Below are 487,587 nucleotides of genomic sequence, written 5' to 3' on the forward strand. Positions count from 1 at the left end.
ATTTTCCAGTTCTCGAATCAAGTAATCCTGGTGAGGGTCGCATACACAGGAACCATACTCTAGTTGGGGTCTTACCGGGCAAGTTGGCCGTGCGGTTAGAGCAGCGCGGCTATGAGCTTGAATCCAGGAGATAGTGGGTTTGAATCCCACTGCCGGCAGCTTTGAAGATGTTTTTCCGTCGTTTCCCATTTTCACACCAGGAAAATGCTGGGGTTGTACCTTAATTAAGGCCACGGCCGCTTCCTTTCAACTCCTAGGCCTTTCCTGTCCCATCGTCGCCATAAGACATATCTGCGTCGGTGCAACGTAAAGCCATTAGCAAAAAAGTTTGGGATCTTCCCAGAGTCTTATATGCCCTCTCCTTTAAATCCTTACTACAGCCCTTAAACACCCCTTTAACCATGTGCAGAGATCTGTACCCTTTATTTACAATCCCATTTATGTGATTACCCCAATGAAGGTCTTTCCTTATATTAACACCCAGATACTTAAAATCATCCCCAAAAGGAAGTTCCACTCCATCAACGCAGTAATTAAAACTGAGAGGACTTTTCCTATTTGTGAAACTCACGACCTGATTTTTAACCCCGTTTATCACCATACCATTCCCTACTGTCCATGTCACAACATTATCGAGGTCATTTTGCAGTTGCTCACAACTTATTTACTACTCTATACAAAATAACATCATCCGCAAAAAGCCTTACCTCTGATTGCACTTCTTTACTCATGCTCAGTATACAGAAGTGGAAGTGACGTTCTTTTCGGAAGGGTGGTATAAATGACCTGGCTTAGGGAATATGCATCAGATTTCTTAGAATCTTCCACACAAGAAGAAAAAAAGTGACTCAGAGTAACATTTATCGGTGAATATGCCAATATTCTCTGTGTTTGAATCTACGTAGTTGCTGATGTAGTTTCTACTACATCTGCAGCTCTATTGTGAATGTATCAAACCGATAAGAACGGCTGTAATTACCGAGCTCGATAGCTGCAGTCGTTTAAGTGCGGCCAGTATCCAGTATTCGGGAGATAGTAGGTTCGAACCCCACTGTCGGCAGCCCTGAAAATGGTTTTCCGTGGTTTCCCATTTTCACACCAGGCAAATGCTGGGGCTGCACCTTAATTAAGGCCACGGCCGCTTCCTTCCCACTCCTGGCCCTTTCCTATCCCATCGTCGCCATAAGACCTATCTGTGTCGGTGCGACGTAAAGCAAGTAGCAAAAAAAAAAACGGCTGTAATTAATGATATTAACGGGAAATTTTAAAAAGTTATTCAAAATGTATACAGTGAAAATTATATTTTTAGAAATTAAACAATAAGTGCAGTAGAAGTCTGCTATAGCTAGTACGGATTATAGCCTGAACACCGTTGTAATGGCAGTTCTTAAGCCCCTCGGAAATTTATAAATTAATATCTGTAGGTAATAGACACTTTAATACCAATAGCCCCCGTACGCAGGGGATAATTTCCTAATATAAATACGTAATACGATAGTCTTGCAATTTTCTTTTAAATTTCGAGGGGATATCTGGTATTTCACTCACAAGTTAGTTAACGGTCTTTATACTTTTTGTGATAATCACTGCACTTCGCATTCAAATATACCACTATTCGCATACGATCAAATAAAAACTAATAATCCAATTCCTGTATCCCGATATTTGCATTTCGAGTCTCCTGCGTAGTCTTGAGAATTTATTGAGAAATTATTTCAGACGTCCTCCATTTTCACCATTTTAGGGCAGGTTTACTTCCCATCTCACACAGTATAATAATAATAATAATAATAATAATAATAATAATAATAATAATAATAATAATCTACCAGCTGTAATAATCTGTCTTACGTATTTAGATTTAACGAAATGTCTATTATTTCCGTTAACTTGTTGAAATCAAGATACTCACAAGTGCAGTTTTGAATAATATTGTAGTGTAGTTGTTTTATTAAATACGGTAGTACCGATAGTATTTTGCTTGCATTATTTACTTCTGTGTAAATCTTGTTTACTCCTTTTTATATTAAGTAATTAACAACAGTTTTCATTTCTGTTACGGCGTAGTGGGATAAAATAATAATATTAAAAACGCCTAAGTAGTATTGTAGTGCAATCATTCTATTATATAGTGTAACAGTAAATTTGGTACTTCGGAAGAGATGAGACGCAGGGCGTGTACCAGTCGCTGAAGTGCATACAGAGGGAGAGGGTTTGTTTAAAAGAAATCTTAAAAACTTTGTTTCAGAGTTTATTAAAAAATTGAAATCAATATCACCTCTGTACAGCGTATACAGTCGAAAAAGTTCCTCGTCCTATGGCTGGCGATGTCCTTGGATTCCGGCAGCTCCATTCTCCATAGCAGCGAACCACCATTCGTCCCCCGATGGAAGTTCTAGAAGATCTATTCGGTGCTTTGAAGATCCATGGCGTCGAGGTAGTCCTTGTAAATGGTGAACATGAATGAACATCGTTCAGCTCTGGGGCGAGTTAGTGCAAAGGCTGCTTCTGCACAGATGATAGAGTGTTTATAAATGCTTTTGACAAAGTCCAAACACAAATGTCTCGGTGAAATGTCACTTAACTTTATCACGTGTCAAGTGAAAGAAACATTCACAAAATAAAGTCCACTCGGAACTGATTTAAAGTTACTGAAAGTTTGTTGCACCTATTACAACGTGAAGTAAGTTCATTGAAGCACTGTTCAATTTAAATGAAATAAAGATGTTCCGCTCGTGAATCAAACTCGTTCACGTGTTGAAACCAAAAGACGAAATTGACTGAGTACTGACAGTCCTTGGTTTTGACTGTTCGTAAACTAAATGTACACTGTTCATTAGAATGGAAATGCACTGTTCATTAAAATAGAGATGCGCTGTTCACACCTGCACAGTTCACAGTTCATGACCACAGTTTACGGATTGGTAAATTAAATAACTTAAAGTATCGAGTCCTCGGCAAGGAGCAATCAGTTTTAAGTCCATAAAATTTCAATTTCGAACACTCGAGAATGTTTGCGGGTCTTGGACACTCGTATAGAGTAACAGTCAATAAATGATGTCCAGACGATACACAATTCACCTCACGTCCTATCGGAGTAAAAGGTTGTCACAATATAAGGAAATCTGAATAAGTCCACATTCAACGTGACTATATTAAAGTCCACGAACTTGAAACTTAGCAGCGGCTTCACGCTCAATTACCGCACCCGCGAAGTGACGGTGCGAATACTACAGTCTAGTGTGCTTATAGAAATCCCGGCCACAAACTGGTATCACATTCTGCAGCGCACTGCTGCTCACTATAACATGCTGCAACACACTCACACTCACTGATCTGCCGAGCGAAGCGGCACGTATTTATATTTGATCCGAAACTCGTAGAACATTCTACATCAATCCAGGCTTTGTAGTGCAGCGAGGCATGCTGTGACGTCACCCGCTCGCTACGTCACACGCGCGCAGCTGTTGCTCGCTGCCTAGTCAGTTCTTCGTAAGCGGTCCGGAGCATAACACGTAAGTTTAAGATTTTCATAACGGGGACTTAGTCTGTACCGCCGTTACCGGTACATCTCCCCCTCCTCCTGGGGAAAAGAAAATTCGATAGGATTTTCTTTTAATGATATTCTCTCCTGAAATATTTCTTTAGGTTGGCTGCATTGTAAATGCCCTCGATGCTTCCATCCAATTTCTTAATTTTGTATGCCCCGTTCTCGAGAACCTCTGCAATCCTATATGGTCCTACATAAAGCGGGCAAAACTTTGCATAAATGCGAAGTTCGGGATGTGAAACAGCTGGTTTTCTTATCAAAACATAATCATTGACCCTAAGTGGTTGTCGAAACGCGCGGTTTCGGTATCGGTTCTCTCTGATTCTAGCAGCGTGTCTGAGCTTCTCCCTTGTTGCGTCCACGCGAGTCTGATGAGTAATTGCTGGATCTTGAGGTGATGGTAATACTTGGTCCCATGGCCTGTCAGGCATGACATCTCTATGTACAGTCATGGGGATGTCCTGCGTAGACTCATGAACAGTTGAATTTACACATTGCTGCATCACGGGTAAGACTTCGATCCATTTCCAGTGTTGAGTTCTGCAATACAAACGGCAAAACCTTGCAATCTCGCGCATGATTCTCTCAGCGGGATTAGCTTCTGGGTGTCGAATAGAATTCATAATGTGTCTTATACCGAGTTCTTCAAGTACTGTTTGGAACTCCATAGATGTAAATTGGGGTCCATGATCGGTTAGTAGGAACTCCGGTTTTCCCATCTCTGGAATAATGTTTTTCTTGATCCTTCGAAGGATGTTTCCAGCATTAGCCTTCTGTATGGGCAGTAGCATCGTATACTTAGAGAAGACATCTACTGCCACCACAATGTGTCTGTTGCCGCGGTTCGCCTTGGGGAGTGGCCCGTATAGGTCTAAAGCCAATATTTCACCAGGTTTTTCGGGAAGAAGTGGCTTTGGAAACTCCCTCAACAATCTATTATTAGGCTTAGTTCGTTGGCAGACATCACAAGTTCGGAGAACGTTTCTAATATCACGTCTCATGTACTCCCAAGTGAACCTTTCCTTTATGATCATCATTACTTTATCCGTGCCGGCATGTCCAGATATTGAATGACAGTGCCAGATAATGTTGGACCTTAAGCGTGGAGGAGCATAAATTCGGCGTTTGGTTTTGGCATGATCAAGATACTTATACAGTAATCCATCATGAAAGCAAAAAGATTGAGCCAACATTGAGATGCGAAAATAGTCATCGTCATTTGCAGGAATCAAACCCTTAAAAAATCTAATCAATTCTCGGGATTTCCTATCTCTCCCCTGTGCTTGAGGTAAGTACTGTAATTTCCTAAGAAATTCCTCATCTTCGTTGCTCATGACTTCTATGTGATGACTAGTGACGACATCGACTGGATTGCGGCTTAAAGCATCAGCTAGGATGTTCTTTCTTCCTGGTCTGTGAATAACAGTTATGTTGAACTGCTGAATAAAAAGTGCCCACCGGGTTACTCTCTCGCTAGTTAGATCAGAAGACATGATAAATGTGAGGGCTTTGTGATCCGTGTAGATGGTCACGGGATACCCATATATAATCTTCCTCCAGTACAACAAGGAATATACAATAGCAAGAGCCTCAAGTTCCGTAATAGTATAGGACCTCTCATGTGGTCTCAATTTCCTGCTCATGAATGAAATAAAGATGCGGACATCAGGCTTCTCAGGATCGATTTGGTACAGCGCTGCACCGATGCCTACGGAGCTGGCGTCGCACTCAAGGCAAAAGGGCCATTCAAAGTTAAGATATGCTAACCGTACGCTTCCCTGAAGCATCTTCTTTGTTTCGGAAAAAGCCTCCTCGCATTCTTTTGACCATTTCCACTTATTATTTTTCTTGAGCAGCAGCTGCAAGGGTGCTACTGTTTTGGTGTAATCTGGGCAATGCTGTGCAAAGAACTGACATAGTCCCAGAAATTGTCTCACATGTTTAATTTTTGTGGGTTTCGGGAAATCCAAAATACTTTGAATCTTGGCCGGATTAGGCCTGATCCCGTCTCCACTAATGAGGTGACCCAAGAACAGTACCTCTGTCTTAAAAAACTGGCTTTTACAGGCATTTATCTTAAAATTTTTGGTTTTGAGTTCGTCGAGTACATTATTAACGTCTTCAATGTGTTGCTCTAAGGACTCCGAAGCTATCAGGATATCATCAACATAAATCGTTGCGATTTTTTTAATCTCATCGGATAATTGATTCTCAAGAGCCCTGATGAGAACTGCCCCTGAATTCTTGATTCCGAAAGGGAGACGATTGAATGCATATGTAATGTTTTCGAAAATGAAGCCTGTAAATTTCCTGCTATCCTCTGCCAATAAGATGTGAAAGTAAGATGACGTCATATCCATAGTAGAGAAGAGCTTCATGCCTCTAAATTTCCGGATGACATCCCTGAGTGAAGGTGGGTGGTCATGTTCCAATACAAGTCTGTCATTGAGCATGCGCGCGTCTAGGCACAAACGCAGACTGCCATTCGGTTTTTTACAATAGCCAAGGGATTTAGATACGGAGTAACACATTTAGAAATGATACCATTGTTTTCCATTTCCTTTATCACAATCCTGGCTTCCTCTCGGTACTTCTCAGGAACTGGATAGGGCCGTTTTTTATAAGGAGAGGTGTCCTTGACGTTCAATTGGTATTCAAAATCTCTAATAACGCCTGGTTTGTCTTCAAAAACTTCAGGGAATTTCTCAAATATTTGTCGAGTTGCTTCTGCCACGCGGGAATCGAACTCTGGGCTTTCAGCCGCACTGGTGAGAAATATGAAGTGATCACGACCTTCGTCGAACACATCCTCGACAATGGGCACTTCCTGGCCCTCGACGGGTCCCTCTTGACCGGGTCTACCCTCTTCGCAATCTATTTCATCGGCAGGCAAAGCATCGCTCATCTTGCCTCCGGCTTCTATGAATGGGGTACCCAGACCTTGGCACTTCAAATTATTACAGTCTACCAGCTGCAACTCTACAGAGTCGATATTAAAAAATCGTATGACGTTGGCAGGATAATCAATGATTCCCCCATACTTGGCTAGGAAATCTGACCCTAGGATGACGTTGAATTTCATCGGCGAAATGACTAGAAATATATGCTCGAACTGGACTCCTTCAATGTCAAATGTAACAAAAGCTTGAAATTTATATTTGATATGCCTGTCCGGTACTATCCCTTTAATTTTAATCTGTGCGACTGGTATCAATAACATGTCTTCTCCTCCCTTCAACATTTCAATTAACCTCTCAGACATTAACGAAGCTTGAGCTCCAGAATCGATTAAGGCAGTTACATAAAGGGTATTCAAAGTAATATTAATAACTGGAAGACTTCGCTGGACCTTCGGTGTTGTAGGAGTGGGATCTTCATACAAGAGATCTGAGTCATCCAAGTACCAGTAATTAATATTAGTGACACAAATTATTTCCCCTCTACTACAGTTTTCAGGCAATCTTATTGTTGTGTTGTCGAAGTTTTTTTTTAAATTGCGCCTGTCGATTCGAGGTTGGTCGCAGGCGTCGTGTTCTGTCTTCTGGCATGCTCTTGATATTCTAAAGAGGTAGCGCCAGGTAATCCTTCATCCCGGTTTCGATTCTGGATATATTCGCGAGTTTCTCTCCATCTTCTTTCGATCTCGGCTCTCGGCGAATCTCTATCTCGAGTAAGTGATTCGGTAGGTTTCTTCCACGTTTGATTACGTCTATAAGGCGCACTTTGCCTGTATGGACGTCTCCTGAATCGTCGGAAATGAGATAACGGATCTCTCCGTGGTTCTACTTCCTCACGGGGTTCGGGATTCGATCTCGGCGGGTTATTAACTTCGACATGGTTAGTTGCAACCTCTTTCGTCTTAGTAACCCTAGGTAGATTTTGTGTATGTGCAGTGTCAAGTTTCCTTAATAAATCATCAAGTTCTAGGTCTTGAATATTGGCTGCCACAAGAATTTCTTGTACATGCGCCGGAAATTGTAAAGTTACTACCTGTATTAACTCCTGTTCTGGCAAAGGAGGATCAAAGAATTGCATCTTCTTTAATTGGGAAATGAGAAAATCAGAATATCGTGAAGAATTAATAGCTGTGTTGTATCTCCTAGAGTATAATTGTAACTTAATCAAATGCTGAATTTCCGAATTCCAAAACCTCTTCAACAAGGCTTCCTTGAACTCATCATAGGTTTTAATGTTAAATTTAAATGCTGTGTACCAATTTAGTGCTTTCCCCTCCAATAATCTAGAAGCTATCCTCAATTGATGATCGGATCGTACTTTATTCTCTTGAAAGTACTCTTCAATATTGAGAAGGAATTCTTTCGCTGTGTACTCTTCCTTTCCGGAAAATTTTGCAGGTTTATCGTCTGATAATTTTAAAACTGTGGAAATGCTAGAAGTATCTCCACTAGACCCTTGACACTGGTGTGTAGACACCTCCTTCTCCACCTGAGAGATTCTATTATCAATCGTCTCTATTTTTCCTTGCAATTCGACCTTGATAGTCTTAACTTGCCCACGGATGGAGTTTTCCACACTCTGGACTTCCTTTTCGAGGTCCTGCTTCACTTCATTTACATCGCGGCCTATGCGAATGATTTGAGTATGTGCGCTATCTAATTGGTTTTTTACATGCTTATCTGTTTCCTCCTGCCTTGTTTTAAGTAAATTGACCTCATTACTTATTTTCTGAAAGTTAGTCTTAAAAGATTCATGGATGTTATCCTGAATAGAGGCTATTTTTGCTTGTGCCTGTGATAACTGACCATGAGATTCTTTAAATTCCGTCTTTAAGCTTTCAACTTCCTTAATCAATTGATGTGAGGTGGGAAATGAAGCTTTTAAGTCTTCAACTATTTGTAGTTTAAGGTCCTGTTTTACTGTTTCTAAGTCATGGGTGAGGCGTTCGTTTATTTCCGTAAACTTAGAATTAATCTTCGCATTAGTTTCTGAGAATCTTTTTTCAATCTCGGAACCAGCTTTAGTAAGCCTATTTTCCAAATTAGCATTAACTTCGGTAAACTTGGTATTAATTACTTTAGTTACTTGTGTGATACGACTTTCTAAGTTGGCTGTAGTTGCGGTACTGGTCTCATTAATACGAGTGTTAATCTCATTAATACGAGTGTTAATCTCAGTAATACGAGATTCTAAAGTAGTACCTAATTGAGCAGTTACGGCATTGGCCTCGTTAATACGGGCTTGTAAATCAGCACCTAATTGAGCAGTTGCAGCATTGGCCTCAGTAATACGAGCTTGTAAATCAGCACCTACTTGAGCAGTTGCAGCATTGGCCTCAGTAATACGAGCTTGTAAATCAGCACCTACTTGAGCAGTTGCAGCATTGGCCTCAGTAATACGAGCTTGTAAATCAGCACCTACTTGAGCATGCGATTTGGCGATACGTTCATTTAAGCTAATCTTAAGAGCTTCAATAGCCGCTAAAATATTTTCCATTTTGATGGTAATGTATTTAAACCAAGCAACAAGAAAATCATAAATCACTTGAAAAGAATTCAGATATCACCATTATTGTCCAATGGTTAAAAGTTCATGTTCAAAGTCATTCAAAGAGAAAAATTTCCAAGACATTTAACACACAAAATTATCCCATATCATTGATAACACTTCTTATTATAGAGAAGTTAAATCTTGTTAGAAATTCACTGTAATATTAATAGTTATTCCACATAAAGCACTGGAAATGTATCTGAATTAAATTACTAAGTCACACGATTTTAGTGCGATTTTGTCTATCACTGCACTTCTTAATTATTACTAGTACTTCAAAATTGAGCTTAGAATGGTTAAGTGTCAATTTAATGTCTGCTGCACTCATAATTAAGTTCTGATATTGCTGAAGCGCTAATTTCTAATTTTACTGCACTCCAAATCGGCCCCGATACGACTGGGGCGCCAATTTCTACCCCTCTCCTCTGTAACAGTAAATTTGGTACTTCGGAAGAGATGAGACGCAGGGCGTGTACCAGTCGCTGAAGTGCATACAGAGGGAGAGGGTTTGTTTAAAAGAAATCTTAAAAACTTTGTTTCAGAGTTTATTAAAAAATTGAAATCAATATCACCTCTGTACAGCGTATACAGTCGAAAAAGTTCCTCGTCCTATGGCTGGCGATGTCCTTGGATTCCGGCAGCTCCATTCTCCATAGCAGCGAACCACCATTCGTCCCCCGATGGAAGTTCTAGAAGATCTATTCGGTGCTTTGAAGATCCATGGCGTCGAGGTAGTCCTTGTAAATGGTGAACATGAATGAACATCGTTCAGCTCTGGGGCGAGTTAGTGCAAAGGCTGCTTCTGCACAGATGATAGAGTGTTTATAAATGCTTTTGACAAAGTCCAAACACAAATGTCTCGGTGAAATGTCACTTAACTTTATCACGTGTCAAGTGAAAGAAACATTCACAAAATAAAGTCCACTCGGAACTGATTTAAAGTTACTGAAAGTTTGTTGCACCTATTACAACGTGAAGTAAGTTCATTGAAGCACTGTTCAATTTAAATGAAATAAAGATGTTCCGCTCGTGAATCAAACTCGTTCACGTGTTGAAACCAAAAGACGAAATTGACTGAGTACTGACAGTCCTTGGTTTTGACTGTTCGTAAACTAAATGTACACTGTTCATTAGAATGGAAATGCACTGTTCATTAAAATAGAGATGCGCTGTTCACACCTGCACAGTTCACAGTTCATGACCACAGTTTACGGATTGGTAAATTAAATAACTTAAAGTATCGAGTCCTCGGCAAGGAGCAATCAGTTTTAAGTCCATAAAATTTCAATTTCGAACACTCGAAAATGTTTGCGGGTCTTGGACACTCGTATAGAGTAACAGTCAATAAATGATGTCCAGACGATACACAATTCACCTCACGTCCTATCGGAGTAAAAGGTTGTCACAATATAAGGAAATCTGAATAAGTCCACATTCAACGTGACTATATTAAAGTCCACGAACTTGAAACTTAGCAGCGGCTTCACGCTCGATTACCGCACCCGCGAACTGACGGTGCGAATACTAAAGTCTAGTGTGCTTATAGAAATCCCGGCCACAAACTGGTATCACATTCTGCAGCGCACTGCTGCTCACTATAACATGCTGCAACACATTCACACTCACTGATCTGCCGAGCGAAGCGGCACGTATTTATATTTGATCCGAAACTCGTAGAACATTCTACATCAATCCAGGCTTTGTAGTGCAGCGAGGCATGCTGTGACGTCACCCGCTCGCTACGTCACACGCGCGCAGCTGTTGCTCGCTGCCTAGTCAGTTCTTCGTAAGCGGTCCGGAGCATAACACGTAAGTTTAAGATTTTCATAACGGGGACTTAGTCTGTACCGCCGTTACCGGTACAATAGTAGTCTATATTAGTCGTACGCCCTGCGTATGTTCTAAAACAATGGGTTCTACGTCAGCATTTACCCACGCTTTTGGCGGGAAATTTGAATTTTTGCTGACTCAGCAAAACTTTTTGGTGCAGGGCAAGGTCATTGACCCTAGTCAATGACGTCAGGTCAATTATGCCATTGTGATGTCAAACGTTACCTACGTGAGCAGACCTGCAAACACGGACACTAACCGAACCTAATTGGGTTAGGTTAGGGACCGAGCGTTTTTTGTTTTTGTTTTTTGGAGAGGGTCCTCTCTTCCCTCAGTGGGGGCTAACTCTCAGCCCCCCTACCAAAAATAGGGCAAGGGTGAGAGAGAGATTACTCTCTCTCTCTCTCTCTCCAGAGGACCACTTCCCGGTCCTCGACCAAAAATATTGCCGGCTTCTTAGCCTGGTAGTGGTCTCTCTGTGCTCTGGCTTTTAATGTATGGTCGTGCTGGTGGGGATGTGGGTGGAACATGGAAGAATGTTACTGCGCCCGCGCGCTAACACAACTATCTTGCGGTGACTTGGTGAGTTACTACGTGTTCGGGGGAGGGGAGGCATATCCGCGTCTTTGTGAGTTACTGAAAACCAAATATCCCATTAGAGAGATAACAGTGCGCTCTTGTGCCGACTTTCGTGCGTTACTCTAAGCTAATGGCTATCAGATCCCGCTAGAGACATATCAGAGTGCTCCGACGCGGCTAAGAAGAAAAGCAGGGGTTGGGCTGCTTAGCGGCTAGGTTGTAAAATGGCCAACAGATCGCGCACTAGCAGTTAGCCTCGACGCTGACCATTCAGCCAGAGGTGATAAATAGTAGTAATAATAAACTTCCTTCAGCTTGTTTCATGCACTTCTGGAGGTCACTACATCAACTTGTGCTTATGTTACTTTTAGCTTGTGGTTGCATTTAATCACATGCATTCCCTGTTCATAGCAGAAGAGAGGTGTGTGTGAAGTGGGAACGGACAGCATGCATTATCTACCAAGTAGCCTGCCAATTTTGAATGTATACAACATATATTTTGTGTTTTATAACATGCATTGTCGGTTGTCACCTTACCTTGCTCATAAAATACAAATCTACACGTACTTTGTAATGAACAGTAAAGATTTGAAAAGTCAGCATGCATTCCCTTGTGTTCTGAAAAGAAAAGAACATCTACATGTTTATTTTTGGCGAATGAATGAACTTTACCAGTTTGACACTTCTAAGAGGAGACGGTAATTGAGGACACTTTGTAAAAGGAGAGTGTGTGGGTTAGGTTAGCGTTTATAGCCAAGGATACCACACGTGTTATTCTCACCTATAAGTTACCTTACGTGTTCATCTCCTTAAAGGGGAGTCAATAAAGATCGCGTAGGAGGTTAGTTTAGCGTTTCTAGTAACAATGTTAGGTTTTAATGTCATAATATTCCATCCTCAACTACATGTCATTAAACTGATTACGCTCTTCTAAGAGCAGACTGTAAAGAGCCTGTGTGTAAGATTAGGTAAAAATACGTGTTAACCTTATCTCCAGGTCGCCTATCACCCCGTCTAGCAGTAGAATTAGGTAAAGCCTACAAGAATTTATGCTGGTACACAAAAAGTACTACATACAATTTTAGTTATTTTTCTCGTAACATTGACAAGTCTGTTATACTTGCGTCATTGATAAGTCTTCGAACTGGAACACAAGCTTCAAAAGTAGTACGAAATAATAATTTCCATACAATTTACGGTAAAAAGATAAATGGTTGAAAATTGTATTTTTCAATGGAGTCGGAACCTCCTCCTCTCTTATTTATCCGCCAGTGGGGTGAATGGCAACAGGCATACATATTATCATAATATTGCTATTGCACTTTCATTTGGGGGATTGGAAACACTTTATATCTAATATTAATGCTATAAGTGGGGTAGAATAATAACATAAACGCACTTTCTCAACTTTTATGTGTGTTTGTCAATAAAATCAGTACAAAATGAGTAGGTTAAATTGAATAAACGTTTACACCATTTAGATATATTTCTAAAATTTACACATTTAAAATGTCAAATGGTATTTCAGTACATAAAGTGCCTACTAAATCATATATGCCTGCCCTGTATAAAATGCAAAATTTGAAAACAAATGAAGTCCCGGCCAGGCATATTGTCTGTGAATTTCTTTACGATCTTCCCACGAGAATCAGGATATTGTTTTACAAGAATCCTCACATCATATGGGTCTATTGGGTAACCACACTTAGAACGTATATTTTACCTACCTACAAGCAATTCTTCTTCTTCTGGATGGTACTTTATCGAGCCAAATGATGGTACAGTACAGATCAGTTTATGTTATATTTCTTGCCTTCGTCCCTATAGCTGAGCCATTGTTTGTGATATCCACTGCTGCCTGGATATCTTCTTGCCTATGTTTGTGATAGCACTTGCTCCTAGAATCATGTTTATAAGTTCGGGGCATGATTAAGCTCTTGTTTCTATTCACCCCGCAAATCGACCATTTGTACTGAAACAAAATTGAGGTTAGATATACAACACATGAAAAAATATAATAATGGCAGGTTTATGGTATCGTTCATTAAACATCAGGGTAAGTATTTCATAAAATAAGATTAGCCTACGCCAACATTTTACCTGCTGTCTGAATGAAGTTTTCCCGCGCCGATTTCCTCCTGGTGATCTGGCTCCATATTACTTGACAATAGCTTCCACAAAACAGTGCGGAAAACCTCTGAAACGTCAATTTCTATTCAGTATATGTTATTTCACAAATATATCTAACAAATTATAAATTGCAACAATTACAGAATTATTTACAGCAAATTATTAAACTTTCCCGGTTTTTGTTTCTATTCATCCCATTTTACGGTACTTCAGATATGGTACTATATCCAACCCAATGTCTTTAGTACATCCCCCAAACCTTATCAATTCCGCCTGCTTTTCTAGTTTTCAACTTTTGTATCTTACAGTAAATATCATTGTTGTCATATGTAAATTTTAATACTTCTTTAGTTTTAGTCGCCTCCTCTATCTGGAGATTATCCTTGTAACCAGCAATCTTTACATACTGCTCACTGAATACTTCTTCCTTGTGTACATCCTCGCATACACACTCCCCTTACTCATTAATGATTCCTGGAATGTCCTTCTTGGAACCTATTTCTGCCTTAAAGTACTGTACCAGGAAATGTTCGTGGGTTTTGGGCATGAGAAGGACCTCAGGTAGTGTACGGTGATTTTGGAGCCGATACAGAGAAGGATAGAATCGCAGGGCGGATAATAGATGGTTATACTTTTTCCAAACAATTTATTAATAATATTCAAAGACTAGCGAATGTACCCGTGCTTCGCTACGGTATTCTACATTGTATTCGAATATCGAAGTAAATAGTGTACATGCAGTAAATAAGATTGTTTTAAAATTGCATGTCTCTTAGCGTTATCCGAGAAAGAGCATGGGGAGGTCCCCGTACGTTTCTTCCAATGTAAAGTGTTTGTTACGGATTTGTGATATAACGGCAGGCTCACTTGAATACTGCCATTCACAATCGAGTTACATTATAATTGCAGGCCCCATTGCCTACTACGCGGACAGAATCGATTTGGGGAGTTTTCGTTAAAATGGCATCCCCCTTTCCTACTTCCAGACAGATTACAGTTTTTATTATAATGGCAGGCAATTACCCTACTATCACTCGAAATTGAGTTGTGCAGTTATCATTATAATGCCAGGCCCATTTTCCTACTGCCAGCCAACTTACTGCCAGTCACACCAAGTTGGTGAGTTTCCATCAAAATAGCAGGCCACTATGCCTAATGCCAGTCACATTTTAGATGAGGACATTTCTTTGTAATGGCGGGCACCCTTGCCTACTGCCAAACACAATCGAGTAGGGGAGTTTTAAACAAAACTGCATGCTCACTTGCCTTCTGCAAGTCAAATCGAGAAGGGAACTATTCATTACAATTGTGGGCCTTCCTTACTAATGACAGTTACACAGGAGTTGGAGAAGGAACCCTTTCCTACTGCCAGTCAAAGTCGGTGTGAGGAGTACTGATTACAATAGCAGACCCACCCTTTCTCGATCGCTAAAAATCGACAACAGTGAATATATATAGAAAGTATATGCGTGTTTACAATATTGAAGACCTTCATTTACAGATAAACTGCTACTAAACGTACGTCATATCGACAAAGGATTATACCATAAGACACGCCGGATTTAGTGGCCTAAATGGCTGGTCCTATGATATGTCATCTATTCTTGGGTCAGATTGAGTTAGAAACGTGGAACAGGGTAAAGGTTTTGTAAGATTATCTCATATTACATTACTTTTCGGATAATTATGTGACAGCTACATACATAGCATGTGGCTCACATATGGCTACTGGTGGGCCAATTTTCGTGAAGAGTGTGATGATTCTGTATTTCATATAAGTAATTGAAAGTATGAATTATGCATTGAAAATTCCAAATTGACTTAACATCGATTAATAGAGAAAAATCAAACGTAAAAGGGATACAGGTACGGCAAAAAGTCATAAGACCAAGGTTGTAGATCAGTCCAAATTGAACGGAGATTGTGCAATCCGTTATGTGATAGGAATTTCCGAAGGTCTGCACCATCATTAAAATTGCCTGCATATTTCGATATTCTTCGGGGATAAAAAGTGAAAAATTTAATGATCTAGGATGTTTTCCGTTCGTTAAAGGCTAAAACGTATAATTTTGTCAAATTTCAATTATCTTTTTTTTCTTCTGGCAAATTATGCCGCAATATGGATTTTGGGCGAGGCGGGTAAAAATTAGGACTTTCAGGAAACTAAACCAAAAATTATGGAGATGGTCATTATTACCCCTTAAACGGAAAGCTGTACGAAAATTTCGCCAAAATAGTCAGTGTAGAGGCACACAGTCGTTACGATTTGATTTATATAGATAAGGAATCTGCTCCATGTAAAACACCTTTTTGGCTATGTCCGCTGGACTTAACCTGCAAAAGTGACCATTCATGATATTTCCCTTATTAATCCTCCTGACGAAAAAATGCACATGAAAAAAAAGTTTAGAGGTGGAATTCCATCACGTTTGGTCGATTTCCAGTCAGGTTGGTCTTGTTCTGTATATATTGTGGAAGAGTAAAATCAACATTTGTGTTCCCTATAAACCGCCAGTCCATTCCGGAACATGAAATGTTATTTACGTTTAAAACCTACCTTTGGACAGGTGGATGCTAAATATAAATTTTGGTTCGAATGTCTTCAGTAGTTTTCAAGTTGTAAGGAATACGTTTTACACGCACCCGCTCGTGAGTCAAGTCCGATGGGACTTGTACAGAAAAACGGTCCGTTAATGATATCTCCCTTATTAATCCTCGTATCGAAATGATGCACATGAGAAAAAAGGTTTAGAAATTAATTTCTACCAAGGTAGGTAGGCCTAGATTTCCATTAAGTATGGTTGTGTATATTTTGTGGAAGTGCAAAATCACTGTTTCTGTTTCGTATAAACACCCAGTCAGTTCAGGGATTTAGAAAAAAATATTTGCCCTAAAACCTATCAGGACAGGTGTATTCTAAATATGAGTCTTGGTGGAAATACATCCAGTAGTTTGTAGCACTCGCGTACATACGGCGTAATTAAGGAAGAAAATAATACAGTTAAGAAAGTTGAAAGTAATAGAAAATGGATTATAACTGAGGACAGCCGGATAACGACGAATATGTAAATGCCAAGTGAATGTATTGGAAAATCAAATGCCCCTCAATAAATTATGCTAGTGTGCGTTATGGATATAATAAAGCGGTAACAGAGGAGAAATTTAGGTCCAGTGATTCTTAGGTAAACAAATAATAAGAAGATGACTAATGGTGTTATTTCTTCATCTATTCGAGGGCGTTTATATAATCCAACGATATTCCGCCAATATCCCGCAGATAGGCCGATTGACGCCTCTCTTGCCTTCTACCCAAGGAACAACCACGAATTTAAAAGCATGATGAGGAAAATGGCAATACGTTACTTCCCGGCTGGCATGCAGTCACAGACGTTGCCATGGTAACCTGTAGGTTCGTTGTCGGTCTGTCGGTCACTCAATGCAGAGCATGATACCAGCGGAAAATTGTAAATTTCTCCGTCATGTGAAGAGTAAGGTAAATTATGAACATAGCGAAAGTTGTTTATAATGAAGAGACGTTTCACGTACGGTAAACGAAGTTTACAGAAAATCAATAGTATAAGAGAAAATGGAGGAAAACCATTCTGGTTTTCCTATAAACCCCCCGTCTATTCAAAGATTTTAAAATGATATGCATATAGAAACCTTCCCCGGGATGAATATACTCTAAATTTGAAGTTTGGTTGAGATCTATCCAGCCGTTTCGAAGTGATGGTGGAAAAACCATTCAGGTTTTCCTATAAACCCCCGTCTATTCAAAGATTTTAAAATGATATGCATATCAAACCATCCCCGGGATGAGTATACTATAAATATGAAATTTGTTTGAGATCTATCCAGCCGTTTCGACGTGATGGTGGAACAGACAAACAGACAGACAGACAGACAACCAAACAAACAGACACGAAACGTAAAAACCACCGATTCGGTCTTGAGTTGACCTAAAACGGATAAATATCTGAAAATTGGCAAAACAAAAGAAATTACAGACAGCGGACCCCCTACAATTTTATTTATCTAGATTCATCACTCTGCAATCTTAATATAGGACTCAAATCTTTCATCAAAATCTGTCAAAAGCAAAAGGTTTAAACGGAGATCTTCTTGAAATCAGTTCGAAAAAAATAAATATCACTCCTCCATGGTACATTGATATCCTATAGTATTTTTAACTTTTATGAAAACACTAAGTATCAAATTTGCACCTAGAGTCTTTCTAAGTCTTAAATCATAAAATGAACACATACTTATTATTGAAAAGTTGAAATAAAGATTTAAATTCTTGTTGAATGTCTCTTAGTTTGTTAGAATTGAAATTAATGATCATAAAACACTTGAAAACCCTAAAGTTCTTCTACGTAATGTGAATGTGAATTAGTTATTAAATTGGAAAAATAAATTTATCACCAAATGTGAACTTCTTAGAAATGATGAAAAATTATTAAATATTATTCACACGTAGCACTGGAATATCACTGTTCTGGATTAATAGTTTTGCAAAAAGTCAGTCAGTTTGTGACTACTCACTCAGAAAGGAAATCAGCTTACGAATGTTGAAGTGGAGAATGGAAGTCTGGAACATTCCGCGGAGTGCGGACGGAGACTCGAACTCGGCAATGTTCCATGAAGAGACCACGTTGACGTCCCTCGATGGGTACCATAGATGAAATGATGTTTGATGTAGCTGGATGTTGTAGTATTTCACCAAGATTTCCGCTGCTCTTGGAAGTGATATTAGCACACGGAAAGTTCAATTGGCACGATTAATTTTAGTAATCACGGATGTTATTATCACTCACTGTCGTAAAACACAGTTCAGTTCATATTCTAATTTTATGACGTTAAATGAATAATTACAGTCCTTGCTGTATGAGACACAGTTTAAAATCGTCACTGATAACGTCTGTAAATACGGTTGTGAAGTAGTAAGCACAGTTCAAACACTTGAAAATGCAATGTGTAATAATTTTTATCACAGTCTCTGAACCACTATCATGAGCAGATTGAGATGATTTTTCTGGTCGTGATTATATTATACTAGCATGAATTATCTAATAAAAAGTGCTTAATGTTCACCGAGTTTATTACTGGAAAAACAGTAAAGTCTTGTCCTATTATGGCACGAACACTGAGAAAATAAAGTTACACACAGTTCAAGGATGTACTGTCTTAAAAGTCCTAGAATAATCAAAGTTGTCGTAAATGATGGTTTCTGTTTATCACACACGATAATTTGAGGTATCGTCGTAGTTCACTATTACGCAAAATTAACAAAGTCCACAATGCCATGAACTAGTCTGTAAATATCAAATACTTGAATTTTCACTCCAATAATTTCACAAGTGTTATATTCCGAAAATGTCTAGTATTTTAACGTCGTCGTGGCACGTTAGAATAAGTACGGTGCGGCGTTCTTTACAAGTTCAACGGCGTCCGATTATGGCCATAACTACGTACTCGCGAAACGCGACGAGACTGCACTGACAGACTGTACTCGCCACGAGGGTCAGACTGCTCTCTGCTATGAATCATGTGACGAAGAGTGCTCATTCTTTCCAAATTTTAAATTGCTATATTTCAAAAATTACTGGACAGATTGACTTAAAATTTGCAGCGATTTACTTTTATAATGTCTGTTACAATTTAGCGTTGGTCCTGTTTTAATCGGCCCAGGCGTTAAAAAGTTCATGAAGAAAAAATTTCGAGAAACGTCTATAGGGGAGGCAAGTTGCAAGCGGCAGTGACGTCACCTGACCTTGCCTGGCTTGCTCGTTAAGTCTGGTAGGTACTAGAATGTTCTTTCACTCAGCTGTTCACATATCGGAATGGAATTGTGTGCTGGAAATAAAGATTTTAATTTATATGTGCCAGGTCCTATGCATTCCTGGTACAGTACCTATACATACTCTTCCATTTTCACTAGCATTTGTATGACCGCCAATTGTGCTTGCAATCATGTTATCCTTAGCTGACTTCTTTGCTAGATTCAATTTCCTGGTAAGTTCCTTCAATTTCTCCTTACTTCCACAGCCATTTCTACCTATATTTCTTTCCAACTTGAACCTCCTTCTTAGTCTCTTTAATTCTCTGTTAGAATACAGTGGATCTTTACCATTCCGTACCACATTTAAAGGTACAAACCTATTTTCACATTCCTCAACAATTGCTTTAATCCCATCCCAGAGTCTTTTATTTACCGTTTTCCACCAATCATAATTACTTTTTACAAACTCCCTCATGCCTGTTTTATCAGCTATATGGTACTACTTAATAATCCTAATTTTAATACCTTCCTTTCTTTCACATTCTGTACTACCACAAAAACAGTTTCGTGATCACTAATACCAACTGTTACTTCGGTTTCTCTATAGAGCTCATCTGGTTTTACCAGCACCACATCCAGAATATTATTTCCTCTAGTTGGTTCCATCACTTTCTGAATCAGATGCCCTTCCCATATGAACTTATTTGCCATTTGTTGGTCATGCTTCCTGCCGTTCGCATTACTTTCCCACTTGGCATTTGGTAAGTTGAGATCACCCACTACAATCACGTTCCTTTCCTTATCGTTTCCCGCATAGCTGAAAATCTTATCAAATAATTTTGAATCAGCGTCAGCGCTACCCTTTTCAGGTCTGTACACTCCAAAGATATCAATTTGCCTATTATCTTTAGAGATGAGCCTTACACTAGAATTTCATGTTTGTCATCTTTAACTTTTTCGTAGCTTACAAATTCTTCTATCACTAGATTGAGTACTCCCCCTCCTACCATTCCTATCCTATCTCTACGATACACACTCCAGTTCCGTGAGAAAATTTCTGCATTCATTATGTCATTTCTCAGCCATGATTCAACTTCTATTATAATATCTGGTAAGTATACATCTTTTAAATTACTAATTCTATTCCTGTCTTTACAATACTTTTACAGTTTAGCACTAACATTTTTATGTCATCCCTACTTGACTTCCAATTCCATGTTCCCTAATCACCGCTCCCGTCCGCTACAATCACATACCTTTCCATACCGTTTCCCACAGAGCTGATTATTTCATCAAAGAATTCTGAATCAGCGTCAGCGCTACCTTTTCCCGATCTGTACACTCCAAAGACATCAAGTTGTCAATTATCTTTAGAAATGAGCCTTACACCTAGAATTTCATATTTGTCATTTTAAACTTTTTCGTAGCTTACAAATTCTTCTTTCACCAGAATGGATACTCCCCCTCCTACGACTCCTACCCTACATCTAAGATACACACTCCAGTTCTGTGAGAAAATTTCTACATCTATTATAGCATTTCTTAGAGATGATTCAAGTCCCGTTACCATATCTGGTAAATATATATCTACTAAGTTACCGGTACTTAATTCTATTTCTTTCCTTACGATACTTCTACAGTTCAATACTAACATTTTTATGTCTTCCCTACTTGACTTGCACATCCCTGTACCCTTAACACCGCTCCCTAGATCACCCCGTTTCCCTGAATATACCTCCATATAACCCTTCTAAACAAATTTCCTAACATATACGTACCCTCACTTGGAACAATTGCTCCCTCCTTGAGAATAATGTGTCTCAATTCTCGTAGCATGCGAAATGTTAAGTTAGAGATGATCGCCGATGGCATAAAGTTAATACAGGAAATCGATTGCATAGTTGTTGTCGAAACATGGTTTTCTGTATACGGTGACGTGTCTAACTTCTTCAATATCACAGGTTATGATGCATTTCGTTCATTTAAAATTCCTTCTGAAAAATCACTCACGGGTGGGGGAGTATCAATTTACGCTCAAAACAAATCGTGGCAGTGTAATATCATCTATTATGTCCAAAAGCATCATAATATTCTGGTTTTGGAGATTTCTAAGTCAGGGTGCAGATATATTATTATGGCTATTTACAATCCATTCACTTCAAACTGGACACAGCTATGTGATGACATGAAAATAATACTAAACAAAATAAATCATAGGAATATCATAGTTGTTGGTGACTTTAGTATAAATTTACTCTCAACTGCTGTGTGTATATATATATGAATATAAAATGTCCATACAGAGCTATGGCCTTAAAAACTGTACGGTTACATAATATACCATACCAGACTGAGTTCAAACAATTCACTAATTGACCACTTCCTGTGCAGCATATAACTTTATAACCGGTCTGTAGAAAACATAAATGATGATACGAGTGACCATAATCTCTTTCTCTTTTATTTAGATATTTCAAAGACATTTATTTATACTCCCAGTGAGTCAAATCTACACTCATATAAACATATAGATTATGAAAGGCCTAGATCCTAGATCTAAATTTGAGGAACACCAATTCCAGTGGGTAGATGGCGGGGACATAAATGCTTCATATGCTGCTTTAACCTCATACATTCAAAGTGGTCTTGACTATGCATCAACAGTTAGAAAATTTCATCATCGAAATACAAACACCATTCTGAATGCATGGTGCACCCCAGAACTTGCATCACTCTGCATGCATAAAGCACTTCTCTACAGTAAAATGAAGAAACACCCTCGCAATAGTTTAATTAAAGAGAATATAAAAGTTACTGCAATATAGTTACAACCCTGAAAAGGACTCTCAAGAAGTCGTATTATTATAATCAATTTTAAAACAATCTACACAACGCTAAACACACCTGGCTACTCTTAAATGAAGTTGTTGGTAAACCTTCAAAATCAACAATCAAATTTGCTCGTTTCAAGCTAGGGAATGAATGTTTTGAAGATAAAAGTGACATTTGCAATGTGACACAGTTGTATCGTTTTCGATTGCCTTCTCCTTTAACATTTTAGTTGCGGACTAGCTGCCATTGCAATCTGTGTCTCATTATAATTTATTCCCAACTCGTCTTTTCCCCAATCATTTCTCTAAGTTATTCTATGTCTTATTTAATTCATACATTCCCCGGGTCTAGCGCTCGCCACTAAGCTCTTATTCTTAAGGCATGCTCCGTTTCTGCCGTGTGCTGTTATCTTCTTCCGGTGGTCTGCTTACGAGGATCCGCCTTCGATCAATCAGAGCCCCTAGCCATTTTGTTCGCCTTTTTCCTTCTGGAGTGAAGAGTTATCCGCTATTTGTGATCTGCCGCTTGACTATGATTGAACGAAGACGGGCTTGGTACCCGTTTCGAGACTTGATGTAAGTCCAAGAAATGGACCACGGCTAATTCATCTTACTACGGGGGTTCCCTCCCACCCGCAGATCTTCTTGCACTTATCCTTTGGAAGGCGTCTTATATTTTTAGTGAATTCTGTATCTACCAAATAATCAGCTACGTGAGTATGGAGTAAATTGGACTGAGACGTTCTGCAAACTTAGAGCGAAAATATAAGTCTCCTTTTTATTCAGTTGAGATTGGTATTCTGTGACTGCAATTATTATTTTGGAATGAGTTGCTTCTCCGGACTTTTCGTGTGTTTTATGGCATCTAAATCCTTCGGTCATCCTATCTCGGCATTTTATTTCGATTGGTTGTATACTGTACCACTTTCGGGTTTCAGATGTAAACTTTAATTATATGTTTATATATATATATACTGAACCTGTACGTATGTGTACGAATGGTGTTAAAGTTACCTTCATTTTAGGTGGAATGACAAATTATTATTATTATTATTATTATTATTATTATTATTATTATTATTATTATTATTATTATTATTATTATTATTATTATTATTATTATTATTATTATTATTATTAATTTTTCAAAAGATAAAATAAAATCTTCCTTAATGCAATTTGATGTTATCTCTCCTATGGAAGGTTCTTATGCCCACGTGAGTTTCACCAAGAGGTCAGGTATTCGTTTCGGTTCCCTTTCGGAATGCTAACATTTCTTGCCTTTGCTCTTTATTTTGATTATTCAGACTTATTTTTAATGGCTAGTGTTCTCTGGTAACGACCATTGTTGTTGCTGGTTTTGAAATTGTCTTTGCTGGCGCCTAGTCTTGTGTTCGTTGCCATGACGATTCTCGTTGTTGTCAGTGATAATTATTGGTTTTCTTCTGTTGTTGACCGTCTTGTATTGGAGTTGTATAGTACCATTTGTGGCTGTACTCCTGGTTCTCGTGGAATTTTGGTCAGGTTATCTGAGCGTTTACGTTGCCTCAGCTTATTTATCCTTTCTTTTTGGTATTTGATTTCGCTGTCTTTATGGCAGTCTACTGTATGTATTTCGGCTTACGCTGACGTGTGTTTGCGGTATCTGATTTTCTTGGGGAGATCCCGTGGATCATACTTTTCGTATAAGTGTACTAATGGGATATTTTAAAGAATAAGGGGAGATCTCCTTCACCTTCCAAATTGAGTTTGGTAATAAGTTAATTTTAGTAACAATATCTGGCTGTCCAAACAGTCCTTGCAGCTCTACATTTGTCCTCATTCTCCACCCATCCTGATGTCTTACTGCACCGAATATCTTTCTCAATATCTTCCTTTCCCACCGTAACAGCCAATGTTCTCTGGAGGTCATCACGCAGCATTCTGATCCATACGTAACTATTGGTCTTAGTACTGTTGTGTATAATTTAATTTTTGTATTCCTGCTGACATTCCTAGATTTAAACATATTTTGCAAGGCGTAAAACCATCGGTTTCCACTTGTTACCCTCTCCTGTATTTCCACGGAGGTATTATTGTCCTCTGTTATTATAGAGCCTAGATATTTGAAAGATGTGACTCTTTGATATTCCTTCCCATTTAATCTTACTGTGGTCCTTCCTCTTACTCCCTCTGTATCTCCCATCTTCATATATTTTGTTTTGTTTATATTCTCTTCTAGTCATAGGTCCCGTGATTTCTCTTCTAATACTGAGTGATGATGATGATGATGCTTGTTTTTAAAAGGGGCCTAACATCGAAGGTCATCGGCCCCTAAAACTGAATTGCTCTCTTCAAGAGCTCTTTCATTTCTTGCAATTATTGCTACATCATCAGCATATGCTATCACTTGTACTAATCGGTTCAAAATGGTTCCCCCTTGGTTGATAGGCAATTGACGGATTACTTTTTCCAATGCGAGGTTAAAAGCAGTGTGGAAATTACATCTCCCCGTCTTAGTCCTCTCTCCACTAAAAACTCCTCTGACAGATCTTGCTCCACTCTCACCTTGCATACTGTTGTTTTCAAGGTCATTTCTGTTAATCTCATCAATTTTCTCGGGATTCCAAATTCTTTCATAATCTTGTAAATTTTACCCCTATTTAGACTCTTATATGCCTGTTTAAAATCAACATACAGCTGATGTAGCTGTTTTTCATATTCATAAAACTTCTCTAGCACTTGTCGTAATATAAATATCTGATCCAGAGTAGAGCGATGTTTTCTAAAGCCTGCTTGGTAATCCCCTAATATTCATTCCATCCATAATTCCAATCTTAAGGCTAGTACCTTACCAAAAACCGTGTACGTTCCAACCAGCAAGGTGATCCCTCGATAATTTCCACATACTCCCTTATCTTGCTGTTTTTATGTATTGGGTAAATAATACCCAATGTCCAATCTTGAGTAATTCCTCCTTTGTGCAAACCTACTTAATCAATTCATAAACAGCCTTTTCTATTCCCTCTCTATTAGCTGCTCATAGCTCCAGGAATGAACGTTGGTTGGCAGATCCTGGCGTTGATACCACGTCCAGCCATAATGTCTTCTTTATTCCTGGGATTCTGCAGAAAGGAAGTAGATTAGCACCAGCTTCTTCACCGCTTAATGTGTACGATTACACAATGCCGATCCTGATGTTAGGCTGTGATTGGATCAACCTACACACACATATTAGTCCGAAATGTGTGTCATCAAATCAAGGGTTCGAAACCCAATCGACATCAGTTTATATAGCGGCTAATATACGGACGAGACGCACAAGATTCACAAATAACTCGCGTACGTGAACCGTTGTGTGATACCGGTCACAGTTCGAATGTACATCAATCTCACGTGCCGCTCTCGAGCTCTAATTAATTGAAATTTTCAGTCAAATTATTCGCGTGACCAGATCGTGGTCTATCAAATTACAGCGAATGAAAATCAAGACATGACATTTATCCTGCAATTGGGTCTTGCTCGAGGTAAATATAGAAATAAGTATAAACGCGCACAGGCGTATAACGGTTTTTTTAACACAAAGAGAATTTCACATCCGCGCACTGCGTGTTACTCGCACCAACAACTTCAGAAGAATGAGAGAGCTTCCTCCCTCCGGGGTCCTTAAATGAACTGCCTGTCCCTTTGTAGTACGAGGTAATTCCCCGTCTAACACTGGCTGCGTGACGGTTGGCTGGCTCTCACCGTCTCAACGACATTTCATTCAAATAAATTATTAAATGAGGACTCAAGTAAACATTATTGAGATCTGGAGGTGATATTTAGTTTGGAACTGTGGAATTCTAGCTTAGTGGCGAAATGATCGTTTTAAATCTCAAGATGCGTTACTGTAAATTCGACGTTGGTCATCCTGAAATCTTGCTGTAGAGTTCCCATCGTTCAAATCTAACCATTCCCACACAAAGTCAATTGAATTTGAAAGTTGGAGTGCGGGTGGCGTGCCTAGTAACCAAGGTAACGACTCGCTTTGAATTCAAACTGGCAAGCTACCCTCTGGAAAATTCCATGCCGCACTGCTCCTAGCTCGGCTATAACGGACCGTCAAAATAGTTCGTACCCTGCTTCTTGTATCCGACTAGTGGATGCGTTGATATTATTACCATGTTATATATATCGAGGCATCTAGGGGGTGACTCATTATTGTACTGTTTTAGTTCTCCCAAACACCTCTAGATTGCAGTAGTTACTAACACCCGGCTCAGTGGACATTCAGCATTGTGGATTTCTGCCACTACGACAACCAGAATCTCCTTGGACAAGCCTAACCTCACACATTTAAGAGATGCACCCCACTTTAACCATCCCATGAAATGAAATGGCGTATGGCTTTTAGTACCGGAAGTGGTCTAGAATATGTTCGACTCGCCAGGTGCAGGTCTTTTTATTTGACTCCCGTAGGCGACCTGCGCGTCGTGATGGGGATGAAGTGATCATGAAGACGACACATACAGCCAAAGTGCCAACGAAATTAAGCAATGATGGTTAAAATTCCCGACTCTGCTGGAAATCGAACCCGAGACCCCACTGACCAAAAGCCAACAAGCTAACCATTTAGGCATGGAGCTGGACGACCCCTCCCATCCAGTAGTTACTATTGCTTGTTCGCGAAGCGGGCTGAGTTGAGCTGAATAGCTATTGTTTGTCAAAAGAAACATGCGCTAGTCAACGCGAGTTCAAGTAATATTTGAAATATCAATTGAGATGCACTAATAAATGCGGAAGGAAACTAATTTAAGGATTTAAGGGTAGGTTTAGCCTTAGAGCACATCGCTCCTGAACGATCAATAGCCTAACATTTTGTAGTACCGGTACTTCAAAGCATACGGATCGACACGTAAGATATATGGTATTGTGTGAAGGCAACATGACGTATGACTCGCATCCCGTACCACACTATCCAACGGACGAGGCTTCAGACTTAACTATGCTACAGTTAGTATATTGTATAGAAACGCAATTCTCAACCATATACAATGAAATCCACACACAAACACACGCATCAAGCAAAGGGGAAGTACATTCAGAAATGATAGTCTAAGGAGGGGTGTTATTATTTCTGCCATTTGTCGTACGGCATGAGAGACATTACTCCAAGATGGACAGGAAAGTGACTACTTCATGACGGGAATTTTAATCTATTTCAGTATTATATCGTAATACATAAACGGTAAATGTAAAATAAATACAAAATCCGAGACTTCAACAGACATTTTTGCATAATCGGTCGGGACAAGTTTATTGCCCTTGAATCCGGACAAATCTGGTTTTCCGGGATGTATGCCATCCCTATACTAGAGTTAATAATTAGGCCTATTATCTAGTAGAATAGAGAAGTAAAGAATTAAACGAAACGCGGATGTTATGGAAAGTGAGCGGAAAAGAGGGAGAATTATGATTCATAATCAGTCGTGAGACAGATGTGAGTCGTGTAATTAATTTGATTTGAGAGGTCAATAATCTGAAGCGTCCAATACTTGGCCCAAAGATCAGCGTGGTGGCTTTCGGTCCAGAGGGCCTCGATTTCTATTCAATGTTGCGTTGGGGATTTTAACCGCGGTATAGTTCATTCCTTTTTATTCGTGTTAACACACATCTTCATTTACATACAACACATAACACTACAAACCACCATCGAAAAGCGCGATAGTGAATATATCCCTCCACATAGTGTTGGTGTCAGGAGGGGCATCAGGCCCTAAAACTGGGCTAAATCCGTACAAATTTCCGACTCCATGTAACAAGGAAAGTGCCATTAAGGAGAAGTCTGAAGCGGTTGTATTTTCTTAAGAGCTGGCAACAATGAGGTAGAAAGAAGACTATAGAGTGGCTGTTGCTCCGCCATATTTGAATCCACTTGAACGCCGCGAATTCCATATTTTAAAGGACCAAATTAAGTAGGCGTGGTGATAAAGCAAGTATACAGTCTGCGAGAATAAAGAAGGTTACGCAGTACTCTTAATTAGAGAAGCACTCATAGGTGCATAATGTCTTTTTTAAATGGCATTCAAATACAAAATAAACAAAATTGGATATTGCATAAAGAAAGACAATCAACATATTTCCAGTAATTACCAAATAAATCAAAATATTCTGTCATAAAATACGTTTAGCAATACGGTACGTTAAGAGAATAAAAATAATATAACAGAAACTTTGAACAAATTAATATGACAACATGCAAAATTATTATTATTATTATTATTATTATTATTATTATTATTATTAGTAGTAGTAGTAGTAGTAGTAGTAGTAGTAGTAGTAGTAGTAGTAGTAGTAGTAATGTAAAATGTATTGCCACCGGAGAGGCTTGGTGCAGGTCTTACGAGTTGACGTTCTTGGGCGACCTACGCGTCTGTCAAGATAGGGCCCAACCTATAGGATAACATCTTTCGTCGAAGACAGCACAAGTACTTAATCCCCGAGCCAAACGTATTTTAAATGAGGTTAAAATCTCTGACCCTGCTGGAAATTGAACCGGAGCAAAAGGCGAGCGTGCTAACCAGATAGATATGAGCCTGAAATAATAAAATAATAATTGTACCGTGTATACAGCAATTCCACCTATTTGTTTTGTCCGCCGTTTTCTACGGTGTCCATCTCTGATAAGAAATAAGAACTTTTGTGACATTCTAAAGGGTGTTTCACACTCTTGGTGCCAAAGCCCTTTTCTTGTCATGAAGTATATTTATACTTTGATATTGGTAAACCTATCTATATTCTGTTGTCAATTTTTATTTCTCTGAAGTTGTCAAATCTACCTCTATTCTATCCGCCTATCACAAGCCATATTGTAAAATTATTCACCAATCATAGACGTTAAAAGTGACCTGATGTTGCTCAATCAAAACGCTGGATACAAAACATCTAGGTTATTCTGCCATTCGCCAATATAACCAGTGAATATTTTGGCCTCCTGGTCTGCAACATGTCACATTCTGAACAATCTGATATTTTAACAACAGACCACCAAACCTAACAAAAATCCAGTCGCTACTTCATATAATGAAGGATTAGCACGCAAGGCCACAATATGAAGACGGGCTAAAATTCTCACGGTTCAGGCCCTGCCTAAGCCAACGAGACGGTGCTGTGTGAGTGTGTATGTATGTGTGGCGAGTTGGTCTGATATTGCTGCGGCGATTGCGTGGGCACCTTGACGGAGGATAGAGAGAGTCTCTCTCGGGAGAATAACATTACTAAGGTGTAAGAGCTGCGTGTGAAGTGTAGAAAATATTTCTCTGGCTTTCGTTAGCATGTAATATTTAGGGCTTCCGTTCTAATTTAACCGTCTAGGTTCTTCTGGGTAGCCTTCTTATTTAAATATATTTAATCATGGGACATAGTTTAAATATCAAAGAGCAAGAGATGTTACCCTCGTAAACGTCCCCTCAAATTTGTATTGGGTAACTGAGTTTTTCTTATCCTTCTAAATTTTACTTGCGTTTTTCGGCTCCAAGTGTTCACCGACTTAGTCAACCGGTAGCATGGGCCAAGCCTCTGTTTCATTGGGCCTTAAGCTCATTTAGATACTTTGTTTCTTATATTTCGGGAGTGCTAGATTTTCCGCCTCCTTACGATTTTGGTTTTTTGCCAATATTGTAAACACACCCCTTTCCACTTTTTATGTGGCCGAGTAGTATGGGCCTCATGCCCCTGTATGTGCTTTTCTTAGACGGTAACCTTGCCAGTAAGCAAACTATTAGGTACTGCATTGTAATAACTGTTTTGTGATCTCGAAAATAATTTCTCTAGGCCATTATGCAGCAATTTTGTAACACATATTAGCGGGTTGTGCCCCGTGATTTGTAAATCTCTTAGGAGACTTGGTCTCTTTCTCTGGTAGCAAACTTCTCGAAAATATTGAGTTTAGCCTCCGCTTATTAAACGACTTCAAGCTCTGCAAAACTCACCATGTTCTGAAACGAGAGATACCTCCCCGGCTGATTGTAACTTTCTGGAGCTCCTACGCTAACTCTTTGTAATTCTTACAGGGTTTCTAAGCTCTTTTGTAATTTATTCAGGGCTGGTGAGCTCCCTTACACTTCATATTGTAATGTGACAAATTTCTGCATTAAATATTACCGAGCACCAATTCTCTTCTTGTTATTGTTCGTGCTCCCAGATCCTTTTCTAGCATCTTATTAACTTGCCCTTGTGTGTTAAATCATTTTTCCGTGACAAAATAAATAAATAAATAAATAAATAAATAAATAAATAAATAAATAAATAAATAAATAAATAAATAAATAAATAAATAAATAAATAAATAAATAAATAAGTGTTTAGTTAGAATAACTAACACTCTGATTTGGGTCTTATCGTGCTGAGTGGCTCAGACGGATGAGACGCTGTCCTTCTGAGCTCAAATTGGCAGGTTAGATCCTGGCTCAGTCCGGTGGTATTTGAAGGTGCTCAAATACGTCAGTCTCGTGTCGGTAGATTTACTGGCACGTAAAAGAACTTCTGCGAGACAACATTCCGGCACCTCGGTGTCTTCGAAAACCGTCAAAAGTAGTTAGTGGGACGTAAATCAAACAACATTATTATTATTATTATTATTATTATTATTATTATTATTATTATTATTATTATTATTATTATTATTATTATTATTATTATTATTATTATTATTATTATTATTATTATTATTACCTCAATTTAGGAAGGCTTGGCTTGTGCGGGTACCATAATTGGCTGACTAGGCCTAAGCAAGGAGTCACATTCTTGATTATGAAACTATAGGTACATATATCTACAAACATTTACAACAGAAATAATTACAACATATATATTTATACAATAAATATGCACAGATAATGTCGCTAAACAACTTCTCATCTCCCCGTTATGGGAATCTGTTCTTCAGTATTACTGGAACTTCATGCTGTTTGGCGTAAGTCAGAGGAAAAGTCGTTCCTAGAAACTTTCTCACAATGTTACAGGTGCTCAGGAGGGTGGCTTTCTGTAGTTCAACGTATGTGTGATGATGCAGGATTGATGCGGCGAGAGAGCTGTGCAAGCTTTTTGGAATAACACCGGTACATGATATTATTGTTGGAACTGTGGTGACTGTTTCTAGTTTCCACAGGCGTTGTATTTCTATTGCCAGTTCTGTGTATTTTGATACCTTTGTGGCTATTGTTGTTTGCAGATTGGAGGTGGAGGTGTTTGGACAAGCGAATTCTACAAGAGATGCGGATCTTTTTGATTTATCGATTAGAATAATATTTGGCCTATTATTGCTGAGCATAACATCGGTTATGACTTCTCGGTCCCATAGTAGTTTGTATGAAGAGTTTTAGAGAACGGGTGGAGGTGTATATTTCCAATATGCAGCTGATGACTGAAGAAATCCACATTTTACAGAAAGTTTCAGGTGAATGATTTTAGCTACCTGATCATGTCGGTGCTTATAATCGGTGTTGGCCAAGTGTGGGCAGCCAGAGATGACGCGCTGTATGCTCTCTGTAGTTCTGGAACAGCTGCGGCAGTTGTCTGAGGCAACCGTTGGATCATTCATGATGAATCTACGGTCCTTCCGTGAAGCAATTACTTGATCTTGGATGGCCAGAACAAATCCTTCTTTTTCTTGGAAAAGACCAGAATAGGTCAGCCAAGCATGCGAAGCAGGTTTGTCGATATGAGGCTGATCAAGTTCGTGTGGGTTTTTCCCGTGAAGAGTTTTTGATTCCACGTGGCCATATTCATCTCCTTTGTAGGTGGGGTATAAATAGGCATTTCCGGCGACGACAGATTGAAACGTGTATAGTTGATATCAGCTCTGCAAACAGCTTGATGAAGACACGATGTATCAGCCCTCAAGTAGAAATATTCTCTTAGACTTGATCAGATTGCTGTGTAAATTTACAATGGATAAGAAGCCCCTACCATCTTCTGATCTCGGGAGTGTAAGACGTTCGCTTGAAGATTTAGGATGGTGCATATGGTACCGGGTGAGTGAAACTGCTGTTTTATGACGCCAAAGGAGTATGTGAGCAGTGGTACGGCGTACATATTCACTGCCTTGGTAAGATGTTTAGCTGTCGTCTTTGATGATAGTACTTTGTTGATGCGTGTTATATATTGCTGAGTGACATTTCTCTTGATGTCGGCATGTTTCATACGAGTGCTCTGATGAAAACCGGGATATTTTTACATTTCTTCTTCCTCCAGCTGTTGTATGGATTCGTCGCTTAAACTAGAAGGTGTCCCTCGTGCTGAGTAGGGTTCTCTGATGACAGTTTGGATTATGCATTTGTCCAATCCAAACCGCATACCTATATCTGAAGAAAACGTCTTGGTAATTGAGAAGGGGTGTTGGAGATGGGGACTGGTAGAGACATACGAGCTTAATGTCATCCATATAGAGTAGTTGGCTGGTTTTGAATAGCTCTTCTCGCTTGTTCTAATGCTAAATCCATACCCACTTGTGTTCAATAGGTAGGATAGTGGATTTGATGCCATACAGAACCATAGTGGACTCAGTGAGTCCCATTGGAAGATCCCTCGTCGTACTGGTATGGGTCTTGTTGCAACACTGCAGTTTCTTAGAGAGACGTGAAGTGAGGTGTACCAGTCTACCATTACCATCTTCAAGAAGTGAATAATTGAGGGGTCAACTTTATATAGTTCCAGAACATGTATGAGCTAAGTGTGTGGTACTGAATGAAAGGCCTTTTGATAGTCAATGAAGCACGTGTATAGGTTCATGGATTTATGATGTGCTTGTTCCAGAACCACAGTGTCGATAATCAGTTGCTCCTTGCACCCCTTGGTGTTCTTCTTGCAACCCTTTTTCTTCTCGGCAATGATGTGGTTTTCCTCGCAGTGTTTTAGAATTCCGTTGTCTATTATAGGTGTAAATATCTTATATACGTTATAGGCCGATACTTCGCTGGATTTTGCACATCTTCATCTTTTGGTTTCAGGTATGTGACGCCAGTGCACAGGAAAGCTGGGAATGTTGCCGGGTTGTCTAAACATTTCAGGAAATGTTGAGTCAGGAGGAAATGTGTACATGTACATTTCTTGAATTAATAATTGTGCATGCGATCAATGCCTGAGCCTTCCAGTTCTGCAGTTTCTTGATGCTCTGTTGTATTTCTCCGATCTAAACAGCCTTGGTTGCCATATCCTTCACTTCATTAGTTCTATCTTTCAGTTCCCTGATCCAATGGGCTTCAGCATTGTGCTCTATTGGGTTCGACCATACTCCCTACCAATAACTGTGAATTTTTTCCTCGATGGGTGTATTTCCATCTTGTGCTGCATCTTGTGTTCTCTCGTTCAGATTGTTGTAGAACTGTTTCTCATTTCTTTCGTATATTGCGTTCTGTGATTTTCTCTCTGTGGTGTTTTGGTATGTTTTGAGGCACTTTTGCTTCATTGTTTCGAGGGTTTCCTGTAGTACTGTACTTCCAGGTTCCTCCAAACTCTGCCTTGAGCTCATTTTCAGAATTCGAATAATTTTGTTATTTAGGCGTTTCCCTCTTACTCCATTCTTGTATTGCTGCAGGCGAATCACGCCCTGGCGGATTTGGATGATGCGTTATTTCAGGCATTTTGCCCAAGATGGTTCTCTCAATTTGTTCTTGACAGACTTATTGTTAGGCAAAAATGGCTTTCCATTGTTCAATCGTACTGTGGCAAGCGCTGCACAGTGTATATCAGTATGTACTTCAAGGAACGTCTGATGCTCTGTCAGATATTCTGGCAAGACTTTCGACTTAAGGTCTTCGATGATTTTTCCAAAATTTTGGATGATTGCTGCCTTGGAAGCATGGGCCTTTGTGTAGGATAGGTACCAGAATATTCTATAAGGGCATTGTAGAATTCAACATGAGTCTTGCCGTGGAGATCAGAGTTATCTGCCAGTATTACTTCGGGAGTACTTGTATTGTTACATCAGTGTAGCAAAGGCTTTTCAGTCTGTCAAACACATAGCAAATACAATGTAAATTAAAACACTAAAAGCATATCTGTAAAACACACACTAACATGCAAAGAATGACATGTTTCGTTCTACAAGAACATCCTCAGATTCTATCAAATCACTTAAAATAAGCTTATATATGTACAGTATTGTTTACGTAGCGTAAACTTGTCAATGATAGAGAGATAAGTGATAACATGAAACAGTAATGACAAAAAATAAATTATATACAATTATAATATAGTGAAAAACTTACGTATTTATCTAGACTGCCGATGTTAAGTCTGTTGTCACCAAACACTATTTCAGGACTGTGGTCATGGAAAGTTTGTGGTGAGCCACGCTGTGCGTGGAGAGGGGAGGGCAGGACAGGGAGGGGCCTGGTAGATCGATGTGGATCTCTCCTATTGGATGATAAAATCGGGTAGACTATAGAGTGGAGAGGGGGGGGGGGAGAGATGTAGGGCGGAGCGGCTGGAGCGCTGTGGAACTTTCCATCAACATTGGAGGGGGGGAGAGATGTTATTGACCTATTTCATTTTAATTGTACCTGTATGTAATATGGATGAATGTAATTATTATAAATTTTTATTATTTATAATAGGTGAATGAAGTACGGAACGGTATTATTATTATTATTATTATTATTATGAAAAAAGCAATTCACCTTCCGTCAACATTGGAGAGGGGAGAGAAGTTATTGACCTTTTCCATGCGAATGTACCTTTATGTAATATGGATGAATGCAAATTAATAATTTTTAGTTGAATAAAGTAAGGGACGTTATTATTATTATTATTATTATTATTATTATTATTATTATTATTATTATTATTATTATTATTATTATTTACGATAGAAGCAATTTAAGGAGTAGGTGTTGTCAGATATTATGCGAGTAGAGCAAATAGGGGGAATTATTTAAATGTGTATTATTATTATTATTATTATTATTATTATTATTATTATTATGATTATTATTATTATTATTATTAGAAGCCATTTAAGGAGTAGGTGTTGTTAGATATTATGTGAGTAGAGCGAATAGGGGGGAATTATTTAAATGTGTATGCTCATTCAGGTTATTGGCATTAGTATTTTTTGCGACGTAAATTTCTATTGCTTCTTTTATATTCAAAGATTTACTTTTATTTTCGAAGTGTAAAATTTTTAGATCAGTGTTGATGTCTGTGAAATGGTGTGAACAGTCGTAGATGTGCTCCCCGAAGGCTGAATGCCGATTATATCTGATCGCGTTTTTGTGTTCTTTGTATCTTGTATGGAAATTACGTTTTGTTTGACCTATGTATGTGGCGTTGCAGTTAGGTTCTTGGCACTTGAGTTCATACACTCCTGACTTTGAGAAAGGGTCCTTTTTGTTTAAGTTGCACCTGCTGAAGTGTCTCTGTAGTGTGTTATTCGTTCGAAAAGCTACTTTTAAACCTTGTTTCTTGAAAATGTTAGCTACTTTAACAAATTGTTACATCAGTGTCAGGTGGACTGTTAACAGTTGAGTCAGACTCGGTATTTTCAAGATGTGGATGGAGTTCTTGTGTTACTTCATGCCTGATTCTACTAAGAACAGGACCTGGGATCAAATTGTTCTTGATGATTGATCTTCGTTGATCTGCAATGCGCTGTTCAGTAACTTTCATTGTTGGGTACTGATTTAAAAAGACTGTGTGTAGTTGTTTCCTATATCCTGCAATTTCAGTTTCAAGACGAGTTATTCGAAGATATGCCCGCATGATGAATTCGTTCATATCATTGTTCCATTTAATGTGTTTTAAGGCTTAGTGATACGAGAGGTAGTATTTGGCACAAAAGCACTCGCACCAGGTGCGGTATGATAATCAGGTTCTTGTGTTCCGCCATGATCGTCTTGAGCTACAGTAGCTTGTTCGGGTGACCCGATGGGAGGCCAGCAGCTTACGCTCCCACCACCACCGGCTCGCATGCTGTCATCCCTAGCGGTGGCTCCAGAGATGCTCTGGCGTATCCCAGGTAGCGGCATTTTCCGAGGTACAGTTTTAGAAATCTTCATAGTTGATTTTTGCTTTTTATAACCTACAGCCAGGTGATGCGATGTTCAGCCGCTCCATTGGAGACAGACACTTTGCCGCTTGCTGCAAGTCAGACGCAAAGTGGATTTGGGTGGGTTCTTCCGCCCTCTCTGCCATTGGGATATGTCATCTTCTGCCGTTCAAGGCGTTTACCATTTTTCTTGTCACCTCAGTTGATCCGCGGGTGCTTATATGGCTAAGCCTTATTCACACCTATCCTGCATATCTACAGGAGCTTCCCCTATCAGCCATGGGACGCGCCGTGTCGGGGTTGAGGGCCCCCACCCCAGTGTCTTACGCAGGGTTATGTCTAACTCTTTCTAAATTCAGAGCTAAACCCCCACGCAAGCTGACAGCGCACGGTTATTATTATTATTATTATTATTATTATTATTATTATTATTATTATTATTATTATTATTATTATTATTATTATTATTATTATTATTATTATTATTATTGTACCAGGTGGTACACCTCCACGCCGCTAATTCAAATATTGCGCCAGTTGAAACTCCTCTACAGGAGAGCGCCTGAACTTTAACAAACTGTCCTAATTCAAAAGTTTCTTGGAAGATGTCACTACCGTAAATTTTGAAGTGTTCTGAACTGTGTCAATTTCGATTTGTGTTTGTTTGCTCCATATCAAGAAGTTTGGACGCTCCCTAACAGATGTCTCTACAAAAACTATAATAACGCACTCTGGTGTAAAGGAATGAACTCTCCTGAAGAAATTTAACATTCATAAGTTTTGTTTTTGCTAAATTTTGTTCTGTGGTTTGAGAGTTGGCAATGTTAATCCTTTCTTTCCGCCAGTTTTGAAATTAGCCAATCCCGAATTTCTTAAATTAATTTTCGGCCAATCGGGGCTTTCTTCCCCAACCTGCTCTGTAACTGTGTTCTGTAATCAATAAACTGCTGTGGGTGTGTCTTATCATTCATGAAAGGTCTCGAATGTTCCACGAGGGTATATAAACTGCTGATTTTCTTGTCTCGGTGCCACTTCAGTAACATCTCTCCTAGTGTGATTATGTAGCAGGGGGCGTAAGCGCCTCTTTCTTCGGGCAGCCGTTCATCTTAAGGTAATGGCTTTTTAGTAACTTCATTTCTCGCTAGCTCAGCAGTTTAACCCTCGGGGCAGGTGCGAAACTTTTCTCATGTAACCTATCTTAAAATGTAATAGACACTTGGTAAAACATCGTCTCTTAAACTATAAATTGGGATAGAGAGTGCTAAACCCTCTCGAGCTCCCACTCCTATTGTTTTGAGGTGACTTTGTTTTCACAACCGTTTCTTCCTTTCTTAATGTAATAATGTCCTCTTATACAAGTCACCTCTTTAGTATGGGATTAGCCCTTGTGTATGCGGCCTAGTGCCAAGTAGGTTCTAAAAGTGTATTAGGAGTGCAAGTTACACCTCCAGTCAAGTTGGTATTTTGGGCCATGTAATTAACCTGCTTCTTTACTGAATAGGCCCAGTAGGTTGGGTATTTTTTTACCCATGTTCTTGGTATGCCTTGAGGGCACTTTGAAGTATAGTTTGTTGTGGCCTTTGATGGGCTTGAATCTTGAGAGCGGGTTTGCTCTTTCTTAAATTTGGTTTCTGTGTGCCTCGAGGAGGCTTAATATGGTAATCAGGAGCCAGTGCTCCTTGGTATGATTGGGGTTTTCTGCCCCTTTGTTTGAACTTGGTATATAGGTAAAGTTGGGCTTATAGCTCAAGGTTCGTGAGTGTCGGGCTCGAAGCCCAAATTTTGTAATGAACTAAAATTGTACTTTCTTAATTTGTTGAGCTGCTACTTGGTACATGTTATATTCTGTTATGCATTTATCTTGAAAAGAAAATATAACCTTTGTTAAAGTTTTAAATTAACTTTAATTTCGTAAGTTGAGACCTATTCCACCCAGCACCTTCTTTCACCTCTGCTGTTCCACAGATACCTCGGAACAATTATTATTATTATTATTGAGCCATGTTTTTGATTTCCCCTCCCCTTATACAACTTGCTATGTGTATTTTAATGGCTTTCTACTCATTTTTATGCACTACTGTGTCATTTTGCCCCCTTGAGTTATGCCCTCGGGTAAATTGTAATACAGCATTCCCAAATTATGGCCCCAGGGTAAAGGAGTTTTCCGCCCTGGGAGCGGCCTGACCTGTACTTGTCTCCCTTGGCTTTCCCCTCCCTTGCCCCTGCGGATGCGCCGTGCCCCTATAACGCAGCCTATGTGTGTCGCTTTCCGTCACGTGGCTTTGCGTCATCGCTACTCTTCGCGAGGCCGTGCGGGCTCGCTGGGAGTAGGCCTTCTTTCCTTGCTCTGTCACCTGAGCACTTCACGGCTCCGTCTTCGAACCTAGGACGGCTAGGGGTATGGGAGGTAAGCATCTAAGAATTGATTAAACTCACGGATGATGGGAGGACATTCCTTCGCTTGTAAGCCGCTAAATGTTGTTTTAAGGGATTATAAGTGCCAAGCTGCTTGAAACCTAACATGTTTGAATTTGAATTTGTAAAGTCATGCGTGAACGCTTGGGTCTGTTTACTGCTGCTTAAAATAAGTTATTGGGAGTTTGTGCCCTTGGTAGATGTAAATATAGATGTTGAGCAATGTATTCAACTTCCCTAGAAGCCTTAAGCGCCTAGAGGCGTCTTTTAATGAAAGTTATACGGTACTTGAAACCATTGTATGTTATGGTAGGGGTATTTTGCGCTCCCCCTTGAGTCATTTGAAATGGCGCATTATCGCTAAGCTGTATCTAGAATTATCTTTTGCATTTTAGTTCTCTGGTGTTAAATTGTGAACAGGGCTGGTCCCCTGTGAATTAGTATAGGGCACGTGTCAACGTAACCTTAGTGATGTTGATATTTAATCTCCCTTACTTTTTTCGGGGAGGGGGAGTATTCATTCTGGTGAAAGAAGAATTTGTAAGCTACGAAAAAGTTAAAGATGAGACACATGAAATTCTAGGTGTAAGGCTCATTTCTAAAGATAATAGGCAACTTGATATATTTGGAGTGTACAGACCGGGAAGTGTAGCACTGACACGGATTCAGAAATATTCGATAAGATAATCAGCTATGTAGGAAACGACAAGGAAATGAATGTGATTATAGCGGGAGATCTGAATTTACCAGATGTCAATTGGGAAGGAAATGCGAACGACAGGAAGCATGACCAACAAATGGCAAATAAGTTAATATGGGAAGGACAGCTGATTCAGAAAGTGATGGAACCAACCAGAGGGAAAAATATCCTGGATGTCGTGCTGATAAAATCAGATGAGCTCTATAGAGAAACTGAAGTAATCGTTGGTATTAGTGATCATGAAGCTGTTTTTGTCGTAGTTAAAAATAAATGTGATAGAAAGGAAGGTCTTAAAAGTAGGACTATTAGGCAGTGCCATATGGCTGAAAAAACAGGCATGAGGCAGTTTCTAAAAGTAAGTACGATAGGTGGAAAATGGTAAATACAAATGTAAACAGACTCTGGGATGGGTTTAAAGAAATTGTTGAGGAATGCGAAAACAGGTTTGTACCTTTAAGGGAGGTAAGGAATGGTAAAGACCCACCTTATTATAATAGAGAAATAAAGAGACTAAGAAGGAGGTGCAGACTGGAAAGGAATAGTTAGAAATGGCTGTGGAAGTAAGGATAAATTGAAGGAAATTAGTAGAAAATTGAATCTAACAAAGAAGGCAGCTAAGGATAACATGATGGAAAGTATAATTGGCAGTCATGCAAATTTTAGTGAAAAATGGAAGGGTATGTATAGGTATTTTAATGCAGAAACAGGTTCCAAGAAAGGCATTCCAGGAATAATTAATGAACAAGGGGAGTGTGTATGTGAGGATCTTAAAAAGGCAGAAATATTCAGTCGGCAGTATGTAAAGATTGTTGGTTACAAGGATAATGTCCAGATAGAGGAGGAGACTAAGGCTAAAGAAGTATTAAAATTTACATATGACAACAATGACATTTACAATAAGATACAAAAGGTGAAAACTAGAAAAGAGGCTGGAATTGATCAGATTTCTGGGGATATATTAAAGACAATGGGTTGGGATATAGTACCATATCTGAAGTAATTATTTGATTATTGTTTGGTCGGAGGAGGTATACCAGATGAATGGAGAGTTGCTATAGTAGCCCCTGTGTATAAAGGAAAGGGTGATAGACATAAAGCTGAAAATTACAGGCCAGTATGCATTGTATGTAAGCTTTGGGAAGGCATTATTTCTAATTACATTAGACATGTTTGTGAAATTAATCACTGGTTCGATAGAAGGCATTTCGGTTTTAGGAAAGGTTATTCCACTGAACTCAACTTGTAGGATTCCAGCATGATATAGCAGATATCTTGGATTCAGGAGGTCAAATGGACTGTATCGCGATTGACCTGTCTAAAGCATTTGATAGGGTGGATCACGGGAGACTACTGGCAAAAATGAGTGCAATTGGACTAAACAAAAGAGTGACTAAATGGGTTGCTATATTTCTATAAAATAGATCTCAGATAATTAGAGTAGATGAAGCTTTATCTGACCCTGTAATAATTAAGAGGGGAATTCCTCAAGGCAGTATTATCGGACATTTATGTTTCCTTATATATATAAATGATATGAGTAAAGGAGTGGAATCAGAGGTAAGGCTTTTTGCGGATGATGAAATTCTCTATAGAGTAATAAATAAGGTACAAGATTGTGAGCAACTGCAACGTATCCTCGAAAATGTGAGATGGACAGCAGGCAATGGTATGTTGATAAACGGGGTTAAAAGTCAGGTTGTGAGTTTCACAAATAGGAGAAGCCGTCTCAGTTTTAATTACTGCGTTGATGGGATGAAAGTTCCTTTTGGGGATCATTGTAAGTATCTAGCTGTTAATATAAGGAAAGATCTTCATTGGGGTAATCACATAAATGGGATTGAAAATAAAGGGTACAGATCTCTGCACATGGTTATGAGGGTGTTTAGGGGTTGTAGTAAGGATGTAAAGGAGAGGGCGTATAAGTCTCTGGTGAGACCCCAACTAGAGTATGGTTCTTGTGTATGGGACCCTCACCAGGATTACCTGATTCAAGAACTGGAAAAATCCAAACAAAAGCAGCTCGATTTGTTCTGGGGGATTTCCGACAAAAGAGTAGCGTTACAAAAATGTTGCAAAGTTTGGGCTGAGTAGAATTGATAGAAAGAAGGGGAGCTGCTCGACTATGTGGTATGTTCCGAGTTGTCAGCGGAGAGATGGCGTGGAATGACATTAGTAGACGAATAAGTTTGAGTGGCGTTTATAAAAGTATGAAAGATCACAATATGAAGATAAAGTTGGAATTCAAGAGGACCACCTGGGGCAAATATTCATTTATAGGAAGGGGAGTTAGGGATTGGAATAAGTTACCAAGGGAGATGTTCAATAATTTCCAGTTTCTTTGAAATCATTTAAGAAAAGGCTAGGAAAACAACAGATAGGGAATCTGCCACCTGGGCGACTGCCCTAAATGCAGATCAGTATTGATTGATTGATTGATTGATTGATTGATTGATTGATTGATTGATTGATTGATTGATTGATTGATTGATTGATTGATTGATTGATTGATTGATTGATTGATTCAAGACCGATTACAGTGCCTCATTATACCGAAGGTGAGGTCGCTTGTGCGCTGTCCCATATCCAGGCTAACCTTTCCAATATTGCATCTGTGATGGACTTTCTGGAGAATGACGTGGCTTCTCCTCATCAACTTAAGAGACTACAGGGTAGATTAAATCATTATTTTCAACAAGCGGAACATCTCCTTTCACTGGAATTGAAGGAAGAGATATCGAGTCAGGTTCTGGAATTAATGGACACATCATCCGACCTTTTAGAGAATGTGGAGGCTTGATTAGCTGGGCTTTCCATTAAAACAAAGCCTGTTCTTCCCCCACCTGCCCAGGTGGAAGGCGAGTTGAACCAACAGACTCGTAGTCGTGAGCCTTACGAAGAGAGAGCTTCGCTTTCACCGCAGTAGTCTTTTCATTTAAATGCTCCTTCTAATTATCACCCTTTGAACCAACAGTCAACTTTGCCATCTCTGAGCTCACCCTTTTCTAATATGCCTCACCCTTTAAATATGATGTTGAAAGGTGCCCCTCGTTACTCCGTAAATTCGGCAAGCGATGTGGTTTCCTTTCTTCGGTTTCTGGTTGAATTTTTGGATCACGCCTTAGTCTCTGGGTTAACGGATGTTCAAATTCTACAGATTATTTATCCATATACGGTTGGGGTTTTCTCAAACAAAATCGTTAACGCTATTTCGAGCCAATCCTCATTACATCAGTTCCATGCTCATTTACTTGCTCAGTTCATTCCTCCTAGGGCTCTTAATTCGCTAGTCCAGAAATTTTACTTTAGAGTGCAGCGCCTGGACAAGACTTTATCAGAGTTTATTTCAGATATTAAGTTTTATGCCATAGTTTTTTCGCTGAATTTTACCGAAGAGCAGATTGTGGCTACGAATGTGGAGGGCATTTCTCCAGCATAAAGTTTATGTTTATGCTTCGCGGCCCAGCCTCGCAATTTTGACGATTTGGAAGCGATGGTTGCGTCCGCGGAGGGTTTTCGCCATGCGGATTATCTTCGAGTTGAGAGTACTTCTTCCCTGTCCTGTGATATTTCTGGCTCTCCGGTTGTTAGTAAAGTTGCCCCATTAAAAAGTTGTTTTGGTTGCGGGGCTCCTGATCATCTTTGAAATAAGTGCCCTGCTCGTTCTCCTAGCGCACAGGTGTCGGGTGCCAGTTCGGGCACCAGGGTTCAGTCTAGGGCCTCTAATGTCGTATGTTTCAGGTGTGGGGTTCCCGGTCATGTGGCGAGGCAGTGTTCGCGAAAGCCAAATGTTAGCTGACTAGACAGGGAAGCGGGAAGCGCTTGCCTCCCTGATTTATCACCTGTTGATCAAAGTTATTCTAGCATATCTTCCGGGGAACATTCTTCTGGTTGCACCGTTCAGTGTTTAGGTATATCTACTGAGGTCAAGGGTTTAGCCCCCTTTGTTAAGGTAGAGATAAATAATGAACCGGTGTCGGCTCTTTTGGATTCGGGAAGCGTAGTCTCGTTTATTAGCGAGAAGTGGTTTGCTCTTTATAGTTCCATTGTAAATTTTCCGATTTCCCGCCTGTTTCTCTGTCGTTTGTTGCTGCGAATTCTTCGAGAGTTGAGGTTTCCGGCGTAGTAAAAAAATTATTCGTCTGTCTAATTTTTCCTGGAAATTTCCCCTTTATGTGGCTAAAAATTTGCCGTATCCTATAATTCTTTTCTCTAATTTTTTGCGTATACGGGGTTGCTTTTGGATATGCAGGAGGGCTCCTGCTGTTTTAAATTGTGTAATACTACCAAGATTCCTTTACTTATGTCTGATTCTGTTTCTTCATCTGTGGTGTCGCCTCCTCGGGATCAAATGGTACCTGACCTTAGCCATTTTGCCTGAGGATCAGGCTGAATGCATTAGGGAAATGTGCAATGCCTTCCCAGAGGTTTTTACCGAAAAACTGTGGATGACGAGTCTCTTGGAGTACAAGATCTAGGTCACGGACTCGGTTCCAGTTAGGTCACCGCCCTATCGTTTGTCTCCTCCAAAAATGCAAGCGTTAAAAGAAATAATTAATAAAATGTTGGATGAGGGCATTATTCAACCCTCTACTTCTGCCTTCTCCTCAACCATTTTCCTGGTTCCGAAGCCTCAAGGTGGTTATTACCCTATGCTGGACTACAGGGCGTTGAACAGAAAAGTGGTATTGCAATCACTTCCTCTCCCTGATCTGCATTCTTGCTTCTCATGGTTCAAGTAGGCTAGATATTCTACTGTCTTAGATTTAAATTAGGCGTACTATCAGATTCTGTTAGCTGAAGAGTCCCGTCATCTGACAGCCTTCGCTATGGACTGGAATCTTTACGAATTTTTCCGCCTGGCCTTTGGTATTTCCACTGTCGCTGCTCTGCTTACTAGACTGCTTGATCAACTGTTTTCTGACATCAAGTTTAAGTACCTTTATCATTACCTTGATGACGTAGTGATTTACTCCGAAACCTTCGAGGATCATCTCCGCCATTTGAGGGAAGTGTTATCCCGTCTTCGCAAGGCCGGCCTCACGGTCAAACTTTCTAAAGTATCTTTTGCCAAGCCCCATATGTCCTTCTTGGGACATACAGTGTCATCCAATGGCGTCTCTGTTGATCACTCTCGCACCCAGGCCATTCATCAATTCAAACCTCCGCATGGCGTTAAAGGTGTTGCCCGTTTTGTCTGGATGGTGAACTTTCTCCAGAAATTTATTCCAAATGTCGCCAATCGAGCCGGGCCTCTTAACGCCCTCCGACTTAAAGGGGTTAAATTTGAATGTGGGCCCTCCCAACAAACTACCTTTGATGATTTAAAGTTGGGCATATCTAACGCTCCGGTGCTGGCTATGCCTGACTTTTCCAAGCCTTTCATCGTTCAGACCGATGCATCGGCGTCTGCGGTTGCGGCCGTCCTTTTACAGGACTCGGAATTGGGGAGACGCCCCATTGCGTATGCCTCTAGGAATTTGTCTTCTCTCGAAACCAAGTATTCTGTATACGAGCTTGAAGGATTGGCGGTTTTGTTCGCCTTAGAAAGGTTTCGTATTTACCTAGAGCATGTGAGGTTCGAACTCGAGACTGACAACCAAGCATTGAGCTGGGTCTTGGGGAAGCCTAGGAAAACTGTCCGTCTAGTCCATTGGGCCATTAGGATCTCGGATTTTCAGTTCAACGTACGTCATATTCGTGGTTCGGACAACGTAGTCACCGACTCCCTCAGTCGGATGTTGTCGGATCAGCCTATTCAGGAGGACGAATCTTCAACTTCTGCGCTCTCTCACCAAGCCAACCACCCACGGTTTCATTTGTTGGCTTGCACGTGCGCTCTCGGGGAAGTGCCCTCTCACCAAGCCAATTACCCACGGTTTAATCACGTACGCTCCCCTGCTGGTTAAAATGCGTGTAGTGCTTAGGAGTAAGGGTAAGAGATTGGGTATATATACTGGAGAGTCTTGTGGAATACATTATAGAATCATCTCTGACCTTCAACGGAATATTATTCAACAGCAATATGGTGCGCGTAAAGCAGACCTTTCCTCGATGTGAAGAACCGTTGGACTTGAGTTGTCACCACAGCCTACAGCAGCAGGAGGAGATACAGTCTGCACCACCACCTGCTTGTAACACCCATTGGACTTATGTTTTGTTAAAGTCCACACTCAACAGCAGCAGAAGGAGATATAGATTACACCACCACCTCATAGGGTCCAATCTCAGCAGCAGTATTAGGAGAAGGAGATGTACTGCAGTCTACAGCAGCAGCAGGAGGAGGAGATGGAACATTTCCATAGCCTCCAGCAGCAAGGTGGTGAGGAAGATATGGAGATTGAATATGTCTATAGTCTTTAGCTGCAGGTTGAGAAGGAGGAGGAGATAGGACAGAACAGCCTTCGCCATGAGGAGGAGATAGACCGCAGCCGTGACCATAGCCTTCAGGAGGAGATGGAATATATCCACAGCCTTCAGCTGCAGGATGAGGAGGAGGAGATAGAGCAGAGCAGCCTTCACCATGAGGAAGAGACAGACCACAGCCGTGACCACAGCCTTCATGAGAAGGAAGAGGAGGAGATAGGATAGAGCAGCCTTCACCATGTGGAGGAGATATACCGCAGCCTTGACCACAGCCTTAAGGAGGAGCAGGAGGAGCATGGTCACTGGACCCAAGAATGGATTGAAGAATCCTGGAGATCATAAGGAAAGAAGAGGAGGAAGAGGAACAAGAGAAAAAATCTTTTCCTCTTCAAGGAGCAGGAAGAAGAGGAACAGAAAAATATCTTCCTCTTTATGGAGGAGGAAAAAGGAGAAGAAGAAGAAGATGATGATGATGATGGTGATGATGATGATGAAGAGAAGAAGAAGGAGGTGATGATGATGATGAAAAAACATTTGTAAAATAGATGAAAAACTACTTTAGTTTGAAGAAAATACGGTGCCACTAATTCGATGGAGGGAGGAGGAAGAAAGGGATGAGCAAGGGGGCTGAGAAGGAGGAGGAGATAGGACAGAACAGCCTTCGCCATGAGGAGGAGATAGACCGCAGCCTTCAGGAGGAGATGGAATATATCCACAGCCTTCAGCTGCAGGATAGAGCAGCCTTTACCATGTGGAGGAGATATACCGCAGCCTTGACCACAGCCTTAAGGAGGAGCAGGAGGAGCATGGTCACTGGACTCAAGAATGGATTGAAGAATCCTGGAGATCATAAGGAAAGAAGAGGAGGAAGAGGAACAAGAGGAAGAAATCTTTTCCTCTTCAAGGAGCAGGAAGAAGAGGAACAGAAAAATATCTTCCTCTTTATGGAGGAGGAAAAAGGAGAAGAAGAAGAAGAAGAAGATGATGATGATGATGGTGATGATGATGATGAAGAGAAGAAGAAGGAGAAAAGACATTTGTAAAATAGATGAAAAACTACTTTAGTTTGAAGAAAATATGGTGCCACTAATTCGATGGAGGGAGGAGGAAGAAAGGGATGAGCAAGGGGGCTGAGAAGGAGGAGAAGATAGGACAGAGCAGCCTTCACCATGAGGAAGAGACAGACCACAGCCGTGACCAAATTCACCAAATTTAGTAAAAAATGATAAATGTGAATTTTATATTTGGAAAAATTGTGAATGTATAAGCATTATGTAAATATTGTGTTGTAAATATTTTGTAAATATATAATTATTTTGTATATATATAATTAATTTGTAAATATATAATTATTTTTTATAATTTTTATTGCTTAAAACTCTATCTATATCCATTTCATATTACCAAGAGTAGGAAGAAGGAAGAGGGAAACACAAAAATCAATATATCTTTTATAATTATTTATTCAATCTATTATTTACAAACCATTGGTTTTGTTAATCCAAGAATTATGAGAATTATCATAACCTAACCATTTCACAAACAAGTTATTTCCTTTCCTTCGAAGTATGCGCTCTACTAGATAGCTGTCTGGATGTTTAGTCTTTTGCAATTCTTCTGTGTAGAAAGCACCAGCTAATAGTTGTTGTTGATAATCTTTTAAGAGATAAGTTACAGGATTAGTAGGTTGTACCTTGGAAATAGTGAAGAGTTCACTAGTCCAGTTAGGTGTATACCATTTTTGAAATTGATGTTTTGCTTGCTGATGCGAGCAATATCGCCTACTTTAAATTTTCTCCGTCTTGTATCTACTGTTCTAATTGTGTTGTACACTGTTGCAAGCAGTCGATTTTCTTATACATCACTAGGTTTCATTTTAATAAATACGGTGATAGGTGTGATTATAATCATGGATAAGCTTTTGTAACGTATGTATCCATGAATGAGTTCCTTGTTTAGTAAACATTCTCAACATACGTTCACGAAGTGTTCGGTTGAAACGTTGTACAACACAAGCTTCCACATTGCTGTACATTGAGTAATGATTGATGTTGTGTGATGTAGTCCATTGTTTAAACACAGCATTGTAGAATTCTCTTCCTCTCTCTGTCCGAATATGATTAAGAAATCGTTTGCTCTTATTGTATATCTTACGCACAACGGCAAAAACGTATTCTCCACTCTTAGTATTTAAAGGTTGAGCCCATGCATATATAGAATAAGCATCTATAATAGTTAGCATATACTTAAAACCATTATTCTCTCGAGAATAGGGAATCATTTCTACCAAATCCATTTGATGTAGATCATCTAACCCCTTAGTTATAACCCACCGCCACATGTAACATCTGCGAGCGGAGCGATGTAACTCTCCAGCAATATTATCTCTGAGGTCACCACTCATTCTGATGTGGTGTAGACCGAAGACTGGTTATATACGCAATGATATGAGCTTCTCCCAGTTCTTCATTAATAGATAGAATTTCATTCTCTTGAGCAGTATGACCTGCTGATTTGGAAGCCCATTAACAGCTGCAGACAGTGTAAAAGTTCATTAGGATCATCCCAGTATTGTTCTTGATTAAATGTTGCACTTTAGACCCATAACTGTTAATTTTCTTTTTCTACACGGTGAACATTCTGAAGACAAGAGTTGTTTAATAACGTTTGTATATTTATACGCTCGGTTAGACATTAACTGTTTATCCGATCGATGCTGAACTCTGTAGATTCTAATATTTCTACATAATTTAAAAGATCCTTCTTTGTGTAATACTTTTGTCAGGATCGGCTTTGAAAATAAATTCAAAAAGACCTCGTGCGACTTTATAACCTTTGTTATGTATAACTAAGTCGCTGCCGTGGAAACGTATTTCTGAATCAGCAAGAAACCACCTCTCTTCTTCTTTTCGTACACCATAAACTCGGTCTAATACTTTGCGTACACTGTGTGGTTGTGTAAATGAATCCAAGTAAGAAAAAGCAATATTTCCTATTATTGGGTTCTGTGCTTTAAAAACGAATGGAACTTCCGCAGGGGGTTGTTGCAGAGGAGTTCTTTCTTCTCTTTCTTCCGCTCCTTCTGTTTTTTCTTGTTTGATAGGGGGTGGTGTAGGAGAGTTGAACGAATTAGTTTTCTCTGAGGCGGTAGCCAGTATAGATTTTAAGGGTTTGGAATTAGGACTAAACGTTTTTTCAAGTTGATTTTCTTGTAAAGGGTATACTGATTTAAGCGTATGATATTTATATTTTATATTTTTAATGGCTTGTGCAAGATGTTAATTGTCATATATATCTTTCTTAATGCTAGATTGTACTTGGTATTTCGAACAAGTGCTTTTTCCGAATGAGAGTTCTTCGAACGGGTGCTGTTTTTCAAACCGATGTTCTTCGAACGGGTGGTGTTTTTCAAACGGGTGTACTTCGAACGGGTGCTGTTTTTCAAACGGTTGTTCTTCGAACGGGTGTTGTTTTTAAACGAGTTTTCTTCGAACAAGTATTCGTTGAACAAGTCATGTTTTACAAACAAGTTCTGTAGATCTTTAGCTTCTGTTGTGTATCTCTGAGCAGACAAACCTTTAATGGCACTGTAATGCACTTTCAACGCTTTTTATTCTATCATAGAGAAATCTAGCTTTGTTGTGTAGTCAAATACAACGTGTAAAGGTAAAGTAGACGTTGAATGCTTACCATCGTCTCCAATTAATTTAGATTGCAATTTGTCTTTTGCATGAACAGTAATTAAAGTTACTTCTCCGACAGTTATAACGTTTACATTATGTTTAAACTGAATCTTGTCAGCTGTAGGAAAGATAGACAATACTTCAAGTGTTCCCGAATGTGGTAACGTGTCTGTAAGAGGTCCATTGTTGAGACGATAAAATGGATTATCGTACACTGATGGCATGCTTGTTATTTGTAGAATGAAATGAACAAGCACCTTATCTTTTAAAGCATGTATTATAGAACGAACACGTTCATTTACAATGCTTAATATATCATCTTTTGTTTCAAAGATGGTTTTATGCATCCATTCCATGTTCTTCTCGTTCAAAAAATTGGGCGTTTTATTCATGCTAATTTTGAGTGTGGCGATGTCTTGCTTATGGGTAACATCTATGTTATCGGTGTGATGTTTGTTGTACGCATACTCTTCCAGGTGGTGCAGAGTGACAACATCTTGAGCTTCCGTGGAATTTCAAACACCAGATAGACGTTTATCATTTATGTCGATAGTCTCTTCGTTAATATGAAAATGAACAATGTGATTGCTAACGTTATTTTTAAGTTCGTTGATATCATAGATCACTTCATCAGTTATGAGAGTTTTAAGATTAGCGAGGTCTTGCTTATAGTAAACCTTTATGATATCAGTATCTTGTTTGCTGCACGCATTACTTTCTATATGGCGCAAAGTTACAACATCCTGAGCTTCTTTGGGGTTTGAAACATCAGATAGACGTTTGCCGTTTATGTTGATAGTAACTTCGATTATATCAAAGTAAGCAACATGATTGGTAACGTTATTTTTTTAAGTTCATTAATATCACTGGCTACCTTATCATTTGTGTGAGTTTGAAGATTAGCGATGTCTTGCTTAAGAGTAACCTCTACGTTATCGGTGTGTTGTTTGTCGTACACATAATCCTCTAGGTGCTGCAAAGTGACGTCTTGAGCTTCTTTGGGGTTTGAAACACCAGACAGACGTTTGTCTTTTATGTTGATGGTTTCTTCGTTTATATCAATGTGAGCAACATGATTGATAAAGTTATTTTAAGTTCATTGATATCTTTGACCACCACATCAGTTATACGGGTTTCGAGATCAGCAATGTCTCGCTTATAGGTAACCTCTATGTTATCAGTATGTTGTTTGCTGCACGCAAAATTCATATATCTAGATGCTGCAAAGTCACAACATCTTGAATATTGAGCCTGTTTGGGGTTTGAAACACCAGATAAACGTTTACCTTTTATGTTGATAGTATCTTCGTTTATGTCAAAGTGAGAAAAACGATTGGTAACGCTATTTTTAAGTTAATTGATATCATTGGCTACTACATCAGGTAAATGTGTTTTGAGATAAGCAATGTCTTGCTTATGGATAACATCTATGTTATCGGTATGCTGGATGTTGTATGCATAATCTTTTAGGAGGTGCAGAGTGATAGCATCTTGATCTTCTTTAGGGTGTGACACAACAGATAGACGTTTACTTTTTAGGTCAATGGTCTCTTCTTTGATATGAAAGTGAACAACGTTCTGTTTTAAGTTCATTAATATCATTTTGATAGCTGGCTATCACACAGTCTGAATATTGGTTGTTGTATGCATAATTTTCAAGATAATGCAACGTAAGAAGAGCTTGAGAATAATTGGATTGGAAGCTTTCGATATGCTTTTATTATGTACACTGAGGTTATCAGTGTTTACATCTATAATGCCAGTTCGCGTATTCAAGTTTGATTTGAGTTCATTTACAGCTTGGTTTATGCCTTCTACAATAGCATTAACGTCCTCCTGACTAGATGCGTACAGTTTCAAATATTGTTTATTTACTGCATCAAGAGGTTTTATCGAATCTCCTAAACCGGCTAGTCTTCTTGTCTTAACACCTATAAAACTTTCCCTTTGAATATAAAAAATATCAGCGTAACCTTTCATTATAATTCACTGGAATGTGTATAATTGTGAAGATGTTCCAAGGTTACATCATCACAAGCAGCGTTTGGATTTACTACTCCGGTATTATGATTATTTTTCACATCAAGCACTCCATCAACAACAGAGAGTGTGTTCATTTGCAACTCTGTTGTCGGATAGTTTTCCACAAATTCATGTAAAAGTTTCAAGGAAACTGCATCATATTGTTCTACAGGTTGACCAACACCACTTATTCTTTTATCTTTCACATCAATAATACCATTTCCAATATCAATGATTAGTTTAAATTCATGTTTGAGCACGAACTACTGAAGAATCCTGTGTAGTGGTTTCTAATTTCAAACCTCCCACTCCAGCATCGTTAACAATTGTTCTCTTTAATTTACTCTTTACTACATGCATCATTTTCGAGTATAGGTTCGGCTACGCAACATAGTCGTTTGTTATTTAACGAATAATCTCCGTCTTCAGTGCGATATGCATTATTGGCTACAGCTTCAAACAAAATACCATCCACAAAATCCTTAGTTGGTATATCATCTGCAAGTACTGGATAAGATAGAGCACCCTTAGCATTTCCACATACATCCATGATATTTACACTTATCACCCAATAGATCGAACGAACATCCATATTGTGTTCACAATATTCATACCTTCCTTGTATCGAAATTCTTATCGAATCCATTGCTATACCGTCCGTTATGTAATTCGCTATCTTTATCGATAACAAAGAAACCATACCGATTTTAATTCCAACACTGAGCGCAGAGTTCTTTAAACTCATCGAAGCTCATATCCGTACTAAAATGACCATGGTAGACATGTTTCAGGTTTCCAACATCCTGTCGAAATAATATAATAAAATTTGAAATATCTCGAACTAAATGTTTGGGTATATGGGTGTAAGTTTGACATAAATAAAACACATCAACACCAAAATATGTAGCCATATTAAATATGCTTTCATAATACTTTGCTTATCGCACGCTACATAATCGAAAATAATCACAGAGTGAGGGTTTGTTTCTTCAGGACGTTTAACATCTTCGTTTTCAGAATAGCTGTGATAGAAGATATTTGGAATTGAAACTAGTACCTTTTCTAACCGACCATATTTAGTTTGCTATGACGATATTGAATAGACGTAGACGTTGGCGAAACGCAAACCACTTTGATGTTCCAGCAGATTAATCATACGATTAGTCTTTCAACAATTCGAAAGGCCACATACAATACAACGCAAAACGTTTGGAAGGAGAACGCTGTGACGTCGCATTGCATTTTGATCTCCACCTCCATCACCGTCTTCTATAACACGAACAGGTAGCGAGATGTTTTGCTTTATCGTTTTCACCATAGTGGACTAATTGATATGAATCACCTACACGCTTATATATGTGCATAATTAAGGTGTAAGCTTTCACACGATACTTATCCATCGACCGAGTAACACCGACGTTACAAGTACCAAAAAGAAGACTTGTACTGGACGTGGGTTTTTGAATAAAATTATAAACAAGGGAATCGACCAAATCCAATTTGAAGCACACAATCCAAGTTGCCAGTATGTGGACCAGGCACTCGTCTCGAAAAGCGATAAAAATGTGGCGATCCTGACATCAATCCTCTAGATAAAGCGTGCAAGGAACACAATATTGCATACCAAGAACAGTAAGCAAATCATCGACAAGAAGCCGATCGAGTGTTAGCTTCTAAGTCTTGGGTTCGAGTCAAGTTACGGGACGCGAGCGTGCGAGAAAGGCTTGCGGCGCTAGCCGTAGCTGGAATTATGAAAGGCAAGGTAAAGCTAGGCACTGGAAAACAAAGAGGACAAAATCCATTTGTCGTTAGCCATTCCGAAAGGTCGGTCTGCGCTCGCACGTCTAGGACCAGGTGTCAGCATCAAGCAGGCAGCTACCGTAACACTCAGAGCAGCGCGCAAAGATGTAGGAAACAACAATAACACCAGTGTAGGAAAAATAAGAAGAGTTATCGAATACCGCAAAAAGGTGGGAGGAATTATTCCACGCATTCCGGTATTCAATCAATCAATCAATACTGATCTGCATTTAGGGCAGTCGCCCAGGTGGCAGATTCCCTATCTGTTGTTTTCCTAGCCTTTACCTAAATGATTTCAAAGAAATTGGAAATTTATTGAACGTCCCCCTTGGTAAGTTATTCCAATCCCTAACTCCCCTTCCTATAAATGAATATTTGCCCCAGTTTCTCCTCTTGAATTCCAACTTTATCTTCATATTGTGATCTTTCCTACTTCTATAAACGCCATTCAAACTCATTCGTCTACTAATGTCATTCCACGCCATCTCTCCGCTGACAGCTCAGAACATACCACTTAGCCGAGCAGCTCTTCTTCTTTCTCTCAATTTTTCCCAACCCAAACTTTGCAACATTTTTGTAACGCTACTCTTTTGTCGGAAATCACCCAGAACAAATCGAGCTGCTTTTCTTTGGATTTTTTCCAGTTCTTGAATCAGGTAATCCTGGTGAGGGTCCCATACACTGGAACCATACTCTAGTTGGGGTCTTACCAGAGACTTACATGCCCTCTCCTTTACATCCTTACTACAACCCCTAAACACCCTCACAACCATGTGCAGAGATCTGTACCCTTTATTTACAATCCCATTTATGTGATTACCCAAATGCAGGTCTTTCCTTATATTAACACCTGGATACATACAACGATCCCCAACAGGAACTTTCACCCCATCAACGCAGTAATTAAAACTGAGAGGACTTTTTCTATGTGTGAAACTCACAACCTGACTTATAACCCCGTTTATCAACATACCATTGCCTGCTGTCCATCTCACAACATTATCGAGGTCACGTTGCAGTTGCTCAGAATCTTGTAAATCATTTATTACTCTATACAGAATAACATCATCCGCAAAAAGCCTTACCGGTACCTCCGATTCCACTCCTTTACTCATATCTTTTATATATAAGAAAACATAAAGGTGCGATAATACTGCCTTGAGGAATTCCCCTCTTAATTATTACAGGGTCAGATAAAGCTTCACCTACTCTAATTATCTGAGATCTATTTTATAGAAATATAGCAACCCATTTAGTCACTCTTTTGTTTAGTCCAATTGCACTCATTTTTGCCAGTAGTCTCCCGTGATCCACCCTATCAAATACTTTAGACAGGTCAATCGCGATACAGTCCATTTGACCTCCTGAATCCAAGATATCTGCTATATCTTGCTGGAATCCTACAAGTTGAGTTCAGTGGAATAACCTTTCCTAAAACCGAAATGCCTTCTATCGAACCAGTGATTAATTTCACAAACATGTCTAATGTAATTAGAAAGAATGCCTTCCCAAAGCTTACATACAATGCATACTGGCCTGTAATTTTCAGCTTTATGTCTATCACCCTTTCTTCTATACACAGGGGCTACAATAGCAACTCTCCATTCATCTGGTATAGCTCCTCCGACCAAACAATAATCAAATAAGTACTTCAGATATGGTACTATATCCCAACCCATTGTATTTAGTATATCCCCAGAAATCTGATCAATTGCAGCCGCTTTCCTAGTTTGTATCTTATTGTAAATGTCATTGTTATCATATGTAAATTTTAATATTTCATTGGCCTCAGTCTCCTCCTCTATCTCGACATTTTCCTTGTAACCAACAATCTTTACATGCAGGCCTATCAGACATAGGAAGCCTAGCGGGTGGGTAGCAGGTGTGGTCAACGCTTTAAACAAAGCCATTAAGCATGAGTGCAACCATCGGAGATGAAACCCCACAACCACGTCATGGAAGCAGTAGCTTTACGCGGAGGAATATGTCTATATTTAGCTCCTTACAAAAAGGTTTGGGTCTGTACCTCTGAAACTACCATACAAACCGATATCCAAAATTGAATTACATCACTATGCCTAGCTGTTAGGTATTCCTCATTTTCATGGTGTTTACATGAGAGAAACGTTGCCTAAGAACGCACACAAAACGAGAGTTGTATTGTAAACCTAGAACCTTGTTCCCTTTCAGGTTCACATTTGGTAGCAATGTGTAAACGAGGGAAACATGCACACTATTTTTGATAGTTTTGGTGATTTGAGACCACCTTGTGAAGTATCGCGCTATATTCGTGGTTGTTGCAGTATTCTATATAACTATGAACGTTACCAATATTTTGATAGCGTTATTTTTGGACATTTGTGTCTACAGGCCACACGCCATTTTTATTTATACTAACTATACATACTGCTGATGGGTGTTGACCACACATCATGAAGAGTAGAAAGGAGTCGGTATACACGTTGACAGGAAATGGGTCTGAATTGAGCATCGATGTACTGTATTTCTTATTACTACAAACTAGCTCTTTTACATGTTAATTACATATATAATAACTTTATGTTTACTTTAGTAACAATCCTATAGGTACACAAATAATATATTAGTTTCTGTACATGCATTTTGATAAGTGTAATGAAAAGATCAAATAGGTATACATCGTATACTTCTATACTATCAACATCAATGCGGTAATGACCCCACAATAAGGTTGAAATACCATCGGATAGAATGTATCATTTATCATCATCTAATATTAAAACTACTGTGTTTTGACACACGGTAAACACATTATGAAGATTTGATTGTATATGTAGAATACTGATTTTTCATAATATGCTTATTTTCTCTGAAACACTCCTCATAATCCTCTATAGTCAAATTCGCAGTAGATTTTACACCTTTGGCTTTAGTTACAATTTTATTTTCTGTTTTATAGCATAAATTTATATTCTAAGTCCTATAAATTTACAAAAACACACTTGAAAATTCATCTTTTATGTAGCATATTTCACGCCTATTCATTCTAGGAATTCTAAAAGGGTTGTCATCTGAATAGTCTCCAGTATCGAACCATTCAACAATATCTTATTTACATCTGCGTAAACATCTTCAGTTTTTTATATGGTAAAGGAGACTATCTGTATCAGTATACACTAATGTAACGTGTCCCTATTTTGGACACTTTTGCTTCATTTACGGATAGTGAAAATCAACCATCTTTGTTTTAGATAACCCCACTGTCGGCAGCCCTGAAGATGGTTTTCCGTGGTTTCCCATTTTCACACCAGGCAAATACTCGTGCTGTACCTTAATTAACGCCACGGCCACTTCCTTCCCATTCCAAGGCCTTTCCTAACCCATCGTCGTCATAAGACATATCTGTGTCGGTGCGACGTAAAGCAAATATATAAAAAAATGTTTTAGATAAGTCTAATATCACCATTCCTACAAACATTGATTTATCGCTCTTTACTCTCACCGTTTCCATTTCAATAGCTACACACGATTCATCGAAAATGACACGTTTCTTAAAGTTATGTTGTGCTATCAAACGTCCAGCACCAAAAGGTCCATCCCAACGTGTAACCATTTTAAAGTCTCTAAACGTTATCACATTCATTGTTCATCAACTTGAAAAAGTTGTATGGAGATCGTTTGTGCTTTGCTTACGTTTCTTTGTATTCAATTCAATGTAAGGTTTCATCCAAGTAGCCTGATTAAATTGTAGTATTATGTATATTTTTAAACAATACTTTAAACTTTGTTTCAGGTTTCGATGTAATATCATAATTTTAGGAAGGGCTTTTTGTGCATCAGATTTTCTCATTTCAGGACAGAGTGGAAAATCGTTATGCAAATCATGTATTTTTCTAGGAAACAAGAAATCCACTTCCAAAACATAACCTATATCGGATTCATCATCTTTATTTTGCACATCAAATTCATCTACATTTTCTACACAAGACAAATTGCCTGCTGGGAGATATTGCATCATATTCCACCCATATAGTTTATTGACATCCAAATACAGTAAATAAGTGTGAGAGATTTCTCGGTTGTAATCGCTCATTTATTTATTATTAGCTTCTAAATACCTATGAGCACAATGTACTACTCCTCCTCGAATACCTCTTTCTACAAATTGCGTCATATCCACATCGGTGATGAGTTCTATGTGAATATTTGTTGTCCTTAGAAGCGAACTCAAAGCTAACCCAGGAGCAATAAAATAATGAGCAGGATCCAACCCATAAGTCTCTCTGCACACCTTTCGAAAGTTTTAAAAAATATTCTCCAAAAGTAGCACATCAGTTTTCAAATAAAAATCTGAATAATCACCCAAAGTAATACAATTAAAAGTGTTCCATAAACGCAGTGCTTTTTAGTATTCTATCTCAGAAATAGAAGTACCTTTAAGCAAGCTATCAAACATATCTTTTCGTGGTAAACTTCTTTCATCTAATACGTTTATTTTCTTTCCATATTCGTAAGGAAAACACCTTTATGACACATCAATTCAAAATAAACAGCATCTGAAAAATATTTCCGGGTGATGTGTTTAGCATCATTGTTCATGTACAAAGCACATTTCTCTAACGAACTGCCTAAAAAGTTGAATGAATCAAAACATCGTAATAGCAACGAAATGAAATGTTTAATATCGACAATAGGAACAATCTTAGTAAACGACTTATAGCGTTCTGTATTAGTAGGTACCAATGTTACTTTACCTGGATCAAATACCTCACCTCCATTAACATCATTCTACATCACTGTAGATTACAACTCCGGTGACAAGCACCACGAAATTTCCCACTTTACTGGTCATAATCTTTAACTTTAACACCTCTTGCAACAAGTTCTTTCTCGCAAATATGACAAATAGTTGCCCTTAAATATTCTTCTTCCTGATCTCTACTAAGTTCCTGTATCGGAAATACTTGAGCATTATAACGTGCTATATCTGGAACAATACTAGATAATTCTCTAACAAACCATTCTAAAGAATCACCTCCGCGGTATAAATTAAATCTACTATATGTTTAATTGCAACAATAAAGCTAATAGCAAGCGATACTGTGCGCTCTGTAATAATTCAAGTGAGCTGTATATGAAGTTTCATTGTTTGGCATAGGCGTATCAATTGGGCTCAAAACGCATTCGATGTCGGCATAAATAATAAAAGGAACTATTTTTTATGTTTATAATGAATAAACTTAATTATTTTCATGCTATTTCTGCATTTCTAACTCAACAGGATCAAATTGCCTGCAATTGGCTTTGTGGTTATCTAGTTTGGATTGTGTATCAAAGTATGATAAACAGCGTTCACACACATAGATCTTATGATTATGTTTCTTTACCGTTGAAGACACTAACCAAGACAGAGGTTTAATCCACGAAAAATGGTATACAACATTATCTTGCTCCGTTTGGAGTAGCAATAGGTTTGCATGTTTCCTTGTAGAACAATCTTCTTTGTAACGTAAATAGGTACAGTTGTAAACGGTTGATTGCTATCTTTGCTTGAATACATCCACTCTCCATTTTCATACATTACTCCGTACAAATTCAACGATATATAGGTTTGGTTTTAAAATTTAGACAAATGTTGTATTTCCATAGGAAAGGAAATACCTTCCAAATTTAAAACATTTCTATAGTGTGGGTATGATGATTGACGCTCGGCATGCGTTCTAGCTGGTTTAAGAGCAGCTACAATTGACCATGCAAAACAATCATCATCGTTGCATTGTACATTAATAACAGCTTTCTTATCACGTATTGCTTTAGGTAATTTCAAATGGTGACCTGCATGAACTCCTACATATGAATTTATGTTTATTCGCAGTTCAAACAATGACTTAAGAGCCCACCCAGAATCACTCTCTGGATTGCGACTCAATTTGAAGTTTACATCTTGATCTGAACTAGGCAATATGTGTTCAGATATCAATTATGTGTTAACTTTAAGCTCACTTCATTCTAATGCTTTTAGAACATACTTTTTAAACCATGTGTTACACATTTCTAAAAACAATTTAGGATCCTTGAACTCATAAATATTTCTAATTGATCCTGTGAACATACGCGTCTTGTAACTAGTTTCTAGTAATGCCCAAGCCATACAACATTTTCCTACTCTTACAGTTACTTTGGTCACACAATTGTTTTGTATACAATTCTGTAGATTCTCAACTACTGTATTTTAACCAATATGTATTCAATTTATTTGCATTTTCAGTTGACGTGGGTTCATAGATTGTTTGATGGAATAACTTCTACAGACACATTCAACCCTCTTCCCAAACAACATTGTTTTACATACTTTCGAGCCAGCTCTGTGTGTCATTTAAAAATTCTTCAAATTCATGGTTGTTTGTTACATCATTCAAAGAAGAGGACAGTTCTTCTGATAACATCAAACGCTTGGTTCTATCATTGTTTTCATTATATCTTTATTTTTTAATAAAACTTTTTAATAAAAACAGTAATAACACTTACTGTACACAGTATGTACATACGCATTGTGGTTCAATAACCGGGTTTGAATCCACCAATGCGCGGAATGTAAAACACTACTAGAACAATGAATTAGTTCCAAATCATACTCGTTCTGAAGAATGCATAACAAATGCTTTTGATATATCTTACTATACATACCAGTACACTAACACATTTGGCATAATTTCTTTACTTTTAATAAGCAGTAATGAAAGTTACTGTACACAGTATGCATATCCGTATTGTGGTTCAAAAAATGTTTTTTATTTCACCAATACGGGGAATGTGTAACGTCACTAGAACAATTAATTATTTCAGAATCACACTCATTCTGAAGACTGCATAAAAATGCCGACGATATATCTTACTGTACATATCAGTAAACACCACCACATTCGATTCAATCCTCATGGTTTTGTAGTTATAACCAGAAATAATTAAAAAATGAGCATCCTTATCCAACTCTGGAGTCTTTTTTTTGTTTTTGCTATTTGCTTTAAGTCGCACCGTCTGGAGTCTGCAATATCAAAGGTAACAAACACTCATCAACATTTTTCCTATGCTCTTGATAGTATTCTTTCGAAGAATCTGACGTATATACAGTTAATGTTAAGGGTGCAATATTGTTTAACGAACAGTATTCTTCTTCTTCTTCTTCACAACCCTCAAGGCATGAAGAAAATAAAACTAAACGTTCGATTCCTTCTCTTACGCTTACATGTATATATTTCATATTTTATGCACACACGCATAAACAAAGCTAAACGTTTCATATTTTAGGAACACACATAATCAAAGCTAAAACTATGGTAGATTAAAATAGGAAGAGTTATGGCGCCGCCTCCTCCTCAGCAGGCTACCCTTCCCTGCACATGCATAAACAATGCTAGAATATTAAAACATACTTTTCAACCCTTCTATTTTACAAATTCTACTTGGTCACGTGAATTTATTTTGCCTTTAAATATTAACTTAAATCCGTTTTGATTCAATTCCTCCACGTCGTCTATGGTTAGTTCTTCGTACTGAGCTGGTAATAATGATGATGTCGCCACCTCTTCATCACCAGATTTTTCTATAATATCTGCAACAATTCGCTCCCGTACAGAGTTCTTACGGTACAAGAGTACTTTGTAAATTTCATTGACAGCTAATGTATCTAGCGGTTTATAATCGCTTCCTCTTGATTTGGACAAAGCAGAAAGTTTCTTCAACAACTCCATTACTTAGCGAGAAAACGAAGCGAGAAGGCCAACAGTTAAACTGAGAAACCAAAAGAATTCCTAATGTAATCCTTTTTTTCAATCAAGGTCTCACGCCGAGCGCGCACACGTGTTACCCACCACGAGTGCACTTGCAAGTGTGCTCTCCCGCTGCGAATCCACCTACTGGAGTGCACGTACGCTTTCCCGCTGCGATGAGTTTGGAATATATATACATACGGACAAGTCATACATATAAACGTACATTTCTAAGTATGGTTTGAAAATACAGCGTTATACATTCTGATATGTAAAACCATGTAACCTGGAATATTTACATTTAAAAGTAGGCTAATATTTATAGTCATAACATACATTAATCAAACCAATGACTATTATTTTACGATACATGTATTATAATATAAATGATGTTATAGGCCTAGCTACCAACACAGAATTTCTAACCTCTTAAATAATTGTGGCTTGTATACCACGTATAAATCTAAATGTTGAAGTCTTACGTCCGGTGGTCAGACTCTGAATATAACAAATCTGATAGGCCTATATACACACAGTATAAGGAAGATAAATGGCATCTTAATACATTGTAACTAGTCTATTTTGTATTGAAACAACAATAATATCACACTCTTTCATCTATCAGATGGATGGGTACTTGGCTAAAACATGGCAGCTGGATTGGACTTGGCCACACTGTACATATATTGTGACAGTTTCCAAAGGCTTGATCGCATACTTTAATGAGACTGAGTGGTATATCTTTGTGTTAGTGATCTTTGCATATATATGGCTTTCATCTGAGGAGTTGTTACCCTTATAATTATTTAGTTCTAGTCATCTAATTTACGCCATGAGACTACATACTGGTGTCGGTAGCTGAGGCATAAACCTGTTTTGCGAGAGAAGAAAAAAGAAAGAAATAGATGTGTGCCAACGAATGTACGAAAAGGTTGAAGGCTATATCACCGACTATGTTAAGCTTAGCAGACGACTAGTGTTATAATTAAATAGTGTGATTGAAAGAGAATATTCGTTCCTATACTAATAATAATAATAATAATAATAATAATAATAATAATAATAATAATAATAAACTACATTTTGTTATAATCAATTATAATATTACATGTAGAGAGAATGTTGAATGGTAATAAAATAGTCGTGAATTTGGTGATACTTCCGGCATGTGCGAGAGCGATGCGCAGGTGTTCTACAAGGACACACACTCGCCAGCTGTTAACACAGTGGGTTACTGGGTCATTCAGTCACCAGATTTCATTCATTCGCCATACGTCATTCAGTCGTTAGACGTCGTTCGCCGGCTGACAGTCATTCTCCCAGCTGAATTTGGGGAAGCGGGACCTTGTTCCTGATTAACTTCGTTTTCCCGGAGACATATTACCTGGCCTATTCTTATTGATAACATGTACAAAAATTAACCGACGTCAAGTTAAATCGAGACTGCTTAAGTACGTATTTCATGACAATATTTTCTGGAATATGTGGAGTGACAACATTATTCATAACCGTTGTACAAGTTTCAACTTTAAATCAGGAGGAGTACAACTGATAATTCGACACGGAGATATCGCCTAGTACCGTGTCTGGTAGTTTCAACATGGAAGCCTAAACCCTGAGACCGCAGCTGACAGCGATGGGATGAGAGGAAGCCAGATGTAATTGTAACATTGAGGACAAATAGCCGTTCAGCGTAAAGAAGACATCAAAACTTAAGTCGACACAATATTGCAGCAAATATCTGTTCGGTAGTGGGTTAGTTAATGTATTTAGAATTGGTAAATGGTCTTGTATTATGGTAAAGTAAGGTAAGGGTTATTCTGCCCGAAGGCAAGTCCGAACCTCCGCAGAGGTGTTCCTGAGCCGGAGTTTACGTGCGGTAGGGTGGCCAGTTCCTTTCCGCTCCTGTATTATGGTATAGTAGTGTAGTTCTGGTATTTTGCTCTGTAGTAGTTTCAGCATACGATCTTCATATACTTTTTTATCAGATAGATTCTGATATCATAGTGAATGGTATATGTGATTTTCTTAATCATGTACGGCGAACCATTTGATAATAATTCTTATGATTCAATTTTATTAGCTGAATATGGGCATAAATTGTGGAGAAGTGTGTCAGGATCTTCATCTGAGTAACATGGATTTTCTCGGGTGTAAAGTTATCATACTGAATCGAGTTGTAATTTAAAATCATGTATGTTTGAATATAAATTGAGAGGATTATCTTAAAACTCAAGTCTTGGAAATGATTGCATTCCTTTGGATTAAAACCAGTTAACGTGGAAACAAGAGGAGAGATTAATATTAAGTCGAGACATGGAGACCGGAAGATGGGTTGGATTTTCGAGAATCCAAATGTGTTAGTTAAGAATGTGTACGCGTAGGACTTGTTGCGTGATTTTATATTATTGAATTTGCGACATCCCGGGGCGGATCACAAATGTATGGCTATGTTAAATGGGACACTATTATATTTTACGAGTGGTAATGTGTTAGTCCTATATCTTCAAGAGAAAATTAGTTGTATTGTATAATGGACGTATTAGAATATTCTTCGAGAGTAAAATCACGCTTTGATTATTGGAGATAGTTATTTATGCAAATTCCAGATGAGCATTGAGATATTTGGAATCTTTGCGTGATATTGGATAATTATAGACTGCGCGTATTTGATTTTGAACTATGTCTTCGGTATATTTGTGCCCAGTAATATTATATTCAGAATTGTCCGAGAGTTATTGTCACTTTAATTTTCAGGTTTATTCAAGATGGTTATGAATCATTCTTCGAGATTATTCTCGAACATTCGATGACTTTCATCCGGGTCAACTACTTAGGTTTCATGACGCAGATATTCATCTAATGCATTTGAACGTAATGGTCATCTCGCGTGTTGCCGAATGTTGTAGATATTGTAGAATATTCTGTAGATATTGTGTTGGAGTAGAATTGTAATCATGGTGTATGACAGTTATAGTGAGTTCATCATATAATTTTATTATGTCTCATGTGTTATATTGCGGATAAGGCAGTGTCATTTTCTTTCATATTTCAGCGTCTAAGAGTTGTAATGTGGCGTTATAAGGAGTTCGATTTTATTTGAGTTAGGTAGACCTTTTGAAGTGGTATTTCAATACTTTAATTTATTTATTTAATTTAATTCAATAAGGAATTGTTAAATGAACAGATACTTATTTCATTGCGTCGATTAAGTTTAATGGAAAAACATCGTATCAAATTATGTACATAATCAGTCACAGTAAATTGAGATTTTGAACAAATGACTGTAATTTAGTATGATTGTCATGCAAAGTTTAATTTTTCTTTTTTTTCCCTAGTATTTTAGATTGGATCATCAGAACCCAGATCATTCACATTTAATTAAATAAAATTGTTTACTTAATGATCAGAAATAATCTGTAATTCTGAATTTGTTAGGGCGAGATAGGGCAAATATTAATGTATCACCCCATTTGATTTATGTTTATGTACTTCGAGAACAATAGTTAATCTTTTTATTAGCGATCATTTTCATAATCACAGTCAAAACGGATGACAACACAATGATATTGTTTTTATGTTAAATAAACCATGCCAAATTCTGAATGTTATTCAATATTTTCTTTATCACATGCTGCAGCGTGCCACGTCCTTCGTTTTGTCACTCAGGCTTACTAAATCCTTCCTGAGCACCCCTGGGGTGTATCATTGCTCTGCCACTGATGTCTATGTTACGGGTGCAATATAGTCACTGTAGATCCCTCCGCTCCGTACTGCATTCTTGTGGCGGCAACAGGAAGTTCGCTTAGAATACTCCCATTGAAAACATTCCAATAGTTTAGTTGACTGTCGACAGATGTCACGTACAAATCACACCTTTAGCCAAGGTCAGTCTAAGGTGGTCAAGACCCGAATGTTACTTACGGATCCGCCATGTTGAATCTTTAAGAGAGCGTAACCAAAGGCAAGTGTATTCGAATTTGTTTGATTTAAGTACCAAACATTGAAATAAAAAGAAACAACTACATTTTCACGTAGAATTTAATGGGGATCTATTGCTCATGCATATATAACTATCTAACACATAAATGACATGAATATTATCGGCGCACTTTTTCTGGATAGATTTGTGTACGGGATTGAGGAGTAAGGAGGGAGCTCTCCCGGTCAGATAGTGCTGCCAACTGAATGGAAATGAAACCTGAATTGAATTGATAATATGATCGATCGATAAGACGTTTCTAAACCGTTATTATCTTAAGGCAACAACTGTGTCACACACACATTATATAACATTTCTCGATGCGAATCTTGTTCTTAGCATGAATTCTATAGTTTGGCTTTGCTGTGTATATTGGAATTAATAAATTTTCTTCTGTACTTAGTGTTGTTAAAACTTTGACATGATGAGAAAAATACTACGTAGGGTCTGTAGCATTTTTCATATCTATGGTAGTGTTTTTTCATTATTCAATTGTTTTATCCAGAGATTATGTCTCCAACCTTCTCACACCGGAACAGCGCTAAATTTATTATTACTCTATGACTGAAACTATGATTCTTTTGTCTGTTTGTGCCGAGTGATTGCGCAATGTGTTGTTGAGTGTTGAGTTGAGTTGATACAGAAAGCTTTTAATAAATTTTTTAATCAGTTATTGAGAGTTGTCGTCCAATTTATTTCTGATAGGTTATGGGCTCAGTGCACCAGTAAGTCGTGATTAAAAATGGCATCAGTTGCGGATACGCCGAAGATTGAGAGACTTGGGCCGAAAAACTATGTGGTGCTGTGCGAGCGAGGGAAGGCTTTCCTAACAAGAAGGAAATGCTGGGCTGCCATCGATCCCGGTTACGATGATGATGAAGATTTAACTACAGATGAATAGGACCTAAATGCCACTGCACTCAGTTACTTGACGGAGTTGGTAGAGGACTGTTACTTGAATGATGTAACCAGACATGAACGAGCAAAAGCATGCATGAAACAGACTTAAGGCAATCCATTTCAAGATCTCTTCTTTTCAGTTTGTGAGTACCATGGACGAATTGGCAAGCTGCATCAAGAAACATGATGAACCGGTTTTGGAATATCTGAATCGTGTTGAGCAATTAGCGGAAAAACTGAGAAGTCATGGATCCAACATCAATGATCAAGACCAGGCGGCCTACATGAGGAGAGGTTTGAAGCAAGAAAATTACAAACACATTGCCCATGTGATGGAGTTAAATGAAGAAAAGCTATCGTCAGAAAATGTGAAGAGTAAATTGCTGCTGGAAGAAGATAGACTAGAGAGAGAGAAGGATAAACGCGAGAAAACTCAAGAATTTAGAAGCTATGTTATGAATAACAAAGGAAAATTTCATGGTTTTGAGAAGAAACACAATTTTTCTGATGAAAAATTTAGCTCTTCTGATATATCCTGTCACTGTTGTGGTCAACTTGGGCATTTTGCAAGAGTGTGTCCAAAAGTAAGAGAAGCCAAGTCAAGAGGAAATGTAATTTGTTACACTTGTGGCAAGGAGGGCCATCCTTCGTTTAAGTGTAGAAACTCTGAGGCTAGTACAAGTGACGATAGGCGCTCAAACGGGAATGCCCGTGACAACAAGAAGCCACAGAAAGAATTCCTGAATAAAGTTGCCACTTTTGAAGAGACTAAAGAACCGGAGACAGAAGAAAAGGAGATTGGAAATAGCACTGTGAAAGTGAAATATGCTGTGCATTTGATAAGAAGACCTGAGGACAAAGAATGTAAACAGGACGAAAAGTCAAGTGATGCAAATACTTGGATTGTGGACAATGGTTGTAACCATCACATTACAATTCGCCGCGAGTTGTTGAACAACATTGCAAGAAATGTGTCAGGTTCAGTGAATGTGGGAAAGAAAAGTGTCGTATGTGATGCGAAAGGCAGTGGGTCCATAGTGCTGAAAATAAGTGATCAGTGTGGTGGATGGACTTTGAAACTAACCAAAGTGCTGTGGGTTCCAGATGCATTTGATAATATTTTGTCGGTGAGGCAACTTGAGAAAACTAATGTGCGTTTTGAGATAGACAATGGAAAGCTGACTGCTTATTACAAACTGAATGGAGATGAAGAATTGTTCAGTGCCTATGCAAGAGAAGAAGATGACATGTATATAATCAAATATGATTGTATGAACTAGAGAAATCTGACTGTCAATATAGTGATGGGGAACAGGAATCTGTGTGTGCAGTTGCTTGCAAGATGGTAACAAGAGAAATATGGCATGACCGTTTTGGGCATGCTGAAAATTTGCCTGACAGTGATTTAATTGGCAAGCAAACCGGCAGTGAGAAGTGTGAAGTGTGCATGAAAGGAAAAGCTAAAAGGGATCCTTTCCCAGATAGACTAGTGAAATCACCAGCTCCCTTAGATATTGTTTATTCTGATGTTTGTTATGTAAAGACTGAAACCTTGGGAGAGAGGAAATATTTCCTAACCTTGACAGATGACTATTCCAAAAACAGTGAAGTGAGTGTGTTAAAGCACAAAAGTGAGACTTGTGAAAAATAATTACATTTAAGAAAAAGGGCTGAGAATATTCAAGATAAAACTGAAAAATGAACAAACGGATGGGGGAGGAGAATATTGTAATAATGACTTGAAAAAGTCATTTGCTGACAATGGCGTTGTTCACAGGCTGTCTTTACCAGGTGAACACCAGCAAATAGGATTGACAGAGAGGCTGACTCAGCAGCTTCTGACTTTAGTTCGATGCATGTTACTGAATGCAGGTATGCATTTGAATTTTTGGGGCGAGGCGCTCTATACTGCCTGTTGCATTAAGAATAGGTGTACGGCATCTAGTATTGAAAACAATGTACCCTGTGAGTTGTGGTTTAACAAAAATTTGTCTGATGAGGAAATTTGTAGAATGAGAGTTTTTGGATGTCATGCCTGGGCATATGAGGAACATAACAAAGCTGAGAAATTAGAGTCTAGAGCAAAGGAATGTGTCTTTTTGGGATATCCTGACAATAGAAGAGGTAATAGGCTGTGGGACTTGTAAAACAAGTGTGTTGTTTTGTCCAGTAATATAGTATTTGAGGAGAGAGGGTTTCCCATGAAAACTAAGGAAGGACCTGCTACTGTGTTACCTGTTCAGTCTTGTGAGAAACCATTGGTCGTAAATTTAAGTTTGTTTGACTCTGATAATGAATCTGACTTGGTGCGCAGAATCGATGAGCAAGTAATAGATGAGCCAGATAGAGGTCCTGAAATCAGTGTGAATAACATCAATGCTGAAGTGCAGGAAGAACCCATAATTCCTGAAGTACGTAGGTCACAGAGAATCAGAAACAGACGAGAGTGTGTGGATTGCATTGGATATAATTTGCAAGTTGTGTCTGCTGTAACTAACAGTTTACCGAAGACTGCCAAGCAAGCTTTGACTGGTCCTGAATGTGAAAAATGGAAATCATCAATGGAGAACGAGCTAAGTAATTTTTAGAAAAATGAGTGTTGGGAATTGGTAGAGAGACCAAAAGAAAATCATATAATTGGGACAAAATGGGTGTTCAGAATCAGAGAAGGACTTGATTGCAATGCGAACATTTACAGGGCTATGCTTGTAGCTTTGGGTTATAATCAGGTAGAAGGTGTTGATTATAATGATACGTATAGTCCTGTTTTGAGGCGTCAGACTGTCATAATCTTCATTGCTCTTGCGGTTGTCAGAGGTTGGAATATTCAACATTATGATGTAAATGCAACTATTCTAAAGAGTAACATTAAAGAGGAAGTGTTTGTGGAGAAAACAAGTGGTTTTGAAAGAAAACTCAACTGTGCCTACAAGTTAAAGAAAAGCATGTATGGGTTACACCAAAGTTCAAAGGACTGCAACATTTGTTTTGATGGTGTCTTGAAGTCAATCGGTCTTAAAAGATCTGTTTGTGAACCATGTGTGTACTTCGATAAAAATATGCTATTTGGAGTGTATGTTAATGATATGATAGCTATCGGTATTGCTGAAGTTTTGGAGTGGTTCAAGTCAGAGTTGTGTCGCTATCTAGACTTCAAGGATCTTGGGAAAATTAAGACCTTTTTTATCGATGTCTATGACTGTAACCAAAGATGCGGTGTATGTTGATCAATGCAAATACATTGATAATCTGATACATGAGTATAACTTAGAAAATGCCAAAGGATATGTTGCTCCGTTGGATGTAGGGGACAAGAGGATTTCAGGGGAGACCGGTAGTTGTAATCAGACATTGTATCAAAAGGCTGTAGGCAATCTACTTTATATAGCCAACAATACAAGACCGGACATATCCTTTGCGGTCTTCAAGCTGAGCCAGTACTCTCAGAACCCTAGCGTAAAAGATTGGCAAAGAATAAAGAAGGTGTTTAGATAACTGAAGAAAACAAGAGGTGTGAAGTTATGCTACAAAGCTAGTAATGATTCAATGAGTGTTTATTGCGATGCTGATTATGCTAACTCTAAGGACAGGAAATCAATTTCTGGGTATGTGTGCAAATTTGCTGGTTGTCCGGTTATATGTTCTAGCAAGAAACAACAGATTGTTTCTACTTCAACTGTGGAGGCTGAGTTTGTATCAATGGTGGTGTACACAAAGGAAATGTTATGGTTGCGTAATTTTTTCAATGAGTTTGATGATTGTAATTACGTTAAAATGTCAATTCAAATTTGTTGTGATAATCAAGGTGCTATACATGTGAGTTGAACTCATGTTGTGTCTAGGAAAACTAAACATATGGATGTTCGCTATTTGTTTGTAAAGGACGCTGTGGCCAAGGGATTGGTAAAGTTTGTGTATGTACCATCGGATGAAAATGTGGCAGACGTTTTCACAAAGGGATTGTCAGGGGAGGGAACTTCTAAATTTAGGAACTTGTTAGGACTTGTTGGTTAGCGTCCGCATGTTTATCTACGTGTGTTGCTTATTTTTCTTATTTGAGTTTGTGGTCAAATTTTTATGACAAGGGGAGGTATTGGAATTAATAATTTTTCTTCTGTACTTAGTGCCGTTAAAAATTTGACATGATGAGAAAAATAGTACGTAGTGTCTGTAGTATTTTTCATATCTATGGTAGTGTGTTTTGATTATTCAATTGTTTTATTCAGAGATTGTGTCTCTAACCTTCTCTCACCTGAACCGCGCTAAATTTATTATTACTCTATGACTGAAACTATGATTCTTTCGTCTTTTTGTGCCGAGTGATTGCGCAATGTGTTGTTGAGTGTTGGGTTGAGTTGAGACAGAAAGTTTTTAATAAACTTTTTAAATCAATTATTGAGAGTTGTGGCCCAATTTATTTCTGATAGTGTACGCCAGATGTCGCACAGCGATGCATAAGCGATTCATAATTTGTGCTTCAAAGGCTGCCAGTACGATTCTCGAAGATTGCCGATGACTACCGGTTCAGCACTAGGGTGTAAATCTATCCAGAAAAAGTGTGCTGATAATACTTCCACAGCTATTTGAAAAGGAAAACAATCGACATAACCTGGATTTCATTCTTTTCTTTTTTGAGAAACAAGAATCATGTATACACTTTTACTTCCATACAACTTGGTCTTACTGTGATTCTTAGTAATATCACCTATCAGAATACGTAATCCCATTGACAGACACATAGAAATCTGCACGATCCCTCTACTATATTATGATTACATGAAATATTCAATTTAAAGTACTTAAAGAGAGTTGTAGTAAATTACCTTCAGCATTTTCTTTTTAAGAAAGTAGTTATCGGTAATGGGTTTCTGAAAGGTTAGCCCAGCACGTTAACTAAAATTGAATGCCTCTTGAGTTGAGCGCATGAAATTATGTTTGCCAGTTATTGTTGTCCATTCGTGTGGTTATTTCTTTGTGCTCAGAAGGCAAACATACGCTTCACATATACAACATGAGTGATGTTCTTAGCTACTGTAACTACTGTATGGATAACCCAGGCAGCTAAATAATACAAAGTGGTGGTTGTGGTGGTGATTACTGTTTTAAGAGGGAGTATAACTGGACAACCATCCGCTATTAATAATCAGAGGGGAAAATCGAAGGGATCCGACACTTCGAAAAATGAAGGTATCGGCCAAGGAAAGACAAAGGCCACGACGTTTGTAAAAATGAAAGACTCCCTAGGCTTCAAATGCTCTAATATTGTCGGGGTCGGAACAGAACAAGAATTGACCATGGGACGTCGAATGGTATAGAGTAAGTGAAAGTAAGTGAAAGCAATATCAGGGTTCAGCTAAAAGCCTCATGGTCGTTAACCCACGCTTCCAGGTTAAGAGTCCTTGAGGCTCCTTTTATTCGCCTCTTAAGGTAGGCAACAGATGCCGTGGAAGTATTCTACCGCCCCCACGAAGTATTACAAAGCCAGCATCTGTCTTATGTTTATGTCAACATCATTTGAAAACTGGTGATCATAATTTGTAGGGCTACAATCTTACGTTAGCTTTTGGAACGAAAAAAATCAAGGTGATACTCATCAACATCTTCCTCTTCATCATCATCATCGTCATTATCATCATCATCGTCATTAGAAAAAGAAGAAAAAGAAGAAAAAGAAGAGGACCGAGTAAATGGATATGCGGTTAGGGTCACGTAGCTATCAACTTGCATTCGGGAGATAGTGGGTTCGATTCCCACTGTCGGCAGCCCCGAGGATGGTTTTTTGTGTTTTCAAATTTTCACACTTGGTAAATACTGGAGCTGTTCCTTAATTAAGGCCACGGTCGCTTACTTCCCACTCCTAGCTCTTTGCTGTCCCATCATCTACAAAAGACCAATATGTGTCGGTGCAATTTAAAGCAGATTGCTTAATAATAATAAATATTATTTATTTATTTATTTATTTATTTATTTATTTATTTATTTATTTATTTATTTATTTATTTATTTATTTATTTATTTATTTATTTATTTATTGGTGACAAAAGGTCCCATGAGCCACTGGCTCGTGATAGGGACAGTATAGTAGGCTACATACATTTCTTAAGACGACACAAAAATTACATTTCATATACTACATCTTTTTCAGTAAAGTGACAAATACATTTTTGGATAAGATATAGTTGTAGATTTTTAACATGTTAACATCATAGTTTTTCAGAAGTATATTCAGATATTGCATGGCTGTAAGATATTAACTACGGACAATATATTAATGTATTAATTGAAGTAAGTTATTCTTTTCTTTTACTACCGCTTTTCCTACACCTGGGTGGTCGCGGTTGCGAACTGCGTCGCACATGTGGATTTGGCCCTGTTTTACGGCCGGATGCCCTTCCTGACGCCAACCCTGTATGGAGGAATGTAATCACTATTACGTGTTTCTGTGGTGGTTGGTAGTGTACTGTATTGTGTGAAAATGAAGAGGAGAGTGTTGGGATGGACACAAATACCCAGTCCCCGAGCCAAAAGAATTAATCAGAAGCGATTAAAATCCCCGATCCGGCAGGGAACCGAAGGTCAGTACGCTGACAATTCAGCCAACGAGTAGGACTAATTAAAGTAAGTTGTGTAGAGGTTATATTAAGATATCCGTATAAGAGCAATATTCCTTCAGTTTTTCTTAATACATTTAACCGTTTTAGAGTTCTTCATAACAGGAGGCAATACATTATATTCCATAAACATTGATGATTACCGGTAAATGCCTTTCACTCCATACTTTACTGAATTGGAGTGCGAGGATATATCCTTAATGACCCTCCAGTTTCATATCAGTTAATTTCACTAAAATGGGAGAAGTTCATAGCAGAGTGGGTTAATTTCCTGTCTAGCTTATACCGGTACATAGAGACTGATGATGAAAATGCAATTTCTTAATGGAATGGCAGAATATTTGACTCTGAAAAACTTTATGTATCGGTTTGGGGAAGGGGAATCCATAGATGATTTTGATGGTTCTTTTGTGTAGGATTTCCAGATTATTAACAATCTTTTCTACATCTTCCCCAAATGAAGTTCATGTATGTTAGATGTGGGTGGATCATTGCGTAATATATACACTTCAGTTGTTGGTGATGGAAATTACTGTATCTTAATCTGTGCATTATTCTTATCTTTCGAATCACATGCCTCACGTTTATAAGATTGGTTTACCACTTGTGGTAGATAACTGCGAACCAGTTTGTAATAGGCTTTCATAATATTTACCCCCTGTGGATGGGGATGTTAGAATAACATCCACCGAGCTCGATAGCTGTAGTCGCTTAAGTGCGGCCAGTATCCAGTGTTCGGGAGATAGTCGTTAGTACCCCACTGTCGGCAGCCCTGAAGATGGATTTCCGTGGTTTACCACTTTCACACCAGGCAAATGCTGGGGCTCTACCTTAATTAAGGCCACGGCCGTTTCCTTCCCAGTCCTAGCCCCTTCCTGTCCGATCGTCGCCATAAGACTTATCTGCGTCGGTGCGATGTAAAGTCAATAGCAAAAAGAGAATAACATCCACGGTATCCCCTGCCTGTCGAAGGAGGTGACTAAAGGGGCCCGAGGGTCTCATTACTTTCAAACGTGTGTTGATGAACACGGGCATCTTAGCCGAGTCCTGGCATTTTTAGTTAATTGTGACGGGCTCCTTATTTTAATTTTTCTTAAAAACGACCTCCCTTCGGTAATTAACTCGAAAATGAAAACACGAATAATATTATTAGGCCGATGCAGTTCCTATTACCTTCGTTGCCTCTTTTTAAAAACATCCTTGAGAGGTTTTCTAGAATATGTTAAAGACCTGGGTGGATTAGGAAAATTTTTGGGATTGATTTCCACTTGAGTGTTTCCGTTCATGTACCCTCTTCTGTTCAAACTGCGATTCATCAAAATTATGTCAGAAGAAAATACATAACGGAACCCATAAATAAAAACTTCATTTATACAAACATATGATTCCTCAGGAATAATTTCACTGTAATAACTTAATAACCTCGAACAAGTCTGAATTATCAAATGTAAGTTGCCATTTATCACGCCTGAAATTTTGTAGCGTACCCACTGAGCTCGCCATTCCTTATCACTGGAAAGCGAAACACTTTAACCCCGCCAGTTGACTTAGTCTGACGATTTAGTGTAGCACAGTATCCCATTTTCCTTAAAAATGCAAATATATTTCACGCTATCGCATCGGGCTCACCAACATCAAACATTGCTTAAGACTCAATATGGTTGCCATCGCATAGGATTGCGGTACCATGTCCAGACCTTCCCAACTGGCTTTGACTTTAGCGCTCACACGGCTAATTCTCAAATCGAGAGAAGTTGGACCAATAGGCGCTACTTTTATTCCTTGCAATAGAGATCGGAGATTGTCGTTATTCAATATTCCGTGGTTTTCGACTCAGTTGACATAGTTGTCACCTTAAAGATTTTTTTTTATTTCAATGGAATATTGCTGGTATAGTGACAAGTGATGTATTCTGGACCGGACTGGCAGTTCGATAAATTAGAAGATGGGACACACAGTGAGTAGCCGATCGTATTGTGTCGCAATATAAGGGTCGGCAAATTATTTTAAAGAAAACTTAAAAAGTACTGGGTTAGGTTTCGAATTGATTCCAGTTTAGGCATTTAAGTATCCAGCATTACTATTCTTGCGTAGTTTATTTAACAGTGGACCTTATTTGCATTTTAAACGACCTGTGGAGGTCATGTCACCCAGAATACTGGGAAGCATCGAATGAATCCATTTCTTAGTGATGGTATTCGTTATTAGTGTTCACACAGTGCAGTAGGCCCTACAGTATACTTTATTTTGTTACAGGACAGCACAAGTTTGTAGAGAGAAATTACCCTAACAGTGCCCGCATATAACAGTTGTGATAAGCGAGCTCAGTAGCTACAGTCGATGAAGTGCGACCGGTACCCAGTATACCGGATATAGAGTTCGAACTCCACTGTCGGCAGCCTTGAAGATGGTTTTCCGTGGTGTCCAGTTTTCTTACCAGACAAATTCTGGGGCTGTACCTTAATTAAGGACGCTGCCGCCTCCTGGCCTTTCCTGTCCAATCGTCGCCATTAAGACCTATCTGTGTCAGTGCGACGTACAGCAACTTGTAAAAAAAAAAAAAAGTTGTGATTGTATAACTTTATACTTTTAGCGTAATATTTCGGTAGAAATTCAGTATGACTTACCATACTGTTATAGCATGATAAGGATGTAATATGTTAGAAATCTTAAGTGGAATACCTTGTAGAGGAGAGATGTGCTCAATGCGACAGCCAAGAACCCACCCACCATCCCCCAGAAATAATGTTGCTTTTATAACGTAATACAATTTTTCACACACCACAGTCCATTGCCTAATTACGTACCAGCATTTCCATTGGGTGAGAGACAATGGGATATGACGTCACTCCACAGGAAGACCGCAGTTGTTTTACGAACGGATATCACGTCACCTCCGCAGAACCATACTGGGCGCTCAATAGGCTATTGTGAGTCAGATCACCTTTCAATTGAATGTTGGGAGTCAGGAACCTATTTCTGCCAGGGCTGTAAGGAGGCAACTGCTCCGCATAGGCTTCATCAGCTGACGGCCAACTTGTGCACGTTTGCTGACATTCCACAGAGCTCAACGAGGTGCATGGGCCCGCAAACATCGGCAGTGGACAATGGAACAGTGGCAACGTGTGGTATGGTCCGATGAACCCCAGTTCCAGTTGTATCGTACTGATGGGCATGTGAGCCATGCATATGCCTCATGAAACTCTGGCTCCTGTGTGTCAACAAGGTTGTGTCCAGGCGGTAGGTGGCTCGGTTCTGGTCTGGGTGGCGTTCTAATAGTCGCAATTAGGCCCCATTGTCTGGCTGCAGGGAGCACTGACAGGTGCATGTTATGTGGACATTCTTTCAGACCATCGGCATCCCTTTCTGGCCCTAGAGTACCGTGATGGAGATGCCATATTTCAACAGGACAATGCGCCATGTCACTGCTCTGTGGTAGCAAGCAGGTGGTTGCAGGAGCACTCCAGTGATGTTACGACCATGGATTGTCCCTCCAGATCCCCCAATCTTAATCCAGTCGAGCATTTATGAGATGCTATCAATGCTGGTGTACGCTCCACGAACCCTGCACCAACTACACAAGACCAAGGAGTGCATGATGCTTGGGTCCAGATCCCTCCAGAACGATTTCAACACCTTGCAGAGTTGATGTTTCGCCATATTGCTGTCAATTTGAGGGCTCTCTGAGGAGCAACTCATTATTAACATCAAATTCAGTGTCTTCCCAAGACTTTTGGCCACTCATTGTATATATACTATCTGCGCACTTTTTAGTGATAGATTTACACCCTAGTGCTGAAGTGGTCGACTTCGGTTATCTTTGAGATTCGTATTGGCAACCTTTGAAACACAAACTAAGAATCGCTTATCATCGCTGTGCGACATCTGGCGTACACTTTAAGTACTCGTACTGTTGTCGTTTACACAGCAAAGCCAAACTATAGAATTCATGCTAGGAACACGTTTCGCAACGGGGAATGTTATATAGTATTATATATTGTGTGTGTGACACAGTTGTTTGCTTAAAATAATAAAGGTTTATAAAATTCATATCGATCGATCATATTATCGATTCAATTCAGATTTCATTTCCATTCAGTTGGCAGTATTAACGGAACCCTTCTTACTTCTCCAACGAGTACAAAAATTTATCACTAAAAAGTGCGCATACTATATATATATATACGGATACATATATATATAGATTGTTCCTCCAGATTCCCCGATCTTAATCCAATCTAGCATTTATGGGATGCTATAGATGCTGATGTACGCTCCACGAATCTCGCACCAACTGTGGGTAGGAGTGCAAGATGCGTGGGTCCAGATCCCACCAGAACGATATTGTGAATTGTGAATCTATATATACAGTATGTGGCTCTGTTATTCGTACAGGTTTCAATTTCTTATCAAGTTTCGTATATCCACATTAACAATTGAAAAACTGAAATAAAATATACATTACGGGTAAAAACATGATTTGTCAATGATAATTCGTTAGTCAAAACCATACTTATCTGCATACAGGCAGGAAGATTTTGTATGAATGTGCCGGCATCGACAAACGCGTGTGGCAGTTGTATTCGTACACATGTACAGGATAATGCGCACCGTTTACTTGCGATGCACGGAAAATTCTCAGTGACGGCATACGACTAGTCAAATGTATTAGTCTCCTTCCTAGTGTGTCTGTGGGTGGGCATGGGTAGGAGTGCAGAGTTAAGTACGGACCTTAAGAACACTATACATCAACTGCCACTTCAAGGAATTTCATTGCGAAAAATTGGATAGCTGGTCAATAGAACACATTCTACGGTGCAATATGTGGTTCATAAATTTAAATGGAAAGGCACTATTAACAATACTGCAAGGAAACCCAGGAGAAAGTGTTTAACTGAAAGGAAAGAACATTTTTTGTTCGGCTGCTGAAGTCAGATTCCAAATTAAGTGCACCAGTATTGATGCAACTCACAGAGGAACGACCTGGAATGAAGATCAGCAACTCCACCATCCATCGGATCTTGTATCGGCATGGGTACTATAGAAGAATCGCTCGGAAAAGACCATACGTAAGTAGAAAAAGACAAATGGCTTAGATTGACATTCGCTAAGGAGCATATAAATAGGGAGAATGAATTCTGGAATGACGTTATCTGGTCTGATGAGACAAAAATAAACCCTTTCGGATCAGATGGCATCCACAGAATATGGAGAAAATTTGGTACGGACAATGATTTAGCAAGTACATTCCCAACTGTAAAATACGGTGGTGGGTCTTTAATGCTTTGGGGCTGTATGTTAGCCAGAGGTGTGGGTAACATATATTTCATTGACGGAATAATGAACAAGGAGGGCTATAATGCAATCCTGAGGGCAAACGTGAAGCAGAGTGCTGAAAAAATAGGGATGCCACCTGTTTATATGTTCCAGCATGATAATGACCCAAAACACACTGCTGACATTAATAAGACATGGTTGCCCCGTGGAGCAGCTAAGAGCACTTCCCCAGTCTCCGGATTTGAATCCCATCGAAGATCCTTGGGCTTTGTGAAAGAGGAATATCCGTAGACAACGTGTGCGTACGAAGGAGGAACTTAAAAGTGTGATTCTTCAGGAATGGCAGAAAATCAACTCTGAGATGTGCAAGAAATTAGTGTATTCTATGCGCCGACGATGTCAGACAGTTGTAAAGGCTAGGGGACATTCCACTAGATACTAACGTGTTCCAGAAACCTTTTATTTTTTGTTTATTTCAAGTGTTCGATTTGCTTGTACGAATATGAAAGATACAAGATTATGGGCGCGCTTTTCTTTATTAGAAGCTGTATGTTTTGTTAACATGGTTGCAAACAGACATAGTAGGTATGTTTTCTGAAGGCTTTGTTGAAAATATGTTCAATGAATAAAATCCTTTTCATTTTATTATTTTCTGGCAGTGCGTTGAGATACTAAAGCAAACAGCCCGTACGAATAGAATAGGTACATACTGTATATATCAGTTGGTACTTAGCACACCTACCAAGACGCATGGCTAGTGCATACCATGGAGGCTACTACTACTACTACTACTACTACTACTAAAAGTTTTCATTCCACCCCTGAAGGGGGAGGCGGGCCTCTTAGACGGTTACGCCTTCTCTCAGGCCGGGAGATTTGTTACGGTAAAGGAGATGTGCGGAGAAGGTGAGGGGGTGGGTGGCCGTGGCCTACACTACGAACTGTCCCGGCATTCGCCTTAGTGCAGGAGCATGGAAAACCACAGAAAAACATTCTCAGGACAGCCGACGGGTGAGGCCAGGCAAGAAGTGCAGCATTGTGCCCCAGACCCGTCTCCCGAATGCAGAGGCGTAGAGCTGTGGCCACCTTTCCTCTGCTCGGTTGGCCGGTCAGAGTACAGAGCTTATGGGACAACAACCCACTCTGCATCTACCGACCCCGTGGAGGCCACTGCGTAGGCTATTTGGAGCCACCGGCAGTGCCAATGCACTATGAAAGAATATGTCTCATTACCAAAAATTGATGCCTGCTTGGCGATCAGATGATATAGATGTTGATTCCCATAGGGAACCTGAAATAATTGTCCCGAATGAGTAAATTTATAATACCAACATAAATGGTCCGTTATTAGACAATATAAATTTTCCAGCTAACTCATTTCTGGTTGACAGGTTCCTTATGGGAATCAACATCTACATCTGAAGGCCAAGCAGGCATCAATTTTTGGTAATGAGACAAAGTCTCTCATAGTGCATTGGCACTGCCAGTGGCTCCAAATAGCCTACGCAGTGGCCTCCATGGTATGCACTAGCCATGCGTCTTGGTAGGTGTGCTAAGTACCAACTGATGAGCCCAACTTAGCACACGGTAGCGAAACGCTGGCAACCAGGAATGAGTTAGCTGGAAAATTTATAATGTCCAATAACGGACCATTTATATTGGTATTATAAATTTACTCATTCAGGACAATTATTTCAGGTTCCCTATGGGAATCAACATCTATATCATAAGTGGTATGTTCCGATCTGCCAGTCGGGACATGGCGTGGAATGACAGTAGACAAATAAGTATGAGTGATGTTTTTAAAAGTAGGAAAGATCACAATATGAAGATAAAGTTGGAATTCAAGAGGGCAAATTGGGCCAAATATTTGTTTATAGGAAGAGGAGTTTGGGATTCCAATAATTTACAAAGGGGATGTTCAATAAATTTCCAAATTATTTGCAATTATTTAAGAAAAGACTATGTAAAAATCAGATAGGGAATCTGCCACCTGGGTGATTGCCCTACATGCAGATCAGTGGTGACCAATTCCTAACCCACAAGATGAACAGCAGGAGCATTAATCAAACAGTGTAGCAGCATAATATGCTTTGACAGAAAAGAGATAAATAGAAATATTGGCAAAAGTTCAGTAAGGGTTTTGAATTGTAGAATATTAGCTTATATCACATTTGTTGAAGGCTACCAATTTAATGAATGAGGGAATCATAAAAAGTAGGCCTATACAAATTTTATGGTATTACAAGACTCAAATTTTGGGTGCCATTGTTATTCACAAGAAGCTACCCATCTTGACCAGTGGTGAAATGGATCATCTGGATACCCAGTGGTCGGGATGGGAGTGGCACCCACCAAGAGAGTTTTATCAAAATGAAAATGCTCCATCCAATTGAAACAATTGGCGATTTTGTTTTGAGGAAATGTAAAGTACACATGTTCGGTAATGAGTGCAGTAATCGTGCATACTCTTATCAACACGTTTGTACTGGATAGAGAGTAGTGAACTACAAAGTTTGCACTTGTCTAGGTCTAAATGTGTTGGGTTTTGAAGTTTGAAAATGGTCTATTCAGTGATAGCAGACCAGAAGATCTATTTATTTCTTAGTTATTTGTTTGTGAAAGTCTCGGACATATTCTGAGTCATGGCCTTCCTTATGATCAGGCGGCTAGGGCTATACAATCCACCGGTGGTCCCTGACCTGTAAGAGGAGAGATCCTCACTTGGACTATGTGTAAGAAGGGTAGCATCCTGCGTCATGAATTCTGAAGCTCAGAACATTTTAAGCAAGCCTCGAACCTATGGGAATAATGGAGTCTCACTCCCATTTGACAGGCGAGGGACTCCTTTGAAACAGCTTGACGAACAAAATGTAATTCGATGGGGAGCTATCAATATTAATGGGGCTTATGGAAGAAAGAATGTAGAACTGACTTAGTCAGCAAAGAGGATGCATCTGGATGTGCTAGGAATAAGTGATATTCGGGTAAGGGGATATAACGAGGAAGAGAGAGATTATAAAGTGTACTTGATGGGTGTTAAAAAGGGAAGGGCAGAGTCTGGAGTAGGGCTGTTCATCGAGAATACTATTGCACGCAACATAGTTTCTGTTAGGCACGTAAACAAGCGAATGATGTGGGTAGATTTGGCAGTTGGAGGAATTAGGACGAGAATTGTCCCAGTGTATTCACCATGTGAGGTGCAGATGAAGTTGAAATTGACAAGTTTTATGAAGTGTTGAGTGACATCGTAGTCAGGGTCAACAGTAAGGGTAGGATAGTGCTAATGGCTGCCTGCTGTCATTTCTTGATGGATACAGTACTTTTGCATCCATCTCTTGGCATAGGCCAGAGTAAAGTGTAGCTTCCACCAAAGTCCCAGTCAACATCCATGGCTGTGACAATATGGAAGTTGCTGGGGTATGGGTAGTGCTGAGTAATGACATTCAGAGCATGACTAATGCATCTGAGTGTTATGAAAGGTGCTGCTCATAGGGTCAGTTATGCTGCAATAGTACTTTCTGACCCAGTGAGGAAAGCAATGGCAAACTACCTCACTCCTCATCTTGCCTAGTACGCCTCATTTTAGTGCTGCCATTGGTTTTTGGGCTTTCCTCATAACTGCATAACCTTTGGTGGGGCTATTTGAGGATCCAACCAGCCTCTGGGCTGATGACCTAGCAGGCAGTGCTAATGGGCGATTTCAATGCAAGAGTTGGAAATAGAACTGAAGGATACGAAAGGGTGATTGGTAAATGTGGGGAAGGTATGGAAGCTAATAGGAATGGGAAGCATCTGCTGGACTTCTGTGCTAGTATGGGTTTAGCAGTTAAGAATACATTTTTCAAGCGTAAGGCTGTTCACCACTACACATGGGAGAGTAAGGGTACCAGATCCATAATAAACTGTAACTTAACCAACTTCGAATTCTGGAAATCTCTAAGGAATGTAAGGGTTTTTGGGGGATTTTTCGATGAAACAGACCACTATCTGATCTGTAGTGAACTAGGTATCTCTAGCCTAGGCTAGAGAAAGTGAAATCTGTCTGCAAACGAATAAGGGTAGAAAATCTCCAGGACAAGGAAATTAGTAGTACATGGATATAATTAGTGAGGAGTTCCGAACAGTGGACAGTGAGCAGGTTTAGGATATGAAAGAGAATGGGTGGCATTCAGGGATGCTGTAGTAGCAACAGCAAGGGAATGCCTAGGAACAACTGTGTGCAAAGATGGGAAAAAGCAAACATATTGGTGGAATGATGAAGTGAGAGCAGCTTGTAAACTTAAAAAGAAAGGTTATAAGAAATGGCTCCAAACAAGGGCTGATGCAGGTGGAATTGTACGTAGATGAAAGAAACGGAGCGAAACAGTTGTTGAATCTAAAAAGATTTTGGTAATAATCTGGAAAGGCTAGGTTAAGCAGCAGGGAAACCTTTCTGGACAGTAATAAAAAATCTCGGGAATGGGGGGGAAAAGTAAATGAATATTGTTTTGGGTAATTCAGGTGAACTCATAATAGATCCCAGGGAAACACGAGAGGTGGAAGGAATATATTGAAAATCTTCGCAACGTAAAAGGAAGTCTTCCTGGTGGTGTTGTGACAACCGACCTCATGAGGAGGAGGAAAATGATGTTGGTGGAATTATGCTTGAGTGAGTGGAAAAAGTGGTAAATAAACTCCTTTGTCATAAAGCAGCAGGAATAGATGTAATTAGACCTGAAATGGTGAAGTATAGTGAGAAGGCAGGGATGAAATGGCTTCATAAAGTAATAAAATTAGCATTGTATTGGTAGGGTACCTTCAGATTAGACAAAAGCAGTAATTGCACCTATCTATAAGCAAGGGAACAGGAAGGATTGCAACAACTATCAAGGTATCTAATTGATTAGTGTACCAGGCAAAGTTTTCACTGGCATCATGGAAGGGAGGGTGCGATCAGTGGTTGAGAGGAAGTTGGGTGAAAACCAGTATGGTTTCGGACCACAGAGGGGCTGTCAGGATCAGATTTTCAGTACGCACCAGGTAATCGAAAAATGCTACGAGATTAATAGACATTTGTGTTTGTTTCATAGATCTAGATAAAGCATATGACAGGATACTGAGGGAAAAGATGTTTGCCACACTAGGAGACTATGTGATTAAGGGTAGATTATTAAAGTCAATCAAAGGAATTTATGTTGACAATTGGGCTACAGTGATAATTGATGGTAGAATGAGTTTTTGGTTCAGGGTACATATGGGGGGTTGTTCGTAGTTTACATGGATTATCTGCTGAGAGGTATAAAGTGGCAGGGAGGGATTCAATTAGGTGGAAACCTAGGAAGCAATCTGGCCTGTGCTGACGACTTGGTCTTAATGGCATATTGTGCCGAAAGCTTGCAGTCTAATATCTTGGAACTTGAAAATGGGTGCAATGAGTATGGTATGAAAATTAGCCTTTCGAAGACTAAATTGATGTCAGTAGGTAAGAAATCCAAGGGAATTGGAAGTCAAATTGGTGATATAGAACTGGAACAGGTAGATAATCTTCAAGTACTTAGTATGTGTGTTCTCACAGGATGGTAATATAGTAAGTGAGATTGAATCAAGTTGCAGTAAAGCTAATGCAATGAGCTCACAGTTGCGATCAACAATACTGTAACATGTTGGCGGGGTAAATAAGTAAACAAATGAGCACAGAATCTGGTAGCGTCCTATTTCTAAGATTTATTAACTAAGCACTACAATTACAGATTTACACACACATACACACGATAGCCGAGCTTACAACTTACACAAGTACACGGTTACACACTTACACGGTTCACGCTCTTAGTTTCTCGTGTCCCATCTACAATGACACACACACAGTCATCAATTATTTACACTACACTCTCTCAGCCCCTCAGTCACACTCGTTAGCGCTGTCACGGTCCACAGCCTACATGTCAGTCTACACGGGTCTGGATAGTATCCGCTGTTCACTCAATCCGTCGAACTCCGTTCGCAGTCTGTACACTTCGGCACCCAGTGTTCCCTTCGCGCTGCTCCCGAACACCCAAGGTTCTTCTCCAGCAGCCGGCCTCGAGGGACTCACACACACGACATCAGGGAAACAGGAACAAGTCCTCGGCTCCAACAGGCAGATACTCCATCAGGCTGACATCTCGGCCCAGGCTATCACTGACTGCGCTCTTCGCTAACTCACACCAGCGAACTCAATCTCGCTCTCACTCACTCACTTCCTAACTAACTCTCACTCACTCACTCAAGGCAGGTCGTTCCTCTCTTATATATCTGTGCTGGCCCTTCTAGAATAGTCCAGATGCTCGATGGATCTGGGAATCTCACGAGATGGAACACTCCAGATTAATCGTGGAGTCATTTCCATACTCCTCTGTTACGGGACCGTGGGCAGAAGGGAGTGGGGCTGGCCTAGCACTTAAGTGCTGCTCGTGGTTGAAGCGTAAGGGGTGGGCCTATACGGTGCCGGGCCGGGCCCACTGCCAGTTGGCATGGCGGATGTTATAACCATTACAATATTCTTAAGAAGGAAGTCCGCTCCCGGACCAAACTATCTTTACATCAGTCTGTTTTCAGACCAGCTTAGCTTTACGGGAGCGAAGTCTGGGTGGATTCAGGATATCGTATTCAGAAGTTAAGAAATAAGAGACTTCAAAGTGGTGAGAATGATTGCTGGTACAAACAGGTGGGAACAATGGCAGGAGGGTACTCGGAATGAGGAGATAAAGGCTAAGTTAGGAATGAACTTGGTGGATGAACCTGTACGCATTAACCGGCTTCGATGATGGTTAGACTCAGTTTATAACGATTTAAAGATAAGAGGTATAGCACTAAATGATGCCGCAGCATTAGTTGCTAATAGGGCGTTGTGGTGACATTTAGTAAATTCACCGACACTTGCAGACTGAACACTGAAAGGCATAACGGTCTGTAATGATGATGTATGTATGTATGTAATGTTTTCACATAATATAATAGGAAAGAATTTCATTTGAAAATCCACAGCATGTTTAGAGTCATTCGACCATGTCAGGAATGGTATGAATGAAGCCCCCATTTAGTGGTGTGGGTAGGAATTGTGCCGGCTGCCAAAGCCTGTCGCACTCCTCTGGGGCAATGATTAATGAACGACAGATGAACTGAAATGATATTGGGGAGTGTTGCTGGAATGAATGATGACAGGGAAAACTGAAGTACCCAGAGAAAAACCTGTCGTGCCTCTGCTTTGTCCAGCACAAATCTCACATAGGAAAGAATAACATGTATTACAACCATATTAGAAAATAAAAACAAAACTTTCTCCTTAAAATCAATATTATCAAAACTTATTTGTTGTCTTTAAGTATAAAAACAATAAATCTTGACGTTGCCACTGATGCTTTCACGGCTTGGCAGGTAGCAGAAGGAAATCTAATCACTACTTGAAATAAAATTTAAGAAGTGGGCTATAATGGATTTATTATAAAAAAAGAAATTATTTACGTCCCATAGATATTAAGCATTGAATAATAAAAGAAAGTTTGGTGTATTAACAAAACAGCTGATATAACCTTGACACAAATAAAATATATGAAGACCTTAGGAATTATTTTGAATGATATTTAGTTAAGTTAAACATTCATTGCCATTCCAGAATAGAATTCAATAACAAAAACATTTCTTCTGTCATGATCCTGTCAATGACATAGCCTATGGTACGTACACATGTTATGTGACCCCTCTTAGACTGATTCTGATGGTTTGGTCAGCTTCTGCTTCGAACGCTAGCGCTGTGCTACATCTGGGGAACCATCTGGTGATGAATGAACGTACCATTTCTACTTCTATTGTAACGTCTAAACTTTAAAAGTTCATTGTTCAAGAAGCCTTTCTCGTGGACAGTCAAGATTTTCTTCTTATGACGCAGAGCACAGTTCTCTGCAAAACGTAAAGAATTTCACCTTATTTTCTTGACACAGCATAAGTTCAAAAGCCTATACTGTATCATGTCAATAAATCTTGACATTAGGGTCAGGGATACAAAATCAGTTGCTAAAAAGTAAAAACAATGGCTGTCAATAAATTTAGTTTGCACACTTCCTCAAAAGGACCGGAGAGGTGTAGATTAAATTTTCATAGTTGTTAAAGTCATTACTGAACATGTACTGACCACAATTGTTCAACAGTGGCTGGTCAAGTATACCAACTACATCTGATACCTCTACAGTAGATATGTCATCATTAGAGCTCGGATTTCCATGCAAATGCATGTTTTTAAATTAAGCTGGTTACTCTTCTAAAACTTTGCAAATGTTTGTTTTTGGCTTAACAATTCCAAGTAACCATTCTTTTTCTTGCATGTTTGCATGTTTTGGCGTTTTGAAGAGAAAATGAATGCTTAATGCATATTTTGAAGAATTTGGATTTAATAGCAAATATTTGGTTATTTAATATTGCATAATATGACATTTCTTCTGACTTTGGTGCATGTATAAACTTGCATGTAGTGCCTGTTATGAATGTTAGTGTGCAGAATTTGGGACTGTTTTTCGATGATATACAGTATGTCTATTACTGAGAGATGGAGAGAATGAATTCCTGGCATCCTATTGCACCCTTGCTTACCGACAGTCAACATCTGCCTCTGGCTCTTGCAAATGTAGATTCTTCTGATCTCAGGGGGTTCCTGGTTCTTCAGTCACTTGTTGACATAAATTGGCGGGTAGCATACGGAAATCTAATTACTACTTGAAATAAAACTTAAGAAGTGGGCTAAAATGGATTTATTATAAAAAAGAAATTATTTACGTCCCATAGAGGTTAAGCACCGAGTAATAAAAGAAAGTTTGGTGTATTAACAAAAGAGCTGATATAACTTTGACATAAATAAAATATATGAAGACCTCAGGAATTATTTTCATTGATATTTAGTTAAGGTAAACGTTAATTGCCATTCCAGAGTAGAATTCAATAACAAAAACGATGAAAAAAGACCCGTGAAAATTACATCGGATTTCAAGTAACACCGTTGGTCGATTCACTTGATCCGTGAAGATTCAGTTTCTGTAAGCGGACTCTGAATTTTTCTTTAACTAAGGTTATCCACCGATCACAAAATAACCACGTAGGATATCATCAGCCACCGAATGGGTCCTTAATCGAACCGTAACAACCTCAGGTTATATCTGAACCAATTAATTATACACAAAAAAAAATTTAATTCACATGGGCACGGTGCTCCAAAATTAACTGTTATCAAATCCCTAATGTCTCTATGAAAATACATGTTTAATGTGCTGCATGTGGGCACACAGTGACTGTGCAGGTACAGAAAAGGAACAGTACATTTGTGACTTTTGTAAATAGTGTACGCAGTATTACTCATAGGTTTTATGTGTAGGCTATTTCTTATTTGTCTTCAGTATCTTTACTGCGATTTTTCATTTTCTTGTGCTTAATACCTTGATTTCATATTGTTTTCAAATAATTTTAAATGAATGAAAAACTAACAAAATGACACATTTGATTAAATCCTGATTTGTGCTTAGATCATTCCAGCCATTCAAATGTTCATGTTTGTATGCTATGGCTAATAGATCCAGTTAAAATTTACAGTTATTTCTTCATTTGTACCTACAATTGTTTATCAGTAATATCACAGAAAGAAAGTGGTAGCGCTTATATTGACGTTCTCCTCTACCAATGACCAATCCTGAGTGTTCACTTTACCCACACATGAATAATTGGCCCAGAGCTACACAGACCTGGAGTCACATATCATCAAAGAAGGAATTAATCTTGCTCTCTGGTCACTCTTAGTAGATCCGGGCTATTTGCTCGTGAAAAGTGGTAAGAAGATTGCATCACACTACACAATTTCATTATCCCACGGGTCTCATCTCTGATGTTGGTGTCCATAATGTTCAGAAAAATTTGAGGAATATGAATCACATGATTTTATAGTTTTAATTTGCCTCTAAGTGGTCTAAAACACCGAAGTGTGGGTTGAATAAATACTTTTCCCCCTCCATGACAATATCCACGTGTAGCTTCCAATCTTCCCACGGTTTAGCATTATCTTTCCATTTTTGGCCAGAAGAGATTTGATTACATGACAGTTCCTTTCAATTTACTAGGCGTTCCACTGTATCAAACTAAATTTTAATTTACATCTGGATAATTATCATATTTTAGAAATTAGCCACGAGTATGCTCGAATCCATCCAAAATTCTCCCCTAGGATCTTATAAATCTGGATTCCTTTCCTGCCCAAATAGATTACAATTTAACTTCAGCGTCCTTGTCTCGTGGGTACGAAACATGAAGAAGACACAGGGTGCTCATCAAGTAATGATGCAAAAATGGATGCTCCTTTCACAACAACTTATCTCGCAGCTAAGTTAGCTTTTATCGTCGCCGTAAGACCTATCTGTGTCGGTGCGACGTAAAGCAACTAGGTAAAAAAGTAAATTTAGGTATCCCTTTTGATTGTGTATGATGGGTTCACTATGTTACAACCAAAGTTAATAGATACAGTAGAGGTTCTATAATGCAATTAATCTAGCACTTTATCTGTTGCTGGAGTAAAAATTGACATAAGCCGGAAGTCGCCACGTCGATCTCTTTAATTCTTAGGAATACGGTGTCCCAGTTATAAATTGCTATAAATTGAACCTTAAATTGTGCATTACTCATTGACGGCTGATTTGTTCGTCTATGTTAGAAGAACAAATCAAAACTTGTATCAAACTTCTATGACACCGTGTTACTGAGATAGCAGCTTACAAACCTTGGTTTTGCACTGAACCCTCTTCCGTTGTCATCTTGGAATTTCCTATCCGGAACTCTCACTCGTCACACGTCTTTGTTATCGTAGCAGGCAATCGTTACCCGTTACTGCGGACATTCAAAAGTGCCTGCAAACATCGCACGGAGAAGTAGCTGCGGCAGCTAGAGATAGGTCGAACGAAGCGATCTGTTCATCGAACTTATATAAGACGTATTGTGTTGAAAATGCATACATAATACATACCATTCGACCTCACTTTGTACCAAATGTCTTCATTTAAGTATGCACCTATCACTTATTGAGACGTAGACAGATCTTTGTGTGTTTAAGAATGTGCTGAAGGATAAATGGATGAGGTTAAATCAAGACAATTTGGAGAACTGAATTGATAGTGCATATTTTCTAGTTTATTGTGCACATTTTTCCATATGATAGGGCATGAATGAATGCATATTTTGAGATTTGATAGTGCATGGAAATCCAGGCTCTAGTTATCAATAATTGGGAAGATTAAATTATTAGTTTTATTAAATGATGATCTCATGTAATATCTTAATTTTACTTTCTAGTTCAATCCTGTTTCTGCACAGTTACTTTATTCCAAGGGCTAGCCTGTTGTTACAGACTTCACTGTTTCCACTTGGACCAGGTTGGGGACTAGGTGGTGATTTAGTTTTCCTCTAGCATTCCATTAATTTTTTCACTTTTTAAAAATTAATAATATCTCCTACTTCTTCCTCGCCAGTCTTTTCAGATCTCTCTCTGCTCGCATGTTGACTCATGTCCCATATAAGTTTTATTTTTCTTGCTTCTTTCCTTGCATGGTATCGCTCCATTTCCTTTTATTTAGCTTCCTTACATCCGATTGGATCATTCTTCGTTGATTTCCTTAGATATCGCATAGTTTTTCTTACAATTGGCTGTACGTTGCACCGACACAGTTAGGTCTTATGACAATGATGGGATATGAAAGGGTGAGGAGTTGGAAGGAAGTGGCCGTGGCCTTAGTTGAGGTACAGCCCCAGCATTTGCCTGGTGTGACAATGGGAAACCACGGACAAACATCTTCAGGGCTGCTGACAGTGGGGTTCGAACCCACTATCTCCCGAATGCAAGCTCATAGCTGTGCAGCTCTAACCTCACAGCCAATTTGCTCAGTTGCATAGATTCCTCCTCTTTTTAATTTGAAGATCTTGAAGGTTTAGTCTTTTTGGATATTTTCTTTTTTATTCTTAGCCATTACCATAAAAATAAAGCCTAATTTTAGGAATAGATACTTTCATTTTCATTATTTAGATGACCTATTAGACTGTGTGTACAAATGAGAAATCCATATAACACATCCATTTCGAGATTATACATAAGACTAAGAATATTTTGCTAGTGCAAACGGCACGATGCACTTTTGCATGTACATATTCGCAAGCAAATTATTCAGCCGAAGGATTTATTGATGAGATAGGATCTTGTTTACACTTAAATGTTCCAAGCAAGGGTTTAACATTAATAAATGATAAGCGCATGAAAGCCTATATGTCATAATGGCTCGAGCTCCATAGATCTTGTGTTCACAAACATAAGGAACGTCAGGCCAATTTCTCAACAAGCAATAAGGGATGTTGCCAGGAAGCACTTGCTGATTGAGACATCCTTTGCCTTCAATAAAATGCTGTATGATAAAGCTACAATAATGACAAGGATATCAACAAATATAGACAGGAATCAACTAAAGGCTGAAAGTAAGAGGGAAATGTCAGTGCTTCATGCAAGGCAATGTCGTTACTAAAACAAATAGTACCGGGCGAGTTGGCCGTGCGCGTAGAGGCTCGCTGCTGTGAGCTTGCATCCGGGAGATAGTAGGTTCTAATCCCACTATTGGCAGCGCTGAAGATGGTTTTCCGTGGTTTCCCATTTTCACACCAGGCAAATGCTGGAGCTGTACCTTAATTAAGGTCACGGCCGCATCCTTCCAACTCCTAGGCCTTTCCTATCCCATCGTCGCCATAAGACCTATCTGTGTCGGTGCGACGTAAAGCCCCTAGCAAAAAAAACATAGTCGAGGACACCACAAACATAACACATTCCGACAGTTATAGAAATGATACATGTTTGTACGATAATAATAAGGGTTATAGCAAGAGGTGATTGGCTTGTACAAAAATTAGACTGTTGAGAAAATTGAATACCAGAAAAAAGCTAAACTATGGTTCAACAGGGTATGTTACACAGCCAGAAAAGCACTACAAAGTCTACACTTAACAATAAGAGCACCAACAGATAAGAACAGACAGTAGTACATTGGGAAAAGAATCTACAAAGAGGAGTGAAGAACGCCAAGAAAGCTTTCCAGGAGGAGGAAGAAAGGAAACTACTTGCAGAAGCTAAGCGGAATCCTCATAAAGCACTTACTTATGTAAACCCAAGATTCCCCTGATACATCTCAATGGGTGTTTGGGAACATCACCTTACATCTGTATTGCAGATAGAAGACACATGCCCATCAGTAGCAACTGATAAAATTATCACTCCTCTAGATGTGCTAAAACTATTCTCCAAGGAGGAGGTGATACTGGCAATATTAAGCTGTAAAGACAAGAAAGCATGTGGGCCTGATGAGATCCATAATGAACACACAGAGGGACCAATTCAGGATTTGGGAGATGAAATCACAATGCTCTTCAACGAATGTCTATGCCAAGGGGACATTCCTGAGAACTGGGAGAAATAGACAGTAAAGATGCTTTGTAAATGAAAAGATGATGTAGAAAACCACAATAACTACAGGGAAGCAGCCTCTGAATGCGTTTTCTCAAGATCTTCGCGCAGTTATTAATGAACAAACTTGCAGAGTTGGTGGTTGCTCACCTTCTTGAAGAACAATTTGGATTCTGGAAGAGAAAAGGAACACTTCAAGCATTAGAATGCCTGCAACAGATTACAGAGGAGGCGCTCTCAAGACCAAAAGGAAAACTGCATGCTATTTTTGTGGATTTCTCCAAAGCCTTTGATACCATCAACAGGAATAACATCATAGAAAAATTAGAGCATCATATAGGACATCATCAATATCTATGCAGTCTCATAAGGAGCATTCTAAATGAAAATTACATCAAGATAGATAAAAGTAAACTCTTGTCTTCATCCTAAGGTGGTGCAGCTCTTCTTAGGCACACCTCCGATGGAGGTGAGCTGCATGTACCATTTCAACCACATACCAGTCCTCCTGCCATTCTTAAATTTCTTGGAGTTCTGGGAATCGAACCCGGGCCTCTGAGGACGGCAGATAATAGTGCTAACCTTTACGCTATAGGTGGACATCAAGATAGATGATGGAATATCAAGATCAGGACCCATAAGGCAGACAACAGGAGTACTACAGTGAGACCCCCTTAGTCACCTTTTATACATAATAGCCACAGCAGACATCATGCACTGACCAGGATTCAAACTGCAGCCACAATGGTGAGAGATGAATGACAGTGTCAATCTGTTATCACACTGCCACACCATCACCACCACCACAATATATTTTCTCCTTCCTTGTGCATCAAGCCAGGGTCATAGACTATCTTCCCAAGTACCTGTCACATAAATGGAGTGGACTGAACAGCCAGCCACTCACCCGCTGTGCATGCACATGTAATATAGAGGGCATAAGGAACTGGTGTCCAATAATCATAGTGTATGACAAAGGGAATCAGGACAAGTCAAATGAGGATAGGAACCAACCCTCTAATTCACAATTTTCATCCCAAGGTGAATGGGGCAAGGAATGACCTGTAGTTTGAATTCCATGTAAAACTGGAGGTCCCGTGGTTATGATCACATCATCAAGAGTCGTATAAAACTACAAGCTTGCTTTTGAGAGAAATATTGTAAAAAAAAAAAAAAAAAAAAAGTAAATACAAGAAATAGAATTAAAACACCAAAGTGAGAAGATGGTTCTTCTATGTATTGAATAAAATGTGAAGAGCGTCTCTGAATTAAGAGTGAAATGCTACAAGGATAGGGATGGAAAAATTGTGGTAGACTAGAAACAGATGGGTACCAAGGACATGTGGCTTGATGCACAAGGAAGGAGAAAATATATTGTGGTGGATATTCTAAATAGAAAGGAAGACCTAGTAAAATAGTGGACTATATTTGTAGAAAATAAGATGGAGGAGAGGTACGGGACATGACTAATATACTACCTATTGCATCTATGGCATGTAGGGTAGCAGTGAAGATCATCAATCAGGTTCTGTTGGCAACTAGCCACTTCTGTTTGTTCCACATTTCTCCAACTCTCATAGTTTACACAACAGTTCTTCTGATCTCTCTCGAGTCTCCATAGTCTTGATTCTTGTCTAGCACTGATCTTCCACTGCTCCATTTGATGTCTTTAATGTTTTTTCAATCCACCACTTTCTTTCCTTAATTTGGTCTTTAATTGGATGTTGGTTTGTCTTTCTCAGTTCCTCATTGGATATGACATCTCTGTAGGCCAATTTCATGTTGACTATTAGCCAGAGATACTTGTTATGAAGACTTATGGTTTGATATCTGCTTTGTGACCTTTCAAGCGTCACAGTTGCACAACAAGAGAACTATCTTCACATTGGTGTTGTACAGACTTTTTGTTCTTTGTGAAATTTTGTTTTTCCAAACAAGGTAGAAGAGTACAAGCCATTCAGTTATATGGAGTGTGCTGATGAGGTGAGCATAGCATTGATGTTTACGGAATCTGCGAGCATGTTTCCACGAGTTCTTTATTTGTTAATGTCTGCTACATTTCCCTTCTGGACTCCTTTTGTTTGGGGGGGAGACTGTTATGGCATGGGGAAGCACCAGTAAGGAGCTCCACGAATACTGGTACATAAAGATTCCGGTAGACAGTGCGGTGCCATTTGCACTATTAGTGGGTGGAAATGTCACATTTATGTAAGGTTTCGTGCTTCTTGCTGTGTAAGTGGCTTCTTTGATGTATTTAAGGTACAAACCTTGGACTGGCCAGCTCACAGCCTGGACTTAAATCCCATGGATCATGCGTCAGATATTCTAGCGTGAAGTACTCAAATTCGTAATATCAGTTCCCTGTTGTGAAAGATTGAGAATACTCTTGAGTGAAGAGTGGGAGAATCATTCTTCGGGAGTCAGTTTTCAGCATGCCTTGTAGACATCAAGCAGAATTTGAATTCAGAGGAAGCAGCACCCATTTATGTTATTTCTTTTAAGCGTTGCTTCAATTTTGCAAAAAAAAAAGTATGTGTAAAACATCTTATGAAGGAAATAGAGAACAGATACTGTATTTTGAAAATTGTTAAAAACTACTCAAGGTACAAGATGCTAGTAAATAAAATACTTGGCTTCATCTTTCTGAAATACCATTTTGTAACTGACAGTCTGTCATCTAACTTGTTTACACTCTCTCTCGGCAAGTTTTTTTTTTTTTTTTTTAAACGTACCTTCTCTTTGCAGAAATTGCTGGTGAGGTTCAGCTGCGAGCATATGGTCAGTTTTTGGAGGAATATGCTTCCCAGTTACAAGGAATTGAGGAAGCTTTGGATGACAGTATGTGTGATTCATGGGACATGAATGTCGATCCTATTTCATTGCAGGTAATATTTCAGGTTTTCTTACTTATGGGATTGCTACTACATATTAAACTGAAATGCTGATTTACTTATTTATTTCACTTATTTCATCTTAAGTTCTCTTAGTCATTAAAAGTCTACTGTTTTAAGTTTCAGGTTTAGTTTCATGGCCTCAGCTTGCAATTTGTTGATACAGTTAGAGTAAGTTGTTTACCTTTTGACTCGTTTCATACTTCTCACTATTAAGGCTTTCATGTCCGTGTTGGAATTAACAAGAGATACTTTTTCCAGTGGGTGCTATGGTATCATGTAGCCTTAGACTGTCCCCATTGACTGTGATTCTGCGCAATTCCACCAAGTGGCAGGACGGCATGTAGTAATGCAGATGTCTGTGCTGCAGACTGGGGTGGTGATAGTGAGCATTGATGTGAAAATTGAGCAGCATGTAAGAATAAAATTCTGTGTGAAGTTAGGAAAGACCGCCATGGAAACATGGAACCTTATCTAGCATCCTTCCTGCCATTCACAAAACTCTCCATTGAAATGTTTGTGTTCGTGATATCGACTGCTCACCATATATCTGCTAGATAAGTTTCCAGGTTTCTGTGGCTGTCCTTAACTTCACAAAGACTTTTATGCTCACATGCTGCTTGAGTTTCACATCCATGCTCTGTCACCACACAGACAACTATACTGCTGCAGCAGAGACACCTGCATTTCTAAGCGGAGTCCTGCCACTTGGCAGAATTGCATGGAATCACAGGTAAGGGTCAGTTAAAGGTTACAGGGTACCATACGACCTGCTGACAAAGTACCTCTGGTTAATTCTAATTCTCATTACAATTGCAGCCTCAGTCTCAAAACATTTTGGATGAAGGTTGTATCTCACATACAGTACTTTTGTATTATCAGACTGTTACCAGAATTTTTTTCGTGACAGGTACTATTTTGGTTAAGTCAGCAAAGCAGTATAGAAGATTGCTTGAAGTACTGTATAATCTTAATCTTCATTTAGATGAATAATTATTGATGATGATCTGTCATGTCATCGTGATGTGTAAAGTTTGAGGAAAATGGAATTCCACTGAACAACAAAACTATTTTTCAGTTTGCACCCTATGAGCAAACGACATTGCTGCAGCTTATCGACACTGACAACAAAGTATTGAATAAAGTGTTGACTGTGTTTGCAACATTATGTGCTGAAGCAAAATACTTGGAACATGAAGCCAAAACCAGATTCTATGATACCATTCTGTTCTATGGAGAAGGAGGTAAGTGTCGTTGGAAAAATACTAACACTCGGTTTTCTTCTTTTCTTGATTGAAATTTGCTTAAATCTATCAATAAAAGTTCATTATGACAGAATTAAAATGTTATTAATTTTATGATAAAATAAATCTACTTGGATATTATTCAAGCACTACCGAACAAAATCGTTGAGGCTATTCTACTTGCTTTTTCATATTAGTCATATACAGCATATAAAATCCAAAAAGAAACTAATAGGACAAATACAATAGTAGGCCATTGTGCTTGTCCTATTTGTTCCTCTTCTTGTTCCTGTCTTTCCATATATGACTTGATTTGATATTACAGTAAAACCTCGTTAAGATGTTTCTGCAGGGGACAAGGAAAAAGAACGTGTTAAGCGAGAAAACGTACTACTGAATACACAAATAAAAACTATCCAACAGGGATATGGAAACACCAGATACGATTTTTTCCGACATAAGGGGATTTTACATCGTATATCCACGGGTACAGTGAAATTCTGAAGAGTTTATTAAAAGAGGTGGAAAAAACAGGAGAGAACAAATATGAAAACTTATTTCGCTGGGGCTTATAACATTAGAATAGTGCACTGAAAAGTGTTAAAAACATCAAACAACAAATATAAAAACATTTGAACGGAGCCCATAAAAATTTTGTAAACAAATGTCAGAAAAAGCCTTCTATTTCAGACCAGTGGGTTATTACACATTATTTTTCTGGTCACACACACGTAGACAATGAATTGGAGGTTATACATGGCCACGTGCGACTGCAACAGAATTACTTTGGCCTCCATTTTGATTCAAACTAAACTTTGACCGACCAAGATCGAGTCGAAACTGGAAGGTGTGAGTTTCAATATTCACGCCAACTTGGCACGCTTAAAGATATAGATGCCAGTCGACTTGCTGGCAGACTTTAGTTTTGTCTTCATTAGTAAGGAATTTCACGACCTTTTCTGTATCCATAATTAGGCTATCACAAGACAAATATGCACCACACTGGTCAACTTCACACGATTATGTTCCAGATGTAGGCTGTCGCGTGTTGTTACAGAAGAAATGTTGTTAGCGATTTTATAATTAAAGATACTCATAAAATTATTTTCATTTATATTGAAAAGAGAGAGTAGTTGTGGAATTTTTTCGATTATAGGAGTTTTAATTTCAGAAGTATCATTTAAATTTTTATTTCTATTAAAATGCTGGTCTAAGAATATGTAAATGTTCTCAAACTCTGTCATCAGTTCACTTTTATTAACGTATTTTAAGATTTGAAGGTCTTTTTCAGTTGTCGTAAAACTGTGACCAGTCTCTTCCAAATGGGTACTCATGGCGGAATACTTCTTATGTTTTGAAGCATTGTAATGTTCAAGGTATCTGGTCAAAAAGCTATGTCCTGTCTGCCCGATATAAGAAAACCCGCAATGGGTACATTTGAGCCTATAAATACCAGAGTTTGAGAATTTATTGTAATTAATGTTAACTGTATTAGAGTTGAAGAATATGTTACGGTTCGTGTATCGGGCTCTGTAAGCGATGTTGATATCGTATTTCTTTAGAGAGTTAGTAACTTGAAATAAGCCTAGGTTCATATATCTAAAGGCAGCATATTTTGTCTTCTTAGGCTTGTCCGGAATCAACTTGGTTGCAGTTTTTAATTTTATCTTGTTAATGATTTTATTAATTATCAAGGAATTATAGCCATTAATTCTGGCCAAATCCTTGATGTAATTTAGTTCTTTCTTACGATTTTCAGTTGTGAGCGGGATCTTTAATACTCTAAACAAGACAAGTAGAGAAACGGGTAGTCGATACAACCACAGGAACATCGTGGAACGGGACCAGTATGGTGGTGGTGGTGGTGGTGGTGGTGGTGTCATGGTGTGGGGCGGCATCATGTTGAATGGCCGTACGGACCTGCACATCTTCATGGGTGGTCCAAGGAACACTTCTTAATGCTCGGAGATACAGGGATGAGGTACTGAGACCACATGTTCGACTCTTCAGAGGTGTGGTTGTTCCAGACTTCCTCTTAATGGACGATAATGCCCGACTGCACCACGCTGCTCTGGTAGAGGAATTTCTGGCCGGGGAAGACATTCATCGCATGGATTGGCCAGCGAGGTCTGCGGATCTAAATCCTATAGAACATGCCTGGGATGCATTTGGGAAATGAATTGCATCCCATCAGCCTCCACCAAGGACCCTCCAAGACCTTCGCATTGCCCTTTCGGAGGAATGGGGTAGACTGTCACAAGAGCTCTTGGACCATCTGATAGAGAGCATGCCATGTCGCTGCGAAGCATGTGTGGCCATCAGGGGTAACCATACACCCTATTAACAGCATATTTTGTTGTGGAAGACATTGCCAAGTTTTGTTATTTGTTGTCAAAGTTGTACCTTAACTATCAGAACCTTTGACATTTTTTTTGGACAAGTTGTGTGACGTAGTGTGTGAGTCAGCTTCCGTTTGTTCAGCAGTTCGCCTGACATTCCTATCAGGTGGTATGGCCTCGTTTAGTGATTATGCTTGACTTATGGACACTAGTGTACATGAGATGAAATCAGCAACTTCAAAATCCAATGAATGATATGGTCAGTGGGAAGAATGTATGCAAACTTACCCGACAATATTATTGTTGGGCTCATGGGTTCTCCTTATAGCCAACATGTAAGATCGATGTATATTAGCAACAGGCAGTGGTCGAGTTGAAATAGTAAGTACTGTCCTCCTCCAGTACTGGCGAAGCTGAGATAATTGAATTAATTTACACATTAAAATTTAAAATGAAACAGAACTCGCCCGTTTAGTTTCTTGTGAACATCTCTTCTAATTGTATTCTTAAGAGTGTGGTTGACCAAACATTTTGACTGCAAAATACCATCACAATATGCTGTGTATGGAATACATTCGGTTTGTGAATTTATCAGTGAAGCATGAGTCGTGCAGTACAATACATTGGACATCACAGCGAGTGGCGCATCCCCTTCTAATACCCACACATTTTAAACCCTCCAAGATCTCCAAAAGTACTAATCTGATTTGCAAAGTAAGCACATCACTGATTTTGTTGCTCTATTCTTAATTGTTCTGTAGTGTGAAATTATTATAGTCCCATTAAGAATAAACAAAGTTGCTACCTGTTTCTCAGTAATTATGTATGAGATTGAGAGGAATAGTACAGTATTTCTTGAGCCCCTTAATACAATTTAAGAATTTTAAAACAGAATGTCTACATCTGTAACGGATCGGAAGATATTTGAGGTGGACAACTTAGGTGAATCACCCTGTATATAGATTACAAATTTTGAAAACTGTAAACATTGTGATATGGAATAATTGTGGATGGGATTATAATTCTTGCTTCTTACACACCTATAAAATCCTGAATTGACTTGTTTATGTTCAGGGTGTGCTAAAAGTGATTGTGGAGCTTCATAGTCAGAACAATTCATACTAGCAGGCAATTGTGCCTTACTCTGCCAATAATGCTTAGTCTCAGGAAAAGTGTAGTCCGAATGAAACTTCCTCTTTAATCTATTTGTCCAGATCCTATTGGCATGTGTAAAACATAATAAAATTGATCATCCTGACAATTTCAAGTGATAACCAATGCTGCTAACAAATTGGGTCAGGCTCGTGTATTGCATTTCCATGTGCAGGAATTGTATACCATTACTGAGGAATTACTGAAACACTGCTGAGCTAAACGAAATGATGTGCAGGTGTTTCATTGTTGCAACTACAACCAGAATTTTTTTGTTCTATGCTACAGTAATAAGTGAAACAATATAAATTTAATTTATATTAGTAATTACTTGTTTTAGCATAACTAGTGATTAGCATAATATCTTATGGTTACAAAGAGAAAATTGATCAAAATGTGCATTATTTCACTCATTATTTGTATGTCCCTTTCATGTGTAATGTTGCTTTACAAAGTCAGGTCACCTAAGTCTCTTGGCAGTTAACGGGGTATACTATTTTCATTTGATAGTTATTCCTGTAAAATGTGTTTTGATCAAAACTCTATTTATTATATAAAGGAATGAACAAGTTTTCATGTTTTCCAGCTGAAGGAAGTTTGCAAGATGGTGCATCTCAGGAGATGATGAGCTCTCTCTTGCTACATCTGCAAGAGCTGTCCTGTTTTGTAAAAAGATGTGAACAAGTTGCTGTTCAAATTGTTCAGCAGTTGGCTGCTCTGTATGCCACAACACGGGATGGTCCACAAGTTATGAATGCTACTGACATCCATTTCCAGGTACTATTTGGGCTATTAAAAACAATGTTTTCCCTTACTTTTGAAAATTAAAAATCAGTCTTCCTTACAATTTAGCAATTCAATGAATGTTGTAAAAGTTATTATTCTTTTTGTTGTGCTGAAGGATCATAGAACAAACATCGTTGATCCCTAAGGTTATATCAGTTCACGGTGGTACATCTGTCTCCTTTGGTACTTGCAGATTATGAAAAGACTTATATGAAAGTCTTGACTTTAAGTCCTGTAGACGAGTGAAATAGTGGCATCAGTCCATAATTCCAAGCTAGTGATCTCTATATGCATTGCCTTTCCAATACTGACTCATGAGTGCTTTCAATTTTGAACCCTTTACTTGTCTTTACAACATGGTTAACATGAGTTGATGATTTTGTCTTTCACTACAAATTTATCTTTCTATATGAATATATTCTTCCTTCAGTACAGGAAGGCTGACTCTGGGTTTAAGAAGCAAAATTTTTCAAAATACTATTGGCTCAGTAACCCAAATCTTCGTTCCCTTACAACAGTATTTTATGATAAACTCAAAATATTTTTGTGAAGATGCGAGTAAACTGTATTAAAAAATAGTTTTATTACAGCCAAATGGCCATGTAAAGTAAACTGTATTAAAACTCTTGTATCCTCATTTTACAGTATTTTACAACTGGATGGAAAAGCCCATCTGAGCCTGGTATTGGCTTTACTTACTTGGCCTGGCTTCTCTTTTTTACCTTTCCAGTGCAACCTTCCTTCCTTCCTTCCTTCCTTCCTTCCTTCCTTCCTTCCTTCCTTCCTTCCCTTTCCCTTCCTTCCCTCTCCCTTCCTTTCCTTCCTTTCCTTTCCCTTCCTTTCCTTTCCTTTCCTTTCTTTTCCTTTCCTTTCTTCCTTCCTTCCTATTCTGGTACCCTCATTCACTGAGAGGTTGGATTTGACCTTAATCCTTTGATTGATAGAGAGATTAGTAGTCTTTGTTTCATTTCTTTGAAGGAACAACTGCCATGACCATTGCAATACTACTTTATGCATGACCAAAAATATGTTCTTTATAGTTCTAAACACGGGGCGAGTTGGCCGTGCGCGTAGAGGCGCGCGGCTGTGAGCTTGCACCCGGGAGATAGTAGGTTCGAATCCCACTATCGGCAGCCCTGAAGATGGTTTTCCGTGGTTTCCCATTTTCACACCAGGCAAATGCTGGGGCTGTACCTTAAGGCCACGGCCGCTTCCATCCAACTCCTAGGCCTTTCCTATCCCTTCGTCGCCATAAGACCTATCTGTGTCGGTGCGACGTAAAGCCCCTAGCAAAAAAAAAAAAAATATATATATAGTTCTAAACATTTGATATACATTTAATTTCAGACCTACAAATTCAAAACTTCATGTTTACACAAAATTAAACCGACAAGCGATTACCAATGGAATATTACATCCGTATATCAGAACAAATTGCAGAACTAAATATGTCACATAGATTACTATTTACTTGCATCAGGACATTAGGCAAGTTTTTTTCTAGTCAGACTTCTATTTATACTACACAACTTTCTGTCATATTTACAGTGGGGTCTCAAAAGTGCCATGTAGAGGATCAGATGTATTGGTGGTCATTGAAGGATGCAATGAAATGAAACGGCTTTTAGTGCCGGGAGATCCCAGGACGGGTTCTGCTCGCCTGGTGCAGGTCTTTTGATTTGACGCTCGTAGGCGACCTGCGCGTCGTGATGAGGATAAAATGATGGTGAAGGCAACACATACACCCAGCCCCTGTGCCAGGGAAATTAACCAATGATGATTAAAATTCCCGACCCTGCCGGGAATCGAACCTGGGGCTCCTGTGACCAAAGGCCAGCATGCTAACCATTTAGCCATGGAGCCGGATGAAGGATGAAATGTAGACCTGGGACATGTCAGTCTTCCACTTAGTGCATACTGACAGCTCACTAGTCCGATCACTGGTGGAGTGATAATTGGTAATATAAATCAATACTTAGCTTTCACAGTCGTTTTGTACTTAACACTTTCGCTGTGGAAGTCGACTTTTGTTGACTTACTTCCCTATAGCATTCGCTGCGGTAATCGACTTTTGTCGACTAGGTATTTTCCTGTTATAGTTTCCACGCACTTCTTTAATAAAGGCGCATTTCATAATACAAACATCTATAGTCATGTATTGACTGTATTAAGCATTGTTTGAAAACGTTACCGCCAATACTAGACCTATGTTTATTTGTTATCTTTCACCCGCCCGCCCGCCAACATTCCTGTCAGCTGTCCGGCTGATAGCAGGCTATGAGCGTGTGGAACAACATTAGTAATGATGTAATTACAGTGAAGAACTCTTCAATCTTTTAGTGGCCGATTCTGATTCAGACTGTTCAGTGAATTTGGACAATGAAACAAGTGATGACGTGCATAGTGATTGGTCGGCAGAAAGTGTGCCAACTAGCAAGATCTTCATTTTGTATCGGACCAGTGGGATATTAGTGATGACATTGAAACTGCACTAATGAATGGAAGAATATTGTACAGTAAGCTTCAAAAAAAGGCTATTAGTGCTGCTCACTTCAGAAATTCTGTCATAATGGGACTTCTAAGAGAGTATCAGCGCAGTCCGCCGGTGAAACGAGGAAGACCTTCTGATTTCATACCTCAAGCGCGCCTGTTGGAGAGGCATTTTCTTGGGGAGCAGCAGGACAAGAGTCACAAACCTAATTGTGTTGTTTGTTCAAAGAAAGGAAAGGGACTGTGCAAGAGAAAACAGACAGTATTTTTTTTGGTAAGAATTGCCCAGGATGGTCTGCAATATGTCCAGTTCCATGTTCGGAGATGTATCACAGTAATGCGTGTTTCAAGGTCAAATTTCACTGCTAGTTTGCCAAAGTTGAGTTAAAAATGGTGCAATGGTGTTGAATGTCACTAACCTTAAAAAAAATAAAGTTTCAGTTCATTTGGAAAATGCAAAAAAAATTACATTTTTCTGTAAGTGCTCTGTTTAAAAATAGCGTAGCGAAAGAGTTAAGTAGACTTCCAACTTACTATTTTGTTTCAAGTAGATATGGTATATGCTGAAGAGATGTTATGTATAAATCAAAGATTGTAATTTTTTTATTGTTAGCAAGGATCTGATCTGCAGGTCTGGCACTATGACCAGCACAACAGTATAGAGTATATGCTAGTCGCCAGCTGTGGGTCATTCAAATAAAATATTTATCTTTCACGACTGCAGTAGACTGGAAATAGTTTTTGATTCATTCCATGTTCACATATGTGACGAATGTACTTACACATACAAAGAAAAGTATCATAATTTGAGTCAATGGTGTAGTGACTGAGGTACAATCAAGTTTTATTAAATAAATTTTAAGTTTGAGACAGACCGGGCGAGTTGGCCGTGTGGCTGTGAGCTTGCATCCGGGAGATAGTGGGTTCAAATCCCACTGTTGGCAGCCCTGAAGATGGTTTTCCGTGGTTTCCCGTTTTCACACCAGGCAAATGCTGGGGCTGTACCTTAATTAAGGCCACGGCCGCTTCCTTCCAACTCCTAGGCCTTTCCTATCCTATCGTCGCCATAAGACCTATCTGTGTCAGTGCGACGTAAAGCCACTAGCAAAAAAGAAAGTTTGACACAGCAAAAATTAACAAAGAACGTATCCTACTTAACTTCTTGGACATGTTAACTTTTTTTTTAATGATCGTGTATGTGACAAAAAAAAAAGTAACATTTAACATACATAGTTTCTCTTTCAAAATTCCGTGAAAATCTGACACTCCTTTGCTAAAGAATAAGAACATTATTCAAATTTGTGAACAAAAATATTTATGGTTCTGTCATCAGGCTTAAATAAGGCATACTGTGTCATCCTGTATGTTGTCATTCCTTTATTTGAGAACCTCAATTCTACACTTCAGAGTGCTTGCCCTCAAATTCATAAACTACTAGAACTAATGACAAACCTGTTAAAGCAGCTGCTTTCCAGATTTGTTAAACAAAAAGTGATCAGAAGTTCCCTTTTATTGAAAGTTCCATACCATTCTATTGAGAATCAAAGAGAGAATGATGAGCTAATGATTGGCGTTGAGACAATGAACTTGGTGAAGAAAATGATAGAGATAAATGAGCATTCTTTTCATCTGCCAGGGGTTACTTCTGCACAGCATGTGATTATATTATTAACAAGTTCCCTCTCAATGATGAAGTACTGAAACATCCAAAGGTTGAGATGTTTCGAAAATTGAAGGTGCCCAGTTTTCTTCTGTACTATTCTTTCTATAAAGATTTTTATCATTGCTGCCGATGAAGGACAGCGGGTCGGATGAGGATGCAATGAATGTGCTTCAGAACCAATTTGTAGCTCTTCAGATTGATGACTGTGCTACTGTTGGCAGTGAGAATCTGACAGATGACACCAAATGGGCTTGCTTGATGAACATTCGTGGAGCTGATGGTGTTCCTAAGTATGATAGGATATCCAGGCTAATGCTTTCTGTTCTGACCTTACCGCACAGCAATGCTGAGTGTGAACGTGTGTTCGGCTCGTTGAAAAAGAACCAGAATCAGTTTAGGTCCTCAATGTCAAATGAAATTCTGGATTCCGTTTGTTTTGAAAACCAGAAGTACTGGTCCATGTTACTCGAGTAGTTTTTCTCCACAATTTCTGAAGAAAGCAACTCATCTACATCTGTCCTCTCCAACCTGTGATGGATAATAGCCTGCATACTGTGAACTTGACAGAATTTTATAAATACATGTACATATTTAATTTTGACGGTGACATTCATATTGTGACCCGCAAGTTTAAAGTGCAGAAAACACTGTTTTGTGTACTGTGTGAACTGTTCCCAGTGTTAAGTGAAAACAGATGAGCACTCATCAAGATGTAACTTTGTGTATTTAATTTCAGAGGTGATCATAACCTGTATTTGACTTGTATTAGTATTGTTTGAAATCTTCCCCCTTGCCGCCCTTTTTCACTGTGTCTCGAGACTTTGCGACGCATGTGCGAGTTGTTAAAATTTTTCCGCTTTAGGATCTTCTGGATTTCTCTTTTTGAAAGTTGGCAGGAATGGGATATGTTGGAGATTTCTGCCAAGTGTATCTTGACGGCATCTTAATTCACAGCACGAATTTTCAAGAACACCTTGTACATCTGAGGAAAGTGCTGGAACGACTGAAGATTCATGGACTGACTTGCCAGCTGGAGAAGTGCCACTTTGCCCAGTCCCGTGTAGAATATCTTGGCCACGTCCTAACATCTGAAGGCTTACAAGGCAACCGAGAAGAATCGAGCTATCAAAGAAGCTGAACACCCGCGGACGAAGCGACAAGTACGTCAGTTCCTTGGCTTGTGTGGCTGGTACAGCAGCTTCGTGCCACACTTTGAAGAGAAGGCAATACAGCTCACTGATCTACTCCATAACAACCGGCCGTTCCGATGGACCAGCAAGGAAGAAGCTGTATTCCAAGGCATTAAGGCTGCGATATGCAACGCTCCCAGTCTAGCCCATCTCAACCCTCAACGGAAAATTTGCTTGCAGACGGACGCCAGCGACTCTGGGTTAGGAGCAGTATTATTCCAGGAGAGGAGTGATGGCGGAAGGGACATCATCGAGTATGACAGCAGGAAGCTATTTTCCACCGAACAATGCTACTGCACTGCCGAGAAGGAAGCCTTAGCAGTGGTGTGGGCCATGGGTAAATTCAGAGGCTACTTGGAGGGAAGGAAGTTCCAGCTCTACACCGATAACGCCACTCTCAAATGGTTAAAGTGGGTCTCTGGCTCAAAATTGAAATTGATACGATGGGCCCTGTTAGTCGCAGAGTTTAATTTCAATGTCTGTCACGTCCCAGGACCAATGAACCTAGGAGCAGAGAGCTTATCTAAGCACCCTGCGATGGAACCTGAAGCTAGGAGCACCATTGTTGAGAGGGAGTTCTTGCAAAAACATCATAGTGAGCCTAAGGAACCTGTCCTTATGACCATCAAGAAGGAACTTGATCTGGGAGTGATCAAACAGTGGCAGGAACAAGACAAGCCCTGTAGGACCATGACGCAGTGGATTTGGAGACAGAACATCGATAGTCGACTTGTCCCGAGGGAATTCAAGATGTGCTACAAGAACTTCCGGGTTGAAGGAGGACTCTTTGATGTACAGGTCGCACCTCTCTGATACGCCTGCAGTGGTGGTGATCCCCAGACAGCACACGACGGACGTCCTCGGAAGTTCCACGACAGCACGGGAACCGGACATCCAGGAGGCGAAGAGGCATATCAGTCCATCCGACGAAGATTCTTCTGGTTCAACATGCGGAAAGACATCCTGGACTACGTGAAGGGGTGCTGCATCTGTGCCTGCACCAAAGCGAGCAACAGGAAGGCAGTTTCCAGCCAACGAGGAAGGCGGCCACAACGCCATGGGAGCTCATAGCCCTGGACTTGATGGGTCCTTAACCCAGAACACCACGGGGTAAAACAGGACTCCTAGTAATCACTGACCTCTTCACAAGATGGATTGGGGCCTTTGTGATACCTGAAGCCACTGCAAGAGACTATCCTAATTTTTTCCGTATTGAAAGTCTATTGTGTTGAATAGGTGGAAATCAAAGTTTTATTGTTCTCCTTTTACCTGAACCCACGACGGGACGCATCACCAGCCTGCTACAAGACGAGGTATTCAGCCGCTTTTCTCTTCTGATAGTCCTTACAAAGCTAATTTTAGGAGATAAGTCACCTTTTCGTCCCCGTAGCCTGAAAAGATATGATAACCGCGCTCAATAGCTGCAGTCGCTTGCTCTCAGTGCTTTGTATAGCGCTGGAATTGATTGCTGACTGTGTAGATCAATTCAAGAAGCATGTGGCAACTGTGTGCAAGCATATTATTACGTGATACATATCGACTGGCGCTTGTATTAGCTATTCACCCTGTGCGTGTATTTGATGGTGGACGTTATGCTACCTGTTACGATTACTGTTATACATCAATTTTCTTTGAACAACTTTATTCGATTTATGGTCATCTATTCTACATTTAAATAAATTGCGACGTGTTAACATACATGCAGCTACAAAACCTTGTTTCCCTTTTTACAGGGACATTACGCTCCAAGAAGTATTAGATATTCTTGAATCGGACGAACCAATTGGAGATGTTAACAGCATTTTTATTGAACCTCCGGAAGCTAATATTCACTCCGACGAAGTTTCAGGAGATGAAGATGTTGGTGGTTTGGTTGATAACCTCACAGGTCGCCAGCTTTCAAGTAAGGCAGAAATTGTACTCGCTGGCAACGATCGTATAGGAGGCGCAGACGATGATCCTGTTTCAGCAGGTGTTTTAGATCATTCACGCTAAATTCACGTTCACTAACCGTAACATTTATCCGATAACCAATTCATTAATGAAGCACGAAATAAAAATAGCCTACACAACAAAAAACACTAATCGTAATTTATTCTTCAATCACAACTCTATTAACATCACAGACAATAGTTACTCTGGATCAGGAATATACAGATTGAAATGCTCTACATGTAATTTTTCTTATGTTGGCCAAACTGGCCGCAGCTTCTCCACCAGATACGCTGAGCATTACAATGCCCAAAGACACAACAAATTCTCTGCAATGGCCAACCACATGAGGGACACAGGGCATAAATTCACCACAATAGAACAAGACCTCCTTATCCTAAAAAGAGTCGATAAAAGCAAACTCATGACAGAATATGAAAACTTATTTATTTTCCTCGACCAACATTTTAATAAAGATAAGAACCTAAATGACACTATTGATAAAAAAAGCCCCTTGTATGAACAGATTCTTATTTTATTACGAGAATCAACTTCTCTAACCAACATATTCTTAAAAATCTTCAACCTCACATCAGTTAGCGTTCCCACCTCCCCTACAGCTAATATACCGCCCTCCCTTCCCCCCGCCGCTAGTACCTCTAATTCAAATACAACCAATAAACCCATAGCCACACCCACCGTAACATCGCTCCCTCCAATAGCCTTACACCGTTACAACACGCGCAGTAATACACTCTCTTCCTTCCCTCCCACCAATAGCAGCCCTCCTCCAATAGTTACATCAACGCAAACAGATCCCCCTCCAGCACAAACCTTCAGTTATAACACACGTAGCAAGAAGTCTACTGTTGCAAATACTTCTAACTCATAACGTTACAAGCTATCTTTGTCACCGTCAAATGGTAAGTGCACACGATTCTACTTCAATATTTTCAAATATCTTTTCACACAATTAACTCTACGTTTCTTGCTTCCTTTTACAGATTCCACTTTTATATGCTTTTTCAACTAGAATATCTACAAACTCACAATTTACAACATTTGAACATCACTTCAAATTTTGAGATGGTCCATAGTGATCCTATTTGAAACTGTTCTTCAACTTCTATTCACCAACTTCATATCCTCAACGTGTTCTACAACTTCACCATATGCATCTGACTTTCGTCTTTTATCTTCAAGATCATGATTAACTTCGGATCTCTCGACTAACTTTTACTTTTATTCTCTCTTCTTTACTTTGATTATATACGATTTTTCGCCATCGTCTAATTATAACCGCCAGACTATCAACTTTACTTTTATGCAATCTTACTACTTGTTGTATAACAATCTGTTGTTTTATCCATTGCACTTATTTTAGCAGCCTTCTAATGTTAATTTTGTTAATACTTCCACTATTATATCTCATCACATTGTATTTTCAAACCATCATTGTTATTTTTAATGTTATTTTACTTCAAATCTCTTCAAGATTTTAAAATTCATTCCATTACTACATGTTATTTAGACGCTTATTTTTAATTTAAGGTTAAGACTATGGCTGATGATGCCTTCAGGGAAGGCGAAACATGTACCACTATTAGTTAACAAATTTATGTAAATCTTCCAAGACGATTTTGTATTGATTAGGTGGTCAAATAAATAACTTAATGTTATTATTTCAATTCTGGAAATTTGTCGCTTCATTCATTGCGCGGATAATACTCAGCCTGATATGAATGATAAAATGTGGAAATTACGACCTCTTATAAACATGCTGAAGAAAAGATTCCTTGCGAATTTCCGGCCTGAAAAGGATTTAGATTTTGACGAATGCATGGTGGAATATTATGGTAGGCACAGCTGCAAGCAATTCATCCGCGGAAAGCCCATCCGCTTTGGTTATAAGGTCTGGTGTTTGAACACTCCCTCGGGCTATCTCATAAATTTTGACATATATCAAGGAAAGAATCCTCATGGTAATACTGAATATGAGCAACGATTTAGTAAGTGTGCTGCTCCAAAGGTACTGATGCTGGAAGAACTACCTGATATGTCACACTTACCCTTTCAACTATATTTCGATAATCTTTTTACTGGAATGGCACTTTTGGCTCATCTAAAACATTGCGGATATGGCGCTACAGGAACCATTCGAGAGAATAGAATTCCCAAAGACTGCTCGATCACACCTTCAAATGAAATGAAGAGACAGGCTCGTGGGACATACGACTTGGCAACAAACTCAGAGGGTATAAGTATTGTTCGGTGGGTTGATAACTCCGTGGTTACCATAGCATCAACATGCCATGGTGTTGAACCAGTTTCTAAGGTAACACGATACTCCCAGGCAGAGAAAAGGAAAAGGAAAGTGCGTATAAACCGGCCGGCTATGTTTGGAGCTTACAACAGTGGAATGTGTGGAACAGATAGGATGGACCAGAATGTGTCGTACTACAGAGTAGGCATATGTGGAAAGAAATGGTGGTGGTCGCTATTCACGTGGCTCCTGGACGTATCCATTCACAATTCATGGTTACTGCTAAGGAGGTCTGGATGTGATTTGTCACATCTAGAATTTCGTTGCCACATTGTGCAAACATATCTACATAAGTTCAAAATAACGCCAGTAGGAATAGGCCGCCCCATCACCTCAAGATACAGTATCCAGCAGAGTAGTGTCACTGACGATGTACGACTTGACGGGATTGGGCACCTTGTAGCGCCCTGCAATCGACGACGCTGTGCTGGAAAGGAATGCTCCTGTACTGTTCTCACAGAGTGCATAAAATGTAATGTTGGACTCTGTGTTCCATGCTTTGTCCTATTTCATACAGTGTGAAGCATACAGTTCTTATATTTGTTCCTATTCGGTAATTTCCGTGAATTAGATAACTTGAATGTAATATATTACGAATATCTTGAGACTTTCATTTCTTTATGCATGTACATATTGTAATTAATGTATATTCTTCATAAATAATCATCTTTAGTTTATTTTAGTGTATTTTGTTCATAATTTATCAATATCAATACATAAAATCTATAAATACTAAAGAAATGCTATACAGACTGAAATGCTAACACATCCGCCTAGCGTGATCATATGAACACGCCACCTAACGACGAAACCGTGAAAAGTATGAGCTTAATATTTTGTAGTTATGTTATACTATGGACGTGAAGTGATTTAGACGAATTTCAAAGAAAACGGACAAAAAAATAATTTCGGCGTTAAATGGGTAAGTGCGACCAGTATCCAGTATTCAGGAGATAGTTGGTTCGAACCCCACTGTCGGCAGCCCTGAAGATGGTTTCCCATGGTTTCCCATTTTCACACCAGGCAAATGCTGGGGCTGTACCTTAATTAAGGCCACGGCCACTTCCTTCCCAGTCCTAGCCCTTTCCTGTCCCATCATCGCCATAAGACCTGTCTGTGTCAGTGCAACGTAGAACCAATAGGAAAAATAAATAAAAATAAGATACGATACCAGATGTTCCACAGATTAACACCCTCTTTCTTCTTCATCCATTCCCATTTCCAGATTCTCTCTGGGTAGGGTAGTGTACCAGAGCCCCTCCCTCCACCTTACTCGATCTTTCCACCACTCCTCTTCTAGTACTTTATTGCTATCGACTCCTGTATTTCCAATACAGTTCACAACAGAACTCCTCCATCTCATTCTAAGCCCACTACATAAAATTCTTGAACTCAAAATGCAAAAATAACCCCGCACAAATGATAAGAGTTGACCCACTTCATGATAATTACAGCCACGAACCTACTACGCTGGCGTAGCAGGGGGAGAGGTGATACTCCCACGTGGCGCGTCCCAGGTGGCGGATAGGGGGGTCCTAACCGGCTTGCCGGCGGACTTGAGGGAAATAAAATACCTCTCGCGGACCAAACACACACCCCCTGTGGGTGGGGGAGGCAGACGAATAATACACCCACGGTATCCCCTGCCTGTCGTGAGAGGCGACTAAAAGGGGCGACCAAGGGATGTTTAAATTGGAACCATGAAACTGCTTTTGATTCGTGCCATCACGCGGGGAACACCAAGGGTTGCTTTTACTTGTGCGTAGTACCACTACATTAGGTACGAAATTGGTTTGTGATTAGTAGCACACAGGAGCACCACGCGGTCGGCTTTTGCAGTACCTGTGAATAGTACCACCATATGAGCAGGACCATGGGATGATAGCTACCATGGTTCTGCCTTGCCTATGATTAGTACCCACTATATGAGGAACATCACGGGATAGGGAGAGGTCCCTGTGGTTAGTACTCTTCTGTGATGTACACCATAGGTTTGCGTTGCCTGTACATGGCGCCGCAAAGTGGGAAAACATAGGTCTGTATTAAATGTCGAATTTCATAAGCTCTGAGTAGTACAATAATGTGTGGAATGCCGCAAGTCTCTGCTACTTTTGATTAGTACCGTAACAGGACAGCTACCATGGTTCTATTTTGATAGCGATCAGTACCGTTATGAGGGGCCGATAACTTCGATTTAGGACCCCCTTTTGACTGTACGCATAATCAATTCAGTGTTATGCTATAGCAGTAGTCCCTTGGTCAGTAATACGATATTGTCACGTCCGTTTATGTGCCTGTGCGACATTGCGGGTCGCAACCACTGATTGTTTTAAATTCATGTCCATCCATTCATTCGTCGTTGTCACATTTTTGAATTCTGGTCAGTGGAGAATTTTAGACTTTTAATATGTCATTTCATTTCGTCTCATTTCGTACCATTAGGGGCCGATGACCTAGATGTTAGGCCCCTTTAAACAACAATCATCAATCATCATCAATCGATAATTACAGCAAAATTAAAGATTAATTGGAAAAGAATGTCTGTATGAACGATTACATCAGTGTCTGAATCACTCTCATGAAAACTGAAAAGCAACAATTTTGTCATTGTGGAGGCTTTTGTTGCAGTCATGAGAAATAATTCCTGGAATCTATTGTTGAAAGATGCAAGACATCATTGAACAAAGGAAACACCCAATACATTCTTTGAAATAGGCACTAAGTACAGGAAAACACAAATAAATAAGAATCAAACATCTATAATCATCATAAAACATCAAAGCCATTATGTTAGAAACAGTGCTGATGGTTGTATTATTATTATTATTATTATTATTATTATTATTATTATTATTATTATTGACAGGATTGCAGCAAAGAATAAAGTCATGCTGGACTGTTTTACTAACTCAGGAAATTATCCATTTGGAATTCATTCCTGAGAACAAAACAGTAAACAAGAAGTTATATCTGAATATTTTACATCTTTTACTGGAGTTCATCCATCGTAGACAGCCTGAGATGTGGTGAAGTGTACAATGGCACCAGGTCCTTAAAAACTTCTTTGTAAATTGGTCCCTATTGGTCTCGGAATTTCTTGTCAGATATGGGACTTCTTTGCCTCATCATCCCACTTATTCACCCAGCATAGCCTGCTGTGCCTTTTTCCCCTTTCTAAAGATGAAGGAAACACCTAATGAGACATTGTTTTGCATCAGCAAATGAGGTAAAATCAGCATTGCAGGAGGCTGTACAGAAGATATGGGAAGATGGCTTCCAGTAGTGCTTCCAGAAGCTTAACATATGCTGACAAAATTGTTTATTCATCTAAGGGAATTATTTTGAAGGTGGCTGTACATTATTGCTGTAATGTGTTCAGGGTAACTAACTGTATGACTGAGCTTGATAGCTGCAGTCACAGTATCCAGTATTCTGGAGATAGTGGGTACAAACCCCACTGTTGGCAGCCCTGAAAATGGTTTTCCGTGGTTTCCCATTTTCACACCAAGCAAATGCTGGGGTTGTACCTTAATTAAGGCCACAGATGCTTCCTTCCCACTCCCAGCCCTTTCCTGTCCCATCGTCGCCGTAAGACCTATCTGTGTCGGTGCGACGTAAAGTAACTTGCAAAAAAAAAAAAAGAAGAAGAAAAAAAAACTGAACTATATGCCAAGTCTCCAACTCTTGGATCTTCTCATATAAGAAGCTGGTGGACCTTGATGTTTGGCCCTTAAAACAATCATCATTATCCATCTCATGTTCATTGTGTCTGGTCCTGGGCTAGTTAAGATCACAGGATAGACTTCTTTAACAGTTGGAAAGGGGAGTATGCTATCATTAATTAGTTCATCATTTTAATGGAAAATCTTTTATTTCTTACAGGATGTATTTGAACACCTTGGTGTTGTTCTGGTAATATTGGTGACACTGGATGAAATTTTGAGCAATCACAGCACATTGCATGATCATTGGATTATCTACAAACGTACTGTGAAATCTGTCCATCATGACCCTTCAAAATTTGATATTCAGGGTGACAAATTGCGTTCTTTTGAAAAAGTGCTCACTGATTTGGAAAGCCAGTTGCTTACAGGAAGGATATTTCAGGTAATTACTGTTCCAGTCCATTGAGTTTATGTATGGAGAAGGAAACTATCTATTTAATGTTTCTGTTTATAGAAAGCAATTGACCAGTCATTTGACTCCTCAAGAAGTAGCATTAGTAAGAATGCAGCCTTAGCAGAAGAATTCAGTTTATATTTCAAAAGTTCAGTGAATGATTTAGAAGTGAAAGCTTCTGAGAGACTGAATTCGGACTACGTGATGCAGTGGGTTAAGCTCAGTGCTCTCTATGTCCTAAATTTCAGTTTGTTTGGCACTGTTGATAAGAAGCTTTTCAAGCAGTTGTGGGATTTGCATAAAAAGGTAAGTGGTGATGTTTTATTCTCAGCCTTTTGAAGTACCGTATATACATGAATATTCTGCGCATATTTTTCCTGGAATTTCGCGAAGAAAATTTTGTGTGTGTGAATTAATTGAAATAATGTTGGTGCCGCTTTGCCTCACACAGTGGTTCCTGTTACTTCATAGCATTGTCCAGCCTTGGTCTGTATGGTTTCAGTAGCATATTAGAAGCGAAATGTGAACCACATGTTAAGTATGGCTATAAGTTCTTGTAATCGCTTGTTCACGGCTAAAGAAAAGCTTAGTTTTATCGAAGATGTGGAGAACTTTGGAAACCACACAGCAGGGAGAAAGTACAATATCAAAGTGAAAGAAAACTAGACTTCATAAAACAAATATTAATCGCAGGGCATTTTACAAAAACACATTCTTATACAGCTAATACCAGACCGCACACTCATTACAGCATGTAGGCGAAGCTAATAAATTACAAATTTTGGGAAAAGTAAGCAAACCGCATGACAGTTCTGATCGAACAGGTTGCCTATTCAACAGCATGTGATAGATTATGATGTGTTTCTTAAAACCAATTTGTTTTACTGTATTCAGTTTTGAGTACATCCTTATGTAGAATTAATTTCTTGTAAATGAAACAAATTAAAGCCAGTTTCCTTTCGTTTTTAAAATTCTCTCCAAAAATGACTGTGTCCCGATTATTCAATGGCGCGGCTTATTCACTTATGTATGGTAATTAATTGGTCACCTTATGAATACCTTACTTGGTATTTGTAATTCTTTCTCCTTGTTTTTCAAAACAGTTACGTTTAAGATATCTTCGTAGGGATCTATATATAAATTTTGATTTGTACACTTATCCCCAGTTCTCTTACAGATACCTGTAGTTACTTTGCTTGGTAATGTTTTGTGGTTTCCTGAGCCATTTCTGCTGGCAAATTTGCCAGTACTGGCAAAAAGTATTGATAAGAAAGCCCAGCAAGCTGTTACGACTTACCGTCAACAGTATTTGCAACAGAAATCTCAGAGCTTGCCCAAAGAAGCACAGTCCTTCTGCCTCCAGGTAAATTGCCTACTGATTGTTGTTAATTCATATATGCTGGATTTGTGACTGGTGGAGAATAGTGTTCAATTTGCAAGCTTGTGTGCATGAATTAGTTCCTTCATAAACCTCTATTCGCAATTAGATTTTTGTTCTCCTCTGCTTCTATGCCTCCTTATCAAGTTAGTAAACCATTGTTTCCTTGGTGTGTGTCAGCTTATGTTGCTTTGTCCTGCTTAGATTTGCTGGTTTCCTAGGTAACATTGCCGTACCCCTATGCATCACCCTCTGAATACACTAATGTGCAAAACTTCATCTGACATATACCTAATTTATGCCTTTCTGCCATTGTTCCCACTGATATCAGAAATTGCTTCTAACCTTATTGTGTATATCATCTCTTGCTTCTGAAGTAACACAACTTTTGCTCTTGTGCAGGGAACTTGCTTTGAATTCTCTCACTTTTAGGCCAAATATTCCAAAGATACAGCATAGTTTTCTCTGCAAAATTAATGAACCTTGGTTCAGCTATCTTGTTGGGAGCATTGGACACTGCATGTGAATGAGAAATGCATGTCTTTCATTTGCAGTGTACTCCCAGAGAAATTTTGGATTTTCCCAGATGGTGAGTAGTATGCCATGGGGAAATTCTGGGCTAGTCTGCAGAATTGAAAATCATGTCATTTGCTATCCTTGAGAAATATAATCATATAGCTGTTGTCTGTCATAAGGGTGTTGGTCCTCAGTATAGTAGAAAGACACCTTGCATAGCATAGTTGCTATAAGTGTTGGGTTATTGAGATGGACATGATGGTGGTTTAGAGATTAACTGTTCTTAAATTATTAATCCTGGATTGGTTGTAGATTACTGAGGAGTGGAGAATTTCCAGACCATAAGCCATTCAGTGCAGAAAATAAGAATAACACATAGGTGTTGGATTGACAAGCCACTTAGTTTTCTCAGATTTCAGATCAATGAAATTTGTCATGAACTGATGTGTGCATATCTCTCTTAAGAATGTGTATTTCAGATAAAGTAGAATTGTACTGTAATCTATTCATCTATCTCTGAATTGATGTCTGCTATATTTATAATGCGAACGTTACATTTCATTCACAAAGTTTTCAACTACATAGTGGTATTACATGTTATAAACCTCATTGTTGTTCCGTATTGAAAATTTACAATCAAAAAATAATAAAGGTGATCACTAATCCACCTATTCAATACTTTATTTCCACTTAAAGTGGTTACATAAACACAATAACACTTATATGGGACATGTTTCGCCCCTAATTTAGGGCATCTTCAGCCTAAACAATCTTCAAAAGTACATATAATATTGCAAATAGAAGCTAAAAGATTAGCTAGTTATTAAAATTTGGTACATATAATGTGAATCTCGATACATTAATAAAAACACGTTAATGGAACGCTGTCAATGAACACGCTAAAACTATCTTGTCAGAGACTAAAACTTCCTCCATTAAAAATACATAGTTCTAATTAAAATGGTTCAAATAAAAAAGTTTGTGGATTCACCAATGTGATAATGCATATATTGCCAACAAAATGCAGGCATAAACATAAGCACAAAGACACATGTCATGTATACAATATGTTCAAGGCCGCTATTAAAGGTATTAAAAGATTCAGAGGTAGATATATGTAAAGGCGAAACCGAAACATCTGTTGAATCATCGAAGAAGAAGTAGAAGAAGAAGAAGTGGCCCTTTTTACAGGTAGGAAATATTGTCAGAGACCTTTGTCGAGAAATGTCGGTATATTCTGGAATAATGTTCACTGTAAGTGAAAGAAAGGAAGTCTTAGAACTCTTTTAACGTTGCTTATAATAAATGAGGACTGACGTGATTGTTGTAAGTTGTTACTCGTTATCTACCGTTGTGTTAGTAACCGCCCTTCTGTTGGCTGTGAGTCTCGTATTGTAACTGTGCTGCAGAGGCGGTAGTGAACTTGGAGGAGAAGGAATGGGGGAGTGTGGAAAGGAGGAGAGGATGGGTGGAGTTAACTGTGACGAGGCTGACGAAGGAGCGGAGTTATCAAATTTGCTGGAATTAGGCCTATTGTCTGTAGGTATGGGAGGAGTATTAGAGTATAAAGAATTAAATATATTAGGTATCCTAACTTTATTTGAACTAACCGTCTTTAATAATTTAGGTGTTAATTCATGTAACAATTTTTTTTTTGCTATTTGCTTTACGTCGCACCGACACAGATAGGTCTTATGGCGACGATGTAACAAGTTTTTTCTGTCCGTGATGTCATTAAGATTCTGAGCCTTATTATACGTCTGGTCTAAATAGATATATAAACTTTCTAGTTTAACATTCTTCCTTTTTCTATATTTCTAATTATCGCTAGATCTTTCTTTATGGATTCAAATCAGTGACCAGTCTCCTTCATATGCAAATTCATCACTGAACATTTTCTATGTTTTTCCACATTAACATGTTCCATGTATCTTGTCATAAAGCTTCTCCCAGTTTGACCAACATATGAAAAATTACACTGTGTACATTTGAGCCTGTGTACTCCCAATCCCAAATAACAATTTTTGTCATTAACTTTTTTTATGATGAAAGAATATGGATTGGTTAGTATTAGTAGTTCTGAAAGCTATATTAAAATTATGTTTTTTGAATACGTTAGTAATCTGGTGTATAGCTGGATCGTTATAAGTGAATGTAGCATATTCAGTCTTTTTGGTTTTGTTTGGTATCAGATTCGTGGATAGCCTATTGTTAATTTTATTGATCAGTCTATTGATCATTCCGTTTAGCAAGATTCCTAATATAATTCAACTCTGTCTTCAAATTCTTGGGAGATAGAGGAATTCTAAGTGCTCTGAACATTAGACTGAAAAGATGCTTGCTTATGTGAATTCGGGTGTAATGAGGAATTGTTTATAGTTGTAGATGATTGTTTCGGCTTTCTAAAGATTTGGAAATTAAGAGTGTTATCCTTACGGGTAACTGTTACATCTAGAAAATTCAATGAGTTATCGACTTCATCCTCTTTTGTGAATTTCAAATTGGGCTCGATATCATTTAACTTGTATAGAACTTCTTGACTGTTAGTGACGTCTTTGTTTATAATTACAAATGTATCATCTAGGTAGAGTTCTCTCCTTGTGTTCGCCTTTTTAAGACTTCCTTTCCTTCTCTTACACTGAACATTATTTCAGAATATACCGGCATTTCTTGACAAAGGTCTCTGACAATATTTCCTACCTGTACAAAGGGCCACCACTTCTTCGATAATTCAACAGATGTTTCAGTTTCGCCTTTACGAATATTTACCTTTGAATGTTTTAATACCTTCATGCCTACAACTTAAATAGCAGCCTTGAACATATTGTGTACATGACGTGTTTTTGTGCTTATGTTTACGCCCTCATTTTGTTGGCAATGTATGCATTATCACATTGGTGAATCCACAAACCTTTTTATTTGAACCATTTTAATTACAACTACGTATTTTTAATGGAGGAAGTTTTAGTCTCTGACAAAATAGTTTTAAGTGTGTTCATTGACAGTGTTCCATTAACATGTTTTTATTAATGTCTCAAGATTCACATTATATGTACCAAATTTTAATAACTAGCTAATCTTTTAGCTTCTATTTGCAATATTATATGTACTTTTGAAGATTATTTAGTCTGAAGTTGCCCTAAATTAAGGGCGAAACATGTCCCATGTAAGTGTTATTGTGTTTATGTAACGACTTTAGGTGGAAATAAAGTATTGAATAGCTGGATTAGTGAACACCTTAATTATTTTTGAATTACATAGTGGTAGGTAAACATTCTTACATCCAGTGTCTTTACTGGTTAGCCGGGCTGAGAAGCTCAGATGGACTGAACATTCTAAAAATCAGGGAGGGAAAATTACATGAGTAAGTACAGTAAATACGGTAAAGCAGTGACAATAGTTGTAGGCCTAATTATTTACATGTTATCATCTAACTCGTGTGGAAAAGTTTTTAATGATATGATTGAGCGCATTGTGAATGAGTTTGCGTAGTTAAACCCCCCAAGTGGCGACGGTAGTAAATATCAGTTTTGCACTGGTTGATAACTGCGAGACATAAACTTGAAATTTAAAATAAAAGCATATGGAAGTTTTCACTTACAATATTTAACTAAATCTTGAACACCAAAACAGACTGACTACCAACTCAATTAACACCTTCGCTCCCGTAGAGAAGTAGAGTCGTTTAGTGCTCCTTCAGTGTAGCCCACTCCGATATGAATGTGTTTTCGGAGACTGGAAGAGCTCCACCTAGATTTTTTCTGTTTTTCTTCTGGTATATGACTCAAGCGTCCTCCTTTCTTGACACTGTACAACCCGCCCTTTGTGTTCTTTTACTCATTTTTTACATGCTTATTTTGGTGCTTCTCAAACTGATTGAAATTGCAAGTGATTGTGGTTGTATAGTAGACAAAACTTCAAATGAGTAAATTTTGTAGTAATAACATTATTCTGTAAGAAGAAATGTGTGATATTTTTGCACAATAACAATTGGTAATGATCTGATAGCTTCAGATACTGAAGTTGAGTAGTGTAAGTGTGATTACTTGCACAGTTGAAGCGCTGAAAGGGTGAATAGTAATCTGGACAGGAACAGTGACAGAGTTCCCTTCCTGTCGTCCTTTAGCTCCAATATTTGACGTCCATAAAATAAATACAGTGAGGAAAACAATGTAATAAAATATGTAATACAATGTAATAAAAAAATAAAAGCAGTGAGGATAACAATATAATTTCTTTAGTAAATATTTTTTCAATAATGATTTCTTTAATATGCACTAATGTAGAACTCAGCACTTAAGTAGGCAGCTTTTTTAAAATGGCTTGGCCACAGCAGTGGCAAGCTGCTCAGGCAGCTGGTAGCAAAGGTGTTAATAATGTTAAATTGCTAAATATTAACAGAAAAGAACCTTGTAATAATAAGCACAATCACTAGCATGACAAGTGCACAGAGAGCTCTTCCCGCGAGTGGGTCAGATGTTATCTATGGCTTGTTTCACGTTGACATGGACATTGTTCATTGGATGAGCAGCTGTGTCGCACACTCTCAGATGTATGCAAGCTCTAAGAATAAGAGTACGTCACATTCACTTTTATTTTATTACTTTTAGAGAATTTTGATTTGTGGACATACATACAGAGATGGCAAAAAATTAAAAATAGTATTTTCTTCCTGTTGTGGACATGACTATGCAGAAATACCAATCTTTTTAAACTCTTACTTTATATATATAGTTTTAGACTTTTGTTGATTAGTCCATATCAGTCCTGAGTCACAAGAAAACGGCCATACAAAATTTAATGAAAATCGATATATTAAGTAGTGGAATAAAGCACTGAAGTCTAGACTGTAAATAATTTTATTCCCACTGGGTGAAGTGGAAGTTTGGGGCATTGGTTCTGAAAATGTGGTACGCGTACCCCTAGGGGTACGCCTGAGACTTTTGGTGGGGTACGCAAGCAACCTTCAGGGGATAAAAGGAAGAAAAATTGATATATGGACATAAATAAGAATAAAGATAAATATGTATATATATGGAGCCATGCTTTGCTTCAAAGTTTCATCTGGACTAGGGCACATCAGAAAACTGCGTCATGCCATGCAGGCAGACCCATCCCATTGAAATGTTGATGGTTCGCAATGTCTGAATTCCAGAATTGAAATAAGAAATTTTCATCCATATTTATTAATTTGATAAAAAAAATCAAACCCCATGGCGCAACAGCCCCGAAGGGTCATGGCCTGCCAAGCGACCACTGCTCAGCCCGAAGGCCTGCAGAGGTGTCGTGTGCTTAGCACGATGAATCCTCTCGGCCGTTATTCTTGGCTACCTAGACCGGGTTATTAATTTGATATTGAGGCTATAATGTAGTGTTTTGTGAAACCTTCATACAAACAGGATATCCTGTGTTACTTTATTATCATTGTATCATTGTACCATACTCTTAAATTTATTATGATGTATTATAAAAATGTATTTGATTTCATAATTTAGTCTTATTTACGATGTTTTTTAAAAGAATTGTTTAGAATCAATTAAAAATCCCTCAGTAATTAGCCAGGTACTCATATTTTTTAATCCTAACATTTAGGGATTTATTCATAGGGGTACATTGAAATTTTTTCTATGAGTGAGGGATACAATCTTATAGTAGTTTGAGAACCTCTGGTTTAGGGCAAGGCCTAAAATTTAATTCTCAAGTATCTATGTTATTAGTGGTCACATCAATAAATACTAAATAACAAAAGTTATAGATAATACAATTTCCAATTATGTATGTCTTATACAGTTTTACCGTATCGGTTATGGTAACAGAGATATTCATAATTTAGACTTTTCTTGCTTAATCCATGTCGACAGCAAGCGTCGCTAACATGGAAATATTGTTCATTCATGTTAACTGGCAATGGTAGTGGTTTTTTCGTGATTGTCTTAAGGTGAAAACCGCTTGGTCATCAGCCCATACCGGCAAGGAAAATTGTAAAGAACGACTATCAAAATGGCCATGGCCACTTCCTTCCCATTCCCAGACTTTTCCTATCCCATCATTGCCATACGTCCTATATATGTTGGTGCGACGTAAAGCAAATTCTAAAATAAAGTTAAAACTGTTAGACATGAATGATCGAAAGTTGTATTTTCTGTAACTTTCGTTATGCAGTGTTTATTGATAGAACCACTAATAACATTGATATTTCAGAATTAAATTTTAGGCCTTCCTCTAAACTACCATTCCAACCAGCATTAATGAAATTATTTAAACATTGAATTTCCTTCTTACTGTGGGTATGACCAATGCAGAAATACCATTCATTTTTAATTCTGAGCAATGTACGGACAAAACTCTTATTTTATATACGACTAAACAAATTTATTTTACAAAGGCAAGGAGATTCTAAAAGAATGGATGCCAGTGCTGTTACATATTAATAGGCAGCCAGGGGGCCAATGTCCATAAAATTGGTTGTATAGGTAATATGGGATTGATTCACTATGAAATAAGAAAGATGCTTTCAAAAAGGAAGAAGCTAATAAATTTGTATATCATGTGCACTGTGCTTAGAACATCTACAAGTCTCATGTAGTGCTAGTGATCTTTGTCATTGCGTTATTGAAGTATTCGCTGAGGAAGAATTTTCAAGCCATTGCTTCTTAAGGTCAAGTGCTTATAGACCATTGTTCAATCCCATTGATTCTGCCTGGTCCAGTTTTAAAGCTACTATTAAACAAGATCTTTATTTAGTTGCCACAATTTTTTGCTGATGAAAGCAGGGCAAGTATATCCCACACTAAGTTCAGTAATCAATTAGGAAGAAAAAAAAGTTCCAGGAGAGTTGGCCGTATGGTTAGGAGCGCGCGGCTGTGAGCTTGCATCCGGGAGATAGTGGGTTCGAATCCCACTGTTGGCAGCCTTGAAGATGGTTTCCCATTTTCACACCAGGCGAATGCTGGGGCTGTGCCTTAAGGTGACGGCCAGTTACTTCCCACTCCTACGCCTTTCCTATCCCATCGTCGCTATAAGACCTATCTGTGTCAGTGCGACGTGAAAACTAGCAAAAAAGAAAGAAAGAAAAAATAGTAACTGAAAACATACACATGGCAAATGTTAACAGTTGTGCAAGGTGTGTAGCTAATCTCCAAAGATATATTCCTGATGCTGAGATTTAATCATTATGTATATCAGTTGGCCTAACTTCCATTTTGCTAAATTTTGTCTGTTCCCATGAGGCTAAGTGCTTAGGATTTCCTCATTCTTATTTTCAATTCAGTTGTGTTTGATCTGTTTCAAGGTATCTGTATGATTTTGTACTTCTGTAATATATGAGCTTACTTATTTACTATGCATTAATCATTGGTATTTTTCAGACATGTGCATGGATGGTTGAGATGGAAAACACACTAAAGCAAGAGTCTACACATCTAAAATTGGATGATTTGAATTTTAGGTGCAACTTATTTCTTCAGGTTCGTGCTAATTAATATACACAGTGGTGAAATTAAGTATAAAACTTGGTAAGCTCAGTTTGAACAGTACCTTTTTTTTTGGATAGTAAAGATATTTTGCTTTGTTAGCTGTACAATTTGTATAGGTTGATGGTGATACCCTGTAGAAAGAAGGCTTGCTAAGATTGAAATTAATGAATGTACGTAGGTGGTTTGAAAAGTTCTCGGAATGTACTAGAATTAAGTATCTTACCTCGGTGGAACTGCTTTTATTTTTCAACATAGTTTCCCTGTAGACTAATGCATTTGGTCCAGCGATGTTCCAATGCCTTGATCCCATCTCGAAAATGAGATTCTTCCAGGCCTGCAAAATACCTCCAATACCGTCCGCCAAGGAAAATTTTCAGCTTGGGGAAAGTCTGATGGTGCCAAATCAGGTGAATAAGGTGGATGTGGCAACAGTTCATACCCCAGTTCATGAAGTTTTGCCATGGCAATAACACTTGTGTGCGGCGGAGCGTTGTCCTGATGAAAGATGACTTTTTCCTTGCCAAACCAGGCCTTGTTTCGCGTATCTTTTCCTGTAGTTGGTGTAGGAGGTTTGCATAGTATTGCCCCGTAATTGTTTGGCCAGTAGGAAGATAATCTATCAGCAGAATGCCTTTTGCATCCCAGAAAACTGAGGCCATGACCTTTCCGGTCGAACGCACTGCCTTTGCTTTCTTTGGTGGTGGTGAATCAGCATGTTTCCACTGCTTTGACTGCTGTTTTGTCTCTGGGGTATAGTAGTGGACCCATGTTTCATCTGTAGTCATAAACCGGCGCAAAAAATCTTGTTGGTTGCACTGAAAACGGGCCAGACTTTGTTCGGACATTTCCAATCTGGTGAGTTTATTGTCCAATGTCAAGAACCGCGGCACCCATCTTGCGGATAATTTTTCATACCCAATTCTTCGGTTAAAATATAATATACCCGTTCAGAAGACATCCCTACAGCTTTAGCAATCTCCTGCACTTTCAGTCGACGATCCTTCATGACCATTTTATGCACTTTTGCGAAAAATTCTGGGGTCGTAACACTTTTTGGCCGTCCACTACGCGGATTATCATCCAAGCTCTCCCGACCAAATTTAAACTCGCTGGTCCACTTGGCAACAGTTGAAAATGAAGGAGCAGAGTCCCCCAGTGTGCTCTGAAAGTCTGCGTGAATTTCCTTTGCTTTCATACTTTTCTTTACAAAGTATTTAATCACCGCTTGAATCTCAGTTTTTTCCATTGTCACAAATCACTACGCGGGAACAACAAAGAGTTGTCACTACCACACTCCTGCAGCTAGAGCACTGACGCGCCACGTGTTCACTCACAAAGTATGTGTGATTATTGCGCGGGAACCTCGTTGCTCTAGCACTGACATCTAGCGGTGATTCAGAGAACATTTCAAACTGTCCTCGTATATCTGCTGTCATCTGGGATATAGCATTGCAGCTTCATGATCAGTTGAACTGGGACTGATTCCTAGCTCTCCCATGAATTTAAGACTAATATGAGGTGTACTCATCATTGGTTAACACAATTCAGAACAGAAGTACAGTACACAGTACATAACTGGCCTGCTCAGGACTGGATCCTTGATCAGATAATGAAATAGCCAGTTAATCCAGCAATATTAGGATAAAGTAATAAAGATATAGTACTGTATTTAAATTCTTTTTTAAATGAATGATTACAGATTTTACCTTCAATATTGGTCCAGCAATTGGATTTTCTTCACAGTGCTCTTTTACAGATCTTTCACAAAGCATCATTGATGATTTCATTTCTCCTATTCTTTGAAGTGCTTATAGTAGAAAGTATTTTTTTAAATTCTTACTGAGTACAATAATAAAGTGGAGTGGTCATGCGTGTTGACACACTATGACTATGGAACCAAGCTCTGCATTCGGGAGGTAAGTGGGTTCGAATCCCACCGTCGGCTGACATGAGAATTATTTTCTGTGCTTTCCCGTTTTCACTTCAAGTCAAATGCCAGGACAGTTCCTATTCATAGGCCACATCTCCTTACTGAATTTCATTCACCATTATTCACTTCATCTTCATTAGCTACTCAGCTGAGGTTGGCCTCAGGAAGTGTACCTGGCCATAGAAACATGCCATAAAAATATCTTGCATCATCCCCGATATCGTTTTACTAACATTATTGTACTAGTTTCGACCAACATGGGCCATCATCAGCTACACACACATATCTGAAAATTGGCACAGTAAAATGTTGAAATACACAAAAACATCTAAAAGGGAAGAGAACATATTAAAATATATCTGTAGTGAAAAACTTGAAGACATCAATGTATTGTGTGTATAGTATTGTGTGGCCGAAATATGTTGTATAACAAGATACAGTAAAAGTCTGTTATAGCGAGAATTCATATCGACGAAAAATTACTCGCTATAGCGGATTGTCGTTGTATCATGTTTTTCTTAAAAGTCGGGAAAACCCCCACACACATTAAAATTGGTATGTAATGGCAATCCGTTTGTTAAAAACTTGCGTTTTTGCAGATTTCCATACTACGGCGTACTTGTTCGTTATTTTTCTAATTCTGAGACGTGTTCAGTTTCATTCTGAAAAATTGGAGTAGTATCACTTCAGTGGCTTCTGTGGTAAACGTTTGTTTTCTTATTCAGTCACCTAACCTAACTTAACCTTATATGTATCATGAAAACATATTTCAAGCGCCAGTAGAGAAATGATAACTTTTTTTTTCTTTCTTTCTTTCTATAAATTACTTGGGAATAGCCTTTCAGAAATTTAACCAGATGCGAAAAAATACAGTGAAACCTAATAGTGCATTCCTCATTAAGGCGATTTCTTGCGTATCGCATTATAAATTCAAAGTCCCGTTTCACATTGTATTAAATATATTTAAAAATACCTCGCCGCACAAATTTTCATTACTGCTCAGTACGATCACATTTTTTGCAACCCTGAAATTGCCCTTTGTCATCCCTTATGAAGGGAAGGTGATCTCCAACACAGATTAGAGCCCTCGCCACAGGAGGCAGGTCGGGGAAAGTTACGCAAAAATGGGAAGTGGCCTTGAATTCCGTAACTTTAGAGAGTAATTATAGCTTCGGGAAGCAAGCCATTGGCCTCAGGAAAGTTCACTTTTGCTCTCTGGTTTTCATCGATATTGCTGAATAACCCAGTAAGCCTGTTTGTGCTTGTATTTCACATTTCATTCAGTAGTTAGAAATGTATTCTTTTGTTGAGTGATACAGTGGAGGGTACGCAGCGTATATTTATCGGATGATAGACTGCGTAAGGATTAGGAACATATAGCGTGGTGCATATTTGTCTTGTGATAGCCCCATTATAGATACTGAAAAAGTACTGAAATCACTTACTAATGAAGACAAAATATAGGGAGTGGATAGCCTATATCTTTCAACGGTGATGCATATGTTGAAACTCGCACCTTCAAGTTTCGACTTGAGTCGATCGATGTGTTGTCGCATTCAAGGTGACGGTCAGAGTCATTTCTCTCGCACATGTCAGAGTTTAACCTCCAGATAATTTATGGTCAAAGAGTGTGACCAGAAAGCAATGTTTAATAACCCACTGGTCTGAATTATAAGGCTTCAGCTTACATTTGTTTTAAAAAGTGTGTGATCTGGAATACTGCGCTGATACCTTTACGGGACCGCAGTCCAAATGTTTTTATATTTGTTAGGTGTTTTACATGCCTTTCAATACATTCTTTGTATGTAATAATCTCCAGTGGGAAAGGTTTTCAAATTTGTTCTCTCGTCTTTTTCTGGCCTTTTAATACTCTCGTCGCTTCCTTAGAAACAGCAGATAGCCTATATCTTTCTCTGTACCCATACATGCAGGACATAAATTGCACGCATGTCAGAAAAAAGCATATGAAGTGTTTATATATTCCTGCTGGATAATTTTTATTCGTGTATTCAATAGTACGTATTCTGGCTTATCACATTATCCTTCTTTGTTCCCTGCAGAAATGCCTAACGAGATTTTACTGAATAAACTAACTTCCAAAATCAGTCATCCACTCTGCACCGTATTTTGAGGTGTATCACATTCTTGCTTACTTTCAGTACATAGTTTTAAAATTAAGCAATTGTTTACTTCAACCTTATTTCTAACTATTGGCCATGTTGTTTACACATTTATTATGAAAACACATTCTCTTTCAATGTGAACTGTGCTTATAGAACACCAGTCAACAAGTATTACTAATAAACTCGGATATCGCCTTTGAGTTTGAATGTCAACAAGAGAGCTCGCTAGTACACATGGCGAAACATCTATACTGAAGATGATCGATCACATTAAATATAATCGCTGGAGTGCATAAATATTGATAATGGAAAAAATTACGCAATCTTAATCACTCGTAATAACGGATGCATCAGTGGTAGGGTTCTCGCTGTAACTGAAGGAAATACAGTTTAATATAGGAATTTTTAAGGGACAGGAAGAAAAGCTGTTCTTATAACGGAGTTCTCACTATATGCCGTACTCTCTATATCAGACTGCTATTGTACTATGTTGTAAAGTACAGCCTTAATTTTGCTTAGCCTTGTGGTGAAAAATGCACTTTACAAACTCTTGAAACTTAGTTGAGGGGAACATCTATAGATAATTACTGTAAGAAGTAGTGGCCCAGAAGATGTTTCAGGTCTGTCAATACGGGGATTGGATTTTTCCAGACTGAATGTCTGGAAAGAAAAAGGAAAAAGTGAACCGCTGTGACTGGACAAAAGGCCTAAAAAGATGTGTATAATGAGAACTTACCCACTCTCTTTTCTCACCCAGCTTCAAGTGAGTCTTGTCAGCAGCAGAGTATGCCGCACTAATCGTCGAGTTCAGGCAGAAGCTGGGGTGAGAGTTCACGTTGCTGGTGGGGGGGAGGTGTTTGTGTTGTTGGTGGGGAGCTGATAGGGGCATTGAAGTTTCCACTCAATACCAGATTTATGTTTCCTATAAATAGGAATAATTATATGAAGGAAAATGTTTGGCTTTTTGGATTTTTCATGTAAGTTACATCAATCAATTTTCATTTCCCCTTGTCCAGCTCCTGCCAGGTCAGGTTGTTCATGGTACTTCTTCACTGTTACCCCTCTGATATTTACCATCACTCATATTTATAGGCTATTGTTACAATGGGATCGCCACTCCCAAAGGCATTTTATAGCTACTGACAGCAATTATTCAGGCCGCCTCTTACAAGGGGAACAGACGCCCTTGCAACCACCCCTAACATGGGAAACAAACACTGCTGATAAATAGTGTAATTAGAATTGTAATATTGTTCTAAGTGGATATAGCAACTTCCAAATAAATTGAGAAGAATGCCTTTGTCCGCGACCTTAAAAATGTCCAAGTCTTGACTAATAGATGTGAAATTTAGATGACATTTGTCTTATGGCACAGCAGTGCCGGGACATAGAAGACAAACTGAGTGGAAGAAGAGAGAAGATACAATCTATGACCAACGCAAAGTCGAAGAGTGTGATAGACTGTTGAAATTGTTTCAAGTTATAGGCGAGATAATGATGCAAATGTAAATAGACTAATGTAACTTGGAAACAATGTTCTTTAACCCATGGGTAAATAAGGCAAAAAAAAGAAGACCGAGCTCGATAGTTGCAGAAGGAAGCCATGTCGGGGTTCGGTGTTGCCTCGCTGCCAGACTCTTCCTCGATGATAGTCAATGAGTTCTCCTCATAACCACATTGTGCTGTCATTAGTAGCCTCTCCTCCAGGTGAACCCATGGTAGTATACTCTGTTTACGCAGCGTTTGGGTGACTCGCCGCAACTCCGACGCGTGGACCTTGACAGGAGAGTTGGTCTTTAGTAAGTAGACCGCCTGGCGCAGTTGCTTATCCACCTCGACGGGACCAACTCACTTACGTGCGAGACCTGCGTGAAACCGTCCAATCTTATTACTGACTGGGTGGTTACGTCGCAATACTTGTAGGCCTTGTAGGAAGATCTGGGTCTCTTAGACATCTTGCGCCTTGGCCTGGGTAAGGGATTTCCTCTCAGCCAAAGCTTACTTTTTTTGATGTCCTGCTGCTGCTTATGCTGCCACTCTGCTAGGGAAACAGCTGCATAATCTTGACTAGAAGTGGGTGGTGGACGAATCTCCCAATCTCCGGTGCCGTATAGCTGTCGACCAAGGAACAGCTCTGCTGGGGAATATCCAGTGACACGGTTGGTTCGTCGTCGCAGGGCAAAGATTGACTGCGGTATCTGACGGTCCCACAGTCTATGTTCTTTGTCTATTAGGTGGATTCGTAGCATCCTTTTTAACTCCTGGTTCTGTCGTTCTGTTAGATTGGTCCTTGAGTTGTAGATAGGGGTGGTCCAGTGCTGCACACACCATTCCGTCATCATTTGCTGCCACTTTCTGGACGTGAACTGACTCCCGTTGTCTGACAGAATGCACCGTGGAAAACTGTTGCGGCTGAATACCTCATCTTGGAGAAGGCTGGTGATACATCCCATCATGGCTTCTGGTATTGTACAGGCCTCAATCCATCTTGCGAAAAGGTCAGTGATTACTAAGAGTCTTGTTTTACTCTGTGGTATTCTAGGGTAAGGAGACTTCAATGCGAAGGTTGGCTCATAAAATGAAGAATTGGAGCACATCATGGGTATACACGGTCTTGGCGAGATGAACGAAAATGGGGAAAAGTTCACGGAATATCGCGCCAGCCAAGACTTGGTGATAGGTGGCACGGTGTAAGTGGTGTCACAAGGTCATGTGGGTGTCTCCTGATCAAGTCATGGAAAACCAAATTGATCACATTGCAGTGAGCAGGAGGTTCAGAAGAAGTTTGGAAGGTGTTAGAAACAAGAGAGGACAGACATTGGCAGTGACCGTCTTGTTGTTGTCACCAACTTCTGTATAAAGATCATGGCAGTTCACGAAAATTTCAGCGCTCGGCACAAGAGGTTTGATGTTGGTAAGCTAAAGAATCAGCAGACATTGGATCAATTTCAACTGGAAATTAACAACAGATTCCAGATGTTGGATTCTGAGATAGAGAAGGATGTGGAGAATGTATGGAGTGAGGTAAAGAACATCTTTGTGGAAACAAGCGAGAAGCAGCTCAGGTTCAAAAACTACCGGCAGAAAGAATGGATATCTGATCAGACCTGGGACAAGATAAATTACAGGAAAAAGATACAGGCCAAGCTAAATATCTGCAAGACTAGACAGCAAAATGCTCAAATACAAGCTGAGTATTCGGTAGCAGATAGGGAAGTAAAGAGGAGTGTGCGAAAGGATCGCAGGAAATGGACTGATGAGTAGGCAGAGAGAGCAGAACAAGCAGCAAAGAGGGGGGGGGGGGGGGGTATAAAGGAGCTTTATGGCATCACAAAGATGCTTTCGAGGAAAGGTTTTAATAAAGCTATGCCTGTGAAGAGAAAGTTAGGTGAGATCTTCCCTACGTGCGAACAACACCTGAGTAGATGGAGGGAACACTTTGCGAAGGTTTTTAATAGAGATGTGGGACTGGAAAATGAGCAGCAAGGAGAAGATGAAGAAGCAGAAAGTGATCCAGGCATCAGCCTTGACTCTCCAACCCAGGGTGAGATACGAACAGCATTGAAGCGGATGAAAAATGGGAAGGCACCAGGTCTGGACAACATTCCAGCCGAAGTAATGAAAGCAGGCCTTGATACTACAATCAGATTGCTGCACCCACTGCTGGAGAAGATATGGAAAGACGAGAAAATACCAACTGACTGGAAGAAGGGGCTGATAATGAAGTTACTGAAGAAAGGGGATGCAACAAACTGCAACAACTGGAGGGGTATCACTTTGTTCTGCATTCCAAGCAAAGTGCTGTCGTGAGTCATCCTGAATCTCATAAAGGATTCGGTAGAAAGAAGGCTTCAAAAGGAACAGGCGAGATTTTGGCAGCATCGCAGCTCTGTGGATCTCATCAGTACACCCCGAATCATCATAGAGCAGAGTATGGAATGGCGGAATACCTTCTACCTCGCATTTGTGGATTTCGAGAAAGCCTTCGATTCTGTAAATCAAAGAATCATATGGAAGACCCTTGAAGAATGCAGAATTCCATCAGAGATTATCAAGATCATGAAAGAGATGTACAAGGGGTATGAGTGTCAGGTTCTCCATAAAGGAAAACTAACAGAAAAGATAAACGTCAAGTCTGGAGTGAGACAGGGGTGTGCTCTTTCTCTCACTCTGTTCCTGCTGATCCTAGATAGTGTGATGAAGAAGGTAATGGGAGGACAGAAGAGGGGTGTTCAATGGGGGATGAGAGACAAGCTTGAAGATCTTGACTTTTAGATGACATTTGTCTTATGGCACAGCAGTACCGGGACATAGAAGACAACAAAGGTTGCAGAAGGAAGCAGAACGTGCAGATCTCATTATCAACACAAACAAGACTAAAGGGAAGAGGATTAATTTGGATGTCATGACCAGCTTGACAGTAAATGGAAAGGAAATTGAGGGAGTTGAGTCCTTCCTCTACCTTGGAAGTATTGTTACAATGGATGCGGGAGCAGAGGAAGATGTTCGAAACCATATCCGGAAGGCGAATGGTGCGTTTGTCCAGCTCTACCCCATGTGGGTGAATAGAAACATCTCCAGGAAGACTAAGCTTCGCCTCTTCAACAGCAATGTAAAGTCGATTCTTCTATACGGCTGTGAAACATGAAAAGTTACAAAACAGATCAATAACCAGCTGCAGGTGTTCATTAATAGATTTATGCGTCACATAACAAATGTGAGGTGGCCAGAAATTCTCAATGATCTTTGGACCATGACCAATCAGCAGCCGATTGACATCCAGATCAAGGACTGGAAATGGTGCTGGATTGGGCACACATTAAGGAAGCTGGATGGAGCTGTTGAGAGAGCGGCGCTGGACTGGAACCCTCAAGGCACCAGAAAGAGAGGTCGGCCCAAGAATACCTGGAAGAGGGCGATTGAAAAGGAAATCGCAGAGCTTGACAAGAGCTGGAGTGAAGTTAAGAAAATGGCCAGGAACCGTACTGTGTGGAAAAATTTCGCCAAGGCCCTATGCTCCACAGGGAGTAACAGGAAATAAGTCAAGTCAAAAGTTCAAATCCAGGGCTAAGACCTCCCAAGGGCGTTGGGGCCATCTTCCTCGCTGACCGGAATCTGCCTTCCTGTTGCTCTCCTTGGTGCAGCCTCAAGTGTAGCACCCCTTCACATAGTCCAGAATGCTTTTCCATATGTTGACAAAGAATCTTCATCGGATAGACTGATATGTCTCTTCACCTCCTGGATGTCCGGCTTCAGTGCTGTCGTGGAACTTCTCAAGGGTGTCCGTCGTGTGCTGTCTAGGGATCACCACTACCACAGGTGTATCGGATAGGTGCGATCTGTACATCAAGAGTCCTCCGTCGACACGGAAGTTCTTGTAGCACATCTTGTATTCCCTCGGGATGAGTCGATGTGTACTGTCTCCTAATCCACTGCGTCATGGTCCTACAGGGCTTGCCTTGTTCTTGCCATTGCTTAATTACTTCTAGATCAAGTTCCTTCTTGATGATCATAAGGACAGGTTCATTAGGTTCACTCTGGTGACTTTGTGGAAACTCTCTCTCGACAGTGGTGCTCCTAACTTCCGGTTCTATCGCCGGGTGCCTAGGTAAACTGTCTGCTCCTATGTTCGACGATCCTTGGACGTGACACACATCGAAATCAAATTCTGTGATTAACAGTGCCCATCGCATCAATTTAGATTTCAGGCCAGAGACTTAGTTCAACCATTTGAGAGCGGCATTATCAGTGTAGAGCTGGAACTTCCTTCCCTCCAAGTAGCCTCTGAATTTGCCCATGGCCCACACCAGGGCTAAGGCTTCCTTCTCGGCAGTGCAGTAGTGTTGTTCGGTGGGAGATAGCTTTCTGCTGTCACACTCTATGTCCCTTCCGCCGTCATTCCCTTCCTGGAATAACACTGCTCCTAGGCCAGAGTCGCTGGCGTCCATCTGCAGGCACATCTTCCGTTAAGGGTCGAGATGGACTAGACCGGGAGCGTTGCATATCGCAGCCTTAATGCCTTGGAATGCTTCCTCTTCCTTGCTGGTCAATCGGAACGGCCGGTTGTTATGGAGTAGATCAGTGAGTGGTATTGCCTTCTCTTCAAAGTGCTGCACGAAGCTGCTGTACCAGCCACACAAGCCAAGGAACTGACGTACTTGTCGCTTGGTCCGCGGATGTTCAGCTTCTTTGATAGCTCGATTCTTTTCCAGTTGCCGTCCAAGCCTTCAGATGTTAGAATGTGGCCAAGATATTCTACGCGGGACTGGGCAAAGTGGCACTTCTCCAGTTGGCAAGTCAGTCCATGGATCTTAAGTTGTTCTAGCACTTTCCGCAGATGTACAAGGTGTTCTTGAAAATTCTTGCTGTGAATTAAGATGATGTCGAGATACACTTGGCAGAAATCTCCAACTTGTCCTGACAATACCTTATCCATCAGTCGCATCATTGTTGGAGGAGCATTCTTCAATCCAAAAGGCATTACTGTAAACTGGTACAATCCTCTCGGTGTCATGAAGGCGGTCAGTGGTCTAGAACTTTCCTTGACCTCCACTTACCAGTATCCACAGTTGAGATCCAGGGTGCTGAAAATAATGGATCCACTTACTTGTTTCAGCAAGTCTTTCAGGTCAGGCATGGGGTAGGCATCAATAACGGTCTTCTCGTTCAACCTGCGGAAGTCCACACACAGTCGATACTCCCCATTCTTCTTATTCGGTAGGACTGTAGCCAAAGCCCAACAGGATGTGGAGGGTTTGATGAGACCTTGCCCTTCCATCTCTTGAATCTTCTGGATGACGAAGTTGTGCTTATCCGGGTTGATTGGATGTGGATTTTGCTTGATGAGTGAGGAAGCGCTGCATTCATTGGTGTGCGTTAGTGGTAGTCCGCCCTATTTTATTGGTGATGACTTCCGGAAAGTCCTTTAAGGCGCGTCTCAGCTCCTCTTCTTCACTTGGTCGAAGATGCGTTAACTGGATAGCTCCCAGGTCTACGTCGACTTCCGCATCCTTGCAAGTCCGGAGATTTCCATCGTGCCAGATGACCCTCAGATGTCTGTCTTTTCCCAAAAAACTTCATGAGCAGTATAGTCTAGGAGCACCTTGTATTCTACCAGAAGGTCATGACCTAATATGTTGTTAGGTATTAGGTTCTGAATCACTGCAATGTCTATTACAGTAGGCAGGTCCATGTAATTAGCGGTTAGGTCAGTCTGTCCTCATTGCCGGTTAAGCTCTTCATTTCGCTCCACAAGGTCAACTGGTTCCGTATTGAACTGTGAACTCTTACCACCTATGACTTAGAACCAATCTGACCTTCATATGCAACATTCATCACCGCAAGAAGCACTTGAACACCAACTTCACCAGGCTAGTTGGCCGTGCGGCGAGAGGCGCGCGGCTCTGAGCTTACATCTGGGAGATAGTGGTTTTGAATCCCACTGTCGGCAGACCTGAAGATGATTTTGCGAGGTTTCCCCTTTTCACACCAGGCAAGTGCTGCGGCTGTGCCTTAATTAAGGCCACGGCCGCTTCCTACAAACTCCTAGGCCTTCCCTATCTCATCGTCGCCATAAGACCTATCTGTGTTGGTGCGGCGTAAAACCACTAACAAAAAAAAACCCCACCAGCTTCAACGGCATCATATTCTGTGCGCAATTGCATTCCAAATATGCTATTTATCATAACGTTGATTGAATTCATTTCTCTTCATCATCAAGTATAATTACTGTACCTAAAAACATTTTAATGTCTTTCAGGTGCCCCATTCTAATGTATTATACGCACGGCCAAGTTTTAACATTACTGTGACCATTCCTCACAGACAATTTTAATCTTTTTCAATTGATCAGTTTAATCCATGCATGTTTTATGTTATGTGCTTGTACATTGTTTTTAGACTTTTTAATGCCTTGTATATTTTGTGCCATTGGCTGATGACCCAGATCTGGAGTCAAAACTAGTACCATGTATAAACAACTTGTAATGTAACTTGCATTACAGAACATTTTGTATAGAAAAGGTGGAACCAACAGAATATAATTAATTTTCTGTGATGTCTGGTAAGATCTCGTTCTTGCTTCCTTCCGGATGCGGTTGCTTGGAGAGCTGGTACTTCTGGAGGACGAATGCGCTAACTGGCGCATGCTGGTGGGTTGTGCCTCAGTAGCTTCCTTTTCACAGAGCTCTTCACCCCTTCGGAATTAAACCTAGCAAGGAATTCCCTCTTGAAGTCCGTCCAGTTTAAGTTTAAGCCCTTCAAGTTATTCCACCAAGTAGCAGCTTGCCCCTTTAACCACGGTGGGAAGAGTGAACGAAGATGTCCTCCGGTAGATTAGTCCTTCCTAGGAGACTGACCGATCCCTCGATGAAGGTAGTCGGGTTCTCTTCCTGTTGCCCGTGGAATTCTGGAAGGCTCTCTATAATCACCTCTGGGTCTAGGTGTCCTGCATTGCTGGTTCAGTTTGAGGGTGTTAGAGGCATGACGATAGGTCCTGTTCGATTTAATCTTTCTTCTACCGTGTGAAAGATGGTTCCTTTTATATTCTGCACATCTTCCTTGATGGTCGAAAACCGGTTTTTGTAACCTGCCTGCAATAGCAGAAATACGGTTCCCGAAATTTTCCTCAACGGTCGAGATACAGCTTTCAAAATTTCCTTCAATGGTAGAAATTCTTCCCTCAGCCTGTTGTTTTATGCTGGAAACCTGGGTTTCCACCTCCTCCTTGAGGTTTGAGATGTCCCCTTCCAGCTTGCTTACCCTACTGTCGATCTGCTCAACCTGTCCCAGTATTGACCTGATGTCCGCTATCTGTTGTGTTAATTGACTGCTGACATCGCTGATTTGAGCTGAAATTTTATTATCTACAGTTGAAATTTTCGATTCTAGGCATTGTTCTACTTTGTAAACCTGCGTGTACACTTCTGTTATTTGTCCGGTTAAAACTGTATTAGCTTGGGAAATTTCGTCTGAAATTTTGTCATTTACTTTTGAAATTCGATTTGTTAAGTTGGAATTGAGTGGCTGTATCATGCTCATTAATTTGGAACACATTTTGGTAATATTTACCTCCTCTTCCGGTGACGAGCCTGGATGTTCGTCCACCTCGATAAAAAAACTTTTTGGGATCTTCGCCTTTTTCAAGGGGATCTTCTCGTAACCGCGTCTTCAGTACTTTCGTCTTGCCGTTCGTCAGAAGATTTCTCTTTGAGAGTTTGTATTTGAGTTGTTGTGGGAACATATCTTCCAGTATCACTTGCATTTTGTTTTGATACATTTACATTCGTATTCATTTACAAATTATTCTTACGTCCTGTCACGGTTGCCAATGATGTATTCACAAAGACGCACACAAAATGCTGTCAGTTGTTTACACTATTTTATTTACAAATTATATTTACATCTTCACACACACGCACTCAATAATAAACTTCCATCTTGAAACAAAACACTTCGATGAAGAAGTAGGAGGAGACTGGAGACTGCAGCACTAGCATGTCAACTAACTTGCAACGTAACAAATTCACATTCTTGTCTTCAAATACTCGGCTAATAAGACTTTCACACAGGTTTCATTAAAACAAACTCCACTCTACTTCCAAGACTGCCTCTTTATATATGACTGGGCGGGTTGGCTGTGCAGTTAGGAGCACGCAGCTGTGAGCTCGCATCCGGGGGATAATGGGTTCGAACCCCACTGTCGGCAGCCCTGAAGATGGTTTTCCGTGGTTTCCCATTTTCACACCAGGCAAATGCTGGGGCTGTACCTTAAGGACACGGTCGCTTCCTTCCCATTCCTAGGCCTTTGCCCTCCCATCGTCGCCATAAGACCTATCTGTGTCGGTGCGCCGTTAAGCAGCTAACAAAAAATACATTCTTTAAGAATATGACATAACATGTTTTCTTGTAAATTCGAGAGTCTCCAATACCTATTTATAATGTAAGGGAGTTTCTGCACAATTCTAGTCACACATTGCATTGTTCTAGACTATTGCAGTGTGTTGCCCAATATTATAGTGGATTATACATCATATATACAGGTAATAATAAATTTTATATACTATTAATTACATGTTCTACATTAAATAAAATCATAAGAATAGATATACAGTAGATGTTTCATGACATAACCTCACAAATAATGTGATCGTCTGTACATAACTACATAAATAATAATAATAATACTTCATAGTCACACATCATAAGTCGTAATAATAATAATAATAATAATAATAATAATAATAATAATAATAGCTATTTCCATTATTTACCCACGGCTTGGATAATATTGTTTCCAAGTTATATTAGTCTATTACACTTGCATCATTATTACCTCTCTACACCTCCAGTATTCTGTGAAGTATTGCCTCATCAAATGTTAATGGAATTTTGGGTCAGCCTGCACATTAAAGAAATACTTCACCAGGTAAAATACCAGCAATCTCCTCAGTGGGGAAGTGTGTGTTCTATTATAGAATAAATTGTATATGTTTATATACATTAAGAACATCCGTCACCATGTAAAACACCAGCACCATTGTGTCTTAGAACCAAAATATTTGATGTATGATAAAAGCTCTGTATTCTCCTCCTCCCACTTTTCATGAGGCTACAGTCTACATTTTAAAACTAATTAATTATAAGATCCACAGGGCTGACAGTTTAAGGTATCAGTTCCCCAAAACCTATATTATTATTACTATTGCTGTTACTTAAGAACATCAGTTTCAAATGAGGTTGAATGGAAATATTGCAGTAATGCTTTCTTAATTTATAATTTACAGTAAGTGAGCATGGCTACAAAAAATCTTCCATCTTTAGTTACATGGAAAATGAATTCTAAGTATTGAACATATAGCAATTGTCAGCTTTGAAGAATGTTTAATTTTGTACTCTCCCTTCCTTTGAATACTTTTTTCCAGTCACATCAAGTATATGTTTTTTAAAAATTATTTTTATCATGTTATTTTCCAGGGAGTGCAGTTTGCTTGCACAATTAGTCAACTTTTGAATACCGTGGCCAATCTTCATGTTTACCTTGCAAAGCCGATGACCAAAGCTGCTGCATTGGCCCTATGCAAGATGGTGGAACTACTCAAAGGCATCCAATATATGTACCATCGGCACTACATGGCTATTGCAGAGTCCGTTAACCATGTCATTCAACATTTAGCTTTTCAAGCTCTAAACATCATAGCAGGTGCAAAGGTTTGTGAAATGCATATGATTAACTGATACACACGCACACACATTATTGACTGACAAAATTAGGAATTTTACTGGAAGTGTATAAATTATCACTTAATTGACTCATTCTTCAATACCATCAATATTACATACTCCCTGTGTCCCATAATACTGTATTTACGTGAATAATCCCCGCTCCCTAATTTTAGGAAGGCTCATTTTGAAAAAAAATTAAATGCCAAAATTGACGCGAATAATACCCACACCCAAGTTTCGTGCGTCAATTTTTTAAAAAAGTATGCGGGGATTATTCGAGTAAATATGGTAATTGTCCAGTATACCAAAATTGGTATTACAGTAATTAAAGACAAAGTGGCAGCTGGGACGCTCATGCATGAGGGGAAGTGCAGTAGGTTAGAGCGGAAGTTTGTGCAGAGCAATAACTTGACCTTATTGCAATGAACAACGCACACCACCCACATGATTACCAACAGAAGGTATCTGTTTTCCATACTAGTGTGACACTGTATGCAAACCAGTGTAGCAAGACACCATGGAAATCAGTAGTAGAGCATATTCCTTCAGCACGTATATTTGAAAAGAACAGCCGTGAATACCCTGGGAGCATAACTCTCAGGAGTGAATGACAGGTAGCAAAATACTTCTGGGCAGTGGATGGCAAACGGTATAAGAATTTGCCAGAAATTTGTATTGGTACGAGGACAGCTCATAGCATTTGGCAATAGAGACAACAGTATTTGGAAAGTAGATCCACTTGTGCTGTCGTTGCATCTCGGATGAAAGGCAGTGTCCATCCAAAGAAGAAGGATCTTGCTGTATAAAAACTACAGCACCAGAATATTCATTCAGTTACAGGTGCACTAAACATCCTTAAGAGTACTCTACACAGGGGTGTAAAGTCAGGAGAAATGAGAGTGCATACAAATGCACCGAAGACATTATGGACTGATCTCAATAAAGCAGAATGTCCGAAATTTGCCTTGTCAGTGTTGGATCCTCTCACATTTGACCACCATGATTATGGAGACACTTCATGTGGATAAACAATATTTCTACCTGATGAAAGTCGGTCAGAAATTTTACTTACTGCCCTATAAACCAGACCTGTAGCATTTAGATGCAAATCATTTATTCCAAAGATCATGTTTCTGGCTGCCATAGTCCAGCCTCGTGATACTGGTCACAGTCAGTGGTTTGAAGGTAAATTTGGCATTTGGTCGTTTGTCAGCAAGGAGCCTGCCAAGGGGAACAGCAGGAATAATCTTGCTGGTACAACGGTCATCAAACCACTAACTGTCACCAAAGATGTTTACTGGGACATGCTCTTCGGCAAATTAATCGTAAATGCAATGCAGAAAAATGCAAAATGGCCTTACGGACCATGCATGGAGAGAATTCAGATGTCTAGTCTATTCAGGACACTGTGCATTTGCATATCGTTCCTAATGACCACACGTAGATGAATGCTGCAGCACCCAGTGGAATAACTGTGGATCTCATGTGCCAGCTGCCAAACTCCAGATGTGAATCTTTTAGATCTGGGGTACTTCTTGGCAATTCAATCTCTTCAACATCAGGCAGCACCACAAACTATTGATAAGTTGAGCACCGCCACTGAAACATCTTTCTCTGACCTGACCTGAAAACAAGCTCATCATCATCTTCCTTGCTTTACAATCCTGTCTCGTTGAAATAATGCAGGTCAATGGTAGGAACAACTACAAGATCCTCATATGCAAAAGGCACACTTGGACTGCTTCAATGTCCTGCCATCTGGGTTATAGTGTCCTTGGAATTTTTACGACTAGGCTAGTACAGCACTGTAGCAGTCGATCTTACAACTTACAAATCTCATTTTTGTCCCCTGTGGGCATCAACTCAACTAAGGTTTGGTTGAAGGAAGAATCCCACCTTCCAGTACTTATTTCCTTTTTATTGCTAGTCTGTGTAATCACAAAACGTACGCCAGCTTCTTCCAGTACTTATTTCCTTTTTATTGCTAGTCTGTGTAATCACAAAGCATTTGCCAGCGTCTTCCAATACTTATTTCTTTTTTATTGCTAGTCTGTGCAATCACAAAACATATGCCAGCTTAAAATCTAGTTAAATGATTAAAAATATACATGTTTTGTTCCTGATTTGGAACATCTTCAGCTAAAAAATGTGTGTAAAGGGACAAAAATTGGCATAAATGAAATAAACAAAATGATGAGCATCATCATAATAGTGAGATAAAATGTTCCTTCACGTTGAGCTAAAATGCTCAGCACTGAACAGTTTATCTCAGCATCATCATCATCATAAGTGTTTTTTTTTATATATATGCCAATTTTTGTACCTTTACACACATTTTTTAGCTGAAGATGTTCCAAATCAGGAATGAAACGTGTACCTTTTAAATCATATAACTAGATTTTAAGCTGGAATATATTTTATGATTACGTAGACTAGCAATAAGAAGGAAATAAGTTTTGGAAGGTGGGATTCTTCCTTCAACCTAACCTTAGTTGCAGTCGATCTTGTCGGGTCAAGGCAGACAGTTGGAATGACAACCTTCCTGGACTAACAATCTCTTTAGTATTTTTTATATACACCTTAACTTCTTAGTCAATTTGTACTGCTCCTGGAGTAATGAAGTTATATTTATGTTTGTTTGGGTAATTGATTTGCCAGTCTGTACTGGTCCTACAGTAATGAAGTTATGACTCGTTCCCTTGTTCAATTTCCTCCTTTGTGAAGGCCATTGTCAAATTATGTTCATTGAACTATCATTGTGGGAGAACAAATCGTACAGGACAGGGAGTATGCCATGATGTCAGAATTTAACTTCTATGCTGTGACAACATGCAGTGCGTTTTCATTCATTTGGAGCAGAACGAGAGAATGTATGGGACTCTTAATTCAATCCGATTAAGAGACTGTCGGTAGGCAGCTTACGACTGTATACTCTTCACAGCACATGCCTGGGGTCGTCGAATGTGTACAGCAGGCCGTGTCACATCATTCCAGGGTGTGTATTGAAGCAGGTGTGGACACACTTCTGAACAGTTCTTGTAAAAAGATTACAATTAAATTAACATGTAATAGTTTTATTCTCCACCGTCTCAAAATGTTCTTTAATTGTTATTTCTGACCTATGATTATTTAATAAAAATATATTTTTTTTTCTTTTCTTTTCTTTTCTTTTCTTTTCTTTTCTTTTCTTTTCTTTTCTTTTCTTTTCTTTTCTTTTTATCTCTCCTGTCATCTCTAGAAGTTTATGTTGAATTTTGATACACCCTGTTGAAAAATGTATAGTTACACTTTTACTATGTTACATGTTCTTCTTTCAGAAAGGCCTTGTTCAAGACAAAAGATACAGTGAAAAACACTTAGACATATTGTCATCCTTAGTTCTGGCTGAGAAGATCTTGCATGGTCCTGGAACGAGAGAGAGACGATTAGTATTGAGACTAGCACTGTGTACTGCGAATCAGATGAGAATTTTTCGAATGGATGAACTTGTATCATTAAGCAAACTAAATGTAGTGTGTGATCTCCAAGAGAAGCTTGCAACAGCGTGTGATTGTTCCTTTCTGTACTGGCATCGTGTAATATTGCCAATTTACTTCAGCAATGTGTACGAGAGTAAAGCAGACATGCATCACATATCGGTAAGATTTACTGCAGTGTATGTGAATCTGGCTCTTCTTCCCAGGCTAACCATTTATGTTCTGAGAAGTTCTTGTCTTGTTAGTCTTCCTTTTTTTAAATATTTTTTGTAGGAGAATTGAATGGTCAGTCTGAGTTTGAAATTTAGCTATAGCTCTCATGTTGTAATACATTTAGAATTCAGAAGAAAAATCTCCTGATACCAAAAATGTGCAGATATACTGCAGTTACCAAAAATATTCCATATTGAACTTTTTATGAACACTTGGTGTTGGTTCAGGGAACACTGCTATATCTTTGTGGTCCAATGCTGAGATTTGATGTTCTTTGGTTCAAAGAACATGGATTAGATTTATATTGAATGTTTCGCAAAACAACCAGACTTACTTTCCATAAATACCGTATTTACTAGTGTATTAGACCACCTCACATATTAGACCCCCCTTGGCTTTTTGAGATGAAGGAAATGAAAAAAATAAATCTTGAATACAAGACCCCCAATGTAATTCGTCAGAGCACAAATCTGTGAATAGTTTCGTCCGTACCACCCCACGCAGTGAAAACACATGTCGAAGTCATGTGGTACATCTGTGTTTCGTAGCTAAGAAATGTCCGCCTTCATAGCATAGGCCTGCTGCAGCTGATGATGTCGCACAAATAGGTGAATAGTTTTGTGTCTGACCCATGCATTGCAAGCACACATCAGTCATGTATATATGTCTGCGTTTTGTAGTTAAAAATGTCTGCCAACATAATGGTTAGCACAATTAGCTGCTGTTCTCGGGAGCCTGAGTTTGATTCCCGGTACCGTATTGCCAGAGATTTATGAACGTCCAGGAAGGTTGATTTCCAGTAAAAATGGTACATGCAATTCCCTTCCACTGGGGGCCTGTCTAAAAAAGAGCTGCACCGCTTTGGGATGAGGAAACGAGTTTACTTTCGTTAAGAAATATTCACGGTTGTTGCTAGGACTATTAATATAGTGATCGTTGAATATCTTGTAACTCGGGCCAATATAGTTTGTTGTGGGAGGGAAGAAGGTTTAAAATGTGATAAAAACAATCCAGTCACAATTGTTTTACTCGCCAATGTACCTAACAAATAACATTATTTATGTCCTCACTTTTTTCAATGATTTTTGGAGACTCCTAACAAAACATACTAGGGTATGCGTTAATAAAAAATGGGAGACAACGAACGTACGAAATTAAACATCATAATAAAACGCATTATCACCACACCTGTAGATATCTATAAAAGCGGCAAACTTTCCAATTATTTATTTTTATTCTTTCAGTCTTGGAACTTTTGGCACTATCCAGGTGGTACCATACCTAACCCAAACAGCGCAGTCTCGCTCATCTCATTTACAGCTATTTAGTTAATTCCTGATGTGATACAGTAAATGTAGAGAACAAGCATGAAATAATATACAGTAGAAGTCCGCTATAGCGAGTACGGCATATAACGAGAACTCCGCTATAGCGACGACTTTTTTCTGTCCCTTCAAAATTCCTGTATTAAACTGTGTATCGTCCTTCGGTTACAGCGAGAGCCCTATCACTGATGCATCCGTTATTACGAATGATTAAGTGCGCACGATTTTTTTCCGTTACCGATATTTATGCACCCCAGCGATGATATTGCATGCGATCGATTACCTTCGGCATCGCTATGTGCACTAGCGAGTTCTCTCGTCGACATTCAAAGGCGATGTCGGAGTCGATTAGTAATACCCGTCGACTGCTATTCTGTAAAGGAAATTCGAAATAAAAGAAATGCGTAAATAACGTGTGCGATAACGGTTGTTAACTCGTTAAAAATTAAGGCTGACTAAACGACCGCTTAATTTTGAGGCAATTAAATAAGAATGGGATATATCTTGAGATATGGCAGAGTGCTTAATTGATTTCAGAGGTTAGTTTTATATATTCTCACGCCTGGTTAAATTAAGGAAAGGCTATTACGAAAATTTATAGCGAGAAGATTTCTCTACTGGCGCTTGAAGTGTGTTTTCATCATACGTATAGTACGGTTAAGTTTGGATAGGTGACGCTGTTTGAATAAGAAAACTGAAACATTTGCAACAAAATGCGATCGATCATCTTCGGTACGGTATAGTTTTCTCACTTTGTGCATTTGCGTGCTCTCTTGTCGACATTTAAAGGCGATGTTGGAGTATATTAGAAATACCCGTCGACTGCTGTTCTCTAAAGAAAATTCGAAATGAAAGAGGATAACACGTTTTCGTATTAAATACCGATAGCAGTTGTTAACCCTTGACTGGCGTTGTGGAAACTTTGGTATGTAAATGGTGTTGGGTCGAAAAGGATACCATAGAATGGATGACCTCAAACACCCTTTATTTAAGTTTCAAAAATAAATACATATCAATTACATTTCCTTATATCTTTTGCATTACCCAGAATGAGAAATTAATATCTTGACTGATTATAGATTATGAGATAATGCACAATTGTTTTTACCATCACTGATTTTAAAAGAAAATCACACTCCCATGAATTAAACTTAAATGAAAACAAATTTTAAATGTTCAATGCTCCAGAGCAAATTCAAAGGTAAATTTAGATGTTATAGTATACAAAACTCATAAAACTTCTGAATTTTACGGTCATTTATGTAATTTTCACAACCACTTGTAACGGATCAAACACCCCATATATATATATAAGTAATAACAATTGCACGCTGGATGCCAGGCTTCAAAATTAAATGTAATTTGAAACCGAATTTGGATATAAAAAGTACTAAACATAATTTAATGAGACTATCTCGTTCGTGAGGTATAGGGATATTAACCATCAAATACCATGTGGAAAAACATAGGGAACCTTTTTAAAAAATCAATTATTTAACGACGTAAAAAAAGTTTTATTTAAAAAAGATGAAATTACGTAAAAACGAGTTTTTACCAAAATTAAAAATTACTGACTGAGATTACAATTCATTACTACACGCGCGGACTTGGGTTAACAGGGATTACTAATGCTCACCGTAGGTTGATCTTTTCGTCGTCTGCTTCCGTGGTTGATCGTTGTCGTCCCTCTTCCACCAGCATCATCCTTGGCATCTGCTTCATGGAATGGATTCCACCCTGAATCTATCACTCCCTATTGTGCTGAGTACAAAAAACATAGTACCAGCCTTACAATGTGAAATTCCACATCGGAATTAATTGAATAGAGAGAACAGAAAACATCCAGTCCTTCTATATTATTTGAACTTGTCTTTCTAAATAATCTGAGTAAGTCTCACAGAGCCGACAAGAAATGTTGAGTATAAGCACATCGTACGCGATTTACTCAAATAGCAGAGTTGGATGCAGAATGCAGAATGAAGAAGAATCAGAATCAGAATGATGAATAAGAATGATCTGCACCACGCCGTGTAGATCTATATAAATCCTCTTCAGATTCCCACTTCCTCCCTTGGTGTCATGACATCTCGTTCCAATGAGAGCCGATATACATCACCCCCCCCCCCCCCGTCTACATATAGATGAAGTATCTGTCCTTGACAGAAAAAGCCCTCCTGATAGGAGCACGTGATATGGGGTAATTTAGCCTCCCAACAACGAAATTAGGTATCTTCCTCTTGCTGTTGCGTACGTTTCCAAGAACCATCCAAAATTAACCTTCCTGGACTATTGCGAGATACCAAGTAGCCTGTTAGCGCAAGACCTGTCTTGACATTACCACGGAATATTCTAATATATTACAATTAAAAATTATATCTCGTTCTTACGTACAATTACAAAAATGATGGATGTTAATAATGAATAAAATCACATATGATACATGATACATATATATACAATTAATTCGGGTGGGCAATCAAATGATGTAAATGTCGTGGCGACCACGATTATTACATTCGCCCCCCTGATTCTGACATGCGTAACACATAGTGTCGGAATCACTCACAACCTATTTATATATAACATAGAAAATATACTAGTTTGTCATACATCGAATCATCATTCACAGCTTGTCAAATTTACACTCCTCTCGACGTGTCATACAGTTCATCTTGCATCAGTCTATCATGTGGTATCACCTCAAATTAGACCGATGCACATTATTTACCCAACTTTAACATGCCAACCATGTATACATATATTTCAGCCTCCACGCTCTCGAGTGTTCAACCGTCCTTCAACTTCCATCAAAATTCACACATTACACAATTACAAAAACAATACCTAAAAATACTACTATACAACATCTCCTCTGATTTTTTCACACTGAAGCGTTCATCAGTTTTAAGATTGTCTTCTCCAGATTAAAATGGAACAAAAAACATATAGCGCAACCACACGCTATTGCATATGTGAGATCATCATTTCACCTGGTGTCATCCAATACCAAGTGTATCCCCATACATGACCCTACAAGCACTGTTACACACGTTCACCCACTCGCCGTTGGAACATGTAAGCGTGCTACCGCAAGTCCTCTCATGGCACATATTCGCCTGCGATAACTCTGTTTTACAAAAACAAACTTTTTTACGTAGGTCTTCCTATTGGGCAAGTCTGAATTCTTTTACATTAAAAAAAAAACCTGGCATCACATACGCGCCGATTGACATGACTCACGTGTGCAGCAGTACAGTGAGCTCACTCCAGACAGCACACCACGCCCCCCACCTGTCTACCGACATACTCCGGAAAAACCACTCCTTACATACACACAGCTGATACACAAACACACCAACACTTCGACACAGTAACCAGGCTGACTTCCCGTTATCTACGTTCTGACTACTTAATGGCTCAATCGCGCTGTCTGATAGCATACTTTGTATTTGCTCGTCTACTGCTTTGGAAAACTTGTGTGGAATGCCATACCTCGGTCCACTAAAAGAACTACGATCCAGTACAGAAAAAGAATGCTCATACACATGAGTTAGGCCAGGTTTCACAGAAAATACATTGACGTGTTCAAGCAACACCGCCAACAACTCGTCTTGCCGTCCTTCCTCCAAGCAACTCTTGCTCACAGCTTCCCATAATGCGTCCTTTTGACCCTTATCAACCAACACGTGACACAGAACGAAGTTCTCACTAACTTCTACTTCCCTGAAGCTCTCTCTAGCTTCCTCAATAGCTTGTGAAACCCTGACAACACACCCCATGGCACAATCACCCTGTTTCCCCTGAATATCACCCTCAAAATTGACTTTTTTTTTTTTTTGCTAGGGGCTTTACGTCGCACCGACACAGATGGGTCTTATGGCGACGATGGGATAGGAAAGGCCTAGGAGTTGGAAGGAAGCGGCCGTGGCCTTAATTAAGGTACAGCCCCAGCATTTGCCTGGTGTGAAAATGGGAAACCACGGAAAACCATCTTCAGGGCTGCCGATAGTGGGATTCGAACCTACTATCTCCCGGGTGCAAGCTCACAGCCACGCGCCTCTACGCGCACGGCCAACTCGCCCGGTAAAATTGACTTTAATATAAGCCTCGTTCCACGTTAAGTTAACCGCAGCTTCTTCGTAATCTAACTGTGCTGAGTGTAACGTCAGCCAGTCACATCCCAAGATGATATTAAATACAAGATGCGGAATAACTAAACATATCTGAACCATAATAGTACCAGCAATACTTACAGGTAATGCCACCTGCTTACATACTTGTTTGGACTTCTTGCCAACAGCAGTGATGATGTACGTACTCTTAACTGGCATTTTCTCCACATAAATCCCTCGTTGTACAAAACTCATATACCACTCATAATTAATGCATGATCTCTGACTACCTGAGTCAATAAGTGCCTGAACACCCGCCCCCCATACTTCTGACTTAACAGTGGCATTAACCACTTGCTCCTGTTTATTAATATATTCCTGCTGTGGCTCAAACATTAAATCATCTCTTACATGTAGGTCATACGATAACTCCATAACACAACTTTGGGTTATCGGTGGATACGGCTGAAATACAGACCCTGAATTACAGCCCGTACTTAGTTTAAATGTCTTACTTGGCCCTGACCGTTCGTCTCGCTAGTGCTCACATTCCTATCCGCCTGTCGGTTACCTGCTTGCTGATCCGCTCGTTGTTGGTTCCCGTTACTCCTAGGGTTTCCTTGATTTCTATTTTCGTAGTTCGGCTGCCTATGGTTTTCCCTGGACTCATACTGCGGGGAATAATCTTGCGCGTTCCCGTTTCTACTCTCCATATTTCCCAACCCATCAAATTTAGTGAGCAGCTGTTCCATCTCCTGAATAGTGCTAGTTTTCTGCATTACCGCTGCAATTCTTACTCATTCAGGAAAATGCCTGAGTAGTAGCCTTACTACGTCAGTATCCGTCTCTATCCCAGCTAAATTCTGGCATATCATGACGTGAGCCAAGAAGTACTCAGTCATGGATACCCCCTCATTCGCCCTAAACTTGCCAAAAACGACTCTTTCCCTCTCACGACTGAATTGTCTCGCTCCAGTATTTTTCTTTAAATTTATTCTGGAACTCGTTGAGGTCTTTCATACTGTTACGGTACACCACGAACCAGGATCTCGTTTCTCCTAGGGTTGGGCATATCGGAACATTCAGTTGTTCCGCAACATTAGGAGCTTGGAGGCGGAGCGTTTCGGTACAGAGTGCCGCCACACGGGACGCGGGACTGTAACTGCATAGTAGAGAGAGAGAGAGGCAACATGACATCCTCCGCATCAGCTGGAATGTGCCTGTACCGAACGTGCTGTGTTGAAGGCCGCACTAGATAAGCTAGTTGGCCTTGGCTGTGTGCAGTGGGCACTTGGGACACGGGGCGTAACTGCGCAGTATAGAGCGTTCCAACCTTAAATTGCAGTACAGCAGTAATGGGATAATTCCGTCTCTTTCCTTCTCTCATGTTTTGCGGATAGCGCTGTCCTAATCTAATGCAGCGGGTTTGCCAAATATCCGTAAATCAGAATGTTATCGGTTAAAATGGGTAAATATCGTGTTATGTATAGAATTTCAAGGCGCATTCGATGCCGTTAACAAACAAAATGTAAAAAAATACTTTAGTGTGAAAATGGAAGTATAATGGAAAGTTTCGCCAAATGCAAAATCTTCATTGCATAGAACTTATCATGTCATAACTCCTATTTTATATTCATTACTTTCCTAATTTTTTCACTACTGGTAAAGAAACATTTCAGCTCGATGTAGATAAGTTTATTTTTAAATTTAAATAATAACAAAATGCAGTATATGCGTTTATTTTCAGTCATGTTCAAGGAATTTTATGTGCAGGCACGAAAATGTCAGTCGCTGGCCAGCGTCTTTCCTATTGAATTTGCATGGGGGGTCAAAGCGAGGCAAATGGTCTTCAGATATGGAAGTTATTTTCAAAACAATCCCGAAGTTCTTATCTTGCTTAGTTCCTAATTTGTGACAGGAAAAATATCTCCTTGAATTTTAGTTTCGCGCGTGGCTCGGCTGGCTGGCTGGCTGTCTGTCTGTCTGGCTGAAGTACCGGTAGTGATCTTCCAAACATGCGCTTTAAACATTTCCAGACAGCAGCATGCAGTGCAGTGCTCATTTCGTCAGTAGTATGTATAATAGTGATTAAATACATATCAGTGACATATGTACAATTCTTGAGGGAAAGTGTATTTCGTTTGTGTAGTTCGTGAGTTCGTGCTCGTGCTTGAGGATCTAATTTCGAAGAAAAAGTGCAGAAGGATCATGGCGTGGTTAAAGCAAAGCAAACGGTCGTCGGATATGGAAGTTATTAAATCATACCATTCATACCTCAAGTCCTTATCTCGTTATCTCTTAATTTATGACAGGGAGAACGTCTCGTTTGTTTACGTTTCACGAGTGACTCGGCTGGCTGAGCTTTTAAATATACTGACAGTCGTGTGCAGTGGTGTTCATTTAATCAGTATTATAAGATTGATTAAATAAAGGTCAGTGATATATATATATATATATATATATATAATATTTAATGGCGTGTGGCCTCCGAAGAGGACGAGTGCAGGTCTTTCGAGTTGACGCCGCATAGGCGACCTGCGCGTCTATAAGAATCGCGCCCTACCTGTGATGAATTCTAATGCTGAAGACGGCACACACACCCAGCCCCCGAGCCATTGGAATTAACCAATGAAGGTTAAAATCCCCGACCCGGCCGGGAATCGAACCCGGGGCCCTCTGGACCAAATGCCAGCACGCTAACCATTTAGCCATGGAACCGGACAAGATCAGTGATAAATGTTTAGTTCTTGAGGACAAGTGGATTGTGTTTGTTGTGTTTGTATAGTCTGTGTAGTTGTCAGTTCGTGCTCGTGCTCGTGCGGGGGGGTTCTTAGTTCGAAGAAAAAGTGCAGAAGGATGTACAATGGATCGCCAAATTAAAAAGAAACGTTCCGTAGGTAAACTCAGGGGAAAAGAACGCAATATTTTAATGAGTGTCCTGGATTATTTTTTATAGTCTATCCCGCAACAACAACAAAAAAAGAAAAAACAGAAGGACGGCAGAAAAATGCATAGAAAATTAAATACGATGAAATTTTGCGAAGTGGAGTGCGTCGGGTGGTTCACTCTCTTTTATTTGCTAACATACCACCGACATTGAACGTGATTTTGAGTCGGGTAAATGGAGAAGATTCTTTGCCATGATTTTCCAAAAGTACGTTGTATCGCTTCTTACATGATATAGGCTTCCGTTATTTAAGACGGGGTAATAAAGCAGCTTTCATTGAAACCGATGAAATTATTAATTGGAGGCACAGATATCTCAGGGAGATAAAACGTTTGAGGGCACAAAATAAAGTTATAATTTACACAGATGAATCGTGGGTAAATATTGGGCAGACAGTGACAAAAGAATGAAAGGATACGACAGTGAAAAGTGCACGGCAGGACGCCATTGAAGGGTTGAGTTCGGGACTTAGGCCACCGAAAAGCCGAGGACCGTGATTTGCCTTAGTCCACGCGGGTAATGAACATGGTTTTGTTCCAAATGCTGAACTAACATTTTTATGCCATAAAAACATAAGACAACTGGGCAAATTACGTGAAGGAAGTAAAGAAAAATGAAAGAGATTAGTGGAAAGCAGACGAATTACAGGACGATGTCGACGATAAAAAGTTTTTAATACGACGTTCTTCATCGTCCGGATCATTCTCAAGTTCATCTCCCGAACCCGGTTCATCCAAAGCGGGAACATTGCATTTCACTCTGTCGGGTTTTATTCTAGTAAAAAAGTCCCAAACAGGACTTCTGTGCGACATCATGGAAACTTTACCGTCTTTTGTACGGTATATATTCCTAGACTTCAATAAAAACACACTTATAGAACAGTTAAACACAAAACAGAACACATTAAGTTATTCGCTTGTACCGATTTACTACCGAAGGCCAGTGGCAGGCTGCTACGGAACTCACAGAACAAAGAGGATATGACAGAACACAGAACACTCCAACACGAGCAGCACGTGGCGGGACTGGCGGCGGCACGGGCACACTGCACTTCCGTCTAGCGCCTGACACTCAGGAGCCGTCATGAGCCGTCATCGGCTATATCCGCTGTCACTTGACTCATGGTACCGAACGCATCGTGTCGTCACAGGTCCCGCTTACCTTTGATTACTTGCGAATCTTGAAGTGAAACCAATTAAACTAGTGTATTATTTAATTGTAAAATAGCCAAGAATAACTTCGTGTGCCCAGTATGTTCTACCCGTACTTCCTTTTATTATACACAAGGCTTTCTTTTCTTTCTTATAGTGTACGCATTCTCGAAGATCCCGCGTGAAAAGATGCTTTCAATAAGTAATCTGTAGCTTGCGGTAATGAGGTGAAGTTTGTTAAAACGTGTACTTGAGTTTCTTTCTTTCAGAATTTTCAGTGAAATTATTACTTAAGCTAGTGTATTATTTAATTATCAAGTAGTTGCGAATAACTTGGTGGGCTCAGTATGTCAGAATGTTCTACATCCTTTAATTATAGGGAAACTTGAATCGTCATTTTAAGACGAAAAATTCAGGTGAAGAAGTGATATTTACAAGTCATGTAGATGTGTTTCATAATAATATTAGCGACTTAGTTTCTCTTTAAGGTGTTAGAAATAATGAATGTGTATCATGTAGCATTAGAACCGATTACAAATTGAGCACGCGATACCATTGTGAGCGTTCAATTATATCACTGAGCCTGTAATTCTGTTCACAATACACTCTGAACTCGAGGAAAGTGAAAATCATAAGTTCTGAAAAGCTCAAGCACAGGGAGAGTGTGGTGGCTAAATATCCTGTTACGACGATCATGCACGAACTTAACCGATAAAAATGAAATGGCGTATGGCTTTTAGTGCCGGGAGATTTCAGGACGGGTTCGGCTCGCCAGGTGCGGGTCTTTTGATTTGACTCCCGTAGGCGACCTGCGCGCCGTGATGAGGATGAAATGATGATGAAGACAATACGTACACCCAGCCCCCGTGCCAGAGAAATTAACCAATGATGGTTAAAATTCCCGACCCTGCCGGGAATCGAACCCGGGACCCCTGTGACCAAAGGCCAGCACGCTAACTTAGCCGATGACGGCTCCTGAGTGTCAGGCGCTAGAACAAAGTGCACACTGCCGGTATCGACAGTCAGCTAGTAGCCGAAGGGGAAGGGCAGTGCGTAGTGGCGCTTCTGACGGGATAGCAAGTCAATATCTCGGTCTCGCTTGAGAATGTCTCGGAGCAATTGACACTCCGTGTTCCGGAACAGCGGAACATAACTGTGCACCGGCACAGAGTCCCGAAACAGGGACATAGTGCCCAACCCTAGTTTCTCCCACAAAAGCACTGCTAATAATTTCCAAAACCTGCTCCCATTCAATATACCCCTCATTTATATTTCGCTCAAACTGCTTCTGAATAAGGTTAAGGAAGTCCAGTGGGTTGGTTTGTCTCTCGTTAAACTTCGGTAATTCCTCTTCTCTTACGTAATTTCCTCCGTGCTTCACCCCATCACAGCTACCTTGTTTCTCTCGTATCTCCCATCTCAGCTTCGCTTCTACATTATTGACTCTCTCCTCAACTTTCATATCTCTACCTTCTATCTCACTTAACATGCTTGTCTCTTTCTTAACACTTTAATTTCACTTTCCTGTGTTTCTACTCTCTCCCTAGTTTTATTATTTTCCTTCCCAATAACTTCTAAAAGTTCGCTTTTTTGCTCTACCAACTTCTTATCCACCTCTCTCTTATGTTGTTCAGTCTTCTCATTCTGTTCCTCTAACCGTTCATCGCAATTCTCACTCTTTTTTAACAGCTCGCTTATTTCCTTACTATGTTCCTTCATTTTCTTATCAGTTTCTGCTTTGTACTCTCTAAGTTCGTCACATAGCTCTTTCTTAGTTTTCTCTAGGTCTGCCTTAATTTCCTTCCCCTGCTGCTCTAATTTTTCATTGATTTTCTTCCCCTGCTGCTCTAATTTTTCATTAATTTCCTTCCCCTGATGATCTAATTTTTCATTAATTTCCTTCCCCTGATCCTTCAACTCCTTTAACTCTTTGCACATAGACTGTATAAAACCTCTTAACTCAGTGCTATTTTCTTTGGTGGTAGGAATAACCTCCACTCTGCCCCCCAATTTATTACCCTCTGAGTCATGTTGAGCCTGGTTGTCTGTCTTATCTACTCTCATCTCCTCCAGAGACTCATCTACCATGTCTTTATCGTTAGTTGACGAACCCCCTCTAAGCACACTACCATCGCGTAACATCATACCTTGCGTTTGATCTGCCATGATTCCCTAACATCAAACATATACTGAAATATGGATTTATTGATAGCACTTTCGCCCCTTAACAAAACACAGACCCTATCTTCAGATTTGCCATTCCCTATATCGTATTTAATGGTTTTCGCACCCCACATTATGGTGTCATAATGTTATGGATCAAACACCCCATATATATATATAATTAATAACAATTGCACGCTGGACGCCAGGCTTCGAAATTAAATGTAATTTGAAACCGAATTTGGATATAAAAAGTACTAAACATAATTTAATGAGACTATCTCGGTCGTGAGGTATAGGGATACTAACCATTAAATATCATGTGGAAAAACATAGGGAACCTTTTTTAAAAATCAATTATTTAACGACGTAAAAAAAGTTTTATTTAAAAAAGATGAAATTACGTAAAAACGAGTTTTTACCAAAATTAAAAATTACTGACTGAGATTACAATTCATTACTACACGCGCGGACTTGCGTTAACAGGGATTACTAATGCTCACCGTAGGTTGATCTTTTCGTCGCCTGCTTCCGTGGTTTATCGTTGTCGTCCCTCTTCCACCAGCATCATCCTTGGCATCTGCTTCATGGAATGGATTCCACCCTGAATCTATCACTCCCTATTGTGCTGAGTACCAAAAACATAGTACCAGCCTTACAGTGTGAAATTCCACATCGGAATTAATTGAATAGAGAGAACGGAAAACATCCAGTCCTTCTATATTATTTGAACTTGTCTTTCTAAATAATCTGAGTAAGTCTCACAGAGCCGACAAGAAATGTTGAGTATAAGCACATCATACGCGATTTACTCAAATAGCAGAGTTGGATGCAGAATGCAGAATGAAGAAGAATCAGAATCAGAATGATGAATAAGAATGATCTGCACCACGCCGTGTAGATCTATATAAATCCTCTTCAGATTCCCACTTCCTCCCTTGGTGTCACATGACATCTCGTTCCAATGAGAGCCGATATACGTCACCCCCCCCCCCCCCCATCTACATATAGATGAAGTATCTGTCCTTGACAGAAAAAGCCCTCCTGATAGGAGCACGTATATGGGGTAATTTAGCCTCCCAACAACAAAATTAGGTATCTTCCTCTTGCTGTTGCGTACGTTTCCAAGAACCATCCAAAATTAACCTTCCTGGACTATTGCGAGATACCAAGTAGCCTGTTAGCGCAAGACCTGTCTTGACATTACCACGGAATATTTTAATATATTACAATTAAAAATTATATCTCGTTCTTACGTACAATTACAAAAATGATGATGATGGACGTTAATAATGAATAAAATCACATATGATACATATATATACAATTAATTCGGGTGGGCAATCAAATTATGTAAATGTCGTGGCAACCGCGATTATTACACACTTAAGTGCTGGAAGTTTGACAATTATGTTCTGACTTTGACGTCTCACTTGCCTGTTGGGTTCGGTAGCTGATTACTTCTATATGTTCCTAGCAGAGAAAGATGACGGTTGGTTATGGACGTCTAGATTGTCCGTGAAACTTCCCTCTTCGTCTTCCTCACCTTCTTCTTGTTCCCAATCTGTGTCTTGCTCGGAATTGTAATCTGGATCATTTTCATCTGAGAGATCGCTGTCGTCACTTCCTCTAAACACTGCGATTCTAGGATCACACATTGACATGCCAGGGCGAGATATAGAAGCCACAGTAAGGCTTACACAAAGATAAAGTAACAAACACGCACTTCGAATGAAGTATGAACACTTACAAAATTTTAAGTCACGACAAACTTCGTAACTCAAACGCCGTTGTGGGGTCCTAAATGGCACCACACAATACCGTATTTTACGGCATAATCGTCGCACTTTTTTACCAAAATTTTCGAAAAAAATTGTAGGGTGCGACCATTATACGATGAATATTTAATACGAGTATTTGTATTACTCAAAAAATGTATTTATAACTAAATTGTATTTGATACAAATTTAAGATGCACGCAATACTCGCGTTTATACATCAAAATAATTAAAATAGTCTAAAACAAAATTCATAATTTTTCGCAACAATTCGGCGAACGTTTTTCCAACCTGAAAATAAAAATGAACGTACACTGACTGACAGAGCAAATGCAACACCAAGGAGGAGTGGTTCGAAAGGGATGAAAGTTGGGGAAAAAACAGAGTCGGCACGGAAGAATAATTGATGTTTATTTCAAACCGATATGCAGGTTACACAATGCGCACGGCATCGACTCAGTAGGATGTAGGACCGCCGCGAGCGGCGATGCACGCAGAAACACGTCGAGGTAGAGAGTCAATAAGAGTGCGGATGGTGTCCTGAGGGATGGTTCTCCATTCTCTCTCAACCATTTGCCACAGTTGGTCGTCCGTACGAGGCTGGGGCAGAGTTTGCAAACGGCGTCCAATGAGATCCCACACGTGTTCGATTGGTGAGAGATCCGGAGAGTACGCTGGCCACGGAAGCATCTGTACACCTCGTAGAGCCTGTTGGGAGATGCGAGCAGTGTGTGGGCGGGCATTATCCTGCTGAAACAGAGCATTGGGTAGCCCCTGAAGGTACGGGAGTGCCACCGGCCGCAGCACATGCTGCACGTAGCGGTGGGCATTTAACTTGCCTTGAATACGCACTAGAGGTGACGTGGAATCATACGCAATAGCGCCCCAAACCATGATGCCGCGTTGTCTAGCGGTTGGGCGCTCCACAGTTACTGCCGGATTTGACCTTTCTCCACGCCGACGCCACACTCGTCTGCGGTGACTATCACTGACAGAACAGAAGCGTGACTCATCGGAGAACACGACGTTCCGCCATTCCCTCATCCAAGTCGCTCTAGCCCGGCACCATGCCAGGCGTGCACGTCTATGCTGTGGAGTCAATGGTAGTCTTCTGAGCGGACGCCGGGAGTGCAGGCCTCCTTCAACCAATCGACGGGAAATTGTTCTGGTCGATATTGGAACAGCCAGGGTGTCTTGCACATGCTGAGGAATGGCGGTTGACGTGGCGTGCGGGGCTGCCACCGCTTGGCGGCGGATGCGCCGATCCTCGCGTGCTGACGTCACTCGGGCTGCGCCTGGACCCCTCGCACGTGCCACATGTCCCTGCGCCAACCATCTTCGCCACAGGCGCTGCACCGTGGACACATCCCTATGGGTATCGGCTGCGATTTGACGAAGCGACCAACCTGCCCTTCTCAGCCCGATCACCATACCCCTCGTAAAGTCGTCTGTCTGCTGGAAATGCCTCCGTTGACGGCGGCCTGGCATTCTTAGCTATACACGTGTCCTGTGGCACACGACAACACGTTCTACAATGACTGTCGGCTGAGAAATCACGGTACGAAGTGGGCCATTCGCCAACGCCGTGTCCCATTTATCGTTCGCTACGTGCGCAGCACAGCGGCGCATTTCACATCATGAGCATACCTCAGTGACGTCAGTCTACCCTGCAATTGGCATAAAGTTCTGACCACTCCTTCTTGGTGTTGCATTTGCTCTGTCAGTCAGTGTATTAAGTTAATTTGTCATTAATTTGAGTATTAAAGTTAAAATATTACACTTGCAAAAAATTATCGCTTTGTTGTGAAATGCGGACTTACCGGTACGCAATTTATTCCAAATCTTCGGTGTCGCTATCGCAGGTTTCGCTATCTGATGCGCCGTCCTCGCTTCTGTTAATACCAGTATCAGATTCTTCGTCTTCCTGCCACACTGCGTCATCTTCGGAACCGTCTAGTGCATTCGAAATCCCAGTCCTTTTGAAGCTCTTGGAGACTAGTTCAGGTGGTATAAGATCCCAACTCTTCTTCACCCACGAGCATAACAAGTCCAAGGGTGGACGCCTGATATTTCCGGCGGGCGTCAATTGCTGATCGCCGCTCATCATCCACTCGTTGTAAAATCGACGTAAGTGGTCTTTAAAGGGTTTATTAACACATACGTCTAGTGGCTGCAAAGCAGATGTTAGGCCACCAGGAATGACTATCTGTCGTGTATGATGTAAGGCGGCAACTTTCTCCCGTCAGCTGTAATGGCTAGCATTGCCGTGCATCGCAACTTCTCACTACCGCTGGTTTTCATTAATACACTCCGTGATCCTTTTAGCGCAATAGTGCTGTTGCGAGGCATATCAAAAAAGATTGGAGTCTGATCGGCATTACCGATTTGAGAAAGCAAGTACGAAGTTCCCTTGCGCAAACGTATGACAAATCGGTGAAAATTTACAATCTTGTCCGTGTAATCAGCAGGCAACTTTTGGCTTAGTGTTGTTCTCCTTCGCACTGACAGATTGTGTCGTCGCATGAACCCCTTAATCCACCCACGAGTCGCCTTAAACTGAGTTACCGGTATGTTGTGTTTGCGCGCTACCTCCTGTCCCTTAATTTGTAACATTTCATATGATACACTGCAGCCATTGTTACGTATTTCACTGACGTACCTAAACACTTCTTCGTCAATTATAGGAAACTTCCCTGTTTTAGGACCTCTAAACGCGCGTCTAGAAGGGTTTGTGCTTTTTAACTTGTTTTTTACTTTCCGCCAGTCACGCACCAACTTTTCACTCACAGAAAATTTTCTTTCTGCAGCTCTGTTCCCGTGCTGTTCAGCGAAGGCAATTACGCTTAGCTTGAAGCCCGCAGAATAGTTTCCATATTTACCCATAATCGCTTATAAATGCTTCACACGTTAATGTTTTGCGATATAAATGACTTTCCGTAATTGTTCACTATTAAAACAAATTATTTCTGCAAACACCCAAAACACAAATAAAAAACTTAAATTCTCACGCACACATGTCTACAGTAATCACGTAAATCTGAAACAAATAAATGCATCTGTGATCTGTCCATTCCAGAGCAGCCAATACTGTTAGGCAGCAAGGAAGCATGCAACAATTTATCAGTTTAGCTCGTTGGTTGCGACACACTACTGCGCTTGCGCAAAGCTCGCAAACCGGAGCTCTAGCTAGCGCGGTGTAGATCTACTGTGTAGTTGACTGTATTCTGAGACGTCAGTAACAAACATTCATTTTTTTCAATTTCTTTTAAACATACGGTAATTAGGTTAATATTTCTTCCCAGTTATTGATGATTTTACATTACATTACTGACGAGTTTATAAAATAAAACTTTAATAGCATTGGATAATAATTATCTTGACTGCTTGGATAAAAGTTTTCATCCCATGCCCGGACACTTATGACGTAGTAGTAAGATAAGAGTCTAGCGATGACAACTGAGACATCGTAAATAATTCGGCTGAATAATTCCGTGGAAATCTGCGTTATCGTCTTGGATTTCACTTCGTGCGCAATAACACAGGAGCCGGCCCCATGGTGTAGGGGTAGCGTGCTTGCCTCTTACACGGAGGCCTCGGGTTCAATTCACGCCCGGGTCAGGGAATTTTACCTATATCTGAGGGCTGGTTCGAGGTCCATTCAACCTACCTAGCCGGTATTTCCTGGCGACGTTGCCGATAAGCGATAACTTACAGCCTTACGTATTTCAAATGGGAACTCATAATATGTAGGTGGTGAATAAATAGTACACTGTCTCGCGACCACGTTGTCAAACTGCCGATAGCCTACCGGTAAGCATAATATGTAGGTGGTGAATAAATAGTACACTGTCTCGCGACCACGTTGTCAAACTGCCGATAGCCTACCGGTAAGCATAATATGTAGGTGGTGAATAAATAGTACACTGTCTCGCGACCACGTTGTCAAACTGCCGATAGTCTACCGGTAAGCCATGCATCGTACATATACCGGTATTATTTATTTATACGTTGTGCAACATGTCGCAAACGTGACTGTGTTGCCAAATTGCCCATAAACCATACACGTATTTAAATTGCGCATTCATGTGCAACTTACGTTGCAGTTCCATTTACCTTTTAACCAGATTAGTGAACAAAATTTGGACGTGCGACGATTATGTAATTAAAGGTTTAAAGTCCGATTTTTGTATTGAAAATAAAGGATGCGACGATTACGCGGTGGCGACGATTATGCCGTGAAATACGGTATTTAAATCAAGTTTCTGAGAAAACCAATATTTACTGAACGCTACAAACTCCAGATAGCAGTTGACCTTACACTAAGTAATAGGTACAGTGAACGGCGATAGCCAGAACGGAATACGGTGGGAGCGCCAGGGTTGTACAAAGTAACTTGTATCTTTAAAGACCCCACAACACCAGTCGAGGGTTAACTCGTTAAAAATAAAGACTGATGTAAACGATATCTTGATTTTAATGTTATATACGGAAATTAAGAAAGAATGTGATACACCTCAAGATATGGCAGAGTACATCACTGATTTCAGAGGATATTTCATATCTTCTTGCGTCTAGTTAAATTTCGGAAAGGCTATTTACAGTAACTTACATGTAAATTTTTCGCGAGTAGGTTATCATTTCTCTACATGTGTTTCAAATATGTTTTCATGATACATATACGGTTAGGTTAGGTGACGCCGTTTGAAGAAGCAAACTGAAGTGTTTGCCACAGAAACCTCTGGAGTGATACCGTATTTCTCCGAATCCAAGACATTTTTTTTCTCAGAATCTCATGCGAAAACTCGAGGGTTGTCTTGCATTCGCGGCCTAACAGTAAGTAAATGGATACCACTGGCAACTACCGCGCTAACCACGCTGCTGCTTTTCACAAGCGCGCAAAACTCGTTGACAATAAACGACCGCCTCTTTACTATAGCCTACATCGCTAGCCGTGATAACCGGTTGTACAGTGCCTGTGTGTAATGTCACTGGATCTCAGGAAATGGTTAAGAGAGTATGACGTTCTATTAGCTTCTACAAAAATGTTTCTCAAATCTGCAGAGTGGCATCAAAACATGTGAGCCTTCGAATTCTTAGAAAGGCCATGGCTACCCAGTGACAAAGTTATAACGCGTCTATTGTACTTGACGCTTAGTAAACTTAAGTTTTATAGACAGCAGGAATATTTTCGTGATGGATAGTCGTATTGTAAAGATACGTGGAAAAGGTATTGCTGGCAAATTTTCAACTTGTTCTAGTCGATATTATGACGCCAATTTTAAGTTACTGGTAATGGTTATTAAACACTCGGAAATTTAGAATAATTGTGCAGCCGCAAGAAAATATGGCATAGGCCTAACAGAAGCTAATATTTGGCGTTAGCGTGAAGACAAAGAGCTAAAAAATGCGTAGCTTAATGTACAAAAAAAATACCTTCAGTGGTCCGCAACAAGGACGCTTTAAAGAAGTCGAATATGAAATTGTGAGGTATGTGCACGAAAAACGCAAGGACAGAATGGCTATACTGTGGCGCAATAAACTCTCAACGTCCGCGATTAGGCCTATACATCACTAGCCGCTGAATTTGGCTAAACCCGGGAAGCAAGATGTGAGTGTAGCGGTAGCCGGTTATATCTGACGCTGAGTAAAAGTAACAGGTTTATAGACAGCAATAATAACTTTCTGATGGATCTTCATATTGTAGACGCATGGAATAGGTATTGCCGGCAAATTTTCAACAGGTCCGCTTCGGTATTATGATGCCAATTTTAAGTTAATGGTCCTTAAACCTGTGGAAATAAATAATAATTTTGCAGCCACCAAAAAAAAAAAAAAAAAAAAAAAAAGGCATGACGAAAGTTAATGTTCGGCGTCTAAAAATAGTCTTAAAATGCGTAGGCCTACTGTACAACAAAGGCATTCACATAATTTTACAAAGTACTTTTTGAGCCTGATTTAAATTTTTTGAAGAAAAAGGTGGGGTTCATCTTGGATTTGGAGAAGTATGGTAGCCTACTATATTTTTTCCAGAATGAAATTAAACATACACTTTCACGTAGTATCGGATATCGAAAAATAACAAACAAGTAAGCTGTAGTGTGGATATCATTTGCGGAAACGCAAGTTTTGAACAAACTGATTGCCGTTTTATATCGATTTTAATGTGCATGGTGGGTTTTCCCACTTTTATACAAAAATCGGATATAACGACAATCCGTTATAGCGAGTAAATTCTTCGCTGTTGTGGATTCTCGCTATAACGGACTTCTACTGTACTTAAAAATAAGGGTAGCCGCAGTTATCAAAAGAAAGCTTCCAGTCACTATGTATTAAATTCGGTAATACATCTCGTAACATGTGCTAGTTATCAACTGGTGGCTTGGCACACTTTCAATGACACGGCTTTATTCAGAAGGAGTGGCTTCTGCTACACAAACGCCAGCTGGCAATATCAGAGACCATCTCCAGAAACCATTTGGGAATAGCTTCACACAGTTTGGACTCAGTCGGGTAGGAAACTATTTTTAAAAGTTTCAAAAAGACGGGACCTCGAATGCTCTCTGTCTCTATTGCACTGCATGGCTGACGAGATAGCAGTGAAAATGATGTCACTTGGAATGACGACACTCCAGTAGCAGGGAAGTTAGCAGCGCAAGACAATTAAAATGAAAGCAGCGATCAAGTTTACTGTGTGGTAGGCCTACTCAACTGACAGAAACGAATGACTGGCCATTGAGTTATTTTGTATCAATATTGCATAATACGATACCATTATCCCTTTTCTCTACAGGGTCGAGTATGAAGAAAGATGAATCTTCGTAGTGAGTTTTTACAACCACATGCCCTTCCTGACGTCGACCTCATCAGAGGAATTAATGAGATGAAACGAATGACGTGATATGAGTAACTAAAACAGATTATATTTATGTGTTCACCATTTATTGACTTTACGTTTGGAAATACTGCCTTCCAATGAAAATAGCCAATATAACTCAAATATATTCATAGGTTTGTTAAAGAATAGTGTAGAATATTTACATGTACAATTTATAGCTCTTTGTAGCTTAGAAGTCATGTGTTCACTGCATAAAATTTGAGGTTATCGCATATTGGACCCTCTTTACTTTTTTTGGCTGTAAAAGTGGGGGAAAAACGGGGTCTAATACGCGAGTAAATACGGTAAATGGTTCAAGTCCATCAATAACTCTCTTAAAATCAATGTATTGCTATCAGGCATGCTCATCCCTATCCCCGACAAGGCTCTTTACTATGTACTCGTGATGTTTTGGACCAGTTAAGTATTATGAGCCAGGACATTTTGGTATCCCCTGGACCTAACTTCTCATGATCAGTAACTTAGTATACACCCTGTTGTAACGTGTCATTATGCATCAGACAATTGGCTAGCTATGTTCCCCTACCGTATGTAAATATTACAGGAAAGGAACACTCGTTGAGGGGGCCATCATGACAGATCTACATTGTTGATATGGGGCAAATGTAGGATAAGAAGAATGCCAGATGAGTACAGGAAAAGGGAAGAAACATAAGACAAAGATAAATACAGGAGGTAAAAGAATGGGAACACGGGACAAACAGAAAAGGATCCCAATGCCCTCAATGTCCTATTCTCTCTCTTTCTCTCATATTATTTTCTCATTCGGATTTTTGTGCCGGGTTGTCCTCAATGATGATGTGTCTTTGATCTGCGATCTGAAGTTTCCAAATCATATAGAGACTTGCACGCTACTGTCTTCTCTTGCACCGCTGCTTTTGCTTCTGCCTTCTTTAGGCGATACTTGTTTTTCATCCTGTTCTCCTCTGTCAAACTTCGGTCACACACAGTGTCTATTACTGGAATGCCTGTTTCTTCTCTTGAACAGTTTCCTGCAGTGTTGTTCCAGAATCCGGCTTCTTTTCTAATGTGTAGGTGGCCCTTGGAAACTCCTAAATACACAGTAGGCCTTGAATGTATCCCATAGATGATGTACAGTAAATTCCTCGGCAACCTCAATACAGTACTCCATCACATTCACTTTATGGATTTCTCATCTTAAACCATTCGATCTTCTCCACAGTCTGATAGACCCTCCCTATTGCTTTCCATGGTGTTTCATGTGGATTTCAGTCCACCTGAATGGATGTTGTGTTGCAGCTGGTTTCCCCAGTACGACTTTGCAATCCTTCAAGGTGCCTTTGACCTCTACCGAGCTCGATAGCTGCAGTCGCTTAAGTGCGGTCGGTGTCCAGTATTCGGGAGATAGTAGGTTAGAACCCCACTGTCGGCAGCCCTGAAAATGGTTTTCCGTGGTTTCCCATTTTCACACCAGGCAAATGCTGGGGCTGTACCTTAATTAAGGCCACGGCCGCTTCCTTCCCACTCCTAACCCTTCCCTGTCCTACCGTCGCCATACGACGTATCTGTGTCGGTGCGACGTAAAGCAACTAGCCTTTGACCTCTCACAAGAACAGGTGGTAATCAGTCTGATTGTAGTTTCCACCACTGATGTAGGTCATCAGGTGTCGAGGTTGTTTCTTGAAACCTGTATTCAAATGACCAAATCACGAGTTTTGGCAAATTGGACGATCTCTCTTCCTTTCTGATTTATTATCCCGAAACTTTAACCACCATGTCACCTGCACGATTCGATCGTCCATTTAGGTCACCAAACAATAAAAAATTGAATATTTAAAATTTGACGAGTCTTTGTCATTGACTTCCTTCATTTCAGGCTGAATTCTAACAGGGAGATTTTAGAATAGAAATACACTAAATTGTGCCGTATGGCACAACATACAAAATTATTATATTTCACTTTCCTACTAGTTTTGTATTTAGCCTAGTTTGTCGTCTTTACTGTGGTGTGGTTACTGACCCTTTCTTATTTTTCTTAACCTAAGGAATGAATGCCTACTGACACCAGTTGCTTTACAAAGCACGCTAACAATGTACCATTGACTACATCCTTGGTTCTTTTCTTTTAAGTAGTTGAACACACTTAAAGTTGTTTTCCACTCACCACTGTTATTCCCTTTTTCTTGCTATCCATTGATCCATTGATATTGCTGAAAACTATTGATTGGTAGCGACTGGAATCTTGAAGAATCGAAAACCGAATCTGAGAAACAAGTAGTGTTATCTATGATGCAGATGTATAAACACATGGATTACTGATTGATTGATTGATTGATTGATTGATTGACCATTGCAGAATTAGGGCTCCTGGCCCTCTATTACTTATAACCACAATCCTATTTTTACATATTAATGCTATAAAGGTGATTCAAATTTAAAATACTGAGAATCCCACTATCGGCAGCCCTGAAGATGGTTTTCCGTGGTTTCCCATTTTCACACCAGGCAAATGCTGGGGTTGTACCTTAATTAAGGCCACGGCCGCTTCCTTCCAACTCCTAGCCCTTTCCCATCCCATCGTCGCCATAAGACCTATCCGTGTCGGTGCGACGTAAAGCCCCTAGCAAAAAAAAAAAAAAAAAAATACTGAGAACTACAAAATAACAATACTGTTTAAGACTAAAATGAGAAAAGATGCATAAAGAACTACCTACATTGTACTGATTTGAAAATATTGACTGTTACAATAACTCAAAGAAATGCAAAAAAAATGTAAAAATCCTAATAATAAAAATTTAACTAATCTTTGCAGTGCCTGATAAAAATTAAGACTGCAATTTGTACTACCTGTTTTTATTTCAAATTGGTAAAAACCATGTTTTACATTTATTCTTTCTTCAGCTTATCCAAGTTAGTTTTGCAATTGCTGGAGCCACCAAGGTTCACTTTGGTTTTTGCTGGGTTTTTAAGGCTGGATGCCCTTTCTGATGTCATGTGATTTTTGATATGAGAATCTCAATCCAGGATCAGCCAGGATTCGCACCTGAGCTTTCTGGGTGGGAAGCCAGCATCTTAGCCACTGAGCTAATCGTGCCCCCCTTTTAACACATTCGCTGCTATGTAAATTATACATTCCCATCCCCAAAAACTGAAAATGAAAAAATGATATAAAATTTACCACATGTTGTCAAAAATCGAAACGTGCCTATAAAGATGAAACATGCCTAAATTAAAATTTCCGAAGATGTCTAAGTCTGTGGATCGGATTCGGCACCGTGCGCTACACCACTGATCGCTATTTTGTTGAAAATCTTATGTTGTAAAGAAAGATTACGATAATTACTGTATGACATGTTATAAATTGGAAAACTGTAAAAACCACATTTAGCTTTATTAATGTTTTTTCGCCGTGTACAATAATTTACAGCTCCGCCCACTTTCCACTGTTTGGTCCACTTACATGTCTTTGTGGTACTTGTCTAAGCAACTAACTGGGCAAATCCGGACAGCCAGAACAGATAAATGTTGATGGTATTTTACTTACTGCTTTAGAGCAGACCCTGCATTTTTCTGTTTGGTTCCTGCTTTGGAGTCTCACTCATCATTTTTCACCAACCGATGCAAGTTGTTGTTTCGTAGAGGACTGCGGACTAGCTCTGCTTGACAGGGTGGCAGAAGTGATTCCACTATTTGTAGGCGAAAGTCGTATAAAACCGTTTTTGGATTTCCAGGCCTGGTATTGTGTATGTTGTATAAGTGGCAAGCATTGATGATCATCAGTTGAATGATGTGGACAAAATCTTTTTATATCAGCGAAGGGTTTTCACACCAATCAGTCTGTTTCATGTATGCATTATATTGCACTATTGGCAAAGGTTTTCCTTTCTCTTGGCCCCTTTTATTTGTGACAGTGACCATTGTGTCCTCAATTTGCGAGGGAATGTATTGTACCACTCGCTTGTCCCTCCATTTGCCCACCATAATTCCCTCAGTGTACTAAGTGATGGTTCCACCTTTTAGGCAGTATTGCAGTCTTCACAGTTGGAGGGTTGTGCTGCCGGTCAGCTTGGAGTGTTCCTGTACTGTATGTGTTTTTTGACAATAGCTTAGACGCTAGGGCAAAACTATTATAATAATTGTCCATGAACACGGAATGGCCATTATTCATAAGTTGCTCCAAAAGATGCATATCCACTTTTGTAGTGTGTCCTTTCGCAGACAACTGGTCGTTGGCTCTGGCATACACAATAAATTTGAAAGTGAGGCCATGAGGTCCATTTAGAGCATAATGTTTTATGCCATACTTATGCTGTTTCCCTTTTATATACTGCTTGAAAATCAAGCGACCCCGCCAAAGTACCATAGCTTCATCAATGGACAATTCCTGTGAAGGGTAAATGCTAGACACTTTATTGTTGTAAATGTCAATAATCTGTCTCACCTTTTCCAGCCTGTCTAATGACTGGGGTTTGGCATCATTGATAGGTATAGCCGGGGAAAAGTGTAGGCATCGTAATATAAGTAGAAAACGATCCCAGCTCATGTACTGTCAAAATGCAGGAACATTGAAAAGCCTGCGAGTTTTCCAATAATGTTGGAGTCTGATCATTCGCAATGTTCCTGTATGAATCAGCAAACCCAAAAATGTCTTTAGTTCATTGACATCGACATCCTTCCATGTAGTAATGTGCGATTTCTCCTTTGTGCCTGGACCACAAAACAACTCTAATGCATAATTATTTGTCTCATAACAAACAAATCCAAAAAAATGTGATCAAGCAACGGTAGAAACCAGTCAGTTGGCTTGTTTTCTCCTGGTATCGGCACTAGCAGTTTGTTTTCTTTCCTAAATGGTATATTCTTCAAGCCGAATGTTCGTTTTGACCAGGTAGGGTTGAGTTCAGGTTCGTTCTCTTTCCAATCTTTCCATTTCAGAATCATCACTTCCTTCACTTGTAAACTCATCATCTCTATTGGACACATCAACACGACAATGAGCCATCATACACTCATGATAAAAACAATTTAAATATAATTCAAAGTTATAACATATAGGCCTACTACTGCCACAGTCGTAAAAAATCGCCAAAAGATGTGAGCAACAAACGAGCAAAAATATATCACACTACTACTGTTACATCATACAATCTATCTTTGTCAATAGCTGAGCTCACACTGACTAATCAGAAATGGCATGGCAATGCAGGCCAGATCCGGGTCACCCACACTGGCGGGAAGTGCACTAGGGGCCAGATCCGGTCCCTCAGCATTGAACGTGTTACATTTAATTATGATACATAAATTTTCTAACTACATTAGTCTCATATTTTCACACACTATCACTTGTTCCACACATACTAGAGCTCTTCGGATACAAACATGCCAAGTGGATTACTCCTCACTTAGTGCTCTTCACTCACACTCATCATTCAGAGGCACACATACCGAGTGGGAGGCCCTTGCTATTTCTTCATTAAAGAGGAAACTTTTTCCATCCAGTTATCAGTATGCAGCATTCACGAGAAGATCACATTGTGTTCCTTAAATTTAATTTTGTTTTTATACAAATGTTCATAGTTATCTATGTACATATTGGTTAAATACAGTAGTATTAGTGATGATAAACTTACAGTACCAAGCAAATTGTACTTGATTTCAAGTTCTGACAGAAGATACAGCCTACATCCATTTAATAAGAGAAGGCAGAAATTTGGTGAATTCCATCATTTACACCAGGAAGTGAAGAAGCACCCACAGAAATTCCACAACTATTCAAGACTGTCATTGCAGATATTTCAATGTTAGACTCCTCGGCTTAATGGCCAACGTTGAGGCCTTTAGTTCAGAGGGTCCCGGGTTTTATTCCCGACCGGATTGGGGATTTTAATCGCGTCTAATTCTTCTGGCTCGGGGACTGGTTGTTTGTGTTGTTACAACACTCCTCTTCACATTTAGACAACATACCACACTACCAACCAGCACAGAAACACACAAAAGTCATTACATCCCTCCATATAGGGTTGGCGTCGGGAAGGACATCCGGCCATAAAACTCGGTCAAATCCACATGTGCAGCACAGTTGGCACCCATCACCCTACAAGGCGTGATAAAAAGTGGTAGAAAAAGAATACAGACGTTTCAGTATTTGCTAAAATGTGGTGGTGGTGGTGGTGGTGGTGGTGGTGGTGGTGGTGATTATTATTATTATTATTATTATTATATTTTAAGTGAAAATACAACTAGGCAACCATGCTCTATATAACACTAAACAGAGCGAAAAATGGAAGGGATCCGACACTCGAAAAATGAAGGCATCTGCCAAAGAAGGGGCCACGAAGGGCGTAAAAATGAAAGACTTCTTTGGCCTCGAATGCTCTAATACCATCAGGGTCGAAAAAGAACAAGAGTTGACAGATGGACTTCAGATAGGATAGATGAAAGTAAGAAACCTGGCACAAGTAAGTGGAAGCAATGCCAGGACTCAACTGAGGGCCCCATGGTCGCCAAGGCATGCTCCCAAGTTAAGAGCCCCTGGGGCACCTTTTAGTCACCTCTTACAACAGACAGGGGATACCATGGGCGTTGTTCTTATTTGCTAAAAGGAATTTAAGGCAAATATGAAACCATGGAAGTACAGCAACTATCGTGTCAACCCTATATTTCCATTGAAGAAAAACTGGTCATTGCAATAACGTAAGCAGTTGAAACATAATATTCTCCATTTCGATGTAGTTATCGAAAGATTAAACTATCCTTCTAATTTAATGTTGATATTTTACCTTCAATGAACAAAGGCTGATAACAGTATGAGTAGGCAGCTATGTCCTTGAGCCAACCAGTAACAGAACAGCACTCACGAAGCACATCGCTCCAAATTCAAACCGATTTGATTCTTGAGAGAGGAGCGAAGAGAGATGAGTGAAAGCCAGCATGAACGCCACTATTGAAATGTATGGATTTGTTTTGCATCTCTCGGCTGCGTGCGCACGTGCGACACACACACACACACATTAGTGATGGGCAGTCTGAGACAGGGTCTTAAGACTTCTCGAGACTAGCACAAGCACCTCTTTCTCATGAGAAATGTAGAGAGATCTTGAGAGCTTTGTCTCTGCGTTGTTTGGTGAGCAGAGTGTTGTAGGCCTGCAGGTAGCAGATCCTGCGTCATGACATTCGACCTCAATTAAAAAAAATAAAGTGTATTGACCCTTATACACGAGTTATTGTGGAGTTCCCCCAACAGGTACATTGAATCTCATTGGAATCGGTTGGATGCAGGGTCTGGCCTCTCCTTGTCAGTATAACATAATTGTGAAGGATACATATTCTGGCTTTGTATGTTGTGATAAGTACACGAATGAGTAGGCTAAACACAGAAACTGATGGCTACTGTAGGTGTACATAGTTATCACTCATAATTTATCAGACCCCATATTCATATCTCTTTGACCCATGCTTGTGTTTACAGACATTATGATGATGAAGGAAATAATTCCTTACAATGTTATAGCATATTCTAATCATAATTAGGTACTTCGGTATATGACGGTGCAATGTGCAATTCTCTAATTGTATGCAGCAACTTTAAGACGATGTCTGAAACGCAGCGTAAGTCATCGACATGGGATTATTTTGAAGAGATGCCACATTGCACATTTCGCTGTGTTGTTTGTTCAAAAGAAGTAAAGTACGTCATAACAGGGAACACCTCCAGTTCAGTCTACATCACAAGAAGCTACCCTGTCGACAACAGTTGTGAGGTATCCAGGTTGGTGAATATCCTGTCTACAGTTAGTAACAAATTATACAGGGTTATTCAACTAAGATGTCCACCTCAAATAGGATGCGAACCATTTAAGATGCTAACGTTCTGTTTAACTTTCGTTGATGTTATTAAGGTGCTCATAGTTGAACGTGCAATACTTTTCCAGGCTGTTAACAAAATTTGTCAGCACACGTTTCTGTATGAGAATATTATTTCATGCAGTAACTGCTGCTGATATACTATGTGATGGTTTGTGGTTAGCCCAATTTAGGGGAAGAAAAGTATTCTCATTACAGACAAGAGACTGCAGCACATATCGCAGAGAATTAAATTTTGATTGTGCGAGCTTGCATTCGGGAGATAGTGTGTTCGAACCCCACTATAAGCAGGCCCAAGTATGGTTCTCTGTGGTTTCCCATTTCCACACTAAGCAAATGCTGGGGCTGTAGCTTAATTAAGGCTACAGCCACTTCCTTCCCAGCCTTTTCCTATCCCATTGTCACCATATGACCTATCTGTAGCAAATTGAAGAAAAAAAGTTAAACTGATTTTTTTCTGGGTATGTCTGGGTATGAATGTTTGATGCATGTTTAGGCTCTGCAATCAGAATAAATATGCCTTGGTTACATAGGAGCCTAGTGACCTCTTGATGTAGAAGATATTGAGGGAAAACTCAGGCCTCCAAAATAATTATTACACTGGGTATCTATCGATTTCAAGGTTGGAGGATAGGAAAGAGGAGACCTTAATGCTACCAGCAAATAGCTTCTTGTTGGCATTAGAGGCTAGATTGAATGCTCTGCATTTCTAACATTCTGTATTTTATACAGTCCATCTTAATTATAAATTTACCTACTTGATTAGAACGTTCTTTTTTCTTGTTTCAGTATATGTTATGTGCCCTCCGGGATTGCGTGTTAGCAATTGAGAGATCAAGACATGGCTCTTCTACTCAAGCTTTGAAGGACGGGTTTGAGAAAGAGGTCTGCAAGTATCTTCACGAACAGGTATGTCACATGAGAAACTTATGTACAACGAAGTCTGTTTACCGAAAATCAGGCCTCTTCTTTTTTCTTCTTTTCTAGCCTATTTCAAACCACTGCCGGATTTAGGCCTCTTCCATATGCTTCCATCATCTTCGGTCTTGAGCCACTTGGAACCAGCATGTTCCAGCCAACAACTTTGTCATCAAGCCATCTTTTGAGAGGTCTTCCAATGCCTCTCTTGTGTTCCCATGGTCACCAGTGAAGAATCCTAGAGGTCCACCTGTTGTCTTGTCGAGCTATGTATCCTACCCATTGCCATTTTAGTCTTGCTACTCTCTCCAGGTGTCTGTTAAATTCGTTCTTCTCCTGATGTCATCTGAACGGATCTTACCCCCAAGGCTGTTCCCTAGCATCTGTCGCTTCATGGCTCGAGTTTACTGAAGCTTGCGAGCACTTGCCTTAGTCAGGGTCATTGTTTCTAATCCGTAAGTAGTACCTGGCAGCATGCATGTACTATCAACCTTGGTCTTCAGGTTAATTGGAACATCCATGTTGGTCAGGATGAATCTTAGTTTACGGAATGCTATCCAACTCATACCTATTTTGCAAGGAATTTCTTCATTTTGGTTGTCTTTTCCAAGTTTTATCTTGTGTCCAAGATAGATGTACTCATCGACAGCTTCTATATATTGGCTTCCCATTTTAAGTGGTTGACTGTCTGGGCTTAGTATTTTCGTTTTACCTATGTTCATTTCCAAACCAGTCTTAGCAGATGCAGATTTTTAATTCTTGAATCATGTTTTCTAGCTCTTCTAGATTTTCACTTATGAGCGCAATGTTGTCGGCAAAACGCAGGTGGTTCAAATATAACCCATTGATTTTTATTCCTTTATTATCCCAATGAAGAGTTTTGAATACATCTTCCAAGGCAAGGGTAAACAGCTTTGCAGAGATTGTCACCTTGGCAAGCTCCTTTACCAACTTGGATTTTATTGGTGATGAGGTCTTCATCTGCTATAACATTGTTGATTGATCATAAATGTTTTCCAGGAGCTTTATATTCCTTGAGTTTATCATGGAATTTTTTGAAGTGCCTTCATGATTGCCCAAATCTCCACTGAGTCAAAAGCTTTTTTATAATCAATGAAGGCCAGATGAATCTTGATGTTGTAGTCATATTTTTTTTTTTTTTTTCAAGGAGAAGGTGAATAGTCTGGATGTTACAATTAATCAATCTCATTGTTTATCTGTATTGAATTTCATATCGGTCTTAAAAATCACAAATATTTATTCAAATAATCCACCTGTTCAATACATGCAATGTTCTTATAGTTAGGACTTAATCCTTATTATAACCATGTAATTGGGAGATGTTTTGCCCTCTTGCTGGGCATCATCAGCCAACATCGCACCTCATAGTCAATAATCAGGATCCTGATTATGTTCTAATATATACTTAGTTTCTGCATTGTACAGGCTTAAAAAGTCTATTTTACAAGTTCTTGTTTTGATTGTTTGAAAAATAGTACTAGATTATAAAACATCTAAGAATAACAGCTTAGCTATAATAATTGCACAACTTTATTCATGACAATAAACTAGGTCACGAGGTTTTTAACCAGATTTTCTATTTAGAAGTTAATCGAAATGAGACTGTTTCCAGTAATTTTCATATAATAAATTTCAAGCTAGAACAAAGTTTTAATCAATGGACAATCAGACCAAGAAAAACCTAAAAAGATTGTTAACATATTTTATTTCACTTAGTTAGTTTTTGTTTAGTTTTCAAGTCTTGTAGCTGCTTCCTGTCTGATTTGCTTTGCTTACCATCATTCTCTTAATTCTTTTCAGTGTTAATTTTGAGCTTTAATTTGCCCGAAGCTTTTTCCAAAATTTGTAGTAATCTGTTCATGTCCTTTTGTTTGTGCGAAAATAATAGGGATATATCCTGCAAATCTTACACTTGTGTAATCATTTCCCATTTACTTTAACCTTTTGATCAGTGAGTTTTTGGTGACACTCCCAGGCCACCAGGAGTGAGTGTTTTCTTGAAAATTGTGATCTCTTAATTTTAAGTTATTTTAATCCTCACTTTTCTCTGTTAGTAAATTTATGTAATTTACATGCACGGTACATAAATGATACCTTCAATTTAATTGAAATCAGTGGCATAGAAGATATTTTTCTCAAAATATTGAAAGGAATAGTAAAAATTGACAAAAATATTATTACTCCCTACATGTGATCAAGTTTGTACCATTTACAACACACTGACTTGATTTTACAATAGTTTCACCCATCAAATTATCTTTAGGGTATGGTACTGACCCACACAGTCAAGTTTTTCATCGTGGTCAATTTCCGTATCCTTTCCAGTACAAACAATAAACAAAACAAAACAAAGCAGTTGCCAGGAAAACATAGTCTCTATCTCTAGGTTATGCCTTGCCACTTATGTAACTTCGACTTTTCCTTCACTTCTGTATTTTCCGTAACAAATAAGTAGTACTTGTTCATTTCTGACACTATGAAGTTCATTATATTACGATCAACAAATTCTTTGGAAATAGACACTTCAGGTCTTGAATTATTGTAATTATCATTCAAATGAGGATTATCACTAACTCCTGAATTTGATGGATCAAAATGAGCAGGAAGAGTAGGAAAAAATCTGCCTACAGAACACCACTTTTTTCCTTTGGTTTGAACAGCTGACATCTTAGCCTTCTTTGCGACAGCGGAGCGCTGCACTTCGTCCTCGATTTCCGTGTTGTCGTCTTCCGAGGAATAACCAATTTCACTCTCATCGGACACAATACAATCACTATCACCATCATAAATATCAGTTTCATCATTAGACGCCTCATTAGTCAAAATATTACTTATATCTTGCGGAGCAAGCTCGCATCCTCGATTCGATCCCGCCATTACGACGTGTATTTGTTTACGATCAGAGAGTGGTTTTTCTACGGAAACCAGAGATGGGGGAAAAGATAAATAATGTGTGTTGTCAAGGAATAGTCGTGCAATGCACTCAACGGAAACGGCAATAGGAAACAGTTCCCGGGTATTGTCATAATGTTTAGCACAATCGCGTAAGAATTTAGGTAACGTAACTACGGATGCTTCGACAGAACTTCATCACAGAATATATGAGATGTGATAAAACATGGAATAATGTTCACTGAACATGTCAAACATCCCCTGAATTTGTTCTAAAAACCTGCCAGTACGATGTCGCGAAACAATTTCAAACATTCAACGTGAAACATGAATAGACGGTGGTACTGTTCAGGCGCAAACTTTGAGAATGTAAATAGACGGCAGTACTCCCGTGGGCCATGCGCAGCACTGCCGTAAATAGACAGCAGTACTGCTCATTGGGTTAATTCCTTTTACTTTCTCCTTCAAAGCAATAATGGATTCTTCACAGTACAGGGTAATAAAGGGCATTTCAGTCTTCTGCCTCTCCTTACTTTAATTGTTTGAAATAGGGGCTTCCAATTTACCATGTCGAAGACTATTTCTGGTTCAATGGATGCAACATAAGGTTTCCTGTTAAGTTCGATTCTCCTTTCAAGAATCAAGCCTAGTGATAAAATTACCTCCCTGATGCGCTTGCCAGTTCGGAAGCCAAATTGACTATCCAGATACTGCTCAACCCTTCTTTTCATTCTACATGACAATCAGCAGTATTTTTGCTCTGACCAGGGTTGTTAGTTATTACTTCTCATTCATAACTTACTGTAACAATTTCAAAAAGTAGCTGCTTCATTCCCTTATATACTGTGTATGTTTCACAAGTTCTGCAAGAATATTGTCTGTACTGGTTGCTTTATTGCCACTGAGGTTTAAGAGTGCAACATCAAACTCATCCTTGGATATTGGTAGGCCTTTTCTGTCTTTGACAACATGACTTTGTCCTTCCCAGTGGTTTTCGATGTTGTCTATATCTTCTCCACTGTATAGCTTATCAAGGTATTCTTTCCAACATTTACAGACGTTTTCACCACAAAAAGTAATTTCCCTCCTTCATCTTTAACTATGTTGCTCTTAGTTTTATGCTTTAATTGCAGTGATCTTATTTTAGCATATACTTCATCTGTTTTCCCATTCTTAATACCTTTCTCAATGTCATTACCAGGGAGGTGAGAAGATTAATGGACGGGCCCTTCACCACAGGTAGCCTGTTGAGAAAGTGGGCCCACTATGCAGGATGGGGAAGTCCTTGAGGCCACGCATATTTGGCACAACTGTGTGCTATTGAATGAGGGAGAATGCGGTTAAAACTGTTTTCTTCCTAATCAAGCACAAGGCACCTAATTATAATATACTACACTCTACACAAAATCTACACAAAACTGTACTTTTGATCAAAGTAAAGTCACTCACAGACCACAAATTGACAAGAACAAGCAATGCAATTACAGTCCAACTGTGAGCATTACTGTCCTTTGACTGCACAACTTTGGTGAAATGTTGTCCAAATTTTATTCCCTGGATCTTTTCATTTTGCACTCTGAATAAGTGTCTTAATCGAACACCTGAAATATCAGTAAGCTGAATAGTGCACTCATTTGTAATTAAACTTTTTTATTTCAAGTCATTTCCTTTTTCATCCTAGCATTCCTTCTTCGTAAATTTTTAATGATCGTTCTTGCACATCTCAATGAAGCCCTCATTTTCCTAATTATCAATTTCAATTTCTCTTCTTTCTTTTGACACTATGCATGGTCAACGTTTTCTCCATTTTCCTCGTCCGAGGATTGAACACCCTGAATAAACAAACGAGAATACTATTAGTTAAATTGGGGACTACCAAACTACAGTATGATAGGATTATTTGTGTTCAAAGATCTTCCTGTAATAGAATAGGAAATGTTCTCACCTTTTGTACCTGAGCAGTATTAATGGTGCTGATAGCCCCCTTCGATTCCATATTACTTGGTTCGAGCGTGGGAACATCCCTTGATTGTGGTTCCTTCCCTTTCTGCAAACCATTATTATTTGGAATGTCATCCAAATGGAACAATAAAGCATATCAGCCACTATCTTAATTTAAGTCCTTAAGCACTGGTGGCTGTAAGTAGGTGGGATAGGCAGGGAATACATTCGGGAAGGCATTCTCTTTTAGTCTTGGCCCAGATAAGTATGTAGACTACCATTAATTTGGTCATACCTAAAGTGCTCCATACAAATAACACTATGAACACCAGGTATCCAATTTCTCTTAGCTGCCTTCATCCACAGGGCCCGACGGTCTGGGTTCTTAGGGAATCTACACCCCTCCATATTTTAAAACAATGACGTTCTGGCCATGAAAAAATAAACATGTGTGTAGGATTTATATATAGGCCCTACTAGCCTATTAGAAGGAATACTTATCAATGAAAAGCAATGCTGGGCTTTCTGTTCCTACCACTTCTATTGTTGCACTCATACACAGAACAAAGACCCTTGATAAACAGGTACATTACGCAACTTGGCACAGGTAACTCATTGGGTGAATACAAACTTACGACAAGCAACTAGCTCACACTGCTCCCCAGCTGGCCGTGGTGCAGAACAATATGACTGCCGCTTGAAAGTAGTAGTCCCGTTTGACCTGGCTAAGGGCCACTCCATTACTGTTCTCACCTCCTCGGTCAGTACCTATGTCTTTCATCCATTTACCTTTATCTTGATGACATTTAAGTGTGATAAGATTCTTAGTTTTTCTGTACTTCTCCAAATTACCTTCTTTTCTCATCTTGTTCCTCATGTGAATGAGCTCAAGGATTTGTTGAGTCATCCACAGTTTCCAGTTCACTTGTGACATTTCGGTTTTCTTGTAACCAGAACTTCACTTGCTGTTTTTTCTGTACCTTCCTTCATTTCTTTCCATTTTCTAGTTTAATTTGTTTTATCCTTACTGTATCTCTTACAGTTTTCTCTTTCAGTTACTCTAGACACCATTTGGATAGAAGCGATTTTGCCAATTTCTTGAAACTAATTTTGCACTTTGCTTCGACCAACACATGATTATTGTCACCATTAGAACCTGGGTAGCTTTGACTGGATTTAACGTGGTTTTGCTAACTCCATTTTACTAATATACAGGATGTTCCATTTATCTTGAGTACACCCAAAAACTCTGTACTGGAGCTCCAAATGAAAAGGTGTTTCATATAAAAGTTGTATAACTGGAAGGGGGAAATAATACTCTTGGGGAGTTAGCCTTGTAGCATTACTTACTGGTGAGATGTGAATACTCACATAAGTTTTTTAAATAGCACTATGTGGTTATTGGTCAGGAGATTACTGAAGCTTGTCAAGACCTATTCAGAGATGTATCATATTGTATATATTTCATAACATGACCATTAAATACAACACAGAAAGTGAGATCTGTTTAGCCACTTTGGTAGTGCCATGCATCTCCTGGCACTTTCTACATTAATCTTCTTTTTATCATCTGTCTGTCATTTACATGATATGTGATCATCATAGTTTGTTTACATTTTCCATGGAGGATGATAGCAAATCCATTACTCCCTTACTGTTCTCATTCACTATGTATAAAACTGGTGTTGTCTGATACAAATTCTGTTACCCTTCCATTTTGTTTCACATGTACATAAAATATCTATGTCTGCATCACCATAGCACCTTAAATTTTTCTCTAATTTCCCTGGCTTCATCATGTTTTCACATTCCAGATGCCAATACTGAATGCTCCATTGAGTTTGTTATTGCAAGGGTTTCTCTGAGAGACCTAGCTGTTCTTTCCTCTTCTGCCAGATCTTGGCTTTCACGTACTATGTTTTATTAGTTACGTTGCGTACCACTTCCATGGTTGCATATCTTGGGAAATAGCTTCATATAGTGGTTTCCCTATTGCGATCTACATGTTTTGATAACAGTCAACCATAACATGGGCACAAATGCACAAGCTGCCCACTCTGGATCAGACTCTCACAGCTATGGATTCCAGCAACACTGCTGAGGACCCATTGTCCTCTGAGGAAATTCCCCTGCCCAAAGCTGTTCACCTACAGTGCGTTGTTAGGGTACTTAACCGACACTTGTATTTCGGTGTTGGATTGCTGGCTGCATGGTCTACTCCATCCCATGGCAGGATTACTCCTGGCTAGCCAAGGACCTGTTAAGTATGTACAAAGATAGCAAGCATCTTAGTGTCATAGAAAGAATGTTACTGTAAGAAAGAGGTTTTCTGAAATTTCTCATACTTGTAATATTATTGGCCACAAGGAATATCATCTTACTGAGTGAGTTGGCCATGTGCTTATGGTCACGTAGCTGTGAACTTGCATTTGGAAGATGGTCAGTTGGAATCTCATCGTCGGCAGCCCTGAAGATGGTTTTCCATGGTTTCCCATTTTCATACCAGTATCTTAATTAAGGCCACAGCTGCTATAGGTCCCGCAAGAAGAGCTTGCCAAAGAAAGCTGCGCAGAACATCGGCAGTGTTCGGCTGGGCTCGGTAGTAGCACTGCACGCCCCCCTCACTTCGCTAAATCGCCTTACTGCCAGCAGTTGTTAATGAACCGTCTGTGCTGGCGGTCTGACCAGCTGAACTGTGACCAGCGTTCGAGTGAAATCTCAGCACGTATATGTAATGCCCTATTGTAGTTATAACTAGAGCCAGGACACATTACCCTATAGCAGGGTTGGTAAACCTATGACACGCGAACACGACTTCTGTGGCACGTCAGACCACATATTTTAATGTTTTTAACATGTAATAAATAGGTCGAAAATCTAGCAACGTAGCACATTTTAACATTACGCTTTAATAAATTATATCCAGTTAATTCTATGGTCATATTTAAACAAAAAGCAAACTATATCTTATTCTTCAAATTTACCTGTTTTTAAAATGCAATTTTTAATACAAAATAAAGTAATAAAACATTCAGTCGAATGGATTTGCATGTTATGCAATCTAATACCTAATTGAAGTCAAATGAGGGGTTTCATGATGAGTTGAAAATAACCGATGGCACACTAGACAGTAAAAAGTAATACACAAGACCTTAAATAGCACGCTAGTTGGTAAAGGTTTGCCATCGCTGCCCTATAGCATAATGATATTGTTGGACATGTAGAATCAGAAACATTGAATGAAATAACAATAATAACAATAATAAACAAAGAGATTAAGAATTATGTGATCGTAAAATAGCAGTTAACTTACCCAATGGCTTGTTCTACTCCGCATCTTCTGAAAGAGGTTGAAAGCTGCTTATATCGCCTTCACTGTCATCCGCGCTATCACTAACGCTCTCTCCGTCACTGTCACTATCGTCCTCCAGATTAATGATTATGCTGTCTGATACTTCATCCATTATGTGATCGCTCGCAATGTACTTATTCTCAGTGTCGATTACGTGCCTACATCGACTCGACCATTCTTCTGCCCCAATTGACGCAATTCCTTCCATCAGCAATGTTCTTGCATTATCGAGTCTGAAAGTAACATTCCTTTGTGCTACATAATCTTCAACTTGAGCCCAAATCATTTCGATTGGGTTCAAGTCTGGATGGTATGGCGGTAGACGCAAAATCGTATGCCCATATGTAGCAAGTAGTCTGTCGATTTGATATGACATATAGCGTGATTTATGGGATTTAATCAAAGCGTACAGTTGGGGTTTTATCATCTCTAAAGAAAACGGAATACCCTTATCAGTCAACCAATCCTGCATAACTCTTTTTCTGGATGATGATGTGGGTGCACGCTCACATTGGACATTATGGTACGAGGCATTATCAATCACGACTACAGAGTTGGGTGGCAAATTAGGAATTAATTTCTCTGTCAGATATTTCTCGTAGTTTCTATAGTTCATCTCATCGTGATAATCCCCTGTTGTTTGGTTGGATTTGAAAACCAACAAAGCATTTGGAACGAAACCTGCATCTGAACCGGCATGTACCACTATTAATCGTTGCCCTTTCGAGATAGGTGACTTCAGTCCATGAAGAGTACTGTCGCTCCAAGCACTTGACTTAGTGTGCGAACTATGCAAATATGTCTCATCAGTGTAAAGAATAGGCCTACCCTCTTGTCGGTACCGCTTTATGCTTTGTATGTACTGCACACGTAGGAGCCTTATGTCAGGCTTCTCCATAAGTATTCTACGCATGTCTTCTGTCTTCCTCCATCGAAAACCTAGGCCTCGAACTATCTTGCTTAGTGTTCTTACGCAACCTTTAAACTGTATATCCTCAACCAGTTTCTTACGGATCTTTTCAAGCGTTGGTCTCTCGCCTTTGGTATTGTGAAAATTGTGAATCGTGCGCCTAACCACACATTTCTCAAAATCGTCTAATTCACACTTCTTGACAGACTTCGGTCTTCTCTTTCCAGGCATAGAAAATTAATCCACTTCACCCCTTTCGATCTTCTTTGCATTTCGTATTACATTCCGCACGGACCTTTCCGACACACCCGTTGCTTCGGCCACTTTCTTTTGAATAGCACATAAGTTTCCAGTGGGGTGGGTTTCGTTTTTCATGAATTTATATACATTATAAATAACTTCTCTAGTTTGACTGTGTAAAGTTTTAGCACTCCCTAATTTAGAATGAAACGGGGGCATCGCTACGTACACTGAATATTAGACTACAAAAAATTCACTTTCAGCTACAAAATATAAATAAAATATTAATAATACAAGCACACGCTTCTTGCTTCTTTTCAATACACGCTTGATAAAGAGCTGTACGCTGTGCCTCTCAGTGAGCGGTTGAGTAACAATGAGCCCGGTAATCAGCATTCGGGTGACACACAGGAGCCCCGCAGCTTAAACTTCGCCAACAGATATTGGTCTCTGCGCACGTTTAGAGTTTCGGCAAGCTCTTGTTGCGGGACCTATACCTCCCAATCCAAAGTATTATTAATGGGTTTAGCATGCATTGTAGGAGACGGTTTGGTGTAAGATTCAACATTATTACATGTTGACATGATATAGACTTTTGGGCATATGCCATGTCAAGAAAATAAGGTGAAATTCTGTATGTTTCGCAGAGAACATTGTTCTGCGTCTTCAGAAGAAAATCTTGATTGTTCACGAGAAAGGCTTCTCAAACAATGAGGTTTGAATTTAGATGTTATAGTAGAAGTCGAAGTCGTACCTGGTACAAGGGCTTGTGAATTTAATTGAAGGTTGTTGCTGATTTAGGTGGTTTAGAATACTGTAGATGAACTTTCTCAGGACCTTCTGTCCAGACCTTGTTCGCTAAAGTGCCGGTTGATTCTGTCATATCTCTCATTGAACATCTGTTCTCTGAGGAGCTATTTTACCACTGCATGACTTCCAGCTATTTCTTGAGAGGTGGGAATTTTTACAAACAGACGGACGGAGTGGCTATGGAAGTCCACTTTTGCCCGTAGGGGCTTTGTTTATGGAGCATTTTGAGGAGGAGGCCATTACTTTGGTGCCCATCAAACTTATGATTTGGAGGCAGTATGTTGATGATATATTTGTGGTCTGGACAGAAGGTCCTGAGAAACTTCATCTATTTCTAAACTACCTAAATCAGCAACATCCTTCAATTAAATTCACTATGGAGATGGAGTCGGACGGATGCTTACCTTTCTTATATGCTCTACTAAGAAAGAAACTGGACAGCTCCTTAGGACGTACCGTCTGTCGTAAGCCTACCCGCACAAATCGCTATCTTCATGCAGATTCTCACCACCATCCAACACAAAAACAAGGCATTCTGACGACGCACACCAAGAGGACGAGACAAATTTGTGAGCCATCAACTATCCAGGTGGAGGTAATGGTTACAGCGATTTGCAGATTCATAGACCCCTGCATCCCTGAGAAACAACTAAGCAAAAGTGACAGAAGGAAGAAGTGAAGGGAACTGCCTACCTGCCTTACATTCACAACACCTTGGATCGAATTGCCAAGGACCTCCGCAAACGCAATATAAAAACTGTGTTTGGCACAATCACTAAAATTGCTCACAGTCTGGGAAAGACCAATGACAAATTGTCCTCACTTTTACATCCTGGGTGTAACCGTAGAGGGACAAGACAATAACGGTTACACATAATAATAATAAACATAATAATAATAATGATAATAATATGAAATAAAATATGAATATAGGAATAGTTGTAAATAATGCAGTGGCAGTGTATTCATATCAGAACATAGAAACGTGATGAGTAACTTTCGATACACAATATTAAATCAAATACAAGGGAACACTTATAGGCCTAAAAATGACAACTAAGAAAGGATGGTGGAACGTGCGGGAAGCCCTACAAGGTCCATGGAACATATGACGTTATGGGGGAGAAAAGACTTACAATAATACACCCAACAGACAAATAATTATTAAGGAAATGAACATACAATTATAAATGAATAAATAAATGAACTGCAGATTAACTGATACTTGAGATACAAAACAAAAGATGTGTAAGTGAAACAATTAAGGTCTTCGATCACGAACAAACTTTGACATAGAGATTCAGAATTTACAGAATGAAGGGAGGCAACCTCGAACGAAACAAAATTAATTACACTATTCGAGAAAGTGTTACCGTTACTTACAATTAAAACTAGATTTAGAAAAGGTTTGCCTCTGAAAACAACACGTTGCGGACTAGCATAATCGCTAAGTCATATAAATGCTCTATTTTGGAAAATGTGGAAAACTAGGGGAAATTCCGGCACACGAGATGAACTTCTACATAATTACGGAATTTACATTAAGTGGGAATAGTCCCAAACATATGAATGCATTTAAATAGCATAAGGCTAAAATGCGCTTACCTTTGGCGGCTGACGACCCATTGATCTTCTTCATAGTCTATTTCTTCATATGCCTAAATATGTAATAATTTTTAAATAAGAAAGCTTCATACAATAATTTGCTTTGCATAAACACTTCAGTTCTTTAAATGTTTTTGTTTATCCAAAATGATGACAAGATAAAATTTACATAATATTACATAATAAGGACTTCTGTTGCTTCACTGATTTCTGCTCACCAACGGCCACACTGGGGTATACAAAATTCCCTGTACTTCAAGTAAAGTATACCTTGGCCAAACATGCTAGTCCATTGATACTCATATCAAGGAACATGAACGAAATATTAGTCTCAACTGGCCAGACAAATCAGCAATAGCTGAGCATGCTCTATCGTCGGGTCATGATGTCGTGTTCCAAGATGCTCGAGCACTTACCCACACTAGACACTGTCTCCTTTTCTACCATCAAGTTAATTTGCCCCAGACTTCTCAGCCGCTCTCAGGCGCGCTCAGTTCGAACTATGAAAAATAATGCCTTAAAAATATATACACCCTGGATTTTGATGGTTAGCATATAACTAATATGGACGCGGTGAGGTCAACTAAAAGCTGTAAATAAAGCAAGGCAAAGCATGACATCAGTTTCGAGGAAAATATGTGTTTATTAAAAATTAACCAAAAAAAAAAAAGACAAAAAGCAAAAAAATTTCAAAATGATCAGACTCAGAATTATTCTCTCAGCTTGATAAAGTCCATCTTGAGAATCAAATATCATACAAATATACATTTGTATGCCAACACACATACTTAACATTACAAAGCAAAATTCTTGAATTTCATTAATTTTAACACATTGGTTAGCATGTTCGCACCACGCTCCTGACTTTGTGTTTTGTTAATTCTTTCAACTGTAGATGAATACTTTTCCCCTTTCCTGCACACTTGACATTGCAGGGGGTGTCCCTAACCTTATATGAACACGCTGAGTGGTAAAACATCCTACGCACAAAAAATATACACCTCAGACATGAGCACAACACATGCACACGCCTCATGCCTTTCAAATGAGGAACGCGTCCTCTTACTCATAATCACAAAAAATATCACATGTCCTAAAGTTGCCTAAAACTGATACAAATATAAATGACATCATCTAACATTCACTTGCACGAAAGAAAACAAGACTGCGCTGGTCACAAATCAAAGCACTCGCCGCTCGTTGAGTTAAACTTTAATAATAAAGTGGCCAACTCCGTAATAATACCATTACTTGAAAGTAAGAAATTGCCACATATACAATCGATCATGTCTGAACATCTGAAAGTTGCTGAAATATCTCACCCTTCAACTCAAGAAACTCACATTAATAATAATAATAATAATAATAATAATAATAAATCTACAGAAAATTGATTCTAAATATTCGGAACTTGCAGTACGAAACTGCGTTCGAGGAACCCGTGAATCAATCGCTAATTTACACTCATCTTGATATTCAAATAATCGTGAAGATGACGCTACGAAAATTTGTGGATCCAGACTCCACCATCTCACGCATTCTCATTCACACATCATGCAATAAATCCTAGGAAACGCGATGGCGTTTTGTTGACTTATTGCTGCCTGCCTTTGGGATAGCCGGCTCCCCGTTGTGTTAACCAGCAATATCGAATGTGATGCCTTCAGAATAGAACTGGGTCAGTCCTTGGGTCTCCATCCTGGCGTAGAAATGTGATTTCGTTGTCTCCGTTGCTGCTTCTGCTTCTGGAAGTTGTCTAAAACATCCCCTCATTCACGGTGTAGAAAACTGGGTCAAGATTAACCTGCCAGTTACAGGAATACTACTGCCGGGGTAATTTCTACTGACTGAAAAACCAGTTCCCATGCAGCTGTGGAACAACTCTTGTTATCTAACCCGTGTCTAGGTCAAATATTTCCCATTTAAATGCTGGACTGGAAATGGTGAAGTTTATGTCCTCGAAAAATCTATTTAAACGGGCATGCTACTATGCATTGAAATGATTATCTGAAACTGTTCTTTCCCCTCTGGAAATTAAAAGATAAATGCCATTTTCCCAAAGTTAATCTTGAATAGAATTAAATGCAGTCTGATTGTCTTCATCAAAAGTTACACAATTCCCCAGACGATCAAGGTACATAAGTCCTGACCCGCACTCACGTAAATAATACTTCTTCTCACGACGTTACCTGCACAGAATCTTGCCGAATAAAGGGTAGCTAGCCCACACGCTAGTTGCTTTTATCAATTCGTCATCTCAGATGCCGTTGTATGCTCGGTTGGGGCCATCACTTACATAGACCCATGCCTAGCCAAAATGACTGTGATGCTATCATAACATTGGTTCAACACATCGCGTACCTGACGCTTACTTCAAGCGTATCTTGCAAGCTTCTTTAGCCTCTCACCGGGCTTCCCAAATGTTTTCCGTTGGTCCTGGCCATTGGAGTTCCATTGTTTCCTTGTTCTGCTTCCGTGTACGTCATGTCGAAATGCCTCCTTTTAAACATAGCTGGCGAGCAAATAGACCTGGGCTCCAATCTTCCCCTAGAAATTGCGCCATGTACTGAAGAATGTAGATGTTCCCTGCTAGTTACCAAGACTCAATAAAAATGAAATATTCTCTGTACATTCAAATAAATGACTGATTAATTAAATGAGCACTTCAATTAGGGCTCAACACTACAGGTGCAGGATTATATGAGAAACTGTGGAAATACGTAGAAATCCTAACAATTTCAACAGGGACACTGGCTATCAATTAATACGTGGTTGCCAACCATTAAGGATTTACATAGGTATTTCTTCCATGTCCCTTCCTTATTGTTATTTCGTTTCAATGTTTCCCAAATTCGTACGTTCCTCATCATCAGATGTTTCATTCCAGGCTTGTGTCAGTGTCATATCTTCATATGTGTGTACACCTGTTATGTTATGTGACCCTGTCAGACTTGATTCTGATAGTTCTATCAGCTTCCGCTTCGAACGCTAGTGCTGTACAGCGTCCATTGAGCCATCTGTTGACGAATGAACGTACCACTTCCACTTCTATTATAATGTCTAAATTCAAACCTCGTTGTTTGAGAAGCCTTTCTCGTGAACAGTTGAGATTTTCTTCTGAAGACGCAGAGCAGAGTTCTCTGCAAAACTTAAAGAATTTCACCGTATTTTCTTGACACGGTATAAGCCCAAAAGTCTATATCATGTCAACATCTAATAATGTCAAATCTTAAAATCAACAGACATAAAATGAAATTTATTTCAAGGAGTGTCTCAGACCCAACAATATTACTGAATTCTCACCTCAGCAGCTGAGGGTTAATGTCGTACTAACACATCAAAGGTTTTCGGCGATGGAAGAATGGGAAAAGTATAGGATTGGGAAGGTAGCAGCTGTGGCCTTAACCCTTCATGACTCAGGTGGGGTGTGTAACGCCCCAAAGGTTTTATTTTTAGTCGCTGCCGATATAATGTTTAGGCTTTACTTTCGTGTAGCCCTGTATGTTCAAGTTGAGTTAGAAGGAAGCTTACCGGGCAAGTTGGCCGTGCGGTTAGGGTCGCACAGCTGTGAGCTTGCATCCAGGAGATAGTGGGTTCGAACCCCCACTGTCGGCAGCCCTGAAGATGGTTTTCCGTGGTTTCCCATTTTCACACCAGGCAAATGCTGGGGCTGTACATTAATTAAGGCCATAGCCGCTTCCTTCCCACTCCTAGGCCTTTCCTGTCCCATCGTCGCCGTAAGAATTATCTGTGTCGGTGCGACGTAAAGCAAATAGAAAAACAAAAGTTCGGAGTTAATATCTATTATTGCATCTGATGTGTCATTTATATTAACGTGGCAGTAAATTTGGAGGTCGTCGGCAAAGAGGATGTGTATTAATATTTTATTTTACAGGAGATGTCATTAATATAGAGGACAAACAAAAGGTGACCAAGAACAGAATCTTGTTGGGTTCCTGCATTCTGGAGCCGTCACTGAGAAGAAATATCTTGTACTATAACACGTTGCATACAGTCTGTAAGATATGCGGTGAAAAATTTTAAAGCAACATTACCGAAAAACGATTTGAGCTTCATCAGTAATGTCTGGATGTTTATCATGTCAAAAGCACTGCTGAAGTCAAGGCGTGTGAGCATTGTCACTTGTCATTCGTCCATTGCTTGTCTGATGTCCTCAGTCACTTTGAGTAAGGCAGTTGCTGTGCTGGGACCCTTCTTGAAGCCAGATTGAAACGGGTCAAGAAGAGAGTGAGCATGAAGGTATTCCAGTATTTGCGCATGTACCAACCATTCTAACGCTTTGGAGAGGGCAGGGAGAATCAAAATGGGATGGTAATCTGATAGGAATTTTGAACCTGGGTTTTTAGGAAGTGGAATTACATTGGCGTACTTCCAAATTGTCAGTAATGTGCCATTTCTGAGACAGTAATTAAAAATGTGTGTGAGAATGGGTAGAATAGTGCCAGTGATATTATGTATGAAAGTAATAGGAATTTCGACACCATTTGCTTTGGATTTAATAGAATACAAGACTTTCTTAACTTCATTAGTGCTGACGATACGAATGGCAAAGCAGGGGCGATTTTGTGGGACAGGTGCCGGGACGTTATTTACGTGTGGTCTGTTTAGTGGATTAGACTGAGCTCTGTCTTCCGTGAAATACTTATTTAAATTGTGTAGAGGAATGTCAGGTACCTGAAGCTGTTCATGTGTTTTTCCTATCCCCATGGCTCGGAGATGCCTCCAGGCACTAGCCGTATTTAGGTTGCTTGCTGATTCCCGAACATATTTAAATTTAAGATTACGGATGATTTGTTTAGTTTTATTCCTAATTATTCTATATTGTCAATAGTCATTTGGGTCCTGAGTACGTTTCTTAAGTTGGTAAAGAGCATCACGTTGAGACATATTTTTAACTGCAGAGGTTAGCCATGGATTAGGTTTGTGGGATATTCTTACCTGTCTTTTTGGTGCATGTTTGTTGTATAGATTATGTATTAATGAATTAAATGTATTTATTTTCGCATCAATGTCTGTCAGATTTAAAATGCTATTCCATGGAAGATTGTAGGCATCGTGTCTTAATTCATACATGTCAATATCTTTCATTTTCCTGCACGTTATATACCTAGGTTTATATTTTGGAACGCGAAGTGAGTAGGCAAGAAATATAAGATCGTGGGTCGACACGGCGGGAACTGAAATTTGTCCGTGGGTTACCACTTCCTCGGGGTTGTTCGTCACTTTGAGATCTATTAAGGCGTGGGAAATGATGTTGGCAGTACGTACATAGTTAGTATTGCCAGAGGGAAGGATAGTCAAGTCACATGAGGAAAACAAGTCTTCTAATTTCTTAGTATCGTATTTCTTCATAAGTAGATTTGTATTCAAGTCCCCTAATATAATGATATGTTGACAGGCTGGTAGCAAGTTAAGTAGGTGTGTTTCAAACTCAGTCAAGTAAGATACTTTAGGTGGTCGGTAATCCACTCCAAAAAGTTTTTTCTGTCCACTAGCAACTACTTCAACAAACATAAACTGCGTGCTCGGTAATTCACCAGTTGATGAGGTACAAATGACACGGCTCTTCAGGTCATCTCTACAGTAGAGAACAATACCTCCTCGCCTCTTATTTATACGATCATGGCGATAGAGGTTATAGCCGTCAAGGTGAACCATGTTGTTTGGAATTGATGGTGATAACCAGTTTTCACTAATACTTATCAAATGGATAAAAAAAATTTAAATATAGCCTGAATTTTGTCAATGTGTGCGGGCAAACTTAGGCTGTTCAAGTGACAACACTGGAGAGTATGAGGATATAGTGAAAGTTCTTATTTCAAAAGGTTGCCAGCGTCTATAGTATGTGCATGTTCTGGGAAGGAGTGAGGGGTGTGCTATTCTTAGAGAGCTCATTGTCATGAGGTAATACTGTAGCTACCTGACTAACGGGCATACTTTGAGACAAAAAAATATCTTACCTGGCTTTTCTGAAGAAAGGGACTGCTGACTGGTTAAGGCACCCCCTCCCCCCCCCCACACACACACACACAAAATATCATCATTTAGTGGGCACATCACAATGGTCATACGAAGGTTATGCCGAAAGTTTTTAGCGGCGCGTAAACCGTAATTCTGAGGACAGTGGGATTATTTTCATTTGAAAGAGCGATGTTTTTCGACCTTGGAACGTGCACACGCAACCCCTCCTAGCGGTAGTTCCTCCTCAGCGATTGAAGAAAGCACAGGCAGTGCTGAGTCCGACACGGTGCAAGATGGATCTGTCGCGTCGTGATTTTCGAGCAATGATTTTTTTATGATTATAAAAAGAAATTAAGTGCTGAAGAATGCCATTCTTCTTTGCTGTGCGTTTTTGGTGAGGCTGCCCCCTCTAGAGCCACAGTTGAAATTTTTTTTCGCGAGTTTTGAAGGGGTCGTCAGTCAATTGAAGATCAACCTCGTCCCGGTCACCCAGCAACAGCTGTGACTCAAGAAAACATTGATGCTGTGAGGGAAATAATCAAAGCAGATCCACATCTTACATTTTGTGACATTGAAGGGACCTTAAATATTGGGTCAAGAGCAGCCCAGACCATCGTTCACGATTATTTAGGCCTTACCAAGAGATGTGCCTGTCGGGTGCCACATTCCCTGACAGAAAGCCAAAAAGGAGGAGAGAGTGGACTGGTGTCATTTCATGGTAGAAAAATTCAATAGAGAGCAGTCCGAAAACACCTACAATATCGTCACAGGTGATGAAACATGGGTTTACCATTATGACCCTGAAACGAAGAGACAGTCTTCTGTGTGGTGCTTTCCAGGGGAGGAACCACCCACAAAATTTTGACGAAGTCGGAGCTCCGGAAAGAAGATGGTGGCAACTTTTTTACGAAAATGGGGCATCTCCCCTCTGTGACCTTGGACACACATCGTACAGTCAATGCTGAATGGTATGTGAATGCCTGTCTTCCCAAAGTCCTCGCCATTTTGAGGTCACAGCACCCAAAGTCCAAGAGTGGGCACCTTCTGCTGCATCACGACAATGCATCTGCACACAGGGCTGCCAGAACAATGGACTTTTTGGAAAGGAAAAAAGTGTGAGTGTTACCTCATCCCCCTTATTCACCTGACCTGGCCCCATGTGACTTATTTCTGTTCCCTAAGACCAAGGGAAAAAATAACGTGGGCAGCGGTTTTCATCAGATGAAGAGGCCATTGCAGCGTATGAGAGTGCACTAAGTGACATCCCAAAAGAAGCTTGGACTGAAACGTTTTCTAAGTGGTTTCAGAGAATGGAAAAATGTATACGTGCTAATGGAGAGTATTTTGAAAAGTTGCAATTGTTGTTTCGCAAATAAAAATTTTTTCTCACACTCTGCTAAAAACTTTCGGCATAGCCCTCGTGTCACTCCGATAGTTCACCTAACCGCCTCATATGTAAATTCAGTTAATTAGGTGAGCTAATGTGGAGGTTTTTCCCGTCTTCTAAACAAACGATAATGCGGCCGTCCTGCGTCGAAACCCGCCACATACCCCAGAAGTCCCAAGCTTTATACGCAATACTTCCTTTCCTTGTGGACGTCAGAGATTCGGTAATTAATAATTTGGTACTTTTAAGAGCTCGCTTGGTGCGCCAGATGCGGTCTCTTTCATGGTAACTGAGGAATTTAATGATGATCAGCCTATTTCCTGCGGACACCACCTCAGCTGCTTTCCTCTTCATACGGAACCTTCTTTAAAAATAAACGCGCAATTTACAGTTGTGGGGGGGGGGGGGGTTGAAAAAGGAGTTGAATTCTTTTTATGAGGATACTTATATCTCAAAAACTGAAGATGTTACAGACTTGAAAGCTGGTATTAGGAATCTCCTTTAAAAATAAACACTTCTTCTGTTTTCGAAAAATCCACTTAAGGTGTGTTGAAAGAATTGAAAAATTAGTTGACTTATTTGCATGAGGATACTTATATCTAAAAAAAATTAAAGATATTACAGACGTGGAAATAAGTATTTGGAATCTCCTTTAAAAATAAAGAAAAGTTTTTTTGTTTTTTTAAGACTTGAGAGATGACTGTTTCTCGCATGTACAGTTCTATGTTGTACGGTCTAAAAATCTTTGTCATTTTACTTGTACTTTATTCGAAGGTAGATAACTTCATACCTATTCTCCTTCACTTGATTGACCAATAACTCTATTAATTTCCTTTGTCCCTCCCTTTCTAAGAATCTTTATTACTGTCCAGGAAGTATTCCCTGCCATTTGACCTGGACTTTCCAGATTACTGAAATCTTCCCTTGACTACTTCTTGGATTCAACAATTTTTTTTTTTGTTCTCTGTTTCTTTCACCTACTTACAATTTCCTTGTCTGCATCAGTCCTTGGTTTGAGTCATTTCTGATGTACCCTCTTTTTACATTTAAAAGCTGCTCTTACTTCTTCATTCCACCAAGATGTTCGCTTTTCCCCATCTTTAAACACAGTTTTTCCTAGGTGTTCCCTTGCTGTTTCTACGACACCATCCCTATATGCCACTCATTCTCTTTCTATATCCTGAACCTGCTTACTGTCCATTGTTTGGAACTTTTCACATATATCCATGTACTTCTAATTTCCTCATCCTGGAGATTTTGTACCCTTATTCGTCTGCTGATAGCTCTCACTTTCTCTATAATAGGCCTAGAGATACATTGTTCACTGCATATCAGATAGTGGTCCACACATTCCTAACAGATTTCCCACCGAGCTCGATAGCTGCAGTCGCTTAAGTGCGGCCAGTATCCAGTATTCGGGAGATAGTAGGTTCGAACCCCACTGTCGGCAGCCCTGAAAATGGTTTTCCGTGGTTTCCCATTTTCACAACAGGCAAATGCTGGGGCTGTACCTTAATTAGGGCCACGGCCGCTTCCTCCCCACTCCTAGCCCTTTCCTGTCCCATCGTCGCCGTAAGACCTATCTGTGTCGGTGCGACGTAAAACAACTAGCAAAAAAAAAGAGAAAAAGGCGACGTAAAACAACTAGCAAAAAAAAAACAACAAAAAAACCAGATTTCCTGAATTCAATGTTTGTTAAGGTTTAGTCTGTTATGGATCTGGTGTCTCCCTATTAGAATCCATATATTCCCCACATTTACCAATCACCTTTCCATATCCTTCAGTTCTGTTTCCAACTCTTGCATTGAAATCGCCCATTAGCACTATCCAATCTGTGCTCTTGACCCTGACTACCTTCTCACTCAGTGCTTCCTAAAATGTCAACTTTCTCCTCATCTGCACACTCACATGGTCAATAGACTGAGACATTTCTCATCCTAATCCATCCAACTGACAAATCTACTTATATAATTCACTCATTTACATGCCTAACAGAAACTGTGTTGCGTGTAATAGTATTCCTGATGAACAGTCCTACCCCACAACTTGCCCTTCCCTTTTTACATCCATCAAGATCACAGATTAAACTTCATAGGGTCCACCTTTTCAGTACAGTAATAATGTTGTCTAGATGTAATTACAACATTCTAAATTAATTCAGGACTAGTTTCGACACATTTTTGCGTCATCCTCAGCTGTACAAAGAACTTGGAAAACAGGCAATTATATAAATCTCGTGATAAATATTAACCTATTTACATCAGATAAAAACCTTATGATGTCTACATTAAAACAACGGCACATGATAAAACCTTTGAATTGTAATGTTTAACTATTATTTCTTTTCCAGCAAGTTGAAGACTTACGACTCAAACTGTTCATTGCTCATTGTACTTCATTTGCACTACATTCAGTCTACGGCCGTTTGGGGTGAGCCTCATAAACACTTATATTATTGAGTAGGGCCTTATAACTTTCCGCCTAGAATTATTATTAGCATTTTTTATTATTCACAGGTTCCACATTTGAACTGGGAAATGCAGTTCCTGTTTAAATCTTAAGGATCTTTTTATATGTTTCCACCTCAAAGGCCTTTAGACATAGAAGAATATAATCAAACTCGAATCTTATTCAGAGGATTTTAAGGAGACTCCATGTGAGAAACGCAGTTTAAGAACTATAATTGCATTAATGTACAAAGTGTTTTAAAATACAAGCTATTTTATTATGGCAGATTGCAAACCAAATATTTTGAACTCAGTACTGTATGTCCACAAGAACATAAATCATCTTGATAATTGTTACTCAACATTCAGTAAATTTGACTCGCAGGTCTTCAACTTGCTGGATAAGAAAGAACAGTTAAACGTTACAATTCAAAGGTTTTATCATGTGTCGTTGGTTTAATGTAAATGTCATAGGATTTTATCTTATGTAAATAGGTTAATATTTATCATGAGATTTATATAGTTGCCTGTTTTCCAAGTTCTTTGTACAGCTGAGGATGATGCAAAAATGCGCCGAAACTAGTCCTGAATAAATTTAGAATGTTTTAATTACATCTAGACAACATTATTATTGGTATTGAATAGGTGGACCCTATAAAGTTTAATCATTGTAATCTCAGTTCAATATGGACAAAAAATTAAATTTCTTATGGTAACATCAAGAACACTTTATAATCTCCTGTCTCTTGCTCGTTATTTCCCCTTACTCGAATATTATTAATTCTGAATTCATCCAGAGCCATCCTCTTTGCTGACTCAGCCAGTTCTACTTTCTTTCTTCCATAAGCACCATTAATATTGATAGCTCCCCATCAAATTACATTTCGTTCGCGGGTTTCATTTCAGAGTCCCTCGCCTGTCATATGAAAGTGGGACTCTTGTTACTTCTATAGATCCAAGGCTTGCTTAAAATTCTCTGAGCATACTAGGTGAAAATTCTGCAAAGGAGGAAGCTGCTCTACTTACACATAGTCCCAATGGTGATTTCTCCTCTAACAGGGAGAACCAGTGGATTGTATAGTCCTAACCACCTGAGCATAAGGCAGGCGATGATGCATATGTCCAAGATGCCCACTCCTGTTACATAGCAGCTGGTATTCCGACACTCAAGACCTCTCACTAGGCCAGTCACGGACTGCCCATGGTTCATGAACTGGGACGTGATTACTGTAACCCACACCACGAACGATATTAACTTGTGTTTTAAATCTATTGCTGAAATGCATTTTTGGAAGATTTCATCAGTATTGTTTTAGACTTTCATATTTATATGGTATGTTTGAAGACGTTGACAGCTGAGGATGACGCAAAAATGCGCCGAAACTAGTCATGAATAAATTTAGAATGTTGTAATTACATCTAGACAACATTATTATTGTGTTGAATAGGTGGACCCTATATGACCAGTGGCGGCGCATGACCCTTATCAAAGTGTTAGCACACTAGTTTGTAGAAACATGTATAGAAAACAATGTATGGGAATTAAAACTCAAATAAAATCATGCATTTTTAAACTTACACAAATCAATCCTCTCCATACATCTACATATATTATCTTGTAACACTGCTCTATCCAGCAATTTTTGCAGCAAAAATATCTATAACAGTATCACGGAAAACCAGATTTTTCCTACAGCTTTTCAGGAGGCTCTTCTCAATTGATATTAATGACAATTTTAATCATCTTTCTTGTGCTTGCGTACTACTTAAAATAAGTTTTTATCCACTTCATTGCCGAGAAAGATCATTCGACAGAGGAGCTAGTAGCAGGCATAGTCAAAATTGAATAACAATTCGGTTACTTCAGGTAATGGTACATTTAAACCTGAACATGTTAAATATTTATAAAGCTCTAGTATGCAGGACTTCTTAAATTCTGTTGATGGGTAGATGGCCGACGACTCTGTTTTGAGTACCAGGACGTTGAAGTAGCTACCACATGATTTAACCAGGGATTTGAATGGCCGAGCAGGAAAAGAGTCCATGTAGGTTTCAAACAATTTTAAATCCAAAAGAGAAAGAAGTTCCAGCTTATTCAGTTTGGAAAAAAAATGGTACGTTATATATGTCAGACCATTGTATCAAGTAGTTCACAATGCAGTCTGCAGTTTGTCAATTTCTACACCACCAATTCGGTGCCTTTTAACTCTTAACTTCATTTTTATTTGACAAAACTGAGGAATGTTCGTTTGTGCACTGCTTCCAAAACAAATAAAATTTATCATGCGATTCAGAAATCTCTTGAATTCATCAACCTTGGCAGCACAATATCTTATGTCCTTAATTTTGGTTTGTAAAATGTTTCAAGTTTTTGCTTGAGATAATACAGATGAGAATAAATGCAAAAGAAAAAAATATATTCCAAATCTTGTAGAGTGGCAAAGAAACCTCTTGAACAGGTTCTTGTTTCACTGTCCCTTTCTTCGATGTTGCTTATGACCGACTTGAAGAATGTCTTCAGATTTTTTTTTTTTTTACTTCAACCAAATGATCTGTATGTATCTAGTGGGTCTGGGCAACTGATGGCAAATGCTTAGTAGGAAACGTCTGAAATGCAGCTTCTCTCATTGAAGATCTTGATAAAAACATTGAGAACCCAAATAGAGTTTCAAAGAATGCTTTGCATTCCTCAGTCCCTTTAACAAATTGTTTTAGTACTATGTTTAGCTTGTGTCCATAGCAGTGCACAAATAAGGCTGACTGATATTTGGCAAGAATAATCTGTTGTAGACCGTTTCCAGCCATAACGGAACACCCATCGTCCTTTTGAGCGACTAATTTGTCACTAAATTGGAATTCATTGATTAAACTGAAATCATGCCCAGCCAGAGAAACAGCAGAGTGATCAGTACTTACATCTATGAACTTAACGTTAATTTCTCCTGAATATCATTTGTAACATAATGAAGCACAGAAGAAAGCTGAGATGTTTGTGTTAGCTCCATGGCCTCATTTTCTATCACAGCTACAGATTGTGCTTCTTTAATCTCTTCTTTTATTTTATTTAATAAAATGGCTGAGACTGAATCGATTAACTCGTGGGAAGTGCCAAGAAAAACAGGAGAGTTTTCCAAGTGGTTTCATAAGTTTTCATCGTAAGTGGCTCTCTAATGGAGCAATTCAACAAGATTTCCTCTATTGAGTTGTGGTTTTTTAATATGGCTCCTAAAAGGCAGCTGTTGCCCCTCCAGGAAGCCAGAAAACAAACAGCATCTATTAGCCAACTTAACCATATACCCATTTGCTTTAATTTTTTCATTAGGTTTGTCCCACTTAATTTTGAAGGCAAGACTTAGGGGTTCCTCTGTTCTGGTACTACTGAACTTCAGTAAAGCAGTTTAGGAATTAACATAAGTCTACAGACTGTTCATGTCATTTCTTTATTAGATGATAACTACTAATATCACAAATTCCATTTGTTGTCCAAACATTAGTGTCTGTTGAAAATAAAAGGCAAGGCCAGCAATAAAAGGAGCATGACTTCTTACAGTTGCACAGTCAGGAATCATTAAAATGGCGCATTTTGCTTCTTCTTTCTGTTACCATAGGTGATATACTAGGAGTGGATCTCCCATTGTCTATTATTTGTATCGAAGCAGCAAGAGTTCGGCTAAAGAATGAATGTATTAATAAGTCCTCAATAACACAGCCGTATTTGTTCTCTATCATAACTGCATCGCCCTTTAACAACAAGGCCGAGCTCATTAGCTGCAGTCGCTTAAGTGCGACCAGTATCCAGTATTCGAGCGATAGTGGGTTCGAAACCCACTGTCAGCAGCCCTGAAGATGTTTTTCCATGGTTTCCCATTTTCACACCAGGCAAATGCTGGGTCTGTACCTCAATTAAGGCCATGGTCATTTCTTTCCCACTCCTAGCCCTTTCCTGTCCCATCGTTGCCATAAGACCTATCTCTGTCAGTGCGACATAAAGCGACTTAAAATAACAGCAACAAGCCACGGCAAGCACAAGACACGCTCCTAACAATCGCCACTGAACACTGCATATGATTACTGTTAAGTTAGCCTCTTGACTGAGGCAAACACGCGAGTCTAGTTGCCAGCATGTTCAGCTCTGTGCAGTGTTTCAGAGTGTTTTGAATGCACAAGCGCACCCCGACTGAATTCAGGCTCCTCATGTTTGCCTCGGCAAAATGGCAAACAGAGCTCACAGTGGGCATATTTTTATCATGTTACAGATGCAAAGCTTTTTTCGCTCAAAAGTAGTATTTATGCGGAAGAGAATTAGGTTTTACTAGCTGATGTACCCGTGCTTCGCTACGGGATTCTCAGAAAGACTGACTTGGTGGTTTTCCTAACTTAATCCAACATAGGTCATTACAAAAACGTCAGTAGGAATGTAGCGATTGAAAGCAATGTTATCATATAAAATACTCGATCAAATGAAACACCGCAAACTTTCTCACTTTCAACGAACAGTACTACGGTGCCGATCTAAGAGTCCGAAGTTCCAGAGCTGGAATAACCAGGTCGCAGACTGCCGTGAACACTCCTCTGTCATTATTCCGTTAAACATGCACACTACTCATTCCAATCAGTGCCTCCGAGTAGGGATTGAATAGCTCGAATACTATGATGAACCAATGTGTTACGAACCAGATATATCAGAAAATGTATGAACCAGAGGAATGGCATGCTACTTCCCGCCAATATACAGGCAGGCTGTTTCAGTCGGTACGACCAGGCGAGTTGGCCGTGTGGTTAGGGGCGCACAGCTGTGAGATTGATATATATAGATTTATCTATACGACCACTAATGACATAAATAACTTATTTGAGAATTACATTTCAGGCCTTCCCCTAAACTACCATTTCACTCAATGTGAATAACATTATTGATAGCCTAGATTATAGCGACCTATTCCCCGACTTTGCATACCAATTTTCGAGAAGATACGACCACTAATACAATAAATGTTTGACAATTAAATTTTAGGCCTTCCCCTAAACTACCATTTTTCTCAGCGTGTATAGCCTATATTGTAGCGACTTATTTCCAATGTTTGTCTACTGATTTTCATTAAGGCACGACCACTAATAACATAAATATTTGAGAATTACATTTCAGGCCTTCCCCTGAACTATCATTTCACTCAGCGTGATCAAAATCATTTATAGCCTAGATTGTAGCGGTTCATCACCCGACTTTACATTCCGATTTTCATTAAATTCTCTTCAACCGTTTTCTCGTGATGCGTGTACATACATACAGACAGACAGACAGACAGACAGATTACGGAAATGTAAAAAATGCATTTTCTTGTTATTGTGAACATGACCGATACAAAAATAGCATTCTTTTCAAATTCTGAGCAATGTACAGACAAAACTCTTATTTTATATATATAGATTACATTTCAGGCCTTCCCCTAAACTACCATTTCACTCAATGTGAATAACATTACTGATAGCCTAGATTATAGCGACCTATTTCCCGACTTCGCACACCAATTTTCGTGAAGATACGACCACTAATACAATAAATATTTGACAATTAAATTTTAGGCCTACCCCTAAACTACCATGTTTCTCAGCGTGTATAGCCTATATTGTAGCGACTTATTTCACATGTTTGTCTACCGATTTTCATTAAGACACGACCACTAATAACATAAATATTTGAGAATCAAATTTCAGGCTTCCCCTAAACTACCATTTCACTCAGCGTGATTAAAATAATTTATAGCCTAGATTGTAGCGGTTCATCACCCGACTTTACATTCCGATTTTCATTAAATTCTCTTCAACCGTTTTCTCGTGATGCGTGTACATACAGACAGACAGACAGAAATTACGGAAATGTAAAAAATGCATTTTCTTGTTATTGTGAACATGACCGATACAAAAATAGCATTCTTTTCAAATTCTGAGCAATGTACAGACAAAACTCTTATTTTATATATATAGATTTGTCATGTGCAGTAAAACCCATTTAAGGTGTCTGAGGTGACCAGATGACAAAAATCCACAAATTGGTCTTTAAGAGGGGTGGTCCTCTTAAAGGGGAAAGTCTTCTACTACTACTACTACAGTACACACAAGGCTTGTGCATAATTACAACTACACTACTGTACAGTACTATAATGAACAATACAGTACAGTATTTAGAACTTTATTTACTAATTATATCAGATTAAATCTACAGTACATCAAGAATTCTCCTTCATGTATTCCATTATTGAAATCCCTTGACACAAGTGTGGATAAACCACTTGAACAGAGCATCTATTACAGCCTCATATGGTTGCGAAAGTCTTTTCCTTGAGTCTTTATTTGCATTCTCCACCCATTTCTTGATTTGCAACTGCATTTTGAATGTGAATTTGGCTTTTTCCGCGTTAAAATGATTCACTAAACCACGTTGCAAACGTCCTTTTTCACTTTCTTTAATCATGGAAATTCTTTCTTCTAGAGAAAGAACATGCATTTTTCTCTTTGACATGATGATGTGCTCTCAGTTTGAAAATAGAACAGTCACTAGTGCATTCCTTTAGCATTTTAATACATAGTACAGTAGCTTATTACCTACTCCCACATACATACAAGAGAAGAGCAGGTTACTCATAGTCAGTGGTCAATGACCTTAAGCTAAGGGTTTAATATAAAGCAGCTGCAGGTCATGCTCTTACAAGGGAGATTTTTTCAAGCAGCCTTGAGTCAGTATATAGCATATGAGGGGTGGGGGTGAAAGTACAGTACTGATAGGATGAATGCATAGAATTACAGAGTGATGCAGGAAAAACGATTGTCACCACCGCATACTTGTTCATGCAGTTTCCTGTATTTCTGAGAAAATAGAATTGATCCTATACAAGTGGTTTGCAACTTGGGGTTGTGAGACAAATGTAGTCATCTTCAAGGGATACATAAGACATTTTAAGTTTAAAATTAGTGGTTGTTGGTCTGGAAAAGGGGTGGTCATCTTAAAAAAGTGAAAATACATTGGTCTTATGAGAATTTAACTCCATGCTGGATAAAAGTGGTCAGTAGTAGGGGTGGTTTTCTTGAAGGAGTGATCTTCTGGAGAAATATATATTATACTAGCTGATGTACCCGTGCTTCGCTACGGGATTCTCAGAAAGACTGACTTGGTGGTTTTCCTAACTTAATCCAACATAGGTCATTACAAAAACGTCAGTAGGAATGTAGCGATTGAAAGCAATGTTATCATATAAAATACTCGATCAAATGAAACACCGCAAACTTTCTCACTTTCAACGAACAGTACTACGGTGCCGATCTAAGAGTCCGAAGTTCCAGAGCTGGAATAACCAGGTCGCAGACTGCCGTGAACACTCCTCTGTCATTATTCCGTTAAACATGCACACTACTCATTCCAATCAGTGCCTCCGAGTAGGGATTGAATAGCTCGAATACTATGATGAACCAATGTGTTACGAACCAGATATATCAGAAAATGTATGAACCAGAGGAATGGCATGCTACTTTCCGCCAATATACAGGCAGGCTGTTTCAGTCGGTACGACCAGGCGAGTTGGCCGTGTGGTTAGGGGCGCGCAGCTGTGAGATTGATATATATAGATTTATCTATACGACCACTAATGACATAAATAACTTATTTGAGAATTACATTTCAGGCCTTCCCCTAAACTACCATTTCACTCAGCGTGAATAAAATAATTTATAGCCTAGATTGTAGTGGATCATCACCCGACATTACATGACGATTTTCATTAAATTCTCTTCAGCCGTTTCCTCTTGATGCGTGTACATACATACATATAGACGGACAGACAGAAATTACGGGAAAGTAAGAAAATGCATTTCCTTGTTACTGTAGACATGACAGATACAGAAATACCATTCATTTCAAATTCTGAGCAATGTACAGGCAAAACACTTATTTTATATATAGATTACATTTCAGGCCTTCCCCTAAACTACCATTTCACTCAATGTGAATAACATTATTGATAGCCTAGATTATAGCGACCTATTCCCCGACTTTGCATACCAATTTTCGAGAAGATACGACCACTAATACAATAAATGTTTGACAATTAAATTTTAGGCCTTCCCCTAAACTACCATTTTTCTCAGCGTGTATAGCCTATATTGTAGCGACTTATTTCCAATGTTTGTCTACTGATTTTCATAAAGGCACGACCACTAATAACATAAATATTTGAGAATTAAATTTCAGGTCTTCCCCTGAACTATCATTTCACTCAGCGTGATCAAAATAATTTATAGCCTAGATTGTAGCGGTTCATCACCCGACTTTACATTCCGATTTTCATTAAATTCTCTTCAACCGTTTTCTCGTGATGCGTGTACATACATACATACAGACAGACAGACAGACAGAAATTACGGAAATGTAAAAAATGCATTTTCTTGTTATTGTGAACATGACCGATACAAAAATAGCATTCTTTTCAAATTCTGAGCAATGTACAGACAAAACTCTTATTTTATATATGTATAGATAGATGGTTGTTGCAATGTAGTATATGGTATTAAATAAACAGTTTATATGCTGTAATATTATATAATCATTTTCAGTGATCTTTAGTTTTAGATGGTGTTAGCCCAATTGACATGGCAAACATACATGCACTGCACCTGGTTGACGTAGAATCACTCTCATCAGAGGAAAATTCTCCATTGTTAATATTCCTGTTTGGGTAAGGGAGGCATGTGGTTTGGATATAGTGCAGGTGTGTATAAACAGCAGGAACAAGCCTATATTTATCAAAGATTCTTAGATTTACCCAGTACAGGTTGGCTGATAGTAGTTAACCAGTGTCTGTAAACATGTGGATCATGACATTTAATTCTATGTAGGTCATGTATAACTTTCATTTGACCATCACTACTGCTGTATTCTTTGCAATCATAGTTTACCATTCTTGTTAATTCTACTTTACTACGAACCTACAATGCTGGCGTAGCCGGGAGAAAGGTGATACTCCAACGTGGCGCGTCCCAGGTGGCGGATAGGGGGGGTCCTAACCGGCTTGCCGGCAGACTTGAAGGAAATAAAATACCTCTTGTGGATCAAACATACAACCCCCTGTGGGTGGGGGACGCAGACGAAGAATTCACCCACGGTATCGCCTGCCTGTCGTAAGAGGCAACTAAAAGTGGCGACTTAAGGATGATTATATTAGAACCATGAAACTCCTTGTGATTAGTACCACCATGCGGGGAAGACCATGGGTTGCTTTTCCTTGCGCGTAGTACCACTATGTTAGGTACCAAATAGGTTTGTGATTAGTAGCAATCGAGAGAGCAACGGCTTTTACAGTACCTGTGATTAGTAGCACTATATGAGCGACACCATGAGATGACGGAACCCATGGTTCTGGCTTGCCTGTGATTAGTACCCACTATATGAGGAACACCATAGGTTTGCGTTGCCTGTCAATGGTGCCGCAATGTGCGAAACACAGTAGGTCTGTAATACATGAGCGAATTTCATTACCTGTGAGTAGTACCATAATGTGTGGAATACCGCGAGTCTGTGCTACTCTTGATTAGTACTGCAACATGACAAATACCATGGTTCTACTTTTCTAGTGCTGAGTACCATTATGAGGGGCCGTTGACTTGGATTTTGGACTCCTTTCGACTGCAAGCATCATCGATTCAGTATCGTGCTATAGAAGCAGTCCCTTGGTCAGTAATACTATTGTTTTTGCCTGCTTCTGTGCATGTGAGGCACTGTGGGTTGGTTCCACTGATCGTTTTAAATTCATATCGATCCATCCATCCATTCATTCTTCGTCCTCATGTTTTGAATTGTGGTCAGTGGAGGATTTTGGGTTTTTAATTTGTAATTTCATTTCATCTCATTTCGTACCATTAGGGGCCGATGACCTAGATGTTAGGCCCCTTTAAACAACAAGCATCAATCAATCAATCAATTCTACTTTATTCTTTTCTTAGCCCTTTCTTCTACTAAAATAATTCCTGTCGAGATTGTTGTTACTCATGAGTCTTTGTAGCAAGCTGTGAGATTTCAAAAAGACTGTTGTATTTGATCATTCTGTCTGATTATTAGGACATACATTATGTTTACTTTTACCCTAGCTTAGACATCATTAAGAAATATAGAGAAAATCAGCAAAGTTGCTGGGTTTATTGAGCATTCAGAGTATTCTTTATTTGTTCCCTCTACAGTTATTTCATCTTGTACTTTCAAATTTGTGTGTATGAACAAAATTAAACTTTATTTACAGGTGATTCAGCCACTCTGTCATGAGACAGAAACAAACTTGAGGCTGCATGTCCATTCACATCTCCAATTAGATGATAGAAATCCATTTCGTGTTGGAGCTGTTGCATCTTCCCCTTTACTTCGGTTAAGGCCACTTCGGTTTTTTGACAGATACATCGACATCAGAGGTACTGCTGCTCTGTATACTTACTCCAGAAATATCGCTTATGAACTGCTTAAAGGGTGATTTGTATTTGAGGAAGATGCTTTTGTAGTTGCACATTGATTTGGACAAATATACCTATATCCAAAGCTGAAAGGCAGGCATTATCTACAGAAATGTTTAATGAAGAGAGCCATGTGTGTATCCTCTCATATTATAGAGAATATTATTTAAATATAATAAGTTTTTGAAATGTTATTGAGTTTGTTCTTCATGTGACTTTTATCACATTCTGAATTATTTAGTTTTGTAGTATGAGGCACAGTCATTTAAAAACCAGACACATATGATTTTAGGAATGTGATGATAATTGTAATGAGTTTCTTCATGTGAGAAAAAGCTAGTACAGTATAGAGGTGACTCTTCTTTTTTGAGATGAACACATCTTGTGCCCATGTGCTTGCTGCCCAGGTGTGAGAATGGAAATGAGCATGGAGGTATATTGCACTGTTGTACATTTATTTGTATCAAAGGAAAGTATTGAGTACAGTTAGATCCATACAGAGATGACAGTAGTGGATGGTGATTATTGCACATGTGGCAAAAATACACTGACTGACAGTGACAATGCAACACCAAGGAGGAGTGGTTCGAAAGGGATGAAAGTTGGGGAAAAAACAGAGACGGCACGGATGAATAATTGATGTTTATTTCAAACCGATATGCAGGTTACACAATGCGCATGGCATCGACTCAGTAGGATGTAGGACCACCGCGAGGGGCGATGCACGCAGAAACACGTCGAGGTACAGAGTCAATAAGAGTGCGGATGGTGTCCTGAGGGATGGTTCTCCATTCTCTGTCAACCATTTGCCACAGTTGGTCGTCCGTACGAGGCTGGGGCAGAGAGTGCAAATGGCGTCCAATGAGATCCCACACGTGTTCGATTGGTGAGAGATCCGGAGAGTACGCTGGCCACGGAAGCATCTGTACACCTCGTAGAGCCTGTTGGGAGATGCGAGCAGTGTGTGGGCGGGCATTATCCTGCTGAAACAGAGCATTGGGCAGCCCCTGAAGGTACGGGAGTGCCACCGGCCGCAGCACATGCTGCACGTAGTGGTGGGCATTTAACGTGCCTTGAATACGCACTAGAGGTGACGTGGAATCATACGCAATAGCGCCCCAAACCATGATGCCGCGTTGTCTAGCAGTAGGGCGCTCCACAGTTACTGCCGATTTGACCTTTCTCCACGCCGACGCCACACTCGTCTGCGGTGACTATCACTGACAGAACAGAAGCGTGACTCATTGGAGAACACGACGTTCCGCCATTCCCTCATCCAAGTCGCTCTAGTCCGGCACCATGCCAGGTGTGCACGTCTATGCTGTGGAGTCAATGGTAGTCTTCTGAGCGGACGCCGGGAGTGCAGGCCTCCTTCAACCAATCGACGGGAAATTGTTCTGGTCGATATTGGAACAGCCAGGGTGTCTTGCACATGCTGAAGAATGGCGGTTGACGTGGCGTGCGGGGCTGCCACCGCTTGGCGGCGGATGCGCCGATCCTCGCGTGCTGACGTCACTCGGGCTGCGCCTGGACCCCTCGCACGTGCCACATGTCCCTGCGCCAACCATCTTCGCCACAGGCGCTGCACCGTGGACACATCTCTATGGGTATCGGCTGCGATTTGACGAAGCGACCAATCTGCCCTTCTCAGCCCGATCACCACACCCCTCGTAAAGTCGTCTGTCTGCTGGAAATGCCTCCGTTGACGGCGGCCTGGCATTCTTAGCTATACACGTGTCCTGTGGCACACGATAACACGTTCTACAATGACTGTCGGCTGAGAAATCACAGTACGAAGTGGGCCATTCGCCAACGCCGTGTCCCATTTATCGTTCGCTACGTGCGCAGCACAGCGACGCATTTCACATCATGAGCATACCTCAGTGACGTCAGTCTACCCTGCAATTGGCATAAAGTTCTGACCACTCCTTCTTGGTGTTGCATTTGCTCTGTCAGTCAGTGTATTTCCTTCGAGCAGGCACTTCCTTCTGTGACAGTCACTTGTCAAGACCACCACAGAAAACAGTGGATGTTATTGTGGCTTAAGTTGAGGAATTGTTTCGATGTTACCAGCATCTCACTCTAGGTTACATCACAGTACTCTTGGACCTGAGTCATGGTACCATCCATCACCTCACATCATCACCAGCAGGCTGCTCGGTTGGTTCCCCATAACCTCTTTGAAGATGGTCACTGCTGTGCTGCATGTACAGTGGTATCAGCTGCTGTGTGAGCTGTTTGTCACATATTTTGGCATGATGATAAAGATGTTGATTCCCATAGGGAACCTGAAATATTTGTTCCGAATGAGTAAATGAGTAGTCTCCACGGTATGCACTAGCCACGTGTCTTGGTGGGTGTGCTATTTACCAACTGATGAGCCCAACTTAGCACACTGGGGCGAAACGCTGGCAACCAGGAATGAGTTAGCTGGAAAATTTATAATGTCCTATAAAGGACCAACTATATTGGTATTACATATTTTGGCAGGCGATAAGGAATGGTGCCATAATTACTAGTATCAGCCTGGAAAAAAATAGGCAGATCCTTCAGTGAAAATATACTTTTCACCACCAATGACTTGCAGGATCATACAAAACACTTCAGGCAGTTTAACAAAGATATTTTTTCATCCTTCATGGACCACTCTAAGACTCCTGGATAAAGGAGCAGCTGTAAATCTCCAGTGCTCTCGAAATCCTGATGAAGTTGAAGTGGACAATGAAGACATTACATAATGGTGGTGTCTGGGAGAATGTCACTTTGCTACACAATGATGCCCAGTTACACAATGCTGATGTTGGTCATGCGACATTGCAGCAACTCTTAGTGGGTTATACTCGTGCAACCCAACCCTATTTTCCCATTTGGCTCTGACATATCCTTGTGTGATTTTTACTTGTTCAGACAGTTTATGTATGTCGTCCTAGGCCAACAGTTCACATTGACTTAAGGCATGAAGGCCTTAGATCAGTTGTATTTAAAGTGTGTTACTCACACCACTAGGAGTAAGCTTTTCACCTCATATTATACGCAAATTTATTTGAGCTCCTGTTTAAGGTGAGCAGTTCAGAAAAGAGTTCAGCCAGCTCATTTTCAATAAAATCTTGTTCTAATTTAGTGTTTTTGTCTACCACTACAGTGTCTCCCCTTTCTGAACTAATAATTCTAAAATGTATGTCAGTTTGTACCTCTCTTAAGTTCTTCACAAACTTGTAAATGTTAGGATGTGGAGACTCACATGACCAATCTCTCTACAGGAATTTCTGCATTCTTAAAGTCAACCCTCTTGATGCTCAGTTTGTGCTTGGGAATTAACTCTTATCCAGCACGTGCTCGCTCAGTTAGGGTTCAGCCGAAGCGTAATGGCCTGACAACTATAATAGTACATTATGCAACAAGCCTATAATAGCAGTAATTAAGACATGAGTATGTTTATAAAACGAGCGAAGCAAGTTTTATAATTTCCATAAGAGTGTCTTAATTACCATTATAGGCGATTGCATACGACTGTTTATGCTCGACGATAATTATAACTCTATTTTTTAAATATTCATCAATTTCTGTCTGGATGTCCCTTGACAGTTGAGTTTGCTGAACAGGCGCAGAGCGCATGCGCTGGATTATTGATTTTCTGTGACTGGATCAGAGACCTTCACAATGTTATATGTTTTCAAAGCTTTGATAGACGGTTATCACAACCTAACTTTATTTCAAATACAAATTGATAATTGTACAGTTGGTGAAGTGAATTTACAGGAATGTGTCGTGTGGTTGTGGAATATTGGAAGTGGAAGGTGCATTGATGTTAATATGTGTGTCCGACATGCTTGATTTTACTATCCTTGCCTAATTGGCCAAATAGTTGTATCATAATGAAAATCATAACTCTGTTTGGTGGAGAACCTGTATCATAATGAAACTTGAACTATAATGAGCCTCATTAAGATTAAGTTTTCTGGCATATAATACTTTGTTTTTGGCATTGTTGACCATAAAATAAATAAAAAACACAGTAATCTTTTGAATCCTGAACCAGGCCTCATCCTTGCAGTCACCAACATTTCTCCATTCATAGAACTTCTAGCGCTAACCCTTAGCCCTCCTTTTCTTTTGAATACTCCTGCCTCTCCAGCTCCATTTATGAATCTGCTTGCACAGGGATAACAGACAGCACAAACATATTGACAGCATATTTATAAAAATCAACTAAAGCAAACACAAAATAAGTATAATACAAGTACAATACAGTATTCAGGTGCAATGTTCAGGATTATAAAAACCTGCCACTTTTTGTCTGTAATAGTGTATTGTGTGGAACTTCCCAAAACACTCACCGGGATGTAATCCAGGATTTTTTCTTCAAGTATTGCTGAAAAACACAGTCTCACGTCGTAATTTAGGCTTACTGCTCATTGCCATATTTAGTATTATGCCTAAAATTGCTTTGAATTCAGGAAGAGTAACATCTATCCGCGACCTCCTAATAGAATAACGTGTGAGGGGTGTAACCTTTTGAATGTGTACACTAGCAGACAGGTTAGTCTCGCGCACAATTTCCGAAAATAACTCATAAGTTAAGAATAATAATTGGAAAAAGTAAAGTTCATTCAACCTTGAGGTGGTTCATAACCTTACGTACCTGTGAACGGGCTTTTGAATTCCAAGTCAGTGTCACGGTATTTTCTCCATCCATCAGCAGAGTTACCAGCCTTGCCGTTTAGCATAATTTTCTCATTATCGGGATTTTCGTCACTCAACTCACCAACACAATCTCGTTCCGCAATATCTTCCTCACCATTTAATTGAAAATCAGACTCACTATCGCTGAAATCAACATCAATTTCCCCTAAAAGTCGGGCTATATCTTTCTCACGCTGCTTGAACAACGCCATGTTGCTAAGCAGCGTTTCTTTACAAAATTACATGTGTGATAGTACATAAATCACACCCCCGAATTATATGTAGAAGTTAGAGATATTGTCAGTATTCGATTTTTTTTTATTATTATTATTATTATTATTATTATTATTATCATTATTATCATTATTATCAGTATTTCATTTGTATATTTTGCCATTTATATTTGTAAGCTGGAAGATATCCACATATGTAGGTATGAGTAATTTGTTTTGCACGAGTGAGAAAACATTGCTTTAATAACTCTGGTAATTTGGATGAGTCATGTGGCTACCCCAGTGTTTGTTGTGATGTACTTGTGTCGGAAAATTCTATGAGTCGTGTAAATATCCCAGCCTGATGAGAGGAGCTTGTTGTTGTATTAGGAAAGTTTGTTGACTCGCGTAATAAACCCGAGCGTTTGTTATTGTGTTGGGAGCAAGGAGAAGTTCAGGGCATGGTCTTGACAAGAGGTTCACTCATGATTGGCTGGCAAGCACCAATCCAGACGTATCATCTGAGAGGAGGGGGATGTTGATGTCTATAAAGGTTGATCATACGGCGGCAACCAGGGACATTGTAAAGGAACGAGAAGGAAGACAACTACAACCAATCACTACGGTATAAGAGAACCACTCGGTACGGACAAGAAAGACAACAGACACACTGTACGAGAAGGAAGTAGTGCTGGATATACAGTATTCGAGTGACACGGCTGCAATGGACTGGACTTCAAACGTTCGTGGAGCGTAGTCTTGTTATGTTCGTGGAAAGTGGCTGATCAACAAGTTGTGGAGGGCGTACGCATTAAGTGTTGTTGTACTTGTGGAGGTCTAGCATTATATTGAATTTAGACATTGTAATACTGTAGAAGTAGAAATGGTACGTTCATTTGTCACCAGATGGCTCTCCAGATGCAGTACAGTGCTAGCGTTCGAAGCGGAAGCTGACGGAACCATCAGAATCAGTCTGAGAGGGTCACATAACATAACAGGTGTATGCACATACGAAGATATGACATTGACACAGGGGCCGATGACCTTCGATGTTAGGCCCCTTAAAACAACAAGCAGCAGCATCATCATCGTCATCATAATCATCATCATCATCATCATCATCATCATCATCATGACATTGACACAAGCCTGGAATGAAACATCTGGTGATGAGGAACGTACGAATTTGGAAAACACCATCACGAAATAACAATAGTGAAGGGACAGGGAAGGGAACTGCTTACGTAAGTCCTTATTGGCTGGCAACCAGGTATTACTTAATTGATAGCCAGTGTCCCTGTGGAAATACAAAGGGCACTAGGAATGTTTTGCAATGTGAGTGAACTCTTTAGACTTTTTCAAGGTAATTTCCACCACACTCAATACACTTCTCCATACGTCGAAACCAGTCACTGAACCAACTCTGCCACTTTTCTTCGGTTACATTTTCACACTCTTGATCCCATGCTGCCAGAAGCTCCTCGTCGGGTGCAAAACGCCGCCCTTTCAGCTTCATCTTCACTTCTGGGAAGAGTGCGAAGTCACATGGGGCAAGGTCAGGACTGTATGGAGGGTGATCAAGCACAGTCAACCCTGATCTGTCAAGAAAATCCATTGTTACATTAGCACGATGTGCTGGAGCATTGTCATGATGCAACAGCCAAGTGTTGAGCCGTGACCTTGGACGGAGCTGCTTGAGAGCCTGGATGACCTGAGGCAGACAAGTCTCTCTGTACCACTTCGCAGTAACTGTCCTTTGTGTGTCTAGCACAACCCGAGTCAGGATGCCCCGTTTAGTGAAGAATACTGCAATCATCCTTTTCTTCACTGACCTTGACTTTCGCACAGTCACAGGAGTATCCTCATCTTCAAACAGCCAAACCTTGTTCTGGGATTTTGTTGGGACATCGTAATAGTAAAGCCAAATTTCGTCACCTGTAACGACGCTATTGATGTTACGCAAAGTCCCAGTTTCAAACTGTTTTAGCATTTTTTGGCTCAATTTTACTCAATGTGCCCTTTGTTCCTCTGAAAGTGAATGGGGCACCCAAAGGGAACAAACATTTCTAACATGGAGATGGATGTGTAGAATTGAGTGAATACCTGGTGCAAGGATGTGGGGGGGGTTCTCTTCTACCTGCCGATATGTCAACCGCCTCTCTTGCTGCAACATTTTCCTCACAGCTTCAATGTTTTCCTCAGTCACTGATTCAGACGGTCACCCAGAACGAGGATCGTCTTCAACCCCGAAATTTCCCCTCTGGAACTCTTTGTACCATCGGAAAATTGTTGTCCGATGTGGACAGTCTTTCCCCAGCACAGGAATCATTTCCTCCAGGCACTTGTCAACAGTTAATCCACGACCAAAATTATAGCGGATAATTGCGCGATATTCACCTTTAGACCACACTGACATCTTAACTTTCTTTCAATCCCACTGCTTGGTAACAACTGGTTTGAAGGTCGTGCCTTGCTGTCTTCTAGACCGGTTTTTACCCCACTTTTCATCCCTCACCATAACAGGGGTATCCAGCCAAACATTTTTGCTTATTGCAAAACTTTCCTAGTGCCCTTTGTAGTTAGGATCTACGTATTTGCACAGCTTCCCGCATAATCCTGGACTTGTAGTGTCTAGTGTGGGTAAGAGCTCGAGCATCTTGGAACATGATATCATGACCCGACGATAGAGCATGCTCAGCTATTGCTGATTTGTCTGGCTGGTTGAGATGAATAATACGTTCATGTTCCTTGATACGAGTACCAATGGACTGGCATGTTTGGCCAATGAATACCTTACCACAAGTACAGGGAATTTCATATAACCCAGGATGTAAAAGTGGGGACAATTTGTCATTGGTTTTACCCAGACTGTGAGCAATTTTAATTATGGTGCCAAACACGGTTTCTATATTGTGTTTGCGGAGGATCTTTACAATTCGATCTGTGGTGTTGTGAATGTAAGGCAAGTAGGCAGTTCACTTCACTTCTTCTTCCTTTTGTGAGCTTCGCTTGGTCGTTTTTCTGGGATGCAGGGCTCTATGAATCTGCAAATCGCTTTAACCATTACCCTTGAACGTGACTTTCAGTGTGTCCATCTCTGCCTGGATATTTGATGGCTCACAAATTCTTCTCGACCTTTTGGTGAGTGTCGTCAGAATGCCTTATTTTTATGCTGGATGGTGGTGAGAATCTGCATGAAGATAGAGATTTGTGTGGGTAGGCTTACGATAGACGGTATGTCCTAAGGAGCTGTCCGGTTCCTTTCTTACTAGATCATCCAAGAAAGGAAGGCATCCGTCCGACTCCATCTCCATAGTGAATTTAATTGAAGGATGTTGGCTGATTTAGGTGGTTTAGAAATAGACAAAGTTTCTCAGGACCTTCTATCCAGACTACAAATGTATCAACATATCTCCGCATCATAGGTTTGATGGACACAGAAGCAATAGCCTCCTCCTCAAAATGCTCCATAAAGAAATTAGCCCCTACAGGCAAAAGTGGAATTCCCATAGCCACTCCGTCTGTCTGTTCGTAAAAAACTTCTCACCGCGCAAGAAATAGCTGGAAGTCGTGCATTGGTAAAATAGCTTAGTAATATTCTCAGGGAACAGGTGTTCAATGAGAGACATGACTGAGTAAATCAGCACTTAAGTGAACAAGGACTCCACATCGAAACTCACCAAAAGTGCATTAGGATGAAGGGTTATGGTTGACAGCTTGTTGATGAAATACCGAGAGTCCCTGACGTATGCCTCAATACATCCTGTGTGTGGCTGAAGTAATTTGCTTAGGTATTTAGCCAGAGCATGCGTAGGAGAGAGTAGTTTGGATACCACGTAAAACTGTGGAGGTCCCATGGCTGTCATCATAATATCAACAGTCGAGTATAACTACAAGTTTTTTTTCTTTTCTAAAGAAAATCACCCTCGTCTCTCTCGCTCTCTCAGATAATTGTTTTACTTACTGCTTTGCTTTAGATTCTTGTGTAGTCTAAAATAATTAATAGGCTTAGTTTTATTTTCTTACTTATTATATAATGTATTGTTATGAATAAAACTCGATCTGTTTCATTACTCTAATTTATTTCAGGATGATCTAACAAATGCACACACACGTATTCAAACACAAACAATTCTAACCAGTTATCAATGGCCGCACTTACTAATTACCAGTCTGTATACAAATCTCTCTACCTTATGGCGCAGCAAGGGTCCAGCCCGTTCCTTTACCTAGGAAATTAATCCTTTCACTTTACCCCAAGTCCAGTCACCTTCTATAGCCACTGTGAATAGACAGCTGGATTTGAACACAGTGCCCCTGGCTATACAACACACGACGACTATTCGTTGGTTCGACTCCAGTGATAGTCCAGTACTTTGCACAGTCTCATGCGGTGAACAACTGAACAGCTCAGCAGTATTCAACAGCAAGACGATACTCACTACGGCGAACATTAACACAGGTCCATATATCCTCGCACTCATGATAGTGTGTTTCCTCGCTGGCTCACAGCGATTCTCAGTCCACAGAATTACACGAACACATACTACAGCATACCGTTCTGTCGCCTCCAGTTGCACACTCGCTGGTCTCTCCGACACTACAACAACAGCTGCTCGTTCAGACCTCGGTGGGACACTGACAACAGCCAACACCTCTGTCACCCTCAGCCCAGCCACCGAACCCCAACTCACTGAGTGTCACACTGAATCCCCGACGGAGTCCGACCCTCATTCACTCTGACTCCCACACGAAGTCCAACTCTGACTGACTGTCTGTGGCTTGCCTCCCTTTTTTTTATAGCTCGTGTGATTTTGATCCAGAAATTTCACGATGTCACTACAGGCAGAACATTCCTGTTGAATCTCAAAGAAACTCACAGGTAAGCCGGCCGCCAAGAACATTACACGGAAAGGCCGGCCCCACCCCTCAGGCCAGCTGGGAGATTCCAAATCATCTGAGTCACCAGTCCCTTCCTGAAAGTACGGAAAAGAGCTACCACGGGGCTGGCACGTAACAGTACGGTTTAATTTTCATGGATTTGGTATCTGTATTTTAATTAATTTTTAACTCTTAGATGGTGGAATTTAATATATTAAATCCCATAACAGGTTGCCCATGGGCAGAATTTAATATATTAAATGGTCAGCAATCCAGCGTCACCAGCGGACGTAATAATAAAAAAAACTCAACAGATGGCAATAAGCGACACTTATTTTTGCTGAAAGGGGAATCCTCTAATTGAGTTGTGTTATCTCCTTGCTAGCTTTTTACAGCTGTGAGAGGCTATAGTGTTCGGTTGTGTGTGTGTTGCGAGTTTTGAAACCGGCTTTTTACAATTTATATAACTATTTTGCGACGCTTAGTACGAAGAGTGTTGGTGAGCAATAGATTGCTTCAATTTTGTACTCTACGGATGTCTACGAAAGTGATTTTTCATTTGAAGAGTCCAAAGATGGAAATTCAAGTAGTGCGTCCTCTCACTGCAAGAGCGATTCAAGTGTCTTGGAGAACGAAACAGCTGACAAAAGGACTGACACAAGTAACTTGGCCCGAGGACCTTCAAGTATTATTCTTATATATAATATTAATCAAGGACCAATTTCACATTAATATTTGGACATGGCAACCGAGCCTAGAGTACTTTTCACAGTTTTTCATACCGAAATTTTGACGTAATTCATCAGGAAACTGTAATTCATGGAAACAGCAGGCAACACCTCCAACTGGAAGATGTAGAATCAAAGACATCTCCAACACTATCTGATATAAGGGCTTTGATCGGCATAATAACTTATTTGTGGAATGACTCTTACGTCTTTTTTGCACTAACATGTTGCTGTGAAAAAATCTATAATATCCTCTGGACCTCTGTGATGGAGTACGTCCAATCTTCAAGGTTAATAATTAATATGCATTTTTATAGCTTGTCTTTGACAATTCTGGAAGAGTTTTAATATGTCATATTTTCGGACCGCATACAGACAAAACTCTTCCACCCACGTAGGGTTAAGTTTAATGTTTAAAATATTAAACTAAAGTTATAAAAATTTAGTTAGTGTGTTAATAACCTGTATATTATTTTGCTTGCTTGATGATGCTTGTTTTAAGGGGCCTAACATCGAAGGTCATCGGCCCGTATATTATTTTTTGGAGACTCTACATAATGGAGCTTTTCAGATTTAGTGGCATGTGAATTTTTCAAGAAATTCAGTCTGTCTCTTTTGTAAGGGTATAGTGACATCATGTTGCTGCCTCAGCCATGATTCTCCAGACTTCTCTGTCTTGCACTACCAATACAGCTTCATGTAGGCTCAGACCAGTCGGGAAGAACAGTTGGTCCAGCCAACATATAGGTCTCTGGTCTCTCTGCCACTTCCCATTTACCATTCCAAGAATTTTTTTTTCTGTTTGTTTTACTTGTGATATAGATGTTGATTCCCATAGGGAACCTGAAATATTTGTCCCGAATGAGTAAATTTATAATACCAATATAAATGGTCCGTTATTGGACATTATAAATTTTCCAGCTAACTCATTCCTGGTTGCCAGCGTTTCGCCCCCGTGTGCTAGGTTGGGCTCGTCAGTTGGTACCTAGCACACCTACCAAGACGCATGGCTAGTGCATACCGTGGAGGCCACTGCGTAGGCTACTTGAAGCCACCGGCAGTGCCAATGCACTATGAGAACTTTGTCTCACTACCAAAAATTGATGCCTGCTTGGCCATCAGATGATATAGATGATGATTCCCATAAGGAACCTGAAATATTTGTCCCGGATGAGTAAATTTATAAAACCAGTATAAATGGTCCGTTATTGGACATTATAAATTTTCCAGCTAACTCATTCCTGGTTGCCAGCGTTTCGCCCCCATGTGCTAGGTTGGGCGAACGCGGAACGCTGGCAACCAGGAATGAGTTAGCTGGAAAATTTGTAATGTCCAATAACGGACCATTTATATTGGTATTATATGCTTTACGTCGCACCGACACTGATGTCTTATGGCGACGATGGAATAGGAAAGGCCTAGGAAGTGGAAGGAAGCGGCCATGGCCTTAATTAAGGTACAGCCCCGGCATTTGCCTGGTGTGAAAATGGGAAACCACGGAAAACCATCTTCAGGGCTGCCGACAGTGGGGCTCGAACCCACTATCTCCCGATTACTGGATACTGGCCGCACTTAAGCGACTGCAGCTATCGAGCTCGGTTTCCAAGAACTATAAGCCTTTCAGGGTCATTCATTCAGTGCACATGATGATCAAAGTATTTCAGGTATCTTCTACAAATTTTGGAAGAAAGTCTGTTCCCTGGTTTGTAGCTGTTCTAAGATCGATGTGTTGGTGAAATGTTCTTAACATCCTTCTGTATCCCCACATTTTGAAGGAGTCAACTTCCTTCCAGTCACTTAATTTGTGCATCCATGTAGTAGCGGCATAGGTTGCTATCTGAAAAATTAGGGTCTGCATTACCTTGAGTTTGGAGTTGTGTTAGAATGCAGAGTCTTCATATTTTAACTTGATCACTCAGTTTCTGACTATTATCAGATGACATCTTCACAGCCACCATTTCCAAGATAAACAAAATTTACAACAACCACAAAGTCTAAATCCTGGTACACATCTTAATTTCCTTGTTCTCTGCAGGATTCTCAGTTTCTTTAGTTCTGATTTTTTATACTCTTTCTCCATTTTATTTCCATCCATGCCTCTCTCCTTTTATTTTTGGATTTGAGACATTTGTCCTTGTTTTCTTCTGTAACATTTTCAACATGGCTACCTTCTACTACACAAATTATTTACATGTACCCTCATACCAGTTATTCTTTTTGAAACCTTTTAATTTTCAGCAGTCTCTTTCTCTGTCTTAATGACCACACTTTTATCGTCCCTCCTTCTTTGGTTTTAGCCATTGAAAACCTCTGGAGTGTTACATTGTTGATGTAAAAAATGGTGGATATCCATTTCATGATTACTTCTTACATCTGTATTGCCTGGCCCTTGCCTTTGACCTGTAGCTGTGTTATCCATCTGATTTTGCTTGTTTTCATCCGATAAGCACCAAGCACCTTATGTGCTTTCATGTGTGGGAAGTATGTGCTGATAATGGTCATTTTCTTGCTACTTCCAAAAATTCACAAACCTGATGCCTCTATCATTGGTTTCAGCATGCAGACTGTGAAGACCAAAAGTTGGGTACATATCTTCTTTTCTGATTTTAGTAGAGCCTGTCATTGGTGGCATCAGATCTTATAACTACAGGACTGATAGTTTTATCAACTGTGCAAATATATATTACTACTTACGACCTACTACCACTGCCATAAATTATCCTGCAATTGGCAGGATTGATCATTCAGCCTGGTGAGAGGTCCTGCTTTTTAAAATGTTTAGACATTCCAGGTTTCAAGCTATGAATTGCCAACCCTTAACCCCTTGCATATTCTGTTGTCATAATATAACCATATGGCTATTATTTAAAAAAATATATATTTTTAATTTTTTTGATAGGGGTGTTACTAGTAGCTGAGCTACTGGCAGCATACTTCTCAGGATCATTTGTCCACGTAAGTCTTACCACATCAAGGCAAGGATGACTTTGCTAGGGAATTCTGTATTAATCAAGAGTGATAATCATATTTCAAAATAATGGCTATCATGTAACCCTACCTAGAGGACATGATAGACCAGTGACATTGTCACGGGCTTCTCACATAAGTGACCACAGTTCTTCCTAGCCAATGCATGGGGATTTTTGAAATGAGAAGTCATGTCCCTGTTGTTTGGATTCCACGTTAAATTAGAGGTCCTGTGACTTTGATAGCAATATCAACAGTTGCATAAAGCTGCAAGCTTCCTTTTCTTTTAAATGACCCAAATCATACTTCTTGCATACTTTATAAAATTTTGTGCATATTTTTCTAAAGATCTAGAGTATCTTTAAATTGAATATAAGCATTCAAATAAAGAAAGCCACCCATTTTATTATTATTATTATTATTATTATTATTATTATTATTATTATTATTATTATTATTTAATGGATAGCTCTCTTCCTGAATTAGCTGGTGTGTTTCTGTCTTATGACAGGTTAGTTTTTGTCATTTGAGCAGTCGTGCTATCTAGTAGAGACGAAGCAACAGACCACACCTCAACTAATAAGTCAGTCTAATGTTATTGTTGTTGGTATCAGATATAAAGTATTGAGAATTTGATTTTCTATCATTTTTGTTATGTTCGCTTTTTAGATAGAACTAAAATTTCCAGAGGTAATTTGGAAAATTGTGAAAAAATATTAATAATCACAAGTATCTGCCATTATTCCTCTTATTGCAAACATTATGAAACATAAAAGATTGAACTTTATATTTTGCACAGTTATTTTTCAATACAGCTAATATTAAGAGAAAAATTTTAGAATTTTGGTTTGGTCCCCTTAATATGGCTACACCACTGTGTACTCACTGAATAGTATAAAGCCTAGCACACAACCCTGAACTGAAATACAGAGTTTCATTAAATTCTTTTCAGCTGTTTTTCCATGATGTTATGACAGAGAAAAAAAATTGAACTGACCATACTTTTGATGTTTGTATACCTAAACAGAGCGAAAAGTGAAATATGAGACAAAAATTTGAAGTGCACGGACAGAATTTTTTTAAGACACCCAGGATTTGTGCAGTTGGTTTTTGAGGGAAGTGTAGGCAGTAAGAACGCTAGGTGTAGACCAAGTTATGAATATGACAGATTAGAGGAGATGTAGGATGCAGTAGTTACACAGAAATGAAAAGTTTAGTGCATGATAGGGTGGTGTGGACGGCTGCATCAAACCGGTCTATGGGCTGATGACTCAAACAACAACAGCAACTGATGTGTTTTAGTGAACATCTTTCTACTTTTTGATTTTGAGTTATAAACATTTAGGAAGGATTCCAATTTCTAATGGGTTGGACTGAGTAGCTCGAACGGTAGAGCAAGTTACAGGTTCGATCCTGACATAGTCCAGTGATGTTTGAAGGGGCTGCAGTTCACGGCTTGCGTCAATAGATTTTTCAACATATTAAAGAATTCCTGCAGAATAAAATTTCAATACATGATGTCCCTTGAAAACGAAAGCTATAGTATGAATGTTTAATGACTTGATGATGATGATGATGATGATGATGATGATGATGATGATGATATGATAGCAGGAGCAATGTCACCGTGCATGTATTTTATTCATTATTATATATATTAATGTTTTTTGTGTACACTCAACTCTCGATTTACCGTAATCGGATCAACGGCGTTGCGGCTTAACCGCGATATCAAAAACACTAAAAATGCACGAGTGTTAGGAGTTACAGTAATGCAGAATTACAAAGGGTCGGGATAATATTGCCGAGTCATAATAGTAGCAGGGGGCACAACCTTGGAAGTTATTTGTAGCTGGTGTGTCACCAGCTGCGAGCACTTGCTCTACTCCGCACCGCCCCACTCTGTCATTGTCTTGTTTTTGTTCATTGCAGTTCAGTTCGGAAACGATGGTAACCAAACAGAAGCGTGTCGTTTTGACTATTCACCAGAAGTTGGATATTGTACAAAATATAGAACGAGGTTGGTGATTCTACTATGCAGGATATTTTACACAACAAAGACAAATTTCTATCATTTGCTTGTTCGTCCGATGCAAACAGTGGTAGGGCAAATCGAAAGACTGAAGAAATCTATGTTGAGGAGTTTGACCAATGCATGTTAGAGTGGTTTTCACAGCAGCGAGTTCAAGGGACTCCAGTAGTATTATTTATTATCATTTTGACTGTACTTTCAGTACGCCTGTTCTATTTTTAACTTTTTGCAGGTTAACCGTGATTTTACTTATCCGAGAAGCCTTAACTCTACATTATCTTGGTTAATTGAGAGTTGAGTGTATACTGTAAATTTCTTTTTGATTACCAAATCAATACATTTTTTATATGGTTGCCTTAATCGTGTTCACCTTCTTGATTGTTGGCTGCTCTTAAGATTGTTCGCTAGATTAATATATCAAGCACTTGTCTAACATTATAAATATATACATTATTTTTTGTTCAAATTCACTTGGTTTTTGGTTATATTTCTGATGTTTTTACCAGTCCAATTATCTCAAGGCATGATTTGTTTAAGGCATAATTTTGGGCACCCAAGTCGCAGTGAGCTGATAAGAACTATTATTGTACTAGTAGTAATGCCTTGGAACTCTTCCATACTACCATCTATAACAATAATAATAGTAGTAGTAATGCCTGTGAACTCTGCCATACTACCATGGACAGCGATGCAGTATCCACACTACCATCTATAATGATGACGATAGTAGTAGTAATGCCTGCGAACTCTGCCATACTACCATGGATAGTAATGTTGTACATCGATATCTGGAACCTCCATTACTGGAACTTTCTGTATCTCAAAGTAACTTCAATTTCTTGAACATCTGTCTTATTCTTCACATGTATTTTCTTCTCTATTACCCATAATTGGATTATACTATTTTCTTGATTTCCTGAAGCAAAAGTTTCCTCCGTACAAACTGAAAATACTTACAATATTAACTGTGCAACGCAGCATTTAAAAGGTATCTATATTGATCCTTAACATACTACAGTATATCTTCCCAGTCAACCTCGGTATGTTTACGTAGCGGTTTAATCTGTCCACTGCTGGTGTGTTGACTAGTCAGTTGGAGCTGCATGAGCCCTCTCCTGTACAGTTGGCAGGTGAGGCATTAAATTCAGTGGCTCCTCTTCTTACATACAGAACGTTGAATGTAAATGATAATGTTTCCACAGGAATAACTGTGTTTGAGAACAATGTGGAATGAAAGAAGCGTAAAAGACAGAAGAGACAGATTTTCCCTGGGTCTTAATGGAGGTATATTTTATGTTCGTCTACTGTGTGTATTGTCTCCAACAAGTTGCTATAATAAGTGTCGTAATTATACTAATAAAATACTTCCAGATTGTTTTTGTACAGTTAAATAACACTGTATACTTGACCAGCCCATAGATATAAATGATTCAGTTATGTGGTATACGTGCTCTAAAACGGAAATTTTCTATATCTCAAAATTTTGATAATTCCAAATAAAATTTTCCTCATGAGGTGATTAGAGATATCGAAGTTCGACTGTATTTGACAGTGATGCGGTATGCGATGGTGATTTAGGAACATTGGTTTGAAATTGATTGTGGAATATGGGAAATATGAAAAAAACCTGTATTGTCTGTTCAGTATTGCAGGCTTGATACAAGGTAATGTGGTAGAAGTGTGAACATATCAGAGGGTTTACAGGGGAGTGCTCTATCTAGCAGTATAACATAGGAAACTTGGGATATGTATGGAAATGAGGTTTCTAAAACTTGGTTTGCTTAACCTCAGTAGACCCAATCATGGAATTAATTGATAGGATTGTTCTCGCCCTTAATGTGATCCAAAACACCCACTTCCTGTTCAGTTCTTGCTTGCTTTTACTGAATCACCCTCCATAGTGCTGGAGTGTAAGCACTCTTCAATTACTACCACCAGATTGTAAATGAAGTGAAAATTCAGAACTATAGGGTTTTACCAAGCAAAGTCCTTGTTCTATCTGTCACATGACTGCTAGCAGATTAGGTACTTAGACTACCACTTTTCTGCTGTTATTAGATGCAGTAACAGCAATATCACAGCATATATGTTATTAGTGCTTAGATTGATTTTGAAAAGTTGCTGTTAAAAATGATTATTTTTCACTTTGTGACAGTCTGGTTCTTTTCACTTTACAAGGGAAATTTAATTTGTCCTCCTATTCAATTTAAATTTCCTTTGTAAACTGAAAACCGTCAATACAGAATAATTTTAATAGCTTGTAATTGTCTGGTTGTCTGTTAATTCTTGTGCACTGAAATTTACCGTACCTTTTTTTTTAAAACTTACATATTTATATGAAATACCTTATACTTTTCCTTCTCATTGTGCATTAGCTGAAAGAGAAATACCATTGAACTAGTCCTTCTTATCTTTTAGGGTATGTTGAGCGTTACTTAGAAGAAACTTTCTACAATTTGACAACTGTAGCCTTACATGACTGGAAAACATATGGTGAAATGCGCTCCCTGGCGTGCCACAAATTTGGTTTGGTGACTGTTGAAGACCATTTACCAAGTCAGACTCTTGAACAGGTGTGTATTTATGCATCATTGCTATCTGTTTTATTTCCTCTCTGTACATCTGCCAGCTTTGACAACCATATCAAGTAGTAGAATTTGTGTTCTTTTTCTTTCCTGGTTTTGAAATTAGTTTTCTTAGCATATAGCTTTGTTTTGGGAGTGTCCAGGGACATACTCGGCTCACCAGTTCTCTCTGCTTTTTTTTGGTACACCCTATGGATTTGAGCTACACACACCACATGTCTCTGGGTGTAGATGTAATAAATTGTACAGGCTAGGAATGGGAAGGAAGCGGCCATGGACTTGCGAAAGGTACCATTGTAGTATTTCCTTGGAGTTGAAATGGGAAACAATGGAAAACCATTTTGAGGATTGTGGACAAGGGATTCAAAGCCACCTGTGTCTTGAGTACAGAGCTAGTAGCTGTAACTGCCCATACCACAATGCACTGACCTAACATATTCAGTCCTGTATGCTGTAATGCTTTAAATTGAGTTCTGTGGTCATGACCACCAACTTCAATCTCATAGTCCCCAAAAACCTGTGATGTTAAACTATCAGAAAGAAAGGAAGAAAATAAGTGAATAGTTGCCATGAACTCCATATATCACAAACAACATGAAACTTACCAGCATGCAAGGACGCTTCATCTAAGTGGTTCCACTCTGACTCATTGGCATCATACTGATGACGAGGTGACCCATTCATTCTTTAGTTCTGTTCTCAGATTATTAAGTAAACTGGCATTGTGTTTAAATTATATTTTGTGAATTATGTTGCTGTTTAAGTTTCTGTTTATGTTGCTTGAACTTGAGGGGTACCAACTTTGTAAATACTCTTGTATTCATTGCTTTAATGCCATGCCTTAGCCATGCTAGATTTAGTTACATAAATAAAATACCAACCTTCACCATCATGCAGTTCCCCCCCAGTAAGCTATATATAACAACCTGTTCATAATTCTCCAAGCATTCAACGACGTGAAACTGTGCTCTATGTAATAATTAGAATTTGGAAATAATATGCCATAAGTATAAAGATATCATTGCTGCTGCCATTGAGCATTGCCTCAGAGAGTAAGTTACAGATACATGGGTTTAACTCGCAAAACAGTCAGCAGATTGTCACCATGTTTTAGCTGTCAGATATGTACAGTGTTAACCTGGCATAAATATATTCATATGAATGTTGCTTTCAAATTGTTTTTCTATCATTCCCCAACTTTAATAGGATTTTATGATATAAAAGAATGTATGTCATGACTTTGGTAGGTTTTTTAATTAGATTTAAGACTTTAGAGCCACTAACCTCGAGCTATAACCCTCTGGAATGCTCTTTGATAACAAATTGTAATCGTAGGCTCAGTATATACGAAGGTAATCCCAAAAGTAAGGTCTCCTTTTTTTTAAAAATAAATACATAGACCTGTTTATTTCTACAATGGTTTACATCATTTTACAGCTTGAACATTTAGCTATTTTTCTACATAGTCACCATTTCGTTCTATGCATTTTTGTAGACACTGTGACAGTTTTTGTATGCCCACGTCATATCAGCTCGCCGCCATGCTGTTCAGGAAGTGTGGTCTTTTTTACTTTTGACATGATGGAACTTCTGTTTCACTGACGAAAACGAAAGCGGATCCCGCTTACCACTTCTCCAGTATTGAACACACATTCTTCTTAAGCATATGTCAGCATGGCCTTAAATCAGCTCATGGACAGTACGAGTTGTGGGTTGAGTATGGAGTAGCTGCCTCTCGATGAGTGAACCCTGCACATGGTGCAGTACTGCATGGCCGAGTGTGCTAATTCAAACATTTTACCTTTATGCTTTCTGTACTTCTGAAAGAAGTAGTTTGACCATTGTGTTATTCGTGGCTCATTTAATGTGTGTGCAAAATTTACGCGAGATCGGCAGTTCTCTGGTTCGCGCCCTAACCTTGTAAGATTAGAATTAGATGTTCTTTTTTATAGGGTGTGACATATGATTCTTAAATCATTCAACCAAGAAGAGTTCAACAGTTATTGCTGTTGCTGTTGTTTGAGTCAAAAGTCCATAGACTGGTTTGATGCAGCTCTCCATGCCACCCTATCTTGTGTTAAACTTTTCCTTTCTATGTAACTTTTGCATCCTACATCTGCTCTAATCTGCTTGTCGTATTCATACCTTGGTCTACCCCTACCGTTCTTACCACCTACACTTCCTTCAAAAACCAAGTGTACAAGTCCTGGGTGTTTTTTAAGATGTCACCTCTTCATTTGTGATCATAAATGTTAATATTTATTTTAATGAGGCAAGCATACATTAAGAATTGTGATTTTATGATTTAACAAGTCCAAGAGAATATTTGTTAGGTGATTATTATGCCGCTGAAAAAGAGAACATTCTAAGTTCTCGAAACGTACAGTCATTAGTAATGTAATAAAGACTGTTAATAGTATTTGCAAGGTGGAACAGCATATTTAAAGGTGTTTAAATAAATTAATGTGTGATTACTCTGATTAGTATGGATCGGTCAAGTTTGCAAGAAATCAGGTAACCAAATAATGCATTTGCTTAAAACAAATATATAGTATCAAATAGGTAGAAGTTCACTTTTATTGATTTAACTAGCTGATGTACCCGTGCTTTGCAACAGAATTCTATATTAGGTAGTGTACACGTTGTGAGCAAGATTGTATTAAATTGCATTGCTCTTAACGTTACCCTAGAAACGTGACGGGGAAGTCACCAAATGTCTTTTCTCATATGAAGACTGGGTTAGGGAATGTTCATTGTAATGGTAGGCCCGCTTGCCTACCATCAGTCACAATCAGGTTGGGGAGTTTTCATTATAATGGCAGACACTCGCTTTCCACCTGCCTCTTTACATCCTCAGAAAGACTGTCTTAGTAGTTTTCCCAACTGAAGTGAACATAGATCATTACAATGACACCAGTAGGACTGGCGCGATTCATAGCAATGCTTTCATATGAAATACTCGATTAAATGAAAAATCACATATTTTTCTCACTTTCAACGAACAGTACTACGCTGCCGATCTAACAGTCCAAAGTTCCATGAGCTGGAATGACCAAGCCGCAGACAGCCGTGATCCGTGAACTCTCTTAATCTTTTATCAACGGGGGCTCAAATAGTCCCAGAGCAAAAACTATGCCTTTTTACTAATCTGTTTCCTATGAGTACCCGATGAGTCGGAAAAAACTATCTGACTTGGAGGTAGATTTTTCCTCCAATCCAGAGGAGAAACCCCTCTTCACTGCTAATTTGGAATAATATGAATGTAGAATTTTATAAAAGTGAAGATGAAAAAAGCTTTTCTTAAGAAATGGCTCTTTTAAGGGTTGAATTTTGAGTTATTTAGTGAATTGTGGTGCTATAATTTGGAATCGGCCTAAATTGTAATGCTTTTTTGCTAGTGACTTTATGTTGCACTGACACAGATAGCTCTTATGGCGACAATGGGAAAGGAAAGGCCTAGGAGTTGGAGGGAAGCAGCCGTGGCCTTAATTAAGGTACAGCATTTGCGTGGTCTGAAAATAGGAAACCGCGGAAAACGATCTTCAGGGCTGCCGATAATGGGATTCGAATCCACTATCTCCCGGATGCAAGCTCACAGCCGCGCGCCCCTAACCGCATGGCCAACTTGCCCAGTAAATTGTAATTCTAGACAAGGGCATATTGCTGCTGCTGCTACTACTACTACTACTACTACTACTACTACTACTACTACCACTTCTAAGTGAATCCCTGCCGTAAATGTACACACTGCTCATTCAAAACAGCGCATCAGAGTAGGGATCGAATGGCTGAAATACTATGATGAACCAGTGTGTTACATACCAGCAGTATCAGGAAATGTATGAACCAGAGGAATGGCATGTTAAAGAAAAAAGTTTTCCAACTCCCCAGTTATTTCCCACCAATATTCAGTCAGGCTATTATACTTGGTTCGCAGCAGTAATCCCATCTCGGAGTTGAGTGGAACTATAAGAGAGAAAGAATACCACAACAAACAATGGTCAATGTAATCTTATTGTTGATCAATGTTATGTGCTTTCGATATTGTAGGCCTTCACATTTAGTTTTCTTCCGACTCTGAAATACCACTCTTATCATAGTCGGTATGGTAAAACTGAATAAAACATAAATGATTAGAAATTATATTATCTATAACTTTTGTTTTCGATAGGACCAATAACATAGGTATTTAAAAATTAAATGTTAGGTGCCTTCCTCTAAACTACAATTTCATCCAGGGTGAATAAAATTGTTTATAGCTTAGACTCTAGTTTCTTATTCCCCAACTCTATATACCAATTTTCATTAAATTCTGTTAACCCATTTTCTCGTGGCTCGGTTTTTATATGGACTTAGCAACAAAAATACTAATTTTTGAATATCTGTGTTATAATGGCCAGTACAGTAAAAATGTATGACATAAATGATCGGAAATTTAATTCTATATAACTTTAATTATGTAGCATTTATCGATAGGACCACTAACATACATACATATATACGTTATCATTATAGACTGTTATGCCTTTCAGCGTTCAGTCTGCAAGCCTTTGTGAATTTACTAAACGTCGCCACAATCCTCGATTTGCAACTAGTGTTGTGGCCTCATTTAGTTCTATACCCCTTATCTTTAAATCGTTAGAAACAGAGTCTAACCATCGCCATCTTGATCTCCCTCTACTTCTCTTACCCTCCATAACAGAGTACATTATTCTCCTAGGTAACCTATCCTCCTCCATTCGCCTCATATGACCCCACCACCAAAGCCGGTTTATGTGTACAGCTTCATCCATTGAGTTCATTCCTAAATTAGCCTTTATCTCCTCATTCCGAGTACCCTCCTGCCATTGTTCCCACCTGTTTGTACCAGCAATCATTCTTGCTACTTTCATGTCTGTTACTTCTAACTTATGAATAAGATATCCTGAGTCCACCCAGCTTTCGCTCCCGTAAAGCAAAGTTGGTCTGAAAACAGACCGATGTAAAGATAGTTTCGTCTGGGAGCTGACTTCCTTCTTACAGAATACTGTCGATCGCAGCTGCGAGCTCACTGCATTAGCTTTACTACACCTTGATTCAATCTCACCTACTATATTACCATACTGGGAGAACACACAACCTAAATACTTGAAATTATCGACCTGTTCTAGCTTTGTATCACCAATCTGACATTCGATTCTGTTGAATTTCTTACCTACTGACATCAATTTAGTCTTCGAATGGCTAATTTTCATACCATACTCATTGCACCTCCTTTCAACTTCCAAGATATTAGACTGCAGGCTTTCGGCACAATCTGCCATTAAGACCAAGTCATCAGCATAGGCCAGACTGCTTACTACATTTCCACCTAACTGAATCCTTCCCTGCCATTTTATACCTTTCAGCAGATGATCCGGGTAAACTACGAACAGCAAATTTGAAAGATTGCAGCCTTGTCTAACCCCTGTAAGTACCCTGGACCAAGAACTCATTCTACCATCAATTCTCACTGAAGCCCAATTTTCAACATAAATACCTTTGATTGCTTTTAATAATCTACCTTTAATTCCATAGTCCCCCAGTAGAGCGAACATCTTTTCCCTGGGTACCCTGTCATATGCTTTCTCTAGATCTACGAAACATAAACACAACTGCCTATTCCTCTCGCAGCATTTTTCAGTTACCTGGCGCATACTGAAAATCTGATCCTGACAGCCTCTCTGTGGTCTGAAACCACACTGGTTTTCATCCAACTTCCTCTCAACGAATGATCGCACCCTCCCTTCCAAGATGCCAGTGAATACTTTGCCTGGTATACTACTCAATGAGATACCTTGATAGTTGTTGCAATCTTTCCTGTTCCCTTGCTTATAGATAGGTGCAATTACTGCTTTTGTCCAATCTGAAGGTACCTTACCAACACTCCATGCTAATTTTACTACTCTATGAAGCCATTTCCTCCCATTTCATACTTCACCATTTCAGATCTAATTTCATCTATTCCTGCTGCTTTATGACAATGGAGTTTATTTACCATCCTTTCCACTTCCTCAAGCGTAATTTCACCAACATCATTTTCCTCCTCCTCATGAGTTTGGCTGTTCACAACACCACCAGGATGATTTCCTTTTACATTGAGAAGATGTTCAAAATATTCCCTCCACCTCTCCAGTGATTCCTTGGAATCAATTATGAGTTCACCTGAATTACTCAAAACGCTGTTCATTTCCTTTTTCCCTCCCTTCCTAAGATTCTTTATTACTGTCCAGAAAGGTTTCCCTGCTGCTTGACTTAGCCTTTCCAGGTTATTACCAAAATCTTCCCACAACTTCTTTTTGGATTCAACAAGTATTTGTTTCGCTCTGTTTCTTTCATCTATGTACACATCCCTGTCTGCCTCGGCCCTTGTTTGGAGCCATTTCTGATAAGCCTTCTTTTTACGTTTACAAGCTGCTCTCACTTCATCATTCCACCAAGATGTTCGCCTTTTCCCATCTTTACACACAGTTGTTCCTAGGCATTCCCTTGCTGTTTCTACTACAGCATCCCTGTATGCCACCCATTCACTTTCTATATCCTGAACTTGCTTACTGTCTACTGTTCGAAACTTCTCACTAATCATATCCATGTACTTCTGTCTAATTTCCTCGTCCTGGAGATTTTCTACCCTTATTCGTTTGCAGACAGATTTCACTTTCTCTACCCTAGGCCTAGAGATACTTAGTTCACTACAGATCAGGTAGTGAGTGGTCTGTATCATTGAAAAATCCCCGGAAAACACTTATATTCCTAACAGATTTCCTGAAATCGAAGTCGGTTAAGATATAGTCTATTATGGATCTGGTACCTCTAGACTCCCATGTGTAGCGGTGAATAGCCTTATGCTTGAAGAATGTATTCGTAAGTGCTAAATGCATACTAGCACGGAAGTCCAGCAAACGCTTCCCATTCCCATTCGCTTCCATATCTTCCCCACATTTACCAATCACCCTTTCGTATCCTTCAGTTCTATTCCCAACTCTCGCATTGAAATCACCATTTAGCACTATTCTATCCTTGCTGTTGACCCTGACCACGATGTCACTCAATGCTTCATAAAACTTGTCAACTTCATCCTCATCTGCAACCTCACATGGGGAATACACGGATACAATTCTAGTCCTAATTCCTCCCACTGACAAATCTACCCACATCATTCGCTCATTTACGTGCCTAACAGAAACTATGTTGCATGCAGTGGTATTCCTGATAAAGAACCCTACCCCAGACTCTGCCCTTCCCTTTGTAACACCCGTCAAGTACATTTTATAATCTCCTATCTCTTCCTCGTTATCTCCCCTTACCCGAATATCACTTACTCCTAGCACATCCAAATGCATCCTCTTTGCTGACTCAGCCAGTTCTACTTTCTTTCTTCCATAAGCCCCATTAATATTGATAGCTCCCCATCAAATTCCATTTTGTTCGCCAAGTTGTTTCCAAGGAGTCTCTCGCCTGTCACATGGGAGTGGGACTCTGTTACTGCCATAGGTCCGAGGCTTGCTTAAAATGTTCTGAGCTCGGTAAATTCATGAAGCAGGATGCTACCCTACTTGCACATAGTCCAAGTGAGGATCTCTCCTCTAACGGGTTATGGACCACCGGTGAATTGTATAGTCCTAGCCGCCTGAGCTCAAGGAAGGCTGTGACTCAGAATATGTCCGAGATGCCCACTCCCATTCCATAGCAACTGGTATCCTGACTCTCGGGACCACTTACTAATCCACTCAGCCGTTGCCCATGGTTCACGAACTAGGACATGACTACAGTAACCCACACCATGAACCATTAGGACCACTAATAATATAAATATTTGAGAATTAAATTTCAGGCCTTCCCCTAAACTACCATTTTACTCACCGTGAATAAAATGATTCATAGGCAGAATTGTAGTGACTCATCCCTCGACTTTACATACCGATTTTCATGAAATTCTTTCAGCCGTTTTCTCGTGATGCGTGTACATATATATATATATATATATATATAGGCAGACAGACAGAAATTACAGAAAAGTAAAAAGTGCATTTCCTTGTTACTGTGGACATGACCGATACAGAAATGCCATTATTTTCAAATTCTGAGCAATGTACCGACATATAGCTGTATCTGCCAAGCCTTTGTATAATCTACAAACACTGTGTGAAACTTTATGGATGCAGTCCTAGTATGCTTTCTATATCATCGCTGAGGTTGTTGATAGCTTGTAGGGTGTTCCTTTCTTTTTGGAAGTCCTTTGGATAAGTCTTGTGAGTAACTTCAAAATACAGTTTTCCAGGGCTATCCCTATGTACGAATAAGGAACCGATTGGTTTCCTTTATTCTTGAATGATGATGTTCGAGTCATCGGTCCATAGACTGATGTAGCTCTCCATGCCACTCCATCCTGTGCGAATACAAAAATCAGTTTTCAATCCTGCAAAGCATCCTGTGTTAGTCAAACTGGGAGAAACTTTGCAATAAGATTTCAAGAACACTTAAATGCTAATAGATATAACCATTTCTCAGCCATAAATATGCATACGAAGGAATCCAACCATGATAACATGTCAATCTAACAAGATTAAAAGATTATTAGTTCGGCATAAGAAGGCCCCTTACTAAATAACTTAGAGAACATAAATATTCATATTGATCAATATATTGACTCTGAATACAATTTAAATTAAATAATTGAAAAATTGAATTCTTTATTTGAAACTTTTATTCCGCTTCTTTGTAGATTTAAATCATAATGAAAGGTCCCGCCCTCAACCAATGATAACTTCATCTCTTCCGCCTACAGTTCCTTTGACAATCACGTCAAGTTCAGTCCCTCCCCTCCTGCCATTCTTCCTCCAGACCTTGAGCCTACAGCATATGAAAAACCAGGTTAGTGTGCACAAAACCACGCATGTAAACACATCGTTCAACTGGGCAAAGAAGGTTAGTCGAAACTTTATTACTCGCAAACACGAGAGAACACTTTTTGTGTTTCCTTTGCGGCATTAAATTTACTTTCCAATTACAGGTAGTCATACCACCAAGACATATGCAATTATGGTAATCCCTATTGGCAGCAAACCAAATTATGACATTTCAATTATTAATCAAATACCGTCAAGACCAGTTAGCAGACTTTTAAGTAATGAAACATCAAGAGGATATCATGACAAGTAGATAACAGTGCACGCTGAAGATTTTAACATGACCTTACAAGAGCATGAACTTTTCCTTAGTAAGAACATTTTAACGTTCATAACATCATTCTTGTTTCAATTTTAAAAGTTTAACTAAAATACGTATACGTTAATTTTACACTGAAGGAAATGGAAATTGCGACACCCAGAAGGATTGGTGTTACATTGCTGCAATTGAACAAGCAGGACGAGTGTTCAGTCGTGATTTGATGATTACACTTTCATTTCCCTCTGACCGCAAGTTTGGACAACAATCAATACAGGATGTGCCCACCACGAACTGCAATACATTGATGAATTAGTCTAGGCATGGAGTCAATAAGGCCCTGGATCGCCTCCTGAGGTATTGTGGCCCATGCTTCCTGCACTGCACGGGTCAGTTGTTTCAGAGTTGTGGGTGGCTGAGGACAGTCGGCCAGTTGTCGACCCATCATGTCCCACACATGCTCAATAGGACTGAGGTCCGGGGATCTGGCAGGCCATTCTAAGGTTGTGATGTCGTGGAGAGCTTCTCTGGAGATGCGTGCAGTGTGAACCCGGGCATTGTCCTGCTGAAACATCCCATTAGCAATGTTCACCATTATAGGGACAACCACTGGATTGATTACCCTATCAACGTACTGTCGAGCAGTCATAATGCCCTCAACAAGCACTAATTGTGATTTCACATTAAAGCCAATAGCTCCCCAGACCATAATGCTTGGTGTTGGCACTGTGTGCCTCTCGACAATAAGATCTGGGCGGCCCCTCTCCCCGATACATTGGCACACACGATTCCGGCGATCACTGCGGGCAAGACAGAAGCTTGATTCATCACTAAAGACGACCCTATGCCATTCGTCGACTCACGTCGATCTTTCTCGACACCAGGCCAGCCTTACAAGTCGCTGTTGTGGGGTCAATGGAACACCTTTTGCAGGGACACGGGCTTGTAAGCCAGCTGCACGCAGGCGATTACCAACTGTTTGTTGTGTAACGTGGGGTGCCACAGCTGCTCGAATTTGCGCTGCTTGTCATGGGGCTCCATCTGGGCCATCCAAATGATGCGGCGATTCTCCCTCACAGTTGTCTGTCGCGCTGGGCCTGTGCCAGGTCTAAGAGTGTGGGTACCTTCATTTGACGACTGCTGCCATACAAGTTGTACCGTAGATGCCTGTTGGCTAACACGTGCAGCGACAGTCCTTAGCGATAATCCAGCCTCACACAGCCCAATTATCCGAGCCCTCTCAAACGGCGACAGTTGTTGATAACGTGCTCTTCTCTGTCATCGAGGCATGTTTGACAGGGAACACTTCACTGCACAGACTGCAAGTCAGTTACTCTACGCCAGAGTCCGTATACTGGAGTTGATTCCTCCATGACCAATCACGTGGGAAGACCTGTAGTAACAATCTAATGGGTCTGAAACCTTGATCGTTTATATACCTACATGGCATCGTTCCATATCTTGAAAATCAACACAGACGACCAATGCCTTCATGGTGTTGCAATTTCCATTTTCTTAAGTGTATCATCTACTGAAGATGATCCAATTAGGATCGAAACATGTATAGATTTGACAAATGTGGAACTTAAGTTTTTTAAATTCACATTAATCTTAATGTACGGTAATCTTATTTTTGCTCTACACGTCCCTCACCAAGACTGAAAATCTGTCGTGAAGACCCCTCAGTGGTGTCATCGTCCTCTCTTCTGATGACGAAACTAGGAAGTGGAGATAATATCTTCTCAGGGGCTGAGAAGAAATGGATGTAGAAGAACTTGAATTGATGAGGAGACAGCCCACCTGTATGAAGACAGCAGTATGTGAAGATGTTTATTTTTTGCTTTACGTTGCACCAACACAGATAGGTCTTACGGCGACGTTGGGACAGGAAAGGTCTAGGAGTGGGAAGGAAGCAGCCGTGGCCTTAATTAAGGTACAGCCCCAGCATTTGCCTGGCGTGAAAATGGGAAACCACGCAAAACCATCTTCAGGGCTGCCGACAGTGGGGTTCGAACCTACTATCTCCCGAATACTGGATACTGGCCGCACTTAAGCGACTGCAGCTATCGAGCTCGGTGTGTGAAGATGTAGAGTTGTTCTTGTCCTTTTGTGTTTCTGTGTTTGTGTTAGTCTCTTTTTTTCTATTGCTCCCTCACTTAACCTTTTGTTGTGTTTATCTTGTCATATGTTTCTATTCATGTTCCTATCCTTCTGTTCGGTGTATGACTTTTTGTGACCGAGCTCGATAGCTGCAGTCGCTTAATTGCGGCCAGTATCCAGTAATCGGGAGATAGTGGGTTCGAGCCCCACTGTTGGCAGCCCTGAAGATGGTTTTCTGTGGTTTCCCATTTTCACACCAGGCAAATGCCGGGGCTGTACCTTAACTAAGGCCACGGTCGCTTCCTTCCACTTCCTAGGCCTTTCGTATCCCATCGTCGCCATAAGACATATCTGTGTCGGTGCGACGTAAAGCAAATAGCAAAAAAAGACTTTTTGTGATAACATGTTAGGCCAAATCATGCCTGTTTTTATTTTATCATTTGCTGTCATGCTGTTGGTGCTTCTTAAAGGTATCTATGCCTTATTAGATTTCTCCATTTTACTATGAACTAGATTTTTAATTAGTAAGTAAGGTATACTGTATGTTTCTATGTGATATTGTGTGGTAATTATAAATTTTCTATTTGGGACAAGGATGTGATAAGTGTTCAGTTCTTGATTTCTATGGTCAAACTGAAGTTTGATATTATTTATGTGTATCACTAGTTCAGAAGCATTTTTCCTAACATAGTTATTTTATGCAAGTATGTGTCTGTAAAGGGCCAACATTAGCTAGTACCGAGCAAGTTGGCGGTGTGGTTAGAGGTGCGCAGCTTTCATTTTGCATTCAGATGATAGTGAGCTTGAACCCCACTGCCGGCGGCCCTGAAGATGGTTTTCCATGGTTTCCTATTTTCACACCAAGCAAATGCTGGGGCAGTACCTTAATTAAGGCCGCAGGTACTTCTAGCCCTTTCTTATCCCATCGTTGTCATAAGACCATCCTGTGTCGATGCAACGTAATGCAACTTGCTTGAAAGAACATAATCAGATTCTATCACATTAGCCAGCTCATTGTTTTTTGAAATTACTTAGTCCTGCAGTTTCGTTTTTGAACCCAAGTAATAATAATAATTATTATTATTTTGTTTCAGGGTTTGGATGTATTGGAAATAATGAGGAATATTCACATATTTGTGTCTAAATATCTGTACAATTTGAACAATCAGATCTTCATTGAGCAGTCCAGTAATAACAAGCACCTCAACACTATAAATATACGTCACATAGCAAATTCTATTCGGACACACGGTACTGGAATCATGAACACAACGGTAAGTGGAATTTATTTAATTACAAAGGAGTTAATATGATCTAGAATTGGCTTGTATTTCAAGTGTTGATTTTAAGAATTAATTGAAACAATTGATGCTTTCATTTAGGTGCAGATTTCTGCATTTATTGTAGGAATTCAGATTGTCACTTAAGGTATCCTCCATGCATTTTGTAATACATGCCTGGTAAAAGGGATCAGAAAGAGAAAGATTAATTTTCAACCATTTTTGGTATTTGAGTACTTCTAAAAGTGGAAATTAAGGTAGCCATTTTTATCTGCTTCTCTGTCTAGGTCTTGTCAGTGGACAAGAGTCAAATGGCATGACCACTTTCCTATTAAAGTGGATAACTGTGATATGAAAAAAATACTTGAACATATGAATGGATATGTTAAATGAGAACTTATTGATGGAAGAAGGAATTAAATTTTGTTGGGATTAAAGTGGAAATGAGAGGATAATGAAAGTTGGGATAAGAAGTTAAAATATTATACTGATGTTTTTCAGTTGCATTTATCTTCTTTATCCTTTTATTAGCAGGCAGACTTTCCAAGAATCATTCACTAATTCCCTGAAGTCTCATGCCAAGACAATGAAGGTAATTCCTTGAACTATTGAATATTAGAAAGTTTGTGTTGCTGTGAGTGAGTCGAACTAAATCATGGCACTGTCAGTTGGCATGTAAAAGTGTACATATATTGACACCAATGTATCTCTTGTGACCAATTTTAGTTAAAGCCTGAAGTGCTTGGTTCGATTTAGGTCAGATGAATTTGATGACAAAGTGTCTTACATTCCTGAAACCACTGTTGAACAATTTGTGCTGTATTGATGTGTGCATTGCTCCAGTGAAAGATGCTACTCCCATCATTGAAGATTGTTGCCGTTAAAAAAATTAGATATGATCCTCTTTAATGATGTTAAGGATGCAAAAACGTGCAAAAGTGCTCTCCACTGAAATAATTGTACCCAGTATCAAGACCAACTACAATCTATCAGACCTTAATGCAGAATCCAGCATGGCTGAAATATTGGGCTACTGTCTGCTGTAAGACACGGCTGGACGTTAATTCGTAACTAATATAATTAATGCTGATAACGTTCATAATCTTTGTATAAAAGAATTGTACATATAAATCATATTCCCATTGTTAGAAAACATGAAACTGTTTAAAATAATATACCAAAATCAAAACTAATATTCGACCAACTTACATAACCTTACAGCCAGTACATTTGACACTAACGAAATATCAGTAATTAATATTTGTTGGTAAGACAACAACACAGGACATAATCCAAGAAATACACAAAACACCCATAACATTGAAATGACACACCACACTCAGTAAATAACATATTCATCAACCAAGCCTACTTTAAATAGGTACATGACCCACAAACCTAACACTAAAACAATTGAAAATGACAAAATATAACGAACATTCATTGATAAAACACAACAGTGTACACACAACACATTATAAGAAAAAGCCCCATATCAGTGAAATGGCATACCATACTTAGTAAATAAGAAAATCAGCAACCATGGCTACTTTAAATATACACATAATTCACTAACATAACCCTACAGCCAGTACATTTGAAAATGTCAAAATTAAACAAATATTTGCCGGGCTGAGTGGCTCAGACGGTTGAGGCGCTGGCCTTCTGACCCCAACTTGGCAGGTTCAATCCTGGCTCAGTTCGGTGGTATTTGAAGGTGCTCAAATACGTCAGCCTCATGTCGGTAGATTTACTGGCACGTAAAAGAACTCATGCGGGACTAAATTCCGGCACCTCGGCATCTCCGAAAACCGTAAAAGAGTAGTTAGTGGGACGTAAAACAAATAACATTATAAACAAATATTCATTGGTAAACCACATCAGTGCACAACATATTACATACTACCTAGGACATTGAAATAACATTTTCAACAAATACACATTCACCAGCCTAGTCCTACATGAAGGGTGTATTTAATAGAAAATCAGGTTATTTTCAATTACTCTACTCAAGATTAGGGACAGAAGTGAAACTAAACTGACACGTTGGACCCTTGAACTTACTGTTCCATCGTCAGTCGTCTGCCTCGGCTACTAAGGTAGAGAAATGTCGACTCGGATCTTGGGGTCGTTGAGAGCTTTTTTTCTGTCGCTTCATTAACCGATCGGTAGGGTTCAGAGGAGAGCATAACTACTTCAAATGAGGAGCAAGAAAAAAAATGTGCTTAATAAAAATATTATTCAATGTAATCACGATAATTAGTTTTACTAAATAGGCAAGAAAGATCAGTTAAATTTGTCACAGCATGATATAACGCAGTCACAGTAGTAAAAAAATATCTTGAATTTGTTTATATTATTGTCTTCCAAAGAATGATAATGCGATGTACGATTTGTGGACAGCAAAATCCAGAAAAAGAATAAAAACCCTGAAAATCAGGCAACATTGATCCAAACAGCAACTGCGATTTAACCCACATGTTCCGTGCAAAATCTGACCTTCAACAATAGAATTCTAGATTTACATTTAATTCAGGTTATCCACCAGTCGACTATCCTATCGGATATTGGAACATCCCCTGAATGGATCCTTAATCGAACCAAATTGACTGTCAGTTGTTTTGGATCTTCGCCATAAGACCTATCTGTGTTGGCACGACATAAAGCAAATAGAAAACAGACAAGTTGTTTTGGGTAGGTTGCCAAATGTTTCTCGAAAGCATGGTGTTCGTTACAAGTTAACAGCAATTGTCACAGTTAAAAATAAAATTTCACCATGTATTATCATCTCGTGACATCCTTAAGTTACAAAGGAATCCCGATGCTGAAACGTGCATCACCCCAAACAGATGTTCAGAAGGAACCAACACCACTTGATCCAAGGGGATCTTAGGTTACATTGTTCTGAAGAAACAAAACTGTGAAATGCAAGAAATGCAAGAAAAACTGAAGTTAAAGAAAAGTGATAAATCACTTGAAAATGTTCTTACTAAACCAACTTTCACGTTATGAAACAGTTACGTCATTAAATTCGTTAAAATACAAGTCCACAATATAAAACAATCAACAGGAAATCTTTCCAATTCTCTATAACTACAAAAAGTACAATTACAAATCTGTCTACCTACACTTGTCCCCAGCTCGATAGCTGCAGTCGCTTAAGTGCGGCCAGTGTCCATATTCGGGAGATAGTGGGTTCGAACTCCACTGTTGGCAGCTCCGAAGATGGTTTTCCGTGGTTTCCCATTTTTCACACCAGGCAAATGCTGGGGCTGTACCTTAATTAAGGCCACGGCCGCTTCCTTCCCACTCTTATCCCCTTCCTGTCCCATCGTCGCCATTAGACCTATCTCTGTCAGTGCGATGTAAAGCAACTTGCAAAACACTTGTCCCCTTAAACTAAGCTACAAGTGATCGGTAAGTCAAAGTCGCATCTAAATAATGTGGATAATGAAAAATGAAAATAAACAGCTGACGAATCAAAACCGCATTCGTAGTGTAAATCCTACAAAAATGAACTAAGTGTCAACACACGACACTAGCCTAAACACCCAAACAGTAAAGAAAAAGAAACAAATAATAACGAACGTTCATCAAACTTGAACGCACGCGGCTAAGTAGTAGGGATCGGTCTCCATTAGCCAGGTTTCCACGTGGGACAACACTTGCATTCATGCCGCCACTGATGTAATGCTATTATGGGAGCACCTTCCGGCTAGTAAGGATTATGCCGAAATATGGCCTAAATAGTACTTACTAATATCTTCCAGACTCGTATCCACTACTGCAAACACAACATCGTTGAGTCGATGCACAAAAATGCCTAACCTATGACTTGTCTATGTACAGATGGCATCCTAATCCTCTCGTTGAGTCAGCGTTACAGAGTCTACTCATCCTTAATGATAATTATAATACACGCATCCTAAATCTATCGTTGAGCCAATGTTATGGTATCTACACATCACTCATACCGCCAGGCGAAATCGAAACTTTAACACAATGTCTGGATATTTAAATCTGATCCTTGTTGAAACTCTTAACACATGAAGTGAAATTCGCTACAGAAGTGAACTTGAATCTGGAAATATTAATATCTATTTCCTAAAATAAAGCATGAAATCAAAATTAAACAACAGGTTCGAATAATTTAATCTATTCCTCATTACAATTTAAAAACATGCAATGAAGTTCACTAAATAAAAATAAACTCAAATCTCGTTTGATCTTGCATAATATCACTTAAAACTATAATCACAACCATCATGATATTGACAGCATAACCAGAGTGTGAGGCTCCAACTGACCTGCAATGTCAGCACTCCAAACATGTATCATCGTGAACTGTCCAGTGAAGTAACTTCTCATCAATATACGCAGACTAAACCCTCATTGTAATAAAATTCATTCTCTGTCCCTCAACGTTTCCAGTCCGTGATGTTTTTGTCTCATAAAGATATTTTACAAAAGAAAAATTTAATGTATCCTCTTATTCAATACATAATTCCATCATTAGATGGAGTAATAAAATTCAAACCTGTTTCATCGCATTTGAGCCATCTTCACTGAAGATGTATTGAATAGGAGGATATATTAAATTTTTCCTTTATAAAGTGAAAACCGTCAATACAGAATGATTCTAATATCTTGTAATCATAAAGATACAGAATAGAATTCAATTTACAATAATTATTATCTTGACCGTGTGTCAGAATGTATTTTGTTCGTGAGGTCGGCTATCACAAAATGCACTTCGCTGGACTTAAGTGCCGTTACCTGCGGTCTTGCATAAAATAATCATCATGCGAGAACATTAACTTGCACTTAAAATAGGTAATTCTACTAGAAAATAAGGCATTGCGAATTAGATCCACTGATTGTTTTAATCTCGTAATCATTTTTCATCAGCATAACTCTCTTCAGTGGATACATTTTAAAATTTTAAATATATCATGTCGTCCATTTTGTACCATTTGGGGCCAATGACCTTAGATGTTAGGCCCATTTAAACAAGCATCATCATTATCATCATCGGCACTCACTTGAATTTGACAACCCTTACATTTTTCAATCGTTCTGGATTGCTACAGGACATTACTCCTCTTATACAGCCTGTCTCCGAAATATTACACATCGATTTATACACCATGTCACAAAAATTCCTCTCCATTGAACTACAGGGCTTCTTATCCTCGGTGTCCTGCTAATTCTACATCACTCATAAATACAGGCTTACTCTGCCTTTAACTTCTTCTTAATTATTGTCATAATATTTCCATTACAATCCATTTTCTTCTTGCTTGAAACTTTCAAATAGAAGCGATCCCATAACCAAACAACTTTATAATGATCTCAAAATTAACTTCTTGAAGTTTTTCCACACCTCACAAACAAAATAGCATGCAGTTATTTTCTATATCACAAATACATGGTGTCACAAAATTTAAATTTCCCAAAATGCCAAACTTTATCATATTTCACTGGATTTTAATATAAACTGCAAATCTTGCTTACCTAACTGGTGAACGCATTATCATCTTCATCTCAATTTATTCCTGGCATGAATATTATTATTATTATTGTTACGGAGTTTTCCGTGGTAGGTAGAGGTGAAAGAAGGTGCGGGTGTGAATAGGTCTCCAGCTACGAAAGCAAAATTAATTTAAAATTTAACAAGGTTATATTTTCTTTTCAAAAACAAAGAAATAACAAGCATGGCAGGTATAAAGTAGCAAATCAAAAAGGGTAGTTACAATATTTACAGGAATTGGGCTTCGCGCCCTGATTTTACACTGCTTGGGCAATCAGCTCAGTTTTACCCTAAACACGAGTTTTAACAGAGGGGCAGAAAACCCCATTCATACCTAGGAGCCCTTGCTCCAAATTACACAGAAAAGCCTCCACGAGGCATACAACACTTAATTTTCAAAAGAGCCACTCGCTCTCAAAATTTAAGCCTCTCCCAGGCCACACCAAACTCCACCTTCAAGTTGTCCTCACTGGACATAGACACAGGGGTAAAATACCCAACCTACTGAGGTCTATTAAATAAAAATGGGCAATTACATGACCTCTAAAATAACAATTTGAGAGGAGGCGATCTTGCACTCCTAATACACTTGTTTTTTAAAAACCTAATCTGGCTCTAGGCCACAAATGCAAGGGCTAATCCCATACTACCGAGGTGACTTTAGAAAAGAGCAATTTGTTTTACATTAACGAAGAATAGGTTGAGAAAATAAGTTCACCTCAAGACAATGTGAGTGGGAGCTCGAGAGGGTTAGCACTCTCTATCCCAATATGCAGCTTAAAAGAGAATAGAAGAAAAGATCGTTACATTTTAGGAAAAGGTTACATGGAGGAAAGCTTCGCACCCGCCCCGAGAGTTAAACTGCTGAGCTCGCAAAGAAAGAATTTATTAATCGGCCATTACCTTATTGATGACCGCTGCCGAGGAAAGAGGCGCTTCCCGCCTCCTGCTATGTCCTTTATACACTGAAAGATGGAACAGAAGTGGCCCGGAGACCCTAAAATCAGCAGTTTATATCCTCTCGCGGAAGGTTCTAGGCGTTAGGGGAATGAAAACACCCTCCCACAAACTTTTTATTGGCTCGGGTACAGAAACATATCCAAGTTGGGGGAAGATACATCGGATTGGTCGGAAATAACTCAAAGAAATTCAGGATTGGTTAAATGCAAAACAAGGGGAAAGGGAGGGGTATACAGCCAACTTAAACAATAACTGAAAAATTTTTTTAGCAAAGACAAACATTTGAAATAAAAATTTCTCCAACAAAATAGTTCTTTGACTTCGCACTAGGTTGCACTATTGTTGATCTTCAGTAGTGTCCTCTAGAAGAGAAAGTTCACACTTCTTACTTCAAGCGAAACAAAACCACATCAAAAATGACACAGTTCAAAAACTCAAAATTTTCCACGTGGTGACATCTTCTGAGAAAGTAGAGAATTAATAGCGTAGATAAAGTTCAGACTTCCTCCAGCAGAGGAGTTTCAACTGGCGCACATTTTAAATTAGCGGAGTGGAGGTGTACCGCCCGGTACAATTATGATTATTATTATTATTATTATTATTATTATTATTATTATTATTATTATTATTATTGGATACATTATTTGACTTTATCACACTTATAATAGTTATTTTTATCATTATCATTATTATAACTTTTACCAACCCGAACATTATTTCATTGCTTTTCATTGTAATATTTAACTTAACCTTTTCTTTTAAGAAATTTAAACGCTTTTTAACATCTCGCGCGCTGACAAAAGTAACAGACAATTCCCCTCTACAATGGAATAACACAATCTTGATTCTACACGTCACACATACAATGCTGCGTTATGATTTATTAATTAATTTAAAGGGACAAGCATTTACATCTCTAATTACAAAAACATATTTGAATTAGACAGACCTGCAATTGTGCTGCTTGACGTGGCGTTATCTTGGCTTCATCTTGCAAGCAAGCAACCTCTGAATTTAGCCCCTCGTAATGGTAGGAGACATCCTTCGCTTACATACTACCTTATCAATACACTGACCGTCTTACTAATAAAAAGTCCTTATACAGTTATTTAACTCTTGTTTAGTTATACAGTGAATAAACCCTGTATAAGCGTTCTACATTTTTCTTACTAATAAACGAGGTATACGCATTGTATTACTGTACAGCATGTATACACTCGTTCCAAGGCGTAGGAATCTCTTCCTGCATTTCACTGACGTATTTTGCACGTTCACCGCCTTTATGATTGCTTCTGCTGGTTATCTACGAGCAAAACTTTCCGGAAAGTCGCATAGTAGCACGGCATATCGAAAAGGAAGTGGCAACACTAAGTGAAACAGCTGGAAATTAGTTTGTGTAATGAACGCCAAAAAAAGAAATGGAAAGGCTTATGAAAAGATCAATAGCTCCTAACTGGGATAGTACGGAAAACGTAAGCAATTGTAATTGAATCGGCGAGTTGAAAAGGATACACATTCCAAAATCCTTACTTTTCAGGAGAAAGGAAAACCTGTTTCGTAGCTAAACGAAAGGTTTGATCAAAAAAAGTTTCAATTAGGCATTTATACATCATATTTCTGCTTATTCAACTACAAAGTATGGAAAACATGTGCCCCCATTATTGCCTAGCTAAGCCCAGCCAGTGAGCGAGAGATCCCAAGGGGGACCGTTCGTTCATTGGCTGTTGTTTTGTAGAGGCATTTAAGGGAAAGAAGGGTTTATGACCAAGCCAGAAAATAAATTTTAAAACAACACTCTGACATTTATTAACACAAGCAGATCACAAATAAAAAATATTCTTGCTGATATTACTTTCTTTTACATTGAACTTTCATAACATCCATTTCTTCCTCAGTCCTTGAAAAGCATGTATTTCTTAATGGACAGCCTTACTGGTCTGTAACGAAAATCAAAGAAAAATTAGGCCTACCGCCTTTTAAAAATCAAAATATTCGACTGAAAGAAATTCAAAAAGACTTAACAGAGAGGTTTACAAAATAACTCGATAACTGTCTTGCTGATATTTTACAATAAAGTAGTTAAAGGCTTCATGACTTTAAAGTAGCCTCAACACGTGGTTTAAGTTGAATTCTACTAAGTTTTATCCTTTAATGTATTTACCATTGGTCAATAACACCAGTATAAGCTTTAATAGAAAATCAAAATTAATTTCAAAAACTTCAAAATTAATTAATTATTATTCTTATTATTATTATCATCAATCTCTCTCCTAATTTAATTAACACGTCCTTCACCATCACACAATCGTGTTTCTAATCAATTTCTCACTGCATCATTCACTTAGCAATTGTCATTAACATTCCAAATAATTATTTTTCAATTAATTATTGTGACTCATTATCACCAAAATTCAAAGTAATTATGCAGCTAATGAACATCGACTTCTGATCTTTGCATGGCATTTATGTTTTAAATTAATTTCAAAAGACTTCAAAATTCAAATATAAATGTGTTAGAAAAACGTTGATATCCACGTGTGAGCTAGTTAATTAATAGTTTACTTTACAAATTGATTGCCTTCGTGAAAATAACGAGATCTTTCCTTTTAAATCACGTTCATCAGCAAAAATAAATCCTTTCCTAGTCTTCCTCGACTTAAAATTATCAAAATTTTCCCTTAAGGGCACGAAAATTACTTCTTAAGGTAACACACAATGATGAATGTAATCTGCGTTGTCATAAGTACACGACCAGATCAAGTTAAATCGAACAAACATGAAACAAGAAAATACACATATTTACACACACACTTTTTCATACTGGGAAACACGTATTTTATATACAATATTTACATCGATTCCTGTTCCTGCAAGTTTACTTTTGACTTTTAAGAATGGTCGGGTCACGTCATATCCAGTAGGAGATAATTTGTGTACAGAAATTATTTTTATCATTAATAGTGACTAGTGATCGAAGTTAGAGATATCACTTGGGTAAGAATATGCTTCTCATACAGATGGAAATCATCTATCTTTGAAATTATAATCGAAGATTTCAATAAAATCCGTAATCACTACCACCACATGGGTGATAAGTTGAAACTATCGCATCCGTGAGCCTCAATCGTATTATTATTATTATTATTATTATTATTATTATTATTATTATTATTATTATTATTCCCTGTCCGTGAAATACACACGCAACACGTGCTCCAATAAGTATAATTTATCTTGCGCTCCCAATAACACAAGAACATGTCAATCATTATAAATAACTCATCCAATAACTCAATTGCATAACAAATATCCCGCAGGATGGTCATATTCCAGACACTTCATAAACAGAGCACATTCAATCTCACATATAAGGAATCTACTGTAAAGTTATGGCTCATGAGCGTTTAATTCTCTTTTACCCGATCTTTAGTCATTTTTATTATTAGTCAAGTGATTATTACATCTACTGATCCTCGTGAAATATCATAAAATCAGATGACTCGATCCTAAGGAATGCAAGTGATCTTGAAAAGACTCTAGGTTCGACCCTATCTCACAAAATGTACACGTAAATTCAAGTCCGATAAAATTCAACATTACACAAAAGTAGATTTATCGCGTGGTCAGTGATTTTTAGATATTTAGCTCATAAGCACGGGAAATCATCCAAAGACAAACTACATGTCTACTCTAACAGGTTCAAAATTTCATTCACACATGTGACTCGTCTACCACGACACCTTAAGAATTGGAAAAATGATATGCTTCTAACTACAACAAAACTAATAGCTCTACGATTTAAAGAAGAAAGACCTCTAGTTTTACAAAAGATGAGACAGTAATTGAATTAAGTGGCACTCAAGTTTAGATGAGGTTCGATCCCAGGCAGCAGTCAATCATTCCAGCCTTTCCCCGGTCAGTTTCCTTCCCATGACCAGAGACGCCTCACATTTTATAGATCCATGGAGACTTGGTCGTCGATATCCCTCGATGAAGTTGAGTTGCAGATGATTGTAGAATTATCCATGTTGGTGTACTGCAGCTTTCAAGATGACTTCTATTAAGTTCCGGATGTAAGCTGTAACTGAGATGGCAAGAATAAATACGGGCACAAACACACGCAGAATTTTGATTATTCTTCTAGATAGTCACACTTAACTTGGATTTTGAGATGATTTTTACTCCGTAGGAGTTGGCTAATTAGTTCACTAAATTGTTGGCAGAACGGGCGTCTGCTTGCGCTGAAAATTACTCCTCCACGTGGTCGTAGCAAGTACCGAATCTTCAGAATGCAGTGTAGAATAAAACATTCAAAGCAGAGTAGAACAGTGTAGAACAGTCAGAGAGTGATTTGCTCGAAACAAGGCTTTTTATATTCTCGGCTTGGGAGGCGTGTATTCCAACGAGAACTGTAATTGGTCGTCAGGTCTCCTTTAATTGGCTCAGACTATTCTGGAACCAAGATGTCTGTCGTTCGCGCGTGTCAGGCAATGCATGGACACGTCACGTGATTTGCTTTGGCCTTGGTCGAAGCTCGATCAATACGTCGCCCCTCTGAATGACGAAAAAACTTATTTTCAGCTCGCCACACTACTTCCCAAATGACAAGTTACAGCTCCAGGCAGCAAATAAAATTTTTAATATCCGCTTGTTGGAAATACTAAATATCGCCGAATTTGACGGGGACACATGTTACATACGGTTTTCAAGTTATACCATTTTTTATGTCAAGGAATATGTCCCTTTTTATACTAAAATTTGAGAAAGATCTAAAACCTTTGTAGAGGCAGATAATGTATAATAAACTCGCAATATCAAAAGTCTATTAAGCAGTAACACATTATTACACAAAAATACGCCCAACTATCATTTCTTTTATAGTTATTCATTATCATTCCGTCTCTTTAAAGTGTTTTACTTTACGAAGATGTCTAGCCTCCATAACCTCTGAATGGTGTATGTCTTCTATGTTTAAAATATCGTGAAGATCATCAACGTTATCGTCCATTCTTTCATTGTGTGTTCAATGTTAAATGGATAAGTCGAATATTTCACCACGATTATATTACTGTAGACAATAAATACCATGAAAATAAACTGCTCACTCGTTTCTTTTTCCGCCACTCGCTGCTATACAACGCTTATACAAGGGTCCTGGTCTGTATAAGCAATTCAATGAATAACTATAACAGATGTATACACAGGAGGCTTATACATGGTTTATTAGTAACGAATTTCACATAAACGGTGTATAAACCTTGTATAACCGGGCTAGTTGGCCGTGCGCGTAGAGGCGCGCGGCTGTGAGCTTGCATCCGGGAGATAGTAGGTTCGAATCCCACTATCGGCAGCCCTGAAGATGGTTTTCCGTGGTTTCCCATTTTCACACCAGGCAAATGCTGGGGTTGTACCTTCATTAAGGCCACGGCCGCTTCCTTCCAACTCCTAGGCCTTTCCTATCCCATCGTCGCCATAAGACCTATCTGTGTCGGTGCGACGTAAAGCCCCTAGCAAAAAAAAAAAAAAAAAAAAACCTTGTATAAAAGTTATACACCGTTTATTAGTAAGACGGTGATTCTGCACTAGTCTTGAAGCTACATACATTAATTTTCTTGAAATAATTAACTTAACAAGGAATTTTATTCTATACATATACACACAAATTAAACCACACAGCCTCGTGTCAAGTATTCAACTGATGAATTTTGTGGAATATTCCCACCTCCTCCTCACAAGGTGTACCACACATGTGAATGACCATGAGACAAAGTATGTTATCTCTGCCAGACTTCAACAGTCCTCCCTTACAGATTATCAAAATAACCTTGTCAGCAATAATTCAAAAGAGCTATCTATGACTCTGCTGTCTTCCTATCCAGAAGTTCAGGAATCCTACAAATATTAACACGATATTCGCACCTACCAGGATGGATGAAAAAGATGTTGAGTCCCATAGGGAACCTGAAATATTTGTTCCGAAGGAGTATATTTATAATACCAATATAGTTGGTTCGTTATTGGACATTATAAATTTACCAGCTAACTCATTCGTGGTTGCCAGTGTTTTGCCCCAGTGTGCTAAGTTGGGCTCATCAGTTGGTAAATAGCACACCTACCAAGATGCATGGCTAATGCATACCGTGCAGGCCACTGCGTAGGTTCCTTGGAGCCACCGGCAGTGCCAATGCACTATGAGAGACTTCGTCTCATTTTCAAAAATTAATGCCTGCCCGTGGTCATAATGGTTAACAAATTTTGTTTTTTTAAAAAAGGTTCACATACTCCAGTTGATTGTGGCAAGACCGCTAGTCGGGTCTGTGCTGAGTGATACGGACATAAGACAGCATTTTTACTCATATCCAAGAACGTTAAAGTGCCATGTGTTACATATCGGTGCATAAACTTTCGACTAACGGTTCTATTCTATATTCCACGAACACATGACAATTTTTTGAAACCAAAACCAAGAACGTTTAGATCCCAAGTGGTTTGTCTTTGTACATTTAATGTATATAAGTTTCTTCTAGTTTAGTCAGTTGGAGGCAAGACTGTCAAGCCCAGGAACAATCTTGAAACACCAATCGTTTCATATCATTGTATGGTAAGTGTCTCATATCGTTAGTGTGTGTTTTCAAACCAGTGCAAGGGATTCCAGTATTCCGTGTATATGAACGTGCGACAGTCCAGACCAGAACCATGTCTTTGTACATTAGTTTCAAGGCATGTGTATTTTATCCAGTTTTTTCAGTAGGAAGCAGAACTGTCAAGTCCAGGAACGCTCTTAGATAGCCAAGGTTTCATATCACTATAAGTGTCCGTGTCAAGTGTTCAACAGTGCATGTGTTTCGAGTGTTACTTGTTCCATGAACACAGGACACTTTAGGCCACAACTAGGAACTTTTTAAGTTCCAAGTGCTGCTTGCCATGTATGCGTTGCATTTCAAAGTAATGTCTGCAACCCATTGATGTTTTTCCAGGCAATCACCTTTAAATTTTTTTAGTATTTTTTTATTATGATGATTGTTATCAGATTCCCCGCGATTTAATTTTCAACAAGGGCTGATGATGACTCCAAGGGAGTCGAAACCGGTCTTCTTATAATTGAATATATTTTGCAATGTGTTGAATGGTGGAACATCCCTTAGTTAAACGTCAACACGGAAATTAAGCTCATAACCTACGAAAGAGCTATCACTCGAGACTTCCTCCACACCTTAGGTATCTGTTTACTCTGCAGGCAATTGTTTAGGAAATTAACAAGCCACTTCCTTGCTCTGGAACCAAAATGTTTTATTTGTTCCACACTTACATCATCCAGACCTGTAGCCTTGCCATTTTTGGATTTCTGTATGGCTTTCTCTAGTTCCTCTAGGGTGATATTAGTAAGGTCGCTAGACTCCATGTCTATTTGGCGTTCTATTTTAACTCTCTCCATATAACCCCCTATTTTTCCATTGAGCAAAAGTTGATGGAACAATGGCATCTGCGGACAAATTAACGTGTACAGGGGCTTTTGTGAAGTCATTATTAAGCCTCTTTAAAAATCGTTAACCTTTTTTACTACTTTGGGATATGTCCAGCTCTTCAAGGGTAGATATCCAACGATTTTTCATTTTCTGCTAACGTTGCTGTCAGCTCTAGACCTTTCTGCACAGTCTGTTCACCAAAGGGATTCATCTCAAATAGATCAATGTGTTCAACCAGCAGAACTGAGGAATGTTGGTTGAGACCAGGAACATAATTAATCCGACAACCTCTGGGAATTGACTGTATGGAGCTCTTGTTCACCGGCAGGTCGTAGTCGGTCATAGAAATACCAGTATCAGATACAGCATCTTCCAGATATGCAGTGATATACAAGAAATGATTGTGCTTGAAGGCAAAGGCCCTCTATTTATAACAAGTTAAAATCTTGATAGTCAGTGTAAAATAATGAAAATGAAAACACTTAAATGTTGATTTTTGATTATTTTGTATTGTAAAGGTAGACCTTTTGCAATTTATATTGCTTTTTGTTATTCTTGCTTCAATACGGATCCATGATGAAGTTTTTAACTTTAAATTAGATAGGTCAGTCGCAGTTGACCACCTGATTCCAGGATATCTGCTATATCTTGCTGGAATCCTACAAGTTGAGCTTCAGTGGAATAACCCTTCCTAAACCCGAACTGCCTTCTATTGAACCAGTTATTAATTTTGAAAATAACCGGGCGAGTTGGCCGTGCGCGTAGAGGCGCGCGGCTGTGAGCTTGCATCCGGGAGATAGTAGGTTCGAATCTCACTATCGGCAGCCCTGAAGATGGTTTTCCGTGGTTTCCCATTTTCACACCTGGCAAATGCTGGGGCTGTACCTTAATTAAGGCCACGGCCGCTTCCTTCCAACTCCTAGGCCTTTCCTATCCCAAGGTCGCCATAAGACCTATCTGTGTCGGTGCGACGTAAAGCCCCTAGCATAATTTTGAAAATATGTCTAATATATTCAAAAATAATGTTTTCCCAAAGCTTACATGCAATGCATGTCAAACTGCCTGGCCTGTAATCTTCAGCTTTATCTCTATCACCCTTTCCTTTATACACAGGGCTACTATAGCAACTCTCCATTCATTTGGTATAGCTCCTTCATGCAAACAATAATCAAATAAGTACTTCAGATATGGTATTATATCCCAACCCATTGTCTTTAGTATTGTTACGAATAAAACTTCATCTGTTTCATTACTCTGATTTATTTCAGGATGGCCTAATAAATGCACACACACATATTTAAACACAAGCAATTCTAACCAGTTGTGAATGGTCACAGTCTATTTAAAACAGCAATGGTCCAGCTGGTTCCTTTACCTGGGACACTAATCCTTACTTTCACATTCCCCCAAGTCCAGTCACCTCCTACAGCCACTGTGCGTGGACAGCTTGATTTGAACACGATGCCCCTGGCTATACAACACTTGACTACTGTTCGTCGGTTCGACTCCAATGATAGTCCAGTACTTCACACAGTCCCATGCAGTGAACAATTGAACAGCTCAGCTGTATTAAACAGCAGGACGATACAACGGCGAACATTAACACAGGTCCATTTATCCTTACAACTCACAATAGCGGGTTTCCTGCTGGTTCACGGTGATCCTCAGTCCACAGAATCACTCAGTACAGTCTTTTGTTCTGTCGCCTCCAGATACACACTCACTGGTGTCTCCGACACCACAACTCCTCCTGGTTCAAACCTCTGTGGGACACTAGCGACAGCTAACACCTCCGTCGCCCTCAGCCCAGCCACCGAAGCCCAACTCACTGAATGTCACACTGGCTCCACCTTGGAGCCCAGCTGTCACTCTAACATTGACTCCTACACGGAATCCAACTCTCACTCTTGAGTCCAACGCTGACTGTCCACAGCTTGCCCCGCTTTTTTATAGCTTGCATGATTGATCCAGAAATTTCATGTCACTACAGGCAGGACATTTCTGTTGAATCTCAAAAAAAAAAAAAAACCACAGGTAAGCCGGCCGCCGAGAACAATACACGGAAAGGCCAGCCCCACCCCACAGGCCGGCTGGGAGTTTCCAGGGCGCCTGAGTCACCAAGCCCCTTCCTGAAAGTACCACAGGGCTGGCACATAACATTGTCCCCCTTCGAGAGCTGATCGTCCCGATCAGTAACCTTCTCGGCTGTTCTCCGGTATAACGCCCGTCGGTCTAAATGTACCACCCTCATCTTGCACCTTGCCCTCCTTCGTACTCTGTAGCTGACTTAGTTTATTCCTCTCATATCGTGGCAAGGGTGTTTCCATGTCCTCTGGAGCTTGAAAGACAAGCATTTCTTCCTTACAGAATTATGTAGCCATCCTAGGTGGCCCTCGTGATTTCCCGTTGTGTCCACTCGTTGGTCGTGCTGCACCTTCACCCGGTCGCTCTCTATGCTCGAACTCTTCTTGATAGCGGCGCTCACTTCCTCTGGTCTCCTTGATAGGTCCAAGTAGTACCTATCCGTCAGGGTATAATTGTCCTCAGGCTGGCTGAAACCCAAATCCAGCGGAAGTCGCAGCTCTGTTTCAGACGGCGTCCTCGCTGGAGAAGATCCTGTCGCCCCATGCACTACGGGCTGGTAAGCCAGGGGGACCAGGGGAAGTTGAAGGTCCCCATCCGTCTGCATTTCTATCCAGGCGTCACAGCTCCAGTTTCCTTCAAACCTCACGGTGATCACTCGGCAGGAAGCTTTGTTCTCGGCCTCCCTCCTGGAACAGAACTCTCAGTCTTCTGGACAAGGTCTACGGGACAAAACGTCCGCCTGCGGAACACGCTTTATTTCACGTGGACACTCGTTGACATTTTTCTGTCCGTTACCTATCTTCTTCTGGCCGTCCCCTGTCTTCTGATTGTCCTCCATCTTCTGGTCCTCTATCTTATCCTGATCGTCTTCCATCTTCTTCCAACCATCTTCCTTCTTCTCCTGGTTGTCTTTCAACTTCTTCTGGCCATCCTCCTCCTTAGTCTGGTCGTCTTCTGTCTTCTTTCGGCAGTCTTCCTTCTTTTTCTGGTCATTCTCCATCTTCTTCAGACCATCTTCTTCTGGCCGTCTTTCATCTCCTTTATGCACCTCTCCCAGCTTTCCACTATCTTCTTCTGGTTTTCTTCCATCTCCAACATCATTTTCTGATTTTCTTCCCTCTTCTTTTGATTTTCTTCCATCTTTTCCTCGATCTTCTTCTTCATATCGAAGAGCGCATTAACCGAGCCTCCATTTTCGTGTGGCCTCTGGTCTCAACTGGCATGCAGTAATTAACAAAAGATGACAAAAATTTTTATAAGTGTGCATTCACTATACACTGACATTCTGGAATGTTCCAGATGGCAGTCGAAACCTGCAGTACCTGGTGTCCACTGATTCAGGCTGATTACAATGATGTATCACACATGGGGTCTATTCTGACTTCTGACACCATTTGTTAGTTAACGTAAGAAATTTCATTTTTCTGTATTGAACCAAGAATTATAATAAATAAACTTGATATTTCCACCTATTCAATACAATTTTAATGCATTAAGGTCTACGGGTCTATGCATTAAAATTGTATTGAATAGGTGGAAATATCAAGTTTATTTATTGTAACCATTTGTTACACATAAAACTCCATCTGTTTCATTACTCTTAATTTATATCAGTATGGCCTAATAAATGCACACACACACATTTAAATACAAGCAAATCCAACCAGTTATGAATGGCCTTACTGCTAATTACTAGTCTATTTACAAATCTCTCTACCTTATGGTGCAACAAGGGTCCAGCCCATTCCTTTACCTGGGACACTAATCCTAACTTTCTGGCCCCACGGTGTAGGGGGCAACGCCTCCGCCTGTCACCCGGCGGCCCTGAGTTTGATTCCCGGCCAGGTCAGGGGTTTTTAATTGTAAAAGATTAATTTCCCTGGCCTGGGGACTGGGTGTTTGTGTCGTCCTTAATGTTCCTTTCCTCGCATTCACCACTCCACACTAACGCAATTTCAATTACACGCAGGTTCATATCGTACGGTGCAAGTAGCGGCAAAATATTTACAGGAGACAACGCCATGAACAAATATCATTTTATAATTAATTCATCCTAACTTTCACTTTTCCACAGGTCCAGTCACCTCCTACAGCCACTGTGCGTAAACAGCTGAATTTGAACACAATGTCCTTGGCTATACAACACACGATGTTCGTCGGTTTGACTCCAATGATAGTCCAGTACTTTGCACAATCCCATGCGGTGAACAATTGAAAAGCTCAACAGTATTCAACAGCAGGACGTTACAATGGCGAACATCAACACAGGTCCATTTATCCTCGCACTCACGATAACTCATTTCCTCGCTGGTTCACGGTGATCCTCATTCCACAGAATCACTCAGTACAGTCTTTTGTTCTGTCGCCTCCAGTTACCCATTCACTGGTCTCTCAGACACCACAACAACAACTCCTAGTTCAAACCTCGGTGGGACAATAGCGACAGCCAACACCTCTGTCTCCCTCAGCCCAGCCACCGAACCCCAACTCACTGAGTGTCACACTGGCTCCACCTCGGTGCCCAACTGTCACTCACTCCAACACTGACTCCCACACGGAGTCCAACTCTGAATCAGAGTCCAACATTGACTGTCCACGGCTTGCCTCCCTTTTTTATAGCTCGCGTGATTTGATCTAGATATTTCACGATGTTACTACAGGCAGAACATTCCCGTTGAATCTCAAAGAAACTCTCAGCTAAGCCAGCCGCCGAGAACAATACACAGAAGGGTTGGCCCCACCCGACAGGCCGGCTGGGAGTTTCCAGGTCGTCTGAGTCACCAGCCCCTTCCTGAAAGTACGGAAAGGTGCTACCATGGGGCTGGCAAGTAACAGTATATCCCCCGAAACCTTATCAATTCCAGCTGCTTGCCTAGTTTTCAACTTTTGTATCTTACTGTAAATGTCATTGTTATCATATGTAAATTTTAATACTTCTTTAGTATTAGTCACCTCCTCTATCAGGGCATTATCCTTGTAACCAAACATCTTTACATGCTGTTGACTTAATACTTCTGCCTTTTGAAGCTCCTCGCATACACACTCCCCTTGTTCATTAATGATTCCTGGAATTTCTTTCTTGGAACCTGTTTCTGCCTTAAAGTACCTATGGACGTGAGTGAGTGAGGCTCTACAGTAATCAAGTGATTTGAAGGTGTTATACAGCAGTGAAAGTGACAAAAATTTGCGGAAGTGTAACATTTGTATTTACCAATCAATATACACACACGTTTCGTTGGTATTGATCTTCTTTTTCTTCCAAATTCGCATTGTAAAGAAAATGGGTCGCCGAAACAACGGAGTTGGAAGCCCAGCCATTACCAGTGCTGCCAACGTAGACCGCCTCGTGAAGTGCGCGCTGGACGACTTCATTAACTCGGACAGCTTCTTTGAAAAAATTGTGCAGGCCATTTCGACCCGCATAACAGAAGTGGTCATAAAAGAACTTGAAAAAAGTTTAAAATTTAATATCGAAGCGTTGTCAGAGTTAACTGAAAAACTTGATGAGAAGGAGGCGGAAATCCGCAAACTGAAGGAGGATATGGACGCTAAGTGTGATTCATTGGAGCAATATAGCAGGAAAAATAATGTAAGAATTTTCGGCATTCCTGAAAGTTCGAACGAAAACTGCGATGAACTAGTGCTCAACGTGTGCAAAGCAGTAGGTGCAGATGTGAGACTTAATGACATCGATAGGTGTCACAGAGTAGGACCTCAATCTCCAGGAAAAACACGACCTATCCTAGTGAAATTTGTGTCTTATCGCTCACGGCAGGACGTTTTCACGAAGAAAAGGAAACTGAAAGGATCATCTACAACAATCCGTGAAGATCTTACAGCTGTCAGAATGTCCATCTTGAAGACAGCAATCCAGCGTTTTGGACTTACAAACACTTGGACTGATTCAGGAGACATCATAATCAAGAAGGCGGACGGGATGAAATTAAGAGTTTGCCAGTTAAAGGAACTTCCTATGGCATAAGGTTCTGTTGCAGTGCTGCTTTATCACTTGACAATGTGAGTCTACTTCCCATCCTTTACCGTAAGTCACAGCCGAGAAGCTATCTTTTTATTTAGTTTAAGAAAATCTATCTATCTATTTATCTATTTACCTATCTATCATCTGTCTATCTATCCATCCATTTACCGTATAAATTGATCTAAATATCGATTAGCTTATCTGTCTTCTTATCCTACCATCTGTCGATTGACTTACTCTTTAATCACTTTCCTAACTGGTTAAAATTTAAATCAGGCCCCCCGTATTTACGTCTACATAGATATAACATCTACACTACGTAGAATAAGCTCCTACTCGAGTTATTCTGTACGCGTAATCTGCTGTTGCATGTTATTATTATTATTATTATTATTATTATTATTATTATTATTATTATTATTATTATTATAGACAATTTAGCTATCTAAAATACGTAAATTGCTGATTATTCATTGGATGTATTCGCATGCTGTGTTCTACTTCTAGTTAGTTTTCATTTTAGCAATTGGCAATGCATACCACTAACAGCAGTAATCCCTCTGACCATTGCAATACTTTTCCTTGTCACACTTCCCCTTCCCCGCCCAGCCCTTCAACCTGTCTACCTGCTAGTCCATTGACCCGAACCCCACCCCTTGAAGCTACAACACACATTCTCCAGTCAGCTCTAAATAGACATAAAAGCGCACTTCACATATGTCACCTTAATGCCCAGAGTTTAGTTTCTCAAACTCGTATAGATGAACTAAAAGCGATTTTCATTCCACTGTCCTTTGATATCATCCTATGCAGTGAAAGTTGGTTGAAAGTCAAACATCAAGCTAAGAATCTTGAATTACCTGGCTACTGCCTTCTGAGGAATGACAGACTTGGCAAAGGGGGAGGTGGGATCTGTGCTTTTGTCTCTTCGCGCTTGAAACCTCAAATTATCTGTCAGTCGCCTCAACAGTACGAGCGTAAACCTGAGTACATGTTCATAGAGATACAGGTCGCTACTGTTAAATGCTTGGTAGGTGTAGTATACAAACCGCCTAAAGCTCGCCGTCTGAATGACTTAGAGACTGATATTAACAGAACCTATGTACGAATATTTTATAATGATGGGAGATTTTAATACAAATCTTCTAGATCCAGATTCTTCCGAAGCCACCCATCTATTGAATACGTTTCAGGCATGCAGCATGGCGGTCCTCCCACTTTCTCCCACTCACCACACTAAAACTTCACACACACTACTGGACCTAATAGTAACGAACAACCCTGACAGAGTACTACATCACGGCCAGACATCTGCTCCCGGACTGTCAGCCCATGACATCATCTTTATGTCTTACACACTGCAATGCCCTAAACATAAACCTAAGTACGTGACTTACCGAGACTATAGCCGTATTAACAACGAAAAATTATTGGAAGACGCTTTTTCGATGCCGTGGCAGGAGATAACTCATAAAACTAATATTGACGACATGGTCACCACTTTCAATAACATGATACTACAAATTTTTGACAAACATGCCCCTATACGAACAGCACGCATCTGTAAAAGACTCTCCCCGTGGCTAAATGATGATATTAGAGCAATGATGGCTAAGCGGGATGCAGCTCATAGGAAATATAAACATTACCCGACAGAGGAAAACTTTATCTATTACAAACGAATACGTAATAAAACGACTCAGGCAGTAAGAAACGCTCGACTACGGTACGCCCATGACCTTATAAAACCTGACGTAAGACCCGCTACTTTATGGAAGTCAATCCGCCATTTTGGACTAAATAAACCGGACAAGGTAGACGATTTGGAAGTTTCTCTTGACGAATTGAATAATCACTTCGTATCCTCCCATGTACAATTAAACGAAGAAGCAAAAGAAAATCTTTTGTGTGCAAATTACAACACACCACCCGTAGGCAGAGACAAATTTTATTTTAATTATGTCTCACCCCTTCAAGTGAAAGCGGCTATCATGCGAATCAATACTAAATCCACAGGGGTCGACAATATATGTATTATAATGCTAAAGAAAATTATCGACGCTATTATTCCAGTATTGACATTCATATACAATTTCTCCCTTCAAAATAGTGTATTTCCAACTGTCTGGAAAATGGCCCTGGTGCATCCTTTACCAAAGATAAAATCTCCTAGACTAAGCAGTGACTACAGACCTATAAATATACTGTCAATAGTAGCCAAGGGACTCGAACACATAGTGCATAATCAAATCACCAACTATCTCAACGACCACGACATATTAGACCCACACCAGTCAGGTTTCCGACGCAATCACAGTACATGTACTGCCTTACTAAGCGTGACTGACGATATAAGACAGGCTATTGACGAGCAAAAACTGACTATCCTTGTATTATTGGACTTCAGCAAAGCATTTGACTCTGTAGACCATGAGTTGCTCCTATCCAAACTTTATCACCTAGGGTTCTCGTACAGTACTCTGAGATGGTTGGGAGCTTATTTACACGAACGTCAACAACGTGTCACCAATCAAGGTGCATTTTCTTCGTGGCAGTATGTAAAAAGAGGTGTCCCACAAGGGTCAACCCTTGCTCCTTTGCTATTTTCTGTCTATATCAACGACCTAGCTAAACAGCTGACACATTGTAAATGTCACATCTATGCTGACGACGTACAATTGTACATCCATGCAAAACCAACAGACGTTTTGACAGCAATCGAGAAAATTAACATGGATCTAGAGGCCATAAGTAAATGGTCTTACCAGCATGGACTTATTTTGAACCAAAAAAAGTCCCAAAATATAGTAATTGCCCACCCAAGACTTATTTCCGACAATTTCCGCATGTCCATCCCCGACGTACAACTTCAAAATCAAGTTTTGCCCTTTTGCAAGAGCGTTAAAAATCTCGGAGTAACCATTGACCAGCACCTCTTGTGGACGGATCAGATAATATCTGTGAGTAGACGAGTTTTTGCTACGTTGCACACATTAAACAATTTCAAATTTACTTTTCCGTTCAGTTTAAAGAAGAAACTAGTTGAAACCCTCGTTCTTCCAATATTCGATTGTGACGTAGTTTACAAAGATGTAAAAACCGAGCTTCGAGATAAACTACAACGTGCACAGAATGCCTGTGCAAGATTTATATGTAATCTGAAATTTTCAGATCATGTTACCCAGTCTTAACGTCGACCTCGGATGGCTACGCCTTGAAGACAGACGCAAGCTGCATACCCTGACTTCATTGCACCGAATCCTTACCTTACAATCCCCCATCTTACCTGTATGAACGATTGCATAGCCTTTCTGAACACCATGATAAAAACACCAGAGCGCTGAGCTCGACATTGCTCGCTATTCCTAAGCATAAATCCTCAACCTACAACAATTCCTTCACTGTTGTGGCCAGCCGTGAATGGAACTTCCTTCCGCAGGAGGTCAGAGGGATATCAAACCACGGAAGATTTAAAAGTATGTGTTCAAAATATCTCTATGAAATGAGCTCGTAGTGCGACAGTCTTATTCTTCTTCTTCTAATGGTCATTCTTGTTCTTCTTCTCCCCATGGTCCTTCTTCCTCTTCTTATTATTATCATTATTGATTATTATTATTATTATTATTATTATTATTATTATTATTATTATTATTATTATTATTATTATTATTATTATTATTATTCAGTAGTGTTAGAAAGTACTCAGCTGTGGTTTTCCTGCATAGTTATCCCTATCCCCATTTTGCAATGTTTTTCACCCACAGTAAACACATGAAAACTGAACATTCGTCAATGTGATATACTTCTGGAATTGGACAAATTAATTGTAAATATTAGTAGGTTTATCTATATTATTATTATTATTATTATTATTATTATTATTATTATTATTATTGAAATTGTAATTCGTTCTTTGTTGTATGTTAATTTCTTCGCAGGAAGCAAAATGTTAATTTATATTGTGTATTATAATAGTTATTTTTATGTACAGCAGGATAGCATAGTACCGTAGTAATTTGTTTCAGTCTCTTTTTTCTTTTATTCAGTATGTTATATATTTTATGTTAATTATGTATTTCACTGGTTAAGTGTAAGACAGGGACACGTGTCCCTAACTTTGCCAGTTAAAATAAATCATGTCTATCTATCTATCTATATGAGAGAGAGAGAGAGAGAGAGAGAGAGATAATACACCCTTCCATTTTTCACTAAAATTTGTATGACTGCCAATTATGCTTGCCATCATGTTATCTGTAGTTGACTTCTTTGCTAGATTCAATTTCCTAGTAAGTTCCTTCAATTTCTCCTTACTTCCACAGCCAATTCCAACTCTATTTCTTTCCAACTTGCACCTCCTGCTTAGTCTCTTTACTTCTCTGTTATAATATAGTGGATCTTTACCATTCCTTATCACCTTTAGAGGTACAAACCTGTTTTCACATTCTTCAACAATTGCTCAAACCCATCCCAGAGTCTGTTTACTTTGTTTTTTTTACCTCCCTCATGCCTGTTTTATCAGCCATATGGTACACCAGAATGAATAATCCCCCTCCCACCATTACTATCCTGTCTCTATGATACACACTCCAGTTCCGTGAGAATATTTCTGCATCCATTATATCATTTCTCAGCCATGATTCAACTCCTATCTATTAAATTACTTAATTCTATTTCTTTCTTTACAATACTTCTACAGTTCAGCACTAACATTTTTGTCATCCGTACTTGACTTCCAGATCCCTGTACCCTCATCACCACTCCCTAGACCACCCCTCTCCCTGAATGTACCTCCCTACAACCCTTCTAAACAAATTTTCTAACTTATATGTACCGCTGCAGTTTAAGTGAAGGCCATCTGAGCACAGATCGCTATCTCCTACCCACCCATTAGGAACGAGAAATCTCACTCCCAGTTTCCCACATACCCACTCCATAGTCTCATTTGAATCCCCAATCACCTTCCAATCAGCATCCCTCCTACACAGTATTCCACTGATAACAATCTCCACTTCCTTAAACTCCACCCATGCTGCATTTACCAGATCTCGCACATACCCAGCTATGTTGGTACTTGTACCTGCTTGCCATACGTTGTTGGTACCAATGTGAAGCACTATCACCTTCTCCTCTCCCTTCTTCTCTGGTTCCTTTTCCTCCACACACTTTCCCCACATATTTTAACAATGGAATCTCCCATGACCAGAGCCTCAATCCTAGCCACCTCATATGATCATCTCCCCTCCTGGTCAGCCCTATCTTTCCACACTGCTGCAGAAGCTACTTCTTTCTCCCTTCCATGATCCTGTTCCACCTGTCTTTTCCTATCCTCAGTTCTACATTTCCCTTCCCTACCTTTTCCTTTCCTCCTACTTCCACTCTTCTTAGCAACAGTTCCCTGTTCCTCATTTTCCCTCTGTTGTTGTACCTGCAGTGACTTGTACCGATTTCTTACAGACACCTGTCCTGAATTCTGATCTTGAATAGAGCCCTTGGCCTGCAATCTCCTTACCCTTAAAACACTAGACCATCTGTCTTCTACAATTCTCCCCTTTCCTTTCCATGCCTCTTTTACACCTACTGTATTCTGTACATTGTTTGAGGGAGGCCTACTTTCCTTCCTCTCCTCTGAGAGAATCCTATTTATCTCCCTTAAACTCTCCAACTCCTCCCTCATACTTCTTAATGTCTGCCCACACTCACAGTTCCTACACTTGCACTCCTTAGCTATTCCTTACAGAATAATGAAAAGAAAAGGAAAAATAAAATAACTTATTCTGTTCAAAATTAAAATGAAAGGAAAGAAATATTGTCTAGGATAGTACACAAAGATCACACGACAATAAGGCAATTAATATAGGCTACCGTACTACTACACTACAATACTACTTAGTTGTACTAAATTTTTATCCTACAACACCCTAACAGGGTGAAAACTGCTGTTAATTAATGAAAACCAAAAGGAATAAACAAGAATTACACAATTCTAAACTGCAGTTAAGTCTACCCTAATTATTACAACAGAATTCTAGTAAGAAAGTTACTACAGATACTATACTACACAAATATTTCACGGTAATAGAATAAGCATGCTGCTTTCTAATAAGATATTATCATACAGTACACTACAATAATTTTAAACAACCGTATGTTCAGACGTATTCTAATTACAATATGTTACTACTAAGGATAAACGGAAATGAGAATTGCCATTTTGAAATTTACAAGAACTACTCAAAGATTACCAACAAAGCTAAATGCTTAGACAGATTATTATTAGTACTATTTTATCCTACTATGCTCTAATAGATACACACGAAAAATATACATGATTACAGCAGGCAAGATACTAGCTAATATACCATATCTACACTACAGTTTTTAACTGAAATGTGGTTATGTTGTTTTTACAGCTGGTGGATTACTATTTATTATTTTCCCCACAATGCTGGACGTAGAATAAAAGTGTCCTTAAATGTTGAAAAATAAGAGGTTTACTACAGTAATTTCTCTATAAAACGTTTGCCGAATCTATGCCGGGGACTTGAAATGCAATTATTGGGATATAGGTATTTGATTGTTAACTTTTACTCGATGAATAATTGATGGTGCAAAGTATCAAGTATGCTGGGGACTTGGAACTACAAATTATGTGAATGTGGTAATCAGCTATTCTTGTATTATTGTTTACTCAGCTACCCTCTAATCTTTGATCTCATCGGAATGCAGCAACCAATCGTGAACAATCCAAAGACTGTTGAATAATTCGGTAGTGAAATACTTCTTTCTTAAATCGAAGATTACAGGCGTATAGTGTTATTTAATTGAATAAATTATTACCTCCGTGATAGTTTGAATGGATATGTATACGAAATACCGTGTCTATTGTCTGCTTGAATGTAAAAGCTGCAGAAGTTAGAACTCCTTATTATAATCTGTCTTTATAAGTATTGTACTAAAGAACCTACAGATATTTAAATATTTAAAAAAGTGAATGTCATTACCTAAATTATTTCCTAAACCAAAATTTGAAACAAAGTATACCTAGCTAGCCTACTTAACCTAGAAAATGTAATGTGCTGAATACAGTCTACCTGAAATTTGGCAGTAGGCACATAAGGCCAGTGGTAATTAATGAAAATACATTTGCACAGTTCTATCACTGTGGTAAGTGTGTGTGTCAAAACAGTGTATGTTTTACTTGTCAATCTTCCTTCTGTTTGTGACATGTCATATATATATATATATATATATATATATATGTTTTTTAAACATGTAAGGAATGAAAGTTTCATGACATCAGGCCCAGTAATTAGACTAGCATCTTCATTTCTGGCATATTTACCTTTCATGGGATGCTGTACATTACAGACTACCACCACTTTTGAATTAATTTTAGAAACTGGATTGTGCCATTAGAAACATCCACACCTTGACTTTTAAGCAATTCCAAACCAGCAACATTCTTAGGATCAAAGATTTTTACTGCTAATGATACATTCTATCTCTCTATTGGTGTTGAATACAGAGCCTTCCCAGGTAAATTTGGAGCAATTATTAGCAACAATCTCTTCTCTGAATGAACTCCTTCAGGTCTGAAAATTTGGCCTCAGTAGTTGTAAATTTACAGACTAACTCTATACCAACATAAACATTGACCACTTCACTTAAAACAACATATGTTGCATCAACATTTGGTAAAAGAGGTTTAATTTTATCTTACTAGTTCTCTCTCTCTCTCACAGTCTCAAGTGCATTTTCCAAAAGTTTAATCAAAAGGGAAAGGCCAATATTATCATCAGAATAACACGTGAGATAACATACCAAAATAAACTTTGTTCATCTGTCGCATTTCAGTTACTCATAACCACCAGATTCCAATATAAACCTAAATTGCTCTGTAGGCAAAGACACATTCACAGGGGATGGTTGCCTAGTTGTACTTTGTCTTAAAACAACAATCATCATCATCACCATCACTTCAAAATGGTCACGATGAATATTCCTAATCCATTTTCTCGTAACACTTTGTCCTTAGGAAACCTAAAAGTTGTAGTGTTGAAAGATCCGTAATTTGTTCGACAACCAGGCACAGAGCATTTGCGACCTGTTGTACTTATCTAACACATTTATGCACTCAGCCAGACCAAACTCGCTGAAGCACCAGCAAATAATATACAGCACTAATAACCTCTAAATACTAAAACTAAATACATCACAAACACATTAAAGATAACCAAGTAACCGATAAACATACAAAAATATTCGGTGGATAATTAAATCGTGAAATCCAGTAACAAGATAACCTCAACCAACCAGACATGTACGCAGTATATACCAAACCAAATGTAAACAAACATGGCCCCACATGCCGGCCATTTTCTCATGTAACGATACATGCATTCAGGTGTGATAATATTGTAGTCAGTCTTGCCAGTATATCTTGTTGAGAAGTAAGCCATACTTTCCACTGTTGACTCAGTTAAATGTAACTTAAATGCTTTTCAGTGTGTCGACAACACAAGTTGAACATAAATATTACACTATAACAGACCAATTTCAAAAAATATTTAACAAGGAATAAAAATAGTATTTACCAGTATATCCTGGAAGAATGTATCACATTTTGAAATGTTATTAAAATGCTCATGTGTGGTATACCAAAATAAGATAGAGTTTGTACAATTTTAAAAGATGAATTTGTTTAGGTATGATCTAGAAGATCAGACATACGTGTGATATCAAAATATAAATTATCACTGGTAAGTATTTGCTGTTATTGTGGCATTCACTGCTCTTCAGAGTTCCAATTTCACTTCATGCATGAGAAGTTTGTACCATTTAAAGGTGTTCAATGACTTTATATTCATCCATTTTTACTAGGCAGACCTTTTCAGTCATGACCACTTTTGCTTAGTTGATTACTCATCTACTGTGCTGTTGTTTATGGGAGTGTATAAATGCAAGATATCATCATCTGTAAAACTTCTGCCACATTAAAGAACCTTCTTCCTGCAAAATTCTTATAAAATTCTCTGCAGGCATTGAACTCTCAGAGATGTTCTAGACTCAAAATTAGTCATGTGAAACAGTACTGATACCATACCAGCCAATTATCTGCAAACAAACCACAGAATTCCAAACCCATTGCATGAACTAGACCAGCAAGAATCAAATTGCGGCACTTCGAGGAGGAGGATGATAACATAGCCTGAATAACTGGTGCCTATCACCACAGTTACACGAAGCTGGGTGAAAGTGAAGGGGGCTGCTTATGAAGCTGCACATCCGTCTTCAGTGAAGCCGTGATGAACAAATTGGCAAATAAGCGTGCTTTTGGAACAGTGACTTCAGAGATATTGTAGACTGGAAATGGTCTTATGATGAGTTTTTTTATGACAAAACAGTCTCATTTGAACATTTTCAGAACAGCCTGTAGGTATGTGGAAAAGTTTGTAACTGAGCTGATTGGCTACATGGTTAATGTCTTGTATCTGTGAGCTTGCATTCAGAAGGTGGTGGGTTCGAACTTCACCATAGGCAGCCTTGAAGACTGTTTTCCATAGTTTCCCATTTTCACACTAGGCTGTACGTTAATTAGGGCCAGGACTGCTTCCATCCCAATTTGAACTTTGTCCCATGCTTACATTATGAACACCTTCCATGTATTAGTGTGACATAAAACCACCAGAAAAATAAATAAAAAATAATGATTATGACCCTGACAAGTCAATTGTACATTCATTTATTGAAACACCTTGTTCCACCTTGTTAGTACTATTAACAGTTTATTTTTAAAAGCCATACATGTTTCGAGAAACTTAAACTGTTCTTTCTTCAGCAGCATAAAATTACCAAACATACTCTTAAACTTGTAACGTATTTATAATCCCAAATTCTTAACTTCATGCATTAAAATAATATTAAACATCTATAATAACTGTTGAAATGTTTTGGTTAAATGATTTAGAAACATTAAATATACCACCTTATAAAATACATACATCAATTCAAATCCTAAATTATCATTAAAAATACAAAACATATAATGAAAACTTTGCTAAAAGAGTCTGTATAAAATTCTAGATTGATGTATCAAAAATACAATCCAGAAATGAAGAATAATAAAAAATTATGCTACTAAGATGAGTCTTCATCTGTATAAAATTCTGGATTGATGCATCAAAAAACATTAATTTTTAGCAGCCCTTACTATCTCAACCAATTCATTTACTTCACGGTCCTTCTCGATCTTCCTTTAGTTCTAAAACATATAAAGAAAGGAACAACTTAATTCCAATATCTTACTACTGAAAATATTTAAATATTAAAAAATTCAAATGCTGTCAGGAAACTTACTGACATAACTGCTTGTCAATTGCTCGAAAAACTAAACAGGGCCTTGACCTTTATTGACAACACGCAAGCCAAATATAACTAGACTTCTCCTTTAAAAACAAGAAAACAAATTTAAATTAGAATCCTCTTACGATAACATGAAAAAACTTTATTCTGTTAGGGACTATTGCTCACTTAACCCTCAAGCACACGCGCCAGATATTAGGACGGAGACACACGTTGCGGTGCTTTCCACCCCACATATCATTGTATTGTAAAATATAAATTACTGTATTAATTAGAGATTTTAAGATAGATTGTGTAAGAATGACTCTTTCTGCGGGGATCCAGCCAGAAAGGTACAAGAGCGGGGAGAGCACAGAAAAGTTATTTGTAAATTTCCCTAGGAAATAAAATGACCTGGGGTGGATCCCACCCCATACGCGTGTGTTTGAGGGTTAATGGATTGGTTATTAGGCGGAAAGACCAAACTTGCCATGTACAGTATCACTTTAATCTGCGGTCCAAATCAAAACAAGTATGACCTTGCTGCCAAGTGACCGTTGGGAGAATTAAACAAGCGGGTGGTAGGGATGTTATCGCTACTAGTTACGTAACTTGTACTGAGAGGGGAGAGATGTTTCAAAGACCAGAGCTACGTTAATTGTAGTTCCTTTGTTCTCTTCTTCCTTGTGTATTTATCTGCTAATTTAAACACCACGTTCTCATTCAGGCACATTTAAATTTAATTCACCATATATATATTTACTTTTTTTGGACCAAATAGATCGATATTTTTTCCAAAACTTCCATAAATTTTCCTTTCTGAATTGTGTGTAATATTTTCATATCTCGCTATTTCTATAAATTTATGACCGAATTTTCATATGCTCACCCATTGCCGAGAATCTTCTATGTGTAACTGCATGAGCTCTCTAGTCGACATTCGAGAAAATAGTAATATAATTGGTCCATTATTGGACATTATGAATTTTCTGGCTAATTCATTCCTGTTGCCAGCATTTTGCCCCAGTGTGCCAACTTGGGCTCATCAGTTGGTAACTACTGCAGCACACCAACCAAGACGCATGGCTAGTGCATACTGTGCAGGCATCATCATTATTACTAGTTTTCATTCCCCACCCTGAACGGGTGGGGTGGGCCACCTAGAAGGCAACACCCTCTCTCTGGCCAAGATATTAGGTGGTGGTAGTGAGGAGATATGGGTAGGTGAGATGGGTAAAGGTATATTTTATTTATAAGGGTTTGAATTGGATGGGCTCTTGGCTATGGGGTCAGACACCTATTTCTTATTACAGTCATAGTTAAGCGAGGTTAGTTCCCTATACATGTTGTATATTATGTAGTGGTCTACTTGTATGTTAATTGTACAGTGATGAGAATACATTGAAAATTGTTAACAATCATTAATATATGGGCTGATATTAACATCTATTTCATTACAACGTAATGTCAGTAAGGAAGATACAAAGAAGTATACTATAGCATTATATTGCATTTTGTAAAATAACTAAACTTGTTATCTTTTGATGTTTTTTTGCACTGTGGATACATGGATACTAGAATATAAATAAATTATGACATAATATAATACCTATGAAATTAATATTGTACAGTGAAAGATGACATATAACCAGATTCTTGTTTTTTCTTTATTAGTCTTTTCCTTTGTTTCCTTTTTCTTTTACATTTTTTTTTTTTTTTTTTATCAAAATAAATATAGTATGTATATATCTTTTCACAACACATAACAGCATATAACAGTATGAGGTAATATGTAAGAGATATTTGAGGGGTTCAGAGCAACCAGGAATGAGTTAGCTGGAAAATTTATAATGTCCAATAATGGACCATTTATATTGGTATTGTAACTCCAATTTTCGTTGAAAACTAGTTACATATATATTCGTTAAGAGAGAAGTGTACAGTTCAGAGCTATTAGTACATATCTCCGAAGTTACATCATCTGTGCATAGTGCTGCACTGTGTTAGTGCATCAACTGTTTTCTGCTTTTGTTCAGAGCACGAAGTACGTATGTCCATGCGTATTAGGAGAAGATGAAATGTGAGGGTGGTTGTAGTAATAATATTATTGAGTGTTGTTCGGAGTATCCACCAGGCAGCGAAGAAAATGTTCCTGTTAATAATATCCCGATCGACGATACCTCAGCCAAGACCTCGGTGAGAAAAATGTACGAACTGTATATTGAATGATGTAGGAAGACTGTCGAAGAACCGGTGAAAGAAAAATGTTACTATCATGTTTTCATTCAAAATTTAATCTACACTTCAAGCCCTCCATCCAAAGATACTTGTAAAACATGCGATGAACTACAGTTGAAGACTGCAACAGAGGATGATGTACAAAAGAGAAGTGGGCTCCCAAAAGATAAGGACGAACACCTAGCACAGGCTGAAGAAGCAAGAGAGTCTATGCAACAAGGCAGAAACTCAGTATCTAGTGACCAGTACATGTTTACCTTTAATTTACAAAAGGCACTGCCCTTTCCAAAAGTGGAGATTTCTGTTGCCTACTATAAGAGAAATTTGTATGTGTATGATCTGGGATGCCATTCTTTTAATGATGGAAACTGGTATATGTACATGTGGGATGAAACAGGAGGAGATCAAGGTTTCCAAGATGTTGTGTTGTGTGTTGTGAAACACCTTAAGGAAAATGCAAAACTTACAAAGTACCCCCTGCGGGTGGGGGACGCACATGTAGAATACACCCGCAGTATCCCCTGCCTGTCGTAAGAGGCAACTAAAAGGGGCGACCAAGGGATGATTGAATTAGGACCATGAAACTACTTTTGATTCGTACCATCATGCGGGGAACACCGTGGGTTGCCTGTTCTTGTGAGTAGTACCACTACATTAGGTACAAAATAGGTTTGTAATTTGTAGGAGCAAGAGGGGGGGTTCTCCTGTGGGTTTCCAATACCTGTGCGTCGTACCCATGTGAGCAACACTGCGGGTCTGGGCGTTGCCTGTGAGTTGTACCACTATATGAGCGACACCGTGGGTCTGCGTTGCCTGTGATTAGTACCCACTATGTGAGGAACACCACGGGATAGTGAGAGTCCCTGTGGTTAGTACACCTAGGTGAGGAACCTCATTGGTTTGTGTTGGCTATGAGTGGCGCCATTGTGTGAGAAACACCATAGGTTTGCGTTACCTATACGAAGTACAATACTTGTGAGTAGTACCATCTTGTGTGGAACACCGTGAGTCTTCGCTACTTTTGATTAGTACCCCAACATGACAAATACCATGGTTCTACTTTACTCGCAACATGTACCATTCTGAGGGGCCTAGACCTGGTTTTTGGACCCCTTTAGACATCAAGCACCCTCGATTCAGGACTGTGCTTTATAAATGGTACCTTGGTCAGTAATAGTGTTATTTATGACCTTTTTTTGAGTCAGATCCACTGTTTTTTGTTTGTTTCTTGTTTGTTTTTGTTGTTTTTTTGGGTTCATGTCCATCCATTCATTTTTCATGAATTTTTTTATTTTGGTCAGTGAATTTTTTGACCTTTTTGTTATTTCATTTCGTACCATTAGGGGCCGATGACCTCGATGTTAGGCTTACAAAGTAATAACTGCATATTGTGATTCGTGCACAGGTCAGAACCGGAATTGTAACGTGTGTGTTTCCTTGATGAAATTAGTGCAGGACCCAGACATGAAAGTGGAAGTAAGAAACCACAAATTTATGATACCTGGTCATAGCTACCTACCTAATGATGCAGACTTTGGTCTGATTGAATTAGCCAGTCACCAAAAACAATATATTTACTCAGCAGGTGATTGGATATTGTCCAAGGTGTAGAAAGAAAAAGCCTTTCATTGTTTGCATAATGAAGAAAGACGACTTTGTGTCAACGAAGGAGCTACTAGACAGCACAGTGATCAGCAAAAAGGCTACTGATGGGCATCCGTTACATTGGCTGCAAGTCAGACGGATGTAATTTGAACAGGCAGTACCATTTTCCATGAGGTTTAAATAAAGTTTCAGTTGAAGCGACGAATTTCATGAAGTAGACTTTCGTAAGCACACGTTAGGCTGATCTCTTCAAAGCCTTGCATCAGTGATACAAGAGAGACTCTAAAAGACCAGGCAGACTGTGACAACCGACAAGAAGAAGGATATGCCTGATCTAAAATTTATTCCTCCTGTGTATCATGCATTCTTCAAGAACTTGACTGCGAAGGCATTTACTTGTCGTTCAGATTCCCAGTATCAGATTTCGGACGAGGACGATGACGAACCATTATTCACGCAATGCACTTGGAAGTTACAGTGGATGAATGATTCAATTGCTCGGTGCACAAACTAAGTAACTCCTTTCTCTTTTTCTTTTAACGAGTCATTTCGTGCACATTTTCTGTATGATATTCTGATTTTTTATATAGTTAGACTTTAGTTCCTATTATTCTGTATTCATAAATACACATTTGTTAATGTCAATATTTTTTTATACACTTTATAATGAATCCTCCTTTTACTCAAAACGATCCTAAGTGGAGTTACACCACTTGTGCTGTGAACCCCTAATTTATACACACATATACATAATATTATAGTTACATTCAAACGGATCTTCTTTTTTAAACTATAATACAGTGAAGGGAATATTGGCATCAGATATCTACAAATGATAATCTACACTAAGGCATGTATAAGGAAAGTATGAGTGATACCTTTATTCTGACTTTGAGATGATGTCTTGCTTGTTTAACTGAAGCTAGTGAATTGAAAATTGTGATACACAAATTAGTATTTACACGTATGGAAATTACAAAGAATATGTAGTTATACCTTGGCATTGGCTTGCCTAAACTGGCTATCTTCTGATGTGATTTACACTTATAATATACATAATACTAGGACCTAAACGGTGACCGAACATAATAGATAATATGCAATATAAGTTGACATTGAAATGGCATAATCAGGTCTTATATTTATATACAGTAATAGGTTTTTCCCCTTATTTATGATTAACATTAGATTAATGTACACTTAGGTATTGTTGAGCAGGGGGGAAAGAGTGATCTTTTTTCTCCTGGATTAGACATTTGTAATGTTTTGCACATTAAGAAAATGCAAGTATTCAGTGGTATTGATATAATTATGTAAAGAATAATTAGGCTACCAATATATCATAATATGATGAATTAAGGGGATTGGTACAGTAAACAACCTTCAAAATTTTGACATTTTAAATAATTTTTATATCAGCTCCTGCTGTATGTACAACAACAAAACTTTCTAAATGAAGCATACTACATGTTTACTATGGGAGCACATATCTCGGAATTGATTTTGGCATTATCAAACTCGCTAATTAATTATTCAAAATCGCGGATCATTTTGTGTCTGTGCTCACTGTTTTCTTCATAGCTGGTCGATTTATTAATATATTAGTGTTCTGCTTTTTTAAATGTACTGATTGAAGTTACAGCTACGAAACTGACCACTTCCAGAACTATAGATGCAAAATTAGTATTTTTTAATTTTGTGTTACTTAAATATTGCATATTTTGGTCTTTTTTTTTGCATGTTGATATTTTTTCCCCAAAACAAGTATCACTCCTAGGCACATGAGTTACTAAGATCATGAGAGAAAAGTGGCATTGTAAAACACCATATAATATAGGAGTTACAAGGGAAAGGGAATGGTTTTGAAAAATACAGTTTTGAGAAAATGAGCTGCAAAGTTATCTGGCCCCTGTAGACACAGCAGGCTTCCAGTGGCTGCTGAAATGTTCCTGGGGCATAAGATGTTCCCTCTAAAGCAGTTTCTTCAGCTTCATTTTCCAGTCTTAACCTTCTTCTGCTTTGTCTGGCCTCTTTTGTGGCTTCTTGAACCCTTTTTTCAACAGACTTTGTACGCATCACATCCTCATGTAGCATTGCACATTCACAAAAGACACCAGGATTCATGCCCATTTATTGCAGCACAGCTAACCTACTCTTCACTCCATCATTAAATGTCATAACTGGATCATTTGTGGCAATCTTCACAATTGTCTTTCCACAGAATCCAGTTTTTGGGCACACTTTCCAAATCCTAGGATTGAGAGACTCATTAGCATTCTCTCTATAACCTCCTAAAACGTTTTCAACATTTCAGTAGCAACTACATCCTTGAAAACAGGCTTAATCACATCCATAACAGCTGAAGGTGATGTGTTTTTGTGTTTGTATTCTTGAACTCTGCCTGCAGTGACACCTTGCTGGTAGGGGCACCAGGAATTATCTCCTTTTGGGCAGAAGTAACGAAATGGATTTTCGTCAGATAAGCTTATATGGTACCACTTAGCTCAGATAGCAGTTCTCATATCGTGTTGAATTACTTCTTATCGCATTTGCATAGTAGGTCATCAGAGTTGCCTTTGCAGCGTCACAATGAATGCATCAGTCGCTCGTTCTGACGCTGCAAAGGCAACTAGTTCATACCACAAAAATCGAGAGGATTCTTCACCACACATCCATCAGTAGTCGTTCTCATCATTCAAGCTATAGCCAACATCAAGCCTGAGCGTTCTCATTTGACTATTAGCATAATGAAGAAACAATCGCATCAGCTAGGACAGACATACACGGCAACACTCATCCATAAAATTTTATCATTTTTCAACAAAAATAAGACTGTGAACTCACCTCACAAATACGGGTCTAATAACAGCAACAATAACTCCATCAGTCACACAGCTGTATAATCTATGGTAATACTATAAACTTTCTACAAAAATATTTAATGCCTTTCTTAAATGATTAAGCCACTTACGGATCATTGTAACCATTCTACGACTTCACATTGGGTTGCCTTCAACCAGATTCCATTAATTTTGATCTTGTACCTCAAGACCATAATTTTAGCCATAGACTTTCCTATCATTTACGTAAATAAGGACAGTTTGACTATTTTAAATATGTTTAAAGATTTCTATGTAAGATTGCACTGACATTACTCATTTCTCTCATACATATTTGTAAACGTGTTTTAATTATGTAACTTGTCATTTAGGAACGTACAAGTTTCCTCATTTTTAAAACACATACTGTATATTTCTTTATGTAACACTTTGACTAGAGTAATCAGGATCCTGATCTTGATCTTTTAGGCATGAGATTACGGCTGATGGTGCCCATACAATGGGCAAACATGTCCCGTTAAATTAGAATGACAAGATGTAAATCTTAATTTTTAAGAACCCAATGTGTATTCAATAGGTGGATCTCAATAAACTGTTGAATCATTGTTGAATTAATGTACATTTCAATACGGACCAGTCATGAGATTTGTAACATGTAACATACCGCTTAGTCAAGCAGCTAGTCTCCTTTCTCCCAAGTCTTCCCAGCCCAAACTTTGCAACATTTTCGTAACTCTACCCTTTTGTTGGAAATCACCCAGAACAAATAGAGCTGCTTTTGTTTGGATTTTTTTCCAGTTCTCAATTTGAGTAATGCAGGTGATTACCCCAGTGAAGATCTTTCTTTATATTAACACCTAGGTACTTACAATGATTATAGGTTATAAACTTCATTGTTCTGATCCGTATTGGATTTTTTAAAATTCTAATCCTTAAAAGAGGGACTGAATGGGTGACTATATTTCTAGAAAATAGATCTCGGAGAATTAGAGTAGGCGAAGCTTTATCTGACTCCGTAATAATTAAGAGGGGAATTCCTCAAGGAAGTAGTATTGGACCTTTATATTTTTTATATATATAAATGCTATGAGTAAAGAAGTGTAATACGACTTACTACACAGCTGTATATATGCAAGTTCCTGCCATCTAGCGTTGACGTAACAAAATAATATTTGGAGGATAGATGAAGAACATATTGAGGATTATTAAAATGCATTCGCCAGAAAAACAACTTAAGTCGTTACAATACAATTACAATATAATAATTATATTGTACTTACAATGATTCCCATAAGGAGCTTTCATCCCATCAATGCAGTAATTAAAACTGAGAGGGCTTTTCCTATTTATGAAACCCACAACCTGACTTTTAAACCCGTTTATCATCATACCATTGCGTACAGTCTATTTCACAACAATATCGAGGTCATTTTGCAGTTGCTCACAATCTTGTAACTTATTTATTACTCTATACAGAATAACACCATCTGCAAAAAGCCTTATCTCAGATAAAAAAAAAAAACAGACTAGTGAAGAAACTGTTTCTAAGGAAATATGTAATACAGTAATAGGAAGGTCCGGGGGGGATGCAATGGAATGGACTGCTTCGAAGCTAAATAAGGAGGGGTTAAATTATGATATAGTAATTCACTAAATATTTTTACAATTCATTTCTAGGGGAAAAAAGGTAGGGGGGTGTGTGTCATGAGCATGAGAAATATAATTCTGCATGGGAGAGCAGACATCAACTATGAAGGCTGTCATGAATGAGCTAAAAGAGACACTAATGAAAAGATTACTCGTGCAAAGAAAAAATAACATTTTAAATTTGTGACACGTAGGTCTTTTTAACCTCCAAAGAATCGTATATTTATTGGAGCAAAACACTAACTGGAGTTGAGAATGCAAGAATTTTGAAGGGACCTATCCAATAACAACAATCTGATTTTCAGCAGAACTTTGTGGATGGTTTTTTAACAATACTATATCATAAACTTCAAATTTAGAAGGATGGTGCTTACGATTGTAATCCTGTTGAACCTCCCTGGCATCCAATTATAGGCCTGATTGGGCAGGAAGTGTAACAACGAAGGTAAATCCCAATTCAAGCAAGGGAAGTATGACAATGACTTCCTAAGGAAGACCCCTCCAAGGACACAGTAGGTTGCCGACATAACAAGCCTTTGGGGAAGCTCTTTTCATAACAACAAAAATAAACTGAATTCAAGAGACTCATTTTCATAAAACTAAATCAAACGACAATACTCACCTTGGGAAAGGGTAGCTGAAGGGAACAGTTTTTTTATTTAAAAAAACAATGAAACATAAACAAGAAAAAATTACGAGGGTTGGAACTTAAACAGTAGCAACACTGCTGTAGAGACGCTATGCAACAGCATCTAATATTGTCGCTGATAGCACACGTTGGTTGCATACCTACCTTACCTCAGGGCAAATGGACTCGCCCTTCCCACATGACCTGCATGCGCACAAGCGAGAGAAACACAGTCACGTGTGAGCTAGCGGTCTAACGTGACGTTTTCCAAATGGGAACAACGGAGTTGGATTAGGTTTGAATGTGTCGGAGGTCATACAGCATGACGGTGTCATCAAGGTCTTCAAGAGGCTTGCGGGGAATCTGCATTGCCTTACAGAGCAGTGGCACGTGGGGTAAAAGCCTCAGCGATGGTCGGCAAATTGTGGCAGACATTCATCAGGCAGATCGTCCTACGAGTGAAGAAGAAGTAGTGCATGCTCTTGCCGCGTTACTGGACAGTGATCGAGACCAGACGATTCGTGAACATTCGCTTCAGAACTGTTGTAGAGATTCGACAGGCAGTAGACCGCTCCATTCGCACCATCAACAGAACAGGCTCTGCTAAAGGTATACTACGACTTCCACATCCCTGGCAACAGGTTATACACAACGCTGGTGACTACATTGAAGGACAGTAAAGGTTGCTAACATGTAACTCTTTTGTATCTGTTGTAAATAAATAGTTGCCACTATTTAAGTCCCAACCTTCGTATTTTTCAAAAACATTTTTAATGATAAACAACTAGGAACCCCACTGTCGGCAGCCCTGAAAATGGTTTTCCATGGTTTTCCATGGTTTCCCATTTTCACACCAGGCAAATGCTGGGGCTGTACCATAATTAAGGGCATGGTCGCTTCCTTCCCATTCCTAGCCCTTCCTTGTCCCATCGTCGCCATAAGACCTATCTGTGTCGGTGCGACGTAAAGCAACTAGCAAAAAAAACAACTGGGAAACATAGTGGACATACACATCACAGTGAGCAAAAGTGCTGGATACCAAAAAAGTTTTTTACCTGTTCAAGTGAATAGAAATTGTTTTAAATTAGGTTAGAACATGAGTAGATCCATTTCATTGCCCCACTCAACCCTCCTCACAGGTTTTAATTATTTTTATCTTTTTAAGCGTAACAAGGTACTTTTTAAGATGTTTTTGAGAAGAAAAATTCTTTGTAATTTCACATACGCAATGTAAAGTAGCTAAGATGTTCCCAAGGAACGAAACATGTACTATAAATAATTAATTTGCTTAAAGCAAATGTATAGTATCAAACAGGTGGAAATTTACTTTTATTGATTTACTGTAGACCCGCCAGTGGTCGATATATGAGCAAAATGCTCACGGTCATTGAAAATCATCTGCTCTTTTATACAGCATGTAGTTTTGAACTTGAGCCCTGTTGTACCTTCGCACTGCAGTTTTGAGAGAAGGATGAATGCATTGAAACGCACATCTGTAACCTTGAGAAGGGACAGGGAGGGAGGAATATTATCAGCATCCGTCAACGGTGAGCATTTTGCTTCACGCGCGACCAGTCACATTGGCGTTAATTTCTGTGTGTGTTATTGTTTTGCTATTGTTGTACACTACTGCTCATTAATTTCAATACACCCTTGTATTTCAGATTTACAACACAAATCAGACGTTATTTCTCACAAAAGATAATTATATTAACTTTTACATACTGTATATAATATAATCAGAATCATTATATTTTACTTTCATCAAAGTATCCTCCTTTGGATTTAATGACAGCCTCACAAACTCGAGGCATGCGGTCAATCAGTTTTTGTAGGTATCGTGAATATGATTCCACACATCCTTAAAAATATTCCAGAGATGTTCCTTGCTGGATATATTAACTTCTTTATACGTCTCTCCACTTCATCCCAGACCATTTCAATGGGATTACAATCGGGGCTTTGGGGCGGCCATACCATATCTTTCAGTACTTTCAGTTTTTCCTTTGATGCAGTGTAGTTTGTACAGTATGCCGACCGATGTTTTGGGTCATTATCCTGTTGTAAGTTGAACCCTTTCCCTATTAAGCGCAATCCACTTGGTATTGCATGATACTGAAGTATGCGGTGGTTCTGCTTCTGATCCATACATTCTTCTATTTTCACAATGTCGCCAACTCTATCTCCGACAAAACATCCCCAAACCATAATAGAACCTCCACCGTGTTTAACTGTAGGTAGAACACACTGCTGGGATACCCTTTCCCCTACAAATCGGCGAACAAATATTCTCCTTCTGGTTCCAAAAATCTCGTACTTCGATTCATCGGTGAATAACACCTTCGTCCACTCTTCCAATGTCCAATTACGATGTTTTCTAGCCCATTCAAGTCTCTTCTCTTAGAAGGGGTTTTCTTGCTGTGACACATCCTTTCAAGCAGGTTTCAATCAGTCTCCTTTGTACTGTTGCAACAGATATTGTTGTCGTGTTCATTTCTACCAATTCTGCACAAATTTGGGGGTGCTTTTTTGAATCTGTTTCTCTTACTGGTAATTCTGGTATATATATATATATATATATATATATATCATCGCTTTTAGTTGTTTTGCGAGGTCGTCCTGGTCGTGGTTATGTCCTTATTGCTACCTGTTGTCTTCTGGCGGTGTAGGGTGTATTGCACTCCCCCTATAGACACACTACACTGTTTCACAATTTAGCGAATAGATAAACCTGCTTGGCTAAGTGCTACAATTGCAGCACATTTTTCTATGGATATCTCCACTCGTGGAGCCATACTAGCGATGTGCACACTTCAACTGTCACGAAGGAACTGACATGCAGGAACCACATGTTATGTATTGTTGCAATGCTTGCCGTTCACTGCAGATATCACATCACTACAGGGAACAACACAGGTGCACCAAATGCGGCGTCCGTCAGCAAATAGGTAAACAAACATATTCGATAGGTACATAACGTTTATGTACACAACATTATTTGTTAGATACTATTGAATCTTGATGGCCACAAACAAAAAGCATGACGTGTACAACTGTTGTACTATTCCTTTGCTTCCTCAACCATACCCACGGTATTAGACCTTATCTACAGAGAACTAGATCTCAGTTATTGGGTGTATTGAAATTAATGAGCGGTAGTGTATGTTGTTCCATAGTTGAAACAGTTCTTTGCAACTTATTGTATTAATGTGTTGTGTAATTAGTGCATGACGATGGCATCAAGTCATGACATTTTAGCTTGGTTTGATGAAATTCCTAGTGATCAAGTTGAGGGCAAAAACAGCGACTCGGACTATGAAAGTCAACACAGTGAACATAATACAGATACTGAAGATTCCGAGCCAGAAGAACGTGCTGATGGAACCGTACTTGGAGATCAATCTCTAGCTGGCAACAATGTATGTTGGAGGTAAATAAGAATTTCATATTTAGTGACAATGTTTATATAGGGAAAGATAAGATGACAAAGTGGCGCAGACAAACACCAAGAAGGAATCCACGCTCACACACTTGTGCTGAAAATGTAGGGTGTCATCCTCCCTGTGTAAAGGGCATTACCAAAGATGCACACACTATTTTAGAATGTTAGGAATTGTTTTTTCCAGATACAGTTATAATAATTTGAGATTTATTATTATTTGTAAATTTTTGTGTAATTTTTAGTGTTCTTTCTAACCATTTGAGATTCATTCTTATGTTCACTTAATGTGTTAATACATTTACGCTTGAAATCGGTTGGTATTTATTATGTAAACACGTCATATCATACCATGAGCATTTTGTTCAGTGTACGACCACTTGCGCGTTACTTTCGTCCTAGCGACCACTGGCGAGTTTACCTCAGATTGAGAAATTTTAAGGTTGGGAGAAATGTTTTGAAGTGATTGAAAGAAGGATAAATTAATGATGTGATAGCTCCTGAATATAACAAGGCAAAAAGTAAAAAAGGAATATTATTAAGTACCGGTAATAATATGTGTGACATTTTTGGTAGTGAAAAAAAAAGTGAAGTTCCTGTCTAAGGTCATTAGGCCTAATATCTCGAGAAAAGGGAAATTTTGAGATTTTAGACACAAGAAAATATTGGTTGAAAAATATTATTATTTTTATTATTATTATTATTATTATTATTATTATTATTATCAACATCAGATAGTGGAGGCAGATTTACATCCTGAATTTGCCTACTGTCTAACAACATGGGTTATATGCGTTTCCCTGACTGGGAGTTGCACAATGTTTAGCGATGTGACCGTTCCCATCGAAAACATATAACTGACTATTAGCAATTGGTAGAATAGGCCTACAAATTAAAGAAGCATTTGAAGACAAATTTACTGAAAGCTCAGTAGGTTGAGGTACATGAGCATAATAAGAAGTATCATCTTGAGAGTTTGTCATGAGTCCAGGGTATATTGTAGAGGTGAATTATCGAAGTAGGTGGAACATTTGCATTGATCAATTGACAAAAGGATAGAGCAGCATAAAACTGTACAATAGATAAGCATTCTTGTTGATTATGAACAATGTTCAACACCACTGAATGTAGTAATAGCAACTAAATAATCGTTTGTAGGTTTATCAGGATGTTCATGTCATCGAACAAACTGTAGGCTTAATTTATGACCTACCTGATATGGTAGGGGAAATAATTATGGATCACAGTACAAAACTGCATCCAGTCCTGGAAATACATTGTTTTCAAGCCAAAAATTAGGTAAATGGCCCATAGTCATAGAAGACAATAAACCAATCAACTGAGGAAAAGGGGCCAGATTTTCTTTTAAAAATTTGCATACAGAAAATAATTGGAAGGTTAAATTTCGTGGATTAGTATTTACTCATTTTGGAACTCGCATTGTTTGATTATCTGAACATTAAGTGCATTATGTAACTGGTTGGGTTGGGGTGAAAATTACATGGATTAAGTTTGAAGGGGTGAGAGCTTATAGAAATTTAGGCAGCTGAGTGTATAGATGTTGAAGTTATCAGGATAAAGGGATGGTGGAGTATAGGTAGGGGGATTTTGAGACAGAGTTGTTCTCTCTGTAAATGAAATCAAATTGGCACAAGGCAGGTTTGGGAATGGTATATGGCAAGGGGCTATCGAAGGAAAATTTTTCCCGAGAAATTTTTCACCAGAATCATGCAAAGAAACATTATCGGGAAAATAGGCCATTTCAATAAATCAAAGGGATAAGCAAAACTTTAAGAAAATAATAAGTGACAACAACAATAATAGTTAAGTTGGTAAGAATAAAAAGAAATTTGAAATGTAATAGCAATAAAGTCCCTTGTAGCGATGCAAGGCGTGTACAAGATGGATTGTTAGACAACAGTAGACCAATTAGAAAGCTCCACTGTTCTTTCTTCAAATCCAGTCACTAAATTTTTGACATGTATTCCATTAAGAAAGTGTGTTCAGCAGTCACAAACGAAAAGGAAGCATGAGGATATAAATTGGAAGTGAAGCAAGTCTCACACCAATGGAAAACTAAGTTCCTTGGACGTGTTGCAAACAAATGTGTCTTTTGCTCACCATTTGGGAAGTCCAAAGTTGAATTCCCAGATGCTCAGGGAAAAGGGACGCATATGAGTAACACTGGACTGGACCCTCCAACAACACCAAAGACGAAAGTGGACTATATGGACTGGATGGTTATTCGGATTATACAGTAATATTCACGGAACATACTGGAACATAGCTGAGTCTTCTGGACGAAGCAGGTGACATAGGTGAAAGGTAAGTAGCCAGACAGCAGATCGGTGTGTGTTTGAGGACGGTGAGCACTGGTTGATCCAGGGAGTGATGAGGTTGCAGCCGGCCAAATGCAGCGTCGAAAGTTCATGAAGTACAATTTGCAATCGTTATGCAGTGAAGATGTTACAGTTCTAAACTAATATTTGGAGGAGTGGTCATAGTAAAAACTTTTATCGAGCTGGTTGAGTCATCATACAGAGAATGAGAGGAAAACTAACAGGAACACACAGTAAACACAATGAAAGGTCAATGTGGGAAGAGGGAATATCAGAACAAGGAGGAGTTTACAAACATAAAAGCACAAAAGGACAATCTCCTTATCTTTATACACTGCCATCATCACATAAATAGGTTCTCTTGTCATCAACCTCAGTTCTTATATATCCATTTCTTCTTGGCCCCTAACAAGCTCATTTCTGCTCCCAGCTTCATCAGAAAAATGGGCTTCAATGTTCATTGAGGGACTATCTTGACCAGGTCTTCATTCTTGATGTGAGAAGTGCAGGATAAAATGATGGCAGGATAAATTTAAGAAACGGAAGAGATGTAAGTCAAAGATAATATAGGTGGTAAAAGACTAGAAACACAGGACAAACACAGAAAGAGAAATAGGATCCTGATGGGTCAATATAAGCAATGGAATGTAACAAACATGTGACAAAGAAATTTTTATTTTTTGCTGCTTGTTTGTCACACTAGGATAGGAAAGGTAGGGTCTGTGACCTTACTTAAGGTACTGCCCCACAATTTGCCTGGTGTGAAGATGGGAAACCATGGAAAACCATCTTCAGGTCTACCGACGGTGGGATTCGGACCCACTATCTCCCAAATGCAAGTTCACAACTGCACGACCCTAACCATACGGCCTACTCACTTGGTCATATATATAGAATGAGAGGAACGTGTTTAGGAACACATTATCAACAAACCAACCCCCATGGCACCACAGCCTTTGAAGGGCCTTGGCCTGCCAAGCGACCACTGCTCAGCCTGAAGGCCTGCAGATTACGAGGTGTCGTGTGGTCAACACGATGAATCCTCTCGGCTGTTATTCTTGGCTTTGTAGACTGGGGCCGCTATCTCACCGTCAGATAGCTCCTCGATTCTAATCACGTAGGCCGAGTGGACCTCGAACCAGCCCTCAGGTCCAGGTAAAAGTCCCTGACCTGTCCAGGAATCGAACCTGCGGCCTCCAGGTAAGAGGCAAGTACGCTACCCCTACACGACAGGGCCGGCAGGAACGCATTATAGGATAAACATAATGACAGGTCAGTGTGAGTAGGGGGAACATCATAAAGAGGAGATGAGAACAAATATGAAACCACAAAAGGATAATCTCCACAACTTTATTCACTGTTCTCATATAGACGAGCTCTCTCCTTATCAGTCCTAGTTATTTTACAGCAATTAGTTATGTCTTACGGGTTCTGTACTATACCAAAGCTGTGCACGACACAATGGTTAACAATGATCAAAAATATCTCTGTGTTGGATAACATGTGACACTGAATACACATCATCTGACCGTTTGAAGAGGGATGGATAAATGAATGAATGAATGAAAGAATGCTATTTCCCTGCATAAATTGTCATTGTAAGTTTTTATTTGACACTGGATTTCTTGTCAAATCATTAAAATTGTAATTAATTACAATTTCTTGTGTTCTTTGCAGGTAAACTTCACATACCAGTTCTTAAGAAAGAAGTTTTTCATCTTTTCTCAGTTTATGTATGATGAGCACATCAAATCACGATTGATCAAAGATTTGAGGTATTTCCGTGAGAATAAAGCTCAACTTGAACAGAAGTACTCATATGACCGAGCAGATAAATTCAACAAAGGGATTCGTAAGCTTGGTCTTACTCCAGACGGACAGAGCTTTTTGGACCAATTCCGTATGCTCATCAGTCATATTGGTAAATTTTGCTTTTCTTTGGTTTTATTTCAGTTATTAAAGGAAGGAGAGGTAACTTTATGCATAGCTATTTGTGATCATTGAAAATAGTATGTTAGTGTTTGTGAGGCTTATCCAGAATGTAAATTATGATTGGCTATTAAAAAGAATGAAGAGACCTGTATTTGAACTCCTGTCATAAGCGGATATCAGTCAGCCTTTGTATTTGCTTATATGGACAATGCTGAAATATTCCTTACTTGTGTATGAAGTAAGTTTTTATTGTATAAAGAAAATTGTTTTATTTATCAAAATATTCTTTCTTCTCAACTGTGACTGCAATCATAGTTGATCTTACTTTTATTGTTGCCTTCATAGAATTGTGCTTGCTTGGAGATGAAGTTGTGACAATGAGTTTTTGTCAAGATTGATACTGACAAATGATTTTTTAAATCAAAGAATTCTCATATCAAAACAATTTGAAGTCTGAAGGTGCTATGACCTTTCACCATAGTAATTCTTATAAGTGTTACAAGACATTGAAGTAAATAATGTGGAACTTTTTCTGAGTGATTAAAGGCAAAGAGACCTTACATTGCCTTGATTAAACGCAACTCTCTTTTTCTTCATTAGTTCTTTAATACTCTACTTACTGCCTTGGCATAATTTCACTAACTGGCCGTAATATACTCATTGGACCCCCTGTGGGTCGGGGATGCAGACAAAGAATACACCCACGGTATCCCCTGCCTGCCGTAACCAAGTGATGATTGAATTAGAACCATGAGACTACTTGTAATTCGTACCATCACGCAGGGAACAACATGGGTGGCCTTTACTTGTGAGTAGTACCATTATGTTAGGTACACAATAGGTTTGTGATTAGTAGCAACAGAGTGTGAATCAGGGTGGGATTTACAGTACCTGTGATTAGTACATCTACATGCGTAACACCACAGGCTTATGTTGCCTGTGATTAGTACCACTATATGAGCGACACCATGGGTCTGCGTTGCCTATGATTAGTACCCACTATGTGAGGAACACCATGGGATAGTAAGAGTCCCTGTGATTAGTACACCTATGTGAGGAACACCATAGGTTTGCGTTGCCTCTTAGTGGCGCCACGATGTGAGAAACACCATAGGTCTCCATTACGTGCATGTATTACATTACCTGTGAGTAGTACCATAATATGTGGAATAACGCAAGTCTATGCTACTTTTGATTAATACCGCAAAATGACAAATACCATAGTTCTGCTTTACTAGGGATAAGTACCATTATGAGGGGCTGATGACCTGGATTTTAGACCCCTTCAGACAACAAGCATCATCGATTCAGGATTGTGCTTTAGAACAAGTCCCTTGGTCAGTAATACTACTGTTTTACGATAGTTTCTGGGAATGTGGGGTATTGCGGGTCGGATCCACTGACTATTTTAAATTCATATTCACCCATTCCTTCTTCGTCATCACGTTTTGAATTCTGGTCCGTGCATGATTTTGGACTTTTAAACTGTCATTACATTTAATCTCCTTTCGTACCATTAGGGGCCGATGACGTAGATGTTAGGCCCCTTTAAATCAGTCAATCAATCAATACTGATCTGCATTTAGTACAGTCTTCCAGGTGGCAGATTCCCTGTCTCTTGTTTTCCTGGCCTTTTCTTAAATGGTTTCAAAGAAATTGGATATTTATTGAACATCTCCCTTGGTAAGTTATTCCAATCCCTAACTCCCCTTCCTATTAAAGATTATTTGCCCCAATTTGTCCTCTTGAATTCCAACTTTATCTTCATATTGTAATCTATCCTACTTTTAAAAACACCACTCATATTTATTTGTCTACTAATGTCATTCCACGCCATCTCTCCTCTGAGAGCTCGAAACATACCACTTAGACGAGCAGCTAGTCTTCTTTCTCCCAAGTCTACCCAGCCCAAACTTTGCAATATTTTTGTAACGCTACTCTTTTGTCGGAAAACACCCAGAACAAATTGAGCTGCTTTTCTTTAGACTTTTTCCAGTTCTTGAATCAAGTAATCCTGGTGAGGCTCCCATACACTGGAACCATACTCTAGTTGGGGTCTTACCAGAGACTTATATGCCTTCTCCTTTACATCCTTACTACAACCTCTAAACACCGTCATTACCATGTGCAGAGATCTATACCCTTTATTTACAGTCCCATTTATGTGATTACCCCAATGAAGATCTTTCCTTATATTAACACCTAGATACTTACAGCGATCTCTCACCCCATCAACGCAGTAATTAAAACTGAGAGGACTTTTCCTATTTGTGAAACTCACAACCTGACTTTTAACCCCGTTCATCATCATACCTGTTGTCCATCTCACAACTATCGAGGTCATTTTGCAGTTGCTAGTAATCTTGCAACTTATTTATTACTCTATACAGAATAACATCATCTGCAAAAAGCCTTCTCTGATTCCACTTCTGTATACATTTCATTTATATACAATGAAGAAAATGGAAATTGCAACACCTAGAAGGAGTGGTGCTACATTGCTGCAATTGAACATGCAGGACGAGTGTTTGGTTGTGATTCGATGATTACACTTTCAGGTCCCTCTGACCGCAAGATAGGGGCAACAATCAATACAGGATGTGCCCAACATGAGCTGCAATACATTGATGAATTTGTCTAGGCATGGGGTCAATAAGGCCCTGGATCGCTTCCTGAGGAATTGTGGCCCATGCTTGCTGCACTGTACGGATCAGTTTTTCCAGAGTAGTGGGTGGCTGAGGACGGTTTGCCAGTTGTCGACCCATCATGTCCCACACATGCTCAATAGGACTGAGGTCCGAGGATCTGGCGGGCCATTCTAAGGTTGTGATGTCGTGGAGAGCTTCTCTGGAGATGTGTGCAGTGTGAACCCGGGCATTGTCCTGCTGAAACATCCCATTAGCAATGTTCGCCATCAGAGGGACAACCACTGGATTGATTACCCTATCAACGTACTGTCGAGCAGTCATAGTGCCCTCAACAAGCACCAGTTGTGATTTCACATTAAAGCCAATAGCTCCCCAGACCACAACGCTTGGTGTTGGCACTGTGTGCCTTTCGACAATAAGATCTGGGCGGCCCCTCTCCCCGGTACATTGGCACACACGATTCCGGTGATCATTGCGGGCAAGACAGAAGCTTGATTCATCACTAAAGACGACCCTATGCCATTCGTCGACTCACGTTGATCTTTCTCGACACCAGGCCAGCCTTACAAGTTGCCGTTGTGGGGTCAACGGAACACCTTTTGCAGGGACACGGGCTCGTAAGCCAGCTGCATGCAGGCGATTACCAACTGTTTGTTGTGTAACGTGGGGTGCCACATCTGCTCGAATTTGCGCTGCTGTTGCATAGGGTTCCATCTGGGCTATCCGAATGATGCAGCGATCCTCTCTCACAGTTGTCTGTCGCGCTGGGTCGGTGCCAGGTCTACGAGTGTGGGTGCCTTCATTTGACCACTGCTGCCATACACGTTGTACTGTAGATGCCTGTTGGCCAACACATGCAGCGACTGTCCTGAGCAATAATCCAACCTCACACAACCCAATTATCCGAGCCCTCTCATACGGCGACAGTTGTTGATAGCGTGCTCTTCTCTGTCGTCGAGGCAAACTTTGATCGTTTACATACCTACATTGCATCGTTCCATATCTTGAAAATCAACACAAACGACCAATGCCTTCATGGTGTTGCAATTTCCATTTTCTTAAGTGTATATAAGAAAAAATAAACGTCCAATAATACTGCCTTGAGAAATTCTCTTAATTATTACAGGGTCAGATAAAGCTTTACCTACTCTAATTCTCTGAGATCTGTTTTCTAGAAATATAGCAACCCATTCAGTCACTCTTTTGTCTAGTCCTTTTGCACTCATTTTTGCCAGTTGTCTCCCATGATCCACCCTATCAAATGCTGTAGACAGGTCAATCGCGAAACAGTCCATTTGACCTCCTGAAACCAAGATATCTGCTATATCTTGCTGGAATCCTACAAGTTGAGCTTCAGTGAAATAACCTTTCCTAAAGCCGAACTTCTATCAAACTGGTTATTAATTTTGCAAACATGTCTAATATAATCAGAAAGAATGATTTCCCAAAGCTTACATGTAATGCATGTCAAACTTACTAACCTGTAATTTAACCAGTCAGTGCATATGATTCGAAAAATCGGATCTTGGTATTTCAGGCTTTAAATTTAATAATTATGTTTTTTTTCTTTTCTTTCCACTTTCATATCTGTTCAGTAATTCCTTCTGAACAAGTCAACACCATTAGTTAGTGTGAGCAGTTGGCCATACTGGTACAGTATTCATTAGAAGACAACATGGCATCTCAGAGGAGCACTTTTCACGGTATGTGGTAAGTGTTTTGCAAAAATATCACTTATTTATAAGATATCTGATCTCTTATTTGTTGTAGAAGTATTATTGAGAATCCATGCTTTTGTTTGATATGCATTTTGGACAAGTACGTTCATACGTTTTGGAAATACCGTGATTTATTTTCATGGATCCAAAAAATCAGATCACATGCAAAGCAGTCTTACATTGTTCTGCTTATACAATACCAACTAAATGTTGTAATCGCTGTAGGATAATTTTGATCTCAACATAATGAGTAAAAGATTTCTTTTTCATTTTGTTTCAGTCTCCCTGTGGCCAAGATCAATGAAATGTTGAGGAAGAGGATGAAGACAGTGATGACGCTGAGAATGTAATATATGCTGCAGTTACAGCAGAGAGTAGCGAGACAGACATTGACAGTGATAAAACTGATGACGAACATGAGGGTAACCTTAACCACCTTGGTTGGAGGATGATGATTAGCTCGTGTGAGATACAGACTAATGACGCAGATCTTGAAGAAACCGAAAATTCTCTCGGGCTTGCACCAGAACCTATCGCATCTGTTTCAAAAGTTGTTCAGGTACCTGAAACAGATGGAGATGGCGGACTCCTGCGAAAGAAGAAATGTGTTCCTGTGAGGGAAAAACAAAATTTTACATGGAGAAAATCAGATCCTCATCCTGGCTTGAAAACTCGGTGCGAACCAATACCTGTGTCTGAGACTGCAGAAACATCTCAAAGACCATTGCAAATTTTCAGTTGGTTTATTCAAAGAACTTGGTACAGAAAATAATAGAAGAAAGCAATAAATATGCAGCTCAAAAAATGTTTTTCTCAACCTAACAGAGTTGGAATTTTGGGTGCGCTGATAGGAGGCCTGTTTTTATCAGAGTATGCTAAATATCCCAACAGAAGGATGCACTGGTCAGCAGATAATGTTCCAAAGCTTTTAGCCAACAACGTGTGCTGTAATAGTTTTGAAAGTATTTTGCACTACCTGCATTTCAATGACAAAGACAACATTGACCTGCAATGCTTGGTAAAGCTAAAGGTTCCACCTATTCAATACATTATCATAATGGTCTGTTTAGAATATCACATATTTATTTAACTTATTGTAAAATACATCTTTGGGACCGGTTTTGGCAATCCACTATGCCATCATCAGCCATTGAAAGTTTAATAGCAAGGAACATTCAAAAAAATTAAAAATATGCTATAGAATTGGTATACAATGTATGCTTGGCATACTTTTAACAGCATACTTTTTCTACATGAAAAACATTAAAAATAGCTAGATAACATTGACCCATTGTACTATACAAATAACATGTTTTTTTTGAAAAAATACAGTATTATTTGGTGTGTCTAAAATGATTTTGTATATGATTGAAAAAGTCTATGATTTGGTGTAGCTTATGTACAAGAAATTCATATGAAATTGATAAGTGATTCTACAAAGCATTTTTCCATTTTAAACCACAGTTTTTTAACAGCAAGTCCTTTTTTACATGAAAAACATTAAAAATGGCTAGATAACATTGACCCATTGTATTATACAAGTAACATGTCTTTTTAAAAATACAGTATTATCTGGTGCATCTAAAATTGTTTTTTAGGTGATTGAAAAAGTCTATAATTTGGTGTAGTTGATGTACAGGAAATTCATATAAAATTGATAAATGATTCTACAAAACATCTGCCATTATTAAAGCACAGTTTTTTGGTTCCTCATGATATGCGACTTATACTGTTTGATAATATATACAGGTTCTTCCTTCTAAAAAATTATTGACAAGACAGTCTATGTTTGACTAATATAAGGAGTAGCAGATTTCTGATATGTTTAATCTTATTTTAGTATTTGAAACTTGCTTCGTAGTTTTTTTTTTTTTTCAAGATAAATAATTGTATGGCTGAGGCCGAAACTATGGTTGAGATCTTGAATATTATTTTATATGCCAGGTGGAAGTGGGCAGTAATTAATATTAATCTCAAACCAGCACGGACCTAAAAAGGAAATTGTAAATTGAGTATGAGTTATTGAGAATGAAATGCGGTACTATAGGAAAGAATTGAAGATCTGAAACTCACCTCAGGTTGAATGCAACAGCATGTAGAGAGAGTGAGGAACAAATGCTGAATGTCAAACGACAGCCGGCTGGCTCAGCTGTGAGGCATATTATGTAGGGGAAGGGGAAGTAGAAGAGGTTGCGGTCGCATGTATCTGTGTGTCAGGGGGGCGTGGGCTTTGTACGGGATAGTAAGCTAGCGCGCTACGTAATATGTTATATACTGGTTGATTTTTAGGAATTTTTAAACTATTAATCAATGAAATAAGCATGTCAAATAAAATTGTAGTTTTTTCCGAAATATCATTTAGATTGTAATTGGGATTGTAATATTGATGTAGAGTAATGTAACATTGCTCCGTTAGGTCTAAGAGTGGCCCTTTATTTATTGTTTCGATGATGTCTAAGTCCTTGTTGATACCGTAAAAATTGTTTGTATTCCTGTATGTGCTGGCCTATTGCCGAAAATTTTCTATATTTTATGGCATAATGTATTGAATAGGTGGAACCTTTATCTTTACCAAGCATTGTAAATCTTGAGTCAATATGGACAAAAAATGAAGTTTTTAATACTAAATAACATTGACCTGAACGATCATCTGTACAAGCTGAGACCTATCATCGATATACTGAACGAAAATTTCAGGATCCATGGTGGACTTGAAGAGCACTTGTCTATAGACAAAAGTATGATTCCATACTATGGGAAACATTATGCTAAGCAATATATAAGAGGTAAACCAATCAGATTTGGATTCAAGAACTGGGCACTTTGTTCTTCATCTGGTTATAAGGTGTCCTTCAAAATTTATACAGGGAAGGAAGAAAATGATGAAAAGCAGTTACAATTATCTCACTAATAAAATCTGTTGATGTACCCCCACACAAAGGGTTCAAGCTATACTTTGATAACTATTTCACGTCAGTAAAATTGCTCAAACACCTGTCTGATGAAGGTTACTGTGCAACAGGAACTATTCGAGAAGTCCGTAGTAAGAAATACCCTCTCGTTAGCACAGCAGAAATGAAGAAACTGCCTCGTGGATCCAGCGATTTCCGCTCTTCGGGTGAAATACTTGCTGTCAGGTGGAAGGATAACAATGTTGTTACCATAGCAACAAACCACGGTGAAAATAGAGGGAACCTGTTATAGATGGTCCAAGGAAAAGAAAGGAAAGGTGACAATCAAACAGCCTACACTTTTTGGCTCCTATAATAAAGGAATGAAGGATGTAGATCTAATAGATCAGTGAGTGGCAACATACAGAACCTAAAAATAAAAATAAAAGGGGGGGGGGGGGGTACTGGCCAATCTTTGTTTACTTACTGGACGTTTGTATTGTCAATGCATGGCTAATGTGTAAATTCTTGCCGAATGATGATAAATCGCAGTGTCTCCTGAAGTATCGAAGGGATGTATTCGTTAGTTTGCTGAAGACGCATGGAACTGTTTCTAGAAGGGGAAAACAACCATTTGATCCCAGTATAGATAGTCGCTTTGACGGAAGGAACCAGTGGATTATTTCCGTGAGCACGGAAAAGAAATGTCGCCAGTGTTCAAGGTAAAGCAAAATTCATGTGCGACAAATGTGACGTAGGCCTGCACCCGAAATGTTTCAAGGCCTACCATTCATACTTGAAAAACAGTGGTGGTATTATGCCCTAGGCAGTTTCCTTGAAGAACTCTACAGAAATGTGATAGAAGTACAGAATTTTGAGCAAAAAAATTGTATCAACATTTGAGCATGTTTCTTGTATGTGAGTATTTCTGACTGATATTCTGACAAAATCAACAATAAAGAAACTATTGTTGTGTTGTACTGGTCTTCTATTATTGAGTCTCCTCTTCCTCTCCCTCTTCCTCAATGTATTTTATCCTTGCATGTGATCAGATTTTTTGGATCGCACCTTGTACTTACATATGGTTAGGAAGACACAAAATAATAAACTAAAATGCGACCAGGAAACTTCATGCACTAATGGGTTAAACAACAAGCATCATCATCATCATCATCTATACTCATTGGAACATGTTATTCAATTGTGTGGAAATTGAAGGGTCCGGTGAAGGCTTGAAAGTACACTGGACCAGTGGTTCCCAAAGTGTGCTCCCCACAAACAGTTATCAAGGGAACCAGTCACGTGTTCCTTAAATAAATAATATATTCTTCATATGCTTCTTCTTTTAGTTTAAGCCAACTGCGTCATAGGTACGACATCGTAGCTGGTGTGAGGCCTTCAATCATTGTGTTCGATATATTTTGATTCTGTTTTATTAAATGCTAAATTATCTTTTATTAAATGTTAAATATGACTAATGCATGGTTTCCCTGTGGGTATGTATTATAAATTTGTATAACCTCAAATACGTGTTGTATAAGTTAAGCCTCGGGGTCTATAGAGTCGAAAGCGGTAGAAAACTCTGTAATGTTCGTATATTAGATTCATTATAAGTTTTTACCACATAGTTTTATCACCATATTCAGACTCTCATGCTCATAGCATCAGTTCAATTTTATGCATAATTTTTACCCATCAAACCACTATGTTTTATGTGTCACATCACATTATCATATTTTACTCAAGTTTCTCCTAGCTTTTATGACAAAGCAGTTTACCATTTGTATTCAGCCATACAAGAGTTATTAATGTAAATCATTCATGACATGTACTTTGCCTATTTGTTGATCTTTGTTAGCTGATGATGACGCAGTGAGCGTCGAAACCGGTCCTTATTATTCAATAAATATTATGTTGTGAACTTCTTATACAACACGTTTTGTATTGAAAAGGTTGAACCTCTTTGATATTTCAATTGTGTATTAGATTCATTGTACTAAATTTGGTATATATGAAGGGTTCTGGAAACTTACTGTAAGGTTTATTATCCAGATACATGTAGAGACATTAGGAATGTTGGAGAAATTTCTGTGTGTATTGGTAAACAGTAAACAAAAGTTCAAGCTGGATCCATTACTAGAGTACTCCATTCGACAAGCTGGTTGATCGATGTTTCAAGTGTGTTCCATTACAGTGTTGTAAGAACCCTTCCAGAGATCGATAATGCTAGATGGTTGATCGAATAGTATATATATCGAGCTGTCAGTCGGTGAGACAGTCAGTGTTGGCTCGGAGTCAGGTTGGACTCGAAGGCAAGTGATGGACTGCAAGTGACTGTTGGGCTCCGAGGTGGAGTCGGTGGGTTCAAGAGAGTGTATGTTATAGTGCGCAAGTCAGTGGTGTTGATATCTGTACTTGTCAGAATCAACTTCAGGGTAGTCTATTAAGTGTCACTTGCTAGTGTGTATAATTGTGTGTTGTGACTTACAGTGACAATAAAGTAATTTATATAAGGAAGTGAACGTGTTCTCATGTAATATTTATTTCCGTCAAATAAAATCGCATTTGGGAACGATAACTGTGACCATGTTAATTCGATTTCGGCTACTTCCAGACTTTGATCAGCGCTCAGTACTCCCTCATTCTTTCACTCTGCATTCGCCTTCATTGAGTCTGTGATCTAAAACAGTTGTGGTGTTAACGATTCCTGACATTTAGACTTCTACGCTTCTTTGTTGCTGATTTCTGTACCTTGTATTCCCATTTATTCTACATCCTTTTTCACCTCTTGATGCCGGTATACTGTAGTTCTCTTGAGGTCGAAGAACTCCGTTATCTGGTTGGTTAATCCTCTGTGTCCGTTCTCTAGATGTGTCCAAAGAACATGGCTCTTCTTTTCCATCTTGAGATACAATTCTTAGTTGCTTTTCTTTGTGTACGATCCATCTTCTTTTTCTGTGAGGTCCCAGTATCTTTCTCAGAATCATTCTCTCCACTAGTTCTAACTTCTTGATCAATCCTGATTTTGTCTGGTTCAAGCATTCAGCTGCATATAAGGCTTCTGGGCAGATCACTGCCTGTTCGCATCTTAGTTTTGCCTCATAACATACGAATTTCATGTTTTGATCCATATTGACAGATAACAATGTGTACTGGAGTATTTAGGGTCCACATATTCAATACAATCTAATGACAACAAATACATATTATATTTTCATCATTGTTCTTGGAACCAGTTTGAACCTTCTACAGAGAGGTCATCTTCAGCCATTTACATATACAAAATTGGCAAAATCATTAAAATAGTGAACACTAAAAAAAAAAAAAAGTACAGAAACATCTAAAATGTGAACACAGAGATGTCAAAAAAGTTCGTAAAATCTTGATGAAATATGTGAGTCACTTGGTTCAAACAGTTTAAGAAGTAACCAATGTCTCTTCAAGTTCTTGAAAGGATATCAGTATAATGCGATTAAAGTTTTTCGTTGGAGCTAGTTTAATGACATAATATCAGATTTTAGGTACAATTCAATAACCAGTCAATTTTTGACTTGAAATCATGGCTAGCTTGTGGGTAGAGGTAAAAAAAAGAGACAGTTGTGTAATGTAACATTATTCTTGTAAAAACCTGGCTGAGGGGGATAACTTGTGATATGGAACCCTTGAAAATGTGTGGCCCAGGTAGATGTGAGGTGTGCAACTGTCAATATGGATCAGGGGTGGGTGTTTTTTTTTTTTTTGGGCAGATAAAGTATCTGGAAGACAGATGTGTAGATGAAATTTTTGTCATCATAGATCATCGATCTATTGATGCGACCACAATTCTTGCCAGGTTAAACCATGTAGACTCCCATAATTAAATTACTGTAGAATCATAAATTAATCAATCCCTGAATTATTTAGACCTAACCAGATCATCTTTCATATAATTATAGAAAACTTACTCAAACTGCAAACACAGTCCAACAGGCTTCATTACATCCTCAGTCACAAAAATGCTGCCTACTACAGGGTGATCTGTAGAGCTTTTGCTGGCCTGCTATCACAAAAGATCTGAAAAAAAATAATTAAAGACTATTCATGCAATAGCCAAAAATAATGGTTACAGCAAAAAGTTAATCATAAAAACAATTAATAAAATGAACAATAAATAATCTTCTACCATAATCAAAGAAACAAAGTTCAAAAAATTATACTCCTCCTTCACATTAAATGACAAAAATATATATTAAGATCAATAAAGTTTTCAAGAAACATAACTTGAATATAGCTTTCAATAATAATAATAATAATAATAATAATAATAATAATAATAATAATAATAATAATAATAATAAGAGCCTCCGTGGCTCAGGCGGCAGCATGCCGGCCTCTCACCGCTGGATACCGTGGTTCATATCCCGGTCACTCCATGTGAGATTTGTGCTGGACAAAGCGGAGACAGGGCAGGTTTTTCTCTGGGTACTCCGGTTTTCCCTGTCATCTTTCATTCCAGCAACACTCTCCATTAACATGTCATTTCATCTGTCAGTCATTTATCATTGCCCCAGAGGAGTGCGTCAGGCTTCGGCAGCCGGCACATTTCCTATCCTCGCCGCTAGATGGGGGCTTCATTCATTTCATTCCTGACCCGGTCGAATGACTGGAAACAGGCTGTGGAATTTCATTTCAAAAATAATAATAATAATAATAATAATAATATTCATTTTTTTATAACACACATACATTTAATCAACACAACAATTTTATTAGTCCTGGGGTTTACATATTGAAATGTAATAGTTGTGACATCACCTACATTGGTCAGACAGGCAGAAACTTCATGACTTGTTACTCAGAACATGTTAACGCTATAAAACATAATAGTTTCTCTGCCATGTGTCAACACATGTCTGATTTCAAATATGCTTTTTCTTCTATTTGACAAGATATGGGTGTCTTAAAAAAATGACATTTAAAGGTACCTTGCTGAATATTCTGGAAAACTGCTACATTCGTTTAGAACAATATTCCAACCCAAACTATAAACTTAATGTAATCTCAGAAAATCGAATATATTGTTTGACGTAATTACTCCGTTCTATAAAAAACATGAACTTAGTGCGAATGGAAATTTCAACATCCACACAGCTACAATATCACCTCTCCACTTCCCCTTCGCCCTCCCCCCGACACACCCAATGCCAAACATGTTCCAGTCTAGCACTCAGTGTGACTCTCACAACCATAAGGAAAGGATGCCAATGAAACTGGGTGGGTGGGTGGGTGGGTGGGTGGGTGGGTGGGCAGGTGGGGGTCACAAGTCTCACTGTAATACACAATTGTCCCTTCTTTTGTACAAGTCAGCCTTCTAACATTTTTCTCTGTTCTTCCTTCCAGACATCTTATCTGGACAAAAAAAAAAAAAAAAGTCTGATCCATATTAACAGGAGTATGCATGTATGTATTTGGGCCACACATTTTAATTTGTTCCATATCACAATATGTCCCACTCAGGCAGTTTTTTTATGAGAATATTACATAACACAAGGTCTATATTTAGTTCTGCCCACATTCTAGTCATAATTTCAAGTCAAAAATTGATTGGCTATTTAACTATATCTATAATCTGATATGTCATTCAACGAGCTCCAAGGAACAATTTTAATCATGTTATACTGACATCCTTCTAGAACAATGAGACACATTGGTTACTTATTAAAACATCCAACAAGTGACTCACATACTCCTTCAAGATTCTATGAACATTTCTAACATCTTTGTGTTCATATTTTAGATGCTTCTGTCCTTTCTTGTGTGTGTGTGCTCATTATTTTAAATGTTTTTGCCAATTTTGTATATGTAAATGGCTGAAGATGACCTCTATTCAGAAGGTCTAAACTGGTTTCAAGAACCATTATGAAAATATAATATTTGTCATTAGATTGTACTGAATAAGTGGATCGTATATATTCCATTACACATCTTATTTTGCATTGATAAAGACTGTCTTCTTGTTGTAGGTGTAAATGGTTAATTTGTACAATGTTTATGTTGTTCATCTTTGATACCAGTGTATGTCATTCTGACAGGTTGTTTTCTAGCCTGGGTGAAGTTTAAGGAAGCAGAGGTTATCAGTGGAATACTGTGTAGGAGGGATACTGACTGGAAGGTGATTGGGGATTTAAATGAGACTATGGAGTGGGTATAAATGAGACTATGGAGTGGGTATGTGGGAAACTGGGAGCGAGATATTTCTAGATCCTAATGGGTGGGTAGGAAATACGGATCTGCACTCAGATGGCCTTCACTTAAACCACAGTGGTACGTATAAGTAAAAAAATTTGTTTAGAAGAGTTATAGAGAGGTACGTTCAGGCATACAGAATGGTCTAGGGAGCGGTGATAAGGGTACAGGGATCTGGAAGTCAAGTAGATATGACATAAAAATCTTAGTGTTGAACTGTAGAAGTATTGTAAAGAAAGGCATAGAATTAAGTAATTTAATAGATGTATACTTACCAGATAATGCACAGTCTTATGTCAACCAGCAATGAGTGCAGACGTGTGGGGAGAGGAGTGCGGTGAGTCATGGTGGGAGTAGAGCAATATTGAGCGGTGATAGGGAGCTGGCTGGAAAGATGGAAGACAGCTACGGGGAAGACAGCAAGTAAGGTTGGAAAAGGAAAGTTTGGAGAGACACTAATTTTAGCGGCGGTGATAGCAGTGCTGCTGGTGATAGGGGAGGGTGGTATTGAACCCCGGACCGAACGGCAGTCTGAATTGGGAAGATATAGAGAAGATTTGGGAGGTGATGAAAGGTGACATAGAAAAGGTAATGGAGAAGTTGGAGGTTATGAGTAAGGGACAAGAGAAACTTAGAGAGTGGATGAAAAGCACCAAGGCAAAAGAGGGGGTGAGGGCAGGAAGAAATGAGAAAGAAATCCAGGGGCTAAAAGAGAAAATCACAAGTCTTGAAGAAGAGGTGGTACTATTAAAGAGAGAGGTAGCAGGCATAAATCAGGAGAGGAGTAAGAAATGTGTTTTCATATACGGAGTGCAAGAAGAGGAGCCAGAGGCGAAGGTAAAGACAGTATACAAAGTTGTGGACATTATATAAAATGTTATGAAAATTTTCAGCGAGGTGGATATCGACGACGTGGGAAGGGTAGGGAAAGTGAAGGGAAGGAGACCAATAAAAGTGCAATGATATCTACCACAATGGCGGACATAATAGTAAGAAATGTGTGCAATCTGCAAGGGAAGGAAATTTGGCTTAAGAGAAACATGGGGAAAGAGGGCAGTGAAATCCTAAGAATTTTGAGGAGACACCAAGGAAGGGCAAGAGCACAGGGATTGAAAGCATATATTAGTGGACAACGGCTGTGGGTGTCCAACAGAAATTGGAGGCATTCCTGGACTGCTCCAGAGCTGAAAGTTATGGAAGAGAACCTGAAAGAAGAGGACCTGGATTCAAGACAGGACAGAAGACAGGCGGCTGATCAAGAGGAGCAAGAGAGCAAGACAAGAAGTGAATCCAATGAAGGGGTAAGTGTGCAGTGCAGCAGGGAACAAATGACATGTTCACACGTGGTAGGGGTGGCAGAGGACACTAATAAAAAAACTCCTAATGCAGAACAAAGGGGGCTGAAGCATATGAATGAAGGAAGTGGATCGAAGGAAGATAGAAATGGGAGAGACATTCTGGCGAAGGGAAGAAGCAGGAGCTTAAGAGATTTGTGGGGTAAGAAAAATAAGGGCACAGAGGATATAGATAAAGAGCAACCTAAACTGTCAAGTTATGAAGGGAGAGGGGCTAATGATGACGAGAAGTAAGAATAAGGAAAGTAATGGAGGAGGAAGTGGGAGTAAGCTATAACTAGAATGGAAAGTAGGATGCATAAATATAGAAGGCCTGCTAGGATAAAGAGACAATAAATAGGTGATAAAGGTAGTTGAAAGTTATGACATTGTAGCACTACTGGAGACTTGGATACAACCGGGTACGGATATAACTTGGGAGGGGGGGGGTTTCACAGTTAAAAGTAAAGCAAAGAGAAAAAACAAAAAAAGGGACGAGTGCCTGGGGGAGTAGTAGTATTAAGGAAGCAATTAATGAGTTGGTGGAGGAAATTAAGAATGATTTAGATGAAGTGTTATGGTTAAGATGTAATATGGGAAGAGAGGAAGGAAAAGAAAGAAAGATATGTCTAGCATGTGTATATTGCCACCCCAATGGATCTCCGTACGCGAATGATAAACTGCTGGAGGAGCTACTCTTGGAAGTCAGTATGCTCAGGGAGAAGTTCGAAGAAGATGGGATATTACTGATGGGTGACTGGAATGCTAGGATAGGAGAGCTATTACCAATGTTCTACAAAGAGAGGTGTTTTCAGTGTATAATTCTCTATTTCATGTCTGAGTAAAGATGAAAAGAGTAAATAGCCAAGCAATATGCCTAGTAACATTTTTACCAATCTGTCCACCGAGCGAGTTTCTGTGCGGTTTTGGTCACATAGCTTTCAGCTTGCATTTGGGAGATAGTGGGTTCGAACCCTACTGTTTGCAGCCCTGAAGATGGTTTTCCTTTTTTTTTTTTCCCATTTTCACACCAGACAAATGTTTGGGCTGTACCTGAATTAAGGACATGGTTGCTTCCTTCCCAATCTTAGCCTTTCTTATTCCATCGTTGGTGCGACATAAAGCACATTGTAGAAAAATATAGTCTGTCCTTGCTATTGTTTGAGTAATATGGCAGCTTGAAAACAAAACTAGCTGCAGAATTCCCCAAAATTTCAAGATATTTTGACATATTGAGCCTCTATTTTTTGCCAGTAAGGGTAGAAAGAAGTAAAGATAAGGAAAGAAACAGCTATGGAGGGTTGCTACTTGAGTTCTGTGAGGCAGGGAAATTGTATATTTTAAATGGCTTTTGGGAGGGGGACAAGGAAGGGAAATTGACATATATAACTGCCAAAGGGGGAAGTGTGATTGACCTAGTGTTGTGTTTGGGAGATATACCAAGGAAAATTAGAAGGATTGAAATTGCAGACTGGATAGTCACACCACGCACCGATAGGGGTATGGCTAGAAAGGAATATAGGGGGAGAAAGGACAGGGCTTAAAAGTAGAGTGGAAGAGAGGGGCAGAAGCTATTCCAAGAAACTTAGAGGACTTTATGAAGCAGGAGGTGCAGCTAATAAAATGTGGGTGGGAAGCGGCGTTAGAGGAAAATAATATAGATAGGGCATTAGACCTAATTGAGTATCCTATAAGGAGGGTGGCACGAATGGAGAAAGGAAGGGGTGGGAGGAAGAATGGAATGGATGGGTAGTACGATAAAGATTGCAAGGTACTAATGGGCCAAGTTCTAAAGGCTTTAGAAAAATATAGACTAAGTGAGGATAGGGAGGATAGAGAAGCTTTCTGTAGGTTAAGGAAAGAATACAAAAAGAAAATTGATGAGAGAAAGAAGTCGTGGATTACAGAACAAACAGAGGCAATCAACAGGGAATGCAAATTAATCCAAGCAGAGAGAGTATGGTAAAGAATAAACAGAATTAACAGAGGAGGGAAAAGGGTTGAGAAAGCTGTAATCGGCTATGACCCAATGGGTAACCTACTTCAAGGGCTTGCTAGGCGCCAGAGATAGGTGGAAATGTGAGGACGGGATGACAAACACTTGGAGTAATCTAGAAATTAGTATAAACAAACTAGACAAAGAGATCTCTATAGAAGAAATACAAGAGGTATTAGGTAAACTTAAGAACAAATCGGCAGAAGGTAGGAACGGAATAAATAATTTATGCTGGAAAAAAAGTGTGGAAGATTTATGCAGGGGTTTTGGCTAACAGGTTATCAAGCTGGGCAGAAACCCAATCAATAGTATCAATATTTCAAGGAGGATTCCTAAAGGGAGACAAACCATAGACAATATTATGACAGTCAGGATGATACTGGATAAATATTTAAGTAGAGAATGAGGTTGCGTGTACCTAGCGGCCATTGAATTTGAAAAAGCCTTCGATACGGTTAGCAGAAAAGCAATGGTAGAAAAAATAGGCAGGTTAGGGGTCTCAAGAAAAATTATATGAGCGTTAGAAGCATTAAAGGAGAAGGTCCACTGCTGCGTCAAGGTAAAAGAGAATTTAATCAGTCAGCCCATAGACTGTAAGATGGGGCTAAAACAAGGCTGTAAACTTTCACCGCTGCTATTTTTACTGTTTATTAATGACATTTTGGAAGGGCATGGTAGAGAAAAATGGGCAGTGCCCGTTATGAATAATCTAGAGATACCGGGCTTGATTTTTGCAGATGTCATATTAATGGCTTTGACAAGGGGCGGTCTCCAAAGGAGTCTGGATAAGCTATCGGAATATGCCAAGAATTGGGTATTAAAAGTTAACTGCAACAAATCTAAGGTATTAACTATAAGCAAAGTCAGGAGGTGAAAAGTGAAAAAGAAATGGAAGTTACAGGGAGAATACATAGAAGAGGTAGACAAGATAGAATGCTTAGGAGTGGTACTAAACAGAAGAGGGGGGTGGGATGATCATATCAAAAAGGCAAAGTGGAGAGGGGTGGCAGCACTTTCTATGGTCAAAATCTTAACTGCAAAATTCCCGGGGATAAGCTATAGGATATTGAGACTGGTGTACAGGACGATAGACGATAGTGATGAGTAAAGTACTGTATACTGTATGTGGCAAAAATTTGGGGGCTGGGAAAAAAAAAAAGATGTTTTCCTAAATCAAGTCACATATAAGTTAAGTAAAATATGTATGAGGCTACCTCAGTGCACCATGAACGTGGGGGTGGCATTACTATGTGGAGAATACATGGAAGTGGACTGTGCTCGGAGGGTTCTAAACTATCTGATGAGACTGAGGAGAGGACAGGGTGGTACAGTGGTACAGGCTGCCTGTAAGCAACAGGAAAAGAGTATGTACACAGAGAGTTGGTTGATGTTAATTAAAACTTATGTGGAGAGGATAGGGTTAAGTTATATCTGGACGGAGGCATGGAAGGGTAAAGGGAGCAGGGGACAGAGAGCGATGATGGCCAGAATTAAGGACATCAAAACGCAAGGGTTGTTAGAGGAATGCGACGAGAGCTTCTCTGAGTTTATTCTACAAGGTACGCCAAGTCTATAAGATTAGTATAAAATTTGGAAAAAAATTAGACTGAAAAAGGGGTTGATTTGGTGGATAATGGGGATGCACAAGAATAAGGGTTGGATCAAGACAAAAGACAACTCAGTATGTGTTCTATATGAAAAGAGGATGGACGATCTAAATCTGATTGGGGAATGTGAGAAAACGGAGGTTTTGAGGAAGAAATTTCTAAATGAGAAACAAATAGCGTGGTGCAAGCATAAGGATATTCCAAGAGTTATTGCTTGGTTAATTAAGGAGTGGAACAGTGAAAATAATTTAAACAAATATCTTAGTGCCGTGAGATATCTGTGTGAAAAGAAAGTGTATTTAGAAGATTGCGTAGTTGTAAATAGTGATGATGCAAGTGAACAAACAAATCGGTGTCTAAACAGTTACGAGGTAGACCAGAGTCGGCAGGAAAAAAAGGGTGGTCTAGAACACTCAGCACAAAGTGACGTGCTATCGGGGTCAAGCGACAGTAGTACACTAAAATACTAGGTCGATTGGTCTGCGCACTAAACAGATGAGCAAGCAACAGTCATTAGTCTGCATAATGCTGTGCCACTTATTATGCCAATTACGTAGTTTCCTTTAGGGTATACCCTACTCCTTTAAGCATGCCTGTTTATTTTATTTGTTTACGGGTTTGGTCCATACATTGTAATAAGCCACTGTAATTGGGACAATAAGTCCTGTAGTGAGCTGAATGAATAAATAAATAAATAAATAAATAAATAAATAAATTACCAGATAATGTAATTGGCGATGGAATCATGGCCGAGAAATAATACGATGGATGTAGAAATTTTCTCACGGAACTGGAGTGTGTATCATAGAGATAGGAGAGGAAAGGTAGGAGGCGGAGTATTCATTCTGGTGAAAGAAGAATTTGTAAGATACGAAAAAGTTACAGATGATCAACATGAAATTCTAGGTGTAAGGCTCATTTCTAAAGATAATAGGCAGTTTGATGTCTTTGGAGTGTACAGACCGGGAAAGGGTAGCGCTGATGCTGATTCAGAATTATTTGATAAGATAATCAGCTGTGTGGCAAACAATATTGAAAGGAATGTGATTGTAGTGGAAGATCTCAATTTATTAAAATTATAAATAAAATTCTATTTACCAAACGACAGTTGGGAAGGCAATGCGAAACGACAGGAAGCATGACCAACAAATGCAAAAGTTAATATGGGAAGGACAGCTGATGCAGAAAGTGATAGAACCAACTAGAGGGAAGAATATTCTGGACGTGGTGCTGGTAAAACCAGATGAGCTTTATAGAGAAACCAAAGTAATAGATGGTATTAGTGATCACAAAGCTATTTTTATCGTAGTTAAAAATAAATGTGATAGAAAGGAAGGTCTGTGAGGTAGTGCCATATGGCTGATAAAACAGGCATGAGGGAGTTTTAAAAAATTAAATATGTTCGGTGGAAAATGGTAAATAAAAATGTAAACAGACTCTGGGATGGGTAAAAGCAATAGTTGAGGGGTGTGAAAACAGGTTTGTAACTTTAAATGTGGTAAGGAATAGTAAAGACTAACTATATTATAACAGAGAAGTAAAGAGACTAAGAAGGAGGTGCAGATTGGAAGGAAATAGCGTTAAAAATGGCTGTGGAAGTAAGGAGAAATTGAAGGAACTTACTAGGAAATTAAATCAGCTAAGGATAACTTGATGGCAAGCATAATTGGCAGTCATACAAATATTAGTGAAAAATGGAAGGGTATGTATATGTATTTTAAGTCAGAAACAGGTTCCAAGGAGGACTTTCCAGGAATGAACAAGGGGAGTGTATACAGTATGTAAGGATCTTCAAAAGGCAGAAGTATTCAGTCAGCAGTATGTAAAGATTGTTAGTAACAGGGATAATGACCAGTTAGAGGAGGTGACCAGTACTAAAGAAGTATTATAATTTACCTATGATAACGACATTTACAATAACATAAAAGAAGTTGAAAACTAGAAAAACGGCTGGAATTGATAAGATTTCGGGGGATATACTAAAGACAATGGGTTGGGATATAGTACCACATCTGAAGTACTTATTTGATTAATCATATTATGGCCAGGCAGGCATCAATGTTTGGTAATGAGACAAAGTCTCTCATAGTGGATTGGCATTGCCGGTGACTCCATGTAGCCTGCGCAGTGGCCTCCATAGTGTGCACTAGCCATGTGTCTTGGTGTGTGTGCTATTTACCAACTGATGGTCCCAACTTAGCACACGGGGGCGAAATGCCGGCAACCAGGAAGAAGTTATCTGGAACATTTATAATGTCCAATAATGGACCGTTTATATTGGTATTACAACTTTACTCATTTGGGACAAATATTTCAGGTTCCCTATGGGAATCAACATCTATATCAACATTTCTAATGGTAGCACAAAAATAGTGACATTCAAGAATTCGTATTTCAATCAACTTTGAAATAATATGCCTCTTGGAACATTAAAGACAGCAGAATTAAACCAGTCAATGTCTGTTCATAAGATATAAACATAACAATTGGTTTTATTTAATGTTTATCAAGTGTAAACTTAGGATTTGAATGGAATATTTTGTAGGCATTATTCATTGTGACACCCTAGTTCGACAGTATTTCCAATGGGAGCACAAAAATTGTGACTTCAAGATTACGTATTCAATCAACCAACGAATAACACACCAGTGGACAGTAAAGACTATGCAATTAAACCAGCCAATGTCTTTTAATATGTTATAAACATAGCAGTTTGGTTTTAATCAATGCTTACTTTTTAAAAGAATAAGTGTACTACTTTTCATTGTTTTGCATACTCCACCAGCCATAATGATAAAAAAATAGCCAGATGTCTACATAAATCACATAGTTATACAAAAACATTTTTTAAACAACATCCAAGGTAGCATTTAATTTTAAAAATTTTACAAGGATACAAATACCCAGGATCCTGGATATTTTGATTCTTTGAGTTAAGATGTGGCTGATGATGCCCAAAATAAGGGCAAAACATGTCCAGTAACAAAATGGTAACAATGTAAAGTTAATTAAACTAATAAAAACTATTTTGTTTGAAAAGGTGGTTATTAAGAAAAGTTTTTAGTAAAAAATAAGTGGTATGTTCTGAGCTGTCAGTGGAGAGATGGCACGGAACGACATTAAAAGATGAATAAGTTTGAGTGGTGTCTTTAAAAGTAGGAAAGATCACAATATAAAGATGAAGTTGGAATTCAAGAGGAAAAATTTGGGCAAATATTCCTGTTATAGGGAGATGTTCAGTAAATTCCCAATTTCTTTGAAATCATTTAGGAAAAGGCTAGGAAAACACACAGAAAATCTGCCATTTGGGCAACTGCCTTGAATGCAGATCAAGATTGATTGATTGATTGATTGATTGATTGATTGATTGATTGATTGATTGATTGATTGATTGATTGATATTCTTGCAGGTATTTAAATCTTTCCACCTTCTTGGTCTTTTCCCCTTCCATGGTCAACCATTTGGGTGCTGCTTCAATGTTGGTCATGTCCTATGTCTTTTCAAAGATCTGTAAGCCTGCCTTACTTGCTTATTCCTCAAACTGGGAAATCTTGTTTTATGCCTCCTCTAATGATCCTGATGCTGGGCTGAGTAGCTCAGATGGTAGAGTGCTGGCCTTCTAAGCTCACATTTGACAGGTTTGTCCAGTGGTATTTGAAGGTGCTCAAATACACCAGCCTTGTATCAGAAGATTTACTGGCATGTAAAAGAAATGCTGCAGGAAAATTCTGGCACCTTGGCATCTCTGAAAACTGTATAAGATAGTTAATGGGATGTAAAACTATTATTGTTGTTGTTGATGATGTTTTTGTTGTTGTTATAGGTCTACATGGTTAATTTGTGCGCCAAGTTCATGTTGTTCGTCTTCGATACCAGTGTATGTCGTTCTGACCTGTTGTTTTCTAGCCATTCTCCCAGGTAATGAAATCTTTCCACCTTCTGGGTCCTTTGCCCTTCCATTTGTATACCACCTATTCCCTGTTCCTTGTGTTTTTTTTGCCACTCTGGAATCACTTTGTTAAGCATGCAGTTGAGTCACATGCCACATGGGTAGTGATTTTTGGATATTTGTAGCATAACTTAGCATGTACCATCATCTGTTATTGTTAAGAATTACAGTACAACCATTTACAGTAGCTTTTACCCATTTTCTGTAAATAAGCTGAACAAAATATCTTTATGATTTTCGGTGATCTGTTGTAGAAGAGAGGCCCATGGCACATATGTACCTACCTTCTGAATCAGCATTTTTCACTGGCCAATAATGATTGAAGTACGCCAATCAATATGAGTTGCTCAAACTGTTTCTCATATAAGGAGAGTAATGTTAATGTGATCACATTGAGGAGAACATTGTGTTACATACAATAGATATTTGCATAACTTAGTGAAACACTGGTAAATTTGCAGATTTCTTGTGGTCATTCAAGCAGTGAGGTCTGTGTACTACCTGTAAACTATCTAATAGACAAGAAATAAGGCTGCTAAGTTTTTTTTTTTTTTGCTATGGGCTTTACGTCGCACCGACACAGAAAGGTCTTATGGCGACGATGGGATAGGAAAGGCCTAGGAGTTGGAAGGAAGCGGCCGTGGCCTTAATTAAGGTACAGCCCCAGCATTTGCCTGGTGTGAAAATGGGAAACCACGGAAAACCATTTTCAGGGCTGCCGATAGTGGGATTCGAACCTACTATCTCCCGGATGCAAGCTCACAGCCGCGCGCCTCTACGCGCACGGCCAACTCGCCCAGTACTGCTAAGTTCAAGGATATGTAGAACACTACAGTTTGTTCCACGTATACGTGTTTCCTTTTTCCAGTTACTGAGATGTTATAACAGTACAAGAAGTCTTGAACTGGAAAAACTGAGATTAGGAACTCCATATATTCCAGTATTGTGACAGATCAATCAATGATCCTTGATTCTTGGTTCTTGTAATGATGATATAGGCATTAATTCATAAATGAAACTTGAAATACAGTAGTTCCATTTCAATATCCACTATCTTATTTAAAATGGTATTGTATTTCCAAAACCTTCCCTTTCACAGTAAGTAAGAGTTGTGCTGTACCTAATAGGTACATACCACAGATTAATTGTTCTTCACCAGGCAAGTTGGCTATGCAGGTAGGGGCACACAACTGTGAACTTGCAACTGGGGGATAGTGTTGCATTGTTGGATGCGCTTGAGAACGGTTGGCTGTTGAGAGAGCTCTTGCATTATTGTAGTGATAAAGTAGTGAAAACCTATTGAAATAGCTAAATTTTGTGTATATCTGATTCATTTAGTGCTGTTTATATAGTGGTGTTTAGTGCTTGTGGTAGAAATTGGGAGTAGTGATATTTATTTAAATTTTGTAACAAGTAATTCAGTTGGTCTTCAGTAAATTACGTTTTCTAGGTTAAGTAGGCTAGCTAGGTGTACCTTGTTTCGAATTTAGGTTTAGGAAATACCTTAGGTAATAATATTAACTTTAAAAATATTTGTAAATATCTGTAGGTTCGTTGGTTATACTTACAAAGGCAGATTATCATAAGGAATAGTACCGTAACTTCTGCAGCAACTTCTCCGGTATTTCGTATAGATATCCGTTCAAACTATCGCGAAGGTAATAATTTACTACATTAAAAAACACGATACGCCTGTAAACTTCCATTTAAAAAGAAGTTAAAGAGATTACACGGTAATAGTTAACAGTCGTTATATTGTTACTGATTATTGTCGCTCCTCATATTCAAATATTGCATTGTTGGCTACAGTTGTGAACAAAGGGTGTAGTGTAGTCAAGTAAATATAAATAAAAATCAGCTGACCTTGTATTCCATTCATTTGTACTTCTGAGTAGGTAGTTAAAGTATCCGTAATTTATATTTCGCTCCCTCGATCTTTCAGTATTTATGAGCGGTTAGCTAATAATAATAAAGTTCATATATCCCAGTAATTGCAGTTCAAGTCCCTGGAGGAGGAGGAGGAGGAGGAGGAGGAGGAGGAGTAGTAGTTTTGATAGAAATATTTGAGAAATTACTGTAGACAACCTCGTATTTTTCAGTAGGCCTAATTAAGGACACTTTTATTCTCCGTCCCGTGGAGTAAGGAAAATAATAGTAATCCACCAGCTGTAATAATCACATAACCACATTTGAGTAGAATTGCAGTGAAGATAAGGTATAATATATTAGATAGTATCTTGCCAGTTATATTCGTGTTTTTCTTCGTGTACGGCAATCCTTTCGATACTTAAGCATTTAACCAAACGCAGTGTAGAGTAGTGTAGTGTAGATACATTGTAGTATAGATACAGTACATTTAGATAGTGCCGTATCTTGCCTGCTATATTTATTTGTGTTATTTTTCGTGTGTATCTGTTAGACCGTAATACTAATAATAATTTGTCTAAGCATTTAGCTTCGTTGGTAATCTTTGAGTACAGTAGTTCTTGCAAATTTCATTTCTGTTGTGCTTAGTTTAGTGACATACGGTACGGTACCGGTATCGCAATTAGGATACGTCTGAAAGTAGTTCAAAATTACTGTAGTGTACTGTACAGTAGTATATGAGTAATATCCTATTAGAATTTAGTGTGATTATTTTATTATTGTAAAATATGTGTGTAGTACTGGTGTAGTAGAGGTATCCGTAGAAACTCTTACTAAAATAATATTGAAATTAGGATAGGCTTAATTGCAGTTTGGAATTGTGTAGTTCTTGTGTATTACTTTCGATATTCAGTAATTAACAGCAGTTTTTATCCTGTTAGGGGTTGTAGGATTAAAAAAAATAGAGCACGACTAGTAGTATTGTAGTGTAGTCCTATATTAATTACCTTATTGTTGTGTACTATCCCAGACAATATATCCCTCCGTTCATTTATTTTTTTGCAAATAAGTTACTTTATTTTTTTAATTTATAATTTTTCCCCCGTAAAGAATGGCTATGGAGCGCGAGTGTACTTATTGTGGGTGTGGCGAGGCATTGAGGGGTATGAGGGAGGAGTTGGAAAGTTTGAGGGAGATAATTAGGATTCTCACAGAAGACAGGAAGGAAAATAGGACTCCCTCAAACAATGTACAGGTTACAGTAGGTGTACAAGAGGGAGGGGAAGGAAAGGGAGGAGTTGTAGAAGACAGGTGGTCTAATGTTCTAAGGGGAAGGTGATTGCAGGCTAAGGGCTCTATTCAGGATCAGAATTCAGGACAGGTGTCTGTGCGAAATCGGTACGAGTCACTCCAGGTAGCACAACAGAGGGAAGATGAGGGACAGGGAGCTGTTGCTGAGATGTGTGGAAGTAGGAGGAAGGGAAAAGGTAGGAAAGGAAAATGTAGAGTAGAGGATAGGAAAAGACAGGTGGAACAGGGTCATGGGAAGAAGAAAAGGGAGGAGGAAGTAGCTTCTGCAGCTATCAGGAAAGATAGGGCTGACCAGGAGGGGAGGGGATCAAATGAGGTGGGTAGGGTTGAGGCTCTGGTCATGGGGGATTCCATCGTTAGACACGTGGGGAAAGTGTGTGGGGGAAAGGGTACCAGGGTAGAGTGTTATCCAGGAATTAGGTTGAGGCAGATGTTGAGGAAAGTAGGAGAGGGGGGAGGGGAAGGAGAAGGTGGTAGTGTTTCACGTTGGTACCGACAACGTAAGGCAAGCTGATATAAGTACCAACATAGTTGGAGATGTGTGGGATCTGGTAAATGCAGCACGGGTGAAGTTTAAGAAAGCGGAGATTGTTATTAGTGGAATACTATGTAGAACGGATACTGACTGGAGGGTGATTGGGGATTTAAATGAGACTATGGAGTGGGTATGTGGGAAACTGGGAGTGAAATTTCTACATCCTAATGGGTGGGTAGGAGATAGGGATCTGCGCTCAGATGGCCTTCATTTAAACTGCAGTGGTACGTATAAGTTAGGAAATTTGTTTGGAAGGGTAATAGGGAGGTACATTCAGGGAAACGGGATGGCCTAGGGAGCGGTGATAAGGGAACAGGGAACTGGAAATCAAGTAGGGATGACATAAAATTGTTAGTGTTGAACTGCAGAAGTATTGTAAGGAAAGGAATAGAATTACGTAATTTAATAGATATATATTTACCAGATATTGTAATAGGAGTTGAATCATGGCTGAGAAATGATATAATGGATGCAGAAATTTTCTCATGGCACTGGAGTGTGTGATATAAAGAAAGTCTAAAATCTCCACCTTATCAATACATTAGTTTATTTACTCTAAATTAGTAAATTGGTCAATACCGGTTTCAATCCCTCGGGGATCATCTTCAGTTGACACACAAAAAAAGAATTTATAAAAACATCACATATGAAAGGTTACATTTGGTGACTATTTCAATTAAATCAAGTATTGAAAGTTATGTCATTAAAGTACTAGTGGGTACATCTTAGTTTTTTAACGTGCTATTGTATGAGGTATATTGGCTCACTGTGTCTAAGCTTTTGTTCATATAATGGGTTCTACACTTATTCACATCTGGTATTGATAATATTACATTCAATATGATTGATTCATATGATTTAAACATTAACAAATATCTTACGAAAATGGTAAAAAATATACATCATTTGTTTAAAAAGTACTTGTTGTTAGTCTTTTTGGTCATGCTACACTTGTATTACAAAATGTGGATTAAGATTTTTCACTCATACACATTAGTGATAATGAGTCCATTATAGAGTCTTAAAAGTATTTTGTTGTAGAGGTATATCACAGCTTATTGGTTATTGTGATGTCAATAAGACGTAATTTCACTTTGTATTAATGTTTGGGGTATTCCTCTTTTTTAAAAAGTCCATTGGAGTAAACATAGGAAAAGGTTAATTAAAGGGTTAATTAAAAATACATCCTTCATTACTAAAAAATACTAGTATGTGATACCTTATTAAAATGGGTCCTTCATTTCTAAAGTATTGATATGTGATACCTCATATGTTTGTTTTATCATATATAAAATGGGGTTTACATTTCTAAACAGTAGTACTGTAGGTTGTTACCATCTATAATACATATGTAATATTACGATCTGACATAGCAGCCAACTGAAAATGTTTAAAGTATAATCTAATGGAATGGGACCAATTTCTTCTTTTTACTGTTTGTTTTTCACTTTCAACTGGTGGAGTGCATAACATATGCGTGTTGTGTTAGATCTATATACTAGAAGAATTCTACATAAACCTAGACCAATACACAAACCCAAACTTCAACTTAAATGAAAATACTGACAAAAATAATGTTCTTTTCAACACAGTCATTCCCCTCCTAAAAGATCATTATTTAAAAAGAATCAACAAACAACAACCTACACATACAAATGAACCGCTCAAAGATCTCCCCTCCTCCAACCCCGCTTCCGTCACAAACGCTCCACCCATCCCTCCAAACCTCCCCTCCGCCGCCACTAACTACAGTCCCAGGATAACACGCAACAGATCTCGACAGGCAGCCACGCAAAGCATACAGTCTCAACATTCAACGTAAGTAACACAACATATAACTTACCTTCTACACCTTTATTATACACCAACTTACACACCTATCATTTCTGCTTGCAGATAATTAATCTACAACACACAGAAGCCTTCATGCCATTACCATAAAGTGCAAATTTAAATTCCATCAAGACGCACGGCACCTCGAACGAGCTTCATTTTGCAACAGTCACCATTCAACCAGCAACGACACACTAACAATTTCCTAATGACATCCATAGACTAAGATACTTCACCAAAAAGCAGCAGTTTGCAACAAATTCAACAATAATATAGATCTAACACAACATGCATATGTTATGCACTCCACCAGTTGAAAGTGAAAAACAAACAGTAAAAAGAAGAAATTGGTCCCATTCCATTAGATTATACTTTAAACATTTTCAGTTGGCTGCTATGTCAGATCATAATATTACATATGTATTATAGATGGTAACAACCTACAGTACTACTGTTTAGAAATGTAAACCCCATTTTATATATGATAAAACAAACATATGAGGTATCACATATCAATACTTTAGAAATGAAGGATCCATTTTAATAAGGTATCACATACTAGTATTTTTAGTAACGAAGGATATATTTTTAATTAACCCTTTAATTAAGCTTTTCCTATGTTTACTCCAATGGACTTTTTAAAAAAGAGGAATACCCCAAACATTAATACAAAGTGAAATTACGTCTTATTGACATCACAATAACCAATAAGCTGTGATATACCTCTACAACAAAATACTTTTAAGACTCTGTAATGGACTCATTATCACTAATGTGTATGAGTGAAAAATCTTAATCCACATTTTGTAATACAAGTGTAGTATGACCAAAAAGACTCTAACAACAAGTACTTTTTAAACAAATGATGTATATTTTTTACCATTTTAGTAAGATATTTGTTAATGTTTTAATCATATGAATCAATCATATTGAATGTAATATCAATACCAGATGTGAATAAGTGTAGAACCCATTATATGAACAAAAGCTTAGACACAGTGAGCCAATATACCTCATGCAATAGCACGTTAAAAAAAACTAAGATGTACCCACTAGTACTTTAATGACATAACTTTCAACACTTGATTTAATTGAAATAGTCACCAAATGTAACCTTTCATATGTGATGTTTTTATAAATTCTTTTTTTTTGTGTGTCAACTGAAGATGATCCCCGAGGGATTGAAACCGGTATTGACCAATTTACTAATTTAGAGTAAATAAACTAATGTATTGATAAGGTGGAGATTTTAGACTTTCTTTATATCAGAGTACCAATCAATACGGAAATGAAGCTGATAGACTATGACTGGAGTGTGTATCGTAGAGATAGGATAGGAAGGGTGGGAGGGGGAGTGTTCATTCTGGTGAAAGAAGAATTTGTAAGCTACGAAAAAGTTAAAGATGAGATACGTGAAATTCTAGGTGCAAGACTCATTTCTAAAGATAATATGCAACTTGATATATTTGGAGTGTACAGATCGGGAAAGGGTAGCACTGACGCGGATTCGGAATTATTTGATAGGATAGTCGGCTATGTGGGAAACGACATGGAAAGAAATGCAAATGACAGAAAGCATGACCAACAAATGGCAAATAAGTTAATATGGGAAGGACAGCTGATTCAGAAAGTGATGGAACCAACCAGAGGGAAAAATATCCTGGATGTCGTGCTGATAAAACCAGATTAGCTCTATAGGGAAACTGAAGTAACAGATGGTATTAGTGATCCTGAAGCTGTTTTTGTGGTAGTTAAAAATAAATGTGATAGAAAGGAAGGTCTTAAAAGTAGGACTGTTAGGCAGTACCATATGGCTGATAAAGCAGGCATGAGGCAGTTTCTAAAAAGTAACTATGATTGGTGGAAAACGGTAAATAAAAATGTAAACAGACTCTGGGATGGGTTTAAAGAAATTGTTGAGGAATGCGAAAACAGGTTCGTACCATTAAGGGTGGTAAGGAATGGTAAAGACCTACCTTATTATAATAGAGAAATAAAGAGACTAAGAAGGAGGTGCAGACTGGAAAGAAATAGAGTTAGAAATGGCTGTGGAAGTAAGGAGAAATTGAAGGAACTTACTAGAAAATTGAATCTAGCAAAGAAGGCAGCTAAGGATAACATGATGGCAAGCATAATTGGCAGTCATACGAATTTTAGTGAAAAATGGAAGGGTATGTATAGGTATTTTAAGGCAGAAACAGGTTCCAAGAAGGACATTCCAGGAATAATTAATGAACAAGGGGAGTGGGTATGTGAGGATCTTCAAAAGGCAGAAGTATTCATTCAGCAGTATGTAAAGATTGTTGGTTACAAGGATAATGTCGAGATAGAGGAGGAGACTAAGGCCAAAGAAGTAATAAAATTTACATATGATAACAATGACATTTACAATAAGATACAAAAGTTGAAAACTAGAAAAGCAGCTGGAATTGATCACATTTCTGGGGATATACTAAAGACAATGGGTTGGGATATAGTACCGTATCTGAAGTACTTATTCAATTATTGTTTGGTCGGAGGAGCTATACCAGATGAATGGAGAGTTGCCATAGTAGCCCCTGTGTATAAAGGAAAGGGTGATAGACATAAAGCTGAAAATTACAGGCCAGTAAGTTTGACATGCATTGTATGTAAGCTTTGGGAAGGCATTCTTTCTGATTATATTAGACATGTTTGTGAAATTAATAACTGGTTCGATAGAAGGCAATTCGGTTTTAGGAAAGGTTATTCCACTGAAGCTCAACTTGTAGGATTCCAGCAAGATATAGCAGATATCTTGGATTCTGGAGGTCAAATGGACTGTATCGCGATTGACATGTCTAAAGCATTTGATAGGGTAGATCATGGGAGACTACTGGCAAAAATGAGTGCAATTGGACTAGACAAAAGAGTGACTGAATGGGTTGCTATATTTCCAGAAAATAGGTCGCAGAGAGTTAGAGTAGGTGAAGCTTTGTCTGACCCTGTAATAGTTGAGAGGGGAGTTCCTCAGGGCAGTGTTATCGGACCTTTATGTTTTCATATATATATATATAAATGATATGAGTAAAGGAGTGGAATCGGAGGTAAGGCTTTTTGCGGATGATGTTATTCTCTATAGAGTGATAAATAAGTTACAAGATTGTGAGCAACTGCAACGTGACCTCGAAAATGTTATGAAATGGACAGCAGGCAATGGTATGTTGATAAACAGGGTTAAAAGTCAGGTTGTGAGTTTCACAAATAGGAAAAGTCCTCTCAGTTTTAATTACTGCGTTGATGGAGTGAAAGTTCCTTTTGGGGATCATTGTAAGTATCTAGGTGTTCATACAAGGAAAGATCTTCATTGGGGTAATCACATAAATGGGATTGAAAATAAAGGGTACAGATCTCTGCACATGGTTATGAGGGTGTTTAGGGGTTGTAGTAAGGATGTAAAGGAGAGTGCATATAAGTCTCTGGTAAGAGCCCAACTAGAGTATGGTTCCAGTGTATGGGACCCTCACCAGGATTACCTGATTCAAGAACTGGAAAAAATCCAAAGAAAAGCAGCTCGATTTGTTCTGGATGATTTCCGACAAAAGAGTAGCGTTACAAAAATGTTGCAATGTTTGGGTTGGGAAGAATTGAGAGAAAGAAGAAGAGCTGCTCGACTAAGTGGTATGTAATACCAATATAAATGGTCCGTTATTGGACATTATAAATTTTCCAGCTAACTCATTCTTGGTTGCCAGCGTTTCGCCCTCGTGTGCTAGGGTGGGCTCATCAGTTGGTACCTAGCACACCTACCAATACGCTGGCTAGTGCATACCGTGGAGGCCACTGCGTAGGCTAACTGGGGCCACCGGCAGTGCCAATGCACTAAGAGACTTTGTCTCATTATCAAAAATTGATGCCTGCTTGGCCATCAGATGATACAGATGTTGATTCCCATAGGGAATCTGAAATATTTGTCCTGAATTAGTAAATTTATAATACCAATATAAATGGTCCGTTATTGGACATTATAAATTTTCCAGCTAACTCATTCTTGGTTGCCAGCGTTTCGCCCTCGTGTGCTAGGGTGGGCTCATCAGTTGGTACCTAGCACACCTACCAATACGCTGGCTAGTGCATACCGTGGAGGCCACTGCGTAGGCTAACTGGGGCCACCGGCAGTGCCAATGCACTAAGAGACTTTGTCTCATTATCAAAAATTGATGCCTGCTTGGCCTCCACGGTATGCACTAGCCAGCGTATTGGTAGGTGTGCTAGGTACCAACTGATGAGCCCACCCTAGCACACGAGGGCGAAACGCTGGCAACCAAGAATGAGTTAGCTGGAAAATTTATAATGTCCAATAACGGACCATTTATATTGGTATTATAAATTTACTAATTCAGGACAAATATTTCAGATTCCCTATGGGAATCAACATCTGTATCATAAGTGGTATGTTCCGAGCTGTCAGCGGAGAGATGGCGTGGAATGACATTAGTAGACGAATAAGTTTGAATGGCGTTTATAAAAGTAGGAAAGATCACAATATGAAGATAAAGTTGGAATTCAAGAGGACAAACTGGGGCAAATAATCATTTATAGGAAGGGGAGTTAGGGATTGGAATAACTTACCAAGGGAGATGTTCAATAAATTTCCAATTTCTTTGAAATCATTTAGGAAAAGGCTAGGAAAGCAACAGATAGGGAATCTGCCACCTGGGTGACTGCCCTAAATGCAGATCAGTATTGATTGATTGATTGATTGATTGATTGATTGATTGATTGATTGATAGTGGGTTCAACCCCACTGTCAGCAGCCGTGAAGATGGTTTTCCGTAGTTTCCCATTTTCACACCAGGCAATGCTTGGGCTGTACCTTAAAAGCCACAGCTGCTTCCTTCCCATTCCTAGCCCTTTCCTATCCCTTTGTCACCATAAGACCTATCTTGTGTCGGTGCAACGTAAAGCAAATTTTAAAAAAAAGTTATTATTCTCACTAAAATGAATAATAAATGTGCATTATGTGATATATTTGAACGATATTCTAACATATTGTGTGAAAAATTGTCCCTTTTAAGAACAAATTTCAATAATTTCAGTTCCATGTACCATTTTTACAGAAATGGTTTTGTGGCATGTGCCTCTTTTCTACTAGGCGCCTCAGTTGAAAAAGAGGGGTGGGGAAGTCCATCTCTCTATCTGACCCCTGTTTTAATCACTAAGGACTCCGATAGCATTCTTCGGAACTTTAGCTTGGAAGTTGTCTGTTCAGTCAGCACTCTGGTCTTCCTATCTACACCCATCTCCTCTAGGATCTGGATCAGTGTTTTTCGATCTACCGAATCATAGGTCTTCTTGAAGTAGACTAATATGAGCATGCATTCCTTATTCCTCTGTCTTTGATAATACGATGATCATCTTCAAGTTCTCACCAAGCTTGATAGCTGCAGTCGCTTAACCCTTTGTTGCCTGAATAGTGAAAAATAATTACTTGATTTTTTCACCTTATTCTAATGGAATATGTTCAAATATTAAATGCTAATACTTTCAAATCATACTTTTAATTTTTGGTATGTTTTTGGGGCCTGGTACTTTTAAGTACTGTCAGGCATATAGAAGGCTTCATATTTGGGTAGATAAGAATGTTCACATTTTGTAATTATATCACATTTATTGTCTCAAAATATTAGTAGAGCATGTTTTTCATACCTAAAACTATTACAAAAATGTAAAAGCAAAATTTAAAGCAAATATGTGTAATAAGAGTGAAGTTTCCTAATATTATTGTTCATATATAGAACATCCTTCATACATCCTATACAGCTGACACATTATGATACTCTGCAAAGCAGTTCTTTTTTTTCATTGCAGCAAAGAAAAACACTACATGTAGTAAACTTTGAATGCGGTCTTGACTGCACCTTCTTTCTCGAACACACCTCACATCGACCACGGTTTTTTACAAAAACAACAAAACGATTTCCAATATTCCTTAGTCTGACATTACTTGGCACAGAATATTCTGTTTTCCTCCTTTTTGGTAGTCAAGTTTGCTCTGGTGACTTTGGTGACCTCATATCACGTGAATGTTTTCCTGGAAGAGGAATTTCTTTCTGGTTCATCAGTCCTAGGGCCACATTACGCCGGAGTGCCATTAGAGGGACTTTTTCATGCAGATTAGAGTATATGATGTAGGCACTGACAAATGCTATCTCAATCATTCCCCAAAATAATCTATGCCACCAATTTTGGATCGACGGTCTAAACCATATACCCCTCGAAGTCTGTCAGCATGGTCCACTCCACCCATGTGTGCATTGTAGTCTTGCACAACAACCGGGCAATCAACAGTAACATTACTTCCATCCTTCTGTTTCCTAGAAACAGTAAGGGCTTCTGTTCCATGGAAATTAGATGCTAAGCACACACCTTTACTGTCTTTCCATAGAAAAACACTGATGTCCATCGAAGGAAAGCATTACTTTTGGTTTTGGATATGACTAACATGAGACCCTCCATATGGCCTGACGGTGCTTCTAAGTACCTCGCCATTTACTAGCTATATATCCACACTAATTGCAAATTTCATCAATTTGAGTATTTTATTGCATTACAGAAGCAAGCTTACATGTACTAAGATCACTTGCAGGTCGAATGTAACAATAGGAGCTAAGAAATAATCAATCAAAATGTCATTTGTTTACAGTGGTAACACTATGACTACACTCCTAAGAATAAAACGATATCCCGCGTTTTTCATCAATACCAACTTCAAAAATGAAGTATCTCTGTTTGAAAAATTAGTTACTTGAAAGTACTATGAGGAAAATACAAGGCTAGGATTCACTGAATAATTCCAAAGCCATGAAATATGAGATGGTACTTTAAAGTACCGTCAGGCAACAAAGGGTTATGTGCTACCAGTATCCAGTATGCGGGAGATAGTGGGTTCGAACCCCACTGTCGGTAGCCCTGAAGATGGATTTCCATGGTTTCCCATTTTCACGCCAGGCAAATGCTGGAGCTATACCTTAATTGAGCCCATGAATGCTTCCTTCCCACTCCTAGCCCTTTCCTGTCCCATCATCGCCATAAGACCTATCTGTGTCGGTGAGACATGTAGCAAATTGTATTATTAATAATAATAATAATAATAATAATAATAATAATAATAATAATAATAATAATAATCTTCAGGTTCAGAATGTGTTCCCTTTCTAAAAACTCCTTCATATTCACTAAGTTGTGGCCCCAGTTGTTTTTCTGCTCTACTTAGCGGTGCCTTTGAAAGTATATTGCATGTCCCTGGTAGGAGCGATATTGATTTGTATTGTTGATTTCTGATTTTTCTCCTTTCGTATGAAGTTGGTATATCAACACTGATGTCCATCCATCTGGTAGATTTTCTTCTTCCCATGTTTTGCTCTGGATTGATGTCAGCTCATCAATCGCTCTGTCGTTGACATACTTCCAAAGTTTCACATTGATCCCATCCTCCCCTGATGCTTTGTTTTTTAAAGTCTTGATGATGCTGACTACTTCTTCAGCCGGAGGTTCCTTATAAGTGTAGTCAAACTGCTACTGAGATGGTGGTTCATAATTGAGGAGTTCTATAAGGTAGTCTACCAGGATTTGACTGTTCTCCTCCACTTTGTTGTGTGCTACCTTTCCTTCTTCATTTGTGAAGCTAAGGCTTGGGGTATTGTATCTACTCAAGTTAGTCTTGAATGTCTTATAAGACTACTTCTTGGAAAGTTATGCTCTATCTGTATTGAGCATTCTTTTTCTTACCTTCTCTTTAGATTCTCGGTGGTCTTGTTGGTTCTTTTCCTTGCATTTGTCCCACGTTTGAGGTGTTTTGTGAGAACACCAGTCCACCCGTACTTCCTGATGTTCTTCAGTTGCCTCATCTCTGTCCATTGACAATTCTGTTTCTGCTACTTTGATTCAGAATTTAGGTTTTGGTATTCATTTAGTATGAGCATGCTTATGTCAGATGTTCATGTTACACTGTTTGTTGACAATAGTGTGCATTAGTTCCTAACATACTGTTAATTTAATATCACAAATAATTTTAATTTTCATATACAGTGCTGCATACCTGCCAAGTATTCCGGTTTTTCCGTAAAATGCACAGATTTTGAGTGTGTTTTACGGTTGTATGGATGAACAACGTTATTGTACGCATTTTGAATATCCGTGCTTGGTTTTGCTTTCTGCGGTCAAATCAGATTTGTTTGACTTTCGATAGTAGCTGGTAATATGAGCTGCAGTGTTTGAAATTCGACTGGTAAATGTATCGATAATCACGGTGCTTTTGTCACCTGTTCTACCTCAATTGCTACTTCATTCAATGAGATGTTCCCTAACAAGTAGCAGGCTGCGATTTTGAAGAAAAGAAATCTGTGAAAAGTAGCAGGCTGTGAATTTATATAAAACTACTTTAGTAACTGTGTCGTGCTTCATAGCAGCTGAAAGGCTTTGTTTGTGTGTGTGTGTGTGTGTGTGTGTGTGTGTGTGTGTGTGTGTGTGTGTGTGTGTGTGTGTAACATCGGCAGTAGTTCTGAAACTCGTAGAATTGTGTGATGAATTTCTAAGCGATTTAGTATTTTTAGTGGTATTCGTAATGAGTTCAACTAAGAAACAATATTATCAGTCTTTTCAGGAGGAATATTCTGCTTAATTTCCTTGTTCCCAGTGTTAAGTGAAAACAGATGAGCACTCGTCAAGATTTAATTTTGTGTAAGTATTTAATTTCAGGGGTGATCATAACATATACAGTAGAACTTCGATGCATTGTTTTTCAGGGGGCGGGGGAAAAGGACAACGGATGTGGGAAAACTATAAATACGAGCAACATAAAAAATAGGGGAAAAGAATAAAATACGGGTACTGTATTGGGACATTTTTCGTTATGTAAATATATTATTATTATTATTATTATTATTATTATTATTATTTATTATTATAAAAACAGCAGCAATAATGGCACATGGCGTCCAGAGCCGGGTGCAGGACTTTTGAGTTGTCGCGTGATAGGCGATTACGCGCATGTGAAAATACGGCCCTACCTAAGATGAATTCTGATGTTTAATTCGGTAGACAGACAGACAGACCCCAAACCGTTGGACTTAACCAAGGGAAGTTAAAATCCTCAACCCAATCGAGACCCCTTGAACCAAAGGCCAACACGTGTTAACCATTTAGCTCGTACTGAACATATCGGTTTCAAAATATTGCAACCATGATATAGGCCTACAAGATGAAAATAAAAAGCATGACTTTTACGCCGTTTCATTTCACATTTCTGTACACATTTCACAATAATTGAAAACCTTCTAAGTCCAGTTCTGTTATTGCAAATTAAAGATATATGTGGATATTACGGCGTTAACCTGTATTTAGGAAAAGATTCCGTAGACACTTTGCGAACAATAAGTTAGGTACCCAACATGGCACGACTCCCGCAGCTGAGTTCACATGTTAGAAATTCAACGCGACGCATCTCGAACGATGTCACAGCGGCTTGTGCGAAGCCGCCAACTTAGGAACTAGTTACAAGGCTAGGCTATGAAAACAGATTATTGTTCTGGCTTGGTTAGCTCTGGCGTGTAACAAGACTATTGGGTAGAGGGCAACAAAACGGTCAAGAGGCTTCTAGCATCCCACACACTCCACAAGGTACGACACAATTAATCACCATGTGACTAATTAAAAGGTATCTGGCACACTGCGCGATTTTCTCCTTTTTTTTCAACAAAGTTGGTAGCCCTAGCCAGCCTATACTCACACAGAAAAATGGTGGCAAATTTGAGTTTTACGCTGTCTACGTTTTAATTCTTGTAAATAAGAATATTCTAGGGGTCAGTTAGTGGGCCGAGGAGAACTGTTGGCACCAGGAGGCTCATAGTGAGGTTGCGCGTGAATAACCTGTGCGCAGCACTCCAGCCTACAAGATCCTTGTTCAAGACTAGCATCTCCAAATCGCTTATACACTCTCGCATGACAGGTTGCCGCTATTATATGCTAAGAGTATTGAGCAGTCCCTCTAAATTCAAAAACTTTTGTGTATATTTTTCTTACGTACGATCGATCAATGCGGGAAAATTGTGACTGAGGACAAGTAATTTTTCGACGATCGATGCGATAAAACGATAGTTCGAGAAACGATAGATGCAGGGAAATTTAACATTTATATGGAACAGTTTTGGGACCGAATAAATTCAACGATGATTACGGGAAAATGACAGTTCCGGGAATGATGCATCAAGGTTCTACTGTATTTGACTTGTATTAGTATTGTTTATAATCTCCCTCCTCCCCCCCCCCCCCCCCCGCTGTCCTTTTTCATTATATCTCAAGACTGTTACACATGCGCGTGTTGTTAAAAATTTTCCGCTTGAAGATCTTCCGGATTTCTCTTTTTGAAAGTTGGCAGGTATGGTGCTGTCTCAGTGGATAGGTGGGTAATTAGACAATAAGTTGTACAAATTCAGGAACCAGTCAGATCACTGTCATATATCACATACCAGTGCTGCTAATTTGAAGTTGGCCGAATTGTCCAAAAGGAATAAAAATGTGATTAATCATATTTTGCTCTTGGCTTTACTTACAGCACGGCCTCTCAGGGTGCATGCACTGTGCACAGTGCAAAAGACGACTTTGATTGGTTGACCAGAGTGCAGACCCCCACTCCTCGATTTGGAGCAATAGCGCTGTCTCTCTCTTTCCCCATCCCTGTCTCGCTTGCTCCCCTGTCTCCCTCTTCCTCACTTGCTCTGTAGTGCTCCAAATCCGAGCCGAGTTTAACTGAGCTTAGCCGAGTAGCTCAGATATGAAGCGTTGGTCCGAGCCGAGTGGGACCGATGCACTGTGCACAGAAACTCTGCGCCGCAGTTTGCACGCATGAGATTTTGGGCGTTTGAGAGGCCCTGACTTACAGTACACAAAGTGAGGAAAGATGCCCCCCATGTGTAATGGGTAACAAAGTGTCATTTAAAACTTTTTTATAGCCATCAAAACTGCAACGACTTTTGGAAACAACAAACAACCCCAAATTCAAGGACATGAATTATTTTTACATCATGGGGTTATTGAAGTTATCATTTAACTCTTCCGAGGGAAACAGGATAGACTTGGGATATTTTCACTGGCTTCTCACCAAAGTAACTACGATTCATATCCTTGCCAATTCATAAGGGATATTTGAAATCAAAAGTCATGTAACTGCGGTTTGGATTCCGTGTAAAACTGGAGGTCCTGTGGCTATGATCATGATATCATGATATCGGTGGTAAAGCTACATGCTTTTTTTTTTTTTTACCCAAATTGTATTTCCTGCATACTTTATACAGTTTTGTGCATATTTTTCTGAATGTCTTTAGTAACTTTAAATTGAATCCAAAAATGTTCAAATTAAAGAAAGCGGCCCTTTTTGTATGGATAATTCTATTCCTGAATTCGCTGGAATGTTCCTGTCTTTTGAAGGTTAGTTTCTGTAATTTAAGCTGTGATGCTATCTAGCAGAGGACCGGGTGAGTTGGCCGTGTGGTTAGGGGCGCGCAGCTGTGAGCTTGCATCCTAACAGTGGGTTCGAGCCCCACTGTCGGCAGGCCTGAAGATGGTTTCCCGTGGTTTCCCATTTTCACATCAGGCTGTACCTTAATTAAGGTCATGGCCGCTTCCTTCCCACTCCTAGACCTTTTCTATCCCATCGGTGCCATAAGACCTATCCATGCCAGTGCGATGTAAAACAAATTGTAAAAAAAAATATCTAGCAGAGGTGACCGGCAGCAGAAGCAACAGACCACACCAGTCTAATGATAAGTTTTAGAGGCATGGGTCATTGTAAGTTATCATATTTTATTTGATTTTCTTCCAGCTGGTGATATTAGGGTTTATCAGATACAGGCTTTCAACCCTGTCCCACCCTTTATGAATCCTTGTTTCCCTCTCATTCTTAGCGATTGTTCATTCTTGTCTTTCTTCACATTTTGATAGTTATCTTTATTTACCTTTCTGATCAACGGTGGCTAATGACCACATATTGTAGCTTATAAATACAATCATGACAACAACCCGCACCGACGCCAGTTAGTTCATTACCATGTTGACTGAACAATATTTCCAATTCAGTGATGCTCATTGTTGATAGACTTGGTAATGAAAACCTAAATTCACGAGTATCTCTTATTATAACTTGTACTGTAAAAATGTATCAGACATGAAGGATTGGGAATTGGATTTATCAATTTTATAATATTCACTTTCTAAATAGAACTAAAATTTCCGGAGATACTTGGAATTTTGTGAAAATGTAATAACTGCAAGTACCGGTATCTCTGTTATTCCTCTTGTTGAAAAAATTTATGAAACACTAAAAGATTGGACTTCATTTTTTACACAACTCATAATGTAAAGTTTTTCAATTTTACAGTCCCAGTTTTAGCCCCTGAATATTGCTACACCACTGTACAGTAAAACCTGTAACAACCAGACTTTGAATAAACCAGAAACCTGCATGTGGTTCCATGAAGCTATATGGCACTCTATGCAACCTGAGATGGAAGCTGTCCAACGCAGAAATGGACCGATATTTGCAGTCCCGTGAAGGAAATATTTCTGAATAAAACGGAACTCCTGTGAATGTAATGTTGCATTTAATACATACAACAGAAACGGCAAGCAAGGAATTCTAACATGCTACAGATTTCTGCTTTTGTAGCTCTTATACTGAAATTAATTTAGGAGCTTAGAACATTTCTTGGTGCCATAATGTGATTACGTTCATTTTCCTGAACTTCCCGCGACTTCCCCATGTCTTGGGTGCTTATCTGTGCCCCACAGACACTGGAATGCTGGACCTCCTAACAGGAGAATGCCTCTCAACACTGTAGTGCACTTTCAATACAGTCACCCTGTTATTCTACCAGAGTAAGCACATTTGTTGTGTAGCGCAATTGTTGTTGAGCTGTATGTGTTACTCTTCAGTTTGTTAGTGAATACAGCAAGGAAGAAACATAAAACTCTATCTCTTGATGAAAAAGTTAATCTCATACAAGCAAGTGAAAATCAGAAGCAGTTGGTGAAATCTCTTTGTTATTTTAATGCGGAAGAACACGGGTCTATGATACACTTCAGGGAAGGGAAAAAAGGAATGGCTGGAAGGTATGTATGTGGTCTATTTCATTTCGTATTGCATTATCTAATTAAACTTTGTAAATACTGTAGTATGGGTTGTTGCTGCCTTATGGCAGCCAGATACTATACATACAATGGGTACTGTATTTCATTCCCTCCCTGCGGACTGGGTGTTCGTCTTCGTAAGTACGAAAGTACAAAACGCTTGAAATAACATTTCTTATTCCACTGTAGGGCGTAGGTCATTGAAACGGAAAATAGAAAATTCTAGCAACATGGAAATGATTTGTGAACACCATATTGAAGAACATTCCCTTGTCCGGACCAGTGGTGCAGGCCAAACTAAAGAACTTGCTGAACACAACAATTCTGAATTTAAGTTTTCTAATGGGTGGATGGAAAGTTTTAAAGTCGCAAGACAGTATGGAATGAAATGTGCAGGATATCTAATGGTGCGAGTGTTGAAACTGTCCAAGAATGGAAAACTAAAATCGCCATGTTAATTGAATGTTACCAACCAAAGGCCACATTCAGTGGCGATGAAACCGGACTATTTATCAGACATTATCAACCGAAAATCGAAGTCTTAATGGGAGAAAAGTGTAAGGGGGAGAAGCATTCTAAGGAACGGTTAGGATTTCTTGCGTGGGAACATGAGAGGAAATATGGAATGACCACTGGTGACAGGAAAGGCACAAAAACCTAGAAGATATAAGAATCTTGACGTATCGTTTTTGCTGGCTACTTGGTGTGCCAATAAAAAGGCCTGAATGACAGCCTCGTTGATGGAGGAATAGCTTATTTCCCTCAATAATGAAATGAAGCTGGAGAAGAGAAACGTGTTATTTTTGGACAATGCTGCCTGCCATTCACACTTTAATCTTTCTAATGTAATATTGATCTGGTTTCCTGCCAGTGTGGCAGCTTGTGGATCAAGACATAATTTATTGTATGAAAAGACACTATTGCAAGTTCATGATGCAGTCTTTATAACAGAAGTGTCCAAATCATTAACAGCTCTTGATGCAATTCAGTGTATAGGCAAAGCAGTAAAATCTGTGAGGCCTTAAACTACCCAGAAATGTTTCAGAAATGTCAAATTTTAATCTACCAACGTCGTGGATGAGTCGTCGTCACCAGAGAATGACATTGAAGACATAGTCAATGATTTAGACTACCGGGCGAGTTGGCCGTGCGCGTAGAGGCGCGCGGCTGTGAGCTTGCATCCGGGAGATAGTAGGTTCGAATCCCACTATCGGCAGCCCTGAAAATGGTTTTCCGTGGTTTCCCATTTTCACACCAGGCAAATGCTGGGGCTGTACCTTAATTAAGGCCACGGCCGCTTCCTTCCAACTCCTAGGCCTTTCCTATCCCATCGTCGCCATAAGACCTATCTGTGTCGGTGCGACGTAAAGCCCCTAGAAAAAAAAAAAAAAAAATGATTTAGACTATGTTTTATGATTGGTGAGAGCATGTCAGATGTAATCAATATCGACAGAGTTGTTTTTGCAGATAGTGATATTAAATCTGAAACTGATTGCATTCCTACTGGATCAGATACTGAAGAAGATACCATCGGTGAAACTACCAGTCGCCTATGCTTGCATATATTGAATAATCAAATCTGTTCTGCAGTTGGAAGGATTTGCATTAGCTTCAAATAATTTAGAGTTTCTACCAAAAATTGTAATTGAAACTGGTCTAGTAATGGGAAAAGTTACAAAGCACAAAACATTGGAGGGTTGAACAAGAAAATAGTGTACCACTGTGAAGTTCTATTGTTCTGCAGTAGATATCATTGTACTGTAATTGATTTTTTAGAATTTTTAAGTTGTATAGACTTATATTTCACATTCTTCTTAGAATTTTACATTTTTTAAAGGTGTAATTTCACAGTATTTTGTAGAGTTTTAAGTTCTATTCAGTATGCTACTTTTTAAAGCCATTAACATTTTGCACTTCATTTTTCTTTCAATATTGCCAATATTCAACTCTGATTTATTTCTTCACTTTCATGAGAAAATTACATAATTTGTAACACAATGGATTTGTCCCAAACAATTCACAAAATGCTATTAATATGCTGAAATGAATGTGTAATTTAGTCAGTAAGAGTGTTTGAACTATCTTCCAGTCCTTTATGACCTGTACTTCACAAGGGTATGGTCTGGCTCCTTGGCTGAATAGTCAGTGGCGTGCCTTTGGTTCAGAGGTCACCAGGTGTGATTCTAGGCGGTTAGGGGTTTTAATTGCGTGTGGTTAGAATGAACATTTCTCTATTACTGTCTCCTTTGTCAGTGTTGGTGCCTTTACCTTCACTGGTCACCGAAATTCTGTTCAGAGTACGTTTATAAGGATATGTAACATGACTACTGCCACTGTCATAATTACTGTCATGTAATGTTCATGGGCCTGGTATGCAGTGTCTTTCCTTTTTTTTCTGGGTTCACATGTAAAATGTTGCTCGTTCTCAGACATTATCTTCACTGTCACTACAAAAATGGCGCAGTTCATCATCGGGAATGATGGACAGTCATCAGATGAATTCATTCATTCAAAAACTTGCTTATTTCTTGTTCTTTAGTTTTTAACAATTTGCTTTACATTGCTCAGACACAGGTAGGTCTTACGGCAATTATAAGATAGGAAAGGGCTAGGAAAGGGCTAGGAAATAACGTGACTGTTGGTGCAAATGGCAAATTCCATTGACGAAACAGGCAGTGTGATTGGAAGTAAAAAGTACTTCAAAATGAAAGCAAGCCATTGCTATCCAAGGAGAGTAATGTAGTAAACATCCAACAAACATATTATTCATAAATAATCCAGTAGAAGGCAGAACATCAGTAGAATAATATGTCGACATCGGAACTGTTACTACAATCTGTATTGTCGATATAAGGGTTTTTAAGTTTAATCGTTGTGTATTGTGTATTCTTTAATCTTGGAGCAGCCTCTAGTTGGAGGAAGATATTAAAATGAAACATACACAGTAGTACAGTACCATAACGTGGAGGCAAAAAAAAAAAAAAATCCATGGCACTACAGCCCTTGGAGGGCCTTGGCCTACCAAGCGACCACTGCTCAGCCCAAAGGCCTGCAGATTACGAGGTGTCATGTGGTCAGCACGACGAATCCTCTCGGCCGTTATTCTTGGCTTTCTAGACCGGGGTAACGTGGAGGCAGGTAACTTGTAAATAAATACACAACTGGTAGCGTTTATTCCAATACCTATTGCTACACATTTACACAAACGTACACAATCACTCTAGTTAGTACTCTCTCTCTCTCTCTCTCCGTCCTCACTGTTCAGTTACACAAGTTATTCGCTCTGACACAAGCTAAAACAATTGCATGACACACTTCTGGTACTGTTGCTTAGACCCTAGGACAATTCATTACCAAATTCACTGTATAACTGTAGCAGCCATTAAGGCCATGGCCGCTTCCTTCCAACTCCTTTCCTATCCCATCGTCGCCATAAGTTATTTATAAGGTTCAACCTTTTCAATACAAATTATGTGTTGTGTACCTGTTATTTACAACATTCATTTAATATGGGACCAGTTTCAACATTTTAAATGCCATCATCAGCCATAAACACATTAATCACAAAGAAAAGAGCTAGGACATAATAATTAAAACTGGCGTAGTGATACATTGAAATATGTACATAGTTTTCTACCATTCAAAGATTAAAAGAAGGTTTTGATATGTTACCAAAGTACAAAAGTTTTTATACAACCATTCACACCGTATGTTAATAAAATAACAAGGAATTATAGCAATAATTAGAACTGGTGTAGTGACACATTGAGATATGGACATGGTTTTCTTACCAATCAAAGATTAATAGAAGGTTCTGACATATTATCAAAGTACAAAAGTCTTTAAAACACCTATTTACACCATCTGTCAAATAAAACTAAAAGGGTGTGTCATGGCACACTAGTGTGCCGTGAAGCTGTTGGAGTTTGCCGCGAAAAAATTGCTTGTGTATTCAATATTTTAGTAATGAAAAATCCACAGCCTGTTTCCAGTCATTCGACTGGGTCAGGAATGGAATGAATGAAGCCCCCACCTAGCGGCAAGGATAGGAATTGTGCCGGAAGCCTGTCGCACTCCTGTGGGGCAATGATTAATGCATGATATGTGAAATGATATTGGAGAGTGTTGCTGGAATGAAATATGACAGGGAAAACTGGTGTACCTGGAGAAAAACCTGTCCCGCCTCTGCTTTGTCCAGCACAAATCTCACATGGAGTGACCGGGATTTGAACCACGGAACCCAGCTTCCATAATCCTTTTTACATTATTAGCCCAGCATTCACTTTACCTACTTGCAATCTGATACTGGAAAGCGGCTTGCAAGAGCAAGCCACCTTCCCCTCTCCTTAATCGCCGCCAATATCTCAGTGCCCTCTTCATAATTTCTAGTTCCATATGCTACCCAGAAATTGCTATTGCCCCAGAACTGGCTGTGCAAAGCAGAACACTCATCACCTTCTTACTGAATCTACTGGCTATCTGATTTAGCATATCTCTTATCCTTTTCAACCCCCCCACCTCAGAACCATAAAGAACTCTGCTTAGGACCACCGTTTTATAAACCATCCTCTATGTTTGTACCTTATCCCTGGGAATTTGCTTTCCAAGATTTTTATGACTGACATATCTGCTAATGCTTTCCACTTAGCTCTTTTGATCTGATCTTCCCATCCTGATTTTTTATTAATAAAGACCCCCCAAATATTCCAGCTTGTCCACCTCCTCAGTTATTTTACCCTGCACTGTCCACTTCCTCTTGCTCTTTCTAGTTCTATTTTTCCAGTCTACCAACACCTTAGTCTTGTTACAATTTATTTTCAATGCCCAGTTGTTAGCATATTCTGAGACTGCATTTAGGCTATCTTGCAAACCCCGCCCCAATAACCTTAGTAATAAATCATCTGCAAAAATCAGACCTGGGATTTCTATCTCGTCTAAGACAGGGCAGGCCCATTCATCCCCTCCATGACCGTGCAAAATATCATTTATAAATATTTAAAAAATAGGGATAATTTGCAACCCTGTTTCAGACCCATGCCACATTCAATCAGCTCACTTACCACACCTTCCTCAACCCAAATACTGCAGTAAACAGTCCCATATATAACCAGTATCGCACGTGTAATTTTTCCTGAGACCCCAACCATTTGTAATTTTTCAACCATTGCACTTTGACTCACTGTATCAAATGCTTTTTCGAAATCACTAGCTGCTATAAACACTTTCTCCCTATTTATTTCCCCAGATATTTCTCAAGAATCATCCTAACTAGCATTATATTGTCAGGCGTCCTTCTACCCATCCTAAACCCACCCTGAAAAATCGACAATATCTCGAGTTCCTCAACCCATTCTCTCAACCTGTTAGCCAAAATGCCCTTGTAAATCTTACTCCTCTGTAATTATTCAGAAGATTGCTACCTCCTTTCTTCTCGTAGGTTGGGCATATAATCCCCTTTTTGCCATTCTTTTGGAAACCTGTCATTCTCAAATAACTTATTTAATAACTTTACTGTAACCTCCTTCATGTGCCTATTTTTCACTATTTCTTTCCAAAATACATTATTTATCCTGTTTCTACCTCCTGCTGACTTTCCTCTTATCGCTTTGTCCAGCTGATTGATCTCCACCACTAATCCCCTCTGCATGACCAATTTCCCTTTTTCTCTCCATCTGTCACCCCAGCTGATAATTTACTAAAGTATTCCACGCAATCTTCGCAGTCTCTCTTTGTTTTTACATACCCCTCCCCCTCCTCCCCCTGCTAATTTTATTCACTTTTTCCCAAACTTCATCTGGTTGATTCATTTTACATTCTCTATTTATCGCCTCCATGTGTTCTCTCTGCCGTGATTTCCTTCTCTCAGCAGTTCTCGCTTTCCTTAATTCACAAAACTGCTTTCTTTTTTTGCTCCCTCCATATTTTCTGAACTCCTTTGGTGCTTTCATAACTACTACCCTCAATTCCTTGCATTCTTTATTATACCAACCTCCTCCCACTTCCTTATTCCTATTACTAATCTTTGCTATCCTAGCTATCCTTTTTATCGGGTACTCGATTAACTCAACCACCCTATCCACGTTACCTTCCCTCAACGCCACCTCCCATCCTATCTTAACCATTTGCACATCATTTTCTAGCAACTTGTTTAGTCCCATTTTAATCCCATCCGACCATTGTATTTAGGATGCCTTGAACTCTTACCTAAGTCTCTCTTACTCCCGAAGATTGTGATAAACAATCGGGCATACCCGGGGCAACGTTGGAAAAATCCCAGTGGCTGATCCTTCTACAACCGGAGCACTGTTATATATATAAAGGACATGACAAATAAACAGCTTTTTTCAAAGCCACCTCTGGTGATAACTTCAATAAATATTGAAGGACTCTTTGCAAATAAAGAACTGCTTCTTGGTGAAATGTGTGACCAACGTGACTGTGACGTTCTGGTTATGCAAGAGACCCATCGAGGACCGAAAAACCACAGGCCAAAGATAAGTGGGATGAAACCAGTCTTAGAGAGACCTCACAACCAATATGGAAGTGCTGTCTTCACCAAACCTATGTTCAACTGCCTTGAATTCCACCAATGATGTAGAAATCTTAACCATTGGGTACCAGTCCTGTACAGTAACATCTGTCTACAAACCACCTAACATCATCTTTAATTTTGAGGAGCCAGCTAATTTCCAATCTCAGAGGATTAAAATTGTCTTTGAGACTTCAACTGCCACACTACTGCATCGGAATATCTACGTATCAATGCAAACGGTGAGAAATTAGAGAACTGGGCTGAAAGGACTGGAATCAAACTCATCCACGGCCCTAAACTACCACCTTCATTTAACAGTGGAAGATGGAATCGTGGGTACAATTCAGACAGTATGATCTCCAAACAAACTATAAAATACCTTGAAGACCCAATTCCAGGCACACAACACACAGCTGTCACTTGTTGTATCAGAGGAGTGGTCCAGCTGGATGTAGTACCGCTAAAAACGATGCTGCAACTTCAAAAGAGTGCAGTGAGACCAATTTGCTGAAGACTCGGACAGTCAAATCATTAAATTACCACCAGAAGTGAAGTCATACGCGTCATTCATAAAACTGACCCAGAAAGTATCTCGCAAACACATTCCAAGGGGGTGCCACACTAACTACATAGCTGGACTCGCTCATGAATTCAAAACCTGCCTTTGAAAGATACCAGCAATTGTTCGAGAATGATCCCTTCTCAGAAGAAACAATGGAAGCAAGTGAGGAGTTGCTTAGTGCTTTAAGCACCTCAAGACGAGAGAGAGTGTGCTCTCTAATATAAAATCTGGATATGAAACAAAATAGCTGACGTGCATGGAAAATGGTTAAGAACCTTAGCAATGATCCAACTTCACCTCAGATACTTAAAAGTGATACTTAAATCAGATTGCTCATCAACTACTACTAAATGGTAAAAGTGCCAGGCGGACGAAAAGACTGGAGTTTCAACTTGAACGTGAAGATGGAAACCACTCGCTTAATCCTCCCTTTTTACTGGCTGAACTGCAAGAAGTGATTCACCACATTAAGAGTAATACGGCAGCTGGAGTGGATGAGTTGAGAACAGAACAAATAAAACAGTTTGGGCCTGAAACATTGAAATGGATCTTCAACTTCATGAATAACTGTATCACCACTTGCCAGATTCCAAAGATGTTGTGGAAGAAAGCTCATGTTGTAGCTATTTTAAAGCCTGGCAAGGAGCCAAATAAACCTAAGAACTTCCAACGTGTTTCTCTATTGTGTCATCTTTTCAAAATTCTTGAGTGAATGGTACTGAACTGTATTTCACTTCTTGTAGAGGAAGCTCTCATACCTGAACAAGCAGGATTTAAGCCTGGAAGATCATGCTGTAGACAAGTACTCAATCTGACAAAACATATAGAGGATGGTTACGAGTGGGGACAAGTGACTGTTGTTGCTTCATAGACTTTAGCGCAGCTTGTGATACAATTAATCATAAGAGATTGGTGTATAAAGTGTATCAAACAACAAGGGACTATGGTTTTACAAAATTTGTTGAATGCATTCTTCAAAATAGACGTTTGTACGTCTCTCTTCAAAATAAGAACCACCGTTGGAGAACTAAAAAGAATGGATCACCCCAAGGAAGTGTTCTTGTGCCATTGCTCTATAAAATTACACTAATGACCAACCAATTCCTGCCAAAGTTAAGCAGTTTATCTATGCTGATGTCACAGCAGTGGAACACGTTTGAAGAGGTTTAAAAAAATCTGGCAAAATCTCTCGAAGAACTTTCTACGAGAACAATCATTTGAGACCCAAACCCAGCAAAACTCAAGTTTGTGCCTTTCATCTACATAACAGAGAAGCCAGTAGAAAACTGCGTGTGGAATGGAGAGGAGTAGTCCTTGAACACTGTTATATACCAAAGTACCTTGGTGTGAAACTGGACTGATCATTATCATTCAAACAACACTGTCAGAACACCAAACAAACGGTGTGCACTAGGAATAATATTATTAGATAACTAACAGGCACATCTTGGGGTGCATACCCTCGTGTCCTGTGCACATCTGTCCTGGCACTCTGCCTATCAGCTGCAGAATATGCATCACCCGTATGCAGAAATTCTGCCCAAGCTAAGCAAGTAGATATTGCTGTGAGCAAGACTGGTTGCATAATTACAGGGTGTCTGAGACCAACTCCAACAGAACATATCTATCCAATCGTAGAAATTGCCCCTCCTCACATAAAAAGGGAAGTAGCAGCAGAAGTTGAATGTCGGAAGCAATCTGCTGATCCACTTCACCCCCTTTATGGCCATCAAATGCAGCCCATTAGACTCAGGTCAAGGAATAGTTTTTTAAGAACAACCACACCACTTGTTGATATGCCAAAAAAACGAAGGCGTGAACTGTGGCAACAGCAAATACGTAATCCATCCCTGAATTTAAAGGAAGAACCTTCTGCAGGTTTTCGCTTTTCATATCCCACCTGAAAGACCCTTAATTGACTGCGGACAGGTGTTTCAAAGTGCAAGTCTAACCTAGTTAAGTGGGGCTATGTACAAGGAGACATGACCTGTGATTGTGGACTACTACAGGATGAACACCACCTTCTGGTTTGTCAGCATTTACCATCACCGTGCACAAAGAAAGATGTTTTGCAGGCCAATAATAAAACTGTCCTTGTAGCCGAATATTGGAAAAACATTATTTAGCAGTGTATCTGGACACAGAAAATAAGTAAATTCTCTTTACCTCCCTCTCATCCCTTCCTAACCTAATATATACTGGACTATGATGAAACTCGGTCCAGTCCCCTACTTCAAAAGTCTTAATTCTATCAAGTATATCCTCTGTGCTGACTACCAAGTCTACCTCCCTGTGGCGTAATATGTCATTTTTCCTTCCATATCTCCATCCCACCAACCGTTTAAGATATACAGATTACTAGCCCCACATAATTGAAGCAATTTTAATCCGTAACTGTTGCACTCTTTATCTTCACAACACCTCGATCCCTTCTTCTTCCCACCTCCCTCTTTACTATAGGTAGGGCTTAAGCCCCCTATTCTTGCATTCCATTCCCCAAACAGAAGCAACCCATCTTCTACATATTTCTCACCTATCACGCTTATTTCCAGTAAAAGATCCTCGAAAAATTCGTCATTCACGTAGGGCGAATTTTTTGGATGGTTTTATAGGAAGGCCAAGCATACATTCTTCTCTTTATCTCACTCACTCCCCTCGTGTTAAATCTGATCCAAATCACCTCTTCTATCTCATTTTTAATGTTTCCAATTCGTTCACTAATCTGTTCCTTTATTAAGACCGCTATACCTCCTGAATTCGTCCCCTCACCCCCTCCTTCCTTTTTGTTTTATTCTTCACTACATATCCCCTCCACGTAAACCCCTCCCCTCCATCTAGCCATGTCTCTAGTAGGCCTAAAATATCTAAATTCTCTACTAATTTAATTCATACCTACCAACTTTATCGATTTAGGTAGGAGCCTCCCAATTTTCGACAGTTCGATTATTCTATTATTTCTCCCAATTTTACTCATTTTTTGGTGAACTTCAAACATTTGTTTTGAAATCCTGCCATTTGAGCTTTGTACGCCAGTGGCCAGAAGTCCTGCGTTCATTGGCCGCTTTAAAATGAAATATCAACGTTTCTTAATGCGAGAAATGCGCGCGAGTTTGCGATGTTTATTGAAACCTATATAATGCGACATGTATATCGATTGTCAATGTCTCGTTCTTGCGTGATATGTTCGTTCGCATCAGTCTAGTTGATTCTATAGACTAGTTGCTTGATATGGAGTCTTTTTGTAGTAATTTATTAACAGAATTTCGAAGATAGCACCTAGTGACTTTTCTAGAGATTTTAGGAGGCATTTGGAGACAATTCTGGCGAATTTTAATTTATTGCTTGATAAAAAAAGAAGATAAATTAGCATTGCACTTTGCATAATCGCGTGGGCAGGTGATGCAATATATTAATCAATGCATTTGCTAAGTAATGGCTAGATGCATGACTGATTCACACATGTGAAGCATTAGTTCATACTATTTTAAAAAGGCTTATCAGAGACCGATCATCCTGTGAGGGAATAGAGATGTGTAATTTTTAGCCTTGTGGCCTCGTATAGCAACAGCTGGGTGTTGAGACAATAAGTGTTTTAATATACCATAGTAGTCCTGTATTGTTTGAAGTTGTAGTGGCAGTATTCTTAATTTTTATTAAAAGTGTTATTGAATGTAATGTGTGACTGTGGGGAAGCAGTCATGTACAAAGCTAAGGAATCGGACCGAGGGAGTTGATGCCGTGCGGTTAGGGGCGCACTGCTGTTAGCTTGCATTTGGGAGAACGTCGGTTGAACCCCACTGGCGGCAGCTCTGAAGATGTTTTTCCGTGGTTTTCCATTTCCACACCAGACAAATGATGGGGTTCTACCTTAATTAGGGCTACAGCTACTTCCTTCCCACTCTCAGCCCTTTCCTATCCCATTGTCGCTTCGACCACTGCAGGTCATTGGGCCGTACCATACGAGTCACTGTTTCACCCAAATTTGTCATTGTTTCAATCATCCATGTCTGATGGACACTGTGTGGTCATATGTTTATTTTTAGGTTATTTTATATATGAATTTTGAACCATGCCACCTCAAGGCAGCCACAAACTTTTTCATGAACTCAAGTGATTAAATTGCTCCTTGTGCATTTGTGAAGGAAACAGTTCCAATATCTCATTCTTGTAGCTAGTTACTCCTGCCCATGGTGACAGATTATCCACCCAGTGCTATCGTAGAGCCTTCCTTCTCGGGTGCCCTCTGATTTTGTGTGTACGAGCCCTGTCCTTATAACAAATTTGTAGGCCTCTTTCACACCTGAGCGCCTTATTAAAACAGATATTTGAAGTTTTTATGGCTGTTTTTTTTTATACGCCAGAGATGAACCTTAACACACCCTGAGATACATGCTGGTTGGGACTCAGGCGTGAGCGGGTGAAATACTTAGGTAGCAGTTAACCATTGATATTTTATTTTGCTGTGTATATATTTTATAATTTTGAGTTTTCTTTTGAAAACTGTGTGTATTTTTCTTTCTTTTCATTCCTTCTGTATTAGTCGTACATAGACTTTCTTCCCTGTTAGGTAATGCAATGGGGTATGTTCGGATGATTCGTTCTGGTGGCCTTCATTGCTGTTCCAATGCTATTAGCTTTCTCCCTGACCTGGAAGACATTGTAAATTTTGAGGAGCTCTGCCAACAAGAAGGACTTTCAAATGTCTGTTGTGAGGCTGCACAACGATTGGATCAAGTTATCTTGAACTTATCACGGAATTTTGCTGAGGGCACAGAGTATTTTAAGGTAAATAAATTTTAAATTAATTTTTTACAAGCAAAATATATTGCTAAGGGTTCTTCAATTTGTAATATTTTTGCCACTATTATTTCTTGGTGGATGGTATGCTGGTATAATGTGAAGTTTGCCTAAATTATGACTTTTGTCTAATCTGAGAACTACTCCAAGACTTTTATACAAGCCCATATGATACATGTCGCTCAGTGAAGCACAGAAATGTATTATCCTTAATCAATATCAGCTTCTTTTCTCATTTCAATGAAGTAAAGATTCCTTGTCCTATCAGTCTTCAAAATGTAACCATACATACCATACTTTGTTCTAACAGTTATATCTTGCATCTAAACCAGATGATGTACAGATATTCAGTTCTTATAAAAGAGCTTATTAATATGTCCATATATTCAATACTTATCGTGCTGATTATGTTATAATTAAAAGTTCATTAAAATATTAGTACCTTCAGTAAAACTGTTTTAGATCAACTAACTCCACTAGTTTAAATATTCAATTTACACAAAACCCAGAAATTAACAAAGGAATCAACTTCCTAGACCTCACTATCACCAGAAATAATAAATCCCTCAAGTTCAGTATATGGAAAGCCCACCCAGACTACTAACATTATCAGAAAGGATTAATTACATGCAGGTACACACAGAAAAAATACACTATATAGGATGATTCATAGAGCCATGAATATTCCCCTTTCAGATGAAGATTATAAGAAATTATCAAATACACTTGATTGCTATCCATAATGGATACAATAAGGAATATGTGAACAAGGTCATCAACAAACTGAAGATGAAATCAATTACCACTTCAATTAAAGACTCAAAAGAGAATGAAGAATGAGAGCTGAATTCATAGACAGCACTTATCAAGTGCCACTTATAAGCTGGGTTTTATTATGTATTACCTACTTAAGTGTCCCACTTATTGCTATAAGTAGACCTACACACACTTGAGTGACTCACTTATGTTGCAGCAAGATAGAGGATAATGATTTTGCTAAATATGTTGCATTTCATTCACAGAATGCTTTCCGTGCACACACAAGAGATGGAAAATCCTAAATTGTGACCAACAGTTTAAAGAAGGTTTTGTTTCAGTAAAATGACAGTTATGAATATTCTTGTAACTTTGGTTGAGAGAGTGAACATAAACTCTAGAGGAATCGCTATCTCACCATTAATGAAGATATTGTTTCGAGATTTTACACCACCTCCTAATTTCAGGTTGTTTTTTTTTTTTGCTTTACATCGCATCGACACAGATATGTCTTATGGCGACGATGGTATAGGAAAAGCCTAGGAATTGGAAGGAATCGGCCGTGGCCTTAATTAAGGTGCAGCCTCGGCATTTGCCTGATGTGAAAATGGGAAATCACGGAAAACCATCTTCAGGGCTGCCGACAGTGGGACTCGAACCCACTATCTCCCGATTACCGGATACTGGCCACACTTAAGCGACTGCAGCTATCGAGCTCATTATTATTATTATTATTATTATTATTATTATTATTATTATTATTATTATTATTATTATTATTATTATCATCATCATCATCATCATCATCATCATCATTATTTTACTTAATTAATTGGAATCTTGTTACATGTTGGTAAGTTATCAAAACTGTAGAATAGTAAAGATCAGTACTGACTTCCCAGAAAAATGAACGTGTTGCAGTACCAAGTACCATAATTTATTTTGGTTTGTGCTAATTATATCCGGTTAGTCAACCAATCATTTATTAAGTTAAAACAAATCAAGTTTATTATATGGTCAACCTTTTCAATACATTACATTCATAATAATGCTTAAGATTTATACATTACAATCAGTTGGGACATGTTTCGCCCTTATTGTGGACAGATTTGTCGGATTGTATCAGAAGTTTCTGAAATCATGGCATCGCACATCAAAAAATACTATTTCCATTTTATTGGGGAAGTAATTAGGCCTACTACAATATAAGGGCTGTGGATATATTTGTAAAATCATTAAGAGCTTTGTAAGGCCAGATATTTTGCATTTGAAGGAATATTTGTATAGGTTCAAGTACCTGGATAACTATAAACATATTATATTAAGAAGAAAATTAGACTTGGGCATTTTCGTAGTTTGCATTATTCACAAAAAGTTTTTCCCAAGTCATTCATATTCTGCTGAGAAACTGCGTCGGTCTGTTAGTTCTATATTATGTGTATGTACTTTGACACAAGTTCTTGCAGGTGCCGTCTCAGCTCGCTGTATTGTTATCCTTCAGGCATTCTGATAACCAAATACAATATAAATTATCTTCTAACCTCATATATGGCAACATATGTTGCACGATGTCCTTAGGTAAACAAAACACAATAGATCATCCCACTATTCGGTAGCCAGAAGTACAGTATACGATCCAGGAAACATGGGTATAATATACAGCATTGCCATATCTCCAGTGAATACTTACTGTATCAGTGTGTGAGCTCTTTAAGTGTTGTGTATGAAATGTAAACTCTTATAAGTGAATACTTATTAGAAATGATCCCTTATTATTTAAGGGTTCCACTTATGTATAAGTGTTGTCTATAAATTCAGCCCTAAGTCACATTCACTTATCATAAACTTAACTTAAATATTGGATTTAGAACCAACAACTGCAATGCCCAAACATTCTAAAACACCTGCATGTCTATAGTAGTAATAATAATAATAATAATAATAATAATAATAATAATAATAATAATAATAATAATAATAATAATAATAATAATAAATACACGCAAACAGGCATTTGCTACTTACTTGGAACAGACTAGCAGGACTTTCACCATACGATACGAAGAACATGTAAATGCTGACAAACATAATAGGTTTTCAGCAATTAATGTTCACATGAAGGAAAGCAGTCATAAATTATCCACCATCAAGCAGGATATAAAAATCATTCAGACAGCTAATAAAGGAAAATAATTAAACATTCTTGCAAATTTAAACATACTGACCAAAAGCACAACCTTAATAAAATTATAGAAAGGAACAATATTTATTTGAAGAACTGACAAACATGAGCACTCAACAACAGATGGTAAAACATTTGCAAAAAGCAGTAAACAAGCCACTTCCTCCACTCCGGTTGCTCCTACTTCCCCTTCATACATGCCTCCCCTCACTAGTAACAGCTCAGGGCATGCAGCAGCAGCGCGCACTCGTTAAGACGAACTTCTCACTTGACAACAATGATGGCTGGAACTGTTTACATTTTTTTAAAGGCATTTCCGAAACCACTTCAGCTATCATAGAAATTTTAAAATACTCATTTTCTGTTTCTCTTTACATTTTAGATTTGGTAAATATTAAGATAATTACAAGTTTGCCCAGTTAAACAGCATGCCATCAAGTTCTGAATTGACAAAATAATCTAACACCGTTCCACAGAAAAGTTGTCAATTTCAAAACAAAAACAAAAAAAAAAAAAAAAAAAGTCCAATACTTCCAGTCACATATGACTGGCATTCACCACAACACATGCCAGAAACTTAGTAGAGTGACTTCTTTACATCGTGTCATTCGATTTGCAATGAAGAATTTACTAGAAAATTTCAAACCCACAAACCAGCAAAGCAACGTGAGCACTCATTTCATTGCTACATTAACGCGTGTATTTTAATATTGTAATGAGTTGGCGGGGTAGATAAATGAATAAATGAGTACAGAACCTGGTAGCATCCTATTTCTAAGATTTATTAACTTAACACTACAATTACAGATTTACACACACACAGACGATAGCCGAGATTTCAACTTACACAAGTACACGGTTACACTTACACATATACAATAATAAAGTTTTATTATGAATCTACCTGTTCAATACATTATAATGTTGTCACTTTTAAAATAACTTCATTAGTTAAATGTGACAACATTATAATGTATTGAACAGGTGGATTCATAATAAAACTTTATTATTGTATATCAACAGATTTCAATACGGATTAAAACATGAGATTAGTCACTTGCAATACACTTACACAGTTTGCGCTCTCTCTCTCTCTCTCTCTTAGTTTCTTGTGTTCCGTCTACAATGACGCGTGCACACACACACACACACACAGTCATTGATTATTTACACTACACTCACTCAGCCACTCAGTCACACTCGTTGCGCTGTCACGGTCCACAGCCTACACGTCAGTCTCGCAGCTTGGGATAGTATCCACTGTTCACTCAAACCGTCAAACTCCGCAGTCTTCACACGTCAGCACCCAGTGTCCCTTCGCGGTACTCCAGAACATGCACGACGTCAAGGAAACAGGAACAAGTCCTCGGCTCCTACAGACAGATATTCCATCAGGCTGACAGCTCAGCCCAGGCTATCACTGGCTGCGCTCCAGCGAACTCAATCTCGCTCTCACTCACTCACTAACTCTCACTCAAAGTTACTCCTCTCCTTATATACCTGCTCTGGGCCTTCCAGAACAGTCCGGATGCTAGATGTATCCAGGAACCTTGCGAGATAGAAGACTCCAGATTAATAGTCGAGTAATTTCCGTCGTCCCATGCGGCGCGACAACGGATAGAAGAGAGAAGGGCCGGCCCAGTACTTAAATGTTGCTCGCGATTGGCGCGGTCGAGCGTAAGGGGGTGGGGCCATGGGTGATGAGCTCGGCCCGTAGCAAGTTGGCATGGTGGACGCTATAACCATTACAATATGTAACTTTGTAAATGACATTTCACTTTCAAAGTGTTTAGGTCATTTTTTTTATTATAGCTGAAAATGGTCAAAATTAAAGGATGAAATATATCCTAATGTTTTAATGAACTTTTAATTTTAATATAATTGGCATGATAAGTATTGAACAGGTGGACCTGTTAATAAATTATTTTATAAGAATTAAATCTCTATACATTTTATTGTCAATATGGAATCAATATGAAATTTATAAGTTGTAAACCAAATTATACGAATAGCCAAATATATGGAAATTACATGTAATGGCTATACACCCACTTTTCAGGTCCAAAAGGCATTTAAATCATTGTAATCTTAATTTTGTTGTATTAGAGTTGGTGTATAGTTTTGGAACTGTCCTTAGGCCATGAGTGTTATTCAACCAAAATTGCCACTGATCCACATTTAGGGCTGTCGCCCAGATGGCAGATTCCCTATCTGTTGTTTACTTAGTCATTTTCTAAAATGATTTCAAAGAAGTGGGAGATTTATTGCAGATCTCCTTTGGTAAATCAATTCCAATTCCTAATTCCTCTTCCTTTAATTTTTTTTATATTTCCTACTTTTAAAATCTCCACACAGGCTTATTTTTCTACACCATCTCTCCACTGACAGCTCTGAACATACTGCCTACTCAAGGAATTTATCTCCTTACTTCCAAGTTTTCCCTCCCCAGTGATTGCAACATTTTCGTAACATTAATCTTCTGTTGCCACGAGCCTACTACGCTGGCGTAACCGGGGGAGAGGTGATACTCCCACGTGGCACATCCCAGGTTGTGGATGGGGAGGTCCTATGATATAGATGTTGATTCCCATAGGGAACCTGAAATATTTGTCCCGAATGAGTAAATTTATAATACCAATATAAATGGTCCGTTATTGGACATTATAGATTTTCCAGCCAACTCATTCCTGGTTATAATACCAATATAAATGGTCCGTTATTGGACATTATAAATTTTCCAGCTAACTCATTCTTGGTTGCCAGCGTTTCGCCCTCGTGTGCTAGGGTGGGCTCATCAGTTGGTACCTAGCACACCTACCAATACGCTGGCTAGTGCATACCGTGGAGGCCACTGCATAGGCTAACTAGAGCCACCAGCAGTGCCAATGCACTAAGAGACTTTGTCTCATTATCAAAAATTGATGCCTGCTTGGCCATCAGATGATATAGATGTTGATTCCCATAGGGAATCTGAAATATTTGTCCTGAATGAGTAAATTTATAATACCAATATAAATGGTCCGTTATTGGACATTATAAATTTTCCAGCTAACTCATTCTTGGTTGCCAGCGTTTCGCCCTCGTGTGCTAGGGTGGGCTCATCAGTTGGTACCTAGCACACCTACCAATACGCTGGCTAGTGCATACCGTGGAGGCCACTGCATAGGCTAACTAGAGCCACCAGCAGTGCCAATGCACTAAGAGACTTTGTCTCATTATCAAAAATTGATGCCTGCTTGGCCATCAGATGATATAGATGTTGATTCCCATAGGGAATCTGAAATATTTGTCCTGAATGAGTAAATTTATAATACCAATATAAATGGTCCGTTATTGGACGTTATAAATTTTCCAGCTAACTCATTCTTGGTTGCCAGCGTTTCGCCCTCGTGTGCTAGGGTGGGCTCATCAGTTGGTACCTAGCACACCTACCAATACGCTGGCTAGTGCATACCGTGGAGGCCACTGCATAGGCTAACTAGAGCCACCAGCAGTGCCAATGCACTAAGAGACTTTGTCTCATTATCAAAAATTGATGCCTGCTTGGCCATCAGATGATATAGATGTTGATTCCCATAGGGAATCTGAAATATTTGTCCTGAATGAGTAAATTTATAATACCAATATAAATGGTCCGTTATTGGACATTATAAATTTTCCAGCTAACTCATTCTTGGTTGCCAGCGTTTCGCCCTCGTGTGCTAGGGTGGGCTCATCAGTTGGTACCTAGCACACCTACCAATACGCTGGCTAGTGCATACCGTGGAGGCCACTGCATAGGCTAACTAGAGCCACCAGCAGTGCCAATGCACTAAGAGACTTTGTCTCATTATCAAAAATTGATGCCTGCTTGGCCATCAGATGATATAGATGTTGATTCCCATAGGGAATCTGAAATATTTGTCCTGAATGAGTAAATTTATAATACCAATATAAATGGTCCGTTATTGGCGTTTCGCTTGGTATTATAAATTTACTCATTCAGGACAAATATTTCAGATTCCCTATGGGAATCAACATCTATATCATCTGATGGCCAAGCAGGCATCAATTTTTGATAATGAGACAAAGTCTCTTAGTGCATTGGCACTGCTGGTGGCTCTAGTTAGCCTATGCAGTGGCCTCCACGGTATGCACTAGCCAGCGTATTGGTAGGTGTGCTAGGTACCAACTGATGAGCCCACCCTAGCACACGAGGGCGAAACGCTGGCAACCAAGAATGAGTTAGCTGGAAAATTTATAATGTCCAATAACGGACCATTTATATTGGTATTATAAATTTACTCATTCAGGACAAATATTTCAGATTCCCTATGGGAATCAACATCTATATCATCTGATGGCCAAGCAGGCATCAATTTTTGATAATGAGACAAAGTCTCTTAGTGCATTGGCACTGCTGGTGGCTCTAGTTAGCCTATGCAGTGGCCTCCACGGTATGCACTAGCCAGCGTATTGGTAGGTGTGCTAGGTACCAACTGATGAGCCCACCCTAGCACACGAGGGCGAAACGCTGGCAACCAAGAATGAGTTAGCTGGAAAATTTATAATGTCCAATAACGGACCATTTATATTGGTATTATAAATTTACTCATTCAGGACAAATATTTCAGATTCCCTATGGGAATCAACATCTATATCATCTGATGGCCAAGCAGGCATCAATTTTTGATAATGAGACAAAGTCTCTTAGTGCATTGGCACTGCTGGTGGCTCTAGTTAGCCTATGCAGTGGCCTCCACGGTATGCACTAGCCAGCGTATTGGTAGGTGTGCTAGGTACCAACTGATGAGCCCACCCTAGCACACGAGGGCGAAACGCTGGCAACCAAGAATGAGTTAGCTGAAAATTTATAATGTCCAATAACGGACCATTTATATTGGTATTATAAATTTACTCATTCAGGACAAATATTTCAGATTCCCTATGGGAATCAACATCTATATCATCTCATTCCTGGTTGCCAGAGTTTTGCCCCAGTGTGCTGAGTTGGGCTCATCAGTTGGTAAATAGCACACCCACCAAGACGCATGGCTAATGCATACCGTGGAGGTCACTGCGTAGGCTACTTGGAGCCACCGGCAGTGCCAATGCACTATGGGAGACATTATCTCATTACCAAAAATTGATGCCTGCCTGGCCATCGCTAGTAAAGTAGAACCATGGTATTTGTCATCTTGCAGTACTGATCAAAAATAGCATAGATTCGCAGTATTCCACACATTATGGTACTACTCACAGGTAATGTAATACACGCACGTGACGCAACCCTTTGGTGTTCCTAACATAGGTGTACTAATCATAGGCAACGCAGACCCACATTTACAAAGTTACGTATTAAAAAACATGCGTTAATGTAGCAATAAAATAAAATGAGTGTCCACTTTTCTATACTGGTTAGTGGGTTTGAGAATTTACCAATTGATGATCCCTACTTCGCACACTGGGGCAAAACGCTGGCAACCAAGAATGAGTTAGCTGGAAAATTTATAATGTCCAATAACGGACCATTTATATTGGTAGTAGGGGTGTCCTAACCGGCTTGCCGGCAGACTTGAGTGAAATAAAATAGCTCTCACGGACCAAACACACAACCCCCCCTGTAGGTACGGGATGCAGACGAAGAATACACCCACGGTATCCCCTGCCTGTCACAAGAGGTGACTAAAAGGTGCGGCCAAGGGAGGATTGAATTAGGACGATGAGACTACTTGTAATTAGTACCATCACACAGGTAACACCTTGCGTCGCCTTTACTTATGAGTAGTATCACTATGTTAGATACACAATAGGTTTGTGATTAGTAGCAACTGTATGTGAATCAGGATGGGTTTTACAGTACCTGTGATGAGTACCACTACATGTGGAACACCGCAGACTTACGTTGCCTGTAATTGGTACCATTATGTGAGAAACACCCTGGGTCTGGGCGTTGCATGTGATTAGTACAACTATATGAGTGACAACGTGGGTCTGCGTTGCCTATGATTAGTACCCACTAATGAGGAACACCACAGGATAGTTAGAGTCTCTGTGATCAGTACACCTGTTAGTGGCACCACAATGTGAGAAACACCATAGGTCTGCATTACGTGTGTGTATTACATTACCTGTGAGTAGTACCATAATGTGTGGAATACTGCGGGTCAATGTTACTTTTGATCAGTACTGCAAGATGACAAATACCATGGTTCTACTTTACTAGCGATAAGTACCGTTATGAGGGGCTGATGACCTGGATTTTGGACCCCTTTAGACAACTAGCATCATCGATTCAGGATTGTGCTTTAGGAGCAGTCCTTTGGTCAGTAATACTATTGTTTTACGCTAGTTTCTGGGAATGTGGGGCATGGCAGGTCGGATCCACTGATTGTTTCACATTCATATTCATCCATTCATTCTTTGTCATGTTTTGAATTCTGGTCAGTGAATGTTATTGGACTTTTAAATTGTCATTACATTTCATCTCATTTTGTACCATTAGGGGCCAGTGACCTAGATGTTACACCCCTTTAAATAACAATCGTCATATCATCATTATCAATCTTCTGTTGGAAATCACCCAGAACGAATATCTTCTCCAGCTTTTGAATCAGTTAATCCTGGTTAAGGTCTTTTACACTGGAACCATACTTGCCCAGTGACTTGCCCTCCCTCTGTTTTACATCCATACTACATCGTCTGATAAAACCTAAAAGCAATTATTTTAGCCATACTTAATACATGGTTTACACTTCACTTCTAACATCCTACCGACACCTCACAGATCAAGGCCAGACAACGCTATAGTATAACATGAGGCTAAGCATTACCAACCTTGTTTGAAATGATGGGTGCACCCAAGTTTTTTTCCACTAAATTTTGGAAAAATATGCCTGTAATATTTGTGTATATATGGTAAAACATTTATAAAACAGTCTACTCTGTCCCGCATGTATTTGTTGCAGATGATGCTTTTTCATTAATCAGCCATGTAATGAAACCTTATCCAGCTTGATTGTGTGTGTCACCAGCAGAAAGGATTTTTAATTACAGGTTATGTAGAGCGCGATGAATTATTGAAAACATATTGTGTATCATAAGTTCCAAATTTAGAGTACTTTTGAAACCAATTGCTCTTCACCCTGATAAAGTGGAAGAAGTGGTTTTAACTATCATTTACATACACGACCTTTTAAGAAGAAATTCTGAATCAAGAAGCTTTTATACTCCTCCAGGATCATTTGATCTGGAAGATGCAGATGGTAATTTGGTACAGGGACAATGGAGTTCTGAATTAGAAAATGGTTTAATAACTTTACAAAACATGCCTGTACGTGCACTCACCCAAGTACATAACATTAGAGATTATTTTGTCTCCAGAAGGAACGTTACCTTGGCAAAACAATGAAAGCGCCGTTATGTCATTTACATTACATTTGTATAGGAATACAAACTAATTTTTATTGTTATTAAATTTGTACATCAATTTTTCAAACATTAGCTATTTTGTAATAAGTGTTACTAAATGTGAACGTGTAGTAAATAATAATACGTAATTGTTTTAAGAAAATAAAATGTACTTACCTCATTACTTGTCTATCCCCACCTTCATCGCCTTCAGTGTTTCTGCTTCCTCTCGATTCCATCCCTTGCAGTAAAAACACTGAAGGCTGGTAACCAAACCAGTTTGACTTCTTGGGGGAAGAGCCACTTTTTTGGATTCCGTTTTTTGTGCTCTTGCCTAAATTGTGATTTAATGTTGTGAATCTTTTTCTCCATCCCGTGAATGGACATAGTGAACTTTTTAGCCAGAGACTCCATTGCTTCCCTCCTTTTGTCTCCGTTTTTATATTCGGTAGACGTAACATTCCAAAGACTAGGGAGGATGTGTAAATCCTCAATATTTTTTTCAGTAATTTCCATCGCAAAACAACAGAACACGAAACACAACACAAACACGTGGCGGCTATCTGCACACTGGCATCGGCTTGTCTCGGGACTTTGTCTCGCGAAACGTCCAGACTACATCATGTTGCGCAAATTTGTATCATGTATCCCATTTCGAATGGGAGACCTGCGACATGCAACTTCTGTATCGCGACAGTCCCAAACATGGAAAAAAATGTCGCAGGACATCCCTGAGATTTGTCGCAATACACGTGTTCCGCGACTTTATCGCTTGGTGTGTACTAGCCTTTACAGTTACTTTCAGCAGACTGAAGAGCCTAACAGTTATGTAAGGGACAGTCATTTGAAAACCGAACACCCTCCATAACACACATTCCGTGCACAATGTGCAACACAGTTGTTACATATCAATACTGCCATCAATGTGGTAGGAGAACTGCATAGCGACAACTCGCAGGTGCACGCAGTTTTTTGGTTATATCTTTGTTGCTGTGTGCACTCGTCTAGTATGCTCATCCAGCTGTAGAAATGGAGGCAAGCAAAGAAGAGCAGAGAAGTGTGGTTAGTTTTCTGGTGACTGAGGATGCTGGAGTATGCAAAACTCATCTTCTCACATCTGCTGTGTTTGGCGAACACTGCATGAGTGGCATAGGAGATTCCAAGAAGGGCGCACATCACTTCAAGAGGATGCGCACCCAGGACAGGCCCATCAAGCCATTAATCCTGATGTGATAGGGCAGATTGATGGCCTTATCCAGGAAAACTGACGAATCACAGAGGAAGAAATTCATATTCAGATCGGCATTACCCATCTTCAGAACTATCGTGCAGTCTCAATTGTTCCAATAATTTCTAAAATATTTGAATCACTTTTGTACAATCAACTCGGCAACTATTTTGAAACATACAATCTCCTATCCGACTAACAGTTTGGGTTTCGACAAGATAAATGTACTACTACTGCTGTTCTTGAAATTGTTAATCAGATATTAACAGCTTTTGAAAACAAGCAGGCAATCTCTTTGGTGTTATGTGATCTAAGTAAAGCTTTTGATTGTATTAATCATGAAATCTTACTCGCAAAGCTTGATGTATGGTGTCAAGTATCCCTCACTGAACATAATTAAGTCATACTTAAATAACAGATATCTTTTTTTTTTCAATTAAAAATAGGTACTCCACTTTGATACAAACGGTGTGCCACAGGGCTCTGTCCTCGGTCCATTTTTATTCATTCTGGCAGTCAATAATTTACCGCAAACTGTCAAATGTCGTGCTCTTATATCGTATGCGGATGATACAACGTTAATTACAAAACACCAGAGCATCTCAGGTTTGCATCAGATGTCACAGGAAGCTCTTGCAACTGCAGTGCATTGGTTTTCATCCAATAGGCTGTTGTGCAATCAGGATAAAACTCAGTTTCTCACACTAGGATTATTCAAAGATATTGAAAGTCAGTCAGTCAGTCAGTCAGTCAGTCAAACTTTTGGGTTTTCATATTCATGCCAAATTCAGAATGTTTGTAAAAAAAATATCAAGAGTGGCCTCTCTGATATGGAAATTGAGGGATTTAGTTAGCAGTGACTACCTAAGGATGGCATATTTTGGTCTCTTCCAGTCACACATTAATTATGGACTGTTATTATGGGGGCATTCTTCTTATGTATATAATATTCTTCTAATACAGAAAATGGTTGTCTGAACAATGTGTAGGGCTGGTGCAATTGACCATTGTTGACCTCTCTTCATTAATCTGAAAATACTGACAATTATAAATTTGTATATTTATATATCTTTGACATATGTTAAAAACAACATAAATGAATTCAGTATTAGGGAAAACATTCACCTTCATGATACTCAGGGCAAAGCAGACATTGACATCCCAATTTACAGGCTGCCAAAAACTGCTCACTCGCATAAAATCAGTTGTTTAAGATTATTTAATAAATTACCGCATTCTTCACAGTCCACTCCTTTAAGTAATTTTAAAGGAAAAATGTATGATTGGTTAATAGAAAATCCATTTTATAATACCTCTGAATTCTTAGAAATGCATAATGTTAGTATTAAGTTTTAATAAAAGGTGTATGTTCATTTTGCCTTAGTAATATTAAGTATTAAATTATTATCAGTTGACTAAGCCTATTTCATTGTATATGGTCAGTGGCAAGTAAAGATTCTTGATGGCTCCGTGCATGCCATTATCAAAGATCACTTTCATTTCCGCAGAATTTGCATGCAGTGGGTTCCGCATCAACTCACGGAAGGACAAAACATTGACAGAATGTAGTCATGTCTGAGTCATCTGCGGCGGTATTACGAGAAAGCATAAGCGTTTCTGTCGCATATCATTATGGAGCATGGACCGTGGTACCATCATTTTGAGCCCAAGAGGAAACTGCAAACCCAACAGTGGAAACATTGCAATTCTCCCCCGCCAAAGGAATACAAAGCTGTTTACATAAGTTCTGGTAAAGTCATAATGACCCTCTTGGACTGTGGGGATACTCTGCTTGTTGACTTCGAGTGTGGAACCACCATCAATGCGCAGCATTATGAGGACGCTTTGCAGAAACTGCGACTCGCCATAAAGTCAAAACACCGTGGAATGCTGTCAGACGGAGTCATCCCGTTGCATGATAATATTCACCTCAGTACTTCCAATCTGGCAAAGGCTAAACTTGAGCGATTTGGTTGGGAAACACTCCAGTATCTTCCGTACATGCTTGATCTTTCACCTTGTGATTTTCCCATTTTTGGTTACCTGGAGAAAGACATTCATTGACGTCGGTTCCATTCGTTGACCTACCTCTTTCTACAAAACTGGAATTGATAGTCTCATCTCCCAGTGAGATAGATGTACTAACGCTATTGGTAATCACTTTTGAATAAAACCATTCCGCGGTTATGTTATAGCAAGTGTTCAGTTTTCATTTGACTGCCCCTTACAAATTAGTAGACATAATATTGTGAAAACATTTCAGTTAAATATATCATCAACAAAAGAATGTGAAAATACAACTGCTAATTATAAAAATATTCAGCATGATTAGGTTTCGAATCTAGGTACCTCATATTACAAAGCGAGCGCCTTAGCCATCACGTTACGAGAATGTTTGGGGTGATTCAGATACATACCATAACTTATACCTGGTGCCTGAAAACTGAAAAATTAAAGCCCATTAGAGATGATTTCAAAATAGGTTTTGATTTTGTATCCTTGTAGAGTTTCTTTGCTAAAGCTTCACATGTGTGCGTCCCAGACACTGTAGATGCGAGAGGCTGGTGTGACCGTTGTAACTGAATGGAAAGCATTCATGTTCAAAATTGTGCAATACAATACTGATCACTGTTACGGTATCGTGCTTTTATCAACATACTGAGCTAATTTAAGCTGTATATCACCAAAAATGTAGCTAATAATATTTAGCTCTCAAAGGTGGAAAAATATCTAATTCCACAATTAAAAATAGGAGAGGATTTCCACCAATCAATACTTATTTATTGCATATATTAAGCTACAGGACCGGTTTCGACCTCATATACAAGGTCATCTTCAGCTGAACCATACATACATACATATTTATATAATGAAGCTTTGATTAAAATTGTGTTGTTAAAGGAATGCTATATGATGATGATGTACATTTAGTCACATACAAATGGGGCACATCTTAGCGTGAACTGGCGTATATGTCATTCTGTACAATATTGCAACTGTATGTCTAAAATATTATGTTGAAGGTCTTAAAATTAGTGTATAAAATATGTCTTTACTTAAACTTATATATATATGTACAAGATAAATACAATATATAAAAACACTTCATGCATATGAACATTCGTTCTTGCTTGTTGGTCAATACATCGACTAACTTCCGTATTTAAGTCTTATTTACAGTTGTACACTTCAGTTGCTATTCTTGGAGTTTGTAAAATTGCATGAGTAAAAAATTTTGTCTTCCTGTGTATATGTGGGATAAAACACTTTCAATTTTTAAAAAAGGTGCCAAATGTATGGATGAAATTCAACTGAAATATGTTCAGCTCTGCTGTGTGTGTTGCCCTTTTATTGGAACCAATTCATGTTGTCCTGTGGTGTCCGTAAATTTGGATGACATTGGGTTCAAAGTAGTGGCTCCTTTCCCATTTGTAGCTGTGCAATGATGTTATGTTTATCTGTGGAAGATAAGATTGAGTTATAAGTGATATTGTGTTGGAGGAATGTCTAAGGGTTATGTGTGTGAATTGGAATATGTACTTACTGTTGTTGGTGTAGCTGAGTTGTGTTTGACGTGCGAGCCTGTAACAACATGAATTGGTTCCAATAAAAGGGCAACACACACAGCAGAGCTGAACATATTTTAGTTGAATTTCATCCATACATTTGGCACCTTTTTTAAAAATTGAAAGTGTTTTATCCCACATATACACAGGAAGACAAAATTTTTTACATATGCAATTTTACAAACTCCAAGAATAGCAGCTGAAGTGTAAAACTGTAAATAAGACTTAAATACGGAAGTTAGTCGATGTATTGACCAACAAGCAAGAACGAATGTTCATATGCATGAAATGTTTTTATATATTGTATTTATCTTGTACATATATATATATATATATAAGTTTAAGTAAAGACATATTTTATACACTAATTTTCAGACCTTCAACATAATATTTTAGACATACAGTTGCAATATTGTACAGAATGACATATACGCCAGTTCACGCTAAGATGTGCCCCATTTGTATGTGACTAAATGTACATCATCATCATATAGCATTCCTTTAACAACACAATTTTAATCAAAGCTTCATTATATAAATATGTATGTATGTATGGTTCAGCTGAAGATGACCTTGTATATGAGGTCGAAACCGGTCCTGTAGCTTAATATATGCAATAAATAAGTATTGATTGGTGGAAATCCTCTCCTATTTTTAATTGTGCAATTCGTCAATACGGAAATGAAGATTATAGATTACGATATCTAATTCCCTCCTTGGGAACTTAGAATTTCCATTTGAATGGAAATATCCTTTTATGCAAAGGACAAGTTTAGCCATAGGTGAACTCCGCCATTGTCCGGTCTCAAGTCAGGAATGAGAAAGGAGGAGAGTTGGCTGGTCTAGCACCCAGCTGTAAAACTGCTGACACTTGAGTGTTGAGTGGCGGTAAATAACCTGACTCCCTAAAGGGGCCAAGGGCTTCGGACGGATGAGCTCCCTTAGGTGGGTCCCTTCTGTGGAGTAAATGACACTGGAATCCATCACTTGAAGACCCAACGGCAAACAGCGGAGGAGGAACCTCTCACTTCGGTTCCCAGCGGTTGTGGAGGCGGATGAGGTCATGCCAGACGGACTGGCTGTGAAGGCGCTACTCATTCATAACTGGAGTCTGCGGCATCCGTTGCAGTCTTGGTGCCTAACCCTGCATGTCTCATCTCACATTGCCGCAGTATATGGCTTCGAGACCATAGTGTGAGGGTCACTTCCCGGCAAGTCGGAATCCTCCTTAAACAAATCCACGCCAGTGACACTTTTCCTGCTACTTTCTTCACTTCAAGTTCAACGGTGATGGGGTAAGGATGGTGGGGGCAAGTTTAGGGTAAACTTGGAGCGTGTAGTCCGGACCTGCACATTGGCAGCAGATGTGTGATGATCATCTTCATGAGACCCGGTCGGTCCTCAAGAATTCGGTCCTGCGCCTGTGTCTGAGCAGGCCTACTTGAGACCAACGCTGTCCACCCGAAATGGGGAAGGCCCTAGGAAACGTGAGCTAAACATCGGAAGTCACCCTTTCGCCTGGCTGGGCAGCCATACCCAGCAGGTAATCACCACATGCAGTCGAAATATGGCAGATGAATGTAAAATTACAATTGGATCCTGGAATATAAGAATATTTCTTGATAACGACAACAGTGATAGACCGGAGAGAAGAACAGCTCTCTCATCACCTATGACCTTGCTAGACTAAACATAGACGTCGCTGCACTGATCAAAACTAGATTATCATATGAAAGGAAGATCGTTGAGTCTGGATCGGGCTATACCATCTTTCGGAAAGGGAAGGTGGATGGAGAGAACCATATTCATGGGGTTTGATTCGCAGTTAAGATGAAACTGGTAAATGATCATCAGCTCACACCCATTGCATTCAGTGAAAGGCTTATGTCACTTCGTATACCACACTCCGGAGATAGGTTCATCACATTCATCTCTGCATATGCCCCCACCCTGAAAGCCGATGAAGAAACTAAGAACCATTTCTACCACCAGCTAAACTCCATCATCACCAAGATAGCACCATCAGACAAACTGCTACTGCTTGGAGACTTCAGTGCCAGAGTGGAAGGGATAATCGGTTGTGGGGAAGTGAAATGGGCAAACATGGTATTGATAATTACAATGCCAATGGTCTGCTACTTCTCGGCCTGTGTGCAGAACATGAATTATTCATCACTAACACTCAGTTTCACCTACCTAACCGTTACAAGACCACACGGATGCACCCACGATCTAAGCACTGGCACATCCTCGACTATGTCATCGCCCAACATTGTGACAAGAAGGATGTTCTCATCACTAAGACTGCGAAGAGTATTGATGATAGTTGGACAGATCACAAACTTCTGATCTGTCGACTTAGAATATCCTTCCATCGGAAACCAACTGTGCACCACCCAAGCAAGCCCCGACGCAAGTTTGCCACTTTGAAACTCTCAGATAAATCTGCATCGTCAGACTTCCAAAATGCGATCCTGAACCAATTGGCAAGCAATCCAGTATGTACAAATGACGTGGAGCAAGAATGGTCAACACTCCAAAGGGCTATCATTAAGTCGGCTGAGGAAATCATCGGCTACGAGAAAAGAAAGAGGCAAGACTGCTTCGAGGACAACAACAAAGAAATTCTGAGCCTTATCAGTGCCAAATGGGAAGCCCATTTATCTCTTCAAGATCCATCATCCAGTGTAAAGAAAGCTTTGTTTCAAGATCTGAAACAGAAATATCAGACTCAGATAAGAGAAATGAACTATTGGAAGGAGAAGGCTCTAGAACTCCAAAGACTATCTGATGCCAGAGACCTGCATAACTTCTGCATGGGAATAAAAGAGATCTATGGTCCATCTCGCTCTTCAGTTGGAACTCTGAAAACAGTTGATGGTAGAGACATACTGGAACGCTGGAAGTAACGCTTCTCCCCTCTTTTAAACAGAAGCTCCACTGCCGCCGATGACTTTCTACGGGATGTGCCACAACTCCCCCCTCAACCATGGATGGCATTGCCACCAACTTATCAGGAATTCTGTGTGGCACTTGATGGGCTGAAACCTAGGAAAGCACCTGGACCAGGCAACATCACTCTGGAACTAATTCAAGGTGGAGGCTTATCCCTGAAAACAAGGCTCTTTACCCTCATCCTCTCAGTTTGGAAAACCCAAAAAGTACCCAGCGATCTCAAAAATGCCAATATCATTACTGTTTTCAAGAAAGGTGACCGTAGTATTTGCGACAACTATCGTGGCATTTCTCTGGTATCCATTGTAGGTAAACTTCTCACAAGGATCCTGCTTAGCCACCTGCAAGTCATCTTTGAGAGGACTCTACCAGAGTCTCAGTGTGGTTTCTGAGCCTCCAGAGGTAGTGTTGACATGATCTTTTGTGCAAGGCAATTGAAAGAAAAATGCAGAGAACAGAAGCCTCCCTATTTTGTGTTTCGTGACCTGGAAAAGGCCTTCGATAGTGTTCCAAGACTCGCTCTGTGGGGAGTTCTGAGACACTTTGGCTGTCCTGAGCATTTTGTGGGCCTGGTGCAAGCTCTTCATGATGGTATGACAGGACAGATTTTCCATCAAAACAACTTCTCCGAACCATTCCCAATTACACATGGATTGAAGCAGGGTTGCGTACTTGCTCCGACTCTGTTTATCTTGTATTTGGTGGTCTTGCTTTATGAAACAACAGACAACCCCAGCATAGAGATTAAATACCACTTTGATGGTGGCCTCTTCAACTTGGCCAGACTTCACTCGCGAAGACATACCAGTGTTACTAGAGTAGCTGAAATGCAGTATGCTGATGATACTGCATCACAGACTTTTACACCTGAGGAACTGCAACAGTCAGTCAACAGTTTCACGGATGCTTATGACCTTTTTGGCCTCACCATCAACTCCCAAAAAAAGCCAAGGTACTTGCTCAGCCTGCACCAGGGACTAACAGCGACAGGAATGCAAACTTCATCAAACCCATCCAAGATCTCACCTATCCCTCAGCTGCAGGATGTGTAGACATATGTTCTACGCAAGAATTGGCCTGTACAGTCACCGGAAGTTTAAATACAAACTGCTGTGAACTGAAGTGAGCTATTAGCTGGGAAATTTGTAAACTCTGAAACAAATAACTGCTGCCACCGACTACTTGTAGGGGGTAGAATCAGCTCTAAATCAAATAAATAATGTGGTACAATAGTTTTTTACTTGGGTTATGTACGTAGTGTAAAAAGGGGAAACATACACATGGACATAGAACAAGTGGAATGATTTTGGAACCAATTAGATAACATCGTCCAATACATCCCCAAAATCATAGAAAGATCCTTATGGGTGACTTTAATGCACAAATTGGCAAAGAAAAGTGATATATATATTGGGTAGGTGAATGGTCAGGACATAAACAGACCAACTGGAATGGCATACAGCTTATTGAGATCTGCAAAAACCATTATCTATTCTCCAAATCAACACTTTTCAAGAAGAGAACCTCGCAGACCAAAACCTGAATCTCGCCTAACCCATTGTTAGGTGAATACCAATTGGATCCTGTGATGATCTCCCATGTAAATACAGTAGAAATCATGAAACTCAAAGTTCCTAAGGGAGACATGAATTTTGACCATTACCCCACAAATGTTTCATTAAATATCATTCCAGAAAAGAGAGAATTCACTCTGAAAGCTCCATCCCATAAATATAAAGTACAAAAACTGAAAGAAAACACAAAAATTAAACCCACAAAATTGGCAACAGCTCCAGAAAGGACTTATTAAAGCACCAGAATATACAGCACCACAAAGGAGAACACAAAAACAAAAACACCCATGGTGGACAGCCGATTGTGATGAACACATAAAACTCGGACAACACAACACAAATTGGTCTTGCAACAAAAATCAGAAGACCATGGAAGATCTCAAGGGCATTAGAAAGACAGTCACAAAATTGATAAGAACAATTCGTAAACAACATATAGACAAAAAACTACAAGAAATAGAAGATTACTTCAAGAAACGCAATTCTCGAAACTACTAGAGAAAATTTAAACGGAAATTAACTAAGTACTCCCCCCACCCCCACCCAGTCACTTCGGTTCAAAAATGAAAACCGGGAACTTGCCCATCACAACACTGGAAACAGTGGCCCCCATCGCTTCAGTTTAAAAATAATCACAGGAAACTTTACCATAGCTACACAAACTGTGAAATTCTTGCAAAATACTTTTCTAAGTTGCTCAGTTGTGGAAAGCCCTGAGAAAAATTTGAGCTCCACCACAAACAACAAAACCCAGACTCCAAACCACCGAACATACAGGAAATAAAGGAGATAATTTGGTCACTGAAAATTAACAAAGCGTGAGGAGAAGACCAAATCATTGCAGAATTATGGAAAAATCCAGGAGAAAATCTCACAACAAAACTCAAAGAAATTATAGAAGAAACCTGGCAAACCGAATTAATCCCTGCATATTGAAAGACTGTGATCATACATCTACTGCACAATAAAGAAACAAGATGGACCCCTAACAGCTACCATGGAATTTCATTAGTCTCCATAACTTACACCAAGTTCTGTCCCAAGCCCCCACGACCTGTGCAGAACCTCAACTGGATCTAAAAATTGGTAAATACCAAGGTGGATTCAGAACAGGCCGATCAAGTTAGAAGAAATTATTAACCATAAAAACTCAGTAATTCCGCAGTACGTCAAGTTATGTCATCACATTTGTCGCCTTCAAAAAAGTGTATGACTGCATAGACTGAGAATCCCTTTACAAATTACCAACAGAATTTGAAGTAGATCAAAAGACAACAAATATCATTAAAGAAATTCTCATAGGGACCAAATCTAAAGTAAAATCTATGGGAGAATTGAGCAGAGAATTTCCAATAGACATAGAGTACAACAAAGAGATGGATTATCCCCATTACTCTTTAATTGTGCGCTTGAAACAATTGTAAGAGAATGGTGAAAAGCAAATGCACCAATACACCAAATCGGACCAAACCATAAAGGCATAGAATTGGACTGATTAGCATTTGCAGACAAGGCACTAATTGCCGAAGACATTCCCGATGCACAAAACCATCTTGAACTCCTGCAAGAACAAGCAGTGAAAATTGGGTTGCAAATTTCATATGAAAAAACTAAATTTATGTCAGACATCAAAACTGCCCTCTCGGAATTCCAAATTGGCTCCAACCACATCTCTTGAGTGAAAGAATTTAAATATTTAGGTGAATGGATTACTGAAAATTGTAATGAAAAGAAATCTATTGAATTGCGACTCCAGAAAATGGAGAGTGCATTTCAGTTAACAAAAAATACTTGCAACAAAAGAAGTCTCTCCTGGAACTGCAAAATCCGACACTGTACTACAGTAATCAAACCTGAAGCGCTCTATGCATCAGAAACAGTCTATCTCCAACACAAAACATGAAAAGGACAATTAGAAGTGAAAGAACGAAAAATGAGAAAAATCCTAGGACTGAGAATCAAAGATGGAGTACATTTTTCAAAACTAAATGTGGAAATATATAAAGTAATCTCCAAAATTAGACAGAATGCACACGCGAAGAATACAATCCATCGGACAGTTAGAAAGAATGGACTCAGACTGACTCACAAAATTGATACATTCTTAAAGAATAAAACCACTCGAATCAAATTGGTACCAACAGGCAGAGAAAGACCTGTAGGAATTAGGATCATCAAATGTACTGGACTCAGGTGAAATCAGAAAAATCACACTCGACAGGATTTTGAGGATGATGAGAGAAAAACTAATAGATTGTATGGTCCCTGCAACGAAAACACATCCATTCACTATGTATGAAGGAATACTGGGCTAAATGAAAAAGCCAACAAATATTGATTTCACATGGTACTAAGTGACCCATCACGAACAACAACAATAATAAACAGCGTTACATGCTGGCGGTTTTTACATAATTAGCTCTTAATGAAATTATGAACCGAAAATCATGAATTTGGCTAATTCTCCCCTTTTCCATAACACAGATGATACGTCAATATTGTAGCAGGAAATATCGGTACTCGAGGCTACCATGAGGAACATGAGCAGTTAGATGCAGGGCATGTTTGGTATACCATTTGAGTGGGTAGAGAAAGAGGTTTCTTTCCAAAAATATACATGAATCTTGTCAAATTCTGATCCATTTCAACAATGTTCACATCATCTCTCAGTAGACTTATAGCTTCCTGCAATGATGCGTATTCTTTCATAAACCGTGGAACCATAGAACCAGGTATCCAGATGTCATCACCATTGTCCCCATATCATATCGAAAAGTTGCCCTAGCTAGTTAGTCGGGAGCCATGAGCAATCCACAGGGGTGGACCGTTCATGTTCCCGATGGTTAAATGTGATAAGAGAACACTAGTTATATATGAGTTCATATGCAACAAAAAACAGTGGCATACCATGCATGGCATTTCAAGGATGGGTAATCTGGTAAAATACCGAGCTCGATAGCTGCAATCGCTTAAGTGCAGCCAGTATCCAGTATTCGGGAGATAGTAGGTTCGAACCCCACTGTCGGCAGCCCTGAAAATGGTTTTCCATGGTTTCCCATTTTCCCACCAGGCAAATGCTGGGGCTGTACCTTAATTAAGGCCACGGCTGCTGCCTTCCCACTCATAGCCCTTCCCTGTCCCATCGTCGCAATAAGACCCATCTATGTCGGTGCGACGTAAAGCAACTAGCAAAAAAAAAAAAAAAAAAAAAAATCTGTTAAAATAAAAACTACCTTAAAACGAAACCTGAATTTACTGACAAAAATTTAAACAGAGACTTGGCAATATGGCCAAAATGAAATAACAAATAAATTAAAAGTTCTGATATCGTCTTGTCAAATGAATACTAAGTAAATAAATAACAAAATTATATTGGTTCAAGATCCGGCCTCCTTAACCACATCATCAAATTCTGAAACAAATATTGAAAGAAACAACTTAGTTCCAGATGGAATCTTGTCCAAAAAATAAACAAATATCCTATAACTGTCTCGTTTTTTCACTTGTGAATGTTAATAGCTTTTGTTAACATCAGTTATTTTCATTCAGTCATACTTGATCATTGTTTTAATGAATTACAGTATGACTATGTCTTGTTTATGACATTCCATTCTCAAAAATGTCATCACTCAATTCTCTTAAGTTGGGACATATTTCCAATCTATCATAAATTTAAGATCTTAATTGAATTAATCTCTTGCTTTACTGACTGTGACAATATTTAACAACTAGCAAGATACCCGTGCTTCGCTACGGTATTATAATGAAATTTATAATTGAATGATTATTATTATTATTATTATTATTATTATTATTATTATTATTATTATTATTATTATTATTGATGTTCTGGACCTCACAGCAAGATGCAAGAACACTACTTGGCGGTAAATTACATCTGCTGCCAAAATTCGCGATCTAACTCGTTTTCTGAGAGAATCCACCAAAATTCGCAATCTGATTAGTTTTCTGAGAGATTATGGCAAGGTTCCTCCCAATTCTTCAATCTTTCTTTCCAGCAATCGTTTTCGAACTTCCCGGGCTAGGTCCAGGTATTCCACCCAGCCAGTTGGGTCCCTAAATCTTTGCCATCTTTTCCTGTAAGCATTTTAATATGGATCAAATCCTTGAGGAGATCCGGCGCGGTGTCGTCTTTGGTGCCTTGGCGGTACTGAACCAGCGGCCGGACTGCAATCATAGTCATTACCCGGCCAGGACCTGTTTCCAGCGCGGTCCGCACATTTTGACAACGGTCCAGAACATTATTATTATTATTATTATTATTATTATTATTATTATTATTGATGTTCTGGACCTCACAGCAAGATGCATGACCACTACTTGGCGGTAAATTACATCTGCTGCCATTGTCATTGATGACAGTATGACCAGCACCATTGTCGCCCGTAGGCAAGTGCGCAGGATTTCTGGCGATACGAATGACATACTTCCGTGCATTATTGACCTTATTATAGAGGTGAACAATTGCACGGTCAATCTCATTCCTATGATTTATTTTAAATGTGTTTAAATTTTTATTTATATGCCAGAAGAATCTACTGTATTCTAAGAAGGTTCTCCAAAGGAAAAGATGGCTCTTGAAAACGAACCCAGGAAAGATTAAAAATGATCGGTTTATGATCAGAATAAGTACATTGAAAATCCACAGCCTGTTTCCAGTCATTCAACCGGGTCCGGAATGGAATGCATAAGCCCCCAGGTAGCGGTGAGGATAGGAATTGTGCTGTCTGCCGAAGCCTGTCGCACTCCTCTGGGGCAATGATTAATGAATGACAAATGAAATGAAATGATATTGGAGAGTGTTGCTGGAATGAATGATGACGGAGAAAACCGGAGTACCCGGAGATAAACCTGTCCCTCCTCCGCTTTGTCCAGCACAAACTCACATGAAGTGACCGGGATTTGAACCACGGAACCCAGCGGTGAGAGGCCGGCGCGCTGCCGCCTGAGCCATGGAGGCTCCTTATAAGTACATTATGAACATTAAAATCAATTAGCCTCACCTCCTATTTCACCCCACCGTGGTTAATTTGATTCACTCCCCCCCCAAAGAAGGAAGGAGATTCCAAATAGACTACCAATGTTCACGTGTGTTACCTTCAGTTTTGAGATATAAGTATTCCCATAAAAATAATTCACTTTTTTTCACTTATTTTCACACTCCCCTGCCCCCCCCCCCCCCCTTTGTGAATTTTCCGGCAAAAAATATTTGTATCTTTAATAGTAAAGTATCTTCTAAATACCGATTATCTTCAGTTTTTGAGATATGTGTCCTCATGAAACGAATTCAACTCCTTTTCACACCCTCCCCCAAAGATGATTCCCCCCCCCCCCCCCAAAACACGTCGTTTTATTTTTAAAGAAGATCTAAATACCAAGTTTCACGTCTGTAACAACTTTAGTTTTTAGTAGATCCTCAAACAATTAATTCAATTAATTTTTCAAATTTCACCCCGCCCTCCCTTCATTGGATTTTCCGAGAATACCTGTTTCTTTACTTTAACAGGAGATTCCAAATACCAGTTTTTACGTCTGTAACATTTTACGTTCTTGTGATATACTGTACATATATTCTTTCTAAAAATTCACCCCAATTTGTCACTCCAGTTTAACCCCCATTAATTAGATTTTCCAAAACTAAAAAATAAATGTTTCTGTATTTTTAAAGGAAATTCCATATACTAACTGTCTGGTCTGTAATATCTTCAGTTTCTGAGATATAAGTATCCTCATTCAAGACATTCAACCCCTTATTCACTCCTTTTCACACCTCCTATTGGAATTTTCTGAAAACAAAAAAAAACAAAAAATATGTGTTCTTTTATTTTTAAAGGAGATTCTAAATATCAATGTTTACATCTGCAAACTTTGAAGTTTTGAGATATAGATACACTCATTTTAAAAATTCACCCCCCTTTCAACCCTCAACTATTTGGATTTTCCAAAAACAAAAAGTACATGTTTCTTTATTTTTAAAGGAGATTTCCCAAATACCTTTTTTCAGGTCTGTAATATCTTCAGTTTTTGAGATATAAGTCTCCTCATAAAAGGCGTTCAAACCCTTCCCCCCACCCTTTTTTATCCCCTTTCATGGGATTTTCCTAAAACAAAAAAATGTGTCTTTCTTTATTTTTAAAGGAGATTCTAAGTACCAAGTTTTACATCTGTAAACTTTTAAAGATTTGAGATATAGATACACTTATTTTAGAAATTCACCCCCCTTTCAACCCTCCACTGTTTGGATTTTCCGAAAACAAAAAGTACTTGTTTCTTTATTTGTAAAGGAGATCCCAAATACCCATTTTCAGGTCTATAATATCTTCAGTTTCTGAGATATAAGTATCCTCAATAAAGGCATTCAATCCATTTTTCACTCCTTTTCACCCCTCCTAGTGGGATTTTCTGAAAACAAAAAAAATACGTATTTCTTTATTTTGAAAGGAGATTCTAAATACCAATTTCTACGTCTGAAAACTTTTACAGTTTCGAGATATAGATACACTCATTTTAAAAATTCCCCCCTTTTCGCCCCCCATTATTTGGTTTTTCCAGAAACAAAAAAATACCTGTGTCTTTATTTTTAAAGGAGGTTCCAAATTTAAGTTTTTATGACTATTTCTTCAGTTTTTGAGATGTAAGTCCCCCTCATAAAATGTGCTCAACCCATTCCCCCCCCCCTTTTTCACCCCCCTTCATGGGATTTTCCAAAAGCAAAAAAGTACATGTTTCTTTGTTTTTAAAGGAGATTCCAAATGCCAAATTTTATTACTCTAAACCTTTAAGTTTTTGAGATATGGATATTCTCATTTTAAAAATTAACCCGCCTTTTCACCCTCTTAGCGACGGAATATCCAAAAATTCTCCCTTAGTGAGCACCTACATATTAATATGAATGTATCCCCAAAATTTCATTTCTCTATGTCCAGTAGTTTTGGCTCAGCGATGATGAATCAGTCAGTCAGTCACGACAAGTTATTTTTTATATATAGATGTTGAGGTTTGAGGATCTAACTAAATTTTACTACCGGGCGAGTTGGCCGTGCGGTTGGCGACATGCGGCTGTGAGCTTGCATCCGGGAGATAGTGGGTTCGAACCCCATTGTCGGCAGCCCTGAAGATGGTTTTCCGTGGTTTCCCATTTTAACACCAGGCAAATGCTGGGGCTGTGCTACCTTAATAAAGGCCACGACCACTTCCTTCCCACTCCTAGGCATTTCCTATCCCTTTGTTGTCATAGACCTATCTGTGTTGGTGCAACGTAAAGCCAATTGAAAGAGACTATTCTCATTTTTTCTGTATTGAAAATCTATTAAAAGGAGAATAATAAAAACTTAGTTTTCCACCTATTCAATACTTAACAAGCAATGCAAAATTACGATCTCATCCTTATTTTATTGCCTAATTATTAACACATAGTACATGTTTTGTCCATTTTCTGAACATCTTCAGCCATAATGCCTTTAAAAGGTTGATTGGTAACATTGCTAGAATTTATATATATGATTTGTCGTTAACAAACTTGTTAATAACAATCTTTAAGAGACCTTATTAAATACAATTATTTTATATATTATGCTGTATAATTAAGATATATGATATGGCAATATGTCGAGTTTGAAATTAAAACTTATTCTAATATTTAAAAAATGCTATGTCTATTAGTTGGTCTAGGTATAACTACATTTCACAATCTATTAAAAAAAACCCAGGAAATCTGTACATTCCTAACATGTTTCCTGAATTCGAAGTCGGTTAAGATCTAGTCTATTATGGATCTGGTACCCCTACCCTCTCTTGCGTAGCGGTGAATAGCCTTATGCTTGAAGAATGTATTTGTAACTGCTAAACCCATACTAGCACTGAAGTCCAGCAGACATTTCACATTCCTATTAGCTTCCATATCTGCCCCACATTTACCAATCACCCTTTCATATCCTTCAGTTCTATTTCCAACTGTCTCATCGAAATCGCCTATTAGTGCTATCCTATCCTTGCTGTTGACCCTGACTATGATGTTGCTCAATGCTTCATAAAACTTGTGAACTTCATTATCTTCTGCACCCTCGTATGGTGAATACACTTAGAGAATTCTCGTCCTAATTCCTCCAAGTGCCAAATATACCCACATCATTCACTCATTTATGTGCCTAACCGCAACTGTGTTGCGTGCAACAGTATTCCTGATAAATAGCCCTACACCACACTCTGCCCTTCCCTTTTTAACACCTGACAAGTACATTTTATAATCTCTTTCTTCATCATTATCTCCCCTTACCCGAATATTATTTACTTCTACCACGTTCAGATGCATCCTATTTGCTGACTCAGCCAGTTCTTTCTTTTTTTTCCATAAGCCCCATTAATATTGATAGCGTCGCCATAAGACTTATCTGAGTCGGTGCGACGTAAAGCAACTAGCAAAAAAAAAAAAAATATATTGATAGCTCCCCATCGAATTCCATTTTGTTCGCCAAGTTGTTTCCAAGAAGTCCCTCACCTGTCAAATGGGAATGGAACTCCATTACCCCCATAGGTATGAGGTTTGCTTAAAACGTTCTGAGCGTTCTTGATGAAAAATCTGTGAAGCAGGATGCTACCCTTACTTGCAACATAGTTCAAGTGAGGATCTCTCCCCTAACGGGTTAGGGACCACGGAGGATTGCATAGTCCTAGCCGCCTTAGCACAAGGACCACCATGATTCAGAATATGTCCGAGGTGCCCACTACCATTCCATAGCAGTTGGTATCCTGACTCTCAGCACCTATTACTAGGACACTCAGCTATTGCCCATGGTTCATGAACTAGGACGTAACTACAGTAACCCACACCATGACAAACGTTGTTATAGATTTAATTTGAATGTATGCGAGTGTGCTTGAAAATTAAAATGATGGACGTTTATATCATAACATTCAGTATATTCTTATACAATGCAATCTAAGGCTCCTACAACACCAGGAAAATGTGATAATTGATATAAGTCTTAAATGATTTTCAGTAGATTTGTCAGTGGGAGGAATTAGGACAAGAATTGTGTCCGTGTATTCACCATGTGAGGGTGCAGATGAGGATGAAGTTGACAAGTTTTATGAAGCATTGAGTGACATCGTGGTCAGGGTGAACAGCAAGGATAGAATAGTGCTAATGGGCGATTTCAATGCGAGAGTTGGGAATAGAACTGAAGGATACGAAAGGGTGATTGGTAAATATGGGGAAGATATGGAAGCTAATGGGAATGGGAAGCGTTTGCTGGACTTCTGTGCTAGTATGGGTTTAGCCGTTATGAATACATTCTTCAAGCATAAGGCTATTCACCGCTACACATGGGAGGCTAGGGGCACCAGATCCATAATAGACTATATCTTAACGGACTTTGAATTCAGGAAATCTGTTACGAATGTACGAGTTTTTCGCGGATTTTTCGATGATACAAACCACTACCTGATCTGTAGTGAACTAAGTATCTCTAGGCCTAGGGTAGAGAAAGTGAAATCTGTCTGCAAACGAATAAGAGTAGAAAATCTCCAGGACGAGGAAATTAGACAGAAGTACATGGATATGATTAGTGAGAAGTTTCGAACGGTAGACAGTAAGCAGGTTCAGGATATAGAAAGTGAATGGGTGGCATACAGGGATGCTGTAGTAGAAACAGCAAGGGAATGCCTAGGAACAACTGTGTGTAAAGATGGGAAAAAGCGAACATCTTGGTGGAATGATGAAGTGAGAGCAGCCTGTAAACGTAAAAAGAAGGCTTATCAGAAATGGCTCCAAACAAGGGCCGAGGCAGACAGGGATTTGTACGTAGATGAAAGAAACAGAGCGAAACAAATAGTTGTTGAATCCAAAAAGAAGTCATGGGAAGATTTTGGTAATAACCTGGAAAGGCTAGGTCAAGCAGCAGGGGAAACCTTTCTGGACAGTAATAAAGAATCTTAGGAAGGGAGGGAAAAAGGAAATGAACAGTGTTTTGAGTAATTCAGGTGAACTCATAATAGATCCCAGGGAATCACTGGAGAGGTGGAGGGAATATTTTGAACATCTTCTCAATGTAAAAGGAAATCATCCTGGTGGTGTTGCAAACAGCCAAGCTCATGGGGAGGAGGAAAATGATGTTGGTGAAATTATGGTTGAGGAAGTGGAAAGGATAGTAAATAAACTCCATTGTCATAAGGCAACGGGAATAGATAAAATTAGACCTGAAATGGTTAAGTATAGTGGGAAGGCAGGGATGAAATGGCTTCATAGAGTAGTAAAATTAGCATGGAGTGTTGGTAAGGTACCTTCAGATTGGACAAAAGCAGTAATTGCACCTATCTATAAGCAAGGGAACAGGAAGGATTGCAACAACTATCGAGGTATCTCATTGATTAGTATACCAGGCAAAGTATTCACTGGCATCTTGGAAGGGAGGGTGCGATCAGTCGTTGAGAGGAAGTTGGATGAAAACCAGTGTGGTTTCAGACCACAGAGAGACTGTCAGGATCAGATTTTCAGTATGCGCCAGGTAGTTGAAAAATGCTACGAGAGGAATAGGCAGTTGTGTTTATGTTTCGTGGATCTAGAGAAAGCATATGACAGGGTACCGAGGGAAAAGATGTTCGCCATACTGGGGGACTATGGAATTAAAGGTAGATTATTAAAATCAATCAAAGGCATTTATGTTGACAATTGGACTTCAGTGAGAATTGATGGTAGAATGAGTTCTTGGTTCAGGGTACTTACAGAGACAAGGTTGTAATCTTTCACCTTTGCTGTTCATAGTTTACATGGATCATCTGCTGAAAGGTATAAAATGGCAGGGAGGGATTCAGTTAGGTGGAAATGTAGTAAGCAGTTTGGCGTATGCTGACGACTTGGTCTTAATGGCAGACTGTGCCGAAAGCCTGCAATCTAATATCTTGGAACTTGAAAATAGGTGCAGTGAGTATGGTATGAAAATTAGCCTCTCGAAGACTAAATTGATGTCAGTAGGTAAGAAATTCAACAGAATTGAATGTCAGATTGGTGATACAAAGCTAGAACAGGTCGATAATTTCAAGTATTTAGGTTGTGTGTTCTCCCAGGATGGTAATATAGTAAGTGAGATTGAATCAAGGTGTAGTAAAGCTAATGCAGTGAGCTCGCAGTTGCGATCAGCAGTATTCTGTAAGAAAGAAGTCAGCTCCCAGACGAAACTGTCTTTACATCGGTCTGTTTTCAGACCAACTTTGCTTTACGGGAGCGAAAGCTTAGTGGACTCAGGATATCTTATTCATAAGTTAGAAGTAACAGACATGAAAGTAGCAAGAATGATTGTTGGTACAAACAGGTGGGAACAATGGCAGGAGGGTACTCGGAATGAGGAGATAAAGGCTAATTTAGGAATGAACTCGATGGATGAAGCTGTACGCATAAACCGGCTTTGGTGGTGGGGTCATGTGAGGCGAATGGAGGAGGATCGGTTACCTAGGAGAATAATGGACTCTGTTATGGAGGGTAAGAGAAGTAGAGGAAGACCAAGACGACGATGGTTAGACTCGGTTTCTAACGATTTAAAGATAAGAGGTATAGAACTAAATGAAGCCACAACACTAGTTGCAAATCAAGGATCGTGGCGACGTTTAGTGAATTCTCAGAGGCTTGCGGACTGAACGCTGAAAGGCATAACAGTCTATAATGATAATGTATGTATGTATGTATGTATGATGTTCAGGCACTCTTTTACTGTGCGGAAAATAATGTAATGCATTGCCAATGCCACACAGGCAGCAGACACTTCTTCAGTTTATAGATAGTCTTTATACAGCAATACAGCTTCAATCTTATGACTTCTAGATGCTACCATTTTGAAATATTAGCTGCTGCTTTAACACAGGGCTGGTGTCATTTTGATTTAACACAAGTATTGAAGGATTTTTAGTGTTAACAATTCTTGATGAGGTGGCCATTTTGTTAAATTGTGTGTCAAGTCTACTTAACAGTAGTGTTAACACTCAACATTCATTGAAGAACCTGGACTTAAGTGAAGCATTGGATTTCTCTGTGTGAGAATTGTGTTCACAGATCTCATCTGTATCATCAAGGGTAGGCCATATTAGGAATTGCACTTCCATGATATTGTCGCATCCATTTTATAATTATTTCCTCTTGTGGGTTCATGGCGTTGATATACACCCCAGATTTACACATATCACCATACTGTAAGCAGGAAAGATCTTGATGTTGTAGGTCATACCGTTGGAAATAATCTAACACAACACTAGCGTGAGCAGTCCCGCGGCTGGATGCCAAATAACATGTGGATGGTGTCCCTTCAGAATGTTCTAATATGTCACGTACAACCCCTATACCTCTGAAAATAATGACAAGCCACTAATAGGAAAGAGGGGAAAGCATTCTGTAGAGATCTAACCGCTGATGTATGCATAGACAATATGATGACGAAAAGACTACCGATCTTAGATTTTTCTAATAGCGGGACCTATCCCACGTTAATTCTGAGGCCACCCCATATTGCTGGATTTTGCACAATAGTAGTATGGCACAGGTTATATACCAAAGAAAGGAGGTTTAACGAATGAATGAGTGAATGAAGCACTTGCATCTCGCAGGAAACATCTTGTTGTGCACTGGTATCTGTATTTCATGTGTGTATGAATGAGTAATCAGTTTCAAGCTACATATCAACTCCACAGAGAACATGTTCAAAGTACTTTCCCAACTGAAAAGTTGGACAAAAATTAAGTTATTGTGACCCCTTGTATTGTTTATGGAGAAGTTTTGTATTGCTGTAATTATCAACACTTTTTTTTTCCCCAGCTCCTTGTGGATGTGTTCTCACCTGTCTTCCGTGATCCAAAGAATATGCATCTTCGTAACTTCCACATGATTGTTCCACCCTTAACAATCAATTTTGTTGAATACTCCATAACCTGCAAAGAGAAAATGAGTAAGAAGAATAAAACGGGGGCAGCTTTTACGGATGATGGTTTTTCTATGGGTAAGCTTTGTACTTTTCAAAATATTTCAGTTCTGATATAAATACTGCATTGTGGTTATGTATTGTCATTGCTTTTGGCGTAATATGTTAAATCAATCAAATAATAATTTCTGCATACATGATTAGTCAATAGACTTCTTACAGCAAACAAGTTTGTAATTCCCTCGTGTATCGGCTGCCTTAATTAGAAGTCAGTGACAATCTCGCTCAGCCATCACCCCTTCCAAAGACTTGATATAATATTTATACTTGCTTGTTTTGCTCTGATTTTCTTTTTTTTTAATTTACTTCTTCTTCTTCTTTTTTCATAAGAGTACCCTTTTAAACCCACCCACTATATTTGCTGTGTTTCTCTGTTATCACTCATCTGTCTGCCTGTGGCTATTTCTAGATGGATGCAGTTTTTTTTTTTTTTTTTACAATTTGCTTTACATCAGATTATGGTGATGATGGAATGAGAAAGGGCTAGGAGTGGGAAAGAAGCAGCCATGGTCTTAATTAAGGTGGAGTGCTTGGTGTGAAAATAAGAAACCACAGAAAACCATCTTCAGGCCTGTTAACTGTGGGGTTCGAACCCACTATCTCCCAAATACAAGCTCACAGCTGCGCGACCCTAACCACATAGCCAACTCGCTCGGTATTATTGTTTCTGTCCTATGTTGCAAGCCATAGCAAAATGTGGCTTCCACTGAAGATGCAGTTTCACTTATGGCTGACGGTATGGAAGCTTCTGAAGTGTAGGTGGTGCTGAGTAATGACATTCAGACCATGACTAGTGTCCCTGAGTGTTATGAAAGTTGTTACATGTAGGGTCGGTCATGCATCAACAGCACTTTCTGGCCCATTAAGGAAAGCAATGGTAAACTCCATTACTCCTCGTGTTGCCTAGTATGCCTTATTTCGGTGCCACCATTGGCTTTAACACATCACATGCCCAGAGCTGAATTGGAGAGTTTGGAAATGGAATGGGGTATGTTCAAGAGGGCATTTGTAAGCTGTGCAGAGAGTCCTTGTGGCAGAATAACTGAAAGAGTGAAAGATAGACCCTCTTGGTAGAATGTGAGGGTGAAGGAAGCAATGAAAAAAATGCATGGCAATTATGGACTAGGAATAAAACAGAAGAAAACAGAAGTGGGAAGAAATAAAAAGAAGATGCAAGAAAATAGTAAGTAAAGAAAAGAGGAAAAGCTGGGAATGATTTGAATGAGAGTTGGAAGAGGATGTGTATATTGGTAAAAAGATGCTCTATGGAGTTGTAAGAAAGAAGAGAAAAGAGTCTACACAAAGCAGCTGGGAGGGAAAAGAGGATAGATAATAACAACCAGAAGAGCTAAGGAAAAGCTGTAAGGATTACTTTGATGAACTCCTGAATGTGAGGAGGTGTATACAGTAGATGAGATGATAGAAGTAGAGTGTGAGGAGACAGAATCCGACAGTAAAATCGCGATGGAAGTGGTGGAAACTGCTTTCGAGCAAATGAAAGTGAGAAAAGCAACAGAATTGGACAAATTGTGTGTAGAAATGATAAAAGCAGCAAGACCTGTTATTCTCAGTAGCGTAGCCAAGATTTCAGTTTGGGGGGGGCCCATTTATTTTGATAGGTGACCAAACTTCCAGAGTTTAGGTGGTATAGAATACCTAAAAAGGAAATTAGTGTCCTTGGATCCAAGTAAGAGCGGTGGATTCGTGCGGATTCCGGAAGCTAATAGTAATCATCATCATCATCATCATCATCATCATCATCTTCTTCTTCTTCTTCTTCTTCTTCCTCGTCTTCTTCTTCTTCTTCTTCCGTTTTTCCTACATCTGTGAGGTCACGGGTGCGAACTGTGTCGCACATGTGAATTTGGCCACGGCCGGATGCTCTTCCCGACGCAACCCTATATGGAGGGATGTAATCACTGTTGTGTGTTTCTTTGGTGCCTGGTAGTGTAGTATGTTGTCTGAATATGAAGAGGAAAATGTTGGGACAAACACCATTCCCCAAGCCAGAATATAAATACGGTAATTTTATTATAATAATGGTCATGTGATAAGTTATAAAGAAGTGACATTTTATACGATTAATGCGGCAAAGAAACACACACATACACGTCGAATAAAGGGTTCTCGCCCTTCTCCATGGCTAGATGTTGAAACCAAGAGAATGTTGGCCCACCGTGACTCGTTATTTCGACATTATAAACAAACCTTAGATGACACAGACTTCGAATCTTACCGCATCTTAAGAAATCGCACAAAGCAGTTAATCAGAAATTAAAAATGTGCACATTTCCGGAATTTAGCTAACAACTTTAATTCCAATCGCGCATGGGACCAATTTAGAGCTCTGGGAATAGGAAAACATCAACAGAGCCAGACAACTCCTGACATTCTACTTGACGAACTGAACGATTACTCTAGTAGAATAAATATTCAACCTACCCCAATTAACTGCACCGAATCACCGCCCTCCTCTCCAGCCAATCCACCATTCACATTTCACAGTGTCACAGAAAATCAGGTTAAAAAGGCTTTGTACTCGATTAAATCAAAGGTCGCGCGTGTAGATGATAATCCTATTACTTTTATACATAACATTATTGGTGCTGTCTTGCCTATACTGTCGCACATACTGAACTACTGTTTACTAAACGGAATTTTCCCTACTGTCTGGAAAACAGACAATATTGAATATTATACTGGTACCTAAGAGTTTAGACCCACAATCTCTCTCTGACATTCGTCCTGTGTTCATACTCCCTGCGCTCTCTAAAGCCTTTGAACATTTAGTATATGAGCAAGTTCTGGAATACCTAAATAAAAATGCTCCTTTGGACCCTTTGCAATCTGGATTTAAGAAGGGTCACAGTACCGCAACAGCACTTTTGAAGGTAAGAAGAAACGCTATAGACAAACGACTGCTCACTAAACTTATCATTCTTGACTTCAGTAGCACCTTGGACACTATAGAAATTCAGACTATGATAAAGTAAATGGAACTGCTAAATTTCGACCTGGCTGTGCTTAAGTTTTTTAGTTATTATTTGAGTAACCATCAACAGCGTGTAACAGTAAACGACAAGGCCTCTAAATGGAAAATGAAACTTAGTGGTGCCCCGCAGGGCAGTATTCCAGGGCCCTTACTTTTCTGTATTTATATCAATGACATACCAACCGTGACAACAAATAACATATCGACACTGCAAGACATGATATTAACAACGACCTCTGATGACTCAGTATATATGCACAACGAAATTCTCTTATACTAAACTCCACAAAATCTCAGGCAATCATAATTGGACCACGAAAATTACTGAGCTGCTCAAACAATGTCGCAATCCCGCCTATCCTACTGAATGGGAACATTATTCCCCACAGTAAACCGGTTAAAAATCTTGGCTTAATTATGAATGAAACACTTGATTGTTCTCGTCACACGAAAGAAATACGTAAAAAAAAAAAAAAAAAAGAGACTTTTGGAGTGCTTCACCCTCTTAAACGGCAGAGGGATATATTTCCATTTGAGCTAAAGGCAAAACTAATACAGACACTCATTCCCCCTATTCTTGATTACTGTTACGTTGTATTAGTTGATATGACGAGAGAAGAAACACTTAAACTTCAACGAGCACTGAATTCCTGCCTGAGATTTATTTACAACATCGGGTACGATGTTCATACCACCCCATACTATCAGGCTGTCTCATGGCTGAAGCCTGATAAACGTCAGCAGCTACACACTTTAACGATGGTGTTTAGGAGTGTTAGCTGAAAGTCAGCCACTGTATATTTCTTCTAAATTCACCTTTTTATCATCATTTCACAACTTAAATACACGTTCTAGATCCTATCTTTCTATTCCACTGCACCGCACAAATACAATTAATAGATTATTTGTGGTGATCGGCGTCACATTATGGAATTCCCCATCAGCTTAGGTCAGAGAAACTAGCTCTTTATTAAGATTTAAGGTCACCTGCCGAGACGTCCGACTCGTTGGCTGAATGGTCAGCGTACTGGCCTTCGGTTCAGAGGGTCCCGGGTTCGATTCCCGGCCGGGTCGGGGATTTTAACCTTCATTCGTTAATTCCAATGGCCCGGGGGCTGGGTGTTTGTGCTGTCCCCAACATCCCTGCAACTCACCCACCACACATAACACTATCCTCCACCACAATAACACGCAGTTACCTACACATGGCAGATGCCGCCCACCCTCATCGGAGGGTCTGCCTTACAAGGGCTGCACTCGGCTAGAAATAGCCACACGAAATTAAATTAAACCTGCCGAGACTACCTGCTGAGGACAGCTGACTGAATGGTTGAAGTGTGAATGTGTGCGTGCCTGAGGATTAGTCATTTTTAAGAGTTTTTAATATTGAAATGAAATGGCGTATGGCTTTTAGTGCCAGGAGTGTCCGAGGACATGTTAGGCTCGCCAGGTGCAGGTATTTTTATTTGACACCTGTAGGCGACCTGCACGTCGGGATGAGAATGTAATGATGATGAAGACGACACATACACCCAGCCCCCGTGCTAGCGAAATTAACCAATGATGGTTAAAATTCCCGACCCTGCTGGGAATCGAATCCAGGACCCCTGTGACCAAAGGCCAACTCGCTAACCATTTAGCCATGCAGCCGCACTTTTCAATATTAATTAGTTTTAATATTAATTTAGTTAGTAATGTATTTAAATTTATTTTTAAAACTATTAATTTTTGTAGTTTTAACTGTTTTACGTATCTCAGTATTTTATTTAAGATTTTGATTAGTATGTGGTTAAGTATACGAGAGGGCCTCGAGCCCTAACTTCGCCACTGTAAAAAAGGCACTAATAAATAAATAAGTAAATATAGAATATAAGGGGTATGGGTATAGATATTTTGTTAGTTGGTAAAGAAAAATATGTCACAACATGTGCTAGGGAGTGTTTACCTTGTCCTATTAGTTTCCCTAGCGGTTAGGGCAGTGCAGTTGTGAGCTTGCATCCGGGAGCCAGTGGATTCGAACCCTTCTGTCGGCAGCCCTGAAAATGGTTTCCCGTCGTTTCCCATTTTCACACCAGGCAAATGCTGGGGCTGTACCTTAATTAAGGGAACGGCCACTTCCATCCTACTCCTACGCCTTTCATATCCCACCGTCACCATAAGGCCTATCAGTGTCGTTGCGACGTAAAGCAAATTGTTCATTCGTTTCCCTCGCAAGCCTGGGGTGCAGAATATAGTAGCATTAAGTTACAGTTTTATGACGCTAATATTTGTATGTATAATTTTTATTAACGTGCCAGAAACCAACGACATGGAGCTGTTGCCATTTCAATACCGTTTTGAGGGCCACCGACCAAAGTCGGGATTTGAACCTGCGAACTCGGACTCAGAAGAACAGCGACTCAACCAACTGAACCACATGAAAAGGAGGCGTTTGTGATTATTGTTATAAATAGATTCAGTTAGTATGTTTACACAGGTTTTATGAAGAGCATTTATTAAGGCGTACGTTTTCCAACTGTCCTAAATGCACGAGACCGGACGGAAGAACTAGCTGGAAGCTAAAGAGCCTTGCAGGGGTGTCGCTTCCTTCTCTGTACACTTTTCCAAACCAAACTCCATGGTGTAACAGCCCCGAAGGGCCATCACCTACCAAGCGACCGCTGTTCAGCCCGAAGTCCTGCAAATTATGAGGTGTCCTGTGGTCAGCACGACGAATCCTCTCCGCCGTTATTCTAGGCTTTCTAGACCGGGGCCGTTATCTCACCGTCAGATAGCTCCTCAATTATAAGCTCATGGGCTCAGTGTACCTCGAACCAGTCCTCAGATCCAGGTAAAAACCCTGACCTGGCCGGAAATCGAACCCGGGGCCTCCGGTAAGAGGCAGGCAAGCTACCCCTACACCGCGGGGTCGGCTTGTTACTTTCAGGTCACCTTATTTTAGAATTAGACTTAAAGAATCCTGCATTCGATGCCCGCCACTGACAGAGTTAAGAAAGGCATGGGATCGGGAAGATACAGCCTTGTTTGTGGGTGCAATAGAGTTGGCCATGAGTCCCTCGTGATCGAAATATCTACGACCTGGCAGGTAGTCACCTTCACGAGGCGTCGTACCAAAGTGGTTCTTTTTTTAGAAAAAAAATGATTCTACTTCCTCACAAACGAAGAACGATATCAATTTTACGAACAGTTTCAATAATGCAGCCGGTTTAGAGTACAGAAGCTATGATTTCGATTGTTGGATATAATTACATGGCAACAATCAAAACCATCAATATCTATAGAAGATCCGTCACCGCACTCGGTAGGACCGACTTTCTTTTCATATCCACCGGGTGAGTTGGCCGTGCGGTTAAGGGCGCACAGCTCTGTGCTTGCGTCCGCTTCGCACCCCACTGTCGGCAGATAGAAGGCGAGAGAACGATGGTGACGAGAAGTAAAAATAAAGAAGGTAATGGAGAAGGAAGAAATAAAGGGCAACTTATAACTAGATTGGAAGATGGGATTTGTAAATATCGAAGGCTTATCAAGCCGTGGTTTCCCATTTTCACACCAGGCAAATGCTGGGGCTGTACCTTAATTAAGGCCACGGCCGCTTCTTTCCCACTCCTAGGCTTTTCCTGTCCCATCGTCGCCATAAGACCTCAGTTCCAATGGTTCTATCTTCTCATCAAGACGGCCGAGTCGCAGTCGATGCATGAAACATTTTTAAAATGGGAAGTCACGTTCTATTGATACAGATTCTACTTAAAACACTAGGTCGCGTGCACCGTAGGTCTTATGGCGTCCTCTAGTTCTCTATGTGTATTCTCGACCCATTTATATTTAGCATAACTCTTACCCATCTCTGCAACCCTCTTTTGAACCCCCTCCCTTTCTTCCCCTATACTTCTTTCCATCCACACCCCTACCGGCGCATGGTGTGATTCCACCCAATCTTCAATTACTATCCTTATAATTTTCCCTAGCATACCTTCCGAACACATTACTAAGTCAATCACACTCCCCCCCTGTGCTGTAATATATGTCAATTTACCTTCTCTATCCCCCTCCCAAAAACCATTCAGAATGGCAATGATGGGAAAGTAAAGGGTTAGGAGTGGGAAGGTCGGTGCAACGTAAAACAACTAGCAAAAAAAAATTTAAGGTATGGGGACAGGAGGCACAAAGGGGGGTCGATTTGGTGGCTGTTGGGGTTATACAAAAATAAGGGATTGATCAGAAGGAAATATAACTATGTATTTTATGTGGGAACAAGATGAATGACCTACATTTAGTAGGTGTTTGTGTAGAAGAGGAAAAAGTTCCTAAGTGACAAACAGCTAGTGATGTGCAGACACAGTGATGATCAAACAATTACTGCATGGATCTCAAAAGACAGCTTTAAGGCAATTTAATAAATTCTTAAGTGCTGTGAGAAAGCTATGTGAAAGGAAAGTGAGATTAGCATGTTGTGTAAGCTGAAAATAACCAGCGAAACCTTGTGATTACATAAGTGCGCAAGTGGTTCAGAATTGAAATGGCAATGAGGACAGTTTAGGTTCAGCAGAAAGAAGAACAGTGCACTCAGCAAAATGTAATGTCTTGTCAGAGCAAGCTGGTAGTAGTTTATTGTAATAGCCCTGAAATGGTTTTCCGTGGTTTCCCATTTTCACACCAGGCAAATGCTGGGGCTGTACCTTAATTAAGGCCACGGCCGCTTCCTTCCCACTCCTAGCCCTTTCCTGTCCCATCGTCGCCGTAAGACCTATCTGTGTCGGTGCGACGTAAAAAACAACTAGCAAAAATAGTTTATTGTAATACCAGACTAGCTGAATCATTCAGAGAAGATGTGGGTCAACACCAGGTGTTAGCTTGCTAATATAACAAGGTTGCCTTTTTATTATTTTGATACATAACCTAAATGACAGGTTTCGTATCAATTTTCTCTATAGATCATTTGCCAACATTGCTGACTGCTGTGACTTAAAAATTTCTATTTATTTTGTGTTAAGGACCAAGTTGACGGTCCTGTTTCTTATCTTGTTTAAATAGTTACTGAACCTGGTTTTGATTTGTTTATTTCCTGTTACTTAGAGCCTAATAAAGGAGGATAACTCTGTAAAGACGTATTGAATAAATAAATATTGTATTGTATTAGGCCTATATATTGAAATTGTGAAAGAATAATTGATGAAATTCACTAGTACTGTAGTGATATTTCATTTACTTTGAGTAGTAACTAAAGTAAGCTGAAAATAACCAGCGAAACATTGTGAAGACTAGTAAGTGTCTACATTTGTCTAATTTGATTCAGGTTGCTGTAAACATATTTCCTATCTCAAATAATATGCCTGTTTCTTTTGATCTAATTTCAGAAACCTGTGATGTAACTAGACTCCATTTTTTTTTTTTTTTTTTTTTTTTTTTTTTTTTTTTTTTTTAAATCTATCATTTGGCATTGTCTCCTCGGGATCTCTATCCTCGGAGAGTTTGGCAAGTTTATTGTATACCTTTTGCAGCTAAGGAAATACTAGTTTCTTGTCTGAGATGGTACATTTCTTAAATTTGTAGAAGTTTTGAACAGTTCCTCTTTGTGTAATTTAATTTTTGTTTGCTATATTTAGATATAACCTCCATCCTCAATTACTTCGTTCTTTTTAATATAGGTATAGCCTACATCCTGAAGCTGTTGGATCAGTATGCAGAGTTTGACTCTCTTCATTGGTTCCAGTCAGTTCGAGAAAAGTACAGCAAAGATAAATGGCAGGTCACTAAACAGAAGTCAGTTGCACCTAAAGATGATGAGAAACTTCAACAGACAATGACATTAACTGCTAAACGCCTTGATATGTATTTGCAGGTATGTATTACACTCCTGTTTTTGTGGATGTAGCATGTTGATTATTTTGGAGCTGTTACTTTCTTTCATTTCCAGTCACTGTCATCAATGGAAGGAGTAAGTATGGTCCTTTGGTGGCAGGTGTGTGTTTTTTTTTTTTTACTGCAGTTCTTATTGCATGTTCTAAATGCTGGAGGAGTGCAGTGCTTTCATAAGAATCTAATCTTATAAACAAACTTTGTCTTGCTACATGAAAAACACTCCAGAGAGATGCATTTGATATGGGCCTGGAGATGATATAATCTTTCAGTGAGTAACCTTAAGTAATGTGTGGAGATTACCACTTCGAGCAAGAAATGTTGTTGCAATTCAAAAAATGTTTCCTTTGTATAAACATTAAGCATTATATAACAACCCGTATCAAAAGATCAGAACTGGGTTTGTCAAAAAAAAAAAAAAATTAAATCCTAATTTCTCAGATTTTTCTCTTTTATAGAATTGCAAAATTGTCCAGGTTTGAGCCAGGTGAAGTAGGGTACAGAGTCACAGTGCTCAAAATATCTACATAAGTAGTATGAAATCTGCTTTTAGGCATATAAGAATGTTGAATTAGATATGTTATTGAATGGATTGTCATTGGTGAGGTGCACTGATTACTACTTTTGGCAAAGCAGCTTGCAGAGATGTATTAAATATTGATTTTCTACAGCTCTTGCCATAATCTTATGTAGTATAGTTAGCAGGGGAGTTCTGTTGTCAAAAGTTGCGTCCTCTTGATTAGAGCCGTGTGCGAGATGCTTCTTTCTCACTCTCTTGTTGACTAATTTTTACCAAACTGAGATGAAGATACTCCTAGTCTCTTGGTATTACAGGCTACAGTTAAATGTATCAGTATTGTTGAAAGACCTGTATTGAAAACTCAGAACAGGGTTTCTCAAGACTGCAGTTGGCCTAACTTTAAAAACTGTATTTTTATTTTGCCATATCTTGAATACTCATGGAATTGTACATTTTTCTATTCCTGAGCCAGGTGAAGTAGGTTACATTGTCACAGTGCTCAAAAACAATTCATAAATACTCATGAGTTGTACGGTTGATACATACTGATCAATATTTAATTGCATCAGCCAGAAGAAAACTGAAAATAATTTTGGTAGACTTAATGTACATGTACATTTTACAATGATTTTACAAGTGAGTTATACTTATTACTGGAAATATTATAAAAGGAACTCTTGAGCTGTTTGCATTCAACTCTTGTACTGTTACATTCAAAACTCTTTCACTTTTGCAGTCAGGGCATTCTAACATGAGCTAATGCATGTCCAAAACATGATCTGTCCCTGCTACTTTTACTCGCTGATCGTCTTTTTCATATTTAATTCATGGGAAGTAGGTACAACTTGTTTATTTTAGTTAATGATCAGCAAAAGGAAGGAATATAATATTTCAAAAGCAAAGCCATAATGTTTTCAAAGGAAATTATCTTCTAGTCCTTCAGTCACATTAGCCTTGTTAAGTTGTTTGGAATACACTTGAAATCTGCTGAGTCCAGCAGCTTTATTTTGTTTTGTTAAGAGGAGCCTGTTTATTTACAGGTGATGGAGATGGTTATTTTTAAGGCCTTTCTGGAACAGCCTTTATCTCTAAACTATTACCAGACTGGCTTCTAAAATTATAGTTGCATATTCCTTCACAAATATTGTATTAGTCCAGAATACTGTATTATAAACAAGTATTGAGAAACTATGAGTAATTATTTCTGGAGATTGTCACAGCATTGGTGTTTGTTTTGCAATAGAAAATGCCAATACCTAACTAGGGAGGGTACTCCCAATTCTTACCAAACTTATGAGCTGTGGAAGTACCATATTTGATTATCAAGTTTATTTTTAAAATGATACATGAAATTACTGAATTCAATTTATCCTTCCATGATACTGAAGTATGTATGTGAAATTGGACATATTCCTAGTGCTGAGCCAGTTGAAGTAGGCTACATAGTCACAGTGCTCAAAGTAACTGCTAGTTTTGAGGTTGGTGATTACAGAAGAGTGAATTAGTATATCAACCGGTAGAAAATTAGAGGCATTTGTACAAGAGTTGGTGTAAACATTATCTGTACTAAAGTTAAATAATGAGCCTGCAGATAAACTTCGTAAGTTACCTCTCTATCAAGATGTATGTGCAGTTAGGGCATGAAATGAAATCTTCATTCATATTTTTATATTTTACTGGGCAAGTCAGAAGACTGTACGTGTTGGAATTTTAAAACTTTATACTCCAACTAGGCATGGTTTTTAAAATCCTTATATTCTGTTAGCCGATCTTGAAAAAGTGGTACAATAAGTAGGGTGTAGATTCTTTCAAATTGTACAAGTTCTATGGTTGTAGATTGTTTATTATAGTACAAATGAGCTTGTATTGCATCTGTTACATACCAGTTATGTGAGGTTTTTCAGAGAGACCTCATCCACCTTTGATTGAACTAAAAGGGGTCATTGCTTATGAGTACAGCAGTTCTGATCTGGATCTGTATTATTGGAATAGACCCCTTACTTTTGAAGTGTTCAGAATCCATCCATTTTTCTAATGCTTTGCCAGATCCATAAAAATGAAGCTCTTCAACCAGGTAATGCGTCTGAACATTGTAGCTCATTTCTTTATGCAGGAAGAAATTAATAGCAATAACATTGACAGAGCCTGTATTCAAATGTTACTGGTAGACCTTAAAATATATGAAAATATCTTTACACACTATGATGTACACAATCATACAAACTTATGACTCAGTTAATGACTGTCTTAGGAGTTAGTTGATGCTGGAATTTTGCCCTGAAAAGGGGTCCTTTTAATGTACGAGTAAATCTACTAACATATGACTCACATATTTAAGAACCCTTAAATACCAATCTATTCTGCTGGAATTCAATCTTGCAACCACAAATCTGGGAACTAAATGTGTGTGTAGCTGATTAGTAATGCAAATAACGTGAGTGGGAATAACTTGGTGATGGGTCACGTGATGCAAAGCTCTCAGTACATTGAGAGCAACTGATGTAGTCCATGCCTCGTAATCCTGTCTCAGATTTGTATCAGGACATCATGCGCATGCAGTGTTATCACTCGACTATACTTTATCTGCTGATCAACTAATGACAACTTTACACCCTCTTGTTTGTAATCTACTTGCAGTTCATTACTGTGTGAAGTTCATGAAGTCCATTACTTGTAATAAATCTACTCGCTGTCAACTTACATCCTGCATTTTTCTTGTGTTCTGAAGTGATCATATTCTTTACCCAAAGGTTATTGTTTACTTGTTTAAATATTCAGTACCGAGCAAGTTGGCCATGTGTAGAGGCATAATTTTTTCGCATTAATTTTTGAACGATTTCACGAGAAGGATACTGATTTTCGTGTTATTTCGTGAAATATATATTGCCGTATTGCTTTAATTTTGCTTCAGTGAAATTCTAAAATTAATCATTAAAAGTTTCATTACTATCACTGATCGTTGATTGTGGAGGTTTAATTGATAGACTGTACATACCTGGTACATACTTTTGAAGCCATTTCCGGACTGCAGGGTCGTCTACCTTCTCCAGCGGGATGTTGGCTTTTAGTAGCATCGCTGTTGTTTCGTGAATAAATTCTATTTTTTCACTCTTAGCTTTCTTTTGCATATCTAATGAGAGTTCTATTGTTGCCTGCCGTTTCACTGTTGGAGTGCTAAATTTACGTTCTGAATGTTCCTTATTTTTTAAACAATGTTTTGAGACAGTATCTTTTTTCTCTCACTCGATACGAACATTACAAAATTTACACATTTAAATATTGCTTTCCGAAACGTATAAACCTTCACCCGCAAACTGTTTAGCTCTGCTGTGCACCGTAACAGTTGTCGAGCAACCCATCTTCGCTACTGTCTGTGATCACTTTCTTAATTTTACCTGACCACAAAGCCGAAATACACCAGTCAGTTGTGCTGCTTATAGACGTCATTAGGGATTCCAGGATTGCACAATGCCGTGACGAGACAGGCTGGGGTGGGATTACCAGCCACCACAAGAACAACATTCCAAACATCTCGTTTGGTAAGAAGCCTGGAGCCTACCCATTTTCTTTTCTTGATGCCATGTCTTACGGAGATTTTCCAGAACATTAATGATAACATATTTCTTTCCTGTTGATGAATCTTTTTTCGCTCTTCCTTTTCTTTTCATACATAATCTTGGAACAAAATGTCAAGTTCGTTATTCACTACAGATTTCGCTGTACTATCGTGCTTATCGCGAAATAATGGAATTTTGCTTTAAAATGGCCTTATCGCTATAATTCGCGAAACATAATATCCATATTTTCTTAACCAGAAACATATGATTTGTAAACATATCGCAAAATTGCTTCAAAATATTTTTTTGTCGCGTTTATCGTTAATGTGAAAAATCATGCCTCTAGCCATGCGTTTAGGAGCGTGCAGCTGTGAGCTTGCATCCGAGAGATAGTGCGTTCGAACCCCACTGTTGGCAGTCCTGAAGATGGTTTTGTGTGTTTTCCCATCTTCACACCAGGCAAATGCTGGGGGCTGTACTTTAATCAAGGCCACAGCTGCTTCCTTCCCATTCCTAGGCCTTTCCTATCCCATTGTCTCTGTAGGATCTATCTTTGTCGGTGCGACGTAAAAGAAATTTTAAAAAAATATTCAGCCATATATTTTTCATTTTGTATGTATCACACTGTCACAATGATCAATCACATGGTTGTCAAATATGAAAAGCACGTCATACAGTGTTAATATGTAATATATCAATGCTTCATTTTAATAATCCTTCACTGATTTGAGATGGAAGACATTTAGACTCTGCTCTGAAATTGTAACAAAGAGTGTGACGTATTTTTAAGATTTAATTGAAACTATTTATTTTACAACACATCGAATAACGTAATAATTTGAACAGAATGGAAAATAGAGTGGCATAATGATACTGATACTTGTGCATGTATCTGAAAAGGGACTAGTTGTTGTGTTAACTTCCCTTCTGGACTAGTTATACTTTTATATAAGTATGTACCTGTGCTTTTCCATGGTATTCTACCTGTATATGGATTTCTATGAAAATTACTGAACACGCAGTGAGTAAGATTTTTATTAAATTTCATATTTCTTAGTATTATCCGAGGAACAACATGGGGAGGTGCCCATACGTTATTTCCCATGTAAGGTGCGAGTTGGGGAGTTTCAATGATAATAGCAGGCCCCCTTTCCTACTGCTAATCACAATCAAGTTCAGGAGTTTTCATTACAGTGGCAGGCACCCTTTCCTACTTCCAGACACATTCCAGTTGAGATTTCATTACTGCCAGTCAAAATCGAGTTGTTGTGCTATAATGACAGGCTAGTCGCAATAAAGTTGGGAGGTTTTTTTTATTATATTTCCAGTCACAATCGAGATTAGGAGTTTTTATTATAATGCCAGGTCTACTTGCATGCTGCCAGTCTGCCGAGGTGGGGTGCTTTCATTATAACAGCAGGCCCTCTTGCATACTACCGTTAACAATTGAATTGGGGTATCTTCATTATTTTTTTTTTTTACTCGCGTCAGAAGCATACTTAATCATACAGTTAAAAATAAAGTAAAATATTTCTTTTCATTGTAATGAGAGGCACACTTTCCTACTACCAGTCACAGTGCATTTGGGGAGCACTCATTATGACGGAAAGTCATCTTTCCTACTGCCAGTCAGTCAGGTTGGGGAGTTTGGATTATAATAACAGGCCACTTTGCCTACTACCAGTCACAATCTACAGTAGTTGGGGATTTTGTTTATAATGGCAGGCACCTTGCCTACTGCCAGATATAATCGGGTAGGGGAGTTTTGACCAAGAAGCTTCCTTGCGTACTGCCAGTGAAATCAAGATGGAGATTTTTCAGTACAGTGGCAGGCCTCCTTAACTAATGCCAGTTATAGTGAGGTTGAGAGTTTCCGTTACAATGGCAGTGAAGCTTTGACTGATTGTTTTTTGTGCTTAGTTTCAATAGCTTGAAATAATTAAATTGTTTTCAGTATATTCTAAAATCAAACAAGGTTGAGCTTTTAAGTTTTGTTTATGAGCCTTACGTGGCTTTCTGTGCGGATTATTGCCATCATAAAATTGAGAATGCTTTGGACAAGATAATTGCAGATAATGAAAATATGATACTGATTGATTCAGTGTCAGTGGAGGTGATGAGGAAATTTATAGGCCTATGGTTGCTTACAGGTATTACAAACAAACCTACTTCAGAAATGTATCGATATACCTCAGGTATTTTTGACACATCTATTTTCCTTTTTTTAAAAATTTTTAATGTTATTTGCTTCACGTCCCACTGACTACTTTTACAGTTATAGGAGGTGCCAAGATGCCGGAATTTAATCCCATGGGAGTTCTTTCACGTGCCAATAAATGTACCGACATGAGGCTGACGTATTTGAGCACTTTAAATATCACTGGACTGAGCCAGGATCGAACCTGCCTAGTTGTCCTCAGAAGACCAGTGCCTCAGCCGTCTGAGCCACTCAGCCCGGCAGTCAATAAAGCTATGTCCAAAAACAGATTTAACCTAATCCAAAAATTCTTAAACATTTCACTCAATTCTGTCTACTAGTTCTTTAAGAAATTTGGTTAAATGCAACCTTATAAATCTGTATGAAAATAATGAAAATGGCTACTTCAGAGAGATCATACACTCACCACTAGGCATGACAGTGAATGTGTTAATTATACCAAACTGTCTTCAAACCAGCAACAAACAAACCAAACTGAGGCAAGGGATGTGAAACATAGATTACAGACATCTAAGAAACACAAAAGTTTCATATGGACTTGTTCTCTGTTCAGTAATTCTTTAGATGGTTTTGGTGGAAGTGTTATAGTCCTCTTTGGTACAGTGTGAACCTTAATGGAACAGTTTTCCCCTGTGCCATGTCTGGATGAGTGGATGATGGAATTACCTCTGTTCAGCCTAGTTGTCTGGTCATTATGAGGTAACACATGGTCACTGCCACAAATTTGCTCATTTATAACTGTTAGGTTCTAAAGTCAGCCCAAAACTAATTTTGAGTGATAAGTTTATAAACTACCTGGAAAAAAATCCATGTGATAACTGTATTATGCTTGAAAAAGAAACAAGTTAATTAAACTAGAACAACCTGTTTAGTTTTTAAAAGAACATCATCAGATTCTATCAAATCACACCCAACTCTTTGCATTCTATGCTGAAGTGGAGTGAAAGCAGGACTTCATTAAGACAAGTTCCAGATCTTTCAAGTTCATTAGTATTTAAATACGAATACAGTATACATAATGTTTATACTTTTATAAACAAAAATAAACATGCATGTTAATACTTTTCTAAATACCGGTATTTTAGTGTGATTTGATAGAATCTGATGTTCTTTTAAGAACAAAACATGTCATTCTAATTTAAGTAATACTGTTACCATATGTTTTCTTTTTTGGGTAGTTTATAAATTTGTTACTCGGAATTAGTTTTGGCAGACTGAAGAACCTCATAGTTATAAATTAACTGATTTGAAACTGAAAAGAAATGGCTTCAGATATTACAAACAGTACAAATGTTATTCATGGTTTTCTAGACTGGGGCTGCAATTTTACCGTCATATAGCTCCTAAGTTGTTCTCATGTAGGCTGAATGGACCTCATATCCAGGTAAAGAACTTGACCTGGCTGGGAATCTATCCCAGGGCCTCACAGTAAGAGGCTTGCTGTTACCCTAGACTGTGAGGCCAGCTCAATTTTTTGTCAACGTATATAAAATTTTAAGAATTATATTGCATTTAGTTAAATAATGAATTAAAAATGTGTGTAATTAATGCATATCAGTATAGAAATCTTGTTGCCAGTGATTCAAGGATTATTGTTTTATAAAGAACTGAAAATGAAAATCCACAGCCTATTTAGTCATTCATCTGGGTTAGGAATGGAATGAATGAAGCTCCCATCTAGCGGCGAGGACAGGAATTTTGCTGGCTGCCGAATCCTGCCACACTCCTGGGGCAATGATTAATGACTGACAGATGAAATGAAATGATATTGAAGAATGTTGCTGGAATGAATGATGACAGGAAAAACTGGAGTACTCAGATAAAACTTGTCCCACCTCCACTTTGTCCAGCATAAATCTTGCATGGAGTGACCAGGTTTTGAACCACAGAACCCCACAGTGAGAGGCCGGCATGGTGCCATTTGGGACACGGAGGTTCTTTATAAAGAACTGCACTGCTCAAATAAAAAAAATTTCTTCACCTCGCACTGACGCAGATATGTCTTATGGCAACGATGGGATAGGAAATGCCTAGGAAGTGGAAGGAAGCAGCCGTGGCCTTAATTAAGGTACAGCCCCGGCATTTGCCTGGTGTGAAAATGGGAAACCACGGAAAACCATCCTCAGGGCTGCCGACAGTGGGGCTCGAACCCACTATCTGCCGATTACTGGATACTGGCCACACTTATGCGACTGCAGCTATCGAGCTCGGTTCAAATAAATTAGGATTTCACTTAGTTAAAATGTAAAATTGGTTACAGATCTCTTTTATCATGTTATTAATTCATTCATGGTATTTCTTTTCAACAGCCTTAACCAATGTGTACTGATTTATAGCCTTCAGCCAGGAAGGGTCTAGCTCTTTCCAATTATTTTGCACTTTTATTATACAAGTTCTTTATTTCCTTCTTGTATACTTGAATATTTACTGAGGCAAAGGATGTGAAACATGGATAGCAGATATCTAAGCAACACAAAAGTTTTATTTTGATTTGTTCTATCTTCAGTAATTCTTTAAAAGGTTTTGCTGAAAGTGCTATAGTTACCAGTGAGAACCTCAGTCAAGTTGCCAGTTATCCCCTGTGCCGTGTCTGGGTGAGTGGACGATTCAATAGCCACCTGACCTTTGTAGCTCGCCCAGTGATGTCATGGTCTCAGCTATTCTACGATAAGCTTATGTATGGCATACAGCATGATTGCTTCTTATACAGCAGTAATTGTGATTGGTTTAGTGCATTTCATGGCTTCTGAATTACATGCTGAACAGTGTATTTTCATGTGTTCTAGATTTTTAAATGCAGTTTGCACCAACATTTTGAAAATTCATGTGTCTGAATTGCACAGAATGATCTGGAATATCATCACTAGGGCTCAAATTTCTATGACCGAAAGTATCTTGAAATATAGACTTATTTATGCTCTAAAAATTACCAAAATATGACATCAAACTTAAAAATTGTAACTAGATTAGAACAAAATGCATTTACTTTTAACAGTTACAGCTGAAGTAATTCAAATACCGAGCGAGTTGGCCATGTGGTTGGGGCGCGCAGCTGTGAGCTTGCATTCGGAAGGTAGTGAGTTTGAACCCCACTGTCGGCAGCACTGAAGATGGTTTTCTGTGGTTTCCCATTTTCACACCAGGCAAATGCTAGGGCTGTACCTTTAATGAATGTACGACTGCTTCCTTCCCACTCCTAGCCCTTTCCTTCTCTTCGCCTTCATTTTCAGTTGAGTTGCACTGGATGACAACATGCAGTTTCAAATGGTCAAACATTAAGGATCTCTGGTTGTCAGTACGTAGAGCCTTACTTGGAGAAACTTTCTTTCTATAACGCACGACATAACCAGGGCATAATTGCAAAATGTAAAGTCGGGAGCAGAAAGTTCAAGTTCATTTTTGTTGAATTCTGCTTCTTTTCCACAAGGAATATCAGCAGATTTACACAATGTTATATATCTAGGATTACATTCAAGCTCACATTGTAATTTTTCCCTAACCTTGTCAGCCACTTCCTGTGCTCTCGATAGCTCGCTTTGTTTGCTCCACGATGCTTAATGCATCACTCAGTTGCTTGCCCACAGTTTCAAGGCAAGTAGTGAATCTTGATATCACCGAGAAATTTGATTCTGTGTAGGCTAATTTTCTTGACGTTGTGGATGAAAAGAGCTCGTGCACAATTTTGAATAAAGATGTATCGCTTCTGTCCAATAGAAGATTTTCTCAATCTCACTGTAATTTGTGCAATAGTAGTTTGCAGCATCAAGCCAGTTCCCCCAATGTGCTAGAACGGACTATGGGTGTGGGGGGAAAAGGTTAGCGACAGTGCCTCTTCGTTAAACTTCTGCACTCAAAGCGGCACCTTAATAAAAAATCTCCTTGCCATCAGCAATGAATTTGTCCACCTGAGGGTAGCTCCGTCGAACCCCTTCAGCCACTCCGTGTATGTAGGGCATGCTCAAAACGAGTTACATGAACCATTTTGGGATAGAATCTGAAGATCTTTTATTGCTTTTACTGTGTAAGGAGCAGTGTCCGTTAATGAAGATGAGCACATTCCCTCATTTTATTTTACTGGGCCTCAGTAAATTCATATTGCAGTATTGAAAACAAGTGTGATTTGAGAATTGTTCACCATATCCAACAACTCACATGCCAACAAATTTTCTCCAGGCTGGTCATGTTTAAGAGGGCCTGCAATAACATTTGCCACTTGTCTACCATCTGTGTCGGTGGTTTCATCTTAAGAGACCCATATTTAATGCTGCTGACACTATTTCTTATTTTGTTCGTTGTATCGCCGTAACAGAAAGTCAGATAGTTCTTCCTTAACGTAGACTTTGAGGGAATAGGATAAGTTGTGTACTTCACTAAGAAGTTTTGGAAAACTAGGTACACTGCCTGCTTTCTGCAGGTAAATTTCTGTTTACACAACTTTTGTGTTGAGCAGTATAGCAATGTAGTTGCACTGTAAAATGTTTCTCTCCTTTAATTTTAACCTCATACATTTTACAAAATAAAATATATCCATTAGTATTAAAATATTTTCCACTGAAATCTTGTTCGCAACCTCGCACTACTTTAGGCATCTTGAAACTGCAGTGAACTACTCGTTACCAGAGACAAAAGGGTACTGTACAGGATCATAGATAGTGTGGGGTTGAAATTCCTTTCTGCCAGTCTGCAGAACAATGAAACTGAATGTTGACTGTTGGTTTCTTCTTCATGCACAATGTATCATAGTTCGGGCATCTCAAACTGGCCCATGGTTTTCCAGCTGTATACTGTATAGTACCTTTCAATTGCAGGCTTTGACAGCACATTCCTGGTAAATCTCACTACCAGCAAACAAGCGAACTGCTGTATGATCAGCTGCACAAGCCTTATGAAATTATGGTTTGAGCAATATATGGTGAAATACTACAGAAATGTAACTAAAAGTATGATCTTATTCAATGATTTGGCAAAGTATGACCTAACTTGAAAATATGGTCAGATATGCATTTACATGACCTGTTCAGTAAAGGGAGACCAGAATTTCCACTCTGCATTTAAATGCTATTTACACTTGCCACATCATTGATGCATTCAAGTACACTAGGGTGGATTGCGGATCTGCTGGCAACCCTGTTCCATATGCTAGGGAAGCATTGGAGTATCTGTAATGATGTTGCATAGTTGAATGGCCTCAGTGTTCCCACAGGCAATAGTGAACTGGATTGAGGTCAGTGAAGCTTGCAGATAGAACAGTTGATTCTCCTTAGCCTATTTACTTCTACAGATGCTACATGCCAAACAAATTATATTGCTACTTAACAGAGATGTTGGAGTTCCCATTGTGCAAATGGCATACCTAATTATGCTAGCCATATTTATGTAGCACATTTAGTTGGTTCTGTAGAATTTCAGTAACATTGCCCTGTCAGCTACATAACACACTGGACCTTGTTAAGTTGATGTGAACCGAGCTTGATAGCTGCAGTCGCTTAAGTGCGGCCAGTATCCAGTATTTGGGAGACAGTAGGTTCGAACCCCACTGTCGGCAGCTCTGAAGATGGTTTTCCGTGGTTTCCCATTTTCACACCAGGCAAATGCTGGGGCTGTACCTTAATTAAGGCCACGGCCGCTTCTTTCCCACTCCCAGCCCTTTCCTGTCCCATCGTCGCCATGAGACGTATCTGTGTCGCTGCGACGTAAAGCAAAAAAAAAAAAAAAAAAGGAAGTTGATGTGGCTTTGACTAAACTCCACTCATAATTGGTCTGCTTGAGTTTATACTTCCAGTATGCTATATGAACAAATTAGTTGTTTCCTTAAAATTTTCCCAACACGTTGATAACCCATGCCCGCTGCTGTTGTCATATCATTACGTAAACCTCTATAATCAGTGCCTCGTGAAGAGATACCTAGTTGAAGTCTAAAGTGTTTTGGATGTTTGTATTTACTACTCTCTAAACATTAAATAGGATAAGGCTTCTGACAATAGTCATATTGTCGTCGCCATAAGACCTATCTGTGTCAGTGTAATGTAAACCAACTAGTGTATATATATTATTCTTTTCTATCTATTGTAATTCTTTTTTGAAAAGGAAACGATGGGTCAACCCTTGTCTGCACACAGAGATTTCACTAAAATTGCTATTGTTTGCAGGTGGATGAAAAATACACTGACTGACAGAGCAAATGCAACACCAAGGAGTGGTCAGAACTTTATGCCAATTGCAGGGTAGACTGACGTCACTGAGGTATGCTCATGATGTGAAATGCGCCGGTGTGCTGCGCACGTAGCGAACGATAAATGGGACACGGCGTTGGCGAATGGCCCACTTCGTACCGTGATTTCTCAGCTGACAGTCATTGTAGAACGTGTTGTCGTGTGCCACAGGACACGTGTATAGCTAAGAATGCCAGGCCGCCGTCAACGGAGGCATTTCCAGCAGACAGACGGACTTTACGAGGGGTATGGTGATCGGGCTGAGAAGGGCAGGTTGGTCGCTTCGTCAAATCGCAACCGATACCCATAGGGATGTGGCGAAGATGGTTGGCGCAGGGACATGTGGCACGTGCGAGGGGTCCAGGCGCAGCCCGAGTGACGTCAGCACGCGAGGATCGGCGCATCCGCCGCCAAGCGGTGGCAGCCCCGCACGCCACGTCAACCGCCATTCTTCAGCATGTGCAAGACACCCTGGCTGTTCCAATATCGACCAGAACAATTTCCCGTCGATTGGTTGAAGGAGGCCTGCACTCCAGGCGTCCGCTCAGAAGACTACCATTGACTCCACAGCATAGACGTGCACGCCTGGCATGGTGCCGGGCTAGAGCGACTTGGATGAGGAAATGGCGGAACGTCGTGTTCTCCGATGAGTCACGCTTCTGTTCTGTCAGTGATAGTCACCGCAGACGAGTGTGGCGTCGGCGTGGAGAAAGGTCAAATCCGGCAGTAACTGTGGAGCGCCCTACCGCTAGACAACGCGGCATCATGGTTTGGGGCGCTATTGCGTATGATTCCACGTCACCTCTAGTGCGTATTCAAGGCACGTTAAATGCCCACCGCTACGTGCAGCATGTGCTGCGGCCGGTGGCACTCCCGTACCTTCAGGGGCTGCCCAATGCTCTGTTTCAGCAGGATAATGCCCGCCCACACACTGCTTGCATCTCCCAACAGGCTCTACGAGGTGTACAGATGCTTCCGTGGCCAGCGTACTCTCCGGATCTCTCACCAATCGAACACGTGTGGGATCTCATTGGACGCCATTTGCAAACTCTGTCCCAGCCTCGTACGGACGACCAACTGTGGCAAATGGTTGACAGAGAATGGAGAACCATCCCTCAGGACACCATCCGCACTCTTATTGACTCTGTACCTCGACGTGTTTCTGCGTGCATCGCCGCTCGCGGTGGTCCTACATCCTACTGAGTCGATGCCGTGCGCATTGTGTAACCTGCATATCGGTTTGAAATAAACATCAATTATTCGTCCGTGCCGTCTCTGTTTTTTCCCCAACTTTCATCCCTTTCGAACCACTCCTTCTTGGTGTTGCATTTGCTCTGTCAGTCAGTGTATGTTCCCGAATATAGGCTCTAGGAGAACAAAAAGGTGTATCATATTCACCCTGTGTGATTTTGATAATACAGTGGGTCTCTGGTAGAGTATCGGCCTCTGGATCCCAAGATAGTGGGTTCAAACCTGGCAGAGGTAGTCAGATTTTTGAAGGGCGGAAAAAGTCCATTGACGCTCAATGTCGTACAATGTTGGCATGTAAAAGATATCTGGTGACACATTTGGTGTTTACCTGACAAAATTCATTAAATCTCAGCCCTAGGCGCTCAATAGAGTTTTTGTTTACTCGGTCTGCTATCTAGTGGGCCTAGAGTAAAACAGAACGTCTAAATTGATGAGCAGACAGCCAGATTGCGTCAAATTGAAATGTCTGCACATGGTAGGTGAGGCCATACGATTATTATTATTATTATTATTATTATTATTATTATTATTATTACCACCTTGCTGTGACCATGAAAGTACATAATGGCTGTCATTAGTGGCCAGTAGTACATGAAATTACCTAATGACTCTCCGAAAACTTGTAGCTCAGTCGTAACACTTAGGAGTTATGAGTGCAGTCGTAGGAAATCTCCTATTAAAAGTTCCAACAGACCTGAACCTTGACAAATTAGGTTATTTTGCTATTTGTTTTACCACAGAAAACCGCCTTCAGGACCGCCAACAGTGGGATTCAAACCCACCATCTCCTAAATGCAAGTGCTCCGGTATGTGACTGAAACCACTTGCACAATGTGCTCTATAACTTTATAATATTACCCTCAAAATAGTTGCACAGCATATTGATTACTAAGGGAAAGCAGATCGTTCCATTTGTTATTTTTCTCTGCCATTTCCATCAAGCTGCCTTCATAGTAATGTTCACGCCATCTCATGCTCATTCCTCACACTAGATTCTTTACTTGAACAAGTTTTTAAATGGTAGATATTTAAAACTTGATGTTATACTTTTTGTTTGTTATATACTAGGCTAAAATCTTTTACTGCAGGTCTAAAGATGCATTCACTCATTAAAAGAAATCAGTTGCCCTATGGCTGTATCTTTGTGTACGATAATAGTGTGTAAAATGTGTTCAGTTTATTTTTCTGTTTTCGATTGTGTGAGCATATTGAACTGTACATGCTTTGTTAATTTTATTACTGTATATTGTTTCCTGTCAGAGGATTGGTCTACTATGTTTGAAGAGTTCTCTTTTCTTAAGGACCCTTACTTTTATATTTCTGCTTGCATGGTTGTCTCATTATCCCTTGTAATTGTTGTAATTTTTGTCCTTCCCATGTGTTTTGAAGGTTGATTGCATTGTATTCTTGACAGTAAATCTCTCATTTAATTTTTAAGAACTGGAGGAATGAATCTCTCTGAAGTTGTTTAGGCTGTACAATATAACAATGGCTATGTCTGGTGCTTGGAATCAGGTTTTTTCTCTTACTGCTCTAAACATTGTGGAAATTACAGACTATGAATCTCATGTTAAATCTGTATTGACAGTTGAACTTCTTACAAAATTGTACAAAATTATTTTAATCCTCCTAGTCCGTACTATATATTTTATGTCCAATTAGGACGAAACTTCACACATAAATAGACATGTTTCAACCTGGCATTGGGTCATCCTCAGTAAGATATGTAAAATGAATTAAAAAGATAGGAAACACACAAAATGAAATGTTAGTTGAAAGTTTTTAAAAAGCATGATGAAAGTTAATAAAATGTGATGTATTGATCGTTAAAACAGTCTTGAGCTGGAGGTCTTTCTGTTTCAATGTTTTTGTTGTCCTTTGATGTGGCTCAACTGGTATCTGTGTACTGCTGGCTTAGTAGTTGTGTTCTGACTAGGGCTGATATACATAAGCATTATTGAAGTTGAACCGTCTGATTTTTATTCTGTAAAATGGATAATACAAATTGAATTAAGGTTGATAAATGGTGACTAACAGGAACCGTATTTAGATTAAGTTATGAGAAACGAAAATTAACTTACGTTATGTGGCCCGCTTGTATCACCCATGTTCTCTGACTGTGTAGTCCAGCTCACGAATGACTTGCTCCCGCAGTCAAGATGCAAGACGTAGTGCTACAAGGAAGTGGAGTGGGGAAATTGGGCAGGGCTTGCTTGAGAATGGGAGTATGCGGAATAATGGGGGTTGTGACTGAAACCGAATGTAGTAATTGTGAGTTCTTATGTTCCTGTGTTTTACTACAAATGATCAGAATTAGTTTCCCATATTATGTTCTTTTTTTCCATTTATCTTATTTAAGTTGAGGGCTGGGTTCTTATATTGATCCATACTGACGTAAAATTCTCTAAAATGTTCAGTGGTGGGCCTTTTTGTTCACATTGTAGAATTTTTAGATTTTGATCTATTGTAATATAATTGTAATTATAGTCATTGTGATGGTTACTCATGGCAGAGAAACTATTATATTTTAATGCGTTGCGATGTTCTGTATATCTTATGAGGAAGTTTCTACCAGTTTGTCCGACGTAACTTGTCTCACATCCCTGAAATTCCAGTTTATATCCCTGAATTTGTGTATTAATTGCTAGTATTTACTGTGAGAGTTAAATAATATTTTTAGGTTCTGTCTTTTTACGATGTTGGTGATTATGTGTAGGCCTATATTATTATTGCTAAATGTGAATGTGGCATATTTTTCTTTAGTTTTTGACTCTTTCGTTAAAGTAGTTGTGGGCTTGTTAGTATGTTTATTGATTAGCTTATTTATAAATTTTGTTCTGAATCCGTTGTTCAAAGCTATTTCGTGGATGGTTCTGATTTTTTTTTTTTTTCAAATTTTTCTTTGAGAGCAGGATTTTTAAAGCTCTTTCTAACATGCTTTGTAGGCAGCTTTTTTTGTGAGCTTCAGGATGTACTGAATTTTGTTTAATGGTGGTAGCAATGTAAGTTTGCTTCCGTTAAATATTAAATGCCAGGTGATTATTCTTACGACATGATAGTGTTATGTCTAAATAATTAAGAGAGTTATTGTTCTCCATTTCCATAGTGAATTTAATATTCTGATCTAAACTGTTGAGTAGTTCCAGAATTTCCTTTCCTTTGTTAATGCTGCTATCTATGATGGCTAGCACATCGTCGACGTAACATGTCCAGTATGAACTTTGCAAACGAATAAAACCTATAAAGGTACCAGAACACCACAACATCCTTTCTTTTCATGTCGTCAATATGTATGCCAATATCCCCATTAAAACTACTATAAATTTGATACGGAATAATTAAACCAAATCACTAAACTAAGCATTGGTTAAATAGATGAGTTCATAGGCCTGCTAAAATTCTCTTTAAGTAATAATTATTTCATTTTTGGGAATAAAATCTACCAACAGACAGGTTTACCTATGGGAGCACCGTCCTCGAGTATTTTGGCGAACATATATGGGCCACGTAGAACACACAAACATCATAGATAAGATCAAAGTTATAACATACTGGACACGTTACGTCGACGTTGTGCTGGCCATCATAGATAGCAGCGTTAACAGAGAAAAGGAAATTTTGGAACTACTCAACAGTTTAGATCAGAATATTCACTATGGAATTCACTATGGAAATGGCGAACAATAAGTCGCTTAATTATTTTGACATAACCCTATCACGTCATAAGAATAATCAACTGGCATTCAACATTTACCGGAAACAAACTTACACTGCTAACACCATTAAACAAAATTCAGTACATCCTGAAGCTCACAAGAAAAGCTGCCTACAATAGTATGTTAGAAAAAGCATTGAAAATCCTGCTCTCAAAGAAAAATTTGAAAAAAGAAATCAGGACCATCCGTGAAATAGCTTTGAACAACGGATTCAGCACAAAATTTATAAATAAGCTAATCAATAAACATACTAACAAGCCCACAACTACTTTAATGAAAGTGTCAAAAACGAAAGAAAAATATGCCACATTCACATCTAGCAATAATAATATACATGTAATCACCAACATCGTAAAAAGAACAGAACCTAAAATATGCCTTCAAAACCAGCAACACTAATGAAAAAATATATAACTCTTGCACAGTAAAAATTAGCACCAAATACACAAATTCTGGGAAATATAAACTGGAATGCCAGGGATGTGGGTCAAGTTACGTTGGACAAACTGGTAGAAACTTCCTCCTATACAGAACATCGCAACGCTTTAAGATATAATAGTTTCTCTGCCATGAGTAACCGTCACAATGACTATAATCACAATTGTACTACAATAGATCAAGATCTAAAAATTCTACAACGTGAACAAAAAGTCCACTAAACATTTTAGAGAATTTTTACATCAGTATGGATCAGTATAAGAACACAGCCCTCAACTTAAATGAGATAAATGAAAAAAAAAAAAAAAGAACGTAATATGGGAAACATTTATCCGGTCATTTGTAGTAAAAAAGAACCCAGAGTACCGACTTACTGACTTGGATGATTAAAATAATTTTGTACTAACAAGCCCACAACTACTTTAATGAAAGAGTCAAAAACTAAAGAAAAATATGCCACATTCACATCTAGCAATAATAATATACTAAACAGCGACATCGTAAAAAGAACAGAACCTAAAAATTACCTTCAAAACGAGCAACACTAATGAAAAAGTGTATAACTCTCACACAGTAAATACTAGCACTAAATACACAACTGGGGTATATAATGTGGAATGCCAGGGCAATACTAGTACTGTACAATAAAACATTCATCAAAGGGACAATAATTACACATGTATTAAAATTAAATAGAAGTTCGGCATGATCATACAATTAAAATGTCATTTAGTATTTGACTAGACTGTAACAAAGTTACAGACACTAGACAGAATTACACAGACACATTCACTGAGCAAGACTGCCAGAATGACTAATGCAAGTGGCAGGAGGGTAAATCATACCTGTGTCCATGACCTTGGCTAAAAATATACCCCCGCTACCCTTCACCGCAGCGTGTGCTACATGCTGCTGCCCTGGATGAATCGGTTAGCCACAACGAACGACATTTTGAATATTTCTATTAAGCCTTAATAATTAAAGGAAGGAATTAGCTGAAAAAACAATAAGGATTGTACAAATTGCTTTTTTTAATATATAATTTCTCGTTTTAGGCAATTTTTTAATATAACTCTTAGGTCTTCAGTCTGTTGAAACTTAAAAGAGTCAGGTGGCTAAAATGGAATAAAAACTTTTTTCTCCACGAAGTGGCACTTCACCTTCCTCTTTCTCTCTACTTTCACCATTCCTCTTTCATCATTTTGTCCCAGTCCAGGTTTCTTGTTCTTGCACTCCTCTTTTCTGTATTGAATGGATGCACGCAAAAATGGGCTAACCACAAAATTTGTGAAAATTGAGTTAGATGCTGCCACCTACTGTTACTATGTAACTACATTTACTGAAGTGGGCTACCATCAGGGAATTACCTATAAATAAATACAAGGCTTTGAAGTTCTTGGGGTATCTAAATTATCTTAACAGAACTACAAAAACGGGGTAACTGATTGTTACTAATAGTTTGCGTGTGATGACGCCACAGTATCAACAGGCTAGCAAACATTACGGAATTTGGTAGTCCATGATGCATGTCCGTTTTGGTTTGCTGTTAATTCAAAATGGAATCAAAAATGCAGATAAAATTTTCATTTTAAATAATGCATTGCCTTAGAAGAGTATTCAGTGCAATAAATTAATGTAAATTATGAAGTGTTCAATGACATTTATTGTTTCTTATTGGGCATATTGTCTGTTTACAAAGTAAAGATGGCTTGTGCTTTAGAAGGGGACAATCACTCCTGTGAACCTAATTAGAGTTCTACTAGTGGAAGTTACAGAAAACGTAATAAGTATCTCAGAAACTGGGAAAGGAAAAAGCAGGAAAGGAAAAGGGGTACTGATGATCCTTATATTACAGAGGTGAACTGAGGGAAAAGAAAAGCTTGGGTGGAGACTGTAGATGTGTGTGCAAAAGTTAATGGTATCACTGGAAAATGGTAAAAGCATTTTGTGTTTTCATGTTCTAGCCCAGTATTTTGTATTCTGTTCACTTCCGCAGCTGAATGTGTTTACTCACACTCCACGAGAGGACTGAGGAGCTGCAATGTTCGGAGATCCGAGGTTCGAATCCCGGTGCTGACAGCAGCTATCCTGAGTGTAGTTTTACCCTGGAATTTTCCATATTACCTCCAGACAAATGCTGGGATAGTACCTTATTTCCAAGTCCCCCTACTCCTACCACATGACGACAACCAGCTATCATTTGAGGAACCTTTCTTTAGTGGGCTGGATTATGATAAGTGGCTGCATCTGAGCTGGCCCCGCAGTGTAGGGATAGCGTGCCGGCCTCTTACCCAAAGGACCCGTGTTCGATTCCCGGCCAGGTCAGGGATTTTTACCTTGATCTGAGGGCTGGTCGAGGTTCACTCAGCCTACATGATTACAATTGAGGAGCTATCTGACAGTGAGATGGCGGCCCCAGTCAAGCAAGCCAAGAATAATGGCCAAGAGGGTTTGTTGTGTTGACCACATGATACTTCATAATCTGCAGGCCACCGGATTTAGCAGCAGTTGCTTGGAAGGCCAAGGCCCTTCGGGGCTGTTGCGCCATGAGGAGGAGGGGGGGGGGGCTGCATCTGAACATAATTAGTCCCACCTGTGTTGTGATTATAAAACGGTTAAAGTTGTGTGCCAGTGTTAAAAATAAAGCTACTTCTTTCAGACGAAAACAAAAAAATGTTAATTTTGTCCTCCAAAAATGTATTTTTTCCATCAGAGGGAAAGTCTCTTTTTCTCCAATTGAAAAAAAAGATGCATTTGCCCATTTTTGTGTGCATCCATTCAATTGTTCCACCTTGTTCTAGGTCTCCCTCTCGCTCTCTTTCCCTCAAACTCCATCTCCATAATCTGTTTGGATATTCTCCATTAATTGCCTCGTGCTAAAGATTGTGTCCACTTCTAAAGCCATACAAGCCATACTGTTCCTTTTGCAGTTGCAATTCTCCTTCCACCTTTCTTCTCATTCTCCTATCTAATATCCTTTCCAGTGTTTTTGCCACTTGTGATAATTATGATTCCTGTTTTGTCTCCCTTCTGAAAGACTGGTATAATTCCCTTCTGGCACACATTTCTGTTGTCATATGCACTTAAACAATCTGTAATCCTATTGTAGGTCAATGGGTCCAGCAGCCTTTATCATTTCCACACTAATTTCATCCGTTCTTTACATGTCCAAACCATCTTAGTTTTACTCCTACCAATTCTCTCATTTAGATTTTCCATTTCGACCTCGTTTCTCACATCATCGTTTCTCGGTCTGTCTTTCTTATCATACTTCTTAGGTATTTCATTTCACTGGCCTGAATTCTACTCTCCTCCCCACCTTTCATTGTCCAGGTCTCAGCTGCATAAGTCAATGTGGGTGCATAATACATTTTGTACATTATCTCTTTACATGTCCTTGGATTTCCTTATTCCAGACAAGGTTTCTTACACACTGGTAGAATGCATTGCCCTGTTGCACCCTCTTGCTTATCTCCATGTCCAGCCTTGTACTTGGCATTAATTCACTCCTTAGATATTGGAAACTGTCAATTTCAAGGCCTTCACCACCAATTTTCACAATGCCTTTCGTTTGTCTTTCTCCTCTTATCACCATGGTCCTGCTTTTCTCTGTGCTGATTTTCATACCATACTTTTCAATTTTTTTGTTCAGTGCAATAACTTGTTCTTGTACTTCTTTGCTGTTTTGTTCCCCAGACCACAATATCATCTGCAAATAGTAAAAACTCCACATCTCTATTTCCATATGTTTCCTTTGTCTCCTTTACAATTTCATCCATAACCATTAGAAACAAAGGTGGCAACAGCACACTCCCCTGTCTTAGTCCAGTTTCGTTTCTAAACCATTCTGTCTTTCCAAATGGAGTCTGTATGCTGCTGATGCAGTTTTTGTTCATTGCTTGCACAATTTCTACAGCTTATGTACCCAGTCTCTTTTCGACCATCGTTTCCTACACCTTGTCCTGGGAAACACTATTGTATGCCTTTGTTAGATCTATGAATGTCATGACCAGATCCTTTCCATATTCTCAATTCTTTTCCGTTAATTGCCTCATGCTGAAGATTGGGTCCACTTCTAAAGCCATACTGTTCCCCTTGTAACACTCCTCCTACCTTTCTTCTCATTCTCCTGTCTAATACCCTTTCCAGTGTTCTTTCCACTTGTGATAAGAGTGTGATGCCTTTATATTTATCACACACTTTCTTGTCCCCTTTTTTAAAGACTGGTATTATTATTCCCTTTCCCCAGCCTTCTGGCACATATTTCTGTTTCCATATACACTTGAACAATCCATACACCCAATGTAGTTCAACACGTCCAACAGCCTTTAACATTTCCACACTAATTTCATCCATTTGTGCGCCTTCCCCATTTTTCACTTTACTGACTGCTAATTATATTAGGCTTTCTTCTTTGGTTCCCTATTATTTGATATTTAAGGATCTCTGGGTAGAGAGTTGTCTAAGGGCATTAATGCATTGTAGAGCTGCCTCAACATGAATGGAATAGTCTTAGTCCCCGGAATTTCCTAGGACTGTATAGCGTAGTGTCCGGCATATCGTTGGGAACTTGTAACATTTCTTTAAGTGTGCATGATCTGAATCTTAAAGTAATTTTACAAGAATTTGTTCAGAGGGAATTGTTTGGAACTGGTATACAAGAGATGGACAGTTGAGGTATTGTGAACACAGAATTTTGTATTAGTTTGCAAAAGAGGTAAGGATGACAGGGATTCTAACTTGTATCTTAGATCAGTCATTGAAGCTTGAGAGTTGAATGATAATACTCCAAAAATTCACTCTCAAATATTTGATTGACTCTCCCAAAGAGATGCTCTGTAAGTCTCCTCAGTAGGTTGAGATGTCTTCATCAATGAGTTTACCTTGAAAAAAATTGATATATACTGACTTAAACAGATTGATATTCAAACCAATCTCATTGAATCTGTAAAATGCCATTCGGGCAAGTTTGAGAGCAGATTGTTTATTTTTGCTGATCACGGTATCATCTTTGAAGCCTAAGATTGTTAACGGCTTAAGATCGGGTGTTATAGGAAATCCATATTCTGTTGCAACAGGCTTTTCATTGTATAATGCAGAAGATAAAGGAGATCCCTACAAAATACCACGTCTAAGCAGTATTGGCTTGGTTTTTAAGTGGTTACTTTCAATTTGTCTGATTTCCTTCTTGTAATGAAAAAAACAGAGAATAAAGTTTTGATGGAGCTCCAGATTTTTTCTGTGTTCTTAGATGTTCTTGACATATATTGTCGATGGCTTTGTGAATAATGTCAAGAAAAATGATAGTAGCATTTCTTCTATTCTTCTTCGCAGGTCTTAATATCAACTGCAATATGGATGTATTCTGTATTGTGCCATGTGAATTTCTGAGCTCTCTTTGGTGCTCATTAAACATTAAGAATTCCCTTAACCTCTGGTCAAGAACTTGCTCGATCACTCTTCTGAGAACTGAAACAGTTCTGATTGGATGCCAGTTTGAGCTTGACATCAATCAATCAGTCAGTCAGTCGGTCACCATTGATCTGCATTTAAGGCTGTCGCCTAGGTGGCAGTTTCCATATCTATCGTTTACTTAGTCTTTTCTTAAATTTCCTTTCTCAATGAATTTGGAAATTGAACATCTCCCATGGTAAATTATTCCAATCCCTGACTCCTCTTTCTATAAATAAATATTTACCCCAATTTGTCCTCTTGAATTCAAACTTTATATAATCTTTCCTACTTTTAAAATCACCACTCAAACTTATTAATCTACTAATGTCACATAACACCATCTCTCCAGCGACAGCTCTAAACATTCATAACGTGCAATAGCTCAGAATGTACAGTTTATTCAAGCAGCTCGTCTCCTCTTATCTCTAGATTTAAATGTTATTACTTTTCTTGCTTTCGTGAAGCAGGGTGGTACATGTGACATCTCTAAAATATGTGTAGCTACAAGAGCAATTATATCAGCAACCATGTCCTCCTGACAACTCTCATTAACACATGATCATGGCCGGGTGTTGTTTCAACTGCTGTTCTCTGAATTTCTGATAGAATTTCCTCTTTCAAAATGATTTACTGATACGTATCGTCTAGAATAATTCTCAGAGGACCAGGTATTTTACTTGGATAGGAACTTCAGATATAGTTATCACTATACTTGATGCCTATTAAATTTTATATGTGACTCATGAATGTGTTTAGTTCAGTTAACATTGTACTGTTCGGCTTCATGGCTAAATGGTTAGCATGCTGGCCTTTGATCACACGGGTCCTGGGTTCGATTCCCAGCAGGGTCGGGAATTTTAACCATCATTGGTTAATTTCGCTGGCACGGAGGCTGGGTATATGAGTCGTCTTCATCATCATTTCATTCCCATCATGGTGCGCAGAGCGCCTACGGGCATCAAATCAAAAGACCTGCACCTGGCAAGCCGAACTTATCCTCGGACACTCCCGGCACTAAAAGCCGTACGCCAATTTCAACAATATACATTTCAAAGATTGTAGTTCCTTAAGTTGCATACAGGATGAGTAACTTTTTATGTATAGATTTAGGTTGAAAGCCTCTCCATCTTACTGTATCTACTGGGGTCATATAATTACTGTACCTAACTAAAAATCATTATATTCTATTACTTAATAGTTTTGTCTTGTTCCTTTAAATTTGTTTTCTTAGGTGATAATTTTCATTCTTCCTGTTATTTTTGCTACCAGGCTATTTCACCTGTTCTAATCCATTCACTGGTACAGGATGGTTCATTAAGTATAATCCTATTTGTTGTATGAATTTGCTCATTAATTTTGGACAGAATTTGTATAAAAGTAAATGCCCAAGCATAGAATGATATCCCTAATGAAGGCTATGTTACATATGTTCACTATTTTGAAGATGTATCCTTACATTTGTGATGACTGATGACTCATCGACACAAATCTTCAGAAATAGCATCACATGAGTCCGGAATGCTACCCCAAGTTGCTGCACATTTTTCAGTTTCCTAGGTCACACCATTTCTTTGAGGAATTTTCGAAGGAAGACATCACATTCATTAATGTTCAGGCTGTGGGACGGCTACATTCAGGCACCCGTATGACGTTCTAAAAGTTTATTGGACAGCACTTAAGTCCAGACATTTTGTATTAAAAAATAAAGTGCAACGTTGGCAGTGTGCGGGCATGGTCCATTCTGCATGAACCACTTTTATTTTTTATTTTTTTTATTACATCATTCACTTGAAAAGTAAGTATCATTCAGAAATCTCCTGTTGTGTAACACAGCCATCTCTTATACCTAATTTGCAAACTGTATCTCCTGTTGTTGTAAGCTTATGCACCATTGTCATCTTGAAAGGAAACTAGTGAAGATCAAATTAAACATATGTTGCAGAGTTCTCCAACTCAGCACTGGCCCTTATTGGTTTACTCACTTGCGAGTCAGATCCACTCATATGACAAATGTTTTCAAACACAGACCCTTCACTTTCAGAGTAATGAAACAGTCTGGATATCGTCTGTGGGCAGGGGTCTGTACACCAAAGTGAACACAAATACGTCCCTAACACCCTTTCTTTGTTGACTGTTTTTGAAACATACATTATTTTGTGACACGTAATACTTACTAGTGTAATTTCAGTAAACTTGTGCACTTAGTTTGAAAGCTGATACCCCAATAGTATAGCTTTAAGTACAAATTTAAATGGGATGTTAATTGGTGTGGCACCATGTATGTTACTGCTGCACTCAGTATCCAAGACAATCCTAACCTTAGCTTCCTGCTGACTTCTCATCCTCTGCTCTTTCCTTCGTGGCCAGCTATGTGACATAGCTGAAAAGGCACCAGTCTCCTCTAGCCAAGATTGTATTACCAAAACCTGGCGTAGTCTGTCGGTGTCAAAATGCTTTCAAATGTGAGAAACCTAGGTTTATATGTCTAGTTTGTTAAAAAAAAAAAATTAAGAGTGGGAACCAATATCCCTTAAGATCGTTGGTTAAATCCATATCAGCCAACCTAATATATGAAATTTTGAAGTACAATGGCTTTTGAATTATGTTCCGAGTTCATCCTGTAGGTTATTTTGTAATTTTTTGTTTAATTTTATATTGTATTTTTGTTGCGATAGTAACAACCTTTTCAGACAGACGACTTACTATAGATATGAATGTAATGGGCCTATAGTAATGTCAAATTTGTCGTTCTTAAAATTATGGTTTTAAGCAGAAGATGTAAAATGCCTGATTCTATGCCAATTTCATTATCTATATTGCTTAAGTTATGAGGTAGAAATCTCATCTTATATACTCAGATTACTAGCAAATGAGAGGTTTTTATTTAATGATATGGTTTCTTTGATGCAGATACCAGTCACTTCAAATGAATATTTAAATTATATGGTTAAATTGGCCATTACATTTACATTTTAAAAATATATATGAATACTTTTGGAATTGTGTAGCCTATAGATTTTCTGTTGATCTTTCAGATCATGGTACTTATTTCCACATTTATTTCGTAGTTTTCTTTACTGTACTCCCAACTCTTTATATAGTGTTTTCTAGACATTTTGAAGAAAAACTTTTTTTTTTTTTCAAGAACTTTTATGAACATAAACTAAGAAGTGAATTTTAGTGGTGTATTCTTTTCTAAGCAGCTGAAGATGCCCAAAATAGGGGCAAAATATGTCCTGCTTTTTAAATAATTTTATTGTGTATACATAACTCATGAATCTCAAAATATACATTGTATCGATAAGGTCCATAAACATGAAGTCTATATCTTGCACATACCACTTAGTCTAGCAGCTCTTCTCCTTACTCCCAAGTCTTCCCAGCCCAAAGTTTGTAACATTTTCATAAACTGCTCCTTTGTTGGAAATCGCTCAAAACAAATTGTGCTGCTTTCCTTTGGGTCTTTTCCAGTTCTTGTATCAGGTAGTCCTGATGTGGGTCCCATACAGTGGAACCATACTCTAATTGGGGTCTTACCTGAGACCTACTTGCCTTCTTTACATCCTTACTACAACCCCCAGATACCCTCATAACCATGTGAAAAGAAATCTGTAACCTATCTTAACAACCTTGTTAATATGATTAACCCAATGAAGATCATTCCCTATATTTAACCCCTAGGTACTTAGTGGTCTCCATGACGTACTATAACTCCAACACAGTAATTAAAATTGAGAGGACTTTTCCTCTTGGTGAAACTTACAACCTGATTTTCATCCCATTTACCATCATACCATTGTACACTGTCCATCTCAAAACATTGTCAACATCTCCCTGCAATCACTCACAATTCTGCTACTCATTTACTAGTCTATACAGTATATCATCATCTCTACATGGCGTTATCTGTGATTCCAGTTCTTCACACATATCGTTTATATTTATAAGCAAACATAAAGGTCAAGTAATACTGCCCTTTGGGTCCCCCTCTTAATCATTACAGGATCATATAACACTTCATCTATTCTATTTCTCTGAGTTCTGTTTTCTAGAAATTTAGCCACCCATTCAACCACTCTTTTGTGCAGTCCTATAGCCCTCATTTCTTCAGTAATCCCTCATGATCTACCCTATCAAAAGCTTTGGATAGGTCATTAGTGATACACTTGTTCATAACATCACCAGTTCACTATCATTGACAGGTTTACACAATTTAAAGTGATTTGATAGAATCTGAGGATGTTCTTATAGATCAAAACATGTCATTCTGTGTTTAATAGTGTGTTTCATTTACAGGTGTGTTATAGTGTTGTATGTGTTATAATTAGGACCCAGATGTTTATGACCTAAAAAGGTATTAAAATATGACAATAAATATGACTTCAAACTTTATGGCAACATTTTTGAAATCTTCAAAATTTTGCTGCTGTTTACATTAACATTATATTGAAAAAAATACTTTTAAAATCTAGCATATTCAATAATAATAAGTTAGTAATAATATTAATTTTTATTATTATACGGTATTTTGAAATTATTTGATTACTCAATCCAGAGGTAACTCTCGACTTTGCACAGAATGAAATAAATGTCGCATTTTGATGGGCGATCAGAAAGAATTACAATAGCAAACTACATACATTTTAAAGTTTTGAAATGGGAATGATCTTCTATTTTCACGCAACATTGACTTGTAATGGGGAAAAGACTGCTCAACATCGCAGGATGTTATCGAGGCATATTTGAAATACTTCAAATCATTAGAGTTCAGTTGAGGCTCACCTTTCTATTGCTTTCTATGCATCTGTCTCTTTCTATACAGCTTAATCTCCTTACTCACATAAATATATATTTCTAAGAAAGATAATTGTAAGACATTACAGACAACAAATAGGAGATGTGAAATATCTGTCCTTGAGACTACTGCAAGTAGGTATGCTAAAACAGAACAAACAAGATAAAAATGTGACAACAATATGAAAATTCACAGTGAAATATGACCATAATATGAAAAATTACCAGGTAATGACAAAAAACTTTCAAAAGCCAAAATATGACTTTATATGCTTCGTAAAAATTGCATAATTTTGGTCACTGTTGATAAAATCATGCTTCAGTTATATTTTCCATGTAAAGATATAAAGGAAAAATTATGACATGTCATAAACATCTGGCCCCTAGTTATAATTAGTGTTTTTGACAGACTGAAAAGCTTTGAAGTTGCATGAGCTGTATCAACACTGGAAAGTATGGCTTCAGTCTTAACCAATTATCCTTCCTTGTCATCTTCTGACTTTTACCAACTTAGATAACCTTACATTCCCAGCTTCCTAAAAATTCTCCTTGCACGCTGTATAGCATCTGTATCCCAGTTACTCTTGCTACTCTCATATCCATTTTCACCTCATTCAAACCTAGAGCTTTGTCATTCTTCCTCCTTCCCCCTTCACCCAGTGTTCTCCAGCATTGTGTAATAGTTCTTGTCATCATTTGCTCATTTGTTTGTTTTACTCATAAAATCCTCAAAATACTCCTTCTATATCCCCTTAAAGTCTTTTGATCTCATCAGTGCATTCCATACATGTTTCTTTTCTCTTTCTCATACCAATGTTTCATTATAATCATAATTAGTACTTTCTTATTCTCTTTGCTTCTCTATCCAGTATTTTTATCCACTGTTCCATTTACTTCTTTTCTCTCCTACCACTAGTTCAGTTTAGCTTGTTTAGCTGTATTTGTTTATATTTGAAACCAAGCTCTGAAAGCACTGTTCTTTAATACTGTACCTCTTTTTGTAATTAAATTTTCACCATAATGTATCCTTCACTCTACTATTATTAGCAGTTATTAGATATACTGTTTCAGCAGCTTTCACCAAAGCTTTAATATTTTCCAATTAATAAATTAGTTATGTGGGTAGATTGGTGATTCCAGTATTCACCCTGCAAGTGGGATGTGACGACATAGGCTGCTTTTGTGAAGTGCTATACATCATTACAATGAGGGTTTTCAGTAACAGATATGTTGTACTGGTGGATAATTTTAATGCTGCAATGTTTGAAAATGGGATGGAAAGGGATAAGTTTGGAAAATATTTGATGCCAAGAGGAATTTCAAACACTTCCTAACTTTCTGTACATGTTTATGGTTAGGTGTCACAATGTCAGTTTTCAAGCACAAGTTTTTTCACTTCCGACTCTTGGAAAATTATAAGTGTCAGATCAGTATCATAATAGAGTTTTAAGCTCAAGATATCCATAATGAGTGCTTGCGTCAGATTAGGTACTTTTTAATGTTGTCAATAGTTATTTGATCTATTTGGAACTAGGCATTGCTAGCCCTGAAGTCTACTTGCAGGCAAATATTTAAAATAGCTTCTGGGTAAGAAATTTAGATGGAAGAAAACCGTTTTACAGTGTGTAAAGAGCCCACATTTTAATAAAATGATGTAGCTAAGGCAGCATGTAAACATGTCAGATATGGCATCAAACAAGAAATACTCCAAAATGGGAACATTATATGCAGAAATTGAACAGAATCAAACAAATAATTGTACAGGGTGATCTGTTTCAGATGTCAGGAAAGTAATATACTATATACAAGACTGTTTCAGATGTCAGGAAAGTAAAATACTATATACAAGAAACTATTCAAATTTATTGTCTGTTAATGGTACATACATGCGTAGGAATGTCTGAAGTTTGTGTCGCAGTACATTGGCACACAACATGTCTGCAATTGCGAATGCGGCACAGATCATACCTCAAGCCCGTGTTGCGCCACATGGCACACAGCATTTCTGGAGTGATTTGCTGAAAGGCCACTGTAATCTTCCTCCACAGGTCGGTTCAATTCTGTGGGTTTTGTGCACACACTGTTGACTTGACGTAGCTCCACATGCAAAAAATTCTGGGGGCATTAATACTGCGCTGTTCGGAGGTCATGGGATAGGTCCACCACAGCTGCACCAGTGATCGTTGAATATTTGGTGTAATTCTTTCCGCACTATGAGAGCCTAATGTGGTGGAGCACCGTCCTGTTCATGGATAATGGTATCCAGTATCCCATCTTACTGTAATTGAGGGACCACAAACTGCTCTCAATCATGCCCAGGTAATTGGCAGCAAGAACAGTCTCCTCCAAAAAAAAAAAAAAAAAAAAAAAAGGGGCCATAGACTTTCTCATGTGTCACTCCGCACCACACATTCACTTTAGGACCGGTATTTTAGAGTTTAACCATTGATCATCCACTTCCTGCCACTCGCACATCGTCATAGCAAAACTGAGTCAAGCTCCGTAATTCAGCTGCGTCATTGCTTGTGTTTGCTGAATACGGTAGGGAAATCTCTTAATGTACTCTCTGAGAATCCTCTGACTTGTTGTGTATGGTGTATTCTGCTCTGCTGATAAGTGGCAGAATGACCTTCATGGAATCTGAGTCATGGCTTGTCGAATATCTTCCTCCTTGTTTCCATCATGCAGGCTTTTGGAATCTATTTTTCAAGAACATGTTGTACCATTTAATAATATCTCCATGTGATGGGACATACCTACTATTGCACTGATGTTTGGAAGCTCGCTGGGTCACTATCACACTATCACATACCATACAACACACTGAGCACATAGTTGTGGCATTACAAGTGACTATTTTCATTTTGACTGTATTGAAATTCAATATATTAAAAAATTTACAATTAATTTATTGTTGTGGCATAACGGCCATTTCATTTTCCACTTAACAATCGACATATCGAGCACGCTAATTTGTACCACCTCCGTAAAATGGTGTTTCGGGTATTACTGATATTACCTGACATCTGTTGTTTGCACTGTGGACTACGCTCTGTTAGGTTGCGTCCTGGAACGTGGGTGCATCAGATTTGCTTTTTGTTTTGTTTTCTATGCACGCTAGCATTCCTCACCATTGGAAACGTCACTCATTGTTAACTCCCATCATTTTCGCGTATATTGGATAAAATAGCTCGGAGATACATACATTAACTTAATAAATGTAACGTTATAGTTTTCTGACATCTCAAATGTATCATCCTGTAGTATCAATAAGGAAATTGTGGAGAAACATGGGAAGTAAAGTGTAATTATTAAGTCATATATATCAGTATAATCTTTTAGAGTTCAATAAAGAAATCTTAGGGATGGAGGTAACAAAAGAGAAATGTAGTATTTTTTTTAAAAGTTGGATGAAGATTGTATGAAATCTTGAGCAAATGGAAGAAATGTTATGAAAACCTGCTTTAAGTAAAAACAAACCTTTCTTGGCATAAATTTTAGAAATAAGTGAGGTGAGAAAGAATGGAAACAGAAGTACAGTTGAAGTTTTCTTGCATCTTGCTTTACGTTGCACCGACACAGATAGGTCTTATGGCGATGATGGGACAGTAAAGGGCTAGAAGTGGAAAGGAAGCGGCCGTGGCCTTATTTAAGGTACAGCCCCAGTATTTGCCTGGTGTGAAAATAGGAAACCATGGAAAACCATCTTCAGGGCTGCCAACAGTGGGGCTCAAACCCACTATCTTTCGAATACTGGATACTGTTTGCACTTAAGCGACTGCAGCTATCAAGCTCGGTCACAGTTGAAGTGGAGAGAATGCTATGAACAGGATAAAATTTGTTCGGAAATCTTCAGCTGGAGAGACAAAAATAAAATGGCTTCATAGAGTAATAAAAGTAAAGTACTTCATGATTGGTGCAGCAGTTGCACCCCTCTACAAGTTAGGGAACAGGAGGAATGCTATGATTATCAGGTTATTTCATAAATATTCTAGGCAAGACTTTTGAAGTTCTTATTGGAAGGATTGTGTGATCATTGGTAACTTGATGTATGAAATGCAGTGTTTTAATCACGCAGGGTTGGTTAGTTACCAATATATTTGTTTCGCCGGGTTAGAGAATGCTTAATGTAGAGTGCCTTAGTTTCCTAAGGCAGACAGACTGTGTCAAAACTAACTTTGAAAACAAGAAATCTGTAATGAGTCCTTGTGCAGATCAGGTACTTTTTAATGATGATTTTTGTTGTTGTATTAGTAGAATGATACTACAGGTATTCAAAATTCTTCACATTGATAATCAGCCTACAATGGGAGTTCATGGAAGAACAGTTATTTGGTTCAATATAATTGCAAAGTCAGATATTGCAGTTAACCTTCATTCCCAATTATTATTCATAGATTACGTGACATATTTAGTAGACATTCTATGAAGCATATAAATCTACAGTATATTGTGTAGCTTCAAAAGAAGTGCAGAGAATATGGCATGGAAATCAGCATTTCCACCAAGCCTTACAGGATATTTGCTACAAAAACTGAGTAGACTGAATCCTATGTAAGAAATGCAATTGGAACAAGTGTAACTGTTTGATTACTTTTCATATTTATTCTTCCAGGATTGTTGCCTAATTTATTGAGAGAAATTGAGTCAAAGTATAATGATTTAAAATAATGTAATCAGTGGTGCTGTGATGGAAAAATCATTCGCAGATCATATCATTCTAGCATGATTTTTCTTGGGTAAGTGAAAGCTAACCTGGGGATTATTTACGAACTGGAAGTAGCAGACATAAAGTAGCAACTATAATGGTTGGTATAAACACTTGGACATGAAAGCAGGGAATTTATAATGAAGAGATAAATGATGCCAACTTTGAAGTTAGTAAATTTATGCACTGGTAAAATTGAGAATTAGTAATTAACCTTATGTGCAGTGTAGTACATATGTTTTTATATATAACTTATAGCTTCAAAATCATCAATAATATTAAGAAATGTATACAATAACATAAGAATACTGTATTTACTCATGTGTAACACACTTTTTCCCTCTAAATCAGTCAAAAGGTTAGGATGATTTTTTCTTACGTTGCACCGACATAGATAGGTCTTATGGTGAAGAAGTTGGGATGTACATTACTCACAAATGCATTTTGCAATTAAATTACTTTATACAGTGGTAGCTTGTTGTGTAATATATTCTATGTATTGTCAAAATTGATGCAGTGAAATACGGTATTAAATATATTTGAAAAATGTACAGATATAAGATTTTTAACTTAGGTGTTATTAGGGACTGGTTAAACAATTGATATAAAGTAGACAATTATATCCAATTAATTCACAAAACTGGAACCAATGTGTTTGGCAAAATAAAATGCATCAAAACTGCTCGATGTCTTTATGCAACTGAGGAAGGAGATATGTTCAGGCACTTATTAAATTTAATCACTATAATGCATTAACTCTGATTAAATTAGATTTGTAATATAAATCCTTTATTAATTTTCATGTTTGCCCCCTCGGCCTAAATCGTAAACCACTGAATACCAGTCATAAGTATTCGGAACCTCACACTCTTATGCTTTGAAGTGTGGCATTTTGTGTGTAGGATAGGCCAGAAGTCACGATCAGAAATGTTGTATTTAAACAAGAAGCAACATGAAAGGCAAACAATTGTGTTTAATGAAAAAAATACATGCAAGAATGGAATAAGACAGCACTGAATGTTCTTACATATTTCAAACTCTCTCATTACGTATGCTGACCATCATTCTCGACGCAGAGTTGGATTTGCTGCCATGGCCGTCAGTTTGCCCGGCGCCGCATTTCAGGAGTGATCATTCTCAGGGTACGGGTAACCTCTTCTTTCAGCTCTTCGACGGAAGTCATATGGTTTGTGGAAATCTTTTCCTTTAAGAAAGACCTCAGCCAATTGTCACACATTGTTAAGTCCGGGCTTCTTGGCAGTCATATGAGCGGCCCTTCACGTCCAGTCCATAACGCAAACTGGTTGTTCAACCAGTCTCGAAGAGGAGTCTAGTAGTGTCCAGGGGCGCCATCCTGTTGCATAATTATGTCGCTCAGCAGGCTAGCTTTCTCGAGTTCAGGTAACAGCCAGTGAGTTAACATCTGGTAGTACGATTCCCCTCCCACAGACCCATCGAAGAATTACGACTCAATGATAAGGTCGCTGGTAACACCAGCCCATAACATAAGAGGAGGAGGGTGTTGCTTAATTTCATAATAATGAGGGTTGTCTTTCACCAAGATAAAAATATTTCGAGACCATAGCTAAGATACACAGACATTCATCTATCATCGTAAGCTTATGGCGAGCCGCTAATGTTCGAAAAGCTGCAAGTAACTGTTCACACGTATTCGTATCGTGATGATGTAATTCATTGATGCTGCTGAGTCGAAATTAATGGTAACCGTCATTCTTCATCCTGCAATGGATGGAGGTTCTGGAAATGTCCATCTCCATCGACCGCTTCCTTATCAATTTTGCTGATGAACAAATCAATGATGCATTCAAGCATTCAGTGACTTCATTATCTTTGTCATATTTCTTGACTTTTCGGCTGTGTTGTGCATCTAACACAGACCCAGTTGCAAAAGTCTTTCCCTCCAGTTTCTGAAGATAAGCCTCCATTGGGGCTTTCTTATTGAAGCAATTAAAAGTTTTCCTTAATTTCATCATATGTCCCACCCATTCATTCCTTTTCATGCACCCGTACGCTAAGAAGGAAATGTTCTTCAATTTTGAATCTGCTTTTATCCACCATTATAACACAAATGTTTAAAACAGTATCACCTTGGTAGCAGTCGCCAGAACCACAACCAATAAAGAACGCGATCACATGCCATATTTTCCTGGAGTGACGCATAGCAATTATTGCCTGCATTGTTGCAATTTGAGTGACCTCTACCAGAAGACAGACTTACTACAGGCAGGGATGAACATTATTCTCAACCTAGAACACATTTCCAGATTCATGTAACCTCAAAACCATATGTTAAGTTACTTGAAATACTTTCTGATCATGACTTTTGGCCCATCCTGTATAGGAATCAATATTTGAACTGTCCGCCTCCGTAGTGTAACGGTTAGTACTATTAACTGCCATCCTCAGTGGCCCAGGTTCGATTCAGTACTACCAGAAATTGAAAAAATATGCCAGGAGGGCTAGTAAGTGGTTAAAATGGTACATGGAGCTCACATCCATTAGGGGTGTGCCTGGAAAGAGCTTACTTTATATACTTTAGTACATAGAGTAATTAGTTTTTCTTCCAGTTTGTGAAACACTTCTGTAGATTTATTTATACTTTTAAGAGCAGTTTCCTGCTTTTCAAATGCTGCTCTTTCACTTCAGAAATGCAGAGTTCACGACTCTCAACTCAATTGCCATTCTTTTTGATGAAGTCCCATTTGATTTGTAACCTATCAAATAACTGGAATGCGTATGCGTGATAAGCAAGCAAGCACAATCCAAGCTCTAACGCTACTATACAAAAAATTTCCACATTATTATCTCTAGTCCTACAGCGAGTTCAGTAAACCAGGCTAGTTAACTCATGTGGTCGAATGCTGGCCTCCTGAACTTCATGTTGGCGGGTTCAATCCTGGCTCAATCTGGTAGTATCTGAAGATGCTTCATTATGTCAGTCTCATGTTGGTGAATTTACCAATACGTCTAATCTCATCAGTAGCAGGCGTGTTGATCACTTGCTCTCTGGAGAAATGGAAACTACATCTGAAGACCCTCTTAAGAATAGATATCACCCCTCAGTTATTAGTTTTAGCTAGACCAATTTTATTAATAACATACAAGCTTATGCAGGATTTTTCCCCCAATATTAACCTATTTATGTCCAGGTAGGTCGTTTTTGACTTATCAAATTTTACTGTCTTATAACAAACTGTTGCTATGTAAATTCTAACCAGACTGTTTCAGTGAACTACAGTATGCTTTTCCAGATAATTATATAGTACTTTATTTAATTGTTGCTATCGTTCTTGATTTGGAGTGCTTATAAGAAAGATAGATTGTCTGTTGGATATAGGTGATATGAAATGCCTTGACACCTCTTCATTTATCTTTCGCGATCCTGATGTCATTTTTACAGCTTATTTGCACACTGTAGATTACTGGGTGCTTTTCTAGATACATAAACAGGTTGTTTAATTTATTCATGAATAATTACTGGATTTGTAGCTGCAGCTACAGAATTTCTGTAGATGGCCTACAGTTTTACCAAGAAACTACCAAGGAGTTCTGTACAAATTTGGAACAGCTCCAAAAGGATGAGGTCGACTTTCAATACTTGAAGTTTCAAACGAGTGCCGGAGGAAAAGCACCATAGTTTCTAATAGGTTAACAAGCAAGCACTGATGCAAAATTTGTGGTAATAAAAAAATGAAACCGTGTCTAGGTGAAATGTTGCTCTACCTGTCACTCCTTTTGCAACTTACCATGAGCAGTTCTGAACTCCAGTACTGGTTGTGCTTAGCTATGTTTTCTGTAAACAAAATATTCATCTTATGAAAGGGGACGATAACCATTACTGATGTAGGTCGAGTCATAATCATGGCAACTGGGTTTTTTTCCTCGCCAACAGGAAACAACACGGAAAATCTAAGATATGCATTTGGAAACGTACGGTATGTACTTGCGTATGATGCCACTAGATGGTGTATGTAAACAACAGTGTGGGTCTAAGCATGCGCTCAAGTTCAGTGTATGAGTGAGAGCGTCACAGAATGGAAGTCAACAAGCAGGAGCAACGATCGTATATTAAAATAGCAGTTCTCTGCGGCAGAAATGCACGCCAATGCCGTAAAGAGCTGCGGGAAGCATTAGGTGTGCTTGCCATTACGTGGATAATGAGTACTGCTAACAAAGAGGACATCGTAACAGCATTTCGGAGAGAGGTGTCACACGTTAGCGATACACATGCAGCGAATGATATTCAGCGCCTGCCCCACCGCTGGCAATGCACATTGGAAACCTTGGGTGATTATTTTGAAGGTCTGTAACCAGTGGAGACCTGTCCTTTTTATGTAGTCCTGTCTATACCATAATAAAACAATGTTTACCAATGGTCTGTATTCTGTCACTTTCCTACGAGAATTTCCTGAAGTCAGAATTTGTCTTCAGGCACTATGCATAAGTACATGCCGTATATTTCCAATTGCATATCTTAGATTTTCCGTGTTGTCTCCTGTTCGCGAGAAAATAAATAGTTGCCATGACTTATGACTCGACCCTCGTATACAATATATATTTGTAAAAATACTTTGTTGCCTGGTAAAAATTTCAGTTATACTAACCATCTCATTTCTGAGCAAGTGCGTAGGTCATTAACCCATGTGTTTATACATGGCCTACATGAATGAAGTAATTTAGTTCATATTTCACTGAGTAGCTTTCCATATTTAATGTGTCTTTGTGCAAAGTCTTGTGCAAAATAACTTCAGAGCACTTCAATGCCATTAAATATGATGGATTTTCTGCTATTGCTGATTATGTTGAAACTCACAGGACTGTAAATATTCAAACAGATGTCATGACAACATTTAACATCTGTTGAGTTGACTTAGTTCCTGGTTTTACACCCAGATGACTGAGGACTGAATCTGTCACTTTGCCCATGGCATCTGGTCTTTTTTTTGCTAGGGGCTTTACGTCGCACCGACACAGATAGGTCTTATGGCGACGATGGGATGGGGAAGGCCTAGGAGTTGGAAGGAAGCGGCCGTGGCCTTAATTAAGGTACAGCCCCAGCATTTGCCTGGTGTGAAAATGGGAAACCACGGAAAACCATCTTCAGGGCTGCCGATAGTGGGATTCGAACCTACTATCTCCCGGATGCAAGCTCACAGCTGCGCATCTGGTCTTAAAACCCCAGCCAAAACCAAAATAAGCCTGGGTAGCTCCAGTGTCCTCAGAAATAATTGGGGTAAGTTGAAGAAAGTTTACTTTTCTTATGATGATAATAATGTGCACTGGGCACAACCAGTGTATTGTGTTGCATATTTAATTTTTTTAAAACAAGATTTCAGTTAAATGTAACATTTAAAAAAATTGAAATGGCCTATTTTTTTTTTGCTAGTCAGTTTAGTTCTTGTGAAATAAATATATACATCTTCAGACATATATCAAGTTATATCTTCAAGGAAATAAAAATAGCATGGGGCTCCTCATAAGTCTTGCAGTCTAATTCACATCTTCCAAAACCTGGTGATAGTGCCTGGAGAACAAGCCTGGCCTGATGGAGTCATAAATCTATTCATCAGACTAGCGACTCATCAGAATTGAGTAAGAAATCAAAATCCAATTAGATTAGCTTATAGGTGTTCAGTACTATTTCTTTCCATTGTTAGTTTGCCATTCAGTTTACACCCACTATAGAACAAATTATGGACCTTTCCTTCTCATGGATTATTATACATTAGCTCATACATGTTTTCATTTTCCTAACTCATGCTTGCTCTGTCATCTGTGAATTATTTCAGAAAGCAACCTAATATATCTTAATTGCTAGTATGGTCTGATAAGAGAGCAAATTCATAGCCTAAGGCATTTTGTGTGGTTGATGGAGTACTTTTATAAATCAAAAGTGATTGATGTCTCCTCCTCGTATCTTATATGAGAGTCAGCGGACCCAGTCACTGTAACCGAACGATGCAGCTCAGGATGCAGCTGGCTGCATGACTCCAATATCTGCAGGCCATCGGACTGGGTAGCAGTTGTCTTGTAGGTTAAGGCTCCTAAACAAACTAGCTATTGAATGGGGAAAGACAACTGCAAATGAATGTGAAGCTGACGATTAGTCAAAAGTTGCATGTGAACCAAACCTACCTGACAAATTTGCATGGGTTGTCTGCAGATATTCTTCGTAACTGTAAGTGCCTGTGCAGACTCCCAGCAAGAAACAGCATTCAAATACAGTAGAAGTCCATTATAGCGAGAATTCATAACAGCGAAAAATTTACTCGCTATAACGGATTGTCGTTATATCCGATTTTTTATAAAAGTCGAAAAACCCTTCATGCACTTTAAAATCGGTATGAAACGGCAATCAGTTTGTTCAAAAATTGTGTTTCCGTAGATGATATCCACACTACGGCTTACTTGTTTGTTATTTTTCGTAATCCGATACTACGTGAAAGTGTAGGTTTAATTTCATTCTGAAAAAAATATAGTACCGTATATCTCCGAATCCAAGATGAACCCCACTTTTTCCTTTAAAAAATTTAAATCAGGCTCAAAAAGAAGTTTGTAAAATCATATGAATGCCTTGTCTTACAGTAGGCCTACGCATTTTTAGACGCCGAACATTTACTTTCGTCACGCCATATTTCTTTATTTATGGCGGCTGCACAATTATTTATTTCCGCTGGTTTAGGACCATTAACTCAACATTGGCATCATAATACCGAAGAGAACTCGTTGGAAATTTTCCGGCAATAGCTATTCCATGCGTCTCTACAATACAACAATCCATCAGGAAATTATTCTTGCTGTCTATAAAACTGTTACTTTTACGCAGCGTCAGATATAACCGGCTGCCGCTGCACGCACGTCTCGCTTGCCGGGTTTGGCCAAATTCAGCGGCTAGCGATGTATTGGCCCAATCGCGAACGTTGAAAGTCAACGAACGAGTTTATTGCGCCACGGTATGGCCATTCCGCCCTTGCGTTTTTTGTGCACATACCTCACAATTTCATCTTCGACTTCTTTAAAGCGTCCTTGTTGCGGACCACTAAATGCATTTTTTTAGCTCTTTGTCTTCACGCTAACGCCAAATATTGGCTTTAGTTAGGCCTATGCCGTATTTTCTTGCGGCTGCACAATTATTCTACATTTCCATGTGTTTAATAAACATTAACTTATAATTGGCATCATAATACCGACTAGAACCCGTTGAAAATTTGCCGCCAATACCTTTCCACGTATCTTTACAATACGACTATCCATCACGAAAATATTCCTGCTGCCTATAAACCTTAATTTCACTAAGCATCAAGTACAATAGACGCGTTATGACTCTGCCACCGAGTAGCCATGGCTTTTCTAAGAATTCGAAGGGTCGCATGCTTTGATGCCATTCTGCAGATTTGAGAAACACACAGGCTCTGTACAACCGGTTGTCGCGGCTAGCGATGTGTAGTAAAGGGGCGGTCGTTTATTGTCAACGAGTTCTGTGCGCGTGTGAAAAGAAGCAGCGTGGTTACCGCGGTAGTTGCCAGTGGTATCCATTAGCTTACTGTTAGGCCGCGAATGCAACAACCCTTGAGTTTTCGCATGAGATTCTGAGAAGAAAAAAAAGTCTTGGATTCGGAGAAATACGGTATCACTCCAGAGATTTCTGTGGCAAACACCTCAGCTTTCTTCTTCAAACAGCTTCACCTAACTTAACCGTATATGTAGCCTATCATGAAAACATATTTGAAAAGCATGTAGAGAAATAACCTCCTCGCGAAAAATGTACATGTAAATAGTCGTAACTAGACGCCAGAAGATATGAAATATCCTCTGAAATCAGTGATGTACTCTGCCATATCTTGATGTGTATCACATTCTTACTTAATTTCCGTATATAACATTAAAATTAAGATATCGTTTACTTCAGTCTTTATTTTTAACGAGTTAACAACTGCTATTGGCCACGTTATTTACGCATTTATTACGAAAACGTGTTTTCCTCTTTCATTTTGAATTTTCTTTAGAGAACAGCAGTCAATGGGTATTACTAATAAACTTCAGCATCGCCTTTGAATGTCAACGAGAGAGCTCGCAAATGCACAGAGTGAGAAAACTATACCGTACCGAAGATGATCGATAGCATTTTGTTGCAAACGTTTCAGTTTTCTTATTCAAACAGAGTAACGTATCCTAACTTAACCGTACTATACGTATGATGAAAACACACTTCAAGCGCCAGTAGAGAAATTATACCTTTCTCGCTATACATTTTCATAATAGCCTTTCCATAATTTAACCAGATGTGACAAAATATAAACTACCGTAACCTCTGAAATCAATTAAGCACTCTGCCATATCTCAAGGTGTATCCCATTCTTAATTGCAGTATTTAGCCTCAAAATTAAGCGGTCGTTTAGTCAGCCTTAATTTTAACGAGTTAACAACCGTTATCGGACACGTTATTTACGCATTTATTACGAAAATATGTTCTCTTTCATTTCAAATTTTCTTTATGGAACAACTGTTGACGGATATTACTAATCGACTCCGACATCGCCTTCGAATGTCGACGAGAGAAATCGCTAGTGCACATAGCAACGAAACGACTCTGAAGGTAATCGATCGCATGCAATATCATCGCTGGGGTGCATAAATATCGGTAAGTGGAAAAAATCGCGCGTGCTTAATCGCTCGTAATAACGGATGCGCCAGTGATAGGGTTCTCGCTGTAACCGAAGGACGATACACAGTTTAATATAGGAATTCTGAAGGGACAGGAAAAAGTCGTCTCTATAACGGAGTTCTCGTTATATGCCATACTCGCTATAGCGGACTTCTACTGTACAAGGGACTGATGCATGCTTTAAACCTTTCCAGATAATAGAACTATGTAGTTTGCAAAACGTTGGTGAATCTTGATTCATAACGTAGTATTATTACTTGGCTAAAGTGGTCCTAACATTTGCAGAAGACAAGCACTGTACATTTTCTGCTGACCAATATTTATGTCCAAATTGTAGAAATCTGTAACTCTCTATCAGATAAATGTGTAATGCAGACTGAAAAACACATTTTGAAAATGATTGCACATCTACTTCCAACTGCCAGAGAAGTATAATCACCTCTGCAGGAAAGGAGGAAAAATTTTACATGATTTCCTTGACCCTGAAATGATCTCCTTAGTGGCAAGAAGGTAGATACATGTTACTACTGTAGTTCAGTTTTGGTATTGTACTGTACTACTCCAGCTATTAAATATAGAATTTGAAAGCTGAGATTGAATTATAACTCATCTTCTGACTAAACATGTAAATCTCATGAGAGTCTAGGTACACACCTAAAGTATGCACATCTGTTTTCTAGAGTTTGCTTGTCTTCTATTGTAAGTACAGTTCCTATAATCTATACCACACTCTCAAGGAAGTAAATCAAGTAAATCATGTATTCAGGGTAACTAAGTCAGTTGTAAAGTGCATGTAACAAAAGATGGAAGCAGTACAGGGTCCTTTTTATAAACCCAGACTGTCCAGTGGCATTCTACTCTCTGAGACCTAAGCAGCTGTATGGGAGGAGCGTGCATATTTCCTAACCTTGCGAAGCTTGCACGTGTTTGACCTAGTATCAGTAGCCAGTCTGAATCTTAGCTGTTAACATGTTGAGACAGTTACCATTCCAACACTGCATTGTTGTATGTAAAAGTTATTTTAAGTACAAGTCGGCTCAGCAGGGACGCAATGCATTTGTTCAACAATTTCCATCATGAGCACAGATTCATGTAATTGTAAATAAATTTGAAACTACTCGCTCAGTGCTCAAAAAGAAAGTGTGCATATGAACTGTTTTAACAGAGGTAAAGCTAGATGATACTGGTGCGAACCTTGAATGGTCACCGAATAAATCACTCACAAAATTAGCACTACAAGTAGGGGTTTCGGTTTCTTCTGCACACACAGCTACAAAGCTGTTACACATCAAATTGGATAGGTTTACACAGGCCCATGTTTTAAAACCTGCTGATCCAGCTGCAAGAGTGACATATTGTGAATGGTATCTTGCATCATTGTGTTCTTGTTGGATGGGGCCTGGTTTCATCCTAATGGTCATATGAACAATCATAACTTTCGCTATTAGTGTGCAGAAAATCCTAATGGTGTTTTTGAAGTCCTTCATTATGAAGGATGATACTTCCAGCATCTTTTATAAGGTAAGATTTCTTGTGAGATTGTGTACACGCTTAAAGCAGGGCGGCTGCATGCGACTTAAGTTGGCCTGAGGCAGCTGCTGTAGCGCAGAGTACAAACACTGTGCACTCAGTCTTATAAGAGATACCCTGTAGTCTTGTTTCAGAAGCTAAGTAATAAGTTTGATGTGAAATAAGAGAGGAAACAAATCTTCCCTTTTTAATGACAGAACAGTTGAGAAATGATACAAGAATGAAAAATACCTTTTCTCTTTTCTAAGGAAGCTTAACAGAGGGGTTATTATTTCATTCAAATGTTCAGTTGCTTTGTCTTATTCATGGCCTTTTTTCCCAGTTTATTGGAGTCAGCACTTGGTTTGGATATTACACAGTTTTGAACAGCTGGATGCCCTTCCTGATGCCAACCCTATATGGAGAAAAGTATTTAATATTGCATGTTGCTGTGATAGTTGGTAGTATGGTGTGTTGTTTGTAGTTGAAGAGAAGAGTATTCAGATAGGTCTTCACTAACGGTTGATAGGCACTGTTCGGGAACTCCTTCGCGAAATTGTTCAACTGGTCATTATCAATTAACTGAAGGAACTCCAGCTTGTTAATATCAGAAAATCTTTCTGATAGTTGCACGGATATGATGTCAATTATTTCCAAATACAGTTGAAGGTACGATGTTTTCTTTGTTCCTTTAAAATCAATTCTCTGGCGCTTTTGAGGGTAATCTTGCCTCACTTCATTGTCTTGCAACTTTGACCACATAATTTCAAAATTATATAAATGCTTTAAACTGCTGGATCTCTTTGGAGCAGAAAGCAATATCACATATTTGCTTCTGAAGAATCTGATACAGAAGATCAGATTGAGGGAGCACTTCAGCAAATAAATTTAATAGGAAATAGAAATCAAAGTCTTGCAGGATGACATAGTAACCCTTAGCTTGAATTCTCGTTCCACCGTCCCATTCGTCTGCATTATCTTTCATTTCTCTGAAGAATTTACGGAGATCTGTATAGGCAGAGGACACAACTTCAACCAGCATATATCCATTGGGTAGGCGTTACTTTGGTAAGTGTCTCTGTATTATTTTGTCAAGAACAGCAGCCCTTTTAGGAGATGATGAAAAAACCCCTGGTAACCTGGACAAGGTCTGAAAAAAATACTTTGCATTCCTTGATGTGGTTAACAAATTGCTGTAATATCAAGTTCAGCCTATGACCAGAGCAGTGAACAAATATATAGGTAGTCTGGTCATATTTATCCCTGACTAACTTCTGCAACCCACTGTGCTGTCCTGCCATCACTGCTGCACCATCAAATGTTTCTGCTACTAACTTTTGACCACACTGAAATTCTTGTAACACTCCAAAGAGATGTTTAGAGAGAGAAACAGCAGAACGTCACCACTTACATCACTGAATCTCAAAAATCTCTCTTGAATTTCGCCTTTGGGACTAAAATATCTAAAAATACCGTTGAGAGTTGTGTTCTGTTAGAAACGTCCATACTTTCATCCAAAATAACGGAAATAAAGTTTGCTTTCTTAACCTCGTCATTAATTTTGCTGGTCATAAAAGCAGCTATGGCTTCAATAATATCATTTTGTATATCAGACGAAAGTCCTGAGAAAAATGTAGATGTTTCTAAGTGGTGCTGAAATGCGTCATCTTTCTTAGTAATTAATGCTAGTAACTCCTGTAATTACCTCTGTTATCAGATTCTTCACTTTCTCAATGACACCTGGAAGGTAATCCTTGCTTTGAAAGAAAACACACAGTATCTGTTAAAGTGCTGACAGTATATCTGTTATATTTCACTAGTTCGTTATGTTCATCAATTTTCTTTCTGTAAGCTATACTCAAACAGAACTCTATTCTGGACCTTCCGAACTGAATCATGTTGGCAGCAGCATTGATGTGTGCTTCAGACACCTCATGGCGTCTCTTTAAAACTCTGAAACTATCTAAACTGTCCACACTGTCTTTATTCCAAGCATTATTTTCTGAGGAAAATAGAATACATGGCCAACACTACAGTGTGTTCATTTTCGCACAACCACATAACCAGTCCAGATTTATTTACCACGAGTCATGAAAATATCGTACTGTTTTTTTTTATTCCTTGACTAAATTTTTAAGGGAAGGCGTGGATTCTACCTTTTTCAGTTATGTTTTTCTTTCCTTCAAACGTTCTTAACACAAATGGCATGTTCATTAAGCTTTCTATTACAAATGAACACTCTGGGCCCACCAACCTACTTATTTTCGAGGTGGAAGCGACAGCACTCATTATAGTATTTAATATGTTGTGCAGTCCTATAGGTTATCCTTACCTAACATAAATTGAATATAAATTCACAATTTAACAAGAGAAGTCACATATTATAATAGAAAACAATAACACAATATAACAATGCACTGTTGAGCACGGCAGAAAGAATGGACAGAACAGCTCAGCTCCTAAGTTATAAGCTTTTGTTTCCACTTTCCACAGTGGTAACATGACTGGAGAACTTGCAGGATACATCTCAGTGTCGAGGGGAGAGGGGCTTTGCTCGGTGCAGACGCAGTAATACTGCCTAGCTGTTAGAAGAGATTCAAAGCGTAACCACTGCATGGAGTGGAACAGCCTCTTGCTCAGCTTTGACTGTGGCAGTCTGATGCAATAGAGTTCTCACGACACGTCCAAGCAAAGAAACAAAAATTAATATTAAAGAATATTTGATTTTTATATTTCAAACTTTTAGCAATGGTAACAGTGGAGACTAGCACGCAACAAACTCCTTCCCTTGTCCATTATCAGTGAATCACTGGCTGTAAGGAGGGTGTTCATATGATGATCAGTGAATTTATTTCCTGCTTATTGCACACTGAAGCATGAGTATAGGTCCTTCTCAGATTGATTCCTGATATTGTTTGTTGTGATAAGCAGCCTTTTGTATTGTCTAGAGTTTGGTTGTAGTAGACAGCATTCACTGTGCTTCTTTCATGGAGAAAATAAACTAATAAAATGCCCATGGAATTCCCCTCCCCCCTAACAAACACACACACGCACGCTTGCAAGAACAGTTCCAGATTGCATGCTCCTTCTGGCCTTTACTGGCACAGCTTCCCATCTTTTCCTCCACACCATGCTCTTGTATAGTGATGGACCCAAGTTTAATTGCAGGTGATAGCGCAAAAATCCTCTCCTTGTTTCTTGTAGCGAGTCAAGAGCTTCTGGCAAATTTCTAATTTCTAGACAAGCAATTTTAAGTTGCTTGGTAACAGAACGAGGAACTCACCTGTCAGACTCTTTCTTGTAGTCAGGTTCATCCCTGATGACGATGGATTGAGCACTCCCATAACATTCCTACTGCTGGTGCAATTTCAGACAAAGTTATTTGCCCATCTGTTTCAGTAAGATTGCAAACAGCATGAACATTTTGTTTTGTGACACTTGTGTGGAGCAGTCATCAGTGTGGTTCACTTTCCACTGCTTCATGTCCTGATCAAGTATTCGGGAGATAGTGGGTTCGAACCCCACTGTCGGCAGCCCTGAAGATGGTTTTCCGTGGTTTCCCATTTTCACTCCAGGCAAATGCTGGGGCTGTACCTTAATTAAGGCCACGGCCGTTTCCTTCCCATTCCTAGCCCTTTCCTATCCCATCGTCGCCATAAGACGTCGGTGCGACGTAAAACAAATAGCAAAATCATGTCCTGATTGAAACTTTATGTCAATGAAACACTTATATCTTTGGAAGGGTTTGTTCCCTGACCTGTGCCTGCAGTCTTCTTCTTATAATTTCACCATGTTTGACACAACTTTTGGCAAAAACTTGGTGATGATGTGTTGTGTAACACACAGATATATTACAAGTAACAACTCTCATTATTGTTCCGTATTGAAGATGACTTTAGGCAAAGATATAGTTCTTGCTCATTCATTTTGCTACTGAACAGAGGGAAGCCTCACTACAGGTGCCGGGCAAGGCATAGGCTTCACATGTACCCACCGCTCTCCGCTCAAGGCTATAAACCTCGGTATTTCAGTTGCTAGGTGAAAATTGCAGTTTATATTTTATCTATTTTATCTATTTGGTATTGGACAGATTGATTAAGATTCAAATTTGAATAAATATGTCAGTGGTGTATGTTGTTAGTTGTTGCACAATAGTTCATCATGAACTTTATGGCATACTATATAGGTATGTGTTAATTATGAAATATTTCATATACCTTGCCTAATAGATGCTGGATTGTCAGAAGGTGAAATGTAGTCCTTGAACATGCCAGTACATTGACTGATGCCTGACTGTACAATGCAATTTGTGAAGTGCTCACCTTCTGCATTCAAGCTTGTAAGATGAAATCCCAACATAATTGTTTGACATATAAGAATGCTTAGATGTGAGAAATTTGTGTGTAGATTTACTGGCATATTAAGGAGCCACATTTTTGGAACGTGATTCTAGCACTTGATGACTTCTCTTAAGCTGCTAAAGTAATGAAAAGAACTTGCAAGAATTAATATTTTAATTGGATCTATGGACAGTGTTATATGGACTGTGGCTTTAGGTGTATGACAATGAAAGTTTATGGAGTGTGCAGGAGTGCTCACAAGAAACTTCAAGCTGTTATCAGTTTCTACCTCTCGTTTTACGTAATCACTGTTAAGATCTTTACATTTCTGGCAATTACACTAATAAAAGTAATTCTAGTGTATGCACAAAAACAGTGTAACTGCCATAGGTCTTGAAAATTGTGGTTTTCAAAGAAACTGGAATGTTTGTATTCAGGAGTCTAATGCATTTTACCTGTGTTTATGACCTAATATTTTTAGAAAACTGTTTAATAACCAAACCAAAGACCTTTTTATGGTTCAAACTGTGGAAGTTCTGGTCTTCTAATATCATAATTGAAAGTTATTTCTGGATGATTGAGTCTGTGGCATTTAAGGTTGTTTAAATGTCACAATCTCATGCAGACTTGTGAAAGACAAACATCTAACTGCTCAAATGTCTCAGAACAGTATTGGACTGAAGGATATCTGATATTCATGTAAAGGACTGCAGTCCTCGTATGCATTGTTTCTGTAGTACATAAAATATGTAATCAGAGGCATCTCCTCAAAATAAGAAAGTCTAGAAATATGACTATGTAATACACTTTCTGTTATAATATTTCCAGTTTTGCATATTACAACTACATTTTGGTAGAAACTTATTTTATTTAGGGAGTTGGTGTTGTGTGGGTTTCACGCAAAATATTTCATTGTAAATTAGTAACAGTGTAAGTTCATGACTGGATAACTTTTCTGCCTGTAGGTTTTAACCCTGGAATGCCCATAATATGGAAGTTTTATGTTTGTCATTGTCATATTGTATATAGTATTGTTTATTGAAAAGTGATTGGAAAAGTTAGTAAGGATGATAGCTGTCATGTAAACAAAGTCAGTAGATGCCAGTAACCAGAATGTGAGTAAACTTCTTTAGTTTTGTATTGTCCCTGTATGAATTATTCAACTTACAGGTTACTTCTCATTAATCACAAAATTCACTACCAGTACACCAAACATTGATGCAACCTCTACGGGAGTTTTGAAACCAGGGCAGCTTTATCAGAGCAGTGGATAAGATTTTTATTTAGGCCATAGTTATTCTTTTTGATAAAGGCAGATATCTTGATTTTGAATATTATCCATACTGTGGTTTTTAGTCCAATTGATTCAGTTGTTTTAACATGTACAAGGAGATATGTTGCCATAATAGTTGGTTTTCAAACTACATTTTTCTTTTACGCAGATTTTAGTATTGACCAATTAACCAACATTTTTAAGGATAATAACATAACTAATTTATATTGTGTAATATTCTAAAATGTATGAAAGGAGGAGTGTGTCAGTTGTACTTAGCTTTCATCATTGTACACATGCACTGGTAGAAAATGAAATCCCAACACCGAGAAGACGTTAGGTTAGAGGAATGTAATTTAAGCTGAGCAATTTTGTAGGTAGCATAGTTAGTTGGCTTAGCAGTGTAATGTCCCCTCCGGTGCTACAACTGTCTATGACTCGCTCTTTTTGGACCTACCTGGTTCACCGGTTCTCCCAGCCTTCTCTTCACGGCATCAGCTGCTGTACTGCCGAGCTTCAACTTGCTCTGGGCTGCTGTTTGTCACATCGTCACGTCACACCTGCCAATCTTCACCTCGGGATATTTCCAGTACCTTCCACACGCCTACTTTCTCTTCTATATAAGCTTGCATTTTTCCCCCACTCATCAGTCCAGGATTCAACTGTGCTGGTGTGTGGAGGCTTACTCTTACTTTGCAGCATGCCAGTCACAATTCCCTTTAACTGGAACTTTTTCTTCATGGTTGATGGTGAGCTAAATACGTTAGCGAAATTTCAATATTCTTTCGGCAGGCCTTCTTGCAATTTTTGCCTGGCTTTTTTCAAACCTTGTTATTCTTTTGCTTGTGCCATGGCAACAGTGTCAATTGTAAAAATTTCCGAGTGGCTGAAATGCAGTGACTGACTCTGTGGAAAGTTCTATTCATCTTGAGTGTTTTCTTCCTCAGTTTTGTTCTCTTTCCTTTTTCCTTGCTGGTTGAGTTGTGCATCCCCTTTTTGCTTTTCCTAATCCCTATCCTTTTCCCCTTCAGGTTTGCTTTTCTTGGTATTAATATTCTACTTCAATTAATATTCTACTTCGGTGTTATGTATATTCGATTTTGTAATTATCTTCTGTAAATCAATGTTCAAAACAAACATTTGTTGGCTCAAAAACTAAAAACTAATTAGTTGTGTATTGACTTCACTCTTATCTTGGGGTTTTCAATCTTTTTTTTTCTTTTCTCTAAAAATCAAAGTTCAAAACAAATACGGTGGCTCAAAAACAAAAGAAACTTAATTAGTTGTATATTCATATTTTACTCTTTATTTTGGTCTTTATTTTGGTCTTTCTTTTTTTTTGTAAAAGCGACTTAGCAATACTACAATATATTCACTTATTTTCAAACTTGACAAATATTTCTCATTTGTTTTGTACCTACCTCATTCCTAATTTTCATTAGCACACTTCCCTCACCATATTTGGTAAGACTACGATCCTTTATAATCATATTTATTATACTCATCGCAACAAATGGTAGCAGACTTTTTCTTCATCTAAATTCTTTTCCTAATAGTAACTTTCTCGGTCAACTTCTAACTTTTGTACACTGTCTTGCTTTCAGTCTTATGCATTGTGTACATTTTTCTGCCCCATTTTCTTGTTTATGACATGGCTTGTTTCCCTGACAAATTTCCAGTGTTTGACACCAGTGATCCATCTTGTGTTCCTTTGTATCGAAATATTTCTGTGCCAAGTCCTTCATGTGCCGACTTAAGCTCACTTTCAGACGTTCCTACTTCGTCTCATACTCCCACTTCCATAACACCCCCCGCATCCATTTCCCTCTTTATCGAATTACTCCGATAGAAAACTTTTTTCTCCCATACAATATCCTATGCCACCCCACCCACATCTGTTTACTTCTTCTTTATCACAACAAATTAATGCTGCGGACTCCTCGCTAAATATCCATATCATCAAACAGTCTTTATTACAAATTCCTCAGTTGCAAAATACTGATCCCCGTAGTTTGACAGTATGGTTGTTTTCAGTCCGAAAATTCTTAAATGTCAAGCTGGCCTCTTTCCCTCAGCTGATGGGTTTACTTTCTTCCAAGACTATGGGCCACTTAACCAATTTTTGGCTAGAAAATATGTTACATTTTTCTGATTGGTTCCAACTTTGCACAGCCATCCATAACTAATTCGTACCATATGAAGTTCGTCCTAAACTCAGCCTAGAATTTATACATCGTCATCAACTTCCTAACAAACCGGCTCATGATTATTTAGACGCAGTCACTACATATAGTGATGTTCTGAATTTTTCCCATACCACACGACCTGATTTCTATTGTTCAATTTTATGCTAGCCCCTTCCTTTTGTCAATTATTTAGTGTACTAAATCCACCTACTTCTTTACCACAGCTGTATAACTTAGCTCAGTTTCATGGTGTTCATTCTCTTGGTTATATATCATATTATTCTTCAATTCCTCCACCAGTTCAAAATCCGATTTGATCTATTCATTCTACCCCACCAACTTGAACTCTGGCCCAATCTGCTGTTGGAAACCAAACCAGTAACAAGTGAAGAAATTTCATTGTTCTCAGACACCTGCAGTGGACAAAATAGAAACCCATTTATTGCAGCCTTATTTTTATTTGTAATTCATAGCTTCTACTTCAAAATACTGATAATTGTATGCCTTTCTGTTTCCTCAGATTTAATGTTATAATGCAAGAAACAATATGAACATAGTTTTAACACATATGGGGAAAACAATATATCAGTGCCATAGAATCGAGTAAAAATAAAACTCCTGTATACCTGATGCAAGACTAACTTAACATTTTTCAGCTTGCTAGATCCAAAAGAAATTAACAGAAGTGGCAAGAAGTACATTATCAAGGAACTCTGATGCCAAACCTTCAAAGATCTGAAAGACCTAGCAAGGAGTACCATGCAAAACACAACCTGTGACACAATGGATTGCCCAGGGATGTGGTTGAAAATAAAGAGATATGAAAAGGAAAGAAAAGGTGTAATTTTCTTCAGCTATGATTACTGTGGTGAATACAGGAAATTGAACGTGTCTGGAAGAGACTGACTAAGCAGCTTGAACAGTTTTACATAAAACCACTTGCAATTTTGAAATTATGTAACACAAACCTGATACCTGAAATGTATCATCACTTCTATCAAACATTACTAGACTCAGAAGAGGAAAAGTATAGAAATCCTGAACCTGATTTATCACCTGACAGTACATTAGATTGGGATTAACAAAGTAACCAGGTTCTGTTAACAAGGATTGCAGCACTGTCAAAGATAACGACCAAGCTTGATAAGTGGCATATTAATGACGTACCAGGAAATCGAGTAGTAAGCTCTGCTGTACTATCTGTTTCAATGCATATCTTAGATTTTCCGTGTTGTCTCCTGTTGGCGAGGAAAAAAACAGTTCTACCAAGAAACTACCAAGGAGTTCTGTACAAATTTGGAACAGCTCCAAAAGGATGAGGTTGACTTTCAGTAATTGAAGTTACAAACGAGTGCCGGAGGAAAAGCACCATAGTTTCTGATAGGTTAACAAGCAAGCACTGATGCAAAATTTGTGGTAATAAAAAATGAAATCATGTGCTAGGTGAAATGTTGCTCTACCTGTCACTCCTTTTGCAACTTACCATTAGCAGTTCTGAACTCCAGTACTGGTTGTGTTTAGCTATGTTTTCTGCAAATAAAATATTCATCTTATGAAAGGGGACAAGAACCATTACTGATGTAAAAATGCTCATTTTACAGTTATACATAGGTTGAGTCATAAGTCATGGCAACATAACTCAGCTTTACTTCCAGGTGTACACTCAATTCCGTGAGCCACTGTATATTCTGGAGTCCAAATACCTATCCTTCCTTGAAAAGTATACAATATTCTGATTTTTAAAAGTCTATGTGTCCTATTTATTATTATGTGGAAAATGCAATTTTATAGTTGTTTCACCGGGCAAGTTGGCCGTGCAGTTAGGAGCGTGCAGCTGTGAACTCGCATCCGGGAGATGGTGAGTTCGAACCCCACTGTCGGCAGCCCTGAAGATGGTTTTCCGTGGTTTCCCATTTTCACACCAGGCAAATGCTGGGACTGTACCTTAATTAAGGCCATGGCCGCTTCCTTCCCATTCCTAGGCCTTTCCTGTCCCATCGTCGCCATAAGACCTATCTGTGTTGGTGCGGCGTAAAGCAAATAGCCAAAAAAAATAGTAGTATAGTTGTTTCTTAAAATAAATTTGTCAGTTTGTAGATTTTTGGATTATCATACATAAGCTACAATATCTGTCTTTCTGTTAACAATTTTGATTTATATTTGTCTATCAATTACCTAATTATCTCATTTATTGTACTCATATTAAACATTGTTCTGGGCCTGATTTCGGACAAATAGAAGTTTTTTTTTATGCTTGGATTTTGAAAAGGGTTTGTTAAAGGCTCTGTTAATATAGCTATAATATGCTGTTCTCTTTTGTGCCTCTGGATGTATCGATCTATTTTTAATTGTAGTTAATGAAAAAGAAAGAATAACCTTTCTTTTCCCGTTTCATAGTGATATCTAAAGAGGTTAATGATCACTCTTCTTTCTCGAGAGTGGATTTAATTTTAGAATCGAAGTTATTTAAAGTGTTCAAAATGTTACTGCTATTACTGCATCCTTGATCCACTACTACATGTGTCATCTGCGTACTGTACCCAAAGATCCAACCATATATGCTATATTCCGCTATATATCGCTTTGATCTATAGTAATTACGGAACATAAGTTTTTTTACAAAGAACTTTTTGATGAACTTTATGACAAACTGTCACAGTTTTTATTTAAAAAGGCCGATGACCTTTGATGTTAGGCCCCTTTAAGCAACAAGCAACAACAAACTTTATTTTTAAAAATTTAAAGTCTGTAGATACTAACACGATTAATTTTATCACAATCAACCCTCCTCCCCCTCCCCCCCCCCCCAGCTCTAGATCATTACATCTTTACCTTAATAACCAATAGTTTTTATTAATGTTTTTAGACAATTTTTGAAAAGCTATGTCTTGTTTTCTCCCAAGCTAGGACACTTGTAGCTGAAGATGTTTGTCTAAAAATGAAAAGTGTACTATTAACTAAAGAATTGCTTAAGGCAATAAATATATAGTATTGATAAGGTAGAATAAATATTTAATTTTAATTTATCAAATACTTGAGACATCGATACGGATTATGAATTTGATTGCTTACAGTCTTTCAGATGTTCAAACATGCCTTCTGAATTTTGTTTATCTAGCATAACTCCGTCTCGGTGTTAGGATTTCATTTTCTACACAGCACATTTCCACCTGGTTGTAGGTAACCCAGCAAAGTCACACTTGAGTTCTGATGAAGGAAATAAATTTTGTCTATATGAATGTGCTGTTTATTAATCTGTGAATGCTTTCCAGCGCATAAACACTGTAGCTTCATTGAGACGTGTAAGTGTGCAATGCCACTTGGTTTTCATGAATTAAAGTATTTTAAGTAAAACTTGTGTGTATACACCGGTATATGTACAATTTGAACTTTGTTACTTGCAAATATTCTCTCATTTTTATGAAAGCTAAATCTTGAATTGACAATGTTCAAATTTATTGTGGTTTTGAAGTGTCTTTGATATGACTCTTGAATATTTTCTGTGTACAAAATTAAAACAAAGCACATCACATGAAAAGAGTGATTTCCTTCATATTTCATGTTCTTGAAGGTTGTCTTTTCCCTGGGGAAGGACCCATTAATGATGAAATAATGTTATGAATATTAAGTGTTCTGTATTACATTCTTATGGACACTTTCTTAAAGTGTTTACCGACAAACCATCTTTTAAAATGTATGATCTTGATTTACTACTGAGTTGGAAAAAATAAATAAATTTAGAAGGCGATTTCAGGTGGCAACTCTTAAGGATTGATAACAGATAAGGGTAGGTCACAGTTCTCCTCTTTTAAATAAATGTCTCATTGTTTCTTTAAAGTTGTATTTTGTGTGCGTCATCAATTTCTCGTAAGGTTATACAGGGTAGAATTTGAAGCTTCATTTTGCATGCTATTATATATTTCAAGATTTCCTTCATGTTTAATGTTCTTGAAAGGAGAGTTCTTCTCGGCTACTTTCCTTGCTCTTCTGTGATCTTAATTGGTGTCGCGTGTCACAAGTTGCTTCCTCAACTGTACATTATTAATGTTTGTCACTGTAATGCTGTTACAACATTGCATTGTTAATGTGCTTAATGTATTCTAATACATTGTGTGAATAGATGTATCCCGACCTGCATGATACTTTATATACTGATGAGCAATTGAATTAGAGATAGCTGCCGATCATCCTGGTAAATATAGTAGTAGGCATAGCACGACTGCGATGTTGGCAGACCTTCTCCTGGCTGTGTGAGTAACAGTTGACCACAGGATGGACAAGACAAGAGATTTCAGGTACTTTGATTGCCGTCAGATTATTGCTGCCAAGTCAATGGGTCATTCCATCTCCTAAGTCATGTAGGGATTGGAATTTCCACAGGCCACAGTGTCTAGTGTTCCTCAAGTACATGGATTCAGGAAATTCCACTTTCACCAGAGTCAACTGCTGTGGAGTACAACATGTTGATGACTAGGGCCCGGATGTTTATGCAGTAATAGGTTAGAATGCAAACTTACAGAAGCGAGTAATAAGTAGAGTCTGCCCGCACGACGGCAATGCTATGAGGTTTGCATAAACATTAGGGGTTTGGCCCATTAGAACCCCTAGAATTTATGTTACTCCCACTACATTACGTTAGAGCAGGCTAGTCGACATTTCCTACTAAGTAATTTTGTTACTAAATAATTTTGTTGCAAGTTGCATTTTGCATCAGTTGCAGAGGTTGAGAATACAGGAATTTCAAGAGAATTTTTTAGACTGAAGTTAAGAAATGAATTAAAATAACTAATATTCCAAAATATTTTATAAATTTATATTTTCTAGCTGTAACTTGTACTATTGTGGTGCTGTATGCTGATTCAGTAATTGCACTTTACTATCATGCTGTACTTGCTATACGACAGCTCTGTTACCATAGTATATTGTAAGTACATATGCAATAGCCTTACTACCATGATATAATGTTGCAAGGCTGTGCTACAATACAAACTAGCATGTGAAAAATAGATAAATGCAATACCGACGTAGCACTACTTATGTAGAATTAGAATGATATCTTGACTCATTATCTAGCAAAATGTTGCAGTTTATAATAAGTCATAGCAGAGTACATGAAGGAAAATCGCAAGAAAATAAGAGGGCCCAAGTTGCGAAGGTGTGGAAAGGGAGAATAATGGAACATTTGGCATGAAACAAGAAATGTGTACAAATTTTTCCAGTTATTATTACAGATATTCAGAATCAGGATAGCTCCTCATAAAAAGGGAAGGACTACCTAACAAAAGAACCTGCATACAACCTTTGACAAAGTTTGGTGAATGAAGTCAGAACGGTCAATCCAGCAACACTGGCGACACACAACGCTGCACCTGCGTAGCAGCAGGTTCTGACCACCTGCTCCCAATGTTGTTCAGTTGAGCATCATGTGTGTGCCGTTTAAGACCTGTTTGACACAGTGCATGTTTAGTGCGTTGGTTCTGAACTGCGAACAGGAACATAAACGACCAAAAGATCAATGTACAGTTTTGTTTTAAGCTTGGCAAGACACTGAAAGAAACGCATGCGATGCTGGTACGTGTTTATGAACATCAAGCACTGTCCTTGAAGTGTATGTATGAGTGGTTCACCCGTTTTCGAGGAGGCCGGGAAGTGTTTCTGACAACCCCCATAGCGGAAGACCGGCGACCGTCTGCGACGATAACATTGAGAAGGTGAAGACATTAATCACGAACGATCGGCGATTAACTGTGCCCATGATAGCGGATGAACTGCAGATTAACGTGAATCCATGCGACAAATCGTTACCCAGAAGTTAGGGAAGAGGAAAACTTGTTCTCATCTTGTGCCACATCACTTGACTAGGGATCAGAAGCAGGCACGTTTAAAGGCTTCACAGGATTTTGTCGAAACAGCGGATGCGATACCAAATTTCTTGAACTGTATTGTCACTGAGGATGAAACCTGTTGTCTTGGGTACGACCCTGAAATGAAACTGCAAAGCATGGAATGGCATTTTCTGGGATCCCCTCATCGGAAAAAGGTCAGAGCCGAAAAGTCACGCCTCAAAACTCGCTTTGAAAGGAAAGAGATTTGACGATATTCCTGACATCCAACGAAATGTGGCGAAACTTTTGAACACCATCCCAAAGGAAGCCTTCTTGCAAAGTTTCCAGGACATGTATCGCTGATCTCAGCAGGGCATAGTTATGTGAGAGTACTATTTTGTAGGGCAGTAAGGTCACTACTGTGCAGTGTTCATTTATGTTGATAGTACAGGACTATTCACCAAACTTTATTGTCACAGGTTGTATAATCCCAATGTAACTGCTATATTATTTTAACCTATGGAGCTATATAACAGAATCTTTATATATATAATTAACAACTTTGATAAATTGTAGAAAGAGCTAAAGATCGATGGTCTAATTCAGGATTGGTAAATCAAAGAGAAAAGGGCAGTTAAGACTAGAGCTCCAAACATATTTTTTTATGACCAGCATTGATAGAAAGAAATTCTAATTACATACATTTATTCTTGTTTCCCTTTTCTTTTTTAGTAAGAATAGAGATCATAATTCCTAAGGAGGGGCATTATAAATGAATTAAATTAAGCCCAAGCATATTCACAGAGCCATCTACTAACTAATACTGAATTTATAAAAGGGTTACAGAACTTAAAAATAATGGGAGAGAGAAAAGGCTATTACAATGATGTAACCAATACATAGAAAAGAACAAAGTTTTCTCGAAGGTCTGTAGTGGGTAGATTATTAAATACCCCAAAGGGAATGGCAAAATAACAAAGATCAGTGAAGAAAAAGGTAACTACTATCTTTAGTCTGCCAAAAGAGGAGAATTAGATCATAATTTTTAGCACAGTATTAGTAGTTTAATTCAGTTAAGCTTATTTCTAGAAAGGGAGCAGGCTGCAGGTTCTTTCATATTTAAATGCTTTTATATAAACCAGACTGAGGGTCTAGCTTAAGCATAATTCATACGTGTGAGAATAATTCTGAGGATGAACCATTTTTAGCAAATAAAGACCAAACAGCCAACAGTGGGCCTCACAAAGGAACGAAATGTCAGAAAGGTTGAAATATACAGGTCACCAGAATATGAATAAAACTATCCTTAACATGGCTTTCATAGCCATAAGTGTTGAAATTTGCAAATAGTCTTGAGTCGTCCTAATAATTTAAACAGACAGTAAAGAAATTGACATATCACGGACTAAACTGAATAGGAGTATTGAAAATGTTTATCCAATGACTCGGTAACATCATAGGACAAATTTTAAATGAGGCATGCTAAAAGTTTGTTCACAAGTAGAACAGTTTTCACGCGATTTGCTGACACATAAACAAAGTTTGTATCTTGCACTATCCCAGTCCCCAAGAAAGAAAATTACCATAAGAAAGCGTAATTCAAAATGGAAAATACTCGTATGTGATCGTAAAACAAAGTTAAGTTAAACAGAATATAGGAGAGCTGTTCTTTTCAGAGTCCATAGAGACTGGTAGTGACTTTCCCTAATGAAACAAACATTCAAAGTTCAGGACCAAGTCCTACCTTAGCTAGAAGAGGGAATTAAATCTCCGTCCATGGTACACACGATTAGAGATTAACTTAACCGATATTTCAGAATATCGGTGACAGGCGTATCTGTGACACAAAAATCTCTGTGACTTCTATCTGTGAGTCAGTTACAGGAAGCACGAGCATATGATTGTCACGGGTCACGGTTAGAGATGAGCTTAAATGATATTTCAGAATATCTGTGACTGGCGTATCTGTGGTACAAAACTATCTGACTTTTATGTGTGATTCAGTCACAGGAAGCACGAGCATATGATTATCATCACAATTACTCTTTGGTCGCAGACGGCCAGTATGGAAATGCTTCTAGTTGATATGATGACAAAGTTGGGTAGTATTTTTTGGAAGATTCGAGACATTACAAGTTGGAAAAATAACCACATTTATAATTTGAAGTTTTAATAATGCATCCGGAAAAGGTTGTTAACATGATGCGCAATAAATTAACAAACGGAATGTGATTACCCATGTCGTGTCTTCACGATACCAATTATTTACAGTATTTAATGTAGGTTTAAAACTAAAAAGACTAAAAAATAATACATCTATGAACTTAATAAAAAGATTCCTCCCATATACAGGGCTATTCAGCAAAATTGTCCACCTCAAATAACCCGTGAATGGTTATAGATGCCGACATTTTGTTTTCACTTTGAGTAGTGGTACCAAAGGGCTAATAATTCAACTTAAAGTAAATACTGTGTCATGACGTTAATATTTTCTGGACCGAGCTCGATAGCTGTAGTCGCTTAAGTGCGGCCAGTATCCAGTATTCGGGAGATAGTAGGTTCGAACCCCACTGTCGGCAGCCCTGAAAATGGTTTTCCGTGGTTTCCCATTTTCACACCAGGCAAATGCTGGGGCTGTACCTTAATTAAGGCCACGGCCGCTTCCTTCCCACTCCTAGCCCTTCCCGGTCCCATCGTCGCCATAAGACCTATCTGTGTCGGTGCGACGTAAAGCAACTAGCAAAAATATATATATATATTTTCTGGGATCATGGTACTGACTTCCCTTTCTTTAAACAGTACCACACTATTTTTTTTACACATAGCCTTAAAGCTACAAACATTACAAATTCAGCGCCATGATTATTTTGAAAATAGGACAAGTACTTCTCGAAAAATATTATGTATTCAAACATGCCTCATTTGCCAGTTGAGGACTAATCTGTTCAATTCAGACTACGTATGAAACATGGGCTGGCTATTGACATATAGAGTTGCTAGACAGGTATTCTCTCTATTGTGCTCATAAATCCACTATGATAAAATGTATGATTTGACACCTTTAATACAGCTGTAGGTAACTGGTAAATGAAAAACGGATATAGACCTTGAGCTACAGTGGATAACATAGCCCTGTGAACTTAATCCAAGTGCACAACTTAAACGATATTTTGTCACAGATACTTCCGTGACAGCGTATCTGATACATTGGTAACAAAGTAACAGGCTGTGATTTACCGACCATCTCTACACACGATGATGAATGAGGTGCCAAATGCAACCTAGAGATTTATAGGTGTCAGGGCAGCACAAGGCGAAGGCATGATGCATAAGAAACCAATCTGAATAGGTTGCGTCAGCAAAAAGTTTGAGAGAAAGTGTCGGGTGACCGGAGGAAACGTCCAGATTCACTGCCCGACAACAAAATTGAAGCACCCAAAAGGAATGGTCGGATGTCAATGTAACTTTGTGCACGTATATACCATCGGCAGATATGTAAATTATTAGAGTTGCAATTCACTGTGACCGGTAGAACGGCCACTAGAGTGTTTGGATACAGTGATGCCGCGTACTCGTGTAGGGTCCCCTTTTGGCCGGCTGGTCAAATAGTGCAATATCCAGATTTGTGGGGCATTTGGATATGACAATGGCACGATGTTAGACTGTGTGGGAACATGAGAGCAGGCATACTCTTCATCAAAGTTCTGGTTGATCACAACTGACCGCTGCATGGGAGCATTGTTCTATTGTGTACCAAGGATATCGTAACCCCTTCACATCTGCGACTGCCATCCGTGCAACATTCCGTCTCATCCCGCACCATTGGTTGGAGACTAGCAACAGCCGGTCTAGGGAATTACCATCCCGTGTGTAGGCTGCTGCTAACACCACAACACAAACAGCTGTGTTTTGAGTGGTGTGGTGACTAGGAATCGTGGACTGCTGGTGAATGGAGTCGTATTGTGTTCAACAATGAATCATGGTTCTGCACTATTCTGGTTGACCATCATCTGTCAATATGGCAGCAACCTGGGGATAGGTTCCATTCTTCCAATGTTTTGGAGAAGCACAGCGGTGTATCGTGTTGCCATTTTCTTGACAGTACAATGCTCATCCATTCACAGCATATGTGTCTATGAACTGCCTGTGTGATGTTGAGTTTCTCCCTTGGCCAGCAACTAGTTACAACAGGCACGGGCCAGCTCTCCTCAGGAGAGGATACAACAGCTCGCACACCCTTCCCAACTGGATCAGTGCATGCATCCAGGCCAGAGGGGTGCGTTGTCATACTGATAAGTGGGCTCATACTGTCATGTTGTTTGTAAATTTGACTCTATTTTGTAATCATTGAAATAACATCACATACCCTCTCAACACATAAAGTTTAATTTAGTTTCCTCCTCCCCTTCTGGGTGCTTAAATTTTTTTGTCAGGCAGTTTAGTTCAAGAGGCAAAAAGCGAGGTTAAGCACGCTGTAAGGCATAGTTACAGGAAGGGATAGCGTACAATGCAGTTCAGTGTAGAACACAGTGTGGTGAACATTGTATAATTTCCACAGCACATACAAAAGAGATCCAGAAGTTCGAAGTTGGCAGGCAGGCAAGGTTGACCCTGTTTATACTATACAGAACACAACAGCCAGAGAAACAAAATTTATCATTCTCTTCAGTGGAAACTTGCTCATATTAATTCATAAGGTCAGTGTTGTACACCTGAATCTTAGTACAAGTGTTCCTTTCAACTTTGGGTGATGCAGTTACACCCAGCATGATTATCTTGCTTTGCAAATTGACCACAAAGCTTGCAAGCAAAGACAGTGGTGGTAATATATTGTTGGGTGGGGGCAAGTTCTGGAAGATTCCTGTCCCATGTGCAAACATTTTTGAGTTGATAGCACCTCTGTAGTAATTATCAGAATTATCATTGCCTTCAGAATTTGAATACTGTATGGAGTAAGTTATACGATTGTGAGCGACTGCAAAAAGACATCGACAGTATTATGAAATGGTCAGTGGCCCATGATATGATAAACTGGGTGAAAAGTCAGGTTTTGAGTTTCACAAAGAGGGAAAGCCCTTTGCTTTAAGTACTGTGTTGATGGAATGAAAGTTCCTGATGGGGATCACTTTAAGTGTTAATATAAGGGAAGTTCTTCATTGGAGTAATCACAAATGGGACTGTAAATAAAAGTTACAGGTTTCTTCACATGGTTATGAGGGTATTTAGCGGTTGTAGTAAGGATGTATAAAAAAGAGGGCATATAAGTTTCTGGTAAGACCACAGTTAGAGTATGGTTCCAGTGTATGGAACCCTCACCAGGCTTACTTGATTCAAGAACTGGGAAAAATCCAAAGAAAAGGAACTCGGATTTGGGGTGGGAAGATTTAGGAGAAAGGTGCTGAGCTGTTCAACTAAGCGATATGGTCCATGCTTTTGGTGTAGAAGTGGCATGGAATGACATTAGCAGACAAATGAATTCGGGTAGTGGTTTTAAAAGTAGGAAAGATCAAAATATGATAATAAAGTTTGAATTCAAGAGTGCAAATTGGGTCAAATATTCATCTGTGAAGGGGAGGTAGGGATTGGAATAATTTACAAAGGGAGATATTAAAAAATTTCCAAATTCTTTGAAATTATTTATGAAAAGACTAGGTAATAGTGCCACACCAAATACGCTCTATGCTCGGTTCATATTTATTGAGTATGGCCATGACCGAACTTTGCTTCTCAGAGGCAAGGTTAGCTATGTTCGTTCAAACTTGCCCCTTCATACTCGCTCCTTCATGCGCTATCTCAGTCACAGGTCGAAGTACTCGGCTCCCTTTGTCCTTGTTTATCCATACTCTGTTAAATTTGTCTGGCGTACCTTTATCTCTCGAAACATTATGCTTTAGCCACAATGGTGGACTCATGACTGGGCATGAAAAGATCAGTAGTTAAACTCATATTTTTAGACTGTGTATCTACACCATACTGGGCTGGGGCTGCCTCGTATATAAGAAGAACTTGAAATAATGTAGTAAATATCACTCCTATCGGAGAAATTGTTAATGAATTTCACATGCTGCCACGTGTATTCCTCCTGGCTAACGTACTTCTCTGCCCTATGTATGGAAACTAAATACACATTATTAATGCATAAGCATATATTTCACTACTAGCCATTCCTAAAACATTTTATAAAAACTGTGTGAATTAAGAAGTCATTATATCACATAAAGTTAAATATAAGCCTCAAAATTAATTTTAATAGTCCTCTTTGCTCAAGGTTTTCTATCCAAGGAGAAATAGCTAGTGCAAAAAATCTAGCTCCAAATTGGGAATGAATTACAAACTAATTATTTATTGTTATGATTGTTACAAATTAATGACAAGTCATTGACTTGGTCTGGGTCTAGCTGACTCCTACAAATTGTTAAATTCATTTCATCTTTACTACAGTTTATTCTGCTGCTTGCACTGTTTGCTGGAATGCACAACGTACGTCTGGCAATTACTGACAGAGTAGGTAGACTGATTTCATGCTCCTTTTCCCAGGAGAATGGGGAAACCATGGAAAACCATTCTCAGGACAGCCGACGGTGTGGATCAGTGCCTCTCCATCTCCTGAATACAGAGGGGTAGGGTTGGAGTAGAGCTGTGGACACCCATCTTCTGCTCGATTGGCCGGTCGGAGTGCAGAGCTGTCAGACCACGGACCAGACATTGCCACTTGTGGGCCGAGACCCACTCTATATCCACAAACACCTAATTCAACTATTCCGTCACCCTTTTATTCCTGCGAATTCCCAGCCTTTCCTCTTTGTAAAGAAGGGCTTACTCATATGTGGATGAACCACATTGCTTGCAACATCCGTAAAGCAAGCAAGATCATCCTCGCTAGTCAGCAACCTTCGCTTGGAACATGCTCTGTCGAATGAATTGGAGCAAACTCGGGCATTTTGGCTTACACGCTCCACTCGCGCAGGATAATGGTTGCATATGCAGAAAGGCACATCTTACTCTTTCTTGATTACCCATCTCAAGTTCGAACAATGCACGCCACTACTAGGTAAACAACTGATAGGTTATCAGCCACCTGAGTGACTGCCTTAAATATAGATCAGTGACAGACGGATTACAATGTCAGAAATAAGCCTCAATTTCTTGAACACTAGGATGGTTAACAAACCATTTACAGATCAGTAACTGAAGAAAATATGAAACTGAAATAGTATAGAATATTTTCCTTTGTGGAGTACAACTGAAAAGTTGCATCAGCTGAATGATACGGGAATACTGAAGTCCTATTTAAGTACTAGATATGTACATACATTACAGTATGTTACACATTATCTTGATACAGTCTTTAATGTAGATCTGATATGTTATGACAATAGGATAATTTTTTAAACTGCTTTGAAATCAAAACAAATTTCTTTCCCACAAGTGAAAAGACAGGAATTGTATCTGTTGGAGTCACATCATTTGGAAGGAGGGATTGTTGTCCTGTTCTTGTGATCACCTTATGGAAGTTAGCCTGTGGCATGGTCAAAATTGTATCGTGTGTGCATAGTCATTTTACATCTGTAAAGAGTGTCAAAAATGAAAGTTACCAATTTTTAAGAACAAATTGTCTTATAGTTTATTAAATCATTGAATACAGGTAATGTTGAGAGCTTTCTTAACTTGAACTGTCCAGTGGCTTCAGCTGGGCTGATAATAGTTGTTCCCAACTTTCAGCTCGGAGGAAGCCCATGGCCAATGCTGCTATACTGAATAATTTTCTGGCAGCCAGAGGACAGAGTCCAAACAGTAAGGAACATGCCGAATTATGCCAATCTTCACTCTCAATAGATATGACAAAGGCCAGCTGTGACACCTTGATATTATGGTGCATGTTAGAGATGAACACATACAGGATGAAATGTTCAGCATTCACTGTAGATAATGTTTTATTCTTCACCCATAATATCACACAAGACTTATTAAGACTTGTTACTGACAATTATCCTCATCACATTCAGACAACATACAACAGTACCAACCATCACAGAAACATGCAATAGTGATTACATCCCTCCATATAGGGTTCGTGTCAGGAAGGGCATCAGGCTGTAAAACAGGGCCAAGTCTGCATGTGCGACGCAGTTCGCACCCGCGACCCCACAGGCCTGGGAAAAACAGTAGGAAAAGAAGACAGGCTCTATGACTTTTTGCATCACTTTGTGCCTCCTCAGGTCATTCAGGGCAACCTCAATGCTCTTGAATGGTAAGACAACATCCTCCAACCCATTGAGGAATTTTATAGAAGAATTCCTATTCATGGGATGACAACTCGTGCGTCTACCATGTAGGCACCATAAACGTCTTTGCAGTGCTATCACTTGACTAGACTGGCTTCATTGCTTCCCACGTACAAATCATATTGAACGTACCTGGGTTTGATTAGATCAAGTTGTTCCTGGGAGTATGTGAAGGAATTGTATCCATGAAATTTCATTATAATTTTTGTCCTAAATGGAAGATAATTGCTTTTACTCAAACTAAGAGTAAAATTAGCAGTAAATTAATAAATATCTTAATTACTAGAGAGAAATATATATATATACATACATAATTTGCTACATTATCACTCTGAATTCTACTACATCACCTCAGTATATCTTTTGTTCATGTAACACTTTTGTGTGTAAAGTCTTTGCTCACTTCTTTGAACTTCTTTGATTTACTTCGCTTGATGTTTCTTGGTGGGGCAAGTTGTAGACTTGTGCCCATAACTCATTAATTAATATAATTATTGATCCAGGGATCATGCTATTTTTCTTTCAACAAAATTCAGTTTTGCATTATTTACCAATATTTTCACCTCTGTGTTCCCATTTGAACTGCCCGCGCTAGTCATGATGGAAACAAAAGATGGCATGTTAAAGCGTAATGCTACGGAAGAGAGTTGTGTCTACAGAAAAATAGTCACCGTAGTGACGTATCTGTATTTTTCTAGTAATGTTATTTATTAATTTAACACTAATTTTACTGATGATTTGCATGAAAGCAATTACTATCCTCTATTTAGGACAAAAATTACAATGAAATTTCACGGATACAATTCGTTCACATAACCTGTTCCTGGATGTCCTGTTTGCCTGCTCAATCTGCCTGACATGTCCAGAATTGTCATTAGAGCTTGGGACAAACTGAACCAACAACAGCTTGATAGGCTAATAGATGGTAAACTGAGAAGGATAAAAGCATGTCTTATTGAAGGAGATGAGTTATCAGGTATTGATAGTACAGAGGTAGCCATGCATAGTGCAAACTGGGGAACCAGTGCTCTGTTTTAGAACAAACATTTATTCAGTTGCCTGTTGGTGAGCGATAGATATTTCTGATTTCATTTACATGCCTCATGTCCACTTTGTGTTAAATGTCATGAAGTTTTTTGATGTGTGGATGTTTTGTAAGCACCATTAGGGGCCGATGACCTCGATGTTAGGCCCCTGTAAACAACAAGCATCATCATCATCATCATCATCGTTTTGTAAGTATTGGAAACATTGGTGAACTGTCTGCAAAGCTTTATTTAGTAAGTGTAGAACCTGCCAGTTAATGTTTATGGTTATGACTGCTATGAAATTCAACCTAGTGAAGTGTAATTTTCATATCAAGATCACGTTTAATTTTTATTTACCTAATAATATTGTTAATTTTACTTCACACTAACACATTAATGGTTTTCGAAGAGGCTGAGGTGCCAGAAATGTTTGCCCACAATAGCTCTTTTACTATTTACCGGCACGGCGCAGGCATATTTGGCCACTTTCAAATGCAAAAAGACAGAGTCGAGATTGAAGTTGCCAACTTGGGCTTAGAAAGCCAGTGCTCTACCGTGTGAGCCTCCGATCCCAGCTGTTTGTAAGGCCAAAAAGAGTGCTGTCGAATTTTGTGAAACTTTAGGGAAGATAATTTGAGCCAGTTTGTTTTATTATAGGGAAGGGAGAAGGTTGAAAAGTTCTCTCAAGTTGTAGCTACAAAAAGAGCATATTACAAGCAACCCATGTGAATAGTTCAAGCCTGGAGAAACAAAATGTAATTTTCTTAAATTAAAGTAAACATTCTTACAGCCAGTCAGTACTATTTAATACTTTCTAATTTTTAAATTTGTTGGTTTGTTTATTGATTGGCTGTGAGAATATTTACTTTTATTAATTATTCAGTACAGTTGAACATGACTTTCTTTTTTTCTGTTATAATGTATTTTTCATGGAGGTTAAGCTTCCACGGTGTGTAGAATTATTTAGTTTATTTTCCGGGTTGAACTGTGTTGTTGTTTTCTGTACATTATGTACTTTTATTCACATTTCACACATTACTTACTTTGCTGATGAAGAATTCAATTAGAATTGTTATTTATAAGTGTCATAGTTTTTTGTGTGTATTGTATTTTCAGGCTGAACTTTTCTCTTTGCCTATGGGCATACTCCTCCCCTGCATACCATGTGACTTTGCCGCGGTGGGGAGGCTTGTGCGTTCTAAAGAAGCAGATAGCTAAAGCGGAGGTGCGACCATATCGGATGTGTATCTGTCGAGAGAATAAGACTATCAAATGGTTCATCGGAAGGGGGCTACCATATTTTCGGAAGTTGCAAGGGCGTTAGCGTAGATGATTGATATGGCTTTGTAATAATACTTAGCATGGCTTAGATTTGTTGATACTGCTAAACGGTTGAATGAAACAGGAAACTACAGCCTTAACCGACTTCCAAGGACATGCAGCTCTCGCTGTATGGAAGATGTACTGATGATGGTTTCCTTCCAGGTGAAATATTCTGGAGGTAAAATAGTCCCCCATTCAAATGTCCAGGTGGGGACTACACAAGAATTGGCAATCATCAGGATGATGGACTTCTGTGAGTCACGAACGTGGAATGTTGGAAGTTTGAACCATTGTGGTAGGTTAGAGAATCTGAAAAGAGAAATGGATAGAATGAAGTCAGATGTAGTTGGTGTAAGTGGAAGTATATTGGCAGGAAGAGCAGAATTTTTGGTTAGTCAACTCCAGAATTATCAGCCCAAAATCAAACGGGGAAATGCAGGAGCTGGTTTAATAATGAGTAAGAAAATAGGGCAGTGGGTAAGCTTCTACAACCAGCATAATGAAAAGATTATTGCTCTCAAGGTAGACACCAAGTCATTGTCCAACACAATTGAGGAGGCTATATGCCTACTAGTTCAGCAGATGATGGTGGTGGTGATGATGATGATGATGATGATGATGATGAAATCAAGAGAATATATGAAGAGATTGAAGATTTAATATAATTTGTAAAAGATGACTAGAATCTAATTGTGTTGGGAGATAGGAATGCAGTGGTAGCCCAAGGAAGAGAAGGTAATGGAGTAGGAAAATTTGGATTGGGACAAAACAAAAGAGGTTGCCGCTGGTTCAATTCTGCACCAATCATAAGTAGGCCTCGCTAATACTTGATTCAAACACCACAAACAGTGGCTGTGTACGTAGACAGTACCTGGAGACACTGGGGGGTATCAAATAGACTTCTTCATAATTAGGCAGAGATTCAGAAATCGGGTGTCGAATTGCAAGACTATCCCAGAAGCAGATGTTGACTCTGTTGGTTAATGAAATGCCATCTGAATTTGAAGAAATTGCAGAAAGGAAGGAATGCAACGTGATGGGATCCAGGCAAGCTGAAAGAAAAGAATGTGAGGAATTGTTTCAAGGAACATCTTGCCCAAGGACTAAATAAAATGGCTGAAGGAAACATAATAGTGGAAAATAGACAGTTGAGAAGAATGAGATCAGGAGGGCTGCTGCTGAAGAAAGGTTAGGAAGAAAGTAATGATAATTTAAGAATCAGTGGATAACTCAGGTGATAAAACAGCTGATTGATGAATGATGAAAGTACAAGAATGCAAAAAATGAGGAGGGCAGGAAAGAATACAGGCGATCAATGAATGAAGTAGATAGGATGTGCGGGGCAGCTAAAGAAGAATGGCTGAAAGAGAAGTGCAAGAATGTTGAAGGTTGTATGGTCGTAGGAAAGGTAGATGCTGCATATAGGAAAAATCACAGAAACCTTTGGAGAAAGGAAAACTTGGTGTATGAATATTAAGAGCTCAGATGGAAAGAAGACAAGGCAGAAACATGGCAGGAACATATCCTACAGATGTATCAAGGTAAAGAAATGATGGGGTTCTGGAACAGGAAGAGGCTGTTAATGCTAATGATGAAATGAGAGACCCAATTTTGAGGGCAGAATTCGACAGAGCTTGAGAGACCTAAATAGGAACAAGGCACCTGGAATTGAAGACATACCTTCAGAATTACTGACTGCCTTAGGAGAAACCAGCTTGGCAAGGTTATTCCATTTAGTGCGCAAGATATATGGTACAATAGAAGTGCCATCCGAATTTAAGTATAATGTTGTTATACGAACCTACTCCCAAGGTGGCCGGTGCTGACTGTGTGAAAACTGCCACACCATTAGTTTAGTATCTCACGCCTACAAAATTTTAACATGTATTATTTACAGAAGAATGGTAAGACAAGTTGAAATTGAGTTCGGAGAAGATCAATTTTGCTTCAGAAGAAATGTAGAAATAGCGTGAAACGATCCTGACTTTACGTCTTGAATTACAGGACTGTGTTAAGAAGGACAAACCCACATACAAGCCATTTACAGATTTAGAAGAGACATTCGATAACGTTCATTAGACCATGTTATTTGACATTCTGAAGGTGATCGGGATCAGATACTGAGAAGAATTATCTACAATCTGTACAAAAATCAGTCTGCAGTGATAAGAATTGAGGGCTTTGAAAAAGAAGCAGCAATTCAAAAAGGAGTGAGGCAAGTCTGCACTTTGTATCCCCTCCTCTTCAATGTTTATATAGAACAGGCAGTAAAGGAAATCAAGAATTTGGAAACGGAATTGCAATCCTAGGAGAGGAAATCAAAACCCTGAGATTTGGCAATTATATCGTAGTTATATTGTTGCCATTGATGCTTTCACCGCCTGTACTTACAGACATGATACTGTATAGGCTTTTGGGCTTATGCTGTGTCAAGAAAATAAGGTGAAATTCTTCACGTTTCGCAGAGAACTGTGCTCTGCGTCATCAGAAGAAAATCTTAACTGTCCACAAGAAAGGCTTCTTATATTGTTCTTAAATTGCAAAGCGTAAAGAATTTCACCTTATTTCCTTGACATGGCATAATTCCAAAAGCCTATACAGTATCATGTCGATAGTTATATTATCTGATTCTGCAGAAGATCTAGAGAAATTCCTGAATGGTATGGACAGTCTTGGGGAAGGATTACAAGATGAAAATAAATTAAGTCTGAAACAGAAGTAATGGAGTGCAGTTGAACATAGTCAGGTGATGCAGGAAATGTTAGATTAGGAAATGAAGTCTTAAATTAAGTAGATGGAGATTGTTACTTGGGTAGTAAAATAACTAATATAGCAGAAGTAAGGAGGACATAAAATGCAGATTAGCACAAGCAAGGAAGGCAATTCTTAAGGAAAGAAATTTGCTCACTTCCGACATGGATATAGGAATTAGAAAAATGTTTTTAAAGGCTTTTCTTTGGAGCGTGGTATTGTATGAAAGTGAAACATGTACTAACTAGCTTAGAAAGAAGGAGAATAGAAGCTTTTGAAATGTGGTGTTACAGAATAATGCTGAAGGTGAGATGGGTGGATTGAATCGTGACTGAAGAGGTACTGAATTAAATTGGTGAGAGGAGATCGATTTGGCTAAATTTGTCTAGAAAAAGAGATAGAATGATAGGACACATCTTAAGACACCCTGGACTTGTTCAGTTGGTTTTTGAGGGAAGTGTAGGTGGTAAGAGCAGAAATGCTAGGCCGAGGTATGAATAAGACAAGCATATTAGAGCAGAAGTAGGATGTAGTTGTTTCATAGAAATGAAAAGATTGCATTAGTACTACTCAAGATTGTCTGGAAAAATTTGAGTTTATTAGCTTGGCAAATACTCTCCTCATGCTCGGTAGGTAGCATGGGTGCAATTAAGAATTTGGACTGGAGATACAGTCTCGTGCGAATTAATCGGAACTGGAACATGCATTAACGTATGCATTTTACGTTTGACTTTTTTTAATATACTTTCTCATCTATTTCTTATTTTAAATCTTTCTAGTAGCTAATATGTCAACCTTTCTGTTTCATAAGTTCCATCACATTTGGCATAGTTGATGTGATTTGTGTATCAGAGCATTGGCTTTCTAGAATATTTTGTGCCCCGTAGATATACTGTTGCAGATATGTTTTGTAGGAGTAAAAAGAAAAATGGGGGAGCTGGGATCTTAGAGAGTGTTTTAAATTTGTGAAAATTGATTTAAGTCAATATTGTGTGGAATTAGAGGGAGAATTTTGTTGTGTGAAGCTAGTTGATCAGAATTTGATCATTGTTAGTTTGTATAGATCTCCAAATGCCAATGCTTATTTATTTCTTGAATTAGTAATTTAAAAAAATTTGAAGTTTAAAGCCAAAGTTGCTGTTTGTGGGGATTTTAACACAGAGATGGCATATTCATATGGGCAGATTTCTAGAAATTTTCTGAATTTACTAAGAACTCTAAATTAAATTTGCACAGACAAGCTACCTACACGTAATAATGCATGCTTGGATAATATTATTGTAAATTTTTCGAGAGATTTGTATAAACTTAGAGAGTTGGTGGGGGTTTTGCAGATCATGACCCCTTGCTTATATCATTATATCTTAAGCAGCCAAACATAATTTACAATGACGAACCTGTTCTGATGTGGGTAAAAAGTCAGGGTGATGATTATATTAACATATTTATTGAAAATCTGAAACAAATTAACTGGGGCTTTTTATTTGAATTTCAAATGGAAGAAAATGATATTGAAACTGTATTTGGAAACTTTTTAGATAAATTGGTTGAATTGTGGCATTTATGCTCACCAGTGGTAAAAATTAGGCATAATGGTAAACTTGAAAGTAAGAAGTTGATCTGGTATACTGATGAATTTACTCAGTATAGAGAAAGAATGCTTTTGGTGTATAGAATTTATAAAAACTCTTGTCAAGGAGGAACCGAGCAGAATGGCGTGTATAAAGCATATCTTAATTGTAAAATGTTATATAAAAGAAAACTTATCCATGCCAAAACTTTAGCTTGTGAAATATATAATGAGAATGCACCCAACAAATGCAAGGCGGCATGGGATGTTATAGTACAAGAAAACATTCCTACTCGAACTCAAGACACATTTCACGATCCGGAAGAAATGAATAATTATTTCTTAAACTCTGTAAAAGATATCGGAGATCAAATTAAGGCAACAGGTATAGCTGCGAGTGACTTTCTTCACAATCAACCCTCCTGCCGAAACACTTTCCATTGGGTTGAAATCACATCTGATGAAGTAATTAAAGTTAGCTTAAAATTATCAAATTCTAAGAGTATGGATTGTTATTGGTTATCTAATTACATCATCAAAAGAATAATACATTTGATTTCTGAACCTCTAGCTTTTACTTTTAGCAAGTGTTTAGAGTTTGGAGTTTTTCCTGATCTACTTAAAATTTCTAAAGTTATTCCAGTATTTAAAAGTGGGGACAAAGAATTTCTCCAGAACTATCATGCAGTCTCAGTTGTTCTAATAATTTCTAAAATATTTTAATCACTTTTGGACAATCAACTTAGCAACTGTTTTGAAACTTACAATCTCCTATCTGACTGTCAGTTTGGGTTTTGACAAGGTAAATGTACTAATACTGCTGTTCTTGAAATTGTTAATCAGATATTAACAGCTTTTGAAAACAGGCAGGCGATCACTTTGGTGTTATGTGATCTAAGTAAAGCTTTTGATTGTATTAATCATTAAATTTTACGTGCAAAGCTTGAGATGTATGGTGTCGAGTATCCCTCACTGAACATAATTAAGTCATACTTAAATAAGAGATATCAGTTTGTCTCAATTAAAAATAGGTATTCCACTTTGAAGAAAGTTACAAACGGTGTGCCACAGGGCTCTGTCCTCGGTCCATTTTTATTCATTCTGGTAGTCAATGATTTACCGCAAAATGTCACAGCTCACGCTCTTTTATCCTATGCGGATGATGCAACATTAATTACAAAACACCAAAGCATCTCAGGTTTGCATCAGATGTCTCAGGAAGCTCTTGCAACTGCAGTGCATTGGTTTTCATCCAATAGGCTGTTGTGCAATCGGGATAAAACTCAATTTGTCACACCAGGATTATCCAAAGGTATTGAATGTCAGTCAGTCAAACTTTTGGGTTTTCATATTTATGCGAAATTCAGAATGTTTGTAAACAAAAAAAGAAAATATTAAGAGTGGCCTATCTAATATGGAAATTGAGGGATTTAGTTAGCAGTGACTACCTAAGGATGGCATATTTTGGTCTCTTCCAGTCACACATTACTTATGGTCCGTTATTATGGGGGCATTCTTCTTATGTATATAATATTCTTCTAATACAGAAGAAGGTTGTCTGAACAATGTGTAGGGCTGTTGCAATTGACCATTGTCGATCTCTCTTCATTAAGCTTAAAATACTGACAATTATAAATTTGTATAATTATATATCTTTGACATATGTAAAAAGCAACATAAATAAATTCAGTACTAGGGAAGGCATTCACCGTCATGATACTTGGGGTAAAGCAGACGTTGACATCCTAATTCACAGGCTGTCAGAAACTGCTCACTCACATAAAATCAGTTGGTTAAGATTATTCAATAAATGACCACATTCTGCATGGTCCACTCCTGTAAGTAATTTTAAAAGAAAAATGTATGATTGGTTAATAGAAAATACATTTTATAATACCTCTGAATTCTTAGAAATGCATAATGTTAGTATTAAGTTTTAATAAAAGGTGTATGGTCATTTAGCCTTTGTAATATTAAGTACTAAATTATCAGTTGACAAAGCCTATTTCATTGTATATGGTCAATGGCAAATAAAGATTCTTGATTCTTGATTGCACAAGCTTTCAGGACATATTTTTATGTCCGTCATACCGCATTCCTGTTAGAGGCTTTGTCATGCATATTTGTTTTGGTTTTGAAAGCCTCCTTTTGCAAATGGCCTGCATATTTTCTATGGGATTAATGTCGAGGGAGATCCCTGGCCTTTCTAACAAAAGAAATTTTTCAATGATAATATTCACTTTCTTTGAATTGTGACAAGGGGCCAAATCTTCCTGAAAAATTCTGCAGCGTCTGCAACTCGTGAAGCTCTCCTTTCCAGTATTTCAATGTGCTGGTCACTTTTCATCATGCCTTCAGCTGGTACTAAAGTTCCTGTACCTTCATACATGAAACACCCTTAAAGCATCATCTTTATAAGATATTCTAAAGTCTGTTACAAATGTGCTGAATTTGTTTCGTTGGCTCATTCTTCACCCGGTGCTTATTGACTCTCTGCCCCTGCACTTCAAAGTGACTTTCAAAAGAGAAAAGAACTTTCTACCTGTATTCTAGTGTACAATCTTGAACACGTGCCCACAGGAGATGTTTCCTGGGTATTCTTGTGTTAGAAAGTATTCCTTTGGAAATATGCAGGCTTTTGTAATAGAAGTCCTTAACGAGCACTAATAACATGCCCAATTTGTGAGCTAATTATATAGCCTTGGGCCTGGGGTTTAATTTGCTGCTTTTAACGAGGGAAGTAACAGGTAAGACAGGTCAAAACCTACACTGATTTTTTTTTACACAATCGTATGTTAATAGGATAGCATGTGGAGGATCGGCCTCCAGATTTAACTGCAAGGCTCCGCAATTGTACCTGGAATCCTGGTACGCAAGCATGATGTGTGGCTCAGGTGGACATCCCTAAGCCAGCTCGGAGTTGTGGTGTGGCGGTACATACATGCATGCACTTTCTTGACCCGCTCTGAAGCTGGATTGTTTCACTTGCTTGTCAGTCACTTACAAAAGTATAGCAGATATGACTGGTATAAACTGCATGATGATAGCACATGATGTTTTACACCAAGCACAACGAAATAGAACTTAATTGTTACACGGTTCTTCACACCTTTCTTTCTGTCTTCTTCTCCGAACATTATTTAGTGAGCATTGCAAACTCAGGTGGTTGCTCTCTCGGGTAATTCATTGCAAACCATGAATATTTTATCATGTCCCGAAATTTTGGATATGAAACCTGAAAATGTATGAAGGATTGCAGTTCAAGGATTGTGCCTCTGTGGTGAATCTCGGCTTTAAAATCATTACCAGAAGTTAGAGTTTCTGTAAATCAGCGGTAAAAAGCTTTCCACAGCCAGAAGAAGAATTTGTCTTAACAGTTGAATTATGCCCATGTTACCTGAAGGAATCTGAAGAAGTTTGATTATTTTGTGTGGAGGGATGTTTTCATGACTAGTTGTATAATTGTATGTGGTCGATAAATCAAAAAGCAGGGCACACTTGTCTTCAGAGAACGGGAGGGAAAAAAAAAAAGTGTCTCTAAACCATATTTTCAGTTCTGTTTTCCCCATGTTTCCTGATTTTGTGGCAGTGACAACGGTGTTATCTGCTTTAAACATCTTTTTTTGAAATCAGGGGTCTGAAAAGTCTGGTCGGCTCCTGCAGTACATAATTTTTTTTTTTTGCTTAACGTCGCACCGACACAGACATGTCTTATGGCGACGATGGGATAGGAATGGTCTAGGAAGTGAAAGGAAGCGACTGCGGCCTTAATTAAGGTACAGCCCCGGCATTTGCCTGGTGTGAAAATGGGAAACCACGGAAAACCATCTTCAGGGCTGCCGACAGTGGGGCTCGAACCCACTATCTCCCGATTACTGGATATTGGCCGCACTAGCGACTGCAGCTATCGAGCTCGGTGATATATAATTTAGGATACTGATTGTTGGTATGAAGGTCGTGATAATATAATTGGGATTTTTGTTCCTGAACATCAGCAGTTGGTAGGACTGGCCCCGCGCTTCTGATATGCGTAGGCGGAACCGTTAGGAGTGGAGAGAGCATGCTGTTAGATATTTCCCGCCGTTTCGTCAGTAACACTCATGATGTTGGAGCAACAGGTGCACCCTTCCATTGCGCAACACATAATTATAAAACTTCTTGCTCGTGCAGGAGTTACAGCAGCGGAAATTCGCCAGAGATTGACTGCACAGTTCAGTGATCAAACATTGTCAAGGACGCGTGTGTTTGCCTGGCGTAAAAAGTTCAAGGAAGGATGAGAACTTGTGAAAAATCAGCACATGATTGCCGTCCTCAGACCAGCATTACAGACGAAAACATTCATGCCGTTAAAGACACTATTGACGACGATCGATGGGCATGAGTGACGTGCAATCCATGCTACTTACTACTGCGAGTTGTTGAACAAGGCGAGGTTGCATATTGCCACAAAAGACGAGACCATTTGTTCGGACCGCTTAAAGAAGCTTTAGGAGGGCAATGATTTGAAGATGACGAGAGTGTAGAAGACTGTGTGCAACGAGCTCGTGACATGACCCTGTTCTTTTTATGATGAGGGCATCAGAAAGCTGCCCATATGCTAGGACAAATGCATTTCCAAAGCAGGAAACTATGTGGAAAAATAAATTGTAATTGCCTTGTGTTTTTCAATAAGTGAATTTAAATGAAAAATAAAATCCCATTTATATTTCATCCACCCTCATATTATGATGTATGAACATTTCAGTGAACTAACCGATTGGGCTATAGTGTGCTTGCGCTTGAACCTGCTTTGGTCAATGTTGTAAAGAGAGGTTCGGTGTGTAAAGGAGAAATCACTCTTGAGACATCTCCAGAAATTTTTCTGCAGCCTTATTCTTTTGTTTTTCATCCTGAATATGCAAACAAAATACAAATTTTGTAATTTTCCTACTCCCAGCTCTGTGTTGTTTCTTGAAACAGTTGATCACATGTCCCATTTCCTTTTCTTTTGAGCTAATTTTTCCAGAAAATGAAAATCTCTTTCTATGATTACAAACTCCAGTATGTTTATACGATTTAAAACGTCACACTCCAAGCAACTCTTTTTCACTCTCTTGCTTTCTTTAAAACAACCATCAGAAGTATTATGTTATTGCTGGATGCAGTGAAACACCCCATGGTTGGCTAGCACATGCGGCTCTGCTAATCGCTGGCCTTGCATACCTGGGCCTTTAGGGCTATCCACCCCAGCCAATGTGTACATGTGCAGTACTCATGCTACTTACCATTGATCCATATGACAGATCCGCCACATGATTTCAAAGACTTGGTTACATCTGGAGGCTGATTTTCTGCATGTTGTCCTCTTAAAGCACAACAATTGTGTCAACAAGGTTTCCCTTGTGAGAACAAAGCAGTCATCAATTGGCATAGTTTGTTTTCCTTGGGTGAAAATTGAGCCAGGCTGTTTGTGCTGCTAAATAATTTCATTTACAGTGCCTCCATAAAATTTAGTAGCTATTTCCCTTTGACACAGAAGAATTCTTCGACAATACTACAGTCGTACTATGCTTTCTGGGAGTTATATCCATAGAAGACAGGTATTGCTAATTTCGCAAAGTAACCACTTGTACAAGACATGCAAATAAATGCTCTCTTAACAAAACAGTTGTAAACACACAGCAGTTACTATAGAGTCAACAAACAAACAAGCAATGCATAGCAAGATATGCTGGATTTAAAAGTGAGCAATGTGTACTCACTGTTGCTAGAACCCTGCATGGTTGCAGATATCCGCAAAGTTAGTGTCTTGGTGTATACAAACTGTATGGCAGTGTGGATAATTTTGCTGATTATTTCTAAATAATGACATTTATTGATTTTCACTCAGGTATACTCTTATTTTTGCTTGCGGTTAGGTGACCCTTGACAGTGGTATGGGAGAATGGTGATATGTAAAGAGCCTACAGACCATGAAGCCGAAAATCTGACCTAAGCCTAGCTGGCTCCTGTCCTCAATTAATGGAAGTAAGGAACAAAGGTCAATACGGGAGATAGTGGGTTCGAACCCCACTGTCGGCAGCCCTGAAGATGGTTTTCACACCAGGCAAATGCCGGGGCTGTGCCTTAAGGCCATGGCCGCTTCCTTCTCACTCCTAGCCCTTTCCTGTCCCATCATCATAAGACCTATCTGTGTCAGTGTGAAGTAAAGCAAATAGCAAAAAAAAAAAAAAAAAGGTGGGGGGGGGGGGGTGTTAATACGCCTGTAGTTTTTGCAGGAGAAAGTCCCTCATGAACCTGTGACTGTAGGGGTTCTGGTGCCAGGTGTCAGGCCTATTGTATTATGGTAATAGATCTATCTGTTTCAATATCTTGGGTGTGACATACTGTAGTTCAGTATTTACAATATCCGTGGATAACCATTTTGTGGATGCGGATAAGCATTCGCGGATACGGGTGCGGATGAAGGAAGTGCAGATGTGGATATTATTTTGTATATCTGTGCAGGGCTCTAACTGTTGCCAACAATTTGTAAAATTATGAAATAAAATAAAAAACCTTGTTCTGATTAAGGCACATGGGACTGTAGAGGCAAATTGCCCAGAAGATTGGCAGAGAAGCATCTTCACTAATCGTCGTTAGCTTGGACAAAAACAAATGCAGCAACATACACACCAGTGCACTATTGGACAAATTTTTATTAAAAGTAAGACTGCGACGGGCAGAACATTCATCAGTCATAGTTCTCTCCATCGACGAAGACTTAGTCAGAAAATTACATGTTATTGTCCTATTCTTGTTGAATATATAGAAGGGCTCCATACTACTTATGTGATGTTTGGGACATCACTGTATATTTTTAATTATTGAACTATATATTTAATTGATAAGATGTATATATTTAATCACTGATAGTTCATTTTTAAATGAATATGTATATATATATACAGCCCTGAAGATGGTTTTCACCCTATATATATATATATATATATATATATAGGGTTTTTATCATCCATTTCAATCATCATTTCATTTCTTTGTATCGTGGCTATAACGTATTCTGAACGAACAAATTATTGGGTAAAGTATTTCAACATCACGCATATTTATAACTTGCAGTAAATTTTCCAATAGCCGTTGTGAGGTGACCAGAGTCAGCAGGCTAATTTCAGCCCAGTTCCAGGAAAAGTACGTCATCGAGGTTACGAGAGACCTTACCCTCTCCACCTCATGAAAAGACAGTTGATACATCATTAACACCCACTTTTCAAACTCAGCTTCGAGACGCTTTATTTCAGCGGGAAAGTTCAGCCTATGTGAATGAACGTAACGAAGCAACGTGATGGATCCACAGCAATACAAGGGAGAAGGGATGAGACCTCGAATCTTACTGGACCATGTGATATGGCTGATGGAAGGAGACTTTTGAACCAATATATACCACCGACAAGGGCTGGAGAGGACACTAACATTCTCAGTCAGATTCTCACATTCAGACTCACATTCAGATTCAGAGATTCGGACATTCTGATTCTGATTCTCACGCTTGGAAGATACTCTTACTACGATTCTACGTCTACACATCGGAGAAGATTTTAACTTAGTTCACTTCGCATCGGAGTATATTCTACTCAAAAGTTACTCTCATTGGGACTTATTATCTCAATGGCGAGAGGTAGTCAACGGGAGACCGGTTCTGACTGGTATAGGGCAGGAGAGCTTTTATTATGAGTTTAGCTACGCTACTGTTCTGTAATTCGGAAGAATACAAGTGTATTCTCTACATGAACATAACCCATGGTGGTTTTGCACTTAAAATTAGGACTCATTACGACTTTATGTAAGGAGTACAATAGGAAGTGTTAAAGACAGGAAATGTGGATGTAGGACTGGAATCCAACAACAGATGAGGCAGCCTGTACGAGAGATCCACCCATCTTCAGCTTCAAGACAACAGAGTCTACATTTGGTGAGCTTATGGCATAAGTTACTGCAAGTCTTCGCGCAACAGTTCATTTTCTTAAAGTTAATTTCATTCACTTTTTCTTTTGCTTCCGTAAGTTCAGATTTCGTTAATACGCCGTTACGTCACGTTTTTCATCTTAATAAATAGCTGTTTTAATTTGTATTTTATGAAATGATTATTAATGATCCTTAAATTCCAAGTTAGTGTACTTAATGATTTGTGTTCCGTTCACCTCACCCCTGGGAGTTTTTTGAGTCTCATTACGTATTTTTTATTTATTATTATTATTATTAATTATCTACTTTTGTTTTCAAGCCATAAGCTTGAAGACTGGTGCCCTTGGGATACTGTTTCTGGAGAAACAATGACATATCATTTATTTATTTTAATATTAAAGTGACCCGCCACGTTATAAATTTGTCATACATCTGTGGGCAAAGTGGGTACGTCACATATTGTCGCCACAACTGAGGGGCTCGTAAATCATTAAGTACTGGTATAGAAGGATAAAATCAGTAGTTTGGGGGTAACATGGCCGAGCAAGAGGAGAAAGACATGACGCTGCGTAGTGGACACGTGCTGAAGGGTAGTACTTTAGGTAATTCTAAGGAAGAGTTAGATATATGTGTAGAGGAAGAAACTGATATTAGGAGCGAAGATAGCGAAGGGAATAAGAGTAGGAATGACGAAGTTACGTTAGATTCAGACGATAGTACGATGGGGGGCGAGACGGAGGTTAGTCCTAACAGTGAGAGTAATAATAATCAGTTACTTGAAATGATGCAGTTAATGTTAAGTAAGATAGAGGATAGTAAATCTGAAATAAAAAATGAAATGGAACAAAATAAATCCGAAATAAAAAATGAAATGGAACAAAATAAATCCGAAATAAAAAAGGAATTGGAACAAATTAAAACAGATGTAGAACAAACTAAATCAGAAATAAAAAATGAAGTAGAACAAACTAAATCAGAAATTAAAAATGAAGTAGAACAAACTAAACGAGAATTAAGTAAGGCATTGAATGAACACAAGGTCGAAACTAATAAAAGGATGGACGAACATAGCAAACTGTTACAAGAATTATTTAAGCAAAATGAAAGATTTAACAAGCAGATAGAGGAACAGAAAGAGACAACTAAGCAAAACAAACAAGAGGTAGAAAAGAAATTTGTAGAGCAGAGGAGTGAGTTGTTGGGATTAATGGAAAAAGAAAGCAACAACACTAGACAGGAGTTAGAGACACAGGTGACAAGTATTAAAAATAAAGTTGAGATCCAAAAGGAAGAAATAAAAGAATTTAAAGATCAGGTACAAAACAAGATCGATACCGTTAAGTGTATAATAGAAGACAACACTAGGGAACAAAGAGAAAAGTTTGCGATAGTAGAAGGCAATACAGTGGAAATTAAGACATTGAAAGAAAAACAGAACACTGTAGTGAATGAAATTGAAAGAAGAGATAAAGATGTAGATAACCGCATAGCGATGGCAGAAGCACGCATACGACGAGAAGTAAGAGAAAGGCAAGGTAACACTGAGAGACAAAGTCATGGAGGGATTTACAGTAAGGAAATCGAATTACCGAAGTTCAATGGGAAACAAACTAACCCATTAGAATTTCTTAAAATAGTAGAAAAACGGTTTGGGAAACGGATTGAGGAAGGGTTTATGGACTGGGAAGAGGCAATCGACATTATTGATCATGCTTTTGTGGGAGAGACGCGTTCCTGGTTTTCAGTCTATAAAAGTAACATGAAAAGTCTGGAGGAATTTAAGACAAAGTTCACAGACAAATACTGGAACGAAAACGTTCAAAGCCGTGAAAGAGAAAGGGTAGTATTTGGGAAATTCAAACATAATGAATGTGTCTCTATGACTGAGTATTTTTTGTCACATGTTATGATTTGCCAGAATTTAGACGGAATCACGGCTGATTCAGATGTAGTCAGATTACTGTTACGACATTTTCCAGACAGGGTACGCGAAGCAGCGTGTATGCAAAGTATAAAAACTATTCAGGAAATGGAGCAGTTATTAGGGAGTTTTGATGCACTAGGAAACATTGGGCATAGAACAGGAAACTCACATAATTTTGTTCCTCATAGTGAACCAAGGGACAATAGGAGACAGCCAAACTACGAGAATCGTAATCAGTTTCAGCCAAGGCATAATGGTAGGGGTGGCGCACCTGAAAATAGAACGGGAAATGCCCAACAAGTCAGAGGACAAGTTACTAACGAGCCAAGTGTAGGTACACGATCGCAACCTTTAAACTAAATGCAGGCTGTAATGATGGGTCAGAATTCCAGCCTTACCAGGAAGTAGTTAGGAATTGTGTTATGAAACTATTGCCATATGACCTAGATGTTAAGGAAGACCTTATGTGTGAACCAGATAATAATTCTTTAGATTCGGGTGAAGAAGTGATTAATCCTGTGGTTCAATTAGAAGTTTGGGGGGCGTATGTTCACGCGTTAATTGATACTGGAAGTCAGAAATCATGTATAAGTTCAGAATGGTATGACTCTTTAGTTAAACAGGGTATTATGATAGAAGAGATGCCTGTTAAGTCTACATTCATTATTACAGCTGTTGGTAAAAAGTCGAAACAAATATGCAAGCAGGTTGCAGTGCCGATTTGTATAGAGGGTTTTATTTCAGTACAGGTATGTTTGGTTATTCCTCACCTTGTATTTGATCTCATCTTGGGATGTGACTGGCTGACTTTAAAATCGGCTCAGCTAGATTACGATGATGCAACGGTAAATCTGAAGTGGGATAATAAGTATGTCAAACTCGATCTGAAAAATGAAATTCAGAGGAAAACGAATGTTTGTTCTATGTGGAGTGTTATTGAGGTTTCTAGATATGAGGAGAAACCCAGTGAGGGGTTTAATTTATGCCAGTTGTGGTTGAAAGAGGATCAGAAGGATGCCTTATTTGAAGCTGCGAGTAACAGTAAATTAGAGGAAGTCCAGAGGGACGAATTGTTGGCAGTGTTATGTGAACACGCTGAGATTTTTTCTAAGAAACCCGGTAAAACACATGTTTATGAACATTCTTTTTCAGTGCTGGATGACAGTCCTTTCAGCGGGCCACGGTATGCTATCCCACACAAATATGCCAAGGCAGTTGACGATCAGATACAAGCTATGTTAGCTGATGGGATAATTGAAGTGTCTAATAGCCAGTATGTAAATTCTTTAATCGTTGTGCCTAAGAGTGATGGGAGCGTTAGAATTTGCATTGATGGGAGGGATATGAATAGACGTATTTGTACTGACCAGTTAAAATCACAGACTGTTGAAGAGTTAATTCAGGGCTTTGAGGGTAAAAAATGGTTTTCATCTGTTGATTTAAGAAGTAGTTTTTGGCAGATTCCTTTGAGAGTAGAGGACAGGCCTCTGACAGCATTTAGTCATAAGTACAGCTTGTATCAGTTTCAGCGCGTTCCCTACGGGACGAAGACTAGTTCTGCAGCCTTAATTAGAGCATTACATATTGCATTAGGTGATGATACAGGTGATTTCACCACGGTTTATATTGATGATCTGGTGATTGCGTCTAGGACCTTTGAAGAGCATTTGTGTCACTTAGAGAAGGTGTTTACTAAGTTAGAGCGTGCTGGTTTTACTTTGAAGTTAGATAAGTGTGTTTTTGGTAGACAGGAGGTCACATTTTTGGGACACCGTGTATCTGCGATAGGGGTTACGCCTGAGAGTACAAGGATTGAGAAAATATTGAATACCAGTACACCTAGAAATATCAAGGAATTAAGGTCGTATATTGGAGTATGCAATTTCTTTAGACGCTTTGTACTAAGATTTGCAAACTTACTTGAGCCGTTTAGAGACTTGTTAAAAGCCGGCAGTAAGTGGAAATGGACAGAAGGTCACCACAAATCTTTTAGTGATTTAAAGGAAGGTTTCAGGCAAGCAGTTGTTCTTAAGTACCCCGTGGCAAATAAGAAGTATGTGTTACTCACTGACGCATCTCACTATGGTCTGGCTGGTGTATTATGTCAAGAGGATGACAACGGAGACCTAGGAATAGTGTCATTAGCGTCTAGAGGTTTAAGTGGACCGGAGAAACGGTATTCTATTACCGAGCTTGAATTCTTAGCTATTGTGTATTCCCTAAGTAAATTTAGGATGTATGTTTTAGGTGTTAAATTTGAGATAGGTGACCTTGTTCTTTTGAGAGTTCCCATGTTATCTAACAGTGAAGATAAAGTCACAAAAAAGTTTTTCCTTTTATATCAAGGACCTTATCGTATACATAAGAAACTAGGACCTTGTGCTTATAAATTATCTGACGGCGATTGCATTTTAATGGGTACGTACAACATTAGAAGTTTACGTAAATATATTACGAGTCTGGGGGATTTTCCATAGTGCTGGAATATAGGTCAGTGAGCCAGGCCACGCTTATCTCTTATATAATATACACCTGTCGCAGCGTGGAGTGACTGCTCTCTGGTAGGTGGAGTTTCCCTAGTTTTGTTTTGCTTGCTACACGATGTGTGTGTATACGATTGACACGAGTTCATTACCAAGGTTACGTCTGTTCTCTTTACGTAACGCCATGTATGGGTAATTTAGTATTTGATTATATAACGAGGATCATTAATATTGCAGTTTAAAATTTGTAAATTCCCCGTAGACTATATTATGTCTTCATAAAGACTTGCAATAATTTTACCCTAGGCTAAAACCACGTGAATGTGTTAGCGTGTGTGAAGTGATAGTCATACAGCAAGAACGTATAAACACTTGAAAGAGTAATACGATGCATTTTGTTTGTGTAAATTTTGTACAGATCTAAATTGAATTTTCAAGTATTGCATACACTGGATTCATAAAATCAGCAAGAGATGACGAACATTTGAGAAAGTGAGACATCAGAAACTCGCTAAGTTGTAATATTGTGTTTTAATGGAAATTTTGAAGTGTTATATATTATTTGTTATTAAGTTGTAGGTGGAATCATCAAGTTGTAATTTTGTAAAATAGTGTTATGTTGTATACATTAATGAATGAATGCACAGTTGTTTTGAAAACAAGTGAAACGTAAGTGGCAAAGTGTAAGTGTGAGCCCTCAACGGAAGTACTACTTGTTTCAGGCTCAGAGGGGCGAATGTGATGTTTGGGACATCACTGTATATTTTTAATTATTGAACTATATATTTAATTGATAAGATGTACATATTTAATCACTGATAGTTCATTTTTAAATGAATATGTATATATATATATATATATATATATATATATATATATATATAGGGTTTTTATCATCCATTTCAATCATCATTTCATTTCTTTGTATCGTGGCTATAACGTATTCTGAACGAACAAATTATTGGGTAAAGTATTTCAACATCACGCATATTTATAACTTGCAGTAAATTTTCCAATAGCCGTTGTGAGGTGACCAGAGGCAGCAGGCTAATTTCAGCCCAGTTCCAGGAAAAGTACGTCATCGAGGTTACGAGAGACCTTACCCTCTCCACCTCATGAAAAGACAGTTGATACATCATTAACACCCACTTTTCAAACTCAGCTTCGAGACGCTTTATTTCAGCGGGAAAGTTCAGCCTATGTGAATGAACGTGACGAAGCAACGTGATGGATCCACAGCAATACAAGGGAGAAGGGATGAGACCTCGAATCTTACTGGACCATGTGATATGGCTGATGGAAGGAGACTTTTGAACCAATATATACCACCGACAAGGGCTGGAGAGGACACTAACATTCTCAGTCAGATTCTCACATTCAGACTCACATTCAGATTCAGAGATTCGGACATTCTGATTCTGATTCTCAGGCTTGGAAGATACTCTTACTACGATTCTACGTCTACACATCGGAGAAGATTTTAACTTAGTTCACTTCGCATCGGAGTATATTCTACTCAAAAGTTACTCTCATTGGGACTTGTTATCTCAATGACGAGAGGTAGTCAACGGGAGACCGGTTCTGACTGGTATAGGGCAGGAGAGCTTTTATTATGAGTTTAGCTACGCTACTGTTCCGTAATTCGGAAGAATACAAGTGTATTCTCTACATGAACATAACCCATGGTGGTTTTGCACTTAAAATTAGGACTCATTACGACTTTATGTAAGGAGTACAATAGGAAGTGTTAAAGACAGGAAATGTGGATGTAGGACTGGAATCCAACAACAGATGAGGCAGCCTGTACGAGAGATCCACCCATCTTCAGCTTCAAGACAACAGAGTCTACATTTGGTGAGCTTATGGCATAAGTTACTGCAAGTCTTCGCGCAACAGTTCATTTTCTTAAAGTTAATTTCATTCACTTTTTCTTTTGCTTCCGTAAGTTCAGATTTCGTTAATACGCCGTTACGTCACGTTTTTCATCTTAATAAATAGCTGTTTTAATTTGTATTTTATGAAATGATTATTAATGATCCTTAAATTCCAAGTTAGTGTACTTAATGATTTGTGTTCCGTTCACCTCACCCCTGGGAGTTTTTTGAGTCTCATTACGTATTTTTTATTTATTATTATTATTATTATTAATTATCTACTTTTGTTTTCAAGCCATAAGCTTGAAGACTGGCGCCCTTGGGATACTGTTTCTGGAGAAACAATGACATATCATTTATTTATTTTAATATTAAAGTGACCCGCCACGTTATAAATTTGTCATACATCTGTGGGCAAAGTGGGTACGTCACACTTAGACCAAAGATCAAAATCCCTTCCTGAACTCGCACGTGGACTTTTTTTTTTTTTTTTTTTTTTTTTTTTGTGACATACAATTTTTTTCCGGCACCCTGGATGTAATAGTTTACTAGTTGCTGATCTCTGTTCACAAGTACCACTTACATGTGTTCAGTGCCACAGTAATGTATTGTAATGTCATTGGCACAGTGAGTTAGTTGCTGTCCTGTTTCCAAGGTAGTGGATGGCATTTGAGGGTTCTTAAATATGACCGATATCCACTGACTTTCAGCACAATATATATCTCTGTAAACCCTGCATAATTTGTCTTTTGAAATCCATTCTAATGGGAGGGATGTTAGAATAAAATTAGTGTGATATGATGCTAAAAATGTGTTCCTTGGAGAAAGGAGAAAGAATGTTCCATCTGGCATAAAGTGATGGTGATAGAGTTAATGAATGGAAACTTCCATAGTGGGTAGCCCTTGACTATAGTCCTTCACCAGACATAATGGTGCTTCTGATATATAATGTTCATTGGAGTCTAGTTGTTTGTGGAGGGGACTTTGGTCAGTGGAAAGTTCTGTGCATCAGAAAGATCTTTCAACAGGTTATTGCCTCATTTTTTATGAAAATATAGAAGTGCTCCTCCAGCAAGGTATGCGATGCGTATATTGCACATACAACTCTATTTTCTCTGCAAGAGATGTCCTTTTAATTAATTATGAAAAAGGAATGAAGCCATAGTTATGATGACATTTCACCCTTTGTGAATGAAATTAAAACACATCCAATTTAATTATTCTGACAAAAAAATCAGGGATGCTCTTCGTGTTTTGTAAAGAATGATGGCACTATCAGATTGCCAGAGAAAATTTTTAGTTTGAAGAAAATTAGTTGACTTTACTACTTCCGGGCGCATGATTGAAATTGATGAACTTACTGTATTTTCTGTGCCAGACCACAAGCTGCTGCCCACTCTTATGCATTGGAGGAGAAAGGAAAGGGATGAGAAGTGGGATGTATAATAGATGGAGACTAATATAATGCTCGGTGCAAATGCACAAGTTCCTGGTTTGTTTTATGCAGTCGCTTCCCAGCCCCAGTGGGCAGCGTTCAGTTTTTTTTTCTTTTTCCTGTATGCAATGGCTACTAAGTTTGCTGCAGTAATTGGTGAGAATGACTTAGTTTTGGTACTTCATCATTCCAGGCTCAGTCCGGTGGCATTTGAAGGTGCTCAAATACGTCAGCCCTTACAAAAATATCCACCACCACTAAATTTTATACAATTTCCTTATAAACTGCACTAGGGAAAATTGAAATTGCAACTCTATGAAAGTGGATGATTCATATCGATCAAGAAGAGAGAGAACTAGACTTAAAGGATTATATAGAGCCTATACATGAGGGGAAGCATGGGGAGAAATCTGTGAGAGGCTTCAGTTGGAAAATAAGTACATCAGCAGGACTGATCACAAGTATAAAATTAGATGGGATTTTAGCAGAAATTATTGGGATAAATTTTCATTCATTGGGAAGGGTGTGAAGGAGTGGAACAGTTTACCTTGGGAAGTGTTTGATCGTTTTCCAAAATCTGTACAGATATTCAAGAAAAGAATAAACGGCAACAGAGAAAATAAATGTTAGAGGCATTCGACCTGTGTAGGTTATAGAAAGAAAGAATTTTTGTGAATAATGTTGTCTTTAGTGATGAATCACACTTCTATCTTGACAGCAATGATAGTTTCAAACTTTTCTGATGGCATTCTGGGGAGGGTGGCCGTGCCCATCTTATTGTCAAGAATCTGAGGAGTTCTTGCTTTCATGTGAAATCACCATTATTGATTGTTGAGGGCACAATGACTGCTGGACATCACATGGACAGGGTTGTTGATCTAGTTGTTGTCCCCCAATGGTGACCGTTGCAGGTGGGATGCTCAGCAGGACAGTATCCGACCTCACATTACAACCATCTCCAGAGAAGCTTTCCAAGACATTACACTTTTACAGTGGCCCACCAGGTCCTTGGACGTAAGCCCTATTGAACATTTGTGGAGCTTGATGGAAAACTCCCCTCAGCCACTCTGTACTGTGCATGAACAGACCTTTATGGTGCAGCAAGCCTGGGCCCTAATTTTGCAGTAGCCTTATTGGTTCCATACTGTGGAAGATTCAGCAATGTATTGCAGCTCAGGATGAGCTCATCCTGTATTGACATGTGTCCACATGTGCGCACCAAGGCACCTGAACGTGTTGTCATCGCACCACTTTTTTTTTTTTCTAAGTGTTTTAATATTACACAGACTTGGTTAGATCTTTGGTGACAATTGGATGGGAAAGGACTGGGACTGGAAAGGAAGCAGACATGGCTTTAATAAATGTACAGCCTGGTGTGAAAATGGGAAACCACGGAAAACCCTTTCTAGGGCTGCAAACTTAAAGCTTCATGATCCAAACTAAGTAGCCAGCTCACTCAGTCATCACCACTGCCCCTCACCCATCCACTGTGCACATTGTGGGAGATTATAGATACACCACTTTATGGTGTTGAAATTTCTAGATTTCCCTAGTGTATATTTTCTGTTCTATCTTCAGGCTAAAGGATCACCAAGCCGTGAGGGGTGTTCAGTCTCCAACAGGCTACAGGCTACATACAAGTGTCTGTGGGAAAAACAGTCATTCCGCAAATCTGCACCATGCACCCACAGAGACAACCCCCGAGTCTTACTTATACCAGTGAAAAACAAACTTTGACAGGGCACTAGACGCTTTTAGCTGAAATGGTTTGTGCAATGGGATGAGAGGAATGGACGGTATATATAAAAATATATTTTAAAAATTCTTCTTAGCTTATATGAGGGGCTTAATTTGCAGCCTGGCAACATTGCACAGTTCAGGGGGATATAAGTTTCTTAGCAATATAACTGGCAGTATGCCAGCAGGGATAAGAGGCATCCAGTCAGTCAAAGAATGCTCTATAATACTCGTACAGTTTTAAATAATCTGTAAATCAATAGCTGAAATCCAAAATCAGCAGCTAACAGGAGGGAGGCCACAGCTATGGAGTCACAGATTTCGTTCAAACTTAACCTACGCCAAAACTAAAGGATACATGTCCGAGGGATTGTGCCATTGGCAGTTCTGTAATGAGAAAATAACCCTTTAAATTCAAAACTCGAGACACCCACGTGGGAAGTTGGGGATGCTGATCCGTTCTTGCACATGAATTACTTAGGTATGCAGGCTGTTGAGAACAAGTATCGACATACAAATTTGTGATCGCATTTCCGTTTGAGGAAGTTTTTTTCACACAATAACCACTAATGATATACAAACTATCAAGATTTGGATGTAGCCTATGCTGGTAGTTGAGACATTGCACAGATCACAGCATGGGAGAGTCAGTCCCAAGATTCTCGAGATCCATGACATTGGTCTAGAGTTCACAATGAGCTGATTGCTCATCCCTACTTTCAAACCTTCGATTCATGAGTGTTTCATGTCCTAGGCAGAGTGACTTGCAGATTGTACGGTCATTCAAACAAAGAATGAGCACATGATATTTTACAAGTTCCTCACTGGTACAGTTTTCTCAGAAACAATTTCACCTATTGATGTTACGTTGTGGGTACCGAAGGGTTTATATCTACGTGGAAGGTGAATAATATTTTGATGATAATTGAAATTAAGTCTACTGAGTAAGTGGCTGCGTGGTTTGGATCACGTAGCTATCAGCTTGCATTCAGGAGATAGAGAGTTTGAAGCACATTGTCTGCAGCCCTGAAGATATTTTTCCATCGTTTCCCATTTTCACACTAGGCAAATGCCGTGGCTTTACCTTAAGTTTGTGATCGCTTCCTTCCTACTCCTGGCCCTTTCCTATCCCATCATCACAATAAGACCTGTGTGTATCGGTGCGACATAAAGCATATTGTAAGAAAAATTAAGTCTGATAAGATATCAAATGTGAGGAACATACAATACTATGCGCTCATTTCCCATTTTAAGTCACTATACAATCAGTTCGTTCATAATTTCAGGACAGGCGCAAGTCTGAACATTGGATGGTCATTTCTTTTCATCTGTTTTTAGCCTCTTCTCAAAGCTACTGATTTCCTCGAAAGTTTTTGCAAGTTTAAGGTTTCACCTCACACTGGTACCTTCTTCCTCTCTAGCTATGAGATAATGTAGAAATATTTCTTTCTTTGTGGTTTATTGTTTGTTCCTTTCAATCCCAAGCAATTTTTTTTCAGCCAAAGTAAATGGATCTCATAAATTGTTAGGTTAATGTGTGATCAAATAGCTTGGTAAAAATGGTAAACAGTATATTCTCATGACTATCATTCACTCAGAATTGGGCCCTGTGTGGTCTAAGACTTCATTCAAGAAACAATAATACAGTCTCCCTACTGCAACCATTGTTTTTATTTAGCATTGTTTTTGTTACATATTAAAATATGGTTTCAGTTCACTGTTTTGTTTCGTTGACATGTATTACAGTATATAATTTAATAAAAATTAGGGTTGACTACCTTACTACCTAAAACTCATTCCAAGAATCATTTTTACTTCCTAATATGGAAAATTTTGAAACAGTGTTTTTCCTTACTTAGACTTAAGTACACATTGCACTTCTCACCACGGGTTCATGTTTGACTTCAGCCGACACATTCTGGCTTGTTTCAGGTCATACCTATCCATCTGCTTATCTAGTGATGGTAGTGCTGAGTATTTGTTTTTTTTTGTGGGGAGGCTCCTCTTCAGCATACAAGTCATCATTATCTACAACTGGACCTAGAGAAACCAATAATTCACCAACTTGAATTCTGAATTCTAGCAAATCCATGATTTTGTTTCTTGGAATAGAAATCTTTCTGCATTCATCCCTATATTCCAGCCACATATTTGTAACTGCCATATCATTTAAATGCAATGATACTTTAAGGGTCAATTTTCTTGTTTTTATTTAAGCACGATAGTACTCCAAAAATTGGTCATGGATGTAGACCCCCCCCATGCTTTGATTGTACTTACCATAGGAGGAAAATCCTCATCATACTTTTGCTCGTTTTATTCCAATGCTTCACACTTACCACTGGATCTGCCCCATAACATGTCGAAGCCCCATTGTTATGCACTTTGAATCACGCCATTTAACAGCGACCACCTGTTCATCACTTACGTATGACTGAATGTCTCCTCGCTTCATTTTATTGTCAGAACTGAAATGCACATTCTTAATTCTGTTGGTCATTATTGTACCTGTTGCATGTAACTTTAGCTCTCTAAGCCTATCTAGGAGTGTTATTGTGAAGTACTGATCAAAATACAGACAACTCCCCTCTGGCACAGTAGCCGCAGATCGAATTACTACTGCAGGAACTTAATCCTAACTGTGTCTCTGACAACGGTGTACTCTTCCCCTGATAAAATTCAAATTAAATGACTAAGCCATAGGTGGTCATGATTACAAACTATTTCAGTCCTACAGGTGTGGGTTCGTTTTTAAAATATTGTTATGTGCCAGCCCTGTAGTAGCCCCTTTCAGTATTTCCAGGAAGGGGCTGGTGACTCGGACAACCTGGAAACTTCCAGCCGGCTTGTGGGGTGGAGCCGGCCTTTCCGTGTATTGTTCTCGTTAGCTGGCTTACCTGTGAGTTCGTTGGAGATTCAACAAGAATTATCTGCTTGTAGTGACATCGTGAAATTTCTGGATCAAATCACGCGAGCTATAAAAAGGGAGGCAAGCCACGGACAATCAGTCAGAGTTGGACTCCGTGTTAGAGTGAGTGACAGTTGGGCTCCGAGGTGGAGCCAGAGTGGCACTCAGTGAGTTGGGGTTCGGTGGCTGGGCTGGGGGCGACAGAGTTGGCTGTCACTATTGACCCACCGAGGTTTGAACCAGTAGTTGTTGTTGTGGTGTCGGAGAGACCAGTGAATGTGTAACTGGAGGCGACAGAACGAAAGACTGTACTGTGTGATTCTGTGGACTGAGGATCGCCATGATGCAGCGAGGAAACACGCTATCCTGAGTGCGAGGATAAATGGACCTGTGTTAATGTTTGCTGTCGTGAGTATCGTCCTGTTGTTGAATACGGTTGAGCTGTTCAGTTGATAACTTGCATGGGACTGTGTGAAGAACCGGACTGTCATTGGAATCGAGCCAACGAACAGTCATTGTGTGTTGTATAGCCAGGGGCACTGTGTTCAAATTCAGCTGTCTACGCACAGTGGCTGTAGGAGGTGACTGGACTTGGGGGAAAGTGAAAGTAAGGATTAGTGTCCCAGGTAAAGGAACGGGCTGGACCCTTGCTGCACCGTAAGGTAGAGAGATTTGTAAATAGACTGGTAATTAGTGTGGTGGTTAGAATTGTTTGTGTTTAAATATGTGTATGTGCATTTATTAGGCCATCCTGAAATACATTAGAGTAATGAAACATGGAGTTTTATTCGTAACAATATTGTTTCAGCTTGCACCTACGAGTAAGAGGGACCATTTGTTCGTCAATTGTGTACGAACTTTCTACTCAAGGAAGTTGAAGGCACCTCTCTCTCACAAGTTATTATTGCTTGAACATTCCAAAGTTTATTGCCATTTTTAATCTGCATATGCGACGTAAAGCCCCTAGCAAAAAAAAAAATTTAATCTGCATAATCTGTCCCTGGACATAGCATTGGCAATTACTTCTAGTTTAATTCCATTCTTCCAGTACATATGAATCGTTGGGAGCACAGTTCTTTGCTTCTCTTTTTTTGCTCTACAGTTGTGGTTGGTGTAGTCAGCAGCTGAGTCAAATAATTGGTTGGTGAGATACCGTTCATAATACTTAAGGGTTGCTCCAGCCACGGAATAATTCTAAAATTGAAATTAAAAAAGGAAATATTTCGTCCTGAGAGCAATGAAATTAATACACAGCTGCTTGAAACATAATACATAATATGATTTAAATTACTTAATATCTCACCTGCAGTTGTTGACGGCTTGGTGGTAAAACTGTAATTTCAGGAGATGGCTTTGCTCTCCAAACATCAGACATTCTGCAAGAACTGGTGGGTGTGGTAGGATGTTAGTCAGTATCTTGCATGGTAGGTCTAAGTGTTCGAAGACTGCTCATTTCATCACACCATCATCACCGCCAGTTCCCGACAGCTCACCCTGGACTGAAGTCAGTGTAACTGGAGAGTTCCAATCGGCATCATCTTCATCACTGACTGCCTGGTCTGATCGTAATCTATAATTTTCATTTCCGTATTGACAAATTACACAATTAGAAATAGGAAAGGATTTCCACCTATCAGTACTTGTTTATTGCACTTATTATGCTACAGGACTAGTTTCGACCCCTTACATAAGGTCATCTTCAGCTGAACCATGCATACATATCTATATGATGAAGCTATGATTAAGATTGTATTGTCATATGGCATTCCTTTGACAATGACGTATTTGAGCACCTTCAAATACCACTGGACTGAGCCAGGATCGAACCTGCCAAGTTGGGGTCAGAAGGCCAGCGCCTCAACTCTCAACTGTCTGACTATCATCAGGATAGTTTACACCTAGAAATTAAGTAAAATCTTTCAAGTAAGCATAAATAATACATATTATATCATATACTGATGCCAGGTTCATATATTAAACTGTTGCAACAGTGCAAAGATAAAGTGATCGGAATAGGTTATGTATAAATTTGTTAGTGGAATCCTAACCCACACTATTGTGTGGATAAATGTTTATAACTAAATAGAATAATCTCTGAGAGTATTATATATGTGAAATAACATATTACAGTCTTATATTAAGAACCGGGCTGAGTGGCTCAGATGGTTGAGGCTCTGGCCTTCTGATCCTAACTTGGCAGGTTCATTCCTGGCTCAGTCCAGTGGTATTTGAAGGTGCTCAAATACGTCAGCCTCGTGTTGGTAGATTTACTGGCATGTTAATAAACTCCTGCAGGACTAAATTCCGGCACTTGGTGTCTCCAAAAACCGTAAAAGTATTATTCTTATATTGTTATACTAATGTATTTATATTATAACCTAGCTGTTAACTTGCTGCTACAGCAATTAAGAATCTAATAATTAATATTTACCTCAGGGTCGGTGGCTGCTGGTGGCCATGTTGTCCATAGATGAAAATTAAACAGATCTCACAATTTCATGGAATACAAAGAGAGCTTCATATTAGAGATCCATGTTGCCAGTTACTGACACAGTTAATATAGACCAGTCTGGGACCTAAAAGGGATCTCTATTAGAAAAACAAAAATATGTACCTACACAATTGTGCGGTCAGAGATTGAAAGTAGTCGCTCATTATCTCTAATTTTTCCTCGCTCAAATTGACTATCTTGTCCATATTTTTGTTTTTGCATTCTCTTATATTGCCCGTAAAATCAGTAGTGATTTCAGATGGCTTTCCAAAAGTGAGAAATTTTAATAAATTTATTTTTTTCTGATCATTGAAGAGTAGCACATTAAGGAAATACCTGACTTTTAGGGAAAAAATGTGCAGCTAATTATAAAAACTTTTGTATGAATTTTATTCTTGCTATGTTGACATTACTGCAAATAGTTAAATTATCACAAAAGAATTGCAACAGTAGTGAAATATATATTTTTGAAAAAAGTGTTGCCAGAGACAAATTTGCACTAGGGGCTAGTTCACCCGCATTTTTTTTTTTTTTTTCAGTCATACTTACGAAAATGAACATGTAAAATGGAAATATCTTAAAGTGCATAACTTAAAATACTGTCATTTCAACTCAACACTTCTCTGAGTCCCAAAAATCATGAAGACCTTCTGCATAAATCACATTTCTTTGTGAACAATTTTATAATTTGTGTTCCTGGTGTTTGTATTTGTTATTTGTTGCACATAATCCACTCTTTTTGTGTAAGCCTCTATTTTTCATTACAGTACACAGAAAATTTCACCTTTTTTTTCTCTCTCTCTCTTTCTTTTCATGTCATGACTTGGTTTTAAAAGTGTTGAACATCTCCAGATTGAGTTTCCACTTGGCAGATGTACAAATTTTTACTTTGTTTTGAGCACTTACTTTGTTTTCCAGAGCTAATATATAGTGTGTGGCAGTGATTCCTTCTGACTGCTCTCTGTTCTGCCTTCAGTTTAGGAAGAGAAATATCAGTGACATTCACTTCCCACTTACTGCAGACATTGTCTTACATCTGTTGAAGCAATGCTCTAAATTATTTGCTTCTGTGAATTCGAAGGCTAGTCTTGCCTTAAATTCCAATACATCTGTAACAAAATAGCCTTTTCTCAGAACTTCTTTCTCCAACTTTGGGGTAAACACTTGCTTAATAATTCAGCCTTTTCTCTGAACACCTGGCTGTGGGAGCATTTATATAAACCAGTATTGGAGAGTTGTTCTTGGCAGACCTACTTCATATTTCTTTGACACAAAAAGAAGGCTTTTCTTTTCTTCCCTATATTTTCAAGCTGTTTGCTTGAGTATATCCTGATTGTATGTGTCCTGGGTTTTCCCTCTATACATCTGGACCTCTGTAACCTAAACACCTGACTGAAATAAAAATTTAAAATATAAATGTGGCATTTTTATATATCACTAAGCAAGTGGTAAATTAATAATGTCAAATAGCTTAAAATCCATCACTTCACTTAGAAAATACACATTTAATACTGCCAGAGTGATGACTGTGCTAAGGGGAAAATAGGGCATCAAGCGACGACCATGCCCCAAACAGCCTTGAGAGTAAAGTGTTGTCCTCGAGTAGAAGCTGGAAGCCACATAATAAACCATGTAGATGGTTTATAAATCCATCCCTACGCTGACACTACAATCCAAAGATAATGTTATTTGTATATGAGACTCTAGGACATAAAATCCATGATAATTATTATATGAGTTGTGTTGAAACGTGAAATTTGCCTGTTGAGAATGCAAATACTGGAAGAGTAGACACAACATGTGGGCCATATTCTTGCAACTGGTTAGCCTGTTTATGCAGGGTTCTGAAAATAACACCTGTGATGAATTCGTCTGATACTCTCAATTTGCTTCAATCTCCCCTACTCCTCATGACTTCCGAGCACTCTCGCTACCTTATGTTTTCCATGGGAACACACTTCATTGATTAGTGTCTTGTGATCTCTATACTTGCTGACCGTGAAGGAAAATATCAGCTTGATATTTGGTCGTACTGTGATCTCAATGCATGTCTTGTTGTAAATGGTTTACAAACACTTTAGTTAGGAGGCAAAATCCAGTAAAGTCACAATAGACACATTCAAGCACAATCACCAGTTACTGCTTTGGGAAGATACTGGAAACTATGATTAGTTTGCACTTGCAGCAGCAAATATGTCCTTTAATCTGTCGTAGCTTCATTGTCTGAATTTCCTTGAGCAATTGCTTGCATGCATACATTAGAATTGGAGCCTTCCTACAAAACCAACATTTTTTGCTAGTTGCATTACGTCGCACCGACACAGATAGGTCTTATGGCGACGATGGGACAGGAAGGGCCTAGGAATGGGAAGGAAGCGGCCGTGGCCTTCATTAAGGTACAGCCCCAGCATTTTCCTGGTGTGAAAATGGGAAACCATGGAAAACCATCTTCAGGGCTGCCGACAGTGGGATTCGAACCCACTACCTCCTGATTACTGGATACTAGCCACACTTAAGGGATTGCAGCTATTGAGCTCGGTCCATGAAATTAAAGAGAAGCAGTGCATTTATAATGTAATGCTGCCTTCTCCAAGTATCACTGCTGTCACTACAGAGGCATTTGCCACAACCACATCTTCCCATATATTACCACATGATATTGTATGATACATCACTCCAAAACATACATTTCCAGCGGTCCCTTACCTTCATTCTTTACACAACTAGGTGGCTCTCAGCAATTGCAGGGGAAATATTTGGTTTATAGGCAGTTATTGTACTACAGAGTCCCATTCCTCTTTACTTTTCATGTATAGTCATGGTGCTGGCGGGACAAGTAACACTGGACAACTGACAGATGATCATTTAACTCAATGTATGGCTATTTTCATGAACCATCTTCTTCAACGTTTGAGAAGCAGTCCTGTATGATAAGTCTCTACTCTAGTATTTATGATGGCTGCAGTAGTTAGCTCATGATATCTTCCAAGTGCCTAATATTTCCACTTTATGACCACAGAATACTTCTCATCATTAAATATTCTCAAACTATTAAATGTCTTTCAGAAATGTGTATTAGTCCAATTTTTTAGCAATTCAAGACGAAATACAATCTAGTAATGTTGTAAGTGGAGATATTAGCACATTTGGTTCTCATTGTATTCAGGCTTTTCTCTCTGCTCTCCTCCACTTTTGGACAGATCAGAAAATTCCAGTATAAGTATCAGGTTAATGTTTGAAAATTAGAGACAGAAAAAGCCTTTAAAATATTGCCAGGATCTTCATAGCAACTCTCCATACAGACAATTCTTGGACTTAAATTTTCACACAACTGGTAATGATATTTCCCTTATTTTCCACTGTACAGGGAAATGGTTCAGAACAAAAAAGTTTGTAGATAAGATTTTAAATAAATTTTCCATGAGTAATTTTCCTGTAAAATCAGCCATATGAGAGATACACTGAGTTTAATATTTTAGGCCCGCACTGAAGCCCCCTCCTGATATTCCCCTTGTTTTTTACTATATCAGAAAAATGCATAAAACAAAAAGTTGGTAAATAAGATCCTAAATATATTTTACATCAGCAATTTTCCTATAAAACCAGCCATGAAAGATTCATGGAGTTTTATATTTTAGGCCCCCCCTCCAGCTAAATTATTTTGAACACCAACAGCTAAAATACTGCTTTATCTTAGCCATCAGCTTGCATTTGAGAGTTAGTGGGTTCAGACTCCACTGTCGGCAAACCTGAAGGTGGTTCCCCAGGGTTCCATATTTTCACACCAGGCAAATGCCAGGGCCGTACCTTAAGGCCATGGCCACTTCCTTCCCACTCTTATCCCTTCCCTTTTGCACTGTTGCCATTAAGAACTATCTGTGTCTGTGCGACAAAGCAAATTGGTCTGGGTCTAGTTGACTCCTATGACTCGTTAAAAGCATTCTAGCTTTACTAAAGTTTCTTTTGCTACTTCCACTGGTTGGGATGCACAACATACATCTGGCAATTATTGACAGTGTAGGCAGACTGATTTTGTGTTCCTTCCACCATCGCAGTAGGTCGTCGTCATCTTCACCAGCATTCATTTTTCAGTACATCTCTACTTTGTCACCAGCAGCTGAGCTGTCGCTTATCCACTCACTGAATTTCTTCTTTTTCTTCGGAGGCTCTTGTAGGCTAGTCGATGCACGCACAGTGAGACGTGAAGGATCTATAGAGAGAAAAATTATAAAATTGCAGATAAAGAAACTTAACAAGATGTTTGATGGGCGTTGTAATACAATCACTGAAGTAACTACACACAGCAAATTATATTACGAACCTGATATATCAGATGTTATACAGATACGTCTGACCTCGTCCATCACGACCTTCCTTTCATCTTCTTCTAACATTTTCAGATGGCAAAACGGAGGCCATAGAAATGTGGCTATTTTATGCACAGTTGAGACCTGTACCTTTTCACTTAATAGCTTGTGAGCTTTGATTTTTTATTTTATAGATTTCCTACAAGTAAAATCAAGGTTCAGTATAATATTAATGTAATGACTATATGCATATTACTTAAGAGACAGAAAATGAAGTCAATCATTAACAAATACCTCACTGTCTGATTCACTGACTGAGCAGTGCTGCCGCAGTGTATGGAACTAAGTGAATTGTTGGAGCTGTGTCATATTCCAGATCATCAGTTGCTTCTTTGAATGGTTTAAGGAAAGCTACCATCTCTTCTGCAACCTCATAACTGAAGCCATCGAACTTTTGGAATTCATGATTTTGCAACAGCACAACAATTTGATACTGCTTAAAAACAGACTGTAACATTGTATAGAGACTATTACACTTTGTCATTACTTCTTGCTGTACCGTTGTTTGAAACTGGGCAGCAAGACCGTGTTTGTTTTTTTTGTTTTTTCCAGACACCTCACTACTGCCTTTGTGGCATTTATTGTGTTTGCAGATACTGAAGCATCTTCCACAAGAAATCTTGTTTCATCGAATACGTGCGCAAGTACTGTATCTATGCAGTGAGCAACACCAGGCAGACGTCTATGAGCTTCGAAAGCTTTCTTTATGTTTGAACCCTGATCTGTTACAAAAAATATGTATTTATAATCACACTGAGGAATATTTAACTCGGACATTCTTTTGTGAACTTCCTCAATTATACTTGCACTTGTTTTCTTTGTATTTGGAAATTTTGTAGTAAAAAGCACATTACTGATCGGCTTCCACTATCTGTCTATACGCTGCATAGTCAGCATCAGGTAATGGGTTTGGTTGTATTGGTCAGTCCACATATCAACAGTAGCCGAGCAACATTTGTCGTGCATCGCAGAAATAATCAGCGGCATTATTTCGCTTTGTATTTCATCTACCTTTGCTTGGACGTTTCTGCTGATGGTGGAAGGATGAAGTAACACATCAACAATATATACTTTTCCAAAATTAGCACCGATATTAATCAGTTCTGGCCCTAATTCTTGAAAGCCTTCTCTGGCAACAGTGCTAAACGGTCGGAAATCTTTGGCACACATGAAAGCACATGCGCTAGTTATGGTTTGCTTTGTAATGCCGGGCAATTCTTGACTAGAAAGCCAGCATTAAATTTACAAACGTGTTTATTTAAATGAGTTGTACCTGATTTATATGTTAACAGTGCATTGCACGTTTCACAGGAAACATACCCTGTATGCTGACTATCTGCAGTGACCACAAGCAGGAACTTCTTCCAAACATCAGAACTGAGCCTATCTGTCTTGATTAGCTTATATTCACTGCTTTGAATTTTAGCCATAATGCTGTCCATCGATTCACTTGGCATGGTGAACTTCAGCTCAAAACTAACGGGTAACTCAACCATTCCTTTGCCCTTTTATACCTCCGAATTCCCAGGCTTTGCTCTATGTAAACAAGGGCTTCCCTATATCTTGAGAAACCACATTGCTTGCAACGTCACTAAAGCAAGCAAGGCCATCCTCCCTAGTCGGCAAGCTTCACTTCGAACATGCCCTGTCAAATGAATTGGAGCGAACTCGGGCATTTTAGCTAACACGCTCCACTCATGCGTGATACTGGTTGCATGTGCAGCAAGGCACATGATGTTCTGTCTTGGTAACCCGTCTCAAGTTCGAACAATGCACGCCACTACTGTAAATGTCTATAAAAGAAGCAAGAATATATTTTCACCTAGTGCTGTCAGTAAAATGTTAAGATCTCCTAGCTCTCGTGGTAGTAATGTGCATTTGTTCTCTTCTGTTGTGAACTTATTAATTTTCTTCTTGATATTGAGTCACTTCATCCATATTTTGCTCTTAAAATGTGCTTTGCATTAAATATATACTTACTAGGGAATATATGAAGGATATACTGGCAGAAAATTTTCAGTGGGACTGGTATTTGTTTGCAATGTTTCATGCATGTCATAAGGATCTGCTGCATTGGTGTCTTTTTTTTCTATTACAAAGAGTTTATCTAGCAAAATTAATTATTTCTTCTATTTTTCAGGAATTTGATTTGCTTTACTACAGCCTCAGCAGTGCTAGGATCTTCTTCCAGAAAGACAATATTATTCATAGCCAAGGTATTCAGAGTGCCCCATCTGCTGTCAATTTATAGATGATGTGAAAAGCTGTGACTTTGGATTATTTATTTTGCTGTTTAATATACTCGTGGTAAGTCAGAATTTCTTAGCATGCAGTCTTGTGAAGTACTGTTAATACTCTTATATTGCAAACATATATGTTAAAAAAGAAAAGATTATTTTGATATCAAATGTTAATTTTTCTTTAACAAATAGATGAGTAAAACTGTAACTGATATAAATAGTTATGGAGTTGAGGTTAGAATCTTCAGTAATGGAGTTGAGATTAGATATGAAGAGGCTTATTAACATGATGAATAAAAGATATATTTTGAGTAGACACACATGCTTCTTTTTATGTTCTGTAGTGATTGAGCATGTGATTATCAAAGATATATTCACAATGAAAGCTTCAAGTATAGATCCATATACGAAATGTGTACTGTTTGGTGCAGTTGACCTTCTTTCATTCTGTAATACAAGATCTCTCACTTGTTCAGGAAGGTCCAGTTTCCCGGAAAGCCAACCATATCAAATATTCATGAGACTTATGATCCAGTAAGATTTGAAATCATGTTTGTTGAGTGCCAGAAAGTTAAGACTTTGAAATAAAGTCATAAAAAAATTAAAATCTATCAGTGTAGTTAAAACTAGGATTCTCAAGGAATGTCCGATGTTTCAACAATTCAGTTCTTCAAAGTTCAGTATCGAAATCGCTGCAAGGAGTCCTTGAATAGTTACTCTTCATCCATATATATTTTATACTGCTGGAAGAAATATACATCCAAAGGCTGTGTATATTTGGTGTTTTGTTGGAATGATCACGCATTTGTTATCTTTACCCGCAAATTATTAATTTTCTCATGTTGTGTCCCGATGAGCACTCTGTGAATCACATAACCTTATGGTTATTTTTTATATTGTTGCAAAGGACCTTCGAGAAAAAGGATTTTAGGAGGTTTTTCGACATTGTTCCACTTGTACTAGCCTCCAAATATACAGGGTGAACAAAAAATGCTGCATGTGGAGGTTGGCATGCGGTTCCTCATCGAAATTCACAACAAAAGTTTATCTTGCAAAACCTAGTCCCACCAATAGGTTTAATAGAAATGCGAGTTAAGAAACAAAGCTGTTGGCAACGCTGTAACGGCGTGTAGTGTGGCTAAGCACAGGTCGCATGAACTCTGCGCTCTATTGGAGCTGTCTCATTAGCTCAGTGAGACGAGGTAATGCCATGAATGCTGGTTGTGCAGATGCACCGATGTTCAAATCGTGTTCGCGCCAATTTTTTTTCTCAGTTAATGTATCAGATTGTATCCAGTGTACACCTCCATTATGCAATACACTATGTTCTGTCTTACTGTTACAGTTACCTTTATTTAAACATTCAAACATAACATGTAATTCTTACAGCCGTAAATGACCCCTTTGTTTCGTCCATGGCACAAATAAAGCCAATACGTAGAACATAATAGTGGATACAGTAACATCGTCTCTATCCAGTGCGGTACAAGGAAACAGAATACAGTACAGGAGGTAGGCTACACTGGATTACCCATTATGCTACGCACAATAATTCCATAGTGTACATGTGACGTCCAGTCTTATCTTCACAGAGCCAGTATGTACACCTACGAGCGACATTCACTTCACAGCAGATGTTCAAAGCGACCACCTTGCATTTGCAAACACTTCGTCACTCGCTGGAGCATACTTTGCTGAACCCTACGTGATACACTTGCATCCACCATTGCCGATGCAGCATGCACGTGAGCTATTAGGTCTTGTACATCCATGGGTGGAGTACTATAAACATGTTCCTTTAAGTGTCCCCACAAATAAAAATCTAGTGTATTAAGGTTCAGGAACATGGAGGCCAGAACATTGGACCTCCACAACCAATCAGTTTCCCTGGAAACGCTTCATTTAACCAGTTACGCACAGTCATTCCAAAGTGTGGCAGTGTACCATCATGCTGAAACCATAGCTGTTGCCGAACACCAAGTGGAACGTTTTCTAAACGTCAGGCAAAGTATTGCCAAGAAACGGATGATAGCAGGGCGCATTCAACTTATGCTGCAATAGGTAAGGGCCTAAAAGCACTCCTCCCACAATTCCAGCCCACAGGTTTATGCCAAAGCATGCCTGAAAGCCACATTCACGGGTGACATGTGGGTTGTGGTCAGACCAATAATGGCTGTTGTGATGGTTGAAAATACCTTCCCGAGTGAAGCTACATTCGTCACTCCATATCACGTTCTTTATAAAATGTTCATTATCTTCAACTTGTTGCAAAAGCCATTCACAGAACTGTACTTGTTGAATGCAGTCTTCTAGCCACTGGTGTTGAGTTAACATGTAATGATATGGATGCAGTTTTTCGTCGTGCAACACGTCAACAACCAGTGTTTGAGATACCTGGAACTGCCTTGCAATATCACTGGTACTTCGCCGAGGTGATTGGTGAATGGCTTCAAGAATGTCGTCCTCTGTTTGTGGAGTACATCTAGTCCTTGGACGAACTCTGTCCACTACTTGTGGACAAAGATCACCGGTTTCCTGCAGGCGTTGCTCAAGGTGACGAAAAACATTCTTATCGGGATGGCACCTTTGAGGGTACTGTGCTGCATACTCATGAGCAGCAGCAGAAGCTTGGTTATCGGATGCAGCCATCACTCAAAGTATATCGACGTATTCGCCGTTTGTGTACTCCATCAGGAAGCTGCCCTACATGCACTTAACAGGACCCGTTATGGTTGTGCACTGCGTGGTTAGTCAACTCATGCATTCAGTTGAATGGATCACACTGTCATGTGACAACAGGATGTCATGCTTACAAACACAGTTACACGATGGGAACTAGGGATCTGACGTCACACACACAAAAGAGAAAAAGAAAACCTGACGTAGATTCGAGCCGTAGCTCCATGGTGCATGTGGGTTTGATAACCCAGCCATCTATCAGTGAGCTGCAACGGCGAGTACGGTAGAGCGGGATGATGCAGGTTTCTCTATTCCATTCCGATGTGCTGCAGGATGTGACATTGTTGCCAACTTCTCGTTTTCGACTTATTTTCCAACAGCATCAGATCCAATTTGGCTATAGAAACTTTTGTCTTGCAGAGGGATGAGGAGTCGCATGCCAACCTCCAAGTGTGGCATTTTTTGTTCACCCTGTATATTTGGTGGACAATTATCTTCAATATCCATTTTTGCTTTTGGGATGAAAGGTTTTTCCCAAAGACAAATATACAGATTTTTCAATAGTTTCACCTTATTGAAAGTCCTACATCTGTTGTTAACTATGTATTGTATCGTGTGCAGACTGAGTCAAGGTAAATATTGATTTTCCCTTTTTCTAGATAATGTCAAAACAGATGTTAGTTCATAATTAAAGCAACTTTGATTGGAATTCCACGATACATGGTGTGGATTACTGTAGTCACATCCTAGCTCATGAACCTTGGACAACATCTGAGTGGCCTATTAAGTGGTCCTGAAAGTTAGGATTCTTGCATCCGGGAGATAGTAGGTTCGAATCCCACTATCGGCAGCCCTGAAGATGGTTTTCCGTGGTTTCCCATTTTCACACCAGGCAAATGCTGGGGCTGTACCTTAATTAAGGCCACGGCTGCTTCCTTCCAACTCCTAGGCCTTTCCTATCCCATCATCGCCATAAGACCTATCTGAGTCAGTGCGACGTAAAGCCCCTAGCAAAAAAAAAAAAAAAAAGAGTTAGGATTCCAGTTGCTATGGAATAGTTATGGCCATTTTGAACATATTCTGATTCACGGCCCTCCTTATGCTCAGGTAGCTAGGCCTATGCAGTCCACCACAGGTGGTTCCAAATCCGTTAGAGATTCTCACTGGGACTATGTGCAAGTAGGGCAGAATCCTGCTTCACATAATTCACTGAGCTCAAAGTTAGTGATTATTTGGGTAAGGGGAGATAACAAGGAAGAAATAAAAGTGTTTTTAACGAGTGTTAAAAAGGTGAAGGGCAGAGTGTAGGTAGGACTATTCATCAGGAATACTATAGCACACAACATAGCTTTTAGCACGTACTGTAAATGAGCAAATGATGTGGGGGAGATTTACCAGTTGTAGGAATTAGGACACGATTTTTCTCAGTGTATTCACCATGTGAGGGTGCAGATAAGGATGAAGTTGATAAATCTTATGAAGCACCAAGTGACATCGTAGTCAGAGTCAACAGCAAGGGTAGGATGGTGCTAACGGGCGATTTTAATGAGAGAGTTGGAAGTGGAACTTAAGGATATGGAAGGTGATGTATAAATGTGGGGAAGATAAGGAAGCTAGTGGGAATGGGAAGAGTTCACTGGACTTCTGTGCTAGTATGGGATTAGAAGTTATAAATGCATTTTTCAATCATAAGGCTACACATGGGAGGGTAAGGGCACATATTCAAAATACACTATACCTTAAACGACTGAATTCAGTAAATCTGTTAGAAATGTGTAGGTATTCTGGGAGTTTTCTGATGATACAGACCCCTATCTGATCTGTAGTTATCTATCTTGAGGCCTAGGATAGAGGAAGTGAAATCTGTCTGCAGACGAATCGGGTAGAAAATCTCTAGGATGGGGAATTTAGAGGGAAGTACATTGATATGTCAGGGAAAAGTTTCAAACAGGCAGTAAGCAGGTTTAGGCTGCAGAAAAACAAAGGGTGGCATGCAGGGATGCTGTAGTAGAAATAGCAAAAGAATACCTAGGAACAACTGTGTGTAAAGCTGGGAAAGAGCGAATGTCTTGTTGGAATGATGAAGCGGTATGAAGAAGGTATGTCAGAAATTACTCCAAACAGGACTGATGCAGACGGAATTATATGTAGATGAAAGAAACAGAACGAAACAAATAATTATTGAATCCGAGAATGTCACGGGAAGATTTCAGTAATAACAAGGAAATACTTGGTAAAGCAGCAGGGAAATCTTTCTGGACAGTGATAGAAAATCTTAGAAAGGGATGGGAAAAGCAAATGAATAGTGTTTTGGGTAAATCAGGGTGAACTCATAGTAGATCCCAAGGACTGGATTTGACAGGTGGAAGGAATATTTTGAAATTATTCTCAACGTAAGAGGAAATCTCTGTTGATGTCAAGTACAAAAAAGTGGAAAAGATGGTAAATGTACTCAGTCATCATAAAGCAGCAGGAATAGCTGAATTTAGACCTGAAATGGTAAAATATAGCAGGACGGCAGTTGTGATCAATGGTTGAGTGTAAGTTGAACGAAAACCGCTGTGTTTTCAGACAACATAGGGGCTATCAAGATCATATTTTCAGTATGCACCATGTAATTGAAAATTGCTATGAGAGGAATAGAAAGTAATGTTTTGTAGATCTAAAGAAGGCATATGCAGCATGCCTTCAGGAGCTAGTGAGTTCTAACCTCACTGTTAGCAGCACTAAAAGTGGTTTTCCGTGATTTCCCTTTTTCACGCCAGGCATATGCTGAGGCAGTACATTAATCAAGGTTACTGTCACTTCCTTCCTACTCCTTGCCCTTTCCTTTTCTGTTGTCGCTATAGGACCTATATTTGTCAGTGCGACATCAAGCAAAACTGTAAATTAAAAAAAAAAAAAGCATATGACAGAGTACAGGTGGAAAACAGATTAGCCCTGTTGAGGGATTATGGGATTAAGGGTAGATTATTAAAAGGCATTTACATTGACAATTGGGCTACAGTGAGAATTGTTGGTAGAATGAGTTACAGAAGATAGATTTATTTATCATTAACAGGTTATTCGCCCAATTACAGATGATTCAATAAAATCTTGGTTCAAGATACTTACAGGGTTAGACAAAGCTGTAATCTTTCACCTTTGTTGTTACTAGTTTACACGAATTATCTACTGAATTATTCATTTTTTATAATATTGATAATTAAGCCATTCTTACACTTGGTAAGTAAAATGGGTCCACCTATTCAATACAAGGCTAATGAAACATATAACTATATTTTCTCAATTAGTTACATTATCATCACAGTATTAGCACACAGGACTATTTTCAGCTGCTCGGGCCATCTTCAGCCATAAAGATTTAAAAAATTGGCATAAATAAAACATTGGAATATACAAAGACATCTAAAAGAGAAGAAACACGTTAAAATCAGTCTGAGATTAAAAACTTGATGGCACTAATGTCCACATGTCACAAAACGTTATACTGTTGATTTAAAATACTAGCGAGGTATTGTGTAACGTTCAGTCTTGACTTGCTTGGTCTTCAGAAATAACCTGTATACAGTACACTTGTATATGATCGAGGGGGGCATCTGTAATTATTACAGAGATGAGTATTGGCCCAGTAGGTGTTAATCTGTTGATATGGATCAGACCAGATGTCTGTAAGGAAAGAGAAAAAAGAAAGTCAAAATCTGAACCACTGTGGTGAAACTAAAAGGCAGAGAAATATATAATGAGACACCCCCCCCCCCCACACTCTTACACAGCTTCAAGGGAGTCTTGTGTCAGCGACGAAGTGCAGCACACTGAACATTAGATTTTAGCAGAGGCTGGCGGTGGGGATCAGTTTGTGGGAGGAGTGAGGAAGGGGAAGCCTTAAGAGAAAGTATGGGTAATGAAGGACTGGTGGGGGCATTCAGCTTTTTCTCTTATTGGAATTGTGTTCTTTGCAAACTGAGATGATTATATCACATAAAATGTTGGACTTCTCGGTTATCTAATTAAGATTGCAATTGGGGTTAAAGTATTGTTTTAGATGAATGTAGCAATTTTCAAGGACATTGAACAAGGTGGCCTTGTCTGTGACTTTTAACCCTAGAATGGTAGCGCTCGCCTCTGCGATGAACATGTGATACACTTAAGCTTCCCCCAATTTTTCCTGTTATTCTATCTCCACTTACGTCTGGCAGTGCCTTGCTCAATGTTTAGCCTCCTTCCTGCTGGCCGAGAGAGTGAACGGAAAGTTGAGATAAGTATTGTTTAGAATCAGTTTCTAATATTTCAGTTGTCGCCGATACAAAGTGCTACATATAAATGTTCACTACTTGTTTAGTCTCCAAGACGAACTGGTACTAATGATCACCGTATAGTTCACATTTAATCACATAACGTGGAATATTACACGTAGTAGTTGTGTGGAAATATACACAATACTCTGCATCTCCGGTATATTTTTTAGGTTTTTCGTTTATGGTCAGCAGTCTGAAATGGATTGAGACCTCACGGAAGGAGAAATCCAGAATATTCTCGTTGAACCTTCCGATGACAAAAGAGAAATTGACTATGTTGAACAAGATGATGATTTTGAAGAAGCGGACAGTGACCTAAATCCAAACTTAATACCCGATGGACAGTAGCTTGATACAGAGGAAGATAAAATGAAATGGCGTATTGTATGGCTTTTAGTGCCGGGAGTGTCCAAAGAAGAGTTCGACTCACCAGATGCAGGTCTTTTGATTTGATACCCTTAGACGACCTACAAGTCGTGATGAGGATAAATAGACAATGAAAAGTAACAATGCATAAAAACTGGCAAAAGTGTACGAGTCTTCACCCCCAACGAAGCGCTACCGATAACAAAATTGTGAGTATTGCTACCATTCTAGGGTTAAAATATCCAGGTCTTGATTGATAGACGTGAAATGGTGATTTGAGTCTGACATGTTAGCTCATAGCCGAAAAGCAGTTACATTTTTTGGCATTGACGTGTTGTAAATAACGTGTAGCGAAATTTCTCCCTGTCTGACCCACATATGTTGCTTCACATTCACCACTTTTAAGTTTGTGCACTCCCAATGCAGAATGATTCCCGTCGCACATTAATCTGGAGAGAACCGGGTAGCCGATACAACCACAGGAACATCTTGGAACGGGACCAGTATTGTGGTGGTGGTGGCGTCATGGTGTGGGGCGGCATCATGTTGAATGGCCATATGGACCTGCACATCTTCATGAGTGGTCTGAGGAACACTTAACACTCAGAGATACAGGGATGAGGTACTGAGACCACGTGTTAAACTCTTCAGAGGTGTGGTTGGTCCAGACTTCCTCTTAATGGACGATAATGCCCAACCGCACCGCACTGCTCTGGTGGATGAATTTCTGGCTGGGGAAGACATCGCATGGACTGGCCAGCGAGGTCTGCAGATCTGAATTCTATAGAACACGCCTGGGATGCTTACCTCAGTAGAAGCGGGTCCTTCTCCGCACATCAGGGCCAGTAATAAGGAATAAAATAATATTCATTACTACAAAGAACTTTACAACTATGGCCCCGAGTTGACTTTGAATTCTGAAGCATTCAATGTATATGCTATCTAAGGAATGCCTATCAAAGGTCTAACAAATCTTTCATCAAGAGATATAAATCAAGTGTGCTATTCTCAACAATTGATCATTTAAGATTTTATAGAGCACAACTGTTATTTCCCAAGAATATTATCAAGAGTATAATGGACAATTCAACTGTTTTTATCGATCATATGACTTAAAATTTTAACAGAATTTCTAAGATCTTATTTTAAATGTCATACCATACATCAATATTTTAATGTGTCTTTCCAATTTGTACAATATCTATTTTGTGTTCTGATATATTAATGTTAATTTATACCTGATGATGTCCCTTAGAGGATGAAACATGTACTAAATATAATAAATTATATATTGTATTGAATAGGCGGACCACTTGGTTATAATATTTAAGTTTATCTTAAATATTCACTACTTTCAGGAAGAGTAACATCTATCCACGACCTCCTAATAGACTCGCATGTGAGGGGTGTAACCTTATGAATGTTTACACTAGCATACTGGTTAGTCTCGCGCACAATTTCCGACAATAACTCGTCACAGAGAATCACAATAATTGAAAATCTTCAACCTTTTTGATACTTTTTATTTGCTTTTTAGCAAATTATTAATTATAATCAGTACATGTTTCGTTCTCTTTTGAGAACATCTTCAGCTGTTGTTAAGCAAGACTATTTGAATATAAATTATTTTAAAATGATGTTAAAACAATGTGGGGGTTAATGGGTTAATGAAATGAGACTGGATGAATACATAGACTGCTTAAAAACTATATCTATTCATTGGAATAGTTGTTAAAAGTTTCAACTCTGTTACACTAAAAATATCTGTCTTCCTGTTAAAAGCTTTTTTTTTTAAATGATTGGCTTCTTGACACTGTTCAAATTATTGTTTAATGTTAATTTCATTCACTCCCTCCAGGTAGGCTGTTATTTATTCTGAGCTTGCTTAATGTGCCCTAAATTGAGTCTAATGCGTCTCAATTTCATACTGTTGTTGGACTCCAATTCTACTGTGACCCTGGAGGAGGAACGTTTGATACGGAAAATGAAGCTGATTACTTGCAATAACTCGTCAGTCGTAAATAATTGGAAAAAGTTAAGTTCATTCAAACTTGCGGTGGTTTATAACCTGACGTACCTGTGAATGGGCTTTTTAAGTCCAAGTCAGTGTCGCTGTATTTCCTCCAGCCATCAGTAGAGGTACCAGTACTGCCATTCAGCATAATATTCTCATTATCTGGATTTTCATCACTCAACTCACCAACACAGTCTCGTTCCGCAATATCTTCCTCACCACTTAATTGAAAATCTCTCACTATCACTGAAATCAACGTCACTTTCACCTAAAAGTCTGGCTATTTCTTGCTCATGCTGCTCGAACAATGCCATGTTGCTAAGCAATGTCTGTATACAAACTCGCATGGTCTTCAAAGAATGCGCAGAAAGCCTGATTTCAAAGAGATTGTAACTATACATGGCTTCAAATTGTCGTCGAAGGATGGCAGTAGCTTATTGCACCTGTAATTCATGCACGCATAACCAGACAAAGGAGTTATATTGGGAGAAAGTCATGTCGGGCAATGCCCGAAATAGGATCTAGGCGGGATATTCTCGTTGTTGGGCATGGCCCGCCGAGTGAGAGCTAAGGGTTAAGTTTTCCATCTCCATTTCAGGCTATGATTGAGGTGTGCCTTTTTAAATGTCAATTTTTCTCTACCCTAGCTGTAATTAATAACAAGTGCACATACTGTTATAGACTTGACTATAAAACATAATAATCAGATAGAATTCACACAATTTGATTATGCTTGCTGACTTGTTCTTTCAAAGAGCTGTTGATCAAAATAAACCAAGCCTGTCAAGTGAACCAACAACAGCTATTTTGTCAGTTCCTTTCATTAGTTGTCAGACTTGTTGATAATGTTCATTTAAACAAGTTTACCTCCTATAATTTATGTATGTGCTCATTTCTTTTCAGGAAACTTGCAGAATGTTCCTTGGTTCAGCACGATTTCTACTACAGTGACTGATTTCTGGTGGATAAAGACAATCCATACGAAAGCGATAAGGATAGTGTAAGAAGATTTTTGCAGAGTTTATATGTGACAGTTCACATGTTAATGTCTTGAAGCACATTATGTTGACAATACAATGGTAACTGATAGTGAACTTGTTGGAAGAAATGCTTTTGTATTATGATTATTTTTTATATTTTTCATGTTACATATGATCAACAGAATCCTAAATGTGTATCTTTATGTATGTATGTAAATAAATTGTATATCAGTTACTGATAAAAGAAATGGTTAATAGCTACACACACAATTGTATCATTATTATAACTCTTGCACTGATGAGGCAGTTGTATGTGTTGGCATTTGTTGCAGGAAGCTGCCTTGTAGTTGTGAGCTTGTCTGGGGGAGTCCAGTCAAATCTTGTAGAACTTCGTAATTGTAATTGTGGCTGTTGATAAGTCACCAACTCATGGTCGACAAGTAATATTGTTTAGAGGTACATTTTAGAAATAATGGTAGTTGTTTTACTGAATTTTTAACAATAATTTTAACCTTTCAATAGAAATGTATTGCACTATATTTATGAAATAATTATGCCATATGTAGAAAGGTAGGTACTTTGAAAGGAACAAGCAACAGGACAAACACAATGTCAGGTCAGTGTGGGAAGAGGAAGGAGCTGAAAGGAAACACAAAAGGACAGGGACTATCTCCACATATTCATACACTGTTGTCTTCATATAGATGCATGCTACATGTATTCATCTTTATCTTTTTTTTTTTTTGTCTCTTCGATTTTCCTGTGTTTGGTTGGCTTTCTTCTTTTCCTACATTTCCCACATCAAGTTTGAAGATCTGTTGGGGTGGCCCCTCAGTGAGCATTGGGGCCCGGCCTTGTGATGACTCCAAGATTTGGAGGCGAGCTTGTAGGGGCTGGGAAGAGTTTGATGTGGAACAACTGGGATTGATGAGGAGAGTGTCGATCTGCTCGAAGAAGACAGTGCATGAAGATAGTGTCTCTCTCTCTCTCTCTCTCTCTCTGCTTGATTTGCATGTTCCTTTTCATTATTTGTTATGAAATAATTAGAGCCCTTCGACCTATCCTTGGGATATCTGGTTTTAATTCTGGACATAAAAATGCTTTGTTAGACTTATTCACATCTGACTGCAAATCAGAATGTTTACCATTTACAGCATTGTATCTGAAAGTTTATTGATCTGTTGATGCTTCTATATTCCAAGGCACTTCATAAAAGCAAATCTCCGTGCATTCAGAAT

General features: G+C 38.9%; 1 protein-coding gene across 3 annotated transcripts; it reads left to right on the forward strand.

Moving 5' to 3' along the window:
* The first annotated feature begins 74,274 nt into the window (after nt 1-74,274).
* SWIP (strumpellin and WASH-interacting protein) lies at nt 74,275-487,028 on the forward strand. 3 transcript variants are annotated; one of them, XM_067141154.2, is made up of 20 exons: nt 74,275-74,399; nt 93,951-94,090; nt 95,175-95,340; nt 99,418-99,608; nt 113,098-113,322; nt 113,395-113,640; nt 114,512-114,697; nt 122,596-122,694; nt 137,731-137,964; nt 141,297-141,617; nt 170,653-170,772; nt 202,652-202,817; nt 220,778-220,932; nt 233,325-233,504; nt 280,285-280,528; nt 333,258-333,475; nt 365,958-366,138; nt 374,758-374,951; nt 475,913-476,079; nt 486,273-487,028. In XM_067141154.2, the coding sequence occupies exons 1-19, from the start codon at nt 74,348-74,350 to the stop codon at nt 476,021-476,023; spliced, it is 3,429 nt and encodes a 1,142-aa protein (XP_066997255.2). In that variant the 5' UTR covers nt 74,275-74,347; the 3' UTR covers nt 476,024-476,079; nt 486,273-487,028. The 3 variants fall into 3 exon arrangements, with proteins under 3 accessions (XP_066997255.2, XP_066997256.2, XP_066997257.2); XM_067141155.2 differs by lacking the exon at nt 113,395-113,640; XM_067141156.2 differs by lacking the exons at nt 113,395-113,640; nt 114,512-114,697.
* Nucleotides 487,029-487,587: the final 559 nt, after the last annotated feature.

Source organism: Anabrus simplex, chromosome 2 (assembly GCF_040414725.1).
Source record: "Anabrus simplex isolate iqAnaSimp1 chromosome 2, ASM4041472v1, whole genome shotgun sequence".
NCBI lineage: Eukaryota > Metazoa > Arthropoda > Insecta > Orthoptera > Tettigoniidae > Anabrus > Anabrus simplex.

Bases quoted from the DNA above. Each gene is read 5' to 3' on its own strand.
- SWIP (XM_067141154.2), top strand. From the start codon at position 74,348: ATGTATTCTGGACCGGACTGGCAGTTCGATAAATTAGAAGATGGGACA. The intron at 113,323-113,394 runs GTAATTACTGTT...TTCTGTTTATAG, and splicing joins TTACAGGAAGGATATTTCAG to AAAGCAATTGACCAGTCATT. The intron at 333,476-365,957 runs GTAAATAAATTT...TTTTTTCCCCAG, and splicing joins AGGGCACAGAGTATTTTAAG to CTCCTTGTGGATGTGTTCTC.